Genomic DNA, 576716 nt, shown 5'->3' with positions numbered 1-576716 from the left:
AAAAATCAGAGGATTTATACCAATAAAACACATGAGCAATGCCTGTGGGGACCTGTGGGACTGAAAGTTACTGTTTGCAAGATATGTTGATAACATACTGTTGATTTAAAATAACTGTTAGTCCACTGAGCCCGGTGTTCTTTGCCATTTTTTAAGCTTAATGATGAGAGGATCCTCCAAATGAGCATGCCTTCCTTCAGAGGTATCCAATCAGTGGTGCTCCAACCCATCATTAAGCTGATCTGTTCCCATGGGGACCCTGAAAGAGCAAAGATCAAAAAGTGAGGACTGCACGTCACCTCCTTGTCTTGTTTCCAGGTGGCAGCGTCTCCGGATACATACATTCCACTCTTCCCCCCATTTCCAGTGCTTATGGAATAAATATTTATGAAGAAAGGAATCCACTTTATGGGATGCAGGTTTAATGAATACAGCTGTGGATTTACCCCCAATTTATCCTCTGTTTTTTGGCAATAAAATTTGACTATATCTGAAGATTTTCATAGTTCTATAAAGAACAATGACTTAGAGCATAAAAAGCTCACAGCTTTTCAGAAAGAAAAGAAACACTGAAGCCAGGAGTTGGTTTAAAAATTTGTTTCCTATATCCCCTACAAGGAATGAACTATCTTATCCATGCCCAGGGTCTTTGAGGTCTATAGCAGGAAATCTTCCTACTAACTGACAATTCCATTTCCATACTGACTGGCAAGTTTCAGAAGCAAAGTGGTTGCTTTTCTTCTACATTTCTTTCCAGCATTATCATTATTATTTCCATTGCTGCTAGATTAGGCACTAGTTTTGCCCAAAGCAACAAAGTATCAAAAGCACATAGAGCTCAAAGTTCTCCCTAAGTCATCAGTATATGTACAATGGATCTTATATTATCATTGTTGCATTTTTATTTCTATCAGACTGGGACTCTCCAGAGACCTGAAAAACTATCTCCACCTCTGCGAGCAGAAAAGCATTCCAAGACTCCATAGATCTCCCCCAGACAAATGATAATAGCATTACCCAGAGAATTCAGATCCCAGAGTTGGTTTTGCCTAAACTAAAAAGATTTCTTTCTGCATCGCCTTCAGTCTTCCCCCAGCTATGAGAAAGTCTAACGTACTGGAATGGAGACCTAGACGTGATGTACAGTGGGCCCTTGTCAATGTGGACCTGCCAGCAGACGCACAAGTCCTGTTGTGAGCAATACTAGGAGGTCCTGGAGGCAGGAACCCAGACTCACTGATTCTCCAGCCTCCAGCACCTAGTGGAGGATCCTTGAATGTTTGTTAAACCTCGGTGAGCTCAGTTAAAGAGGCTGATTCTGGCAACAGCAATTAGATGTTCCTAGACTCAGGGTCTGACAGGTATAGTTTGTTCTGTACTGACTGAGGCAAGGCCAGGCCATGATGGGGTATGATGTGTGGGAGAGAGGACGGGCATGATGAGTATGGAAATGGAACAGCTTGATATTTAGGGAGATGCATACAGACAGGTTATGGCAATTCTAAGTGATCCTTCTATTCCCAGCAGGATTCAGCCAGTAACTTGGGAGGAAGGAGATTTCAGCATCTCTCCACCACCATCCCTGGCTGAGAGGGGGGGAAAGGAACTGGGGGTAAGTCCCTGCCACAGGGGAGTTTAAGTCATGCACCAGTCATGGAGAGAGATGATAACAAAGGGCGTAACAGCCAAGTGACTACATCCAGTACTGAATCAGGAAGTGTCAGGACTGGTGGCCCCTCAAACAATCAGAGCTCACCCTTGGCCCTCAGACATCAAGTCTGGGAGTGTGCCAACTCCAGGACCCCAAGCAATGGATGTCAGGTTGCTAACGCAGACTGTGTCCTGGTCAGGAATGGCTAGGGATTTATGAGGCCCTGGACCTGCAGGTAAGAGGGGCTGAATGAGGCCAAGACACAAGCACTGAACAACTTGCAGGCCTTCTCTGACCAGTTTCTACCAAGGGTTCAGAAACATGGTAATTTAGGCTCAAATTGACCAAAACAGTGCATTCTGGCAGAATGATATGACAAGATGGTCTTGGCCTGATTTCTTTTCTTTGTTATTTGAAGGAGAAGAGCAAGTTGTACAGTATCTTCTTCTAGGCAGCAGGCCTAAGATCTCGACTCCTTAAGTGTCTGACACAAGTTGTTGAGTAGGCCGGATGTGTCTTGCTTTGGAGAATCTTGCCCAGTGTCAGCTATGCTCCCTCAGTGTAACCGGGCAACCAGACGATTTTTTCAAGACAGCAAAGGCAGGGAAGCTGGTCAAGTTCCACATACCAGTGCTCAGGAAAAGGTATGTTGGTGGCTTCTGGGAGTAGGTGAGGAGAGGAAGGGGGAAAGAAAACACTCGCAATGTGCACGGCACAGAGAGTAGGAGAGGACAGAGGTCCTGATCGAAAGAGGAAAGGAGACTCTCTCATTCAAGACCCCAAATGTCCAGAGATTAATGATGTGTATGTGTCCAGCAGCCAAATGAAGTCTAAAAAAGGACACAGAATCTTTACCCGTCTCTCCTCCCACCATCAACCAACTCTGAGTTTTTAACGATGATATTCTACACCCACTGTATCAGTTAGGGTTCAATCAGAAAAAGAGAGTTCTCCCAGTTTTCCAAATAGGGAAGCTTTTAACATAAGGAAATAGTGTGCGTGCATGCAAAGTTGCTTCAGTCGTGTCCAGCTGTTTGTGACACTATGGACTGTAGCCTGCCAGGCTCCTCTGTCCATGGGATTCCCCAGGCAAGAATACTGGAGTGGGTTGCCATGCTCTCCTTCAGGAGAACTTCCCAACCCAGGGATCAAACCCGTGTCTCTTATATCTCCTGTATTAGCTGCCTGGGAAGCCCCGAAAAGGAAATAGACACATACATAAAAAAGAGCAAAGATCAGGGTAGCAGCTGCCAGAGTTCATGAAATCAAAAAGTGATCACAGCAGGGAAGTAACTTCAGACAATTTCCGCTGTCCACAACTCAAAGCAAATGACACCGAGATTGCCCAAGGTTGCTGCTAACCTCAGGATTTGCAGAGAAGCCTCAATCTTAGCTACCTGCAGCAGGTGGGTCACAAGAACTCATTTAGAAGCTTCTCACCTTTGCCCTCCTCCTGTCTGCCATGACTGTGCCAGAGAATAATGGCTTCTCCTGCCTTGCCACCTTTCAACTGCCACATGAATTTACAGAATCTAACCCAGAACCATTCCAGAAAGGAATTCTGGGAAATGTACTTGCAGACTTCTCTGTAATGATAATGAAATAATGAAGATAATGCAGAATGAGAGAAGATGCAGGGTTAACGGCAAACAATCTGGCACACCCACTGAGGATGGGGGTTTTGCCAGTTTCTATATCCTTGGCGTGTAAATTATAGATTTGAAATTTATTATTGATCCAATTTTGACTCTTATCTCCTCCTAGATGGAGTGCTTGAAAAGTGTTAGAGATGGTTAGCTTGTTTATTCACTCGTTTCCTGACTATTTGCTGGATTTTCACTCTGAGCCAGGTGCTGGTCTAGATGAACTGGTGAACAAGACAGGCAAGGGCCTGGCCCTTGGAGGCTTACGCTCTAATTAAAGATTACATGATCATAACAAAGTACACTGAGCTTTACTAAAATACACTGATCAAGGTCATTTCTTTCTTCTCACAGCTCTATCGAGGTATGTTACATATCACAAGAGTCACCCATTTTCAGTGCATAATTCAATGACTTTTAGTATATTTACTGAGTTGTACAACAGGCACCATAAATCACTTTCAGAACATTCCCATAAGATCCCTCATGCCCATTGCTACCTCCAGCCCTGGGCCACCAAGAATCTATTTTTCTGTCTGTATAAATTTGCCTTTCCTGAACATTTCATATAAATGGAATCATATCAGTCATTTTAATTTGAGATAAATATGTGATTTAAGTAAACCAGAGAGATGTGATAGAGTAGCTGGGCAGTAGAGAGGTGCATCTTCATTTTGGATGGTGAGAGAAGGCTTCCTTTGAAAGAACTTACAAGAGTTGAGACTGAGTTGAGATATACCTTTCAGATAAACTAGGCATATACTGTCAAGAGCATGAAGTAGAGACTATGTTAACTGCTATAAAATATACTAAACATATTAAAATACACTGATACACTAAAATCACGGTTCAGACATGCTGCAAGTATTACATAGCAAAACTCATGCCCAAGGAGGGTGTTGAGGGCACATGCTGGTGGAGAGAATACAGGAAGAGGTTGGGCAACTCGGAAGAAAGGGAACAGTGTGCTCTATTTCCTCTAGAAATGACATGGTACTCAGATTTCATTAACAAATGGGCCCAGTGCCTACTAGAATGTTCAGACATAGAAAGAGATGGAACCAAACAAGAGCATCTGCCTCAACTCCTCCCCTGCCTCAGGAACTAAGCCAGGTACAGAAAACTTTCAGCCCTTGGAAAGACAGGGGTTAAGATTTTGGAACCAAAATTTTTTTTAACCTCAGTTCCTACACTTCCTTGCAATGTGATTTGAGTTGTTTTCTCCTCGTCCACAATATGGGAATAAAAACTAGTCTTGTTGGACCTTTGGGGTTATTAAATGTGATAATATAGCTAAGCAACCAGCCCAATGCCTAACACATCACAGTGAAAGTGTTAGTTACTCAGTCGTGTCCAACTCTTAGTGACCACATGGACTGTAGCCCACCAGCCTCCTCTGTCTATGGAATTCTCCAGGTAAGAATACTGGAGTGGGGTTGCCATTTCTTTCTCCAGGGGATCTTCCCTACTCAGGGATTGAACCTGGGTCTCCCGCACTGCAAGCAGACTCTTTACCGACTAAGCCACCAGACTCTCGTAACACATCATAAGTCCTTAATTAATGATATTATTTGTTATTCTGAAGGGAGGAGCAGCAGGCTCAAGATCCAGGCAGGCAAAAGCTGATGTGAGGTTATGCACTACTTGGTAGATCAGTTTTGGTTTAGCCACTCTAGGCATCACCTTTACATAAAAAGACAGGTACCACTGCTGCCACCAGGCAGAACTAAAGAAACAACTTATCCCTCAGAAGTAGCCACGGACAGGTGAGACTGAACACAATTCTGCAAACATAGGAGCTTAGAACACAGCATGATCACAAGAGTGAGTACCTCAGCCCACCCAGGAAATGCACTAGACTCTTGGGGGAGTCTCCTGGATATCTACTAAGATGAAATGAGGATAGAGTCAATCCTGTCTTACAGATAAGAGACCCAACAGACGTCAAGGTTAAAGCGGTTATTATTATTACTTCTCCTTCTTCTTCTACTACTACTATTAATATTATTATTACTTGTTGTTATCATTCCCCTACGCCAACCCAGTTTGGCAGATAAGAAAACTAACCAATAAGAGCTAGGCAGACAAGGAGACTGAAAAGGCTCAGGACGTTTCAGGAGGACTTCCCTGGTGGTTCATTGGTTGAGAATTCACCTTACAATGCAGGGAACAAGGGTTTGATCCCTGGTTGGAGGATGAAGATCCCACATGCCACAGGGCAACTAAACCCACATGCCACAGCTACTGAGCCCATTTGTCACAGTGAAAGATCTCGCATGATGTAAGGAAGATCCCTCATCCTGCAAATAAAACCCAACACAGCCAAATATATAAGTAAATATATTTTTTTAAGTTCAGGAAGTTTCAGGCTATGAAACACTAAGAAATGAGGTAGGGGGAGCAAAAACCAAGAAGTCCCATGACCTGGAGAGTCTGGGGCATATTCATCAGCACATTCATCACCATATCCCCAAATTCCCTTCCAGAAAACAGAGATAAAAACCTTAAAAGGATTGTCCTCAGCTAGTAAAACCCAATAAGAGGATGAAAAGAGTACCGACAGTTTTTGCAGTAGGTCATTGCTCGCATAGAGTCTTACCTCAGAATTCTGCTCAGCAAACAATTCAAATGAAATAAATACAAGGAAATAGCCATCACTTCACCCTAAGGCTTTCCAAAGGTGATATTAATTAGTACTGACAAAGAAAAACTAGCCACCAACTATCTTTATCCTCCATCTTCCAAGGGGTTGTTTTCATTTCTTTTCCAAGTCTGGAGAAAAGACTTTTCAGGAGGCCTGCCTTGTAAGATTGTGCTCAACTGAGTCTAGCCCTAAAGGAAGACAGCCTTGCCTGGCCTCCTCTGAGAGGGGAAATAATTGGAAGATGATCCGTGATTAGCAGGCACAGAAGAGCGTGTTATCCCTTTTCAAGAGCGAAGCCTCCAAAGTCAAAGAACCAGGTTTAAATCCTGGTTCTGTCACTTAATCAAGTGACTTGATTTCTCTGCTCCTCAGTTTCCTTCTCTGTAAACTGGGACAAATAAGAGTTCCTGTATTGTAGAGTTGTGATGAGAATTAAAAGAGATAATTTGTGGAGAGGTGTGGCTAAGATCAGAGAAGGCAATAGCACCCCACTCCAGTACTCTTGCCTGGAGAGTCCCATGGATGGAGGAGCCTGGTAGGCTGCAGTCCATGGGGTCGCTAAGAGTCGGACACGACTGAGCGACTTCACTTTCACTTTTCATTTTCATGCATTGGAGAAGGAAATGGCAACCCACTCCAGTGTTCTTGCCTGGAGAATCCCAGGGACGGGGAGCCTGGTGGGCTGCCGTCTATGGGGTCACACAGAGTCGGACACGACTGAAGTGATTTAGCAGCAGCAGCAGTAGCTAAGATGGCAGAGTAGGAAGGCCCTGAGCTTACCTCCTCTGATGGGTACACCAAATTCACAGCTATTTACAGGGCAGCTATCAATGAGAATGACCTGAAGACTAGCAGGAGAGATTTTCCACAACTAAAGATATAAAGGAGCTACAACAAGACATGGAGGGGGACAGAGATGTAGTATAGTCAAGACTCACGTCCCTGGGAAGGTGACCCACAAACAGGAAGATAATCACAGTTGCAGGGGTCCCCTCCAAGAATGAAGGGGCACAGGCCCTACATCAGGCTCCCCGAATCAGGAGTCCTATAGTGGGAAGATGAGCCTTCAGAATGGCTGGCTTTGAAAGCGAGCAGGGTTTGCATTTGGGAAAGCCAGAGAACTATAGGAAACGGGAACTTAGCTCTTACATGCATACACAAAATCTCACATGCTCTGAGTCCCGGTGCAGAGGCAGTAATTTGACAGGAGCCTGCGTCAGACCCACTTACTCATCTTGAAGAACCTCCCAGAGAGGCAGGGACTTCCCCTAGGGACTCAGACACAGGCAGCAGCCAATTATGGCAGTTCATTCTACCACGAGGACACTGATGCTGGCAAGCACCATTTTGGAGTCCTCTCTCTAGCCTATTAGCACTTAGTCATCCATTAGCAATTGGTACCAGTCTTGGGTGCCCCACCCAGGCCCCACAGAAGCTTCCCTGGAACCAAGCCTCATTACTGGTGAGCTGGCACCAGCCCGGGACCCCACAGGCCATTCAGCCAGCCATGATGGGACTAAGCCCCACCCCCATCAGGAGGGTGACAGGCAGTGCACGAGGTGGGCCCTGGAAGCCAATGGGGCTGAAAACCAGCCGCTCCTACTAGAGCACCACAGGCCTACCTACCACAACAAAAGGCGCACTCAGCCCACGGAGGGGCGCTCACTCCTACAGCACACAGCTCTGGCAACCGGAGGGGAGGGTGCTGCTGTCCCCACGGACATCTCCTACGTAAGGCCACTTTTATAAGATCAGGAAATGTGACAAACTTTCCTAATTCATAGAAATATGCACAGAGCATTGGGCAAAACTTGTTCCAAATGAAGGAACAAGACAAAACCCCAGAAGAAGAACTAAACAAAGTGGAGATAAGCAAGATACTCAATAAGGAGTTCAAGGTAATGATCTAAGATGCTGAGCAAACTCAGGAGAAGACTGGATGAACACAGTAAGAAGATTAACAAAGACTTAGAGAATACAAAGAAGAACCAACAGAGCTAAGGAATACAATAACTGAAATAAAAAAAATACAGTAGCAGAAATCAACCATAGATTAGATGATTCGGAGGAATGGATCAGCAAACTGAAAGAGAGAGTAGTACAAATCACCCAAAGTGAACAGAAAAAAGGTCATTTTTAATTGAAGATAGTTTAAGAGACCTCTAGGAAAACATCAAGTGTACTAATTCTCATTACAGGGATACCTAAAGGAAAAGAGAGAAAGGGGTAGAGAACTTATTTGAAGAAATAATAGCTGAAAACTTCTCTAACATGAAAATGAAATTACACATCCAGGTTCATGAAGAACACAAAATTCGAAACAAGATGAACCCTAAGAGGTTAACAGCAAGATGTATTATAATTAAAATGGCAAAAATTAAAGATATGAGAGAATCTTAAAACAAGTGAAAACCTACTAGTTACATAAAAAGAACTATCATAAGGCTATCAGTTGACTTTCTGGTGAAAGCGCTGCAGGTCAGGGGTGACACTATATTAAAGAGATTAAAGGAGAAACCCTACAACCAAGAATACTCTACCTGGAAAGGCTAAAGATAAAGAATTTTACAGATAAGCTAAAACTAAGAATTCAGCACCCCAAAATGAACTTCACAAAAAATGTTAACGAGACTTCATTAAGCAGAAAAAGACCACAACCAGAACTATAAAAATTACAAAAGGAAAAATCTCCTTAGTAAGGGCAAACGTACAGTAAAGATAGTAGATCAACCACTTGTGAAACTAATACAAAGGTTAAAAGACAAAAGTAGTAAAGTCACCTACACCTACAATAAGTAGTTAAGCGATACACAGAACAAAAAGATGTAAAATATGTCAAAAATATTAAACATGAGGGGAGGGAGTGAAAATGCAAGATTGTTAGAATGCATTCAAACTTCAGTGAGATAAATCAGAGAAAGATAAATACCATATGATTTCACTTACACGTGGAATCTAAAAAACAAAGCCAACAAGCATAACAAAACAGAGACAGACTCACAGAGAGAGGACAAATTGGTAGCTGCCAGAGGAGAGGAAGATGGGTGGATGAGCGAAATAGGAGAGGGAGACTGAGAGACGCAAACTTCCAATTACAAAATAAACAAGTCATGGGAATATAATACTCAGCATAGGGAATCTAGTCAGTAATACTGTAATAAGTTTGTATGGTGAGATGGTAACGAGGCTTGTGATCACTTTGTAATGTATAAAATATTGAATCACTATGCTGTACACCTGAAACTAATATAATATTGTAAGTCAACTGTACTTCAATTTTTTTTTAAAAAAGGTAATTTATGCAAAGCACTTTGTAGACTGTCTAGCACATTGTAAGCTCAATAAAAAATGGATTATTCTTATTATCGTTCATGTATTCAAATATAATTGGTTGCTGTGTGCTGAGCTGTGAGCTGGGGTGTGGGCACACCTGGTGCAGGGGAACAAAAGTGGCTTTGGGAAAATGAACACCGAGTTTCAATTCTAGCTCTGCCTTTTAGCAGTTGTTCCAACTCAGTCTAACCCCTTAATTTTCCCAAGCCTTAGTTTCTCACCTAGAAAATGAGAGCCATAGTATATATCCCCAGCACGGTTACCGGAAATAAATAGAAAAGTGTCTTTGGAAAGCACATGGAAGGTATAAAAGGAGACACTGCTAGTCATCTGTGGATTACTTGGGCATTTTGCTTCCCTTTCTGACTGTATTAGGCCCACTCCTTTTGGGTCTTTTTTTTTTTTTTTCCATCTTGGTACCAATCAGAAGAGAAGGAAAGGAAAGGGGGCAGATTGACACAAACCTCAGTCCATTTTATCAAGTATTGTTCATCCTATAATATTTCTGATGAGGGAAAGCTGAAGATGTGATGGATTCATACACAGATCTTGAAGAGACAGTGTATTTCCATGGTAAGTAAAGGTTAGTACAAAGAGACCAGGTTTGAGAATCATATCTGTGTTCCAGATCTTAGAAAATTCTTATTCCACTCCCTGTATATTTGTGTGACCATGGATGAATTACTTAACCTCTCTGAGCCTCAATTCCTTCATCTATAAAATAGGGGTAGATATACCTAACATGTAGAGTCGTTAGGTTTAAATATAAAATAGGCAGGATACATTGTCTGGACTCTGTTCAATAAGTGGTAGTTCTTCTAAACTGAAATGTTTATTTCAAGTCTTTCAAGTTCTAACTATGGTAATGATTTTTAACACCACTGAGATCTTTTTATGAAATACAGTCAAATTCTACCAAGCTAACATCCTCAAATGCAACTTCTTTATCCTTTCCTTCCCTTCAGAACTGTGACTTTTGCCTCCTCAGACATCACACTCCAGGATCAATGTTCTGTCAATAAAGGCATGCTGGGACTTCCCTGGTGGTCCAATGGCTTAGACTTTGAGCTCCCAATGCAGGGGACCAGGTTCAATCCCTTGTGAGGGAACTAGATCCCACATACTGAAACTAAGAGTTTGAATGCTGCAACTGAAAGACCTCACATGCCACAATCCGGCCAGCCAAATAAAGAAAAATAATAAAGGCAAGTTGAGTGTTACTGTGTGCAAGCAAGCACTCTGCAAGGCCCCTGGGATCAGTCACCGTGGAATGCAGTGTCCCTGGCCCCCAAGGGAGACAGACTGTCCACTGTGGCAGTGCCATGGGCCAGGAACCTGAAGGCACAGTGCCCAAAGCTCTGTGGGAACCAGCACTGGACAGTCAGAGAAGGTGACCTCTAGAGGTCTTGAAGGATAGGGAAGAGTTTGCAGGTGGTCATGGGAGGAAAAGGAATGATACCTGTGTGCAAAGGCATGGAGAGAGGAATGGCAAGAAGTTGGGGTTGACTGAAACATGGTAGGGCGGGAAAGGGGGAGAAGAGATTGGAGAAGCAGGACAGGAAAAGATCAGAGAGATTTGAACGAGAGCAGTAGTGCTGAAGGTAAGGAGGAGGAAAGAAGGCTAGGTGAGGGGACTTTCCTGGTGGTCCAGTGGTTAAGAATCTGCCTTCCAATGCAGGGGACAGGGGTTCAACCCCTGGTTGGGAAACTAAGATCCCATGTGCCGTGGAGTAACTAAGCCCTCATGCCACAGCTAAGAAATGACACAGCCAAATAAATTAAAATTCAAAAAAGAAGGTAGGGGATATTTCTGAGGTTGCATCATCAGTTCTTAGCAACCAAAAGGCATTGGTTAGCAACCAAAAGAGGGACGAGGCAGAGCACCAAAGAGGGAGGTCTACAATCAACCTGGAGCACTGAGTGAGTGGTGGCTCTACTGGTGAAGACCGAGTCTTAGTAGAAATAGCATGGGGCATGGGGGCATTTAAGTTTTCAGCTAATCTGGCATATGTTGAATCTGAGAGGTATGTGGGGACCTTCCAAGCCAAGGTAGGTTCCCAGACAATGATATATCTAGTATGCTGGCTGAAGTGTGCATCCTTCTTTATGATAATTGACCATGTCCAGTAGCTAATAAATCTGCAGACATGTCTAGGATGGACCGCAGGTTTGAGCAATCATCTTCAAAATGCAGTCGCTGAAGTCTGCATTTGGGAAGGGGGTGGGGGGCACTCCTTGTACCCATAGCTCCCAGCCGAGGGAAGAGCTTGATGAATCACAGCTACTGTCTTGGCTTGGTTGACTGTCTTGGCACAGCTCTCCTCCTTACCCATGTCATCTTTTCTATCGTGTTCACATCTTTCTTCATTTCATCTCCTCCAGTTTCTCCTTTGCAGCTCCCAGTGAATGTGTGATGAATCCTGGCTTAGCAAGTAGGCTAAAACCTCCACTTAAAAAACAAGCCTTAGCTTTTATCTTCCTCTGTGGGTTTGGGTTTGCTAGAATCAAAGTAACATTAGCATGATTTGTTTGGATTAGCATGAAGACTTCTAATCCGCTCCTTTGCAATATTGCATATTTTAATAACTTTAATAATTATTCCTTTTTTTTAATTAAGAGCTTAGAGACAGAGACCTTGGAGAGGGACCAAAACACTGGCATTTAGTATTGTGGAGAAGAGGATGAAACGTTTGCATAGCAGAATCAATAGTCACAGCCAGCTAAGAAGCATTTGAATCTTATTTAATTCTGCGAGCATCACTGTGGACAAAGCCCCAAATGCTAGATACAGATGTAGCAGGAGATTCTTTCATCCTGTTTGGGGTCCAACTAGATGCCCCAGGTTCACTCTGACAATGACAGCAGAAATTCCAAGACCATATTTCCTATCATGTTCCTAGCAGTCTTTAGAGCCTAGAAGGGCAGACCACCCAGGCTGACCTCACTGTTCCGACTTCAGGGAGGGGCACTAGTGGATGAGCAGAAGTTCCTGTTGAGGAGTTCCCTTCTGCCCACAGAGGCGGCTTCAAGTCCTCAGCTCCTATAGCACCCATGTGTTTTAGGGTGTGTCCTCTCCACCAGAAGCTAACCTAAAGGGCCCAGCTGAACCCTGGGGACCCTCAGGCAAACCTTTTCCCTTTTCCCAGTTCTGCATGGATGTGGAAGCCATAAATAAGGAATGCTCTAGCTTCTGGGCATGGAGAGCCTGGAAGCTCAGCGGAGGAGGGCCTCCAGTAGGGCAAAGTGCTGTGCCTCCAGGCACAGGGCACCCTCCTGAAGCCCGGCTGGAGCTCAGAGGTGGAGGTGGGCCTTCTGCTCCTGCTTCAACTCAGTGTAGACACCATCCTTATGTAGCATGTCTTTCTGTTTGCAGCCCTGACTAGGAATGAGCTGCTCTGGGATGGGTTCTGGGGTTTCCCACCTCTTGGACCCAGAATTAACTCTCTTCCTTTCTGGGACCCATCTTCCAGAGTTCAGCAGGTATTATTTCAAATCCTCACACACAGGGCTGTGTTAAGACCTTTTCCCTCAATCGTGGTACACCTACTCTTCTAACAAAATCTACCTTGAATGATTTCAGGGGGCTTTGCCTTTCTCAGGGGGACCCTCCAAAGGATTCCACTGCCACCCTGCTAAGGAATGGCGCCTCAGGGAGTCACAGGTGGCCTTCTGCAACCCTCCCACTGAAAAAGAGGAAAAACTGCACAGATTGAATCTCTAGTGAGCCATTTCCCCAGCAGGGACTCCAGAGATAAATTTGATGCTTCAAATAATCAGGGTCTTCTAAGGAATATAACATGGGAAATAACACATTTATAAGATAGGATAGACTAAGTGCTAAATATAGGTTCAAAAAGTACTCACAGGGGGTTCTCTGGTGGTCTCATGGTTAGTATTTGACACTTCACTGTCATGGCCCTGGGTTCAATCCCTGGTTAGGGAACTGAGATCCCACAAGCCATGTGGCACAGTTAGGAAAAAAAAAAAAAAAAGAAGTACTCATTAATTCTGACTTATTGAATTGGGGAGAGTTTCACAGAGGAGGTATTTGACCTCGTTCTTTCAGGATAAGAAGGATTTAATAGATAATAAGGGAAGTGGCATTCCAGGAGGGGGTTGCAGAATGAGCCAGGCAGGGAAACTTGAAAGTGCAAGCTTTACTTAGGGAACAATAAAGGGTTCAGTGTTAATAAAGAGCAGAGTTCATAGCAGGTGGAACAGAACATGAAGCCGAACGATATAATGACCCACAAGGCCTTTAGTGTTGTGGGAAGAAGTTGGGTTTTCATTCTGGAGCAATTGGAAAAAGCCCATGGCAGGTTTCTCAAGATAGGAATGATCTGATCCTTCCCAGGATGAAGCAGTTTTATGAAGATCAAAGTTCATGCACGAGAAGGATGGAGAAATTCACAACGGGTCACCAGCTTGGTAGCTACTGCTACTGGCTTGGAAATGAGAGACAAAAGGAGGATAAGAGCAGACACGCACAGTTTTGGATATCATTTTGGGAAAATTTAAAGGCTCCCTTGAAACCCAACGAAGGTCACCAAGTTAAGACTTCTACTAAAATGGGAGCCATCTGTGCGCAACAGTAAGGCCACAAAGATGAATAAGACATTGTTCCTGCCCTCGAGGGCAGATGCACTCCAGTGAGAGGGATCAAACATACATTCAGACAGTGATACCTCAGCTAGCCAGTTACAGGACCTGCTGTACCACCTCTCCTATACCACATCCTCAAAGGGCTCTATGACCAAAAAAAAGATTTTAAAAAGCTGCTCCAGAAATCTGTCACCTTCATAAATGCTTCTTATTCTTGGTTTCTGTTTGATTCTTTCTCTCAGTACCAACTTCCTATTAAAAAAAAAAAAAAAAGAGTCAACAACATTAAATGGACACTGTGGATGTTTTACATTTTATACGTAATAAAAACCCAACATATAAATTCAGACCTGGGTCTAACTTACGCTGAAACTCTGAAAAACCTTTTTCCTGCCCACCTCTGACCTCATTCTCTGGTAATGCATGCCATTTCAGAACCTACTCTCTAATAGCTGATGCTTCTATGAGGATGTGAATCAATTTTAATTTGGACTTTAGTTTCTGCAGCAAGTGCTTTTGGAGATGCTCCTTCTAGAGAATGCCAGCTTGCACCTTTCAATTACAGCCAGATAATTAGGACGGAGGCTCACCTGCCGTCCATTCCATTTCTACGTGGGCGATGGGGGACCCATGTGGTATTTCTGAGCAACTGATACTTTCACCAAACATTGAAAGGGATCACCACCTGGAACGACTATAATGTTATATATCAATTATATCTCAGTTTTTTTTTTTTTTAAGGGAGTGTATTGTACAAACAGAGGCTGAAGAGGATTGTGCCAATTCTACATACCAGAGCAATCTGGGACACATGGCTTGGACGCCAAACTGGATTTTCCATGATATCCCAGTGTTTATGGGGTCTACATAGCAGAATATTTAAAGATGGGCTTGGTCTGGAAAATCTAGACCATGTGTTTGCTAGAAGAAGAAAACTACTTCTGACCTCAAGAAAACATGCAGTCTGGTCATAGAAAAAAGAAAAAAAAAAAAAAAGACCCTACTTGACAAAGGAACAAGTAAGTGAATGCTCAAATCAAAGTAAATTATTTAGATAAAAGGAAGGGAGGTTGTAAGGCATCTGAGAAAAGCTGCTGCCATGTAAGGGGGAGCATAAACGAGGGGGCAATGGAAAGAATTAGCATGTCAGGCACCACACACACTCACATGTAAGGTAATTTCTTTTCTTCTAATAATTAGAGAGTGTCCAGGTACAAGGCCAGGTCATTTCATACATATTTTCTCTCAATCCTCACAACTGTAATTCAGGTAGGGATTATTATTCTCATTTCATGAATGAGGAGGACAGAAGCTCAGAAAGAGTAAATAGCTTTCCCAGGACACGCAGCTATGAAATGACTGAGCCAAAACTAAAGCCCAGGTCTGTCTGAACCTTAAAGCTAAATTCTTTTCATACCACACGTTGTCCCTAACAAAGTTATTAGGACAACATAGATGAACCTCAATTATTGCACTAAGTAAAAGAAGCCAGGCACAAAATGTCACATATTGTATAACTCCTTTTATATAAACATCCAGAACAAGTAAATCTATTGACAGAGAAACCCAGTGGTTGCCAGGTGCTGGGGAGAAGGGAATGGTGGATAATTCATGAATACAGGGTTTCCTTGGGCATGAGGAAAATGTCTTGGAACTAGATGGAAATGATGGTGGTACAACTAGTGAATTCCTAGTGCCACTGAATTTACACTTTAAGATGGAGATGCATTCATTGTATGTTATGTGAATTTTACCTTCATTTTAAAAAGCTACTGGGAAAGAATTCAAGGAGACAAGACTAAGGAAATGAAAACCCACTCAGCATATCTGGGGCACAGTCAGCTACCTGAATCAAGTAGAATATGAGCCAACATTCCACGATGGACCAACATTTTCTTCTCAACTCAAATCAAAAGATCTGGGAAAAGATTTGAGTCTCTCCTTAGTTAAGAGTTCCCAAGCACAGACATCTGTGTTTCTCAATCATGGTAGATGAAGATACCCAAGATGATCCAAAATGACCCCAAAGCATTTTGGTGTTGCAAGGGGTAAAGTCCACCCCTCCACTGGGTGCCCTGAATTCAAAAGACACAATATTCTATTTGATCATTCTCAAGTGACCCTACAGGTCTGTGAAATATGGTCATTTCTAGGTTGCTTAGGAAAAACGGAGTCTCTGTGAATCTGAAATCCATGGAATCATCTCTTAGCTGGTGACCCAGCCAGTCACTAACTTCCCAACTCAACTGGCCTTGTTCTTGGCATTGAGGGTATAGAAACTCTCATAAAGAGCCTGCAGGTGGAGGTGGGGGGGGTGGGGGGATGAGGGGGGCAGGGACGGTGGGGGTTACTTGAGATACTTGATTTGGCTTTACTGTCTTTTATGTAGGAAGTGATGGGCACTAAGGCCACCCATGAAAGTGGGGCCTTCAGACACACCCCCAGGCAGTGGTCACTACTAAGCAGCAGAGTGCCTGGTGGTACAACTAGTGAATTCCTAAGTGCCACTGAATTTACACTTTAAAATGGAGACTCATTCATTGTATGTTATGTGAATTTTACACAGGGCTGCTCTCAGAGCTTCACTGCCCTTTCAGGCACTTTGGGAATGTTTGCCTTCTTTGTACTATTGACAGGGGCTTCTGTTGATCTGGAGTTTCACATGGCAAACGGACCCTTTCAAACCCTTGCAACCTTTCCAAAAGCCAGAGAAGGTGGGGAGTGTGATGGTTCCCCGCCCTTCCCCAGTCTCTGGCCTGCCTTTCTCACTGCTACAGTCAGCTCAAGGAGCCCTGGTGGAAAAGACATGTTTCCCTGGTGGACTTGTAGCTGAGATTCCTCCACAGCACAGGCTCTGTTTCTCAAAGGACTATTGAGAGGTGCCGGATGCAAGAATCAAACTCTGCAGCTACCCAGTTCTATCCATGATCGGGGTCATGAAAGTGCTCAGGAAGGTTCTCTTCCTAAGGATCAGTTCAGAGTTCTGCATGGTGGCAACTGTGACACTGAAAGTCACTAGAGTGTCCGACACGGGGCACGCCAACGCTGCCCTCTAGGGGCCTCCTGCTGGTCCAGCGGGTAAGAAGCCACCTGCCACATTCCAATAACAGTGCTATAGAGTGTCCAACACGGGGCACGCCAACGCTGCCCTCTAGGGGCCTCCTGCTGGTCCAGCGGGTAAGAAGCCACCTGCCACATTCCAATAACAGTGCTATAGAGTGTCCAACACGGGGCACGCCAATGCTGCCCTCTAGGGGCCTCCTGCTGCTCCAGCGCGTAAGAAGCCACCTGCCACATTCCAATAACAGTGCTATAGAGTGTCCAACACGGGGCACGCCAACGGTGCCCTCTAGGGGCCTCCTGCTGGTCCAGCGGGTAAGAAGCCACCTGCCAAGGCAGGGGACACAGGTTTGATCCCTGGTCTAGCAAGATCCTACGTGCTGCAGAACCACAAATGCCCCTGCGCCACAACTACTGAGGTGGCATGCCTTAGAGCCCATGCTCTGCAACAAGAGAAGCCACCACAATGAGAAGCCCGCGCACTGCAATGAAGAGTAGCCGCGACTAGAGCAAGCATACGTGCAGCAGTGAAGACCAGCACAGCTGAAAATAAATGAAAGGATTCCATCTAAAGCTTCATGTAACCTAGTCAAGGGCTCCTTGCAGTGATTGTCCTGTGGCTCAGTGGTAAAGAATTTTCCTGCAGTGCAAGTGATTCAGGTTCGATCCCTGGGTCAAGAAGATCCCCTGGAGAAGGAAATGGCAACGCACACCAGTAGGCTTGCCTGGGAAATCCCATGGACGGAAGAGCCTGGCGGGCTACAGTCCATACGGTCACAGAAGAGTGAGACAGGACTTAGTGAATAAACAATAAAAATGAGGTATAATGTGCTGCAGCCTGAGCAACATTTGAGAGGACCTCAGCCATCCCAGTGGAATAACTGTTCAAGGGTTCTATGCCATGCTCTGCCAAACTCCCCCTGAAATGCTCTGAGCAGCACCCAGTGAGATGTCCAATATGGTGCTAAGCATAATGCCTACAGCCCAACAAATGCCCATTTCATGGCCTGCATGGTGCCCAATGAATGGCCTTCAAACCCTAGAGGATGCCTCTCTCCTGCCCACAATGCCCCAGGCAGTCCCCTAGGATTGCCTTGGTAGCCTCCTGATGATTCCAACCCCACTGCAGCGTCTCCATAGAATCCTGGAGTCATCAAAAAGCCACATAATATAATTTAATCAAAATAAACAACTTGTTCCAAACCTGAAGACAACAAAGAATATGTAAAACCCCAGATACTAATATAACAGACTTTGGTTTTATTTTGAGATTCCTTTTTACATTGTTTTAAAAATAGCATGCAATAAATACTCATTGTAAAATAAAACAATACAAGCACAGAGTACAGAAATCAAGGATAAAGTGAAATTCTCTGTTCTTTTCCTCTCCCTTCCATCTCCCATAAAGCCCTCTTTCTAAAATTAGCCACTGTTCATTTGGCTTGTGTCCTTTCAAATGTGTTCCATGTATTGCTCAACATATATATTTTATGCATATAATTCTCTCTTTTTTTTACACATACTAGATAACACTGATTCACTCTTCCAAAACATTTTTTATTTAATATAATGTGATCATCTTTCCACATCTGTGCATAAGTGTTTACATCATCATCTTTGATTAATGCATATTATTCCATAGTACAGAGATATGATTATTTATTTAACCAGTCCTAAAGAAATGCAAAAAAGCAAAATGGCTGTCTGGGGAGGCCTTACAAATAGCTGTGAAAAGAAGAGAACCGAAAAGCAAAGGAGAAAAGGAAAAATATAAACATCTGAATGCAGAGTTCCAAAGAATAGCAAGAAGAGATAAGAAAGCCTTCTTCAGTGATCAATGCAAAGAAATAGAGGAAAACAACAGAATGGGAAAGACTAGGGATCTCTTCAAGAAAATCAGAGATACCAAAGGAACATTTCATGCAAAGATGGGCTCAATAAAGGACAGAAATGGTAGGGACCTAACAGAAGCAGAAGATATTAAGAAGAGGTGGCAAGAATACACAGAAGAACTGTACAAAAAAGATCTTCATGACCCAGATAATCACGATGGTGTGATAACTGACCTAGAGCCAGACATCCTGGAATGTGAAGTCAAGTGGGCCTTAGAAAGCATCACTACGAACAAAGCTAGTGGAGGTGATGGAATTCCAGTTGAGCTCTTTCAAATCCTGAAAGATGATGCTGTGAAAGTGCTGCACTCAATATGCCAGTAAATTTGGAAAACTCAGCAGTGGCCACAGGACTGGAAAAGGTCCGTTTTCATTCCAATCCCAAGGAAAGGCAATGCCAAAGAATGCTCAAACTACTGCACAATTGCACTCATCTCACACGCTAGTAAAGTAATGCTCAAAATTCTCCAAGCCAGGCTTCAGCAATATGTGAACCGTGAACTTCCTGATGTTCAAACTGGTTTTAGAAAAGGCAGAGGAACCAGAGATCAAATTGCCAACATCTGCTGGATCATGGAAAAAGCAAGAGAGTTCCAGAAAAGCATTTATTTCTGCTTTATTGACTATGCCAAAGCCTTTGACTGTGTGGATCACAAGAAACTGTGGAAAATTCTGAAAGAGATGGGAATACCAGACCACCTCACCTGCCTCTTGAGAAATTTGTATGCAGGTCAGGAAGCAACAGTTAGAACTGGACGTGGAACAACAGGCTGGTTCCAAATAGGAAAAGGAGTACGTCAAGGTTGTATATTATCACCCTGCTTATTTAACTTATATGCAGAGTACATCATGAGAAACACTGGACTGAAAGAAACACAAGCTGGAATCAAGATTGCCAGGAGAAATATCAATAACCTCAGATATGCAGATGACACCACCCTTATGGCAGAAAGTGAAGAGGAACTAAAAAGCCTCTTGATGAAAGTGAAAGTGGAGAGTGGAAAAGTTGGCTTAAAGCTCAACATTCAGAAAACGAAGATCATGGCATCCGGTCCCATCACTTCATGGGGAATAGATGGGGAAACAGTGGAAACAGTGTCAGACTTTATTTTTGGGGGCTCCAAAATCACTGCAGATGGTGACTGCAGCCATGAAATTAAAAGACGCTTACTCCTTGGAAGGAAAGTTATGACCAACCTAGATAGCATATTCAAAAGCAGAGACATTACTTTGCCAACAAAGGTTCGTCTAGTCAAGGCTATGGTTTTTCCTGTGGTCATGTATGGCTGTGAGAGTTGGACTGTGAAGAAGGCTGAGCGCTGAAGAATGGATGCTTCTGAACTGTGGTGTTGGAGAAGACTCTTGAGAGTCCCTTGGACTGCAAGGAGATCCAACCAGTCCATTCTGAAGGAGATCAGCCCTGGGCTTTCTTTGGAAGGAATGATGCTAAAGCTGAAACTCCAGTACTTTGGCCACCTCATGTGAAGAGTTGACTCATGGGAAAAGACTCTGATGCTGGGAGGGATTGGGGGCAAGAGGAGAAGGGGACAACAGAGGATGAGATGGCTGGATGGCATCACTGACTTGATGGACGTGAGTCTGGGTTAACTCCGGGAGTTGGTGATGGACAGGGAGGCCTGGTGTCCTGCGATTCATGGGATCGCAGAGTCGGACACGACTGAGCAACTGACCTGATCTGATCTGATCTGATCTGTTAATGGCATTTACAGCATTTCCCTTTTTCACTGCTACAAGCAACATTGAAATGAACATCCTTTAAATTTTGACAATATTGCAACATTACTCTCCAAAAAAGATTATAAAAACTTACACTTGACACAACTGACAAACACAATGCAAATCTTTCCATTTCTTCTAGAAAGCCATCAATCAATTTCATTTCACAAGTTCTAGGAGGCAAAAGGTTCACAACTCAAGTTTCGGGCTGAGTGGGAGGGCCCGTTCTCACTGGGATCAGCTATAGCTTCCATGTCTTACAACTTGTAAGCTGGAGGCCAGTTTTTGGCACTTTCTCTCAGCTTGGGTGTCCGACCCCTCCTAGTTGCCAGCAATGAAGACCTGTGCTCAGCACACAGGAGGCAGGCTTGACTCACATGGCCATCAGGGTCTGAAGTGCTTCTGTTGCCCCCAGGCCTGTCTCCAGAGACCCCAAGAGTGGCAGGGCCTCCTCCAGTTCCCACAGAGAAGCAGTCTTTCTGTCTAATAGGCTGATGTCCTGGTCCGTGGATTTCTCTTCAGTTCCCACTTGGAAGGAACCCAGTGGCCACGGCTCCTCCCTCTTTTCACTGCTCCTCCCAGCCCTGCTTCCTCTAGCTCAGCCCAGCCTTAGCCCCAGCATCTTCACCACCAACAGTCGCTGAGATTCTCGAGATGTCCACTTCTCTACCTGCTGTCTTAGGTGAATAAGAATTCACCTCATCCTCTAGAACTGAGGATTTGGACATCTGACTCTAACTCATATCATAGCTACCCAGGCATCTCTCTGTGTTCCCCTCCCTCCTGCAATTCCAGGGCCTCACGTGTCATTCATTCATCAATCAAATATTTATTATGTGTCATGGACATTTTCTACCAAATTGCAAAATTCCTAAAAGAATTTATATACACAGGAAGCTCTGTATTTTTATTGCAATATGGATGGCAAGATATTGAAATTTTTAAATGCATTATGATAGACTGGGTATAACCAATCCTTCTTCTGAAATAGATGCATTCTGAGGCAGTTACCATTATAGTCCTCCATCCCATTCCATTGAAACTGTGTAATAATAGCCAAGATGTATTAAGTGTGTTGGTCAGCATGTGTTGGTCTAAGATGTGCTTATGTATCAATAATCCCCCCAACAACAACCCTGTGAGATAAGTACTATTGTCATCCCCATTTTATAGGTGAAGATTTAAGGCTAAATGAATCACCTAAGCTTACCCGGGCTATAATTAACAGAGCCAGGGTCCAAACCGAGGTATTTGATACCAGAACCTGCACTCTTAACCGCTGTGGCATTCTGCCTCTCCATAGCAGTTTTCTACAAAAGATCTTTGGGCAAAAGTCCAAAAAGTTCATCAATGGCAGCTTTGGGAGGCCTGAAAGATGAGGGATCTGGGCCTAAAATGAAAGTTACAGCCATGGGCTCTGGTCAACATAGCCCCTAAGCAGATTTGAGGATTTCCTGGCAGTGGGCACCACTGTATCTAGCATGTTCCAAAGATATGATGAGAGAGATCCTCAGAGGCTGATGCTGAGGACACAGAGCTCTCTATTCTGTTCTGCTTCCAGGGCTCCTGCTGATGAAAGGTAGCCGTTCACTTTTATTTTAAGCCTTGTCATCTCCAGGCTTCACTGCATGGCAGTTAACATGCACTTAAGTTTTAAGGGCAAGGACTCTGGGGTCAGAGTGTCCTGGTCTATCCAAACCCTGGCTCTATGACTCTTCAGATGTATGACTTTGGGATAATTTACTTAACATATCCATTTCCAATGTGCAAAATGGTGGAAATAATATCTTTCTCAGAAAGTTGTGAAGGTTTATGTGATGATGGAATGCATATAAAGTACTTTAAAAGTACCAATAAATGTGAACTATTTCAATACGATCCTGAAGACTGGCTGACCACTTAGGAACAGCTGAGGCCATGAACATAAAGCCACAACAAAAATATTTGATCTTGTATAGGTGCGATGCAAGGTGCATTCAGAATGGGGGAAGATGGCATTGGAATGGCAATTTGAGTGAAAATAACTATATTTGTGTACTAGGGCTGCTCAACAAACACCACAGACTGAAAGACTTAAACAGCAGTCATTTATTGGCTCTTATTTCTAGAGGCTGGAAGTCCAAGATCAAGGTGTCAACAGGGTGGTTTCTTCTTTTTTTTTTTTCTAATCAGCTGTGAGATTTTATTTTATTTTTTATTTTTTTGGCTTTATTTTTTTTTATTTTATTTTATTTTATTTTTTAACTTTACAATATTGTATTGGTTTAGCCATATATCAACTTGAATCCACCACACATATACACGTGTTCCCCATCCTGAACCCTCCTCCCTCCTCCCTCCTTGTACCATCCCTCTGGTTCGTCCCGGTGCACCAGCCCCAAGCATCCAGTATCATGCATCGAACCAGTCTTCTGAGGTCTGTGAGGGAAGGATCAGTTCCACAACTCTCTTCTAGGCATAGATGTGTCTGTATATCACCCATCCTCAATGTATGTCTCTGTAACTAAATTCCCCCTTTTTATAAGGATACCAATCCTGTTGGATTAGGGTCCATCTTACTGACCTCAATTTTAACTTGATTACTTCTGAAAAGACTATATCTCCAAATAAGGTCACATTCTGAAGTCCTAAGAGCTAGCATTTCAACATATGAATATTCAGGTGATATAATTTAACCAAAAACAACTGCTAATGAAAAATGTTACCATTTATCGAATGACTACCATGTCACATTATAAATTCTGACTTATTTAAAACCAACAGCAATACAAACAGTTAATGCAGCTCAATGTAAAAAAAAAAAAAAAAGCGAACAACCCAAACAAAAAATAGGTGGAAGCTCTAAATAGACATTTCTCCAAAGAAGACATTCAGGTGGCCAAAATGCACATGAAAAGATGCTCAGCATCACTAATAATTAGAGAAATGCAAACCAAAACTACAGAGGTATCACCTCACACTCACCAGAATGAGCCTCATCAAAAAGTCTACAAACAACAAATGCTGGAAATGTGGAGAAAAAGGAACTCTCCTACACTGCAGGTGGAAATGTAAGTTGGTACAGTCACTGTGGAGAACAGTATGGAGGGCCCTTTGGAAAACTTCAACTACCATCAGTTCAGTTCAGTTCAGTCACTCAGCCATGTCCGACTCTTTGCAACCCCATGAATCGCAGCACGCCAGGCCTCCCTGTCCATCACCAACTCCCGGAGTTAACCCAGACTCACGTCCATCGAGTCAGTGATGCCATCCAGCCATCTCATCCTCTGTCGTCCCCTTCTCCTCCTGCCCCCAATCCCTCCCAGCATCAGAGTCTTTTCCAGTGAGTCAAGTCTTCTCAGGAGGTGGCCAAAGTACTGGAGTTTCAGCTTTAGCATCATTCCTTCCAAAGAAATCCCAGGGCTGATCTCCTTCAGAATGGACTGGTTGGATCTCCTCGCAGTCCAGGGGACTCTCAAGAGTCTTCTCCAACACCACAGGTCAAAAGCATCAATTCTTTGGCACTCAGCTTTCTTCACAGTCCAACTCTCACATCCATACATGACCACAGGAAAAACCATAGCCTTGACTAGACGGACCTTTGTTGGCAAAGTAATGTCTCTGCTTTTCAATATGCTATCTAGGTTGGTCATAATTTTTCTTCCAAGGAGTAAGCATCTTTTAATTTCATGGCTGCAGTCACCATCTGCAGTGATTTTGGAGCCCAAAAAAATAAAGTCTGACACTGTTTCCACATGACCCAGCAATCCCACTCCAGGGCATATTCTCAGAGAAAACCTTAATCCAAAAAGATACACACACCCCAGTGTTCACTGCAGCACTGCTTCTAATAACTAAGATATGGAAACGACCTAAATATCCATTGACAGAGGAATGGATAAAGAAGACATGGTACACACGTACAACGGAATATTCGTCATAAAAAAGAGAAAATAATGTCATTTTCAGCAACAGGTTGGGCTTAGAGATTGTCATATTGAATGAAGTAAGTCAGACAAAGACAAATATCACTTAAATGTGGAATCTAAAAATAATGGTACAAATGAACTTTTTTACAAAACAGAAATAGAGTCACAAATAGAGAAAACAAACTTAAAGCTGTGTGCATGCTAAGTCGCTTCAGTTGTGTCTGACTCTTTGTGACCTTATGGACTATATAGCCTACCAGGCTTCTCTGTCCATGGGATTCTCCCATCAAGAATCCTGGAGCAGGTTGCCATGCCCTCCTCCAGGGGATCTTCCCAACCCAGAGATTGAATCCATGTCTTTCACATCTCCTGCATTGGCAGGCAGGTTCTTTACCACTAACGCCACCTGGGAAGCCCCCAAACTTAAAGCTACCAGGAAGGAAAGGGGGGAGGGATAAATTGGGAGATTGGGATTGATATATACACACTAATATATATAAAACAGATAACTAATAAAGACCTACTGTATAGCACAGGGCACTTTACTCAACATTCTGTAATGACCTACATGGGTAAAGAATCTAAAAAAGAGTGGATATACATATATGTATAACTAATTTACTTTGCTGTACAGCAGAAAGTAACACATTGTAAATCAACTACACTCCAATAAAAATTATTTTTAAAAATTCATAGGAAATCTTCAGCTATTTGCTAAGAAAATCAAGATTCAGATTTTATCCAAGATTAAACACCTAGCTAGTCACCAGTGGATCAGGATTTGGATCAGGACTGTCTGACTTCAAGCTTGTGCTCTTTAAATACCATTAATACTATTCCTTTGCATTGGTTCCTAACTAGCCAGTGACTTGAGATCATTCCTCTGAAGGTAGAAGGGCTTATCTAATCCTGTTCCCACCTCTAGAGCTCCTTTGCAAGAAAGCGGACTTAGTTCTGTTCCCACACAAATCCATGGGGACTTCAGAAAGTCATAGACTAGCAGAGCAGGAAGAAGCCTGTGATGTCATTCAATCCATCCCCTGCTTTATCAGTGAAGCATGAGTTACTTGCACAAGGTCATACAGGAAGAAAGGGACAGTGTAGAATCTGTTCTCTACCCAACACTGCCTTAGCCATAAAAAATTCTGAACTTTGTTAAATGATCTAAATTATTTAGCAAATTGTTTAACAGATTTAAGCCATTTATAAAAAATCAGGAGATGAATAATTTTAATCAAACAATCTGATACTATACAAAATAGCCAGGGGTAGGTCTGTACTGCAACATCCTCCAGTTTTAATTACCAAATGGCTGGAATGATAGCCAGTGCCTCGTATTTGTCATAAGAAATATTGTTTCTTAGATAGTTTATTTTCTATGTCAATGCTTTAGATAATAAGAAAGGGAAAAGGTAATCTGTTCTTGTCACAGGAATTGTTACATAAAAAATGAACAAACACATCAAATTTCTATATCCATCCTCCAGACTATAAAACTGGTGTTTTTCCATAACAGCATCCATCTTCTCTCAATCAACAGCTCTGGGGCACAACCACCTGGCCGGGTTCTGGGGCAAATGCCGTCTGCCATGCTGGCTTTCTCTGTCCCAGAATACAGCCTGAGTTTCTTATGAACATCAATCAGGCAAAATATCAACAGACTTGAGGCAGCAACATGACTGTAAGGCTGGTAGGGACAGGTGTGATTCCATGAAGAGTCAAAGTTCCAGTAGTTTCAGACCCAACTTTGCCTCTTAGAAACAGTACACCTTTCAGATCCTTTAACTTTCTAAAACTCAATTTCCCCATCTTTAAGATGCGAGAAATATTAATAGTTGCCCGCAGGACAGTTTGTGAGGTTTAAACAAGATGAATGTTGAGAAAATGCACAGCACAGGGACTGGCACTTAGTAGGAGCTTAAATCCGTTTTTTGTTTTTTTTTTTATTGAAAACATATGGCAAATAACTTTGTTTCCTCTAAAACTGATCTGGGGTAATCTATTATATGAATTGAATTCATATTATATGAATTATATGAATCTGTATATGAAGAAATCTTCCTTTCTTCATATACAAATAGGAAGGAACTGAGACTATCATGGCTTCTAACGTGGCCAATCTCTGTTCTAATGCTGCCACCTGCTGCCAAAGAGCCGACATCCCATGCTATTATTTCAAGGGTTGCCCTGAAATAATGGGATGAGGCTAGACAAATTCCTCGCCAGCACACTTCACTTCATCTCCATCCTTCAGACCCGGACCAAGGACACACTTGCCTTATCTGATCCTGAGGTTACAGCTGAATTTCCTTGGCAGGAAGGACATTTCCAACAGAGGCTGACTTTTCCCAATATGTCTCATTTTCCAACACTGGGAACACGAGGACAGCCCTGGGCTGAGCCACACTGAAGTCAAAAAGTTGTATGCAGGGAGTCCCCTGGTGATCCAGTGGTTAAGAATCCACCTGGCAATGCAGGGGACACAGGTTCAAATCCTGCTTGGGAGAACTAAGATCCCACATGCTGTAGAGCAACTAAGCCTGTGAGCCACAACTATGGAGCCCACAGGCCCCAACTAGAGAGCCGGTGCACGCAACAAAAGATTCCACATGATGCAACTAAGACCCATTGCAGCCAAATAAATACATAATAATTAAAAAAAAAAAGTGGTACACAACATGTATGTTCTGCTGAAACTGCATAATGTGACCCACACTGGTTCTATAAAATTCAGATTATCTACCAATACTTAAATATCACATTTCACCTAAAAATGTGGACTTTCAGATTGTTAAAAATCTAAGGTTATGGCAACCCATGACCCACAGTTAGCTAGAGCTGAGTAGCAAATGGCCCTTTAGCCTGAGCAGGCCTCGACCAGTTTGGCACTACCCATCCCCACTGGATCTTAAGCTTGACCCGTCTCACTTGGTAAGATTACCTTGTTGACCCCTGGCCCCAGCTCTACACAAACTGTTGTCTCCCTTACCTCCACCACAAAGTCTTGTGGAGAATAGGGTGGCTAAATAGAGTAGGACTGATTTATACTTTCAAGTAATCATAATGATTAGTAATTACCAAGTATTTAGTTTACATCAGGCACAGAGAAGAGCATTTTGACCCTAACTTTTGACCTCAAAAATATTTCCATCCCATTGTGTATTTAGATCTGATGAAATAAAAAATCACTAACATCCAATTCATAATAAATATTACTTGCAGAAATTATCTATCCAAAACAAACACTGCAATGCCAAAAACTTCAAACAAGAAAATATATTATTGATTTTTAAATGACTAAAAGAATCACATCCTGGTGGTCCAGTGATTAAGATTCTGTGCTCCCAACACAGGGGGCAAAGTTTCAGTCCCTGGTCAGGGAAGATCCCACATGCCGAGTCCATAACCCCCCCTACCCACGAAAAAGAATCACTTCTTCTAGGTATTAATGAAAACAATAAAACATGAACTCAAAATTTTATGTGAAAAAAGTAGAATCTTCTTCACAAAATTTTAATCTGATCATTTGACCCATGGGTATTGTACTTGTGAAAAGTAATGGCCTTGGAAATTCCCTGGCAGTCTAGTGGTTAGGACTCAGGAGCCAGTTTCCATCCCTGGTTGGGGAACTAATCCCACAAGACATGCTATGTGGCCCCCAAACACACACACACACACACACACACACACACACACACACACACACACACCAGACCAACCAAACAAACAAAAAGCAATGACCAAAAAGAAAACTCACAGTAACAAGTTATAACCAGTCAAACTCTGTAGGAAAAAAAAAAAAGGTAATTAGTTGAATCTTTGTCAAAAAATCTCAATGGAAAAAATTTACCCTTCATACAAACAATTTCAGGAAAATAAAAATTTAACTGGAAAAAAAGTAAATATATTCCATAGAAAATTCATGATGCAATATTTGGCTTATTAACTGCCCCCTCTACCTAATATCCGGAGAAGACAATGGCACCCCACTCCAGTACTCTTGCCTGGAAAATCCCATAGATGGAGGAGCCTGGTAGGCTGCAGTCCATGGGGTCACCAAGAGTCAGACATGACTGAGCGACCTCACTATAACTTTTCACTTTCCACTTTCATGCATTGGAGAAGGAAATGGCAACCCACTCCAGTGTTCTTGCCTAGAGAATCCCAGGGATGCGGGAGCCTGGTGGGCTGCCGTCTATGGGGTCGCACAGAGTCAGACATGACTGAAGTGACTTAGAAGCAGCAGCTACCTAATATCACAGAAAATTCATGTCAATAACCCAGCATGAATCTGTCCATGTATTTCTCCATATTTATATAATGTCACATATTCATATTCTCATTGGGGAAAACTTTTCATTGTTTCTCTTATAGAAATTGGATTTGTATTATCTACATTTCTGGCTAGAGATAGCATGCAACATTGCATGCAAAGATGGGCCCAATAAAGGACAGAAACAGTATGGACCTAAAAGAAGCAGAAGATATTAAGAAGAGGTGGCAAGAATATACAGAAGAACTATACAAAAAAGATCTTCATGACCCAGATAACTGTGATGGTGTTATCACTCACCTAGAGCCAGACATCCTGGAGTACGAAGTCAAGTGGGCCTTAGGAAGCATCACTATGAACAAAGCTAGTGGAGGTGATGGAATTCCAGTTGAGCTATTTCAAATCCTGAAAGATGATGCTGTGAAAGTGCTGCACTCAATATGCCAGCAAATTTGGAAAACTCAGCAGTGGCCACAGGACTGGAAAAGGTCAGTTTTCATTCCAATCCCAAAGAAAGGCAATGCCAAAGAATGTTCAAACTACAGCACAATTGCACTCATCTCACACACTACCAAGGTAATGCTCAAAATTCTCCAAGCCAGGCTTCAACGATACATGAACCATGAACTTTGAGATGTTCAAGCTGGTTTTGGAAAAGGCAGAGGAACCAGAGATCAAATTGCCAACATCTGCTGGATCATCGAAAAAGCAAGAGAGTTCCAGAAAAACATCTACTTCTGCTTTACTGACTATGCCAAAACCTTTGACTGTATGGATTACAACAAACTGTGGAAAATTCTTGAAGAGATGGGACTATCAGACCACCTTACCTGACTCCTGAGAAATCTGTATGCAGGTCAAGAAACAACAGTTAGAACTAGACATGGAACAATGGACTGGTTCCAAATTGGGAAAGGTGTACATCAAGGCTGTATATTGTCACCCTGTTTATTTAACTTATATGCAGAGTATATCATGTGAAATGCCAGGCTGGATGAAGCACAAGCTGGAATCAAGATTGCTGTGAGAAATATCAGTAACCTCAGATACACAGATGACACTACCCTAATGGAAGAAAGTAAAGAAGAACTAGAGCCTCTTGATGAAAGTGGAAAAGGAGAGTGAAAAAGCTGGCTTACAACTCAACATTCAAAAAGCTAAGATTATGGCATCTGGTCCCATCACTTCATGGCATATAGATGGGGAAACAATGGAAGACTTTGACAGGGAAACAACGATGCAAAGAACTGACTGATGCGAAGAACCACCTGATGCAAAGAACTGACTCATTGGAAAAGACCCTGATGCTGGGAAAGATTGAAGGCAGGAGGAGAAGGGGATGACAGAGAATGAGATGGTTGGATGGCATCACCAACTTGATGGACATGAGTTTGAGTTTCCTTTAATGGGGAAACAATGACAGACTTTATTTTCTTGGGCTTGAAAATCACTGTAGAAGGTGGCTGCAGCCATGAAGCTAAAAGATGCTTGCTCCTTGAAAGAAAAGCTATGAGCAACCTAGACAACATACTAAAAAACAGAGACATTACTTTGCCAACAAAGGTCCAACTAGTCAAAGCTATGGTTTTTCCAACTGTCATGCATAGATATGAAAGTTGGACCATAAAGAAAAGTGAGTGCCAAAGAATTGATGCTTTTGAACTGTGGTGTTGAAGAAGACTCTTGAGAGTCCCTTGGACTGCAAGGAGATCCAACCAGTCAAACTAAAGGAAACCAGTCCTGAATATTCATTGGAAGGACTGATACTGAAGCTGAAACTCCAACACTTTGGCCACCTCGTGCGAAGAACTGACTCATTGGGAAAGACCCTGATGCTGGGAAAGATTGAAGGCAGGAGGAGAAGGAGATGACAGAGGATGAGGTGGTTGGATGGCATCATCAACTTGATGGACATGAGTTTGAGCAAGCTTGGGGAGTTGGTGATGAACAGAGAAGCCTGGCATGCTGCAGTGCATGGGGTCACAAAGAGTCGGACACAAATGAGTGACTGAACCGACTGACTGACATTTCTGGCATCTTGTTTTTCTCACTTTATGTTATCCTACAGTTTACAGTGTGCTGGGTGGTCCCTGGCTCTGTCTCTTGCTTCAACAGTGTTTTACTAGAACAGACCCAGCAATGCCCCATCCTCCAGCCTTCAGCCCCCCTCCAAACTTTCTTCCAGTCGCAACCTTGGGAAGTAGCCACTCAGCTCTCCTTGGCCTCCAGGACCAGTCAACACCATTTTTTGAATTTAACTCATTACCAGTCAACCATGAGCTCCCAGATTCCTGAGAATTATTCCACCAAAATGAAGGCTGCCGTCAACCGCCTGGGTCAATAAGCTTCTGCCAACCTTTTACACCTACCTCTCTCTGGGCTTCTATTTCCATGATGACAATGTGGCTCGGGACAACGTGTGTCACTTCTTCCATGAATTGGTTGAGGAGAAGCTGAAGGATGCCGAGCCTCTCTTGGAAATGCAAAACCAGCGTGGTGCCACGTCATTTTCTAGGACATGAAGAAGCCATCGGCAACATGAGCGGAAAAACCCAGGATGCCATGGAAGCCGCGTTCTTGGGGAGAAGAACCTTAACCTTTCCAGGCCCTTTTGGATCTGCATGCCCTGGGTTCTGCCCAGGCAGATCCCACCTCTGTGACTTCCTGGAGAGCCACTTCCTAGATGAGCAGGTGAAACTCATCAAGAAGATGGGCAACCATCTGACCAACCGAAGCTGAGCTGGGTGAGTATGTTTTCGAAAGGCTCACCTCAAGCGTGACAGGAGCCTCCAAAGCCCAGCAGCCTTTGAGGAACCCTTCTGGCTTCAGGGCTTCTACTTGAAGCTCTTCTCTGGGCCGTTCGGCAGCTTTTTAACCACCCTGGAGCCCTCTCCCAAGCCTTGGACCAAAGGAGAACAATAAAGATTTCACAGCCACCCCCTCCAAAAAAGACAAAGAGAGAGAATAAAAAAGCACAGCGTCTTACAGAAACCCTTCCAAATCAGAATGAGTTCATTTGTATAAGAGAAAGTCTTTAAGAGGGATTGCTAGATTGAAGAAAAGATAATGTTTTTTTTTATTTTTAGAAGATCTCTTTACAAACCGACTGATGTAATTCATATATCCCTTGCCAAAGTGTGCAAGTACCTTTTTCTCTGTATCTCACCACCAGTAGCTGGCTCTACTGTTTCTAACAATCAGGCAAAGGTAATGAATAACCTCATTGTTACTTTAATTTGCATTTCTCTAACTTCTAATGAATTTGAGCACCTTTTCATATGTTTACTGGCAACTGAATTTGTTCTACCACAAAAATGCCTATTTATATGCTAGGCCATTTTTTATTGGATAGTTCATGTTCGTCCTGCCATTGTTAAAGAGTTCTTGGTGTATTTTCATTACAAATTTTCTACCTATCACTTGCATTATAATTGTTCTTTTCAAATTTGTCATCTATTTACTTTGCCCATGATATCTTTGCCATATAAGAGTGTGAATTTTTATATAGATAAATACAGTTAAGCTTCTGGTTTAAAAGATCTTTCTTCATCCAACTCTCAGAAAATCTAAGAATGTAACCTCCCAGAGTATCTTGCAAGATATTATAGCTTAATTTTTTTATATTTAGTTTTTACATCTATCCTTATTTTAAAATATACATAAGATAGGGGGTCCAAATTTTTCTTCCAAATAGATAGCCAGCTTTGCCAAGATCATTCATTATAGAATGAAGCCTTTTCCCAGGGAACTAAACTATCAACTTTCTAATACAGAAGCTGCTTATACATTCCAGGTTCTATTTCTAGAGTATTTATGCTATCTTACCAATCTAGCTATCTATTCCTATGCCAATAAAGAATTTAATTTATAGTATGTTGGGATCACACAGAGTCGGACATGACTGAAGCGACTTAGCAGCAGCAGCATGTTCTATCATCTTGTAAATCCTTTCTCAGCAGTCCTTTTATCATATTTTTCTGGGTCATCTTTGGGCATTTATTTTTCTATATAAACTTTAATATCATTTTATTGAATCCTCCTCACTCCAAAGCCACTGAAATCCTAATTGCATTTTTAAAAATGCATTAAGTTCATATATTAATTTTGGAAGAATTAGCCTTTTAATTGTCTTCCCTTTCAAAAACATGGTATTTCTATTTGTTTATATCTTATTTTATGTCCCTCTATAAGACACACAACTTTTTTTAACTTTTTATTTTGTATTGGAGTATAGCCTATTAACAAACTGTGTTGTGATAGTTTCAGGTGAACAGTGAAGGGGCTCGGCCATACATTTACATGTCTCCATTCTCCCTCAAACTCCCATCTCATCCAGCCTGCCACACAACATTGAACAGAGTTCCACGTGCTATGCAGAAGGTCTGCGTTGGTTATCCATTTTAAATATAGCAGTGTGTGCATGTCCTTCCAAACTCCCTATCGGTTTCCTCCATTCTTCCCCCACCCCCTAGGCAACCATAAGAGACTTCATTTTCTAAGTCTGTGAGTCTTTTCCTGTTTTGTAAGAAGTTCATTTCTATCATTTCTTTTTAGATTCCACATATGAGGGATGTCATACAGTATTTCTCCTTCTCTGTCGGGCTTACTTCACTCAGTATGACAATCTCTAGGTCCACACATGTTGTTGCAAATGGCATTATTTCATTCTTTTTAATGGCTGAGTAATAGTCTATTGTATATGTGCACCTTATCTTCTTTATCCATTCCTCTGTCAATGGACACTTAAGTTCCTTCCATGTCTTGGCTACATAAGACACACAACTACTAATGAATTATTTGCTTCATATAACTCCTATACTTTTCTTGTTAAATTTCTTTTTATTTTATAATTTTGTTGTTACTAATTACTCTTTTACAATCCTATTTGTAGCTATTTACTTTTATAATTGATTAAGATTGCTGATTTTTATATATTTATCTTGCAGCTAGAAGCCTAGCCAAATTATCTTATTAATTCTAAACACTTTTTTATTACAGCTTCCTGGATTTTCATGTATATAATTATATTTTCAGAAAAAGAGATTATTCTTCTCTGCTTTCCCACTGTTTTTACCATCTTATTTATTTATTATATTTGCAAGAGCCTCCAAGTCAATGTTAAACAGTAATGGTGAGAATAGGCTTTTCTGTCTAGTTTTGGTTTGAACTGAAATAATTTTACTGTTTTCCCATTTAGGATAATATTTGGTGTTCATTTCTGGTAAATGATCTTTATTTTATTGAGAGTTTTTTGTTTTGTTTGTTTTAGGAATAGTTGCTAAATTTTCAAATGTCTTTTCAATTGATATGTTAATTTTTTCTTTTCTTTAATTTGTTGATTAATGGACTATGCTGATAGATTTCCAGTACTGAATGATATTTGCATTCTTAGAATAAATTTTACTACACTTAGATACATTAATAAATTCTATTTGCTAATATTTTAGAAATTTTGCATCTACATTCATATGTGATCATTGTCTATGACCTAAACTAGTTTATAAAACATTTGTACTATATATCCTTTAAAAATTAAGAAAAAAAAAAAAACTTGGTTGTAAATCCATCTAGTCCTGTTGTATTCTTCCATCATAGCTTTTTAATTACTTTCCAGCATCTTGTATGGTAGTTGGTACATTCATATTTTTCACTTCCATTTATTACTTTTGGGGGTTTATATGCACAGTTACTTTATTCTCCATCATTTCCAATTTTACATACTTTTTGGGCTCTTTTTTCTTTAATCACAGAATCAGGTTTGAACTCGTCTTTCTGCTTCCAGTCTGAGTCCTCATGCCCCAGCACCATACTACACCCTTAGAGGTTAATTAAGGCTAATCTGTAAATGATTTTGACTTATTTGATTAAAACAATCAGTCAATTGCAAAAGTTAGATTCCTGAAAAGTTTAAATTATTCTAATTTTTACCTAAAATAGCTACCTTGGCATAAGTAGAATCATCAATAATATAGTCATGCTTGGCAAAATCTTGGAGGATTTGAGTCACCTTCATTTAACAAGTAAACTCATTGTTTCCTCCATGCTAAAACTAGTTATTGTTTTTAATAATTTTATTTATTCATTTATTTATTTTTGGCTGTACTGGGTCTTTGTTGCTATGCGGGCTTTTCTCTGGTTTTGAGACTTGGGGCCTACTCTCTGGTTGCAGCCAGCAGGCTTCTCACTGTGGTGGCTTCTCTCGCTGTGGCCTCTGGGACGCACAGGCTTCTGTAACTGCAGCATGTGCGCTCAGTAGCGGCAGTTCCCGGGCTCTAGAGCACAGGCTCAGTACTTGTGGCTCATAGGCTTAGTGCGACTGAACACCAGAATGGGCTTAGTTGCTCTGGGGCATGTGGAATCTTCCTGGACCAGGAATTGAACCTGTGTCTCCTGGATTGGCAGGCGGATTCTTTACCACTAAGCTTCCAGGGAGGCCCCTAAAACTAGCTTTTGACCAGCACAAAGAATTTCCATAAAAGAAAGCAAAACCCCCTTTATCTGAGACTATGATTACTATTTAATTCTTGAAAATGGTGTTCAAACTAGCATGAAATTCCATTCACTTTAATAAAATACTACCTAATTAGGAAGAAACTTTACTGTTATCTCTAGGGAAATATTAACATCACTAAAAAGAACACACAGTTGAGAAAACTGCATGTACATTTATAATTTTGTTCCCTTCTGAATATGAGAGACTATTTAATTAAGATTATTACTATCTTTAAAGCTTTCTCTCAAAGGAAATGTTCTTCATTCTAAGCTACACATACATCTTCTTTGGAGGGGAAAAAAAAAGAGTTTTAAAAGAAATCCTGAAATTCTCTGAGTTTATATGCTCTGGTTACATCCAAAGAAGGACTTCCTTCCTCTTTTCCTCATTATATTTCTACAGTATAACACAAATCAGGGCTGCTTGATCTGCCTGCTTTCTTTCTGTCTGTGACAATTCTTTTCATGAGCAAACTGGAGAAATAAACCAACTCGCCATACAGTTCAGGCAAAAACAAAAAAGAGTGTGGGGCCAGGCAGGAGGGTACAGAAAAGTCCACCCTCTGCACTTGAGCATGGACACATGGTACTGCTCAGATGTCCCTTTTGCTTTGCCCTCAACACAAGCATTTCTTCTGCCCTTGTGGTCCATCTATTTCAGTTTGTCCCATGCTCTTCTGTTTCCCTTCCACCTCAGAGTTCCACTTTCTGATTCTGCTGTCATGTATAATCTGGTCTCTGCTGAAATGGTTTCCCAAAGGTCAGCTTCCCTGTTGCATGTGGAATTATGTCCCCACAGAATTCGTATTTTTGTATTTTCATACTAACCCCCAGTAGAACTGGGGTGACAATATTTGGAAATAGGGTTGTTGCAAATATAATTAGTTAAGATGAAGTCATATGTGAAGTTATAGGAATGATATGTGACCTTATTTGGAAATAGGGTTGTTGCAGATAAAATTAGTTAAGATGAAGCCATACTGGAAGAGAATGGGCCCATAATCTAATATGACAAATATCCTGATAGAAGGGAGAATTTGAACACAGCACCCACACAGGGAACACACCATCTGATTGTATCTACAACCCAAGGAATGGTAAGACTGCCAGCAAATCACCAGAAGCTAAAGAAGAGGCGTGTAACAGATTCTTTCTCACCCACTCAGAAGGAACCAACAATGCCAACACCTTGATCTTGGACTTCCAGCCTCTAGAATTATGATTCAATACATTTCTGTTGTTTAAGCCACCTAGTTTGTGGTACTGTTAAAGAAACCTTGAACGCATGCGTGCTAAGTCGCTTTGTTGTGTCCAACTCTGTGTGACCCTATGGACTGTAGGCCCCCAGATTAGTCTGTCCACGGGATTCTCCAGATAAGAATGGGAGTGGGTTGCTATGTCCTCTTCCAGGGAATCTTCCCAACCTAGGAATCAAACCTGAGTTTCTTACATCTCCTGCAATGCAGGAGGGTTCTTTACCACTAGTGCCACCTGGGTAAATCCAGAAGCCTTAGCAAACTATACATTCTCCTTCCAAATTTAATGGGTTTGTTTCTCATAATATTTTTTATCCATCTTTGTCCCTCTTTTTTTTTATAATTATCTGCAAAGCTGTGCTAATTTCACTTAAAACACCTAGCTAAGTTGACTACAGGTTTCCCAGGTGGCTCAGCAGTAAAGAATTCACCTGCAATGCAGGATGCATGCATGAGTGCTCAGTCATTTCAGTCGTGTTTGTGATCCCAAGGAGTGGGCCCCTAGGCTCCTCTGTCCATGGGGTTTTCCAGGCCAGAAAACTGGAGTGAGTTGCCATTTCCTCCTCCAGGGGATCTTCCTGACTCAAGGATTGAACCCACTGCTGCAATGCTCACAGCCTAAAGAACAAGATCCTAACTTCCTACACAGACCATAAGGACCCCTACGATCTAGTTTCTATCTATCCAATCTTTTATGGGCACTGAACAAAACTTGTGGCAGTCCTATACACACCCAGGCTTTTCTGCCACCTGGCATGCCCTCTGCAGCAAATAACTCTTGCTCTAAAAATTTACTCCAGATGGTTCACTGATTAATGAATAACTCTCCCTCCTCTGAATTTACTTTACAGTTTATTTGTATTTATCTTGAATCATTATCATTTTCCACAGTCTATTTCAGTTACTGATCTATAGGTCTCATATCTCCCATAGACTATGAGTTCCTAGAGGGCAGGGACTGTGATTCATCTTAGAATTTCCCATAGCACATAACACAGTATTTAGCAAATTGGCTTAATTTTTAAAGTCTCTAAGTGAATTAATGTATTTGCCTAAAAGACAACTAAACTTCACAAAACTCAGAGCAGGTAAACCTTGAAAGTAGATGAAAATCACCAGGAGGCCTGGCTCACCTGTGTCACATTCTGATCCCGTCAAAGGTTGTCATTAGGCACGGCCATCCTGCTTTATGTTCTGTGGAACACTCCAGGCTAAACCACCTCACCATTCCCACCACACCCTGGAAATTCACAACATGTCATTATCCTTCAGGTCTCAAAGTCTACAAGATGCTAGGTGGATGCCTAAACCCCTTTGCAGTGATAACAAGATAACTGGTGCCAAAGAGCTTTGAACTCAGCAGCACCCATTTACCTAACAGGGTTATGAGCATTCCCTCGCCAAGAGGCCAACTCTGGGAGGCTTCTACAAGTCCCTGAAGCCTGGATGTTTAGCAAGTCCTCAGGAAAGATGAGAGAAAAACATCAAAGTCTTGATTTCCAATTCCAAGACACGGGAAAACTTGGCCATCTCACCTGACCATTCACCTGGGTGTACAGCCAGGGAGAGACTCCTAGGGCCCAATGAGAAGTGAGTGCTTATTTTGTGTCTGCAGATCTGAGAATCACTGGAGTAAAAATTATGTGAATGGCAATGTTTCCAGGCAGGAAAAGGGCTAAATCAGAGGCTCAGAGAATCAGCTGGTTGTTTGACTTTTTAACCAGATCTGGTTACTTTCTGAAAGGCAAGCAGTCAAGAAGCTATCAGAAATCCTATACCAGCTTTACAATATTATTGTGTAATGTTGTCAATATTAACTGGGCTAATAAAAATAAGTACAGTTTGTTGTTGTTGTTGCTCAGTCACTATGTTGTGTCCAACTCTGCGTCCCCATGGACTGCAGCACAACACACACCTCAGTACTCCATCTCCCAGAGTTTGCTCAAATTCATGTCCACTGATTCAGTGATGCTACCTAACCATCTCATTCTCTGTTCCCTGCCCTCCACCCCCCATCCGCCCATCTCCTCCTGCCCTCAATCTTTCCCAGCATCAGGGTCTTTTCCAATGAATCGGCTCTTCCCATCAGGTAGCCAAAGTATTGGAGCTTCAGCTTCAGAAACAGCCCTTCCAATGAATAACCAGGGTTGGTTTCCTTTAGGATTAACTGGTTTGATCTCCTTGCAGTCCAAGGGACTCTCAAGAGTCTTTTCCAGCACCACAATTTGAAAGCATTTTTCAAATTCTTCAGCGCTCAGCCTTCTTTATGGTCCAACTCTCACATCCATACATGACTACTAAAAAACCATAATTTTGACTATACGGAACTTTTTGGCAAAGTGTATCTGCTTTTTAATACGCTGTCTAGGTTTGTCATAGCTTTCCTTCCAAGGAGTGTCTTTTAGTTTCACGGCTGCAGTGACCATCTGCAGTGGTTTTGGAGCCCCCAAAATTAAAATCTGTCACTGTTTCCACTTTTTCTCCTTCTATTTGCCATGAAGTGATGGGACTGGATGCATGATCTTAGCTTTTTTTTTTCTCTTGAGCATACACTACATACCAGATGTGTACTTTATTGTCTATATTTTATACCAACTGATCCTCATGCTGCCCTGGTCAAAGATTATCATTATTAGGAAACTAAGGTTCAGAATGATAAATAATGTCCGAAGGTCACACAGCTTCTAAGTGTCAGACATTCCAAGGTGGAGTGGAAAGCAACAGCAAAGCCAGAGAGGTGAAGGAAAGCAAGGTATTTACAGGGACCTACAAGCACCTGGCTGTTCCTGGGGCATAAAACATGGTGCCAGGAGAGAGGAGTTGCCCTCATATTCTGCATTAGGCAAATTACTATCTTGCAGATAACTGGGAGCCTCAGAAGAGTTTCAAGCAGGAGAGTAACACATTAGACTTAGGTCTTGGAAATTGAGGTGGAGAATGGATTGGAGGGGACAGATGGAACACACAAGGATGCGCTGAGAAACTGTACAACTAATTCTGGAAAGAGATGATGACACCTTTGTGCCTTTTGCATCTTTTTGATGATGGAGGAAAAGCACTGGAACAGAGAAATACTTGCAAGATAAATCAGTAGCATTAGGGAAGTATTACATAAAGTTTCAGCTGATGACATCATAACCTCTTCTACTGTACTTCACACTTTTACATATTCAGTGTCTTGTGGATGACTCATGAGTATTATGCCAAATTATGCAGGAGACACAAGACTGAACAAAACAAGGTTCCCAGTCACTTTCTAGTTGGGACAGATAATGCCAATCAACATAAAATAATCTGGTAGACAAAAATGTTATGCAGACAATTAAAATAAGGTGACATGATAGGCACCTTTAGAATGAGTGATCAGGGAAACCTCTGTGAAGAGATGTCATTTAGGCTTTCTAAGACCACATGAAAAGTCAAGGGAAAGAATTGGCTTACTGAGTTGGAAGAATCCAAAGCAGGCTAGTGCAGCTGGAACAAAATGGGCAAAGGAGAAATGGAAACAAAAAGATATCAGAGAAGTAGACAAGATAGGACTTTAAAAGTAAGGCTAAGAAACGTAGGTAATGAAAGATCAAGGGAAGCTGATACTTCTCATGACAGGTAGAATATTTTAATCCAGGGAGTGCAAGCATGCATGCATGCTAAGTCACTTCAGTCGTGTTTGAGTCTTTGCGACTCTATGGACTGTAGCCCTCCAGGCTCCTCTGTCCATGGGATTCTCCATGCAAGAATACTGGAGTGGGTTGCCATGCCCTCCTCCACGGGATCTTCCCGACCCAGGGATCGAAACTTCTTAACTCTCCTGCATTGGCAGGCGGGTTCTTTACCACTAGAGCCACCTGGGAAGCCCAATCAAGGGAGTATTCTTACCTAATTTAAGTTGCTAAGTAAGCACTCTGGCTTCTATACAGAAACTATAGACAGGACAAATATGATAGTAAGGAAATTTTGTAGTTGTTCATTGAGAGATGATGGTGGCTTGGAGAAAAGAAAATGAATTAAGGATTTGTTATGATAGATTCGATGTGGAAGGTAAGAAAGAATCAAAAATGACTATTTTTTTTTGCTTGGGCAAGAATACAGAAGACTGTGATGGAGCAGTTTGACAAGAAGAAATCAAGAGCTGGGTTTTCAACATGTTGAGTTTGAGATTTCTTTTAGAGACCCAAAGGAAAAAATGCTATGTAGGCAGCTGGAAATACAAGTCTGGAATTCAGGAGAGAATCTGAAGATAGAAATGTACATTTCAGAATGATCAGCCTACAGATGGTATTTAAAGCCATAGGACTGAATGAGACGTCTTAGTGAATAAGAGCAGAGGAGAGGTCAAAACTGAGCTTGGAGACACTCAAACATTTAGAAGTCAGAAAAAAAAGAGGAGAGGCAGAGGAGGGAGATTGAAATGGAGGAGCCATTAAGTGGCAAGAAACCAAAAAAGTGTAGTACTGAAACCAAGCAGCATCCCCATGGGGCCCTCCTGGGTACAAGTGTCCTCCACTTCTTGCTTGTAGGCAATAGGTTTCATTCAGCCTCCTTGACCTTCCCTGAGTATCAAAGGGCAGATTCTAACAGTTGCTAATAAGGGAAGGGAGGAGATACAGAAACAGGGCAGGAACAGTCAAGAAACTAGAATGTAGCCTTAGAGCAGAAGCCTGGCTCCTCTTCAAGGAATATATATAACAATACCTTTGACTTCTTCCGCAGAACTAAGGCCCCCAGGTGGAGGATGACTTCAGGCTGAGCAGAGGATTTCTGGAGTACCATCCTGTTATCTCACCACCAACCAATCTGAAGAAAATCACACATTCTGCAGCCCTCACTCCAAATTTTGCCTATAAAATAAAACCATTGGGGAGTCAGGTTTTTGAGCACTAGTCACTCATTTTCCTTGCTTGGCCCTGCAATATAATTTTCTCTGCCAAAAAAAGGAAAAAGAGAGAGATTTCCCTGGTGGTCCAATAGTTAAGCCTCTGAGCTTCCAATGCAAGAGGCACAGGTTTGATCCCTGGTCAGGGAAAGAAGATTCCACATGCTGCGTGGTGCAGCCCAAAAAAGTGATAGGAAGAATTACTTTCCCTGCATATCTTTTTATATCATTTGACTTTTTATTATGTGCATACATGACTTCTATTAAGTGAGATCCAACAAAATACAGATCCAGAGAAATCCGTATGCAGCTCAAGAAGCAACAGTTAAAACTGGACATGGAACAACAGACTGTTTCCAAATTGGGAAAGGAGTAAGTCAAGGCTGTATATTGTCACCCTGCTTATTTAACTTATATGCAGAGTACATCATGAGAAATGCCAGGCTGGATGAAGCACCAGCTGGAATCAAGATTGCTGGGAGAAATATCAATAACCTCAAATATGCAGATGACACCACCCTTATGGCAGAAAGCAAAGAGGAATTAAAGAGCCTCTTGATGAAAGTGAAAGAGGAGAGTAAAAAGTCTGGCTTAAAACTCAACATTCAAAAAACGAAGATCATGGCATCTGGTCCCATCACTTCATGGCAAAGATGGTGAATCAATGGAAACAGTGACAGACTTTATTTTCTTGGGCTCCAAAATCACTGCAGATGGTGACTGCAGCCATGAAATTGAAAGATGCTTGCTCCTTGGAAGAAAAGCTATGACCAACCTAGACAGCATATGAAAAAGGAGAGACATTATTTTGCCGACAAAAGTCCATCTAGTCAAAGCTATAGTTTTTCCAGTGGTCAAGTATGGATGTGAGAGTTGGACTATAAAGAAAGCTGAGTGCCGAAGAATTGATGCTTTTGCACTGCAGTGTTGGAGAAGACTCTTAAGAGTCCCTTGGACTGCAGGGAGATCAAACCAGTCAATCATAAAGGAAACCAGTCCTGAATATTCATTGGAAGGATTGATGCTGAAGCTGAAACTCCAGTACTTTGGCTACCTGATGCGAAGAACTGACTCATTGGAAAAGACCCTGATGCTGGAAAAGACCAAAGGCAGGAAGAGAAGGGGATGACAGAGGATGAGATGGTTGAATGGCATCACCGACTTGATGGACATGAGTTTGAGCAAGCTCGGGGAGTTGGTGATGGACAGGGAGGCCTGGCATGCTCCAGTCCATGGGGTCACGAAGAGTCACCCATGACTGAGCGACTGAACTGAACTGAAAGAAATACTCTGCTAAAAGGCCATATAAGTGGAGTTTCTTGTGGCACTGCCATCTCCCCAACAAGGAGGAGGGCCATCTCACACAGAAGGGTTCCTGTGGGTAGCCACAGAATTGAGCAAGGGGTGATTCTTGTGACATCCGCACCCTCTCCGCATCTCCCCCAACTCTGCTTCTCCCCCAGATAGTCCTAGATCATCAAGGGCTGCAGCTATGACATTCCTAAACTGATTGATGACACTCAGGACCTGCAGGCCATTCTGCACTGAAACTTTCCTTTGTCCAAACTAAATAAAAGTAAGACCACTTCCCAGTGAGACAGGAAGGGGGCAGACAACCTTTAAAAGAATGACATAGCCCAAGGACAGAATATAAATTGATTAAAACCAACTGGGTTCAAGATGGTGGATCATTTGGCTTCCACTAAACCTTGAGCCTCAGTATACACTCACTGTAACACATGAGCAAGCTAAACGACATACCCAGAGGTGCCATGACAGTCCAATGCCGATTATAAAGTCAAAAAGTAGACAGTGACCCAATCCCTGGAAATCCCCACCCCTTCCTCAAAATAGCTGGAATACTCCTTTCACTCATTAGCGTATGAAATTACCCGCCCCTATAAAAACTGACAACCCCGTACCCTGGTGCCTCTCTCAACTTCCAAGATGGCCCGCACTCTGTCTATGGAGTGTGTATCTCCCTGAATAAACCTTCTTTCTCGTTGCTATGCTCACTCTTGAATTCTGTCCTGCAAAAAGCCAAGAACCCACACTTGGCTGCCATCCCAGAGACTCACCTGAGACCTGGGACATGACCATTATCTCACACCCCATCTTCTTTCCTGAAACACTAAGACTCAAATATTCTTCTCAAAAGAAAAGAAAAAAGCAATCCCCAGGAGACCTTACTTTTATTCAGACACATGGCACATTCTTATGCCCATTAGCTTCATTTTACGCCTATTAGCTTCATACCTTTTTTGCCCCATCCTTCTCTATTATTTTCTAGTTTGGTTCTATGGCTATGCCAATCCAGGGGGCGATTTGTAGGGGATGATACAGTTTCTCAGAAAGAAAAGATCACCTCCTCCTCAAATGCTATTTAGCAAGCTTCTGCCAGCAAAATAAACAGGAGGGATAAGACCTACCTGACACGTGCAAGAGGGGCCTCTGAGGGTGCAGCATCACTCTAGCTTCTGGCTAACACACTGGCCAATCATCCATGCAGCGTAGAAAGAGCCTGCGGTGCCACTGCCCGGTGTTCGTGGCACATGCACACATAGCCAAGGACTCCCACCAAAAGCGTTCTTCGCTGATTGCAGCTCTTCGCTTTTCAGACAGGCCGAAGGACTCAAAGCCTATGTGAGCAAATGGAAATCCAGGCACAGTAAGTGCTACTTTGAAATGACTGTCGAAGAAAAGAAAAGGAAAGACCCATAACTTTATCTCTTTCAGAAGCTTCACTTCAAAGGAGGTGTGACAACTCAAGTCATTACCAAGTTTTTAGAAATGAGTATTTAGCATAATCAGAGAGTCCCTTCTAAACTGTATAAAAGCCAAAAACATCTGACAAATAATACATTCTACAAATGGAAAGTGCTTTAGTCAGTTTTCCAGTGAGTTCACAAAAAGAACATTTGTGCACCCCTCTAAACTGTCTTAGTGTTTATGAATGTAAACAGAAAAGTATTATATATTATGGAAAACATAAAACAACATTTGAAAAAATAATAACTTCCCCATAACAGTTAAGACTATATACAATGATATATCTACTCTCACAGTTGTCAAAGGTAGCTGTAAAATATTGTTTATTATAACACATGAATAATGTACATATAATATTTAAGATACTACATTCCCAAACAGTGAGTTTTAAATTTTTAAAGAACTATTTGGAGTAACATAAATTTTGCTGCTTAAACAATAGCAAAAAAAAAAAAAAAAAGCCTAGGCAATATAATCATCAATTTATGCAACCATCTATTTGTCTAAAAGTGCTCATATTTCTAAACTGCATAATGCTTTCAAATAAACACAGTATTTAATTCAATAGCTAAGGCCAAACTCTAGATTTTGATTAAATAACTATTTCTCACATGGTAAGAAAACCTAAACCCAGGGTGTCTACAAGACACCGAAACTTCTGGAAAAAGTAAAATATGGTCATTTTTACATTTGCCAAACTCTCTCTTTGTAAGCCATCAATGAATAACTTTTTGCTATTCATTTAATTGTCTCTTAGAAATAAACAGTCACACTGGGGATTATTACATTTTAAAAAAAGCAAACTTCTTTCCTGGGAAAGCAGGCAAGAAACATTACTATTTTCTAATCTTACTCAAAATGGAGTTCAGTTGACATTGCCTTATCTAAATTTGCTGATAAGTCAGAGCTAATATCCTAAGAAATTGCCGTTTCCCTGTTTCTACAACCGATTTTCCTCAGTTTAGAACAATAACAAAAAATACTAAAATTCAAAATTATGTATATATGTATGTGCATGTGTGTATATCATAAGAATTTTTTATTTTCACAGTACAAAAATATCATAAGCATAAAAGCTGAAAAACTGCTTTGCATTTTGGATTAGCTCATGCAAGTGTTAACCACTCAGTCGTGCCCGACTCTGCGACCCAATAGATTGTAGCCTGTCAGGTTCCTCTGTCCATGGGATTCTCCAGGCAAGAATACTGGAGTGGGTAGCCATTTCCTTCTCCAGGGGATCTTCCTGACCCAGGGATCGAACCCAGGTCTCCTGCATTGCAGGCAGATTCTTTACCATCTGAGCCCCCAGGGAAGCCCACCAGGATTAGCTCAGGTTCCTAAGTAATTTCTGGATTTAAACATTTCTCTTAATCTCGATTTCTATTCTCACTAAAGGATCTTCAGGAATAAAACTGCTCACTTTTCAAGAAAAAAGAGTAAATTAAATTTTGTCTGAATGTATTTTATCTCATTTGTTTCTTGCAACTTGTTGCAAACATTTTTTCCCAACTGGCTGTAATCACCAAGGACTTCAGTCACTGTACCTAAGTCCTCATTACTGTCTTCTTTAAGGCTCACAGTCTCCAAAATGTTTCTTAACGAGTCATGTGAACTCCATCGCTAGCATCTAGCAGGTTACAAAATACACTCCCAGATCCTTTTAGCCAAGATTTGCTCCTTCTAGTCAAACAAATCCAGTGTCTGTCCATCTAAACCTACTTTCTTTCTGAAGAGCAAGGAGATAACTATGGCTGAGGAACTAAAGAAAATCTTTATTCTGCATTTGAGCCAGTTCTAATGAGGTGATGAAACTGAAATTTATTATACAGAGTGAAGTAAATCAGAAAAAGAAACACCAATACAGTATATTAACGCATATATATAGAATTTAGAAAGACGGTAATGACAACCCTATATGCAAGACAGCAAAAGAGACACAGATGTAAAGAATACTTTTGGACTATGTGGGAGAAGGCGAGGGTGAGATGATTTGAGAGACTAGCACTGAAACATGTATATTACCATATGTAAGATAGTGATGCATGAAGCAGGGCACTCAAAGCTGGTGCTCTGGGACAACCCAGAGGGATGGGGCAGGGAGGGAAATGGGAGGGGGATTCAGAATGGGGAGCACATGTACACCCGTGGTTGATTCATGTCGATGTATGGCAAAAACCACCACAATATTGTAAAGTAATTAGCCTCCAATTAAAATTAATTAAATAATTTAGAAAAAAGAAAATTTTTGTTTTAACTGGCCTTCTCTTGGATGTTGGATACCTACAAGACTTCTGATTCTCTTGGAAGATTTTAAATTCCTCTTGGTGAGATGGCTTTAATTTGAACTGTTTTTTCATGTGAAGATCTCTGCCCAATTTCTATAGAATCACAAAATGCTGATTCCTTTCTCTATTGCTGTCTCTGACATGCTGACGAGTTGTTAAAGACAAGCAACTCCAGTGACTGCTGGGAACAAGTCCAAAAAGAAATGTTTAAGTCTTTTGAATTAGAAAAATCTCTTGACTGTGATCAAAACTGCTGCCTGTTTTTTTAGAACTTGAGAAGCCCTCTTATCTTTGAGGCTCTCCACCCAAAATTCATCTTCTGAGTTACATGTTTTCAATTCCAGCACAAATGGATTGGATGACAAAGGAAGCTCTATGCTATGAGGACAGCTGTTTATTTCAGAGATGGCAACTCCTAATGCAAATCCAACAATGATTTCCTTGTGTGCCTTTTCTGCTTTTTGGAATCTGCTAGGATCCCATTATCAAAACAGTATGAGGCAGTTTTAAGATCTTCATTGCAATTATCTCTAGAAGTACTGGCTACCTGGTGGTAACTATGTTCTTCTGGAAAGACAAACAGATAAACAGGTCTTTTGGCTTTGTCTTGATTTCACTTTGAGGGGAGAGATGAGGTCTCTATGAAAGCTTTGACAAGTTATGCCTAACAATGAGTCTTGGCTAAGACTTTCAGAATGTGTTTTCCTCTTCTTTGTTTTCTTGTCAACAAGAGACAAGGATAAAGATGAGAGAAAAGGTTGGATCCTGATAAATACAATCTTTTGTTAGTTTGATGTTGCCTAGATCCTTTTTGGCATATTTAAAATGTTTATGTCTAGGAGTTTTACTCTTTTTACAACACAAGACATAGGAAATGTTAGAGACGTTTTTCAAAACCTTCAGATTTCCTGAATGTAGCATCGTATATTCATTTTTCCTTACACAGCTGAAACATATTTTGATGAGTCATGGGCATCTTCTATGTCTTATTTGATTTTTCTAGCTGTATCTTTTCTGTAATGATGACTTGTTCTGAATTTTCCTATATAGTCACCAGTTTTCACACGGGTGCTCATCTGGTTACAACTGATAATACTTATAATAAGACAGACAACAGTAACTCCATTCATTCGTGTAATAAACAATTTAAGTGGTCACCTACGCTAGGTATTATCTATGGTCATACCTCAGTGAGGTTTGTTAGGGAAGGGGAGACATAGGTCTTCGAAAAGAAAAAAGTCAGCACTAAATGAGCAAATACATAATAGGTGGTAAGACTGAATCTGTTCATCTCAGATTGGGACTTGAACCCAAGTGACTGGGTCTCAAACATGGCCAAGACCCATGGTCTTGCAACTGAGATCACACACCTGTGTTCAGGACTTAGTGAAGCCCAGGTTATTGATGGCTCATAAGAGAAAGAATTCAGAGGGAGACAAAGTGATAGGTAAGAAGAGGATTTATTTAGAAAGAAACACACTCCACAGAGAGAATGTGGGCCATCTCAGAGGGTGAGTGGGGCCTCAACATGTAGTGTTGTTTACGTTTATAGGCTGGGTAATTTCACAAGCTAATGAGTGGGAGGATTATTCCAACTATTTTGGGGGAGGGGCAGAGATTTCCAGGAATTGGAAGATGAGCCCATTTTTGGTCTTTCGTGATCAGCCTTGGAACTGTCATGGCACACTTGGGTGTGTGATTTAACTTGCTGACGTGTTGCAGAGAGCATAAACTGAGGATCAAGGTCTAGTTGAAGTCAACTCATCCATCGTCTTAGAACCTAGTTGGTTCTAATCAATTTACGTCCTGTCCTTAGGCTATGTCATTCTTATATATAATACACATTACAGTAATTTGATTGCAATATAAGTAGTATTAGGTGCATGCATGCATGCTCAGTTGTGTCCGACCTTTGTGACCCCATGAACTGTAGCCCTCCAAGCTCCTCTGTCCATGGGATTTTCCAGACAAGACTACTGTAGTGGGTTGCCATTTCCTTCTCCAGGGGATATCCTTGACCCAGGCATTGAAACCATGTCTCATACACTGGCAGGTGGATTCTTTACTGCTGAGCCGCCTGGGAAAGCCCAGTATTAGATGGTACAGTGGTAAAATAATCCACCTGCCAATGCAGGAGGTGTAAGAAATGCAGGTTTGATCCTTGGATCGGGAAGATCCTTTGGGAAAGGAAATGGCAACCCACTCCAATTTTCTTGCTTGGAAAATTACAAGCACAGAGAAGCCTGACAGGCTACAGTTCATGGGCTCGCCAAGTGTCAGACACGACTGAGCGACTGAGTACACATATTAGTCATATTGAATTAGAAAGCATCACTATGAACAAAGCTAGTGAAGGTGATAGAATTCCAGTTGAGCTATTTCAAATCCTGAAAGATGATGCTGTGAAAGTGCTGCACTCAATATGCCAGCAAATTTGGAAAACTCAGCAATGGCCACAGGACTGGAAAAGGTCAGTTTTCATTCCAATCCCAAAGAAAGGCAATGCCAAAGAATGTTCAAACTACAGCACAATTGCACTCATCTACAAGCTAGTAAAGTAATGCTCAAAATTCTCCAAGCCAGGCTTCAGCAATACATGAACCATGAACTTCCAGATGTTCAAGCTGGTTTTGGAAAAGGCAGAGGAACCAGAGATCAAATTGCCAACATCCTCTGGATCATTGAAAAAGCAAAAGAGTTCCAGAAAAACATCTACTTCTGCTTTATTGACTATGCCAAAGCCTTTGACTGCCTGGATCACAATCAACTGTGGAAAATTCTGAAAGAGATGGGAATACCAGACCACCTGACTTGCCTCTTGAGAAATCTGTATGCAGGTCAGGAGGCAACAGTTAGAACTGGACATGGAACAACAGACTGGTTCCAAATAGGAAAAGGAGTTCGTCAAGGCTGTATATTGTCACCCTGTTTATTTAACTTATATGCACAGTACATCATGAGAAACACTGGGCTGGAAGAACCACAAGCTGGAATCAAGATTGCCGGGAGAAATATCAATAACCTCAGATATGCAGATGACACTACCCTTGTGGCAGAAAGTGAAAAGGAACTAAAAAGCCTCTTGATGAAAATGAAAGAGGAGAGTGAAAAGTTGGCTTAAAGCTCAACATTCAGAAAATGAAGATCATGGCATCTGGTCCCATCACTTCATGGGAAATAGATGGGGAAACAGTGGAAACCGTGTCAGACTTTATTTTTGGGGGGCTCCAAAACCACTGCAGATTCATGGTGATTGCAGCCATGAAATTAAAAGACGCTTACTCCTTGGAAGGAAAGTTATGACCAACCTAGATAGCATATTGAAAATCAGAGACATTACTTTGCCAACAAAGGTCCGTCCAGTCAAGGCTACAGTTTTTCCAGTGGTCATGTATGGATGTGAGAGTTGTACTGTGAAGAAAGCTGAGCACTGAAGAATTGACACTTTTGACCTGTGATGTTGGAGAAGACTCTTGAGAGTAACTTGGACTGCAAGGAGATCCAACCAGTCCATCCTAAAGGAGATCAGTCCTGGGTGTTCATTGGAAGGACTGATGTTGAAGCTGCAACTCCAATACTTTGGCCACCTCATGCAAAGAGTTGACTCATTGGAAAAGACCTGATGCTGGGAGGGACTGGGGGTAGGAGGAGAAGGGGACGACAGAGGATGAGATGGCTGGATGGCATCAATGACTCGATGGACATGAGTTTGAGTGAACTCTGGGAGTTGGTGATGGACAGGGAGGCCTGGCATGCTGCAATTCATGGGGTCGCCAAGAGTCAGACACCACTGAGCAACTGAACTGACTGACTGAACTGACTGAGCAACACAGTAAGGTGATAAAGCTATAAGGGATAGTGAGTTGATGTACTTTAGGTAGAAATGGTTAGTTTCCTAAGCATGTGCTCTCCAAAGTGCAGAGAAAAGAAGGGAAAAGAAGGTTTCTGTTGTCAACTTGCCAACCTAGTGAAGTTTAAAGAAGGGAATGTTTGTTTCTGTTTTGATAAAGTTTATCAATGTAGTATGTGATGTTTTGATATTTTTAAAAGGATGAAATTTATTTACAAAACAGAAACAAGACACACAGACTTAGAAAATGAACTTATGGTTGCCATAGGGGAATGATGAGGAGAAGGGACAGTAAGGGAGTTTGAAATCGACATCCACACACTGCTATATTTAGAATGGATAACCATCTTATTATATAGCACAGAGAACTCTGCTCAGTGTTATACGGCAGCCTGGATGGGAGGGGAGTTTGTGGAAGAATGGCTACCTGTATAAGTATTGCTGAGTCCCTTTGCTGTCCACCTGAAACTATCACAACATTGTTAATCAGCTATACTCCAATATAAAATTATTTTTTTAATTTCAGTGAAAAAACAAAAGCAAAGGATCAACGATGAAACTTCATCTGCATCTAGGAGAAAAGTCATTTTAAAACTATAGACATTTCAGGTCACCAAAACTTAACAGTGCCAATACATAGTAACAAGCTCTATCCATCTAACACTGTATCATAAAACCAACAAAGCCATGTTCTGCTGCTAAGGTATTGAAAGTATCTACATAAACTTCCCCCAAAGAACTGCATATTATCCATAATAGCAATTTATACTGGTATAGTGTGTTTCTGCTTTCAAAATACTTCACATCCTAGAGCAATAAATGAGAAAGTATGCTATGCGATGTACCAGATGCAGCTGTAATGTAAATCGAGCAGGAGAAATGTCTGGACCATTAGGCAGTGGTTGCATGCAGAATAACTTTGTCTTTAGCACATTGTATTATGTGAAGATAAACCCCAGGCTATGAAGCTGGGCTCTAATCAAAACAAAATCAAATAAGGCTGACAAATCCAACTCAGAGACTAGTCAAGAGAAGCACAGTGGGTATGTGAATCAAACCTCTACCCCTTGACCTGCACAATAACAGAGAAGTAATAAAAATAGAACACATGTCTAGATTCCCCTGGTTAATTTAAACTGCTCATCATCTCATCTTTAAATCTTCCCCTCCAACTCATGAGGTTGTTGCTGTTGTTGTTCAGCCTCCCAGTCGTGTCCGACTCTGCAACCCCATTCACTGGTGCACACCAGGCCTCCCTGTCATGGGGTTGGCAACATGTAGAGTGTGGTTTACAGAAAGGAGCTGGTAGGAAGAGGAGAGAGAACAGGCTAAGAATTGACATACTCACTAAGTCACATGGCACCACTCCATAAACAAAACTGATTCCAGAAGAAAATAAACAAAACCCTGTGAAGAGGGTTAAGGCAATCTCTTTCTTGGGTTCTTTTCCACCCTATTATCCTCCCATTCATAGTTCTTTAGTCTCCCCACCTGAACTTCAATTGTTCATACTACCCAGACCCCAACTCCCATGCCTTTAGAAAAATGAAACATGAAAAGATCTTTAGTCAATCAACTGAAGTTAGATATTCTTAACCAGAAATTAACACATAGAATCAAGTGTCTGGAAGTCACCTTAAAAGTCTTTTCCCCCTAATTTTCCTCCCTCTGCCTCCATTCTCCTATAATAACCCCCAAACACGGACTCCAGTCTCTAAGTAAACACCTCCCCTGGTTGTAAATCAAGACCTCCTGGAGAAGCTCATTCCATTTCTGGACTGCTCAGATCATTAAAGGTTCTCAGTCGTGCTAGCCCAAATTAGCCCCCTACAGTTTCTCCCCACTTGAGAAATATGAAACAAGTCCTTCTCCTCCGGGCAGCCTTTCACTTTGTTTGAAGGCAGCTGTCACTTCCCCACTGAGTGCAATGCCCCTGCAGTTTGCATATGCCCAAGTGCTCCTCCTAGGACATGATTTATAAGCATCTAATCATCTTGCTCATCCTCTCTTGGACATGCCACAGCTCTCAATAAAACCCCTCTTCAAAAGTGTTGCCCAGAATGGAACTCAGTATTGCAGGAATGGCCTAAATATGGAATGAGAATCTTTGTCTATGTTAGATCTAAAGACAACGAGGATCATATGAATAGGAGAAGGGTTTCTGTTGTAACTACCAGTTTGGTTTGTTTTTTCACTTTGGGTTTTGTTTATTTGCAGTTTTTTTTGTTTGTTTGTTTTGGAGAGGGGTGGTTGTGAGGCAGGTGGGGAAGAGTTCAGCATGCTTTTTATTTGATGATTCTAGAACTCAATTTAAAAATATAGATGAGACTCTGCTATGTGTGTGGCTCTCTGCTAGGGACTTTTGGAGAAATAAATGAATAAGATCCAGCCCTGAAAGAGTCCACATATTATTGCCTGATCCTTGTCATCTATCTTTCAGGCAAATCACAAGTACACAGGGCTTTCTGATGAGGTGGGCTTGTATTAGTCATCCATGTTAGAACCCTGGTTGGGAGTAGGGGACCCTCACAAAGGTGTATTTGACTTGGCCTCAGAATAGTTGTTGACAGTTGTCAGAATAGTTGTCTGTTCCCTGGAACCACGGAAGTACGTCATAAACTTCCATCACTAGTCCCAGTGACACCCTCACCACACCAGCCTGGCTCTTTTGCACACTCTGTCCTTTCTTCCTAGTCTGAGAGCCCTCCCTGCTTTCTCAAAACACAGCCTCCTCCTTTTTCCTCTGCTTAGATCCTGGGATACTACATTCTAGGATCCATTCTCTGCCGGGAGCCGGCGAGAGGCACTCCACTCATGACAAAGGTCATGAGGAAGGAGGCTCGGCATATGCAAAAGCGGGATCAAGCCTCAGGAGTCCCCCTGGATATTCTCGAGCATCTACCCACAAAAACCAGAGTCTGCCTACTTTATTGCTTTGTGCTCTCACCTCTGACCTTACTGGGGGCTGTCCCCCACCACCATCTCGCTCTCTCTGACAAAGAGTTAACTTACAGCTCCAATTAATAAAGTTCCTGGGCATTAGGAGTGTTTAAATCCAAACCCCTCAGATAGCTCTCTAACTCGCCTGACAAGTTTACCCGGACTCCTACAGCTATACATACGATTGTTTACAGTCTCCCAGCCTCGAGAGGCACGGGAAGCTTAAGATATTCAAATAGCTTAGAGCCTCTCAGAGAGTTAGAAACTGTCAGAATAAAACTAGTAAAAGATTTCATTGATGAGTCAATGCTTGCTGCCAAGTTTCACATCCCCTGTATTGTATCCTTGAATGTGTATTAATTAATATAGTTGGTATGTAGAAAAAATAAGTAGTGGCCTTGGTGTTAGCAACTTTAGACCCTTAAGGTAATAAATTCTTTCCTTTGTTGTAAACCCACTGCACCTGTGCCCTATAGGAATGCAACTTTATCTAACACCTTTGGAGGATGGTGCCAAACCTTAAAATAATTACTCTTAGAGAAAATAAGTCTTATGGTTGACAAACCTTTGTCAAGAGTCATAAAATATTAATAGGCCTTCTGGCCAGAAGATGATGTAAATCACCTAAACCATTTGTATAGGATAAATTTGCAGGAAAGAAACCCTAGTTTTTGATAAGGATCAAAGGCTGCTGACTTTGCATGATTTCACATCCCCTATTATCCTCTATGTGTAACTTAGGGTATAAAAGCCCCTGTTGAAAATAAAGCTACGGGCCTTGCTCACCAAAACTTGGTCTCCCCATGTCATTCTTTCTTCTCAATTTCCAGCTGAGTCTCCATCTGGAGCGCAGAGGTCCTCTGCGACCATTTATTTGCCTGGGCTTCTAAGACCCACTCGAGAAGTTGTCTAAGGTGGGGCACCTTCCACTATTCGAGAGGGTGCCTGCGGCCTCCATGGTCAGAGCTAACCTGGTGTCACAGATTATACTGATTTTCGGTGTAAACCAAGCTACTCAGCCTCTTTTCTCCACTGAATTTTCCTACTGAGCTATCCTCATTCTATTACTCTTTATATCTCTAATTAATATTTAAATAAATCGCTGACACCATCTCACCTTTGAATACCCTGGATCAGCCGGGGCTGGACCTTGGCAATTCTCCCTGACGCTGAGGTCAGGAATGGGCTTCTCCAGTCCCTGCCAATGAGAGCTCCTGAACAGAGAGCAAGTGTTGCCACCTCACTGGCCCAAACACCTCTAAATCTCTTTGCCACGGTAACTGCTGCCAAAGGAGTGGGAGGTTTGCAGCTATCATGCGAGATTAAGGGTACAAAAATTGAGGCTGTTCAGCGCTACTAGACTGCCTTTTATAAAATCACAGAACTGAAAAGTCTTGGAGATCATCCATTCTACAGTTGACACAATGGGGGAAGCCCAGAAAGTTTCCTGACGTGTTTGAGGTAACAAAGAGACCCTACTTCTGAGAGTGTAGACTGTCTTGACTCCTGACTCAGTGACCTTTCCACTGGAGAATGGTTTTGAATCTAAATACTTTCTGTGTATTTAAAGTGGCCTAGGAGTGGATGCAATCCTATCTCTTCCTCTTGATAGTTTAATAAAGACATTTTTTAAAAACTGAACACCTACCACACTTAAAAGATATTTCCCTTCTTTGCTGTGTATCAAAAGCTGTGACAGAGTGCTGGTCTACCACCTCTTCCTTGGCCAGAGAGCAGAGAATCATAGCACAGAATTTGGTTGTCTTAGATTTTCTGCTCATCGGGGCCAGCCAACGGCCTGGGCTCACTAGCCCTAAAACCAGGGGAAAGAGTTAGAGGGGCAAAGTTGGGTCTGACAGCCTATGGCCATGCCCTTCTTGCTTACCTGAACCAGCCTTTCTAGGGATAAAGGAACACACTAGTTCAGGAAGGACCTTGGAGCTCTGACTTCACCCAGGGGACACGCACTGGGTAAGGGGAAGAGGCTGCGCCAAAGGACCCAGGACCAAAGGCCTGCTGCCATGCCCATCCCAAGCCCCGTCCCCGAGTCCGAGCAACCTGGCCCTCCTTCCCCTACTCACCCAGCTGTCCTGCTCTTGCACTCATTCCTGCCCCATCCTTCCTCCCCCAGCCTGCAGTACTCCCCTCTCCCAGTGTCACCCCACACTCCCCAGATACTCCCTGGCCTCCGCTTCTGCCTCCAGGCCCAACAGAAAGGGTTAGAGAGTCCCACCATCGCTACTGTACTGACAAACAGGAAGTCAAACTCTGCTCTGAAAGTTTCTGGTTTGAGCCCCTTGTGATAAAGCATTTGTACCACTGTGAGTAGGTAAATATAATAATATGAGCTAACAGAGTTTAATAGGTGCCAGACTCTGTTCTAAGTAAATTGCCCGTATTGTGCCCACTTTACAAACTGGGAGACTGCAGAACAGCATGAGTTAAAGTTTAAGACCTATGGATAAAACAAAAAGTTGTACGTCCATACAATGAGATACTACACTCAGTAACATGAATAAATCTCAAAAACATCATGCTAAGTGAAAGAAATCAGATCCAAAAGAGAACATATTCAAAATTCCATGTATATGAAATTTTAAAAATACAAAATATTAGCAAAAAGAAGCACGTCGGTGACTTTAGAGCTAGAGATGGAGCAGGAAAGAACTTTGGGGAATGATGAAACTGTTCCTAAACTTTATTGTGAAAATGTTTGTACAACTGTGTACATTTATCCAAGCTCATCAAACTGTATGCTTAAAATGGGTGATTTTTGTGATATAAGTGTATCTCAAAACACTGCCAAAAAAAAATCAAGAAGGAAAAAGGACAAACAAGTACCCTGGACAACACCAAGGATGAACAGAGAGGAAACAGGGAAGGTAGAGAGAAGTATGAGAACTAAGAAAGAAAGATGCCCCAGAAGCCAAATGGAAGGACTAGTGCTTGGTGTCTTGTAGGTGCCCAGTGACTTCTTGTTGAATGAAAAAACAGCAGTATCCAGAAGGAAGAAGTGATCAACAAGCTACAGAGAGGTCATGAAAGATGAACTCTCTAAAGATGCACTGAGGGTTGGGCTGGAATTAGGGGGAGCAGCCTCAAGAGGAAAAGTCCTCTGGTTTTCTCAGCTTCAGTGTTCTGAGCCTTTCCAGAAAGAGAGATGTAGAAGCTTGTTGTTCTACCAACAGATAACCCACCCTAGAGTTCAGTTCATCATAACAGAGTTGTAAGAAAAACAATGGAGGTCTTCCCTGGTATGTTAGTGGTAAAGAATCCTCCTGCCGATGCAGGAGACATAGGTTCAATCCCTGATCCAGGAAGATTCCACATGGTGCAGAGCAACTAAGCCTGTAGTTGTTGTTTAGTCACACTAAACACGTGAGCCACAACTATTGAGCCTGTGTTCTAGAGCCCAGGAGCCTCAACTACTGAAGCCCCTGTGCCCTAGAGCCTGTATGCTATAACAAAAGAAGCCACCGCACCGACAAGCCTGCACACCAAAACTAAAGAAAAGCCCATGCAGCAACGAAGATCCAGCACAGCCAAAAATAAATAAATAAATAAAAATACTGAATATTTTTAAAAATGGATTATTTGGCTCATTTTTGTTTTTTCTGTTTACACAAGACATCATAGTTTTTAATCTATTTTATTTATTTATTTTTTAGGCCATGCTGTATGGCATGCAGGGTCTTAGTTCCCCAACCAGGGATCAAACCTGTGCAAACCTGTGCCCCTTGCACTGGAAGCGTGGAGTCTTCACTACCGGACTGCCAGGGAAGTCCTCCTCATAGTTTTTTAAATGTTTGAAACATTTATATAATACAGTTCAATTATAAGAAAACAGTTTGAAGTATTTTTAATACTGCTTGACCAGTGGCTTGAAAAGGGAGTTAATAATGATCAGTCCCATATTCTGACCTTTTGTGAGACAGGCTCAAGGCCTTTGAAGAGTAGCAATCAGAGTCCATGGCCTCTGTGGTGTGACGTTCCTGACACTGGTTTGCATTGGTAGGAGAACTGTGTGTTGTGGTATTCAGCAAAGCCAGCCCCCAGTGTTTGCTTTCCAAACCCCATGCTCTGGCTTGCAGGACTTGAATCACAGTGACTGATGGAAAGAAGGTGTTGCCTGAAAGTTAAGGGCTGGTAGGCTGATTGATGACCTCAGCATGAAGCTGTGGGCCTCTAACCCTGACAGATCATTAGCTCCCAGAAAATGTTCAGCCTCTGGAGGTCATGGTTATTATTACAAACTAATAAATACCTGAAAACATAAAGCAGAGCAAATGGCCTTTTTATATGCTGGGGATATTTAAAAGCTAAGCTGCATATTTCCATGCATACAGATTCCTGTTGATAGCATAAATCCAATCCTAGCTTTCACAGAGCAGGCACAGGGACCATTAGAAGAGCCATACTTCACCATTAATGTTGCATTAAATTTTAACCATTACGATCATGGTTAAGAAGATACTGTCATTATAATCTGGTATTCTCAGGACCTTACAACTTAACCTAGTTCAACACTGTTTTTCAGCAAATTGATTACATGCATGTTGGTTTCTCACTCAAAGGATGTCTTAACTTTGATAAAAATAATCAGTCTTTAAGATTATGTACATGATAAAAAAGATAAAAGCCTCAGATGCAGAGTAATAAATATTATATGGGAAAAATATTAAACCCCTGTAGGAAGGAAACATTATTTAGTCACTGTTTTCTTGTATTAAGTACAATATGTTCCAGTGAAAAAAATATAAATAGTACCTCTATAAAATGATAGTATAAAAAAAGGAAGCTAGTGAAGGGAATCATGGTCTAGTTCTTTAATTTCTGCTTTATATCATCTTGAAAAAGAAATATAAATGGGCTAACATAAAAGCACAAAGAGTAATGGGAAAAAGATCAAGGAAAAAAAGGGGCAGAAGGCAAAAACCACCACAATATTGTAAAGTAATTAGCCTCCAATTAAAATAAATTTATTAATTTTAAAAAATTATTCCAATAAGAGGGCTCACTTCAGTTATTGAGATGGGCCCAGGGATCTGTACTCCCTGTACTAAGGCCCAGAGGGAAACTAGATAGCTGGGCAACTCTCACCAGAAAGAAGAAAGTGTGAGTGGAGCCCTCCAGAAAAACCAGTGATTAAATTTTAGAAACCTGTGAAACATGAATCGTGTCTCATTCTCTTTGGCCATTAAACTATGTCTCCTTAGTGACACTCTGCTATGAACTGAATTGGGTAACCCCCTCCCCCCCATCAAATTAATGGGCTTCCTGGTGGCTCAGACAGTAAAGAATTTACCTACAGTGCAGGAGACTTGGGTTCCATCCCTGGATCAGGAAGATCCCCTGGAGAAGAGAATGGCTACCCACTCCAGTATTCTTGCCTGGAGAATTCCACGGACAGAGGAGCATGGTGGGCTAAGTCCACGGGGTCTCAAAGAGTCAGACACAAATGAGCAACACTTTCACTTTCTCTTAACCCAAATTAATTTTCTGAAGCCCTTCCCCCTAATGTGACCATACCTGGGTAGCGTCTTGAAAAGGTGCATGCATGTGAAGTCACTTCAGTTGTGCCTGTCTCTTTGTGACCTTATGGACCATAGCCTGCCAGGCTTCTCCGTCCATGGGATTCTCTGGGCCAGAACACTGGAGTGGGCTGCCATGCCCTCCTTTATGGGCTCTTCCCAACCCAGGGATCAAATCCTTGTCTCCAGAATCTCCTGCATTGGCAGGCGGGTTCTTTACCACTGACACCAGCTGGGGAGCCCCTTGAAAAGGTAGTTAAGGTTAAATGATGTAATAAAACTGGGGTCGAATTCCAAAGGACTATGGCCTTATAAGAAAAGAGAGATTTCCCCCACCCTTCTCTCTCTTCACCACATAGGACACAGCAAGAAGGCAGATGTCTGCATGCCAGGAAGCGAGTTCTCACCAGCATCTGACCATGATCTCAGCCTCTAGAACTATGAAAAAATACATTTCTGTTGTTTAAGCCACCCAGTCTATCGTATTTTTGTTGTGGCAACCCAAGCTGACTTTGGCTCTAACACTTTGGCCCTAACCCGCGCTATCACCCTGAAGACATGAGACCACAACATGCAGTCAGGTGTCAGGAAAACTGGATCTGACCCTGGCTCTGTATCTCCTTCCGAGACTTGTCAATGTTGAAGACAGTTAGATCAAATCAGGCATTTTCACTTGTCCAATAAACTGCAAAATAATAATAATTGATAAAGAAACTTTGACTCTTCCTCAATGTCATGTAGTAAAGTCATGAGTTTTCTTTAATAAACTAAATGGTAAGTCTATTTGTATCAGGCTGTTTTTAACAAGTTAAAAAAAGAGCAGGGAATCTAAATAGATGTTCAAAAATAGGAGACTGGTGAATTAAATTATGGTGCTTTGACTACATACCTATGAACTCTTGTTTTAGGAAATTTTGAAAAATATTTGTGATGTAATATTAAGTAAAAAATTAAAATAAAAAAGATACTATGATTAGAATGACATTAAAAACTATAAGGATAATGTGAAAATGAGAACAGTAATAGAATAGTAACAGGTGATTGAAACATGAATCACTTCTGCCCTACATTTTATTTTCTGAAATGTTGCTAAATTTATTCTTTTTTATTATTCACTGTTTCAAAAGTAATTTGAAAGCACCTATGGGTATCTTCTGTGGGGAACTGTATTTTATTTCCAAATTGATTGTGCCTTTTGTTAGTTATTGAAGATTCCAATTGTGATTAAAGTTTCGTTTGGTTGATAGGAGTACTATTATTTTAAATACAGAGTCAAAAATTACTAAATTGAAACAACCAAATATTTCTATTTTAATGAAACCTGAGAGCTCTAGCTTTCAAAAGACAACGATGCTTACTCCTTGGAAGGAAAGTTATGACCAACCTAGAAAGCCTATTCGAAAGCAGAGACATTACTTTGCCAACACAGGTCCATCTAGTCAAGGCTATGGTTTTTCCTGTGGTCATGTATGGATGTGAGAGTTGGACTGTGAAGAAAGCTGAGCGCCGAAGAATTGATGCTTTTGACCTGTGGTGTTGGAGAAGACTCTTGAGAGTCCCTTGGACTGCAAGGAGATCCAACCAGTCCATTCTGAAGGAGATCAGCCCTGGGATTTCTTTGGAAGGAATGATGCTAAAGCTGAAACTCCAGTACTTTGGCCACCTCACGTGAAGAGTTGACTCATTGGAAAAGACTCTGATGCTGGGAGGGATTGGGGGCAGGAGGAGAAGGGGACGACAGAGGATGAGATGGCTAGATGGCATCACTGACTCGATGGATGTGAGTTTGAGTGAACTCCGGGAGTTGGTGATGGACAGGGAGGCCTGGCGTGCTGCAATTCACAGGGTCGAAAAGAGTCGGACACAACTGAGCGACTAAACTTTCAAAAGACAAAGTCAAGATGAATGTTGTGGTGATTAGATATATTCATCTAACTATAAATATCAAGACTGGCCAATGTTTCAAGATGAAAATGAGATGGTATTCTTAGAAACATTGAAAGCATTCAACCACCACCAAAGCTGGATCCTGTTCACTAAGCATGAGTGAATAACAAAGGCCTCTTATGATTTATTCATTCATTTAGTCAACTAACATTTACTGATCACTTATAGGGAGAAGGCAATGGTACCCCACTCCAGTACTCTTGCCTGGAAAATCCCATGGATGGAGGAGCCTGGTAGGCTCCAGTCCATGGGGTTGCTAAGAGTCGGGCATGACTGAGCGACTTCACTTTCACTTTTCACTTTCATGCATTGAAGAAGGAAATGGCAACCCACTCCAGTATTCTTGCCTGGAGAATCCCAGGGACAGAGGAGCCTAGTGGTCTGCCCTCTATGGGGTCGCACAGAGTCGGACAAGACTGAGGCGACTTAGCAGCAGCAGCAGCAGATCACTTATAGGGTAGTGATTTAAGGCAAGGGCTTTAAAACAGACTGTCTGGTATTAAAGCTCCACTCCATTACCTGCTAGAATTCTGATCCTGTGTATTAGTCAGGTTAAGTTAGGTTTGTTACCATGTTTGAGCCTCTTTGAGCGGTTATAACAAAAATACCTTAGACTGGGTGGCTTGTAAACAAAAACTGTGTCTCAGTTCTGGAGGCTGGGAAGTCTAAGCTCAAGACACTGGCAGATTTGGTGTCAGATAGGAGACTGCTTCTTAATTCACAAACAGCTGTCTTCTTGCTGAGTACATTGGGGTACAGAGCCCTCCTCTGTAAGAGCAATAATCCTACTCATAAGGGCTTTTCCCTCATGACCTAATCACTTCCTAAGGACCCTACCTTCATATAACATCACACGGGGGATTAAGTTTCAATATATGAATTGGGGAGGCAGGAATGCTACCAATCTCAGTCTGTAGCAATTGTAACAGATCACACCAAAGTCTCAGTGGTGTAAATCATGAGGATTTATTTCTCATTCATACTATATATCCATTGTGAGGTAGAGAGAGCTATACTCACATAATCATTCAGAGATCCAGTATGATGGGGATTCTAGTGTATTGCAGCTGTGTATGCACTTCAGCTTTTTGCTCACGGAAGACTCTCATGTTGTTGTTGTTTAGCCGCTAAGTCAAGTCCGATTCTTTTACGACCTGTGCCGTGAACTGTAGCCGACAAGGCTCCAAGGTCCATGGAATTTTCCAGGCAAGAATACTAGAGTGGGTTGTCATTTCCCTCTGCAGGGGATCTTCCTGACCCAGGGATCATATGCACCTCTCCAGCACTGACAGGGAGATTCTTTACGACTGAGCCATCTGGGGTTCCCATACCACCTGGGAAGGGTCGCATGCCAGCAGTTAAATGCTTCAGCAGACGAGTGACCCACAGCAGAAAAGTGACACATATCAATTCTATTCTTAGCATATTGACCCTTTCTAGTCACAAAGCTATCTAACTGCAAGAGGATAGGAAAATGATTCTCCCACAAGCTTAGAAAGGTAAGAGACCAGGGAAAGTGGCCACTCAGCTTCTATGACATCTTGGGTAAACTACTTCATCTCTTGTGGCTCTGTTTCTTCATCTATAGAATGAAGATAATGATAGAATCTTGCTTATAACGTTGTAAGGATTCAGGTAATACACAAAAAGCACATTTAATACCTAATTTTTCCATGAATACTATTATTAAGTACCAATTATTGTGCTAAGAAATAGAGTGGAACGTAGGCTGCGGAATCAGGCTTTTCTTGGTTTGACTCTTGGCTTGGCCAGCTACTGGATGTGACTTAGACAAGTGGCTTGACCTCTCTAATCCTCAGCATCCTTCCTATAAAACTGTGAACTAAAAAACATTCACCTGCAGGTAGTCACGAGGATTAAATGTGAAGCAGGTAGCATAATGGATAAAATACATAGTTCAATTAATAGGAATTATTATCCAGAACATATTCAACATCCTAGACAGAAACTGTTTCTACTGTTCTATTCATTTCATCAATAAACATGCACAGGGTACCTATGTGGTTATCTAAACTCACTGGGAAAAATTAACTTTTTCAGATTACATCAGTTTAAAGAAAAAATGAAAAATGAAACAAACAAAACCTTACATTATCCAGAGTAATATATTTCTTGATCCAATCCTCCCCCTTCTTTTCTTGTACTCATTCCCTCCAAAATCCAGCCCCACTCAGATTCTTCCCAATCATTTTTCAAGACCCCAAAGGGCATCTTGTGGTTTCCCCAATAACTAGTCCTCTTTCCTTCATTTCTTTTCCTCTTCCTGCATTGAACCACTAGAGAGGGCTCCCCAAATCCCACCAGCTTCATTGCAAACCAGCAGAAATGAATAAGATGGTGCACAGAGGGGATGTTCTGTTGTAAATCAGCTGTTGAGCACCTCCTTTAACTAATTTTTAATTTGCAAACAATAAATTCTCAAGCCATACACCATATTCCTATGACCACCTGTCTCTGGTCAAGAATATTCACTATAATCAATCTTTTCTTTTACATAGTAGTACAGATCTTAGCACAATCAGGATGAGCATTCACTGTTAACTAAAAGTTAAGTTACAAATCTGCCCAACCAGCTGACCCCACTTCTACTACAAGTTCAGAAAAACAACTTCAAGTACCACAAAAAGATAGAGAGTTGGTATTTTCCTTAAATGTGAATTCTTAATAATTATCTATATACTTTTCTACTGTTCTAGCTCTAATATCCTACAGACAATCAATAAATACCTAGTGACAGCTTATATATAGTGGTGGCTGAGGGAGAGAAGTTTATAATCTCCCCTAGCTCTAACCCCAGGCATTGATACACAACAAAAGACCCCACATGTCACTTCTGCCTGATGGCCTTGGCCACCCCCTCCACAGCGCAGTGCTGCTCTGGGGCTGCACTGTGCTTAATCTGGAGAGAACCCCGGGCTTCCCTGGTCTCAGAAACCTGGTATGTCCCAGGAAGGTTTATCTGCCTCTCTGCCTTTTCACTGTCAGCCAAATTCACAGTGGGTCTCTTCTTGTCTGTGAGAGGCAGCATGGAGGACTCTCCAGGAGAGAGCAGCCCCAGTGTACTTGGCTAGGATGAGGCTGTGTCTCCTTCAGTGGGTTGGTGACCAGGTCTTCAACTACTCAGCCACCTGATCTAAGATACTTTCTGCTTCCTTCCTAAAAAAATCTCGCTCATTGGGCCTGCAAATCTTTTCATCTTTTGTGTGTGTGTGTGCGTGATACAGAACATGTGCGTGAGTGTGAGTTTCTATGTGCATGTGTTTTAATTTAAGGCGATGTCTAGTTCTGTTTCTCAGTATTTATATTATATTCACTTAAAATGTGAACTCATATTGAATTTTCCCCTTTGTAACACACACCTTTGATTTTTAAAAGTATTCTTATTTATCCATTCAACAGATATTTATTCCTGCCAATACTGTGACAGTGATGGGTAAAATAGCTCTTATAGAATTTATATTTTATTGGGGTTAATAAACATTAAATGACTACACATAATTATTTAGTTATAGTTATGGTAAATATAAAAAATGAAAATGAATTGCTAAGAGAGAATATGACACAGCACCTAAGAGGGAGGAAAGTCTTTCTTTCATCAGGAGAAAGTCTTTCCTAAGGGTGTACTGATGGAGCTGGACTCTGAAGGGTAAGCAGAAAATAACTGGGCAAAGAAAGTGTGTGGGGTGAGGAAAAGTGCAGTAGCAGAAAGCATTCGAGGAAGTTGAAACAGCATGTGCAAAGACCCTGGGGGAAGGGAAAAGCTGAATCCTCTCAGAAATTGAAAGAATGTGGCTGAAATGCAAAGATCTAGGAGCAGAGTGCCCAAGAGGAAGCTGGTAAGCAGGGGCCAGATCTTGAGGGGCCTGTTAGTTACACTAAGGACTCTAGTCTTTACCTTATGGGTTGTGGGAAGTATGAAAAGATTATAAGCAAAAAAAGTAGCATGATTCTTTTTAAAAAAGATTATTCTAACAATTGGGTGGGAAAGATATTGCAGGAAGGAAGTAGAATTTAAAAGCTATTTCACTAATTCTCACAGAGATAATAGCCTGTGGCAATGGACATGAAGAAAACTGAGCTGTTTTGAGATATATTAGACAACAATTAAGGCTTGAAAACTAAAAGTAGTAGATACTTAAGTTGAAATTTAAGTGCAAAGTTTAAAAGGGTGTGGGGAAACAAGTTTCAGGATGTCCTTATTTAGAAAGGGTGGCTGGATTACTTCAAGAGAGTAACATTTATGCAGAAGCTAAAGGGTACAATGGCAAGGTCAAATTATATATATATATGTATATTATATATAAAACATAATCATAGATTACACATTCATATCATATATCTTCATATATATATGAAAGTCTATTCATATTATATTGAGAATATATATATTCAAATATGCTCTTAAGAACAAAAAAGGAACTCTGGGATGTTCAGGTCATACTCCTCTAGAACATTGGGCTACACAGAATGGATCACTCAGTCCAGCTGGTTTGCTTGAGAAATAATGGATGAAGTTAGACTATGCATTTATATTACATAATTTAAATTGTGCCTACAGACTTAATGCTACTCTCCCTCTTAATTCCTGAAAGAAGGACTTATAGCCACTGAAACCACTGGTTTTGGGGAAGCCAGGCACAGACACAGCAGCTGGAGAGAAAAACCTCTAGCTGTCTTCATTTCCTTCAGGCTTCTGAATCTTTCCTGGCTCCTGAGAATGTATGAATAGTGAAGGATGATTGTGACCATCTGCTCATTCTGGGAAAGTGCCATCGGATTGTGAAGAAAGCACTGAGCTAAGAGTTAGGAAATTAGAGTTCACATTCCAATTTTCGACTTGGCCTTGGAGTGCCTTGGGCAAATTACTTGCCCTATCTGGCCCTTGGTTTTCCAGATATGGAATTTGAACTAGTTTATGTCTGGGGTCCCATTCTCCAAGCCAGGCTTCAGCAATACATGAACCGTGATCTTCCAGATGTTTAAGCTGGTTTCAGAAAAGGCAGAGGAACCAGAGATCAAATTGCCAACATCTGCTGGATCATCAAAAAAGCAAGAGTTCCAGAAAAACATCTACTTCTGCTTTATTGACTATGCCAAAGCCTGTCACTGTGTGGATCACAATAAATTGTGGAAAATTCTGAAAGAGATGGGAATACCAGACCACTTGACCTGCCTCTTGAGACATCTGTATGCAGGTCAGGAAGCAACAGTTAGAACTGGACATGCAACAACAGACTGGTTCCAAATAGGAAAAGGAGTACATCAAGGCTGTGTATTGTCACCCTGTTTATTTAACTTATATGCAGAGTACATCATGAGAAATGCTGGGCTGGAAGAAGCACAAGCTGGGAGAAGAATCAAGACTGCCGGGAGAAATATCAATAACCTCAGATATGCAGATGACACCACCCTTATGGCAGAAAGTGAAGAACTAAAGAGCCTCTTGAGGAAAGTGAAAGAGGAGAGTGAAAAAGTTGGATTAAAGCTCAACATTCAGAAAACTAAGATCATGGCATCTGGTCCCATCCCTTCGTGGCAGATAGAGTGGGAAACGGGAAACAGTGGCTGACTTTATTTTTTTGAGCTCCAAAATCACTGGAGATGGTGACTGCAGTCATGAAATTAAAAGATGCTTACTCCTTGGAAGGAAAGTTATGACCAACCTAGAAAGCATATTCAAAAGCAGAGACATTACTTTGCCAACAAAGGTCCATGTAGTCAAGGCTATGGTTCTTCCAGTAGTCACGTATGGATGTGAGAGTTGGACCATAAAGAAAGCTGAGCACAGAAGAATTGATGCTTTTGAACTGTGGTGTTGGAGAAGACTCTTGAGAGTCCCTTGGACTGCAAGGAGATCCAACCAGTCCATCCTAAAGGAGATCAGTCCTGGGTGTTCATTGGAAGGACTGATGCTGAAGCTGAAACTCCAATACTTTGGCCACCTCACGTGAAGAGTTGACTCATTGGAAAAGACTCTGATGCTGGGAGGGATTGGGGGCAGGAGGAGAAGGGGACAACAGAGGATGAGGTGGCTGGATGGCATCACCGACTCGATGGACATGAGTTTGAGTGAACTCTGGGAGTTGGTGATGGACAGGGAGGCCTGGCATGCTGTGATTCATGGGGTCGCAAAGAGTTGGACATGACTGAGCGACTGAACTGAACTGATCCTTAGTGATCAACTTTGCCTTAAGTTGTTTATTATGTCTTAGGATATCAGTCAATAATACTAGGGTGTCAAGGAGCAACAGTTAGAACTGGACATGGAACAATGGACTGGTTCCAAACTGGGAAAGTAGTATGTCAAGGCTGTATATTGTCACCCTGCTTATTTAACTTATATGCAGAGTACATCATGAGAAATGCCAGGTTGGATGAAGCACAAACTGGAATCAAGATTCCTGGGAGAAATATCAATAACCTCAGATATGCAGATGACACCACCCTTATGGCAGAAAGTGAGAAGGAACTAAAGAGCCTCTTGATGAAAGTGAAAGAGGAGAGTGAAAAAGTTGGCTTAAAACTCAACATTCAAAAAACAAAGATCATGGAATTTGGTCCCATCACTTCATGACAAACAGATGGGGAAACAGTGACAGACTCTCTTTTTTTGGACTCCAAAATCACTGCAGATGGTGACTGCAGCCATGAAATTAAAAGATGCTTGCTCCTTGAAAGAGAAGTTATGACCAACCTAGACAGCATCTTAAAAAGTAAAGACATTACTTTGCTGACAAAAGTCCATCTAGTCAAGGCTTTGGTTTTCCAGTTAGAGGAGGAAACGGCAACCCACACCAGTATTCTGGCCTGGAGTATCCCTTAGACTATCCACAGGGTCGCAAAGATTCGGACATAACTGAGCGACTTTCACTTCACTTCATGGTTTTCCCAGTAGTCAGGTATGGACGTGAGAGTTGTGCTATAAAGAAAGCTGAGTGCCAAAGAACTGATGCTTTTGAACTGTGGTGTTGGATAACACTCTTGAGAGTCCCTTGGACAGTAAGGAGATCAAACCAGTCCATCCTAAAGGAAATCAGTCCTGAATATTCATTCGAAAGACTGATGCTGAAGCTGAAGCTACGATACTTTGGCCACCTGATGCAAAGAATTGACTCATTGGAAAAGACCCTGATGCTGGGAAAGATTGAAGGCAGGAGAAGAAGGGGATGACAGAGAATGAAATGGGGGATGACATCACCATCAGTGGACATGAGTTTGAGCAAGCTCCGGTAGTTGGTAGTGGACAGGGAGGCCTGGCAGTTTGCAGTACATGGGGTTACAAAGAGTCAGACAGAACTGAGTGAGTAAACAGAACTGAAATATATAAATAAATAAATATCAACATGTATTAGTGCTTTATTAAGTAAGCACCAGGTCAAAAGGAATTTGGAGATCATGCCTTATAGACTAGCAAATAACTACTTGCTCTGAGGACCCAGAAGCTTACCATCCAAATTGTTCATTATAGTTGCTTTCTAGGAAACGAGATTGTATACACAAACCACTCATAAGATAAAATTTCTATGTATTACCTCTAGAGTTAAATATTATTGGAATTTCCCAAACTATCATATAATATTGTATAAGGAAAAGTTAAAGAACAAAATTTATGTCTTTATGAACAACCCCAAAATGCCTAACTTCTTAGCATGGGGCTTGATCTTCCATGATGATTGTGACCCACTTCTCCAGCTAGAAATGCCACCTCTTGGTTTTGCTTTCCAGGAATCCCTTCTTCCTGAGGTCTCTATTGGGCTCTCAGCACTCAGCTTCCTCTTTGGTCATTGTATTAGGCATGTGACCCAGTCTGGGCCAATAGTAGACAAAGGGGCTTTTTTCCCTTCTCTTTTTGTCTCATCCTATCAATCATCTGAAGTCAAATGCCATGATCTGGGGGAATCTACTTCCCTAATCTCTCAGGACTTTATGCATAGTCTATCTTTTTAACATTTGCTTTAATTATAAACAGGGCTGCCACATACAATTGTGCAAGTTATGCAATTTACACAAATGTCCAGCTAAGGGTGAATGGAGGCTGAAGTCTGCCCATGCACTGCTCACCAAGCTCTGAGCCCCAAGAAAACTCCCCAGGAGTAGAGAACATTCTTGTTCATCTCTCTGGCACAACTCCTGGCAACACACCTTGTCAGAAGACTCTCAATAAATATCTGTTGAATTGAATTTCAGAGTACATTTTCAGACATAAAACTCTTACATGCCCCATCATTTTTAATCTTCATTACTCAATTATGCAGGAAATCAGTCACCACACTGACTGTATGCTCTCCTAAGCATCTATCATAATGTCAAGCACCTTAGGGATATTTAGTGGGAGTTAATTTATTATGATAAATGACCCTTGCTCATTTTATGTTCTTTTCATTACATTTTAAAAATCTATTTTATGATCTACTTTCTAGGTTTTATTTATTATATTTTATCTCCCAAAGAGACTTGTATGATTGTAGTACTCAAACACATCATAAATTTTTAAGTTTTTGTGGTTAAATCAAATGAGACATGGAGTCTGGTAAGAATTTCACATTCCTCATAAACTACTTTGTATAAAGCAGTGCCATGTACATTGCAGGAACCCAATAAATGTTGATTATTGACAAAAAGTCTGATGATTATTGAGGTTAAAATTTTACACTCTGTCTGCAGTTAAGTAAATGAGGTAATAGTTGAAGTTTCTGAATTGCTTCAAGTTAAAAAAAAAAAGTTACCTAATCCGTGCATGTAGACCATTCTATGAATAACTAACATCCAATTGTCAATTTTAATTTTCCCTACCAATGGACTCATGTAAAGCAATGAGAAAATATTCCTTTACTCACTTGTACATTCAGAAAACAAAGATCACGGCAGCTGGTCCCATCACTTCATGGGAAATAGATCGGGAAACAGTGGAAACAGTGTCAGACTTTATCTTTTTGGGCTCCAAAATCACTGCAGATGGTGACTGCAGCCATGAAATTAAAAGACGCTTACTCCTTGGAAGGAAAGTTATGACCAACCTAGATAGCATATTCAAAAGCAGAGACATTACTTTACCAACAAAGGTTCATCTAGTCAAGGCTATGGTTTTTCCTATGGTCATGTATGGATGTGAGAGTTGGACTGTGAAGAAAGCTGAGCGCCGAAGAATTGATGCTTTTGAACTGTGGTGTTAGAGAAGACTCTTGAGAGTCCCTTGGACTGCAAGGAGATCCAACCAGTCCATTCTGAAGGAGATCAGCCCTGGGATTTCTTTGGAAGGAATGATGCTAAAGCTGAAACTTCAGTACTTTGGCCACCTCACGTGAAGAGTTGACTCATTGGAAAAGACTCTGATGCTGGGAAGGATTGGGGGGCAGGAGGAGAAGGGGACGACAGAGGATAAGATGGCTGGATGGCATCACTGACTCGATGGACGTGAGTCTGAGTGAACTCCGAAAGTTGGTGATGGACAGGGAGGCCTGGCGTGCTGCGATTCATGGGGTCGCAAAGAGTCGGACACGACTGAGCGACTGAACTGAACTGAACTGGTCTTTGAAAGGTCTTGATAGACAAATCTTGATGAAAAACTACCTACTCTATAAAAAGAGAAAAGAAAAAGAAAAGTAGGAAAAGAATAACTGCTTTATATCTTTATTTGGGGGCAGGGGAGAGGGATGGAGGTGAAAGCAACGAATCCTTAACCACTGGATCCACCAGGGAATTCTACTTATCTTTTTAAAGAAAAGGTTCACTTTTACTATTTGTAGAAAGAGATTGATAATCTTTAAGGAAAGAACAACTATAAGGATTAAATAGTTAAAAAAATTTTTTAAAAGATTAGAAAGTGGAATCAATCTAGTGAAAAATCATTAAATAATTGAAAGATCAGTTTAAACATTTAAAATGTGAAAGATCAAGCAGCAAAAATTATTTGCTGAAAAATTTTTTTAAAGGCCCAGAGACTTTGAATAACTAACTTAGATAAAAATTAAAAGTAGATTGAGATTCCCTGGTGGCTCAGTGGTAATCATCCACCTGCCAATACAGGAGACACAGGTTTGATCCCTGATCCAGGAAGAGCTCACAAACTGTGGAGCAACTGGGCCTGTGCTTCACAAATATTAAGCCTGTGCTGTAGACCCCGGGAGCCAGGACTACTGAGTCCATGGGCCACAACCACTGAGGCCCACACACCTAGAAACCATGCTTCATGACAAGAGACTCCACCACAATAAGAAGCAACTATCAATTAGCCTCTAATTGCCACAACTAAAGAAATCTGCCTTGTGCAGCAATGAAGACCCAGAGCAGCCAAAACAAAAAAAAACAGAAAGCTGGTGATTCATTGATTTGTTCCACTGAAGGTAAATTATACTTATTACTTAACTATGAACAAAGTTAAAATATATTCTATTAAAATATTTCTGTGTGTTAAAATATACTCTATAGTATCTATAGAAGCAAGCTTTACCTGTAATGAATGACTTTGGAGTCAGACTTCTTGGTTTGGAATCTTGGCTCCACCATTTATTAAACTAGTGACCTTGGCAAGTTACTTAACTTTCTGGTTCTTTTTTTAATTGTTTGTAAAATGGGGATGGAAGTTGAACCCAACTCAGAATGTTCTTGTAGGGAGTAATGCGATATTAATACTTTGTGTAAAGAATTTAACACAAAGCCTGGACCATGATAAATAATCAATAACAATTTATGATTGTTATAGAGATATAATAAAGGATTCATGAACCAAAGCAGACAATGAAAGATGATAAAAGTTTTCAAGCATTGAGCATCTACAGTGTTTTAGTCACAATATTAATCAATTCCGTACCTTATTTTTAATTTAGTTGTTTTAAAATTATATAAGGCAAACATGCCCCACCCTGGTAAAAGAATTATAAGAACACAGTGTGATTTAATATGAAGGTGAAAAATAAAAAATCCCAGCGAAACCTGGCATTGCCATTGACAGCCTTTACTCTAGGCACTCAGAGATAACTAGTATAAACTTCCTTTTTGGTGGGGTAGGATCATACACTACTAGAGATTTCAATGTTTAAATAGTATATACATACATAGCCCCCATCTTTTAGTAAACAAATGCTGTATGTATTATCTGCAACTTTTTTTTTTCTTTATTTTATCTTGATTTTCATTCTATACCACTTTTTTAAAAACATGAACTTTTCATTTTGGATTTGTAGAAAGTTATAATATGAGCTTACATGAAGCATGTGGTGTTAAACATGAAGTGTGAGACTATTATATAACCCAGGTACATTTGTCAAAAATAAGAAATTAACATTGGTACATTAATATTAACTAAACACTAGACTTCATTCAGATTTTCACTAAATTTTTGCTAATGTCCTTTTTCTGTTTAGGATCTAGGCCAGTACACCATGCTGCATTTTCCAAATCAGTTTAAATTTTCCACCCTACTCTATTTTAACAACTACATAATATTTTACAGTATGGGTGTACCATAATTTACATATCCTATAGGCAGATTTTCATATTGCTTCTCGTTTTGAGTTATTACAAACAACACCATAATGAACATTATTATGTGTATAGCTTTAATAATTTGTGCTGTAGGAAAATCTTACAAATGGAATTGCTGAATCAAAAGATGTATACATTTTGTGTATAACATGTATGTATTTATAGAGCCATATTTCCTTCAAAGAAGCTTATATTAATTGATATTATACAAATTTAAGAGAATTCTTATTTCCCTATAAATCTTGCTAATCTGAGAGTAAAGATGACAGTTTGTTACATTTGCTATTCTTTAATGATGAGTAAAGTAGAATATCCTTATGGACGTTTATTGGCAATTTGTATTTCATTTTTTATTACCAATTTATCTTCTTTATGCATCCTTCTGTTGGATTGTTTACCTTTTCCTTATTGATTTATAAGAAATCTTTTATATTAGAGAAATTAGCCTTTTGTCATATTTGTTGCAAATATTCTTCCAGCTTATATTTTGTCTTTTGACTTTATGTTAGTATTTTGTTATTCACAGGTTTAAATGTTTAATGACCATCTTTGTACCTCTGAGTTTTATTTTTGTTTCATGACAATATCATAAAATATTCACCTTTGTATCCATTATTCTTAATCCTCACAATTCTGTAAATTACAACAATGAGCCCCTGAGATTCTCAAGGAATATTGAAATCTATTCAAACACCAAATTTATAAATACTACTCTGTTGCAAAGATCTGATGAAACTGATACCTAAAGCTCAGCTTCTGTGTTCATCAGTGCCAAATCAAATCTCAGTGAAGTGGAAAAGGATAGCTTTATTCCTTTGTCAGGCAAAGGGGGACACTGTGGGCTCATGCTCTCAAAACCATGTGTCCCAACTTGGAGAAGATGGTGAGAAGTTTTATACTAATTGTCCAAAAAGGGCATGATCAGTTCATGGACATCCTTCAGATGGGTTGGTGGTGCAGTAAGTAGGAGTCAGCATCATCAACCTTCAGGTCTAACTGATCTGGGGTCTACATATTTGTGGGCAGCATACCATTATTAACTGCTAACTTCTCCCACCTGGAGGGGGTTTCTGTATCTGCTAAATGGCTCAAAGATATTTTTGTATGAATCCTTTGATGGGGAAACAGGACCCTGCCCCAAGGCTTTTTCTCCTTGGTCTCCCAATCCCTTCCTTCTCTAATTAACAACTGTTTGAATCTGCCCATTGGAACTCAGGGAAAGTCATGGAGTCTGAGTGAAGGCTGTTTCCTATAATCAAAGAAATGGGGGACACAAAGGCTGTGTGCCCAGGGAGCCCCATAGTGCCCTGCACACCTCCAGAATCACTTCAAAAGATGAATGCCATGGCTTCAGCTTCATTAGATTTCTCCTTTTTCTTCCACCTTGAAATCTGAGCATTTGCAGAGCCCTAGAGAAAGCTTGGAGGTAGCATGGGCAATTTGTTTTTGCTTGTTGTAAGCTCTGATATTCATGTCACCACCTTCTACGTGTTTGTCAGGGTGTTTTCTGTTGATGTGAGTCTCTTTTTATGCTGTTGAACGCTTTGACCTATAAACCTTTTCTTTCATGAACTTCTTCAGCTGAGAAAGAAGCAAGCACTTCTGTGGCAGTAATTCTTTTTTAGTTTGAGTCAACGGAAAATGCTACTTCAAGTCCTTGAACAAATCTTTCTTTGAGGTCGAGGTAGGTTGAGAGCTCCACTAACGTCTTTACACTATTGCTTAATAGAAATATTTGTACACCTTCCTAGGTTTTTTTCTGGGTTACATTTTCTAGCATCATGTTTCCTGCTCTTTTTTAATAAGTTTATTTCATGTATTTATTTATGGCTTGTGCTGGGTCTTTGTTGCTGCGCAGGTTTTTCTCTAGTTGCGGAAAGCAGCGGCTGCTCTCTGGTTGAGGTGCACAGGCTTCTGATTATGGTGGCTTATCCTGTTGCCAAGCACAGGCTCCAGGGTGCACAGGCTTCAGCAGTTGTGACTCCAGGGCTCTGGAGCACAGATTCACAGGCTCAGTAATTGTGGCACACAGGCCTTGCTGCTCTGTGGCATGTGAGATCCTCTTGGATCAGGGATCAAACCTACATCCCCCACCCTGGCATTCCTCACCACTTTCTTGAGCCCCCAGGGAAGCCCACCTGCTCTTATCTTTACACTGAAAGTTATCTTTTCAGTGTTTACTACATTTCTTACTCAGTTGATGACTTTTCCCCTAGAGTGGTGAAAACAGTCACTGAAATAAGTTCCAAATTGATTTTTCATGTTTCTTTAATGATGTTGTCATTTCCATTACAAATATAAGCCCTGGACATGGAACAACAGACTGGTTTCAAATAGGGAAAGGAGTATGTCAAGGCTGTACATTGTCACCCTGCTTATTTAACTTATATGCAGAGTATGTCTTGAGAAACGCTGGGCTGGATGAAGCACAGGCTGGAATCAAGATTGCTAGGAGAAATATCAGTAACCTCAGATATGCAGATGACACCACCCTTATGGCAGAAAGTGAAGAAGAACTAAAAAGCCTCTTGATGAGAGTGAAAGAGGAGAGTGAAAAAGTTGGCTTAAAACTCAACATTCAGAGAACTAAGATCATGGCATCCGGTCCCTTCACTTCATGGCAAATAGATGGGGAAACAGTGACAGACTCTCTTTTTTTGGACTCCAAAATCACTGCAGATGGTGACTGCAACTATGAAATTAAAAGACACTTGCTCCTTGGAAGAGAAGTTATGACCAACCTAGACAGCATCTTAAAAAGCAGAGACATTACTTTGCCAACAAAGGTCCGTCTAGTCAAAGCTATGATTTTTCTAGTAGTTATGTATGGATGTGAGAGTTGGACTATAAAGAAAGCTGAGCACTGAAGAACTGATGCTTTTGAACTGTGGTGTTGGAGAAGACTCTTGAGAGTCCCTTGGACAGCAAGGAGATCTGACCAGTCCATCCTAAAGGAAATCAGTCCTGAATACTCATTCGAAGGACTGATGTTGATGCTGAAACTCCAATACTTTGGCCACCTGATGCAAAGAACTGACTCATTTGAAAAGACCCTGATGCTGGGAAAGATTGAAGGCGGGAGGAGAAGAGGATGACAGAGGATGAGATGGTTGGATGGCATCACCGACTCAATGGACATGAGTTCGAGCAAGTCCTGGAAGTTGGTGATGGACATGGAGGCCTGGTGTGCTGCAGTCCATGGGGTTGCAAACAGTTGGACACGACTGAACAACTGAACTGAATTGAACTGACTAGTTTTACATTTCACTCTCTAACTTAGCCAGAGAACCTAGTTCATGGCTAAGATCCATTACTTTATTAGTTTCTTCAATCTCATTGCTAAAAGTTGAATTTCGTTTCAGAGTCTTTTTTTTTTTCTTCCTACACCATGCAGCTTGCAGGATCTTAGTTTCCCTACCAGGGATTGAACCTGGGCCATGGCAGTAAAAGGGTCATGTTCTAACCACTGGAGTGCCCAGGAATTCCCAAGGTGGAGCTATTATTATCTTTATTTTACAGATAAGAAAACTGAAGCTTATGAATTTAAGAGATTTAGCCAAGGAAGGCCATCAGTTAATATTAACAGAAGTAGGATTCAAATTTAGGTAAACAATTTTCAACTTCATTCTTTCAATCATACAGCTATACTGTCTCCTCTCCTTGGCTAATGTATAAAATCCAAATTTCCTCTTTGGCTCAATTATAGAGTGCTACATGTCATGAACTTTTCTGGTCAAAACTGCAAATGTTAAATTGGTAAATGCCAAGAGTCTTCTTTATTCTCTCATTTTCTAATTGATAACAGAGAGGTTCAGGGAGGTCTTATATGGAGAAAGTGACAGAGCTTGAATCTCAAAACAGATCAGTGTGGCTCCAAAGTCACATCACACTGACTAAAGATCTTTTTACTCTGTTAAAACAGAATCAAGGCGAAAACCTCCATTCACATTTACGAAATACATTTAACAATATTACTAATAGTTCTAGTTATAGGGAACATTATCACTAGCTCTTAAATTGTATCATATGATTTTGACCTTAGGGCTTTTTGAAAGTCATTTAAAACATAGAAATGCTCACATATGGTCTTGAAATATGAAAGAGGACAGAAATATCTTAAGTATTACCATGAACATTTTTAAATACACTTTTAATCTTGGAATAATTTTAGAATTGCCAAAAAGTTGCTCAGACAGAACAGAAAGTACATATACCCCTTCCAGCTTCCCCCATGGTTAACATCTTATTTTACCATTGTATATTTGTCAAAACTAAGAAACTGATATTAGAACATTAATAACCAAACTACAGATTTTATTTGGACTTCACCAGGTTTTCCATCAATGTGCCTTTGGTTCCAGAAACCTATCCAGGGTACCACATTGCATTTAGTTGTAATGTCTCCCCAGTCTCCTCTGGTCTATGACAGTTTCTCAGTCTTGCATTGTTTTTCTACAGCTTAACTGTCTTGAAGAATGCTAGCCAGATATCCTGTACAGTGTCCTCCCATCTGGATTTCTCTGATGTTTTTGTCATGTTTTGACTGGGGTTATATTATGAACATTTTCAAGTGAATGGAAAAAGAAAAATAATCCAAAAAATGTTATAAAGAAAACAGTACATTTTTAAAAACATGAATCTCATGTAAAAAATGTTATTAATTCAACAGAAATTTATGAAGCACCTGTTACAGGCCAGGCACTGAAGAATGGTCATTAAAGGCCTCTTTGAGAAACTGCTGCTGCTGCTGCTGCTGCTGCTAAGTCGCTTCAGTTGTGTCCGACTCTGTGTGACCCCATAGACGGCAGCCCACCAGGCTCCCCCATCCCTGGGATTCTCCAGGCAAGAACACTTGAGTGGGTTGCCATTTCCTTCTCCAGTGCATAAAAGTGAAAAGTGAAAGTGAAGTCACTCAGTCGTGTCTGACTCTTAGCGACCCCATGGACTGCAGCCTACCAGTCTCCTCTGTCCATGGGATTTTCCAGGCAAAAGAGTACTGAAGTGGGTTGCCATTTCCTTCTCTGTTGAGAAACTGAGAGAGCCCCAAATAGCAAAGCAGAACTAGATAAGAGCAAAGACTTGGGGGAAGAACATCTTAGAGAAAGGAAATAACAAGGCAAAGGATTTATAACAGAGATAAGCAATGTATTTTAAAAATTTCAGTAAAGGCAGAGCGGCTGGGTCATTGGTGAAAGCGAAAGAGTGGTAGATGAGATGAACAAGGCAGACAGGGCTAGATAACATTGGGTTTTACCAATGACCATAGCAAGGAATATGGGTTTTATGCTGAGCGAGAAGGGAAGAGAGAGATACCATCTAATAAATTTTTAAAAGATCACCACTCTGGAGCGCCGCGTGGAGTATAAACTCTTGAGGGAGTGAGGGCAGAGTAGAAATCAGGAGCGAGGAGTTAGGAGACAAACGCATTAGTTTAGGCAAGAAAAGATGGTGATTAGAGTGAGATGGGCAGCAGTAGATATAAAGAGAAGTCGTCAGAGACTTCCCTGGTATTCCAGTGGCTGAGACTCCATGCTCCCAAAGTAGGGGGCCTGGATTCAATCCTTGGTTGGGGAACTACATCTTACACGCTGCAACGAAGACGCACATAGCCAATTAAAAAAAAAGGTTGGATTGGGATATATTTTATTTCAGAGTGGGAAGCAATAGCACTTAGTAATGAATTGAATGTAAGATGAAGATCCTCAAGATTTTGGTTTGACAGACTGAACTGAGGATGGTGTAGGCTATTGAGATGGGGAGAACTGAGTAAATATTGCAGGAGGTAGGTGGGAGACTTGGAAATCAAATGTTTTACTTCATTCAAGCTAAATGTGAGACATTTTGAGTCATCAAAAAGGTAGATGGATGCATGCATTTGGAGCCCCTGAGAGAAGTCAAGGCTGGAGACATAAAATCTATACGTAAAATAAACACATATACATGTAATAGCAATAATTTTATTTACTAGGAAGGTAGCTATACCTATTTGTTCATTTATTTATCAATTCTGCATTCATATACTTATCCACAAATGTTTATTGTATACATACCAAGACATCAGGCTGAATGTACTACATTCATGCCAATGGCATTTAAAGAGAAGAGTGTGCAACCAGAGATGGTGGGTGGTGGAAAAAAAAATACTAAAACTTTTAAAAATATTTATTTTTTATCTAAAAACAAAAAAGTTAAGTCTTTCAAATATTTAATATATAGATTGACACTGGCATCTCACTACTGAGTGAAAAGTGTGAGACAACATGGAAAACAATTTGGAGATTTCTTCATTTTCTTTTGTATTAATATATTGTGATTTCCTCTAGTTTAGGTGTGCTGGGTTAAGTAGATTTACCAATTATATTGTTATTTCATTAACCCCCACAAAAATGAAAGTAGCTAAAAAAGATTTCTGGAAAGAAAACATGAGTTGGAGATAATAAAGCAGGCCTGGGAAGACGATAGAGATGACATATCTACTTCTGGCATGAGCTCTACAGAAGCCATCTTATTAAGTAGTGGGCATGACATTTTGAAATCAGACATTTGAGAATATTTCCATTATGTGATTTTGATGTAAAATGACATATTATGTGCTATTCAAGGCTGGGGCTATAGTGAGCCAAGTGAGGCATTCACTTCAGGCCCAAAATTTAAGAGGATGCCCCAAACTCAGCAATCAAGATGAACATCTACACGCATTATTTTAAAAAGTCAAAATTGATGCAAAAATCCATGATACACAAAATATCAAAAATTTAAATACTCACAAGATCAGAATTCAAAAAAAAAAAAAAAAAATCACCTTACACATGTATACTAAAACTTGAAGGCAGAATTTTCCAACCTGTTAGAAGAAATCATCCAAGCAATGCATTCCAAAGAGTTTTGAAAATATATAAAAATGCAACATCTTCTGACTGACATAAGGGAAGACAGAAAGTTACTAGTTGAATTTCAAACAAAAACTTTTCATCGTTGGTGGATGGAAGTGACAAAAATGGATACTTGCATTAGTAAGAGCAGCCAAAGATGTATTTCTTCCATTAGGATCTACATATCTTTGTGAGTTATCTCTCAACTTATGACAGCCGTTAAATTGTGAAGTACAGAAATAACCTGAACGTTGAATCACATATTTTAATAACTGTTTCATAAAGTATTACAGATTTTTTAAATCACTGAAACTTAGACTATCATATTGCTTTCACTAAATATTTTTAGTGAAAATAACACGGATTTTTAAAAGATAATATAGAAAATATCTCTTAGCTACTTTAAATGTTTATTTCATCTTTATCCTTTTTACACTTTAAAAAGGCTTTACATCATACACAACAGGACGTGTCTAAACTTACATAAGTATAGAGACTTTTTGTAATACAGAAGCGCAATCAAAAAAAACGTTTGGAGAGAACACACAGTTTAGACAGGTAGTTGATACTGTGGGTGTTAGGAACGTAGCAGAATTATATTATCTGAGTGCGAAAACATCGCTGTACCACATAAGTCTTCAAGAAGGACATCCCACCAGGTTTTCATAAGGGAAGTTTGAGGAACGAGCAGGATTTAGAAAAATAACCATCGCAAACTTTGCTGCCTATAAAACAGTACAATGCTTACTGCCAAAGTAGAACTGGCAGTGGTTTTAACGTACTTAAAAACATTTTTAAAAGGGGATCCTAGGTCCAAACTGCAGCCCCACTCTCTGAAGCTATCTCAGCCCCAGACCTGAACCTGTCCGAGAAGGAAGTTCCCCGAAATGGCCCAGCAGAGTGCCGCTCTGATGGAGGGGGGCTGGAGGGAAAGTGATACCTCTTTCGAGAGCTATGGACTTGTCCCCTCCCCAAGCAGGAGACTAGACTTGAGGTCCCTCGAGCCGGGCCTTCGGGAGGGTAGGGAAAGGGGGAAAGAAAACGCAGTCCTTTCTGGCTGGGACCGTGTCTGAGGGCGGAGGCCGGGAGGCAGTCCGTGATGCTTTCTCTTCCAGGCAGAGACCGGAGGTCTGTAAAGAGGGAAGAGTTCAGGAGCTCTTCTAACGGGGAGGGCGAGCAGTGTTGGTAGTAGGGCCAGAGGTGAGGCTTTAGGGTCGAATCTCTCCCCGGTGGGCGGAGAGTCCGAGGAGCCCTGAAAGGCATGGAGGACCTGAGGCCTGGTCCTTTCCCTGCCGGCAGAGGGAGTCCCGAGATGGACAGTCTGGAATCCGTCTCCGAAAAGCGTTTCCTTGGCCGCTCAACCAATTTTATACATCTCGAAGCCGAGTGAGAGCCGAGGTAATTAGTTGCGAACGACAGCTGTCTGGGTACCTTGGGCGCCAGGCGCCGGGATCGGAGCCCGACGGCCCGAATTCTCGCGAGAGCGGCCGCCGCCATTTTTCCATTGATTGCAGCGGGCGGGGGGAGGGGCCGACGACGAAGGCGACGGCGGCGGCGGCGGCGGTGGAGCCTTGGGTCCGTGTCTGCGCGTTGGTGTCTGAGGCCCAAGTTGAGGCCTCCGCGATAGCCCGAGCGCCGACGGTGGAGAGGATGACTTCCGCTGCCGTTTTTCTCCTGAGCTAGAGAGGCGCCGCCACCCTCCCCCTCCTCCGGCAGGGCGGAGAGGAGCGGCCGGGAGTCTGAGCTATGGTGCCCGGCGAGGAGAACCAACTGGTCCCGAAGGAGGTGAGGGGCCGGCGGAGGAGGCTAGGCCCGAGGCCTGCGGCCGCTGCGAGCAGCGCAGGCCGGGGGCGAGGGGCGGGCTGCGGGCCCAGCTCGTGGGCTGGCCCGGCCGTGGGGGAAGGAGGAGGTGTGTGGTGCGGGGTTGGGGGGTGGTGCATGGTGGGTGCCGCCGAGCAGCTAGGAAACCGGGCTGGATCTCGGGGGTCGGGGGAGCGGAGACCTCTCCCCTTGTATTTGTGGTGCTGGACAATAAACGGAGTGGACTGGAAGGAATCTGGTTCTGCTCTAGGGGGAGAGGGTAGCTTAAGTATTTAACATATTGAGCCAAGGTGGAGAGGTAATTTCAAAGAAAAAATTCTGCAACAGTGGCCGATGTGCACGACGGGGTGACGGTGCTGCTTCTGGTTTTGACAGTGGCATAGCTCTCAGGGCTTGTGAAATCTACGCCCAACTTGAGCTTTGTGCGAAGACAGTTAACTGTTACGACTTTTTTGAACTCCTGTTTCTTACTTGGTGGTACTATGGGCCTGCCTAAATGAGGCCTACCGAAGAGCGTTGAAAAGTAGTAAATGTGACTTTCAAGTAAAGGTAAGAGGTAGCGAAGCATTACCATATGGAGAGTTGAACTACTTTTTGTAGTTGGGTTGTGTATGCCAGTTTGGGTGACTTCTTACATTCTTAAAAGCAAGTGATATGAGAAGGCTTGACTTCTTGGCTTCTCTTGAATAGCAGGAGAAGATTAATGATAGAATCCAGCACTGGCCAGTGAATTTCAATATATTAATAGTATCTCTGTTGGCTTTATAAATATCTTCAGGGTGTCCAAATGTGTATTTTTAACTGGCTGATCATCAGGCGAATGCTTTGGATTTTTATTTCCCATATACCTCAAATAGATGCAAGTGTCGGTTGAAATTAGGTATATCGGATCTTGATAGTTTGGAATGATCTTAAAATTTTTTTAATTCTTTTTTTTTTTTTTTTACTTTTTTTGGTTGCTTTGTAGCTATTTGTTGGTACTTGAGCAAGCTCTGACACTGCAAAAGTATTACTGGAGTTGTGTATAAGTGATAGGAATATTTTCCCAACTTTATCAGATGATTGTTTTGCAAGGACAGTTTTTTAAAACTCAGTTCGTATGTGTCAGTATTTATTCATCAAGCACCATCTGCACAGAAAATAATAAACAGATGAATTAATCAGAATTCTTGCCTTGGGAACTTCTAAGGCTACTAAGAAAGGTAACATTAGTATTCATTGAGCTCCAAGTAGGGGCTAAGCAATTTTCTACAAAAGTAAACTTTTAAGCAAGGATGAAAGTGATAGATACTGTGAGATATTAAAAATGAATTTTCTTTTAGAGCTACACAGTGCTGGTTTTCATTTCTGTGAAAAGCAAAGTTAGTCCTTTCTTAATTTTTTGACCATTAGAAAATATTGGTGGAACTTTGCTTTATGAAAAGCTCAATATTAGGTTTATTTCCCTAATAATTTGGCTTATAGAAAACATGATACAGATATACTTCCACAGGAACATACCTGCAGTGCTGCTTTTACCTTTTGGATTTTAGAGGTTAAATGCCTCACTGATGGATGGAAAGGGATTTGGTGGGTGGGGGGAGGGAGATCCAAGAGGGGAGAGATATATGTATACATACAGCTGATTTACTTCCTTGTACAGCAGAAATTAACACAATATTGTAAAACAACTATACCCTAATAAATTTTTTTTTTTAAAGACTAAATGCCTCTTCTTTAAGACTGATTCCTTTACCTGAAGCTTCAAACTTGTCCTGACTTCTGACTTTTTTGTTTCTTACTCCTTCTCAATCACGTGCCTTTATTTTCTATTCCCCAGACTCATCTTCAGTCTTGTCTTTTTCCCTGACTCCTTTCATGATTCCTGGAAGCATGCACAGTACTCTCAAATCTCAGGTCTGTCATTTTGTTCACTAGTTAAGTGGTTCATTCTTTTTTGATGGCCATACTTCTCTTCTTTCCTGCTTCTCTTCCTTGAGTTTTCTTTTGCATTTGATACTTAAAAAAAAATCCTTGATTTTAGTAATACTGTATTTTGGGGTCTTTTTCTCGTACCTGTTTGTCCTATTTGGTCACTCATTTGGTCAATGTCTTTCTCTTTTTCTGTGTCTTTAATTATCACTTTTGTCTGATCTTTGTCATCCTCTGTCTGGTAGAAGTAGAATTATATAGTGTTAAAGCTGAGAGAGCACATAGTGATGTGATCATCTAGTATTATAACTTATGCGCCTTCACTTTTACAGATGAGGAAATTAGGGCCAGAGGACTGAAAAGGACTTGTTCAGGGTTACATAATGAGTAAATAAAGGACAGAGCTAGGACTAGAACTCACATCCCCTTGATTATACTCTTATTCCACACATCCCTCCATGTAACCTAGAGGCTCTGTGAGAATGGTTTGTAACTCTCTAACTATATTTATTATGTGAAAATAAATTACAGAATTTTAAAATGTCTTGGTTCTGTTCTAATGGCTTACTACCAACTATATGGAGAGCTTTGTCTTTTTTTTTTTTTTTTTAAGGGAACCTCTGACCCTTATTAGATTTAGATATATTGATAAAGTACATGCATTCATGTGTGTGCAGTTGTTGAACGAATGATATATTATTCTGATCCTAGAAGCTCAAGGACAAAACTGTACCTTAGACTGTTGAAGAAGGCAGCTAAGTGTCATGCAGGGCTTGGCAAACTACAGTCCCTGGGCCAAATTCAGCCTGTAGCCTGTTTTGTTTGGCCCAAGAGTTAAGAATTATTTTTACATTGTCAAATTGTTGAAAAATATCAAAATAATAATAATCTGTGAAACATGGAAGTTTAGATTTCAGTATTCATAAAGTTTTACTGGAACACAGCCATGCCCATTTTTTACTATTGTCTATGGCTATAGTAAAGTAGTTGGTACAAATGCTGTATACAGGATACATTTGAAGTTACTTAGCTTGGTGTTCAAGACTTAGTATTGATACAGTTTGATTCTGGCCACAATCTGCCCTTTGAGAAAGCTTATCTTTTCTCCTTCAAAGCAAGTTTTTAATGTAGCCAAACAGGGTTTTCTTTAACTTGCTTTTCACTTCTATTTGTGCTGCCTCCTCTTTCCTACTTCTGCCCACCAATTCAGAACATTCATACACATCTTTCCTTACGTATCTCATATCTCATTTATTCTTAAAAAACTTTTGTGACCATTTAACCTTAAGGATTTCTCCTTCTTAGAAGACTTATATATGAACAGAATTCATTTGCCAATTAGTAAATAGTGCTTTGTGTCATCTATTATGGGCTTCCCTGGTGGCTCAGACGGTAAAGCATCTGCCTACAATGCGGGAGACCTGGGTTTGATCCGTGGGTTGGGACGATCCCCTGGAGAAGGATATGGCAACCCACTCCAGTACTCTTGCCTGGAAAATTCCATGGATGGAGTAGCCTGATAGGCTACAGTCCATGGGATCGCAAAGAATCAGACATGACTGAGCAGCGTCACTGGTTCACTGATCATCTATTATAGTCTCAACTGTATTTTATTAGTATTCATTATGGATGTCTTGACAGCAGAGATCTTATGTGTCTCTCACCCACGCTTTTTTTTTTTTTTTTTTTAATATGTACTATAGGTTTAGGTTTGCCTAGGTTTGTGAAGATATAGGTTAGTACCTTGTTTAGGTTTGTGTAGGTCTGGTTTGTCTAGGTTTGACAGACCTAGACAGTGTATTAAAAAGCAGAGACATCAGTTGCTGACAAAGGTCCATATAGTCAAAGCAGTGGTTTTTCCAGTAGTTATGTATGGATGTGAGAGTTGGACCATAAAGAAGGCTGAGCACTGAAGAATTAATGCTTTTGAATTGTGATGCTGGAGAAGACTCTTGAGAGTCCCTTGTACAGCAGGGAGATCAAACCAGTCAATCCTAAAGGAAATCAGACCTGAATATTTATTGAAAGGACTGATGCTGAAGCTCCAATACTTTGGCCACCTGATGAGAAGATCCAGCTCATTGGAAAAAACCCTGATGCTGGGAAAGATCAAGGACAGGAGGAAAAAGGGACGACTGAGGATGAGATGGTTGGATGGCATCACTGATTCAGTGAGCATGAGTTTGTGCAAACTCCAGAAGATTGTGAAGGACAGGGAAGCCTGGTGTGCTGCAGTCCGTGGGGTCCCAAAGTGTCAGACACAACTGAATGACTGAAGAACGACAGCTATAGGTGTAGGATAGTGTCCTTTCTGAAGCAGATCTTCAGTAATATTCACTGATCTGGTTACAGGGTTGCAAGGAAACCAGTTTCTAACCAATTTCCCCTGCTTGGATGTTTTTCATAACATCCTTGGCAAGCTGTTTTCCAACCTCAGCTTGAATACCTTCATGACATCTTGGGTAATATCTTTGTCTTTTAAGAGATCTGTTTTAAGTTTTTGAGCTGAGAGAAGTCTAGATCTCTATAACTGCCATCTTTTGATTGTTGGCTCCGGACAGCAGAGAAATTTTCAATCACTTTCCAAAGGATAGCTTTTTTCCATTGTTGAACATGGGGGAAGGGAGTAGGAGGACCAAGCTCTGTTTTAAAGTCTGAGCATCCTCAGTTCTCTAAGTGTTTCTCAGCTTGCTCTGTTTTAGACATAATCCAGTGTTTTTAGTATTTCTTCTAATTGTTGTACCCAGAGGAGAGCAAAGAGAGTGTGGTCTGTTCTGTGTGGTTAACAATAAAGCTTTTCCCCTCACCTTTTCACTCTACTGTTTGTCTTTGAATTGTTGTATGTTGATGTTGACTTTGAGATCTTTGGCTTTTAATATCATCCCAATTTTTATTTATTGCTTTGTTGCTTTTATTTTGTTTCCTTATAAAGAATTTGTGACATTAATATTTGTTGAGTACTCACTGTACATTGCTGTATGCTGCCATACAGGGATTATTTAGAAAAAGTAGAAAAAAATTATTTTTTCCTCAAGTATCTTATGGTATAATTAAGGATATTACAATGTACCTAGTGGTTTTAAAATAATACTTTCACTATAAGTGAAAAGTGGTATCCAAGGAAAATATAAATGTAGAAAGGATGGAAAAGTGAAAGAAAAGAATATGTGGTTCCATATCTCAGTGAATTTTTTTCTGCTTCTCTTTTCCATGTAATAATCACTGCTTCTCTTATTGTGGAGCACAGGCTTAATTGCCCCACAGCATGTGAAATCTTCCCAGACCAGGGATTAACCCATGTCTTCTGCATTGGCAGGTGGGTTCTTAACCAGGGAAGTCAATAAACACTACTTCTATCTGGAACTAATGATGGTACTAATAATCCAAAATTTTATTGAGCTTTTATTAAATGTCACATACTGTTATATGTGCTTTGTGTGTATTAACTCATTTGAACTTCACAATGACCTCATAACTCTATCAGGACCATTGATATTGAGAGCCCCCAAAACATTAAAACAGCTTGTTTTTCATCTCTATTGTCTTTTTTTTTTTTCTTTTTTTTAAATCAATTCTTTCAGTATATATTGTGGAGCACATCAAATGAATATTCTTTTAATTTGTATGGCTTCAACCTTTGATTGTAATTTACATGTTTTTAATATCTCAAGCCCTGACCTCTCTTCCAGTTTCAGATTTCCACCTGCATACTGGATATCTGTAGTTGGTTGTACTCAGGACCTACAGATTAAATACGTGTAGTATCAACCTCATTTTTCTTTCCTCTCTTCTTAGTCCTCCTCCCAGCATAATTCTTTGTATTCTCCTATTCAGTTAGTGTCATCATCTTCTGTTTGCTTAAGTTAGAACATTTTTTTAACTCCTTTTTGCATATATAGTTAGACCATCACTTGCAAAATGTCTTGTATCCTTATCTTTCGCTTCATGGCTCTGCCTCTGTCTGTTGTCTCATTTCAGTATAGGCCTTTTAAATGGTCTCTGTGCTTCTAGGCTCTTTTCTTTTCAATAGCCATTACTTTCTAAAACACATGAGATTATGACTTACCTGTCTTAAAATTTATAATTATTACTCTCTGATTGCAAATCAAATACTAGATACGATGTATAAACACTTTGTGCCAGACACCACTAAACAGTTTACACTCTTTTTCATTTAATACATGTAAAGCTCTTTAAGCCGGCTCTTTCACTGTATATTTGTAGATAGATAGGAAGTATGCTTAAAGAGTAAGTAACTTCCTCAAAGTTGTATAGCTGTTTGTTTCTGGGTCACTTTGGCCTTAAGTAGTAGGAAAGTCCTTCATAATATAGTCTCAATTGATTTGTTTTTTTACAATTAATTTTTATCAAAGTTATACATGCACATATTTAAAAGAGTTGAATAGCTCTACTGTACAGATTCCCCTCCCCTTCCATTTCAGGCTCTCCAGAGGCAACCACTTTCAACTCATTCTTCAGATATTTATCTCCACATTTCAGAGTAGCGTTCCTGTCATTTTCCTTTCTGATTTTTCAGTTGAAGAAATTGTCTACTGACTTCCCACGATGGAAGTTTGGGCTTACTACTATCCCCAAACACAGACACACTTCTCATTTCTGCCCAGTCATCCCAATGTTGTCAGATTGCAGGTTGTTCAGATACGTAAAAGTTCAAAGTTTATGTCAATGTGACTGTATACATAGTTGAGCTTTGTAGTTTGTAGTGATTATTTTCCCTTCCTGTGTAGCATTTTGTGTTTTCCATGGATTAATATTTTCTAAAAATTTGCTTTTGCTTAGTTTTCTGTGTACTTATCATTAATTTCACCAGGTGCTTCTCAACTAAGGATATTGGCGATGTTGGGTAGGTGAGCAAGGGCAGGAGTGTGCTTCTGATGTCTAGTGAGCAGAAGCAAGCTGTGCTGCCAGGCTTCATCCTGACTGCACTAGACAGCCTCCTACAGCAAAGAATTCTGTGGTCCGAAATGTCAGTAGTGCTACTGTTGAGAAACCCTGAGTTAGTCCAGACTCTGACGTGTATAAATCTTCTCCTCATTATGTTCAAACCTACCAGTTTCTTTGGATGAATTTTCTCAAATTGCAGCTGTTGTCTTAGATTTACGTTTATAATCATCTTAGTTTCCCGCAGGTCTCTCTAGGAGTTCCTGGTTCTGTATTTGATGCCTTCATCTTTCTTTGTGTTCTCATTTTGGGGGACCACTTTCAATAGCTTTCAGGATGGGCTGTAATTGTTTTGAGACTTCACGTGCCTTAAAATGTTGTTTCTATTCTCTTTGTAGATAGTTTGGTAGGGAATTCTCGATCAGAAATATTTTTTCTCAATTTTGAAAACATTGCTCCATTGCTATCTTTTTTTCAGTGTTGCTATTGAGACATCAGATGCCTAGAAGATTTTGAATTTTATTTTTCCTCTGGAAGCTTAAAGACTCTTTTCCCCTAGAGTTCTGAAATTTCTGGATTATGTGTAAAGGTCTATTTGTCTCCATTTCTGCTGGATTCAGGGTAGTCTTATTCAATCTGAAGTTTATCTTATCAGTTCTAGGAGATTTCCTTAAGTAATTTCTTTGGTTTCTTCCCCTTCGTTTTCTCTGTTTCTCTTGAATTCCTGTTGTTTAGGTGTTAGGCCTACTGACTGGCTTCTCTAATTTTCTTCTGTGTTTACATCTATTTTCCATTTCTTTCTTTTTCCTCTGCTTTCTAGGAGATTTTTCTCAACTTTATCTTCTAATTCTTCTACTAAGGTTTTATTTCTGCTATTAGGTTTATAATTTCCAAGTACTTTTTTTTCCTAAAAAAGTTTAAATGATAATATTCTTTTGTTTCATGGATATAATATCTCTTCTCTCTTAGGGAATTATTGATACATTTCTTTTCTGAATATTCTCTTTTCTCCAAATTTCCTTTTTCTGTTTGTTGGCTTTGGGCTTTGTCTTTTGTATTAGATTTTTTTTTTTTTAAGATGTCTGGTATTCCTTGGAAGTCAGTGCTTATTTAGAAGAGGGCCCTTAAAAAGCTGAATGGAAGCTCTGCCAGTGAGTGATTATGGTTTTCCCTGTTCATTGGATATGTCTAGATAATTTCCTTGGACTCCCAGTGACAGGTTTTTCTCTTGTGCTGAATTGATTTCCCAGAAAAGATTTCTGGTCTGTTCCTTGAAGAGAACAGGCTTTGGAGTTGAGTAGGAAAAGGGAATGTGGGTTTTATCATGATGTACACAAGTACACTTTCATTTAATTCTGCAGTTTTCAGTATGCATGCCTGCTGAGTTGAGTCTGACTCTGTGACCCTGGACTGTAGCCCGCAAGGATCTTCCTGTCCTTGGAATTCTCCAGGCAAGAATACTGGAATGGATTGCCATGTCCTCTTGGAGGGGATCTTCCCAACTCAGGGATCGAACCCAGGTCTTCTGCATTGGCAAGCGGGTTTTATACCACTAGCACCACATGGAAAGCCACTTTCCAGTATGGCAGCCTTCCAATTCAATTGCACCTGGCGTCCTCTTGTCCAAAGATACCTTGTTTTATACTCTCCTGAGATTGTTTAGTCTCTTGCCAAGAAGGGGTCAAAGAGTAGGAGAGAGAGGATCTGGAAGTTTTGACTGTTTCTTAAGCAGACTTTGATCTCCTATTCTAGCTTGGACTTCACTCTTGCTCCCAGAGTATCTGAGCCTTTTAGGTTTTTCTTTTTAATTTTTTTTTTTTTAAATAGAAGTCTTGAAAAAGGAATACACAGAGTTCCCATATACCCATCACCAAGCTTTTCCTTATGATAATCTCTTTATATAAATCATAGAACACTTATTAAAAGTAAGAAACTAACCTTAGTGCAATACAATTAACTATACTATAGAATTTATTTAGATTTAACTAGTTTTCCACTAATGTTTGTTTTTATTCCAAGGTCCAAATTCAGAATACCTCATTCAATTTTGTTGTCATGTCTCCTTAGTTTCCTTTATTTGTGGCACTTTCTCATACTTTTCTTTTTCATGACTTTGACATTTTGACCAGTACTAGTCATTTTTGCAAAATGGCTCTCAATTTGGGTTTGTCTGATATTTTCTCAAGATCAGACAGAGGTTGTTAAAGAGAAGGATATCACAGAAGTGGTATGTCCTTCCCAGTGCTTCGTTTGGAGGGGGGTGGAGGTGACAGGATGGTGATGTGTCCTACTGGTAATATTAACCTGTGATCACTGGGTTCAGGGGATTCTGCTAGGTTTCTCCACTGTAAAGCTACTATTTTCCTCTTTAATAATTACTAACTACTTTGAGACCATGCAGATATCCTGTTTCTGCTTAAACTTTTGCCCTCTAGTTTTAGCATCCATGTGTAGATCTTGCTATTGTTAAGATTTTCTCTTTCCCTCATTTCTACATTTATTAATTGGAATTCTTTTGTGAGCAGAAGCTGTCCCTTCTCCCCTATTTATTTACTTATTTATTTATATCAGTATAGACTTACAGATTTTATTTTATTCTTTGTATTATAACCCCAAATTATTGTTACTAATTTTGTTGCTCAGGCTGTTGCAGTCTTGGCCAGGGGAGCTCTTTCTGGTTGGCATCTGTGCTCATCCTTGCTTTTTGAGCACGTCTTTACTTTGTGGCACCACGTAATGCTTCAGCCCATCTTCTATTTGCGCTGCCTCAACACTACAATGAAGCGCTTCTCCAAAGAGTTGAGAGGTCTTTTGCTGTAAATGTAAATGTGGTATGTGCTAGAAACTAGGTGTCTTTGTTTTTCATCTAGGCTAATACAGGTTTCAACCTTCTCTGGTGTAAGTCATTACCACCTGTTCTGCTTTCCAGCTTCTAAAATCGTGTTTTTGGTTTCCTATGGATTTATGCTCTTTAAAAATTTTCTTTATTCTTGTTTCAGAGATATTTTGGGAAGCTTTAGAGCTAAGTGCTTGCATTCAATCTGTCCTCTTAAACCAGAAATTCTTAATGTTTTTGTTGTCTCCTGCCCCAAGCCAATTTTGTTTTAGCCACATTTCAGCTACATTAGTGGCTGTTCTCTGATGTGCTGTATGCTGTCGTGTGTCACTTGCCCTGAGTGAAAGATACGAAGTATTTTTTTAACATCTGGTTTTTAGGGAGTTTTAAATGGGTGAGCTTTGATTTTTACATGAAAACTACTGTTTAAGTACTTTCTTGAATACATTGTTAGGATTGTTGCCTCTCTTTAATTCTCCTTTCTCTGAATTAGTCACGTATATGTTTTGTTTCTTAGTACCAGATATTGTAATTTTTTGCAAAAACAAAGGGGAGAAGCACAGTGTGTTTCCAGATGACTTGTGTACCATCACCGCTAGCCCAAATTGAAAAAAAAGGTTAGGTTGAAAATAGGGAGTTGTGAAAAACAGCATTAAATTTATTTTCAAATACCTATTGTAAATTAAGGTTCCAGAAGACATCTACTTTAAAAACCAATTCATTGGTATTGAGGATCTTACTTAGTTAAGACAGCGTAATAGTTGTCATGATATGCAGAGGCATGTTCTTTTATGAGGCTTATTGCACAGATTTTAAAGTGTTCTATCCAGATACTGCTGCTTACAATCTAATTTTCTATGAACCTTCTCTGTTGTTTAAAAAAAAAAAAATCTTAGCAGGACTTCTCTTGGCGGTCCAGTGGCTGAGACTCCGAGTTCCCAATACAGGAGATCCAGGTTCAGTCCTTGGTCAGGGAGCTAGATCTCTACATGCAGCAACTAAGACCCGGCACAGCCAAATACATAAAAATCAACATTGAAAAAAATTTTTTTAAAGTCTTTGGCAAAATGATTGTGACTAGCAGTGATGGCAGATGATTGGCAAAAACAATGTGGTCTTTTAGATCAAGATTCTTAATGTATATTTTTCCTAAGCCTGGTTTTCTGTTAGTATAATGGAAGAAGGGATGGATATAGTTGTAGTGTAAGTAAACAGATGTCTCCTCTCTAATGCATACTTCTGTTTACTTTGTCTCAGGTTTGGGAACAATAGTAATTGCACTACTCTTTTGTTTAATGAAACTAAACTGAACCAAGCATACATAAAGTAGACATAGAGGGAATTCCTTTGTGGCCCAGTGGTAAATATTTTGCCTTCCCATTAATGTAGGGAATGCTGGTTCGATCCCCAGTTGGGGAGGTGAGATCCCAGATGCCTCATGGCCAAAAAAAACAAAATGTAAAACAGAAGCAATATAGTAACAGATTCAGTGAAGACTTAAAAAAAAATAAAGTAGCTATGGATATGAACATTTTCATTGATACAAGACTGCCACTGAAACCTACTGTTGAGAGTGTTGAGTGATTACTCTTTGAATGGAGATTACTCTGTGTGAAACTTACTGAGATCTGTGTCTTGAATTTGTTGTGTTTCTTGTTTGTTTGTTGTTGTTTTGGCTATGCCATGCTGCTTGCAGAATCTTAGTTCCCCTGCTGCTGCTGCTGCTAAGTCGCTTCAGTTGTGTCCGACTCTGTGCGACCCCATAGACAGCACCCCACCAGGCTCCGCTGTCCCTGGGATTCTCTAGGCAAGAACACTGGAGTGGGTTGCCATTTCCTTCTCCAATGCATGAAAGTGAAAAGTGAAAGTGAAATTGCTCAGTCGAGTCCAACTCTTAGTGACCCCATGGACTGTAGCCTACCAGGCTCCTCTGTCCATGGGATTTTCCAGGCAAGAGTACTGGAGTGGGGTTCCATTGCCTTCTCCTACCAGGGATCAAAACTAGGCCCTGTCAGTGAAAGTGCTGAGTCCTAACCACTGGACTGCCAGCTAATTCCCAATATGTTTAAATTTTATTTTTAAAATTTAAAAGAAAAAATGTTTTTTGGCCATGCCATGTAACTGTCTCGAATTTTTTATGCTTTTTAAAAGCAAGCTGTTAAAATGCTACCTAAACAGCAAAATCTAGCCCTTCTTACTAGTATAAGAAACCTTTCCTGATTTTCCTCTTCCAATCTAATACCATTTTTCTAACCCTGAAATGCCATAATGCTGTAGCTTTTGACATTTGAAAAATTACACCTCTTTATTATAAGTTAATTCAAAGTCAAGACACAACAGTAAGAGTGCCTGGGTTCAAGTACCAGTTTTGTGACCTTGGGCAAGTTATTTAACTTCCCAGTACCTAAGTTAAATGCAGATACTAGTAACTGCCTCCTTGGGCTTTTGGGAAAATTGAATGAGTTAATACATATAGACTGTCTTTTACTTAATAAGCATTCTTATAAGTGTTATCTGTTACAATAAATGTTACTACCTTCAATATTGTTATTACCTTCATCCTGTATTGGTTTAGGGGCCAGCATAATATGCTATACATGAATATGTATCGATTAAATAAAAATGAAGTCATGTCTTAGTTATTAAATATGCTTAGTTGTTTGAAGTCATGGATCTGATATGACCTGTCAGCATAAATCCTAAATGATTGTTAGATTTGATAGGTTTTTTTATATTATCAAGTAAGACCTGTTTTTACTGCTTTTTAATAATTGAAACATGTAACAAGGTACAGCTTTTAAATGAAACTTTTTAGTCTAATAAGATCCTAAGAAAAATTGATTTAGAATATATAGATATTTGTTGAAATAACTTACTAGGTTAACAGGTTATTTGTTTATAAGATTCAGTGTGAAATGTTATTTTAAAGCAGGATCCATGTTAAGAATGTTTGTTTCTGGGAGAACTTAATGTGTTTGATAATTCTGACTTTTGAAAACTCTGGAGTATAACCAGTTGATATGAATAGAAGAACCAATTAACTTGTCTTTTTGGTCAGTTGTATTACTGATTGTGGCCTTCCCAGGTGGCTCAGTGGTAAAAATTTTGCCTACCAAGCAGGACACATAGTTTGGATTCCTGAGTCAGAAAGATCTCCTGGAGAAGGAAATGGCTACCACTCCAGGGCTTCCCTGGTGGCTCAGAGGTTAAAGCATCTGCCTATAATGTGGGAGACCCAGGTTCGATCCTTGGGTTGGGAAGATCCCCTGGAGAAGGAAATGGTAACCCACTCCAGTATTCTTGCCTGGAGAATCCCATGGACGGAGAAGCCTGGTAGGCTACAGTCCAGGGGGTCGCAAAGAGTTGTACACAACTGAGCGACTTCACTTTCACTTTCCACTATTCTTGCCTGAGAATTCCTGTAGCCAGAGGAGCCTGGCGGGGCCACAGTCTATGAGGTCACAGAAGACTGAGACACAACTTAGTGACTTAGTTCAGTTCAGTCACTCAGTTGTGTCTGACTCTTTGAGACCCCATGGATTGCAGCACTCCAGGCCTCGCTGTCCGTCACCAACTCCTGGAGTTTACTCAAACTCATGTCCATTGAGTCGGTGATGCCATCCAACCATCTCATCCTCTGTTGTCCCCTCTTCCCACCTTCAATCTTTCCCAGCATCAGAGTGTTTTCAGATGAGTCAGTTCTTTGCATCCGGTGGCCAAAGTATTGGGAGTTTCAGCATCAGCATCAGTCCTTCCAGTGAATATTCAGGACTGATTTCCTTTAGGTTGGACTGGTTAGATCTCCTTGCAGTCCAAGGGACTCGCAAGAGTCTTCTCCAACACCACAGCTCAAAAGCATCAGGTCTTCGGTGCTCAGCTTTCTTTATAGTCCAACTCTCACATCCATGAGAAAACCATACCTTTGACTAGACAAACCTTTGTTAGCTATACAACAACATGACTGTGCTTTAGATTTGATGCTGTGTAATTGCTGTAAGACTTAGAGAGTTGTTCACATATTAGCAGAAATACAGTGGCTTTCCAGTAGAGAAAAATTAATGGCTAAGTGACATAGTTAAGAAAAAAGATCTGGACTTAAATCTTTCTGTACAGCAGGGGCCCCTACAAACCCCAGGCCAGGAACAGGTACCAGTCTGCGGCCTGTTAGGAGCTGGGCCACGTAGCAGGCAGGGAGTGCCAGGTGAAACACAAAGTCTCCCCCATGCACCCCTCCCTCCATCTGTGGAGAAATTGTCTACCATGAAGCCAATTCCTGGTGCCCAAAAGGTTGGGGACCACTGGTATACAGTGAGTCTAGCACCTTTGGTTTAACTTTGGGAAAACCATGCCCTTCATTTATTACCTAAGTGAAATTTTCTAGTGTAACCAAAGCATTGTAGTTTGACTATAAATATCTTTCTTGTTTCAAATGATATTACCTGTTTTTATTTCATCATAAATATACTTTAATTTTTCTTAATGTAGATTTCTGTAGCTCCTACTACTGTTGAAATTCATTCAGTTAAGCACTGAGTTAGTAGCTGCCATGGATCAGAGAATCAAAGACGAATAAGAAATCTGACCTAGTTCTAGATGCTAGTCTAGTTTAGTCTAGTTTGGGAAACAAAAATTTGTAAAGAGACAAATGCATAATGGGGAAATAAAGTGGGACCCTAAGGGAGGGAGCCCAGCTTTACTTAGGGGGTTCTGTGAGAACACTTAAATTGGGTTGCAAAAGATGACTGCCAAGTAAGGAGAAGATAAGAGCTTTTAGTTAGGTAAAATAACATTTCCAACACTAAAGTCTATAATGCATTTTAAAAGTGACAGAAAGTTTGGAGTAAATGCATGGCGTGCCTGGGGTGAATGAGGGGAGATAGTTCTGGCAGATAGTGTCTTAAAATTCTAAAGGCTTTGTATGCATAAAGGAATTTAGGTTTTTATTGTGTAGACATGAGTGGGCAGGAATTTTTTTTTTTTTGGCAGAGAAAGTTAACAGATTTGTTTATGATTGGTATAAGCAAATTCATTGAAACTGGTTCGTTAGAACATTGTTTACTTGCATGAATGTTCTGTGTCCCTGCATTAATATTAAACATTTACACACAAATGAAAACAGGGCAAAGTGGAATTTGCTCTAATACCTATTCTCTCACCTGGTGGTTTTTTACCCCCTCATTTGCACTCATATAACTAGGTACTTTTTTTTGGTTGGTTGTTTTTTTAAGAATAAAATGTTTGCCTTTGTAATGCATCGTAAGTGCATTCTCCACACATGAGTCATGCTGGCAGCATGTCCTTTGGCATAGTAGTTACATATTTGATACGGATAACACACAGGTAGGCATTTTCAAATAGGCTAACTAGATAGGTCTCATTTGCCTCCAGAAATGTGAAGGTATCTGCACTTTGGTAGTGTAGATCTGGTTTGAAGTCCTGAATATTTTCTCACACTTGATGCTGGAAGGGAAGTTTGCAAGTGAGAAGTTACGTGTGCTTCCGATTTTCAGCGACAGCCACTGTATGATGCTTATGAAAACGTGGTTTCTTCACCTTTTCAGTATAAGGCATGTTCTTGTGAGCTACATTTGTAGCCGGTTGCTTTCTTGAATGCTTTTCAGGCATTTGTCTTGGTATATATGTATGTGAAAGTCGCTCAGTCGTGTCCAGCTCCTTGTGACCCCAAAGACTATAGCCCGACAGGCAACTCCATCCATGGGATTTTCCAGGCAAGAATACTGGAGTGGTTGCCATTTCCTTCTCCAGGGGATCTTCCCTGTCCAGGGATCGAACTCGGGTTTCCTGCATTGCAGGCACACTCTTTACTGTCTGAGCCACCAGGGAAGCTCTAGGAGCCATAGTATAGAGAACTACCTATTTACCTAGCTTTTTTACAGCGGCTTTAGAAGGCTAGAAGTGGTACTGATACTAGACTGTTGACTGGTAGCCCCTGCCGCAGCAGCAGCTAAAAACACTAACAAGGAATGTTTTTAATTAGGGAATTAATTAAATCTTCCGAAGGGTTTCCCCAATCCTCCAAATAAAATTTTACCAGAAGGAGCTCTTGATTACAACCCCAATTCCAGGTTGCATTAGAAAGTAGAATTTTTGTATGACTTATCTGATAAAAGATACGTATGGCTTTTGTAAATATACAAAAACTCTATGAATTCATGTACATTTCTTCTATTTTATAGCTAAAAATGTCTGCCCTTTTAGATGTTTAGGTATTTTAATTTTGTTGCCTTTAAGTTTACACGAAGTTGTGTAATTTATTACTTTGTTTATAGCACTTTGTGATAATGAAAGGAAATAGGTGAAAAATTAGATACATAACAGTGAAATCTCTTAAGAAATATCTTTGCTTTAATTTTGACATTCTAAATTCACATCTTGAAATATTTGTTTACTATTACATTATTTACCATAAGCATAACCCAAATGTGATTTAAAGAATTCTAAGAAAAATAGACATTGATGCAGAAAATTCTTCTACAACTCAGAATAGGATTTAACACTGGAAGGGAGGTAGTAGTTAGGTATTACAGATCCTTCATTTTTAGGGAAGGAAGCATGAAGGCTATAAAAGGTCCATAACTTAATGTCTCAGGTAGTGGAAGAGCTAGAATGAGACTTTTTTTAAAAAGTCAGGTTTATTGATGTGTAATTTATGTACAGTAAAATTTGCCCCTTTAAAAGGATATACAGTTTTATGAATTTTGACAAGCTTACACAGTTGTATAATCACCATTACAATCAAGATATAAAACATCTCTATCACCTTAAAAAAAGTTTTCTCGTGCCCCTTGCAATCAGCCCATGTGCCTGCCACCTCCAGGCCTTGCAGCCGCTGATGTGTCTCGTGCCCTCGTGTTTTACCTTTCCTTATGTGACTGGAATTCAAGTAGTATGTAGCATTTGGGGCCTGACTTCTTCCTAGCATAAAGCTATGAGGTTTATTTATGTTAATCGCTTGTGTCAGCAGGCTTCCTTTTTATTGTCCAGTGCCACAGTTGTTTATCCATTTATTAACTGATGGACATGTGGGTTATTTCCAGTTTGGGGTGATTCTGAATAAGCTGCTAAAAATATTTGTGTACAGCTTTTCTTTTGGTAGACAAATGTCTTCTATGGTAAGTGCATGTTTAACTTCATAAGAAACTCCCAAATTCTTTTTGGAAATGGCTGTGCCATTTTGCATTCCATTCAGCAATGTATGCATGTTCTAATTGCTCTGCCTCCAGGTTGGTACTTGGCAATGTCTGTATTTTTCAGTTTAATTTTTTAACCATTCTAGTTAGTGTGTAGTGATATCTCTCTGGTTTGAATTTGCATTTCTATAATGACTAATGATGTAGAGTATCTTTTCTTGTGCTTGAGGTTTTTTACTAATTCTGATTTTTTAAAAAAATCATGTTTTAATTCAATATTACATATTTAAAGTTTTGCTAGTACTGCTAGAGAGAGGAGTATAAAGAGTACTTATTCTTAAGAGAGTTGGTAATTTACATAGAGAAAACTAGTCATTGTATTAAAAGTATGACTGTAATTTTGATAGACTCCTTAAAGAGGTTCATATGTTAGCTGATTGGTAGAGAAGATAACAGTTTGGGAATCAGAAAATTCATTGGTTTGACTTTGCCTTATTAATTGCTTATCCTTTCTGGGTCTTTTTTTCTTCTTTTTTCTTCATCTCTGAAACAAGGGATTTGTCTCTAAATTATGGACTTCCCTGCTGGCACAAACGGAGAAATCTGCTTGCAATGCAGGAGACCCTGGGTTGGGAAGATCCACTGGAGAAGGGAATGAGGGATTTGTCTCTAAATTATAAATCAACATAAACTTTTCGGTAGTAGGGTTTTTTTGCTGCTTTTTCAGTAGTAGGTTTTTAAACTTTGTAAGAAGGCTGTGCAATCAGAAAACAAAAGATCTTTGGAGATTTTCCCCATCTGATGAAATTTCTATTACTCAAAAAAGATCTTCTGAAATTGTAAATAATATAAATCATAAGTATTTTTGTTGAGAATTATATAGTAAGTCTGTTATAAGGATGGTAAGTGATAGTTCTAGGATAATATATTTTGTATGATTTTATGATTTTTTTTTATTATAATTTATATAGCATTTTCAGCATATTCTGTCTTTTGATTTTTGGTAAAACTCTTTGTGGACCCTGCAAGTCAAAATAAGTGACTTGCATAGGATTACACAGTGAAAGGAAAGTAGCCACCTTGACTTAAGGGTTCTAGACTAGCATCTGCACCACATTACTCTGCACTGTAGACTAGTCCAGTAGGAAATAAAGTCTTTAAATAGTATTAAATAACTTTTTTTTTTTAGTTGACAATTTCATGTTCAGAGTATTATAAAATTTATTATCCATGCTTCTAAATAGAAGGCATGATTACAGATAATATAAACAAGCTACTTTGATTTAGTAATAATGCAGTGGAACATTTCAAGACTTGTAAACAAGTCAGTTGTATCACAAGCTGAGTCACTGCTTATCAAAACAGCCTACTCACAGAAGAAAACTTAGCTGTAATCAAAAATGAAGATAACAGGAATAGTAAAGGACACACTGTGCATCCTCCAGAGAGTAGTTTGTTTAGTTTCTAAGTTTAGACACCTAAACATTAGTGGGTTACCAGTTAACAGTAGTATAACAGCAATTAAATGAGTATGGCAAAAGTGGGAATAGTTTAGGATAAAAGTGAGAGGAGAAATACTATTATTATAATTTTAATGACACAAATATTTCAACATTATGAAGTCATCAGAAAATTTGTATTTCTTAAGAGATCTGTGTTTGTATGGGACCTTAGGCATGTCACTTAAGGTTTCTGAATTTCTTGTACATCTATAAAGAGCTTGATCTGATGTCCAAAGGTCCATCCATCTTTAAATATGTATTATAGTTCCATGTTGTGTGTGACGAATCATCTGATTGATTGCTTCTTAACTGTCAAATATATTATCAAACTTCCTTTTAAATAGTTAAAAGCCCTGCAGTAAAGAAATTTTTTTTAAATCAGTTTGGAAACTTTTCAGAGTTTATAAAATCAATTAAACTTTTAAAAATTTACTTAGAAGTTTTAAGAGCACACTGTGATTCCAAAAGCATCAGCTATAATGTATTATGAAGTTATTTTCCTGAATGAATATATTTTGTTTAGAGAATTCCCTGAAGGACTTAGAATAGGAAATGTGGTATATTTAAATGATAGCTATTAAAAATTTCAGAATACCTGTATATACATGAGAAGTTGCTGAAGAACTCAGCATGTTCGTTAGGCATTTGAAGCAAATTGGAAAGGTGAAAAAACTTGATAAGTGAGCTGACCTCATGAGCTGACAGAAAATTTTAAAAAAAATCGCGGTTTGAGTTGTCACCTTATTCTGTGCAACAGCAATGAACATTTTCTTGATTGGATTGTGAAGTGCAACAAAAAGTAGATTTTATACGACAGCCAGTGGTGACCAGCTCAGTGGTTGGACTGAGAAGCTCCAGAGCACTTCCCAAAGCCAAACTTCTACCAAAAAAAAGGGTCATGGTCCCTGTTTGGTGGTCTGCTGCCCATCTGATCTATGACAGTTTTCTGAATCCTGGTGAAACCTTTACGTCCAAGAAGTATGGTCAGCAAATCTCTGAGATGCACCAAAAACTGCCAGCGCCTGCAGCTGGCATTTGTCAACAGAATGGGCCCAATACCTGACTGCGTGTCACACAACCAATGCTTCAAAAGTTGAACGGATTGGGCTGCAAGATTTTGCCTCATCCGCCGTATTCACCTGACCTCTCACCAACCAACTACCGTTTTTTCAAGTATCTTGACAACTTTTTGCAGGGAAAATGCTTCCACAACCAGCAAGAGACAGAAAATGCTTTCCAAGAGTTTGTCAAATCCCAAAGCACAGGTTTTTAATGCTACAGGAATAAACAAACTTATTTCTTGATAGCAAAATTTGTTGATTGTAATGGTTCCTATTTCGATTAATAAAGATGTGTTTGAACCTAGTTATAATTAAAATTCACGGTCCAAAACCACAGTTACTTTTTCACCAACCTAAATACCTTTGTTAGTCACCAAGTCATGTCCACCTCTTTTGTGATCCTATGGAGTTTGTAGCCTGCCAGGCTCCTCTGTCTGGAATTGGTTGTCATTTCATTCTCTAGAAGATCTCCCATCTAGGGATCAAACCCATGTCTCCTGCATTGTAGGAGGATTTACCACTGAGCCACCAGGGAAGCCCTACATGTATCTATATATACACTCAAATTGTTTGTAAATCCTTAATTAACAGGCAAAAATAATTTTTTTTTGTTTAAAAGAAAAAAATAGGAATTAATTTTGTGTTCATATATATATTTACATATATCCATAATATATTTCATGCATATTATGTGTCTGTAATACAGAACCATTGGAAACCCAATTTGCAGACAGTTTTTGCTGCTTCCACAAATTTTAGTCATAAGTTCTCTTTTAATTTTTATATTTTAAAAAATTGTGGTAAAATATATATAACATAAAATTTCCCATCAAACATTTTTAAGTGTACAATTCAGGGATATTAAGTACATTAACGTCATTGTGCTACTTACCATCATCCATCCACAGAAATCTTTTCATCTTGCAAAACTGTGCTCATTTAACAATGACTTCCATTCCCCTACCCGCTTCCCCTTCTAAGTCTCTGCCAACCACCTTTCTGCTTTCTCTCTCAATGAATTTGACCATTCTAGGTACTTCATGTAAGTGGAAACATACTATATTTGTCCTTTTATGACGGAGTTATTCCTCTTAGCATAATTTGCTCATGGTTTGTCCATTTTGTAGGATATGTCATACATTTTTTAAAGCTTAATATTATTCCTCTGTTTGTATGTATTGGATTTGTTTCCACTCATCCACCGACGGGACTCTTGGATTGCTTCTACCTTTTGGCCTTAGTGAATAATGCTGCTATGAACATGGGTGTGCAAATATCTGAGTCCTTGCTTTCAGTTCTTTTGGTTATATATGCAGAAGTGAAATTACCAGATCAGTAGGCAGTTTTAGCACTCATAGAAGGTCACATTTTTGAAAAACTTTTTGTGAACCAAAATGATGTAAGTTAAATTTGATTTTGCAGCACAGGTAGTGGGATGACAGGAGACTTGACATCCATGATGTCTAGCTTTTTATGGAAACAAGCCAACCACCACATTGCTGCTGCTGCTGCTAAGTCACGTCGGTCGTGTCTGACTCTGTGCAACCCCATAGATGGCAGCCCACCAGGCTCCCCCATCCCTGGGATTCTCCAGGCAAGAACACTGGAGTGGGTTGCCATTCCTTCTCCAATGCATGAAAGTGGAAAGTGAAAAGTGAAGTCGCTCAGTCGTGTCCGACTCTTAGTGACCCCATGGACTGTAGCCCACCATGCTCCTCCGTCCATGGGATTTTCCAGGCAAGAGTACTAGAGTGGGGTGCCATTGCCTTCTCCGAACCACCACATTGAGTCGGTTTTAAATCATTAATGTAGTTTAGAGTTTCGCATGTGTGTTGGCGGCACTAGTGGTAAAGAAATCACCTGCCAGTGCAGGAGACATAGAGACTCAGGTTTGATCCTTGGGTCAGGAACAGCCCTTGGAGGAGGGCATGGCAACCTACTCCAGTATCTTGCCTGGAGAATCCCACGGACAGAGGAGCCTGGCAGGCTCCTTAGGGTTGCACAGAGTCAGACATGACTGAAGCGACTGAGCATGTAAGCATGTAATCAGGGTAATACTCTAATTACTTATATAAAGTAGCACATATGTTATCATAGAATATGGTATTCATATTTTATTTTAAATACAAAATGACTTCTTAATATTCTAATCATTTCTGTTTAGAGAACTTTCTTTAGCAGTTCTTCTAGGGTAGGTCTCTCAACAACAAATCCCTTAGTTTTCCTTCATCTGAAATGTTTTGGTTTTCCTGTCATTCCTGAAGGGTATTTTTGCTGGAAACAGAATTCTGAACTGGCAGTCCTTTTCTTTCAGCACTTGGAAAATATTGTATCTCTTTAATTTCTGATGAGAAACATGCTACATTTGATTGTTTTGGCCTCATAGAGGGTGTTTCTCTCTCACTACTTTAAAAATGTTCCTCTTTGTCTTTAGTTTTCAAGGAGCTTGATTAAGATGTGTCTTTCTGTCATTTTCTTTGGGTTTATCCTCTTTGGGATTCACTCAGCTTCTTATTGTGTAGTTTTATGTCTTTGGCATTTTTTTCTTTTTGGCCATACTGTGCAATCCATGGGATGAGTTCCTTCTCCCAACCAGGGACTGAATCCAGGCCCAGAAAATGAAAGATCCAGAATCCTAACTGTTGGACCACAGGGAACTCCCTGTCTTTTGCAAATTTGGGATGATTTCAGCCATTACTTCTCTGAATGCTTTTTAAGGCTCACCCTCTTTCTTTTTTGCTTACAGGACTTGGATTATACAAATATTAGATCTTTTGTTTGCAGTCCTGCTGTGACAGATCTTTTTTCTAGAAATTCTGTTTGGTGCTTTTATAAGTCTGCTAATTATCCATTCGTCTGTTGGTGGAGATCTGCATTGCTTCCGTGTCTTGGCTATTGTAAATAGTGCTGCAGTGAACCTCGGGGTACATGTGTCTTTTTCAATTATGGTTTTCTCTGGGTATATGCCCAGTAATGGAATAAAGGAAGTTGTGGTATATGTATAAAAATGGAGTATTGCTCCATTTATAAAGAGCTGTAAAGAGGAACAAATTTGAGTCCGTTCTCATAAGGTGGATAAATCTGGAGCCTTTTATACAGAGTGAAGTAAGTCAGAAAGAGAAAAGCAAATATCATATATTAACACATATCTATGGAGTCTAGAAAAATGGTGAACCTATTTGCAGGTCAGGAATAGAGATGCAGACATAGAGAACAGACTTAGGACATAGCAGGGAAAGGAGAGGGCAGGACAGATTGAGAGAGTAGCATTGAAACATACACATTACCACATGTAAAACAGAGAGCAAACGGGAAGTTAGCTATGTAACGCAGGGAGCTCAACCCAGTACTCTGTGACATCTAGAGGGGTGGGATGGGGTGGGGCATGGGAGGGAGGTTCCAGAGGGAGGTGACATATGTATACTTATGACTGATTTACTTTGTTGTATGGCAGAAATGAACACAACATTGTAAAATAATTATCCTCCAGTTAAAAATAAATTTTAAGAAAAGTCTGCTAATTGCCAACGTCTACTCATGAACTCAAAGGTCTTTGTTATTTCTTGAAACATGTTATACGTGTTTCTTTTTATAATGTTTTATAATGTTGAAACTATGAAGTTTCAAACTTTATTTTATTTTATTTTTTGGCTTGCTGGGTCTTCGTTGCCACACGGGCTTTTCTCTGGTTGCGGTGAGCAAGGGTTACTCTGGTGCGGTGTGTGGGCTTCTCCTTGCAGCAGTTTCTCTTGGGCTCTGGGCTGCACGGGCTTCAGTAGTGGCGTCATGTGGGCTCAGTAGTTGTGGCTCCTGGACTCGAGTGCACAGGCTCAGTAGTTGTGGCACTCGGGCTTAGTTGCTCTGTGGCATGTGGGATCCTCCCGGACCAGGGATAGAACCCCTGTCTCCTGCATTGGCGGGTGGATTCTTTACCATTGAGCCACCAGGGAAGCCCCTGTTGCTGATAGTTTTATTATTGAACATTTTTTCATACATTATTGCTGTGTTTTATTCCTTGCTGACCCTCATGATTCCTTTTTCATTATATATTTAGTGGTTTAAAAATTTTTTGGAGCTGTTCATTTGTCTTGTGATTATGAGAATACTTTAAGAAATTTCTTTCTTTAATTTATTTGGCTGTGCTGGGTGTTAAGTGTGGCACACAGGATCTTTGGCCTTTGTCGCATCAAGTGGGGTCTTTGGTTGTGGCATGTGGGGTCTAGTTCTCTGACCACGAATCGAACCTAGTCCCCCTGCATTATGAGCACAGAGTCTTAGCCACTGGGTCGATAGGGAAGTCCCAAGAATAATTTTTATGGAAATTGTTTGAGCTCTGGAATACAGATAGCTTCTTCCGGAAGAAAATTGCGACTGTTTGTGCCATTTACCTCGGAGTACTACTATTCTAGAACCATTTTCAAAGTTGGTTTTTTTTTTTTTTTACTGCCCAGATAGTGTGAATTGGGATTGTAACCAGCCTGAGGGCCAGTCTGTGGCTACATATTCTCAGGAGTAACACCCCTGTTCCACTCCAAGGTATAAAACAGGCCATCCTCTTTTAGTATCTAGGAAAAGAGAGGTAGAAGAGTAGTAGAATAGGCAGGTGTATTATCTTTAAATTAAGCTTTCAATTTAGAGTTAATTATAGATTCACCTGTGGTTCTGAGAAATAAAAAGGAGACATTGTGTACTCTTTACCCAGTTCCCTCTAATGGTAATACCAAGTAAACTATAGTACAATATAACAATCAAGATATTCGCGTTGATACAGTCAAGATGCAGCACACTTTCATCTCCACAAGGGTCTCTGAGGATGCCCTTTTACAACTACACTCACTCCTCTCCCAGTCCCAGCCCCTTTAATTCCTGACAATCACTCATCTGTTTTTCTATATTTGATCATTTCAAAAATGTTATATAGGCTTACAGTTGCTTGTCCTTTGTATTTCTGTGGTGTCAGCTGTAACTTCTCCTTTTTCATTTCTAACTTTATTGATTTGACCCCTCTCCGTTTTTTTCTTAATGAGTCTGGCTAAAGGTTTATCAGTTTCATTTATCTTTTCAGAGAACCAAGTTTTAATTTCATTACTCTTTTCTCTTGTTTTCTTTGTCTCTAATTCTTTTATTTTTGCTCTCATCCTTATGATTTCTTTCCTTCTACTAGCGTTTGATCTTGTTTGTTCTTTCTCTAGTTGCTTTGGATGAGGTTAGGTTGTTGATTTGAGATTTTTCTTGTTTCCTGCTGTAGGATCGTATTGTATGAATTTCCCTCTTAAAACTGCATTTGCTGTGTTCCAGAGTTTTTGGATCATTGTGTTTTCATTTTCGTTTGTCTCTAAGTATTTTTTATTTCCTCTTTGATTTCTTCAGTGACCCATTAGTTGTTTAGTAACATGTTGTTTACCTCCATGTGTCTGTTTTTTCCTGTGGTTTTTTTCTTTTAGTTGATTTCTAATCATTAGTGTTGTGGTCTGAGAAGATGCTTCATATGATGTCAGTTTTCTTAAATGTACCAAGATTTGCTTTGTGGCCCAGCATATGATCTATGCTGGAGAATGTTCCTTGTGCACTTAAGAAGAATGTGTATTCTGCTGCTTTCGGATGGAATGTTCTGTAATTATCAATTAGTCCATCTGATCTAATTCATCATTTAAAGCCTGTTTTTCCACATTGATTTTCTGTTTGTATGGTCTGTCCACTGAAATAAAAAGCCCCCCACTATTATCGTGTTACTGTCAATTTTTCCTTGAATGGCTTGCCTGATATATTGAGGTGCTCCTATGCTGGTTGCATAGATATTTATGATTGTTACATAAGGCAATGGCACCCTACTCCAGTACTTTTGCCTGGAAAATCCCATGGACGGAGGAGCCTGGTGGGCTGCAGTCCATGGGGTCTCGAAGAGTTGGACATGACTGAGCGACTTCACTTTCACTTTTCACTTTCATGCATTGGAGAAGGAAATGGCAACCCACACCAGTGTTCTTGCCTGGAGAATCCCAGGGACGGGGGAGCCTGGTGGGCTGCAGTCTATGGGGTCGCACAGAGTCGGACACGACTGAAGTGACTTAGCAGCAGACTGATCCCTTGATCATTATGTAGTGTCCTTCTTTTTCTCTCACGATAGTCTTTATTTTAAGGTCATTTTGTCTGATTTGAGTATTACTACTCCAGCTTCCTGGAGCTTGTTCTTGTCCCTCTGGTGAGCATGGTGTGTTAGGGGGTGTTTAGAGGTGGCTGTGCATTCAGGACAGACTTTAGGCAAGCTGTTGCTGATGAGTGGTGCCATGTTCCCACCCTGTTGGTTGTTTGGCTTGAGGGGTCTCAGCACATAGACTGCAGGCTGTTGGACGGGGTCAGGTCTCGGTGCCAAAATGGTGACCTACACGAGAGTTCACACGGATGTGTATTCCCTGGGGCCTCTGCCACCAGTGTCTTTGCTCCCGCAGTGAGCCACAGTCAACCCACGCCTCCCCAAGGGAGCCTTTAACATCTGCAGGTGCGTGTGGCGCAGGCTCGCAGGGAGTCACTGCCCTGCCCCATTCTAGTGCACAGGAAATCTTGCGTGCACCATCCAAGAGTGGCATCTCTGTTTCCCCCAGACCGGTGCAGCTCCTGCACTCAGGCGCTGCTGGCCTTCAAAGCCAAATGCACTGGGGAATGCGCCCAGTGCCAGACCCACAGGCTGAGGAGCTTGATGGGAGGCTCAGAACTCACTCCTGTAGGAGAACCTCTGGAATATAGTTATCCTTCAGTTTGTGGGTCATCACACGGTCGGTATGGGATTTAATTATATTGTGAAAGCACCCCTCTTACCATCTCACTGTGGCTTCTTGTTTGTCTTTGGGTGTAGAATATCATTTTTTTTGTAGGTTCCAGTCTTTTTTGTCGATGGGCATTCAGCAGTTAGTTCTGATTTTGGTGTTTCCATGAGAGGACGCGAGTGCAATTCCTTCTTCTCTGCCATCTTGTCTCCTCCTGAGTTGAATCTTTAATATATCTTTCGTTTCCTTTTACATACTTTGCTGTGCCTTCTTAAAATACAGTTTAAATATAGTTTAAAACTTTTTATATTCTTGCCTACTAATTATATCATCTGTATTATATCTGGGTTGATTTTTATTGATTTTTCTACTCATTAGGGATGGGTCATCCTTTCCTACTTTGATGCATGCCTGTTAATTTTAAATTGGATGCCAAACACTGTGATTTTTATGTTGATGAGTGCTGGGTATATTATTTCCATAGATATTCTTGAGCTTTGTTCTCTGACACCGTGAATTTACTTGTAAACATTTTGAGCCTTTTGAGGCTTGCTTTTTAGTATTTTAAGATTGACCCAGAATAGCCTTTATTTTATTTATTTTTTTTTTATTTACTTTTGGCTGTGCTGGTACTTTGTTGCTGCTCCGGCTTTTCTCTAGTTGTGGCAAGCAGGGGCTACTCTCCATCGCAGTTTGTGGGCTTCCCATTCTTGTTGTGGAGCACAGACTCTAGGACACGTGGGCTCAATAGTTGCAGTTCCCAGGCTCTAGAACACAAGCTCAGTAGTTGTGGCACACAGCCTTAGTTGCTCTGCAGCATGTGGGATCTTCCTGGACTAGGGATTGAACCTGTGTCTCCTGCATTGGCAGGCAGATTCTTTCCCCCTGAGCCACGAAGGAAGCCCTCCAGAATAACCTTTAGATAAGGCCTAATTTAATTTGGTTCTACTGCTGAGACAATACTCTTCTGTCTGCTCTTATCTGATGCCTATATATTATGATTTTCTTTTCACTCTGGCTGGTGGGAACTGAAGTGAGCTCAGGGATTCTTTCCTTGGTTCTTTCCCTTGCCTAGGTAGTTTCTTCACATGTATATGTTGATGAGTACTCAACTGAATACTTAGGGAGGGCCATTACATACCTCTGGAGCATGCTATTTGTACATCTTTCTTCTCTTCAGTATTCTGCTCTCTAAATTCTAGCTGAATTGACCCACTTGAATTTCTATCCTCTTCTTTTCAGCTCAGGGGGATTGCTGAACTCTAGCTGGGTTCTTCTGCCAAGGTAGCTTACAGTGTTTGTTTCTGTTTCCACAGGGATCACTGTCCTGTGTTATCTGTTACTTAATATTTTTAAACTTGTTTTATATATTTCATATCTTCTTTTTAGTTGTTTAAAATGGAGAAGGTAAATCCAATCTGCTATTTCATTTCGGCTCATAGTGGAAGTTTTTTGGAGTTAACAATAAATAATAACATAAACAGATATATCGGGTGGCTAAAGTGCTGTGGAGAAACCTGAAGCGAGAAAGGGAGGTGAAGAGGATTGCAGTTTTAAATTGAATGGTGAGAAGAGAGTTTGAGAAATTGGCTCTTTTGATTATCTTTTGCATATCCACACACTCAATGACTTTTGCTCATGAATGTGCAACTTGGGCAAACCTGGACAGGGACAGCTTGTTCTGCTCTGCTTGGCGTCAGTTGGAGCATCTGAAAGTCTGGGGGTTGGAATCATCTGAATGCTTCCTCACATGTATGGTGCTTGATGCTAGTTGCCAGATGGCATCTCAGTTGGATTGTGGTTAGAACTTCTACACATGACCTTCTCATATGGCTGCTTGGCTCCTACACAGCATGTGGCCAAATTCCAAGGATGAGCATCTGAGGGAAAGCCAGGAAGAAGCTTTATTGCCTTTTCTAACCCAATCTTGAAAGTAATGTTATGTGTCATAGAAAGTCACACCAGCTAGCCCATATTAAAAGGAACTGGAATTAGACTCCTAATGTTGCTGGGAGGCATGTCAGAGAATTTGTGGACACTTGTTTAAACCACCACACATCACTTCCTGGCCTTTTGGCTAAGATCAAGTGTAAAGCCACCATAATGATAATTTGTGAAAAGAAGGTAAGGATATCTAAAGGAAGAGCATCACATGTACAGTACAGTGTACAGAAATGGAAAGAGTCTGAGGCTAGTGGTTACCTGATGCTTTGCTGCTGCTGCTAAGTCGCTTTAGTCGTGTCCGACTCTGTGCGACCCCATAGAGTGCAGCCCATCAGGCTCCGCCTTCCCTGGGATTCTCCAGGCAAGAACACTGGAGTGGGTTGCCATTTCCTTCTCCAATGCATGAAAGTGAAAAGTGAAAGTGAAGTCGCTCGGTCGTGTCCGACTCTTAGCAACCCCATGGACCGCAGCCTACCAGGCTCCTCTGTCCATGGGATTTTCCAGGCAAGAGTACTAGAGTGGGGTGCCATTGTCTTCTCCAACCTGATGCCTTAGACTTGTTTATTGCTGAATTCCCTTGTGCAGTGTCCACTCCACTCCTTGAAGGCAAGGGCTTTTATTCACTGCTATTTTCTCAGTGCCTTAAACAGTGTTTGACAGATAGTTGTAGTTTAATTCTTATTTGTGGAAGAAATAGTCAACCTATTGGTGCCAGGTATCAAAAAATCATAAAAATTCATAAAAATCATAAAAATGAATATGTAATCTTTGATATACTAATTCGTTCTTTAGGCAGTAATCTTCAGGGGAAACTGTACAAATAAGCAAAGCTATAGCGGAAATTTGAAAGTGTCTGAATGTCCATTAACAGAATAGTTAAATAAATTTTGAATGGACTGTATAATGGAACACTGCAGTTTTCAAACTCAGTGTTTTGGCCCAGAAAGATGAGTGAGTGTTGAGAGGAAAGGAACAGAATTTAAATGGTGGTGTTCAGAATGATTCTTTTGGTTAGTAGTTTTTAATATTCATAGAATGGAGAGGATCTAATAGAATGTATATCAAATTGTTAATAAGTGCTATAGGAGTTATTTTAGACTTGCTTGTCAAAAAAATATGTACTACCATTATAGTAGAAACATATTTCTATTGTAAAAGAAAACTGTAAAGATTTTTAATTGATGTAGAATGGTATCTAAGCTTGGAGAAGGCAATGGCACCCCACTCCGGTACTCTTTTGCCTGGAGGATCCCATGGACGGGGGAGCCTGGAGTCCATGCGGTCGCTGAGAGTCAGATACGACTGAGTGTCTTCACTTTCACTTTTCACTTTCATGTATTGGAGGAGGAAATGGCAACCCACTCCAGTGTTCTTGCCTGGAGAATCCCAGGGACGGCGGAGCCTGGTTGGCTGCCATCTATTCCAAAATGATTAATTACTACAATAAGTTAACACCTATCATCTAACAATAGTTACAATTTTGTGATGAGAACTTTTAAGTCCTATTATCTTAACAATTTTCCACTATACAATACAGTATTAACTACAGTCATCACACTGTATATTACATTCAGAACTTACAAGTAGAAGTCTATACCAGTTATCTATAGGATAACCTATAATCAAGACATAATCTCTTGAAAAATCTTGGTTTAACATTCTACACTTTTTCTGTATAAATTTTGTTTTTCTCCACCTTCTTTAATTAATAAAAGGAAACCAACATATTGTTTTAAAAGGTGCTTTTTATCATGCACAGGCTTCCCTGGTAGCTCAGTCGGTAAAGAGTCTGCCTGAAGTGCAGGCGATCTGGGTTCAATCCCTGGGTTGGGAAGATCCCCCTGGAGAAAGAAATGGCAAACCACTCCAGTATCCTTGCTTGGTATATCCTTGATATACTTTTATCAAATCATTATGTTGTACACCTTAAGACTATTACAGAGTTATACGTTAATTATATCTCAATAAAACTAGGAAAATATGTGACTTAGAACATTTGATTTATACACAGTTCTGAAGCTACCACTCTTTGTTAAAATGTGGTTGTTTTCCATGTTAATATTATATTTATCACCATAACATAGGCTTTCAGTAACTTTCAAGAATGATTGAGGCTTAAGATTAAAATTACAAATATAATTTATACATAAAATCTTAGATGGTATAATAATACTTTAATTCACACATACTTTGTTGCAAAAATGCCTTTAGGTTAATTGTTCTCATTTCACTGTCTTATCTGTTTATTTTAAAGAAATGATTTGTAATTTATTTTGTTCTTATATACCATAGGATGTGTTTTGGAGATGCAGACAAAATATCTTTGATGAAATGAAGAAGAAATTTTTACAGGTAGACTGCTGATGTAATTGCTTTAGTGTGATAATCAGCAGAGCAAGTAACAGCATGTTAATATTTTTGTTTAATAACAAGGCATGTCTTAAGTTTTATGGTTGTTTGCCTATTTATTTCTACCTAATTTTAATAATAAGTCACTTTAAATGAATATATGTCGGATAGCACCTTGTCTTTAACAAATGAATGAGGTGGGAAAATGATGTAAAAAACTATAGAACCCTTTGTTTTGACTTTTGGGTATAGTGGTTGTCTATTTTGTACAGATATGTTTATTTTCTGAAATATTAATAGTGCTGAGATCAAGTCATTTAATAATTTACAGAGTCAAGACCCAGAAATCTTAACTTGAAAACTTAAATAGAAATTAAAAACAACCTGTATGCACTAGAAACTTACACATTCCTCTGATGTAGCATCCCATTCTAACCTTTATTAATACCTCATTTCACTCAGACCCCTTTATCTCTAGACTCAAGGTTCTTTATTTAATTTCTTCTATTCTCTCCAGGTGATCTGTGGCAAGAGACCACTTAGAAAATACATTAGAGTTTGGTGGGGAGTTGGAATAAAATGGAGGGAGGATCTTAAAAATAATCTTTTTCTCGTTTAAGACTCCCAGCACTACCCCAGGAATTGTTTGTTACTTGTTAAGGTAGAAACAGACAATCTGAATGAGGCTGATAAATTTAATAAATTTCAGTCAGCAAAAATATTTACACCGTCAGTTGTTTTTTCCAGTTTGTGGCAGTGTATTAACCATGAACTGTGGATACCCAGAAGGGTAATTTTCTAAGACCTCATTTCTTAGTTCATAGCAGTTTCTTTATCAAGAAGTAGATAAAGTGGACTCTGTGCATGTGTGTGTGAGGGGACGTATTTTTAAGTTTATAACCATAGTATGACATTGAAAGAAGAAAGTCCTGAGAGAAAATGGGTTGACAGATTTAGAGGTGAAGAGGTCCTTTCTTAATGTTTTAAAATTCTTCATAAATTAGTTTTTTCCTTAGAAAAATCTCAATCTTGATAGCTTTGAATTTTGTTTGATATTAATTTTTCTGCGTGTGAACACCATTTTAAATATATGCATTAATTATGCACCTTGTTCTGTGTTTTTTAGTAAGAAATATGTAGGAATTTTTTTGTGTGTGAAACAAATGTTATGATATTAACTTCATAGAACACAGATTTGAACTTAGAACTGTTCAGAATGCCAAGAATAGGAGATAAGATGACTCGAGAGGCACACATCCCTTTAGCAGACTCAGAGACTTCTTGGGCAGAAGGACTATCTGTGTCGACCACTTCTAGATGTTCCGACAGGGATCCTAATCTTTGGACGGACCATATATTTGCAGTGTTTTTATCCCAGTGTATTTTACCTTTTGTAAATAAGGCTATCATTTTTGTTTGTTTTTTCAAGGATTCTTTTTTTCAGGCTTTGCTAGGAAATCTATTTCTACAGAGAGCATAAAGACAGATCACTGTCTTAGCTTACAGTGTTAATATAACTACTGTTGACTGTCCCCTTTTTCTCACAAGTGTAGTATTACTGTGAGTTGCTCACAAAGTAAGTAGTCTTAATTTTATGCTTTGTACCTTTTTTGTAATTGACTACATTTTCTTTGTAGAGAATGTTATGCCTCTCTAATAGCTCACCAAATATAGATGAAATATTTTCTCAAGTGGGACATGCTTTAGGCTTTTCTAAAACTTTGCATTTTTTTTTAACTATTGTCTCTTATTCATTATAGAACTTTCACTAACTTGAAAATTGTGCTCCCTTCCCTACAGTAAGATGTGTGTTCGGATGCTTTACCTCAGTGTTAGGTGCAGTATTTAAATGGACACCCCCCACCGCCAGCCGCCGCTAATGCTGTCACGTGTTTCTCCCCAGCAGCGCGTGCCTGTGCTTGAATGTATTTCTGTTATCTATTACCGTGGAACAGTCTACTCCAGAACGTTATGGCTTAAAACAGCTAGTTTATTTGTTCACAATTCTTTGAGATGGGATTTGGGCAAAGGCTTAACCAGTCAGTTTTCCACTCCACATAGCATAATCTGGGATCATTACTTGGCTGCATTTGGCTGGTGACTAGCTTTAGATGGAATGTCCAAGAAGGCTTTTCTCACTTACCAGCCACCCCAGTGCTCCACCAAGTGGCCATTTTCTGTGTGGTGGTCCCAGGGTAAATGAATTTTTTTTTGCTTGGCTGACTTATAAGAGGAACATTCCAAGAGATCCAAAACCAGACGTTTCCTGCTTTAACTCACACAGAATCACTTCTGTCACATTCTGTTGGTCCTAGTTGGTCACAAGGCCAGCCCAGATTCATTGGAAGAGGAAAAAGAATGGCAAAGAATGTGTAGCCATCTTTAATTCACCTCAAGATGGTGGTGTTTTTTGCTTTGGGCATAAGTAGGATCAATCAGGGGTAGAGGTCCAAAGAAATTAAGAAAAAAAGAGGACACCCCTATTTTCCTAATTCTAAGAAATACTTTTTTACATTTTAAGTATTTTGGCAATGTGTATGTTTAGTATAATATTGTAGAGTTGTGTTGTTGTTTTTTTTTTTTTTTATCCCTCTTGGAAAGCTGAGATTGGTACACCTTATTGATGAAACCTTAAAATTGGGAAAAAGATATTTTTTTCTTATTAGTTGCTAAATTGGGAGGCAAGAGGAGGAAAGAGATTTTGCTTCAGTGTAATTAGTGTCGGCATTCATGGTAACAAAAATTCACATGTAATCCATGGATGATAGCCATATAGTAGATTAAGTTCGGACTGAAAAATGGGCCAGGAGGTTGAGTATAAAGTCATAGAATTTACTTGTGGCTATCTTAGAACTTTAAAGAAGACCAAAGCTTGTTTATATTATCCTAGAATTGAATTTAAGAGCAATATGTGATTGTCCCAGAAAGTCTTATAGGAAGCTTAAGGAAACAGAAATGCACAAAATTTTATATAGGTATTCATCATAAAATTAAAGTCTAGCTTAAGAGTCAGTAAAATAAAATTGATGGAACAAATTATTATTAATCCATGTAATAAAATACTATTCAATTGTTAAAATGATGAGTTAGAAAAAACTTGACAAGGAAAGATTATATGTATATAAGTGAAGAAAGACATTTCAAAAGAGCATATATATTCTATCTGAACATTTGTGTTTTAAAAGCATGCATGTATATATCTGTTTGTGTATGTGTAGGAAAAATATTTGGAAGAATATAAACCAAAATGTTCACAGTTACCTGTGTTATGAATTATAGTTAATTTCCACTTTTTCCTTTGTACTCTTCCTATTTTTTTTTAAAGGAACAAAAATTCTTAACATGCAGTGCACAGAAAAGAAAGTTGTTTTTATTAAAAAGAATAAAAGGTATACATAAAATTAGCTTTTGTGTTTACTACAGCACACTTAGCCTTCAGATGAGATTCCACTGGGGCTAATTTTACCAACATCTGGATGTGGGAGAGGAGGCTGGAGTGCCTGTACCTTGTACTCACTTACTTAGGGAAGAACCAGGAATTGCTGATGGCCATATGATGATGTCATAGCACCATTAGGTATACTGTTACGCCAGTGTTTCTGATTCCTGAATTGTTAGGTAGAGTTCTCTTCCTTCGACCCTTAACTCGAACTTATCTGAAGCTTTAAAATCTGGCCACAATAGTGCTTTTCACATGGAAGACTTGAGTCTACCTCTGAAGTATACTGTTGAAACTGTGAAAGCAGATCTTTTGTAGTTGAAATTGTTTCTGAGTTTCTCCTTCCTTTGTTGTAAACCAGAGTTTAAAAAGGGTCCATTTTATATTTCTCAGTTTGACATTAAAATATGTAAAACCATCTTTGGCAAGTGTTAATATAACATCCTAAGTTTTCAGCTGAAGAGACTTTTTTATTATCCTGTTTATTTGATTAAAAGTGTATTTTTCTTTGTTTTTGAAGGGGTATTATTGGTAGTTAAATATCTTGATTTGTGTGAAATACAGTGCTAGCCAGTCTTAAACAATATACTTCTTTTATGGCAACTTACTTCTGTTCTAAACTATCTGGATTAACCTTAGTTTACTCTTTTACAAATCCCAAATTATATTGATATATGGCAGAAACCAATTACGATTATATTACCTTACCAAACAAAAAATGTGGCTGTTTTGTCTACAGTACTCATCAGTGATGATAAGTATTCTTATTTTAAAATGGATAATATAGAAGCAGCAAAAGACTGAGGATGATATTATTGTGTTTTTGTTTTCTGTTTTTTTTAAGAAGGAAAGAAATACATTCTTGTATACAGTACCGGTTTGTACAGTTCACATTTGTGCAAAAGCCTTTTGTGGGGATGGTGAGAGGAAATAACTGCCTCACTAGACACTGGGGGAAAGGAAGATATTTACATAATCAGATTTGCATATTAAAATTCTGTTCTAGATTGAAGGAAGATAAGAGTGAGAGAAACTATTGCCATATCTTAATGTAAGATTCTGATTACTACAGGCAGGAATAAAGAGGAAAGGAATAGGTCAAGAGATACTCAGATGGTAGAAATGATAGAATTTGGTAATTATGCGAGGTGAAGAAGGAAGAAATGAAGAATATGCTTACCTGTCTGGTTTCAGCAGTCTGTAGATGATGGTACCATTCATTGAGTTGGGCATTACAGGAGGAGGGAAAGAACTTATTTCACTACAGTGTCTGATGCAGCCAACTATCCCTCTGGAAGATAGGAAAAAAGTCTCCTTTAACAGCTTGAGGGAATGCATAGCTTCCTTGAGAAAATCTTTTTCACAATTTTTCTTCTCAGATTTATGGGCTAGATGAAAAAGAATGAAAAAAATTTGTGATCCTAATTCCTTGTACACTGATAATAGAAAAGTATTTTTTTTCCTGGCTTACCTTTACCCTCTCTGGCTAGTCTCTTTGGGTAAGCTTGTTAGCTCCTAACACACTGATAAATGGGGTAAATGGGGTTTTTGGACATTCAGTCTTCGGGTATGACATGGACAGCATAAAGATCAGGATGCCTGATTGCTTATGTCCTTTAGTTATGGGTTTTGCGGCCTGAGATAATCCTCATTGCATTTCTGTACAGTTCCCTTCCTGTTTCATCAGGAAACCCAGAAATGCTAGATATAACCATGCTAGCATAGTAGTGACACATTTTTAAGGATCAGATTTTGTTGTTTTCAACTGAAAATTGCTCAGGTAAACTGTCTTTATGGGCTTGTTGGTCATTGATTTGCAGCCTTAAAAGGTGAAAGCAAATATCCATAAGAACAACAGCTGATTCTTATATATGCCCCAGTTTTCCCAAAACTAACATACATGGTGCTTTATATGTTTGACATATCCAGTAGAGTTTCAGACATAAAACAGTAATATTCACACAAAGAAAATAGTATTTTGTGTTGTTTTGCATTTAATAGTAGAAAACAATAATTATATTTTTCTTTAAAGATAAATAATGTATTTTTTAAAATTTCAGATAGAAAATGCTGCTGAAGAACCAAGAGTTTTATGTATAATACAAGATACTACTAATTCAAAGACGGTGAATGAACGGATCACTTTAAACTTACCAGCTTCTACTCCACTCAGAAAGCTCTTTGAAGATGTGGCCAACAAAGTAGGCTACATAAATGGAACCTTTGATTTGGTGTGGGGGAATGGAATCAATACTGCTGATATGGTAAAACTCTAAACTGAAAGCATCTTTTCTTAAGCTGCTAATAATATTATAGTTGCTGTTATTATTAATGAGTATATTAAATCCTGGAACCCTTCTTGATACCATAAGCAAAACTCTAGACTGTATGTGCAACTCATCCCTTTACCTTCATTTGGAATTCAGCATTTGATTATCTTAAAGTCTGCACAGTGTTATTTCATTAGTTTTTTTATTCATATGAGTTGATTATCACAAGATTGTGTCATCTGTGGAAAAATTTCCAACATTTACTGAATGGGATAATACTCATTTTAAATATTTAAGTGAGAAAAGCAGGATATAAAATCATATGTATTTTATAATAAATGTTTTGAAAAGGAGAAAAAATGTAATATATAGAAAGAAAAAGGAATAGAAGGACTTGGATCTGCAATATTAACAGAGATTATGTACCACATAGAGTGATGAAACACCTGATGAGCAAAGTTGGTGGTACCATGACTTCTGCTTCAAAGATCTCACAGTAAAGTTGTAGAGAGAAGTACATAAAAAAATAATTACGTTAACATGTTTTAAGTATTATTAAGTGTTATTTATGAGTTTACTCTAAGTGCAAAGAGGAGGCACTGATCAGTTTTGCATGGGACAGTAGCAAGAAGACTGTTGAGTTGGCTCTCATCTGTATTTTAGGATAGTATTCCTTATAGTCTTTTTGCTCCCTGACTCTCAGTCCAAATTCACGCTGTGTACGATTGTTAGAATTATCTTCAGTCATCTTAAATCGTAGTACTCCTGTCATCTTCCAGTTTAGAAATCTTTAATGACTGCTCACTGCCCACTGATTAAAAATCATATTCCCTAGGTTAGCATTCAAGACAATTGGTCCTTTAAGTCTAATGTTAACTCACAGATAGGACTAATTTATTTTAACATAGAATTGTATACTTCTCCATCTCCATGTTTTTGCTTACGTTAACCTCTTCCTGTCCTATACCGTTGTTGCTCCTCAGTTTCCCAGGAAAATACCTTTAACAGCAAATGAAGTTGAATGTGTATCTTCATCATATTTGGAGGGTATGGTCTTAATTGGCTCTCTAGAAGAATAAGAGGTGTTGGATATTTCTGGATTTGCCTTTAAAATTGATGATATTTTGCCTTCTATTTCATAATGTATTTGTTTTTTTTTTAATATAGAACTACTGTTTTTAAACGGGAAAAGGATCTGAAAAAATAATAGCTGTATATATATAACTGAATCACTTTGCTGTATGCCTGAAACTAACACATTGTAAATCAGTTATACTCTAATATAAAATAAAATTGTTTTTCAGTATGTATTTACAAAAAAAACCTAATGTTTTAAATTAACCAACTTTCCCCTGTGAAATTGGTCAGTAAAATTGGTAGTCCCCAACGACTTCACTTTGACTTTTCACTTTGATGCATTGGAGAAGGAAATGGCAACCCACTCCAGTGTTCTTGCCTGGAGAATCCCAGGGACAGAGGAGCCTGGTGGGCTGCCGTCTATGGGGTCGCACAGAGTCGGACACGACTGAAGCGACCTAGCAGCAGCAGCAGCAGCAGCAGGTTATACAATGAGAAATGATGTTTAATCTGAAACTTTAAATATTCTGTTTTACATTCCTATGTAACTTCTAGTGTTGCCTGTTTTTCAACTTAAAGGAGTCATATACTACCATATATGTTTGCCTAAGTCCTGTTTATCTTTTACTTTTAAGAAACTTGACTTGATGTTTCCTCATGCCACTTTAAAAATAACCTTTGTCTTTGTCCTCTTCTTGTGCTTTTTCTCTGCTATGCCACTTAATGGTCTTTTTATTATGATTGCTATTCACTTACGTCTTCCCACTTGATGGAATACATTTTGATGGCTGACGTCAGTATTAGTTTGTACCCTCCAGAGACACTCTCCCTGGGCACTCAGAACATGTGTTAGATTGACATCTGCAGTAGTTCAAATAGCGCTGTGCTAGGATTAACTGTTTTTCTTTCTTCAACTGTGACTGTTTTTAAGTACTTCATTTTTGTGTTTTAATTTGCCTTCAGGTATACTCTTAGCTTCCTGTACAGTGCCGCGTGTATGCTTCTCTAAAAGCCTAATTCATTTATCTACTCACCCTTTTATACACACAGACTCATATTTCTTAAGGTAAACCCTCCCTCCCCATGTGTTCTAGCTGTATCATCTCATCTTTTATGCCTGAGAGATGCTGAGCATTCTGCTTCCTGTCAGAATATAAAGGAACCAAAGATACCTTTTTTCTTTCTTTTCTTTTCTTTCTTTCTTGTGGCTTCTCTTAGCTTCTGGTTCTCTGTGTCCTATTTTTCTCATGGATTTCTACATGTGAGCCAAAGTTAAGTGAGTTTTGATAAATTTATTTTATTACTTAACACTTACTTTGTGCTTACTATGTGCCTAGTTTTATTCTGATACTAGACTTTATACAAATAAAACCTTATTTAATTCTTTTAACCACCCTATGAGTTAAGTGCTATCACAGCTTTGTATTAAGGGTGAGGAATGGGGAAGTGAAGTAACTTGTGTTAAGTCACACAAATAGCAAAGTGGCAGAATCTCTTAGAGTTAATTTTTTTGTCCTTAATACCTATACTTTTATATAATGTTAATTTTCTAAGAAATAAAGGCATCTGCATAAAACAAGGCCTTCTAAAGAGAGAATCCTCATGTCTTTGAGACATTAAAAACATCTCTTAATGAACAAAAGTTTTTTTTTAATTGGTGGATAATTGCTTTACAATTTTGTGTTGGATTCTGCTATACAACAACATGAGTCAGTCATAATTATATTAATATATATATCCTTTCCCTCCTGAGCTGCCCTCTCCTCCCCCATCCCACCCCTCTGGGTCATCCCAGAGTAGCAGGCTGGGCTCCTTGTGTTATTTAGCAACTTCCCACTCTCTGTCTATTAATGTTTAACACACGATGGGTATACATATCACGGCTGCTTTCTCAGTTTGTCCACCCGCACCTTCCCTCACTGTGTCGACAAGTCCGCTCTCTACCAACTTCACAAAGTAGTTTTAAAACAAAAGAGTAGGGCGTTCACCCTATCCTTCATTTTTCTCAGCGGTAGACTGGAGTGTTGGGTTAGTGACTGATCACTTCTATCTATCTCCCTGGGATCCTCTGAATCCTGCCAGTAGACTTGAAGTAGGTATCATTTATTAGGACAGGCTTTTCCTTCATTTCTAAAAGTACCCTTTTTTTAATATTACATGATTATATAAGTTGGGTTGCTTGTGCATAGTGTTTCCTTATATGGGAATTCTTACTATATTCCTATATCAAAACATGTTTTTAGTTACATAAAATATTCTTTAGTTAGTTTTCATGAAAACCCGTTGAATACTGTATTGCATACATTTTACAGAACATCGAAACATAAATGCTTATAATTCTTTTTGTGTGTAGCACTTCAGTTTTTTTAGGTGTTGGGAAATGAGAAAAGATGGGATACCTGTCAGTATGTACGCTGTCATTGGGCTTAGCCATCCCAGTTCATGAACAGATGAATGAATTCAAACCTAGATTGAGAGAATTTATCAGAATCTTCATTTTTAAAAAATACTGCTTATGCCCAATAATTGTAGATATGTGTCTGTTTACATATTACTTATTTTATTATTATCATTAATGTTTCTCATTATCTGAGTTGCTTTTTATTTTTTTTTTCTTAATACCTGTAGGCTCCACTGGATCATACCAGTGATAAGTCTCTTCTTGATGCTAATTTTGAGCCAGGAAAGAAGAACTTTCTGCATTTGACAGATAAAGATGGTGAACAGCCTCAGATACTGCTGGTAAACTATTTAGAAAGCCCTGTACTCATAATTGTTGTGCACTGTCACCTACTGTTTGTGAAGCACTTTTCCAAAGGAGAGAGGAGAGATGTGTTTTACACAACTTGTGTATAATAAATAATTTTTCTGGTTTCTGTTGGTTTGTTGTAAATACGTATGCTAATATGGTTGCACTGGGTATCCGTAGCACCTGTGTTTGTGTGTGGTCTCTTGCCACACTGGTCATCACCACTACAAGGGTGGGGATGGGTCTAGGATCTCCTACTGCGTTTCAGTGGTCTTTTCTTTGGTTAAGCATTTGCTTGTCTGCTGTAAATCTTTGGCAGTTTTTGCCAGGTTTTCTGGTATTTTGGTAGAGAAACAGAACCCCAGAATTAGCTACTCTGTTGTTTTTGCCCCCACTCCCGCCCCTCCCCTTTTTAGAATGACTAGTTTGTAAAGTTATATGATTTATTTCTGTTCTCTTAGTGTTTTCTGCAATTCATATTTCAATAGGATTTCCTGTCTAGTTGAGTGGCTTTAGTGATCATTGAATCTAGTAACTCCTAATTTGAGAGGCATTCATTGAAAAAACCTGGTCTGATTTAACTTCTGATTTACAGACTGAGTAAAACTAAGGCTCACAGAGTTTATGGACTTTGTCAGAACCCTTCTTTTTAATGACACTTCCTCAGGAAAAGTTCTTCTGTTTGATGCTTTTCATTTAGGAGTCTGTTGCGAATTAGAGTGCCTCTCTGGATAATAGACAGTAGTTAAGTAGTTAAGCATAGGGCATCCATTTCAAAGCAATACCAGAAAATGTTCATATCAGATCAGATCAGTTGCTCAGTCGTGTCCGACTCTTTGCGACCCCATGAACGCAGCACGCCAGGCCTCCCTGTCCATCACCAACTCCCGGAGTTCACTCAGACTCACGTCCAATGAGTCAGTGATGCCATCCAGCCATCTCATCCTCTGTCGTCCCCTTCTCCTCCTGCCCCCAGTCCTTCCCAGCATCATCTTTTCCAGTGAGTCAACTCTTTGCATCAGGTGGCCAAAGTTCTGGAGTTTCAGCTTTAGCATCATTCCTTCCAAAGAAATCCCAGGGCTGATCTCCTTCAGAATGGACTGGTTGGATCTCCTTGCAGTCCAAGGGACTCACAAGAGTCTTCTCCAACACCACAGGTCAAAAGCATCAATTCTTCGGCGCTCAGCTTTCTTCACAGTCCAACTCTCACATCCATACATGACCACAGGAAAAACCATAGCCTTGACTAGACGGACCTTTGTTGGCAAAGTAATGTCTCTGCTTTTGAATATGCTGTCTAGGTTGGTCATAACTTTCCTTCCAAGGAGTAAGCATCTTTTAATTTCATGGCTGCAGTCACCATCTGTAGTGATTTTGGAGCTGACCTACCTTAATCTCACTGTCATCTTTATGACATCATGAGAAGATTTAGATTAGTCTGAGTAACACTGAAACTAAACTAGCTATTAATTTGGGGTAACTAAACTAGCTATTAATTTGGGGATTCTTGTTTTAAAATTCTTAGTAATTACTCTTCAACTCTGTGTTAGTTTCTTGTGCTGATTTTATATCCTTTATTCCCTTTGCACATTTTCCTCATTGATAGGAAGTTTGTTATTGGAGATAATAGGAACCTTTCCATTTCATTCAGTACTTATTGAGTATTCCCTACCTTCCAGGCGTACTTAGCAAAGATGATAGAAAAATAAATGATAAACTCTGTCATCAAGGAGTTCATAACTGTACTTTTGATTGATTAGTAAGAAATCTCTCTCATTTAAGCAAAATTGAAAAAGAATTAAAGAAATTTGAGAAAGTAAGAACTTTGGAAGGAGACATAAGCATTTCTCTAAAGTGTTTTTTATTGGGCACGTTTCAGACCTTCCTGTAGGAAATAGTCAGGGAATGTCTTGATGGTGCTGGTAATGCCTTGTCTCTTTTTCATTGCCTCAGGAGTTAGTATGCCTTTTTTCATTGTTTTAGCAGTATTTACCACTCAGTAAATATTGGTTATGCTATATTTTAGGAGGATTCCAGTGCTGGGGATGACAGTGTTCATGACAAATTTATTGGTCCACTTCCAAGAGAAGGTTCTGTGGGCTCTACCAGTGATTATGTCAGCCAAAGCTACTCCTATTCATCTATTTTGAATAAATCAGAAACTGGTAAGATTTATGATTGTTGTATTTTCATAAAATCATAGAGCATTAAACCTAGAATAATTTTAGCAATCTAAACCTAATCTTCTCATTTTATGGATTAGAAAACTCAGACCCAAAAGAAGATCACTAGTGAGCAGAAGCAAAGTTAGAGCAAGAATGGTTTCCCTTGCCCTCGTCTCCTTGTTATTTTATCTTTATTATTACTGCTACCGTTGAGTAAAAAAAACAAATTGGATTTTGAAAGAAGACATTTCTTTTTGATAATCTTTTATGTTGAATTTAATCTTAGGTTTTTGAAGTTTACTTCCTCTGGAAAGGAATGTATAATATCTGTCTGTGTGGATTACAGTAGATTTACGGAGATAACTTTCATGTGGAAACAAATGGGTCAGGCTTATTTTATTAGAACTACTGTGTTATGTTCTGCTTTAATCTAATCATATGTTTGACATTAATCATGTAATTAAAAAATTCCTGCTAGCTTATCTCTGAATATGTTATGTTTAAAACTAACAAATTTTTGAATTTTTTTCAATTTTTTGAACTAATAGAATTGCTTTATTTATTCAATTTTTTATTTATATATAAGACTGAAAATGTAATCTTGACTGAAAATGTAATCTCAATCATTTTACATATCATTTTGCTTTTGATTGTACAGCTAGTTAATGTTATTTCATGCTAGGTATGACTTCAGAGTGTTTACTCTTAGAATTTCAAAACAGAAATGATTGTAAATATAACACACAATTATCTAGTATAAGGGCTTCCCTGGTGGCTCAGCTGGTAAAGAATCCGCCTGCATTGCAGGTGACCTAGGTTCGATCCCTGGGTTGGGAAGGGAATGGCTACCCACTCCAGTATTCTGGCATAGAGAATTCCATGGACTGTATAGTCCATGGGATGGCAAAGAGTCGGCCACGACTGAGTGACTTTCACTTTCATCTAGTATAAAAAGAGAAATATATAATTACATGTAGGTTTTGTTTTAATGTGTTCTGTAGTCTTCCCACTTACTATATTTTGTAATTGAAATATAGAATAATTTACTCCCAGCTAAGCATTTGTATAGGCTTAATGGCATATTTGTTCTGGAAATAGTAAAAACTGGTCAGGTTTGGTATTTACGATCAATTTATATAAATAGAACTTTTTGCAGCAAACTACCAAGAATAAAAGAGAATGTGAAAGTATCTTTTATTTCAGATAATAGCAAATAAGAAAGCTGCTTCTCATTACACTGTCAAGAGTAGTGATTCTCAAAATTTTATTTCTTTAAAAATCATTTTGGGATACTTGTTAAAAATGTAGGTTCTGAGGCATTACTCCCAAAATACTGATTTAGTTACTCTTGAGTAGACTGGATAAATTGCATTTTGTTTTAAATAAATACCCTTAGATTTTATAAGATAATTGAAATACTTTGAGAAAGTTCCAGAATTAACAAGTCAGGATTCTTGAAATTTTTGCTGTATATTCTGACAACCAGCTCAGTCCTTATGCAAGAAGTATTTACAGAACTCCTGCTTTGTACTGAATAATGTATAGCTCTCTGATGCCTGTAAATTCCTAGAGACTAAAGTATACTTAAAAAAAAAAAAGTTCTCTGATTGTATGAATGTAATACATATTCATTGTCATATTGTAAATGAAGAAAGTGGAAATTTCTGACAGTATAATTAACAGAAACTGCTTTAATGATTTTGCTTATTTTTGTCTTCTCTTTCCTTCATCTGAATGCTTTCAAGAAAATGAGGAAATTGTTATGAGCAGAGTTTTAATATATATATTTTTCATGTAATGTATGAGAAGCATTTTTCAGTATTAAGTAGTATTTTAGTATGGGTTTTAAATGGTTAAAAAGTAGTGTTTCATTATATGATTTAAATATTTAAACTATAATTATTACTGATGTTATAATGAACATTATTGTAAGTTTTAATATTCATCTATGATTATTTCCTTAGGGTAAGTTTCTAGAAATTGAATCACTTAAGTTGAAATTTACTAAAAATATTTTTATAGGACTTTGATATACATTGCCATGTAATCATAGTCTTCGTTTCCAACTATCATTCCTCACACAGTTCTACTCCGCTCTTTTCCCTACTTGTACATTTTCCTTCAGTGTTCCGGAGTACTGCCTTTCTGAATTAGAACGGTCTATATACATCCAAACGAATTGCTGTTCAAAAACTGTTTGTTAGTGACTATTGGCATTTTGCTTAAGAATTTATTGAAATGCACAAAATGTCTTCATTGAAAAATGCTTTCATGATTTCAACTCACAACTGCAGGAACACTTCTCTCCATAATTCAGTGAGGTTGGAGACTTATTCTTTTTTGTCTCCTTGCCTACTAATTCCTTCTGGTGGCCAATTACTGTTAATGGGAGATGGTTGGAAGTGGGGGGCACTTAAAAAACTAAGGAGTGGATTGAAGGCTGATTGGACTCGCAGGTGATTAATAGTGACTGAAGTGTTCTACCATTTAAATCCGAGATATCTTTCCCTGGCCAGTTTCTTTAACAGTTCTTTTCTTTATATCTACTTTGAGTTGGCCAGTTTCATTCTACTTCATTTGGCCTTGTAGAGTTCTCCCTCATTTCTTATTGGTTCTGTTCAGGATTTCTTTCTGTGTTTGCTCTCTGTTATTGTTCTGTACAGAATGGCATATGTTCTTATGTTTTCTTCCCTTATTGACTTATACTTACAATATTGACTCATGACTATTTCAGATAGAGGGCCCACTTGATAGTAGTTCCCATAATGACAGAAGATTCCTATTAGTTCTGTAGCATTTTATCTTTTTAATCTCACTAAAGCCTTCATACTTTTGGAAAATAATAGTACTTTTATTTGACAAACTGGTCATTCTGTTAAATATGGTGCTAAATGAAGTACAGAAGACCATACATTTCTATTTGATTGTTATTGCTAGTGGTAAAATAAAGAGCAGTGGAAAAATTGTTATTATCCCACCTTCCCTTAGACCCCTCCCCCTGCCACTCTTTTTTAAGCCCAGGGAAGGGAAACAAGGTCACAAATAAATGGTTATGATTGATCTTAGGGTACACAAAAGACAGTAATACCTTGACAGTACTTTGCCTTTTAAGGCTACTGGTAGAATGGTTGTCCCTGACTATGGAGGAATTGGGGAAGGAGGTGGAAAAGAAGAAATCCCAGGCAGCTGAGCAGGTGCAGAACAACTGGGTCTCCTTGCTCAAGTGCTGTTGTTTGTGGGAAAGAATCCATTATCAGTTCAAGTAGCTTATAGATTTGTGTTGCTTGTAAGTCATATTCCCTTCTCCCTCATGGGTACCTGCTGCTGTGCTAAGTAGTAGGATAGAGAGAGAAATTATATTTGACTCCTCCCCTCACTGTTGGGGAACATATATAAATAAACGATTATAGATCAGTGAATTAAAAGCTGTAATAAGGATTAAGGACAGTATGCTATAAGAACAACTCAGGTGGCACATGTTGATTAGGAATTGAAGCAGTTTATAATTATATAACAATGTTGAGTAAATATATAGACATGTGTTCACAGTATTCTTAAAGATGAAGGCATTAGAAATCAAAGCTTGAACCTTAGTCCAGAGTAAAAGATAGGCAACTACTTGGTCTGTTCTTAGAATTGTACAAGTGCAGATAGTGTGGAATCTATTCCTCTTTTCCACAACTGAATCAAAGGTCATTCTGTATTTGTTGATCTTTTCCATCACCTTAGTTAGCAATATCGTTTGTCTACAAAGTTTGCCACTGTCTTACTAACAAAAGATATTTTTGTTAATTCTTGGAAAATTGAAAAATGTATTTCAGAGAGCTTCAGTGAATGCCTTTGGCATGTATTGAGAAAAGATTTAAGATTTTTTGAGATAACCAAGTCTTTCAGTATAAAGTGGGAGTAAATAAATTTAATTATTAGACAATGTGTTTACCACATTTTACTCAAATAATAAGGTATAATAAAATGATGAGGCTGATATGTTTGTGTGTGTATGCATACCTCATAAACTGGGCCTAAATCCTATTTCAAAGGAGAAGTTCCAAAAGTATTCTCAACAGTGGTAATCATTTCTAATTAGGTATATAAAGTTAAGTACTTAAATAGTTCATTTGAATTTTGAATGCATCTAAGTTACTCCTTTCCTTTTCCCTTTCTCTCAAGTCTCTTCTTCCATCTCTGAGTTCTCTTCTTACTTTAATAGCCACTCTGCATGGCGTGCTGATCCATAGGGTTTCATACTTCATGGGTGTGTACAACAGCGGAAGTCCTCTGAGTTTGTATACAGTGAATATATCTTATGTTATTAATTATTGGTAGAAATTGGTTTACTGGGCCTAGTGAACTGGTTCAGTACTGTCTTCATATTTTGGGTGTATATGATATTTAAAGTGAATATGTATATACTTTTTCCATTTTAATACACAGCTTTTAGATTTGGGGAACAAAGATTTATTTTTGTCACAAAATACTATATTAAATGTAACTCTTAAAATTTTATTAAATGCTATGTAATATCTATGTATATCTCTGGACATATAACAGCATGTCCAGAGATCCTGACTTTCTCTGAGAAATAAAGTTTACATAGTGCATATATTGACCAAAATGTCTTTCTTAGGTATTATTGAAAAAAATTGAAATAATTTCCAATTATAACCTTAATCTCTTAATTTTTACTGTGTATTAAATTCTTGTTAAGTTTTCTTTTTGTTAATTTTTTTTACATAAATGCTGATTTATATTTGTGTATTTGTTTTTTTAAGGATATGTGGGATTAGTAAACCAAGCAATGACTTGCTATTTGAATAGCCTTTTGCAAACACTTTTTATGACTCCTGAATTTAGGAATGCATTATATAAGTGAGTATCAAAAAAATTCTATCAATAAAATTGATTTAAGAATGAAATACAACTTTTAACTAATTAAATCTATTTACCTTGTTGCATTTCTTTGTTAAGTTTGGGGCATTTCTCACTTCTTAAAACATACCTTGAATAGTAAATAAGAAAAGGATTTTATGAGAGGCAGGCATATGAAAAATTTGTGGGGGGAGAGAATCAGAAATGTATAGACAGCAACAGGATAAAATTGATAAGATTTATGTTTAAGATAAATTATTATATTTAAGCTTCCCTTGCTTTTAGCTTGAATGCCTTTATGAAGAAGTATGTTATCTACTTTTGGAGATAATATGAATTTGTAAACCATATTCTTTTTTTCCTCCACATCTCAATTTAAGAAACAAAGTTGCCTTTTTAAACTTGCAAATTTTGTTTTTAATTAAACTATAATGCAACTGTTCTGTGTTTTATGTGTGTGTGTATTTTAAAAGACTGTGTGTATATATGTTTGTATATATCCATATTTAAATAAACCCTAAAGTCAGACATTTGTTTTTATGAGTATCCTATTATAATACATGTAATACACTCTTGTATATTTCTTTACAATATCCATAACTTTTATTTTTTGACATTTTAAAGTACAGATAAACTGATTTTTTTCCTCCTTTTTGTGTTACTTCTGAGAAACACCTTTGTAATTACTGTAAATATTTACAGTAATAAAGTACTAAATAAATACAGTATCTAAAGTACTTTTGGAACTTTTGATACTACAAACAACATTATATTACCATTAAATTCATATGTAAGCTCACCATCTGGATTTACTTGAAAAAATTGACATGTTTTTCATTCGGCAGGTGTTTGTTACCCAGTGTTTATATGTGGATGCTTGATAGATAAAGTTAGAAATAAGGTCTTTGTTCTTAAGTAATTCACAGATCTCTTCACAGTAGTAATATATGTATTTTTTAAAGTAGTTGAAATAACATTTAGGGATGACTTAATGCCATGAGAGTTTAGAGAGAAGAGAGATTAACGAAACTTGGAGAAGTGGCTTATTTAGCAGAGCAAGTAGAACTTGAGGTCATCGTGAAGATAGGTATGGTTTGGCCAGGTAGAGAAGATTAAGAGGACGTTATAGACAGGAGGACTTTCAAGAGCAAAAATGAGTAAGTTCATCATGTAGAACTAAAGAAAGGATGGCTCCCTTAAAAGGCTGGACTTTGTTGGACTACAGACAGGATAGGACTAGCATGAAAGATAGGGTTCCGTTTGTTTATTCTCTTCACTTGTTATGTAGCAGCCAGAAAGAACCTACCACTTTAGGTATGTGGGCATGAATTATGGAAAATTTCCAGCATACTAAAAAAAATAGTGAAATGGTATAATGAATTCCTCTGTACCCCTCACCCAACTTTGGATATTATCAACTCATGATCAATCTTTTTCGTCTATAATCCCCCATTCTGATTATTTGGAAGCACATACCTAACCATATCACCTGTAAATTATATCTTAGGTCACTGCTAAAATTTCCCTGATTGCTTCATAATATCTTTTTTAAACAATTCAAAGCAGGATCCAAACAAGATCTGTGTATTGAAATTGACAAGTCTTTTAACCTATTTAATCTATTTTTTATTCCCTTTGATCTTTTTCCACATTGCAATTTATTCCTTGGAAATATATATGTGTATCAAAAACTGATGGCATTTGTCCTATAGTTTTCCACAGTTTGGATTTTGATGGTCAAATGCCATAGTGTCATTTAATATTTTGTTACCTCTGTTATCTGTGAGTTAATAATTGGGACAAGGATCTTGACCAGGTTCGCGTTCAGCGATTACTCTTAAATAACCTTTGCCTTTTATTCATGTTGCCTAAATTGCTTTCTAAATTTATGAATTAGAATATTTCTTTAGATATTAATTGCTTTAGTTAATACCCAAGCTCTGTAAAATCCCCAGAGTTAAAAATTTACATTTGTTGTGGTCTTAATGTTAGTTATGCTCTAAAGAATAAAAATATGTTATGAATAATTCTCAAACATTTCATTCCAATAGGTGGGAATTTGAAGAATCTGAAGAAGATCCAGTGACAAGTATCCCATACCAACTTCAGAGGCTTTTTGTTTTGTTACAAACCAGCAAAAAGAGAGCAATTGAAACCACAGATGTTACAAGGAGCTTTGGATGGGATAGTAGTGAGGGTACTAATTCTCTTGTAATGATAAGTATTTGCAATAGTCAAAGGAACTTGAGAGACTGTATTATAAACAACATATTAACATCTTTACCTTTTCATTGCTTTTTGGTTGGTGTTTAAAAATAGCTTATTTTTAAAATTTAAGCTCCAAGGCATAAGTTTTTGATCCATTAAAACTATCTTGTAAAATAAGTTTGGTTATACTCTATTTTTATGTACTTAAATTTTTTTTAATGTGTTAGCTTAGATTTTTATTAACATATTTCTTGACTCTACAGTGAAAAATAATAAAAATGGCAAATATTGTAGCACCATAAAGCCTATGCTGCTTATAAAATATTGAGCTCTCTTGGTTCTTTTTCATATGATTGCCTTTTTATGATTCTAATGTATATTTTGTGTTCTTTTTAAATCTAGCATTATTTTGTGTAGATTTTCCCGTATTTCTGACAATTTGCTTTTAAACAACAAACTAATATTTCATTACACTAAGTTAATAGCTCTTTTTAATTAAATTTTATCTTAAAATAGCTTGGCAGCAGCATGATGTACAAGAACTGTGCAGAGTCATGTTTGATGCTTTGGAACAGAAATGGAAACAAACAGAACAGGTAATTTATCTCTCAAGTTGAGAGTATTGTCTAATAAAGTATTAATTCCTTAAAGTGACTTTATTTTATTGGAATGTTTTAAAACTTGGGCATTAGTCCAGTTGTTAAAGTACTGAGAGTTTCCTCATCTTTAAGGAGGTTGGGCCCTGTGATCTAGATGGTCTCTTTTTAGCTGCTGCTAAGTCACTTCAGTCGTGTCCAACTCTGTGCGACCCTAGAGACGGCAGCCCACCAGGCTCCCCTGTCCCTGGGATTCTCCAGGCAAGAACACTGGAGTGGGTTTCCATTTCCTTCTCCAATGCATGAAAGTGAAAAGTGAAAGTGAAGTCGCTCAGTCGTGTCCAACTCTTAGCGACCCCATGGACTGTAGCCTACCAGGCTCCTCCATCCATGGGATTTCCCAGGCAAGAGTACTGGAGTGGGGTGCCATTGCCTTGAAAACTATGTAATTCGTTTGTGTGTGTGTGTGTGTGTGTTAGGGGTGATTTTTGAACAGTATTTTCAGATAGATGCTAAGTAAATTCAGTGTCTTATCTGTAACACATAAAGTGTACATTGTAAAGTATATTCATCTAGCATTACCTTTTTGACCAGTGAGGTATATTCATGCTTTTCACACTTCGTGAGAGATGCTCAGTCATGTCTGACTCTGTGCAACCCCAAGGACTATATACATTTCATGGAATTCTCCAGGCCAGAATACTGGAGTGGGTACCCATTCCCTTCTCCAGGGGATCTTTGCAACCCAGGGATCAAGCCCAGGTTTCCCACATTGCAGGTGGATTCTTAACCAGTTGAGCCACCAGGGAAGCCCTTTCACATTTAGGATCCTTGTTAATCTGACCCTATTCTTAAATCCAGTGGAAGGAGGAACAGATTAAAAGTGGGAGAACTTTAGATATATCATTGGAATGAGGCCTAAGGCTGAACTGAATGAGGCTCAGGACTTATTACCGAGGCCGGTTTATACTAAGTGTAGTGATAAAAGATCATTGGAGGCCAAAAGAGGAGTCTGGAGGGTAGCCCGGAGGATGTATAGTCTGATGGCTCGGACTAGAGTTTTTCAAACTAGATTGCAGTCCATTCATTTATGAGATTAATTTAGTGAATCTACACAGCACTTTTTTTTTTTTTTTTTTCCAAAAAGGAATAAAATAGATATAAGAGAAGCACCACATAGTAAGGGTAAGTATTGTTTTATGCCACTTTTGTTACAGTTACATGTACTAGGTTGCAATGTAAATTATTTTTTTACTGTGGGTAAAAAGTTTTGTGCTAGCAAAACTCTTTGAAAAACACTAGATTGAAACACTTAGAAATGCCCTCTCCGAGAAGACAATCAGATATAGCTGGAGCAGGTTAATGAAGAAGGCTTCATTAAACAAACAATATTAACGCAGACAGTTATGGTAGATCCTAGTTTGAAGGCTTATAAATCCTCAATACTTGAAGAGGTATAAATTTATGAAAGAGGCAAACTATGATTTCCTTCTTAACCTATTCTTACTTAAGAAATATTGGAAAAAATTTACATTCATTTTGTGATCTAGATTCTCTACATAATCTATAGGATTGTATTTTTGTAACCTTATGCAGATGGTATTAGGGGATATTTCTTTTTTGTAGGTCTGTTTGTGGGTCATCAATTTTATTAAGACCAGCTGGGGCATTCCTTCTGAGTTCCCAAGTTTTGGTACAGGAATCTTTAGGCAAGACATTCACACGGAGGGTCCTTACTTAGGGAGTTACCTGTCTCCTTTGGGTCAGAGTAGCCCCCAGTTGACTTAAGTTTGGGGAGTAGGTGAGAGATTCATTCTTTCTAGGTGAGGATATATTGAGGGAGATGGAGTTTAAGGTTTCTTTTTAAATTTATATTCATTTAAAGAACAGTATATTTTCCCTTCAAATTATTTTATGTGTATTACTGAGAAAAGTTTTATTTGTACCTTGAGATAGAGGATATGATTTTAGAAATCAGAACATATTATTGTGAAAATAATGATATGTATATGTAAAGCTGTAGAGCCAGTTATTTAGCTGTGTGATTGTCAGTATGCCTAAAATGATGGATTGTGATTTATTCCCATCCTAATTAAATATAATATGGGGCTTAGTAGTAAAGTTAGTTGATAACTAATTTCAACAAAACATTTTAATAGTGGGATTTTTAGTGATATGAGAATTGAAATAGTTCATTTTTGCACATTCTTATTTTGTCTTTGTTAAGCTTTGATTTTTTTTTTATAGAATTTTAGATAAATCTTAAAGCTTTCTAAAACTTCAACAGTAAGAATCAATATCCTTTTGAAACTCATTCTCAAAGGCATAAAGTATTAACTAATTTTAAAGGAACCCTTTAAAAATTCAAATGTTCTTATTTTTAGGCTGATCTTATAAATGAACTGTACCAAGGCAAGCTGAAGGACTACGTGAGATGTCTGGAATGTGGCTATGAGGGTTGGAGAATCGACACATACCTTGATATTCCATTGGTCATCCGGCCTTACGGGTCCAGCCAAGCCTTTGCTAGTGTGGTGTGTACCTTTCCGCTGACTGCTTGTGTATCCATACACAGAATACATAATAGCACAGTGATATAATATATCCTAAGGTAAGTATCATCCTAGACACACCTTCTTGGGTTGTTAGTCATTCCTGCATTTAAACTAGCAAGATCTAGAAGATTTTTGACCCTTCAGTGAGTCCTAATAGTGCATGTTTAAGAGAAGTAGTATATACAAATGTACTGCCTCATGGCTCAATCTTTTACTCTTTTGTAGAAGTGACTAGATTATTTCACTTTATCTTTTTTTAAACCTCTATAAACAGTCTATTTTATAAATGCTACTTTTTAACATTTATTTTTGGGGGGCCTTGCCAGGTGGCTTGTGGGGTCTTAGTTTTACCAGTCAGGCATTGACTGGGCCCTTGGCAGTGAGAGTGCAGAGTCCTAACCGCTGGACTGCCAGGGAATTTCCTATAAATACGGCTGTTGTTACTTTTTTTTTTTTTTGGAAAGTACTTTTTTGTTTTGAGAGTGCTGTTTTGTTCCATATACTTTTGTGAGAAGAATAACCTCTAGTTATTAAGACAAACACAGACCATATTGTTTGAAAAAGTATTCCTCTTCTAAAATTTAATTTTAAAATGACCCAGGCATTTTATAAGCACAGATAATTTGAAGAATCCGAATTATATATAATTAGCTTATTTATATATCATCAAATTGGGTGATTAAGATTTTCTCATTTCTCCTTTTGTTCTCTGTTTTTAACTGCTTTTTGGTAATTTTATTATTGTATTTTATCCTTACATTTGTGTATTTAATTGCTTATACAAAAGGAGAGTCATGGAAGGAGTTAAATTGACATTTAAAATTAGAATTTAGAAACATTCATTCAAGCCTATTATGAGTCAGGCAAAACTTTCACAGCTAAGATATCTGAAAGAGTCAAATTTCATCATGATGATCTTACTTATGCTGCAGTCAGGCTGATGGTGGCTTGCAGGTAAAATCAGTGTTCTTAAAACTAGTCCATACTTTAGCCTCTAATATAGCGTTTCAACTGTGATTTAGTAGTCTCTAGGACAATTGATACCCTTTGCTTTTTTCTCCTATTTTTATATGACTGTCAGGCAGTAACAGTAAGAAGTTACAGGATCAGTCAGTGGGAATCCACAGTAAAAGGCCTTTCCGAGATAGGGGAAGATTTGGCCTCCTTTGGTTTTTTTAAGTGCACGTTTTTCTTTTTATTGAAGTATAGTTACTGCACAATATTATGTAAGTTACAGGTGTACGATATAGTGATTCAGTCAGCTTCCTGAACAGATTTAAAAAATTCTGTTAAGTACTTAATAATACCCTTGTAAACTGCCATTCTAGATATATGAGATTGGCCTTGGCTTGAGTGGCTAGTTTTATTTTTCATTTTTGTTTTGTTTTTACTTTATTTTGTAAGTTTAAGGTAGAAGAGACATAAAAATTGTTAAGATTTATCTTTCAGTGGATTATCTCCTAACTCATTTTAAAACTTTGGCATTTCTTTAAAGGAAATGTACTAGGGAAGTGTTCAGTAGTCCCAAGTGATGTACACTGTTTTTTCTACTTTATTTATGAAAATATTTTTATGTAAGATTTTTCATGTATATGTTAGTTTTTTTCTTACATATTCATTGAATTTTGAGGAAGTTAGTTTTATTTGTGTTATGTTGGAATATAATATTTGAATATTTAGCAAATATAATACTTGAGTATTCAGCTATAAAAAAATAGCTGAATCTTTTTCATTATTTGCCTGCTGAATTGTTACCACTCTCCTCAGTACGTTACAGACACAGCAATGAAGTGAATTGGAGGATACTTTTGGAGAAGTGAAAAAAGTCACATTTCTGAATGGAATTCTCCAATTCTATCCTACATTGATATATGGATGATGGTGGTGGTGATTATTCAGTGGAAATTGAAAATTACATCTATGAAGCAGGATGTAAGCAGGTTTATACACACATGCGCTAATAGGGCTTGCAGAAGGGAACCTAAAACTTCGTAGATTTTGCTGGAGTCTCTTGAGGGAAATTACAGCAGGTGAGACTACCCAAGATAGGGGTTCTAAGGAGGATACTACCTTCAGAGAACTTTAGTTAAAGGTAAGTGATTTCCCTTTATTTTCTGAATTCAAACTTACAACCTACACTTCTTAAACTGCAGAAATCATCATATAACATCTAAATTTAGTGTTATATCACTGCTTGCCATTGTGTATTTTGTTAGTGCTATGTGTTTTAAAAAGAATTCAGTGTAAATGTGGATTATAAATATCTAGTTAAAAGAAGCATTATAAAATGTTGTCCAGACTATTATAATATTTGGCCTTAATTTAAGTTGAACTCTTTTAAAATTTATTTTCTTACTCTTACTAGTGGTCTTAGTATATTTGCCTTATTGGCTGTTTATACATACATACACAAACATACTTGACTACATGCACACATATGTACACACATACACTTACCTTCATACACAGCATTGGTGGTTATGTGTTTTGCTTATTACATATTCTGTTTACTGAGCCACAGTAGTTATGTGTATTCACTGTGGTTAACACTTGGTATTTAATTTCAGATCAGTAAGTATGAAATTCTGTTAAAAATAAGAGGTTTTTTTGTTTGTTTCTTAACTTCGTCTGAAACACCCAGTTTCTGAATTGTTTTATCTCCGTATTTAAATAAATTAACTTGAGAGTAATATTTAAAATTAAGTAAGAATGGAGTTGCCACTTAGTTAATGTATCATTATAACATCTATATATAACTTTGGTTATTTTTCAGCATGATTGATAGCAGACTAATTTTTAAATAAGTGCTAAAAATTGCCTGTATAGTTTTTAAAACAGCTTTTCATCCTAATGTTTTCTTTATTGAATTATTTCTTAGTTGTTATAACTGTAATTATTTTAAGTTTGTGGTCTCCATTTTATCTGTCCAAGTAGTGTAAAGGGTTCTGCTGCTATTCTGTCTCTCAAATTGAGTTTTGTTCAGCACTAGTCTCCAATAGGTTTAATAGATGTTTGGAAGAAGACTTCTGATTAAATAAAATTGGGAAACTGTGTAACTGTAATACTCTTTGGGAACTTTACAATGCACATTTAATTTTAAGTGCCCTCCGTGTTCCTGTAATAGAGAAATTAACCAACCTTTTCTCTGTGGGACATCTGTTAGTATTTCAAAGGATACTAGGATTCTGAGGAACATATTCACAAAATATTCTAGGGTATTTTGTGGAGCTCTGCATTAGATTAAGGTGATTTAAGGAAATATCTACTTTGTTACATTAATGTTTATGTCCTTGTAATGTTGGAGGGAATGAGAATACTAAAATAATATGTTTCTAATTTCCTGTTATTTTACATGTCTTGTTATTAATCCTGAAAAAATAATATCAGCCAAAAGATTACTTACATTAATATTTTTTAAAACTTGATTCTCACTGATTTATTAGGTAATTAGAACTGTCTACATAAAATCAGTCTCTCCGAACTTTATAATCAAAGAAACCTTGAATCTGCTTATTGCAAGCATATTTGAGAGTGTATTATTTTAAGAAGATCTAAATGGTATAACCTCATATGTTTAACATTAACTAGAGGAGAGCATTCTACTTAATAGTAAATTTTAAACACTATCTTTTTATAGGTAGTTTTATTGAGTTGCTTATTCAGTGGTAGATACTATTCTAGGCCATTTTTATTAGTATAGTTTTATTCTCTTTGGGGGTAAGTACATTTAAATATCTGTTTATTATGTCAAAATGTGTTCAAAAGTCTAAAACTGGATTTGGCTGTATGGGTCCTTGTAGTGTCTTGGGAAAGATCAGATTAGGTGAAAGACCTTTGTTCCCTAAGTAAACACAATTTAATGACCATCTTAAAGTTTTGAATAGAAAATCATTAAATTCATAAGCATTTGTGAAATCATAAGTGTTCCAGATACTTAGTTTAGACACGTTTATATCATAAGTCCTACCCTGATTTAACAGGTAATTTGGACATTCTTATATGGCTGGCTTGGTCACATAACTCATTTGGTTGGTAGAGTGGTCCAAATTTGTCTAAGTATGTAAGCATCACATAAAGAAAACTCTCTTCCATGGACTCTACCCTCATTTTTCCAGGAATTTGTGTGGTTGAACATAGTGGGAACCAGTTTAAAAAGTGGGGACTTTTGCTTTCAGGATGATGGAGTAGATGTACATTGCCCTATTCCTCCCGCTTAAACAACTGAAAATCTTGAACATTATATATAAAATAAACATAAGAAGACTCTGAAAGGTGGAGAAAAGGCATAAAGACTAGGGACCTCAGGACTCAAGGAATGACATGGGGTGAGTTCCCTGGGTTTTCTTTTTGCCTAATGTATCCCAAATTTGGAGCTGAAGATGCTGGTAGGCTGAAAATAGCAAATAGCACAGACTAATAAGTCTGCTGTCTCTAGCCAAAAGACTGGGGAAAGGACAGCCTGGCAAGGCACAAAACTTAGCCAGTAACTGCTGTGCAGTAGCCAGACACTACCAGAAAGATTGTGGCCCTAACCCTAACCTATGTCAGCCAACGCTGAGTCGGGAGCCTCAAAGGTGTAACAAGGCGCTCCAACCCCCTGCTGGGGTGATTTCAGAGAAGACTGACTAGGAGCCAGAAGATTCTTCCCTCCTGGGCAGTACTGAACCTCCCCACTGCCATTCTCCTTTTACTGTGGTTAATTGTTGTTAGAGACCATGTGGAGAGCCTAGCCTTACACTTCCCACCTAATAGTAAAAAGGTGTTCCTTTCCCTTCCCACTGGAGTAATGTTAGAGGAGGCCTAGATGAGAGTCAGGACTTTTACCACTTCCCACCTCCCAGATAGGGAGGCTATCCCCCTCCTACCTGTGGTATCAGTGGAGGCTACAGAGGGAGCAGTGACAGATGTTAGAATTATCTGACAAATATTTTAAAACAACCATCATAGAAATAACCAATACATCAGTGAAAGTTCCTAAGCCCACTTGGAACAAATGAGAAAATAGAAAGTCCTGAGGAAGAAATAGCAGATATAAAGAAAAATGAAATGGGAATTTAGAACTGAGAAATGCAATAACCACAATTAAAAAGTTAATGGATAGGCTCAACACCAGAATGGAAGAGACAGTGTATAGTGAACCTGACAATAAAACAATATAAATTGCCCAGTTTAAATAACAGAAGAAGTACAGTGGGGGGTGAAAATCCTTAGGGACCCATGGGACTATAACAAAAGGTCTGACATTGGTGTCATTGGAGTCCTGGAAGGAGAAGAAAAAGAAGACAGGGCTGAAAAAACACTTGAAGAAATAGACTGAAGACTTGCCAAATTTGGCAAAAGGCATAAAGCTGCAGATCCAAGAAGCTGAGCAAACCACAAACAAGATAAGCCAAAAGAACTTTACATCAAGTTCGATTATAATTAGACTTTTGAAAAGGAAAGACAAAATATCTTGGAAGCAGTGAGTGAGAAAAGGTACCTTTTTTATGGGGGAAAAACAATCTGGTTTCTCATAAGCAGATCTGTCATCAAAAACTATGAAGGTCAGAAGGAAGTAGCACATTTTTCAAGTGTTGAAAGAAAAGAGCTGTCAACTAGAGTTTTATACACAGCAGAAATATTACTCAGAAATGAAAGGGAAATCAAGACCTTCTTGGATGAGGGAATCCTGAGAAAATTTGTTACTAGTAGACCTACCTTTAAAAAATGGCTAAAGAAAATTCTCTAAATCGGAAATGATAAATGGAAGGCATATTGGAACATTAGGAATGAAGAAAGAACACGGAAAGCAACACTTGAGTTCAGTCACTCAGTCGTGTCTGACTCTTTGCGACTCCATGAATTGCAGCACGCCAGGTCTCCCTGTCCATCATCAACTCCCGGAGTTCACTCAACATCCATCGAGTCGGTGATGCCATCCAGCCATCTCATCCTCTGTCGTCCCCTTCTCCTCCTGCCCCCAATCCCTCCTAGCATCAGAGTCTTTTCCAATGAGTCAACTCTTCCCATGAGGTGGCCAAAGTATTGGAGCTTCAGCTTTAGCATCAATCCTTCCAAAGAACACCCAGGACTGATCTCCTTTAGAATGGACTGGTTGGATCTCCTTGCAGTCCAAGGGACTCTCAAGAGTCTTCTCCAACACCACAGGTCAAAAGCATCAATTCTTTGGCGTTCAGCTTTCTTCACAGTCCAACTCTCACATCCATACATGACCACAGGAAAAACCATAACTGACTAGATGGACCTTTGTTGGCAAAGTAGTGTCTCTGCTTTTGAATATGCTATCTAGGTTGGTCATAACTTTCCTTCCAAGGAGTCTTTTAATTTCATGGCTACAGTCACCATCTGCAGTGATTTTGGAGCCCCCAAAAATAAAGTCTGACACTGTTTCCACTGTTTCCCCATCTATTTCCCATGAAGTGATGGGACCAGATGCCATGATCTTTGTCTTCTGAATGTTGAGCTTTTTTTTTTTTTTTTTAATTTTATTTTATTTTTAAACTTTACATAATTGTATTAGTTTTGCCAAATATCAAAATGAATCCGCCACAGGTATACATGTGTTCCCCATCCTGAACCCTCCTCCCTCCTCCCTCCCCATTCCATCCCTCTGGGTCGTCCCAGTGCACCAGCCCCAAGCATCCAGTATCGTGCATTACACACTGAGGAAACCAGAAGGGAAAGAGACACGTGTACCCCAATGTTCATCGCAGCACTGTTTATAATAGCCAGGACATGGAAGCAACCTAGATGTCCATCAGCAGATGAATGGATAAGAAAGCTGTGGTACATATACACAATGGAGTATTACTCAGCCATTAAAAAGAATACATTTGAATCAGTTCTAATGAGGTGGATGAAACTGGAGCCTATTATACAGAGTGAAGTAAGCCAGAATGAATGTTGAGCTTTAAGCCAACTTTTTCACTCTCCACTTTAACTTTCATCAAGAGGCTTTTTAGTTCCTCTTCACTTTCTGCCATAAGGGTGGTGTCATCTGCATATCTGAAGTTATTGATATTTCTCCCGGCAATCTTGCAAAACTTAGGGTACTACAATAGGCTTTCCTTCTCCTCTTGAGTTTTCTAAATTATCTTTGATACTTGAACCAAAATTATAATCACACTTTTAATAACCAAAATTTAGAATCATACTTTCTGGTGTGATTCTAAATATATGTAAAGGAACTATTTAAGACAATTATATTACAAAATGGGAAGAGGTAAAAAGACAGAGGTAAAAAGACAAAGTGTACTTCACTTGAACAGTTAAAAGAATGGGACCGATAGACTAAAAGTTTTGTGTATGTAATATAACATGTAGAGCAACTACTGAAAAAGAGATACAGTCAGTTCAGTTCAGTTCAGTTGCTCAATCGTGTCCAACTCTTTGTGACCCCATGAACTGCAGCACACCAGGCCTCCCTGTCCATTGCCAGCTCCCAGAGTTGGTACACTCAGAAGCACTATCAATAAATCAAAGTAAAATTTAATTCAAAAATTTTTTTCAGGTTATCCATAGAAAGGCACAGAAAATAAAACAAACCAAAACATTAAAATAGCAAACTTAGTTGCATGTAAGTAGTCTAACTATACCAAGTAAAGGGCATCCCTGGTGGCTCAGACAGTAAAGAATCAGGCTGCAGTGCAGGAGACCTGGGCTCGATCCCTGTGTCAGGAAGATCCTCTGGAGAAGGGAATGGCAACCCACTCCAGTATTCTTGCCTGGAGAATTCCATGGACAGAGGAGCCTGGCAAGCTACAGTCCATGGGGTTGTAAAGAGTTGGACATGACTGAGCGACTAACACACATACCAAGTAAAAGGAAGAGATCGGCATATTAGATTTTAAAAATGTGACCCAACAATATGCTAGGTACAAAAAACAGCTTTTAGTATATTGAAATAGGCAGGTTGATAATAAAAGGGTTGAAAATTATATATCATGTAAACATTAATCAAGAGAAATGAGGCATGGCTATATTAAAAGGAGATAAAGCTGATTTTAAAGCAGAATTACTAGAGACAAAGAAGGGCATTGTCTAATGATAAAAAAGGTCAATCCATCAAGAAGACAGCAATCTTAAATGTGTACAAACTAAGTTACAGAGCTGCAAAGTATGTGAAGAAAAAGCCTTTCAAAATGAAAGGAGAAATTGACAAATCTACAGTTACAGTTGGAGACTTCAGTGCCCTCAATAATTGATAGGTAGAATCTCTAGACAAAAAATTAACAAAGATATGGAACTTAACAATATCATCAGCCAGCAAGCTCTAATAGATATGAAACTGTGCACTCGACAACAGCAGAGTACACATTCTTCTCAAGTGACTACGTATGAGGATAGACCATATCCTGGGCCATAATACAAACTTCAATTTAAAAGAATTAAAATCATAGAGAGTGTGTTTTTCTGCCACACTGGAATCAAATTGGAAATCAATAAAAGTTAATTGGAAAATCACCAAACATTGGGAAAATAAACAATGCACTTCTAAATAATCCATGAGTCAAAGAGAAAATCTCGAGGCAAATTAAATACATATATATATTTTGAATGGAAATGCAGATGTGTAACATCAGAAATTTTGAGACACAGCTGAAGCAGTACTACAGAGAAGAAAGTGTTAGTCTTTCAACCCCATGGCTCCTCTGTCCATAGAATTCTCCAGGCAAGAATACTGGAGTGGGTAGCCATTCCCTACTCCAGAAAATCTTTCCAACCCAGGGATAGAATCCTGGTCTCCCATATTGCAGGCAGATTCCTTACTGTTTGAGCCACCACAGGGAGGAAAATTTATAGCTTTAAATGCTGGCCTTTAGTATAAATTCTTCCATAAGAAAAAAGAGAAAATGCTGTGGCGGATTCATTTTGATATTTGGCAAAACTAATACAATTATGTAAAATTTAAAAATAATATAAAATTAAAAAAAAAAAAGAAAAAAGAGTAAATGTTATGTATTAATAATGTAAGCTTCCACCTAACTTGGAAAAAAGAGCAAAAGAAACCCAAAGCCAGCAGAAGGAAGGACATAATAAAAGAGCAGAAATCAGTGAAACTGAAAACAGAAAATCAATAAAAGCAGTTATTTGAAAAGATCAGTCCAACTGATAAACCTGTAGCAGGACTGACAGAGGGGAAAAAGGTAAGATAAACATTTCCAGTATTAAGACTGAAGCTACTACTATTACAAACCTTGTAGATATCTAAAGGATAATAAGGGACAGTTCTGCACATATAATTTGATAACTTAGTTGAATCAGTGCCTTGAAAATACTCATCTTATATGGCTTAGATAATTTTAGTAGCCCCATAACTGTTAAGATATTAAATTCATAATTTAGAATCTCTTAAGAAAATCTGTTAAGTTGGAAAGTTTTCACTGGAGACTTGTACCACATATTTTAGCACAGTGAGCACCAGTTCTTCACAACCCCTTTCAAAAAAAGGAAGGAACCCTCCCCTATGTGTTTTATGAAGCCCCTCTCATCCTCATACCAAACCAGACAAAGGCAGCTAAACCAAAAAAACCCTCAAAATTAGGACCAAGCCAGTTTCCTTAATGCATATAGATGGAAAAATCCTTGTCAAAATATTAGTAAATAGAGCTAAGCAATATATAAGGAGAATTATATACCATGATGAAGTAGAGTTCATTCTAGGGATTCAAGGCTGGTCAGTATTTTAAAAATCATTGACTGTAATCTACCATATTAACAGAGACAGGAAAATTGGCATGATCGCATTAATTGACTTAGAAAAAGCTCTTGACAGAGTTCAATAATCCACTCATGATAGAAACCCTAAAAACTGATAATAGAGGATAATTTTTCTTAAACTTGTAAAGAACATATTCAAAAACCTACAGCTAACATCATACTTTGTGGTGAAAGACTGAATGTTTTCTGCCTAAAACATCAAGGTTATCTCGGCAAGGATATCTGCTCTTATTCATTTTAGTACTGGAAGTCACAGCCAATACAATAAGGCAAGAAGAACAAATAAAAGGTATACCAATTAAAGGAAGAAATAAAATTGTTCCCCCTTTTTAAATAACATGGTTTTTTTGGTATAGAAAACCCCAAGGTATTTGCCAAAACAAAGCAAAACCCTGGAAAACTAATAAGTGATTTTAGAAGGTAGCCAGATAGAAAATAAACATACACAAATCAGTTGTGTTTCAAAATATTAGCAAAGAACATGTGGAAAGTGAAATTAAAAATACAATATTGTTTACAGTTGTGTGTGTGGGAGGGGGGAACCCTTAAGTGTAAATCTAACAAAATGTGATCTGGACCTATGTACTGGAAACTATAAATTCTGAAAATAATATTTGAATGGAAAGACATACTCTGCTCATTGATTGAAAGAGTCACATGTTGAAGATGTCAGTTCTCTCCCAAATTGTGTAATTTTAATGAATTCCTTTCAAAATCTGACAGACTTTTTCAACCTCATTCTAAACAACATAAAATAGCTAGAATAGCTAAAAGAATTTTGGAAAAAGAATAAAGTAAGAAAAATCTGTGTAGTTGATTTCAAGACTTCTTATATACTTACAGTAATCAAGGCTTTCTGATATTGGAAGAATAAGCAATAGATCAGTGGAACATAATAGAAAACCCAGAAATAAATCCACACAGATAGCCCGGCTGATTTTTTAGAATGGCACAGTGCAATTCAGTACAAGAAGGATGGTCTTTTCAACAAATGATGTTAAACAGTTGGGTACTCTTATTTATAAAACTGAACCTCTACTTAAACCTCACAGCTTGTATAAAGATTAGCTCAAAGTGGATCATAGACTTAAACATAAAATGTAAAGTTATAAACTTTTAGAAAAATAGGAAAAAATTCTGTAGATACAGGGTTAAGCAATTAATTCTTAGATTTGATACCAAAAAGTACAGTCCACAAAGGGAAAAATTGACAAGTTGTATCTCTACATAATTTTTAAAACATTTGCCCTTTGAAAGCCAAAGTGAGGAAGATAAAAAGAGAAGCTATAGACTGAGAGAAATTATTTGGAAAGTACATATCTGGCAGAGGACTAGTATTTAGAATGCATAAAGACATCCCGAAACACTGTAATAAAAAACCCAAACAGTCTGTTTAGAAAGTAGGCAAAAGACAAAAACATTCTATCTAAGAGCATATTACAGATACTAAATAAATACAGGAAAAGATATTTAGCATCTCTAGGGAAATGCAGAGAGCCGGACATAACATAACAACTGAACAGCAACAAAACAGAAATGCAAATTCAAACCTTATGAAGACAACACACTACCAACAGAATGGCTAAAATAAAAAATAATGGCAGCACAAAAAACTGGCAACAGTGTGGAGAAACTGGATCACTCATGTTTTTGGTGGGAATGTGAAGTATTATAGGCAGTTTCTTATGAAGCTAAACATGAAGTGACCATAACCTCCAGTAATTATACTCTTTTGATTATCCCAAAGAAATGAAAACTAACTAGATGTTCATAATGTCTCCAGTTTTAATATTCTAAAACTGGAATCAGCCCAGATGTCCTTTAGCAAGTAAATGGATTAACTGGGGTGCATACAAACCATAGAATACTACTTATTAATAAAAAGGAACAAACTGCAGTACACACAGAAACTTGAATGAATCTCCAGAGAATTATGCTGCGTGACAAAAGCGAATCTCCAAAGATTACATATGATTTCATTTATATAACATTTTGGATACAACAGTTTTAGAATTGAGAGATTAATCATTGCCAGAGCTTATAGAGTAGCTGAACCCAGGGGAAGGATGGGTAGGTAGTTACTATAACAGGGCAACATGAGTGATCCTTGTGTAGGAACTGTTCAGTCTCTTGGCTGTGGTGGTAGATACATGAGCCTATACAGGTAATAACATTATATAGAGCTTACTGTACACACATGCACAGACAAATGAATACACTGAAACTGAGAAAATTGGAATAATATTGGTGGGTTATATCAGTGTCGGTATCCTGATTGTGATATTATACTATAGTTTTGCAAACTAGTTACCTACCATTTGGAGGAATCGCACCATGTACAGGGGGCTCTGTATTACTTTTTATAATTGTATATGAACCTTCAGTAATCTCAAAAATTGCAATTAAAAGTAGATAGCTTAAGTAAAAATACAATCTTTTTCCTACTTTAAAGAGAAATACAAAGTATATATTCTGGGAAAGATAGTTGACTCTGTAAGGAAGACATAACTGCATATCAGTAGTACAGAATTGCTGAGTATATTAAAATCAGTTAGAAAATAATTATCAGTGGTAGTTCTAATTTATCTTATGTGGTTCAGTTCGAAAAATAAAATATGAAGTAGTGAATGATGTAGAAAGAATTTTATATGTAAGTTAAGAGTTAAATGAGGATTTATAGGCAATACTGTTTCTTGGTTCCATCTTTTGATTGCTCTATACCTAGATTTTCTATATTTCTTAATCAAAGAACCAAGGATATAAGAATTCTCTATATTATGTTCTGAATGCTGAAGAATAGGGTCTAAAAACCTGTGTACAGTTACACTTTGTGTAATATATAAGGAGGTGTAAGTGCTAGAAAATAAAGCTATTATCTTCACTCTGGAATGATAAAAAACAATCACAGTCAACCCAAAGCTAGTTTGGAAAAATGACTTAAGAATAGTTTAACATACTCAAGAGGACAGCTCATGGTAAGCATGAGCTTACCGTGTGTGTGTGTGTGTGTGTGTGTGTGTGTGTATGAGTGTGTATTAATAATGGCACAGTGTTTATATTTTGTTCCATTTTTATGATCCATAACTTGTTTTTTAGTATCTAAAATATAGTTTGGCATGATTTTGTTGTCTCATCACATTAGGTGAAGATAAATGTATATAACCACATTAGCCCATACATACTTTATTTGTATGAACAGATGAAACTAATTTTTATGGCTGGCTAATCTTTATTTATAATTATTCTAGTGGCAACTTTTTAAAAAGTGAATAGGAAACTAAAGAAAATTGTTAGTATAGCTTTAACTGGTTTGTGAATCTAAAGGATAATTTCAGCTGTCTGAATCTACATAATCCCACATGCCTTCCCCAAACCATAGGCAAAAAGGAACACTAGCAAAACCCAACTGACCCGTACCTTTTGGAATACTAGGAGACAGAATAATATGAACTTTAAATTACATGAAAATAGCAAAATTACCAAGTTCCAGGAGACCTTCCAGTATTGTTGCAAGTGTGTGTGTGTGGAGAGTACGGAGTGGGACGCTTTAGAGACTCCATGTAGCAGAGGAGTGGGGATTGGAAGACTTAAATGAAGATGGAATACCCTTAAATGAGAAAGTACAACAGTATGTGCCAAAATAGTGAACTCAGACTGGGACTTGATAGTTTATAGCACCAGCTACACAGAAGGAATTTTAGAGTGAGAAGGGTTAGAAAGTGACAGCCTTGGAGGAATTTTGCTTCTAGAGAAGGAGATAAACCAAAAAGGGATGATGCCCCTAAGTCATAGCAGTGAAGAGAAAATAAGAAGAGAATGATTCTGCAAAATCAAAGGGGACACCAACCTCTTCTTCACCATTACCCATTCACAAAATAGCACTTCACTAAGTAAAAAGCCTCTTGATGAAAGTGAAAGTGGAGAGTGAAAAAGTTGGCTTAAAGCTCAACATTCAGAAAACGAAGATCATGGCATCCGGTCCCATCACTTCATGGGAAATAGATGGGGAAACAGTGGAAACAGTGCCAGACTTTATTTTTTGGGCTCCAAAATCACTGCAGATGGTGACTGCAGCCATGAAATTAAAAGACGCTTACTCCTTGGAAGGAAAGTTATGACCAACCTAGATAGCATATTCAAAAGCAGAGACATTACTTTGCCAACACAGGTCCGTCTAGTCAAGGCTATGGTTTTTCCTGTGGTCATGTATGGATGTGAGAGTTGGACTGTGAAGAAGGCTGAGCGCCGAAGAATTGATGCTTTTGACCTGTGGTGTTGGAGAAGACTCGTGAGAGTCCCTTGGACTGCAAGGAGATCCAACCAGTCCATTCTGAAGGAGATCGGCCCTGGGATTTCTTTGGAAGGAATGATGCTAAAGCTGAAACTCCAGTACTTTGGCCACCTCATGCAGAGAGTTGACTCATTGGAAAAGCCTCTGATGCTGGGAGGGATTGGGGGCAGGAGGAGAAGGGGACGACAGAGGATGAGATGGCTGGATGGCATCACTGACTCGATGGATGTGAGTCTGAGTGAACTCTGGGAGTTGGTGATGGACAGGGAGGCCTAGCGTGCTGCGATTCATGGGGTCACAAAGAGTCGGACACGACTGAGTGACTGAACTGAACTGAAGTTAATAGAACATACTCACAAACTAAAGAATGCCATCCACAAAATGACTATAGGAAAAAAATTAAACAGCACAGCTGTTGAAAGAAAACAGAATATACGTATTAAAGCATTTCAGCTGATGAATAAGTCTAGACATAAACACAGCCCTGAAAAAGGAAACCTCAAAAAAGTAGCCACAAAATAGGATACTGTAACACAGTACTCTGGACTAAATTAAGTATTCTCAAGCAAGCAGAATAGAACCTGGTATCCAAAAATTTAAGGAGAGGAATGGATTAGAAAAACAAAACAAGAAATGAAGTGTGAGCTGATCGAACTCAGGAAGGAAATTGAAGAAAAGATGAAACTACATTAGAAATGAAGAACTAGTTATAAAATACTAGAGAGAAAATAGGATGGAATGAAAGCTAAGGAAGAATATAGAAAATGAGATAAAGTAAAAATTAGGATCTCAAAGCAAATGATTATAAAGGAAGACTGGCAAAGGAATCCAACATAATTGGACTGTGTGAAGCATAAAAACACGGTAGAGCAACACTTATAAACTATAATCCAGGAAAACTTTCTGGGAATTGGGGAAGTTTAATCAACTTTTTGAAAGATTCCTTCCCCCCCCAACCCCCAACATGCCTGGAAAAACAGATCTGGAATGATCCAACTCTGAGACATATTTTAATAGACTTTAAACTTGAAAGATAAATTGGACTGGCATCATATTTTTGAAGAGCAACATGCAAGTCATAGCAACAGAATAGCAGTTTCAAGGAAGTAAAAATTGTAAGCCAAGGATTTGCTATCTAGCCAAATTTTTCTTCAATTATTATGGCAGTAGAAAATCAGACTTTGAATACTGGGGGACTCATTGATTATTTTATCTGTAAACCTTGAGTTTATTAGAGGGTGAGCTCCACCCACCCAAGAGACCACTGGGGAAGCTTCAGCAAAAGGACCGTGAGCATTTAATATATAGAATTAAGGACTAAATAAAACAAGGGTGAGGACATGATAGAAGAAAGTATGAAATACTGTATCCTGATGTACAAAGAATGCCTCTCTTAAAAAAGGGAAAGAAAAAAGGGGATGTAGAATGAGGTCATAGATGGTTAAATGGGGGGAGACCAGGATACCATTTAAAATTGGCAGTATAGACACTAAAAACTTAAGGAAAAGGAGGAGGAAGGGTTAAGAAAACTAGCAAAAGTGTATATAAATACATTAGAACAAATTACTAGGCTTCCTAAATACCAAAAGAAAATGTAGAAAAATAGCAAAGAAAAGCACCATGTAGGAAAAAACAGTAAATATTAATAGAATAATTAAAATACACAATAGTGACTGAGATGGAGCAAAACATTGGTCCTGTTAGATACGGATGGGCTTAAATTCCCTGTTAAAAGTAAAAGATTGTCAAATTGACTTACAAAACAAACATTAAAATTTGGGTTAAGCAAGAATCCAATAATGGATGCTAAACCAAGGTGGAAAACTTGTTAAGGCTCAGTATTTTTGTATGGGCTCCCAAGTGTCTCCTTACAAATTGCTTATTAGTTGGAAAGAGGAAAAAGTAATAACCATATATAGTGAAGAAACTGGGCAACGCCTTGACCAGGTGATTGAAGTTAGTATCACCAATAGGGATGTTAAGGACACATGCCCTTTGACTGTGATACCCTTTGAAGAATACATCATTACTTACGTAGTAGTTTAGTAAGGAAGACATAAACTGAATCTAACCGTGAGGAACATCAAACAAACCCAAATTGTGGAACATTTTATAAGATAACCTAGCCTCTTCAAAAATTGTTAATATCATGAAAGAAAGGCTTTGGAACTGTTCTGATAAAATGAATCTGAAGAGGCAGTCATCCAAATGCAGACTTTGTTCCTGGATTTGATTCTATACTGGATGGGGAGAAATACTGTAAAGGACATTATTAGAATAATTGACAGAATTGGAGTATGGACTGACAAATTACCAATATTAAATTTTCCTGAATCTGATTAACTCCTTTGGAAAAACACATGATGTGAGTGTAGGTGGGAGAATGATAAAGCAGAGGGAGCAAAAGGTTAAAAGTTGGTGAGTCTGGGTAAAATGTTTAAGGGAATTTTCTGTTGTTCAGATTTTTCTCTGGATTTTAAAAATTATAGCTCTGATTGTGAACTATAAGCCAGAAATCAGTACATACATATAGTTTCATAAAGTAGAATTTGAGTTATGTAATTTTCTCACTCTCCCCCTTTTTTAAAAATATATCAAGTGTTGTACTAATTCAGTTTCCATTTGGAAAGCTCAACTGATTTTTATCAGTCTGTGTTAAGCTATAGATGTGCTTGCTCTTAAAGCTTCTTTTGCTCTTATGTTTTTGAAGAATTTGCCTTTTTCCTACTTAAAATATGCTCTAGAAGGGGAAAAAATATCATTTTCTAAATGTGTTCTTTTCTATGACCTCCTGTAAAATACTTGAATATATGGAGAAAAGCTGGCTATTTTTGGTCCCCCTCCCCAACCTTATTAATACTTCTTTGTGTTCTGAGGACAAAATTGGAGATGGGTGAAGTTAGAAGCTCCCAAAGAAAGGCAATGCCAAAGAATGCTCAAACTGCCGCACAATTGCACTCATCTCACACGCTAGTAAAGTAATGCTCAAGATTCTCCAAGCCAGGCTTCAGCAATACATGAACTGTGAACTTTCAGATGTTCAAGCTGATTTTGGAAAAGACAAAGGAACCAGAGATCAAATTGCCAACATCCGCTGGATCATGGAAAAAGCAAGAGAGTTCCAGAAAAACATCTATTTCTGCTTTATTGACTTTGCCAAAGCTTTTGACTGTGTGGATCACAATAAACTGTGGAAAATTCTTGAAGAGATGGGAATACCAGACCATCTGACCTGCCTCTTGAGAAACCTATATGCAGGTCAGGAAACAACAGTTAGAACTGGACATGGAACAACAGACTGGTTCCAGATAGGAAAAGGAGTACATCAAGGCTGTATATTGTCACCCTGCTTATTTAACTTCTATGCAGAGTACATCATGAGAAACGCTGGGCTGGAAGAAGCACAAGCTGGAATCAAGATTGCCGGGAGAAATATCAATAACCTCAGATATGCAGATGACACCACCCTTATGGCAGAAAGTGAAAAGGAACTAAAAGCCTCTTGATGAAAGTGAAAGTGGAGAGTGAAAAAGTTGGCTTAAAGCTCAACATTCAGAAAATGAAGATCATGGCATCTGGTCCCATCACTTCATGGGAAATAGATGGGGAAACAGTGGAAACAGTGTCAGACTTTATTTTTTGGGGCTCCAAAATCACTGCAGATGGTGACTGCAGCCATGAAATTAAAAGACGCTTACTCCTTGGAAGGAAAGTTATGACCAACCTAGATAGCATATTAAAAAGCAGAGACATTACTTTGCCAACAAAGGTCCGTCTAGTCAAGGCTATAGTTTTTCCAGAGGTCATGTATGGATGTGAGAGTTGGACTGTGAAGAAAGCTGAGCGCCGAAGAATTGATGCTTTTGAACTGTGGTGTTGGAGAAGACTCTTGAGAGTCCCTTGGACTGCAAGGAGATCCAGCCAGTCCATTGTGAAGGAGATCAGCCCTGGGATTTCTTTGGAAGGAATGATGCTAAAGCTGAAACTCCAGTACTTTGGCCACCTCATGCAAAGAGTTGACTCATTGGAAAAGCCTCTGATGCTGGGAGGGATTGGGGGCAGGAGAAGAAGGGGACAACAGAGGTTGAGATGGCTGGATGGCATCACCAACTCGATGGACATGCGTCTGAGTGAACTCCGGGAGTTGGTGATAGACAGGGAGGCCTGGAGTGCTGTGATTCATGGGGTCGCAAAGAGTCGGACACGACTGAGCGACTGAACTGAACTGAACTGACGTTAGAAGCATTTTGTATATTTTTTTTGTAATTTTTTAGTCTTATTCCAAAATGAACTATACCAAGCATTGTGTAAATTTTATATACTTGGTAGCTGTTTTTACACTAACTCCATTTTGCCAGATCAAGCTCACTTACCTTTTGAGGAACAACTTGTTCTATAGCAAAAAAATTTTTGAAGATATTTTGTCTTAGTGATTGTATTTCTTTTTCTTTATATGTAATAAATATTGTCAGACCATGTCCTTAGACCATGTGTGAGGAATAAAGATGATATCAAATGAAATTGTGCAATCCAACCTTATATGCTATACAGTCCATGGAATTCTCCTTGCCAGAATACTGGAGTAGGTAGCTGTTTCGTTCTCCAGGGGATCTTCCCAACTCAGCGATTGAACCCACGTCTCCCACATTGCAGTCTGATTCTGTACCAGCTGAACCACCAGGGAAGCCCAAGAATCCTGCAGTGGTTATCTTAATTTATCCCTTCTCCAGAGGATCTTCCCGACCCACGAATCAAATTGGGATCTTCTGCATTGCAGGCAGATTGCCAGCCAAGCTACCAGGGAATCCCCAATCATATATGTTGTACTAACTGAAACTTTTTTAATTGCAAAAAGTCAATGTTGAAAAATTAAAAACTTTATACCTACTGATTCTTCAACAATATTCATACAGGTTTCTTGCTTCTGTCTTAAAGCTGTATGGAGAAAAAGAGAACCACGTGGTTCCTCTAGGTGAACAGTCCAGGAGCTCTCATACATTTTCAAGTGGAGCAGTATCTGACAAGCAGTGAGATGGCTGCACAATAGTTTTCAATCTTTCTAAGTAATACAGTGGCGAATTACTAACTGACCCTAAATGTAGTGACGAAAGAAAATGATTAGATTTTTAAGTGTACAGATAATGTACACTTCAGAGCACTGTGTTTTAACTGTGCAGTTTAAAGTAGTCTCCTTTTATAAGAAGAATGCAGTGACGTATGCAACTGCTTTTTTAAGTGTGGAATTACTTTTTAATCTAAAGACTGAGGATCTGTTAGATTATTTAGCCAAAAACCACAATGTAAAGTCTATGACAATTAAGCAGAGATGACTAATGTGCAAGACCAGGAAACGTAGCACTCATACAGAATGAAATAAAGTAATTTTTTGCTGTTTTATAATGATAAAATCATTTTGTTGTTGATACTTTTTTCCCTTTTTTGCATTTGAATTCTTAATTTTCTAGCCATTCTGTTTATGAGTATTTTGGTAATTAAAATTTTTTTATATTCAGGACTTTATCATTAACATTATAATATTTCACAATAATTATACAACAATTTGTTTTCTAACTAGGAAGAAGCATTGCATGCATTTATTCAGCCAGAGATCCTGGATGGCCCAAATCAGTATTTTTGTGAACGTTGTAAGAAGAAGTGTGATGCACGAAAGGTAGATGCCATGTAGAAATTAATACTTAATTATCTGAGATAATATTCAGTATTCAGTAGATTCTCCCCACTTTTTTTTTAGGGTCTTCGGTTTTTGCATTTCCCTTATCTTCTGACCTTACAATTGAAAAGGTTTGATTTTGACTATACAACCATGCACAGGATTAAACTGAATGATCGGATGACATTTCCTGAGGAACTAGATATGAGTACATTTATTGATGTTGAGGATGAGGTAAATACTTAAAAATTATACTTCAGTTTTGATCAGAGTAACGTGATATTCTTTGAAAAGACAAGGATATTAAACTCTGAAATTATTTATTTGAGTAGATAATCTTATGTTTCATAACTTTCTCTCTTTTTAAAAAGCATGTTTGTTTATTTGACTGTGCTAGGTCTTAGTTGCAGCATGTGGGATCTTTGATCTTAGTTACAGCGTGAGGGATCTCTAGTTCCATCAACAGGGATTGAACCCAGGCCCCCTGCAGGAGGAGCTTGAAATCTTAGCCAATGGACCACAAGCCTCTTATATTTCATAATTTGCTTAGTTATTGAAATATAGCAGTCTAGAGATGGGCTGCATTTGTGTTTCTGGTACACGATAAACAGAACAAATACAGTGTATTGAATGAACAAGCAAAATGGGTACTGTGGCCTTAAATTTCTTGTTTTGTCTTAGTGACTTTTTTAAGCATTGTTTTCCGGGTTGTTCTCATTTAAGGTTTTGTTGTTGTTGTTGCTTAGTCAGTAAATCATGTCCAACTCTTTGTGACCCCATGGACTGCAGCCTACCAGGCCCCTCTGTCCATGAGATTTTCCTGGCAAGGATACTGGAGTGGGTTGCCATTTCTTCTCCTGGGGATCTTCCCGACCCAGGGATTGAAGCCGTGTCTCCTGCATTGGCAGGCAGATTCTTTACGGCTGAGTCACCAGGGAAGCCACTTAAGGTTTACCAGCTTATAAATTGGCTAAGTTATAAACCTAGATAATAAAGATATTTTTAATTAGTTTTTAAATTAAAAATTTTAAGGTAAAGAATTTAAAATTAAATATAGTTTGAGAATGAGACTTTGAAGGCACAGATAATGCTAATTAATTTCTTCTACTCATTGACCTCCCCAAATTCTCTGGTTCCTCTGTCCTTATCCAGTAAAGGATTCATAATATCCCATTCTATTCGTTTGGAAACTCCTCTGATTTAGTTATTAGGAATATGTACAGCCATTTAACATAGTTGTTAGAGAGTGATAAATCTTTCTTATTCTCAAAACTGTCATAAAGCATTTTTTTCTGATTGGAATTCATCACAGTAGTTAAAAACTGCCTTTTCCCAGAGGCTCAAAAATAATTTCAAACATTCTCAAATTTTATTTATGCTCTTAAGTACTAAGAGTCAGATTATTTTCTGAGCTTCACTTTCCCTGTCTGTAAAGTAAGGATGATAATTGATTTTTATAGCTTTTCTAAGAAGAGATTGCCTTAGATAGAGTAAATGTTCATTGAATGGTACCTGTGTCCAGGTAATATTTTGAAAGGTTTAATTTGAAATAATATCTCAAACACTTGTGCTTAAGCTAGGAAATCTATCCATAGTATACCAAACTTTCAAAGGAGATTTCCTACTTGGAGATCAGTATTAGATTGGTCTTCTTATATTCCTAATGTAGTTCTTGTAAAAGGAAGTCTTTTCCAAGAGAAAAAAACTGAGACAGAAGGTTTGACAGGAACTTTGAGGAAATTATAGGTCCATTTCTTGGGAGAAGAGTAGGTGTTCTGGCTTAGTTAAAAGAGGTTTTGGGAATGATCTCTTTGAACTTCATGTAGAATTCTAAAGTTGGTTTTCATTTCCATTTTTCCTTGGACCAGACTTTGTTGAAGAATGAAGACTATATGTTAGATGTAATCCTTAGAACAAAATTCTTGGTAAAAAGTTGGTACTTACTACATATTGCTGGGTTAATTGAAGGACTTCTATGCAGCGCCTTAAACATATCAAGGGCCTACATTTTAGAGAAGAGTTTTCAAACTATGTTTTAAAATATTTAAGGAGAAGGGAGGAAGGAGTTGTTTGAGGATTTCTAGGAAGAATTCTTTAAGTTAAATTTGTCTGAAAGAGATTTAAAAATCATAAAAGCATGGAAAAGTATTATTTGCTGTTGTTGCATTTCTGCCTCCTATAACTGGAGTATAACATTCTTGAGAGAGACAGTATCTTGTTTTTCTTTCTAATTGTCTGTAATACCTAGCATAGTGATAAACTGAATTGCACTTTTTGTTCAAGAAAGGAAATGGTGTTCTTTTGGGATTTGAGAACAACAGAAGCTCACTTTGGAGCTTAGGTTCTCTGCTTTTATGGTTTTTGATGAAAGAAATGGTAGTTTTATACTGTTACTTTGCAACTGTAGCATAAATGAAGTTTAGTAGAATTCTGAATCAATAATTTGTTAATAGAGAATGTTAATAAGGATGTTAACAGAAACGATTTTAAAATATACTTTTTTGTTTAAGGTCTCACTTTTTTAAGAGGAAATAAATTTGCTTGAAGTAGAATAAGTATTTTTATTAGCAATAGTGTCTTAAATTTTGCGAAAAAGTTCACAGCATATAAAAGGTTTATATTTTCCCTTTATTTGCCTTATAATTGTAAGATAATTATGTTTTATTAAGAAGTCTCCTCAGACTGAAAGTTGCACTGACAGTGGAGCAGAAAATGAAGGCAGTTGTCACAGTGATCAAATGAGCAATGATTTCTCCAATGATGACGGTGTTGATGAAGGAATCTGCCTTGAAAACAATAGCGGAACTGAAAAGATTCCAAAACCTGGACTTGAGAAGGTATTTTATAATTTGTGGTTTTTAGTTGAAAGACAGAATAAAGTAATTGCTGAGCTGCTATTATAATTCTCTTTTAAAACATTTAATTGCTACTGTTTTTAGGCATATATGATCAAAATTAAACTTTAGGAAAAACTGCTTACAGGTGGGAGCATTGACTTCTGAGACACTGAACTGTAACTGGCCTTTGAAGTAACAGCAAGGCTCTAAATCTTACATCAGAGTTTTCTCATATAGCAAATTGAAAGCATGAGGCTAGATTTGTTAATTTAAAAAATTCTGGCTATAGAATCCTTTCTGAAACAATAGGAGAATTAATCTTTTTTAGATAGGGAACCCTCAGTTTCCCTCCCCTGCCCTATGACAGCCCTTAAGGGACTTCAAAAAATGATATAATTCCATGGATTGTAATTTGAAAACTACAAGACTGAATGATATCTAGGATAGAATTTTTTTTGTTACTAGGTCAGTGATTTTTAAGATTTTTCAAACTAGTTCACATTTGTGTCATTTACTTTTTTGAGGGTAGAATTACAGATCAAATGTCTTGAGCATGGTGTGAATAATGAATTGCCAGTCTGAAGACTGATCATGAATTCAAGTCTTACACAGTCGTATTAAATACAGGCTTTTTTAAGGCAGTATTTAAGAATGGAGTTTCACTTGCATAAATCTGTTTTTAGACCAAGACCATTATTCTCATCACCATTACCACTACTCTTTACCTTTTAAAATTATCTGTTTCTTTCAGGGCAGATGAGTGTGAATTGCTGTGATGAATAATGTAGCAGATATATCATAACTTGGTATAAAGATCATTGCTTTCAAGCAAGAGTTGGAAAACTATGGCTCAAGAGCTAAATCCACCCCTTGCCTGGTTTTTCTACATAGACAATTATGTCTTACATATTTTTTTTTCCCTTTGTCTTGTTCCACTGGATAGGAGTTCCCATACCGTGTTGAATAGGAATGGTGAGAGAAGACACTCTTGCCTTATTATTCCCAGTCTCAGGAGGAAAGTATTCAGTCTCTCATCATTAAGTATGATATTGGCTCTTTCATAGGTTTTATGGGTTTTTTGTAGATGTTGTTTATCAATTTGAGGATGTTCCTCTCTTCCTAGTTAGTTGAGAGTCTTTATCATGGATGGGTTTGGATTTTGCCAAATGCTGTTCTGGATTCAATTGATTATGATCATATAATTTATCTTCTTTAGCCTGGTTTACATTGGTTGATTTTCTAATGTTGAACCAGCTTTGCATACCTGAGAGACATCAAATCAATAGATTAGTGTATTACAGATACTACATAAATACATTACAAGATGTTCAAAAAAAAAAAAAGATGTTCAAAATCATCTTATTTGAATTTTTAAAAATGTTAGTTGAAATGTATTGATTTTGATGTGCATATCAGAATACTCTCATGTTAAGCATCTGCTTCTAAAATTTCAGACTATTTTCTTCTTTTTACATAAATATATAAATTTATATCTCAGTTATGCATTGTTCTAAAGGTTATAGCATAATTAAAATGTGAAAGAATATGTTGAATGAAACTGGTGGTATATAAAATTATGTGGTGAATTACCATTTTAATGATCTTGGAGAAAAGTTGATTTGCCATAAATAAATAGGACAACCAACATATTACCTCACTGTGTTTTAGTAGAGAATAAGAAATATACAAATTAGGGTTTTGTGTTTCTCCTCTGCTCTGAGTTACTTTTTTTTTCCCTTAGAATTCCTTGATCTATGAGCTCTTCTCCGTTATGGTTCATTCAGGGAGTGCTGCTGGTGGCCATTATTATGCGTGCATAAAGTCTTTCAGTGATGAGCAATGGTACAGCTTCAATGATCAACATGTCAGCAGGGTAAGGAGGAATTTTTTAAGATTATTATTCTGAAAGACAGGAGTAGGGATGTTTCTCATCAGTAGAGGGTTTATTAAAAATGGGAGACAGTCTGTCCAGTGAAGCACTTTAAGACACATACCTAATCAGTCTTTTGTTTTTGTTTCCAGTAAATTTCCTTTGTTTATTGTTGTTATCTCCTTGTTTTGTTTTATTTTGAACTTGTTGAGTGTTGTAGAGATAGATTCCCAATTTTCTTCTTGGCTTGAGCCTTCGTGTGGGCTGCCTATTTAAGAGGACTAGAAATGACTGACCGTTAGTAGCCACTGGTTATGATTACATTTTGAGAAATGGTATCTGTGTGGTCTATTTAACTCTGAGGTTAAAACTTGAGTTCATATTGATATAAAGGTGTTAGATGGTACCAAAAAAAGTAAGTACTGTAACAACTTTTAGATAACACAAGAGGACATTAAGAAAACACACGGTGGATCTTCAGGAAGCAGAGGATATTACTCCAGTGCTTTTGCAAGGTAAAGAACTTCCTGGTTTTACTGTTCATAAATTAGAATTACAAGCTTTTCAACATTTTATGCACTAAAAAGATTTAACCCAGGGGTTGACAAGCTGTAACCTATGGGCCAGATTCAGCCTGCCTGCAGTTTTAGAAAATAGTTTTATTGAAACACCACCATGCTCGTTGGTTTAAATACTGTATGTTCATCTTTTCCCACCACAATAGCAGAGTTGCCCACAAAGCCTATGGCTTTTACCATCTGGCCCTTTTCCAGATGGGAAAAAATTTGCTGCCTACTGGCTTAACTGAAGCAGTCATTCAAGGACAAAGGTTTTTTGAAGATTTTACTGTGTTACCAAGAGAAGACAGAGGATTTTCTCATGAATATGTCAAAGTAGTCTTTTTTCCTAGAATGTTTAAATCTGAACCTGTTCAAGAATACATTATTTTTAATTGTTTGAGACAATGAAAAAACTTCTATTTAAATTAAAAATTTGATGCTAGGAAATGGAATCTTTACAGTCAACTTTTTGTCCCCATTAATCATTTTTATGTTTTTACTAGCTCCACAAATGCATATATGCTGATATATAGACTGAAGGACCCAGCAAGAAATGCAAGTATGTTGACATATAGTTACTTGATTTTTGTCTGTGTTTTAAACAAGTTTTTTTTTTTTTTTTTTTTTGCAAGCTTTATAAACCCAGATAACTACTTTTAAATGATAGGACTATTAAATTTTTTATGTGTAGAGAATTAATTACAAAGATAGTTTTGAGGTAATACTAACTGTTAAAAAGCATTTGGGAAAAAGTTGAACTTTTCTTTGTAACACACTAAGAGACAAAACTTAACTTACTCTGCATTATGCACATTGGATATTTATTTCCAGTAAGATTGTATTCTGTGTAGTTTGGTGCAGTGATGACGGTCCCTGATCTATGTAGCTGTCATAACTCACAATTTGCATGTCCCAGAGGAAATTATTTATTTAACTTTTCTAAGTCTTACTTTCCACATATGTGAAATGGGGATGTTATAGGGTTTTTTTTTTTTTTAGTATTTTATAGCATTGTTATAGAAAATTGAGATAAAATTTTAAGCATTTAGTTTCATACTAGAGTTAAATATCTTTGCTTATTTGCTTAAAAAGCAAGTAAAATTTTAAGAGTCGAGTATGCATCCTTTATTATATTTTTAATTTTATTAAGAATCTTAAAAAGAATACTGTGTACGAAGCATGTGGATTTGCCTTTCTTTTTTCCTTTTGTAATTGCTACTTTAAAAAATTACAGTTCCTATGTTTTTCTTGCTAACTCTCATCTTGACAGAAACAGTATTTGCAGATAGGTGTATGATGTGTGTGTGTGTATACATAGAGATATATAGACAGGTGATATGTCTGCTCATATTTTCACAATTAATATAATTATATTGCTTTGATTTCAACATATTTCCTTTGTTTAGAAATTGCCATACTATAAGTAAGTCTTTTAAGCAGTCTAATTAATGTTTTTGTTTACATTTTCATAAACCCTCATGAGATTGTGAATTCAGTTGTTGCAAGGCCTAGGACTTATTTATCTTTTCACCAATGATATGATTCAGGGACTGCTGTATAGGGGCTGTTCAATAATTTACAATGTAATTATAGGAAAGAGAAAAAAGAAATTACAATGAGAACTCATTTCAGAATAGAGATTTCAGAGTAGAAGTGTTCGTTTTCACTTTACACATAAAGAAACTATACCCAGAGAGTGACTTGTCCAAGGTCATAACTGTCTGGAGGGAGGACCAGGATTATAGTTTATGTGTCTTCTGTGGCACTCAGTATCCCATGTGTTTTCAGTAGTGCAATAATTCAACTTTCTTTTATCTGCTCCCTCCAACTCTAGTTTTGTGATAAAGCACCAGGGGGCACTGTATGTATAATGCAGAATATTTTTTAAATTAGAGCTCATTTCTAAAAACAGTGGATTTTTACCTTCCAAAGAGGATTGATTTTTTTTTTTTTTAATATAAATTGTTCTCCCTTTTTAATGCCCAGCAATCATTGGCTTTATTAAACAGTGTCATAATCTCATACTGTCACTTCTAACACTTTGAGTTACATTTGAAGTTCTTTGATTAGAAGGCAGCTGGGAACTTTCCTGATGACACAGTGGGTAGGAATCCACCTGCCACTGCAGGGGTCATGGGTTTGCTCCCTGGTCTGGGAAGATTCCACATGTCCTGGAGCGACTAAGCTTGTGTGCCACAACTATTGAGCCTACACTCACATATTGCAACTACTCAGCCTGCACACGTGCTGCCACTTCTGAAGCCCGTACACCTAGAGCCTGTGTTTGCAACAGGAGAAGCCACCACAAAGAGAAGGCCATGCACCACGAGAAAGAGTAGGCCCTGTTCGCCGCACCTAGAGAAAGCCCACGCAAAAAATGAAGACCCAGTGCAGCCAAAAATAAATAAGTAAATAATAAAAAATAAAGAATGGTGCCTCCCTTATTAAAAAAGGCAGCTAAAAGACTACTTTGAGAACAAAGGAAAGATGATCATATTAGTGAATAATAATAAAATAAATACCATTTGTAGTAATAGTGTATCAACAGTATTTATTACATTTCATTTTATCTCAGGTAATAACTCTTTGTGGTAGGTGCTATTAAGAAGCTGAGAAAAAACAAGGCTTGGAGAAGTAAACCTACCCAAGGTTGCACAATTTCGTGATAGCACTATTTGAAATCAAAAGTGCTTTTATTTTCAAGTTTAAGGGAGGCTTTTTCACTCCAAAAATCTTAATTTACCTGCTAGAGTTGTCAGGAGCCAAGAGGTATATAGGTAAAGATTCGGCTTTTTTGAAACCTAACCATGTGTTATTATTAACTACCTCTTCACCGTTGTCTGGAAGAAGTTTGTGTTCCATGTTGAAAGATTGATGTAATTGAACTAAATTTTAATAACAGCTGTAGTAGAAGTATATTCTCTGGAAATATAGTAGAACAAAATTGTATAAAGGAAGCTCAGTCTCAGTGGCACTGTTTTACCTTAACTGTTTTTACTATTAATAGAATTTCTAGAAGTAGATGAGTATCCAGAACATATTAAAAACTTGGTGCAGAGAGAGAGAGAATTGGAAGAACAAGAAAAGAGGCAACGAGAAATTGAGCGCAATACATGCAAGGTTGGATTTCCTAATTTACTTTTAATTAAAAAGTGCTATTAAACTTTGCTTAACTACATTTCTCAAAACTTACTCATTGAGTTGTGTAATCATTAAGCAATTAACCAACTATATTACTGAGGTAAAGTGATTTTATTTTATGCATAAAAAACCAGTAATGTGATAATAGTGCTGGTAAGGTTACAATGAGGTGAACTTTGTAACATTCTTCTACAAGAGTAAATTTATAAAACTTTCTGTTTAGTATTTGCATTACATTTATCAAGAACCTTAAAGCAAATTTATATTCTTTCATATGATTCTCTTAAAAAATATTATCTAATGAAATAATTACAGTGCAGTAAAAACTTCGACTACCACGGCATACTCCACAGTATTTTCCAAATTAGGGAAAAATTGGAAACAACTTGAATGTATATCAGTAGGAGAGTGATTTCATAAATTGTGATACATGCTTATAAAGAAACATACAGTTGTTAAAATGAATGATTTTGAATTTTTGATAGCAAGACAGTATCAGTTATTAAGTGAGATAAATAGACCCGAGGGAGAGTGATCTCAATTATGTTTTTTAAGAATTATAATAATTTGATTTAAATACTGTCTACAAAGGAAGTAATTTGATTTATGACTTGTTGAGTTAATGATAATATTTTACATTTTCTAGATAAAATTATTCTGTTTGCATCCTGTGAAACAAGTGATGATGGAAAATAAATTGGAAGTTCATAAGGATAAGACACTAAAGGAAGCAGTAGAAATGGCTTATAAGGTATGTTTAGTTGTACTGTTGGCATTTAATTATTGATATCTTACATAATGATACTAACATTTTCCCAAGTTTTTATTATAGTCAGTAGTAGTATAAACACTTGCAAGTAGCTTTTGTTTTCCACTTGCCCATTAAATCCTATCAATGTATCTCTTAAGGAGCGTAGTTTATACCTCTTCTTTGAAATGTGGTTCATTGCTTTTGGGAACTTTCTCACTCTGAAAACCAGTTAAGCTTTCTACAACTCAGAAATAGAATTAGAAACAAAGATATTTATTTATTCTTTATATTCAGATTGTTTTTGTTTTTTATTGCTAAGTCGCTTCAGTCATGTCCTACTCTTTGTGACCCTGTGGACTGTAGCCTGCCAGGCTCCTCTGTCCAAGGGATTCTCCAGGAAAGAATACTGGAGTGAGTTGCCATGCCCTCCTCCAGGGGATCTTCCCAGTGCAGGGATGGAACCTGTGTCTCTTATGTCTCCTGCATTGGCAGGCAAGTTCTTTACCATAGCACCACTGTAGCAGATACATTCTGAAGTTTAGATTGTTAACTTTTTAAAAGTCTTTAAAATATGTTTGTATAGGTTGTATAATTTGAGGGATAATGAAATATGGTTATTTTAAAATACCATTTAAGTCATGCCTTTGAGCTTTTATGCAAATCATAAATATATATATGGACTTTATTGTTTGTTAGGACCTCTTGTTAGTATAGTTACATATCAGATTAAAAAATTTTTTTTTCCTTTTTCCTTGGGTGTTGTATTCTTTTAGATGATGGATTTAGAAGAGGTAGTACCCATGGATTGCTGTCGTCTTGTTAAATATGATGAGTTTCATGATTATCTTGAACGATCATATGAAGGAGAAGAAGATACTCCAATGGGTCTTTTACTAGGTGGAGTCAAGTCAACATACATGTTTGATCTGCTGTTGGAGACAAGAAGACCTGATCAAGTTTTCCAGTCTTATAAACCTGGAGGTAAGCATTTTTATGGTATTTTGAATTGTAAAGGACTTACATTTTCATAAAGTTTTTTGTTTATAGAAATTATTTTTAAATTTTTTACATGTTCTCAGAATGTATAATAATTTCGATAGGTTTTGAAGTAGTGAGCCACAAACCTGGAATTAAATTCTAGACTACTTTTAAAAAACTATACACAAAATTTAAAAAACAAATAACAAAGCAAAAAAACAAAATAGAAGTCTTCAATAGGATTTTTCTTCTCCAGTACTAAATCATCCTTCCTTCCTATCTCTGCCTCTGCCTCTTCCCCTGCCTCTCTCTTTATAGAGAAGACCACGGCCCAAAAAAGTATATTCTCATAAAGTCTCCGAAGTAGAGTCTTCAGGGTCTCCTTGAAGACATGGTTCCATAACTCTTTCAAATTCTGTTCTTCTGTGGATCTTCCACACCTCCTTTTTTTGAAGTCTCTTCTTTCCAAAGTAGATTAAGTATGGTATTCTCTCAAGAGCTTCTTCAGTCATACTCCGCTATATCCATAAAGAGTCCCTTTGGAGTATTTTCTTTCAGATTATTTTTGAACTAGACTGTAGAAATTATGATAAAAGTATAACATTGGTCAGCAAAATAACTCACTTTTTAAAAAGAGAACTCTAAATGTTGTTGTGTATTATGACACTTATAATCTCCTTTATTGTTTAATAATCAATGCTTTAGAATAATATTCAAATTTAGATTAGCTACATGGGGGGAAATGGAAGATTGACATGTACTACATACAAGAGATTAAAACAGTTAAAGCTGGAGAAAATCTGCTAAATCTGGTGGTTGAAGATCATTTATTTTTCTGGTGACTGAAAGTTAAGTTATATATGATTTCCTAAAAACAGGAGAGAAGATGGCATTAAGTTATAACATGAAACTTTTAAGTCAGAAAACAAACATGTAAACCAAAGCTTTTCTGTTGAATTTTCCATAGGATATAGAGAATATTATTTTGAGAAGAAGTCTTTGATTATGAACAAGGTCTTGAATTGTTCAATGAATGTTGTAAAAAGCAAGTAGGGCTGCTATGTCCCCTTTAGTATTTGTTTTCCCTAGTTATTTTATGTTAGTGTTGTAGTTTTGCTCTGTATTTTAGAACTTTGGATGTGTATTTTTAGTATGCTTGAAAAATTTGACAGGAGTGGTATTAATATTTTATAAGGAAACAAAGCATGTATTTTTAAAAATCACATTTTGACTTTGGCCTTGTTTAAAGAGATCTATAAGAACCTTTTTATTCGCTTTATTTTTTAGTTCTTTATATATATTTGTAATGTGATAAATTGTGAAAGAAGTGTTAATTGTATTATGCATGTTAACATATACATCTACCGTCTTGACAATTAGAAAAACATCTTTGCTGTCTATTAGAAACACATTTAGATTGCATTGCTAATGTGAAATGCCTTTTTAAAAAAGAACCTCCATTTGTGTTTCTGTGTTTTTCAAATGTGACAGAAGTAATGGTGAAAGTTCATGTTGTTGATCTAAAGGCAGAATCTGTAGCTGCTCCTATCACTGTTCGAGCTTACTTAAATGAAACAGTTACAGAGTTCAAACAGCTTATTTCAAAGGTAAGTTTTAAAATTGGTCAATGAATATTTTTAAATGCCTGCTATGTACAAAGCACTATGTGATAGTTATTAGATGTAGGAACCGATCTTTACCTCAAGAAGCCAATGTATTCATAGCTTGGAGATGACTTGTTGGGAGAAAAGGATGCTTCATAGTGGAAGAAGCAGACTGACCTAAATGTGAAGGTACGAATGTGAAGCAGGTGCACGTGGCAGTGACTTGTGTGTTTGGCTGGATCATTGTGAAGTGCATGCCTGGAAACACAGGTTCACTTTATCTCATGGCAGGTTTTTAAATGTAAACAGAGAAGTTTGGACTCTGTTTAATGTAGGAAGTAGGCTGGTTGGTTGGTTTTCTAAGTACAGCAGTGTTATGATAAGAGAGCTATGCTGTAGTGTGGTAATTCTGGCAATTCCAGACTATCGTTCCCAATGGGCTGAGGGAGGAACCAGGAACATATTAATAGATGAGGTTGTTGAAATAATTTAGGTGAACACATATGACCAGAAATGAAAAAAGTAGAGATTTGTAAGAGTGAATCTATAAATAAAATTGGCAGCACTTGCAATTGCTAAAAATTAGAGCAAGGCAGGAACACAGAAGACCTGAGGAGTTTCACATTGGGGTAACCAGAAAGATAGTGATAAATGAATAGAAATAGAAGAGTAAGCTGCTATCAGTCACATTATGTGAGTTAATAGTAAAGAGCATAGGCTCATTCAGAATTCTTGAACTGAAAAACATCATGATGAAACATTCACATTTCCTTGGATAGAAAACTGTTCCACTCCAGAGAAATGATTATAATCCTTTCAGGGATCTTGTATTCTGTAGAACACTGAGCACACAAATATAGGCAAAATTAACCCCACTTAGGGTCCTTTAGGGAGAAGGCAGTGGCACCCCACTCCAGTACTCTTGCCTGGAAAATCCCATGGATGCAGGAGCCTGGTGGGCTGCCGTCCATGAGGTTGCGATCAGTCGGACATGACTGAGTGACTTCACTTTCACTTTTCACTTTCATGCATTGGAGAAGGAAATGGCAGCCCACTCCAGTGTTCTTGCCTGGAGAATCCCAGGGACGGGGGAGCCTGGTGGGCCGCCATCTCTGGGGTTGCACAGAGGCGGACATGACTGACGCGATAGCAGCAGCAGCAGCAGGGTCCTTTGGTGTGGTGGAAATTGTTCAGAAATCACAAGTCAAGAAACTTCCAGTTTCCAGTCATTTCTAGTTATTCAGTTTATGGTAGTATTGTCTTTTACCTCATCTGGAATTTTTTAATGCCTATTTTAACAGGGTTGTTGTGAACATGAGTAAAATAAATAAGTGCTCTTTTTGTGAAAATAAATGTGAATTATTATATAGAAGTTATTATTATGTTAAAAAATTACTTCCAACACTTTTGCCACAGTAATAATCAGAGGAAACAAATCATATTTTGAAGTCATAGTTTAGGATTAACTGCTCTGTTTTATAGTTTAGTCTAGAATATGAGCACTGAGGTAGAATACAAAAGAAACACATGTGTTTTCTTCCCTGAAGCTTATAATTTTGTTGGGGAAAAATATGTCTGTACAGTATAGACAGAAAACAGGATGCCAAGAAATTTAGTGTTTATAACTAGGATGCTTCAGAATTAGTCATCATTAACTATACAAATGAGGTTTTGTAAAATGTAAATTATTTTTATTTGCTCATTTCATGAGAAATCTCTTAAGTGACATGAAAAATTAAGGACATGAAATTTTAGAATAACTTTAAAATTTACCTACTAATTTAATCTCATTTTACATAGAAAAAAAATTGATTTAGTAGAAGTATTAACACAATACAGAAGACCTGATCAAAAGTCAGGAAGTTAAGTGGTTTGACATCAGTTCTCATAGTCAGTTATTCATTTTCTTTGGAATCAGATCACCTCCTTTACTTCATGAGTTTGGAAGAAATACAACTTTTAGTGAGTAATTGTTACTTTTAAAATAGTTTCAGAGCATACATTATAAGTGATACTCTGTTCTCCTAATTTACAGGCTAGTTAGTGGATAGGACTAATTTTTTTTTTTTTTTTAATTTGTAAATCTCTAGTAAGATTATTTTTCTCTTAATTTTCTTTCTGCTCTTTTTAAGAACTCAACAGTGTCTTATTTTCCTATATTTCCAAGTCAAGCATAATTATTTTGAGAAAGTGCTTTTTAATTAAATCACTTTCATTTCAGGCCGTCCATTTACCTGCTGAGACGATGAGAGTAGTGCTGGAGCGCTGCTACAATGACTTGCGCCTTCTCACTGTGCCCAGTAAAACCCTGAAAAACGAAGGGTTTTTTAGAAGTAATAAGGTATGTCTTTTATTTTTCCATTACTATTTTCTATACTGCTAGTCACCATTTGTCTGAAATTTACCTTTTAAATTCTCACATCCTTCCAGTAACTACCTATCTTTATAGTCAGGTCAGATCATACTTCTTTGTCTTCTAAGTGAATCTTGCTGGTTCTCCTTTTTGCCTTGTTCCTGTGCCGCCCCCACATGTAGTGTTTTCCCCCATCTCCCTACATTTATTTTTCAAGTCCCCGATTAGTCCTGCCTCTCTGGTGGAACCTTGATGACTACTTCTGGTCACAGTGATTATATCCTCTGAATTTTGTTTATTCTTGAGCTCCTCCCCTAAAGCGGTACTTCATGGTGAGTCTGAAGCATGCCTAGTATACAGAAAATTCTTTTCTTGGGTTCATTCCATGTTATTCCCTTTGCCTACTCATTTATCTCTAGAAGGAAAAAGAAAGTTCATGTTGGTCTTTTTGTTGCATCTCTTGGTATCATTATGTTTCCATCATATCATTTTTCATGTGTTTATTCCTATGCTATTGGTTTACTCTGGATAAACTGTAGCAAAGTTTCCTTGATTACCATCTTTTATTTATCACCATTTCCAATCTCTTTCATCTTAGGAAAGATTGATCTTTCATCACATTTAGCCCTTTTTTTATACTGTTTTATTAATTTTGATGAGTAATTTTTATTCACCTCTAGTTTCTTGCAGTACTTGTGTGTGGTATTTGTATATAACATTAAAATCTCTAATCTACCCTAATACTGTTTTAGGGTAAGGAGTGGGAAGGATCTAACTTAATTTTTTTCCTTAAATGGTTAGCTTATAGCCCTCATTTATAACATTTATTGAATAACATTTATACAAAAATCAAAATGCTATTCATAATTGCCAGATATATATGTATATATATGCATTTCACTTTTTAAAATTTTATTATAGAAAATTTCAAATATATGCAGAAATGCAGAAAATAGTGTAATGAACCCTTATGTACTTATCACCCAGCTTCTATAATTATTAAGTCTTGATTCATCTATATGTAACTAACTACTTCCCCTAGATTATTTTAGAAATATCCCCAGCATCATATCATTTCATCTGTAAGCAATATGAGTGTATATTTCTAAAAGATGAGAACTCTTTTAAAAACATAACCACAATTACATTATTACACCTAAAAAATTAACAGAAATGCCTTAATATTAACCAATATCTACTCATGAGGTGTTCAGATTTCCCTGATTATCTTAAAATTTTTTTTTCAATAAAATTTGCTCAAATCAGAATCTGAATAAAGTCCGTAATATCTCAAGTTTATTTTAGTCTAAAGCTTTCCCTTCATGTTTGTTTCCTTGCAGTTTATTTGCTATAGAATCAAGTCATTTGTCCATAAATTTTTTTATAGAACTTGGATTTTGGCGTTGCATTGCCAAGATGTTTTTATGAGTGTTCCAGTAAGCAAGAGATTTGACAGGCACACACACACGTGTGCCCCATCTATCTTAGCACAGTTTATGGCCAATTACAAGGAGATATGAACATAGTTTATTTTAGTCTCCAAAAACAATATATATGTCCTTTAGAAACATTATCATCTCAAATTTTATAATCTATTGTGCACTGTCTTATACTGATGTGGTATTATTCTTACATTGAAAGAGATTGTCCCCCAAATTAATGGTGTAATGTAACTCTTTAACTTACTGTTTAGGTGTTTGTTGAAAGCTCTGAGACTCTGGATTACCAGATGGCCTTTACAGACTCTCATTTATGGAAACTCCTGGATCGGCATGCAAATACAATCAGATTATTTGTTTTGCTACCTGAACAATCTCCAGGATCTTATTCCAAAAGGACAGCATACCAGAAAGCTGGGGGTGACTCTGGGAACGTGGATGATGACTGTGAAAGAGTCAAAGGACCTGCAGGGAGCCTAAAGTCTGTGGAAGCTATTCTAGAAGAAAGCACTGAAAAACTCAAAAGCTTGTCACTGCAGCAGCAGCAGGAGGGAGATAATGGGGACAGCAGCAAGAGTACTGAGACAAGTGACTTTGAAAACATTGAATCACCTCTCAATGAGAGGGGCTCCTCAGCCTCAGTGGATAATAGAGAACTTGAACAGCATATGCAGACTTCTGATCCTGAAAATTTTCAGTCTGAAGAGCGATCAGATTCAGATGTGAATAATGATAGGAGTACAAGTTCGGTGGACAGTGATATTCTTAGCTCGAGTCATAGCAGTGATACTTTGTGCAATGCAGATAATGCTCAGATCCCTTTGGCTAATGGACTTGACTCTCACAGCATCACGAGTAGTAGAAGAACTAAAGCGAACGAAGGGAAAAAGGAGACATGGGATACAGCAGAAGAAGACTCTGGAACGGACAGTGAATATGATGAGAGTGGCAAGAGTAGGGGAGAAATACAGTACATGTATTTCAAAGCAGAGCCCTATGCTGCAGATGAAGGTTCTGGGGAAGGACATAAATGTATGTACTTTAAAGAAAAAGGCTGCTTCTTGAAACAGCCTCAGGTCTTTTTTATCAGTTCATTTAAATTTTTAGTTGAGACGAATCAGCTAAGAGAGATGCTTTGTCCTAAGATTACCTGTAGCATCCTGGATTATAAGATTATCCTCTCCTTTGCTTTCATTTTGGATACAGTTGTAGTGAGCAGTGTTCTTAGACCTGTGATGGAATGATGTCCAGACTGGTGTTAAAAAGAAAGAAACTAAATATTTTTAAAGGAAGGAAGTATAATAACAGTTCAAAATTTTAAAAAGGAAAAGAAATAGTTTAAATAGCAAATAATATACAAAAAAAGGCCAGGCACTCTAGAAACTTTCATATTCAGTGCCTAGAAAAAATTTTAATGTGTGCATTCCTTCCCTTTCTTCCATCACCTACTCCAAGGTGCACCATTCCTACACCCCCTAAAAAGTACATAACTGGGAAAGTCAAAGAAAGAAAAGGGACCTTTTCCCCCACATCTCTTTGAAGGAAACCTCAGGCAAGATATAAACTAGAAATTCTGAATTGTAGAACCTCAGAATGGAAGTGATTTGGGCACTTGGACAAACAACAACAAAAACATAACATTGTATGAGACTTAATAAAAGAATTCATAAAATATCAAACTAAAACCAGCCAGAGAATTAGCAGGACAAACAGGTGCAAGATACAAAATATTTCTTCCAAGTATAAAAGGGAAATAGCTGAAAACCTAAATACTTTGCATTAGTCTGAAAGGCAAATATTAATATTACCCCTTATGTTTTTATATTTTACTTTTCAAAACACTTGTTTGTTCTCACTTGAAGCTTCTCTGAGATTAATAAAATAGACATTGATATCCTCTGATGAGAAAGCTGAAACTCATAGCGGGTGAATGACTTTCCCAAAAATACATATATGGCTAGTAACTAGTGGGGCCATCACTAAAGGTTAAAGCTCTAGGATGAATGTACTTGCTCCTGTTAGTTTGTAAGCGAGTCCCACTCTTCATCTCTCCATTTGTGTGCCTCCACAACTATTATTTCCTGAATATAAGCTGTAACCAGGCCCTATGTGTTTGTTAGAAGTAGGGATGATTAGAGTGCAGCATTAGGCTTCATCTCATGAAGAGAAGGTGCACAAAAAACCACTATATTAGTTAAATGCTATGATGCTTATACTCTGAAAATTGGATCTTTTAAAAGGAAGTGATAGAAATTATGAAATCAGTAGTAAAAATACATAAGTTTGTGTTTTTATGTAGGTTCAAAAACAGCATAATTATTTGACATCCATACCTATATCTTAAAGAAACTCAAGTGGGAAAATGTGGATTGGTAGATTAAAATGGAGACAGAGAAACTCTATCATAGTAATACTTAAATTTTAATTTTCCTGAGCTTTTTTTTTTCTTACAGCTCTCATTAATATGTTATTTAGTCCTCAGCAGCTGTGTGAAATTGATATTGTTCAACATATCTCACAGATGAAGAAACTGGTTCATACAAGTTAAATAATTTGCCTGAGGTCACACAGTTAGTAGGTCACACTGCTGGGATCAGATTCAAGTATTCCAGTTGCAAGCCTAGTACTCATTTCTCCACCTTCTCACTGCTAACTGCTGTTTGTTTTCTCACATCATAGTAAAGGAAAGATAGCTAGTACCTACACTGCTTTCTTATCATTCTCAACCCTTCAAGAGCATTGCAGAAATTAAAAATAGCTTCACAGCAAGATATACAGTTTATAAACCAGCCTGTGTCTACAATTGTCAGATAGATTTCACAATATCTAATCCCAAATTAAGCAACCTTCTCATTCAAGCCACTCATTCATCCTCACAGATAACCTAAATTCAGGATTCTTTTCAATGTTAGCATATTTTCTCTGCCTTTGGTTCTCTTGTAAGAGAATCATTCTAATGAGGTAACTAGTTTCTGTTTGGTAACATATTAGCAACCAATTCCAGATCATTTGTTTTCATCTAGATGTGAGGTCTTTCTTTTATTCCCCCAATATTCAGGACACTGGTATGAAACACATTTGGGAACTTGATTTGTATAAGAATACCATCTTTAATAAGATACTGCTCATCCTTTTCTTTTGGAGAAGGAAATGGCAACCTAATCCAGTATTCTTGCCTAGAGAATCCTGTGGACAGAGGAGCCTGGGGGCTGCTGTCCATAGGGTCGCACAGAGTCGGACACGACTGAAGCGACTTAGCATGCATAGCATAGCATCTCTTTGGAAAAAGGTTAGAAATATCTTTCAAGGAGTTTGTTTTTGAATGATATACTAGAAATTTGACTGCATTCAACTGTAGGAAAGATTCAGTGGGGATATTTAGAATTATAGTTTGAAGGGTCTCATTTCCATCTTAAAACGGTTAATGGAATCTTTACAAAGGAGCCTGCTAACCATTTTAACCTTTTTAGAAATACATTGTGGGTTAATTTTCTAGCATTCATGGAAATAGTAAAACATGTGATGAAGAGAAATAATCTTCTATGAATTATTTAAGTGTTCAGAAGCTATACAGAAGGTTGTTTGAGAAGAAAAGGTGAAAACCTTGCAAATTGTCTTTCCACGTTTAACAAACTGGCTTAGGGGAAAGGGAATGGGGATGATGGCCAGCCAAGTGTTTCAGGAATCTGTACGATGACTGCTTCGTCACAGTTCCACAGGGATCTGAAAGTAGGTGCTTGGGAAATGTGGGTGACAAGTAACAATACAGATTCTTCAGAACAATGAAATGTCAAGGTAGAACAGGTGAACAGAGAATTTGATACCTGCCTGAAGAGTGGTGTGCCCTGCACTATATAGGCAGTTCATTTAGGTAATAACCAAATAACACTTAAAATGATGGTCTTGAAGCAATTAGTTATAATCCAGAAATCATTTCAGGGAGTACTTATAGACCTCTTTGAAAATACTCTCCCAGTGTGACCTCGTTGTAATCTGCAGGCAGTAGGTTATAAATAGGAAGACCAGAGTAATAAAAATGGTCATGTATTTGCACTGAAACTTCTTTGTACAATTTTGGTTACCACCTCTTTCAAGAAATACATAGAAGAATGAAAAAGGAAAGCTTTTGAGGGCACTTTAAACTTGCAGCTGTGAAGAGACTGAACTCTTCTGTATGAAGGCATAGATAAGAAAATGGATATGATGGTGTTCTGTAAAACCACTAAATAATTATAGCTCGTCAATTAAGCTAATACTTTGTCAGTGCTGTGTTAAGCATTTTGCATGTATTGACCCCAAAACACATTATGATATATAAAGATTGTTATCTTTGTTTTATAATAGAGATCACTGAAGTTCAGAGAAGTTAGTCGAAGTCACAAATCTAATATGTGAAGGGGAACAAGAACTTCATTCCAGCCAGGCCATCTAACTCCAGAACACTTGGTTCTAATCACCATATTGGACTGTATCAGTAACCAATGAACATTCATGTCTTCCTGTGATACAGCATTACTAGGCAGTTACAAGAGAAACCAAAATGGCAGTGACAGCTTTTATTTGAGTAATGCCTTAGAATGTACTACATTTGTTGAACAACAGTCAATGAGACTGGGTAATAATCCCATGAGAAAACTAAGGTTCAGAGATTGAATAAGTACCTATAGCCATTTATCAGACCAGAGTGGCAAAACTGAAATCCAGCCATAGGCTGCTCATTTCTAATCAAGAAATTTTTTCATTGCACCCTTCACTCAAGAAATTTAACCCCTCTCTGGTTAATAAATAGAGGTTTGTTTGCCAAAAGCTAGATTGTTAATATGTAGGGACATTCCTTAAAGCTTAGAAATAGATGTTTTAAACAAAGTAAAAGATATAGTGCCTCAAAAGGCATATACAGTAAATAAAGTTCATCACTGTATGTTTTCTGCTAATTCATATTTGTCACATTTTCTCTAGTGAACCAGTATTTTATAACCGGGAAAATAGTAAATAGACATTGTTTGAAAAATCCATTCAGAAAAATTCATCAATCCTAGTTGGGATGACTTGAAAATGGAAACCAAGAGTATATAAAGGTTTCATTCTTCACCTTTCATGTAAATTTCACAGAAAACTTGTGGTCTGCCCTACAGAGAGCCTTAGGGCTGCAGAGAAACCATGAGCCTGAGACTATGGCAGCTTTTGCATTCGGCGCTGTCTTATTATAAGAGAAAGAGATAACTAGTGATGTTTTTGCTCTCTAATAGAATATAAAGATCAGAGTAAGAAATATATTCCAGAAGTCATGAGTATATTCCAAAAGTATCATCATGAGTGGCTTATAAAATGACAAAGATTAAAATAATAAGCATTAGAAAAAAATAAAGCACATCAAAGATAATCCTGTTATAATGCAAAAGAAAGTGAAAGTGAAGTCGCTCAGTCATGTCTGACTCTGCGACCCCATGGACTGTAGCCTACCAGGCTCCTCTGTCCATGGCATTTTCCAGACAAGAGTACTGGAGTGGGTTGCCATTTCCTTCTCCAGGAGATCTTCCCAACCCAGGGATTGAACCTGGGTTTTCCGCGTTCTAGGCAGATGCTTTACCATCTGAGTCACCAGGGAAGTCCATATTATAATGCAAAGAGAGCTTAAATTGAAGCTTAGAGGAGGTTGGAGTTTCTGATCCATGTAGGTATTTCTGTTACAGTCCAACCAACTACATAATAAGACGGACATCTTTGTATGCTAGTCTTGACGTTTTTAGTAGAAATCCCAGAACTAGATTTACTAAACTTTTAGCAAATCTAAAAAATTAGATTTTCAGGTTATTACTATTATGAAACTATTCTAAAAGCATGATTAACTTATTAACCTCACTGAATTGACAGTAAGATACTATGAGATAGGTACTGTTATTATCTCCATTTTTCAAATGACAAAATGCAGGTAAGGAGGCTGGTGACTTGCTCTGTGTCTTGACAGCTAGTAAGGAAGCAGAAGAGGCAGGGGGTGAGATGCAGCCAGAGCCTACACTGCTGCTGTATAGAACTAGAAATGTATTTGAAAAAAATTCCTGAAAGTTTGATTTTTAAATTAGTGACCAAAATGAATAAGCAAATATCTCACACTTAAATATCTCAGAATATTTAAAGCTGTCAGGTTATACGTAGCACGTGCTCAGTGTCCATGTGCATTCAATGCAGTACAGCAGCTAAAAGGCAAGTGACTGAAAAGGGCTGCTTTTTCCTGCTCACAGTGTAGTTAGCAATCTATAATCTGCTATATTTATACTCATAAGAGGTTTCTTTTACATTTTTGTTTCTTTTTTTGCGTGTGTCTGTGTATTTGTGTGCTTAGGGTTGATGGTGCATGTTGACAAAAGAATTACTCTGGCCACTTTCAAACAACATTTAGAGCCCTTTGTTGGAGTTCTGTCCTCTCACTTCAAGGTCTTTCGCGTGTACGCCAGCAATCAAGAGTTTGAGAGCGTCCGGCTGAATGAGACACTTTCATCGTTTTCAGATGACAATAAGGTTGATAAAAATAATTCTGCATAATTAGAGTCTGTTACACTACTTCCAAGTAAGATGAAATAGATAGACCCTAAAAGGATTATTTAGTGATTATTGGGTTTTTTTGTTATTGTTTTCTCCATTCATCTAACAAACATTTGTCAAATGTTAACTGTGTGTCAGTTACTATTCTAGGCATTGGGGAATCAGAAGTAAAAGATACACCTGTTCTCAAACAGCCCAGAATCTAGAGAATTGGGGGGAGAATCCTAAACAGTTGGGGTGAGAATGGGTAGTTTATTCTACTGAGACAGCACATCTTTTAAAAAGTGTGTTTAATTTGTAGATTACAATTAGACTGGGAAGAGCACTTAAAAAAGGAGAATACAGAGTTAAAGTGTACCAGCTTCTAGTCAATGAACAAGAGGTAAGTAACATGCTTACAAGCAATGTAAGGTCACTTTGGGTATTAAAAACATGCAGTGTACAGATTTTATTACTAGACATTTCTTTTTATCTCTCTAAAGAAGGAAAGGGCTTTCCTGGTGGCTCAAACGGTAGAGAATCCACCGGCAATGCAGGAGACCTGGGTTCGATCCCTGGGTTGGGAAGATCCCCTGGAGGAGGGCATGGCAACCCACTCCAGTGTTTTTGCCTGGAGAATCCCCATGAACAGAGGAACCTGGCAGGTTACAGTCTAAGGGGTTGCAAAGAGTCGGACACGACTGAGCAGCTAAGCACAGCACAACACACAGAAGGAATATTTCTTTTTAGGGAATGTTTCAGCTGTGCAGGCCATACTGTCTCTGTTGCAGCCACTCTGTGCTGCCATTATAGCACAGAAACAGACATAGGCCATACATAAGCCAACAGCAGGGACTTCCTTCCAGTAACATGTCCCTCAGAAAAACAGGCACCAGATCGTGGCCCTCAGACCATTTTTGTCATTCCTCTGATCTAAAGTGTTGATACAAATGCTGGATACAAATGCTGGAATGGCATACATTTTCTGCTTTTTAAAAGTGGATTTGTTCATGCTTATTTTCTGGGAATGATTGTATAATGATACAGAAGGATGGCAGCTGACCTGTAGAGTATATACTTTTTTAGTTCAGAGAGTATTTTTTAACTAGCATTATATTTAGTGCCTCTTTGTTCTCTGAGTGCTTACAAATATTAACTCCTTTAATCCTCATCAGTTAACTCTATTATAAAAGTACTATTTTTCCCACTATATAGGTTAAGAAACATAGGCGCAGAGAAGTTAAGTAACATTGCCCAAGTTCATACTGCTTTTAAATGGTGGATTAAGAATCTAAACAGACTGTGTTCTAGGGGAGTAATAAAATATTCCTGTGATATTTAAAATGGTGGTAAATACCCAGAAGAATAAGACAAAGACACTATTTTTAAGACATTTATAGCATCTCAATGAAGACCTAGACAGATGTGAAAAACAGCAAATTAAGCGGGTAATGTTTTCATAAAATGCCTTCATTTGTTCAACAAATATTTTATTAGGCATCAGTTATATCTCTTATGTGTGATTCATTACACTCATTTTGACTTATCTTTTTTTGAGTTTGGGGTTTGTGGATTCTGTATCTTTTGAGACAATTAATAGATGTATTTGAAAAATTAGCATTCATTTCCCTCATGTTACTCTATAAAGGTGATGATCATTGTATTACAAGAAGAGAAATATGAATGTATTATCATATCTCATCTTCACAATGATCCTGAGGAAGATACTGTCCCCAGTTTACAGATGAGACAACTGAGATACAGAAATGTTAAGTAAACTTGCTCAAGATAACAGAGTTAGCAAGTAATGGAGCCAAGATTTAAATATAGGAAGACAGACTCCTAAACCCAGTCCAGTAATTGTCACACTGTAAAGTACAAATAAAATGTTTTGTTGATCCTCATTTTAATGTGTGATTCAGGGTGTAATTGTTTATCTTTATATTTCTAGCCATGCAAGTTTCTGCTAGATGCTGTTTTTGCTAAAGGAATGACTGTACGGCAATCAAAAGAGGAGTTAATTCCTCAGCTCAGGGAGCAGTGTGGATTAGAGCTCAGTATTGACAGGTAAAGTAAAATTAGTGTCGTCCCGTTTGAAGACAGACAGTGTGGTCAGTTGACATGGATTGGCATGATCTTCTAAAACGAATTTTAAATTCCTGTACTGTTCAGAATTTTGTACTGTAGATTAATATGATAGAACTAAGCAAAATTATTTAGGAATTGGTATGAGCTTCCTTTGCAGGACACTCAATTTGATGTCTTGAGATCATTTCATTGTTATTTTTCCAAAATTTTAATGAATAACCACTTGACTTTTGTATTTGAACGTTTCATTTTTTCCTTGATGTCAGATTCATGTTACTTTTTTTAAGTTAAGAATTTCAGAGTATAGTAGTTTAAAATATCTTATCACATTTGTAGGTTTCGTCTAAGGAAAAAAACATGGAAGAATCCTGGCACTGTCTTTTTGGATTATCATATTTATGAAGAAGATATTAATATTTCCAGCAACTGGGAGGTGTTCCTTGAAGTTCTTGATGGTATTTTCATTATTTTTGTGGAGAAATATCAGAAGTTCTCTAGAAATAATAGAAGCCTGTAGCTTTTCTCAAATAATGAGCTGCTTCTATCTTTTCTCTGGGCCCCATTTGCCTTTTAAATATTTCTTCTTTTCTCTAATTTTAAGAATATGAATTCCTCCTTTCAGGGAAGTTGCAATTTCAAAGTTGTATTTTTAGTACTTTTTACTGAAAGTAAAAATTTCTTAGCCGTGTTTGTTTTTCAGTCTCTTTTTTCAGGGAAGTTGCAGTTTCAGGGTGCATTTTTAGTACTTATTACTGAAAGTAAAAATTTCTTAACCATGTTTGTTTTTTAGTATCTTTTTTCATTTTGGCTTATTTACTTTGAGGATGTGCTATTAATTTTTCAGAAATTTTGAGAACAATATTAGTTTTCTAGGCTATCACAATGTACCACAGACTGGGTGGCTTAAACAACAGAAATATATTTTCTCACAGTTTTGGAGGCTGGCCATCTGAGATCAGGATGCTGTCAGTGTTGGTCCCTTCTGTTGGCGGTGAGGGGGAGTCTGCTGCACGCCTCTCTCCCGCTGGTGGTTTGTTGGCAGCCTTGTGTTCTGGCTTGTAGAGAGATGCCTTGACAATGTCCTGATCTCTGCCTTCACGTGCACACAGTGTGCGCCATGCAGGTGCTCCTGTCTGTGTCCCAGTCTCCTGTATTACAAGGACACTAGTCATATTGGATTAGTACCCACCTTAATTGACCTCATCTTAGCTTGATTACTATTGTAAATTCCAAATAAGGTCACAGTCTGAGATACTGAAGTTCAGGAGTCCAGCATGTTTCAATGGGGGACACAGTTCAGCCCATGTAACTGTGTAACAGTGACCTAGAAGAGCAATGTGTATTATCAGTTATCCTTCTCTGAGTATCTGGGGCCTTACAGAGTAATCCCTGTGTCTGGGTAGGCCAAGAAGAGATGAAAGACATAGAGGTCACCCTTGTTAGGAAAGAATATATATTGGCGGAGATGAATTAGCCAGAATATGTCACTGAATGGTGGATCCTTGCATCAGTATCATTTCAGTATATATCTTAGCATCAAAGTACTTGAGTAAGATTTAAGTCATGTGATTAAATCGAAGAAACATTGGCCTGTAATTTGCCAGACATTCTGACGCATGGTGCTGCAACAATGAATAAAGGTTGCCCTCGAGATGCACAGTGTATGGGAAAACCAGAACTACACACCTGTCATTCCAAAATGATAGGTGCTAAGAAACACATCAGTGCAATTGGCTCTTCTGTATATAAAGAGAAAGGTGACACTTGAGCTGGGTTTTGAAGAATCAGCAAGTTTGGGAGTAAAAGAGAAGGATTAATGATAGCTTGAATGAAAAAAGAAGATAAAATGAAGGCTGTTTGATGATGATTTTAGATTGTGGGATGGTAGGAGCCAACAGAAGGACAAAGATGAGAGGTCCAAAGATGAGAGTAGTTGGGAGAGCAGTGTCCAGCAAGACTCACAAGAGAGTGAAATTAGGAGTCCTGGTGGAAGGAGAGCTTGTGGGGTTACGAATTATCTTCTGAGACTGGAAGGGGAAAGAGAGAGTATTTTATTCTGAAAAACTCCTTGGGATAACTAGTTTCTTTTATGCCTACTTTTTAAGAACAATGCTTGAGGGAAATCTTTCTGTTTTCGAGGCAATATAAGAAAAGGCATATTACGAATCTTGAGAGCAAATAGAATGATGGCCTACTCTTGCATATTCTTAGGGGTGGAGAAGATGAAATCCATGTCACAACTTGCAGTTTTGTCAAGACGGTGGAGGCCTTCAGAGATGAAGTTGGATCCCTTCCAGGAGGTTGTGTTGGAAAGCAGTAGTGTTGATGAGTTGCGAGATAAGGTAAACTCATTTTAAACAAAATGAACTAACATACATTTTTCTCTGTGTTGCATAAGAGAGACCCTACGAAGTGAGTGCCAGACACGGATGCGGCAGCCTTTCTGTTTCAGTCGTACCTGTGCCACATGGCCATTGTTTCTTAGGGCTGCTGATGCTTTGAAAAATTATGTTGACTTCTGGCCATCCAGAAGTGAGCCCCCGCCTTCTATTACTTGGATCAAGTTTGCCCTAAGTAATTAGGATTAGAGTTACTAGAGTAAATTGCTATATATATTTAAAAAACCAGATGAAGTATAATTAAATAGAGAATCCAGCTGAAGGTTAGGGTTAGCAAAGGTGAGAATCCTAAGGATCCCTGGAGAAAGGTACTAGGACAGTTGGCATTTTGGGAAAAAATGTATTTCCATATCTCACACCAAAAAATTCTAAATGTATTAAATTTATATTTTAAAATATAGTAAAATGATAAATGTTCTAGATGAATATATTGAAAATAAGTTTATAATCCCATAGAGGGAAAAGTATTTGTGAGTATAATACCAAAAGCCAGAAAAGGAAAGATAGGCAATATAAAAGTTAAATCTTCTGCACACCACCCCCTCAAAAAATTTTTTTAAAGCAATGCATAAACAAAACTAAAAGAAAGGGGAAAACATATGAAACATATGTGAGACATATCCAAATTTAAAAGGCGATACAAATTAATAAACTGGACAGTCTAATTTTAAAATAAGCAAAGAACATGAATAGGCAATTCATAGAACAAGAAATACAAGTTAAAACAATAACAGCAGCAAAAAAAAAAATTAAAAATAGAAGACAATAATAGCATTTTTTTACCTCTTAAATAATAATGAAGATTTAGAAAACAAAAATATCTAGAGCAACAGTCCCCAACCTTTTTGGCACCAGGGACCATTTTCATGAAAGGTGATTTTTCTTTGAACCAGGCAGGGTGGGGGAGGAAGGTGGCTTGGGAATAATCCAAGCACATTACGCTTATTATTCACTTTATTATTATTACATCAGCTCCACCTCAGATCATCAGGCATTAGATCCTGGAGGTTGGGGACCTAGAGTCGTCATGGTTTGGGTAAAACAGGCAATATCATAGACCTTCAATAAGTGATTAAATTGACATAAGTTTTTCAGGGTTCAGCTTGGCATTGTTTATAAACATTTCACATGTGCAGTTGCACATCTAAGAATTCAGTAAAAAGAAATTTGTAGAGATACGCAAGGAAATATATAGAGTATTACATATTATATAGAATTGTAACTGGGAAAACCTAAAAACATGCTCAATGTCCATCAATTGGAAATAAAATGGTATATTTTTCAACTGGTGAAGAGAATGAGGTTACTCTGTATCCTGTTTTTTATAGGTTATATAAAGTTATATAGATATATTTCATAGATACAGCTTTATGTATTTTATAAACTTGTGTATAGTTTATATATGCATAGGAAAAGGTCTGGAAGGAATATATTAATACTAAATTGATATTTTGAGACATGGTACTTGCAGGTGGACTGGGGAGACAGTTCTACTTCCTGCTTTCAAAAAACTTTACATGTTACTTCTTTGGAAAATCAAACATGTTACTTCTTTGGAAAAAATCAAAACTATTTCTGTGTTTACAAGGTGAAAGGAAAATTACTTGTTTCAGCAAACTTAGTTTTTAGGTGAGCTCACGTAAAATGTTTCCTCTTACAGCTTTATGAAATCAGTGGAATTCCTTTAGAAGATATTGAGTTTGCCAAGGTAAGACCCTGAGAATGTTTAAATCTGGGTATTAATGCTAAGTAAACATGGCCAACGGTGACATTCATTCATTCATTCTTTTTTCCTTAGGGTAGAGGAACTTTTCCCTGCGATATTTCTGTCCTGGATATTCATCAGGATTTGGACTGGAATCCCAAAGTTTCTACCCTGAATGTCTGGCCTCTTTATATCTGTGATGATGGTGCAGTCATATTTTATAGGTAACATTCACAATGTTTTGGTTATTTCTAGAGATACCACATTTTTGTTGTACATCTTATTTTTCATAAACAGCTTTATGATTGTTACGATATAGAATAGCCCTGACCAGTAGAAATACAATACAAGCCATATATTGCATTTTAAAATTTCTAGTTAGCCACATTTTAAAATGTAGAAAGGTAACATTATTTTAATAAGTATTTCTAACCCACTATATCCAAAATATCATTATGACATGTAAACAATATAAAAAGCATTTCTAAGATATTTTGCATAATTTTCCTTGTAGTCTTAGAAATATTATGTGTTTATTACATTTGCCACCCATCTAAATTTGGATCATACATACTTCAATAGACACACATGGCTAGTGGCTACCGGATCTGTCATTCTATATAGAGAGAGGAAAAAGTGTAGTCATTGGAGCCTGGCAGGTATGTATTCAAATTTAGCTTCGTTATTTATTTACCTAGGTCCTCATCTGTAAAATGGCATCAGTAATGTCAGCCTTGCAGGATTTTATGAGAATTTGAAATACTGCATTTAAAAAAACTGGCCTAATGGCTATTATAAGTAGATGTTCAATAAATGATAGCCATTATTATACTAATAGTAACATGGAAATTATTCTGTGCCATTTTTAGAAGTGAGTGCTGTGTTAACATAATAAACACATTAGAAATCTAGGACATCTTAGAATAAGTTATATAACTTAAGTGGTGACAATCAGATTTAATTTTCTCATTGAGGAGCATTAAAGCTTTTAAACATAAATTAAAAGAGGCAGATGGCTGTACTGGTCTAACGTGTCATTAATATTTTAAATGTAGGGATAGAACAGAAGAATTAATGGAGTTGACAGATGAGCAGAGAAATGAACTGATGAAAAAAGAAAGCAGTCGACTCCAGAAAACAGGACATCGTGTAACATACTCACCTCGGAAAGAGAAAGCACTAAAAATTTACCTGGATGGAGCACCAAATAAAGATCTAACTCAAGACTGACTCTGCTAGTGTAGCATTTTCCCTGGGGGATTTGGTTTTAATTAGACGGTTCACTGCTGCTGTGTAGTGCCAGGATGGCCGGACATGGTTAGGGGGTAACCCAGTGACACCAGCACTGATTGGATGGCCGTTCACCAATCAGAAGCTCAGTGCCCAGTGGGCCGCTGTTTTGACTTGGAATCATGTTGTGCACTATAGTCAAATGTACTGTAAAGTGAAAAGGGATGTGCAAAAAAACAGAAAGCGAAACCTGCTACTAGAAAAGTGGGAAGGGGAATGAGTAAACTTCTTTTCTTGCGGACAGATGTGCACATAGCCGCTAGTAAAACCAGCCTCAAACAGGATGCTCATAGCTTAATAATAAAAGCTGTGCAAAGGCCATGAATGAATGAATTTTCTGTTTATTTCACTGATACACACATTACCTCATTGACAATTCAGAAGTAAATGCAACGTGTGTTGACTCTTGGAAAGCAGCAAAAACAGGAGCTGAAGAAAGAAAATCTTAGAACCAGCCATAACCCAGTAAAGAATCGTGAAGTTGTGTTTTTATTTTTTTCATTTTTGGCAAAGTATTAAGAACATTATTCTAGAACATCAAAACATTTCCCTAGACCGCTCCCAGCAGGTGGCAGCTCAAATTGCTGCAATGTTGTAATTATAACTGATTGTACGTAAGTTATGGATGTAGAGAATTCGTTTCACTCGTTCATTCAGCATGTAAATAAAATTGATCCTGTTGAGTTACCATAATTGCAGTTCAGCTATTTCCCATGGTCATTCCTTTTACACATCACTCATGATGTACATTTGTGTACATGGAGAGGTATAGCAGTCTATGTAAACGTAACCCTCAGTGAGCTTCCTCAGCACTGGGTCCCATACGATTGGATTTGCCCTTGTTAATGAGGTTTTTCTGTTCAGTGGCTTCAGTTTTTTTCCTTTTGTACATTTATTTTTGAAGTTTTACTTCAAGTTTGAATCTTCTAAAACCTTGTAAGTCCCAGTTTAATTTTTGGAGTTGACACGTAGTTACATGTAGTTTAACTTTGGGGAAACGTCTTAACATCGTGTTGAATAAACTTGCTAGGAAGTCAGGTCATGGCACAGGCTAATACAGTCACCATGATTTCATTGCAGAGTCTGTTAGAATCAGCAAGTTTGCTAAATACAGCTATTTAATGAACACAATTCTACGTCAATTTTGAAAATGCCATCTAATTTATAAAAATCAATAAAAAGGTTTTGGTAAAACTTTTTCATGCCGGATGCTGTTTACAAAAATGAACATGCCAATAAAACATTTGTTCATTCTGTGGTGTTATTTTAGTCATTAAACTTTTGTGGATGAAGAATCTGGGTTCAGAAGAGATTTGTTTTCTTTCAGTATAACATTTTGTAACATTGAATAGTTAATTCTGTGATAATGTATGTTTACAGTAAAGTTCTCGTAAGAGAGATGAAAAGATGTTAATATTTAACTTTGGAGGATCCTGTCAATATTTCAAAATCAAAAATTTACCCTTTTTTCCCTTTTAAGAAAGAATTAAAAAATAGTGTTAACAAAGGTTGGTTGCAGTTTGAATATAATGATTGAGAATTCCATAATATCTTAAAAGTCTCCACAAGGGGGAGAAAAAAATCTTTTCTAAGGTATTTTTGTGGCTAATTTTTATTCCATATAGACTATGTAGCATTCTGCTAAATTGAATGGCAGTACTATTCTGGATTTGCATTAGTAGACTTGATGGTATTTTCAGAGGAAAAACATTAAGCATTTGTAACGAGTTGTCTTTCAGATCACTTAGATTTTCTGGTGTAACATGATGGCTACTTGGTTCTGGTACAGGCCTGCTTACCTGGGATACAGGGGTTAGTAAATGTGGTTTCTGCTTTCAGGGACTGACTGTGGAACAGAGTGAGACCGATCTGTTAACAAAATGGGTTTGGGGCCTTGTTTGGTTTGGTGTTCCTGTAAGAGTAAATAGTAAACTTTGCATACTGCTCCTCATCCTGTGCCTTCTACCCGTGTTTTGTTTGTTTTGTGTTTGCTGCTTCTAATTGCAGGCATATTACAAACACCAAGAGTAAAGAAAATGTGTATTTCATTATAGAAAAGAAAAAGCTTTTTGCTCTTCAGTGCCATGTTGCACTTTAAAAATCTCAGTAGAAAAGGATGGTGATTTCAAACTGATTTGTGGCAATGGAAGCAGTATTTCCGGTGAAGAGATTCATGTGTTAGCCTTCCTCAGAGAATCAAGTAAGCACCTCTAAGCCAAGGGACAGTGGAACCTGGTGATCACTCATCTGCTGAATCTTCTGAGGCTGTGGCAGGCCACATACAATCAAGTGTGACCCTGCCCGCCATGGCGTACGCCAAAGTTTTGAAGCAGTCTTACTGTGGGGCACATGAGTTTGTGTCAGCCAGGCACACTCAGTGAGAACCAAGTACTTGCGTATCTGTGGCAGGGGCTGAAGGTCAGGGGTGAATTCTGGCCAGAGAAACGAGCTATGTTTTCACGACTCTGCCTTGGTTATTTAGCTGGTCTGTACAGAGCTTTGCTAGATAAACGTCTGCTTCTCAAACTAAGGGATAGCAGTCCATAACAAGATAAAAAAGAGTGAGGGAAGGAACTCTATACTACACAGTGTTTGGTAATCTCTTTTGTAACGGAATGGAAACGATCGATCCTTTAACTTTCTGAGAAAATGGGAGTGAATTCTGCCACAATTAGCTGTTGGTTGCCAGGCTGCACTGTTAGGAATGGTATCTAGGCTGAAAGACAGCTACAGATTTCCAGCATGGTCCGAGCTGAAGAGTGCACAGTATCAGAGCACTGCAGTGTTATTGCTAAATCTGGAAGTGACCTGTGAATGTATAGAATACAATAAAATCTTTTATTCTGGTTCATTTGCTAGTTTTTCCTTTTCAATTGGCTGCTGTTCTTGTGAATTTTGTCCCTTTGTTAAGCATAAAAAATAACCAACTCTTGCACTTGTGACTTGCAAATTATAGTCTAGACAATATGTAATAGAAGATAATCTGAATTAGGAAGATTTTTTTTTTTTGCTAAATAAAAGTATTCCATCTAAACAATTTCTAATTTTTGCAAAACAAATCAATATTTCGGTCACTAGCAGTCAAAAGCCTTCTAGGGCCCAAAATCCTTAAATCGAAGGCAAAATTGTGTGCGTGTATAGTTTTCTAGGGGTCTAGTAAATGCTTTTTTTAAAATCAGGTTTCCAAAGGAGTTCACCAGCCAAATAAAGTTTGTAGTCACATAGGCTTGAGGTACAGGACATCAGAAGATGCTCCTTCAGCGTCCTTTGTGGGGAAGGGGGTGCTATGAGCATTTGGTTAGATACAGTATTAATTTTCGAAACTTTACTTTCAGAAACAATACTTGCCAAATTCATGAGTGCCTTAAATCAGGTTTAACTGTTTAGAAAAGACTAGGGGCCAAGTTAGGAGGGCAAAGGAGTACTGGGGAGGGGTATTCTGCCCGTCCCCCGTGATAGTACCACCACCTGCTTCCCTCACTGGTCTTTAACTGGTCAGGGCCTGAGAATTTACCACGTCGGGGGATCATTAGTGGACCCCAGAACCTTGCCTTATGGTGAGGACCATGCTCTGTCTCTGCATCCTCTGTTCACAACCTATCCCTTCCACCAGTATAGAGGGCATGCTCCACGTTCAGCCTTCTGTAATGCTGAAGTAACCAACTGAAGTATCACCTTGTTGAGATACAAATAGTAGAGTGGTTCTGTTTTTCCAGTAACTGTGCCAGCTGTGTTTTATTGAATACAGTTTCACCCTGGAAGAGGACTCTTGCAGTTCTGTTAACTTTTAAGTCACTTTGCATTATTCAAACAATCTGATGTTGAAGTTTTTCAGTCATTTGATTCAAAGGTCTCCACCCCTCAACACACACACACTGCCTGCTGGACGTGATGCTGTCTGCTTAGCAAGGGAAGGAGGCAGTGGTCAACACCCACTCCCCACTGGCTCGCTCTGCACTAGCTCTGTGGATGGTGGAAAAGCTAAGGAAGAGGGCAAAGAGCAGCCTCCTGTTGGTGGTGGTGAGGGCCCTGTCACACACACGTGCATTCCATTATGGTTTATCACAGGATACTGAATCTCGTTGTGCTCTACAGTAGGATTTGTTGTTTATCCATTCTATATATGCCAATTAGCATCTGCTAATCCTACACTCCCAATCCCTGCCCTACTGCCCTCCTCCTTGGCAGTCACCAGTCTGTTCTCTGTGTCCATGATTCTGTTTCATAGATACGTTCATTTATGTCATATTTTAGATCCCACATCTAAGTGATATGGTATTTGTCTTTCTGACTTATTACGATTATTTCCAGTTGCATGCATGCATGTTTTATTGCCTCTGCCTCATAGGAAGTCAGAGAGAGAAATAACCTATTTTCCAAACACTGTGATCTTCCAAAAGGGGATTTCTTACCTGCTCTTTGGTCAACTTACGTGGGACACTGGAGCTGCTGCTGCTGCAGCGACACCTCTCAGCAAGCCCTGAGGCGATGCCTCGCTCCATGGCTCTCGGCGCTCTGCCTTTAGAAACCCAGTCTGGCTGTCAAAACATACTCTCTAATCTAGCCGACTTTCTTGACTGGTGGGGATGCACAGACCCCAGGAGTACTTCCTGCCCTGTATCCCACTCTTCCCCCACAGCAGACCACCTTGTTTCTCTTTTCAGCGCTCATCCTTCTGCCTTACACCCCTTTGTCCTGTATCAAAAGCCCAAAGACACAGGGTAGGGAGGGTGGAAATGACTTGGAGGAGTAAAAAGAGGGAGCAGGAAGACAGTATGAAGAGGAAGCTGGGAAGAATCAGCAGCAATCATTTTTGTTCCATTATACTCCTCCTCAGTCTAAGACTGGGTGGGTGGACAAGCCAGCCACTCACCTGTGCAGAAGGTGGGGCTCAGACTCAGAGCTTGTACCCAACACCCAAACCCTTCATTTTCTAAACTTGCTTTCTCATTGCAGGTTGGAAAGCAGGTGGGTTGGGATTCATAAAGCTATATTTTGTTCACCTTTTGCTTGTTTTTTATTCCAAACAACATAGACTAACAGCACTTTCTGTCTTGTTTGTGGTTGACTTTAGAAGGAGTCCAGAAATAGCTGACGGCAGGACTGCGTTCCTTCTCAACGAATTCAAGGACCCAGACATTTTTCATTCTGTGGTAAGCAGAATAACAGCCCCTCAGAGATACCCGTATCCTAAACCCAAGACCCTGTGAATACTTATATCTTCCTGCCTAACCTTTCCTGTTCCTTCTGCCCTCCTGAGAAACTGTCATCTTCGAAAGCCAGTTCCCATGCTGCTTCCCTTCCTGGGAAGGGGAGGCAGGACGATGCCAGTACCAAACTCCACCTACCCTTTATACATTCCATTAGAATCGTGAGTAGAGATACACCAGCTACTTGAGGCAAGCCTCTCATGTTACATTTTTGTGGCTATGATGACAAAGTAGAACAAGATAATATACCTGCATATAAGCTCCTGGAGACAGGAGACAGGGGCCTGGTTTTATCTCATGTACCACGGTCTCCCTGACACCTTACATAGGGCCTGACATTTAGTAGGTACTCAATAAGTTTTTGGATGAAGTAATTTTCAGCCTCTTCTCCAAATGCTCAGTTTACCTCACCTCCCAGCCACTGTGCATTACTTGCAGTTACCCTTCTATACCATCCCTCCTCTTTGCCTCCCTCCATCTGTGGCCCAAAATGCCCTTTCCTAATCCTTCTGCCCTCCTGAGCAACTGTCATCTTCGAAAGCCAGTTCCCACCCTGCTTCTCCCAAGCCATGTGCTCCTTCAGGCTCCTGTAATACTGCAGATGTCGGGTTTAATGCCTTCTTTCTGTCAATGCTGCATTCAGTGTATCTCCCTCACTAGGCTGGGATACCTTCAGGGAAGGGACCCTGTCTGGATCAACTTGGTACCCCTGGGGCATATCACAGCACCTGGGCCTGAGTATCTGGTGACTAATAAGGATGCAGAGTCGTCCTGATGATTGTTGACACTAAAGAGAGAACAGCCGTATATCACATCTTTAAATTATCAGTATATCCTGGGCATACTGTACTAGATAATTGTTCTTGTTTGATGTCTGTTTCACTTCAGCTTTTTGAGCCTCCATTTCATCTGCTAAATGAAGAAAATACTCATGGGTTTAATGAAGATTGAGTTAATATGAGTATACTGTCTAATCTGGTGTCTATCACCCATACATCACCCTGACCTTCCTATACAGTAGCTTTATTACTATGAATTACGGTCCCTGAAGAGCTGTGTTCGGTCCAGAATTGCAATTAAAGCAGCCTCCCCGCAAAAGGGGCACGTGCCGTGTTGTGTTCTTAGTCGTTCAGGCTTGTCCGACTCTGCGACCCAATGGAGAGAGGAGCCTGGCAGGCTGCAGCCCATGGGATTCTCCAGGCAAGAATACTGGAGTGGTTGGTGTTCCCTCCTCCAGGGGGTCTTCCCAACCCAGAGATTGAACCCAGGTCTCCCGCATTGCAGGCAGATTCTTTACCGTCTGAGTCACCAGGGAAGCCCAAGAATACTGGAGTGGGTAGCCTATCCCTTCTCCAGGGGATCTTCCCGACCTAGGAATTGAACCGAGGTCTCCTGAATTGCAGGCGGATTCTTGACCAGCTGAGCTACCAGGGAAGCCCCAAAAGGGGCTTACACATTCCATTTACTCTTCCAGAGACAGTGAAGCACTGATACTCTTGAGGACTAATTCCCATCCAAAAATGGTTAACATTTCTAAAATATTTTGATGCTTCAATTGCCAGGAAATTTTGCATTATGGAGGAGTTTTTTTCTTCCTTTTTGGACAATGCAGTTCATTTTTATTTTTTCTGGCTGAAAGGGTTTTCTATTTATGTAAGTCAAAAAAAGAAGTCCAAGAGTTACAAAAGAGTAGTTTAAGTGATTTATGCTTGGTTTCTAAATGCAACATATGTGTTTATACATAATTTAAAACTCAAAGAAAGCATGCTTATACAATTGTGACTTTAACATTTAATAACTCTGGATGCATACATGATGGAAACAGTCCATGACACCTGAAAATATCATTTATGGAACAGCGTACAACTCAGTGCTCTCAGCTTGGATATTACAACCATATTTCATAGAGCCTTGCTTGGTTTGATTTTCTCCATGTGGCTGATAATGGTCTTTGGTTGTTGGTAAGTGATTTCACAAATTTATAATCCTGGCCCTACGATTACCTAAGTACTGTTTCTGGCAAGTTAACATATATTATGCTCCAGTCATGTGTACCTTCAAAGCTACTGATGTGACTGACTGCCACAGGGGACAGTGTTAGTACTTTCTGTCTCCACTAGAATGACAGCCACCCCCACAGCCAGGGGCATGCTGTATTTCTAACAGTAGAAGTTTAACCTTACAGGGATGTGTGAACTAGTTTGACTTTCGTTCCAGATGTGCCTCAAAAAAAAAGAAAAATCTCGTACTCCTCATAAGGGGGACTTTTGGCACACGGAAGCTGATGGGGAGCAGTAGGGAGAGCACTGGGCATGAGTCACACCTGGGCAATCTGCTCTGGTCTTCAGTAGCTGTGTGACTCAGGCAAGCAAGATGACATCTCGGAGCCTCCGAGATCCTGACCAACGAGGAGACCAATACCCTCCTTCAGCAGGCTGTGGTGAAAGGACGTGGACTGCTGCCCTGGCACAGAGGTAGGAGCTGAGTTACACTGCCGAGAGGACGAATGCAGGCAACGCAGAAGACATCTCGCCTGCAGCAGCTCAGGGCAGCGTGTGCCTGTGCCCACGGCGGAAACAGCATGACAGATTCACTGGCTGCATTTTCACAGGTTCACGTTTGCAAAGCAGGGCATCCTTCTCTACGTGTCTTGAGAGTCAACATTCCCCTAAAACCCATCATGGGGAAATTCTGCATCCTCTTCCATCCCCTCCCCGCCCCCAACAACACTCAAGGCAATGTCATACAAAACGAAACGTGCCATCTGCCAACCAGCAGAGGCGGAGCCACCAATACTTTGGACCAGTTTAGCAGCCCTGTTCTGCTTCAGCCTCCCACACCCCAGTCTTCCCCAGGCACCAGAGCTGTGATGATGCACAGTGGGGCGGGGCGTGCTGGACAAGGGTGCAGCCCCTCATGTTGTTTCAAGCCAGAAGGAAAATGTACTGGGAAGAGGCCACAGAAAAAAGCCTGGTGAGCCCACACCTAGGGACACAGCTGGGGAAATAAATTAGCTACTTCTATTGCACGTCTACCCACACAACAGGCCTGGGTCTAAATCTCCTCTCCCTCCAGCAGCTCAGAGGCAGCCCCAGGTTCCCCGAGAGCCATCTCCACTGACAGGCTCCTCTCCAGGTTCTCCAGCTCCCGGCGCACCTCCTCCATGAAGCCGCCATCTTCATACTCATCGGGGGCCTCTCTGGGCACCAGGCTCTCCCCGTCCTCGTCATGGCCCCCGACGAAGGTGGGCTTGCACACGTACACCAGGCTGTGGCTGTGGAGGGAGAAATGGGGAGCCCTCAAACTAAGGCCCCGGCCTCTGTGCGACCCCAGCCCAACTTCCCCTAACCCCTTGCCTTCGAACATGCTGATGGAGGGAGACCTGCTCACAGGTGTCCCCAAAGGGCAGCTCTCCCGTGTCTAGCGCAGGTCTGTCCTCCTGTGACTGACCCACTGGGGCAACCCCGAGGACTCTGAGGTCTGACAGCTTACAGCCCCCTGCCCGCCCAGGCCCCCAGGCAGAAGCAGCCCCTGAGAGCTCACCCACTGTGCCCGTGGGGAGCCCTGGGCCTCGTGGGCTAGGCCCAGAGTTCTATCTACCTGCCCAGCCACCCTGGATTCTGCTGGGAAAGAAGGCAGAGCAGCGGCCGCTGAGTGAGACGCACACTGAGACACCAGCCTCCAGCAGGCCTGATGCCTCACATTCCTCCACAGCCTCTAACTCTGCTGGCTGCTCTCCCGGGCCCCCTCCTGCCTCTCTGACTGCACCTTCTGTCTCCTCTGCCCTATTATTCTCTGGTCGTCGTCATGATGGGCCTGGGAGCCCTCCCCACCCAGGCTTTTTTTAAGGGCATCTACCCAGGAGGCTTCAACTCCCCACCTGGATGAGCCCAAATCTGTACCCTGGCCACACCTCCTGAGCCCTCATTCTAGAGATCGCCATTGGTCCCTCCATCTGGAAAACCCAAGGACACCTCAAACTAAAGCTGTCTTAAATCCACATCTCCCCCCAACTTGTGCTCCTGGGTCCCCACTGGGTGGCACCTCCTCTGCTCTCGGCCCTGGACAGGTGGGACCTCACCTATGGTGCTGGCAGAGGAGGCCACTGGCACATGGGCACCGGTCCAAAGCTCCATCGGGCTCCAGCTCCCAGGTGATGAGGTCCAGAAGCCGGCTGGCAGGGTCGTGGCAGAGTTCACCCTCCACGGGCAGGGGTGTGCACACAGGAAACAACAGACCTAGAACCGGCCGAGAGTCACCTCTGCGTGCCCGGCACCAGGCAGGCAGGCACCAAGAGAAGGGTCAGAGAAATGGGGTGCGGCCCCCACCTTCCACTGTGAACCCCAAAGTAGAGGTTAGGACTGAAGACATGGAGTGGTAGGAAACAAGAATAGCAGCATGGGCGCAGGAGGGAACAAGCTGCAAAGGCTTGAGCAGTTAGGACTGCCTGGAAGAGATGGGCTTGTGCTGGGTTTTGAGGCCAGAGGTCTGAAGAAATTAAGACTAGAAAAGGGCATTGAAGTATTTTTGGACAGGCAGGAATTACTACAACAAAATACACATATATGTGTTCAAAGAAAAACAATCTGGAAGGATACAGATAAGACTTATCTGTACCTTCTAGTCTTCCTATATTGAAAATGTATTTGTATAATTAAAATGTGAAAAGTGTGTGTGTATGTATATAAAGAAACAGAAAAGTAGAAAAAAAAGGTGGGTGGGACACAACCAAGGCCTGAGGCTGGGCTGGTGAGAACGGTTGAGGCAATGAGATTCCTAAAAGACCCGAGGAGTGAGTGGAGAGAAAAGGAGGTCAAGTAAGCTGGACCCAGCGAAGGCCTTGGAAGGCCAACAGAAGGGTCTAGTTGAAGTGACAGGACAGGAACAACCACTGCTCCCAGAGGAATGCTACCAGCGAGCCATGTCCCTGAGGAAAACCGCTGGGGCAGCGGGCACTGGTGGACTGGGGCAGTGGAGGGGCTGGGGGAGCGCTGAGCCAGCCTCACCTGGGGGGGGCAGTGGAAGAGAGGGCCACTGACAAGAAAGTAGGTGGGCCTGGGGATGAGGAGTAGGGTGGGGGTCTGCCCTCATCCACACATCTGGGGGTATCCCTCCCTCAGGCTCATGCGTCCTGAAAGAATTTAGTTTCTAGGCATCACAGCCCCCCGCCTAAAAAAGAGACAGGGACACAGAGAGCTGGCCTTCGGCCCCAGGCAGAGGTCGTGGGGCTGGGACACATACCATTGAGTACTGGGGACCCTGCCCAGGAGGGGGTCCCTGAAAAGGTGTGATGGCGTGGATAGGGCCCCAGGAGGCCCAGTGTGTTGGCGCTTGGGACAGGGCTTGTCCAGCGCCCAGAGGGGAGCCCGCGCACCTCTCTGGAAGGCACAGCACAGCCCCGGCTGGCAGTCCCTCTGGTTGTCACAGATGGTCCCGTTGCTGCCTGCGGTGGAAGTTTTGGTGCAGCGACCCCACACGCACAGCTGGTCTCCGCAGCACTCGCTGTCTCGGGTGCAGAGCTGCAGAAGGAGGGAAGATATACGATCCAGCTGCTCACAGACCTGGGGGAGCCCAGCCTGTTCCTACTCCTGATCCTGGAGATAGCACAGGTCAGCTAACCCACATCCTCCTCCCATTACAGACAGGAGGAAACCAAGCTCCTAGGTCTGGGGGCCTTTTAGGGATGCCAAGGGGGGCGGAGATGAGAGCTGGGCTGGTAGAAGGAAACGGCATCTGCAGGAGTCCTATGCAGCTCGAGATTTTACAAAGGATGGTCTCATCATCTCGGTTCCCCCACAGACTTGGACCTTGCCTCCTTTTATTAGGTAGGAAGATGGCTTATGGCCCACAGACACAGGCAGCAGCGTGAATCTGACTGCCTGACTAAACTAAGGCCCAAGCCTGGGCAGCCCTGTGGATGGGTGGGCCCTGGGTGCCTCGGCCCTGGAGTCACACAGAGAGTGTGGCACCCAGCAGCCGCCCAAGCACAGGTAGGGCCAGGTGGGGCAGCAGGAAGCCCTCGACTTCCTAAACTTGTTATGAGGAAGGGAGGGAGTGTTAGCTGCCCAGTCATGTCTGACTTTTTGGGACCCTGTGGACTGTAGCTCACCAGGCTCCTCCATCTATGGGATTCTCCAAGCAAGAATACTAGAGTGGGTTGCCATGCCCTCCTCCAGGGGATCTTCCCGACTGAATCCACATCTCCTGTGTCTCCTGCATTGGCAGGTGGGTTCTTTACCACTAGCGCCACCTGGGAAGCCCTATCAGGCTGCGTGATTGCCTTAATAACAGAAAGGACAAGAAAGCCTATATATGGCCTGGTCCAAAGCATCTGTTGGGCAGAGGGAAAGTCTCTCTTCCCTGGCTTCCTGCTTCTTGGTGGAACCTCCATCTGGAATATGCTCTGGCTTCTTTGTGGGCCCCCTTCTACCCCCTCAGAGCAGACTGGGAGGAAAATGTGGGGGGTGGGTTGCCCCTTCCCTGCCCAAGAGCTGCCCTGCTGTTGCTGGCTGGGATGGGTCTTCCCCAGGGAAGGGATGAGGTGGGGCCTCCTCCTCAGCCTTCTCTCCCCATCTCTGTTATCTATGAGGCAGGCGATGGGGCCAGAGATCACTAGGCGGGCAGGGTAGCAGCATGTCTGCAGACAGCTTCCTGATCACCCCAGGAGTCAGCCCTGCCGGGCACCATGGACTGGCTCTTTCAAGTGTGGACATGCTGGGGCCCTTTAGGAGGCTTTCGGGAAGCCCAGCTGAGAACCGTGGGCTGCTGGCCTCCTCCCCCAGGTGCCCTTGCCTCGGCCCCCATGGCTCAGGTGCTGCTGCCCCGGGGTGTCTGGGCACACTCACTGTCTGCTGGTCCCGGCACGGCTGGCAGGAGTACTCGAAGCTGGAAAACTGGCAGTACTTGCTGGGCCCGCAGTCCTCGTCAATGATGCACTCCTAGGCGGGGAGGAGGGAGCAGCTTTGTCAGTGACGGGCAGACCAGCTGACCCATGCACCCTGGAAGGGCCAAGCCCCACTTTATCCCAGTCTCAGCCCGCGGGAATGGCCTCCAGGCCGGCGGGGCCCTCACCCACCCAGCACACCCACGCCGCTGCCCTGCAGGGTTCCGTGCCCGGCGCACACAGTAGAGTCTGTGTACAGCCCTCCCCCTCACATACCCGCAGCGGGAGCACGGAGACTCTGGGCCATTCTTCAAGGCAGAGCAGATGGATTTAATAAGAAGAGCTAATGAGCTCCAGGCTCAGGCGGCTGCACAGGAGGGGCTGGGATGCAGGCCCAGCAGACCCCGGCTGATGGTGAGGGAAAGGGCTACAGAGGCTGTGCAGCAGGGCAGCTGCAGGGGGTCCTCCTGGGGGTCCTGGTCTGGGGTCCAGGGCTGCCTGGCAAGGAGCTGCCAGTGTTGAAGGAGGAGGGTGTGTCTGGCACCCAGCCCTCCAGCCCAGGTGCCTTCTCAAGGCTGCCAGCCCTGCTCAGCAGGAGAGACAGTGAAGAAAGGGAGAGAAGGCATCTCTCCACCACGAGGCCCAGAAGAGGGAGGAGGCCACCGGAAAGGCCGCTGTGGCCTGGTCACCCGTCACTGCAGAAGCATGGCTGCTTTAGCTCCAGACCTGCTGTCAGGCTCAGGCCTGGGGACTGGCAGCTTCCAAGGGAAAGAAGGGCAGAGGAGGTGAAAGGCCTTGGATCAACCACTGACAACCCCTCACGGTGCCAGCCCCGGTGGGCTCTGTGTCCCTGACCTCCCTTCATGACTCCACCACCAGGCAGCAGGGAAGGGTTACTTGCGCCGCGCTGCCAAGCTGGAAACTGAGGGTTGGAGGGCAAGGGGCCCCCCAGGACAGCACAATATTCAGGGTAGGGGCTCCCCTCCACCACCAGCCCTTGGCTAAGTGGGCTTAGGGCTCCCGATGTGGCCATCTGAGACCCACGGAGAGAAACTCTACTGAGGCACGTGTTCTGGGGCCCCAGCAAACCTTATGGAAGGGTCAAGGGGAGGGAGGGACCTGCTTTCTTCTGCCTGGGCATGCGCCATGCTGAAAGCAAGCATGGAGCCAGACAGACCCAGAGAGGCCCAGATGAGCAGGCCTTGGCCTGAGTGCTCTTGAGCTGAGGTGCCTAGGGCTAAAGGGTGTGGACAAGAGCCTGTGGACAGGGTCTTCTAAGGACTCCCCCAGGCCAAGAGCATGAGTCCAAGCCTAGGGATCTGCAGGGAAGCTATGGCCAGGCAGCCCAGGGATGAAGCTCTGTTCCTGGGAGTGACAGGTGTGCACTGCAGGGCTGAGAAGGGCATTCAGTGCAGGGCAACTGTAGGTTTGGCTCCTGCACAGGACAGCTGTAGCCCTGGCCTGGCACTGACCCCCAGCCTGGCACACCCCAGAGCACAGGTCATGCTTCTGTTCACCAAGCAAGGCTCGCCCAGCAAAGAGGACCATCAGTCCCACTGGACACCATCTCCCCGCAGTCGCTCTGAGGGATGATGAGCAGGAGGCCAGCCTGGGGACATGGGGCAAGTCACCCGCATGTGCCAGGCTCTGCACTCACCAGGGGCTCCAGCAGGGGCCAGGGCTCTGACACCTCTGAATAAGTGCAAAGTGATTTGAATCTCTTCTGTCACTTCTCAAAAAAACTGTCCAAGTGTAACCGAGCAGGACCCTCTGGGGCCTCCCTGGGACAGACCCCCATCCCCTGTCCTCTGTTTGCCTCTTGTTGGTAGAAAAACTAGCCTCTTCAGGCCTTCCCTGAGTTCCAAAGAACAAATTTAATCAGAGAAGTGAGAAAATGTAGAGCCATAGGAAAACACTCAAGCAAGACAAACTGGTAATAGTTTAGCCATTAAACAAAATTTAGGACCTTTAGCTCCTCCTCCAGGACTACAGACAATATTCAGAGCCATAGCCTTCAGCTGCTTGACAGACACTAAAACCCCCACCGGGTGGAAGAAGTTACCCGTATGCCGACCACAAACACACAGACCCCAGAAGAGCTGGGACCAGAAGGTTGATGATGGTGACTCCTGATTACCTCGCCACCAACCAATCAGAAGACTGTCCATGAGCTGATCAAACACAGGTGCAACTCTCTCCCTCCTCTTGTCTTGAAAAACACTTTCCTGTGCTCTACAGCAGGTTCTTATTATCTATTTTATATATAGTAATGTATATTTGTCAATCCCAAACTAATAAGAACCTGCTGTACAGCACAGGCAACTCCACTCAATACTCTGTAATGGCCCAAATGGGAAAAAAAAAAAAAAAGAGTGGCTGAATGTAAATATATAACGGATTCACTTTGTTCTACATCTGAAACTAACACAACATCATAAATCAACTATACTCCAATAAAAATTAAAAGCAAAAACCCTTCTCTGAAATCCATCAGGGAGTTCAGGTCTTTTGTGCTCTAGCCACTGGTACCCCTGCTTGGCCTTACAACAGACGCTGCACTTTCCTCCACCACAACCTGGTGTCAGCAGATTGGCTTTACTGCATGTGGGCAAGCAGGCCCAAGTTTGGTTCAGTAACAGAAAGAGAGCACGCTGCCCATCACCTGCAGAACGACCTAAAACTGCTCTTCTCTGTCTCCGCAGAGTCCTACTCATCTTGGCTCCACCTCCCACCCACGGCTCCGCCCATGGCTTCCATCACCATGGCAAGCACAGCAGCTCAGCAGGCAGGCTCTGCCTTTCAGAAGGAGTCACTCTTGTCCCTGGCTCCCAGCACAGCAACCCGAAAAGGTCAGCAGGCCACCACTGCTGTTCTTACTGGTGAGAAAACTGAGTCTCAGAGACGATGGAAGAGCCTCCTGAATCAGGGGCTCAGCCTGGCTGAGCCTGAATCAGCGGCTAAGACAGTAGAAGAGCCTCCTCAATCAGGGGCTGAGCCGGGGGCAGGGCTCTCAGTCTGTGTGACCCCAGAGTCCATAAGTAAAGCACTCAGCCACCGTGCCTTCCTGGACACAGACTCAACTCAGCCAGTTCAACCAGAAGCATCTGACATATTTTCCAAAACAGAATAGCAAGAACTTGGTGTGGGAGTGAGGGAGAGAAAAGCAGAGGGCCCACAGGCACCAAGGCTCTTCTCTGGACCGGGCTACATTTTGAAGATGCAATCGTGAATATGAGAAGGCCCTTGCCCTCAAAGATTTATCATTTATAATTGAATGATAAAGAAGGGTAAGAACAGACAACTTAACTACCAGAGAAACTAGTTTGTTTTCCTGACGCAGAAAAGATATTTGACCTCACCAATAACCAAGAAGGCACAACTTAAAAGAGCAGGGTACCATGCTTTCACTTAGAGCAGAAACAAAAAGGCTGATCCTATTTGCAGGAGGCAGAATACCGGCACCCCCATACAATGTCCACACCCTCCTCCCTGGGAGCTGTGGACATGTCATGTTACATGGCAAGGGGATAAAGTCATGGGTGGAATGAAGCATGCTAATCAGCTGCCCTGATGTAAGGAAAGAAGCCCGGGTTATGCAGGGGCATCCAGCATAATGGCATGGGGCTTTCTGCATGGCGAGGAGCAGCAGAGTCAGTGTCAGAGCAAAGCCATGTGCAAAGCCCCACCCACCCAGTCATCCAGACCTCACTGACACTGAACATGGATGTGCTATGGGCCACGGATCACTCTCTCTTTCTAGACCTTCCAGAAGGACCACAGCCCGGCCAACACTTTGATTTCAGTCCACCCTTGGACTTCTGACTTACAGAACCATAAGATAATAAATTCCTGCTGTTTTTAAACTACTAAATATATGATAGCTTATGATAGTGGATATGATAGCAAGGAGCTCAAACCAGTCAATCGTAAAGGAAATTGTGAATATTCACTGGAAGGACTGATGCTGAAGCTCCAATACTTTGGTCACCTGATGTGAAGAGCCAACTCATTGGAAAAGACTCTGATTCTGGGAAAGACTGAAGGCAGGAGGAGAAGGGGACGACAGAGGACGAGATGGTTGGATGGCACCACTGACTTAATGGACATGAGTTTGAGCAAACTCCAGGAGACAGGGAAGGACAGGCAAGCCTGGCATGCTGCAGTCCATGGGGTTGCAAAGAGTCGGACATAACTGAGCAATTAAACAACAACAATGAATACGATTGAACAACAACAAATATACAATAAGTTATGATAGAAGCAATAGGAAACTAGTATAATATCCGATGTGGGTAGGGATTTGAGAAACTAGCATTGCCAGATGGTAATTTGCGGGTTATTAAAATTGAAGTAGATATGTTTTGCAGGCAAATTCGTCATCATCTATCAAAAATGTAAATGCATACAGATCCTTTGAGCGAGTATGTCCACTCAGGTGGCTATCCTCAGAAACACTCATCCATCCATATGTGCAATATCCGAGTACAGGGATGTTTCAGGCTATACTGGTATAATATTTGCAATCCAGAAATAATGGAAATGTTCGATAAGAGGGGACTGATTAAATTATTGTACAACCATTTCAAGGGAAAGTGGCACCAGGCAGGCACTAAAAAAGATGAGGGAGTACTTTGCACTGTGATGTTTATAATCCTTCAGTAAATAAAACAGGCAAGTGGAAGCAGCATGTAATCCCACTTCTGTAAAGCAGAATAACTATGTAGGATGCGTGTCTGGACCCAGCACAGTGCCTGGCACGTGCGGGCACCCGATGGATGTATGTCGAGTGGATGGAACCCCTCGTACATTACCGGAGCAAAATGGCCTACAAAATGCTGACTGTCAGCAATGATTTGGGAAACCGAAGCAAGAAAACATGCACATTCCCTTAATTTGATTTCTCATTCTCCAATAATCCTATATGGAATTTTCACTGTATACTTTCTCGTCCAGATCTTTAATTAAAAAGATAATGAGCTGGGAATTTCCTGGTGGAAGAGTGGTTAGGACTTAGTGCTTCCAATCCCTTGCAGCGTGGCAAAAAAAAACCCCAAATAAACCAGCTAAGACCCTTTCCTGTTCACAGCTCTCCATCAAGAAAAGAACAGGTTCATCCTCAGGAATATCTTCCTTTCCCTGAACTGACTCCTACGCAGAACAAAACAATCCCTGCAAAGTCACAGCAAAGCAATTAATTTTTTTTCTACGTATGGAAATTTTTTCAGCATGGAACTTTGCCAAACACTTCTGAAAAATCCAAATACACTAAAGAGATGGTTTCCTTTGCTGACATGTTTCTGCTACCTCCAGGGGCTCTGGCAGGTTAGTTCAGCATGACTGCCCCCCAAGAAAGCGCAGTGCTCTGTTAATGGTCTGCCAGCTCACTTGCTGTGGGTGTGTATTTCCAGCAGCCTCTAGAAATGCTCTTTGAGAATTGTGATCATACTGGAAACCTTGGAACTTCAAACTGTGAAGAACCCCTAAAGGGGTTCACAAGAGCAGAAACAGAATTCTGGTTTTGCCACTTCATAGCTGTGACCTATCTCACGGCGCTGTGGTGCTGAGTTTGTGGTCTGTTAATGTAGCCATAGCAACAAAAGACAGGGCATCCTAACTCCATTGTAGCCATAGCAACAGAAGACTGGGGATCCTAATCCCTCCAGTGCCTGATTTTCCCAGGGATCCCCCTTGCCAGGGGACTCACTGTCAGCAGAAAGGCAGGTCTAAACAACAGGGGCTGATGCCTCCACCAACAACTCCCTATCTTGACCCCTCCCAGCACTTGGGCATTTCACACCTAATCCTGACCGGTCTCTATTCACAGAGTGTCACTAGGAGTAGGCAGCTGCCTGGACCACTTGTAGCAGTGAAGCATCTCAGGCAGAGTGGCCTCTTTTTGTAAGACCAGGCTCTCCATATGGTAGGCTGTAAGTTGGGGTCTCTCCTGAGGACCCCTTAGTGGTAGGGGGCAGGGTCCCACCTTCCTTGGTGTTAGAGACCCAGGAACAGGTCAGGTCCTCCAGCCTTAAACAGAATTGAGTTGGATGGGAGGGGAAGACATGGGCTGGTGTTCCCAGAGCCAGGCCTGATGTTGAGAAATCCAGGATTTTATTATTTTTAATAATTCTAGTTTCTTTTACCAGTGCTCAATGGCTATGTTCATATTTGAGCAGAGGCTTTAAAGGCGTCTCAGTACTCAGCTGGACATAGCGTGGCTGAAGAGGTGAGTTCTGAAATGAGAGGCCCGTGTGTGGGGAGAGAGGCTCAGCTGGGACCTAACAGGTGGTGGATGTTCTGGGTTCAGGGCACCTCTCAGGTCACTGGGTCTGCAAGAGAGGCTCCATGCTACACCCATGAGGTGAAATTAAAGATGCAGCATGAAGGGTCATCCAAGTACCGCAGAGCAGGTGGGATGAGGTGCTGGGCCAAGAGGACAAGCTGAGCCCACACCAGCCGCCCACAGCATCCGAGCACCAGCCCCAGGCACCGTGGGGCCATTGCTGCCGCCACCCTGCACCACTTCTCCTGAATCCCCTCAGCGTGGGCTTTAGAATCCACACTTCCCAGACGTGGAAACTGAGATTTAAGGTGAAGAATCTGCCCAGGGTCACCCAGCCTAGACGTGGCGTTGTGAGTCCGGGCCAGTGGATCTGACCCTAAAGACAGGATCTTTCCGTCTCCTCCTGGGAGGATCACCCTTCTTCTCTCCCTTTAGCACGGACCAGTCTCCTGACCCTCAGTCCCGGCTTAGCAGAGCCGGCCTGGGACAAGGCCTGGGCCCCACACATCGCCAGAGACAGGAGGCAGGAACTCAGGGCCAAGGCCACGGGCGTCTGGGCCTCACATGTCACAGAACCAGCTTCTTCGGCGGCTCCTCTGGTCCTGGCCACTCCCTGTCTGTCCCCGTTCCTCCCTCCCATCCTGGTGGGGAAGCCTGACAAACAGCCCAGAGGCCTGCCATCAGGGCGGATGCCACTCGGGGATCAGGGCTTTGTTGCTCTGAGGACGGAGCTATATTTAGAAGGCTCTGGCCAGAGGCCTACACAGCACTCAGCTCAGATGCCGGCAGGGAGGCCGGGAACATGCTGGAGATTTGGCAGGATACTGGGCCAGGAAATGGCCCTGGGGCTTCAACACTATCATGAAATAGTGGAAAATGGCGAAGGAGCCATCCTGCGTTTTTGAGTTTCCATTTCGGAGTTTACCCAGGGGAGGCAAAGGAGGAAAACAGCATAGGAACCCTGCAAGGCTCTCCTCGGCTTCTGTGTGGGTGAACGAAGCGGGCACAGCATCTCTGACCCTCCTGCTGCTGCACTTCGCTTCTCATGCTGGCCAGGGCATGCTGCCTGCAGTCCCCGGGAATCCAGACTCTCCTGCATCATGAGACCTGAAGGAGGAGGCCCCTGGGGACCCTGCAGGGCTGTCCACAGCCTCCTCTCAAGCCCAGGGCTCTGAGAAGCAGCCCATCTTCAGGGGAACAAGCCAGAGCACATGAAATGAGGGCCCAGGGGACCTCCACCAGCTGAAACTCTCTGGCCCTTGGAGCGTCTCCCACTGCAGCAGGGAATGTTCAGAGAGCACCTGCTGGGGCTTCCATGGCTCTCTCTGTCCCCACAGCCCCATGAGGTCACTTCATGTCCCCCAGCATGTGCCTGGAGAAGTGGAGTTGTCCTTCAGTTGAAAATACATAGATAAAGCGAAGGCCAGACTCCACTTCACAGGTGAGGAAACCGAGGCTCAGAGCCCAAACTCATCAGTATTACTGGAAACTCTAAGATTTAAACTCTAATCCATCCGACATCCAAGCTGAGACTCGCTCCTTCCATTGCACCCTGTTGCCTCTAAATGCACAGGTATGGATTGAATTATGCTCCCCCCAAATTCACACGCTGAAGTCCTGATCCCGAGTATCTGGACTTGGGATACCGCCTGTCCTGTCAGTAAACAAAGGATGCTTCAGCCATCAAGCCATCACATGACAGCCGCCCCGAACTGTGAGCCCTGGGGGAACTCAGGATGGAGACAAACCGAAGGGGCTGCCCAGTGCCAAGCCCTCAGCCCCACCCCAGCTGTGCTCCCCGAGGGAACTCAGGGTGGAGGAAGCAGGACATTAGCTGCAGGTAGCTGAGGTGCACATCAAAGGAATGACTTCAGTGAACCCAGACTCTTTTATCTTCTCATACACAGAAAAGCACCAAATTCCTTAACATGAGATGTCTGGCTTTAATTAATATTCATCTTTTGATGTTCTGACTACCTGGTCTTTGTTACAAAAACTCCTATGCACCCTGGCTCCCCCCACCCCACCCTTGCCTCTTCAGAACAATCCCTCAGAATCATCTCAGGGTCCCATCTCCCAGGCTTGACGTCCTCAGAATGCTCACGGAACGACATGAAACTCTCACCCCGCAGGTTGTGTTTTTTTTTTCAGCAGACACGTCTTAGAATGTGACCGTATTTAGAAACAGGGTCAGTGCAGATATAATTACTTAAGATGAGGTAACTAGGGTGGGCCCTAGTCCGATATACCCAGCGTCTTCATGAAAGGGGGAAATTCGGGCACAGAGATAGACACTGAAGAAGGCAGACATTGTGAAAAACGGAGAGAAGATGGCCATTGACAAACTGCTCCCTCCCGACCCTCAGAGCACCCTCTTCAGCCAACACCTTGACTTCGGGCCTCCAGCCTCCTGAGCTGGGAGACCACACACTACTGTTGAGTCATCTGGTCACCCAGCTTGTGGTTCTTTATTCTAGCAGCCCTAAGAATCTGACACCCACAGCCGCCAACAAGCCTGTGGCCAAATCTCCTCTCTTCCAGACCTTCCAAACATGTCCAGCCTCTGTTGCTGAGCTTCCAATCTCCCTGGGTGAGGTGACGGAGGGGATGGGGTCGGGGGAGACACTGCTTGTTCTGAAGGATTTTGATCCCAGCGACCAGAATAAGGCCCCCTGGCTGAGCCCCCATCAGCCAGGAAGTCCTGGCTGGTTTGGATGGATGTTCTTCTCCTGGCCCGGGGTGTGGGGTACTGATGCTGAGCCCTGAATGCTCATAGGATGTGAACACAGTACAGTCTGAGATAAACGAACATCCCCTCCAGCTGCAGGGCTGTTCTCTGACCCCCAGCCCTCCTGAGCAGAGAGACAGGCCCACAGAGAAAAGCAGACCATGGGCACAAACTGTCCTGCTGTGCCCAGGATGGGGGTTCTTCTCAGGACATAGGCCCTGCGTTGCCAACACTGAGAAAGCCCTGGCACCCCAGGAGCACACCCCTAGACCTCTCTCTCCTGTCGCTGCGCTCACCACACTGCTGGTTACTCCGTGTCCTCCAGCCCCTCAAGGCCATGTGGCACCTGTGTACCTGGGGCGGCATGAGCGGGGGAGATGCAGGCTTTGGGGCCCAAGTCTGGATTTGAATATGGGTCCACTTACAAGCTGGGTGATCTTGGGCAAATTACTGAGCCTCTGTTTCCTTAACTGGACAATGGAGAACCTCAAGAGGTTGCTGGACAGATGAAAAGAGATAAAACGGACACGTGCTTGGAAGAGCGTCTGGTCCTCAAGACTCAACACTCCAAGCTCAGCTCTGTTTGCAAAGCTTAACTCATTGCACTCAAAAGGTGACCACGGGAAGGCCTAAATGAGCTTTGAGCTTAAGTTAGGGCCAGGAGATCTCATTCTACAGTGAATACCTTCCTACTGAAAAGATCCAGGACGTCAGGTGCAGCCAGGGTACTCAACCCATCACCGTGAGACAACCTTCCGCTTCACCCTGGAAGAGCCCTCGGCTATGGAGGAGATACAGGCGAGGAGGACAGGTGTACAGAACTACAAGGGGGCCAGGGATACAAGTGGGCATGCAAGGGGCTGGGAAATACACGGTTCAATTTCACCCTGGGTGCTAGGCATTGTCTTCCAAAGTGAGCAAGAGAAGCTCAATTTTACAGACGAGGAAACCAAGGCAGTGAAGTCACTTGCAGAGATCATGGGTAAAAAGTGGTAGGGAGGGCCACTCAAGCCCAGGAGTTCCACCGACCCCAACCCAGAGCTCTAGGGAGATAAGAGCAGACCCCAGGAGCCCAGGCAGAGAGGCAGGAGGGAGACGTGTGGGGCAGGAGGCCTCTGGGGGAGGCGGGGAGCCACCAGCTCTACCTCCAAGGGAAGGCAGGGTCCCCAAGTCTGGGCCCCTGGTGTAGGTGCCTGTAGCGTGAGAAGTGATGCTGAGAGCCTGCAGCAGGCAGTCTCTCCTTCATTCTACAGGGTTTCCCGGTTCCCCAGCATCCTTCTGCAACCAGAGCCAACTAGAGGAGCCTGTAAGACTCCTGTGCCATTTGTCTCCAGCACAGCGGGGCCTCCAGCCTCTCCTGGATGCTGTCTTGGAGACTTTCAGCCAGCTCAGGGCAGGCAGGGGCCACAGACCTCACCCAGGGCTCTGGTCTGGCCCACAACACAGAGACCGCCCTGCCAAAAAACACGGGCCAGAGCCAGGAGCCAATGCCAGCTGTCACTGTCCTAAGCCCAGCGTCTGCAAAGGCCTTGGGGTTCCTGGTGCTGCTCTGCCAATCTCTCTTCCCCAACCACACAGCCCGTGAAAGAGGAAAACGCGGCCCCACTGGGCTGGCAGGCCAGGTGCCGAGAGCCTTACACTTAGGCCCTCCGTGCCCGCATCACTCAGGACCTGGGCCCCGAGACCTCCCCTCCTCCTGCCCCACTGCCCCCACTCTGGGCCCTCAGGGGAGACCCTCACACCCGCAGGTCTTCAGGATGGAAAGCAGGTATTCCAGACTGCAGCCAGGACAGGCCACAGAGTTGGCCAAGCCCACACTCCGGGAACTAACCAACACATTCTTTCAGCCTGAGCCACGTTTCCTCTGGAGAACTTACAACCATATCTAATTCCAAAAAAGCTTCTAATTCACCTGAGTTGTGTTTAACCAGTGGAGTGCTGTCACCCGCCACGGTTAGCAGCAGTCAACTGAGCCCCTCACCCTCCCCCCAGCCACGTTTCTGAGGCTTTGAGTTTGCATGGCCTGAAAAAAAAAGACTCTGAATCAGTCCTGACCTTCACCCAAGGCACACGGGACACAGTTAGTGCAGAAGAAACCGGAGGCCCGACTCATCAGAAGCCTACTCATAATTGTTCTGAAAGCTGCTCCAGCAGACGGACCTGGAGAAGGCTGAGGTTGGACTAACTCAATCAATGTCAGAACGGAGGAGACCGGCAGCCCTCCAGGCCCGGGAAGCAGCCAGACTGCATCTGTGATGGTGACATGATAACTAAGTGTGACAAGGGCAGAGGTGGATAAAAAACAGGTGTGTCCCCCTGTGACCTGAGACGGGGGGCCCAGAGTCCCTTCACGGGGAGATCTCCACCCTGCCTGCACCAGGCAGACCTAGAAAGGTGGACTGCCCCCTGGCTGAAATTTCCACTCACCCAGCAACCCTTAGATAACCCACCCAGCTCCCCAAGACCCTGACACCAGATGGGAGGACCCTAATGGGTCCTCAACATTCCTGCCACTGGAAAGAGATGCTCCTCACCCCTGCAAACTAAAAACTACACATCAGTGAGGTCTGAGCTCAGCAAGAGGGCCAAGGATGTCCAGTGTCTGGATCTGCAGGCCTCAAGGATCATGGACTCTGGATTATTCACCCAGGTGTGAGTTCCCACGAGAAGGTTTCTCTGAGGATACTCTATCTTGTAACTCACAGTCTCTCCACCTTCCCTGCCAACCATGACCCGAGTCCAATCTCTGCATGGCACACAGTTCCCAGCCTGCTTTCCAGTCCAGGTTCCTTATCTCCTCGAGGCCCAACTTTGACCCCTGCTTCTTGAATGCCCTCACCTCCCCACTCTGCCAATTCATCTTCAAGATGCAGCACAGTGTCTCCTCCTCAGAGACCTTCCTGACCCTTCCCAGTGGGTAGTTAGGGCCTGTCTCCTGGGTGCCCCCCGCCCCCAGCATCCACCCCAGTGAAAGTTGGGTGGAAAGAGGATGACATTCAGGTTCCAAAGACCAGCAGGCATTTATAAGACTTGCTGAGCCTAATAGTGGAAAAGCCAAGATTCAACACTCAAGCTGGGGGTGGGGGGTGGGTTCTAGTGTCTGTAATTGGCTTTTCTCTCTGAGGGATGACCCCGTCCAGCATCAGCCCTGGTGACCGGTGGCTGGCTGGTCTTTGGTGTCTCTAGGCAACCCAAGGTGGGTCATCATGACTCAATTTCCAAAGCTCTCTTAAACCTTTTACTTGAATTACCAGCCTCGTCTCACCAGAGCACTTCCAGCATCTTTGCACTGTTTCTTGAAATAGGTAGTTGGAACAATAGGAAGGGCAGTCCCCTCAACCATCCTGTCTACCCTCGAAGAGCACCTAGGCTCACTTTTAACAGATCGGGTGCGGTGATGCTGTGTGACTTTCAGGGTTAGGTCACAGGCAATACAGCCTTTCCTTGGCTTGTCCCCTCTTCAGATGCTTGCCCTCTGAATCAAGGCTCTATGCTGGGGGGATGCCCTGGCTATGTACATGGAGAAGCCACAGCACCATGAATGTCCCAGACAACAGCCAGAAGCATACATGTGAAGAGTATCTAGAAGATTCCAGCCTTAGCCACTAAGTCATCTGGCTTCAAGTCAGCGCTCTCAGACTGTGGAACAGACATGAACCATCTCACCGTACCTGTCCAAATTCCTAGCCCCTAATCCACAAGCATTCCATGGCATGGTTGTTTGACATCACTGAGGCTAGGGTAACCCGAGCAACCCTCTTGGGGGAGAAGATGGGCCCTCCTAGCCAGAGGGATCTGGGTGTCATAGGAGATCTCCCAGGAGCTGGCTGCAGGGAGTCATGATAGGAATGTTTATAGGAAGGCACGTCCTGGTTCTTGTTTCCATAATCTTTTTTTTTGCTGTGCTGGGTCTTTGCATGGACTCATTGTTGTGGCATGCAGGCTTCTCAAGTTGAGGTGTGAGTGCTCAGTAGTTTGGGTGCTTGATCTTAGTTGCTGTGAGACAAGCTGGATCTCAGTTCCTTGCCTAGGGATGGAACCTGCATTGGAAGGTGGATTCTTACCCACTGGACCACAAGGGAAGTCCCTCCACGAGGTTCTCAGCGCTGGTCCACAGCTGCCTCTGCTGTCCTCTCAGCCACCTCGGGGAAATCTCATCACCTTCCTCTCCCTTCTTTCCTGGTTCAGGGCTGAGATACTAATAGCTGGTGTGGCTCACATTTTCATGCATAATCTGCATCTCCTTCTCTCCAGTTCTGCTGAGCCTCAGCCACTTTTTGCAATACTTGCAACCAGAATCAGATGTCCCCTCTGTGCTGGCATCTACCCCAGATGCTCCCATGTGGCTGCAGCAGGGGTGGGGTGTCCAATCAGGGCCTGTGGGGGCCACAGATCTGTGTCCCCAACCTCACACAATTCCTCATACATGCCCTAAGGAAATCACCTCATGCATGCATGCGTGCTAAGTCGCTTTAGTCGTGTCGGACTCTTCTCGACCCCATGGGCTGTAGCCCACCAGGTTCCTCTGTCCATGGGATTCTCCAGGCAAGAATACTGGAGTGGGTTGTCATTCCCTCCTCCAAGGGATCCTTCTGACCCAGGGATTGAACCTGCATCTTTTGCATCTCTGGCACTGAGAGGTGGGGTTTTTTTCTTTCTAGCACCACCTGGGAAGCTCACTTTCAAACAAAGCACTTCTGAGGATGAAACTTAAATGACATCTACACTCACCTGCCCCCAGCTAAGCCTGGTACAGCTCACATGACTGGCTGTGTGATTCCTTCTTCATTCATTCAGGGGAAAGAATAATGTGGGAGATGAACCAGGAGTAGAGTGGGTTTCAGGGACAGTGTACTGGTGTCTGCTCAGGCTTTCCAAGAGGCATGCTAAGTAGGTTCTGAGAATGTTTTTACTGCTAAGTTACACTGGATTCTCCTTGCTGTCCAAGGGACTCTCAGGAGTCTTCTCCAGCACCACAGTTCAAAGACATCAATTCTTTGGTGAGGAGATTAAACCAGTCAACCGTAAAGGAAATCAACCCTGAATACTCAGTGGAAAGACTGATGCTGAAGCTCCAGTATTTTGGCCACCTGATGTGAACAGCTGACTCACTGGAAAAGTCCCTGATGCTGGGAAAGATTGAGGGCAGAAGGAGAAGAGGGCGTCAGAGGATAAGATGGCTGGAGGGCATCACTGATGCGATGGACATGAGTTTGAGCAAACTCCAGAAGATGGTGAGGGATAGGGAGACCTGCCATGCTGCAGTCCATGGGGTCACAAGGAGTCAGACACGCCTAGGCAACTGAACACCGCCACACTGGATTCTACTTAAGATCCTCCCCTCTCACTAGGGAAGGATGGAGCTTCTCCATATTTACTCAACTGCTTGCTTTTTTTACTCTTTTCACATGAATCCATGAGCTAACTTGGCCCAACCCAGAGCCTTCAAATGGTTTTTCCTTTCCCTCAGGAAGAAAGTCATGAAAGTGTCACATCCTAACAACACCCTTAGCCCTGGAGAGTGTGTCTACATAAAATCTAGTTTCTCAAGACTTTACCTTGATAGAACTGTAGTCTTTAGTCCACTTTATGGCTAGCTAACCAAATTCAAGAAGTTTCTATATATTTTAAGAGGACACTGATATCCATTAGCAAATATTTGATGCTTGGATAATCATTTTTGGAAAATTATATTTTAGTGAAGAAAATGACAATACTTTGAGTCACTCAACTCCATAATAAAATAACATACATGATAAAAAAAAAAATCTAGTTTCTCAGAGGAGAGCATTCTGAGGCTCGGTCCTGAGACACATGTGCTGGAGAGAAGGCGGGTGCTGGAAACTAGCCCATCTTCCTTCTCTTCTTTGTTCATCTCAGCGGCTCGGGGCTGAGTCTGCAGGGCAGCAGGTCAAGTCTTCTCCAAGGAAGAACAGACTCCGGAAGGCAGAGGGAGCCCTCTCAATATGTTAAAAATCTCCAATGTGACATGTCCTGTGTCCTCAAGCTGAGTTGCTGGTGAAACAGGACTCAGAGGGACACGGAGGTCAGAAGACACATCAGGAGGTGACTCAGGCCACCAAGCCCCAGCCAGGGCCTTCCCAGAGGAAGACTCGCCTCCCAGGAGTCCTAAGCCTAGGCTCTGCAGGCTTCTCCCCGGGCCGCCTGATGTCAAACGGCAGATCTGGGACCACCACACATTCCAATCCTGAGGTTGGCCTGAACTCTGCACTTTCAACCCTGCACTTGCAAAGGCAGTGATCCAAATTTTTTCAAACTTCAGTTTCCAGTGAATGGTTCTATAGAGTCTTTAGGCTTCAAATCACCTGAATGGAGGCTGGCATTGCTGAGGTCTGGGGGTCAAGTCCCATCTACAGTGGGGATGCAACTGATACATCTCCAGGGAATGCAACAGACAGATCTCCTTCAGTAACCTCCCCTCCACTGGGGAGGCCACATCTAAATCTGAACGACCAAGAGGCCCCAACACAGGCACTTGCCACTATAAAAACAGGGAGGGAACTTAACATTTTTCATGCCATGGACTCTTATGGCAGCTTTAACAAAGTCTATAGATTCTCAGAATTACGCACTAGGTGAATAAAGGAAAACACACAAGATGACAAAGGAAAATGACTGCACTGAAATGTCATTATCAACATATTTTGAGATACAGTGTTTTATGGACTTCTTTACTAACACACTGAGCAGTAAGATTGACCGGCAAGTCTGACAATAACCTTAATTTCTAAGCAGCAATGAGCGTAAATGCTGTTTCAAGTCATCTGCAACAGAGGCAAGAGAGCACAAAAATACGCCTGACTGCTTCTGGGAACAAGGGTACTGCTAATGATACTGTGGCTGGCTGTCTCCTTTCAAGACTGAAGGAAGTGCCACTTGAATATAAAAGCTGGTGAAAATCAAGTTCTGTCCATGAGTTCTGTCCAGATTAAGAAGGTGATTCTAATGCATATCCAAGGTTAAGAACTGCTGCTTTAGAGTCTCCCATCTAGCATCCTTTTTAAAAAATACATCTCAGGACTTCCCTGATGGTCCAGTGGTTAAGCCTCCAGGCTTCCACTGCAGGGAGTACGGGTTCAATTCTCAGTTGAGGAACTAGGACTCTACATGCCATGCGTTGCTGTTGTTCAGTCGCTCAGTTGTGTCTGACTCTTTGCGACCCCATGGACGGCAGCACACCAGGCTTCCCTGTGCTTTACCATCTCCTGGAGTTTGCGCAAACTCATGTCCATTGAGTCAGAGATGCCATCCAATTATCTCATCCTCTGTCGTCTTCTTCTCCTGCCTTCAATCTTTCCCAGCATTGGGGTCTTTTCTAATGAGTCGGATGTCATGTGGTATGGCCAAAAAAAGAAAAAAAACTCAAAGAATTCCTTCAACTTTCTTTAGGAAAAAAAAAAGGGAAAGATGAAGAAAATGTAAGTCAACAGGAAGCAAAAATAAAGTTGGTTCCCCTACTCCATGCTGAAAAAGTCACTTTCCCAGCTGACTGCCAGGCTGCTGGGTGGGGAAGCAGATGGCATCTACCCTGGGCCTCGAATGGGTTTCCAAACCCCTCAGTCCTGGCCTCTTTCCTGCCGTCAGCAATTATGCTTTTCCTCCCCACAACACTCCCCACAAAGTTCACCACAGCGAGGACTTAAAAGGGGACTTGTGGAATTGTTAAACCTTCCAAGTTGAACCATTTGTGCTAACGAGCTTGGAAAAAGCTTTAATATGTTTCAGTCATGGAAAAACATATGCTCTGGTTCTGCTCACAAGTGGCATGTCTTATTTTGCTTCATCTTCATGCGATGGCAGGGGGCACAGAGAGCTACAGCTCCAGGGCGGAGGATGTGGGCCACAGTCTAGGGAGAGTGGTCGAGGCACACCCAGACAGTCTGACATCGCAATGGCCCCAGGCTACCCGCCGGGGCGCCCATACCGAGGAGTCCAGCTCCATCACCAGGCCTGCTCCAGCTCTCCAAGCCGAGACCCAGCCACAGGCTCTAAAAAGGACCCACTATATGGGCCTCCCTGGTGGCTCAGGCAGTGAAGAATCTGCCTGCAATGCAGGAAACCTGGGTTCAATCCCTGGGTCAGGAAGATCCCCTGGAGAAGGGAATGGCTACCCACTTGCCTGGAGTATTCCATGGACAGAGGAGCCTGGCGGGTTACAGTCCATGGGGTCACAAAGAGTCAGGCATGACAGAGCAACTAAGCATGCGTGCATACCCCTACGTGGTGAGTCCTATAGCTTCCTCCTCAATTCTCCTTGCTGGGTCAATCATTCAGTGTCACTGGACTACAGTTACCTCATTTGTAAAATGATGACAAAACCAAATCGATTATGTTGCTATGAAGATTGAGTGATAAGCACATCCACATATCACGGCCTGGACCAGACCTTCAGTTACTATTAGTGACCTCCCCTTCTATAAAGTAGTATACTTAGAAGAAGGCTAGGCTTTGGAATAAGACAGACCTATTTCCAGATCCTACCTCTGCCACTTACTGGCTGTACAAAGTTGGCAATTTGTCTGTGCTTATCTTTCAAGTGGGGCTGGTACCCCCTGTTACAGGTGGGTTTGGTAAGAGTGAAGGAAAATCACTTCTAGGAAATGGTCCATAGTACCTGGCACACAGTAGGTGCTCAGTGAATATTCGTTCTCTTCCTTTCTCTAGCCCTCTGAATCCCAGCTGAGCTGTCAGGGGGAGGGGAGCAGCTCTGCCCAGGCAGGCACCAGCCATGACTACTGGCCTTTGATCCAGCCTTTGCTGCGGGGTGTGGATTCTTTCTGGGGAAAGAGGTCCAAGAGACATGATGGGGAGGAAAGGACCCCAGAGCAATGGGAGAAGCAAAAGTCTACTGAACTTGGAGGAGCTGACCCAAAGGTCTGCTGCTTGCAGGGCCTCAGAGGGATGGAGTCTACCAGGCCCCACCCACCTGGAGCCGCCAGGGACCCACTGGCCTGGGGAGCAGGCCTCCCCAGCCTGTGAGGCAAGATGTTTTTCCACCCTGACCACTAATCACCAGGCAGTGGGCTCTCTCTGCCTTTTGTACCTGCTTCCTTTTCTGGGAGGCCATGAATAATGAGACTATGGAAAATTCAGACTGTGGCTGTATTTTCCACATCACATCATTGAAACGTGTCAATGGCCAGACTTCAGATACAGGCACCTGCCACCCACTTAAAATACTCCTCCTCCGTGGTTTAGAATGTTTCCCTTCAGGGGTATGGGTCTCACAGCTGACCAATGGTGAGAGCTAAAGGAAGCGGGTGAGAGATTCCACGGTTCCCTAACCCGACAGCTTCTCCTGGTGACCCCAAGGGAAAGACCCCCTGGGTTTACTGCCAAGCAGTAGTCCTTTGTGATTTTGGTTTTTCATTTTGAACATTTTGGGGGAAGAGGGGGCGTTCAATGACTCTGGATATAAATGACAAGAAAGCAACTAGATGCTGAAGGCGTCATGATAACCTCTTCAAAACCACCCCAAATTATGGCTGCAAACTTCCATGACTTTCCCTATCAGAAATATATCTTTTTATTGAAAAGGCCAAAGTTTCAGAGGAATAGGAACCCATTCTACTGTTCAACCGTCTACCATGGCTTTGGGAATTTAACTTCTCTAACTCCAGTGTCCTCACCTGTAAAATAACACCCACCTCTCAGTATTATAAAAATTGAAGAATAAATGATGTAAAAACACCTGGTATCCAGCCCAGAAAACAGTAGGTGCTCAATAATATAGATGAACACATGAAGGCAGGAAAAACAGAGAGGACCATTTTTTTTTCCCAAGCAAATAAAAACTCATCTATATATTCATAGCTCTTTGCTGAATCTTATCTTCAAGGATGGCTACTTCTGTTCATAGTCCCCAGCTTACTCCTTGGTCATATAACTTTCTTCTGTCAAATGTTTTCACTCAACTACTAAGTGCTGTTAAATGTTTTCACTCAACTACTTCTGTTCATAGTCCCCAGCTTACTCCTTGGTCACGTAACTTTCATCTGTTGAATGTTTTCACTCAACTACTAAGCGCTGACCCCATGTTGATATAGAGGTGAACACGACAGACAAGGCCCTCTCAAGTTTCAGCCTTCTAGATGCTTCTCCTGGGCTACCACTTCATCAACTTCTGATGTTGCTCCCTAAACCTAAGAAGACTCCTCCCCATTGGTCATCACCAACTTCTCAACATTAGGCAGACCATCTCCCTGGTTACTAATCTCAGATGTCACAAAAACAATGACACAGAGGCCTTGCTTCCTGAACAGGAAACTCCAGGTCCACAGTGTATTAAAAACCCAAATAAAGTGGATCAGTTCAGTTCAGTCACTCAGTTGTGTCTGACTGACTGTGACCCCATGGACTGCAGTACACCAGGCTTCCCTGTCCATCACCAACTCCCGGAGCTTGCTCAAACTCATGTCCATTGAGTCAGTGATGCCATCCAACAATCTCATCCTCTGTCGTCCCCTTCTCCTCTTGCCTTCAATCTTTCCCAGCATCAGGGTCTTTCTAATGAGTCAGCTCTTCGCATCAGGTGGCCAAAGTACTGGAGTTTCAGCTTCAACATCAGTCCTTCCAGTGAATATTCAGAACTGATTTCCTTTAGGATTGACTGGTTTGATCTCCTTGCAGTCCAAGGGACTCTCAAGAGTCTTCTCCAACACCACAGTTCAAAAGCATCAATTCTTCAGTGCTCAGCCTTCTTTATGGTCCAACTCTCACATCCATACATGACTACTGGAAAAACTACAGCCTTGACTAGATGGACCTTTGTTGGCAAAGTAATGTCTCTGCTTTTTAATATGTTGTTTAGGTTTGTCACAGACAACTGGATATGAGGTCCCAACTCCATCAGTTGCATGATTTGGAGAAAATTATGTGCCCCCTTCCAACCCCATCTCTGTTTTCTCATCTGTACAATGAGAGATTTGGTCCACAGCAGGAAAGGGAAATGGATTTCAAGAGTGCTTTTCCAGCTGGTTAATAGCTGCTTGAAGTGCCATGTTATCTCAGGTTCTGAAACTCTGGGCTCATTCGGAAATAACCACAATTGACTAGTGATGCCTGCCACATGTGTGGCAGTGGGGAGGATGGCACTGACTAGTGATGTCTGCCACGCGTGTGGCAGTGTGGAGGATGGCAGTGTAGGTGCCCATGTTCTCAACTCTGGTCTACAGGAGCTCAAAGGACCCTGTAAATTCTGCCTTTTATACTTCTAAAACTCAGTGAAACCTTGCTTTACTTTATCTTTGACACAAGGCCTTTCTTCACGCACAATAACTTTTTCATCTGTTTGGTCTAGCACCTGATAAAGTTCCTCAGTTACTGGGTTTCAAGGCACAGAAATCTTGCAATAAAATAAACACATGTACTAATTTATCACCACCATATTCGGTAAATCACTGCTTCTGGACCACAGAGGCCCAGAAACTAGGTCAGAAAGGAGAATCTACATTTTAGTTCAGTTCAGTCGCTCAATTGTGTCCAACTCTTTGTGACCCCAAGGACTGCAGCATGCCAGCCTTCCCTGTCCATCACCAACTCCCGGAGTTTACTCAAACTCATGTCCATTGAGTTGGTGATGCCATCCAACCATCTCATCCTCTGTCATCCTCTTCCCTTCCCGCCTTCAATCTTTACCAGCATCAGAGTCTTTTCAAATGAGTCAGTTCTTTGCATCAGGTGACCAAAGTATTGGAGTTTCAACTTCCAACATCAGTCCTTCCAATGAATATTCAGGACTAATCTCCTTTAGGATTGACTGGTTGGATCTCCTTACTGTCCAAGGGACTCTCAAGAGTCTTCTCCAACACCACAGTTCAAAAGCATCAATTCTTCGGCACTCAACTTTCTTTACAGTCCAACTCGCACATCTATACATGACTACTGGAAAAACCACAGCTTTGACTAGATGAACCTTTATTGGCAAAGTAATGTCTCTGCTTTTTAATATGCTATCTAGGTTGGTCATAGCTTTTCTTCCAAGGAGCAGGCGTCTTTTAATTTCAAGCAGTCACCATCTGCAGTGATTTTAGAGTCCAAAAATATAAAGTCTGTCACTGTTTCCATTGTTTCCCCATCTATTTGACATGAAGTGATGGGACCAGATGCCATGATCTTAGTTTTCTGAATGTGGAGTTTTAAACCAACTTTTTCACTCTCCTCTTTCACTTTCATCAAGAGGCTCTTTAGTTCTTCACTTTCTGCCATAAGGGTGGTGTCATCTGCATATCTGAGGTTATTGATATTTCTCCCGGCAATCTTGATTCCAGCTTGTGCTTCATCCAGCCCGGCATTTTGCATGATGTACTCTGTATATAAGTTAATAAGCAATATACAGCCTTGATGTACCCCTTTCCTGATTTGGAACCAATCTGTTGTTCCTTGTCCAGTTCTAACTGTTGCTTCTTGACCTGCATACAGATTTCTTAGGAGGCAGGTCACATGGTCTGGTATTCCCATCTCTTGAAGAATTTTCCACAGTTTGTTGTGATCCACAGTCAAAGGTTTTGGCGTACAATAAAGCAGAAGTAGATGTTTTTCTGGAACTCTTTTGCTTTTTCAATGATCCAACAGACATGGGCAATTTGATCTCTGGTTCCTCTACCTTTTCTAAATCCAACTTGAACATCTGGAAGTTCATGGTTCATACACTGTTGAAGCCTGGCTTGGAGAATTTTGAGCATTACTTTGCTAGCATGTGAGACGAGTACAATTGTGCAGTAGTTTGAACAATCTTTGGCATTGCCTTTCTTTGGGATTGGAATGAAAGCTGACCTTTTCCAGTCCTGTGGGCACTGCTGAGTTTTCCAAATTTGCTGGCATATTGAGTGCAGCACTTTCACAGCATCATCTTTTAGGATTTGAAATAGCTCATATGGAATTCCATCACCTCCACTAGCTTTGTTCGTAGTGATGCTTCCTAAGGCCCACTTGACTTCGCATTATTGGGCTTTTGTTGAGGGCCAGATTCTTTCCATGCCTTATCTCCTCTTTCTAAACACCCTTGTGGAAGTCACTAACTCCTCCTTTCACGGAGCAGGAATCAGTGCTCAGCGCAGACCCAAGGAGCAGAGATTCTAACCCATGACACTTCAGACTCCAAATCCCACTGCTCTATGCTCCCATAAAACATACCCAAATGTCTTATTTATTCTTTCTCTTCCAGGAGATGGAGGTGAAAAACAAAACTGACAGAGGGTTTAGACAGAGCAATGAGATCTGGGCAAACATTTAGATGACTCAATCCTCATCCATCATTTTTCCTACAGTCTGCTGGGGATGGGACCAAGAGAATATATTCCTGCCTGATTTGGGAGAGCAGCTCAACTTATCAGGTTTGGGACATGACTGTGAATTCCCTGAGAGCATTAAATACCTACCTCTGCATCCCAAACCTGCATCCCAAGTCAGTTCCCTTCCATGCGGTCTGCCTCTGATCCCAGATGCCCTGGCCTCTGGCCCTCCTCCCAGAAAGCCCTCCCAACCACCAGTGGGAGTTTTAAAAAACTGTGCACCACCACAAAACCCTCTCCATTTGAGCCCTGAGCCCCTACCTGAGCTCCCAGGAGTCTGCAGTGCCCTGACAGGAAAGCGGGAGTTCCCCAAAGCCTCTGGGATTTTTGTAGGACACATGCTGGGGGATCTCACAAAGGAGGGTGTGGATGGGGCGTAGATTCTCAACCATCAGGAAAACCACATCTTTGGCTCCTAGAGATGAATTTCCAAGGATGCAGCCAGAACTTGCCTACACCTAGCCGGTGAGTGAGCGGAGGTGGAAACGGCTTTCAGCAAGTAGGCGACAGGCTGGGGCTGTGAGTTAGTGCTTAGTTATAGCTCTGCTTAGCAGTATCAGTTACCCCTGAGACTACGGGTGCCATACTGCAGAGGCTGCTAGTGGGACCAGTGTCGGGCAAGCACTGTCTTGACCTAGGACAACAGGGCCCAGGGGTTTTTGTAAGCCCTTCAGCTTACACGGGGCCCATGAGTTCTCTAGTGTGTACAGTCATGGAAACCAAGAGGTAACACAACATCCTATCTCAGGCTCCGCTGGTGGCAATGTACACTGACATAGCTGCTATGGAAAATAGTATGACAGTGCCTCAGAAAATTAAAAATAGAATTATAATATCATCCAGCACTTCCACTCTGGGTAGACACACAAAAGAATTGAAATCAGGGACTCAGAGAGAGATGTGTACACCCACACTCATCGCATGATTCACAACAGCCAAGAAATAGAAGCAACCTAAATGTCCACTGACAGATAAATGAAAATATACACACAGAGAAATACTGTTCAGCCTTAAAAAGGAAGGAAATTCTGACACATGCTACAATATGAATGAACCTTGAGGACATAATGTTAAGGGAAATAAGCCAATCACAAGAGGACAAATAGAGTATGATTTCATTCATATGAAGTATCCAAAATAGTCAGATTCATAGAGACAGAAAATAGAGGAGTAGTTGCCAGGGGGAGGGAGGAGACAGGAGCTATTGTTTATTGGGCACAGCGTTTTAGTTCTGCAAGATGAAACGAATTCTGGAGACAGGCTGCATGGCAATGTACATGTTCTTATTACTGAACTACATGCTTAAAAATGGTTGGGAGGGTAGATCGTATATTCTATATATTTTGTGTGTATGTGTGTTCAGTCGCATCTGACTCTTTGCAACCCCATAGATCGTAGCCTGCCAGGCTCCTCTGTCCATAGGGCTTCTCAGGCAAGAACACTGGAGTAGGCTGCCATTTCCTACTCCCGGGGATCTTTCTGACCCAGGGATCAAACCCATGTCTTTTGCATCTCCTGCAGTGGCAGACTGGTTCTTAATCACTGCGCCATCTGGGAAGCCCCTATGTATATTTTACCACAATTAAAAAAATGTTTTATTAAGAACATGGGTTTTAGAGGTTTGGCAATTAAGTAATTTGTTTTGTTTTTTTCTCTTAGTACTGGCTCTCTACTTAGCTCTGCTATTTATCTTTGCTGCGCCTCAGTTACTTCATCTATACAACGGGGTCAAGAGGGTATGTGCCCTGCATGGTTGTCATGAGGATTATGTGAAGGGAAGCTGGTCAGATCTCAAGCAAGAGATCTTGAGCAAGAGCCTCATAAGCAGCAGGGCTTATGTTCATCATCATCTGTTACTAATATTGTCATTTTGATTGAGTCACTGAGCACTCAATCACATCATAGCACTGTTGATCTGAACTGTTACCAGGATTTACCCGGGAAAAGAGAAATAGGTGGCTTTGGAGAAGGGATGGTTAATCTGGTCACTTTCTGAGTCACACTGATCAAATGAGGCAATGTGGTCTTTGATGTTATTTTAAAAATAAAACAAAGTGGACTCACGAGCTCTGTGAGTTTTTCAGAACTATGCCAAAGATCAAGAAAGGGCAAAGCCACAGATCTTATAGTCAGACTGAAAAGGCCCCAGGCTAGTCTGGAAGGATCTCCAGGCCCTAATAGCCCGGGACAGCCAGCTACCTGCACAGGGACTTTTCCGCCCCTGACATGCTCAGGCTACTCAGAAGCCCCAGAAGTCATCTAGTTCTGCAGCCGTCAGCCTAATGAGATTTCAAGTGCAATCGCTGTCATTTACTTGGCCTGCCTATTGGCACCAAGCAAAAGCAGTGTGCTCTAAGTAAAAGTTTCCAGATTCCAAGCCCTGAAGCCAGACTTTTTGTAGGACACAGATGACTGGCCCTTGAGTTTCAGCAGGATTAATCAAAACCCTGTCCCCACCAACGCCTATGCCATCTAAACCACAGCTTCCTGGCTCTTTTGTCTGGGGATTGCGTGGAACCTCCATACCCTATACAGACGCCTGGAATGTTCCTAACAGCATGAATTTCCAACCCCTTGGCTGGGCTCTCGAAGCCCTTTCTGATCTAATTCCTGCCTCCCCGCAGGCTCATCTGTGGCTCCCGCGAGTACACCTCCAGCTCTGGCATTCCAAACTATGCAGTGTGGTTCAGACATGTTCTATTTCCGCACGCCTCCCTGATCATGAACAAAGAATGCTTCTGCAAGGAATGCCCTTCCTCCCCACAACCGAGAACTTCTAGACACTGTTCAAAATACAGCTGAACTGCCACCTCTTTCAGGAAGCCTGCCAAGATGTGTAAAGAGGCTGAGACTTTACTTACAAGGCAGTAGGTGAGCTGGTCACAGTTTCATGGCTACAGCAGAGACAAGAGACTCCTGGGTCAGAGACAAAGGACTTTACCGCTGACAGCCCAGAAGCAGCATGAGCGTCATGTCTGTGACAGTTCCCCTCGCCCCCAGTGCCAGGAGGCAACGTGGAGGGGCCCAGGCAGATGTAGTGTGTGTAGCAGGTGTGCATCACAGCTGAGAAGTGTCACGCTCAGAGCACCAAATCTTCTGTAATGGACTATACAATGGACAAGCATACCTGCCCTCTGCCAAGGAGGAGAGCCATTTGCTGTACAAACATCCTTGAAAAGATAGTCTAAAACCAAAGGGCAACTAGTTCTTCTGCTCATAAAACCTGCAGAAACTCCAGAGACCAGGAAGGATTGTTTCCTAACAAAATCTACCTCATCTGACACGCACACAATGCTCCCACCACGCTCTGTCCACCTCTGCCCACCTCTGCCTTAGGAAATACACATGAGTCCTTGTTGTAATGACCCATTTACTTTTTTGTTCCACTGCTATCCTGGGTCCTTTCTGCTGTCAGGGACCATCTCTTACATTTATTTGCCAGACACACATGAAGTGCTCAGTGAACATGCAAATAAATGGATGAATTGAATAACTAATACTCGGAATCCTGACAGCCACTGTTTGGAGGTAATCAAATAATGAGAAACACAGAGAGTTGACATTTACTGACTGCTTATTTGCACATTCTATGCGCTGTATGGTTTTGTTATCTGAATTGTTTTGTTTTATCCTCATGAAGCACTATACACAAGGTACTTTGATGAATCCACTTTACATATGAGGAATCTAAGGTTTGCAGCAGTTAAGGGGTCTCACCAGTCACACAGCGAACAGCAGCAGTTAAGGGGTCTCACCAGTCACACAGCGAACAGCAGTGGACTGTACTGGCTTTCCCTGGGCCCAAGCCTTACCCAACCCCCTGAAGTGCTCCTCTTCTCAGAAGGCACCTAAGCTTTGGTTTGGGGTGTTTGTGGAAGTGGCCAGAGAAGAAAGGAGGGAGTGCCTGTCTTTTTGTGTTTACAGCGGTGGGGGCAGTAGCCTGCACATCACCACCACTTACTCACGGGTGTGTCTCACAGCCCGGCAGCCGTGGCCATGGACACGGAACACACAGACCGTCCCCGCTGGAACGTCACACCTTCCTAATCTGTCCCACACTGGGCCAGACGGTATCTGGTCTTGGGAGCAGCCTGGCATGCAAAACTGACCCTTCTTCCTGAGGCAGAGACGAGGGGATGAGATAAATTTGCAGAGAACTCTATGTTGCCTACAACTTACAATTCTCAAACAGCGATTCCCCTTGACCTTACTAATAATCAAAGAAATGGAAGCAAAGAGAAGACACAGGTGGTCACCCACTACAACACCCGTTGCAGGTGAGGGGGAACTGGTGAAGTTATTTCAGAAATCGCTGCTGAGAGCCAAAACTGTACAACCATCTGGAGGAAAATCTGGTAACATCTCTCAAAATCTTACATTGTACACACTTTGACACAGCAATTTAATTTCTAGGATTTACACAAAGAAAAACTTGCAATATTGTTCAAAATAATAGGTAGATGTCTACGGCAAAACTGTAAATAGCTCACAAACTCTTTTTAAAAACATTCAAAACATATAGAATTCTATAGAGGGAAAGTCTCTGCAAAGTTAATTTCTCCCAGAGGTAACTACTAGTAATGATTTTATGTACATTTTGCCAAGTGTTTTAATGTATACTTTTTTCTCTAAAAAATGAGATAAACTGTATCTATAAAATATGAGCTCCCGTGTGGCTCAGAGGTAAAGAACCCACCTGCCAATGAAGGAGATGTGGGTTCAATCCCTGGTCAGATCCCCCGGAGAAGGAAATGGCAACCCCCTCCAGTATTCCTGCCTGGGAAATCACTTCCACGGACAGAGGAGCCTACGGGCTACAGTCCAGGGGGTCGCAAAGAGTCAGACATGACTTAGCCACTGACAATGCATGCACGTATATCAAGTATATCTTAAATATACCGTCATATATGTAAAGCAATATATTGCTTTACAATTGCTTTTTCTTCACTTAATGTTTCACTGAAGACAACCTTTTATACCAACATATATGAAACCTGTGTGAAACTGGTTTATAAACTTCACAGTATTTTGATTTTGCATGTGGAATCACAAATTCCTTCTTGAAGGATATTTAGGTTGAGGAGAATACAATTTAATATAGCCAGGTTATATCTCAAAAAGAAATGCCTACTCCTTAAACACTCCTTACTTGGATCAACTTTATTTATTTGGGGACTGCTTATCCATTTTTCAGAATGATTCAGAGCTCTTCAATTTTCCCTATAATTTTTTCCTACTGGATGAAGGCATAAGGGCCTTATGCTTGGTCAGAAATTACTAAGTCAGTACAAAATAGAAACCTAGACACACAAAAGGACCCAGGTGTCTGGTTGCAGGGCTGTGGAACTGCACATTCACAAGAGACTACGCCATCATTCTCAGACCCACAAGCGTGTTGTTTTCTATAGAAACCAAGATGCATCCTGCCAACCTGGCCCCATCTGGGATCTTGTTAGCACCTGAACATCACTTATGCTTCTTCTCATTCATTAGGCCCATCTTTCCTTCTGTTTGTATCGCTAATACCCAAACAAGTCACTTATGACTCATAAGAACAAGAAGTGCAGGGTGAGTCAGGCTCAAAGCAGGGAGCACAAGCCTCTAGCAAAATGCATGACTCAGAGGGTGAGGCATGGCTCTAGAGAACTTAGCCCCAGGCCACAAACATCAGTGGGAAGAGGCCCATGGAGTCCTAAAACAGAGCTTCAGCTTCCAGGGGAATTCCACTTTTGCAGTAGGTTCCTGGGACTCAGGGGAGAAGCCAGTTAGAACCCAGTGTTAATTACTTTTTGGTAATAATGAGCCTCACGCAAAGAGCTTTACAAACCTCTCCTTAAAGACTCTCACCCAATGTTGTGAACTGAGGATGGCTAGCTTCACTGGATAAAGAAAGAAACAGAACCACAGAGGACAAAGCATGTGAAGGTTAGGATAGGTTTGAACCTAGGTGAGCCTCACACCTTGTTCAGACTTCACTCTGCCCCCAGACTGACAGATAGAGAAGGGCAACATCTCCTGGGACTTGGCAATGCACCCAGCCCCCAACATACACCCAAAAGAACTCTCCAGGAGGCTGAACCTTTGGGTATTGAACAAAGTTCTCCAAGGCAGAGATCCCTAACCTCCAGGATTTAATGCCTGAAGATCTGAGGTGACACTGATGTCATAATAATAGAAATAAAGTGCACAATAAATGCAATGCATTTAATCATTCCAAAACCACCCTCCCCCACCCGGGACCATGGAAAAAATTGTCTTCCATGAAGCAGGTCCCTAGTGCCAAAAAGGTTGGGGACTACTGCAAGGAACCTGTGCCTTTCCGCTAATGCATTTCTGTTAAAATAAACCCCAATGACTGGTCAGCATGGTGCCCTCTGTAATTCCATGAAATCTATAAAGGCAACTTCAGCCTCAGACATCATGGCAGAGGGACCAGACAAAGCCAACCCCTCACCTGCAGTTACTCTGTGATAAATGAATGAGCTGGGGGCAAGGAAGAACCCAAGATCTCCTGGGGAAAGACGCCATTCAACACACGTTCTCTGCCTACACTTATGCTGAGTCTCTCTGGGCATTGAAGTAACGGGATGTTTACTGTTCAACAGGAAACAAACAAATCCTGAAGTCCAGCCACACTGACCATCTGTCTTCCCCCAGACTTGAACACAGATAACAAACAAAGCATCTTCACAGCAGAGAAGACGACAATGAGTTCACGCTGGTGGAGAAGCCCATTGCCATTTTCCACAGTCTGCCGTCTATCCTGATCGTTCTCTTGGACAAGGAAATCATGGGATTACTCAAATCATTACTATCTGGACAAATCTGGTAGTGAAATTTGTCTACCTAGGCCCTCAGAAGTTTCAAGAAGTATCTTGGATCTGGTTTGTATGTGATTGAAACAGTGGGTTCAAATAAGGTACGTTCAGCTGGAGAAAATACCTTATTATGGAGGATATTTCATATCATACTCTAATGTGAAAACAGAAAAGACAACAGATGCACAATGTGCTGAGCTCTGTAGCTCTGAGTATATTTTAATGAGAGTACATGTCCCTTCAAAGTGGTGCCTTGGGTAATTGGGCCAGATGCTTCATATTTGGGGACATGGTTATAAACAAAAGCCTTGTATGTGTGCATAATGGCTTATCTGCTCTCCGGCTTCCAACACACTGCTTCCCTCCTAACCCATTGCATGAAAGTAGCACAGCCGTGGTCAGCCCACCCAGTGGCCCATTAAGGGAGACAGACGGAGGGCTCCGCACAAAAGCCTCACAGAAAGACGTCAGGCCATATCACAGTCGCCCATGCGCTCAGGTGAAATAACAAGCCGCCATGTCCTTTTCCCCTTTTGAGTGTGAAAGCAAAAACAGACCAATGCCTTGCACGTACTGTGCTAGGTTTTCTAGACGGCCATACAGCGTTACTGTCTGTGACTTTCCATGGGCCTGCTCGGGTTACCATATGTATGCATACACATCCCAGCGTCTGAAGAAAGGAAAATATGGAGTGTTTGGTGGTTATGTTTAATTGAATTCATCTGGGAGCTTTAAATCCTGAGAATTCAGCCTCTATTTATAGTAGTTTAAGGTTTGAACAGCTTATGATTTTTTGTCCTTTTGAGAGGCAAGCTTCCCTTTTCCAACCCAGAGAATGCTTCATCGGCACATAACGCGTTTTCCAGAGCCAACCATAAAAACCATTAAATTGCCAAACTATGGAATGGGACAGTGGTGATGATGTTCAGCCATTCTCATGCCTCTGGAGGCAATCTAGTCTTTACGGCTTCCCACTCAGACACAAAGAGGATTCGAATGCAAGAATTCTGTGGGCATCTGAAACCAGACCTTGTTTCTCTGACTCTTGGCAAGACACTCGACAACAAGCGAGGCTCTGCGGTAACATACCATTGCTCTTGCCACATGACCTCCCTTTCACAAGCGCCCTGTAAAGTCTCTAGTCTGTTCTCTCAAGACCCCAGGCAATTCAGTAGGCACCGGCCAGTCAAGCATCAGATACTCTGGGTCACTCTCCTAGTCAATCAAATTGGAGTTTATTCTCATAGAAAAACTTGCTGAGTTAAGATCCCAAGGGCCTGTGCAGGAATCTGGAAAAACTCAGTGAGTCTCCACCTCCTGGGTTTCCTGGATGTGTCTCCTCCTGTCACCTTCCTGAATTCTCAGGACCATCATACACAGGGGTTCAGGTTATGCACCGCCCAGGGACCTGCAGGTCCTCCATCTCACAATCAATATGTGACCTGAAAAAGCAGCCCTGGGAATTCTGGGCCCCCCAGCTGAGCCCAGAGCAGAGACACACAGGCTGTGCAGACTCCGGAAAACTGGCACACACTTGGGGCTGCAGCACACAAGTGCAGGCAGCTGCCCCAACCCGTGTACATGCCTGGCGTCTTTGAGATCTTGTCTCTCACCGACCTGCCAATCTCAGAGCTTGGTTCCCCCTGCCGTAGTGCTCCAAGCCTGACACAACTGCCTTACTTGGAGGGCAGAGCAGGGAGCCTGGGATGTATATCAGGGCCTCCAGCAGCTACAAAGATGCTCACAGCAGTGCTGCTGCCCTCTGGGCTCTGGGAGGCTTCCCAGAACAAAACTATGCCATCATACAATCATACACCTTTTTATCTTGAACACAAAAGCTTTTTTTATAATCCACATCCCTGAGAGTTGTGTTTCCCCTGTTCTCTCACAGAGACTTAAATCTGGAATACTCTAAAGCTTTTCCCTCTTGGTACCATCTCTTTGTCTGTTTTTTTTTTCCCCCTCCAATTCTCTTTCTTTGTCTCTCTTCTCCCACCTTCAAAAGCTGGCCTTTTCTCTCTCCTGACCTTAGTCAATCCTATCTTTGCTTCACAGGCTTCTGTGCTTTCAGAGTTGGGAGAGATGGTGAAAATCATTGCCTCACTAAAAGATGGGGGAAATGAGGTGACCTAGTTTGTAAGCGACAAACTCATGCTCCTAGGCTGTGGCACTGGGTCTCTTTCCATTTCACCACATGGCTTGCCCCCCACCAGCTCCCAGGTCCCCTGAATGGGGGGTCAGCACTGTAATACACAGCTGACTGGACTCCCCCTGCCTGTAGTAAATGTCTGAGTACTGTGTCAAAAACAAGCAAAAAAGAACCCATCAAGTTAGCAGAAGGAAGAAAATAATAAAGACTAGAGAGGAAATAAAAGAGAAATTTTTTAAAAATAGGAAAAAAATCAATAAAACCAAGAGCTAGTTCTTTGAAAGGGTAAATAAAAATCAACAAAACTCTAGCCAAACCTGCCAAGATGAAATGAGAACCCAAATAAACAAAATAAGAAGTGAAAGATGAGAAATCACAATTGATATTGCAGAAATATAAAGACCATAAGAAAATACTATGAACAATTATATGCCAACAAATTGGACAACTGAGAAGAAATAGACAAGTTATAGCCATCAGAACTGAATTGAAAAGAAATAGATAATTTGAACAGACTGAGCACTAGAAGTGAAATAGAACCTGTATTTAAAAAAAAAAACACACACACACACACCTTCCTACAAACAAAAGTGCAGGACCAGATGGCTTCACTGGGGAATTCTATCAAGCATACAGAGAGCTTACACCAATCCTTCTCAAACTCTTTCAAAAGATTGAAGAGAAGAGAATAGTCCTAAAGTCATTTTACGAAGCTACCAACACCCTGACACCAAAATCGGACAAAGACAATACCAAAAAAGAAAATTACAGGCCAATATCTTTGATGAATATAGATGCAAAACTTCTCAACAAAATATTAGCAGACCAAATCCAAAAGCACAGAAAAAGATCTTACGTCATGATCAAGTCGGATTCATCCTAGAGTCATAAGGATGGCTCAACATCGCAAATCAATCTATGTGATATGCCATATCAACAAAAGAAAAGACAAGAATCACATGATCATCTCAACAGATGCAAAAAAGTATTTGATAAAATTCAACATCCATTCGTAATTAAAAAACTCTTACCGAAGTGGGTATAGAAGGAACGTATCTCATATAATGAAAGCATGCCTATTGAAATTAATCTTCAACAAAGGAGACAAGAACATACAATGGGGAACAATGGGGGAAAGACAGTCTCTTCAGCAAGTGGTGTTGGGGCAGCTGGACAACTGCATGTAAATCAGTGAAGTCACAGCACACTCTCACACCATACATAAAAATAAACTCAAGATGGCTTAAAGACTTAGACATAAGACATGACCATTAAAAAAAAAAAAAAAGACATGACCATAAAATTCCTACAAGAGAATATAGGCAAAACATTCTCTCACATAAGCTGTACCAATATTTTCTTAGCTCAGTCTCCCAAGGCAATAGAAATAAAAGCAAAAATAAATGGGATTTAAACTGTTAAATCCCATTACAAGCTTTTGCACAGCAAAGGAAACCATAAACAAAATGAAAAGACAACCTATGGACTGGGAGAAAATATTTGCAAACGAAGTGATCAACAAAAGCTTACTTTTTAAAATTTACAAAAAGTTCACATAATTTAATAATAAAAAATAACTCAATCAAAAATGGCAGCAGACCTAACTAGACATTTCTTCAAAGAAGATATACAGATGGCTAAGAGGCACATGTTCAACATCACTAATTCTTAGAGAAAAGCAAATCAAAGTTACAAGATACCACCCTCAGCCAAAAAAAGAATAAACTAATGCCATTTGCAGTAACATGGAAGCAACTAGGGATTACCATACTAAGGGAAGTCAGAAAGAGAAAGACAAATACCATATGATATCACTTACATGTGGAATCTAAAATATGATACAAATGAACTTATTTATAAAAGAGAAACAGATTCACAGTCATAGAAAGGAGAAAGGGGGTGGGGAGGGATAAATTAGGAGGCTGGGGTCAGCAAATACAAACTATTATATAAAAAGACAAACAACAAGGTCCTACTGTATAATACAAGGAACTATATTCAATATCCTGTAATACACGTTTATGGAAAATAATATGAAAAAGAATACATAGATATGTGCGTATAACTGAAGCACTTAGCTATATACCAGAATCTAACACAATACTGAAAATCAACTATACTTCAATAAAAATAAGTAAATTTTTTTTTAAAAAAAGAACCCATTGACTACCAACCACAGTAGCACCACCTCCCTAGTGGTTATGGGTACACTGCTTCTCTTATGATAAGGCCACAAAGGGTCAGGTTATATCCCTGATCCCCTTGAAAGGCTGGGGATGCATTAGGCACCGCAGAGGGAGGAACGTGTGGTGGGAAGTTTGCATAAGGCTCCTGGGCACAGAGAGGCTGACCATCTCCAGCCCCACAGAGGAGGCGCTTCATACAATGGACTGAATCACACGGCAGCCACCCTGTCGGCTCCTCACCAGCCACCTCTTTGTGAAGACAAGGTGCAGCGGAGTCACCTCTGGTCTGGAAGTCTGGAGACCAGTGACATCCTGGGTCACCCTCCACCTGTGCCAGGCCTTCCTTCTGTGAAATGATGCCCCTCTCGTCGTTCAGAATCTATAATTCCCTAAGGAGCAACCCACCTCTGGACTAAGCAACAGGCTACTGAGTAGCAAGTGCAAGCATAAGGGGCCCAAGCATGAAGGCTGGAGCAGAAGGACACCTTTCTCCTGGGCCACTGGGTTTCACTTGAAGTTTTCTTGCTCTCAAACTGCCAGACCAGGCCTGGGATCAGAAAGGGTGTGGTCTGGCCAGCGGCTTTAGGGGATTTCCAGGTTAGAGGCACCAGGTCTTGTTACCAGAAACCCCCAACCAATACACCCAACCCTTCAGTGTTCCCCTTTCAAGGCCGAGAGCAGCCGCGCAAATGACAGCTGCATTTGCCATGTCCTGCCATTTCTGAGGCGAAGTGCATGGAAGCGGAGCCTGTTACTGGACTGCATCTGTCTGGCCATAAATGTAGGAATTGGGGAATACTAGGCAGATACCAGGCAGGAGAGGCGCACGGGAGCTCCCCCCTTTCTGCCCATGGTCTGAAGTCTGGGTCACCTTTGCCAGGCTCAGCAAGGGAATGTGTGCATCGGGATGCGAGTGCAAGAAGACGACAACTCACGTGGCTCCTTTTGCCTTCTTCATCTCCCATCGACGTAATGACTGTCTCTGAAAAAACCATCTGTCCAGTCCGGTTGTTTGTGATCTACAGGAGAACAGGGACAGTGAGTGTGAAATAGAGGGGATTCTGGACAAATCCCACAAGTTGTTGGTTTTTTGTTTTGTTGTTTTCTATTTTCTGAAGCAGGAGCATCTGTCAAAGTAGACAGAATGCCCACTCCTCCCTATGTTTCTGAGCTCCACCAGCAGCATCAGATAGTGATTAAGAGACAGAGCAGAGTCTACAGCATGGGGCTGCCAAGGGGAGGACCGAGGAAGTCTGTGTAAAGCACGCAGCACACAGCCTATCACCTCGCAAACACTTAACACTAGCTATTTTTATCATTCTTGGGGCTTATTCATTTGAAGCTCCAAGTCAACTTTCTTTTCAACAACTACAGGCCTGGGTAGTGAAGGAAGCAGGTTTTAGCTAGAGCAGCCCCTCCCTGATTCTGGGGAACTGTTTTGTTTCCTCAATAAAGTGCTTAATTATGTGGCAGCCTTGATGGGAGGGGAACTTGGGGGAGAATGGATACATATGTATGTATGGCTAAGTCCCTCTGCTGTCCACCTGGAACTATCACGACATTGTTAACTGGCTATACTCTAGTACAAATAAAAAGTTAAAAAAAAAAAGGCAAGTGCTTAAGTATGCTGAGAGGAGGCCTGGCCCTGTATTCCTTTAGCTACTGTCTGCCTGGCTTCTGTAACCAAGAGTGGGCACCTCAAAGCTGAGCCTTAGAAGCCTGATTGGAAGCCTGATTGAAACTCAGGCCACTCTCACCCCATCCAAGGCCATGTCTAACCCTCATGTTGGTGATAAAAGAACAGAGAAAACCTCAGGAGCTAGGGGACCGGTGTTCTTTGATCCCTGGCTCAGACACCAACAACCGTCTAGTATGCAACCTGGAACAAATCATTTCTGTTCTCTGATTCACAGTTTTCTCATTTCTAGGCCATCTTTAAAGTTCCTGCCAGCTCTAATATCACAGGCGTCCGCAGCCAAAACAAAGTGGAAACTCAGCCTAATGTGCAACAGTGGATCAAATTCCAGTTCCAATTCCAGTTCTGGAGCATAAGGATCCTGTCTTCACCAACATACTTTAAAATTTTTTATGTAAATAATTCCTCTCTCCAGCAAAGAAATGATGTCTTCTTCCTTTTATACCAGATTTTCACAAGATTAATCAATGCTATATATTTTTAAAATTATACAGTCCTGTATGTAAAGATCCAGGGACTTCTCTGAGGTTTTATTACACTAAGGTGCATTTTTGCATCCCTAGGAAGAGAAATATGTACAACGTTTTCCAAACATGTTTCACCACTGAGCTCTTCTTTTATAAAGCATCAGGCAGGACAGGAGCTCCATGGAACCCACTCAAGAACTCCTCTACCATGCAGATGCCGTAACTTCACCATAAGAACAACAGTGATATTAACAGTAAGAACATTTGCTGCTGCATAGTGCTTTACAGTTTACAACAACTCTCACACACTTTAAGTCATTTGGCCCCCACGACACCATAAGGTATTACAGATGCTGATTTTCCTATTTCATAAACATGGTTAGTGAGGGTCACAAAGTTGAAAATCATACTCATTACTGGCAGGACACATACTTGGTTATTCTGATATTCACAAGGAGCAAATTCAAGAAGCAGCCAAACCTACTGGCTAATTATTGTCAGAAAGGATGACTGAATATTGGTTTTGACAGGAATAAAATAATCACTTTTGGAGACAAAGACTGGAATTCTCCAGTCTTCAGATGAGCAATGCTAAAGGATTCTGTTTGGCAGGTGGCTCATTCATTGATGCAAGGGGTGTGCTCTGGAGCTGGGGCTGTGAGTACACGGTGGGACTAGCGCCATACAAAGGCTACTTTATAGTCAAGGCAATGGCCCATGAGAATTGACCCTTTAATCCGCTATGGCACAGAAATGCTATTGTGTCAGCTCAGTCATTACCTGGACACTTGAACAAAAGCAAGGCGCTTTTGTGAGAATCTTCAGGCCTTGTGCATAGGCCTTGAGATGAGATCAGAGGTCAATTTTACAGCCTCTAACAATGACCCAAACATCTGCACACCAGACTCTGTTTAAGAGAAAACAGGCCACGTGATTTGATCTCAAAGTCCTACCAAAGTCACCCTGGAGACATCGCATGCTAGGGGCAAGTGAATGCCACCTTCCTTTGCAACGTTTTCTTTCTCAAATCAGATTGAGAACAAGCCTGCTCACTCCTCATGCAAGATTTTGGACCAAGAGACACTTAGACGTACGGTAGGTTGGAAAACAGGCCACTGTAAAATTGTGAATGGATAGCCAGCAAACAGATGAATGTTTCATCTGGTGGCAATAGAGGTTTTCCATTCTGAAGACTTGAGTATATCACATCTGAGCTCCTCCTAAGGAGATGGTGAAGATCTATTCACCACAACATGAACTCTATTTCACCTCTCAACTGAATCACAGATAAAAACCTGTGAGATAAATTCCTCAAATTCAATACTGGGAACGTCTTTCTCTAAACACTTATTTGCTTCCTTTTTTCAAGTAATAAAAATCCCTGAACATTCCTTTGCAATTGGACTGGCAGGAAGACTAGAGTTAAATTTATTGCTTCAATGCAAAAGCAATTTATGTTTTTGATACATATCTTTGCCCTTTAAATAATCTCCCTCACTCCCTCTGGCTTTTAACCTGTATTTTACCATCTTTATGTGTATTTTTGACTTGTGTATCAAATATTTAAACATCTGCACAGCAGACTCTCTTAAAGAGAACACAGGCCACGCTTTAGTCCTCTGACGGGACTGGGCACTGAGGAAAGGAAGAAGCGCCGGCCACGACTTACCTTGTGAATTTCTCGGTGGACGTGGATGGTATTATTTCCCACCTTGGTTTCTGTGTTGGTCTCGTTGTGGTAGCTGGGAGGTAAGTGTGCTAGGGTCACTTCTGATGATGTTTTAGCAGCAGCCTCTTCAGCTTCCATCTAATTAAATCAATGAATTTAATGAGCAATATTGTTTTCTCCTGATACATATCAGAGTCCATTAGAAAAAAGAACTATTCTTTTCCTCTTCTGCAATAACAATGGTGTTGCTGATAAGTACCACTGAGAACTGAGTAGGACAAGACGTTGTTCTAAATGTTTTCATATATTATCATCTTACATCTCACAATCTCCCTATGGGTGGGTGTTAATGTCCCCATTTCACAAGTGGGGCAACTGAGGCTCAGGAAGACTAGGTAAGTTCTCAAGATTCCCAGGGAAGGGCAGAGTTGGGATTTGAGAATGCTCCCACTGAGCAATCTTGACCCCTGAGAGATGCTCTTGGCGCTGCTCCCATCTCCCCATGTCCTAATCAGGAGGTCACTCACATTCAATTCCCTTACATGCCAGCAACCAACTCTGTTTCTCTTTGAGAGCATTCTCTGACTACAGAAGTGTGTTCAGTCTGCACAAGCACCAAGAGTTAGGTAGTGAACACCCCAGGGACAACCCTCAATCAGTGAAGAAGAGCCTATGAGGGTAAGTACCCCAGTGCCCTCTCCGTTCAGTGGGACAGTTTCTCTCTCTCCAAGGACCTCAGAGAGATGGAACCCTAGTTGTCCCTAGAAGTCACCTGCTCATCAGCACAGCCTTTCCTGCCTTTTTCCTTTTCCATCTCACTCTCCTACTTCCTCCTAGTGTTTCTGGGATCACATCACATTACACGCATGCTAATTCGCTTCAGTTGTGTGTGACTCTTTGCAACCCTACGAACTGTAGTCTGTCAGGCTCTTCTGATCAAGGGGAGTCTCCAAGCAAGAATACTGCAGTGGGTTGCCACGCCCTTCTTCAGAGGATCTTCCTGACCCAGGGATCAAACCCGTGTCTCCTGTGGCTCCTGTACCGCAGGCAGATTCTTTACCGCTGAGCCACTGGGGAAGCCCCACAAATAAATTATTTGCTCCCAAATCCTTGTTGCAGGGCTGAGTGGGGTTGGGGACCAACCTAGCCCCTTCCCCATGACTGGTAGGGTCACAGTTATGAGTCCTCCCCCATCCACCCTCTGAGTACGAGAGAGACCCCTGTCGAGGTTCAGATGACTCATTCCGTGGTACACCCTTCTTCTGGCCCTTCTTACACAAGTGTTCTTTGCTGATGTCAGGTTTCTGAGGCCACTGTCCTCAAATCATGAGCCTCCATGGCATCTATACCAGACACATCAGCCAAACTGAATCTGTACCCACTTCCAGACCCAGACTTGATGAGTGGCCAGGTGACAACTGGACCAGCCACAGCTGTTTGGACTTAAACAGAAGCCACGTCATGGACTAGCTGAGCCAACCAGACACTCTCTCTAGGAATTCAAAATGAGAGACACAAAGAGAAGCTGTCACTGGTGGCTGGCAATTTTCCAACAGTGCAGTCTTGACTCTCGGCTATTTTTATTTCTTTAAATGAATCCTCAAAAAGGATTTTACTATTTTTTAAAAAAATTACTGTTCTCTATTCCCTTATATACTACAAGAGGCCCATCTTTTCCAATCTTTCCCAACCAGGTTTGCTGAGCTGGATATACATGGGGAAAGAATTCCCATGTCTCAATGGAACACAGAGGCACTGCACCAGAAGTGTGAAGAACACCTAGTCAGCAGAAAGCCCAGAAAACCAAACAAGGACTTGGTCAGCAGCCACTGTGCACTGTTTGACCCTGAGATAACTCCTGACATATCTGAAACCTGATCACTGCCTCCATGCCTGGGCATCAGCTATGTCTGAGCCATTGCCCCAGTCCCTTTCATATCTCCTTGCGTATTCACAGCAACTCTATGAGGAAGTACTATTCGCCTCATTTGCAGATGAAGAAAATGAGGTTGACGAAAGTGGAGGAATGTCTAAGGTCATCACATTCTTAGTAGGTGGCAAAACTTAGATTAGAACTCAGGTCGGTCTGACCCCAAATTATATGTTTTTCCTAGTGTAAGATTCTGCTTGTGCTTTTACTGGGGAGATAGGGCATCCTCACACAAGCTAGTTTGAGGATGATTACAAAAGTCTCTAGAAGTCAGTCAGGTTCAAAGAAGAGAGGAAAAAGGCTTCCAGGTGGAGGCGAGCCATGATTGGGCTGGTCTCAAAGGACAGATATGAGGTGGATAGAGAGGAGCATAAAGGAGGCAAAACGGTGGCAGCCTGGATGAGAATGGAGTGTCATGGGCTAGGGCAAGGGGTCCATGCTGGACCCCAAATGGATAAAATGATGGATGATGAAGTAGAGACAGACTGACAGATGGATCCAGGGTATAGTTCTAAAGGAGATGGTGTTAGCCTAGCTCTCAACCAGAAGGGTACCTCAGAGTCATGCCCAATGCTTTAAAAAATATCTACATATCTGGAGCTGCCAAATTAAAATTTCTGGAGGGGGCACCCCACACAACAATGAGTTGTCCAGATGATACTGAGATATTCCCTCCCCTGTATTCACCCCCAAGTAAGAACCTCTGCACCAAGCAATGGGGAGCTGCAGCAAGTTCTGAAGACTAACTGGGACACAGTACAGAATCGAGAGAAGGAAAAGAATGGAGTCAGAGAACTAGCTAGAAGCAGGCTGAGAGTCAGGAGTTATATCTGGGGAGGGCCTTCTATTTGGAGGGGCCTCCAAATAAATCTAGAAGAACTCAGGCTTCTGAGAGCTGGCCACTAGATTAGGCAAGAAGTTGCCCCCAGCAGCATCCGAAGGCAACAAAGTAGAAAGTACCCAGATTCTGGAGTCAGGGAACATGGGGTTAAGTCCCAGCTCGGCCACAAAGCAGCCACGTGACCTTTGGCAAGATACCAAATACTGGGGTGACTAATATGTAACACCTTACAGAAAGACCCAAACAATCTTTTTGGTCAACCCAATATCTCTAAACCTGTTTTCCTGTTTGTAAAATGATGGTGATTCTACTTTATTGGACAGATGTAAGAATTAAAGCTCATGAAATCCGAGAACTTGATCCAGTATCTGCCATTCGGCAAAGGTATAATAAACAAAGCAGTTTTAGAAGAAGCCAGTTTGCCAGGGGATGTCTGGGTAGGGGTGGAAAAGGCAGAAGTAGATGACATATGTTCGAAGGGTTTGCTAATAAAATAGAGGAGAAACGGATGAAGAGAGGAGACCTAAGACGAAGAAAAAGGCTTTTTAAATTTGTTTTAAGGGAGAAATCCTGGGCTGTTTAGTGATAGAAAAGAACAGCTGGGAAAGACGAGGAGTCTGGGGATGCTAGAGGGACTAAATCCAGAAGGAGAATAGAACATCAGCGCTTTTACAATTCCTATAGGAATCAGACTCCTCCAGTTTGGCTTACATATAATTGACAAGGTACCAAATTTAGAGTTTGCTCTGGGCTGAGCAGATAGTCTTTATATAAAGCCATTTCCCCCTCAACCAGTGGTTATTCCAACAGAATGAGCTAAAGCTCTTTCATGGCACCACAAACTAGAAGTACAGCTTACAATGGAAATTTCAGCCACAACTATTACTGCTGCTAGCAAGAGAACTTAAGCCTGAAGCAACAGGACTTGTTTCATAGAGGAGGAATGCGAATATTATTTAACATGGCACTCACAATTGGTTAACTCTGTGTTTGTTAAAGGAACAGAGTAAGAAAAACTGGAGAGAGAAATTCAGGCTTGGTGTTGGCATTCTTCCTAGGAATAACGAGTTGATAAGAACATTCTACTGTAAAATATGCCCATTACAAACGTGGTAATAGAGGGGTGGGGAGTGGCTTTATCCTCAAAATATGTTTATCAGTAACAAACAGCCCAGACTGAACCATTTGAAGATTTGCTCCCTCTCAAGAATGATCCTATAACCAGAGTTAACTTTTTTCCCTTAGGAGAAATCAGCAGCTTGAAGTCAGCTGGAATATTTTACATGTCAGGAAGTTACTTGAAAGCAGATTCATGATGCAACTATGTAAACAATTAACGCATCTGGCCGCAGGCCCTTTTCTGTTCTTTACTGGGACAGTAAGTAAATAGCAATTATCTTGTGTTTATGAGATTTAAGGGGCTTTCTGGCAATCTCTTTTTAAAAATTAATACTAATAGCCCTAATCCATTGTGATTCTATTATATATCAGACACTAGGGGTGGTTCTGTTATCACTCATACTAGCGCTATTAATATGATGGTAATGAGTGTGTTTGTATGTCAAGTCGCTTCCGTCGTGTCCAACTCTGCCACCCTACGTGCTGTAGCCCACACCAGGCTCCTCTGTCCATGGGATACTCCAGGCAAGAATACTGGAGTGGGTTGCCATACCCTTCTCCAGCGGATCTTCCTGAGCTAAGGATCGAACATGGGTCTCATGTCTCCTCCACTGGCAAGCAGGTTCTTTTCCATTAGTGCCAGTGAGAGCCATTATTTATTGAGAATCAGCAATTTCTCATAGTCCTTACAACAGCGACATGAGGGGGCAACTTATATTGCACCAATTTTACTTAACCCCATTTTATTTTTTGGCTGCACTGAGTGCCTTGTGGGACCTTAGTTCCCCAATCAGGGATTGAACCCAGGGTCACAGCAGTGAAAGTGCTGAGCCCTAACCACTAGACCACCAGAGAAGTCCCTACAGAACCCCATTTTTGACAACCAGATCGCATGCTTCACTTGCATCCTTTAATTCTCCCCTTCACCCCAGAGGTGGACACTTCCTCCACTTCGGATCCTGGATCCCATCATTCATACGTGGCAGAGCTGGGATGAGATAAGAAAGGTTGGCTCTCACTGAGTTGGGTGGACGTGGCAGCCAATGTCTCCCTGGGTAGCAGACTGCAGAACTCAGGCAGAGCCACGTCTGGAGCAGGAAGGTTGGGGCCCAAGCAAAGGCAGCGTGGCCAACTCCCATGGAGTGAGCACCAGTACCCTGGACTGCTGGGCCCCGAACTGCTCTGATCAATGAAAAGACTGAACAGGCCCCCTCGGCCCCCTCACCAGGAGCTACCAGCAGAGGACCACTCTGTGTGGTCAAGTTCACACTTGAATAAAAATGGGGAGGTGACCTGATGAGTCTCAACAGGAAGCCATGGGCAGGAGGGAAAGTCCTAGAACCCAGTGAAGGGAAGCAGATGACTTGCTCTGGAACCAAGGATGATGTGTTCAGTTTAATCAGTGAAGGTGCAGAGTTAAAATTCACTGGGGCCTGTCTGACACCCCTGCCCCTTTCATTGTTTCGTGTCAGGATTCTCTTGCTTTCACAGGAAACAAAGTCTATATCTGGAATCTAGCCTGTCCAGTGGATGTTCAGGTACAGCTACCCAGGCAACCACCTTCCAACCCAGTGTCTCCTTCACCAGTGTCCAGGGTCCACGAGGTCGACTGTTGTGGGAAGGAAGGGGAGCAATCCCCAGACTAAGCAGGTGTGGGAGGAAAAAGCCACCTCGTCTAGTAGACCAGAGCCAGCTTTGGAGGCTTTGCCCAAATGCACTGTGGAGATGCAGGGACATGGAGGCACCCGACCATCCAGCCTAGACATCTGATCTCTCACTGACTCCTTCCCTGGGATGGCTGGCTTCTCTCCAAAGACAGGCTGCAGCCGGAGTCAGGCCCAACAGGGGCCACGCCCACCCACCCCAGGCAGCAGGGCCACCTGGCTGGGAGAGCTGGACCATCTGCACCTCCTCTCCAGGCAACCCTGGCAATGCTTGCATGCTGATCACAGAAGATGCCATCCACAGCGTTTGAACCTGGGAGGCGACGGAAGCAAGAAACAGGCAACGTTTTCCCAAGATGTCTGGTATCTGATAACTAACAGCTGCTATATACGCACATCTATTATGCTCCAGGTGCCACACATATCACAGATTTAATTCTCATGGAAAACTGAGGTAAAGGATGTTAAGGGATTTGGCCAATGCCACCCTACGGTGAATGGCAGAGGAGGGCCCTGAGCCCAGGATTGACTCCACAGCACCCTTGGAAACGCGGTGGGGGGTGGCCTTTCACTTTGCCCCTGCTCCTCTCACCCACCACCCACTGACACTGACGGAGATTCCCAGGTCTCTTCTTTGCCCCACATGGCTTAGGGGAAGCCCAGACAGATTACCAGCACAGCTCAGGGCTTTTTGTCCGCATATGGAGAAGGGGATGACAGAGGATGAGATGATTGGATGGCATCACCCACTCGATGGACAGGAGTTTGAGCAAGCTCCAGAAGCTGGTGACCGGCAGGGGAGCCTGGCATGCTGCAGTCTATGGGGTTACAAACAGTCGGACATGACTGAGCGACTGAACTGAATGGCACCCTAATTGTCTCTTGGGAAGATGGCACAAGCTCAAAGCCCAACAGACAAGCTAGGACTTGAGATACCTGGAGCCTCCTCTGCAAAATCACAGTGCTGGAGTATCAGGGGCCTTGCAAGCATCCGCTTAAAACAGGATGAGGCCAACCGCACACCTGAAGTTAATCGTAAGGTGATGGCCGGCAGCCTACAAGCAGGTGGTGACCCCAGTTGTCCATGGGTGGGTCCAGCCGTGTCTCTGGGTGGACAGCTTCAGATCCAGAGCTTTTGGCAGGAACCAGGTGGGATTTGGGATCACCCCCGCACTGCCTCCAGATAACTCGAAATCTGCTGCCTGCTGTGCCCAGCCCCTTAGCGGATCCGAAGACCCTGGCCAGCGGTTGGCGCACTTCTTCGCCAGCCCCCACTGTCACCCGCCTCGCGCTTCCCGGAGCGCAGGCCCCTCGGGCGCACCCACCTCCTCCACCGCGCTGCGCAGTTTGTACTGCGTGTCCTCCATCAGTTCCTCAACCTCGCGGAACATCTCGTTGAGAGTGGCCTCCTCCTGCGGGTAGTTGAGAGCCGGGCCGGGCTCGATCGGGGCAGAGGTGACCGTCGGAGCCGGGGCGGGGGCCGTGGGGACCGCCACCGCCAGCAGCAGGCAGAGCAGGGTGCCCCCGAGCCGCCGCATCTCCACCGCCGCCTGCGCGTCCCAGAATGCGGTCAGAGGCGCGCCGACCACCAGCTCGCCCACGCCGCCGCCCTGCCCTGCCCCGCCGCCTCCGGTTCTCACAGCCTGGGCCGCCCCCGGCGCCCCGCTTCCCCGCACCCTTCCCCAGAAAGGAGGAAACTGAGTCTCCGGAGGACGCAGCATCCCCAGACCGGGAAGCCCACCCCCACCCACACTCTAGCCCCGCGCCCGGATCCTCTCCGTACCCCCACCCCCATACTCGAGCACAAGCCGCGCTCCGCTACGGCCCCCAGGGATAGCTCCCTCCTGCAAGCAACAGAACCCAGGCGCCCCTACGCTTACACCCATCTCCAGTCCCCCCTACACCCCGCCCCAGGGCCCTCTCCGCGCCCTCCCCGCTCCCCCACCCCGCCTGGGTCCCGGGTTTGAGCCCTGTTCCGTTCTCCACCAGGTCAGAGCGCAGCCGTGCTGCGTCGACCCTACTCTCCCGCCCCCTATACGATCCCCCATCTTGAGTGGTCAGAGAACTCAACACCCCCACCCTCAGGGCTGGAACCAAATCCGACGCCCCGTCCTCCTCCACCCACCCCGGAGGGACCGAGCTGAGCCACCCTCTTCCCCGCCGCCGCCCTTCACCCACCCCAACTGGACTGCGCTGCGCTCTGGTTTGGACCTCAGGCCTCGCCGGGGTCTGCCTCGAGGCTGCGGAGCGGGAGCTGCCTGGTGGGCGGACCGCCGGCGCTAGGAGCTCGGCAGGGATGCGGCAGCGCTGGTACCCCGGCGAGCCCGCAGCGCTCGCCCCGCCCGTCCCCGCCCCTAGGGAGGGGCTGCGGCCCAGCCCGCCGCCATTGGCCGGCCCGGGCGCAGCGACCTCCCACCCCAGGCTGGCCTCTGCTACCGCGCCTGGCCCTGCAGGAAGCTGACCCCTTCTGCGCATCCCGTTGCCGCCCGGCATCCCAGGGCGGCATTGTCATCTCTGGCCCAGATTCTTGCCACACTTTCCATGAGGTGTTTTTTCTGTGTCCAACCTTCGCCACCTTGCCTTTTCCAGGTTATTCTGTACCTGGCAGACTGGCACTCAAGGCCCATCACAAACTACTGGTCATAATCCCTCTGCCGTGGTTAACTCCTACTCCAGCCAAGAAAACCCACCTGTAGCTCCCGCAATAGGTCCTAGGTCCTGAGAACGTCAGCAAGCTCGTTAAAGGCGGCAGAGTGGTTAAGACCAGACTCTGCAGTCAGGCTCCCTGGTGTCAACCCCAGCCCTGCTCCTTAGGACTTTAAGGATCTCCAAGTTATCAGATTTGTGTCTCCCCAGTTAGCCTAAATGTAAAATGGAGGTTGAAGTATGATAATTAAAAAAAAAAAATGTTGCTTGCCATCTGGTTCTATAGGAATGAAATCAGTAGCCCCTGAAGTTGCTGACCTTCAGCATACCGTGAAAGGAGTTCAGGGCAGAGATGGCGGCTGAGGCATTCTGTGCTCTGGGAAAATGGCAGAGCAGGCGTTCAGATAGTTAAGATATTTTCAGGAGGGAGATTTATGAACCTGAACTCTTGCATCATCCCATTCTTAGAAAAGGACTAAAACTATTAAGTAACACATGTGTTCCTCATGACTGGCAGCCCGTTTTATTGAGATGGGGCCTTGGTTGCACTTATCCCTTTTGCCAGAATCATGGATATGCTGACTTTCCCCCCTCCACCTTACCTCTTTGGAGCAGTTCCACAGAGCTTTCTGAGAGGCTGTCTCATGGGCTGTCATCCTCAATAGGTCCCCAAGGAAAATTGAAACTCACGGCTCTCCTGTTGTTTTTCTGAATTCAGTTGACTAGTAGTAAGGGTGGCTTGTAGGTAACGAGGATATCGCACACCGGGAAGTGGGGTATAAAGATCAGCTACTGTAATGAGAGCAGAACTTGGTCTATTCACAGTAGTCTCCTTAGTGCCCAGAACAGAGAGCACTCACATAATTTTTGAAAAATACCTGTATTTTATTTGTCAAACTGCCTCCTGTTTTTTCCTAGTACCTTTTCTGTCTGGACAGCCTTCCCTTCTCCCCTCAGCCAGACTAACTCCATCCCATATTTCAAGACTCAGAGCCTCTTGTTACCTGGCCCAGCTCCATCTCATTTCTCCTCTAGGACCACCACACCCCACTTCCCCTCCACCCATGTCCTTCCCCATGGAAGCCCTGACTTGCCATGATCTATAGGTCTGGTCACTGGCCCAGGAGCTCCTAGGAGGCAGGGACCAATTTGCTCACCTTTGTGTCACTGGGACTTCAGTTATATTCCGTACTTGGTCACCATGAAATGGATGGACTGGTCATTCTATCAGCTACTACTGATATATCAATATAAGCAGTTACACTACTGAGAACTTGCTATGTGCCAGCAACAAGTATCAACTCATTTAATTCTCAAACAATCTCTGAGGTTGGTACTACTACTTTTATTCCATCTCAGAAATAAGGAAACTTCCCTAAGGTCATGTAGCTCCTGCGTAATTGGTTGAACTGGGATTTGAACACAAGAATTGCCAAACTCCTCTCCTATAAACCTGGTCAGGAAGTATGAGAGGACTTGGGAGCATGAGATAAGCAATTTCTGCAGGTGACCACTTAGAAAACATGTGTTTAAAGGAGAGAATTCAGGACATGCCACCCCAAAATATGCCACTTTGGCACACTGACTATTTTGAATGGAAGGTGCTTGAGAAACAGCCGATGCACCTGCCCTTTTCTACCTAAAAATAGGCCATAAAATTTCTCGGGAGAGAGATGCCCTCCATGTACCAGGGAGAGAACATCCTTATCACCAGAGAGGAAGTCAATGCCAAAATGGATCTGTACAGACACACTTACTAAAATAACCCTTATCTTAGATTTGCCCCATATCGCTCCCAGTCACTTCCCCACAATTCACTGTCCCTAACCCAACGCCCTTGGCCTTGTCACTTCTTCACAAATCTATCATTTCTTTGACTAAAAGGTATATAAGCTTTCTGCTCTAGGTACCTTCTCAGGTCTTCATTTTCCTGTGAAGTCTCCCAGGTACATGTAAAATACTTTTGGAGTGGGGCACGCAGCCTGTGGGGTCTTAGTTCACTGGCCAGGGATGGAAGCACCTAGTTCTAACCACTGGACCCCCAGGGAAATCCCTACATGTAAAATTTTAATAAATGTGGATGTTTTTCTCCTGTTACTCTGTGTTTTGTCTGTTTAATTCTTAGGCCCAGCTGGGGACTCTAAGAGGGTAGGGGAAAGACTTTTCCCTCCCTACAAGGACCATGGCCTCTTTGGCATGTTCATCCAGCTGAGTCCACAGCACAGTATCATTCAGGAAGAAAGCATATGGGGGCCTTCTTGGCATTAGGCATGGTGCACACCCCAAATCTGTAGTGAGGGATGGGACTCAGAGAAGTCAGACCCTCAGCCCAGAGTCAGACAGCAAGTGAGAGTTCGGTCTGGAACTAGACTTTGAGTGTGACTGACTGTAAAGCTGGCACTCTTAACTTTCCTTCTCATGCTTGTCTTTGCACATGTCTTCAAATCACTATATATCACCAAGATGTGGCTTCTAGCCATGTTCTCTTCAATTTCTGGGCCTTTGGATCAAGCCCTGCTAAAAATCCAGGGAAAGCCCATTCACCCCCAGTATCCCCTGCTCTGCAGCCGGCTCAGCTATTCCTCAGCTTTCTCAGGGTGGCTCACCCTGTGCAAGATCCTGGAACGCAATCTCCCCCACCTTGCCACCCCAGGCACATACACTGGAAGAAACTAAAGCAGAATGGAGACACTGTGGGGCCAAGACACGGCTTGCTGTGGTGCAGATTTACAGAGCGAACTGTGGAGTCCTGCCCCGAGGCCACTGCAGTGGAGCCCAGAACCAAGGGCACCTCCAGAACTGACTGAGACCCTTTGCAGCCATTGCCAAAAGCCCTGCTTGATCATCACCAACAAGCTTCCTGACCCCACATTAGGCCCAAAATGCCCACCCCAGTACCTACCCTATAGCACCCTATCCAATCACCTAATGCCAACCTTCCAGCAGGAATTTTAAGGCTATAAAGCTTAGCTACTTGCCCATGAAAAGTGTTGGCTGTCCCTTGAGCTGGACCGCTATTCTAACAGTGTCCCATGGACTCTTCCTAGCCTGTCAAGAGGTGTTGGCCTGCTGTGCTTCCGGTGCCCACATTATCTCTGCTCTTTGTTCTTAATAAGCTCACTCCTTTCTGCAATACTCTGTGTTTGGAAATTATTTTCCAAACCTCACTCGGACTGCCTCGACACAAATCATGGTCTTCTATTCCTCCATGTTGTTGACTTAAGAGACTAGAATTTTCTCCAAGTAAGGCTTGTCTTCTACCTTATGTCTTTTGCCTGAATTCTAGAGTTCTTGACTTTTAGACTCAACTTTTAAAAAAAGAAAAAGAAAAATTTGACCTGCCCCCAAGTGACAGGTGAAGGACTATGCGTCCCGTCATATGAGGTCTAAATTTTCTACCCTGAAATGTAGGAATGTATCAATAGTGCCATTATTAAGTGAAAGCAGCAAAAAAGATAAAGACAAAAGGGAAAAAAGAAAGGAAAGGTAAGAAAATCTACAGTCCTCAGATGTAAGTGCTCCCCGGGCCCAGCCTGGTGATGTAATCTTATCACCAGCCTGAGGCAGGAAAACTCGTGGGGCGCGGTGGGGGTGGGGGGTGAGGGGGGTGGGGGTGTGCATGTGTGGAGTGAGGGGTGGGGGTGGGGGTAGGGGTGGGGGTGGGGGTGGAGGGGGTGGAGGGTCAGGGCAGGCGGGTGGCCACAGAGATGGGCCCCAACCAGACCTACACATATTGGCTCCAAGAAGCTCAGGGACAGAGGGGAGCCCTCTAGGTTTGGGGTCTGACTTGAGAAAGGGTCACAGTCTGGATGTTCATTGTGAACAGACAGGCCCAGGGGCACACAGAGCAGGCAGAGCCATCCAGATTGATCATCTTTAGGGCAATGAACTTGCTAAAACACCACAGTTTCTTTTATATCCCTGCTGTAAGTAAGCTCTATATCCATCAGGGACATTGTTTTCTTTCTTTTAGGGTGTTGGAAGCACTTCAGAATTATCATTCAAAATTTTTCTAAGTCCTCACATTTTCTCTCCTGGGGTCTCATTTTGTGATTGAAGAAGTAGAAGCAGAGAGGTTGTAACCTGCTGGAAATTACATACTAAATCAGCACCCACACAACAATTTCAAGTGTAGCTATCTCAGACGTCTGCTCACGGCCATGTGCTTGAAAACACTTCTTAGTGTCTTTAGCAGAAGGTTGGGTGAACAGGTTTCTACAAACAACAGAGAAGAAAATGGCAACCCACTGCAGTATTCTTGCCTGGAGAATCCCATGGACAGAGGAGCCTGGCAGGCTATAGTCCATGGAGTCACAAAAGAGTCAGGCAGGACTTAGCTGCTAAACAAGAGTTAAAAGTATGGACCAATATTTCTAGGCAACAATGTGGTTACATTTTGAAAGACAAATGTGGCAATTTTCAAAATGAGATGCACAGAATGCTTTTTGTGCTTATTTTAAAATCTCAAAACAATTATCTACTGTTTTTGAAGGCTACAAATAAGGGGGAAATAACAGAAATGGGCAGGCTGCCTCTGAGGTGGAAGTTAGGGGAGGAGGTGGGGAACATCTTCAGTCACATTTCTAACATTTTATTTCTTTAAGAAAGAGAATGTGGCAACGTGGAGTTCTGAAGAAGTGTCCAAAGACAAATGACTATAGTTGATGAACAACATGTGGGTATATGGGTGTGTCTGTTGTATTATTTTCTGTATATTTAAAATATACAGAATATTTAATATACAAACTATATTTAAAGTAGTTTGTGAATAAATTGGTGACTCAGTGGTAAAGAGCCCATCTGCCAATGCAGAAGACATGAGAGATGTGAGTTCGATCCCTGAGTCAAGAAGATCCCCTGGAGGAGGGCATGGCAGCCCACTCCAGTATTCTTGCCTGGAGAATCCCATGGACAGAGGAGCCTGGCTGGCTACAGTCCATGGGGATAATAAAGAGTTGAACACAACTGAAGTGACTTAGCATGTGAATAAACTGAAATAACCAAAAACTTAAAAGGCAAGCACCCCTACCCCAGCCTCCCACCTCTATCCTGCACCCCTCCAAAACAAAACAAAGCAATACAACCTCTTAGAGCCAAACAGACTTCTTAGATCTGTTCCTGGCAGGAATGCTCTCTTCCTCAAGGCCCAGCAGTGGCCCTACTGCTATGAGGTGAGAGGGGAGGAGGGGAGGGTCCACACCAGACCCAGTAGAAGAGGCCTTTCTCTTCATAAAAGGCCCTTTTGTCTGTTCCAATGCTTGGAAGCTTTCCTTCTGTAGTCGATGCAAGGGTAAGGGGAGCTGGACTCAAGTAATGACCCTGGGGACTGGATGGGGCTTATCTGTCAAACCCTCCCTCAACTCACCGCCACCACCAAGATAGGGCAGAGTTTGTAAACAAGGAAACCTCAGACTTCCACAACTTAGAGGCACACAGTCTGGATAGGGTACTATCGTACTCTGATTTTTAAAACTTCAACCATTTAGAATAATTAATTAAACCAAGGAAGGATTTATTCCACATTTCCCTTTTCTTTCCCTTCCATCTTATTAATAGATAGACTACACTGAACATAATTTGGAAACAAATGTGAAGGGTTGGCTCAGAGATCAGGTATCTGCATGACTCTTTAGTATTTAGTAGCTGTTTGCTGGAATGCAGGCCCTGTGAGATTGTCCAGGATACCGGGCTCTGCAACCACCTCCTGTCCTGTCCAGCAGCCAGTATGCAGGGAGTTTGCACTCAATAAGGAAATCCTGAATGAATGTGGCCCTGTTAGGGACTGGGGTCCCCACCCACAAGGAGTCTAGAGTATATAAAGAAACAGAGAAGTAAACAGATACTATCAGGGCAGTAAGACAGAGGAAAAGACAAGAGAACTTGATTCTTTTCAGAACATCCATAGAGGTGAGAGGAGTCCACCATGGTCCAATTATCTCTAGGGAAGTGGGCAATCCCGTGGTATCTGCTTGGATGATCCACCTCTCTCACCCTTTTGATTGGATCAGGATGGATACCTGTCTGAAACCCATCTGTTTTCCACCTGAATTTTAAGGCTGGAGGCACCATTGTTCAGCTGCTTGAGGATAAAAGCCAATGCAGTGAAAAATCAGAGAGAGAGATTGAAGGAGAGACACATTTAGAGAAATGAGAGTCTATGAGTGTGAGAAAGGGGGTGATGGGGAGAGAGGGGCAACCTCACCCCATGATGTCATTCTGGTTCTTGGTTCTAATTTTTCATGAGTTTGAAACCCAGCTGCTCTTAGACTCTGAGATGTTTGGGGATTCTCATATATTTCCCTTTTTGTTCCAGCTGGGTTTCATAACTTTCTTTTATTGGCTACCAAGCTGCCCTAAATGTCTAGGGTGGGGCTGCCTATATTTTAAAAAGACGATCTGCATCAAAGAAGTTTGCATTAGAGGAGGTCCATGACTAAGAAATAGAGGGCCACCAGGTTCAGCAGAACAGGGAATGTCAGCCAGGGGTCTCCTCCTCTTTGCTAGCCACTCTGACCCACGGTGCCAGTCACCAATTTTATCAAGGCTTCCCAGTTCCTGTCTGTAAGTTATGATTGTTATGAAGAAATTGGTGCCAAGATTTTTCTGAATGGAAACACCATCTGGCTTTGGAAAGAGTATTCATGTGGATTCAAGGTTTCCATGAGTAACAGCTACTGAATATCCAAAACATATGTTTACTGTGCCAAGTTTCCGTGGGTCAGTGAACAAAAGAGACCCAGAGGGCCATATTCCTGGCCGTTGCCCTTGGACTGAGATACTGGAAGGGTGAGCCCCAAGCCTGGTTGTCTTGCTTTGCTATTTAGCAGGTGGATTCATGTGCTCTGTATATTCTTGCATGTGTGTCTGAAGAGAAGGACGACAAAGGACCAAGAGAATTTTGGTGGAGCCAGTGACAAAAGAGAAAGAGCAAAGAATTGATCTTATCAGGCAACCATAGAGGAAGATTATAGATGTGTTTCTACCCAGTTCTTTGCATCGCTTTGGGTCAGAATGGTGTGCTTATTTCTTCCCTGGAGCAGTTTTCAGTGCTGGCTCCATAGTAGAATTACCTGGGAAGTTTGCTAAACAATTTTTTTGGGCTCCAAAATCACTGGAGATGGTGATTGCAGCCATGAAATTAAAAGACGCTTACTCCTTGGAAGGAAAGTTATGACCAACCTAGATAGCATATTAAAAAGCAGAGACATTAGTTTGCCAACAAAGATCCATCTAGTCAAGGCTATGGTTTTTCCAGTGGTCATGTATGGATGTGAGAGTTGGACTGTGAAGAAAGCTGAGCACCAAAGAATTGATGCTTTTGAACTGTGGTGTTGGAGAAGACTCTTGAGAGTCTCTTGGACTGCAAGGATATCCAACCAGTCCATTCTAAAGGAGATCAGTCCTGGGTGTTCATTGGAAGGATTGATGTTGAAGCTGAAACTCCAGTACTTTGACCATCTGATGTGAAGAACTGACTCATTTGAAAAGACCCTGATGCTGGGAAGGACTGGGGGCAGGAGGAGAAGGGGACAACAGAGGATGAGATGGCTGGATGGCATCACCGACTCGATGGACATGAGTTTGGGTAAACTCTGGGAGTTGGTGATAGACAGGGAGGCCTGGCATGCTGTGATTCATGGGGTTGCAAAGAGTCATACATGACTGAGTGACTGAACTGAACTGAACAGATGCCTGAGTGTCCTTTGGAGATACTGATTCAGTACTTAAGAGAGAGGGTCCCTCAGGGTACGATCTGGAATGGTCCTCACTGAGAATTCATTTTTCATCAAGTCTCACCAAAGATCTCCCCTCTCATGCCATCAGCCTGTCCCCTGACCTGTGCAATAGCCAGCAGCACTTGCTCCCCCTGGATGTGACTGGAAGCTGCTGGAAAGATGGCTGGACTTGGAGCTGGATAGTGCTGAATTTAGGTTTGGGCTTTTACCCTAACTGCCATGATGTGACTATCCCAGGACTCTCTAGCTTATGGGCACATTATGCCCAAACCACAGGGCTTTTAGCCCACCCCTGTGGTCACTGAGATAATCTGGGAAGTCCCCAGGAGATCTGTTTGTGCGTCTGTGATTCAGTTCTGGTTTCCAGTCACCTCTGCTATCACCATCTTCAAAATTGCTGTGCCACCTTGAAGATAATGAGTCAAAACTTAATAGGTGAAGAGCTCAACAACGTAGCATGAAGTTTCCAGTAGGTGGCTGCTGTTGGTTTTTGCTACATTAAGATCTTTGCTGGGCAGCAGTAGAAAGGAATGAACTACTTACACACACAACACAAATGCATCGCAATGCATTAAGCTAAGTGAAAAAGAAGCCAGACTCAAAAAGCTATATACACTGATTCCATTTATGTGATGTTCTAGAAAACGCAAAGCTACAGGGACTACCAACAAGGCTGGGGTGGAGGGAGGTGTTGACTGTAAAGGATCACAGGGAACTTCAGGGTGTTCTATACTTTGATGGTGATGGTAGCAGACACACAAAGTTAGTATCCTTTTGTCAAAACTCGTAGAACTGCCCTCTAAAATCTCTGAATTTAATATATGCAAATTATACCTAAGCTAAAAGAAAATGGGGGGAGGGAAATATGCAATTAACTTGCCCAAGGTCCAAGCCCGGGATTCAAATAGGTGCGTGGAGCCCCTGGATCCAGACTTTGAACCGCTCAGCAGTATGTGCTCAGGAACCTTGGGCAGCTCGAGAGGGAGGCACACCTCTCAGGAAACACTGTCCCTGGTCAGGAACATCAGACAAAGAAGTTCCAGGTAGGGGCACCGTAGTGTGGGGAAAAGTGTTCCAGTCATGGTTTTGCTACCTTCTAGATTTATTATTATTTTTGATACGAATCCTTTTTTAAAATAATTATTTATTTAGGCTGTGCTGTGTCTTTGTTGCTGCATGCAGGCTTTTTCTAGTTGCAGCAAGTGGGGGCGACTCTCCAGTTGCAGTGTGAGGGCTTCTCACTGCGGTGGTTTCTCGTGTTATGGAGCATTGGCTCTAGGCACGCAGGCTTCAGTAGTTGTGGAGTGTGGGCTTAGTTGCCCTGAGACATGTGGTATCTTCCCAAACTAGGGACCAAACCCTTGTCCCCTGCATTGGCAGGCAGATTCTTAGCCACTGGACCCCCATAGAAGTCCCTTGTAGATTTATAATCTTGGATAACTCATTCTCTTTCTAAACCCTAGTTTTTTCATCTTTAAACTACTTTCTCCTTTGCTAGAAGCACTGCTGTGTCATTGTAAAGAGAAGGAGCCAGGGAGCAACCCCAACTCTGTGTTACTTTCCAGCCAGGTGACTGGGACAAGCCTCTCTGAGACTCTGAGCCCCACTTTTTGCATCTATAAAAGGCCAGGGACTGCATTGACCTCATGGGACTGATGAGAGCCTTACAAGAAACAGCTCCTTAAGGCACTCAGCAAAGCGCCCAGCGCTTAGCAGGCATCAGTGAGTATGAACTATTAAGATATGATCACTTCCATGTTGTTGCCAGGTCTGGCCAACAAAGCTCTTGCAAAGCGAGCTGGGAACAGAGCTCCTTTTGTGTGCCCTCAGCCGGGGCCCTGGGGAAGCCTGAGTGAGGGGAGTGTCCACGGCAATTTTGCTCAGACCGCGAAGGGTTGTGGAGGGTCTTGTGCAGACAGCTCTTCTCTGTTTATGCAGGCAAACCTTTTGTCTGCCTCGGTGCACAGTGCCGCCAGCATGGCTGGGTCAGAAGAAGTTCACATAATAAACACGCTCTGTACTCAGAACACGCTCCCATCCATGCTTAGGTCCTGCAGCTGAGGCGCCTACAGTTTAAACTCTTTATTTTCTCACTCATGGTCTGCATACCCCTTCCTGCAATATGATTTCCATCCAGTCCCCTGATGACATGTGAGCAAGAGTCGAAGTCCAAAGTCCCATTGTTAACAAAGGAAAGACTTTCTATGATTGGAGCAAAATTGTCTACTCACTTTTATCCCTCTGTCACAGTCACTCTTGACTCCTTCTAGATCTAAAGCAAACGCTTAGAGTGGGTCTATTTGCTTAATGTCTCTGCAAGGCAATAGCCCCATGCCAGTATGATTGGACTGTTTTGGAAATTCACCCTGCTGGCCCTGAGGCTGACCATTGCTGCTGGACAGCACCTATCATCTTTTTGGCTGGTGTCCTTAAACCTTAGCAAGCATCAGAATTGCCTGGAGGCAGTGGCAGTGGGTCTTAGAGTCCCGGATGAGGCCCTGGGCTTTGTGTTTCTAACAATTTTCTAGGTGATCTTAATACTATCTGTCTGGGGACCAAACCTTTAGAATGTCTATTCATAATTGTTGGAGGAGATGCTAAGCTTCGCCAGAGATCAGAAGATGGTGGCAGTGTTGCTGGTAGCCCTCCAGCCCAGGTGAAAGAGAGAGCACAACTGTAGATAAAGTCAAAAGGGAGACTGAAATGCCTTCCAAATTTTTCATTCTGTTTTCTGCCAACAGCTATCAGCTAACATTCTTGATGGGGTTCAAATTAAGAAGCAAGAAAGGAGAAATTGGTGAAAGATTTGCTCAAGGAAATGGACCATTGAAACCCGGAGGGACAAAGAATGATGCTTATAGGACACAACTGATAACTAAGGAGCCAAGCTGAAAAGAAGAGTGTTGAGTGTCACAGCCAAGGTAAGGTGAGGTCAGAAACAGGGAGACAACAGAATGTGCGCACATTAGAAGCAGAATAGGGTGCAGCACTTGGCACAGGTCATGGCAGGCACTGCAGGCTCAAGTCTGCAAGGGTACGTGGGGGCTGGGGAGTGGTCTGCGTTCATGAACTGATGGCTATATAAATCCTGGTGTAGATGGCTGATTGTTTATGGGGCCAGACAGGACAGAACAATTCTCTTAAAACTTAACTGCTAGATGGCCAGAAACCTTATGCTTTAAGAATCGTTTTTGGTAAAACTACAATGAGATACTGTTTTTACCTATCAAAAGAATGAGGTTGCTCTGTCTTTTCTCATTCATTCACTCATTCATTCATCCATTTTTTCTCTTGGGTGCTTCCACATGCTAACCTCTGCTCTAGGAGCTGGAGAAGACCCTGAGGTTGGGAAAGATTGAAGATAAAAGGAGAAGGGAGTGGCAGAGGATGAGATGGTTAGATAACGTCACTGACTCAATGGACATGAGTTTGAGCAAACTCCAGGGGATAGTGAAGGACAGGGGAGCCTGCAGTCCATGGGGTCGCAAAGAGTTGGACATGACTGAGCAACCGAATAACAACGAAAGGAACTGGGAACAGAGATGGACAACACAGCAAAGTATCCGTCTTTGTTGAGTTTTCATCCCAGATGACAGAGAGAGACCTTCAAACCTACACATACATGCACACACACACAGAATATTTTATATTTTAGGAGGTGATAAAATAAAGCCAAGGACTGAGAAGAATGAGGAGAGTGGTAATTTTAGATGTGCTATGGAGAAACTTCTGATAAGGTAATATTTGAGCAGACACAAAGAAAGTGAGGAATGGTATTTGATAAAGTTCTAGCATGTGGATTAGGGAAAGAACTCTGGAAACATGGAAGCAAAAAGACAACCCCACTTATTAATGGACAAAGGACTTGAGTAGACATTTCTGCAAAGAAGATAAACAGGTAACAAACACATGAAAAGACACTCAACAGCTTACACCTTACACCTAGAATCATTAGTCCCTGGAGAAATGCTAATCAAAGTGACTTCATACCCATCAGAATGGCTGTAATAAAAGAATTAGAAATAACAAGTATTGATGGAGAAATTGGAGCCCTCAAGAATTGCTGATAAGTCTGTAAAATGGCTTAGCCACTGTGGAAAACAGTTTGGTGGCTTCTCAAAGGGTCAAATATAGAATTTTCATATGACCCAGCAACTCCAATCTTAGAATTGAAAACAGGGCCTCAGCACATATATGTTTGTAGCAGAAAGGCAGAAGCAGCCCAAAGTCATCGATGGATGAATGGATAAACAAATTGTGGTGTATTTACACAATGGAATAGTTTCAGCCTGAAAAGGGGGTGAAATACTGATGCATGCTACAACGTGGGTGAACCTTCAAAACATTATGCTAAGTGAAAGAAGTTAAACACCAAAGCTCACGTATAATATGATTCTACTTATATGGATATCCAGAATAGATAAATCCATCCACAAATCTGTTCAAGACAGAATGCAGGCTCTGGTTACCAGGGGCTGGAAGAAGAGGTGAATGGGCATAAACTGCTTGATGGGTAAGGACTTGGAGTGATGGGAATTCTTTGGAACTAGATAGAAGCTGTGGTTGCACAGCATTGAGAGCACTAAATGCCACAGAACTGTGCACTTTAAAATGGTTGACTTGGACTTTTCCTGGTGGTACAGTGGATAAGAACCTACCTAACAATGCAGGGGACAGGGGTTTGATCCCTGATTCAGGAAGCTTCCACATGCTGCGGAGCAACGAAGTCCATGCACCACGACTATTGAGCCTGTGCCCTGGAGCCCAGGAGCCACAATACTGAGCCCACGTGCTGCAACTACTGAAGCCCTTGGGCCTAGAGCCTGTGCTCTGCCAACAAGAGAAGCCACCTCAGTGAGAGACCTGTGCACTGCAGACCTGCCTCTACTCTCTGCAGCTAGAGAAAGCCCTCACACAGAATGAAGACCCAGGGCAAACAAAAAGAAATGAAATAAAATTTTAAAAAAGTGTATGACTGGATGAAGGGAGATGGGTTATTTTAATAAAATGGCAATTTAAAATAAAATAAAGTAGTTGACTTAACGTCTTGTGAATTTCACCTCAGTTCAGTCCAGTCGCTCAGTTGTATCTGACTCTTTGCAACCCCATGGACTGCAACATGCCAGGCCTCCCTGTCCATCACCAACTCCCAGAGTTTACTCAAACTCATGTCTATTGAGTCAGTGATGTCATCCAACCATCTCATCCTCTGTCATCCCCTTCTCCTCCTGCCTTCAATCTTTCCCAGCATCAGGGTCTTTTCCAATGAGTTGGTTCTTCGCATCAGGTGGCCGACATATTGGAGTTTCAGCCTTAGCATCAGCCCTTCCAATGAGTATTCAGAACTCATTTCCTTTAGGATGGACTGGTCGGATCTCCTTGCAGTCCAAGGGACTCTCAAGAGTCTTCTCCAACACCACAGTTCAAAAGCATCAATTCTTTGGTGCTCAGCTTTCTTTATAGTCCAACTCTCACATCCATACATGACTACTGGAAAAACCATAGCTTTGACCTGACGGACCTTTGTTGGCAAAGTAATGTCTCTGCTTTTAATATGCTGTCTATGTTGGTCATAACTTTTCTTCCAAGGAGCAAACATCTTTTAATTTCATGGCTTCAGTCACCATCTGCAATTTCACCTCAATCCATTATTAAGGGGAAGAAAGTATAGACCAGCATGATCCCCCAGATAAGCTGCTAGGTCAAAAAAGGAAAGTACAAAACAGTACGTGTATGATATTGTCTGTCTATCAGCATGAAATATCCACTATCAACCTTTCTGTACCTGAAAGGTTTCTGCACAATTTCTGTACAATTTGAAAATTTCTGTACAATTTGCAAATTGTCCATGTACTACTCATGCAAAAAATGAAAAGTAAATTAATGAAGTTTTAAACACAGTGCTGACCTCAGAGTCAGACCAGGTTTGAAATCTCAACTCGAACAGGCATCAACTGGTAACTTTGTGTTACTCTCAGTCCCAGTTTTCACTTCTGTTATGGAGGCACAATAACTGTACCTACTGTCTGGGGGGCTGTCAGCTACATTAGTGAGATCATGAGGGAAAGGACCCAGTGCTTGGGATGCTGTGAACGCTGAATGAACGGTGGGAGTGTTTCCTACTCAGAGCACTTCTGATATTGACTATGTGGGCTTTTCCCACACCAACCACCAGTTCCACAACCCTTAGACACCGACTGGGTGTCTTAAAGCTCAGTTCAATCCTGATGCTATTCATTCAAGGTTAGTGCAGACTCTCAGCTTAAAAGCTCAATCCCACAAGACTGTCCCCACTTCTGATACCAGTCACAAGTCCCAAGTTGTCACCTATACTTCTGACTGACTAGCTGTAAAATAGAGGTTCCCATGCCTCCCTCCTTCAGATTTGATAATTTGCCAGAAATGCTCACAGATCTCAGAAAAGAGTTTTCCTGGCGATTCCTGGTTTATTATAAAGCATACAACACAGGAACACCCAAATGGGAGAGATGCATATGGCAAGGAATGTAGGAAGGGGTGTGGAGCAGCTTTGCTCCATCTAGGCATGCCGCACTCCCAGCACCTTGAGGTACTCACCTATATGGCAGCTCTCTGAACTTTGTCTTTTAAGGGTTTTACTGGAGGCTGCATCATGGAGGCATGATTGATTGACTCAATGGTCAGTGGGGATTAACTCAATCTGAACTTCTCCCTTCCCCGAAAATCAGGAAGTTGAGGTGAAAGTTCCAACCCTTTACTCAAGCCGGTCTTTCTGGTGACCTCTCTCATCCTGAAGCTACCTAGGGTCCTCCAGCTTCCGGTCATCTCCGGAGCATACAAAAGACACTCTCAGCACTCCAGAGATTCTGAGAGATTTTTGGAGCTGTATGTCAGGAACTGGGGGCAAAGACCAAATATTTTTCTCCCACAGGATATTAAGCAGATCCTTACAGAAGAAAGAACAAGAAAGAGCAAGAAAAACACGATTTAGATCCTGCTCCCCAAATCTAAGCATGCTTTCTCACTTTGGCTAGGTGCTCTGGTGGAAGAGCCCAAGAAGTTTAACATGCCAAGGAGGGAAGGTCATGCATCAGACACACAGCAGTGATGCGCTCTGAGGCTGGGCGAGGTGGCCACGGATGGTGTCCTGAGGTGCTAGGGCACATTGCAATAAAAGCAAACCGTGGCCAGGTGGACACAAAATTACTTCAAAGAGGGATCGAGAAAGACAACTGGCATTGCTCTAAAGTCAACTTCTTTGTGGCCCAATCTGGCTATACTCCTGAAGCCCAAGGCGGGTGCCCGGGCCCCCCTCGAGGTGCAGCCTGCAACTTCTGAGCACAGGTCCGTCCTCTGCCTCCTGACCCCAGTAGTCTGGCACCCAGAGTGAGATGCTTCCACAGCTACCTGGCCTTTCCCTTGGGCTGCTGAATCAGTTTCCCAGGAGTCACCTGAAAGAAAGTTGCGCTTACCCAGCAGCTCAGGAGGGGAGTGGTGAAGGTCAGGAAGGACACAGTCAGTGCAGGCTTGGGCCCCTCGGTGGTTCCCGAGCGAGCAGGTACAGAGCAGGTACATAGCTCCTCCTCACCTACTGGTCTGTCAGGCTCTTACTTCAAATACAAATGGCCATTCCATTTTAAATTCCTATTGCGATGCTTGGCTCTTGTCCCTTGGTGGCTTTCCTGGTGGCTCAGATGGTAAAGAATCTGCCTGCAGTGCAGGAGACCTGGGTTTGATCCCTGAGTTGGGAAGATCCCCTAGAGAAAGGAATAGCCTCCCACTCCAGAATTCTTGCCTGGAGAATTCCATGGACAGAGGAGCCTGGAGGCTACAGTCTATATGATCACAAAGAGTTGGACATGACTGAGCGACTAATACTTGAAATTTTATCATTCTCACTGGGCCATGAGCATCTTGGGGGCAGATGCCTCTTTTTATCATCATTCAGTCCATTGTACAGGAGAGCAAGGCTTCCCCATGGGCAGTGTCATCTCTGCAGGGCAAGAATTGGTTCTTGCGGGGAGAAAAATTCTTATGTTTATATATAAAGCACAGAAGTATATACAGTATGTAAACAGATATACAGTGTGTGTGTGGCACTAAAATTTATGAGTGGAGTCAGTTAGAAAACATTGCCTAAGAAGGCTTGTAAGGGAGAGACATGTGTATGTATGGCTGAGTCCCTTCACTGATCACCTGAAACTATCATAATATTGCTAACTGGCTGTTCCCTAATACAAAATAAAAAGTTAAAAAAAAGTCTGAGAGTCCCTGGAGCAAGAAGTCAGAATGTCCACTTCTCAAGATGGAGCTCTTAATTCCTTTCCCTTGTCCTGTTGTGAGGATTAAATGCGGTAATGGGAGGTGCAGAACACAGCAGACACACAACACACGTGAGATCTATTGCACTGTGGTGGCCGCCTGAGAGTGCCACTCTGCCATAACCTGGTCTTTCTCAGTCTCTTTGGCTGCCTCTATCAGCTGCCTACCTGTGCACCTGCCCACTGGCTGCTGCGAGCACAGGTGAAGATGCTTGTCATTTGGGCTTAGCAGGCCCCTGCAATAGACAGGTGAGGCAGGTCCATGCAGAGCTGAGAAGTGCAGCCCTGGGCCCCTCTGCACCACTGACTCCATGGACACAGCGAAACAAGTGTTGAAGAGGGTGGGGCTCTCACACATGGCTAGTGGGAGTATATACAACATGGTGCAGGCACTTTGGAAAAATGTCCCAGTTTCTCAAATGGTTCAACATAGTGTTAGCATATTGTCCAGCAATTCCACTTCCAGGTAAGTATGCACCCAAGAGAAATGAAAACACATGTCCCCACAAAAACTTGTACATGAATGTTCATGGTAGTATTAGTCATAACAGGACAAATGTAGAAACAACCCAAATGTGCATCGACCTTTGAATGGAGAAATAAAGTGTAGTCTATCCATAGGTAGATGTGCTCAGTCATGGGTGACTCTTCAACTCCATGGACTGTAGCCTGCCAGGTTCCTCTGTCTATGGGGATTTTGGATTTTACCAGCAAGAATACTGGAGTGGGTTGCCATTTCCGCCTCCAGGGGATCTTGCCCACCCAGGGGTTGAACCCTATATCTCCTACATTGGCAGGTGGATTCTTGACCACTGCGCCACCTGGGAAGCCCCAGTATATATCCATACAATGGAATGCTGTTTGGCAATGAAAAGAAATAGAGTCTTGAGACCCGTTACAGCATGGCTAAATATGACACTAAGTGATTATTCCGTGTTTGTCTTATCCCATCTATCTGAAGGAAGTGCTCCAATGATTTGCCTTCCTCATCCCTGTTTCTCTACTTACCGAGCACTTGTTCCTGGGTAGACTAGGGTTTAGGAAATTGTTACTAGATTGAATTACTAGTATTGCTTCCCCTGTCCCCACCTATACTATGAGTCAGCACTTGTTCAAGATCATAAAGCTAGTTTCCTTTAAATGTTTCCACTCTGAATCTAAGTCCTGATATATTAGACTATTAAGTATGTTACATGAATGTCATACACCTTGGGACCTAATTCACTGTTATCCTTAGCAGGTGGGTAGAAGACATTAGCTGATTGTATGATTTGGACAATACAAATGCTGCAGGCTGCTGCTGCTAAGTCGCTTCAGTCATGTCCGACTCTGTGCGACCCCATAGACGGCAGGACACCAGGCTCCCCCGTTCCTGGGATTCTCCAGGCAAGAACACTGGAGTGGGTTGCCATTTCCTTCTCCAATGCATGAAAGTGAAAAGTGAAAGTGAAGTCGCTCAGTCGTGGCTGACTCTTAGCGACCCCATGGACTGCAGCCTACCAGGCTCCTCCATCCATGGGATTTTCCAGGCAAGAGTACTGGAGCGGGTTGCCATTGCCTGCTCCAATGCTGCAGAAGCACAGCACCATCTGAAGCCTGCCTTTCCCCAGGGGGTTACTGTTCAGAGTGAAAACAGTAACAGAGTTACTGTTCAGTGTGTTCAGGAGAAAAAGACCACAAATCCTTGTGTGCTGTGAGCTTTCCTCCTCTCAAGACATTTGCCCAGGGTTTCTGTCTGTGTGGATTGGGAAATGATATTAACATTTGCAGAATCTTAATTACTTGTCTCAGGAGCCAAGTGGATCTATTTATATGCCTATATTGCATTTATTTATTCATTCAGTGACTAGTTAGGGACTTACCAGTTATGATGCCTGGCTCTGAATACATAAAAGTGAAGAAGTCAGGGTCCTGTGTCTAAGGAATAGAGACTTGTTTTCACCTTTTCTTTTCATCAGTTGAGAACCAATGTCTAACAGCCTCTCCACCCACCTTTTTTTTTAAATAGCATTTTCCCCTTTATTGTTTTTAAAAAGTGTTTCCCACTAAGCCTAGAATAGACTCAGCTCTAGACTATTTTGTAGGCTGTTGCAAGAGTCCTGAGGGCTAGTTTTTTACTTATTGTTTTTTTATTTGACACACACTCTGTACTTCAGGGCAAGTCAGGTGGCAGCCTTACCGGGCCTTGGTCGGTTCCCAGATCTGTGGGGTATCCTCTTAATGTTCCCCAGCTCTCAGGGACAGTGTGAGGGCCGTGCTGAACCCTGGCTGCTGAAAGGGCTCGCAGCGAGCAGAGATGGATGGGCGTGTCATGCGTAACACTCATCCTGCGCTGCCTGAGCCATCATCACAGTTTGAAGAGAATCTGGGCAGAAGTCAGAGAAAAGAGAAATTTTTTAATTCTCAGTGGAAACACCTGTCTTTTGGGACATGGATTTTGAAAGCAGCTGTGTGATCGTAAGTCATCTCTCCTTCCTGAGTCTCATTTTCCTCATCTATGAAGTAAGGCTGTGGGACTAGATGGACAGGTTTCAAACAAGGCTCCAGAAAAACACTCACTGGGAAGAGACTCTTCTATCCCCACAACTGCAGACATAATTTTTTTTAAATTCCCCCTCATTTTACATATTTGGCTTTTATGTAGGTTTTCTGTTCTTTTTTTTTTTTTTAAATAAAAAAATCCTGGAGCTAACACAAAAAGGAAAATAAACCCTACTGCTAACTAATCTGTAAAGAATATCCTCTGGCTCTGGCCATCCTTCACACACACACGTGGACCCATGTGGTACTGCTCAGCACGTGTGCATGCCTCTTGCATTAGGTGTGCGGCCGGGCCTCTGGGTGCTGAATTCCTTTGTAGAGGAGAACTGGCATTGATCAGCGGTCTGCACCCCACTCAGAGATGACCATTTTCCACAGCAGCATTCCTGAGTCTGAATAACCCTTGGCAGCTAAAGGCCGAGAAAGAAATTCAGCAACTGGTCCAGGGGGAAGCATCTTTTTCCAAATGCTGGAAATGCGTTTTAGTTGCAGGTGACGGGGTTGCTAGGGAGTCTGTGCGGACAGCACCACCTTGTGGTTCCCATGGTCATTTTCTGGAGCAAGGACTGGCAGCTGCTAAAGCCTGGATCCTGGACGAATGCACTCCTGGAACTGGGGATTTTGAATTTACTGGGAAGGGTCTTTCTGGGAACACAGCCTGGGTCGAGTCCAGGTCCCGTTTAGGCATCAGGCCCAGGGGCCTGACTCTGAAGCCCTTCTCTGGAAGCCACCACACCACTGAGGCCTGTGAAGGTCATGGGGCAGATGTGCAATTTCTGGGGAGCAGTACGCTGTTGCTGGTGGGAGAGTGTCTGGATCAGGAAGATAAGGGCAAAGCCTGAGAGGCTATGGGACAGTTGACAGGGCTGAGGCTAGGTTGGGAAGATGGTCCCCCAGGAAGTACATAGAGGGAGGGTAGGAGGTGGCAACAGAATGGGAAAGACTAGAGATCTCTTCAAGAAAATTAGAGATACCAAGGGAACATTTCATGCAAAGATGGGCTCGATAAAGGACAGAAATGGTATGGACCTAACAGAAGCAAAAGATATTAAGAAGAGGTGGCAAGAATACACAGAAGAACTGTACAAAAAAGATCTTCATGACCCAGATAATCACGATGGTGTGATCACTCACCTAGAGCCAGACATCCTGGACTGTGAAGTCAAGTGGGCCTTAGAAAGCATCACTACGAACAAAGCTAGTGGAGGTGATGGAATTGCAGTTGAGCTATTTCAAATCCTGAAAGATGATGCTGTGAAAGTGCTGCACTCAACATGCCAGCAAATTTGGAAAACTCAGCAGTGGCCACAGCACTGGAAAAGGTCAGTTTTCATTCCAATCCCAAAGAAAGGCAATGCCAAAGAATGCTCAAACTACAGCACAATTGCACTCATCTCACACGCTAGTAAAGTGATGCTCAAAATTGTCCAAGCCAGTCTTCAGCAATACGTGAACCATGAACTTTCTGATGTTCAAGCTGGTTTTAGAAAAGGCAGAGGAACCAGAGATCAAATTGCCAACATCCGCTGGATCATGGAAAAAGCAAGAGAGTTCCAGAAAAAACATCTATTTCTGCTTTATTGACTATGCCAAAGCCTTTGACTGCATGGATCACAATCAACTGTGGAAAATTCTGAAAGAGATGGGAATACCTGATCTGCCTCTTGAGAAATCTGTATGCAAGTCAGGAAGCAACAGCTAGAACTGGACAGGGAACAACAGACTGGTTCCAAATAGGAAAAGGAGTACGTCAAGGTTGTATATTATCACCCTGCTTATTTAACTTATATGCAGAGTACATCATGAGAAACGATGAACTGGAAGAAACACAAGCTGGAATCAAGATTGCCAGGAGAAATATCAATAACCTCAGATATGCAGATGACACCACCCTTATGGCAGAAAGTGAAGAGGAACTCAAAAGCCTCTTGATGAAAGTGAAAGTGGAGAGTGAAAAAGTTGGCTTAAAGCTCAACATTCAGAAGACGAAGATCATGGCATCTGGTCCCATCACTTCATGGGAAATAGATGGGGAAACAGTGGAAACAGTGTCAGACTTTATTTTTCTGGGCTCCAAAATCACTGCAGATGGTGACTGCAGCCATGAAATTAAAAGACGCTTACTCCTTGGAAGGAAGGTTATGACCAATCTAGATAGCATTTTCAAAAGCAGAGACATTACTTTGCCAACAAAGGTCCATCTAGTCAAGGCTATGGTTTTTCCTGTGGTCATGTATGGATGTGAGAATTGGACTGTAAAGAAAGCTGAGCACCGAAGAATTGATGCCTTTGAACTGTGGTGTTGGAGAAGACTCTTGAGAGTCCCTTGGACTGCAAGGAGATCCAACCAGTCCATTCTGAAGAAGATCAGCCCTGGGATTTCTTTGGAAGGAATGATGCTAAAGCTGAAACTCCAGTACTTTGGCCACCTCATGCGAAGAATTGACTCATTGGAGAAGACTCTGATGCTGGGAGGGATTGGGGGCAGGAGGAGAAGGGGACGACAGAGGATGAGATGGCTTGATGGCATCACTGACCCGATGGACGTGAGTCTGGGTGAACTCCGGGAGTTGATGATGGACAGGGAGGCGTGGCGTGCTGCGATTCATGGGGTCGCAAAGAGTTGGACATGACTGAGTGACTGAACTGAACTGAACTGAGGAGGTGGCAACGCCCTGTCCAGAAAGAAACTCAAGATTAATGCAAGGAAGAGAGGACTCTATCCATCACCTTGACCTTATTCTGACCCCAACCCCGGACTCTGAATGAGCCCTCTTGCTCTGCCCCTCTCTCTCCCTACTGGGAAGACAAACAAAATTTCAGAGTTTAGCCCAGCGCTCGGCACATGAAAATTCCTGTCCCTCATGTGTCCCTACCCTAGTCCATTCTGTGGACTAGACGTAAGGGTGAGAGCAATGAGTGCAGCCCAGGAGTGTGAGAACTCGCAGCCTGGTACAGACCTGTCTGTTACAAATTTAACACGCGCCACAGACCCCAACTGCTTACTTATTTAAAAAAAATTTTTTGTAACTACATGAAAAGAAGGGGGGAAAAAGGTGAAATTACTTTTTAATAATATATTTTATTTAACTCAGTATCTTGTCATGTCAACATGTAATTAAAATAATAATCAGTAATGATATATCTCATATCCCTTTTTTCTCTGCACTACAATTCTGTCTGTATTTCACACTTGCAGCATGACTCTCTCTGCCCTCCGGTATTAAGAGGCTGTGAGAAGCACTATTTACTATAGCTAGAACATGGAAACAACCTAGATGAATGGATACAGAAGTTGTGGTACATATACACAATGGAATATTACTCAGCCATAAAAAGGAATGCATTTGAGTCAGTTCTGATGAGGCGGGTGAACCTAGAACCTATTATACAGAGTGAAGTGAGTCAGAAAGAGAAAGAGAAATATCACGTTCTAGCACATATATACGGAATCTAGAAGAATGGTACTGAAGAGCTTATTTTCAGGGCAATAGTGGAGAAACAAAGAGAATAGACTTACAGACATGGGGAGAGGGGAGGAGAGGGGAGATGTATGGGAAGAGTAACGTGGAAACTTACATCACCATATATAAAATAGATAGCCAACGGGAATTTGCTGTATGGCTCAGGAAACTCAAACAGGGGCTCTGTATCAACCTAGAGGGGTGGGATGGGGAGATGGGAGGGAGGTTCAAAAGGGAGGGGATATATGTATATCTATGGCTGACTCATGTTGAGGTTTGACAGAAAACAGCAAAATTCTGCAAAGCAATTATCCTTCAAAAAAAAAAGAAAAGAAAACAAGCAAACAAAAGAAGAGGCTGCTAGAACTTTCAGGGCTCCCCCCAAGGAGCTACTTCTCTGCCACTCAGTCTCCAATGTGCCCGTTAGCCCAGCACATGTCACTCCCTAATGCGGGGCTTGATGTCCTTTCCTATGAAATGCCAGGCTGGACTGCTGACCTCTGACCTTCTTCCCTGAGGGAAGTGTTGCTGCCATAAAATGCAGCCTGACCCTAACCCTAGTCCTGCCTGCCCTGCCGCCCTCAGGTAAGAGGCTTGGCTGTGCTTTCCAAAGAGAGAGTCATGCCTGTTGAGTGGTGGCCCTGGTTCCCCATCTCAGCTTCCTAAGGTTTGCCCTTCTGACTCCACCCAAAGGCTCCAGCACTAAAGATGCTGCTGACTCTGTCGCCCCCTGAGAAGGACTCCCAGGGCTCATCTGACGGCGTCCTGGGCTTAGGAATCTCTTGGGAAGAAACCTGTGGTGGGAGACTTCCCTGGTGGTGCAGTGGTTAAGACTTCACCTTCCAATGCAGGGGGCGCAGGTTTGATCCCTAATCAGGGAACTAAGATTTCACATGCCACACACACACACAAAGGAAGAAATCTGCTGTGGGCTCCTCAGGTTTTTGTCGCTAGACAGAGCCCCAGACTTCCCCCAGCAACTTGACAGAAGGACCCCCTTGGTGGAGATGATGGAGAAACTCTGTGAGGCTGAACTCTGAACAAGAGACCTCTCCCCTATAAGCCTCTGAGGCTCAGCCATGTGCCTGACCCTTCATGAGGGCCTGTTTCCCCCAGCTCCCTTACTGAGGAACTCAAGACTCAGTGGGCTTCATTCAGCCTCTGCACAGAACCGGAGAAGGGCTGCAGAGCCCCACCCACACCCTCCTGGATAGGGGCTATTCCCCAGAGCATGGCTGTCTCCACTCCTCACTCCATTCCTGTGCTTGGGGACTCAGACTGGTTAAGCCAAAGGTGATGGACACCATCAGTCAACTCCTTTCTGTGGAGGCCAAGTGAGAGGAAGAAGGTTGCTGGGTCCCAGAGCTGGTCAGCGGCAGAATCTCCTGTCTCCCAGCCTGGGCCTCTCTCCTCCCGCCACCCCCACCCCAACCCCATATAGCTTCTCTGCTGTACTTTGCCAGCTGCTCCAGCTCCGTCATGGGTAAAGCTCTGGGTAAAACCACTCAAACTCAGAAGCACCCGGGTCATCTGGACCCTGTGGCTCCCTCGGCCTCACCCCAGCCCCCTTCCCTACACACAGACTCTGCTTTCTGGCCACCCGGAGCCACTTCACTTCCCCCAGAGGGTCTCCCTCCTTCTCACCTCCAGACCTGACGCCCAGGTGGCTCCCTCTGCCAAAAAGTCATTCCCTCCCCCTTCTCTGGGTGCAGCCAACCCTTCTCATCCTCAGAGACCAGTCCAGACATTGCCTGTCACCCTGCTTTCTGCAGCCACTCCATCACAGCCACTGCCAAGCTCATGTCTGCTTTCTCCTGGTATATCCCCGGCTTGGGACAGTTTAGCGATGAAGGTGTGAACGAGGTCCTGGGTTCTGGAAGGTACCCATTCCAAACTCACATCGTGCTTGAGCTGTCTCCCTTCCCCTTTCCCCGGCACTGTGGTCTCACCCTCCCTTCCATCCCTAGGTGTCCTTCCCCAGAAGGAAGGGAGTGGACCCTGTTGCTGTCCCTCAGCCTGTGACCAGATGGGGCCTGCGAGGTCTCTGATAGCCGCCAATGGTCAGCAGAGGCCCGTCCTCGCTTCCCCCCGGCCCACAGACTCTCTGCAATCTGCCCAGGAGATGGCGCCAAAGTGCTGCCTGATAGGTTTCTGGGTCCCTGGGCTCCCCTTCACCGGGCCAGAGCCCACCTCGGGTTTTGTGGCCGTGGCCAGGGTGCTGCTCCCTAATGACCATGGGGCTGCAGGCTCCTTGACCATGAGGGCCAGAAAGGCTCACTGCCACCCCGTGCTCAGTGAGGCTGTGCTCTGAGTCACCCTTTGCACCGTAGCATCACCCCGGAGCCCGGCACCAACTGTGGGGAATGGAGGGGACAGAGACCATGTGAAGACTGACAAGGTCCCGTGCACGTCCCATGCATGTCCTCATCACAGTGACTTCGGTGTCCTAGGCTCGGAGGCTAGAGCTGACTGGGAACTCCTCATTATGAAGAGCCGTTGTACCTGGAATGGGTTCCACATTCACTGCAAACATTGACCCTTAGGGATGTAACTCTTGGGGCTGCTGGGTGGGACCAGGAGGGCAGGACTCCTTGAGCCAGTTGTCCCCAGTAACAAGCACCTCACCCACTGTACAATTATAATTATTTTCTGCCTTTACTTGGTGTGAACATGGTTGGGAAGCAGTGACCCAGAGACACACTGTCCAATATGCTAGCCACTAGCCACAAGCCGGAGAAGGCAATGGCACCCCACTCCAGTACTCTTGCCTGGAAAATCCCATGGATGGAGGAGCCTGGTAGGCTGCAGTCCATGGGGTCGCTAGGAGTCGGACACGGCTGAGCGACTTCACTTTCACTTTTCACTTTCATGCATTGGAGAAGGAAATGGCAACCCACTCCAGTGTTCTTGCCTGGAGAATCCCAGGGACGGGGGAGCCTGGTGGGCTGCCGTCTATGGGGTCACACAGAGTTGGACACGACTGAAGCGACTTAGCAACAACAACAACAAGCCACAAGCCACTACCTACAGTTCAGTCAATTAAAATTAAGTAAAATTTAAAATCCAGTTCCATAGCCACACTAGCCATTTTTCAGGTCCTCAGTGGCCACACGTGGCTGGTGTCTATCCTACCAGACAGCATAGAAATGAGCATTTCTCTCATTGTAGAAAGTTCTGCGTGCATGCTCAGCCATTTCAGTTGTGTCTGACTCTTTGGGATGCCATGGGCTGTAGCCCAACTGTAGGCTCCTCTGTCCATGGGATTGTCCAGGCAAGAATACTGGAGTAGGTTGCCGTGCCTCCTCCAGAGGATCTTCCCAACCTAAGGATTGAATTTGGGTCTCCTGCACTGCAGGCAGATTCTTTACCACTAAGCCACCAGGGAAGCCCAGTAGAAAGTTCTACTGGACAGCATTAATCTAGTGCTTGCTTTAGACTCTTTTCTACATAGGATGTTCTTTAGAATTTCAGAAAGTTCTCGACTTCTTAGTACACTGCCTTCCACTGCTATGGTTGCTGCAAGGCAACTGAGAAATGGAGTCAGACCAACCTAGGGTTAAATCCTGACTCTGGCATTTGCTTGTCTTGTGGCCTTGGAGGAGTCACGTGTCCTTCCTTATCCTCTGTTTTCTCATCTATGAGATGGGGATAGTATTACTCAATTCCCACGGTTATTGGAGGATTAAATGAGGTAGGGCTGGTGAGTCACGGGGCACAGTGCCCAACTCACAGTTTTATGGCTTGACCACCCCCAACCCCGACTTCATCTACTTGTATCCTCTCACCCACAAGCCCTTATCACTGGCCTGTACTGTGTCGAGACCTGCGTCGGCTTCCACGGCTTATTCACAGTGAGCACAGGGCTCGATTCTAGAAGGAGATTGCAATCTAGGTGGGAGGGCGAGATAAGAGCCGTGAAGCAACTTGAAAACAATTCTTGGTCAATTCACGGAGTGGTGTGTCATCCCGTGATACAGGGCCTGATGGGAAAGGCACTTCAGGATGGGAGATTTATCTGAGAAGGACTCGTAGGGGAAGGGTGGGAGTCCAGCCGGTCTGGAAGGAGACTCAGGGCGTGGGCTGGCAGAGCTGATGGCAGAGAAGAGGCAGGAGAAAGGGGTTGTGGCAGAGGAACAGCAGAGTAAAGACAGGCTCAGGGGTGGATGGAGGAGGGGGGCCAAGCTAACCCACAGCGAGGTAGCCCTGCCAGGGTTGTCCTGAAGAAACCAGAGGGTTTGCTGAGAAAAATCGCTCAGCTCTTGGAAGCTGAGTCGCTTGAGTTTGATGAAGCTGATGCTTCCCTGGACAGGTAGGGCCTTGAGCTCAGACACAGGCAGAACTTGGGGAAGATTGTAGTGAAAGCACTAGTAAGAGGGTCTGGGAGGGAGATCCTGAAGGCAGGATGACCTACAGTGAGCGAGGTGTGAAAGGAGAGGCCTTCCTGGGGCAGCAGGAGGCACCATTTACCAGGAGCTGGTCACACACTGTGAGCTCAGACTGCTGGGTCCCCACCTGACCGGCAGCCCTGTGCAAGAAGCTCACGTCTGACCAGGAGTAGTGGGCAGGGGGTGGACACTGAGAGGAAATGGAGGAAATGCATTTACAGCGTATCGGAATCTGAGCCCCAGCTCCTCATTCAGGTGAGAAAGAGAACAGGATGGGGGCTGAAAGAAGAAGTAAGGAGAGAGGAAAGTGTCTACAGAGAGGCCTGGATGTCTGAGGAGCAGGGCTGGGTGCAAAAGTATCAGGCAGAAACATACACACACACACAAAAGCACATGCACATGCCTATTACACACACGCACATAACGGTATATGCACACGTAAGTACACATGTTTAACCCCCCAATATACATCCGCATGCTAACTGTACACAAAGATCCATAAGGAAATACCCTATGTACATCTGTGCAAATGCACGTTCATGCACACGTCCATGCACACATCAACACCCATGTGTATATACATATGTTCTCCTTCATCCTGGCCTATCCTTCCAGAGCTGGAGCTGGGGCTGGGGTGGGGTTTACAGTCACCAAGCCAGAAAGCATCTGTCCTCCTGGGCACTGAGTGTGTTTCTGATGGAGGTGTCCCCAGGCTTTGCTTGTAAACACTATTTATTTTGGAAAGCCACTTCTCTGTTTGCAAATAAAAAGTTGGGACATGTGGTATTGGATTTCCCTGATCTGACATTGACCTAGAAAAATGTGCTGGCAGGAACAGAAAATGCTATGCCCCACTGTGCTGGCAGGCACAAGGGAGTTTCACTCCTCTTGGCTTTGATCGCAAAGGTTAAGATGCAAGTGAAGGGGCAGGGCTGTCTCCCTGCCTGAGCGGCTCTCTCACTGCAGAGCTGGGGGGAGTGGAGGTAATGCCAGCTGGGGGCTTCCTGCAGGCCCGGGTACGCTCATGGCCTTGAACAGCAGGTTGACAGGGGGAGTCAGAACAGCTGGAGAGGGGCTCTGGAGAGGCAGCCTGTCCTAGAGGCTAGTGACGTAGAGCACAAGCAGCTCCAGCATGTACACACTATGGATGGGGCCAGGCTCTGAGGGTCCCCAGAGTTGTCATCAAACAAATGGGCAATGCAACCTCAGCTCTGGGTGCGGTTTGAAGTGAAGAAGGATGGGCTCCTAGGAGGCAGAGTGACCACAGCCAGCTGCAGGGGAAAGTCATGGTCTCCTGCAGACCTGTGGGGAACTGGGTACTGGTTGCATAAAATAGAAGCAGCACCTGCTAGGAAGGTCTGAGGCAGGAGCCCTGAATTATGGTGGGAACCTGACCCCCCAGGGTATCATGGGGGCACAGGGTCATTGTCTGATCAGCATCAGAGGAGACCCAAGAAGTAAGATGCAACCCTTGCCTCAACCAAGCCACAGAATCCCTCAGCTGAGCTAGCAACTTCATTCTGGGCCTGTTAAGGCCAGGGTTCATGTTCCACTCACCTTCCTCAGGGCCACTTAGAAGGATGAAGTGGCATCAGAAATGTTAAGGGCCCAGCCAGGGCCAGCAACAAAATAAGTGCCCAATAAATTTGAGATCAAATCCCAGCTTCACCACTCACTAACTGTGTAGCCGGGGTCAGTCTCCTCATCTGTCCTTTAACCTCCTCTTCTGCAGATGCAGAGATAATAATATGCACCTTATGGAACTGTTGGGGGTGAAATGAGTTAATGTATGTACATCATTTTTGAACAGTGCCTGACCCTGAAGAAGCACAGTTACTGTTTACTAGGATATTAAATTTTATTCTTAATAATTCATTCACGTATTCATTCGCTTATTCATTCAATGAGTGTCAGATACTGTTCAGGCCCTGGGAATAGACCAGTGAAAAAGAGATAATAAACCCTCTGGTGGGAAGAATGCAGGTCCCCCAAGGACATCCATATCCTAATCCCCAGAACCAGTTGGCAATTAAGGTTGGTAATCAGCTGACCAAGAGGTAACTTGGCCACCCAGGTGGCCCAAGATAGTCACAAGGGTCCCTGCAAGTAGAAGAGGGAGACAGGTGAGGCAAAGTCAGAGAGGATATATGATGAAGCAGAGATCAGAGTGGAGTGATCTGGGGCTTTGAAGATGGAAGAGGGTCAAGGGCCAAAGAGTGCAGGCCGCCTCTACAAGCTGGAACAGGCAAGGAAACAGATTCTCCCCGGAGTCTCTCAGTTCAGTTCAGTTCAGTCGCTCAGTCGTGTCCGACTCTTTGCGACCCCATGAATTGCAGCACGCCAGGCCTCCCTGTCCATCACCAGCTCCCAGAGTTCACTCAGACTCACGTCCATTGAGTCAGTGATGCCATCCAGCCATCTCATCCTCTGTTGTCCCCTTCTCCTCCTGCCCCCAATCCCTCTTAGCATCAGAATCTTTTCCAATGAGTCAACTCTTCTCAGGAGGTGGCCAAAGTACTGGAGTTTCAGCTTTAGCATCATTCCTTCCAAAGAAATCCCAGGGCTGATCTCCTTCAGAATGGACTGGTTGGGTCTCCTTGCAGTCCAAGGGACTCTCAGGAGTCTTCTCCAACACCACAGTTCAAAAGCATCAATTCTTCCGCACTCAGCCTTCTTCACAGTCCAACTCTCACATCCATACATGACCACAGGAAAAACCATAACCTTGACTAGGCAGATCTTTGTTGGCAAAGTAATGTCTCTGCTTTTGAATATGCTATCTAGGTTGGTCATAACTTTCCTTCCAAGGAGTAAGCATCTTTTAATTTCATGGCTGCAGTCACCATCTGCAGTGATTTTGGAGCCCAAAAAAATAAAGTCTGACACTGTTTCCACTGTTTCTCCATCTATTTCCCATGAACTGATGGGACCGGATGCCACTGCACTTGGTTTCAGTCCAGTGAGACTTCTGACCTCTAGACCTGTAAGGTAATAAACCTGTGTCATTGTTGTTTAGTCTTTATTGAGTTTGTTTCAATATTTCTTCTGTTTTATGTTTTGGTCTTCTGGACCCAAGGCATGTGGGATCTTACCTTCCTGACCAGAAATGGAACCTGCAACCCCTGCAACCCCTGGAAGGCGAAGTCTTAACCCTGGACTGTCAGGGAAGTCCCAAATCTATGTTGTTTCAAGTTGCTACATTTGTGGGAATTTTTTGTAGCAGTAATAGGATTACTAACACAAACGCTCCATCATGGGCTTACATTCTCACAGGGAGATAGACAATAAGGAAATAAATGAATACATGCTGTGTGGGATGGACATTACCTCTCCCTCTGGTGGGGTGGTAAGCCAGGCGGCTGAGCACAGATGTAACAGAGGGAGCAGGGGGCGGGGCAGGCTGATCAGCTGATGGTCCCCCTAGCTAGGGGTACTGCCCACTCCTCGATGTGCACCCCACTGTGGGGCCTGAAAGACAAGGCTGCTCTGTCCCAGTGCTTCTAGGCTCTGGCCTGCCACACAGCCAGGCTGGGCTCCTGGGCTGAGGATGGGGCATGTATGCAATGTCAAGCCCAGGAGTGGGTGGGGCCTGCTGCCAGAAGCCTGGAGCAATTAGCATGTTCTTCAGACGCCTGCTGATGGGGAAGTGAGTACATGTGATTTGTCAAAGTGAGTCAGGAGTGAAAGCCAAGGCCAGGCGGCCCGCCTTGGTAAGAATCTCTTTGGGTTTCTGTAATTGCAAGCTCTTGATTGGGCATAATAAGAAGCACTAAGAATCCTCCCATTAGGAGGCTGTAAAATACCACTTGGACTTGGCTTTCATCTTGCCCAGCTGCTTACTGAAGCCTTCCTCTTTCATCTTGAAGGCCTGTAATTGGCAGCCTGAGCCCAAAGAGCTACCTTAGGAGATGGCTGCAGCCTGGGGTGGATTCTGGCCCCCGCCCCAACCAGGCCCTCCTACTCAAGCCCCACAAGTCTCTGCTGCATTCTTGAGCCTAGGCTGAGCAGGGCCGGGAGGGCTTGAGGAGTCCAGCCCACCACCAGGTGGGGTACGGCTCATAGATCTTGAATGGACAGTGCCTTGCAGCCTATGTTCGGGAATTCAGATTGTGCACTGCTCAAGGGCACTACATCTATGGGGCATTGTCCACATGGGAGACGCACACTAATTTATGTGGGAGAATACTGATGGTACAGAAACTCTGGGTCTCCAGATAGGTAGCAGGGGAGAGCCACCTTTGACCTGAATTCACAGTGGCACTCCGGTCTGTGCACAGACTCTGCACATGCGTGTGTATCCTGCCCCACCTGCACTGCAGCTGCCCTGTGCAGTCTTACCACCTGGTGCCCTTTTGTGCCTGATTCCCAGGCCCTTGAGCCTTTGAACCTGATGTTGCCTCACCTGATGGGGGTGGGGTAGGGGGAGTGGAAGTGTGGCCCTCTGAGTGTGTGTGATGTTGGCCATGAATGTGACTCCATGGCTTGTGTGTACATGGAGCCAAGGTGCTACTCACCCTGATCCTGCATCTTTATCCTCAAGAAGGGACATCTTTGCCTAATTTGCACAAAGGTGCTTTATGGATCCACCAGGTCCTTCCCTGGACACAGCCTTTACTGCCACCACCTGTGTGGTGAGGGTTCACTCTCCATGTCTCTGGGTAAAGTGTCAGCTCTCTAGTAGCTCCAGCTCTGCTCCCAGGATTGACATTGATCTGGATGCTGGCTTGCTCACCTTAGTCTCTTAACCCTGGGGCTGGACCCAGACCATGGCCCTGCCTGGTGTCCACTGTGTCCGAGCCCACTGCCTGAACCTGCAGCCCACCTGCCCTTCAGAGCGTTCAGCCAGGGCAAAGGCAATGTCCATTGTCCAGCCACAGCCAGCAGAGAATTAAAGTGGGAAAACACTTCTGAAACCAGACCTAGGGGAGTACAACAGGAGAGCAATTTGCAATATGGCAGCCTTTGACACAGTGGTCCTACTGCAGGAAATCTGTGCTTAAGAGAATCAAGGATGTGTGCACAGATTTTGCCAGAAGGATGTTATCTGAAGCATTGTTTGTTCTAGCAATAGTTGAAAATAAACCAAATGTCCATCAAGAGAAGCAGTAATTGATCACAGGCCGCCCTCTGCTTTCATACATGTTGAGTGTTCCCAGAAATTTATCCGTATGTCAAATGTTTGAAAGTTGGACACCTGCTTATTTTTAAAAACTGACAATAGCTTTTAAAGTTATGAGAGATGTTTATACTCCCTACTAACTCCCGAATTAAGAGCATTATCAAATCACTAAACATGTCTAACCTTTTAGATACAATCTTTAATAATATGTGTCTTATTTGAGTTTACCCGAAAATAACACCTGAGACAAAAAGTTGCATGCAAGTGGTTAATTCAGGAAGTGCCCCTAGGAAATGCTGCTTTGGGTGGCATGGTAGGGAAATGAAAAAGGGAAGAGAGAGAGCTAAGAGAGACTTCTCCAGAAAGTTACCACTGCGGGCAGCTGGAACTTGCCTCCCCTGGGGTGTCTGGGAAACCAGGCAGAATGTTCCTGTCTCAAGGGTCAGACGAGCTGGGGTATTTACCCACCACCTCCCTTCAGTCACTGGCTGCAACTGCTCCCGAGGGCATGGCTTCCCAGCAGTGCCCAGAGAAAGCAGTCTTAGGGGCTGGGGGGGAAGTTAAGTGGAGTGCACCAAAATGGGAAATGCTAAAGTCAGACACTGAACTGAACTGAAGGGGATAGGCGGGCACTGGTGGAAATTGTTATAGTACATTTCTGGATTCTCTATGGGGGAATTTTTCTTTTAAATCTGTTCTTTTCTTAAACAATTCAACCTACAAGTGGCAAAGAAATCCAGAGGATATTTATTTGAGAACAAAGATTTCCTGCTTGATTTCCCCATCTTTGTCACAGTTTAATAATCATCAGCACCAACACCTCTACATATCTATTTCCCACTGGTTTTTATAAAATAGTAGTACCAAATGCAGTCTCCAGCTAAGTGCAAAAAGAAAAATAACGATGGCTAACACATATAGACACATACTGTGGGCCAGCTTTACGATATCCTTGCAACAATGCTACATGGTAGATATTACGACTCTTATTGTTATTTTACAGATAACAGTCTGACTCTTTGTGACCCTATGGACTATACAGTCCATGGAATTCTCCAGGCCAGAATACTGGAGTAGGTAGCCTTTACCTTCTCCAAGGGATTGAACCCATGCCTCCTGCATTGCAGGCAGATTCTTTACCGGCTGAACCACCAGGGAAGCCCAAGAATATTGGAGTGGGTAGCTTATCCCTTCTCCAGAGGATCTTCGGACCCAGGAATGGAACTGGGGTCTCCTGCATTGCAGGCAGATTCTTTACCAGCTGAGCTACCAGGGAAGCCCATATGTTATGACTGGTATTGTTATTTTACATATTAAGAAATGGAAGCCCAGGAAGATTAAGTAATTTGCTCAAGGACACAGGGCCATTATGGGACAAAGCCTGACAGTCTTGCTCCAGAGTGCATGCTCTGTCATGTGACTGCTAGAAAATTCCCCCTCCTCCCCACAGCTGATTGATGAAGGCTTGAGCATGGTACAAGATAGGGAGTCGGGGCGGGCGGGGGCGGTCAGTATTACTGTATATGCAGTACAATTTTCAGACTTGGATATATCAGCACCACAGTGGCACAGAATGGTTTATGACTGTAACAGGTACAAATATAAATCTGTTCACTCAGTTGGGTTAGAAACATCGTTTCATCTTTTCCATGGCTAGAAGAGAATTTTAAGATACATTTCATCCGATGAGAGAAATTCGCCCTAGTCAGCAAGGGGCTGCCTTGACCCTTTCCCAAGGGATGAGGAGGTGTTTCGTGTCAGACATTAGTCTGCGTGGCCGCTTCGCTGTGCACTTGTCAGGCCCTCGTGCACACCATCTCCTCCATCCTGCCTCGGAATCCTCTTTGGGGAGCTGGCTCTGTAGCAGTACTTCCATGCCCCTTAGAGTCAGGAGCATCATCCTCTGACATGCTTGAAGACCTAGCGTCCCTCTGCTTTCTGAGATCAATGCCTGCACCTTTGTGAGACCACCATCGTGTCCCCCGCCCACCTCCACACGCAGGGACTCTGCCTGGAGGGGGAGGGGAGGAGGGGAGGGAGCCGGAGCCTCTCCTCAGGAAACCAACAGCGGCTCAGCTCTTGTCCCGGCCACTTTATTTCTCTTTTTCTCCCATTGAGGAAATTTCTCTTTCTTTCTCTCCTTTCTTGCTCTCTTCCTTCCTTCCTCCTCCCTTCCTTCCTCTTTGTTTTTGTTTTTTTTTTTTTTAATTTCGAGAGTGAGAACAACAGCTCTGCTAGCAGCTGTATACTTCCAACCCAGTGTATTATACGAGAGAAAGATTCCTTTCTCTTCTCACTGTTCTGGTTATCTACTGCAGCATGACAAACCACTTCCAAAACAGCCCTATCAAGCATATATTTTCTTTTGGTCTAGGATTGCCAGATAAAGTACTATGGATATTTTACCTCTAAATACTATACCTATTTATCTTTAACGTTAAAAATATTAACATTTATCTTTGTGTACTATATGAGTAAAAATTTAATCCCAGTTAAATTTGAATTTTAGATCAGCAATATATATTTTTTAGTATAAGTATGTCTTAGCATATTTGAGAGATACTTGGACTAAAAAAAGATTACTCATCCTTGATCTGAAATTCAAATTTAATGGAGCATCTTGCTTTTTGGAATATTTTTTTTAATTTGGGAGCCCTATTTGGGTTCCAGTTTTGTGGGTCAGGAATTTGGGTGGGGTTTGGGCAGCTGAAAGATGCTCTGCTGCTACGGGTGGTGCTCCATGTGCGTGTCTGGTGCCTGGGTGCCCCTGGCCTCACACTCTCCCTTCAGGTGGAGTCTCATCCTCCAGGGCTTTTCTGTGCAGCTGAGGACTCTCACAGGAGGGCAGCCTCAGGTGGCCAGACTTCCTACATGGAGACTCTGAGACCTGACTCTGAAAAAGGAAATGAAAACTGCCGGTCTCTTGAATCTTGGGCCTGTCAACTAGTACAATATCACTTCTGCCTTATTCTATAGATCAAGCAGTCACAAAACCAACCTAGCTTCCACAGTGGGGGACGCAGACCTCACCTCTTAGGGGAACAGTGATGAAGAATTTGCAGTCATCTTTAATCTATTGCACCCACTAAGAAGGAACAGATTTTCTGCCACCTGAAGATTGAATATCATGTTTCTCTCTTTCAGCATCCCTTTCTTATTGAGAGATACTTGGACTGAAAAAACTACTCACTGTTTTTTTTTTAAAACTACTCATTGTTGATCTGAGTACTGGTACAAGTCCAAGGCAATGCCAACGGCTCATTTCAGCTTCTGGCTGGTTGGGAGAAGGACATTAGGAAAAAAGGATGCTCAGAAAGGTAAGGGAATTGTGGTTAGTGTTTCAATATATGATTCCTAGGGTTGAATAATATATAACAATTCAGAAAGATATTATTAAATTGTTAAGGTGACTTTTGTAAAGTGACAAATGTGTTTTTACAGTATAAAGTTTTTCTTAAATGTTATTATACTATATAAATCAGAGAAGGCAATGGCACCCCACTCCAGCACTCTTGCCTGGAAAATTCCATGGACAGAGGAGCCTGGTAGGCTGCAGTCCATGGGGTCGCTAAGAGTCGGACACAACTGAACAACTTCACTTTCACTTTTCACTTTCATGTATTGGAGAAGGAAATGGCAACTCACTCCAATGTTCTTGCCTGGAGAATCCCAGGGATGGGGGAGCCTGGTGGGCTGCCGTCCATGGGTTCCATTGAGTCGGACACAACTGAAGCAACTTAGCAGCAGCAGCAGCACTATATAAATGTTGAATAGCTATATGCAAAAATATTAGCAGTGATTCATCTGTAAAATGTGTGATTCTGGCACATTTTGATCTTTATGCTTATAAATGTTTTTGATATTTTAAAAAATAAATATGTGTCATTTTTATTTTAGAAAAAAAGAGGTCATAAAATAAGACAAAAAGGAATCCACTGTCCTCCTATTTATTAACCTTTTAGTTATTTGTACAAATCCTATCCAGCATCTAGCATGTACTGGTTACTGTACCAGGTCCTGGGGATTCTGCCATAAGCCAGACAAAGTCTTCTCCAGAGTCTCTGGAAAGAGCATGGCCCTGACAATGCTTTTGTTTTGGACTTCTAGCCTCCTAGATGGCTAGTGGTAAAAGAATACCCCTGCCAATGCTGGAGATGCAAGAGATACGGGTTCGATCCCTGAGTCAGGACCATCCCCTGAAGGAGGGCACAGCAACACACTCCAGTATTCTTGCCTGGAGAATCCCATGGACAGAGGAGCCTGGCAGGCCACTGTCCATAGTGCTGCACAGAGTCGGACATGACTGAAGCAGCTTAGCACAGCCTCCAGAACTTGAGAAAATTTTGTTTTGTTTTGTTTTTTTCTTTTTGTGTGTTTATTTTTTTGCCACCTGCATTGCAATAATTTGTTCTGGCAGCCCTGGGGAACTAAATACAAGCCCTTCATTCCTGGGTATCTTATTAACCAATGATGGAGATTTCCATTTTGGAAGCAAGTAATCTAATTGTTCCCACTTTACAAATCGGGAAACCGAGATTCTGTAAAGATCAGTAGTTTGTCTCAGACCCCACAGAGCATGGCTTCCACAGCAGATCCAGGATTCAAGCTCTGGTTTCTCCATCACCAGTGTTTGGGCTGTCTCCATGATGCGGCAGCTTGTAGACCTGGGTTTCCAGCAGTTTCTTTTAAGACTCATGCAACTGTTTCTGAGATCCTTGCTCCTTGTTCTGTCCCCCTGCAATGACAAAGCAACCAGCCCTGGGGCCTCTCCACAGCAGTAGCATCTCCTCCTCTCGGCCAATGAGGGGAAAGCGTCCTTGCAACAGCACCTGCCCTGTTCCTTCATCTCTAACCGGCTGTGAGTCCACACTGGGATGAATGGGACCCGGACAGCTGTTTGCAGGTGTGCTCACTGCCATTCATGCCTGCACGTGCTGATAAGCCCTCTACATAGTTTTGTTGAGGCCACGGTGTACCCCGCACTCAGGATACCTCAGCCTCTCCTCTGACCATGCAAGGAGAGACTGCCATTGCTTTCCTTCCTTTAAATATTTTCTTTCCAGATTTTAAAATGAATACATGCTTTATAGAAAAAAAAATACAGAAAGATAATGGAAGGACAAAGAAGAAAATAGAAATGCCTTATAGGCACCAGCAGTTTCCTATTTATAAATGTGCAAAAGGAAAAAAAATAACTATATTCAGATATGCCTCTGGTTGTGCTGCATATGTTGACACATCCATTCACAGAACAAATTTAGCTATGTTTAAAAATGAACATTTTTATATAGATTCTTTCTGTGGGGGTGGGGAGCAGCAGAAATCTGGCCATAAGAACAGTTTGGTAATCTATCCTCAGCATTTCCCCAGATCATTAAAAAGTCCTTGTAAATATCATTTTTAATGGCTGCATGGTATTCTATCAAGTGGATCATCACTTACTAAGCATGTACTATCTATTATTAAACATTCAGAGATTTTTACAGTTTTTCTAGAGAAGGCAATGGCAACCCACTCCAGTACTCTTGCCTGGAAAATCCCATGGACGGAGGAGCATGGTAGGCTATAGTCCATGGGGTCACAAAGAGTCGGACACGACTGAGCGACTTCCCTTTCACTTTCATTAACTTAAAACACTGTTATGGTGCTCGCTTCGGCAGCACATATACTAAAATTGGAACGATACAGAGAAGATTAGCATGGCCCCTGCGCAAGGATGACACGCAAATTCATGAAGCGTTCCATATTTTTTTAAACTTAAAAGCTTCTGCACAACAAAGGAAACTATAAGCAAGGTGAAAAGACAGCCTTCAGAATGGGAGAAAATAATAGCAAATGAAGCAACTAACAAACAACTAATCTCAAAAATATACAAGCAACTCCTACAGCTCAATTCCAGAAAAATAAATGACCCAATCAAAAAATGGGCCAAAGAACTAAACAGACATTTCTCCAAAGAAGACATACAGATGGCTAACAAACACATGAAAAGATGCTCAACATCACTCATTATCAGAGAAATGCAAATCAAAACCACTATGAGGTACCATTTCACACCAGTCAGAATGGCTGCGATCCTAAAGTCTACAAGCAATAAATGCTGGAGAGGGTGTGGAGAAAAGGGAACCCTCTTACACTGTTGGTAGGAATGCGAACTAGTACAGCCACTATGGAGAACAGTGTGGAGATTCCTTAAAAGACTGGAAATAGAACTGCCTTATGATCCAACAATCCCACTGCTGGGCATACACACTGAGGAAACCAGAAGGGAAAGAGACACGTGTACCCCAATGTTCATCGAAGCACTGTTTATAATAGCCAGGACATGGAAGCAACCTAGATGTCCATCAGCAGATGAATGGATAAGAAAGCTGTGGTACATATACACAATGGACTATTACTCAGCCATTAAAAAGAATACATTTGAATCAGTTCTAATGAGGTGGATGAAACTGGAGCCTATTATACAGAGTGAAGTAAGCCAGAAAGAAAAACACCAATACAGTATACTAACGCATATATATGGAATTTAGAAAGATGGTAACAATAACCCTGTATACGAGACAGCAAAAGAGACACTGATGTATAGAACAGTCTTTTGGACTCTGTGGGAGAGGGAGAGGGTGGGATGATTTAGGAGAATGGCATTGAAATACGTATAATATCATATATGGAACGAGTCACCAGTCCAGGTTCGATGCACGATACTGGATGCTTGGGGCTGGTGCACTGGGACAACCCAGAGGGATGGTATGGGGAGGGAGGAGGGAGGAGGGTTCAGGATGGGGAACACATGTATACCTGTGGCGGATTCATTTTGATATTTGGCAAAACCAATACAATATTGTAAAGTTTAAAAAAAAAAACACTGTTATGAGCTTACTTGACATGAGCCTTTGTGTGCCTTTCCAATTATGCCCTTGTTATGAAATTATTGGGTTCAAGCTTATGAACATAACCTTTTTGCAGCTTTATTGAGGTATACTTTACAAAACATAAAATTCACCATTGTAAGTTGTTCATTTAATGATTTTTAATAAATTTATACATCCATGCCATTCACCTCCACAGTCCAGATTTAGAACATACTGGTCATCACAAAACATTTCCTCAATTTCTTTTATGACCAAACTCACTCCCACTCAAGCCCCAAACAACCACTGATCTACTATATATAGAGATTTACCCTTTATGGACATTTCATAAAACAGAATCATACATTACGTACTCTTTTTCTACATGGCCATGTTTACTTATCATATCATTATTTTGATCCAGTGATGTTGCAGCATGAATTACGACTTTGTTCCTTTTTGTTGCTGAGTAGTATCTCATTGTATGGATTTGCCACATTTTGTTCATCCATTCATCTGTTGGTGGAAATTTGGATTATTTCCAGTTTTCTCCTATTAAGAAGAATATTGCTATGAATATTTACCCACAAGTCTCTGTGTGGACATGTTTTTACCCATTTCTCTTGGGTAGATAGATACCTAGGAGTGAGTCATATGGTAAGCTTATATTAAACATTTTAAGAAATCACCAAAGAATGTCCCAAAACTTTCCATTTTACCTTCTCACTAGCAATGTTTAATATCAAGGTTACACTTGTTTCACATCCTCACCAACACTTATTATTTTGAGTATTGTCATTCTAATCAGTCAGTCAGTTCAGTCGCTCAGTCGTGTCCGACTCTTTGCGACTCCATGAATCCCCAGCATCCCAGGCCTCCCTGTCCATCACAAACTCCCGGAGTTCACTCAGACTCATGTCCATCGAGTCAGTGATGCCATCCAGCCATCTCATCCTCTGTCGTCCCCTTCTCCTTCTGCCCCCAATCCCTCCCAGCATCAGAATCTTTTCCAATGAGTCAACTCTCTGCATGAGGTGGCCAAAGTATTGGAGTTTCAGCTTTAGCATCATTCCTTCCAAAGAAATCCCAGGGCTGATCTCCTTCAGAATGGACTGGTTGGATCTCCTTGCAGTCCAAGGGACTCTCAAGAGTCTTCTCCAACACCACAGTTCAAAAGCATCAATTCTTCGGCGCTCAGCCTTCTTCACAGTCCAACTCTCACATCCATACATGACCACAGGAAAAACCATAGCCTTGACTAGACGGACCCTTGTTGGCAAAGTAATGTCTCTGCTTTTGAATATGCTATCTAGGTTGGTCATAACTTTCCTTCCACGGAGTAAGCATCTTTTAATTTCATGGCTGCAGTTACCATCTGCAGTGATTTTGGAGCCCCAAAAAATAAAGTCTGACACTGTTTCCCCATCTATTTCCCATAAAGTGATGGGACCAGATGCCATGATCTTCGTTTTCTGAATGTTGAGCTCTAAGCCAACTTTTTCGCTCTCCTCTTTCACTTTCATCAGGAGGCTTTTGAGTTCCTCTTCACTTTCTGCCATAAGGATGGTGTCATAGGTAAGCATTAGTATCTCTCTGTGGTTTGAATTTACATTTCCTTAATGACTAATGATGAACACCTTTTCATGTGCTTCTTAGCCATTTGTGTATCTTCTTTGGGGAAATGTCTATTAGAAACTTTTGCTCATTTTTTAATTGACTTGTCTTGTTGCTCTTTAAACATTCTGGAAACAAATCCTTTATCAAACATGATTTACAAATCTTTTCTTCTAATCCCTGGCTTGGTTTTCATGTTTTTTTAATGATGTTTGTTGATGAGCAAAAGCTTTTAATTTTGATAAAGTCCAATTTATTTACTTTTTGGATTACCCTTTTTTGTGATTTGTCTAAAAGTTTTGCCTTACATAAATTTACAAAAATTTTTCTCTGATATTTTCCTCTAGAATATTTTTGAACATAATTTGAAAATGATTTTTGTTTTTTCATTTTGAACAAAATCCATGGTAATTTTTTAAAATTAGAAAATATGGGTGAACAAAAAGAAGAAAATACAGATCACTCATAATCAGACTACCCTAGATAGGCCACCATGAATGTATTGTTGCGAATGTGTGTATTAGTTATCTATTGCTATGTAACAAATTATCCCCAAAACATAACTTAAAACAAACATTTATTTTCTCAAAGTTTCTGTGGATCAGGCATCTGGGAGCACTTTACTGGGCTCCTTTTTCTTGGGATCACTCACAAGGCTGCAATCAAGGTGTCATTGTGACAGCAGGCATTTCAAGCCTCGACAGAGAGATGCATTTCCAAGCTCACTCATGTGGCTGTCAGCAGCCCTCTAGTCCTTGCTAGCTATTGGTTGGGGACATCAACTCCTTGCCATATGGGTCTCTCCACAGGGCAACTAGCAACATGGGACCTGTCTTCCCTGAGAGGAAGAGGAGGAGGAGGGCGCTCATAAAGAAGTCATAGTCCTTTCATAACCTGGTCTTGGAAATGACGTTCCATCGTTCTGCTCTGCTTCATAGAGGTGAGTCACTAGGCCCAGCCCACTCACAAGGGGGGCAGATCACACAAGTGCATGAGTCCTAGCAGGTGGGGATCTTTGGGGCCATTTTAGAAAGCTGCCACCGTGTCTTTGTTTGTTTTCTATTTTTCTTATGAATTAGGTGGTGAATGTTTGCCTGTGACACAGAGACACAGGGGGCCCCTTTCTAGATGCTAGATTCTACTGGGTCAGAATCTCCATCGGAAATGCCTCTTTCTGTAAGCTTATTTTTCAAAAACATCACAGGTTACTCTAACAGGATCCAGGGTTGAGAGTCACTGGCTAGCATAAATTTAAGTGTTTCCTGACATGGATTACCACTGTGCATACTGTTTAGAAGTGTGTTCTGTTCTCCCCCTCAGATAGGCTTGAAGATAAGTGTGCTCAGTTCCTGGTGTGGGGCTGCCACGTTTGCCCCTCTGCTTCCTCGGAGCCACATCTGAGGGGCTGTGCCAGGCATTCACGACCTTCACTTCTAGGAGCTTCAGGGAAGTCGAGTGGGTGGCAGGGACTGCCTGCCTCCGTGTTTGGCTCCAGAGCAGTTCTGACATCAATTCATCAGTCCAGAGGACACTTTTAGATGCAAGGCTGCTGGTGTGAGGACTTTATGAGAACAAGAATCCCTGGCTGTGAAATTGCTGGCATTTCATGATGTGAAAGAAGATTTACAAGCTCCATGCTGTGCTAAGCTATAAAACCAAGTGCAGCAGTTATGCAACCAAGCCTGTGAGGCAGGCAAAACCCAAGGAAGTGGCAGGTGGAAATAAGGGAAGCTACCACCTCACTGTGCCTGGGACCCCCTGGCCCCAAACACATGCCCACGGGGAAGTCAGGTCAAGGTTCCTTCAGCTATATCCGCCTTCTGGGGAGGCTCACCCTGTAGTCATTAGGGAACAAATGGCCAAGTAGTATTATGTGAGATCCCCATGGACTCAGAATGGAAGGGGTTTCAAAGGTCCCTAGCTGATACTCCCTGAACACCTTCCTTGCTAAGAGGCCATTTTGCTTCTGCTTGATATTCACCCTGTGACCCAATTCAGGGGAGACACTTGGAATGTACTCTCCCATAACCCTTTTTAATTTTTTTGTATAATTAAAAAATTGTTTGTCTTCCCACTAAAACGTAAGCTACCTGATAGTAGTAACCTTGCCTGTCTGGCCCTCAAAGTGTAGCTTATATATGTAGCTTGTATATGCTTATATATGCAACAATGCATGTATGTTGACCGAATAAATGAAAGAATGGATATTTGGATGCTTCCAGGGATGGGGACCTCACTGTCTTACAGGCCAGCTGTCCCTGGTCAGGATGGCTCATGAGTACTGGCTGTCCCTCACCTGGCTGCCATCTACCTCCATGTGGGCCTCCTTCATTGTCCTCACCTGTAGGGCCCCCTTTGAGCAAGTCCGCTTCTCTTCTCCATTGGAACCATCCAGAGAGTTGAAAACAGTGGCCAGCTGCATGCTGTTCAAAATGACTGTCCCTATTTCTTTCAGCTGCTTCTCGCTTGTCAGGGTCGTCTTAGCCATCCTCCTCCCAAGGTCTCTCTAATGGGGCACTGTCCCTCAGTAAGTTAGGTTAACTCTTTTGAGATCCTTAGCAAGCCTTGGCAGTTTGCAGATTTGAGGTTCTTCTGCCCCAACACACATTTAGATCGCTTCTTCATGCTCAGAGTTTTTAGATATAAAAAGAGTCAGTGGATTTAACTGAGGATTGATGCTGTAAGCCAGTTGACTCGGTTCCCTTGCTCAAAGTTTCTTGAGAACAGCAGTCACAAGTAGGGGGCCCAGATTTGCGGGGAGCAAACGGCTCTACCGACTTTGCCCTCCCACCCCCCTAACTCTTAGGACCAGACTGAGGGGTATGGAACTGAGGGCAGAGTGTACTGTGTGCTGCCGCTCAGCAGAGGAAGGGGGGACCCGTGCTTTCTCGTCATCAAGGGCAGTGCTTCCCTAGGGGAGCGGTGAAGAAACGGGGGGCTTGGGCCCCTAGGGGATGCTACCAGGGTCTGAGATGGATGTTGTGTTTGAAAATGAATATACAATATTTTTATTATTCTCATAATTTAATCTGTGGGTCAAACTTCAAGTTTTCTTTCTTGCTGGGGAGGTAAAACAGTGCTCCAGTGTTATTGGGGAGTGAGTTTATAAAGGTTGGGAAACTGGCTGGGACTCTGGAAGTGCTCAGATCCCCTAAGTTTGGGGCAGTCTCCCCATGCTGGTGTCTGGCTGGTGTGTCGATCCTGACCGCCCCTCCTCCTGCTGGCTGTGGTGGCCCTTTCAGTCAGAGGTGCAGGACCCCAAGGGCATAACAGGAGAGAGTCCCCCTGCCTCCTTGGTGGGGTGCTCTGGGAACCCATGAGGGAACCATGTGGCTGGGTTTAACAACCCAGGTGGGTAAGGGCTGGTGGCTGCTGTGGGCACCTGGCCCGTATCAACCGCTGCTCCGGCCAGGGCCTCAGGTGGTCCACAGCCCCTCAACATGGGGCTGAAGCCTGAACATGTGAATGTTTGGGTGAAGTACACAGGATTTCTGGACACTATTTTGCAGGTGACCAAAAGAGGAAAGGGAGGAGTAAGGATCCCTTAGATCCACTGCTTGGTGATAATTTTACTCATCCATCCATCCATCCATCCACCACTCACTCAGTTAACAGGTGTTCCGGACCCACCATAGCAGGCCTTGTGCCTCTTCCTTCTTTATCCTTCTCTCTTCCAGCAGTCCCACCCTCCTTCTCTAAGGAATTCATGGAAATTTCTCAAGAAAGCATTCAACAATAAAACTAAATGCCCAGATAAAGCAAGTTGTGTATAAATGCTGTGTATTTTTTTTTAATTTAAGTAATAAAGTACCAAAAACTTTAATTTTGGAGAAAAATCCACATTCCCGTCAATCAAACTCCAGTCTGCTAAAATATCTGCGGGTCATTTCTCACTGCAAGTCTGCACTACAGTGTCATCCTGAAGATCATCCTGGCTCGATCTAGTTTATAGGGGAGGGCTGAGGGGAAAGGGGTTTGGGCAGCAGCTTTGTTAAAGAAAGGAGCAGAGTGGGTTGCATCTTCCATGGAACTCCTGTTGGGCAGCTGGGACTCGGGTAGCTGTGAGGGTCACTTAGAAAGCAAAGGTGACCTACGATCTCACACTGTCACCAAGCAAACGCAGACAGACACTTAGGGAGCTGGTAGTTTGGGGGCTTGTGAAGACCTGCATCTGCCAGTGCAAGGAAGGGAGAAGCCCCATTCCATGCCCACGGCCACGCGAGAATGTAAGTGCCTGCTCTGGCAGGTGAACCACTAGCTTTGGGGAGTGGATGAGGGCCTTTTGTACCACCAGTCAACCCCTTGACATCTAGAACTTAACGCTGACCATACACCTGTGGCTCAGCTGGTCCACAGCTGGCAGGGTCCACCCAGAGGTAAAGTCGGTATTTTACTGGGAAGATGGTTATTACTCCTGTTGTTCAGTGGCTAAATTGTGTCTGACTCTTTTGTGATCCCATGGACTGTAGCCCTTCAGGCTCCTCTGGCCGTGGGATTTCCCAGGCAAGAATACTGGAGCTGGTTACTGTTTCCTTCTCCAGAGGATCTTCCTGACCCAGGGATAGAACCTATGTCTCCTACATTGGCAGGCAGATTCTTTACCACTGAGCCACCAGGGAAGCCCCTATTATTCCTATGTACCACTATTAATTGGAGCCCACTATTGGGCTTCCCTGGTGGCTCAGCTGGTGAAGAATCCACCTGCAATGTGGGATACCTGGGTTCAACCGCTGGGTTGGGAAGATCCCCGGAGAAGGGAATGCCTAACCACTCCAGTATTCTGGCCTGGAGAAGTCCGTGGACTGTATAGTCCATGGGGTCGCAAAGAGTCAGACACAACTGAGCAACTTTCAAAAAAAAATCGGCGCATCAGATATTTAGTGAACATGCCTGGGGAACAAGGCCCACCAGTTCATCACTCTCACTAGTTTATGAATCCTGATTTAGGCACACACCTCTTGGTGCCTCAGTCTCCCCACTTCTACATGATGTTTACAAGGTGATTAACTCTGGAAAGCTCATAGCAGGGGCTGTTGTGTAAACAGTGAGAAGTTCAGAGTGTCCTGAGGGCCCCTGCGCTGTTCCAGGAGGCCTGTGTCACTGGACCTGTGAAATCTGAGGCCCGAAAGGCCATGAAGATGGGAGCATGTGGTGCCCGCGGCCCCGGTGCCTGGGATGAATGCCACCAGTGCACACCCTGTACCCTGGCTTTGCAGCTTCCTGTCTCACTTGGTGCTGGTCAAGGTCAGCGGTTTCAGTCCTGGAACATTCACAACTTTCACTGTGAAACTGAGGGCCACAGTGCCTCCTTCTTCTGGTCTATTTCAGTCAGAGTCGAGTTCTAGAGGGAAGTCGCAAAACCACAGCAGTGGTTTGTTCTCAGACACCTCGGCAGGTGTCTGAGAATATGGACTTGGCTCCACGGCATCGAGTTCCAGGGACAGCTCTGCCACGAACATCCCTGTGCTCTTGGGACTGACTTCCTTCTCTTAAGACTGGATCCCCATCTCTAAATTGGGGATTAAAAGTACTTGCCCACCAGGGTGGTTGGTCAGCTGAACTATATGTAAAGAGTAGATCATAGAGCTTGGCACAGACTACATGCTCATCGATGGGAACATCCTTCTTCCCTCAGCAGGTCCTTCCTGGTGGGCTGCCCAGGCTAGTCGACAGTCCTGGGCTCCTCAGTGGTGATACGTCTCATGCTTGCCTTGCCTGTTTGTTGGCTAGGCTTTCAGAACTTTCTATGTCTTTTGGTACCAGAGGCAACAGGGTCTTCTCAGGACTCACCCTCCACCCAATCCCATTGAGACACAGACCCAATCTCCCATAAAATGTCACAGGTAAGATACTGATCACTGCCCAGAAGTGACTGCTCTGGGGTCCCAGCCCTCCCCAGCCTCTCTATCAATATTCATGTACATCAGTGCTGGGAGTCCCAGGCTCTGTTCTCTGTAATTATAGGGACCCTCAACTCTTACTCTAGTGAAACACAGAGCAATCTAGATGTGGGACCCTTCCATCATTTGCCCAAAAGGACCATTTTGGAAAACAAGTTACATATTTCCCAGGTCATAGGCTCTTCCTACCTACTCTTGCCCCCTTTCTCCCCATCATGCATATGTAGAAACACACTCCTGCTTCTCTGCCCATGAAATCCTTAACTCCAGTTGCCTGACCATTGGGCTCATATCTTGTTGTTCTTATTTGCCTGGTTTTGGTTTTATTTATCCTGCAGGTTTTGAGTAAACTGTCTTTGAGGCTTTCAAAAATAACATAAAAAAAAATCAGTGTAGAAGCTCTTCAAAACATTAACTTGTTTCTGTGCTAACCTCAAAATCAAACTTTTCTGGAGATCTCTGTTTAGCGAAGAATTTCTGGAGATCACGATAGATTAAAATACCCTGTTTTCCACTTGCAGTTATCTCTTTATGCCGATCAGCGTGCTAGTCATTCAGTCATGTCTGACTCTGAGCAACCCCATGGACTGTAGCCTTCCAGGCTCCTCTGTCCCTGGAATTCTCCAGGCAAGAATACTGGAGTGGGTAGCCATTGCCTTCTCCGGGGGATCTTTCTGACCTAGGGATTGAACCTGGGTCTCCTACTTGGTAGGCAGATTCTTTACTGTCTGAGACCCAGCAAAGTGCAAAACATAGAAATCTGTCAGATGCAGAGGACAGCCCACAGCTGAGTAGCCTGATTCTTGATTTCACTTTTTTTGTGCTTATCAAGTAACCTTCTTGTTCAGTCCATGTCATTGATCAACTTATTATAATAAGTAAATCTGATATTTACTTATGAAATTGAATACCATATAAAATACACGAAATGCATTTATACAAGTTCTTTTGTACATTTCTCTAGTTGTGTATTGTCAGTGTTTGGTTAACCACTGCAAGAAATGCCCCTTAAATTTTAACGTCTTAATTGATGTCAAACTAGAACATGAGTCAGCGGGGAGACTGTCCTATGTCCTTCAGGGACCCTGACTTTTTCTACCTTGCAGTCCTCTTCCCCTGGATCCTTGGAGTCCTCTTCACTTACAGGAAAAGCAAAGAGTCTCTCGGGGAGGTGGCTGTGGTCAGGTCTGTAAGTGGAGCCCATTCCTTCCACTTGCACCCTGTTGACCAGAACTCAGCTGCACGGTCATCACACCTGAACACAGGGAAAGAGAGGGTGTGACCAGGAGGGAGAGAAGATGAATATCCATGAGGAGTAGTAGGTCTGCTACAAATATATAACCTCACTTCATCCAAGTGTGTTATGCTATGCTATGCGACGTCGCTTCAGTCATGTCTGACTCTTTGTGACCCTATGGCCTGTAGCCCACCAGGCTCCTTGGGAGCCTTGTCCATGGGATTCTCCAGACAAGAATACTGGCAAGAATACATGCCCTTCTCCAAATGTAAGCTCCCTCAAAGGGCTTGTGGTAGGCAAAATGATGGCCTACAAAACCATGTTCTAACACTCAGAATCTCAGAAGATATTACCTTCATGCAAAAGAGACTTTGCAGATGTGATTAAGAATCTTGAGATAAGGAGATTTTCCTGGATCATCTAAGGGAGAGGTGCAATGTAATCACAAGTGTTAGAAATAGAAAAGCGAGACAAGAGAGACAGAGAGAAATTTGAAGATGCTACAACGGTGGCTTTGAACATGGAAGAAGGGGCTACGAGGTAAGCAATGCAGGCAGCCTCAGGAAGCATTAGAGGCAAAGGAATGGAGTCTCCCCTAGACCTTCCAGAAGAAATTCATCCTTGAAAACATCTCGATTTTAGCTCAATGAAACCCATTTTGAACTTCCAATGTTCGGGACTGTAAGATAGTAAATTTATGTTGTTTTAAGCCACTAAGTTTGTGGCAATTTTCTAGAAAGCCATAGGAAATGTATGCATAGCTCATTTTACTTTGTATCCCTACTGTGTGCCTGGTACACAGTAAGTACAGATAGCAGGTGCATTTTTCACATGGAGTTTGATGGGGAGCAAAGCAAACTTGTGAAGCAAGAACTGAAAATCAAGGAAAGTGGGGCTCCTTCCTAAAGACTGGGAGACTGTTGTCATGGAGCCCAGGTAAGGAAGGAGACCAAATTCCCAGTAAGGAGGAGACTTGGAAGGTGGCAGCCTGGGAGCAGTTGAGTAAGAAGCATGCAGCCCCAGCATGGAGGTGCGTGGGTAGGGTGGTTGCTTATGATGATTTAGTAGTATTGGGGGAGCTGGGGAGCCAAGCTTCTATCTGGAAGGGAACTTGGGGAGCATGGGAACAATAGGCTTTCTGAGGAGAAGCTGGAAACAGGCTCTTGGGTCAGAATTCCAGGATCAAAGTCTGACCTCGTGTTCCTTCTTCTTATCTGGCTGTGTAACCTTAGGAGTTTCACTAGTATTGCTGCATAACATCGCCTTAAGACTTAGTAGTGTACCGCAAGCTTTGTACCATGCTCAGCATTCTCTGAGTTGGACAGGGCATGGTGGGGACAGCTTATCTCTGGTCTATGAATCCTGGGTCTCCAGGGGGAAGATTACAAGGCTGGGGATGACTCAACATAGTCTGGCAACCTTATATGGAAGTTCAGAGCTTCAAAGACGAGTGTCCTAGCCCATAAAGTAGAACCTGTAGCTTCTTTTATGATTTATCCTCAGCAGCCATCCAGCGTCCCTTCTGCTGCACTTTTTTAGTTTACAATCAAATCACAAGCTCATCCAGATTCAAGAGTGGAACTAGAGTCTCCCTCCTGATGGGAAGTGGCAAGGTTCTAGTAGAATGCATCAGACAGCAGAGATTGCTGCAAGTACCTCAGGAAAATGTAATCTGCCACATTGGGTAATTTTCCAACTTTTTGAGATTTGGTTTCCTCAGCAACATAGGGTGATAGCTGCAAACCTCCCATCTGGGTTAAAGTAGCTAAAGCTTTTGATGCAGGGCCTTGAATATAATAATATCCTAAGTCCTTCCAAGAAACCAGAGAGCAGTCTGTTGTTTCTCATGACAGCATCCACAGTTCCTTGCACAGTGCCTGGCATATGAACGAATCTTAGAGAATTGTGCCAGATTGGGGAATCGTCTGTCAGTGTATCAGCTAGATACTGCTGTGTAACAAGCTACTCCAAAACTTAGTCACTTAAAACAGCAGCCATTTTATTTGTCTGTAGTTCTGTGAGTCAGCAGTTCAGGCTGGATTCAGCTCAGTGGGTCTTCTGCTGCTCTCACCTGGGATCACTTATGTGGCTGCAGTTATGGGCAGTTGAATAATGTTGGATGATCCCAGACCCATCACACATCTCACATATCTAACAGTTAGTGCTGGCTGTCAGATGGAGAGCCGCAGTTTTCCTCCACATGGCCTTTCTAGCGGGCTAGCTCAGGTTCATTTGCACCATGGTCCCAGGTTCCCAGCTGCAGCCAAAAGACAAGCCCTAATTTCTAGGCACTTCTGAAGCCTCTGCCTGTGCCTTATTTACTAATTTCCTGTTGTCTTAAAATTCAACATTCAAAAAACTACGATTATGGCATCCAGTCCCATCACTTCATGGCAAATAGATGGGGAAACAATGGAAACAGTGACAGACTTTATTTTCTTGGGCTCTGAAATAACTGCAGATAGTGACTGCAGCCATGAAATTAAAAGACACTTGCCTCTTGGAAGAAAAGCTATGACAAACCTAGACAGCATATTAAAAAGCAGAGACATCATTTTGCTGACAAAAGTCTGTATAGTCAAAGTTGTGGTTTTTCCAGTAGTCATGTACGGATGTGAGAGTTGGGCCATGAAAAGGCTGAGCACCAAAGAATTGATGCTTTTGAACTATGATGCTGGAGAATATTCTTGAGAGTCCCTTGGACAGTCAGGAGATCAAACCAGTCAATCCTAAAGGAAATCAGTCCTGAATATTCACTGGAAGGACTGATGCTGAAGCTGAAGCTCCAATACTTTGGCCACCTGATGGGAAGAGTCAACTCATTGGAAAAGACCCTGATGCTGGGAAAGATTGAGGGAAGAAGGAGAAGGGGGCCACAGAGGATGAGATGGTCAGATGGCATCTTCGACTCAATGGACATGAATTTGAGCAAACTGCAGGAGATAGTGAAGGACAGAGAAGCCTGGTGTGCTATAGTCCATGGCGTCGCAAAGAGTCAGACACGACTGAGCGACTGAACAACATGGCAGGTCACATGGCTAAGCCTGGACTTAAGGGATGGAAAAATAAACCCCACCTCTTGATGGGAGGGGTGACAAAGTTGCATTATAAAGTACAGGAAAGGAGGGGTCATTGCAGCCGTCCTTGCAAATGATCCATCACAGTCAATACTGAGCTGTATAATAGAGGTTGAGATGGGGCTGGAGGCTCAGTGGCATGAGGGAGGTGGCAGGGGGTAGTGCTGAGCATACGTGACAATCTACCCAGCAGGACACTGGTTTGGCGAGGAGAGTTCACTGCACCTTCTGCCTCAAACCGCAGGGAAATGTATCATCTCACCTGACAGGACTGCAGAGGCTGGGCTTGCTCCAGCGTGGCTGAAGGAGCAACTCAACAAAGTCAGCCATCCCAGGTCCTCACCCATCCACTCCCTGCCCTCCTCGGTGAGGGCCTTGTCCTTTAGGCTTGTAGTATGATGACTGCAGCAATTCCCAGAGCCCCATCCAGGCACCTGGAGAAGGAAAGGCAGAAACTTCTCAGAATCCAGCCTAGCAGTTTTTTCAATTATGGCTCCTTGGCCAGGATTGGGCCAAGAAGGTAGGATTACCATGGCTGCTTATGTTAGTTTCCTGGGGCTGCCATAACAAAATACCATATGCTGGTGCCTTAAAGCCACAGAAATGTGTTGTCTCACAGTTCTGGAGGTTAGAAGTCCTACATCAATGTGTTGGCAGTGACATGATCCCTCTGAAACCTGAAGGAAAATCATTGCTTGCCTCTTCCTAGCTTCTGGTGTTTCACCCCAAATCCTTGACATTCCTTGGCCCATAGATGCATCACTCCAATCCTCCATCTTCACATGATCTTCTCCCTGTGATTTCACATCATCTTCCCTCTGTGCATGTCTGTCTCTGGGTCCCAATTGTCCCTTTTAATAAGAACACCAGTCATATTGGATTAAGGCCCACCTTCATGACCTTATTTTAACTTGATCACCTATGTTAAGACCCCGTTTCCAAACAAAGTCACATTCTGCGGTGGTAGTGGTTAGGATTATAACTTACAATGTAGTTGAATGTTGAAAATGAATCACAATGATCCTCAAGCCCTTGAATGAATGAATGAATGAGTGAATGAAAGACCACAGAACTTGGAGTCTCCCATGGAGTCCGATATTAGTTTCCTGGTGAGGTTTGCAGGGTAATTTTAGCCCTAGAACTCATTGAGGATATTTGGGTATTTGTGCCTTCTGCTTATGACAGATTGTTGATCACATTTATAATTTATTTCTGGCCTGTATCTTTAGTCAGAAGCACAACCAACTCCTCAAGGAGAACAAATGCTATTCCTTCAGGAAATTTTGACAAACCACATTATGACATAGTTTCCAGGAATGTATTGTGACGAAGAAGTCCAGTCTGCTTATACAGACACTCAGCAAATACCCACAAGCATCCACCTCATATACACAAACCAGCGTCTCCAGGGCAACAAAGGACAGCAACTGGCTGCCTAGCAACACTGCCTCCCTGGCTCCCACATTCCACTACCCTCTCCTATGTGGAATGCAGGCCTTTCCCCTTCAAGGCAACTCTCTGTGGGTAAGATGATTAGATTTCCCTGCGGGAGGGAGTGGGGACTCTAGATACCCTATCACAAAAGTTACCAAATTTGCCCTGTTGTTATAGAATATATTTAGGTCTACCCAACCCCAGATATATCACACAATTCTTAGAAGCCAAACTTGAAATTTGCACCCATGACTGAAAGTCCTGAGTAATACATAATGAAAGATTAGGGGCTGCCAGTCTTGTGGTGCGTGTGTGCTCAGTCATTTTGGTCATGGTCAACTCTTTGCCACCCTATGGACCGTAGCCTGCCAGGCTCTGTCTGTGGGATTCTCCAGAATACTGTAGTGGGTTGCCATGCTCTTCTTCTTGTAGAGGAGGCACCAATTCTCTTACCTTGCTCTTTTGAGGTGGTGGGGACTGGGTGGAACTGGGGTTTAGAGTCCCCTGGGAGGGCCCAGGGTTAAAAATAAAAATTGCCTTCTTGACTATAAATTCATCACAGCAGATACCTTTAAAATGTGCATCTATCTGCACAGAGAGCTAGCACTCAGGTACTTTTTATTGTAGTTGTTTTTCCCATTAAAATGGACTAGGTTCGATAGGAGGGAAAGGAGAGTGTGGAACGAATTGAGAGAGTAGCACTGAAATATATATACATGAAATATATATACACTACCATGAGTGAAATAAATAGCTAGTGGGAAGCTGCTGCATAGCACAGGGAGCGCAGCCTGGTGCTCTATGATGACCCAGAGGGGTCAGATAGGGGATGGGATGGAAGGCTCAAGAGGGAGGAGATATATGTATACTTCTGACTGATTCATGATTTTGTATGACAGAAACCAACACAACATTATAAAGCAATTATCCTCCAATTAAAAATTAAAAAGACAAAGCTCTCTTAAAAAAAATAGAGAAAAAGAGAACAAGTTCTCTTAAAAGAAAAAAAAAAAGGAAAAATAACTGGGTTTCAACCAGTGGAAAGAGGAGAAGAGTGGAGTCATAGAAATCGATTTGCAGCCAGGACACTTTGAGGTCAGACCCCTGTGAAAATGGGTATTTGGGGACTTATAAGTGGTAGAGAAAAAGGGTACAGAACGGAAGAAGAAGGATGTTGTAATCCTGACCAGAGTCAAGACACAAGGGGACATCAATCTTTCTTCTCACAGTTGCCTTTGCCGCTGGAAAACAGTGATTTTTTTTCACCAGGAGGCTTCCCTGGTGGCTCAGATGGTAAAGAATCTGCCTGCAATGTGGGAGACCTGGGTTCAGTCTCTGGGTTGGGAAGATCCCCTGGAGGAGGGCATGGCAACCCACTCCAGTATTCTTGCCTGGAGAATCCCCATGGTCAGAGGAGCCTGGTGGGCTACAGTCCATGGGGTCACAGAGTCAGACACAACTGAGCGACTAAGCACAGCACAGCAGTGCCTGCACTTGGACTTGAACCCTCTGCTAGGTAACAGTGTCACCACCCACCAAGTTCCCCGGGCTGCTCTGGACACCTACCTTGTCCTTAGACTCTGTCAACAGGTCAGGACTGTTCCACTTCCTCAATGTTGCATGAATCTTTCCCTTCCCCGTGTTTAGTTCAGACCCTCATACTGTCTTCCTGTCCCCATCCCTCTGCCTCTGTTCATCCTCCATCCTGCCCAAGATGGTCTCGTTGAACTGCTCATCTCATCACATCACTCCTGGGCAGGACATCTTCCATCTGCCCCTGCAAACCTGCTCTATTCTACTCTTAGTCCTGGGAACTGACCTGGATGGATCACAACAATGCCCACCCCCCCCACCCCCCCACCCCCCCCCGCCTTGGCTTCTGGCTTCTGGCTGGATTTGGCCGAAGGGGAGCACCACCAGAAGGTCAAAGGGGAAGGAGAATGAGGTTGGGGTCTTTATAGCCCCTCACGGTGGAGTCTTACTTAGTCACTCAGTCGTGTCCAGCTCTTAGTGACCACATGGACTACAGCCCACCAGGCTCCTCTGTCCATGGGGTTGTCCAAGCAAGAATACTGGAGTGGGTTCCCATTTCCTACTCCAGGGGATCTTTCCAGCCCAGGGACTGAACCCATGTCTCCTGTGTCTCCTGCATTGGCAGGTGGATTCTTTACCACTGAGCCACCTGAAAAATCCAAAAAGAAGTGGGCTTGTCCAGGATTTGAATCCAGGACCTCTCACAACCGAGGTGAGGATCATACCCGTAGACTAGCAAGCCCAACAAGCCAATTTAGGATCCCCATGGTAGGTTCACCTTAACCAAAAGCCTCAGCTTCTCTCAAGGTGACCTTTGCATGAGTCTTTCAGCAACTGCTCCTTCCCCTCATCTCTTCCTCTTGTTACCTGACTCAGGGATAGCATTTTACTTTGTAGTTTTACTGCATGCTGCGCAAACCTTCGTAAATAGCTTTTCTATTGAACACACCTCAGATTATCCCTGTTTGTGCCGTCTCTTTCCGCTGCATTCCTGAATGATTCACTTCTCCTACTCAAAATCCTCAGAGGTTCCCACGGCCTTTAAAATAAAGTCCAAGTTGATGATCTTGGCACTCAAAGTCCTTCATCACCCCATTTACCTTTCCAGCCTGGTTCTTGTCACAGGCCTTCACTTACTCTGGAATCTAATTATAGAGTCATACGTATTTACCCTCAGATATTTGCACCCCTGAGCATGCAGTGTCTTATGTCTGAACTGCTTCTCACTCTTTCTCAGTCTGATAACAGCAGTACTAAAGGTCTAGCACTGTGTCTAGCATTTAGAAAACTCTCAGTAATTACACAGTGAATGAAAAAAATGAGAATTTTTGAGAATCTCACTTCCAGGCCCAATGTCATGCAAAGGCATGTTTATGGATACGTAAGACTCAACTCTTAAGGAAAAGGATTTCATGCCAAATCAGACACTATATAGTCTTCTTCCCTAAATTCTGGGGACAAGTGGCAAGCGGAAAGTGAGGAGGCTTCTAAGCACAAATCAGTGCAAGATAGTACAGCCCTTTCAAAGCGGAGAAAAACAATGGCATCTTCCCCAGATGGCTGTCTCTGATGATCCCTGGGTGAATCACTGCGGAAAAAATAGAGAGAAGATGTTCCAGGCAGCCAAACACGTAATCAGTAGGAAAATCTATCCCTTCAGGGTGTTCTCATTTAGTAAACATTCCCCTGCTGTGGGCTTCCTCAAGATGGGGAAGCCCTGGTGAAAGGTAGGGATGGAGCAGAAGGTGGGAGGGAGGAGTCAGGATGGAAGAAGAGCGGAGGCTTCCTGGCTCCAGGGAGTTGAGTCCATCACCTGGAACGTGGGCACCAAGCCTTGTTAGAGAGGGGGCCAGAGAGTCTGGAAGGCTTGGGATCGCCCCTCAATTAGGTGGGACAGCTAACAGAGCAACTCACCAATCCTTTTACTCTGGGTCTGACTGCTGTAGAAATAACAGCAAAATCACAGAAGAAACTGGCTGATGGGTCCCAGTGGGAAGGAGAGACTCAGGAAGAGGATTTTGTGTTTCTATCTTATATCGTTCTATACAAATAACGTGCAGAGGTATTGTTTTCGAAAAATGCCTAAGAGGTTATCTCATCTGTGGAACTCTGGACCAATTGGTTTTTACTCTATTTCTATATTTAAGAAAATAATAAATGTTATTGAATGCAGCTACTGTACCTCTAAGATTTCCAACACAGCTCTGAGTTCCCATATTCTGTCCCTTTGGTCTCACAGAGCATAGAATCGTCCCAGAAATTCTGACAGCATGTTAGCATCTAAACTCCTCACCGACCTGGAAGTAGAGCCAAATCTCAAATCAGACCTCAGTTCCTAATGTCGAGGAAAGAAAATATATTATAAATATATTATAATTTCCATGTCTAGTAAGAACGTTCACTTTTTCTTTCTTCTCTGAAAATAATAATACATTATTATTATTATTATTATGGATGGTCAAAATAATAATACATTAATTTTTTCAAGAATCTGAGGATGCAAACATCCTTCACTAGGGCTGGTGTGAGTCTGCCAATCCCCAGTTTTAAGAATGGTTCCCCAGGCACTAGGAACACTCTGGGGGCACTCACTATACTGAGAAATGGGGAATCACTCCCAAGTTGTCTCCAGTTATAGATCCTGCAGAGACATGGCCTTGGCCAGGGCAGCAGGTTTCCATTCCTGTTCTGGAATCTTATCTTTTCTATGGAGCTTCATCTTATCATGTCTTAGCAACTACTGACTCTCTTAAAGCAAAGGCAAGATATTCCACTGAAGACATTGCTGGAACTTCTGAAACAAGCTTCTTCTGAAGGTAGGCCTATCATTTTATTTTGTTACAAGCCAATTGTTGTTCTGTCCCTAAGTTGTGTCCAACTCTACGATTGCATGGACTACAGCATGCCAGGATTCCCTGGTCTTCACCATCTCGTGGAGTTTGCTCAAACCCATGTCCATTGATTTGGTGATACCCTCCAACCATTTTGTTTTTTGTCATCTCCTTCTCCTCCTGCCCTCAATTTTTCCCAGCATCAGGTTTTTTTCCAAAGAGTAGGTTCTTCGTGTCAGACCGAAGTATTGGAGCTTCAGCATCAGCCCTTCTGATGAACATTCAGGGTTGATTTCCTTTAGGATTGATTAGTTTGCTCTCCTTGCAGTCCATGGGACTCTCAAGAGTCTTCTCCAGCACCACCACCAAGAATTGAAAGCATCAATTCTTCAGGGCTCAGCCTTCTTTATGGTTCAACCCCTTTTTGTTCAAGAGTATTCAAGTTGGGATTTTTGCCTCCATATAAAGATCCCTGAGAGGGATGCTATGCTGAAGGCAGCATAGGTCTGTCCCTGGTCTCTGGGCCTAGTGCTCCCTGCGTGTTCCAGGCTGCCAAGAGGAACTATTGACCCTCAGATCCCATACATGATGGTGCCATCCTGCCACCAGCCCTGCTCCAGCCCCTGCCCTGTATAATCTCCCCTGGCTTCCTGTCTCATGGCTGGGGTCCCACTACGCCTTGGAACAACCCTCAGAGAACAACTGCTCCTGCCATGTCCTGACTAGATTAGTCTGGAAACCATATGAAATGAGTGTGAGGTCAGGGACGTAATTGGCTTGTCAGGGTTTTCCTTGTGGCTCAGGTGGTAAACAGTCCGCCTGCAATGCAGGAAACATCAGTTTGATCCCTGGTCAGGAAGATCTTTAGAAAAGGGAAGAGCTACCCACTCCAGAATTTTTACCTGGAGAATTCCACGGACAGAGGAGCCTGGCAGGCTACAGTCCATGGGATTGCAGAGTCGGACATGACTGATGGACTAATACGTTCATACTTTCGGGGGGAGCTGTCACAGCAGAGGCTGGGCCAGTGAGGCCACAGTGGACAGGCCCCATAAGCGAGACATGGAAAGAAACAAAGGCGCATACAAGGTTGATTTCCCAAAGACGTTCTCCCTCCTAGAGCATCGCCTGGGACCAGCAGTTCTGAACCTGTGGCTTCCTTCCCTCAGCATAGCTGCTACAATCGTGCAACAGAGAGAAGGCAAGAGGCAGGCAACCACTTGGAAAATCATTTGCTAGTGCATCTAGTAAAGGTGAAGAAATGTGCATCCTTTGACCCAGCAATTCCACCGTTAGATACAAGCCCTGGAGAAATACATGCACACAGCACCAGGCCATACATACCAAGATCGCTCGTAACAGCATTGTGGTAACAGTCAAAACAACTCAAATGTTCACCAACGGTAGCATGGATAAATAAATCTGACATTTATATAGTGGAATAGCCACGAAAACGAGGGCACTACAACTGCACATGACGCTACGGATGATTCTCAGAAACACGACTGACAAAAGAATGATTCTATTTGAATCGAGTAATGATTCTGTTTATGTAAAGCCCAAAACAGGCAAAACCCATTTTCTTTAGGAATGTAAACTTAAGTGGTAAAACTAAAAGGCAGTAAATGTTATAAGTCTCAGGGAGAGGGAGAGTGTGATAAAACAGAGACATGCAAGGGGCTTCAGAGTCCTGGCAATGTTTTATTTCTTGATGTGAGTGGTGATGACATGAGCATTTGCTTTACAGTTATTTATTAGAATGTATAAAATTCTTTGCACTTTTCTATATGCATGTTAATTCTCAGAGAGGCCTGGTTTTAAGAAGAGCTTGGATAAGGGCCTCACACTCTAATGCTCTCAATTTCAGAGTCTACCATCCTGGTCCTGGAGGAGGGACATCCCTGCCCGGTCTTGAATCCCTGCCCTGCTCCAGCAATCAGTCCCAAGCCACCAGTACTGGCAGAAGCAATCTCATTCTTGTCTAAGCCTGACTCAGCTGGCCCTGATTGCATCTTCTGGGCTCCTGCATCCCCAAGGATGTAATTGAGTGTGTTCTGTGGGAGACAGTCTGTAATGAATTTCCTAGGATGGAAACTGAACGGAAATCAAGAGAGTTGTGCCAGATTGCTGGTGTGGATCACAGCTGAGGAGTAGCCCTGATATGCCTGGTCCGGGCTGGCACCTGGTATGCACGTCTCATGTCTGGTTTCCTTCTCTTCCTCCTCCACCTCCTCCCCCATTTCCTCTGCTCAGGTGGCTGGTATGTGTGCCAGGTCTCTGAGTGAACCAGGAGGGGGTTGTGTTTAGCTCCGGCAGCTTCTCACCAGAGCATTTTCTGAGGATTTGGGTTGTTTGTTTCCACAACACTCAGCGTAAATGAAGCTAACAACAATGATAATAATAAACCAACTTGGCATAAATAAAGCAGGTGCCTGTGATGGGTTGGTAGTAGGTGACAGTTTGCTGTTCTGAGATAAGCAATGATGAAGCTGGGACTGAGAAGGCCACTATCTCTGAGGAGAGCCTAGACTAAGTCACTGGTGAAGCCCAGGAACTTTGTTCAAGGCATGTGGGTCCTCTTGTCTGGGGCCTGGGGAGTGGTGAGGCTACAATTGTCCTAGTCTCCTGGGATGGTGGTCATCTGAAGACTTGCTATTCCAATGGAAGCTCAGATTTTCCTCCACCTTTTTCTCTTTTGTCCCCAGCAAGGCAGAGTCAGAAGCCCTGTACTCAATGCCTTCATTAGGGATTGCAGAGGTTGATCTTGATTACTGCCCCCTTTGCCCACTCCCTTGTCTGAAGTTCCCCCTTCCTCCCCTTGGCCTCAGAGATCTCTGCTCCCTGGCTCTGTGGATACAAAAGCTCAGCTCAGCTCAGCTCAGATTGGGGGTCCCTCCCTGCAGAGGCAGTTGCTAAGTTCCTGGGACAGAATACACTTGGCGAGACCCAAGCTTGGAGGCAGCTGGGCAGGCTGTAGTAAAAAAAAAAAAAAAAAAAAAAAAGAGGGATGTAGGGATAGGCAGGAGGAAGTTAGGAAGGAGCCTCTATCATGACTGCAAATAGAAACCTCAGTTTGTGGTGCAATGAAATCACCGTATATGGCTTGGGAGGAAATTCTCTGCAAGGAGCTGCATGCAAATAGGTCATCAAGTAATGGCAAAAATATGCAGCCAAATGGAGGTGCCTCTGCAGGGCTTCTGTGTCTCTAAGGGCTAAGTAAGCTCCAGGAAGCCATAAGGACTCTGAGCTTCATGCCACAGAGAATGGGGGACAAGAGATGATCCCTCTGCTTCCCTGCCCAGCCTCCAGCCTCCTGCTTCTCCCCTCCCTACCAGGACCACACCGAGTCTGACTAGCACCCTTGCTCTCTATTGCTGAGATCAGGCAGGGATTTGGAGATTGCCTGAAACACTTTCTGGTGACTAATGCAGTACTTGAACAGGAAACAGACTGGAAAGGGCTTAGGAGAAGCTATAAATAGCTCATGTCCTAAAAAATCTAACTTAGGGAGAAATGGAATTAACACACTGGAAGGAGAACAAGGAGATCACAGGCTTCAAGCAAGACCAAGACTCCTCTTCGGAAATGAGCTTTTCTCCCAGACGGAGCTCAATCTGCCCTTGTAGGAGTCAACTCTATTAAGTGTTGATAGAGTTGCACTTCTTGATCCTGAGGTTGACCAGCTAGCCCTGTCTGCCTGCCAGCTATACCCTGAATCGTCTATGGTTCTGGGGATTAAGCTGTGGAGGGATCACAGAAGGGCATGTGTGTGTGTGTGTGTGTGTGTGTGTGTGTGTGTGTAATGGGGGTCACTGAAGCTCAGAGCTCAAGGAGTACAAATGTTCTCACATTAGGGGGATGTAGAATTGAAAAGGTGTCAGTTTCCCCTCTAACCGTTAGGCTACAGCAATCCCTTTCCATCTTGAACCCAGTGAGGAGAAAAGAGAAAAAGCTAGGAGATCTAGCTTTGGAATTAACAGTGGATCAGCAGACTGGGTTTCTAATTCCAGCCAAGACATTCATTTGCTGGGCAACTTGGAGTAGATACTCACTTCACTAAGATTGTTTGGTTTTCTATCAGAGGGAGGAGTTGGTCCATTTCAGTGCAGTGAAGTTAAAAATCTTTTTATTTTATTTTTTCAAAGCTGGCTAACATTTCCCCAAAGAAAGTTACAAAGCCAGAGCTAAGCTGCCCTGGTTAAGGCAGGGACCTCACACTTAAACACATTCACTCCCCTTGTGGTATCTGCTAAAAAGCCACCACAGAAGCCCAGGGCTTTGCAGAGCGCCAGTTGAAAAACCACAAAACTAGAGCACTTGATAAGGGTGGCTGGCCGCCCCAAAGTTCCTCCTATGGACCCTTTTCTCTTTAACTCCATGTAGAGGCTGGAAGTTTAAAAGAATGAACAGTAATATTGGATGATGGAGATCTAACTAAAGATGTCAGTTAAACAAAGGAGAGTTTTTAGTTCACAATACCAAGCAAACTTCTTAACATCCTCATTGGCTATGGGAATAGACTGACTGCAAAACAGCCACAATCTCCACCCACCCAGTATCCACACCCTCTGCAATGTGACTCTGTAACTCCTCCCATCAAGAAATAGAATTGATTTCCACATCTTTTGAGCATGTGCTGGCTTTGAGATTTGCTTTGAACAATATTTAGTGGAACTGATAGTATTCCAGCTTTAAGTTTAGGTCTTAAGAAGCCTTGTATCTTCTACTCTGTCTATTACACCCCTGCTACCGCACTGCAACTGGCCTGGGTTAGTCTGTCAGGGAATGAGAGGTCACATACATCAGAACTGACTCATCCCAACTGAGACCATGACAGAACAGCCAGCCCCCAGCTGACTGCCTGAAGACAGATGAGCAAAGAGCCTTATGAAAAATATTAAATGGTGATTGTTTTAAGGCATACATTTTGGGGTAGTCTATCTCTGTTCTAGCTATCTATTACTAGTAACAAAGCACCCCAAAACATAGTGGTGTAGAACTATTATATATTGATTTGTTATGATCTCCATGGTTCTATGCCTTGACTAGTTTCATTTGGGTGATTTCCACGTGGGGTCTTTTCCAGGATGAAAAGTCCGTTGTCAGCTGTGGCTACAGTCATCTGAAGGTTTAACCAGACTAGGTGTCTGAGATGGCTCATGTGGATGGCTGGCACTTGATGCTGGCTGTCGTCTGAGGGCTCAGCTGGGGCTGTTGATTGTTCCTTATGGTGTTGACCTTTCTGCATGGCTTGAGTTTCTCACAGCATGGCCGCTGGTTTCCCAGGGGCTGGAAGAGAAAGCTGCCAGGCCAGTTAAGGGCTATGCCAGTTACAGTATGGCATCGCTTCCTCCATATTTTATTGGTCAAAACAGTTATAGGGTCCTCTCATACTAAAGAGGGAATAGATGTTAAAAAAGAAATAGACGTTATCTATTGATGGGGAAATGGCAAGATCACATTTCAAAAGAGAATATAGAATGAGAGATACTGTTGGGACCATCTTTGGGAAATAAGGCCTGCCATAGCTGAACAGCATTATTGTGGCAAAAGATAAGAAGGCAGTTTTGTTCTGCATGGTCCTTCCCTGCAGCACTGCTTTCTGTCCATCCTTTCACATAATCACACAGAGATTGGCAAGCACTGAGCAACCAGAGAGGAAGAACTACAGAGCTCTGCTAAGCATTATCAACTCCTCTGGGCTCAGTGGGAAAGAAGGCAGAGACTCAACAGCATCTCTGCCTACCAAGAGCCAGGAAAGGAGAAGGTGTCCAAAGTGGGAGGTAATAGTTTGTCCCCTTGGGGAGCTTCCCTGGTGATTCTTAAGTTAAAAAATATGATCCCTGGGTCAGGAAGATCCCCTGGAGAAGGGAATGGCAACCCACTCCAGTATCCCTGCCTGGAGAATTCCATGGACAGAGGAGCCTGCGGGCTATAGTCCAAGGGGTCACACAGAATTGGACACAACTGAGCTGTATCTGGGTTTTCTCTTTTTCATTTTTTTTTAAGGGCTATTCAGCATGGGAATGAGGAAATGCAATTGCCAAATTTAAAAAGTGAATGAATAGAGTCAATGCTGCTGCTGCTGCTGCCGCTAAGTCGCTTCAGTCATGCCTGACTCTGTGCAACCCCATAGACGGCAGCCCACCAGGCTCCGCTGTCCCTGGGACTCTCCAGGCAAGAACACTGGAGTGGGCTGCCATTGCCTTCTCCAGAGTCAATGCTAGTTAAGTGTTTCGTCAATGCCCGGTACTGTGGAGGGGAAAATCAGATGATGAACAGGTTCAAGTTGAGATTCTCACCTTGTTACCCATATGGTGAGGCTGAAGATGTCAGTCTCTGATGCCTGAGCCAGGCCTATCTTCAGAGGCTGGAGATCTGCAGCAGCCCCCTTTAGCTGCTACTCCCAGGACCATCGCCCAGCGGATAAGAGCCCCATCTGGGCAGTGGGAGAGGGAAGATTAACATCTGCGTTCATGACTCATGGGGTGCCAAGGAAGCTCCCCAGCTCAATCTGGGTGACTGGGCTTCTGCTCTAATTCTCACAGGTTTTCCGGTGAATGGGGAGTCCCCTGGGCGCCATTTGGCCAGGACTCTAAGCTCTTGTTCACTTCTCTCATCTTTCCCCTTGTAGGCTGACTCCTGTTCCTGAAACCAAAACCACTTCCTGTTTCGAATGTCCCCTCAGAGTCGAGATGCTGCTGCCCACCTGATGACAGAGGCCAGAGGCTCTTCCTGCCAGAGTCCCTGCCAAGTCTACAGCCAGCCGTCACCTCCTCTGAGGGCCGGGTCCTGCTACCCCTGTCCCAGTGCCAGGGCCTGGTGGCTGGGCCCAGCAGGTCACAACAGGATGCCCCCACCTCCTGGGCTGACTTGGGCTCAGGCTGCTTTAGCACCAACATCCTGTCTGCCCTATTTCCTACCGAGGGTAAGGTTTTCATGAAGCCCATACCCCTGAGAGACTGGGTGAAGAGACGGCCTCATAGAACTCCTTCCGCAGCTATCAGAACACTATCGAGTTCTGGGGAGCTGAGAGCAGGAAAGAGAAAGGTAAAAATGAAGTCAGAAATCCAGAGGGGCTCCCTCCCGGCTGACGGCTGATGTAACGTGCCTCCTCTGATGAGTAGCTTGCTGCTCACAGGAGAACCAGCCCCTCCAGGTAGCGGCCACAGCTACACCCACTGCACAGACACACCCGTCCCATCCATCCATCCATCCACTGAGCAGTGGGGAGCATCTTTGAATGATGTCCTTCAAATCAAGCAAAATAAAGGGGGAACTATATCCACTGTAATATGGGCATAGAATAGACTATCTGAACAGAGGAAAGAACATTTCAGGAGTTCCACCCTTAGAAATAATTTCTGTATTCTGGAAGAGACTTTTTTTCCTTAAAATAATGTTTAACCAAATTATAGCCTTCAGATATTATGTCTCTGGTGCTCCCTTTGGTCTTTAGCTGAGCCCCTCTCCAGGGCTACAGAGGTCATGAGGTTGATGTGGCTTTTCTGTCCTCATCTTAAAGGGCAGGGCTACCTTGGTCATTAGGCTCAGGATTCGCCCTTTCACCCCACAGCCACTAGGCCTCAAGGAGCCCTGCCTCCCCCATCAGAGAGGATCCTTAGCTGTGAAAGTCTGCCTTCTCCTCTCCTTCCTCCAAAGGCAAAACAGGGTACTCAACAGGGTATGACAAGACTGCTGCAATGGGGCTTCTAGACTCCTAGGACCCAAGGACACAGCCTCCAGGAGAGGAGGAAGAGGGCAGGCCTGGAGCCTCCGACTCCACTTGCCTCCCTCCCTCTGCTCTCTCTTCTCCTCCTCTCTCAGCTTCCTCCTTCCCACATCTTCCTGCCCGCCACCTCCTCTCTTCCATAATAGGCAGAAGTGAGTACGTAGCCCTGGACCTGGATTCTGCAGTCACAGGTAGACAGAGATTGGTTCTCGATTCTATCATTGACTGTGTGGCCTTGATTGAATGAGTCATTTTAGTTCTCTGAGCATTTATGGAGATGATAATACCATTGAGGTGAGGACTAAATGGGTTTAGATCTTAAATATTTAACCCAAGGCCTTATACAGGATAGACTCTTAAAGAATGTTAACCAACTGAATCTGCATCAACTAAGCCCCTACTGTGTACCAGGTGCCAAGGGCTCAGAAGGGAACAAAGGGACGTTTTTAAAAATCTCTGTCTGAATCTCTTTGAAGTATATTGTAATGATCATTATTAGAAAATGTGTAAGGAAACTAAGTAGCTCCCACTGCTCAGCACTCGGGTACCAGATTTTAAGGGCTTCTGCACACCCAACAACACAGAGTAGCCTGGTGGCTGGAATGAAGTCAAAACCAGATCCTGCGGCAAAGTATATCTCCATTCATTCTACAGGGCTAATTGGTTTGCCTAAAATCTACTTCTTCTCCAGGAGCAGAGATCTCTAAAATAGGAGGAGGTCACACATCAGATATGCCAGCCCTTCTATCTTGAAAGACAGCAAGCTCGGAGTCCTGTGCAGGCCTGCAGGGCCACCAGTGTTGGGTTGTCACAGGGCCCCAGGAAATGCCCCCTCCAGAGAGGTTAGGCTGGTTTTGCTCGCCGTGCCAGCTCTGGCTAATTTGGGGGCCGGGTTGAGAACCCAGGCTTGGACACCCTGCTTTGCGGACTAGTACTACCTGCCACAGCGGGCTTAGGAAGCGGGAGCTTGTTTGCCACCCTTGGATTAGGCAAACCTTGACAATCGGTTTGAAAAGCTTACTTTCGTTTCCTGCTCATATCCAGAGATCACTTTCTGGAAGCTTTTTACTCTTCCACTGGGAACTTCTTTGGGAATGATGCTCTGTGGTTCATTGCCACATCCCACACAAAGGGAGACAAATCAGTAGAGCTCTCTACCTGACCCATGGATTGGAAGATTCAGTACCATAAACATGAAGATGTCTCCCAAATTAATACATGTGTTTAATGAAATGCCTATCAAAACCTCAATAAGGATTTTCCTAGACCTTTACAAGCTGATTCTAAAATTCACATGGAAGAGACAAGGCCAAAGAATGGCCAGAATGGCTTTGAAGAAGAACAAGAAGCAGAGACTGACCCTGCCAGTTCTTAAGGACTATTATAAATCATTGACATAAAGAAATTTGTGCACCAAGGGACAAATAAACCAATGGAATAGAACAGAGAGCCCAGAAATAGACTCACATGTGTCTGAATACCCAATACCTGACAGGGAAAGGATAGACCATTCAATATACAATGTTGGCTAAGGGGTTATCCATATGGGAAAGTTAGTATTCAAGATGGAATGCAATTGGGATTGTATATTTATAACCGATTCTTTTTGCCATATAGCAGAAACTAACAAAACACTGTAAATCAACTATACTTCAATAAAAATTAATGAAAAAACAGAAAACAAAACAAAGATGGAATGCAAAATAAAAACAGGTTTTTAAAAAGTAGAATGTAAAACTTTTTGAAAGAGAATGTAAACAGAAGAGGACAGATTTATGACACTGGGGTAAGGAAATATTTTTTAAAATAGAGAATAGCAAGAACAACAAACCCACAGGCCATAAAGGAAACAATAAATTTGCCTAAATTCAAATTATAAATTTTGTTCAAGAAAAGACAAAGCAAACCAAGTAAAAAGATTCATTCCAGATTATACCAAGAATATATCAAGAACTCCCACAACCAGCATGAAAAAGGCCACCCAGGAGGATAATCAACAAAGGGTATAAACTTGAAATTCAGAAATAAATGACACCCAAGTGTCCAATAAACATAAGCGGCTTCACCTCTACAGTAACTGGGGAAACACAGATTCAAATCACAGTGAAGTTTCACTTCATCCCTATCAGATTGGCAAGGCCTTTAAAATGTGCATGGCAGTGGTTCATGCTGTATAGAACGGCACTAAAGAGGGTAAACAGTATAATCGCTTTGAAGAGCAATATGTTCCTAGTGAGTAGAGTTAGGAATGAATATTTCTAATTCAATTCTAGATGTATAGGACGATTGTCATACATGTACACAAAAAGACAGATACAAAAATGTTTTGCAACTTCAATTATAAAAACAAAAGATATCAACAGGGGAATGAGCAAATAAAGGCATGATATATTCACTCAGTGGCACGCTATTCAGCAGTCAAAACAAATTAGCATATCCTCAAGAGTAAATCTCAGATATTAACATGGATAAATTTCAAGAACATAATGTTAAAGGAAAAGCAAATAGTCATTTCATATAGTATGAGTCTATATTTTAAGTTAGTATGCTTTAAAATATGAAAAACCATATAAAACATTATTTGGAAATATATGCCTATGTGGTGAAAGTATAAAAACATATATTAGAATGATAAACATTAAATTCATCAAAAAGTTAATGGATCTCTTTAACAGCATGCATTAACTATAATGTTTATTTTTTAAAAAAATAAAAAGTATATCTGAATAAGCATGGCAAAATAAGATTCATTAACAAGAGTGTTTGGTGTGTTATGTTGGGTTGGCCAAAAATTTCATTCAGATTTCTCTATAAGATGGTACACCTGAATGAAATTTTTGCCCAAACCACCTTGGTTTTCTTATGTTTGAAATATTAGAGGAAGAGCCCTCAGGTCCCTGGTCTCTGAGTTTTCCCCAAAAGCATGCTTATGGCTTGGGAAAGCAAAGGGCAGAAATGTTTTTCGCCCTTATGTTATATCCAGCAGTTTTCCTAGAGACTTGGCCCTCCTTAATGCACCTCTCACATAGGATGTTCAATGACTTTGAGCTCAATTCAGTACCAGCTCAGTGCTGTCCAAAATAAAAATTAAGAACTGTTCCTTTTCTATATAGGAGTTTGTAGGATGCTAAAACTGAAGTGTGTTTAAAAAAAAAAAATGTTTGGGATAGCACAGTAGGAAGGAGTGAGTCATAATTCATTCTGCTGAAGGGGTGGATACAGAAAAAGCAAAGAATTGGGCTTTGAAGTCTACTTAAGAGTTGGCAAGACAAAGAGGATGACAGTATGAGTAAGGAAAACAAGGCATGGGATTGTATTATGGGGCTGGAGGGCAGCATCTCGACTGGACACGTGCTTCAGAAAAATCCTTCTGGCAGTGGCAGAGGATGGAAAATCTGAAGGAAAAAAAAAGGCTTAGAAATTGGTTAGAAGCCACTGAAAAAGTGTTTCAATAGGAGGTGATGAAAACCTTAATGATGACATAGTGATTTTGGTTATAGTTTCCCTGCAAAACTACAAATTAATTGAAGGTGGGGCAATGGCTTAATCCAGTTTTATCTGTGTGCACCCCACAGATCCTACAGTTGTACCCGGCATATGATAGGAGCTCAGTGAATACAAGCTGATGGAAAGAAGTGAGACAGGAAGCAGGCAGCTCACCCCTCCTTTGATAGATAAGAAGGCTGAGAGTAGGAGAGGAGGAGTGATGTTTTCAAGGATATCCTTAGCTGGAAGCTTACAGCAAAGAGCCCTGCAACCACTCTGCTAACAAATTAAGAAGCATGTAGGTTTTTTTTTTTTTTTTAATTATTTGTTTATTTGGCTGTGCCAGCTGATAGTTGCAACACACGGGATCTCCAGTCTTCATTGTAGCATGCAGGATTTTCAGTTGTGGCATGCAAAATCATAGTTGCATCCTGTGGGGCCTAGTTCCCTGACCAGGGACCAAACCCAGGCCCCTTGCATTGGAAATGTGCAGTCTTAGCCACTGGACCACCAGGGAAGTCCCACACATAAGTTCCTAAAGACAAAGCCTAGACAGGTAAAGTTCCATTGTAATCAGTTTCCTTATAAATCTGTGTTCTTCATGAGGAAGTACTTTCTCATTCCCTTAGGCAGAAAAAGAGTTCCTTTAAAATAGGCTAAATTCCCCAAGATGAATAATACAAGACAATATCCCTTTACCTGGCCTGGGTCCAAAGAACAGGCTCTATTCAAGTGACTCTGAAAACACCTGATTGTGTGCCTTTGGCATTGTGGGCAGGGCAAGCCCAGCAGTAGTGAGAACTTTACAAGTCCTTTGTTCTGCCACCACGAGGTAATTGGCTCTCCACCCCAACATAAACTTCCAGCCACCTGAACAAAATTCACCTACGTTAACAGCCTACATGCAAAGCAAAACCACCTCCACAGTGCATACAGGTTTGAAGTGCTCCACATCCACCCTCTGTGATTCTTCTGGCCTGGAGAGACTCAGTTCTCTGTGTAGGAATAAATGAAAGAACGAAGATAGAGTCTGACACTGTGTGCTCGCTGTGTGCTACCAATGTTCTAAGTATTTACAGGTGTTAATCTTGATCTGCTGGCCATATCACTGTGGTGTAAGTGCTACCGTTATTTACATTTGATAGATGAGGAAAGCAGGCCCAGAGTGGTTGAATACTTACACTGGATCCCATGGAACCAGGATTTGGGCAAAGGCACCCTGGCTCCAGAACCTAAACTTTTTTACACTTTGTACTCAGTACAAGGTGGCTTGAAGGAAAAAAAATACTTAAGAAAATGGCATGAACCAAGGGCAAGCATTGTGGCCAGGCTCAGATCACAAGATGGCATGAACCTGTCCCACTTATTTATTCATTTGTTCATTATTTAACACTCACTGAGGGCCTACCATGTGCCGGCAGAAGGGGTAAAATACATAAATCTACCATTTAGATGCTCAGAGCCCAAAGAAGGAGGCAGGCCAGAAATATGGCGGCATGAAGAGCCCCGGTAAGTCGGAAGGTGGGGAGCTGGGGAATCAAAGAAGAAGCAGCTTGCTTTACTTAAAATGGTTTCCATGCTTTACTCTGCACTGAAATCACCTGAGATCTCTAAAAATGACTGATGCCTGGCTCCCACCCCTAGCCTTTATGATCTAATTGGCACTGGGAGTTTTAAAAGCTAATGTTCAGCAAAATTTAGGAAATATTGGCCTAACGGGTCATAAGCTGGTTTGCAAGTAGCACAAAACCTAACTGAAATTATCTTAAGGAAAAATAATGGAAAGAAAAGGAGGGACATGGGGCTTAATGTATTAGGGTACAATTTAAAAAAAGGGGACAAAAGCAAAAACTTCTAGTTATAAATGAGTCATTAAGATGTCACGTGTAGCATGGTAACTATAGTTAATAATACCATATTACATATTTGAGAGTAGATCTTGAAAAGTTTTATCATAAGAAAAACATCTTTTTGGTAACTATGTAGAGTGACAGATGTTAAGGAGGTAATCATGTCGCAACATACAAATATCCAATTGTTATCTTGTACAACTGAAACTGGTATGTTATACATCAATTATACCTCAATTTTTGAAAAAAAAAAAAAAAAGGAGAAACAAAGGGTATATGGTTTTGAGAAGGATTTGATTCAGTCTTAAAGATGTCACCAGAGTGAGGTTTTCCTCTTTCTCGGCTCCATTCGCAGGCTCCCCTTGGTTGCAAGCCGCAGCAGTTCTGGTCTCTGCCTTGTTTCTTCATGTCCAGTGCAAGGAAGATGTTTGATTTCCTCCTAGCTCAAATAAAAGCCCGGAACTGCTTTCCACTGACTGACTGGGGCCTGAACAGGTTGCTGGAGTCAGGTGGAAACTGCTGACTGGCTCAGCCTGTTTTGTAGTTTTATTTTTGTTTGGTTTTGTTTGTTTACTTTCCCTAAGTTTGATTTGCCCAGTTTGATAAAAGAGGTGTGACCAAGTTGTCAGGAAAAAAAAAAAGAGGGAAGAGCTGAAGCAAAAGTGATTTTCCATAGAGACTGAAAGCAGATAAGTGGTCACCAGGGGTGGGAGAAAGGGTAACGGAGAGGGATGCCTTAAAGGATGTGGGGTTTCCTTTCGAGGCGATAGGAATGATCTGGAACTAGATAGTGATGCTAGTTGTGTAACACTGTAAATTTACTAAACACCACTGAATTTTACACTTTGAAATGGTGACTTTTTTGTTATGTGTACTTTAAACATCCCATCCCCCTAACACACGCACACAGTGATTTTATATACCTTGCTTGGTGGGTTTTATGTGGATCATTTTCTTTAATCCTAACAACAAAATTAATTTAACTTTGGGGAATTTCCTGGTAGTCGAGTGGTGGGAACTCTGCTTTCACTGACAAGGGTGTGGGTTCAGTTAGGGAACTAAGATCTGGTAAGCCATGTAACACAGCCACAAAGAAATAAAAATAAAAATTAATACAACTTTATAACTACTTGATTATTCCCATTTTACACAAGAAAAAAACCGAGGTTCAGAGAGATGATTAATTTATCCAAGATCACACAACTAGATTTGAGATTCTAATTCCAGCTGATTTAACTATAAAGCCCAAATTCTTAAACCCTCTCTCATACTGCCTCTATAGCTACATAATTTCATACCTATATATATATATATAGATAATATAATAGATCCATATTCAAAGTATTGATGGTCTAAATCTCTGAGTGATGAGACTATATAGTTTCTTATATTATTCTTTTTGATTGGGCATGATTTTTATTTAAAAAAGATAAATCCTATTTTTAACATAAGGAAGAAAAAGGTTTTTATAAGTACAGCACTTCTCTGAAGGAGATGTTGTGGAAACAACTAGAGAAGATGCGAAACTTCACAGGGACACAGGCGAGTCTGCAGGCTGTGGAAGGAGCATGAACTCCAAGGCAATAAGGAAGACTTCTCAAGGGGGTGACCCAGAGCGCAGTCTGGAAGGGAGTGATGGTCATCAGTGGGTGGAAAGCAGGAGAGGGAACAGCCGGGCTGAAACCCTGTGGCCAGGATGGGGAGGGTCAGGATCCAGCTGGGCCGTGTTTCAGGGCCTCCATCTGCCCCACTTCCAGGTCCCTCTGCTCCTCCTCTGCCCGGAGTGAACGACACCCCGCAAAGCTGCTTTGCTCTGTCTGTCCACGGGGCAGCCACAGCTTTATTCTGAGATGCTTTCCTCAGTCCTCTGGGGAATAGAAAACCTCGAGGGCTGGCCTCCCAGGCATTCTTAGAAGGCCGCTGTGGCCATGCCTTCCTGCTTTGTCCTGAGATCCTGTGACTCTCGGGCATAAACCCAGAGCAGCCCTCACTCAATCACTTCTTTGATTTTCTCCCAGTTGGACTGTCAGGGCTTGTTGGCCAGTGGGAGGGTGCTGAGTGGTAAACTGTGCAGAGAAACGACGATTGTATTTCTTTGGGTCAAAAGTCAAGTTTCTTTGCTGAGATGGCTGTGCAGAGAGGGCTCAGACCCCTTCAGAAGAGACAAGACCTAAACCAGTTTGCCTAAAGAGCAAGTTGCCCCATGACTAGCAGGTCAACTTAACGCCCTCCTGACAGTGTTTTACATCTTTGAGGGTATGTCTGTCCCTTTTTAATTTTTTGCCATGTCTTTGGCAGGTTAAACATTTTAAATTAACATGCCTAAGAGTCTTTCCTCTTTTTTCTTTTAGTCACACCATGTGGCTTTCAGGATCTTAGTTGTCCGATCAGGAGATGAATCTGGGCCACCCTAGTGAAAGTGCTGAGTCCTAACCACTGGACTGGGAAGGAATTCCCTTCCTATTCCTAATAAGAATATACCACATTTGTAGTACTTTTATAATTAATGAGATTTGTGCTTCTGATAAATTTCAGAGTGACCAAGTGATCCAAGCTTAGTCTCAGGAACTGGACACACCAGGGTTTAAATCCTAGTTCTGCCAGATACTAGGATATGGTATTTAACCTTCTTGATCTTTGGCTTCTCCAAGGGTGATGGTTAATTTAATGTGTCAACTTGACTAGGTCACAGGGTACTCAGATATCTAGTTAAACATTATTTCTAGGTGTGTCTGTGAGCATGTTTCTGGATGAGATCAGCATTTGAATCAGTAGACTGAGAGAAACATGTGGCCTTCCCTGGTGTGGGTGGGCATCACCCACATCCTTTGAAGGCCTGGATGGAACAAAAAGAGAGAAGAAGGGAGAAATCACTCTCTTAGCCTGTTGAGCTGGAACATTAGTTTTTTTTCCTGCCCTTGGACTGGGACTCACACCATTGGCTCCCCTGGTTCTCAGGCCTCCAGACTTGGTATGAAACCACAACACCTGTTTTCTAGGGTCTCCAACTTACTGATGGCAGACTGTGGACTTCTCAGTCTCCATAACCAAATGAGCGAATTTCTTGTAATAAATCTATCTGTATCTTTACCTATATTGACTCACTGGAAAAGACTCTGATGCTGGGAGGGATTGGGGGCAGGAGGAGAAGGAGACGACAGAGGATGAGATGGCTGGATGGCATCACTGACTCGATGGACGTGAGTCTGAGTGAACTCTGGGGGTTGGTGATGGACAGGGAGGCCTGGCGTGCTGCGATTCATGGGGTCACAAAGAGCTGGACACGACTGAGCGACTGAACTGAACTGAATTGAACTGAATCTCTTATTGGTTCTGCTTCTCTGAAACACCCTATTACACCAAGTATAAAAGTGGGCTAATAATCTCAGTCCATGATTCTCAGAAGTAATCTTGTACGGATGATGTGAAGATGTGTAAGGTGATGACAGGCCCACTGTAGGCCCATGAGGAGTGGCAGTCTCATTTACCTAGTGTATCAGTTAGGGCTTGATCGGGGAAGCAGGGCCACACTGGGATATGGGATAAGGGATGATTATCGAGAGAGAAGTTCACACAGCCAAGGCAGCTGGTGAAGAGGTCTGGGAATGCTGTTGCCTCGATGTCTACTAGGGGCCTGAAGTTGTGTGGGCCAGCAGGGTTGGCAGGTGAGAAGACAAAACGGATGTGAAACAAACAAACAACAAAAATAAAACAGAGCAAATGGAACACTGACAACAGCCTCCTTTGACAGCCTGGTGGCCCCAAGGGAGTTCTGGGAAACCCAGTTCTAGCTTCGTAAGTTGCTACAATATAAAATAATCACACTTACAAATAGGAGGGAAAACAACTAACATTTAGAGCCAACAATACACCTTCGTGTATGTTTGTCACCTGATTTAATCTACACTCTGCTAACCAAATAAGGCGTATTATCTCCATCACCTGTTGAAAGTCTACTGGAACCCAGGTTGTCGGGGCCTGAGCACTTTCCACCAGAATTTGACCTGTGAAACTGAACTGGGCCTTTTTGTTTGGGGGTTTCAGCCCTGCAGACCCCACACATCTGGACAAGGGGAAGAACCAGCTCTCTGAACCCATCAGAGGCTGGGCTGCCCTGGGTAGTTTCTTGCCGTCTAAGCTGCATCTAGGAGAAGGATTTGAATAGAAGAGCAGTTGGGCAGGAATTTAATTTTAATTAAAATGTACTTATCTGCTACAAAATGCATGGAACTTAGAGAAAACCTTCATGTGAGGTGGTATGTAGGTGGGGTCAGAGTGAGGAGTGAATGATAGAAGAGGAGGTCAGGATGACGTACAAGGATATTGCTCAGAGGTGAAAAGCACAAATTCCTTCTGAGCATACATATCGGCCAAAGTCTATGGCAAAGATCCAGACCCACTGGAGAAGCAGCGGTGGGTGGGACAAACACCTTGTGCTTTTGAATAGCTTCCTCTTTTATTCTTTCAACAAACATTTACTGACACCTTCCAGGTATGGGGTGCTGTTTCAGCTACACACGCGGAAGGTACAGCATTGATAAACTCACTGTTGCTCATCTCAAGGAGTTGTAGGTCGGGGTTAGATGACTCTATAGTTTAGAATAGGTTCCCCCAGAAGCAGACCCTGAGAAGAGAATCTGAGTTCAAGCAGTTTATTTGGGAAGTCAGTCTGGAAAGCATCAGGAAAGAGCTGAGGAGGTGATAAGAGGGAACCAATATAGAACATGTTAATGAGCAATCATTGCTGTGGGCACCTGGGCTCTGCCCTTCTGGAGATCTCTGGGACAGAGACAGATAGAGCACATACCTCCAAGACATCCCACTTGAGGCTGAGACATTTTGGGTATGTATCCACCAACTCTTGCCCACTCTTGTTTGAAGGCTACTACTGGAGGTGTTAAATCTCCAGTACTCTGGCCTGCCCTATGCATTGGCTGAGCTCGCTGCAGAGGCCAGAGGAAACCCACAGGTATGGAGTCACAGGTGCTTGCAATAGAAAGCCATTTGTGGATATGAAAACCAGCAGCATCTGCTATACCCACCCAGCATATAACCATCTATCCCTTCTCCTCCCTTCCTAACCATCTCAGCTTTCGTTCAGGTGTCCCTGTCCGTCCCATGCAGCCTGAGTGTCTCAGGGGAAGCTGAGCCTACCCCAGCTCCAGGCAGGGGTCCTGACTGGCACAGCCAATCAGCACATTCCAGACCTCTGGTTATGGTATGGGTTCAAGGAGGCATGTGACTCAGTCCACTCAGAGTGGATCTCAGGATTTCTGCTTGGAATGCTGGGTCAGAAATGGCTTTTGGTATCAGGTAGCTTCTGGCATTGAAGCTTTTCTGGTACTGGCTACAGAGAGAAAAAATCAGCCTAAAGACAAAACCAACACAAGGGAGGGCAGAGTCAAGAGAATTGCAAAGGATAGCTGGAACTTTACTTCTTCAGTCAGAGGAGTCTCCTACACTCCTATTGTAGTCAGATCTCTTCCATCACATGTGGGACACAGCTACTGGTAGCCCTGACTTCCAGGGAGAGAGAGCTTCTCTTGTGCTACCTATACACTGATCCTGAAAAAGAAATCTGCTTGGACCATATGCATGTCTGTTGGACCTGTCACCACTGAGCCTACATGGCTGGTTGGGCCTAGGTGCTCTGTCCAGTCTTGTAACCAGGAGTAGGGAGTCAGTTAGATTCACCCTGTCATATACCAGCTCCTGGGAGACTTTGGGAGAGTGGCTTCCTTCTCCAAGGTTGCATTTTTTTCATCTCTAAGGTGTGGATGATAATTATCCACCTTAAAATGTGGCTGAAGATACACAAGTGTAGCACTGGGAGGGGCCATGTCCCTGACTTGGAGTTGCTCATAATGGTGTCTCTTAGAGACTTCAGTTCTCTACTTGCTTACTGATACCAGCCCCCAAGTTACTTTAATCAAAACTCATATATGTCATTTACTATGTACATGTGTTCTAAGCACGCATCTCCCTCTAACTATGCTATCCTATAACTATTCCCCTATTATAGGTGAGGAACCTGCTGTACAGAGAGGTTAAGATCTTACCCAAGGTCACCTAGTTAATAAGTGGCAGAGTTCGGATTCAAACTCAGGCATCTTGACTTCACGGTTTGTGCAACTAACTACTTGACTATGATGTCTCTTAGAATAACTGCATTGTACCTATTTGTGGGGTGGATATATGTTGGATGGATACACAGAAAAACTTGACTGAGTGCCCTCCATGGGCTAGAACAAAAGAGAGTATCCCCATCCTTGCCCCTAACCAGCTACCCTGTCGTGGTCTGCGGAGCTTTGTTGAATGAGAGCAGTGTGTTCTAGAGTGGGCTTCAGGTTTGCATAAACAGGACTCTGCCAGGGCAGCAGTTGGGCCCAGCCTGCCACCAGGGTGCAGTTGGTTTGGTGGTATTGTTTAGTCTCATGTGTCTCCAGGGGCCAGAACTGTACCCTTGGATTTCACAGGTGGCTTTGAGTATGTATGTATCTACCTGTGACTCAGCCTCTACCATCTCCCCAGGCTGTTTGGAGCTGGTCAGACTACTTTCGAGATCCTGTGTCTCCCCCCCTCTCCTCCGCATAACCGCTCTGTTTGCTCTGGTTCTTCGATCATCACCTCCTCCTGTGGCCTCATCTCTCCAGCGCTGATCTTCCCATCCTTGCTGCCAAATGCACACATTCCCCAAAGTGCTGCGGTGGCTCTGAGGGCATTATTGATTTTGACAGGTGCCATCTCTTCTCCAAACCGTCTGGAAAATGCACTGCGTGTGTGGAAGGCCTGATGAGTTCCTAGTGACCTTGAAAACTTTTATATATCTTATCTGTGAGAAACAGTGCATTCTGCAGCCATCAGGATGATAAGGGACTGGAACAAAGCCCGAGTGATTCCTGCTTCTCACACAGTCCTGAGTCTGTTTGAGAGAGGTAAAAATGTTTCCACTTCCTGGCTTAGAAAACCCTTCTCCAAAGATACCTCCCAAGGATAGGCACCAGTCAGCCTTTTCTCATCATCTAACAAGGTCATCCGACTCTGTGTAGATATCAGCCTTCCTCCTCTTTCTACGTATTCTTGCCTGGAGAATCCCATGGACGGAGGAGCCTGGCAGGCAACAGTCTATTGGTCCAAGAGTCAGACTAAACTGAGCGACTAAGCGCACATCTCTTTCTAAAAGACTGAAGTCCTTTGATAGTGGTTTGGGGAGGAAGTGTGTGAGACCACACTCACTGACCAGTTTTATCCCTTCCTGGAACATCTGTGTATGAGGAAGGGGTCTGAGGGAACAGACCCTTTCTTATTTGGAGGAGGAGGCTCAGGTGGTGATTCTTTTCCCTAACATTGAAACGCTGTGAGACACACTTAGGCTCCTCTGCAGGAAATCTCTGCATTGGGAATCCACTTAGTTCAACTCTGACCTTTCTTCAAGCCAACTGTTTGGCTGAAAATAAGAAGCTAGGCCTGATCCCCCCTCCCTGCCTCCTGCCCCAGCCCCACCCTGGGACACCATCAGGTGGATAACTGCTGAGGGTGAAGATCACCAGCTGGAGTTCTTTCAGGAGAAGGCATGCGCAGTGGTGTTGAGACCCACTGCTTCCAGTCTGAGATGCAGATATTTTTAGGAATGAATCTGGGCCTTCCTTTTCTCCCTTCCTCTGATGCTAATGTGGCCATCTGCATCTCCCAGACAACCTTCACAAGCGCACATTCGCCATCCCAGAAGAGTGGGCTGGGGAGAGATTATCATTAAATATAGAACACTAAGCCATGGCCCAAAGAGGTTGAGTTTGCCTGGCATGCTCAGAGTGAAGTAGGGGCATTAGAACCTACTGGAACCCACTTTTGTACTCTGTGACTCTCATGGTACCATCCCTTCCTGATTAATGTGTAAATTTCTTCAATCTGTACAGTGAGGGTCTTATATAATATTTCCTTGAAGTTCACTCTAACATTGTAAGATCTTTTCTTTGACGATCTTAGTTGTATAAACTCCCAACAGAGTCCAGGCTACCACTTTGTCCAGAGAAAGGACAACTGTGATCTTCTGTCTCCATTCCTCTCCACCTCCTAGGGAGCTGGCCAGCAAGGGTGGCTTGGATGTAGCAAGAGGCTCTGACCACTGATTCAAGAAGTCTCAATGCTTATCTCCCTGCAATCAGCCTTCTTCAGCTCCCAGCTTGCCCTACATCCAAGGAAAAGCTCACTCTTCAGCCCTCAGACTCACCTAACAGGGGCCTTTCTTATCTGAGGCCCCCAAGTCAAAAAGTTTGGGAATAGGGTTGGAAGAGGAGGCAGAGGTCCTAGGAACACATTGATAAGTTTGAGCTTTTGAGCTAATAGAATTTCTCTGTTTAGCCATGCTATCTCACTGTGGTGGGCACACAGTTGTTCCTGCAGTAGGGTTAAATTTGTTTATTTGGAGAACACATGCCATAGATAAGGTGATAGGAATCATAAAAAATAAAAGTGATAACACAGCCCCCCTAGCACCGTGTACTTCTGATTATTTATCAGCTGAATAAGTTACATGAATGCAAGAATCATATTCAGCTCACAGTAGCATCAATGAAATGAATGAATGACTCTGTCTCCATCTCCATCCCTAGCATGGGTGTCTCAAGCCCAGACCAGAAGCAAGAAGCTTGTGTCTAGTGAGGATCTGGGCTGGGGGCAGAGGTAATGCCGTTTCCTCCATCAGTCACTCTGTAAATAAGGCAGGGCCATGTTGATCTCATCTCCTGTCCCTGACAGTGCCCAGGCCTGAGCTCACCAGAATGGTGGATGGACTGGGGCTGGTCAGGCCCCAGAGGAGTTTCTTCAGGGATAGACCTGGCCTGTCCAGTGCTCTAGAAGCACGGGCAGGACTGCAGAGACCCCAGTTCACAGTGATTAGGCATGCAGTTTCTTGAATCCAGAATCAAACCTAGGCTCTGAAACTTATTAAGCATGTGACCTTGATAAGCTACTTTACTTCTTTGAGTTTTCAAATCTGCAAAAGGGGATGATGATAAAAATGCACACCGTGCAGAGCCACTGTCAGAATTAAATGAGATAATGTGTGTAGAAGACACTTCATCAACTGGCATCACAGGCAGAGTTGCATCCGAGTGGAGAGCTGCCCCTCTGAGAATCAATGCTGACTGAGTCTTGCAAACTGAGCAGGGACGGCTTTTGCTGAAAGTTCATCTGCAGGAAGTGGATTGAACTCTGAAGATGCTAAGTGAACAACCAAGTAGGACAATCCCGGGGAAAACCCTAAAGGCCTCAAATAGGGTCACATGGTAAGGGGCATGGGAAAAAATAAACCCCAGGTTTGATAGGGACAAACTGCTCTGTTTAAACTTGCCTGGCAAGGGAACACAGTCTCTTCAGAGGGTGGTCTGATGCTGTGGAAATTCCAGCAGCCTGGAGACACGATACTGTTTTCTTACTGCCCAAGCCTGCCGGTTCTCCTACCCCTGGGTCAGCTCTGTCCCAAGAACGTTTATATTGGGCCAAGCCCATGACAGGCGCTTAGGCCCCAGAGGTAAGACATACCTCCTGCAGGGGGGATGCCTGTTTCATTATCACTGCTACCAGGGCAGTCTGCCCAAGGTGTTCGCCATATTCACAGTTCACAAAGCAGCGTCACACCCCTCTCACTGTTCACAGTTTTTTCTGTGAATGGTGCTCTCTGGAGCTGGGGGCGACCAGGGAGGGTGGGCAGAGCAGAGATTAAGGTAGCCATTTGACAGACAAGAGGGTGCTTGCGTGATTTGACTAAAGTAACAGGTGAAAATTGCATAGGAACCTGGAATGTCAGGTCCATGAATCAAGGTAAGTTGGAAGTGGTCAAACAGGAGATGGCAAGACTAAACATCCTCGACATTTGAGGAATCAGCGAACTAAAATGGACTGGAACGAGTGAATTTAACTCAGATGACCATTATATCTACTACTGTGGGCAAGAATCCCTTAGAAGAAATGGAGTATCCCTCACAGTCAACAAAAGAGTCTGAAATGCAGTACTTGGATGCAGTCTCAAAAATGACAGAATGATCTCTGTTCTTTTTCAAGCCAAATCATTCAATATCATAGTTATTGAAGTCTATGCCCCAACCAGTAATGCCGAAGAAGCTGAAGTTGAACGGTTCTATGAAGACCTACAAAACATTCTAGAAACAACTCCCCAAAAAAGATGTCCTTTTCATTATAGGAGACTGGAATGCAAAAGTAGTTGTCTGAGGAAGCCTTACAAAAAGCTGATAAAAGAAGAGAAGCTAAAGGCAAAGGAGAAAAGAAAAGATATACCCATTTGAATGCAGGGTTCCAAAGAATAGCAAGGAGAGATAAGAAAGCCTTCCTCAGTAATCAATGCAAGGATATAGAGGAAAACAATAGAATGGGAAAAACTAGAGATCTCTTCAAGAAAATTAGAGATACCAAAGGAACATTTCATGCAAAGATGGGCTCAATAAAGGACAGAAATGGTATGGACCTAACAGAAGCAGAAGATATTAAGAAGAGGTGGCAAGACTACACAGAAGAACTGTACAAAAAAGATCTTCACGACCCAGATAATCACGATGGTGTGATCACTCACCTAGAGCCAGACATCCTGGACTGTGAAGTCAAGTGGGCCTTAGGATGCATCATTATGAACAAAGCTAGTGGAGGTGATGGAATTCCAGTTGAGCTATTTCAAATCCTGAAAGATGATGCTGTGAAAGTGCTGCACTCAATATGCCAGCACATTTGGAAAACTCAGCAGTGGCCACAGGACTGGAAAGGGTCAGTTTTCATTCCAATCCCAAAGAGGGGCAATGCCAAAAAATGTTCAAACTACCACATGATTGCACTCATCTCACATGCTAGCAAAGGAATGCTCAAAATTCTCCAAGCCAGGCTTCAGCAATACATGAACCATGAACTTCCAGATGTTTAAGCTGGATTTAGAAAAGGTAGAGGAACCAGAGATCAAATTGCCAACATCTGTTGGATTATCGAAAAAGCAAGAGAGTTCCAGAAAACATCTATTTCTGTTTTATTGACTATGCCAAAGCCTTTGACTGTGTGCATCACAACAAAGTATGGAAAATTTTTCCACACTTTGGAAATGGGAGTACCAGACCACTTGACCTGCCTCCTGAGAAATCTGTATGCAGGTCAAGAAGCAACAGTTAGAACTGGACATAGAAAAACAGACTGGTTCCAAATCAGGAAAGGAGTACATCAAGGCTGTATATTGTCACCCTGCTTATTTAACTTATATGCAGAGTACATCATGCAAAATGCTGGGCTGGATGAAGTATAAGCTGGAATCAAGATTGCTGGGAGAAATATCAATAATCTCAGATATGCAGATGACACTACCCTTATGGCAGAAAGCGAAGAAGAACTAAAGAGTTTCTTGATGAAAGTGAAAGAGGAGAGTGAAAAAGTTGGCTTAAAACTCAACATTTAGAAAACTAAGATCATGGCATCTGGTCTCATCACCTCATGTCAAATGGATGGGGAAACAATGGAAACAGTGACAAATTTTATTTTGGGGGGCTCCAAAATCACTGTAGATGGTGACTGCAGCCATGAAATTAAAAGATATTTGCTCCGTGGAAGAAAAGCTATAATACAATTATGTAAAGTTTAAAAAATAAAATAAAATTAAAAAAAAAAAAGAAAAGCTATGACTAACCTAGACAGCATATTAAAAAGCAGAGACATTACTTTGCTGACAAAGGTCTGTCTAATCAAAGCTATGGTTTTTCCAGTAGTCACGTATGGATGTGAGAGTTGGACTATAAAGAAAGCTGAGTGCCAAAGAATTGATGCTTTTGAACTGTGGTGTTGGAGAAGACTCTTGAGAGTCCCTTGGACTGCAAGGAGAACCAACCAATCCATCCTAAAGGAAATCAGCCCTGAATATTCATTGGAAGGACTGATGTTGAAGCTGAAACTCCAATACTTTGGCCACCTGATGCAAGGAACTGACTCATTGGAAAAGACACTGATGCTGGGAAAGATTGAAGGCAGGAGGAGAAGGGGACGACAGAGGATGAGATGGTTGGGTGGCATCACCGACTCAATGGACATGAGTTTGAGTTAACTCCGGGAGTCAGTGTTGGACAGGGAGGCCTGGTGCAATGCAGTCCATGGGGTCGCAAAGAGTTGGACATGACTGAGCGACTGAACTGAACAGGTGATATGCACCACCGCCTCTTTCCACCAGTTTTATTCTAAGGCCAGTCCAGGTGAGGGGAAGGGCCTATCCGCTAGCAGGGGTTTGCTGAAGCCCAGAGTGGTCAAGAAGCAAAGCAAGAAGGAAGGGCCACGGCCGGTACTAGAACTGGTATGCCGTTCCCCCAAGTCCAAAAGGGGACACCGAGGGTTGCTTTCCAGCTTCTTAGGCCAAGGAGCGTGAAGCCCAGCCCTTGCCTCTTTCTTGACATTTGGATACCCGTACCAGGGTTTTCATCTAGCAGCACCACCACGCCTTGTCCCCATCGGCCCTCTGCTGGTCTCAGAATTGCACTGATCTCGGTGGGAGCGCCGGGCTGCTCCCTACTCTAGGGCCGGGCTACAGCCCACGTGCGCCCGCGGCTGCCGCGGTGACAGCTGGCCCCCCAGGGGCGGGGCGGGTGGAGAGCAGGGGTGGGGGTGGGCTCCGCGCCGCGCCGCCATTGGCTACGGGCGGGCACCTAGGGGCGGGGCTGCGCCGCCGGTGGCCCTGTCATTGGTCTCGCCGCAGATGGGGGCGTCTCCCGGTCCTGTCGGCCGCAAGGCGCAGAACCGCAGGCGCTCGCCGGGCTAAGCCTGCGCGGGGACGCCTAGCTCGCTCACAGTTCGGCAGGCGGCCTCCGGGTCCCGACCACTGCGCCCGCGGCCCTGGGCGAGAATAGAGGCTGGACTCGGGGTTCGGCGGCCGGCGCCGCTCTCGGTAAGGAGGTGGGGGGAACGGGAGGGAAGGGGAGAGTGGGGTTCCAGGAAGAGCGGGCGGGGACCTTGGTAGCCGAGCCTGGACTCTGCGCCCTAGCTGGCGCCGGGGAGGGTCAGGTGCGGCGGCAGCATCTCCCGCCTCAGACCCTCCCCTCGAGGCGCCCAGAGAGCAGGTGGCGCTGCCCAGGGAGGCCGGTGTACCTCGATAGCTCTCTGAATCCATTAGAACGCAGTACCACGGACTACCTCTTACTCCGCCCCACAACACCCAAATTCTTCCATTCTAAGCCTAGAAAATACCCAAACGTCGACATGGAGTGGGAGCGACGCGCCAGCAGTACCGCCTGCCACCGGGGCAGATCATCCCCAAACTTATCTTCCCACGATTTGGGCACCTAGCCTGTCACGTTCTTTCCCGGCGTTTCGCTGGGCGCACCCCACACCCTAGCAGGGTTCCCCTCCCTTAACAACAGGAAGTTAAGTTGGGCCAAATGTCGGTGGCCTGGCCGCCTGCGGGGTAGGATTGGGTCTGGGACGGTGGCCCGAGGGGCTGTGGAGCTGTCTTTTTCTGAACCTCGTTCCCCCAGCAGCACGCACACCCCCCAGGCACCGGAGCACCCGCCCTTGCGGACCGGCCCCGGGTAAAAGTGCCCGTTAACTTGACTTCCAGGCCGGGGCAGGTGGGGTTAATTTATCCTAGGCCAGCCTTTCGGCAGAACTGGGAACGGGCTTTGCTGGATGGGGAGGAGGCGTGTTGAAACCAGAGTAAACGTGCGTCTCCTTCCACATTGTTTATTCTGAAGCCAAAGAGCTTTTATTTGGAGGCACATCGGGCCCTAATGGGACCTTAAGCAGTGTGGGGACCTCTTTCTGTCAGTCTCGCCTGCTCACTACAGTCTTGGGTGGTGTCCCTGAAGGATGAAGTCCCAACCAGTTCCCTTCTGGGCGGCCTGGTGGGAGAAGAAGTCAGCAGCTGGTTGGCCCTGAGATGTTTGCTTGCCTGGGTGCTCTGAGACCAGGGTCCCCTGGGTCTCCAGGCCAGGTCTGTTCCTGTCCCTTTCCCAGGGGAAGGGGGCCCAAGGGGGGCTCAGGTCTCCAGGGCAGCCACACATGATGCTGTGGAAGCTCTTATTGCAGTAAGAACTGGCCTTCAGATAGAGAGAAGATGGTTTTATTAAGTGCCTACTGAGCGAGCTAGGCACTTAAGTCTTGGCTTGTGGTACTTTTGTGGCCAATTTCACAGTAATTAAAAACCTCTGAGAGGTTTGCCCTCCTCATTTTAGAGATGGGGAAACAGACTCAGGTAGGGTAAGTGCCCAAGGTCACATAGAAAGTGGCATAGCCAGGATTTGAAACAGACTGCCAGAGCTCAGGCTCAGTGCTCTTCCTGCTGACCCATGGCTGTGAAGAGTGAGTGTTGTAGGCTCCTGGCCTCTGAAAAGATTCTGTCCAAAGATCCTGAGGGTGCTTCTTATTTATTTATTTATTTTGATGTGGACCATTTTTAAAGTCATTATTGAATTTGTTACAATACTGCTTTTGTTTTGTTTTAGTTTTTTGGGCCACAAGGCATGTGGGATCTTAGCCCCCCGACCAGAGATCAGACCCGCACACCCTGCCTTCGAAGGTGGAGTCTTAATCACTGGACTGCCAGGGACGGCCCCTGGGTGTTTTTGTCTCTTTTTTTTTTTTAAAGCAGAGCACTTGAACTGACCCAAGTTAGCCAAATTGTTCAACCTGCAGACGTCTTGCCCACCCTGTCCTTCAAGGATGATGGCAGGTGTTGGTCATGCTGTGAGCGGGAGGGGGTGATTGTTGGAGTCTGGGTGGTATTTGAGGGGGAAGGCTGCCTCTGCCGCTGTTGACTTGAACCTACCTCTGAGAGTTGACTTCTGCAATGATTTAGAAGGACTGTTATTTGCAATAATCTCTACTTTAGGGCTGATTCTAGTTTTATTTTGTTTTGTTTTGTTTTGTTTTAGGAGGGAGGGCAGATGGTGAAGTACATTAGCTGTGATTGTAAGGTGACTGAGATCCACAGTTGGAGTTTATGTTTATAAAAAATGAAATCACTGCCTCTTTCCTTCTTCAGGCCCAGGACTGGCGTTCTGCTCATCCTACTCTTCTGAAAGAAAATTGTGATTACCAATTAGTTACACCTTAGTATAAATCAGCTTATGGACTAAGGCTGATTGTGGTTTGGTCATTGGAAGCCTATTCCCAGGAACTTTAAGAAGCACAGGAGCACTGAGTAATCCCTCTCTGCCTGTGATTGGGATGTGTCTCTTTTCTCCACCCACGTCCACACCCATCTGGGTGTGCCTCCCAGTCATGGGCCCTGTTCCTTTCACTCCCTACTACTGAGGTCCTGCCTTCCTGGGGGAGAACCTTGTCTCTGCCAAGAGGAGTGGGGTTAAGTGCAAAAAGATTTGGGTTGAACATTGTCAATCTTTGAGGCTTTTCCAGGGCTAGAGAGTCTCTGTTGTTTAAAGAACCAGAAAAGGGAACACTGTATATCATGCTGGGATTTTTCATTCCTTATAATCATTTGATCCTCACGGTAGCCCTCTGAAGAAGTAGGTAAGGTTATTCCCATTTTACAGATTAGGAAACTGAGGTTCAGGGACTTACCTCCAATTATAAGCCTAGTGAGTGACCAAACTAGGATTCTGTTCTCCATCTGCATGAATGAGGTCTGCATGGTGAATTCAACACTGAGAGAAACAGGAAAAAACTGTGGCCATTCTCTGAACTTTGGAGGCTTGGTGTGTACAGCCCTCTGTTGTGCTTATGATTCCCCAGCTTATGTTGTAATTATTTGTGAACATTTCTTTCCACCCCACTATGAAATGGCATTTAAAATGCTCATAAACATGGCATATTTATGGAGGTCCAGTGGTTAGGACTGGGCACTTCACTGCAAGGGCCTGGGTTCTATCCCTGGTCAGAAAACTAAGACCCCACAAACTGCGCAGTGCAGTCCCTACCCCCCCTCCCCCCACCAATCATTAATATTTTCAAGCACAAAAATAGAATAGTATAATGAGCCCCAAATACTCATTATCCAGCTTCAGCAACCAAGATCATGCCAGGCTGGCTTCATCTCTCTCTTTCTCTTTTTTTCTTCCCTATCTATTTTAAAAAGAAGGTTCTTTCATGACCACATCACTATTATTGCATGTAGCAGAATCAACAGTAACTCTTTGGTCTCATCTGTATATATTCAGATGAAGTGACCTTCCTCATGAGTTTGTTAAATCACGATCCAAACAAAGTCTGTGTGGTACATTTGGTTGTTAGTCCTTTTACGCCTACTTTAGTCTGGAGCACCACCCCCTCTGTGGCACTTCTGCTTTTATCCAGCCGTTTTCCGTTACCCTCCGTTTTTAAATCTCCCACTGGACAGCGAACCCTTTGATGCTCGAGTCTGCTTTTGTGCTCTGTTGGATCCCCAGTGCTGTCCCTGGGATGGGGCAGGGGCGTGGTGAGCATCTGCCCAGTGATGTTGCAGCCACTCAGGGAATGCATATTGAATGAATGGATCCTGTGGTGGGTTTGTGTGACGGCCCGTGCATGTGTTTAGCTAAGAGGTTTTTTTTTTTTTTAAAAAAAGATGACTTGCTAGAGTGTGGATATTTCCTCTGTAAGCGTCAGCCTGTAAACATCCTAAAACAATAGGAGAACTATTTGCCGTGCTCTCTGGCACTATGGTTTGCTGTGTGGGGAGCCCAGGCAGCTGCCGAGGTGCCCTGATCAGCAACTGGCCTCCCCAAATCACACGTGGGGCTGACAGGGACTGAGGTCATTTCTGCCCAAGCTCTGAATACTGACTTATGCAGCCACAGGCATTACCACATTAGGAGTCCAGCATTTGGCCTTGGGCTGCCCAGAGAATGCTGTCCACCTCTCTCTGGGCAGTTTAAGATTCTTGCCTTGTGCCTTCGGGAGCCTTCTCTATCTGGCCTCATACCTGGGCAAGGTGTGGGCTCTTCTCAAATCATTATCCATCTGCAACTGACAGACTGTGACAGAAAACATACACTTATAACCTTTCAGTGTCTGGTCTGAATTTATGGTGAAGAGATAGTATCACCATCGGCACCTTTGTAGGCGTCCTAATGAAGGAGACCAGAGGCTCAGTGAGAAGGACGAGGTGTGTTCCCTCCCCCAGATAACAAGCTTCACACCTGGATTCCTTGTCAGATCTCTCCAAGGTGCTGGGCTCTCTGATAGCCATCTTCTGACCCACCCAGCAAAGACCCTTCTCTGCAAATAGCCCCTAAATGAGGAGGCCTTTTTCTTTTCCTCCTCCTCCTCAACATAAACAGGCTTTTCCACTAGCCATTAAGTATAAGAGAATGTTGTTTTTCTCTCTGTGTGGTGGAGATAGAGTTAATTTTTTCCTGTATATTATATTTCTCAGCATTTTTCTAAAATTTTTATAATAAAAATGTTTCATTGTTCTAATGGAAAATCAAAATATTTGGGGATATTTTTCCTCTTAAAAAAGAGAACTTCCTTCAACTGAGTTGTGTAGGTAAACAAGGTTATACATGCACTCTGTCCAGTTTTATGTGTGGATAGGTTCCTATACCCATTGGGATTTTGATATTTGCCTATTTTATTTTTTGACATTATTTTAAAGAATATATCTGTGTTTTTATTTACATTTTTTAATGTTTGGCCTCACCGAGTAGTTTGCAGGATCTTAGCTCCCGGACCAGAGATGGAACCCAGACCTGTACAGTGAAAGGGCCAACCACCAGGGAATTCTCATACCTAAGAAAGCTGGAGCTTTGGAGACAGGACACTGTGGAATCCATGCAGCCTGACCCTCTTTCTCATTGTACCACCTCACTTTCTTTCATGAGAATTTCATTCTGGTTTCCTCAGAATGAAATCGTTCTCATGGTAGGCTCTTGATTGTGATTTTTTTTATTCAGGGAGTTGGAGATATCAAAAGAGGACAGAATAACATAGTGGGTTAAGAAAAAGGCAGGGCAAAGCTTCAGGCTCAGACGGCCTGTCTCGTCCCCTTGGGAAAGTGCCTGATGGCCAGATGCCCCACTCACCTCACTTCGGGGGGCCCTGACCCCTCCCTCCACCATTTTCTGTTTTTCTCCCTGCCACCTCCTCCTAGGTAGAAAGCATAGCTGCTCTGCACTGATAAGGCTCCTCCTTCTCAAGCCCTGATCATCTGGTCTCTGAACTCAGAGTTAGTGGGGGTGACGGGGACATGGGCCTTCTAGTCACAAACAAACCTTCATCTTAGGGCTGGGTCACAGTGGAGTGTGATTTTTGAGATGCTTCCCTTCTCTGCCAGCTGTTAAGAAAATGTCCATCCCTGTGTCCCAGAGGAAGAGCCGTTTGTGAATACCAGGTATGTTGGTTGTTGTTTAGTCACTGAGTTGTGTCTTGACTCTTTTGAGACCCCATGGACTCTAGCCTGCCAGGCTCCTCTGTCCAGGGGTTTCCCGGGCAAGAATACTGAAGTTGGTAGCCATTTCCTTTTCCAGGGGTTCTTCCCAACCCAGGGATCGAACCCACATCTCCTACATTGCAGGTGGATTCTTTACCACTGAGCCACTGGGGAAGTCTGGTACTAGGTATTGTATCGTTTCTTAAATGCAATTGCTCTAAATATTACTACAGTTTATCCTAGGAAAACCTGTGTGTCTCCCTGGTGGCTGGGAGTGAGGTGTGTGTGTGTGTGTGTGTGTGTGTGTGTGTGGATGGTGAGGTGTTTGTAGGGTTGGGACTTTAGTGTGCTCTGTACTTGTGCTGGTGTTTCTCTCCCCTGAGAGTCAGAGCAATCTCCCTGTCCCTCCCCACCTGAACCCCCCTTTTCTTGGAGGTATCCAGAGACCTTGCTGCTCTTGTATTCCTTCCAAGGCTCGGTCTGCTTTCTCTTTGGGGAATACAGAGATCAAGGCAGGGACTTGTTTCCTGCTGGTTTGGGGCTCAGGTTTTCCCTTTCCCATGCAGTGGAGGATGTCTAGTGCCGATGTCCTTTCTAAAGGCAACAAGGTAGGATAGCAAAGAGTCGGCTGGCGGCCCCTGATCCCTGAGCTGCTGCAACAGCAGGTTTAATGGAACGTTTGCAGGCTGGAGCTCCTGACACGCCCAGTGCAGAAACCCAACCAGCCCAGAGACAGGGGGGGAGTCTAAGAACATCTCGTCCTGCACCGTAGTATCAATGTGTTAAGATGCGGAAACTACTTCTTGGCTCTGGTGACTTTGAATGGTTGGCTTTGGCTACTGATCTGAGAACTGACTGTATATGGTGAAGAGTTGCAGGATCTCAGGGTTTAACTTGTGCCAGGGCCAGGAGAATGAAGTGTAGGGGAGGATGAAGAAGTGCCAAAGTCGCTCGGACGTTCTGATCACCAAGGAAAGCTGCTGGGGGCCTGGTAGAGCTGCTGAACCCTTCTGTTGGACAGCTTCATCGCAGGGGAGCAGCATGGGGGGTTGAGGTGCGGCCTGTGGAGTTCACGGCTGCTGTAAAGTTGGGGCGCTGATGACTCTGCATGTCAGGACGGCTGGGCTTTTGCACAGTGGAATACAAAGATGATAACAGTCAGGAGCTCTCTGCTTGGAGGGGTGAGAAATCCGATAGTGGAAGAAAGGGACAGAATAGAGGATTAAGCAGGGGAGTCAGGGAAGCCTCTCTCCAGACCCTCGAGAAGAGGATACAGTCAATCTGTTTCCTAAAGGGATGTCATGGGGGGCTCATGCAACTGGTTGCAGCCTTGGAGACCAAGGGGTTCATGCTCAGAGAGCTTCTGGCCATCTGCCTGGGCTTGCAGCAAGTTACTATTGTGAGGGAGATAAGAAGCTTCTTCTGGATTCCAGGCTTGCTGCGACCAGGGGACCCAGGACTTCCTGCTTGGTCCAGGTCACTATCTCCAGCTTGGGCGTGTCTGTTACCTAGTACCTGACATCTTGGGCTCTCTTAAAAATGACTCACCCATGGGAATTCCCTGGTGGTCTAGAGGTTAGGACTATGCACTTTCATTGCCAAGGGCCCAGGTTCAATCCCTGGTGGGAGAACTAAGAGCCCACAAACTGCATGATGCGGCCAAAAAAAAAAGACTCATCCTTCTCCTACCACGTGCATGGATGACGGTACTCACCCTCCCCCACCCCATGTATACACACACACACATACCACACAAGTGATGCTACTCACCTCCACACACACGTGCATAGATAGTGATGCTCACCCAGCCTCCCCCCCACATACCTGGATACATGACATTCACCACCCCCCACATAGATGAGGCTATTCACTCCACACATACATGGGTGCGTGGTAACATATTCACTCAGTACAAAGAGAATTCAATGAAAAGCAGTCCCCCAGTCCTCAGTTCTCTTCCTCAGCGGCACTACTGTCCCTAGTCTCCCGTGGCTCCTTCCAGATAGTCTAGGCATATATTTGTGCCTGTTTCCCTCTTCATTCCTCTCTCAGGCTGGGAAGCCACCAGGCTGGAAAACCAAAGGACCCGCGGGGCTGCTGAGACTCAGCAGTTATCTGAATTAGCCAGGCATGGCTTGACTCCTGCCCTTCTACCCTACTCTGTCACCTCTCCCATTTAGGACCCTCCTTGGGTTGGATTTGTGGGTGCAGAGAGTCTGGTCACTTAGACGCTCAGGGGCACTTTCTGGGTGCGGGTGACGGAGGCAAAGACAAACAAATATGCTAAGACAGACCTGGGTTTGAATCGAAGCCATGTGGCCTTGGGCATCAACGAACCCTAGTGTTTTAGTCTGTTAAAAAAAAAAAAAAAGGAGGTAATCACACTGAAGTCAGGGAATTGATGTAGAAATAAAATATTTGTGAAGTGCCCCACTTAGGTAGGCACTCAGAACTGTCAGTTTTTTTCCACTTGTAATGAGTGACCCATTTTCAGAATGAATGACACTGGCATGGAATCCTCTGGATGACTTCCTGGAAATTTTCTTGGTGGATCCCTGAGCTTTTATTTCCCTGCAGATGGCAGCCAGTTCTCCATTTTCTGCCAAGTTGGGCTCTCCCCCACCACCTCTTCCTGCTGTGTCCACCCCAGCCTCTGAACACCCCCTTTTCCTCTGTCCTTTCATCCCCTCACCTCTCCCCTACTGTTGGTGAGCAGGAGGCTGCAGGTGCCTGGAGAAAGCTCTGGGCTGTTTATGGCTGTTCTCTGGGGGTGTTCATGCTCTAATCTTCTTCAGAAGCTCCAGCAGATGTCTGTTTATTGCTGAAACTTCATCTTTATCTTCAGCATAAGAGAAGAAAGAGGCTATTTTTAAAGAACTTTAATTGGCAGGTCTGCACACCACGGCCTAGATTGCCTCCAAGTTTCGTTCTTCATCGTGCTCACTCTACCCATTTGAAACCCTTCAGATCCAAACAGAGAGACCTTATATGTCCTGATTTTAGGGCAGCACTTACATTTGGCAGGCAGTGGTAATCTCTTAAAAAGGTAGGTCAGGGAGCAAAAGCAATCAGCTGACTGTCTTTCTGGGTTGGGACAAATGGAATAAGAGAGTAGCATTTGTATGTCCATAGAAACCAGCATCTTCCCCCACTTCTGCCCCTTCCTTCTCCCTACGCTGAGAGGGGCCTGCCTGCTGACTGCTGCCTGCTGATTGGCTGGGAGATCTTTAGCCTTAGCTTTCCCTTTGGACTCAGGTGGGGCTCAAGGTAAGGGGGGAGTGAAAGCAGGTAGTTTCAAATGATACTGACCTCTCAGGAGGGAGGACGAGTAGACACTATGAGTCACAGAAACTTGAGATGTCAGATTGGAAGGGACCTCTGAGATCACCTAGTTCTCACTCCTGCCACCTTGGTTTTTTTTTTTTTTAACCCATGGGGAAACTGAGGCTCAGAGGCTTCTTGTATTTTTGTTTAATTGATTTTTTTTGCTGTACTTTGCAGCATGTGGGATCTTAGTTCCCCAACCAGGGAGGGAAACCACACCCCCTTCAGTGGAATCATGGAGTCTTAACCATTGAACTGCCAGGGAAGTATCAAGGTTTCCTGATACTGAGTGGAGGCCAGAACGTGTGGTTCCTGGCTCAAAGTCACCTAGCCAGGTCAGAATCTGTTCTCCGTCCTCCATTTCTGTCAGGCTGTGAGTCTGTGACCAGGCTTGGGCAACATACTTGGATCTGGCCTTCCCTTTTGCAGCACCAAGCTGCACCTCCCCTTTCTAGCAGGTCTCTTGTGCTTTGGATTGGGGCTTCCTAGGTGGCACTAGTGGTAAAGATCCTGTCTGCCAGTGCAGGAGACACAAGAGATAAGTGTTCAATCTTTGGGTAGGGAAGATCCCTTGGAGGAGGGCGAGGTGACCCACTCCAGTATTCTTGCCTGGAGAATCCCATGGACAGAGGAGCCCGGCAGGCTCCAGTCTAACAGGCTAGCAAAGAGTCAGACACGACTGAAACAATTTAGCACCCTGGTAGCACTGGCTTGCACAGTGGTTTGGTGCAACATCTTCCCTTATCAGAACTCCTGCCCCCAGAGTTCTGGGGCCTAAAATTCCCACCTTTGTCTTCAGCCCTTGTCTCCAAAGGGCCTTTGTTAAAAATATAGAATTTAACTGGGAAAGATATTATGTTGATTAGTTTATCTCCAATTAACTGTCAGGTGAGAGCTAAACCTTGAGAGAATGGGGAATGAGTCAACTTGAAGTAGGTGGAGAAGGGAGTCAGAAAGGACTGTAAATAGGGTGCTGTCTGGGCTGGCAAGGAGCATGGTGACCTACGCTCCTTAGGGCTTGGTGTTCAGCTGCCACGCAGAGGGGTACTGTGCTGAATGACAGAAGCAAAGCTTTCATCTAACATGTGGAGGTAGGTGCCTTAGACAAGCCCATAGATGCCCACACATCAAGATAAGAGCTTGGAATGTTGCATTAGACAGTCGCAGTGTGAGGGAGTCAGGGGAGACCTCCTGGAGGAGGTGGCAGTTGGTCATTGAGATGGGCCTTGAAAGATAGGATTTCATAGGCAGAGATGGGGAGAGGTAGAGTGCAAAGAGATGTGGAAACATAAGGGTATGTTCAGGATGTCACGTGGTAGAAATGTGGGGGCTGCCTGGGGGAACTGTGGAAGCTGAGGCTAGAATCAGGCTAGCCTTGAGTACTGGTGAGAGGGGTGAGTATGGCCCTAACCCTGCAGGCAGTGGGAACTATTGGAAAGGGACGGTCAGAGTGCTCCTTCAGGCCGATCAGGTTGTGCAAGATAAGCCTATGTGAGAATCAGGGGTGGGGAATCTCTTAGGAGGTCTGCGCTGCCCTCCATGTGCTGGACAGGTACTCTGACCAGAAGGTGGTGGGGGCTGGGGAACAGAAGGGTCGAGGGGTGCTTAAGTCTGGGCCCGACTAAGGCCTTGTCTGAGCTTTTGCCTCACCGTCTTCTGTGTGAAGGGGTCAGTATGGGCAACCCCCGTCTTTCAGTGGATCAGGAAGGCAGCCCATTTGGAATGCCTCAGTTAGGGTCTTAGAATATGGGACATCTATCACTTTCTGTGCCCCCAGTGTGCCTGTTCTGTGCTTCGGTGGCTCTGTCTGCTGTAGAACAATTGTAATTGCCCTTACTTTTCACCCACCATTACTACAGGAGGTCTCCTCCCTCAGGGTCAGCCTGAGGGGGATGCATAGAGGAGTCATGGGTGCTGAACCCCTGGAAGTGGGTACCCATGGATTAAGAGAAGGTGTTACGTGCCTGCACATGGCTGAGGCAGCACAGCTGGCCTGGGCAAGGACCTCCATGATCCCCTCCTCCTTCATTGGAATCATTTCCACAGATGTCACCTGCTCGCGGCGCACTGTGGGTCATCATCAGAAATGACTTGATTCTCCTCTTCTACGGTCTCATAAGCCCCTGACTATCCCCTTCAGGTGGGTGCTGCTCTGGTATCTGGTGCCCACTTTGAGTTGTTCTCCCCAGTGGAGGAGGAAGCCTGGGCCTGCTGGCCGGCCGGCCTGGAACTGGACTGGATGTCTCCAGGCAACTGGATCATATAGGGCGGGGAGTTGGCTGAATCTCCAGCCCTCTGGACACCCTGGCCCTGGGAGGGGACAAAAGCTGAGCTCAGCTTCTGCCCGCTCCAGTGTTAACCTGGCAGGTGGGAGGCATGGCAACCTGGTGTGCTTACAGCTTTGACATTTGAGCAGAGCTGCTGGCACCTGTTCTCTGCCATAGACGTCTCAGAAACACCGTTGCTTTATGTGTTGGAATAAATTGCTTCAGCAGCGAGCAAATGGCATGAGTTTTGTGCTTGTGGGAGCTTCTGATAGAGGGTGGGGATGGAACGCTGAGACAGCTTTCCTCTTTCTTTGTTCTCCTAGCATCTGTGCTGCCAGTATGAGGCCAAGTTGGTTCATTCATCGATTGCTCAGCTGAGCACTCCATTCATTCTGCCAGTCAAAACTTTTGGAGGTCCCTGTATTTGAAGCATGTTGTCACGGACTGACCATGGCTTTCAGAGTGGCAGTAACACCTTGGTAAAGCCTCTGACTTTCTCTGAGTGTCAGGTTTCTCTTCTGTAAGATGGGGGTGACAGTGCCTGTCTCACGGCGGGCCGTGAGGATTAACTGGGCAGGGTATGTAACACAGCTGGCACACACCCGGCACATAGCAGGCATGTAGGTGGCCCCAGGCTGGCCCACTGGAGTCTGAGAACACAGTTGCGGGCCGTGTTCCACTCTGCTTCAGATCCCCCATTCAGCGCTGTTTCCTAAATGGCTTTTAAGTGGTGACTTTTTAAGAGAATAACTGAGCTAAGCACGTAGGTGGGTAACAAAGAAAGACGGGTTGCCTTTCTCTTTGTGGTGAGTTTTCTCTGTCAGACCTTAGGACCACAGGACTGTCACATGGGTGCTTGGTTTCCCCAGCGTGGTCCAGCCTGGGTTTTGCCTCAGAGGTGACCCATTCCATCTTTGGACAGAGCCTCCTATACCCCCTCCTGGCTCCCTATAGCTTCTGGCATCTGGGCCTAGATCTTCCTCCTTGGAATCATAGAGAAGGATACTCTAGTCTCTCTCCCATTTGAAAGCTCTTCAGATACTTTTATATATATATATATATATATATATATATATATATATATATATATATATTTATTTGGCTGTATCAGGTCTTCATTGCAGCTAGAGGATTTTTTTTTTTTTTCAGTTGTGGCATGTGCAATCTTTTTTTAGTTGTTGCATACAGAATCTTTAGTGGCACATGAACTCTTGGTTGCAGCATGTGGGATCTAGTTTTCCTGACCAGGGATTGAACCTGGGCCCCCTGCATTGTGATTGCAGAGTCTTAGCCATTGGACCACCAAGAAAGTCCCCAGACACTGTCTTTTAAATCAAATCGGTGATATTGTTGATTGTAAGATATACCATTCTCTTATGAACCTGTAAGAAATAGAAAGTACTTCCAGTTAAACTGAAGAACAATGCTTTGTTATCACTTAAAATGTTTATATTTACTGAAAGAATTCTCTTAGATTTTAGATATAGGTTTTTTGTGCATATCACTCTTGCATCCACATAAAAAGGAAAAGAAATTAGTTACAGCATTTTGAAAATGTCTTCACTTTTGGAATCCAAATCTCTCAAATCACTTTTTGACTCAGAGTTATCAATGTGTTCTTTTTTTTTTTTTTTTTTTGACATATTATATTTCTGGTGAAGTGGTGATGTATTTCTTAATCTCGATTGTCTTTGGAATTCTTTTTTCTAGGACTCACATTTCTTCCTCAAATGGTCCTTGAATGTTCTGGCTCCTGAAGTTTGAGGGTTGCAGTTGTCCAGACATGTCACGGGGAATAATAGTCAAGTTTCCATATGGTAGTGGCAATGAGGCAATGAGAACTATGCCACAGCTGCACTCTGGCCTAGAGACCATTAGATGCTGGGGTGTTATAAGATAATTCTGCTTTCAGACATTCTGTAACTGAAACAAATGCACATCTCCTAATAAGTAAAATATGATACTTAAAGACAGCCCTCTTGTCCTCTCCTGAGTTTTCTTCCAGATTTACAACCCTTGATGTGGGTTCGGGTGTTTTCCTGTGGTTCTTCTCTGAACAAACTCCATTTTTGTCTGTATCCTTCTAATACAGCAAGGCTAGTGCCCAGACCAGCTGTCATATTCATGGTGTGGTGTGACCACAGCAGAGGAAGGCAGGTATCCCCTCCCTAATTCAGGCCATTCTATTTCTTTTAATGCAGCCCAAGATTGCATCAGTTTTTCTGGCAACTACTTTACATTTTTGACTCACTGATATTACTCCTGACAAAATCTTTTTTTTTTTTTTGGCTGTACCACACGACTTAACAGAATCTTAGTTCTCTAACCCAGAATCAAACCTGTACCCACTGCATAGTCCTAATCACTGGACCGCCATGGAATTCTCCTGACCAGATCTTTTTAACATGGGGTATTGCTAAACTGCTTCTCCTCTGTCCTTAACATGTTCTTTATTATTTTTTTTTTTTAAAGATATCTTTTTTTTTTTTTTTAATTTATTTGTTTTTTGGCTATACCACAGGGCATGTGGGATCTTCGTTCCCCAACCAGGGATTGAACCTGCACCCCCTACAGTAGAAGCGCAGAGTTTTAACCACTGGACCACCAGGGAAAGCCCTAACATGTTCTTTAGAATTTAAGTGCAAGCCTCCTCCAATCTGATTCAGAACAAACATTTCTTTTAAATTTCAGTGTGTTAAATTCTGTGCAACCCTTTCACTTGAGCTCTTTCAGGATCCTGTTTAATGTGCTTTCCCTAGCATTGCCCAAATTGCCAGTAAAATGCTTATTAGCAGAGAACCCTCTGCTAGAGTCCTCCCCTCCTGACATGATCTTTCATCGGCTTGCTTGGGGACCCCTGCCTCAGTCTCTGCCTTTTGCTTTCCTGACCTCTAGCCAGATGCCTTTTTGGATCTAGTTATGCCAAATCTATCGTAATTCTCCACCAACTGTCAAGTATCCTATCACAGAAAGGCATGGACACTCCTTGACATCACGTGCTCTCAGTTCCCAGAGGGCTCTGGGACTGCTTTCAGGTGTCCCCAGAGTGCCCTCATAGGTGCAGTTCAGTGGTCTCACCTGCCAGAGTTTCCAGTGCTCCAGGCCAACCAGGGGGGTGGATGGCATTGAAATTATCTAAATATCCTTTCCTAAAACTCCAGGCTTCCCCCACCCACTACCCTTTCTCATCTCAGTGTTGGATCTTGGCGTGTCAGTCTAAGGATAGCTCTCTTCAACAGGGGCCATTGTGTGCCCAGAGTCGGAGCCAGGGTCCCTTGATACCTCTGGACCTCTTGGCTCAAGATGACCACCAGCCCTTCCTGTGGTCTGGGCATGTTGTGCAGCTTCAGCTCATCTCAGACTGTCCTCCTCTGGTTCATGGTCTGCGAGGAGGCTGTCTCGGGGGGTTCTTTGGGTTCACATCCTTCTCCCAGTGATGGGGCCTGTGCTTTTCAGCAACTCACCTTGTCAAGGTTCCGTGTGTGACCACGTGGCTCCATTCTCTCACACTCACATGCCAGCACCGTGTGAGGGCTCTGTAAACACTAACTCACTTCATCCCTTTTTTTTGAAAACACATTATTTATTTATTTTATTTTTGGCTGTTGTGGGTCTTTGTTGCTGCATTTGGGCTTTTCCTAGTTGTGGCCAGTGGGTGGGGGGGTAACTTCGTTGTGGTGTGCGGGCTTCTCCTAGCGGTAGCTTCTCTTGCTGTGGAGCACATGCTCTAGGGAGGGTTTGGTAGTTGCAGAGCACACATGGGCTCAGTAGTTGCGGCTCCTGGGCTCTAGAGCACAGGCTCAGTAGTTTGGGGCTCCTGGGCTTAGTTGTTCCACAACATGTGGGATCTTCCTGGTCCAGGCATCGAACCTGAGTCTCCTGCATTGGCAGGCAGATTTTTTTAACTGCTGAGCCACCAGGGAAGCCCTCACTTCATTCTTGTGTCAGCCCCATTAGAGAAATACCCTCATGATCCTCACTTACTAACGAGGAAATTAAGGTGCAGAGGGTTCACTGACGTCTCCAGATTTCACAGCTAGGAGCGGGAGGGGGAGTTCGTATCCAGTCAGGTTGCCACCAGGTCCAGCTCTGAAGCATAATGGTGAGCTGCCTGCTTCCTAAAAAGCCCTGTCTGCCCTCCCTGTCCTCCTCACCCTCCTGCCCCTCCCTCTCTGTGCCTTATTGTCTTCACTCCCCTTTGTCCTTCCCCCATCCTCCGCTGCACAGTTAGAATTGCATTTCAGAGCATCAGAATCATTTACTTCCTCAATCTCAGGTTCCAGAGCCCTCCTATTCTTTCAGCAATTTAAAGTCTGTTTCCTTAGAGTCTCAGACCCAACTTCCCCTTCTCGGTCCCTCCCAAGTTCCAGAGGAAATGATTGCTTTTCCTCCACAGTTCCTTCCTGTGTCCCCCGTGGTCAGTACCCATTCAGTCGCTGCCATGGGACTTAGGTTAGTCCCTCTCCTGTAGACGCTTCCTCTCTCTTCTTGAAGGTGAAGAGCTCAGCGAGGCTGATTGGAGCTTTTAGCCAGTGGGGCTTTAATGCCAACAGAATGGTAGATGCCACTGCCTGCCCAGCGACCCCAAGGGCTCTCATCGGCTGACTTGGGATTAGGGTCATGCCAAGGCAGTAGTGCCTGCGGTGACTGGACCTTTAACCTCAGTCACCTCTCTCACGAGTACTCGGGAGAATTCTCTCAGCCCTGTCTCCTCACACACTGGTGCTCCAGAGTATTCCCTCAGCCCTCTCTCCTCACATACCTATCCTCTAGAATATTCCCTCAGCACTCTCTCCTCACAGACCTATCCTCCAGAGTATTCCCTCAGCCCTCTCTCTTCACACACTGGTCCTCCAGAATATTCCCTTAGCCCTCTCTCCTCACATACCTATCCTCTAGAATATTCCCTCAGCCCTGTCTCCTCACACACTGGTCCTCCAGAGTATTCCCTCAGCCCTCTCTCCTCACATACCTATCCTCTAGAATATTCCCTCAGCACTCTCTCCTCACAGACCTATCCTCCAGAGTATTCCCTCAGCCCTCTCTCCTCACATACCTATCCTCTAGAATATTTCCTCAGCCCTGTCTCCTCACACACTGGTCCTCCAGAGTATTCCCTCAGCCCTCTCTCCTCACATACCTATCCTCTAGAATATTCCCTCAGCACTCTCTCCTCACAGACCTATCCTCCAGAGTATTCCCTCAGCCCTCTCTCTTCACACACTGGTCCTCCAGAATATTCCCTCAGCCCTCTCTCCTCTCACACTGGTCCTCTAAAATATTCCCGCAGCCCTCTCTCCTCTCACAGCTGTCCTCTAGAATATTCCCTCAGCCCTTGCTCCTCACACATCTGTCCTCTGGAGTATTCCCTCAGCCCTCTCTCCTCGCACACATGTCCTCCTGAATGTCTTTTTGTTTCATGGGACTTTCACGTAGACTCACCTCTTTTTCGTTGTGTAGAGATCCTCTGTCTCACTGTCCTAGTCCAAGTTCATTCCTTTAAAAGAGAAAAGCTAGGCATAGGGATGTGTGTAGTCTGCCCCCCATAAGAAAGAATACATATTTCTGTTTGCATGTATGTACATAAACACCATCAGGGATGAGACACAAGCCGCTGATAACCCGAGTTACCTGTTTCAGAACAGGGACAGACTGGGTTGATGTGACGGGAGTAGGAGGGGCACATTTCCTGGATATATCTGTACTCTTTGAACCCAGTGAAGTGTTTGCCATTCAAAATTTTAAAAAGCATAGATAATCTGGGAGTCCTGATTGGCGAGCTGTAGATAGAGGATGACAGCTGGTTGAGTTGGCATGCTGGCTTCTGCTCCCAGGTGTGCCTGCTTCCTTAGGTGTGAGCGGGCTGGTCACAGCTCACTTACTCACAGCGAGGACACCAGGAGACCCTTCCCTGGATCCGGCATGGGTCCAGCACAGAGAGATTCTGCAGCACAGAGGGCCCCCTCCATTCCTCCCTGAGTCTCATCTCTCCAAGCTCAGAAGTAGCTTGAGATTTTTCTGCCTTTTGTTCTAGTCTCAGTTTACATTTTTCTGCCTTTTGTTCTAATCTCAGTTTACTTAGAGCTGGTACTCAGAAGGTGCACCTGGGCCTCGAGTGTTGGTTTTCTGTGGTAAGTCACCTAAAACATCATGTTTTGTTTTTTTATTTATTTTTAAAATTTATTTTACTATGTATTTTTTTGTTTGTTTGTTTTGTTTTCTCCTCTGTTATTTGAAGAAACTGAAACACTGAATGTCTGGGTTTGCCTGGAACAACTATGTCCTTTCCTTTTCCAGACCTGTGGGACTTTACATATCGTTTCTTTCCTGGACATCCTCATCTGCCTAGTGCATGGGTGTGTGTGATTAGAAAGTGTCTGAACACAAGCGCATGACTGGGTTTGCAGATAACCAAGGTCAGAGCAGGCCCTGAAGAAAGAAATCAGGGCATTGGGAGAAGCTAGTCCAGGTACCTATAATTGAGGAAGTGACCTGATTGGGACGGTGACTTGCTTATGTTGGGCAGTTAATTAAAAAGCATACATTTAGCACCTACTGTGTGCCCCAGGCCCTGTGCCATGTGGATGACAATATGGTTAAGGCTCAGCTTCTCCTGCCAAAGCCTTCACAGTATTCTTGGGAAAACAAGACACACTTTTGTTTTGTTTTGTTTTTTAAATGAACAGATTTTGGTAACAGTTCAGCTCAGTCATAGCAGGCAAGTGACAAAGTAGTTCATGACTAATTTCCTTGTGACTGGTGGAAACAGCAGTGGGTGTGGGGGAGTGTTTTCTGGAGGCTGGAGAGGGCCTGGAAAGCTTCCTGGAGGAGGTGGAAGCAGATGCGGCTGAATTTGGTATTATCTTCAAGAGTAGGTAAAGTACAGATGGATAAGTGGGAGGAAGATGAGAGCATCTCTAGAGGTGTCCAGGAGGGGAATCGCCTGGCTTGAAGGTGGGACTCAGAGATGAGGCTGGCAGAGGAGTTTAGGATGGATGCTGACTGCTTTCAGTATAATGGATAGAGAGGTGTGTATGTGTGTAAAAGTTCAGAAAAGGAATGGGAGGATGAGGGCCCAGGGTCTTACAGGGAACTCTTGTAAATCCTGGGAAGACTTTGGCCTTTAGACATTTTAATCGAGGCATCTCTCGTGTGTCTTCCAGAAATGTTCTCAGGAGCAAAGAGGAGGCCAGAAACACTAGGCATACCCCCACCATTGTTTTGTTTGGACACTTGCTTCTTAGAGGCATTTTAAATGTTTATTCATTCAGTTATTTATGAGTTCTTGTTATTATTTAGTCACTAAGTCATGTCCAACTCTTTGCAATGCCAGGGACTGTAGCCCACCAGGCTCCTCGGTCCCTGGGATTTTCCATGCTAGAATACTGGAGTGAGTTGCCATCCCCTCTTCCAGGAGATCTTCCCAACCCAGGGTCAAACTCATGTCTCTTGTGTCGGTAGGCAGATTCTTTACCACTAGCCACCAGGGAAGCGCTTATGAGTTCTTTGTGCCAGAAACAGTTCTAGGTGCTGAAGTTACAGCAGGGAAAAAGAAAGAAGGTAAAATCCCTTGCCATATGGGACTTCTATTCTAGGAGGGAGGGAGAGAGAGTAAAGACTTAAAATGTGTGAGACCAGGTGATGAGAGGTGGTTGAAGAACACTAAAGCAGGCAGGAAGCGAGGGTGTGTTGGGTGCAGGTAGAGGGAAGCAGTCGGGGAGTGCTGTAAGTTTAAATAGAGTGGTCAGGAAAAGCCTTGCTGACTCGCCCTGTTCTGGGACTTACAAGCCAGCAAGTGAGAAGTCTGGGGCCAAAGAGAAGGAGACTACTCCAGACAGATCTTCTTGGGACTCTGAATCCTTTATTGATCCTCTTCAACCCATTGGGGTCTTCAGTTCTAGGCGGCAGGGAGCCTTAGAGTATTCTTGAGTAGAGGAGTGTATGGGAAGATGTCCCCAGTGGTTTTGTAGAGGATAGGATATAGGGGACTGAGGCAGAGAGGCTGGTTGAGAGGCTGAGATTCCAGAAGAGGACCAGGGCCTAAAACAGCCCATTGGTTTGACATTTCCTGCCTAGGAGTGGTGGGGCAGAGCTAGGGAGCAAGCCATGGCACTGGGGTGAGGGTGAGAGTGGACACTGGCAGAAGAGGGATGATGACAGGGTTCAGGTTCTGGGGGTGACGCCAATCCCCGAAGCTGTTAGAATATGAGACTTACACATTCTTGCTGTCACTTTCCTTTCATTATTTTAGTATAGTAGAACGTTAAGAATCATGGCTGAGTTACTTTGGGCAAGTTATTTAACCTCTTTGAGCCTCAAGCTGCTGCTAAGTCACTCCAGTCGTGTCCAACTCTGTGCAACCCCATAGACAGCAGCCCACCAGGCTCCCCTGTCCCTGGGATTCTCCAGGCAAGAACACTGGAGTGGGTTGCCATTTCCTTCTCCAATGCATGAAAGTGAAAAGTGAAAGTGCAGTCGCTCAGTCGTGTCCGACTCTGTGCGACCCCATGGACTGTAGCCTACCAGGCTCCTCCATCCATGGGATTTTCCAGGCAAGAGTACTGGAGTGGGGTGCCATTGCCTTCTCCGTGTGCCTCAAGCTCCATATCTGTAAAACAGTACCTGTCGTATAGGAAGTTTGTATATCACAGTTTATTATCTGTACAGTCTATTTCTCTCTCCCCATGTATGAGTAAAATTAATGTGTTGGACATATTCTTTTTGTTGTCCTAAAGCTACACCAATTGAAGAAAGTGATGCTTTTAAGGATTAAATGAGAGAATGCCAGTAACGGATTTAACTTAGTGACCGGTGAATACTAGTTAAAAGTACTATTGTTACCACCAAATGTTGTGGGAAAAAAATGATTTTCCAATGGAAATCCTTTATTAAGTCGTCTGATTCATCCCAATGTATTAAGCCTATGGTGTGCCAGGTGCTACAGTAGACATGTTCCTCCTTTCTTCTTTAAAACGACTGCCTGAAATGAGAACTGCTAACCATATCTTACTGATGAAGAAGCTGAGGTTCAGAGAGGCTTAGATTTGCCTGAGGTCACATAGCTGAGTAAGAGGCGGAGCCTGAATTTGCAAATTTTCCCCCCTCTGACTACCTTTTGCAATAAGCACAAATTACTTCATAAATGAGCCATTATGCAAATGTACATTGACATACAGTTTCTTACATCAATCTCCCGTGGTATTTGGTGTCCACATGGAGCCTTAGGGGGTACAGAGCTGTGGCCAAACTTCCTGAACAGACCGGGGCAGCTTCAGAGCGGAGGCCCTGGCAGCGGTCAGAGCTGCCCAGGAGCAGGAGAGGCCATGAGTGAGTCGGTGCCCTGCCTCAGTGACTCATCCCTGCAGGCCTTATCAGGGCCTTTCAGCTGCAGAGAGTCTCTGAGACCTGTCTAGGTTGACTACGCCCCTTGTGTGCTAGAGGAGCAGTCTGATGGGTTCAGATTCCAGTTCCACCATTTACCAGTTGCATGAGGCCAAGAAAGAAGTGAATTGCTTTGTGCTTCAGTTTTACCATCTGTGAACCAGTTCATAGGCTTTTTATGAGAAATAAATGAGGTGGGCCATGTAAATACTTAGAGGTGCCTGGCCCATAGCAAGCACTCACAAAGAAAATATTACGCTAATAATTATTATAATATTATTTTTTAAAGCCTCCAAAATTCTGAGGCCAGAATGAAATGTCCCATCCTCTCCACACAATCCGGCCAGTAACACGTGTTAGCCTTATGGTACAGATGTGGGTGGAGCTTTCCCCTCACTAGACAGTGAGTGTGTGAGACCAGGAAATAGGTCTCAATCAATGTTTTTGACATCCCTGAAGACATGTGCCTTGTCTAGAAGGTTTGCCAAATAGAATGGATTCCCAGTTTCCCGTTTCCCCTTGCAGTCGAATATTTTACTTGAAGCCCCCGCCTCCCAAGACTGTGGGAAATGTCTGCCATTTCTAAGGGCACTTTACAGCTTGCTCAGTCTTCACAGTCATCCTTGTATGGTCATTGGTTATTATCTCCATTTAATAGATAAGGAGACCGTGACTCCTCAGAGTTAAAGTAATTTACCCACAGACTGGCCGGTGGAAGATAATGACACAACTGCCCCTGCCCATCCCAGGTGCCCCCACCTGGAGACTCAGGAATTGACCATTCCCACAAAGCCCTTTCCTCATTTCCCCTTTGCTCTTCTCTGGAGGAAGGTGGGGTGGAGATGTGACTAACACACCTTTCTACAGTTTTATCCTCTCCCTCCTCCAGGTCCTGTTATTTCTAAAAAAGCACATGATGATGGCTTGTGCTAAGCCAATGATCAGAGTTGCTTAAATCATCTCAGCCCTGTTCTACCTTTTCTGTGGGTCCGAGGCCTGGGCTGGGCTTGATCAGGAGCTGAGACAGTGGGAGGGCATTGTAGCTTTCGGCATTTGGAGCAGTGCCTGAGGACAGACACTGAGCTCAGTGCCCAGGCTGGGGGGTCTAGGGGTTAGGGGGGAACCTGTACTCGGAAGTGGAGGAGGCTGGCATCATGGCTTGGCCCAGGGGGAAGAGCAGGCACTAGGTGTGGAGTTCAGAACCATGTCCAGGGTGCACGGGGTTGCTGGGGGCCAAAGCAGACACTCCTGGAGGCGGGGGACACTTCCTTTCCCGGAGGTGAACAGGCAAATGGTCTTTTCAGCTAAGGTGAACCTAAACCCCAGGCTCCAGGATGGACTATAATCCACACTTAGCCAACTGTAGGGTTGTTCCCTAAGCAGAATTTACCATTTGGTCCAGGTTATTGAGAAAGTACCTACCATGTCCTGGGAATACGAAGTCCAGTGGGATAGGGACTCTGCCATGAAGAGTTATCTGCTACAGCCTGGGACCTGTGCCACCTTCTCCTTCCTGGGAACCTTAAATGTCAGGGTGGTGGTGGTGATACATAGGTGCTTATGCCGTGTTCAGATTCCTAGTGTCCTGGAGCTTAGGCTAGAATCTGGATCTGGCAGGTCGTCACAGCAGCATAGGCTGGGAATTGGCAAAAACACCTGCTCCTCCAGTTGGGTTTTAAGCCTGCTTTGGGGAAAGAGGGGTTATTGGGCCTTTATAATCGTGATTCTTTTATTTCCTCCATGATTATTGTGTGACCAAAGGAACAGTCACAGGCGTGCCTCTGGAGTGAGGGTGAGAAAGATCCCAGAAAGAACGGCCACCAAGATAATGGCTCTGGCGCCCATCCGTTGCTCAGAGCAGTCCCTCTTTCTCTTGTTCTCCAACTTGGTCAAACTGCCTACCTGCCTGGCTCATCCCTGCCTCCAGCTCTTTGCTTTTATGGTCTGAGGTGCTTTCCTTTACTTCTTGGTCTTTCTCCAGCCTCACCCTTGAAGGCTAAGATTTAGCCCTGCCTACTTCAGAAAGGTTTCCTAAACTCTTTAAGCCAAAACTCCCCCTCTTTTTTCCATATGCCTCCTGGGTGGAGAGCCAGCAGCCCCCAGTTTGGCATTTACATGTTATGTAATGTGTTTTGAACACTTGTCAACAGGCAGCAGAGCAGAGACTGGGACTTTGAAGTCTGGTGGGTCTGGGTGTGTGTTCTAGCTATGATTCTTATGAACTGTGTCATTTGGGGTAGATGCTTTGATTTCTCTAAGTTTCCTCATCTGAACTTGAGGATGTGCCTGTCTCACAGGCAAGTTGTAAGGATCTGGTGAAATAATCCACACAAAGCACTTAGCACACGATTCCTGGCTCATAGTAAATGGCTGATACACGGCAGCCTTTGTTAACTATTTGACATGTATTATTTTATTTAATCTACACCCTAGCTTTATAAGGTAGACATCATTGCCCCAAGGTCTCAGGATATGCATGCAGTGAGGCTCACTTCCAAGCCCAAGTGCCAGCTGTCCCTGCTTCCCAAGTTCAGACCCCTAGTCCCCTGCTTTTTGGTATTTTTCACAGTCTTAGCCAGAAAACGTAGCAAATGTTTATTAAATGATTCTTCCTGGCTGATTTGATGGGAACCAGGAGGGCAGGAAATAGGACCCACTCAAGCGTTCCATCCCCTTTCAGATGTCTAGCTGATCCAGCTTGTCTACAGGTCCCTGCCAGTATACTGCATACCATTCCAATACCAGGCAGGGCATGGTGCCTTATTGCACCCAGTCAGGGAGGAGGGAAACCAATTCATCCCTTGAGGGCAAATCAGTCCACTCCTTTTAATTAATGTATTTATTTTTAAATAGCAGAAAATAAACTTTGAAACGAATAAGAAAAGTAAGGGAAATACATGCCTGGATAATCCCCCATGACTGGGCAGCCACTGCCTAAACCCAGCTGCTGGAAAGCAACAGGAAAGCTGGTAGCTGGCAAGCAAGCTCTGGGTGGCCTGTGGCGTTGTGAAGTGTGTGTCCTGCGAGGGTCAGTGGGTGAGGGCCCTCAGGAATGGCTTACTGAACTACCCAATACCCGTGGGTGCAACTGGGGCCCTGACAAGGCTGCTGCTCTTCTTGACATTATTGTAGTCAGGATGGTTTTCACATCATCTTAGATCATGGTTTTCAGTTTTTCTCCAGCAAACTTTGGAAGCTGCCACTTCCTTCTCCAGCTGAGTCTCCTTTGGTACCAGCTGATGTTTGTGTCTGCATAGTCCTCATGCCAACTGGTTATTTAGTTTACGTCTGTGTAGACCTTGGCATTGAGCTCCCAGGGACCTGTGGAAGAAGATTGCTGTGCGTGCTGGTTCATGTGTTCACCCCGCGGCTAATGCTGCAGGAGGTGAAGGAGGTGACCCGTGCGTTTTGATTCTTTGTTTTTGCTACCAGGCCAGGGTTTGGTTTTTGCTTTGGTTTCTCTAAAACTCTTTAAAACACATGTGGAGGTGGAGCATCTTTCCCTGGAGAGAACTAAGAGGGTGCTGCTAGAAGTCCTGGAGGTACAAGAATAGATTCCCTTTGGGTGCTGGCCCAGGAGGTGGCAAGAACATGAGACAAAGTCTTTACTAATATTGTTCAGCCCATGCTGTGTGTCAGGCGCTGTAGCTGTACCTGTGGAGTCAGAATCTCTTGAGAAAAGTGACAGAAAAAAGCAACCCCCACCCAAAAAAAAATCTCCATGGGATTCTGACATGTATATCCTGTTTAAAACCCATGGATACATGCTGTCTTGTTAGCATCGCACTGGAGCTCTTGGAGACTGAAATAACTGATGCTCAGAGAAGGAAAGGGCCAATATGCTGCCTGTCCTGTCAGTGCCTGGGGGCCTGTCTCTGGGTGGGGTGGAGGCTGGTTGTAGATGGGGGGGCTGCGGTGTATCCTGTATCCCTTGGCTGGGTCTGAACACAGGTGTGAGTGGCAGCAGATGAGCCTGGAGGAAGAGGAAGCCTCAGGCTCAGGGATCAGAGAGTGCTGAGGAGGCAGCATGAGGGGTACCGCACGCAGCAGGCGCTACCAGTGTGACCTCAGCCAGTTAGTTACTGATCTCTCTAAGCCTCAGCTTCCTCACCTGGAAAATGGATTGCATGAGCATCCAGATCCTAGGGCTGTGTGAAAGTTAGATGCAATCATATCAGCAAAAGTCATTTAAGGGCTCAGACAAGCTAATTTTTCTTCCCTCACTTGCCCTCTAAAGGGATTGTTTGAAGTAGCTGCCCGGATGTTTTCCTGTATCACTGTGAAGCCAGTACAAATAAGCTGTCTCCTTCTTTCTCTTCTTTCCTTTTCCTATTGCTCATGGCAAGTGGGACCCACATCTGAGGCTGGGTTCCCAGCCCAGGGCTGCAGGGCTGGGCTATTCCTCTTTTTGGTTCCAGCATCTCCCTCTCCCAGGAAGGGTGTGGGTCCAAGTGCTGTGGGCAGCTCCTGTCACCTCAGTTTGTGGGGATGCCTTACTGCCCATGTTTGCTCTTTCCTGGCTGCCTGGGTCTCAGTGAGCGTGTGGGTGGGATTTAGTGATGATAAAGCAGCCAATTGTTGACTGCTGCTGTTAGTGGGGATTCTTTGGGTTTCAAGTGATAGAAACCCAACTTGAAAGAGCTTAAGCAAAATGGAATACACTGGAAGGTTCTAGCAGAGGTACAGAAACTCAAAGGATGCACTGCAGAATTCAACCCCAGAAAGAGAACAGGTGATATCCAGCATCCCTGGACCAGCATCCCCTACTCAGTCTGAGTCGGCAGGCAGCTCCCAGCTGACCCCACACAGTCCTGCATGTGATCCAAGAGGATCAGGCTTTCCCCAGGATTTTTTAGATTGGATTGACCCAGTGTGGAGTGCCTGCACACACTTTATACCTAAGAATGTGGCCAAGAAAGAAAGATACTCTGATGAACCTATCCTGAGCCCCATGCTTTTCTTCTAGGCTGCTGAGGGATGGATGGGATGGAATCTATTATTGGAGCAAAGCTAGAAGGATGCTAGAAATATTAATAATTAAGTATAAGATGAACTTTTATTGAGTGCTTACTTTGAGCCAAAAGTTATTCTAAGCTCTTTATGTATGCCGCTGCTGCTAAGTCGCTTCAGTCGTGTCCGACTCTGTGCAACCCCATAGACGGCAGCCCACCAGGCTCCCCCGTCCCTGGGATTCTCCAGGCAAGAGCACTGGAGTGGGTTGCCATTTCCTTCTCCAATGCATGAAAGTGAAAAGTGAAAGGGAAGTCGCTCAGTCGTGTTCGACTCTTAGCGACCCCATGGACTGCAGCCTACGAGGCTCCTCCATCCATGGGATTTTATAGAACTCGTTTAATCTTTACAATCAACCCTATTTTATACACCAGGAAGCTGAGGCACAGAGAGTTAAAGCAATTTGCTAAGGTCACATAGCTAGCTAGTAGGAGAGCCTGGACTGAACCCAAGCAGAGAACTCCAGAGGTGCTCCTAACTGCCACCTCTGATGCAGACAATACAACAAGATGCAGATGCCATCTCCAGCATATATTGTTGTTGTTCGGTTGCAAACTTTGAACTAAACACCAGGCTGTGTCCTTTATGGCGTTATCTCATTTCATCTTCCGAACAGCCTTGTGGAGTAGGTGCTAACGTTATCCCCACTTTCAGATAAGAAACAAGCTCGCAGAGATTATGTGACTCGCCTAGGGCCACCTGACCAAAGTGACAGAGCCGGGATGGGAATTCAGGTTTACCTGGTTCCAGGGTCTGAGCTTGTGCCCACTTTGCTGGGCAGTCTTTGTATTCAGACATTCTCCTTGCTCTGTCAAGTGCTCCCCCGGTACTTGGGGTGAAGAGCAGTTCTGACTCAGCATCTAGCCTTCGTCCTTTGTCCCCAGAGGTTGGGGTGCGGCACACACTATGGAGGGGCTGGCTTTGTGGTTCTGAGCTGATTTTGGTGTGTCTCACACTAACTCACACCGAAGGGTTCTTGAACAAGCCCTCAGTGCATCTAAGCTCTGGATGTCTTCATTCCTCCATTCAGCAAATACTCAGGGATTGCCAGGCCCTGTTCCAAGTTCTTGAGGTTCCTCAGTGGGACTCTGACTCTATGGAAGTAGGAAGGTCCCCCGAGTCCCTCTCACATCTTTCGGGATCCATGAAGCTACTCAAGCTCACCGAAAACCTTTCCTGCACCACCTAAATCAGGCCCTCCCAGGGGCCTGGAGACTTCATACTTCTCTGTTTGGGATTGGCATGGTGGCAAATATGAGAGCAGAGAGTGTTTCCTCACTCTGATTGATGACAAAGGGAAACGTGTCAGGGAGCAAGTGTGGGCCTGGACTCCAGCCAGCTCCACCATGAGTCCCAGGCTGCCGTGGCTGGTGCAGATTGAGACTGGGCCATCCCTCAGTTCTGCCGTCTGTGATGTGTCTGTGTTACCTGCCTCACTGGGTTGCTGGGAGGATCTGAAATAGCACATGCTAACCATCTGTTGTAATGCCTTCCAGTAGCTTAATCCCACTCCCTCCTCTTAACAATCAGCTAGTTTTGTAGGTCTCTCTAACAATCAGGGCCTCTGGATGAGGGCAGTTATAAGGGATGCTTGATGAGGAAATCACCAATTACGTCAAGTTCTTCCTTTTGCCAATGAGAAAACTGAGGCCCCTCAAGGGGAAAAAAATGGCCTTCTGATTTAGGGGTGCTAAAGAGAGCTTGAAGTGTGTTTGACTGTTGGTCATATGGCGGGTGCAAGGTGGCGCGTGGAGTGACTGGATCAAAGCGTGTGCACAGGCCCATGTGCCCAGGCCCGACTGGTGGTTAGCCCTTGTGGACTGGTCCCAAAATGCCCACCTCCATCTAACCATGTAGACAGTCCAAGTAAAACCTCCAAGAGGCCCTGTCTCCTACTGTTGGTCTCCGCAACATCCCACAGGGGTGGGGCTTCCATTCCTGGCGTCGGGGGAGTTCCCTGGTTCTCAAACCTGATTTTGAGAATGGTGGAATTCTGCAGCATGGTGTCCTGCTCCTCCACCCACTGTACCCAGAAACTGCAGGGGAATAGAGAAGTGGAGAGCTCCTGCCCCTGACTTCTGGCTAGAGGCGGCAGCACGGAGCCTATAGCTCAGGCTGATAGAATGTGGCCAAGGCAGGCCAGCCTGTTTGTCAGCTGCCAGGGACTGGAGAGGTGTGGCTTGATAATGTAGATGAAGACAAGGATGACTGCAACTTCTGCCCAGGTGGCTGCCATTGGGTGTGCGGGCCCATCACAGCTGTGCTGGGACAACTCTCACCTCAGTGTGGTGGGAGAGAGACTGTGAGTACCTCGCCAGCCAGGCCTGGGCTTGACAAGTGCCTTCTGCTTTCCAAGCCTCTACTGACTGTGAGGAGCCACTGAGATAAAGCATGTCTGGTCTCTAACAGTCCTCCTTCCACACATGGCCAGCGCTCAGTAAATAGTAGCTTTTCTCTCACTGATTATCTGAGGATTTTGAACAGTGAGTCCCAAATCCCAGGCTCTAAATGCAGCCCTTGTGTACTAGAGAGAATACATATGTGTTTCTGCGGGCATTAGGCCTCCCGCCTTGCTGAGCCAAGAGTGCCTATGTCCATGGAGTGTGGGGATTGCCTCTTGTTGGTCTTAACTTTTACATACGTCTTAATGTTTGCCCTTTTGAGGTAACCTCTTAGAAACTTGGAATTGTAAATCTTTAGAATTTTTGTAACTCTAGGCTTCATTTTCCAAACAGGTGTAGAAGCAGTTTCTGCAGAAGAAAGGGGATATAACCAAATCACTTGGAAGCCAAAATCATAGTGTTTAGGAAACTCAGCCATGATCAGATGGTCCACTTTTATGACTTCTTAGTTTATTCAGAATTTTGGACCCTTCTACCTTGGGAAATATGGCAAATTTTACATTGTTGACTTGTTACCAAGTTTTTGCACCATTTCGATTACTTTCTTCATGTCTTAATCTTAGAAATTCTGGCATTTTCTATTTCTACTGAAGCAACTAACAAAGCATTCTTGGGAGTTTCCTGGTGGTCCAGTGGTTAAGAATCTGCCTTCCAATGCAGGAGATGTGGATTCGATTCCTAGTCGAGGAGCTAAAATCCTACATGCTGTGAGGCAACTAAACCCAAGTACCACAAATAGAGAGCCTGTGCACTGCAACCAAGGACCAGCCCAGCCAAAATTAAAAAAAAAAAAAAAAAAAGGCATGCTTTTCCAGATCCATCTTATTTTCTCTGCAAGCCTTTGTGTAGAGGTATGATAAGCTTTAGGATGCCCAGAGAGTGACAGACAAAAGATAATAACAAAAGTGACATAATTCCTTTCTTCACATGAAAAACTTGGAGTGCAAAGAGACAGTCACTGTCCATCTGGGACATTCTCTGTCCCAACTCTTGGGTAAAGTGTTACTACAGGGAGAAATATACAGCATGTAGGACCTTTTGGTAGGAAGAAGATTGGAAGCTGTAATGTAGATAATCTACTTGACATTCATTGTCACACTTTGTTTTTAAAGGAAGATGGCAACCTGTGCATGGCTCGTCCTGGGAGGAGCTGGCTTCAGTCATCACGATGCCTAAGAATCGAGTAAGTCACAGCAGTCAGTCCTTTTCTGCCATTGAGTCGCTCTTGGGGGTCTGGCTTTGGGAAGGATAGGGATGCTTGCATTCTTCTTTCAAGCCCAAGTGAACGTGACCTCCTCTGAAGAGAGAAATAATGCCTGTTTTTGCCTACCATGTCCAAGGCTGCACAGCCCTCTTATGCTGTCAGAGAAGGGACGGTGGCAGGTATTGAGACTGAGTTGTGTTTGGGGATGTGAAAAACCTGTGTGACTCAGTGGACTTCGGGTGGATGGAATCTCTGTTCCTCTTTCCCTAAGTGATAGCAGCAGCTCAGCTATCCTGCCTCCACTCCCAGCTCTGATGCTGTTTCTGCCTCCTGCTGGGCCAGGTCTGTGCCAAGAAAAGAATCTGGCCGGGCAGCTTCTGCAAGGAGTGACTTCAGAGCAGGGTAGACCATTTGTCCAAGAATTGGAAATGTGATCACAGCATCTTCCTCTGCTTGGGTTCCATTCTAAGGAGAGCAAATCTGTTCACAACTTTCTGTAGATTCAGCAGGTACATGGAGGCTTAGTGTCTGGAAGACTTGCTGTAGGTGAACATCAGTAATAACTTGTTTGGTGTCGTTACCCTCGTGAACTGCATAAGAGCCTCCACATTGTTCTCCTGGCTCCACTCTCTGTCCCCCTGCTCTGTCCTCTTCAAGGGTGCCTGTGACCTTCTTCGGGGATGTGTCTGCCCATCCCTCTCTCGATGGCCTTTGAGGCCACCTCTGGTCACTTTCCACACTCATTATCTGCCTCTCCTCTCTGCTCTGGCTCCTGTCCCACCATTCCTGGAGCAGGTCTACATATCTGGGACACACTTTCCCTCTGAGAAGCATCCCTCACTCTCCCGAGCAAAGTTGGGGCTGCCGCCCCTTCGCCACTCCTGCAGTACTTTGTTCAGACCTCAGGTGTGTCATCAGCTGAGCTGAGTTTTGTCCAGCTGTCCATCTTCCCCATCAGCTGTAGGAGCCTCGACAGCAAGGACCTGTCCTCCAACATTCCTGTCTGAGCTGGGCAGCACCAGGGCTGGGCACGTGGCAAGGGGGTGATACTGTTGACTCAAGTTCAGGTCCTGAGATTTCTTCAGGGCTTGATAGCTCACGAAGCCCTATCTTCTGTCTCATGGGGGCCTTGTAACCTGGGAGGGGTTTATTTTACAGACGTGGAGATTGAGGACTGAGCCATCAGACTGTAGGCTGTTAAGGTCCAGGACCCACATCGCCTGTGAACCGGGCTAGTCTGGTTTCTGCAAGCAAAATTTATAATTAGAACCCAAGAGGTTATTTAGAGCAAACCCCTCATTACTTGATAGGGAAACTGAGGCTTGGTCTGAGGATATTTTCTCAAGATTACATAACCAACTGCTGTCCAATGCAGAATTGGGAGGCAGGCCCTAGATTTCCAGTCTAGCTTTCTCTCCACATTCCCTCCTTCCTCCTCTGCCTCCCTTCTGTGTATAGCCATCGGAGAATGTTTGGGGACCATCAATCTATATTTCAGTTCAGTTCTGTCACTCAGTCGTGTCCAACTCTTTGCGACCCCATGAACCGCAGCACACCAGGCCTCCCTGTCCATCACCAACTCCTGGAGTTTACCCAAACTCATGTCCATTGAGTCGGTGATGCCATCTAACCATCTCATCCAGGATGGTAAAGAACTTACAGAATACCCAGAGTTAGAGGGAAGGTAGACATGAGTAAAACTGGCCCTGCCTCCAGGAGTTTCACTGGGGTTGTGAGACCAGGGGCAGAGATGGGGGACTGAAGAACCTGGTGGAGAGAGGATGGGAGATGGGTGAGCCTGGAGCAGGGTGGAGGCCTTGTGGAAGGGCAGCTGGCAGGCATGGCCTAGTGGGCACTGAGGACACTTGGGCGTGGATGGGGATGGTTAGGTTAGGGTTAGGGTTATTGCAGGGGAGTCCACACTGACATCCTAAGCAGCAGCATGAGGAGGGTACCAAGGGGAAAGCTGCTTTAAGTTGTTCTGGTTCTTAGTGTCTGGGCAGAGAGGTCCTGACTAGCCAGCCTGCTGTGACTTGAGAATCCCTCCTGTTTCCTGGAGAAACACAGAATGTAGAGGGGGCACACAGAGGAGGGTCAAACGATCAGTGGACAGAGAATTCCATCATTGTCTGAGATGTATATGGGAGGGAAGCGTGTGAATATCTGGCTGGCTTACTCTTACTGTGCTCAAATGAATTTTTGGTTTGTTTCTGACTGACCACACTTCCAGTTGGTCTTCACCCCCGTCTCAGTTTTAGGGCTCTCCTGAAACATTCCTTTGGTTCAGGCATGATACAGGGCCAGGTAGGTCCTGCCCTTTCCAGTTTTACCCTGCCCCCTCTTGCAACTTCCTGGGCATTCAGACTGGCAGCCTGGGACTGACTGCAGGCTTCATCTCCACTGGCAGGTTGAAACATACACTTTGCCCAAATTACAGAGAATATGGTGTTTGCCAAATAGGTACCTTGGGTTATTTTTCAAAACATGACTAGGTTATAAACTTCCACAGGGAAAGGGTACAGTGTTACATCATTATTGTTTACACCCTAGGTTTACATTATACTCCATTTCATCAGGACCATTTCATCTTTATAAAAAGGCAGGTGGATTTACTCCCACTTTGCAGATGAGGAATTTGACTTAGACAAGCTGTGACGTGCCCTGCATTAATGTAGCTGCCTATGGGCTGAACTGGGCCATAGCCCAGGCCTCCTGTTTATAAATTCCCTCATCTTTCTACTCTTCTAAGCTTCAACCATATGCAAATTTCTGAAGGACCAAGGACATAAGAGGAACTCAATAAATATATGTTGAATGAGTGAACTTTGGTTATTTCCTTTTTTAGGGGGTAGGTTCCTCTTAACCGTAAATGGATCCTCTTTGGCAGCAAAGGAAACACTACCCTGTGAAGTATTTGCATTTCTTACCATGATAAGAAACCAATGAGTTCTCTTCTCACCCAGCCTCACCTCCAGGAACTGGGTCACTGACACTGAATAATTAATTCCTTGAGTCTTTCGCTTGGAGCTTCCTCCTCCTGAGGCTGAGATGATCTGACCAGCACTGATCTGACTGCCAGAGGCAGAGCCTATCGTTTGTCGTCATCAGCCCTTAGATGACGCATCTAGTTGCTTATGGGGAGTACTCTTGCCTAATCGGGTCAGACTTCCAGTGGTTAAATTTTATTTCCTCCTGCCCTTCTTCCCCATCAACCTCCCCTAGACGGAAAGAGAGAGATTTCTGTGGGTTATCTTAGTTATTTAGGCCCACCTCTCCTTTCTCACTCTCCCTCTGGACTCCCCAGAATTTTCTGGTGAGGGCTGGAGAAAGAACAGTAGCCCATGTCCGGGATGAGAAGGAACACATGGGGTGGGGGTAGGGGGCAGTTATCAAAATACCTGCTGGGCCTGCTCTTTCCCTGAGTGACACTTGGGTCATGTTGCTTGGCATCTGCAGAGGATCCAGCTGGCCTCATTAGAGCAACCTAATTAGATCTCGAGGTCAACAGAGTCAAGTGGAAAAAAAGAGCGGGCTGAGGCCCAGAGACCCACGACCTGGTGCTGGTTGTTCACGGCTTAGCCACGTGGCCATGGGCCAGCTGCAGAACTTCACCTGCCCTCAGATTTCTTATTAAGGAAATGAGGGAGGCGCAGAGGGTTGTGGCATCTTACAGGAGCCTTCTAGACTCCTGTGTCCCCAGTGGCCACTCTGCTTCTCCTCATGATCAGCACCGACTTCTCCTACAGGTTGCCACCTCCTCTGCTTGTTTCTGTAGGCATTTTTTTTTTCTTGGACTTTGAAGCATTGCCACCTCTCCTCTGCCCCACCCTGAGATATGCCTGAGCGCAGATAAGAACTGCCTGTTGTTGCCCTAGACTCCAGCCAAGCAACCTGGAAGAAATGTCTAACCTTTCAGAAGTGTGTTGGGACCTAGGGCATTCAGGTTGGTATAGGAGATGAGTGGGATTAATCCTTAGTGGAGCAAGTCAGGTCAGGTGACTAGAGCTTTTTGGGATACAAGAGATCTTGATGCCCCAAGACATCTGTCCAGTTGTTTGACCAAAGGGTAGTCGATGTGTTCGTAAAAACATGGCTCCAAGCTTATCATCATCTTCCCTGGCCAGGGTCTGTACCAGACACTCTGGAGTAGAAAAGGTGATGGTGTTGGTGGAAGGCTGCTCAGGGGGAGCTAAGAGATGTCTCAGACAAACAACTAACACACAAAAAGGCCAGGGTTGGGAGAATGGATCTGTCTCTAAGGTTGAGAATCTTCAGGTATGAAAGCTGAAAAGAACCTACAGGTCATCTGATTATGGGTGAAGAAACTGAAGCAGAGAGACATGACTTAACCAGACCCAGAAAGCAAGCTAAAGATGGATCCGAGATGCAAGCCAAGTCTCCTGATTCCTAGCCTTGGAATCATAAACCTGATACAAAGTGGCTCTTTCCCCAGCGCCATGTTGCCTCCTCTCTGTGGGTTTAGCCACCACCCTTCCCACTCCCCTCCTTGACCCTGAGCTTGATTGTCTAAGGTGTCAGCAGGGCCCCACTGCTCCCACCTCCTTGTTTATTGAGGCCTAGTAAAACCTGGGTGTGACATCACGGCACAGCTGATTCTCCTCTCATGTGTGGGCTATTTGACTTGTACTTAGGGACTTAACACTGTTGGGTCATCAGTATTCTGTTTTATGTGGGTCTTGGGGTGAAAGATTAATGCAAGACAGGAAACAAAGGACCTGATGGCCCAGCCTCAACAATAGTGGATTCGCGTGGGTTTACCATTCAGATAAAAATCAGCTTTGTTGCTAAGCACGCCTCGTTCTGAGACTCTAAAGCTAAGGACATGGATCAAGTGCAGCCTGTACCATCCCTTGCTCTTGACAGAGTGCACTCAGGGTTAGAGGCTGTCTGCCCGGTCACCGTGTTGCTGGCATGTGAACCAGAACGGAAGTCATTCACTTTTTTCTAGAGAGATTCATTTGTCTCAGCACTTCCTGCTGAGCTCAAGAAAATGTATCATGAACTCTTTCCAGTGAGCAGGCACTGGGTTTATAGACTTTACCTTGTTTTTCCTCACCATGGTTCTCTGAGAGAAGTGAGCATGGCTGTTTGTTGTATTGAGGAGAAAACAGGCAGAAAACAGGCTAAGTAACTTGCCCACGTCCCATAGGGGCCAGGGTTCACAGGCAGGGGGTCTGATCTTAAATCTTTTTTCACTCCACATTTCACATGGCCTCTCTTTGCATGGAGAAAAGAGAGCTGGGCCAAGTGGACCGGGCATTGGTGGAGGTATCAAGCAGCCATGGTGGGACTTCTGAATACTGAGTGTCAGGCTCTGGTCTTGGCTGTGAGGGTGCAAGGGTGAGTAAGACCTGGTCCCTTTATTCCCAGAAGCTCATGGCCTGACCTGGAGGCAGGACTGATGTGTATGGAGTCACAGCCATCAGTCTAAGCTCTGTCATAACGAGTCACACACCAAGTGCCCTGAAAGAACCGAGGGGAGAGTGACACACAGGTAGCATGGCCCCAGGCATGGGTTCTGGGACTTGGGTGTTGAGGGATGAGCAGGAGACCTCCAGGCAGAGACTTTGCTGAGCAAATCGTGTGGTGGTATGAAGGCTTGATTCAATACCTGGAAGTGAGGAGGAGTCATGGGCATGTTTTCTTCTCAACTGACGTAGAAGGAGTGGAACTTTCAGTTGCGAGATAAGCTGGGGGAGGAGGGGTTTAGAACTAGACCGTTAAGGGCTAATTGTGTGAGAGCTGTTGAAAGAAACATCAGTCAGAGCCAGCAAAGATTCTCCAGATATGAATTATCCAGGTAGCTGAAGTACCCTTCCCTGCAGAGATGTGCATGGGGCTCATGTTCAGACTATGCCCATTTTCCACATTTTGTGTCTCACGCAGCAGTGGAGGTGTTTATTGATGGTGCTAAGGCATCGGAGCCAGCCGGGCCATGCTGACGGTTCATATTTAAAATGTCTCGGATTCCTCTTGCCAAATAAGCTGATAGCAGACACCCTTATGAATTCATGTGCAGACTTTCTCCCCAGGGACTGTTCTGCATTCCAAACCCAGCCACACAATCATTCTGTAGGAGCTAGGGGTGTGGGGTGAGAAGGCTACTTAAAGATCAACAAAAATATATAGCTGTTTTTAAGGACAATATTTACAGGGCAAGAGTATCTAAGAAATGGATCATTTGCCATGAGGGTGAGCCAGATGCTTTTAAAAATTCCAACCCTTTCGAGTGGGAAGGGTCGTGGGGAAGAGAGAGCCTTCCAGGAACTCTTATCTGTCTCCTCTCTGATGAGGTCTTTGCTGATGTCTGCCCCCAGCAAATGCATTCCGGAAGCAGATCTTTGAGTCTGATGTACCCTTCTGGGAGGGGAGGAAAGCAAAAACCCAGACAGCAATCTGGGGTCCACAGCTTCCTGGTCTCAGATCACAGTCCATCTTTTGTGACCTCCTGTGTTTCATTTTTTTATAAGAAAAGAGAAAATCCTTTCTGGGACAATGGCTGCTTTAGTGAATGTGTTTTTCAGAACATAAGCCCAAACACCAAGAGAAGAGTCCAGCATCTTCATTCAGCCAACCCAAGTTTATTATGTCAAAATGGTGGGAGACTGTCTCCTGAACGTTAACAGAAAATTCACCAGCTCAGTCACACCTTCTGCTGTCCTTTCTGGGGCAGCTCTCTGGTGGAGTGTGAGTCAGAGAGGGGTGTTTTGACTCACTGAGTGGACAATGACCAAGCTGGCAGTCACTGGTCCTGGAGTGCTTATGCCAACATCTCTGAGCTCACAGAAATGTGGCCTCTGAGCGTCACCTGGAGATCCGGCTGTCCCTCCTTCAGAGCTCTGCGGCCCCTCATACAGGCCCGTGTCGCTATCCACATCAGCCTCTTGGCAGCTACCAGCAATGCAGCACAACTTACCAAGCTAATCGTCTCCTCAGAAGTGGGGTCAGCAGTTGAGTGTATTTTAGGGACTGGTTCCGCCCTGTCTTATCAGAGAGGACTTTCTGCATTTGCTGTCTGAAACCCTGAATGGTTTTAAAGAGCTTTTGTAAAAATAGTTCATAGGCGACTTCAGTTCCTCTGCACAATAAGGATGTGGCCCAAACTTTCTCTCTCTCTTCTGCTCAGAGGTCTGAACCGCCGCCTGGTAAGGGCACATTGGATGTGGGCACAGAGCCCCTTGGGCAGGTCTGGAGAAGGGGAGACAGCACTGCTCGGGGCTATCTTGACCTGTCATTATCTGACTTGCTCACTTCCCAGAGGCTGCATCTGAAGACGGTTAAGCTGTGTTTGTTTAGCACGTTGCCTGGCACAGGGTAGCCAGTGTCTGTGGGATGAATGCAGGAACAAATACACTACCAGCAAGAAAACCATCCCGTTTTCCAGCAGAAGCCAAGAGAAGTGAGCGGCTCTCAGGCTGAGTGGCCCGAGTGCTCTCCACAGCCCAGCACACACTCCAGGAAAGATCCCTTTGGTCCTGGGTACAAAGGGATGTACAGATCTCCTATCTCCCGGGTTGGGTCTGGAGGGAGGGTCAGAAGAACTTTGATCCACATCCAGAAATTCCCCCACTCAAGACTGTGAGTCCTATTTCCAGGGATTCAGATAAGCACTTCACACCACCAAAGAGCAGTAACAGCAGCAAGGCTTGGGAACATGGGCCCAGCACAAGCAGCGTGCAGCCCATCCTGCTGGCTTCCCCAGCTTGCCCAGCCCACTGCCCTCCCCCCGCAACTGCTCCCTTGGCTGAGCATCCCGTGCTTGGATACGTCTTCCAGGAGCCTCCCGTTGGGCATCTGTGTTTTGTCAGCCTGCTTCTCTACAGCATAGGGCTTTTCACCTTTACATCTCAGGTCCCAGCTTCCCAAGTATGTTGACAAGTAGGTTTTGAACAACCCATTAGGCCTTTCTGACTCAGGCAGGGCTCACCTGCCCTGGCAGGTGCACACACCTGCTCGTAAAGGCTGACTGTAGTTCACAGGCCCTTGTGTGGAGACTGAGGTAATTGGCGTGGCCAGCTGAACTGCCAGCTGGGTGGACACCTCAGTGGAAGAAACAGGCAAGCACCACCCCCTCCCCTGCCCCAGGCACACCTGCTCGGAGGCGGCCCGACCATCAAGATCTAAGGAGGTATTATTTATATTGCTAATAACATTAATGGCAATATAAACAACAAAGCAAGTGTAATGGCAGATCAGGAAATTAATCCTGAAATTAAAGGTCTATAACTCAAATGGAAATGTTGGAAGCCCTTTGAGTGAACTCTAAAGATGGTGGGTACAGTGTGAGCTGTTCCATTCCTTCTGAAATAAATTTTTACTAGTAAATATTCATTCAACAAAATGTACTAATTACCTACTAGGAGCAGACACCACACTGGTACCAAAGTTAAAAGGATAAAAATCAGTAGACAATTCATTAGTGGATAAATTAGTCCAAAGGGACATAATACAAAAAGTTGAATTATTTGCTTAAATATTGATTGAATGTCAGTGGCATACTTAGAACTGAGCTGAATACTCTGGGAAATAGAAAAGAAACAAAAGACGTTGGCCTTTTCCTATATAATGTAAGAGCTATAACATTAAGTTATACATTAATTGTCTAGACAAGATTAATGCACAAAGCTGTTGGGTTCAAGGTTGTAACTGTCTTTCTCCAGAAATTACTGAATGGTAGTTGCCCAGAAGCTAGGGAGACAGAACGTGTTCCGCTGATGTCCAGAGTGCCTAGCAGGTTTCCCCTTGGACCTGTATGTGTGTGGGAGTGGGCCCAGGAAGCTGTATTTTGGGATACTGCCTGATAAATCTTCTGGTATGCAACTAGTTTTGGTGACCTCTGGCAGAGAGTCTGGAAACTAGAAGAATGCATGGGAAAGAAAGCTATGACAAACCTAGACAGTGTGTTAAAAAGCAAAGACATCACTTTGCTGACAAAGGTCCATATAGTCAAAGCTATGTGGTCTTTCTAGTAGTCATGTACGGATGTGAGATCTGGACAATAAAGAAGGCAGAGTGTCAAAGAATTGATGCTTTTGAACTGTGGTGTTGGAGAAGACTCTTGAGAGTCCCTTGGAAAGCAAGGAGATCAAACCAATCAATCTTAAAGGTAATCAACCCCGAATGCTCTTTGGAAAGACTGATGCTCCAGTACTTTGACATTAGTCTTTGGAAAGACTGACGCTCCAGTACTTTGGCCATGTGATGAGCTGACTCATTGGAAAAGACCCTGATGCTGGGAAAGATAGAAGGCAGAAGGAGAAGAGGATGAGATGATTGGATGACATCACCGATGCAATGGTCATGAACTTGGGCAAACTCTGGGAGATGGTGAGGGACAGGGAAGTCTGGCATGCTCCAGTCACAAAGAGCCAGACACAACTTGGCGACTGAACAACAACTTGGGAAAGAAAAGTCAGTATGGGATGGGGAAGCTTTTGTTCCTGAAAGCTCCAGCCCATCCCTCAAGATCCAGCTCTGGCACCACTTCTACTGTGGGCCTCTCTCCAGGCCACACATGGGTCATTCCATCTCCCATCTCTGTGTCTACACATCTTGCTACCCATCTCTGTGTAACTCTTACCTATAATCATTATTTAAAATTGATTCCTTGAATGGACTATGATGATAGCATTCTATTAGTACTATGGGGCCTGACTTTGCTTCAGATGATGGGTAAGATTTGAGCAGGGGTGGGAGGAAGAAGACCGAGACTGGATGTGAAGTATCAAATAGCCCAGCCTGTCTGATGCAGCCACAGCGGAGCCCTAATACCTTTGGGAACTGAGCCTAATGAGGAAATGGGGGCTGCATGGAGTAGGCTGATGAGACCATCAGGGGAGTTGGGACTTACACAGTGGGGTATAGGAAGCCCTGAGAGCTTTATGAACAGAGCAGGGTGGTGCTGGTCAGATGGGAAAGGGAAGATGGGGAGTGGAGGCTAGTTAGGAGGCTTCCATGATAATTCTGGTGGTGGTTAGAGAGAAAGGGCGGTCACAGTTCATGTCACCATGTTACCTGAATGTTGTGGCTGCTCTTGATTGGGTTTTCCCAACAAGAAGTGGTTACTGAGCGTCTACTACTGCCAGAGGCACAGGTGCCTGGCCCTAGGTGTGCAATCTCTGGCATCAGACAGCTCACAGTCCATTGAGGCAGGCAGACCCAAAAGCAGTTCACGCAATAGTCTGTTTGCAATGATCACTGGAACTTCCATGAAGCACAGCGTGGGAAAATAATGTGTGGGGAAGCCAAGGGAAGACTTCAAAGAACAGTGCAGCCAAGGATACTGCCTAGCCTGGCGTCACTGAGTTTCATCCTCATGTAATGCAGTGGGATCAGGACTGTTATTATCTCCATTTTATGGATGAGGAAACTGAGGTTCAAAGAAGTTAGGTGACTCATCCAGGCTCACACACGTAGTGAGTGATGGGGCAGGTTTGCAATAAGTCTGCTTGACTCCAGAATCCACCCTGGGACCCCTCCAACATTCTGCTGCCTTTAATGTTTCAGTCCTAAAGCCGACTGGGTTTTTACCAAGTGAACAGAGTCTGGATAAACTTTCTAGATGGAGCGACCAGCATAAGCAAAGGTGCAGGGAGGGTAGCCTGAAAGATTTCAGTTTGTCAGGGAGCTGCAGATGGCTCAGTAAGTCTGGACTCGGAGGGGATGGGGACATGGTGGGGAGACAGACTGGAGAGCAGGCAAGGGGCAAAGCATGAAGGGGGCTTTTGTCTTGCTCTGCTAAGAGGTTTGGTTCTCACCCTGAAGACAGTCAAGGAGCTGGTGAAGGATTTGAAATAGGAACAGGACCTGACCAAGTGTGCATTTCTGGTGGAACGATCTCTCTGGCAGCAACTCAAGAGAGAGGCTGGTGGATTGGAGGGAGCAAGCAGGAAAGGTGCTTATGAGGAGTTTCTGAGAGTTCAGGTGACTGGCTGGCTCCTCAAGATGAGGGAAAGGGAACAGAGAAAGTGACTCCAGGGGTTTGGTGTGAGAGTCTGAGTGCAGATGATGCCATTCACTGAGGATGGGGATGCAGGGTGGTGAGGGCAGAAGGAAAACTGACCACATGTGGGGTCTCTAAGATAGTCAGGGGGAGTGTGTAACTGGCAGTTGAATACAGCCCTGGAAAGCAGCTCGAGGTTCACAGTGGCTCATCAGGATGCAATGTGTGCTGGATCTGTGGGAGTGTTGAGAATGAGAGGGGTGGTGAAGATCAGAACCTTGGGAGATTTCAGGAACATTCAGAGAGCGATGTGTCTACAATAGACTGAAGATGGCAGAGACCATGAGCAAGATAAGGTCCGATAAGTGACAGCTGGATTTAGTGACAGAGTTCATGTTGACCTTGGGCGTGATGCCTGGAGTGGGCTATGTGTATGAGTGGGAATGAGATTCTGGAAGATTGGAGGGTGAATGAGGTGAGGAAGTGGACATTACCAGGCTAGACTCTACTACAGAAGGAACCTAGGCTGTGAAGGGAAGAGGGGAGGGTACCATTTTGTTTTGTCCAATAAGAGCAAGTATAGATCAAACTTGTGTTGAATTTGTGCACATTTTAGAGACTGACTTCGCACTGGTAATTCACACCTCAAAAAAAGAACAAAAAAACTTTTGTCAGGCGATGAATTCTTCTTTTTTCTCTATTTGGTTTGAAAAATGTGGTCACTTGGCAGGGGCCTTTGGAAGATAGACTTCATGAGACATGGCTGGGCTTTGAGCTTCCGGAGCCGGGACTGCTCTGCGGTCGTCCTGGGCTCCTGGGTACGGTGTGTGTAGAGCGAGCAGGTGTTGTTGAGAAATCCTTTTCAAGTTCACTTTTCCATGACTTCTGTGCCTCCTCCCCAGCATTCTTCTCTATCCTCCAGACTAATTACTAGGGTTGCATTTCCTGAGGTCTGAACTCACCTGTCCAGGCACAGAGGCTCACCTGGGAAGTGACTTTAATGGTGTGCTAGGCAAAGACTTGGTGGAAAATATACTTTAACTGTCCCATCTCAGCTTAAGGTAGATTAAGGGGAGATGATCGCCCTTACCGTCTATGTGAATATGCCCCAGTTTCTGCTGCAGTTTGGCTTGGGCTCCCTCTGGGTGGTGGGAGTTATCCCTGGGCAGTGGGCTGGAGTGATGCTAGATAAGCACACCCAAGCCCACCCTGTGAGAGGCACCTTCATCTGGTTCTCCCAGATGTTTGTGACTGGCTCAGGGGAGTGCTGGAGGACTCAGAAGTCCACATTCTTTCAACTGCACCACATGGGCTTCTGTGGTGCAGAAGGACCTGAGGGCTCAGGGTTGTTGAAACCAAGGAAATGACTAGCCTATCCACTCGTGTCTTATTACAGGGAAGGATGTGGATTCTCACCACAGGGTATATATGTGTGGGGAGAGGTGCTTAAGTGAGGGGCGGGCGGTCAAGTGACTTTTCCAAGGTATAGAGAGCCTAATGAAAGGGAAGATAGAAAATGCCAGAAATAGTTGTTTGGAAGTCAGCCTATAATAGTGTTGGTGACAAGAGGGAGGTTAATGCCCATGTGATCAACCTTCTTACCGGGAGAGGGTGCTTTCTAACCCAGGCTAAATTTGACATACCCACTATACTATGGTTTACCTACTGGATTCGTTGATACTTCCTGCCTAACAGATATAGCCTTGATTCTCAGCATCTTCACATGCTTCAGGTTTATTTCTCACTTATGTGAGGTCCAAATGTTCTTGGTGTAGAGGGCTTTCCTCCCAGTGGGCATCAGGGGGCCTAGCTCCTCCTCCTGTGGCCTTGCCATCTTGCACATGTGATTTCCAAGGCTGCTACACCCTGACAGAGGTGGAAAGAGCCCGGAGGATCGCCATGAGAGGTTCTCATGGGTTGGTCCTAGAAGTTGTGTGCATCACTTCTGCTCACCTTCCATCACCTTGAACTGGTCATGTGGGCTCACACAGCTGCAAGGAAGGGCCCAGGAGGAAGGAGAAATAGATCTGGTGATCAGCTGGCTTCTCTCTGCTACACCCACCCAGGGTAGAAAGTCACTCCTCAGCTGACATTTTACTGTATTCATCACTGTTACCCAAAACTGCATTGAGATATCATTACGAGAGATCCTGGCATTTGGAGTTTGATGAAAGAAGGGGAGTATCATGAACCAAAGTCTAGACCAGAGACTGTGTCCCTGATATGGTGTGTGAGGCAGAACTTGGATCCCTCCATGCATTTTGTGTGGGAGCAGTATGGGATGGTGGTCATGGATGTGGGCTCTGAATTTGGGCTATAGGACTTCAAGGCATAGCTTCTGTACTTCTGGCTATGTGACTTTGCCAAGTTGCAAACTTTTCTAATTCTTTGAAAAGTGGGGATAATAAATAGTGTCTCATGATGCCTTGACTTCTTACAATGATTAACTTCTTTAATACATAGAAAGCTTTAGCATATTGCCTAAAACTTTATAGATGATCATTAAATATCAACAATTATTATGTTCCCAAGGATTGAACATTGTTCATTTATTTTGCACATACTGTATAGGAAGGGTATTGTGCTGGGAACTGGGAGTAGGGAAGTGAAAAATTAAGTTCAGCACAGAAAGACTTACTGTGACTGCGCCAAGTACAGGTGCTGTGGAAGGGATCCATTCCATTTGGGGAAGGGGTCAGGGTTAGGGAGGTGGGGAGTGTCTAGAGGAAAAGAGCCTTGAAGGAAGATTAGGAGTTAGTGGAGTAGGGATTTGTTCACATCCGTGTGCTTTGCTTAAGAACAGTAAGGATGGTATATGATATGTCAGACATACTGTTTTTTTTTTTTCAAATTGGCAAGCTTCTTTGCCTTGCAGCAAGATTCTGCTAACATGACAAGGATTCATACCCAGTGTCCCTGAAATTGATGTTAGTCAATGAAAAATGTGTAAAGCTCTGATTTTGAGAGACAGAAGTCTCATCTAGTTGCATAGCCATTGTCTCCCCTCATTTGGGCCCGATGGCATGTCCACCAGATCTGAACTGATCTAGATGGGCCCTCAGGGAGTCTTTAGGGAATCTGTGTGCTGCAGGGAAGAATGTTCCCTGCTTTCAAGGAACGAAGTCTGCTGACTGTTCTGTACAGGTCCTGTTAGAACACAGGCGTGTTCTCCCCAGGCAAGGGATGGTGGGCTCTGGGAGCTAAGACCAGGAAGCCCTCACCCAGCCTTCTCTGAGATGTTGATGCCGATTTTACAGGTGCTGAAGGGGCAGGGGGTGACAGTGGTGATGGTGTCCCCAGGGAAGGCAGGGTAAGAGATAAAAATTTGGAATTTGGCAGGGCTTTGGAAGGAAAACTGAAAGATGCCTACATGACTTACAACAACAACAACAACAATGAGAAATTATGCCATTGAGCCAAATAAAAAACAACAGGATTCTTTCACTGTTTATTTTATTACATTTTAACTCAAAAATATTTTTAAAAAATGGGTTCGTTGTTAATTAGGCCACAGATTCTGTACTCTGGCCTTGGGCAGCTCCTACTAGAAGGTGGTGATAGTTGTTTCTTTTTTAATGGATTTTTTTTTTTTTATTGTGGGAGAATATACATGACAAAATTTGCCATTGGGGCCATTTTTAAATGTTAGAATTCAGTGGCTTCACATGGTTGTACAACGATCACCACCTTCTACCTCTAGAACTTTTTCATCATCTCAAATTGAAGCTCTGTCCCCATTAAACAATAAGTCCCGTTTCCCTCTTTCCCCAGCCCCCGGTAACCACCCTTCTACTTTCTGCGTCTATGAATTTGCTTATCCTAGGTACCTCCCATGGAGAAGGCAATGGCACCCCACTCCAGTACTCTTGCCTGGAAAATCCCATGGCTGGCAGAGCCTGGTAGGCTGCAGTCCATGGGGTCGCTAAGAGTCGGACATGACTGAGTGACTTCCCTTTCACTTTTCACTTTCACGCATTGGAGAAGGAAATGGCAACCCACTCCAGTGTTCTTGCCTGGAGAATCTCAGGGACAGGGGAGCCTGGTGGGCTTCCGTCTATGGGGTCGCACAGAGTCGGACACGACTGAAGCGACTTAGCAGCAGCAGGTACCTCCCACCATTAGTTTTGAGAAAGGCTAGGCACCCTACTCCAGTACTCCTGCCTAGAAAATCCCATGGACGGAGGAGCCTGGTAGGCTGCAGTTCATGGGGTCGCTGAGGGTCGGACACGACTGAGCGACTTCACTTTCACTTTTCACTTTCATTCATTGGAGAAGGAAATGGCAACCCACTCCAGTGTTCTTGTCTGGAGAATCCCAGGGAAGGGGGAGCCTGGTGGGCTGTCGTCTATGGGGTCGCACAGAGTAGGACACGACTGAAGTGACTTAGCAGCAGCAGCAGCAGCAGACTCCTGAAATGGAGAAGGCAATGGCATCCCACTCCAGTACTCTTGCCTGGAAAATCCCATGGATGGAGGAGCCTGGTAGGCTGCTGTCTATGGGGTCGCACAGAGTTAGACATGACTGAAGCGACTTAGCAGCAGCAGTAGCAGCAGAAGACTCCTGAAAACTGGAATTTGCACTTCACTTCACAGTCCTCCCAGGCAGCCAGTGTGTGATGAAGGTGACTCAGAGCATATGCAGAACAGGCTGCTGAGTTTTTGTTGGTGAAATGGACTTGCTGTATGTGGTGAGATGTGTGTTGTTTTGTCAGCTCCTGGACTGCAACCTAGGGCTTCTCAGGTGGCACTAATGGTAAAGAGCCCACCTGCTAATGCAGGAGACCTAACAAACACTGGTTCAACCCCTGGGTTGAGAAGTTCTCCTGGAGAAGGAAATGGCAACCCACTCCAGTATTCTTGCCTGGAGAATCCCATGGATAAAGGAGCCTGGTGGACTACAGTCCATAGGGTCGCAAAGAGTCGGACATGACTGAGTGACTGAGCACATGGGCTGTAAGCAGGGAAGCAGGTGTCTGTCTTGTGGAGTGTGGCTGGTCAGGGGTCTGTGGACACAGCTGAGACTGTGTCAGAGGTACTGTTTTCCCCCTACCCCAGCATGGCTCTTTGGAAAGGGCCTGCCTCACTGGACTTGAAGGTCTGTGATCCAGAGAACAGAAGTGTGAGAGGAATGCAGCCTAGGGGACCTTGTCCCTCACCTGTTGCAATATAAGCCCCTTCATTAAATTAGCAGTGTCAGGACTTCTTACAGGAAGGCTCTTTCTTTTTTGGAGAAAAACGGCACTGCTAGTATGACTGGAGTTGGATTGGCCAGAGGAAGGGAAGATACATGAGATGAAGATAGTCTAGCCAGGGAGAGAAGACTCCAGGACTTGGGATGCATATATAGGAGGGAGTTATAAAAGCTGTATGTGCTTCCAGTGGAGAATCTGGGAAATACAGAAAAGTATAGAGCTACAAATAAATCAACCAAAATACAATCACACACACACACAGCATGGCCAGGGATCATGTTTGGCTTGATTCCTTTCTCCTCTGGATATTACTCTAAGGAGTTGGAATCGTTGAGCACCTTAATCTGTATCCTGCTCTTTTCACCATGATTTAGGGCATAAGCATTTTCCCCAAGGATTAAATGTCTTCATAAATATTAGTTTTAAAGGACTGCCTAATACGTTATTGTTTGGTTGCACCATAACTTAAGAAGCCACACCCCGTGTGACATTTGCAGGCTCTCGGAGCCTGAAAGAACTTCAGAGACTACAGAACTCACCCTGTTTAATTTATACAGCGACTTCAGAAAAGGCAGGTTGTATTATTAACATTTCCATCATCATGGCTCATGTCAGTTGGTGACTAAGAGCGTGGATTTGGAAGTGAGGTAGAACTGAGCTCCTTTACAGCATGCCCATTCAGTAGTTGGCATATGAAGGGGGTTGCTTACCCCTCGGAATCTCCTTCTCTTTTGTCAAACAGGGATGGATAAATGAAATCACGGATGTGAAAGCTCTGGGACAGGGTCTGGCACCCGGCGAGCAGCTGAGCAGTGCAGTTGTTGCTGTTCTGATGAGGCTCAGTCTCCTCATGCCCAGGCCCAAGTTTTGCCTGCCTCAAAGGCTTTGCTTCTCCTAGAGGTTCATACAGATGGGCTTAGCAGTACAAGCAGAGATGTGGGGCACTGGCCAGAAATCATTATGGAAAAAATTTTAAATTTGTATGTGTTTGTGTGCACCCATGTATACATACACACATATACACAATACACACACATGCGTATATAAACATTTATGCACATACTAATATATATGCATATATTAGCGTGAACACATGCATATACATACAGTACCCACACATGGCAAACTTATACTTGCCTTGCAGGAAAGTGAGATGATCAAGTTCTGGAATCACCGCCTACCCTCAAAGTCCTTGCTTCTTATAGAGTAGATACAGAGAGAGAGCAAGAGAATCACCATACCCTCTAGACTTCCTGGCACTTTGACTGGTCAGCATATAGCTCTCTGACTCATGGGGGTGGGGTTGGGGGGGTTGACCTAGGTCATCCTGGGATCTGTTAGTGTGAGTGATTCCACGAGGAAATGGACTGAGGTGAGGAAGTGGGAATGTGTGAGGTCATTTCAAGCCAGAGCAGTGGAGTCAACTCACTATTAAAAGACAGTGAGGAGAGGGCTGGGGATGCATGGGCAAGACCACATGGCCTTGGACTCTCAGAAGAGGAGCAGCACAGAAGACCAGGGCCTGCGATGGGCCTGGAGTCTCTTTCCTGAGCTCCCCACCTGGGCCAGTGTAGACAGAGGGCAGTGTCCAGGCCCTGCTGCAGGCTAGGCACTTGGGTGGGCTTTCAAGTACCTCTCTTGGATGTGTTTTCATTAGCCTTTCCAGTAGGGGCTCTAGAGCGCATGTGTAAGAAGACTGCACATGTGGGTTCAACCTGCATGGAAAGGGCTTTGACTTCCTGTGGGTGATCTCAAGGGCTAAGACCAACCGCGGGGAGAAGCCGTTGGAGAGACAGCATCGATCTTGCTGGAGAGGGACCAAGAGAAATCATCTCACTGAGGCTGTCTTCCTGTCAGCGGAGACAAGGGTGGGCAGGCTGCCCCAGGAAGTGGTGCGTGCTCAGCCTGGGGAGGTGATGGAGGGAAGGCTGGGGACCCCTGGCTGGAAGGAAATTACAAGGGGGCCCTTTTGGCCCCTTCACAACCTTGGGAGTTGCCCCAGGGTTAGGTTCAAGTTGGTGTCTCATGCCCTGGTAGATGGAAAGCCAGGCCTCCCTGGCCAGGTGAGAAGATGATGTCTGCAGACATCACCTGTAAAGCAGGTGTTCTGCCTATGCTGGGCTCTGCAGAGATGCAGTGTGTAAGGATTTCCCACTGCTTTGGCCCTGGCTGCCTCCTGCCTCATCTCAGATGTCGGATCCAAGTAGCCATGCCTGAGGGTCTTCTGTGTGTGAGGTGCAGAGCTGGGGGCTTTAAGTCTTTCCAGCAGCTCCGCGAGTGGATGGGATGAAGACCTCCCCATCTTTCACTGCCGAGGAAACTGGCCCCTGCCCTCATGGCCCCTTGGGGTGGTTAACCTGAGAGATGGTGAGTTTGATAGGGGTTTGGCAGTGGAAATGACAAAAGGGTTTGGTTTTTAGATTGCATTTGCCTTGAAATGTGTCTGTGAGCCTTGAGGGTGGGGTTGAGGGCTGCCATTTCCTCATTCTGCTTTGAGAGAAGGTTTTGCTCATTGTCTCTTCCAGCTTTCCTTCAGTTTTTCTAGAACTCCCTCTTTTATTTATTTATTTGGCTGGGCCATGTCTTAGTTACACTATGAGGGTTCTTTAGTTGTGACATGCGAACTCTTGGTTACAGCATGTGGAATCGAGTTCCCTGACCAGGGATCAAACTTGGGCCACCTGTATTGGAAACATGGAGTCTTAGCCACTGGACCACCAGTGAGGTCCCATCTTTTATACACTGCCTGGTCACACTCTTTGATGCCATTTCGCAGGTGATGAGGCCAAGGAACAACAGAGGTGTGGGAATCCCACACGTGAGTATACTGGTAACTCTTGGGCCAGGAGCTCGTCTCTTATTTTGAGGACTACTCAGGGCCTCTACATAAACCTTGAACTCGTCTCCCAGATGTTATGGGCCCAAGAGCCCATCACCAGTGCTGGCAGTCTGAGACTCTGAGCTGTAATTTGTAACAGCCAGAGGCAGGGAGAGGGAATTGCTTTGTGACTCATGAAGTCACATAGGCAGAACCACAAATAAGGGACTCGTTGGCAAAGACCAAATTGCTTCAAGGCTATTCTTAGAAACTAAAGCATCATGTCTTGTTTCTTCCCAGAAAATGCAGAAACCTTTCATATTTCTGAGTAGTTCATTTATTTATATTTCATACCAAACTCCCAAAAGGCAACAACTGGGTAGTGATTGACAAGGAAGGCTAACAAGGGCTATTACCCAGGATCCTCTGGCTTAACTAATCCTGACTTTCTTCTCTGGTGGAAAGAGAAGGGTATCCAGCAAAATACTACACTCCAGTTTCTGGAAACTCAGACTCAAACTTATGGGAGTCCTTCTAAATCAGCCTTTCTAGTTCATTCACAAAACTACTTTGTACCATGGATGTTTTCAGCTCATCATCCAAACTTCTTCATGTGAGGTTCCCCACATTTCATATGGGAACTTAAAACTCAGAAGTGGAGTTAGTTGTCCAAGGCTACACAGCTAGGAAGTGGATTTGAAACCAGATCTTCTGTATTGAAAGCCCATGGCCTCTAATTGTAAAGTGTATATAATTGTTTGACTTGGGATGCTAGTGCTGCTGCTGCTGCTAAGTCGCTTCAGTCATGTCCTACTCTGTGCGACCCCATAGACGGCAGCCCACTGTGCGACCCCTTAGACGGCATCCCAGGCTCCCCCGTCCCTGGGATTCTCCAGGCAAGAACACTGGAGTGGGTTGCCATTTCCTTCTCCAATGCATGAAAGTGAAAAGTGAAAGTGAAGTCATTCGGTCGTGTCCGACTCTTCGCAACCCCATGGACTGCAGCCTACCAGGCTCCTCTGTCCATGGGATTTTCCAGGCAAGAGTACTGGAGTGGGTTGCCACTGCCCTCTCCAAAGCTAGTACTAGTGGTCATCAATTATATTCTCTTCATTTTGGTCTGATGGTGTTTGAGCCATTTGATGAATAGTAGTGAGTGGTGGTTGTCAGGGAGTCACAGGTGCTAAATACATCGCACATGATTGAGTTTATTCCTTACCACCCTATGACTCGAGTATCAGTGTCCCCATTGAGCAGATGAGAAAGCAGGCTGAGAGGCTAGATAACCTTCCAAGGGTCCCGTGGCTAGTGAGCGCCTGAGACCAGACCCATAACTGAGTTTGCCAGACTCCATATATCCAGATGGTCTTCTGTGAGGAGACTTACTCCTAGGGGCTGTCAGTCATTCCTAAGGTCTCTGACTTAAACTAGAAAATGATTTTAAAGGCTGAGACCAGACTCTTTAGATGCAGGGCGGCAGGGCCAAGGCTGGCACAGGCTGCAGGGGCACAGCCCCAGGCAGGGCTTATCTCCTCCTGTCCAGTCATCTCCCTCCACCTCCTCGTATCTCCCTCCAGATAGGAGCTAGTTCCTACAGCTCTCACGCCCACCCACAGCCCTCAACACCACTCTCACTCTTTCCCTTGGAGCTGTAAAATTAAGTTGTTCATTTTTCTTTCAGGGGAGGAGAGGAGGCAGCTGGCATTGGGAGGACGCAGGTTCTTCCAGTTTATAAATTATTCTCTGGGAGTTGGGTCTAGCTTGGTAACTCAAAACAGTTCACCATTTTAGACAGGGAGGAGCTGGTGACTTGGAGAACTGATTTTCAAAGCTCTTTTTTTCAAACTGGGGCATTCCGCAGATTCAGATCAGCCACAGGTGATGGCTTCAGCATACATCTTCACATCTACCCAGTGCCTCCTTGGGCCAGGCTCTGCCATCACTCCTGTATCTCCCCCTCCACAGCAGCTCTGCAGGCTCTCATACAAAAGAAACAGCTGGGGCTCAGAGTTTATGTGGCTTGTGTGAGGCCAGGTGGGCAGCAAGGGGCCAAGCTGAGCTTTGGACATGGCTTTAAGAGCCCCAAAGCCTGTGGTTTCCTCTGTGCCACCTGCCCATCCCATACTACAGGATTCTGGTGGAATTCAAGTAGCTTTGCAGCTGTCAATTAGCTACTCCTGCCCTTCTTCAATCCCTGGCATGGAAGCAATTCCAAAGATAAAGACTGAGGATGTTAATATGCTCTGAAAAGCAGATAAGTCTTATTCTCTGTTTATGCTCTCTGGGTGGTGAGTCCTGCACAGGGGAAAAGTTGGAACACAAGAGGAGGCAAAGTTTATGTGAGTGATACCAATGTGAGCACTGCAGACACTAAAGGTTCTGACTGATCCATGTGGGAGGGAATCCATGTCTTCTCAGTCCCGGGTAGAGCACAAAGCCAGCTTTCAAAGTTGGTTGAATTTGTTGAGTTGAGGGAACCAGAGGACAGAGGCCTGGCTGCAGAGTAGAGTTTGGCTGGGTCTGAAGCAGGGAATGTACTATTCTCCCTTCTGCTGAGTCTGGCGCCGAGCCTGTTGGAAGCTCTTGGAGAAAGAGGGACGGGAGGGAGGTGTCCTATGCTGTAGCCCGAGCCACTTCACCCATCAGGATCTGGGTGTCTGGAGAGCTTGTCTGCCCCCAGCAAGCAGCCCCTCACAGGTGGCGTGCAGCCAGGCTGTGCATAACATACATAAGTGTGCTTTCCTTCCCCCTGCTCTGCCAGTTTCTTCCCTCATTGTGCCTGGGCAATCCTCACCTGCCTCCTTCTCCAGTCCACCTCTGCCATCTCATTTTCCCAAAGACTTATCTCACCCCGCTGCTCTGTCTCCTGTACCCCACAGCCCACTGGAGAAGCCAGGTCCCCTCTACAGTCTGCCCCAGACACCTTGTCACGAGTCCTGAATTCCCAATGCCTTGAACTTGCTGTCATTCTGCAGCCATGCTGGCTCTTTCCAGATCCGTGCCTTTGTATGGTCCATTCCCAAGTTGTCTAGCAAAATCCACCTCATTCCTGAAATCACAGCGTTTAGGCATTTCCCTGCTGTGGCTCCCCTGGGCTTCTCCATGCTCTGTTGAACATTTCCTTCTCTGGGCTTCCATGTGCTGTGTTCAGTTTTATAAGCCCTGGCCTGTTGTCTTGTAATCAACTATGTATGGGGCTGCCTTCCTCGCTAGGCCCTGTCTCTGTACCCTCCTCTAGCATCTAGGGTGATATGTGGTCCTTGCTAAGGCACCAGTAGTTATTGCTTAATGAATGAGTAAAGGATTAAGGAAGAAGATAAACACCATCCTCTGCTTTTAGTTTTATAAGGCCAGCCCGCAGTCCACGCGCACCCACAATGGCGTTTCCTTCTGGAGAGTGGGAAGCTACCCAGCCCGAGGGCTTTGTCTCTGTTTGCTGACCTCCTCCTGCCAGGCTTCTGTCTGGGGGAGCTTGGTATGCTCTGTCCTGTTTACAGACTCCCTCAAGCCCTCCTGACAGCGGGGCCAGCCCCAGGTCCTCCATGCTTGTTTTCTTGCACCGGCTTCGGATTCTGGAAAAATAGCTAGTGCTTTGGAAAATCAGTCTAATTTATTTTTGTTCCTTTGAAACTTAAATGACTTTCCTAAGAAAATGCCTGAGGTTAGAGTGGTGCAGAGAAGAAAGGATGATGGCCAAAACCCCGGCAAGCTATTTTTGTGATGTGAATGAGCCTCCATCACATTTTTATTTCCTTTAGCACTTGTTCCAAATAGTTCCCAGCTTGGGCTTACAAAGTACAGGCTTGTTTTGTGCATCAGGAGGAGACCCACATGTCTCTCTGTCTTTCTATATGTCTCACTGAAGCGGATGCTGTCCTTCCAGCAGATTTGAGAAGTTGCCATTTGTTGTCTGTATAAAGAGAAGATCCGCCTTCTGATAACTAATGAAGGAAAATGTAAAAGTGTGATCGCTAAAGATAGGTGGGATGGTGGTCATGAAGTCTAGAGAACTTTACTTTTGGGGAACTGTGCCTTCATGTCATGTGGTTAGGGTACATTAATATTAGTCAATCAGTTTATGGTACCAAGAATTATAGGTTTTCAGCAGTGTCAAATCTGGGTTTCTGGGTTTGTTTGTTTTCCTTTTGCTAGTTCCTACTTCCAGAACCATCTGGCTTATGGCAAGATTGACCAGATAATGTTGACATCAGCCAGGGTATTTCTTTGGTAATCTGTAGTTCTTTGCAGCCAGCCAGGGGAGTGGAGTGTTGGGGAGAGAGATTGCCAGCAAGGCAGCATTTCCAGGTTAGATGGTGTGATTATACCTCTCCTATAGAGTATGTATGGTTGGCATTATGTTTAGTATGTTAGTATCTTAAAGGAATTGTATTTTTACCTCTCTGCACCCTCTCCCCAGCCTACCCTTGTCCACGGAGCTCAGCTCTGCCTCCATCTACCTTTGCAGGTGTGACATTTCTCCAGGCACTTCATGGTGTTCTCCTCCATCCTCTCCACATCGCTGCTCTGGGTGGCTCCTGAAACATGGGGGAGAATGAGGATGAGAAGCAGACCCAGGCCGGGCAGATATTCGAGAACTTTGTCCAAGCTTCCACATGCAAAGGTACCCTTCAGGCCTTCAACATCCTCACCCGACACCTGGACCTAGACCCTCTGGACCACAGAAACTTTTATTCCAAGCTCAAGTCCAAAGTGACCACCTGGAAGGCCAAGGCCCTGTGGTACAAACTTGACAAGCGTGGGTCCCACAAAGAGTATAAGCGAGGAAAGTCTTGTATGAACACCAAGGTAAGGGAACCTCTGCATAGATGCTTCTTACCCTGTGGGGCATGTGGGTTGGCTTGTTGGAAGGTTAGGAAGCTGTTGCCATTTTGCCATCGTAAGCTTCTTAGTGGGTGTGGTTGTGTTTTATTGTTTGACTCAGCTGAAGGTTACCTGTCTGTATATGCACAGCTTATCTTGGCTGGGGGCTTCTATCCTATTGTAGTGGTCTCAGCAATTCTTCTTATGTGCTTTCCGAGGCACAGAAAATAAAGGTGTCAACTTGAAAAATATTCCTAACTTTTAGGATTTTTCAGGAGACAGCATCTCAAGTAGGAAAGAATTGCTCCAATGAGGTGAGGAGAGGATCCAGGTTATATGGAAGTTTTGCAACAAAGAGCAGATAGTCTGAACATCAAGATCATTGCTAAATAAAGCCAGATACCCCAAGTTAAGGAAATCAGTGCTTTTCTTTGCATGGGAAGATGCAGGAGTCTGGGCTCACAGAAATCATTCCTTTGATACGCACCTCAGCTATCTGGGGCCAGTGTCCTGTTTTTATATCCTGAGTTCCTCAGGGCTCACTGTAGGGAGTGGCTGCAGTCCTGTAGCTGCTAGATGGCAGGTATTCTGCTCCTTTCTGAGTGCCCTTAAGGCTCACCAGCTGGCGTTGGAGGGCTGCAGTTGAGGATGACTTGTCACATCTTTGTTTATTGATATGGCAGGAAATATTCCACTCATCAAAGGCATGCTTGATGTTATCCTGTTTCTGCTATTACTGCTACCACTACTTCTAGGAGCCATTATTTACCAAGTAGCTTCTCTGGGCCAGGCCTGTTCTGTATGAGGTCTCATTGAACAGTATGGTAGTCCTTTGGGTCACTTGAGAGATATGGAACCTGCAAGGTCAGTCTCACTTAAGGCCACACAACAAAAAGGCAACCTCAGTCTCTCTGATTTTAGGGCTTATGCCCTGAAGTCCCTGCAGAGACATAATTAGAGTTGTGCTCCTCTGGGAACAAACATTTGAGAAAGATCCCCTGACTTTAATTGGCTAAGAAATAGGTCTTTGGTATTTATTACTGTTTCCTCCCTCTCTTTCTCTTCCTCTTCACATCTCTGCATTCTCCACCACCCTGTCCCCTTCCTCTGCTCAGGATCACATGTAGGTGACATCGGTGCCTAGCACATCATGTCTCTGATAGCTCTGCATCGCCCATCCCCAAATGGGCAGCCAGAAGTCAAGACTTCCCTGGGGGCTGTCAGCCCTGGGCACTGGTCCAGGCTGTATGTTTAGGTTAAAAGCAAGCGTGCTGTATTTAGACCTCACAGGAGGTAGCTCAGCCAGAGCCCTTGGAATTCTAGTTGGTGCCAATCCTAGACAAGAGGATTGAACTCTCCATAGAGATCAGAACTGTTGTGTTTTTGTTTTGGTGATGCGGAGCTGTTGAGTCCACCGTGGGATACAGCCGCTTTCCCTTGCCCTGGGGAAGACAGCTGCCAAGCTCCTCTGAGCCTGGGACACACAGAATGTGCAGGGTCTAGGAGAGCATTTTGTCAGGTGAAGCAGGAGTCATTTTAGCCCAGAGCATACTAGCCATCCAGGAAGGGCTTGACCATAACCTGCTAAGCTCCAGCCTGACCCAAGGAGAGGAAAGCTTTAAAGAAAGAGGGGGGACCTCCTAAGTGCCATCCCCGCCCAGCACCTCCTTTCTAGCTGTTGTAGCTTCATGGTTCATGGCTCACTGGGCAGCTCTTCAGAGTTCTTGGAGTGGGAAGCTTTTAACTTACTAAGCATCACCCTTTTCAGTAACCATATATAGTGGTTTCCTTTTTCAAAGGTCCTATGGAAGTTAGGTGGCTAGAGTGCAATATGTTTTCTCAAGGAAGATTTTCAGAGCTCTTATTGTATCAGAAAATGCATCACCCCATACAGCCAACAGTTCCTAGCTGTTGGGGACTCTCTTGGGGATCTGAGGACAGACCTTCAGAGGGAGTCAGCCAGCAGAGGGATGGAATGAAGGGGTGACCACCAGGAAGGTGTCCTTCCAAAAATCACTGGCTGGTTGCCTAGCTTGCCTGGCCAGCCCCTGTTTTACAAGCTTTGATGGCTTGAAGTGGAGGAGTCTATACATCTGGTGGTTGGCAGGTCATCAGTGATGTCTAAGATATTAAAACAAAGGGAAAGGACTCATGTCTTTCCTTAGTGATGCTGAGTAAGAGTGGTTCTTGTGCAGGAATTTTTACACCTTTCTCAGGAGGAGGAACAAAGACATCAAATGTAGTGGCCCATCTCATAAAAGCTACTTATTTCCTGAATTCTAGAAGACCTATTGGAAAATGCACTCAGTGTACAGAAAAAAGAATTCAAACAAAATAGAGCCATGCTTCAGTTTTGTTTGTGAAATTTGAAATTACTCAAATTTAAAATCAATTACTGGACTGTGGAAATAAAGAAAAATGGTTGTGACTATTAGGCAAATTTATTCGCACATTTCAGAAACTCAAACTAACCTAAACAAAACAGGGAGATGATTAACTCACATGAGCAGGAAGGTCCAGACACTCAAAGTGTCTGGACACTTTCCTACCCTCTCTTCTTCCATCTAAATATCTCTCAGATATTTTGCTCTGTCTTGGCTCCCATTCTTCCCTCCTGCAAACATGTTTTCTCCATGTTGCTAGCCTCTTATTCATATCTTGATAGCTCTGTGACTCAAAAGACCTTTGTCTTCCTGCTCAATATGGAAAATAAAATCTCAGGCAAGGATTTCAGTTAGCTCACTTTGGGGCCAGTTATTGAGGCCAAAACCAAGGGAGCTGACCGCTGTCTTTGGCAGCCCTTTTAAGCATCACAGGATTCACATTAGGGGAGGAACAGGTCCTCAGGGATGGGGATGGGAGATAGACAAATACTAGGTGTCCCCTACATGATGAGCAACTGCTTGTTTGCATCCTAGGTATGGCCCGGGCCTCTTCGTGTTGGATTCATGTGGGTAATGGTAATGATAGGTAATGTTCACTCGAAGAGTCTGGGTCTCCTGGTTGTGAGTCAAGCAGAACACAGAACATGGTCTTCCCTCTCTTCCAACATGAACAGACACTGTCTTGCTCACACATCTGACCAACCTAGATAGCATATTGAAAAGCAGAGACATTACTTTGCCAACAAAGGTTCGTCTAGTCAAGGCTATGGTTTTTCCTGTGGTCATATATGGATGTGAGAGTTGGACTCTGAAGAAGGCTGAGCGCCGAAGAATTGATGCTTTTGAACTGTGGTGCTGGAGAAGACTCTTGAGAGTCCCTTGGACTGCAAGGAGATCCAACCAGTCCATTCTGAAGGAGATCAGCCCTGGGATTTCTTTGGAAGGAATGATGCTAAAGCTGAAACTCCAGTACTTTGGCCACCTCATGCAGAGAGTTGACTCATTGGAAAAGACTCTGATGCTGGGAGGGATTGGGGGCAGGAGGAGAAGGGGATGACAGAGGATGAGATGGCTGGATGGCATCACTGACTCGATGGATGTGAGTCTCAGTGAACTCCGGGAGTTGGTGATGGACAGGGAGGCCTGGCGTGCTGTGATTCATGGGGTCTCAAAGGATCGGACACGACTGAGCGACTGATCTGATCTGATAGTAGCTGATGCTGAGCATTAACAAAACAATGAGTGATGGGCATTAGCATGCTTGTGGTTCATCCATAATGCTAAGCCATGTAACACAGATGTGTCAGGTACCAGGCATATAGCCAAGCTCCTGCTTAGTCACAGGTAGAGTGGGAATGAATGAACTGCAGCCAGAACTCCCACCTTTGCCCTGATGTGGATGTATCTCAGCACCATATGGGATGGATCTAGGCCTCAGTGATTCACAAGCATTAATCAGCCCCTACCAGGTGCTGTAAGCTCTTCATGCCAGCAGGAGTGTGTGTGTGTGCGTGTGCACACGCACATGCGCGTGTGTGTGTGCACATGCGTGCACTAGTGGTGATGGCAGGGGAAGACTGGTGACCAGGGTCTGTTTGGAGAAGATGGCCTCTGGTTCATATGCCGGGCATAGGGAGGAGGACCTGCAAGGTCCATAGAGCAGTAGTTTAGGTGCCAGTTTCATAATCTAACTTGGGGTTATTGTTCATTATTGATTATTGCTTATGAGGGTTTAACCAAGCACTTAATAATTCTTTCCCTGGGTGTGATCTGTTTGGATAAGAAATGAGCGAACAAAGGAGCAGGCCAAAGAAACTCTTTCAGGGCTGATTTTGGCTGAGTTAGGATAGTACCCAGATCAAATGCTACATCTGATTGTGCTGTTCCTGGGGAAGACAGCCCCCAAGAAAGTAAAATACATAATTTGGCCTGGGAGTTACTACTGCCACAAAGTCATTGAGTCTGGTCATTTATTTTATATATACTTTTAATGCTAGAAGGAAGTTGAAAGAATGTTGTATACAATCTCTGCATTTGACAGATGACAAACCAGGAGGCCCAGGAAGCTGAAGCTGTCTGGTTGAAGCTAGTGGGTGGCATTGCCAGGGTTTGGATTCTATCTATTGGATTGCTCGTATAGTGTTTTGTTTATTCATTCATTAGGTATTTCCTGTATCCTACACCTTAGTATGTGTTTGACAGAGGAGATGGTTTTAAACAGTAGTAAGAAATGGTTCTCACTTGAGCTTTCTATAGAGGGGACAGAAATGTCACCATTTCTGTATTTACTCACTTATTTAATCATTTTTGAGGTAAATGATTATTAAGCAGCTGCTATGTGCCAGGTACTTATCTAGGCACCAGTCAGTCACTTAAGAGCTCTTTGTCTTTGGGCAACTTACCTAATTCCTTATTCTCAGTAGCAGCCTCTGTAAGATGAGGACAATGATGCTTCTTCCTTCATGGAATTTTTGTGAATATTGAATAAGGTAATCTTTGAAAAGTGTTTAGAACTCTGCCTAGTACTTGGTAAATGATCAGCTAGTGTTTAGCCATTAATATTATTATTAATATCCTAAGTGATATGAGAGAGTTGTGTACACTGTTCTGCAGGACTATAGAAGAGCAAGTGATTGGAGTAGTCTGGGAATGCTTCCTGGAAGAAGAGAAATGATTTGGGGTTTGAGAGATGAGTAGGAGTTTGCCTGGCTTTATTGAAGGAAGAGCTCAAGGGAACATAAGGCAGAGAAACGTATTCTGGAAAGAGTGGGTTGCTCATGTAATGGGAATGAAGATGCACATGGGGAGAGGGAAGAGGAAGGGGAGAGCGTGAGAGAAGGATGGATGAATGGCAGGAGACCAGAAGGCCTCCTGGGGCCAGGTTCAGAGGACCTGAAGGATCATTGAGGATGTGTCCCTGATCCCCACCCAGGGTTTCTGCTCCCACCTTCCAGGGGGTGGTTTGGTAATCACAGGTAACCAGTTCAGACCAGAAGGCATTTGTACATCACTGACATAAAAACACGTTTGCAGGAAATGACTCACAGGCTCCTGTCACCAGCAGCCACAGGGCCAGCCTATATAATGAAAACTTGGATTATCCTGTGAGGAGGAAATGTCTGTACTTTGGGTCACACCATGCCTTCTGCTCTTGAACATGACCTTTGCCCGTCTTTGTGTCTGCACTGACTCCCCGGTGGTGGGTAACCCCTGCCTGAATAATGCTTGCAGCCCAGCTCATTACAGCGTGGTTCCCTAGCTGCCTGAGCAGAGCACAGTAGGAGCAGGGAAGGGGGGAAGGAGAGGTGAAGCTCTGCTATCTCACAGCCTAGATAAGCCTATCTGACATTCCCCACTTCTGAAATCACCCACCAGGGCCCTCAAAGCCTGGCTCCGCTGCACCACTTTGCCTAATACAGGCAGTTGCAGGCGTAACCGACAGAGTAGAGGATGGTCCTTGCACTGTGACCTTCTGTGCTGTGTGTGTGTGCTTAGTCGCTCAGTCATGTCTGACTTTTTGCAACACCATGGATGGTAGCCTGCCAGGCTCCTCTGTCCATGGGGATTCTCCAGGCAAGAATACTGGAGTGGGTTACCGTGCCCTCTTCCAGGGGATCTTCCCAACCCAGGGATCGAACCTAGGTCTCCCACATTGCAGGCGTATTCTTCACTCTCTGAGCCACCAGGAAAGTGCTAGTTGAACAGAAAGCTTCCATAAACTCTGTATCTGTCCACTTACCTGCCAATGGACTATGGCACTGCCCAAGTAGGCACGTCTGAAAGCCTAGATTGCCAGTCGAGTTCTGTGAATCACTGCACTTGCCACCACGAAGTGTGACACGCACGAAGTGCACCTCACGAAGTGTGTGGAGTTTGCCTGAGTGCGTGCATTGAACATGCTATGTGAGATTGAGGAAGTCAATTATCCCAACATTAAACTGAGATGAAAAAATTCTTTTTTGGCTGTCTTCATAGGAAGTGGTTAGTCTGGGTTCACTGTGGTTCATTTTACAAATACATTTATAATTAAAGAGTTCTTTGTCTATTTAAGAACCATCTAATTTGTTTTCTTTAACTAAAAAAGAAATGCAGGACTTCCCTGGTGGTCCAGTGGTTAAGAATCCTCCTGCCAGTGCAGGGGACACAGGTTCGATCCTTGGTCCAGGAGGATGTCACAGAGCAACTAAGCGTGTGCAACTGAACTACTGAGCCCATGAGTACCTTGTCCTGTTGGATGCTCTGCAACAAGAGAAGCCATCATGATAAGCCCAGGCAGCACAACTAGAGACTACCCCCCACTTGCTGCAACTAGAGAAAGCCTGCTTGCAGCAACAAAGACTGAGTGCAGACAAAAATTAATTACATTTAAAAAAAATACATGCTCATGATAAAAAAAATTAATTCAATCAGGACAAGACAAGAAAATATACTGAGAAAGGAAATGCCTTTGCCCAGGCCCCCAGATCTTCTCCCTAGAGGCAACCAGTATGCCATTTCCCATGCACCTTTCCTCAAAGTCTCCATCTGTGTGTGTACGCGTGCATCCCCCTTCTTCTTATTTAATGGGAAGTTTTTTTTAACGTATTGGTTGTGTACCTTATTTTCCGCTCAAAAAAAAAACAAAACAAAAAACCACCATATCTTGGAGATTGTTTTATATCAGTACATGGGGACTCTAACCCTTTTATTACTTTCATGGCTTTTTATGGCTTCCCATTTTATGGCTCCATCACAGTTTACTTAACTTCTTAGGTTGTTTCCAGCCTATTGCTATCTTAAACAGTGCAGTACACTTCCTCATATGGACTTTGTATGCACATGAAAGTTTGTCTGTGGGATACATTGTGAGAATTTCAGAGTCCTAGGGTGTGTGCATTGCATTGACAATGTTATAGGCATTGTCAAGTTCTCGTCCATGGAGGTTCTTGCAGTAGACACTCCCAGCAGCTCAGGAGAGTGATTAAGAAGGGCCCTGATTGAAAAGGGAGCCACAGTGGGATGTTGCCTACTTGGATTTCTTTGGCTTGGTTGAGTGGGTACTGTGATGGACACCCTCTGAATCCTGGAGTCTGGGCTGGGTGGCCTTGAATGGAACCACTGCCACCCCCGTAACAATCACAATGATTTCATTACTGTTACATCCAGCATTTGCATAGTGCTTCACAGTTTCATACACATGACTTCATTAAGAAATTCGCTTTGTAAAAGGTGACTGTTCTTTCAAAGAAGAATGAATACAAGAATATGCTTTCCTCTTCAGAATTTCATCAAATAGTGGGAGATTTTACAGCCTTGATCCATGGAGGGTCTGTACTCTTTGTGCTGAGCAGCGGCACCCTCCTGGCCTAGCTAACTTGTTCTCTTTATGATTCAGTTTAAGCTAGTATCACCTCCAGGAAGCCTGCCCTGACCTCCTTTCAACATTTCCTTTCTCTCATTTCATCCCCAATTGAGTTTGGTGCTTCCACAGGCTCCCAACTCTGGCCCTATCACTATCTTGCTGATCAGTGTCCCTCACTGACTGCTTTTTGGCTTCTCACCACTGTGGGCTCCCTGAGGACAGGAACCAAGACTGGCTCCTCTTTGGGTCTGAAGCACAGCATAGGACTTAACACAGGGAAGGTGCTCAGGGACTAAATGAACGAACTGTGTAGCTCAAGAGGCTTCTTTCTGCAGTAGTACAAATAGCATACTGGGGGCTCCCCAATGACTCAGCAGGTAACGAATCCTCCTGCAATGCAGGAGACATGGGAGACTCAGGTTCGATCCCTGGGTTGGGAAGATCCCCTGGAGGAGGAAATGGCAACCCACTCCAGTATTCTTGCCTGAAAAATCCCATGGACAGAGGAGCCTGGTGAGCTACAGTCCATGGAGTCTCAAAGAGTTGGACACGACTAAGCACTCATGCACAAATAGCATACTATTGACATACAGTTCTCTCTGTAGAGCTGTACTGGGTGAGTCCCAGTATATTTCCAAGCCCTGATTGTGGGTTTACAGAAGCCAGGACTGGCCAATCCCTTATTTTCTTATTCAAACATCTGTCCAGATTTGCATCTGAGCACCCTCTCCCAGGGCTGTGTGATGAGGACCATAGTCTTGTCGGCACCTTGACTAGCATCTGGCTGTTCATGGAGCTTTCAAGGAGGATGGGGAAATTAGCCAGCAGGCTTGTTAGACTGAAGGGCTGGGTCTCTTTTTTTCTTGGCGAAGAAAGAAAAACCTCTCACAGTTCCTGGCCCACCCAGGGTTGCACAAGGCCTTAGGGAATCTCTGGCCAGGATTATCCAAATTAATGTGTACCACTGGGCAAGGTAAGAGGAAGCCATGAAGCAGTTTCATGCTCTGTTTCCCAGACTGGAAGGTGTCCCCTGGCTTCCCTCCTTCCTGCTCATTGGAGGCACTTGCTCAGCTTTGCTTTTCTTCATAATAAAAAATATCTTGGAGATAAATATATTCCATGGCAAGGGATTTGTCCACTTAAGCGTGAATATATCTGTCTAACTCTTATCAACTAGATGGGGTGCCAGGCTGAATTCAGCCTTCCTGCCTTAGGGCAGGTCCAGGGCAATTCACACTCCCTCTGAATCAGAAATGATTGCACTCAACTGCAAACTCAGCTGCAGTGACTTTAAATAAATAGGAGCTTGTTTTTTACCCAGCTGTCAGGAGAAGGATGGTGACTGAAAATCCAATGGCTATATTCTCTATATTCTCTATATTCTCTGTGCCAGTGCTGCCCAGTGGAAATATAATGTGAGCTGCATATGTGATTAAAAATGTTCTAGTGCCCACATTTTAAAGAGTATGAGGAAATGGTGAAGTTTATTTTAATAATATATTTCACTTAATATATCCACTATATTATTATTTCAGCATGTAGTCAATATAAAACTTTATTGCTGAGATATTTTTAAAATTCTGTTTTTGGCATTAAGTCTCTGAAATCCTGTGTGTTTTACAGCTCAGCTCAATTCAGACTAGCTACAGTTGAAATGCTCAGTAGCCTCATGTGACTAACGGCTGTTGAACTGGATGGTGCAGCTCTAGGCTTTTCCTCATTCTTGTCACCTTGTAGCTGCTGCTGTATATCCAGCCATCATGTCCGCTTTTGAGGCAGAAGAAGGTAGAAGGGACTGCTGTAGCTGCATCCACTGCTTTATCACATAGACAAACGTGTTTCCAGAAACCCTACTATTAATAAAATGTAAGTTCCATGGGGGCAGGAGTTTTTGTCTGAATAGTTTCTGCTGATTTTCCAGCACCTAGAATAGTAAGTAATGAAGAGTACATATTTGTCACAGATTGAGTTCTGCAAAAGCAGATGCTTAGAAGGTATTCGGAGTACAAGATGTTCATTAGTAATCAATACCTGTGAAAGGAATGGGGGAGAGAAGCAGGACTGGGCAGAAGTTGAACTGTACAAGAGAACATATGCCTGTGGGTTCAGGCAGCTGAATCTTTTCTTGCTTGGCCTTTCAGCCAGTGAGTTTTGCAGGAGACAGGATTGGGAGGCCACGACGACCTCAACTGATATAGGAGGTCAGCCATGAGCTACCAGCCCTCTCTATGACATACACCAATACGAATAGTGTGTTTTAGAACATGTGTAGTTATAGACTTGTATACTTAAGGGTTGGAAAGCAGAGACATTACTCTGCTGACAAAGGTCTGTATAGTCAAGGCTATGGTCTTCCCAGTGTTCACGTACGATTGTGAGAGCTGGACCATAAAGAAGGCAGAATGCCAAAGAACTGATGCCTCGAACTGTAGTGCTGGAGAGACTACTAAAAGTCCCTTGGACAGCAAGGAGATCAAACCAGTCAATCTCAAGGGAGATCAACCCTGTATAATCACTGGAAGGACTGATGCTGAAGCTAAAGCTCCAGTATTTTGGTCATCTGATGCTAACAGACAACTCATTGGAAAACTCCCTGGTGCTGGGAAAGATTGAAGGCAGAAGGAGAAGAGGGCGTCAGAGGATACGATGGCTGTATAGCATCACCAATGCAATGAATATGAAGTTGGCAAACTCCAGGAGATGTTGAGGGACAGGGAGGCCTGGTGCACTGCAGTCCATGAGGTCTCAAAGAGTCAGACATGACTGGGTGACTGAACAACAACAATAATACTTAAGGGGAGTAAGTTATAAATTTAATAGTATATACATAAATAGTATATAGTATATACAGTACATATATATATAGTATATACATGAATATATTATATATTAAATTATATTACATAAAAAACTATTTACCTTAAACGTCTATGCAGTATCTTGGGAAGAAAACCCAACTGTGTTCTAACTACAGAGCCTTCAACAGTATGGAACATGTTTCACTGCCACCTGGAATACCCTGCACCCCCTCCTGTGCATCACAGCCTTAAGAGATATAAATACAGGGTAGCAAACTTCACCAGTGGTTTGTCCATGGGGGTTCAGCAGTGGGAGGACTTTATTCTCAGACCTTTCTCCAGGGAGAACTGTCTAAATTTGAGGAACATACCTGGAAAAATTCTCTATGTCCAAATCTGTAGACGTCCAGGAAAGTTTCTTCTCCCCTTCTAGTTAGCAAACCAGTGGTTACCATATAGCTGTGCATTGTTCTCTCTGCCATAAAGCATTCTCTTCCCTTTCCTCCTTCTCTCTCATTCTGTTTCCATCTCTGTCTCTGTTTCTGTCTTTGATTCCTAATGTTTACCTTTTTGACTGTGGTAAAAGATGTACAACATAAAATTTGTCATTTTGATCATTTTAAATATGTGAATCTGTGGCGTTATATTCTCAATGTTATACAACCATCACCATTTTCTACTTCCAAAATTTTTCACTGCCCCAGATAGAATCTCTGAACTCTTCAGCAATAACTTTCTACTACCCGCTTCCCCTTAGCCCTTGGTAACCTCTAATCTACTTTCTGTCTCTATACATTTTCCTATTCTTGGTATTTATGTAAGTAGAATCATGTAATATTTGTCTTTTTGTATCTGGCTTATTTCACTTAGCATAATATTTTCAAGGTTCAGCCAAGTGGTACCAAGTATCAGAACTTTAATCCTTCTTTTTCCAACTTTAGTAATATCTTTTATTTAATCCAACTTATAAAAATATTCTAAAATGTCTCTATAAAAGTTATTAATAGGATATTTTAGATTTTTGTACCATGACCTTGAACTCTGGTGTATATTTACTCTACTAACATATCTCAGTTTGGATGCTAAATTTTAATCAGAAATACTTAATCCATATTTAGATTTCATAATATTTACAGTTAAAAAAGTAGATTTACGTGTCCAAGTTATTTCAATCGTACTTTGTTTTCCAGTAACTGAATTGAGTTTGGGTTTATTTTTTAACTGTGGTAAAATACATGACGTTAATTTTACTATTTTAATCATTTCTCAGTTTACAGCATTTACGTTGTCAAGCAGCCAGTACATCATTCATCTTTCAAATTTTTTTCATCATCTCAGACTAAAACTCTATGTATTAAATAATAATTTCCACCTCTCCCCTCTCCCCAACCCCTGGCACTTCCATTCTACTTTCTGTCTCTGCAATTTGGCTACTCTGGGTACCTTATATAAATGGAATCATATATATTTGTCCTTTTCTGACTGTCGGAGAAGGTAATGGCACCCCACTCCAGTACTCTTGCCTGGAAAATCCCATGGATGGAGGAGCCTGGTAGGCTGTAGTCCATGGGATCGCTGAGAGTCGGACATGATTGAGCGACTGCACTTTCACTTTTCACTTTCATGCATTGGAGAAGGAAATGGCAACCCACTCCAGTGTTCTTGCCTGGAGAATCCCAGGGACGAGGGAGCCTGGTGGTTGCCATCTATGGGGTCACACAGAGTCAGAATGACTGAAGTGACTTAGCAGTAGCAGTATTTTACTTAGCATAATGTCCTCAGGGTTTATGCATGTTGTAGCATATGTCAGAATTTCTTTCCTTTTCAAGGCAGAATACTCTTTTGTTATATGCACATACTACATTTTGTTTATCCATTCATTCCTCGATGGACACTTGAGTTGCTCCCACCTTTCACCTATTGCGAATGCTGCTGCCATGAACCTTGGCATACAGAATCAGTTCAAGTTCCTGTTTCCAGTTCTTTGGGGCATATACCTAGGAGCAGAACTACTAGGTTGTATGGTAATTCCGTGTTTAACTTTTTGAGTGCATGTGTGCAAGCACGCTCAATCACTCAGTCATGTCCAACTCTTTGTGACCTCACAGACTGTAGCCCGCCAGACTCCTCTATCCATTGGATTTTCCAGGCAAGAGTACGGAAGTGGGTTGCCATTTCCTACTCCAAGGGATCTTCCTGGCCCAGGGGTTGAACCTATGTCTTCTGCATTGGCAGGCAGATTCTTTACCACTGTGCCACATGGGAAGCCCACTTAACTTTTTGAGGAACCACCAAACTATTTCTTCTTACTCTTATTTTAAAATTGCCATCCCTGAGTTAAAAATTTCACATTTATTAATGCATTCAAAAAACCATTTGAAATGCCTGCTACATGCCAGGCATCAGGGTTACAGCAGTAAAGAGAACAGATAAAATCCCTGTCCTCTTGGAGTTTACATTCTTCTCTGAGAAAGACAGACAACAAATAAATATATGTGACCCAAGTGTGCATACATGTGTGCCTGTGTCGCTGGTGGTAAATGCTATAGAGAAAGAACAAGGTGAGGGCGACGTGGGTGCCCCGAGTAGAGGTGGGTTGCTGTTTTATATCGGATGTGCTGGGAAGGCTTCTGTGAGATGGTGACATTTAAGCAGAGACCTGAAGGAAGTGAGCCTGTGGCTCTTAGAGGAAACAGAACAAGTGATGCTGACAAGCAAATGTGCTCAGCATATTCTCAAAATAACAGGGAGACCTTTGTGACTAGAAAGAGGGGCTGATGTGGTCAGACACAGGTCCAGGAAGGGAATGAGGTGAGGAGATCCAGATTGCATGGACCTTGTAAAACCCCTGGAGGTGGATGAACAGAGTCACATGATCCTCATAGAAGGACTTGTGAAACCCTGGAAATGAAGAAAGCGAAGGTGGACTAGAGTCTCTCCCTCTGTGAATAACAGCTATCTCAGGCCCAAGGAATTTATTGCATCCTTTTTCCATCCTATCTTAGAAGAGCTGTCTGCTCTTTCATTACAGACCAGCACATCAGGGACAGGCTGGGACCAGTCTTGCTGCCCAGGTGAGGGCAGACTTGGCGATACTTTGTCAACAAAGGTCCATATAGTCAAAGCTGTGGTTTTTCCAGTAGTCATGTATGGTTGTGAGAGTTGGACCATAAAGAAGATTGAGTGCCGAATAATTGATGCCTTTTAACTGTGGTGCGGGAGAAGACTCTTGAGAGTCTCTTGGACTGCAAGGAGATCAAACCAGTCAATCCTAAAGGAAATTAATCCTGAATATTCATTAGAAGGACTGATGCTGAAGCTGAAACTCCAATTCTTTGGCCACCTGATGCAAAGAGCCAACTCATTAGAAAAGGCCCTGACAATGGGGTAGACTGAAGGTGGGAGGAGAAGGGACAACAGAGGACGAGGTGGCTGGATGGCATCATCGACTCAATGACCATGAACTTGAGCAAGCTCCAGGAGATGGTGAAGGACAGGGAAGCCTAGCGTGCTGCAGTCCCTGGGGTTGCAAAGAGTCGGACACAACTGAGCAACTGAACAACAATTGAATAGTCTTCCTGGAAGGGAAAAAATCCTCCTGAACATCCACAGCAACTAACACTACCCCCGGAAGGAGTAGATTCATTAATTTAGTCTTTCCTCACTCATTTAGTGATTGATGAGTACTACTCCTCGGGCACCGGAGAGGAGAGGTGAAGACAGCAGAGAAGGCCCCTGCAATTGTGCAGCTTCCTGTCTGGTCCAGGGGAGAACAGAAATACACAAAAACAATCTTATTACCTCTTCTTAAGAAGGCCATAAATAGGGCATTATGATAGAGAGAAGCAGGAAGGGTAATTGATTCTAGACAGCGTATTGTTGTTCAGTCGCTAAGTCGTGTCCTACTGTTTGTGACCCCATGGGCAGCAACATGCCAGGCTTCCCTGTCCTCCACTATCTCCTGGAGTTTGCTCAAGTTCATGTCCATTGAGTTGGTGATGCCATCCAACCATCTCTTCTTATCTCAAGACAAGGTATTATAGGTGACATTTAAGCTTAGATCTCCAAGAAGGAAGCAGCTAGCTGGCAAAGAGCTGGCTATTCAGAAAGGGCAACAAGTGCAAAGGCCCTGAGCTGAGAAAGCTCTTGGCCAGCTGGAAGAGGCAGCAAGGCAGCCAAGAGGGGGCTGGAAAGGAGAGAGTGGAGGGGAGTGTGGTAGGAGGTAAGGTTGGGGGTTGGGTGGACAGTAGACAGATCACTGAAAGGCCTTTCATGTAGTCCATTCTAACAAGTTTAGGTTTTATTTTCTCCTTGAAAACCAGCTCCACTGCTTGCTAAGTAGTGTGACCTCACCTCTTGGAGCCTCTATTTGTTCATCTGTGAAATGGGAATAATAATAGTTATGTCCTAGGACTGGGGTGACGATTATACACCAAATGAACATGAAGCACTTAAGTGCCTGGTAGCTGTTAATTGCCTCCTCTCCTTCTCAAAACTATCCTATTGGATTTGTGACACAATTTTTCAGACACATTTTTTAAAGTCATCCTCATGCTCTCCTTTCCTGCAGTACATGCTCAGTCTCCTCCAAGGGCTTGTCTCTGACACCTGCTTCTGCTGGGTGTGCTTCCCAAGGGAAATCTCAGTTACATTCATCAGTCACCCCTCCCTCCCCCATGAGGGCGACTCTCTACTTTTGTATCTCTGGCCCTACATGTCTCTTGAGCCCCATGATCCCACTTAGGTAACTTAAGACATCTTCAGGATGTCCCTTGGGCACCTTTAAACCCCATTGACCTATCTTCTTTCTGAAACCTGTTTCTCTCCTCCTTTTTCTCTAAATCTTGAAGGCTCAAAACCATACCAACATCTTGGATTCCTGTCTGCTTTCTGCTACCAGTTGTCGGGTTCTGCACCTTCCTTTGCAATTTTATTCGTACCTGTCCCCTTCTCTCTATTTCCATTGACAACACTTTGGTGGGGGTAGCAGTCTCTTACCCAAGTAATGGGATTTGTGTGCCCGAAGTCTCTTTTGCCTTTTCCTCCCATCCAGACCAGCTGCCGACCCCCACAGAACTTCCCTCCACAGCGCGGCTCTGACTGTGGCTCTGCTCACACTCACAGCTGCCCCGTGCCTTGCACTGCAGCTTCCCCTCCGGCCTGGCCTGGTGTCCTGTTTGGTCAACCTGTCTCCTACTTCGTATTCCAGAACTCCCTTCTCACATGCCCATGCTGGCTATACTCCCTCCTTGCTCTCAGCCTCATGTCCCCCCTGCCTCTGGCCAGCCTTTGAGCACTTCAATTTAGCCTACAGAGCACTCCCTTCTCAGAGACTTTGGTCTCTGTGACTCCAGCAGCTTCTTCCTCCCACCTTCCCCTTGGCAACCCATCCCCACGGCCACACCTTGGAGTTTGCTCCACCTAAATCCTCCTTTGAAAAGCTCCTCTCTAACCACAGCTCTGAGCGGTTGCTTCTCTCGCTGTGTTACTCTCTCAAAATCTGCTGCTAACCTGCCATCCTTTCTTTTCTGCCCATTTGTCAGCCTCCCCTGACCTTCACTTTCTTATTCACTCTGGAGCCTGTGCTCTGTCTTTGCAGCCATGTTCAGCAGCTTCTCAAAGCCACGACTTGAGGCCAGCCTCGCCTTGGGATCTGACTCTCACTCTGCCCCATCCACAAAGCAGAGCCTGACCAGCTGATCTTGGTAGCAAGTTGTGAGAACTCAGTTCTGAGTATCTTTGTGCTGCCAGGACAGTGTTCTAAGAAAGTCTAGCCAGTTTCTAGCCAAGTTGTCCCCAGCCTTTATCGCCTTCTCCACCCTTCAGTCCCTTACCTTTAAGCAGCTGTCCTACTTCTCGGGAAAACTGGTATCATCAGCTCTGTTTCTTCTTTTCTTTTTCTCAACCTAATTTCTGGGCAAGATAATCTCTACACTCCTTGCTCCCTGGCTTCCCCTTCCTCTCATTCCCAACCTGCTGTAACCTGACTTCACTCCACTGAGCCAGTAGAGATGCTTTTTTTTTGGTGTCATGGGGGCCTCAGTTATCCAAGACCATGGCTGCCTTTGCATCCTTGTCTGCTTGGCCTCTTTCTGCCACTGGACATGGCAGATCATTATCTCCCTGAAACTCCTCTCCTGAGAGAGGCACCTAAGTGTAGCCCATGAGCTCTGGTTCTTGAGGGAGGGGAAAATATAGGTTATGCTTCTTTACAAGAAATTGTAAACCTGAGTATTGACAGGTCCAAACTCGCCCTGTTTTTTCATATTTTTTGGCAAGAAGGCTTTCCGTGAAGAGCACATCATCGACCTTTTTCTGCTGCTGAGCTCAGCAACAGGCGGAGTGGCATGGGTTTATGATGCCTTCTCGTGCTGCAGGAGCCTCTTGTTTTTTACCCTTGTAGATTTGCTCCAGGGCTCCAGATCATATCAAGCGACACTGTTCGCTAGAATTTAGCCATACATCACAACACTACAAAGCTTTTCCACTTGCAAAGCAATTTTCCATCCAATATCTCATTGGATTCTGACGATAACTCTAGGGGGGCAATCAGGGCTGGCATCATCAACTGTACTTTACAGATTAGGAAACTAAGGCTTAATTGGGATAAAGGACTTACCTAGAATTTCACAGGGATAAGTGTAAGAATGCAAGAATGTTCAAAACCAGCGGGCCCAGATGTTGTTGCCAGTTGTTTGAGGACTTCAATACAGACAGACAGTGACCCTCAGAAAGATATAAAATCCATTGTGTCTCCAACCACATAATTTCTTCAATGCCTAGTATTGGGTGTTAAGGATACAAGGATGGCTCGATATTCTTACTTTTGTTTTCAAAAGAAATTTTACCTGAAACATTTAAGGTAGACAGCAGCATTACTTAGTATTTATGAATTTATGATTTTAGAACTTCACATTTTAATGTTTGCTTATTAAAAGGGTCTCAGTTAGTTTGCTTATACCATGAAGCTCTTTCGATGGATGTATTAGTTTGAAATTCAGCGTTAAGTATGGTGGTGTTGTTCAGTTGCTCAGTCCTTGTCGACTCTTTGTGACCCCATGGACTGTAGCACACCAGGCTTCCCTGTCCTTCACCATCTCCCGGAGCTTGCTCAAACTCATGTCCATTGAATCGGTGATACCATCCAATCATCTTGTCCTCTGGCATCCCCTTCTCCTCCTGCCCTCAATCTTTCCCAGCATCAGGGTCTTTTCTAATGAATTGGCTCTTCACATCAGGTGGCTGAGCTTCAGCTTCAGCATCAGTCCTTCTAATGAATATTCAGGATTGATTTCCTTTAGGATTGACTGGTTTGACCTTGCAATCCAAGAGACTCTCAAGAGCCTCCTCCAACACCACAGCTGAAAAGCATCAATTCTTCGGCATTCAATCTTTTTTATGGTCCAACTCTCACATCTGTACATGACTACTGGAAAAACCTTAAGTGTGGTACTCACAGCCTTATATCAGATTTAGCATCTAATTTATTTTGTCTTATTTACACAGATTTAAAATAGGGTTTCAAGTAAAATAATTTTTTAACAGCTTGTTTTGCAATCTCTCCAATCATAGTAATCCAGAAACTTGACATATAGTAGGTAGATACATCCAATTTGCTTTAAGATTCAACTTTGAAACTGAAATTTTCTAATCTGTAGAATGAAGGTAATATTTACCCTGTTCAAAGACTTGTAAATAGGAAATGGTTTACTATAACAGGGGGCTGCAAATGTAAACCTTCAGCAAATGGTCACTGTTACTGTTCTGCCCTACAGCTTTAAGGGAAGGGTTGACACTGTCCCACATGCTAAGGATTCATGGCAGTGTTTGTGTGGTATGGGTTTTGTTTGTTTTTTGTGGTTGCATCCTTTTTCTCTCTTTTTTCTTGGAGCAGTTTTTGGTTCACAGCAAAATTGAAGGAAAGGCATAGAGATTTCCCATATACTCCCTACACCCACACATGCATAGCCTCCCCATGATCAATAGTCATCCAAAGTGATTATGACATCATAGCCACTCAAAGTCTGTAGTTTTCCTTAGGGTTCATTCACAGTGTTATATACTCTATGGGTTTGGGCAAACATGTACAGTTGTGTATCCTTTACTGCCCTAAAATTTCTCAGTGCTCCATCCATTCCTCCTGCCTTTTCACCCTACCCCCCTGACTCTCCTGGCAACCACTAATCTTTTTTACTGTCGTCATAGTTTTTTGACATTTGTTTTCAGAAGATCTTATAGTTGGAATCACATAGTAGGTAGCCTTTTAACACTGGCTTCTTTCACTTAGTGATATGCATTTAAGGTGCCTACATACCTTTTCACAGCTTGATAGTTCACTTCTTTTTAGTGCTGAATAATACTCCATTGTCTGGATGTACCGCAGTTTATTATGTACCATTCACGTACTGAAGAACATCTTATTTACTTCCAAGTTTTGCAGTGATGAAAAAACTGCTATAAATATTCATATGCAGGTTTTTAGACATAAACTTTCTTCTTCTTTGAGTAAATACCAAGGAGCTTGATTGCAGGATTGTATGGTAAGAGTGTGTTCAGTTTTGTAAGAAACTGATAAACTGTCTTTCAACGTGGCTGTACCCTTTTTCATTCATTCCCATCAGCAGTGAATGAGCGTTCCTGTTGCTCCAAATGCTCACCAACATTTGATGTTGTCAGTGTTCTGGATTTTGGCCATTCTGATAGACATGTGTTTGCAATTCCCTGATGACAGATGAGGAGAAGGCAATGGCATCCCACTCCAGTACTCTTGCCTGGAAAATCCCATGGACGGAGGAGCCTGGTAGGCTGCTGTCCATGGGGTTGCTAGGAGTCAGACACAACTGAGCAACTTCACTTTTACTTTTCACTTTCATGCATTGGAGAAGGAAATGGCAACCCACTCCACTCCAGTGTTCTTGCCTGGAGAATCCCAGGGACGGCAGGGCCTGGTGGGCTGCCGTCTATGGGGTCGTACAGAGTCAGACACGACTGAAGCGACTTAGCAGGAGCAGCAGCAGATGACATATGAGGTGGAACATCTTTTCATATGCTTGTTTTCCTTCCGTGCTGTTATGAGGTTTTTTAATCTTTAGGAATCTGTGAACTTGGAAGGCAGGGGCAGGGGGAAATCTTACTTTCACTAACCTCTAACTGAAATGTAGCATTTCTCCCATTTGCGAGTGTGGTACCTGTGGTTTGTCACCCATAGAAATCACAGATATTTTCGTTTATCCTTACAGTTGTAGATATCTCAATCTCTGGTTTACACATCACTATTTGGAAATTATTTAAGGCCTTAGACCTGCAGCTAAGTCTAAGGTCATCATTATTTAATAACATATTATGAGATATGTTAAGTGTGTTAACATTTTATCTCATGCATTTAAAGATTAGGAAAGTTTTCATAAACTTCAGTGGGTTGCCAAAGTAACCCAGGGCACAGACATGGTCAAGGGCCCCTCAGCCGATGTCACAGACCTGGGAACCAGGGACCAAGAGCTGTGTGAGGCCTGCCTGTGCGCAGCCAGTGGGGAGGGTATGCTGGGAAGAGCCTGGGGCAGGACCTGAGTCAAATCTCTGCTCCTTCATTACAACCCTGGGCCAATTACTTGAGTGGTTTGATTCCCAATGTCCTTATCTGCAAAGCAGCAATATTAACACACACTTTACTGGCTTTAACAGGCAAAGCATCATTTCTTGCACATTGGAAGTCTTCAAGAACTTAAATTCCCCTCTCCTTTCCTCCTGCTCTGTTTCCTCTTGTGTGACATAAGAGGTCTCAGTAGAAGTCTTCTCTGAGTTCTCTCTTAAATTTGTTGTTATCCTGAATCTTACAATCAAGGCAAACCAGGTGGTCCATTGCTATGGAATTGGAGCTGGTGTCTTCGTGCCCCTGGCACTGCCAGTCTCCATTCCTGGAGCAGCAGGGAGTACCAGCATCCTCAGACCTTTCCTGCCCTTCCGCTCTCCACCTGGGCTTTTCCTGGCTCCCCTCCAGGCTGAGCTCATGGGTTGGGAATGCATAGGCCGAGCTGCTCCCTGAGTGCCTGAGAGAGGGCTGTTGGTGTAACATGTTCTAAGAGCATTCTCTCCACCTCATGTCTGGGACAGCTGATAGCAGACCTGGGAAACCCATTAATCAACATCCTCGGTGGCTCAGCAGACCCCACTCTCCCTGCTTGGCCATCTGTTGTTTCAAGCTGGCTGTTCTTAGATGGAAAAAATGTAGCCTATTGTTGTCTTGGTGAGAAGGTGCTAAGGTGACAAAATGCTTCTCTGTACAGGAAGTTAGGAGTATGGGGAAGATGGCTCGATGCCGTCATGGAGCCATATCCTGCTCCTTTTTTTTTTCCCCTTAATTAAGCTCTGAATATAAAAAGGGTTTGTGGTTCCTGGGTTCAGATGACACGTAATTGTGGTTTTTTTTTCTTTCCATTGTTGAACTGCCCTGAGTCTTGGAACCATGTTCTATTCCAATTCAGTTTTCAGAATAGGTGAAAACCTGTGGTGTACCTGGCTAATTGCTGCGCTATTCCTTAAGACAATTGCTAGAGTCTTGGCCTAGTGGGCAACCATTTGGAGCCCACAGCCGGGGAAGACCATCATCCCTACTCTGCATGTTCGCCTCCCTGTCCCAGACCCGATATGGAGCCTCCGCTCCAGTTCCGAGCCCAGAACTAACCACCTCTGCTCTGCCTCGGCCTGCAAGAGAATTGAGATGGAGTTTCTGAGACTGAGCTGAGCCAGTCTCATGTGTCTTGTCCCTTAAATATCACTGGGAAGATGCTGGCTGGGGACTGTTGATGTGAGAGGGACCTTCCTGCCCCGGCACATAGGAGAGTTAGGTGTACCAAGGGCTCCACTGAGATAGACAGCCCTCCAGGCTCTCACTTCTTTAAGCCAAGAAGTGAGGCAGTGGTGTGCGTGTGTGCTGTGCCTGGACAGCCTGGTCTTTGAGTTCAGACCAACCTAGGTTTGCATCTCAGTTTTAGCTGTGTGACCTTTGGTATCTTACTTAACCTCTCTGGCCCTCCATTTCCTCAGATGTAAACTGGGGACAATAATAGGACTCAGGTCACAGGGTGATTGTGAGACCTACATAAATTAATACACGTAGAGCACTTAGAGTAAGTCATTGCCTTGGTCATTATTACTGTTTGTCAGGGTGAACGGGATCTAGACAGTGGGGACGTTTATCCCTGGCTGCCTCCCTGCCCTGGGAGCTGCTGCTTGTTCACCCTTCCCCCAGTGGTTAAGTGTGGGTGTCTGTGTCCCAGAGGAGAGGGGGCTCCACTATGGACCCTAACCACTGGCCTTATAGCCCATAGAGACTGCAGAGTTGTGATCCCGGCTTCTCAGAAATTCCAGCCCAGGAGTGGTGAACTAGGGATGGTGCCAGCCTGCAGTCTGTCCGCAGGGCACCTAGCTCCTAAATGTCCTGCCCTGTTGTCTGTCTCAGAGAATGTCTGATATTTGGGTTTTGTGATAAAATTGGCCTCTCTGAGAGGTTTCGCAAATAGATTCCAGACGTTGTAGGAAACCAAGCCTTTCTGTATTTTTACCAACACAAGAATGAGCTTGGGGGAATGACTTCACAGATTGCTCTCATCAGTCTGCTGGGGAAGGAGGGCTGGGGTGGTGTTCACTTTGGTAGTTAACAGCAACAATGGTAACTAACCCATAGTAGGTTAGTTGAATTCTGCCATCAAGCCTCAGGGGTTGATGAGGTTATTTCCCATCTCTCAGCCTCTAGGTGCTCAGAACCTCTCCAGTTTGCTGAGTCTCCTGAATCTCACTGCCTTATGAGTTCACATAGCAGGAGGGGAGGATGCAAGGCTTCACATAGTCTAGAGAGTCATCAGAAGACTAATGTCCTTAGGAAGGGCTCCCCACCTACCACCCGCAAGGCACCTCCTGTTTATACAAGGCTCACAGCAGTGATTAGCTTCTGTTGAATGCATACATGTATCTGGGGTCAGGATGGCAGGGTTCTAGAGGCTGGAGATAAAGCAGTGAGCACTTGAGAAATGGTAACTGCTAGAATAAAAACCATTGCTATTATCATGTGCTATAGAGAACAGTGAAGAAATAGCCTCACTTCCCTGGTTCAAGAGAACAGTCCCACGTTGCCCACATCCTTTCCCTCTTGTTCTAAGCCTCTCATGCCTCCTTTCCATCCAGATGACAGAGGCTGGTCATCTCTGAACCTCCCGCGGCTGTGCTGGCCAGGGCGGGGGGCAGGGCTGGGGTCTGAGCCTCCTGGCAGCTCTCTGATGTGTGCAAATGTTACAGGCACTAATTCCACAGATGAGCACATTGAGGCCAGAGGAGACCAGGGCACCAAACTGCAGGAGCGCTGGTGGCCTCAGTGCTAGTTCTTAGTGTTCTTGACCGCACGGCCATGCTCAGCTCTCCCTGGGGAGGCTGTGAGGCTGGCCCAGCCCATAGAGTATGTCTGAAGGAGAAGCTGTGGGATACCTGAGAGCCTGGGAGAGACTGGCATGACACCCCACTTCCCTGACAGGCTTCCTCTAAACTGCTTCAACCCCGGCTGCTTGCACCCCAACCCCCACCTATGGTCATGTTTCTAAAACACCACCAAAGACTTGGACATTCTGTATCTTCTTCAGGGTATCCCAGGTGCCTCCAAGGCACATGGTGGATGCTTAGCACAGGAGCCCTGGAACTAGAAGGTGGGCCCAGTGGCTCTGAGTGGGGCCCCCGTTCCTGGCACTGTTAGGGGTTTCCTTTCTTCTTTACTTAGGAGGGAAGTGGAAGTCCTCAAGCCAGCAGCAAGGGGAGGCTCTCCTTTATGGGATTAACTGGGGTCTGCACTTTTGCTGGAAACGGTGGCAAGCAGTGAAGAGGTCTCAAGTGCTTACAAACTGGGTTTTGAAAAACAGACAAGACCTTACCTACACAGAGTTTAAGCAGAAGTTAGACATGGCTTTTTGGAAGATGGGATGGGGGTGGGAGGTGTTTAGTTGAATAAGAACTCAGACTAGAAAGAACACTGTAGGTAGGTCCATAAGTTTGTCTGGAGGATGAGGTAATCAGTAACACCCAGTCACCTCTACCAGTCATTTATAATAACAACTATCATTCATAAAAATGCTTTATAATTTATAAAACTCTTTTCACATGTACTGCATGTGTATGTAAATACTATATATAATCTTCCCCTTTAAGGTTATTGAACATACACACACCTTTCTGCCTGTTACATAGTGGAAAGAACCCAGGTTGCCTTGCAGTCTCTGGGCCTCGGTTTACCCATCTGCAAAATGAAGGTGACAGCCTCAGTTGGGAACTTTGGTATAGGGATGTGCCTCTCACCAGCTCGGTGCTGTGTTGGAATGTGGAGAACAAGAACTGGTTGGCTGTGAGAGTGCTAGGCATTTAGAGGTGCTTGGTACAGTTGATGGGAACTGGGACATCAGCTAAGGGATGTCCTCTTCTGGAGCTGCCCACTCAGAAGGGGGCATCTGCCTCTTCCTAGAGGCAGACAGGAGAGGCTCAGGACCCAAGGTCCATGGGCAGCTGGGCTGTGTACCCAGGCACTCTTATACCTCTTCAAGGTGATCTGACGGGGTCCATAAAAATCCACTGCCATAGGAATTCTCATCAAGTGGAGCCACTCAGGGGTGAGTCGTGATACTCCTCAGAGAATGTGAGAGACCAGTGATGACCAATGCACAACCCTGACTGCGAGAGTAGAGATGGACAGCACTTCCCTGCCCTCCACCCGAGGCTGGAGCAGGGGTATCAACTCTGCCATCCCCTTTTGCTCTCCTCCACAGCCAAGGCGGGGGAGATGGGTGGGGGGCAGAATCCAGGTCCCCTGGTTCCTTTGTTTGTATTTCTCTGTCCCATTCCTGCTCCATTTATCTTCTTCCTTCCTCTCTGTAATCCTATGGAGCTGTTTGCTTTATCATTGTAAAGAGTTTTTTGTTTCTTATTCCATGTATGAAACATTGATGAGATAGCTGTTTTCATATTCAAGGAGGGACCATCTCTAAATCTTATTTTTGAATTATGTGCTTCAGGTTTTTTAAATTTTTTTTCTTTAAATAATTAGTGGCGCATCCTAGCCCTGGCCCTTTCCAGCAGTGTGGTCCTGTGTCTCCGTCCATACAGCGGGGATGGTAATGCCCCTCTCAGGATAGCAGTGGCCTATTGAGTGAATAAATGAAGTCTAGACAGCCACAAGCCCTCAGCCCTTCCATTTGAATTGCTCCCAAAGATACATTCATGATTACTGAGTGGTTCCAGGCAAGTGCCTTGGTTTTTCTGCATCTGACTGAAGACTGACTCACGCTATGGTTTAGAGGGCTTTGTTTCAGCGGTTACTTGGGCTGGAATCGGCCCTGTGTCAGCAGCTGCTGGTAGAGGTGACTGGGCGTTTCCGATTACAGATGAGTTGTCTGTCTCTGTCTTACTCCTCGGGCGGCTGCCTCCCTGGAAGCTAGTAACTCCCATTGTCCGCGTGGGTGGGCGTCCCAGGACCCTCTCTCAGGTTTCCCTTCCACCTCTCTTAAACAGGTGCCTGCCTCCACTCCCACTTGCCCTACCCATCCCATGGAGTGGGTGGGTTGCTGGTGGGCAGGGACAGTTCTCAGAGGCGAAAGGAAAAGCTTGAGCTGCCAGCATCTACATTATGCCCTCTGACCACTGCTCAGTGTTGCCCTTGGCCCTTCTGTCTCCACTGTTCATAAATGTGGGTGAGGGAGCCTCTTCTTTCCTCTAGATCTGTGCTGTCCAGTATGGGGTGCCACTAGCCACATGGCTTGGGCACTTGAAATGTGCTCTAAGTGTAAAATATGCACCTGATTTCAAAGACTGAATATGGAAAGAAGAAAAAAAGATTATATAATAACTTATTATTGCTTTTTGTATGAATGACATATTGAACTAAATTACAGTATTAAAATTAATTTTATCTTTTTCAAAAAAAGTGTGGCTGCCTGAAAATTTAAAATTACATGCATGGCTTACATTATACTTCTGTTGCAGTGGTTCTTAACTGGTGGCGATTTTGCCTCCTCTCTAATTATTTAGCAATATTTAGAGACATTTTTTATTGTCATGCTCAGGGGGAAGGGGGATCTAGCTGGGAGAGGCCAGGAATGCTTCTAAACAACCTGCAATTTGCAGGACAGGTCCCCACCCCCAACGATAAAATAAATGATGTAGCCCACATGTCCATTGTACCAAAGTCGAGAAACCCAGTTCTACTGGACACTCTCATTTTGGATGATGTAGTCTTCTCGTATGGGCAATGACTCCAAAGTCACAGGCCCTGCGGCCTAACAGCATAAATTGCTGGAGTTAGAGACCTGAGACTCTGGCCATTTCTGAGTATCCGTTTCCCAATCTGTAAAATAGGCATAAGAATATCTGTTTTACAAGTTTCTCAGTTCAGTTCAGTTCAGTTGCTCAGTCGTGTCCTACTCTTTGAGACCCCATGAATCGCAGCACGCCAGGCCTCCCTGTCCATCACCAATTCCCGGAGTTCACTCAGACTCACGTCCATCGACTCAGTGATGCCATCTAGCCATCTCATCCTCTGCCGTCCCCTTCTCCTCCTGCCCCAATCCCTCCCAGCATCAGAGTCTTTTCCAATGAGTCAACTCTTCGCATGAGGTGGCCAAAGTACTGGAGTTTCAGCTTTAGCATCATTCCTTCCAAAGAAATCCCAGGGCTGATCTCCTTCAGAATGGACTGGTTGGATCTCCTTGCAGTCCAAGGGACTCTCAAGAGTCTTCTCCAACACCACAGTTCAAAAGCATCAATTAAATGAGATTGACTTGTAGCATACCTGATATTTACTAAACCTCCACCAAATAGAAGTTATTGTCATAAAAAAAACATGTATCTTTTACTCTCTGTATCAACTATCGGGATTTCTACATGCCTTCTGGATTTTTCTATGATACCTGACATTCAAAAGCTTGAAAACTAAATTTGTAATTTCACCCTTCCTCTTCTCTCCTACTCCCTAAATGTATTCTACTTTCTGACTTTCAGTCTTAGCTCACAGTGGCACCACCCTCCCAGTCTTAGAATCTGAGTCAGTTTCACTTCCTCCTTCTACCCCCTCACCCAAATTTTTAATTTGTTAACCTCTTTGGTGAAAGAGGAGAGTGAAAAAGTTGGCTTAAAGCTCAACATTCAGAAAACTAAGATCATGGCATCTGGTCCCATCACTTCCTGGGAAATAGATGGGGAAACAGTGTCAGACTTTATTTTTTGGGGCTCCAAAATCACTACAGATGGTGACTGCAGCCATGAAATTAAAAGACGCTTACTCCTTGGAAGGAAAGTTATGACCAACCTAGATAGCATATTCAAAAGCAGAGACATTACTTTGCCAACAAAGGTCTGTCTAGTCAAGGCTATGGTTTTTCCAGTAGTCATGTATGGATGTGAGAATTGGGCTGTGAAGAAAGCTGAGTGCCAAAGAATTGATGCTTTTGAACTGTGGTGTTGGAGAAGACTCTTGAGAGTCCCTTGGACTGCAAGGAGATCCAACCAGTCCATTCTAAAGATCAGTCCTGGGTGTTCTTTGGAAGGAATGATGCTAAAGCTGAAACTCCAGTACTTTGGCCACCTCATGCGAAGAGTTGACTCATTGGAAAAGACTCTGATGCTGGGAGGGATTGGGGGCAGGAGGAGAAGGGGACGACAGAGGATGAGATGGCTGGATGGCATCACTGAGTCGATGGACGTGAGTCTGAGTGAACTCCGGGAATTGGTGATGGACAGGGAGTCCTGGCGTGCTGTAATTCATGGGGTCGCAAAGAGTCCGACACGACTGAGCCGAACCTCTTTGGAGTAGGGATGTCTCCTCCACCCCTCCCCTCTGTTTCAGCCTAGCAGGACATCTTCACCCAGTCTGAGAGCAGCTCCCTTTCAGGTCCTGCCTTGGCTCTTTCCTCTTCCCTCTGTGTGTGATTAGTGAATCCCATCTTACTTAGAAGCCCTCAGAGGTTTGTTGCTTTCTTTTGTTTTTGCCGAAGTGGGAGTACCTGTGGGCAGAAGTGTGACATGCCCATCTCCTAGCCCACTTCCCTAGTTCTCAACATGATGCCTAAGAAAGGGTGTTCCTTGAGTGTTTTCTGAATGAAACACTTCTGAATGCATTCAAAATGCATGATGTTGTTGTTGTTTAGTCACTAAGTCATGTTTGACTTTTTTGCAATCCCAAGAACTGAAGCCTGCCAGGCTCCTCTGTCTGTGGGACTTGCCAGGAAAGAATACTGGAGTGGGTTGCCATTTCCTTCTCCAGGGGATCTTCCTGACCCAGGGATCAAGCCCATGTCTCTTTCATCGGCAGGCCAATTCTTTACCACGAAGCCACCCAGGAAGCCCAAATGCATGATAGGTACCCTTTCCTCCTTGGTTCTCGTAGATCAGGTCCTGCATGGAACTAGAATAGTGATTTCCAAATGCCTTATTTTCCTTTTAATAGTGCAGCAGACCTTAACCCATGTCTTCACCTATCTCTTCACTCCCCCCTGCCCAACCCCCACCCAGTGTTTAAGCTGGGGAAGCACTTTGTTTGTTCTCCCTGGAGGATTACAGCCATGATGTAATACACCTAGATCCCAGAAATCCCATCTTCCATAAGTGGACTTCCGCAGCCAGCCTGAGGGGTGATGCCACAGTCATCCTGCTGGTCCAGGCCCGCCTCCAGAGAGCAGGGGCCCTCGATGCTCAGGCATGCCTTCTTTCTGGTGGCAGAAATAATTCCCAAGCAACTCCCAGCAGGCCGTGAGGAGAAGTTTTCCAGAAACATGCTCTTTAAGATGGTCTGATAAAGAAAATATAACGTGTTCCTTGGCAGGTTGCAGACATGGATGGGCAGAATGGTGTAAGGTTGGAGTCGCCCAATGTCTAGACACTGTGACCTGTTCAAAGTTTTGAAAACATTTTAAATACAAGCCATTTTACAGTGTAAAGTGACCCACTTGGAAGTTGTCAAGAGCTTCTAAGTTTGCTCCCTTTTGTGGCAGCTATGAGTCCAAACACCGTGCTAGTGAGAAGAGATTCCCCAGCCTGGAAGGTAGGTGAGATCCTAGAAAGAACTCAACTTTCCCCTGTTTTCTGCAAGGCCTTAAAGCTCCTTTTCTAGGGAAGGCATCCAAGTGTAAATATTCTGGGGCTTGTCTTCTGGAACTGGGGGCTCATGCCTGGGCATTGGACTTTGCTGTGCAGCTGTCTTCTGTGGGTTGGTACTAGAGGTGTGTCCCTCCCCCGACAGACAGATCAAGGTGCAGTTGACCAAATGGTTCTTCCCTTAGGAAATGCCAAGCTTTGCTGTCACCCTTGGCTTTGTCACATCTCAAGTTTTTCCTCTGAATCTAGCTATTCCATTGGTAACATATGAGAAAAGCCCCATACATTGCATATATTAGATAATATCTTCCCCCCACTTTAAACAAATCCAGAGACACTTCACTGCTCATCAGCATTTCTAATCAGCTGCAGACAATCTGTGTACATTCTAACTTAATATAATTTGAGGTAAAATTAAGCAAGAGTGGTAGTTAATCGTTTGAGCCCCAGATTTGGGCAGGTCTGGGTTTGAAATTTAGTTTTGCCTCTTACCAGATACATGCCTTTGAGCAACGGGACTTTAAGTTCATCAGAAATGGGGAGATAAAATAGTTGTTGTCTCACAAGTTAGTTTCTGTCCCATTTAATAAGGAGATATATATATATATAAATCCCCAGGATACTATCTCAGTAAGTATTGGCTATGACACTTCAGTTAGCCTCTGTTCAGTTCAGCTCAGTCGCTCAGTCGTGTCCGACTCTTTGCGACCCCATGAATTGCAGCACGCCAGGCCTCCCTGTCCATCACCAACTCCCAGAGTTCACTCAGCCTCTGTAGGCATCCTGATTTGGGGATAAAAGCATGATTTGATTTTATGCATTTATTCACTTGGCAGATATTTCATGGCACTGCCTATGGATCAGGAATTACGCTGGCCCCTGGGGATCCAGTGCGAGTGAGGGAGAAAAGGCCCTGCTTTGGTGGAGCTTGCCTTCCACAGGGAGAGCCACACAGTGAACTAGCTGATAAATGAAAGCAAGGCTAGGGTTGTGAAAAGCGCTGTGCGGAAAATGTACGGGGAGACGTGATGGAGCAAATGGGGTAGGGCTGGGGAGTTGTCTCCAAGGAATGTGAAGTCTGAGAGGAGACCTGATCACAGAGATCTGAGGGAGGGCATCCCAGACTGCAGGAGATGCAAGGGGCGCCCATCTGAAAAGGGCCTCTGCGCTCCTGTGAACATCTCCTCGGTCCCCTAAGGAAAAGACAACATGGGGAAGGAGATGTTAGGATAATCTAAGCCTGCGGTTGACAAAATGTCTGAAGTATTTACTGTCTGGCCCCTTACAGAAAAAGTGCACTGACCCTTGATCTAAAGTCTTCTCCAGGCCAAACAGTGAACATACCTGTGAGCTCAGGGCCAACACGCTGGTGCAGGGGACAGCAGCTGGCTGCCCCCTGGGTACCCAGGTGGGGTTCATCTACCTGCTGAACATTCTCTGATAAAGGCAGTATACCTGCCCCAAGAGATGCAAACCACTCCCAGCCTTTGAACTGGTAGGATCACAGCCTCCATATCCCCTGATGGATTGGACCATGACTCTCACGGGTCCCAGCGCTGATTTTCACTTCTAGGACTGCTCAGGAAGAAGAGAGGGAGCAGAGGATCAGTTAGTCATTGCTGTTGTTTATTGGCTGCTCATCCTGTGCTAGGCTAGGCCCTTTTATGAACAATTCTACAGTTTACTAATTCCATCCCTGTAACAACCATAGTTGGTAGAAACTGCTCTTATTCCTCTCTTAGGCTGAGGAAAGTGAGGTCAAGAGAAATAAGTGTAATAGGCTGCTGTGCTCAAAGGCACACAGCTGATAGATGGCTTGCCAGCTTCAGAACCTGCCCCTTACTTTGTCCCTGGATGTGCTGTTTCTTGCTGGTGTTCCACTGAGGACAGGTAAGTCTTTGCCTGTTTGCATGCCTGAACTAAGCCATGCTTAGTTCATGCTAAGCCACAATCATTCCGTAACTACCTATAGGGCTAGAGACCCTATAAAAGGAGAATATGAAAGGGGCCAGTGCATCCTTACAGTATATTCTTAGGTGTATACTTACTCACCACCTCCTTGCTGGAGAATACGCCCGGGTTCTTGGCAGGGTGGTTAACTAGTCCACATATGTCAGGGGTGGCCTGGTGCTCCTTGGGCTATTGGCCCAGATCTGAGCTGGCTGCAGAATCAGCTTCTGGGTTCAGGTAAGTAGTCTCTCCTTTGCTGACCTCAGAGCAATAGGAGTCGATGAACGTGGAGTGAACACCTGGCCTCTTCTCATGCAGACCCATTACCAGGCCCACGGTGGCCTTTCTGTAGAGGCCAGCTGAGGACAAGGCTGCTGCCCACTGATAGAGTCAGCCTTGCCGGTGACCACGAGTGGTCATGGGATGAGGTAGCACCAGTGGAGGAATGTCATGAGGGAGAGCAAAGGGGCCAGAAATGGACAGCGGGCCCCAACACTTGGGAGAAAAAACGGCAGTGAGAGCAATGTGAAAGAATACTGGCTGCCAGAGTCAAGGACCTGGTGGTGACTGACTCCTGGCTCTGCCTTTTATTAGCTGTGTGATCTTAGGCAGATCTGAGTTTATGCTCCGGAGCTAGAATCCTGGGTCTGAATGCAAGTTCCTTTTTCTTAATTGTGACATGACCTTGGGTACTTCACTTAACCAATTCTGTGTCTCGATTTCCTAATCTTGGGTTGTCGTTGGTTTGAATAAATTAATGCATCTGGAGCATTTAGATCAGTTCTTGACATGGGCAGCCCACTCCAGTATTCTTGCCTGGAGAATCCCATGGACAGAGGAGCCTGGCGGGCTACAGTCCATGGGGTTGCAAAGAGTAGGACACGACTGAGTGACTAACCCTTTCAACTTTCTTTTCTTTGACACAGAGTTAGACTTCAAGAAATGCTAGCTGTATTAAGTCATGTGACCTCTGGATCTCAGTTTCTCAACTGTCTACCAGGGAAAGCAATGCTGCTTTCACAATGGAAATAAGCTGGTTTACTTAAAGCATCTGCTGCAGGTCTGGCATATGTGGCATACCCAGTAGATGTTTCTTCTGAACTCAAGTGGCTCCCAGTCTTGGCACCTGTTGAGTGGAATGTTTGACCTTGGGTAGATTGACAGCTGCTGGTCCCAGCCCTGGCTGGCTTCTCTGGGCTGGGAAAGTGTAGATGGATGCATAGCCTGTTCTGCCTTTCTCATTGGATTGAGTTACCCATGATGTTGGCCCCTTTCAGATGTTGCTAAGTCCTGGATGGGAAGGGGCATCTTGCCATTGCTGTAGTTTTCCTACCGGGTCCTGCCAGTGCTTGCTGCTCTCACTGCCACCATAACAGATTGGCTCCAGGGGTACCTGGAGTATACTCAGGGCCTGCTGGATACTCTCACCCCCTTTTTTCCCCTAATCATCCCTGAACACTTAACCTGGGTCAGGCTGGTTGCTTGGGGTGCAAAAGGGAATCAGACATATCTCTACTTTTGAAGAGGTCACTGGAGGTCAGGTAGACTTGAAAAAAAAAATTCATTGATAAATGGAGCAGTGGGGGGCATGGGCATTCCCTGCCTGCATCCTCTCTCTCCCTGTCTACCTGCAGTGGTCTCTGGTGGTGGTTTAGTTGCTCAGTCGTCTCTGACTCTTGACAACTCCATGGACTGTATGTAGCCCACCAGGCTCCTCTGTCCATGGAATTTCCCAGGCAAGAATACTAGAGTGGGTTGCCATTTCCTTCTCCAGGGACCTTCCCCACCCAGGGATTGAACTCAGGTCTCCTGCATTGCAGGCGGATTCTTTACCAACTGATTAAAGTCATGGTCCCTGGACCCAGGCACCTGAGTTTGAATCCTGGATCCAGCTCTTAAAAGTTACAGCTGTGAAATTGGCATGGTGGTTATGAGTTGTTGTGAATAAAGGACTCTGAGTGCTGGCTATTATCATTGTAATGTTTAAAAGCAAAAGTTCACTAAGCAACTGAAAAGAAAGAAGTGATAAATGTGAATTTGTGTATCTATTTCTGGAGGCTAGATTGTGTATCTTAGCTCTACTTTCCCCCCCACATATGGATTATAACTGGCCCTAGAGTTTTTAGCTTTGAATATATCTAGACTCAGCCCATCTCTGAAGGCTCTTCACGCTATTCCTCCTAAAGGAATATGAGATTCCCTTCTTTGGAGTCTTGGAAGGGCCCATGGCTTTTGCTCTTCCAAAGGAAGGAAGGAGAGTCAAGGTAGCTGGCTGGTCAAGACCTCCCCCCATGACTAGAAATTCCTTGCTGATAACTGTGTACACCAAGATGTCAGCATCAGAGCCCAGGGATAAGAACTTATGAGATCCACTGAAGAAAGACCATTGATGGGGAGAAAACCAATGCTATAAGAAGCAACATGTATTGTAAATTGTCACATCAAATGGTATGTTTAGATGAGTCCATTTTTGTATATAAATTTTACCTTAAAGAAATTCAATAATTATTCTTTATTAACTTATTTTTATTATTGATTTACAATGTTGTATTAAGTACTGCTATATGGCAAAGTGACTCAATTATACATATAGATGCATTCCTTTTTTTTCTTCCATTGTGGTTTATCATAAGATGCTGAATATAGCTCCCTGTGCTACACGGCACCTTGCTGTTTATCCATCCTATGTACACCAGTTTGCATCTACGGATCCTAAACTCCCTCTGCTGCTTGCCTCCCCCTTGGCAATCCCCAGCCTATTCTCTGTGTCCCTGATTCTGTTTGTTTAATAGATGGCTTCATTTGTGTCATATTTTAGATTCTATATATAAATTATATCGTAAGATATTTGTCTTTCTGACTTCAGATAGTAGATACTCTCTATTTACATCCATTTTCCTGCAAATGGCGTTATTTTGTTCTTTTTTATGGCTGAATAATATTCCATTGTATTTCTGTACCACATCTTCTTTATCCATTCATCTATTGATGGACATTTAAATTGTTTCCATGTTTTGGCTGTTGTGAATAGTGCTGGCATGAACATGGGAGTGCATGTATCTTTTTGAATTAAAGTTTTGTCTGTAAAATATGCCCAGGATGGGGATTGCTGAAATGATATGGTAATTCTACTTTTAATTTTCTGAGGAACCTCCATACTGTTTTCCACAATGGATGCACCAACTCATGTTCCAACTTACAGGGTATGAGAGTAACCTTTTCTCCACACCCTCTCCAACATTTATTTGTAGACTTTTTTAGCGATGGCCGTTCTGACCTCTGTGAGGTGGTACCTCATTGTCGTTTTGTTTTGCATTTCTCTGGTGTTGGAGAAGACTCTTGAGAGTCCCTTGGACTGCAAGGAGATCCAGCCAGTCCATTCTGAAGGAGATCAGCCCTGGGATTTCTTTGGAAGGAATGATGCTAAAGCTGAAACTCCAGTACTTTGGCCACCTCATGTGAAGAGTTGACTCATTGGAAAAGACTCTGATGCTGGGAGGGATTGGGGGCAGGAGGAGAAGGGGACGACAGAAGATGAGATGGCTGGATGGCATCACTGAGTCGATGGACGTGAGTCTGAGTGAACTCTGGGAGTTGGTGATGGACAGGGAGGCCTGGCGTGCTGTGATTCATGGGGTCGCGAAGAGTCGTACACAACTGAGCGACTGAACTGAACTGAACTGAATAATTAATGATGCTGAACATCTTTTCGGGTACCTATTGGACATCTGCATTTTTTCTTTGGAGAAATGTCTCTTTAGGTCTTCTGTCCATTTTTCAGTTGGGTTGTTCATCTTTATGTTATACAAGTTATTGTATGTTTTGGAACTTAAGCCTTTGTCAATTACAATGTTTGCAGATTTATTGTTGTTCAGTCACTCAGTCATATCCGACTCTTTGCGACCTCATGGACTACAGCACACCAGGTTTCCCTGTCCTTCATCATCTCCTGAATTTTGCTCAAACTCATGTCCATTGAGTCAGTGATGCCATCCAACCTTCGTCCCCTTCTCTTCCTGCATTCAATCTTTCCCAGCATCAAGGTCTTTTCTAATGAGTTGGCTTGTCACATCAGGTGGCCGAAGTATTGGAGCTTCAGCATCAGTCCTTCCAGTGAACATTCATGGTTGATTTCCTTTAGAATTGACTGGTTTGATCGCCTTGCAATCAAATATTGATTGCAAATATTTTTTCCCATTCTGTAGGTTGTCTTTTTGTTTGGTTTATGGTTTCCTTTGCTGTATAAAAGCTTGTAAGTTTAATTAGGTCTATTTGTTTATTTTCATTTTTACTTCTATTGCTTTGGGAAACTGACCATGGGTATAATTTATGTTAGAGAATGTTTGCCTATGTTCTCTTCTAGGAGTTTTATGGTGACGTGTCATATGTTTAAGTCTTTAAGCCATTTGAAGTTTATTTTTGTTTATGGTGAGAGGGTGTGAAAAATTTGAATAAATATTGAACTCTAGTTAATTAGATTTACATCCTGAAATATTTGGGAAGAAATGTACTGATTCAGCGATTTCACTGAAATGCACCAAAAATTAAGATCAACTGATGAATAAGTAGAGAGGTAGAAGGATGATAAGACATATGATGAAGCAAGGAGTATAAAATCTAATCATAGAATCTAGGTGGTGGGTATTTGGGTGTTCACTAAAATTCATTCAATTTTTTAGAATTTATTTTTAAAATTTTATAATAAGATACTGTAAAAAATATTTTAAAGCTACCAGACTGAAAATAAAACCAAACGAAAAAGCCCATAATGGAAAAATCTTTAAGTAGATACTGGAAATATTTACAGACATTTAAAATAATGCTGGAAAACTGGATGTTAATATAAAGAAAAATAAAAGTAGTCCTTTATATATTCTGCAATATATTTCCTTTTTTGAATTATAAAAGTTATATATATTTATATAATAAATGTGTGTGTGTGTGTGTGTGTGTGTGTGTGTATTTAGAAGGATGTTGCAGACAGTGGGCAAAGCAAGTGAAAAGACCCTGTTTGTGCTTAGGGAGACCATTGTGGTTGGAGTGCAGAGAGGGAGGTGGGGTGGGCAGGAGCTGAAGACAGAAGGGAGATTGAAGGGCAAGGTCATGTAGGGTCTTGAGGCCATAATAGAGTCTGATTTTGAGTTCTGTGTGCCATGAAAAGCCATCAGAGGTTGTGAACTGGGTGTGACGTGATCTGACTTTAGAAGGGCCACTCCAGTTGCTGCTGGGGGTGTGGACTGTAAGGGACACGAGGGAAAGCAGGAGGCCAGGTGGTCCTGCGATCAGGACAGAGGAGGAGGACGGTATCTTGCATCAGGGTGGCAGCATGGAGGAGGTGAAACTAATCAGGGGCAGACTCTTTTCTGAAGGTAGAGTCAACAGGATTTATTGGCAGGATTGGTTTGAGATAAGAGAAAAGGAATCTAGGTTGACTCCAGATTTTTGGCTCCAGGAGCTGGAAAAGTGGGAAGTAGATAAATATGAACTGAGATGACAATGACTGGGAGAGAAGCAGGGGTTGGGGGTGGTGGGGGATGATGTGTGATCAGGAGTGTGATTGTAGGTCTGGTTTGACATCTGAGATGCTTATTAGAGCAGCTGAGAATGTCAGCAGACAGTTGTTTATCCGAGTCTAGGAGTTTAGGGGTTGGGGACAATTTTGAGCATCATCAGCATGAAGATGGTACTTAAAGCCATGGAAAGAAGATGTAGAATAAAGAAGGGAAGAGGGTGGAGCTTGAGCCCCAGGTGCTGCCAAATGTGGAGGTCAGGAAGACGAGGGGAGCTAGTAGAGATGCATGGGCATCTGTGGCCGAGGTGGAGAGAGGAGATTCCAGAGAGCGAGTGTTTCCAATGCTGCAGTGCTGGTTCTCCACCTCTGGTTTCTTTCTCTCTCCTCACCGTCTCTTTTATTGCTCTGGAACTATTTGTCCTAAACTAGTACTTTCATTCTACTCCAAACCCATAACCTCCCAAGTAGGGATGGTGGGGTGAACCATTCAAATCCTTTGATCTGACATCCCAGGCCTTCTACCATCTGGCTCCCTCTCTGTCCCCTGCCTGGTTTCCCTTCAGCCCTTTCTTGTCCCACACAACACCGGCTCACTTGAGCTCAGCCTGGCCTCCCCACCCCCTCCAAGTCACCTCCCTCTTTCTCAGCCTGACATTTCTTCTGTCTCTCTTGAGTCCTCAGCCTCAGTTCTCCACTCCTGGACCATCTTCTGATAGGACTTTCTCATAACCAAATTGGTCCCTTCCATACACATTCCCAATAGTCACAGGTGGTCCCAAGCCATCTAGCATTTCTGGTCCCTGTTTCCCTTTCTCTCCGGTCCCCAATCAGACAGCCTCCTGAGGTTTGGGAACAGGCATCTTCTCTTGCATCTTTTGCCACTCACAGAGGGGACTCAGTGGTCTTACATATCTTAGCTGAGAATGGAACATGCTAATTCATAATAAGGCCCAAGGAAACCTGGAAGAATTTTAATACATGATCATGATTTCAAGTACAACTCCTGGGATCCAAGGTTTGTTCTAGCCCTAGTCCTGTGACCACAGTCAAATTTACCTTCCCAAACCCCAGGTTTCTCATCTGCCAAATGCCCAGTTCAGGGTTATTATAGGAAAGAAATGAGGTGCCTATCTTACAAAGTGCTTAGTGCTATAAAAGCAGACAGTTAGTGGGAGCTCTGATTTTTATTATTGCTATTATGAAAACTGTTTTTACTATTACTCTTCCCGTTATGGGATGGACAGACACCTGCAAAGGTGGGACAGAGTTGGCACTGTTGATGATGTACTTTGGCATCTGAAATGAAAGGAGTCGTGGGCTTACTTGCTGCTGATCTCTAGGGGAAGTTTGGCAGCACACATGCCCAGACTTCAGGGAACTCATGCCTTAAATGAAGGAGATGCGGGAGGTATGAACAGCACCCAGAGGCAGGAAGCACAGCCTTGGTGATTGCACTTCTGACTCTCAAGTCCAGGGTCCAACGTGAATGGACTTACGCGGCCCAGGGTAAGATGTTTGCAAACGAAACTGTCCCCCAAAATCCAGACCCCAATCTCAGCAGTTACAATTGCTCAAATGGGTCAGAGCACCGGCTCAGGCTGAAAGGGAGGGACAGAGGAATGGAATGTTTCTCAGAGGAATTCGTGTTATTTGTTTGAGAGCAGACAGGGAGAACAGGATATCTTTCTTCATTTCCTCTCTGTGAATTTCTGAGGTTAGTAAGTGGGTAATTGTTACTCAGGAATAGCTGGGTGTGACCCAGATACAGGAGAGTCAGATCAGGGCAGGGCAGGGCCCTGTCAAGTCAGATGAGGGTTTGCTCCTCACTGGAGTGGCCTTTGAAGTTGCCATGGAGAACCCCGTCTGGCCATCCCCACCCCCACCACACAGAGCTTTCTCCATCCAAGGCTAGAATCATAGGTGGCTGCATCTCTCGTGAGCTCCCCTTTCTTGGATTGTGGGGCTGTGAGGGCAGGCCCCTTAGGCCAGCGTGTGGGTTATCACCTTGGGTTTGATAACCCTCTGCCCTGTGATTCTGAACGAGCTGTTTGCACTCATGGTAACCCAGTAACAGTCAGGGCCTTCCTGTCTGGGTTTAGATAAGCATTCAGGAAGCACGAGGGCACGTCCCTGGACCCAGAGCACTGCCCGGGGAGCTGGCCAGCGGGCCAGCATGCAGCAGGGCCGCTGCTACCAGGGAGACGGCACCACACGTGACATCGCATCTCTCAGCTCGCTGCCAGGCCTCCAGAGGCACCAGAGAGGCTGCCAGTGTTCATGCCTGACCCCCCACTGCCCACACCTGCCTGAGTGGCTTCCTGAGAGCTGCAGGGGCTTTAGCACCATCCGGGCAGTAAATTTCCACCGCAGGGAAGGACATGAAGTTCAGCCGAGACGTGGACTCAGGGCTTCGGGGCAGAGGCCCGGTGCACTCAGCCTGAACCCGGCTCCGTTTGGAGGGCCAAGGTGTGCCCTGTGTAGGGAAAGAGCGGAGCCCAAGCTGGCCTCACTTACTCCTGAACACATCCCCTGTGGCCTGGCCTCATGGTCAGGCAAGCAGCTCGGAGCTCAGCCTTTGGACCCACGTGCCCTGGGTTTGTGTCCAAACTTGACCACTTCCTCATTAGGTGACCCATCTTGGGGCAATTTCTGACCCTCCTTTGCCTCCACTTCTTAGCTCAAATATGGGGACAATAATAGTACCCAGAGCAAGTTAACTTTTCAATGCCGCAGTTTCCTCATTTACAAAGTGGAGGTGGTGATGACAGTTACCTCATAGGGCAGCTGGAAGGATGAAAAAGGTGGAATGATTAGGACTGTGCCTCGAAAGTAGAACATGCTGGGTGTGATATAGTTTAGTTCCTATGGTCATCCTTTTCAAGGAGCTGCAGCGCCTGGGTGAGTGAATTTGTGAATAGCAGACCTCGATCTGCTCGCTCCCTCCAAGTGCTGGCTATCTGCGCCCCACCTCCCTGGACTGTCTGCATGCAGAGCTCCCAAACAAACTGGAGGCAGAATTCAAAAGCGGAAATCAAGCTTCCAGACTGCTAACCCCTAGCTTAGCCCCTGGGTCTCTCGGCAGCTCCCTTTGGGGACTGATCCCTTTAGCATTCTTGGCGCAGTCGCAACACTTTCCCCTTGCCCTCTGCCCCCTGCCCCCTGCCACTTGTGGGCTGGATGATGCACCATGTCACCAAGAAGTCAGTAGTGCTTTGGGGGTTCCTCTGGGAGGGCACAGGGCTCCTGTCCAGCCCGGTGCCTTGACAGCGGGCGAGGCCTCACATCCCCTCTTCCCATCCTTTGATAAATAAAGAGCTGATTTTTCCATGGGGCGTTTGTCTCTCTCCACAAATGTGGAGGTCTAAGCACGGCCAAGCTTATCTATACAATGGACTTCCTGCTGGTGTTGGATCTACCCCGCTCCCCACTGTGTAATAAATTTATGTCGCCTGAGCACACAGACCTGCTGACGTCCGTGATCCTGGTGGCCTTGGCAGACCCCAGCTCCCCCAGCCTGGGTGGGAAATGCAGACGTAAACCCTGGCTGATGTGAATCGAACATCCCGGTTACAGTCAGACAGCCAGAACTGGGTGGGCCTTGAGGGTGTGGGAAGTTCCTTCATCCATCAAATGTTTATTGAGGCCTCTTGTGTGCCAGGCCCCATACTGGACATGGAGATAGCTTTTGAGGAGCTTTTACGCTGGCCTGGGAATCAGATGCACATAATTATAACACATGGAGCTTGGTTCTGGGGTGGCACCAAGGACAGAGCCTGTAGGAGGAATGTACAATCTAATTTGGGGCTCGGCTTCAGGGCTGACTTTTAATGAAAAATTTTCATCCCTTGGCACGGAATCCTCAGCAGTGAAGCCCGGATGCGTCTGGGAAAGGTGGAGAGTTCCTTTGGGTTGAGTTATCATAATGCTTTGCACACATGGTCTGTTTGCACTATGCCCACCATCCAGAGCATCAGCTGTGGGCAGGCCAGGAGAACCCTCTTCTTCTCCTGCTCCTCTGCCCAGGCGCACTGCAGCCGTGGTTTTCAGCTTCTTGTCAGAACTCCGAGTTCCCATGTTAATCATAACAAGTGTGTTCCTGGAGGAACTGGCCTGGCTCTGGCCAGCAAGCCTTCTCTCCTGTCTTGATAACATCTGTACCAAATTTTCTCCCTTTATATAATTAGGCCTGTTGGTATTTGCTTTGAGTATGACTGGTATCTCTGAAATTTCAGGCCCCAAAGTATGAGCTGGGGCCTAGGATGGTGGGAAAACCGAGCTTTCATTGGTGAGATTTCAGGTTTAGTTGAGAGAGCCAGAGATGGTACACCAGCTACTGTTTGCATGAGAAATGCGCAGCAGCCCCCCAGCTGGTGGGAGTGCGAATCCCTGCCTTGCCCTGGGAGCAGTTCTGGGTCAGGCCTGGTAGATGGAAGAATGCAGGGTGATCCCTTCCTCCCCTCCCTGCCTTTCTTCACCCCACATCCTCCCGCCCCACTCCGTCTGTGGCCCTGGAGTGACAGAACTCAGCAAACAGGAAAAGATGCGCTAACTGCAAAGAAATGCAGTGAATCCAGACTTAACCCCAAAGCCAACCTCAGAGCGTCGGGGTTTGGAGTCTTGCTTTGAAATGCCCGTCATGGTCTGGCTATGTCCGAGCCAGAGGAGCTGTTTGGGGTGTGAGATAAAAAGGAGAGCTGGGCTTGGGGGAGTTGGTTCTCTGTAGTCAGCTCCAACCAGAAAGGAAGCATTAGGTTTTGCCTACCCGCTGCCTGTCTCTGGAGTGAATTGTATCTCAGTGGTGACTTCATTTCCCCTAACAGTTTCCACAAACTCTCTGGACGGTTCCAGTGAGTAAGCCACACTGATTGTGGTGTGGGAGCTTCTGATATGCTTATTTGCAATTTCCCTTTGGGAGTCTGGAGGCCCCAGATGAGTGATAACTGGATGATGGAACATTTGCTAGGGGAAGGGGAATGCTTTTCTTTTTTTTTAAGATAAGGTTTAATCCCGAGCAGAAGGGATGTTTCCAGACGCCTCTGTGGTGTCCAGCTGTGATGTGTGGGTGCAGATCCCCTTCTCTGTGACTCTGGAGGGTATCCCCAGTTAGTTAGACCCCCCTCCCAAGTTGAACTCTTGCTTCTTAAAGGTGCTTCGGGACCTGTCTAAGGGTAGGGTGGGCTGGTGCGAGGGGGGTCTGTCAGCCAGAATACTGACCGCCACTTTCCTGTTTTTATTGGAGCAGTGATACTCATAAGGTTTTATTTGAATAGAAGGGCTTTTCCCCAGTATAAGTAGTTGGTTAGGTCATTACGTGTCTTCTCTTCTTTCCTAAATGGCTGTAGCTTTCTTGGGAAAGGACCCTTGTCTTGTTCAGTGTTGCAGGATCCAGAAACCTAGTTCAGGACTGGAACAGAATCCCATTCCTGTCACTTCTGCCCACACAGTCCCAATGTCTTCAGGACCATGTCCATACCCCTTCGCTTGACTTTTCAGACTCTCAGCATCTAGTTCCAGATGAATCCTTGTCTCTTTTCTCTCCTTTCCCCCAAAGTATCCTTCTCTCCATCCACCTGAACTAACAGGTTAAATGCCAGAGCTGGGATTTAAGCCCAGTTCAGTTTAACTCTGAACCTCACGTGTATCTTACTGTGCCTTCCCCGAGTCCTTCATGGACTCTGCATTCTTCCCGGGATTTGGCACAGTGATTGGTGTGGGGTAAACCCACAGGTAATGTACATGGGATGTATGAATGGCAGGTCCTAATAAGTGTTCGATTTGCACTTGCTGGTTAATTTGGGTGCATGTGGGTTTGCTCCCCAGTTACATTGCTGACTAGGGAGGAAGTTCTGTCCACAAGGCCAGAGGCCACTGAGTGTCTCTCTCCTCTCTGCCCTCTTCAGTGTCTCATCATTGGGGGAGGACCATGTGGTCTGCGTACTGCCATTGAACTTGCCTACCTGGGGGCCAAAGTGGTCGTGGTGGAGAAGAGGGACACTTTCTCCCGGAACAACGTGCTGCACCTCTGGCCTTTCACCATCCATGACCTGCGAGGCCTGGGAGCCAAGAAGTTCTATGGGAAGTTTTGTGCCGGTTCCATCGACCATATCAGTGAGTGGAGCCAGTGGTGGCACCCCATGTGGGGAAGGGGCTGACTGGGGCGGGGTATTTCTCCACATTGTGGAGTCCCCAGGCTATTCCATCTTGCAAGTCTCTGGGGGCTCCTCACATCCAACCGACAGACGTTTAGTGCCAGACCCTGTGCTGTGCCCACTAGGCTGGAAGCACCATGAGGCCAGGGCCCATGGTATGTCTTCCCACAGTATCTTTAGGGCATAAAATGGTGCCTGACGTATAGTAGATGCTCAGTGCACTTCTGTTGAATGAATGAATGAATGAAATATGGTAAACAGAGGCAGAGGTAAGTCATATAGTTTACACTCTTAGGGAAATCACTGAGATTCTGTCAACAATAAATTGTGCTATAATAGAATAATCAGACTTGCCAGAGGCACTTAGAAGAGGGAGTCACATAAAGCCACCCAGTGGGCCAGATCATCAAGGGGTCTCGGTTAAAGGAATCTGGGACATGGAGTTGCCAGTCTAGGGAACCAGGGAAGGATTTAGAGCAGAGGAATGACACCGTTAACAGATCCTGTACCAGGTTTCCTTGAGCTTTAGAAAAAGAGAGGCCATCCTGATGGGGATCCCTCCAGAAAAGGAGGGGGATTGGGAAGGTGGATTTTGGGTCCTGGGCCATCCCTGAATGCTTAGTAGGGTAAAGTGAGCCCTGAGGCGCCTCCTGCGCTGATGTTACTTGGGTCTCTCGAGGCAAGGTCTGTGCAGGCAGGCTTTGGGAGAGAAGTCTCCCTCCTCCTCATGCTTTACAGGGAAGAGGTCTTTTTTTTTTTTTTAATTCATTTGGCTGCACCAGTCACTTACATCACTCAGGATCTTTAACTGTGGCATGTGGGATCTAGTTCCCTGACCAGATATCAAACCCGGGCCCACAGCATTGGGAACCTGGAGTCTTAGCCACTGGACCACCAGGGAAGGAGTCGTTAGTCATTTTATATACAGCAATCATAACTCATAAAAGTCAGGAAAGTTACTATTGTGGGGAGAGTTAAGGGTTTGAATAGATTTGGGTCCATTTTCTGTGTGACTTGGGTCAGATTTCTCACCTTCCTCCAGCCCCAGTTTTGTCTCCCCTAAATGTGATCAATGCCTGCTTACCAAGAGAGCTGAGAGGATTGAATGAGGTCACGTGTGAAATGTGTTTTTCACTGTGCCTGGCCGGTCTAAGTGTTCAGGAAGCGCTTTGCATCCAGCAGGGTACAGTGAACAAGAAGCAGCCGGGATCCCCAAATTCAAATAAATTCAGAGATGCAATCTCTCAACCAGTGAGTGGAAGGAGAACCCTGAGACCCATTGCTTTTATGAGGACAGGCACTGATGGGAAAAGGGTGTGGGGCTGGGGTGAGAACAACTGGAGAGAATTATCAGCCAGACAGGGTGTAATTTAGTCAGATACAGGAGACCTTACCAGCAGTGGCCCAGGGTTTGTTCCCGCCCTGGGATGAGAAAATTCCAAGAGTCCATTGGAAAGAAATTTGGATTTGCCCAGAAGGCTGCAGTGTCAGCTTTCCGGATATTCCTTACCACCCACGGATGTTGGTATGTTGGTACCGGTTTAGAATGACCACATTAAGCACCACTTTCCCATCGAGCCTTCTTGAGAGGCAGAGCTGATCACCAGGAGGCCTCAAGAAGGCCTTTCTAGCCAGGGGGCCCCTCACTGCTCCATTGACGGGGCCCCCACTTAACCCCTGGTTCTTGTGTGTGGAAACACGGGAAGGACTCTGAAACTGAGATTCAAAGTTCAGAGTGATCGTTGTCAAGGGCAGCTCTAATACCTGTGAGAAGGGAGGCAGGGAGAATTTATTGAGTACCTACTGGGTGCCGAAACCAGATAGACTAGGAACCTTGAAACCATGAGGAGAAGCCTACCCGCCCCCATGGCCTATTTCCTGGCATGGATTCTTTAAGCACCAGCTGATTGGCTTCCTTTCAAACTGGCCATGGTCTCCAGCCTGGTCATCAGCTTTGCCCAGCAGTTTTCTGCTGGTCCTGTGTCAGCATCCTTCTCCAGCTCCCACCGTGGCCGTCCCAAGCCCCGACCACAGCCTCCTCGTTCTGAGCAGATGGCCTCCCTCCATCCGCTTCCCTCCAATGCTCTGCAGAAGAGAAGCCACCGGTGGGAACTCCCCCTGCCAGTCCCTCTCCTTCCTCCTGCACTCTCCTCTCCCCAAGTGCCCGTTCCTTCCTCTCACCCCAAAGTCAGAGGCAGAACTGGTCACTTCCTCTCCAACCTTAGAGGCTTTCAGTTTCCTTCTCGCCTTTTCCCCTGCCCTTGCCTCACTCAGCCCCTCCAGTCCTCTGATAGAGCCCATTACTTTTCTTCACCTCAAAGTACTCATTCTAGAAAGAGGCGACTTAGACTTTGCCTCCACTTTCCACTCATGCCAGCTTCCACTGTGGTCTGATTTCTCCCCAGTACTGTGCTAAAGGGATTCTCTCCAGAAGTGTCCCTACCTCCCATGCCCTGGCCTCCTGCAGTCTTCATATTATTACTCTCTCCATAGGACCTAGTATTCTTGGTTCCTCCTCCCTTGGCTGTTAGGACTGCAGCTCAGACCCTGTTCTGCCACCCCGCTGGCCCCAACTACCAGGTCCTGCCCCATTCTCTTTACCCATGTTTCCTCCATTAGATGGGGTTCCATATCTCCTGGGCCTGGTATGGCACTGTGCGATGGTAGATGTTCAATAAATGTTCAAGGAGTGAAGCCCACAAAATGCAGAGGGACCGACAGGTAATCTGAAACTTTGTGCTCTCAGAAGTGTATTTGGAGGCATGCCCTTTTGTGCTCAATGGCAGGGGCAAAATGGAAAAACAAAGAGCCACTCATTGGGAGAGTTTGGGAGAGTGGGTCGGAGGTGGAAAACATGAGTCTAGCTTTGTGGGGAGGATTCCCCACTCCACCCATTACCAGGGATGGCTGAGAGCTTAGGCAGAGTAAGCCATTTACTCTCTGACTGTACATAATAACTCGTTACTCACTCTCTGTTTACTTCTCTTTCCATCTTCGTCTTGTCAAACCCATAGCCCAACTCAGGAAGGAGGCAGAAAAGAGAGTCACCCTCATTATAGTGGGTGTCATCTGCCTGACAGCTAGAGCACAGTCTTGGAGTCAGACAGATCTGGATCCACATTCCAGTTTTGCTTCTGTGTGAGCCTGAGCAAGTCACTTAGCCCCATTGAGCCTCAATTTCTCACCTCTAAAATGAGAGTAATTATCCCAAAGGGCCACTGTACGGGTTAAATGAGAAAGCAGTGGAAGGGTTAAATGAGAGAGCACAGGGTGCTTGGCACATAATTAGTGCTCAGTAATGATCATTATGGGCACAGGCATACCCTGGAGAAATTGCAGGTTTGGTTCTAGACCATCACAACAAAACAAATATTGAATAAAGCAAGTTACATGAATTACAGTGCATGTAAAAGTGATGTTTACATGATACTGTAGTCTATCTAGTGTATATGCATATGGAATTAGGTGTAAAAAATGTAAATACCTTAATGTAATGTAAATACCTTAATTTAAAAATATTTTATTGCTAAAAAATGCTAACCATGATCTGAGCCTTCAGTGAGTTGTAATCTTTTTGTAATAGTAAACATCAAAGGTCACTGATCACAGATCACCATAACCAATACAATAATAATGAAAAAGTTTGAAGTATTTCTAGAATTGCCAAAATATGACACAGAGACACAAAATGAGCAAATGCTGTTGGAAAAAATGACTCAGGTAGACTTGGCTGGACACAGGGTTGCCACAAATCTGCAATTTGTAAAATACATAATATCTAGAAAGTGCAATACAGCAAAGTGCAATAAAATGAGATATGCCTCTGTGTTGTTGTTCTCAGAAATCATATGGTAATTAGATAGTGTTCTGCATACAAGAGGCACTCAGACATTGTTAATGACAGTTCATCTCTTTCAACTTCCTTTCTAACAGGTATTCGTCAGTTGCAGCTCATCCTGTTCAAGGTGGCCTTGATATTGGGGGTTGAAATCCATGTGAATGTGGAGTTTGTGAAGGTTCTAGAGCCTCCTGAAGATCAAGAAAATCAAAGTACAGTATAATTTTCCTTTTGGTCTAGAAATCAGATATTGTGAAATGGAAACAACATTTGCAACTCCCAGATGATGATTCTGTAATCGTTATTCTGGGGCTGTTTGACATAATCCCATCAAAGGATATTTTACTGTTTTGGATCATTGCTGTCACTTTAGGTTTGTTCTTCAGCTCCCAGGGGATTTATTGGAGACATGAGTTTGATCTCTGGGTAGGAGAGATCCCCTGGAGTAGGAAATGACAACCTGCTCCAGTATTTTTGCCTGGAAAATTCCATGGGCAGAGGAGTTTGGTGGCCTAGAGTCCATGGGGTTGCAGAGTCAGACACAGCTGAACACACATGCACGTTAAACCTGTAATTTGGTTACCCTGTCCCTAGGAGGCAGTACTTTGACAGATGAAGTCTAAGTAGTAAGTGGGAAAGAAAACAGAGATTTGGTTATCTGATAAAATTCATCCACATGCTCTTCAAGCTGTGTGTACACACAGAGATATATGGATATGCTTACTGTACCTGTATGATATTTTAAAATCTAGTTAAGAAAAATGAAGTTTTGAGAGCAAATGTGAGATAAATGTTTGAAATATTATTTGGCCTATAATATTTTTTAAGCTTTATTGAAAAATAATTTATAAACCACAAAATTCATCCATTTTAAGTATGTCACATTGAACAATTTTTCTCTTGTTCCTTTTAGTATTTTATAAAAATTCTGATCTTTTATATTCACCATGGCCAGAGTTTGCTCATGATGCCTCTATATCTTAATATCAAACCCTTCTGCTGCTGGACAGGGCTTTCAATTCTGGGTCCAGTTTTGTGTCAGAGACCTTGTAGTTTCACACATAGGTTACAATCCTGATTTCTCCTGTCCTTTGCCCAGAATATTGACATTTTAGGGGAGACATTGGTTGGCTTTTGTGGCAGGACACTATGTGTGATTTGACTCACGTCAAATTATGTGCTCTTAACCTTTCCCAGATCCCTGTGTGCTAAGCTTAGTTGCTCAGTTGTTTCTCTTTGCAATACCATGGACTGTAGCCCGCCAGGCTCCTCTGTCCATGGGCATTCTCCAGGCAAGAATACTGGAGTGGGTTGCCATACCCTCTCCAGGGTCTCAAACCAACCCAGGGATCAAACCCAGGTCTCCTGCATTGCAGGCAGATGCTTTACCTTCTGAGCCTCCAGGGAAGCCCAAGAATACTCGAGTGGGTAGCCTGTCCCTTCTCCAGAGGGTCTTCCAAATCCAGGTGTCAAACCAGGGTATCCTGAACTGCAGGCAGATTCTTTACCAGCTAAGTTACCAGAGAAGCCCTCCCAGATCCCTAGTGGGTGTTAAATTCTAATTATGGGTATCCAGCAAGATTTCACCTGAGAATTGTTTCATAGACTCCCAGCCTTTATAGAAACCAGTAAAACCAGGCATGGAATTGGCACTGCTGATTTACCTTTTCCTGGACTGAACTGAGACTAAGCCAGAAGGACTCCAAATACAAGTGTGAATCTGAACAGTCTGGGTCTTTCCTTTGGAGCCTCTATCTGGGGTGCCTGTACCTGGTGGCATTGTCCATTTCTCATGGCCAACACAGGGAGGGGCATGTAATCACTCTGTCCTCCCATCTCTCACTGCCAACTCATCTCATTTTTCTGTCCTGGCAGAAATTGGCTGGCGGGCAGAATTTCTCCCTGTAGATCACTCTCTGTCGGAATTTGAGTTTGATGTCATCATTGGCGCGGATGGCCGCAGGAACACACTGGAAGGTGATGACTCTTCTTGGGGCTGAGAATGGAGGGATGGGAGTGGGAAAGGGTGTATCAGGAAAGGCATGGAGAATGGGTGTAAGATGGTAGGTGCCAAAGCTGGATTGGGGGTCTTGATAGAAGGGCAAACTGCCCTGCTCTGCTTGAGGCTGAGGATTTAGAGAAAACCACTTAATTCTCTTTGAAGCTCTGTAATTTGTGAAGAATAGGACCTCTCAGAACATTGCTATAAGGACTGGTCTAAGACTCATATGTAACCATTCTTTTTAAAGGTTAAACATCATGGAAATTAAAAGAAAAAATCAATATACATTTATTGAACACCTGCTAGTGTGCAAGCCAGGGTGCTAAGTACTTTCATACTTCTTCCAACTAAGAGAATCATTTTAAACTATTGATGGTATTGGTTTACTGTGAAGTATAATACACTAGGAGGACCTCATCTCTTCTCATAACTTTACAGCATGCTCACTGCTGGGTAGTAAGATAAGTTTAGCCCAAACTGTCAAGGAATAAAACCACACCTCTCTGCTTCTAAGTTTGGACGCATAACACGTTTTTTAGGGGAGAATCTAGAATCTGTTAGGACCCTGGTTTGAAAGCCAATTGGTCCCACATGGCATCTCTTGGGCTGAGGACAGGTCTGTTTTTCAAGCTTGCCTTGCTCAGAGGCTACAGCCTGCAGATGTCTGCCGGGGAGGGCGCCTGGGGACAGAACACCCTCCCAGAACTAGGGTTGACCTGCCAGCCCTCAGGAAGTGTGGTCCTCCTAGCCAAGGCCCTTCCCTCCTACTCTACAGTGCTGCTCCTTTCCTCTCTTCGCTTCCACACCCACTCCCCCACCCCAAGCAAGCAACATTGGATACCGATCAAGAAAATGTTTAAGCTGCCCACCTGAATGTTGTACTCTTAGTTTATGAGGTCATTCTGATGGTTTGTAAGTCTGAATATAAAAGTCCAGGATCCACACCCACCTTGAGGATGGTTTGACATTTTGTTAACATAAGTAGGGCAGGAAGGGGAAGAACCATCTGAGCAACTTAAGACCAGGTAAGCAGACAAGAGCAGACTTCTCAAATGGAACTCTTGGCATCTGGGGCCAGGTAGTTTTTTTGTCGTGGGGACTGTCATGTGTGTGGTAGGATGCTTAGCAGCATCCCTCACCTCTACCCACTAGACACCAGCAGGGCCCTTAGTCGTAGCAACCAGAACCGTCTTCACACTTGGCCAAATGCCCACTGAGGGGCAAAATCACCTCCAATTAAAAAATACTAGAGACTATTGACCATTATTGAGCACTTCCACAAAGGTCTAATGAAGAACCAAAATAAGGGAGTGTTGAACAGAAACTCAAGATTTTTAGTCAAAGAGATTTTCAGCAAAGAAGTTTGGAATCACCACCTAGTGGTAGGAACCTACCTGCCAATGCAGGAGACACAGGTTTGATCCCTGGCTTGGGAAGATCCCCTGGAGGGAGGGCATGGCAACTCCACTCCAGTATTCTGGCCTGGAGAATCTCCTGCAGGGAGGAGCCTGGAGGGCTACAGTGCATAAGGCCACAAAGAGTGGACTGGAGCAATTTAGCATTAGCATTAATCTTAGCATATGCAAAGGGGAGGGGAATCCCCACTGGTGCTGAAGACAGTGGTTATGTCTGCTAGCAAGATAAATGCCTTGAGTTAAGCAAAGTAAACAGCAGTCAGTACCTGGGGCTGGGGTGGAAAGGAAATTCTGGACTGAAGGAAAAGACAAATGCTAAAAAGTAAGAGGATTAGAAGGTGGTGGTCCATTGAAATGGGACCACCTGTTGGTGATCCTGTGTGTAATCCCCCATGATATTGTGATTTATAATAAGGCAAATATATCTGGGTCTTTGTCCCCTTTCTGGCACAGCTCCCCAAACCCTTGGAATTTCCTGAGTGATAAGAGCAAGAAGAGCATCTTTTGTTACGATATTTGTCTGTGGTTCCTGAAAACATTTCAGAGCCATAAATGTGAAATGGCTGTGTTGTTATTCATAACGAGCTCCTTTCCACCACACCTGAGTGTATGTTAATAAAGTGAGTTTTGGAAAGCGCCTAAGAAAGGGAGGGGACTGGTTGCCAGGAGAGCCAAAAAAAATGATTAGAGGGTTGGAACTTTTAATCCTATCCCCTGACCTCGTGGGAGGGGAGAGAGGCTAGAGATGGAGCTCATTGACCAGTGATTTAATCACTCATGTGTCTGTAATAAAGCCTCCATTAAAAAACAAACAAAAAAAAAAAAACAAAGGAAAGGGTGTGGAGAGCTTCTGGGTGGAGGTTTGCAGAGGGTGTGAAAACTCTGGCTTTCCCTACACCTTGCCTAAGCATCTCTTACACTTGGCTGATCCTGAGTTATTCAGTAAGATATTCTCTGAGCTCTGAGAGCCACTCTGGAAAAGTAATCAAACCCAGGAGGGAGTTCTTGAACCTACAATCTAGAGCTGGTTAGTCAGAAGCATTGGTGACGACAAGGTCTTGTAACTGGAATCTGAAATAGAAGACTGTCGGTGGGACTGAGCTCTTAACCTGTGGGATCTGATCTTATCTCCGTGTAGGTACTGTCAGAATTGAGTTGAAGTGTAGGACACACCACTGCTATCCTGAAATTGCTAGTTGGCGTGTGAGGGAAAAGGAAAAAAAAAAACAACAACAACAACAAAAAAAACAACCACATTGTAATTGGGTGCAGAATTCTTACGGCCATTAAAAAAGTGATTTCAATGCACACCATTGAAAACTATAAGAACCTCAATTAGTCACTGAACTAAAACAATTGCAAGTTAGAATTCCATCTATCCATTATACATATATGGAGTGAGTACTAAATGCCAGTCACTGTGGACTGGAGACTGAAAGAGAATTTGTTAAAAATCTCTGTCCCACAGGAATTCAATCTCATAATTCTACTTATCAAATGGGGAAAAACATGAAAAATGCTAACACAGTAGTTGTAATCGTGTAAGTTTAAATTGCCTGTGGGTCTTTCATGAGCCTACCTTGCAGCAATGTCTGTATCTGCCTCTTCTAAAGATAATCTTTCCATGGGTGGTGGTGAGGGGTGGGGGGTGGTTTCAGGATGGTTCTAGGGCATTACATTTATTGTGCACTTTATTTCTATTATTATATCAACTCTACCTCAGATCATCAGGCATTAGATCCCAGAGGTTGGGGACCCCTGTTCTAAAGGATGAGCCCTGTGAGTGCCCACTGGAGAAGCACAGTGTTGTTTTGGAAGCCTAACCAGGATAATTGGTCCTCGAGATTTGGGGGAAGGAACAGGTCCCACTGAGGAAGGCCTCCAGTGGGTTTCTTCCTCAGGGACAAACCTTAGCACTTCTGTCTGCCTTTATACTCTAGACCCAAAATTCTGGTTTCACTGTCCCATGGGCCATCTGAGAGTAGCTTTCTCAGTAATCTTTTCCAGTTTTCACATCAAATCCAGAAGAAAGACTCACTTTTCCCCTTTTCCTCACACAGGGTTCAGAAGAAAAGAATTCCGTGGGAAGCTGGCTATTGCAATCACTGCCAACTTCATCAACAGAAACAGCACAGCTGAGGCTAAGGTGGAAGAGATTAGCGGTGTGGCTTTCATCTTCAATCAGAAATTTTTTCAGGATCTTAAAGAAGAAACAGGTTGGACCTTCACCTTTCTCCAAACCAGGCTATTGTTCATGCTTCTCTGTTCTGTATAGGGGTTGGAGTGTGGTGGAATGGGGGGAGGGGTGGGGGCACTTGGCTTTCCTAACTCTTGGGACCGAGAGACTCATTCTGGTAAAGTGGAAGCAGGGGTTTCTCTTTAGGATAATAATGGACAGAATTCCTTCAGGGACAGGAAGGATTCTTGAGGGAAATTTCTAGATGTTGTACATGAAAATAGATAACCATTTATGTAATGGTTAATAGATAACCATTTATTTAATCATCTATACGCAGGAGACATTTACTGATTGCCTGTCATATTTGTTCTTGTTCAGTCACCAGGTTGTGTCTGACTCTTTGTGACCCCATGGACTGCACCATGCCAGCCCTCTCTGTCTCTTACCATCTCCTTGAGTTTGCACTCAACTTCATGGGATACACAGTTGAGGTTGACATGGTCTCCTCCCAATAGTGGCTCCTTGTCTGGGGAGAGACAGCCGCATAAACCATCCTAAAATAGGCTGGTGAATCTATGCCCTAAGTCAGTGTGGGGTTCCAGGAGCACTCTGATGAGGAAGCAGTAACCTGTGGGTGGCCCAGAAAGGGGCATAGGTGCTTTTATCGGTGTGCCAGCTGCCCTTCCCTCCAGGGATGGTCAAGGATGTGGAGGGAGGGTCACGACACCCACGGGCATCGGTTGTCTCTCAACCGTGGGACTTGGAGAAAGGACTCATTCGTTTCCTCAACAAATATTTATTGAACACCTACCATCCATTTTCCAAGGGCATGAGATAGAGGGGTTAGCAAAACAAACAAAAATCCCTCTTTCGGAGTTTATATTCTATAGGTGTTGTGGGGGTCGGGGGTGACCATCAATAGTCAAATCAATTACTAACATGTCAGGTGGTCTGTAACTATAGTGGAGAAAAAATCATGCAGGGTGAGGGAGAAGAAGGGTGAAACTCTTGTTCCCAATTGAGTAAAATTCAGATTTTTTTTCCTTTCTTTTTAACCTGACTTTGAAATATATATGTGTCTCCTTGAAAAGGCAGTGTAGCAATGTTAAATAAAACTTTTATACTATAAATAAATGATTACCACCCAGCACCGCCTGGCCCAGGAACAATCCTTTTCGTGTAGTCCTTTTCGGTAACTCTGCACTGGCATCCTTACTTTTTACATGGCTGGAGCTGTCACCATAGTGTCAATACTGTTATTCTGCTTTTCTAATTCAGCATCACATTTTAAATGTTGTCCATTGTCCCCAGTCCTCCTGACAGTCAGGTTTGTTTGGAATAGCTCATGCAGGGAATATATTGTCACTCACTGCTAAAGTATTTAAACCAGGGGTTGGCAAACCATGACTCGCCATGCATTTTTGTATTGCTTTCAACCTAAAAATGATTTTAATATTTTTAAATGGCTGCAGAAATATCAAAAGAACAAATTTAAAGGAAAAATAAAAAATTTATGAATTCAAGTTTCATTGTCCATCAATAGAAGTTTATGAGAATGCAGCCAGGCCGGCTTGTTTACCTTGGTGCCATGAGGGCTTGCAACACAGACCCGATAGCCCTCAAAGCCCAAAATATTTACTCTCTGGCCCTTTACGGTAAAAGTTTGTGGACTTCTGATTCTAACTTTTCAGTTATTTACTGTTACTGATAAAGCTACTGTTGGATTATTTCTGTAAGGTCCTTTTCTAGGAATGGGATCCGTTATTGAGCCAGACTCTGCCTCTCACTGGCCAGTGATGTGTGCCCACTGCATGACCTTCTGAGTCACCACAGTGGCATTATTTTTTAAAAAATATTTCCTCCCAGCATATTATGCCCTTTTGAATGATTTAAGAATTCTCCAGCCCTCCCTTCCCCTCAAAAACCAAGACAGTAAACCAACCACCAAATATAAATTATAACAGGATGTTGAGTGTGTTTTTCCAAATATTTCAATGAGTTCCTTCACACTTTGTTGCGGTCGTCACCTTTGGCCTTTTTTTGACAACAGTGCCCTCACAGAGTGACGGCCCTGAATTTCCTGGATCCTCTGGGGGCCATAGGCGTGGATGGCTGTTTCCTATTTAACAGTAATAAAGCGGTTTCCATGGTTACCCAGCACGCCTCTGTGATAACTGCTAAGTTGCCTTAAACCTGTTCCTTTTTCTCCTAAGAAGCCACACCAGTGGTTCTCAAACATGAGGGTGAATCAGAATCACCTGTAAGGCCTCTTCAAGCACAGATTGCTGGCCAGACCCCCCAGAGTTTCCCATTCTGTAGGCTGGGGTCAGGCCCCAGTTATTTGCATTAATAAGTCTTCAGGTGATGGTGCTGGCTAGAGATCCTCCTTTGAGAAACACTGAGCTAAGCTGTTATTTTATGGCATTGTTTTAAATGGAGAAACCTAGCCTAAAAAGTCTTTCGCAGTTGGTGGAAAGTACAAAAAGATAAAATCCAGTCCTCTGACTTGCTCTACCAGAGCCACCTGGGTTTTCACACGTAACAGGAGGATGGTAGAAATGTCTCTTAGGCTTTGGAGAATTCACATAGCTCTTGCATCTCTGTTCACATGGAGGAAACGGTGGATGGGACTTGGATTCAGACACACTATGATTCAAATCCTGGTTCTGTTGCCACTTAACTGCCGTGCCATGAACAGCACTGTGCCTTTCTGCAGCATGTGCTCAGCTCTGACTTGGAAATACTGGTCCACAGCCCCGAAGAGCTTTGTGAGTTTTAAAAGAAATAGAGGCTTAATTGTATTGCATTATATAAATATATCAAATCAGTATGTTGAACACCTTAAACCTGCACAAAGTTATATCTCAATTTAAAAAGAAAATAGTATCTTTGTGGGACTACAAAGGCTGTGTTGACTTGGGTAAATTCCGGCACTCGACTTTATCTTTGCCAGCCTTCTATATCTTCAAAACTTGTCTAACACAAATATTTTGCAGATAAATAATGAGACCTATAATGAGACAAAGCAGGACTCCTAACACACAGTAGGCGCTGAAGAAGTAATATTGTGTCCATAACCTTCTCTTTTCAGGGATTGATCTTGAGAACATTGTTTACTACAAGGACTGCACCCACTATTTTGTCATGACCGCCAAGAAGCAGAGCTTGCTTGACAAAGGTGTCATCATTAATGTACGTATTTCTTATCTCTTGGCTGTGTATTGATCCTGTCTTTCCCTCTGGGACCTGGGCTGGTAGCATTAGCGAGTGTGGGAGTAGAAACTGAGTCGGGGTGTGGGGTGGGGACTGTAGAGGAAGGCACCACCCCCAACCAAGTCCTCCTTGGTGGCGCATGAATGTTGGATGGAGGAGCCCACACTAACAATAAGAGGCAGGGGTGTTCCTGCAGAGAGCTGGACCAGGGGGTTGCTAAGATTCTCACCCAGGTGCCAGTGAGGGTCTTTACTATGTGTCTCATTTACCCCTCCTTCCTTTTCTGGGCTGTCACACATAATTTGAGGCAGATGGTGGTTCATTGTCCTAGTGGGACATGGGCACATTTTCCTGTGAATTTCACGCTGTGGCCCCATTGTCATGGTCTGGGGGAAAGGGTTATTGTAGTCAAGAAGACTCAAGTTGAATCTTGGCTCTGCCATGTATTAACTCAGGCCTGTGACTAAGCTGCTTGTCTTCTCTGAGCCTCAGTCTTCTCATCTGCAGGATAGGAATAATAGTTTCTATCTAAAAGGATTGTTCAGAGGAATATATTTTAAAATATATGCAGAGCACTGACATGTTGCAGGTTTGTAGATTCCCTCCGCAACTTCTCTGCCTGGTTTGCTGCTGCTTCTAAGTCGCGTCAGTCGTGTCCGACTCTGTGCAACCCCATTGACGGTTTGGACACCTGCTTTTTTGACCTGCTGTCCTTCCTGGCCTCTGCTTCCTGCTTTTGCACCTTCATGCTTATACAGAGAGCAGGGCTGCAAGGAAAGAGCACATGGAGTGACCGGCCCTGGGTTGACAGCTTCTTTGATCAGGGTTCCATCCTTCCAGAGCCCTGGTTGCTGCTGCCACTGCTGCTATGGCCTTAAGATAAGGATCATGCAATCCAAGGCCAGCCTGCTCTCAGGGGGTCGGCCTGTAGCCCAGGTAGCATGGTGACCATTCACTGACGCTTGTCAGAGAAGAATGCGCCTATCCTCATGCCAGCTTGTGCTGGCAGCCGGCTGGGCGGCTTTAGTAACCCAGCCCTCCCTTGGGCCTCCTCTGCATTAGCTCAGGGCTTTGCTGAGAGCCTGAGTTGCTGGACAGGAGGCTGGGAATGGAAAGGGGGGTAGTGAATGAAGCCAACTTAGCCCAGTCAGCGGATGTGGGTTTCAACATCTGGTGCCCCACTACTGACCCGGTCTGGGGGAGGTAAGGCCGTGCCCCCTTTTTCCCTCTGCTCCACAGATGTCCCTCCCAAAATTACCTCCTGCATTGGGATGCCTGTGTCAGATAGTGAAGGACTATTTAGGGCCCCAGGTGCAGGTACAGTGGGTACCTTGGCTTGGAAGGAGCTACACAAGTTCTTCTTAGCCCATCTCTGGGGAGTCAAGCCAAGTTTGAATTAGGGTTCCCATGTCACTGGCTGAAAACTCTGGCCTTCTGGGATGCTGAGGTTCCTCCTGGTCATCCCAGGGTGTTTTTCCTGGCCACAACATGTTGCTCATGGTGACTTGATTTTTTGGCATTGCCAAAGCCCCTCCATGCTACCCTCAGGCTCTGTGCCATGGCACAGGTGGGTGGGTACTTTGAGCTTTGGTCCCATAATTACTGCAGGAGCTGGGGGCCCATGGTTGACCCCATCAAGGCCTTCCTTCTGCCTCAGAGCATCTGGGAGCATCATCTGAGCTGGTGCAGAGGGTCCTTGAGATATAAGACATGAACTCTAGAAATTGGAGGCCAGACTGGACATGGGAGAACTAGACACCATTTGGTTCAGGGGTCCTGCATGGAGTCTCCAGGTGTCCAGCCAAGCCCTATAGTATTTGCACAAGCCGAGAGCTGACCTGTTTACCCCAATCTACTTAAATTGCCCTTCTTTACTTGCTCCCAGAGGAATGGCAAATCCTGTTTTCTTGTCTGTATATGGGCCAGCATCTTCCTTGAGATACATAATGTGTTGAGCGAATGTTTGCTGAATGACTAACTGACCTGCTTCCCCATCTATTCCTGCTGATCTCTGGGCCTTTTCCCGTGACTACCAAAGGGAGAGTAAAGTTTCTCCTATAGGAACCCCGCCTCTGGGCTCTGAGCTGCGTGTGTCCCTCCAGGCCCCTGCCTCTCTGACCTATGAACAAGCAGGCTTGGTCTTAACCCCAGTAGAAGGGAGCTTGGAGGCCTGGAGTGTGAGGTGGACGGATGCATATCACAGCTGGTCTCCCTGTGCGGAGTCTGCCCTCATCTGAAGCAGTGAACAGGTGTTGCCTAACCTTCTTTTCTGGTCTACAGCCTCCTTCCACCTCCATACCTGTTGGATTCCCCACTCTTCTTTCATGTTTCCTGCTTCCCTCTCTCCCTCCCCACCTCCGTCTAGGACCCAACTTGTCTTCCCTAGGCCTGTGCAAAATGAGGCCCAAACTCACCTCCTGCCTGTATCTTCATTTGGCTCTCCTTCCTCGGCCCTACCCTCTTTCTTATAGCCCCATTCCCACTTTTTTCCTCTCATCCTGTACTCGCCTGTTTCCTATAAGTCTGTTCTACCATCCACCCTCTCATCTGGGACCTCCAGCCCAGCAAGACCCCTTGGCTCCTCCCAGCAGCCCTGGGGGAGGTGGCTGTCATCCCAGCACAGCAGGGGTCCGCCCCTTGGCCAGGTCCCCACAGTCTTGCATGTGGCATCAGCGCCGGGTGCCACCTTCATCATACAGTGTCCACATTCATCCATCACCCAGTCCTCCATAACGGTGCTTGTGGCACGTTTTGAAGAGGGGATATTTTTGAGATTTCTCCATTCAACCTCCCATACCCTCAGGGAGGAGAGTGATCTTGTGATCTAAGAATAAGTATGAGAAAGGAAAGCCAGTAACAGGAGCTCCAGCTGTGACCCGACAAAAGGCTCTTGGGCCAACTCTGGGTTCAATTTAGTTGACGTGGTTTGGATGTGGAAATACTGGAATTTGGGGGAAATCATGGCTGTTGGGAAAATTGCCACAGTAGGTCGCTGTTTGTGGTTGAGGCTGTGCCATCTAAGACCTTTGTAAATGCTCATGCCGTTACTCTTGGGGTGTCGGGGATGCACTTCAGCACATACTGCAGTTTGGCCATTGTTACTTATTACAGACTGGAATCTCAGTCATTGTAAACTTCCCAATTCCTAGGCCTTGGGCTAGGGAGCCATGTACACACTCTCATTCAGTTCTCACATGATTCTATGGAGTAGATTTTGTTAATCTCATTTTGCAATTTCAAATTTTACAAATAAGAGTACGGAGACTCAGAAAAGTTCAATAACTTGCCCAAATTTACAGTCAATGTAATCAATAAACAGAGATGGAATTTGACCTGTTGATCTCACTGACGCAAGGTCCATGTTAGTCTTACACACTAGTCCTTGCCCTGCGCCCCAGGGCTTTACATGTTCTGTGTCACCTTTTGGGAAAGGTGGTCTTTTCGTTTCTGTAGCCACACTATGAGCAGATTTGGCTCTGGGAGATGTCCTCGAGATCATCGCCAGTGTCCCTCCAGGGGGGATATCCTAGTCTTCTAAGCTCAGGGTTCTCTACCTCCCAGTGGGAAAGTGCAACATTAACACTGTAAGAACAAAGCAGGGCCCTGAGGAGCCCTTAGCCTCTTGAGAAAAGGGGTAACTGACCTTGGAGAGAAACTTTGAGAGTTATGCCAGTTACCCGTTTCTTTTTCAGATTTGTTTGACCACTAGCCACAGCATTTCTGGACCACATTAGCTTAGCTTAGTCCATTGTAAAATCACTCCTACTCACTCGCTTTTTTGTCTTTTAATTTTACTGAACGTTATCATAAGAACCAGCCATATGACATATGCTTCTGCACTTCTGCAGGACCATTATTTACACTGTTCATTACAACACACTGCTCTCTGTCAAAATTCCTATGTCAGACAGTTCTTTTAGAATTTAGTGCCAGGAATAAATTGCCTCCCCTAGGAATGTCTATGCTTCCTTCTTTCTGATAAGGAAAGCCCTGTAACATATCTCATTTCCCTTTTGCCTTGGATGCCAGGAAGCTCAAAGCCAAATGTGATGCTTAATCATAACTCTCAACATTCCAGATGACTGGTTTGGTTCCTCTTTGTTCCCTGGGCCCCAGTTTTCCAGTTCTCTCTCAATTAGCCTTTCTGCAAATCCATTCCAAGTCCTTTTGCAAAGAAGTGGATATGACTCTTTGCCCTCTTGAGGGGCAAGTTGCTACACTGTGCTCCTGTTCTTTCCCCCAGGACTATATCGACACAGAGATGCTGCTGTGCACGGAGAATGTGAACCAGGACAACCTGCTTTCCTACGCACGCGAGGCTGCAGACTTCGCCACCAATTACCAGCTGCCATCTTTAGACTTTGCCATGAACCATTACGGGCAGCCCGACGTGGCCATGTTCGACTTCACCTCCATGTACGCCTCCGAGAATGCGGCCTTGGTGCGCGAGCGGCAGTCACACCAGCTGCTCGTGGCCCTCGTGGGTGACAGCTTGCTTGAGGTACCTCCTGCGTTTGCATTCCCCTGCTTCCTGCTGGAAGATAGACCCCCCACATTGCTTTTCTCACTGGCAGCATCTGCTGTCCTGAAGCCCAGGGGAAGGACAGGCTCTCAGCCAATTGGCAGGACTCTGACGAACCCATCCTGGCCTCAGAGCTTGTCCTTTGACTAAATTCAGAGGAGTCAACTCTGCCTATGTACCTGCAGGAACACTTTCCCTTGCCCCTCTGGTTTCTTCTGGGCTGGCTTCTCGGTTGGAGCACAAAATTAAGCGGCCCTAGTCTGGACTTCATGGGCCATCCTTCTTAGAGCTTGTAGATCCTGAGACTTCTTCCTCCAGTCTGTGGATCTCTGTGGACTTTCAGCATAGAGTTCATATAGGAGCAAGAAAGGAGTGTTGGCTCCAAAGTCCATGGCCTCCTTGCTCAAAATTCTTCCCAGAAAATCTGCAGATGCTAGCATTCTTAGATTAAATGAATGCTTTCAGGAGGGGGAAATTTTTATCTTAATGTAAGCACTGACTGAAAAATGCTGATGCATGTATCCCACGTTAGCATCAAATTTCAAACCATGCTTTGGGTGCACATGGAACAGTTTAGTTAGAACTTAGCTTCGTGAATCCATGCTTGTTCATCCCGGTGTGCAGACTCTGACCTAAGCTCCTTGCGTAAGCCCTCAGCACGCCCTCTACTGCTGTCCCAGTCCTCCTTCCCAGCTTTCTCTCTCAGCACTCTCCTCCCACGCTCTCTGCTGCACCCAAACCAGACAGGCTGTTCTGCCATCGGGCTCTGTTATTTTCCTACCACCAAGCCTTTGCTCTCTGTTCCGGAATGGATCAAGATCAGAATCCTATCCATTCTTTAAAATCGGCATGAACGTACCTCTTCTATGAAGTATTCTTTGATTATTTCTGTCTCCCTCCCCCAGGGTGGGTGGGAGTCTGCCTCTGCCTTTTTGAGCCCCCAAAGCAGTTATGCTGTTCCATGTCATAGCACCTTGCATAGACTATGCTACAGTTACTTGTGTTTGTGGTGAATCCCAGGGATGTGCCTGTCACCTCTCTGTCCTCCCAGTGCCTTCCATGGGCCTGGCAAACACCAAGTGCTGGATAGAATGGGATGGCAGGCTGGGAATCACTGGAATCAACTGGAACTTTGCATGTGTCTTTTGTAGCCATTCTGGCCCATGGGCACTGGCTGTGCCCGTGGCTTCCTGGCAGCCTTTGACACTGCATGGATGGTGAAAAGCTGGGACCAGGGCACTTCTCCCCTGGAGCTTCTGGCTGAAAGGTGAGTACTGACAGCAGAACCCTCAGCTGGAGGCAGGGCCGAGTCAAAATTCAGGCCAGAGAGGGAGCGAGGCTGGATGAAATCTGGAGCCCATACCCCGCTCTCTCTGCCTTCCCACATGTGGCCGATTTGACCTTCAGTATCCCCATACCTCTGTCATGATCTACTTCCCTAGGGGCCAGGCTCTTAAGTCTTGGATGCCAAAGAGAAATCTTCATCTTTCAGGGCAGCCCTAAAGTTGGGGTTCTCAGCACTGCTGAGGAGCCAGAAGAGGTCTAGGGGAAGCTTCCATTGCAGCACTGAGTCCCATTCCGTGGAGGGTTGGGTGCTCCGACCTCCTAGGCCTCTTCCACTGCTGAGATCCTGAGCCTCCTCCCAGACCCCTGCTGTGGGCCACATGGCTGTGACAGCTGGTGGACTGGGAAAAGTCAGGGCTAGAGGGTGGGGACAGGCCTCTGCTGGTCTTGGGTGTGGAGACCTGTGGTCATGAGGGAGCAGCCACAGGAGGCTGAGTGGCAGTTATAGCAAAACCACAGGTCGCTGGGCTGCCAGCTGAGTCCCTGTCCTCTGCCCAGGGGAGGAGGCCAGCATCACCACCTCCCAGGCTCCCTCCTGCTTCCTCCTGCTTCCTCCCAACCCTGTTGACCCTCCCTTGCTTTGTAAATCTCAGGAACCAGGAGGGCCAGGCGTTGCTGGGAAGGGTTATGCAAGCACATCTAAGAAGTTCTTGAGAACAGGGGAAGGGGGGCAGGGACGGGGGGTTGGTGGAGGGAAGGGGTGGGACCGAAGGCCCGAGGTTGCAAGAGCAATCTTTGACCCCAGCTCTGCCTCCCTCCAGAGAAAGTCTTTACCGACTGTTACCTCAAACGACCCCAGAGAACATCAACAAGAACTTTGAGCAGTACACATTAGACCCGGTGACACGGTACCCAAACCTCAACTCAAACTACGTCAAGCCGAATCAGGTAAGGCCTTGCCTGGAGTCCTGTCTGGGTCACTGTGCTCTGCGTGGTAGGAAGGGGTGGTCACCTAAAATCTTGGCACAGTCCTGGGACCGAGGTCACCAATGCCTCTTGGCCTAAAGGTGGGGCAGTTCCTCTCTCTAGGAAAGCCACAGGGTAGTCAGAATCTCTAGCCCACAGGAAAGAACTGGAACATGTAGGTGTGTGTCCACATATGTACATGTATTTACATGTTTGCTAGTCACTGAGCACACGCACTGCTGAGCATGAAGAGTGAAAAGTGTTAGTCACTCACTCATGTCCAACTCTTTGCTACCCCATGGACTGCAGCCTGCCAGGCTCCTTTGTCCGTGGAATTATCCAGGCAAGAATTCTGGATTGGGCCATTGTAGCCATTTCTGGATTGGGCAGCCATTTCCTTCTCCAGGGAATCTTCCTGACCCAGGGACTGAGCCCCAGTCTTCTGCATTTGGACTTCCTAAGTGGCACTAGTGCTAAAGATCCCTCCTGCTGATTCAGGAGACATAAATGAGAGACGCATGTTTGATCCCTGGGTCAGGAATATCCCCTGGAAGAGGGCATGGCAACCCACTCCAATATTCTTGTCTAGAGAATCCCATGGACAGAGGAGCCTGGTGGGCTACAGACCATGGGGGTCACAAAGAGTCTGACATGACTGAAGCAACTTAGCACACGCACTCCTGAACTGCGGGCAGATCCTTAATTGTCTGAGCCACCAGGGAAGCCCATTGCTGAGCATAGCTCTCTTGAATAATCTACTTGATTAAATATCAAGTCCTTTCCATCCGAGGTTCTAGAGTCTATTTTTTCTCTCTCTGACTTAGAGTCACACAAGCTCTGACCTCTTCAGTTAATAGCATAAAAATGGTGTGAATTTTAAAAATCAGCCAATTATCTATATTCACTCTTGACTTCCCCCACATTTGGGTGGATAACAGATTCATAGCTCTGTATCAGGTTGCTGGTTCCCTTGCCGATGGTCATGCCCTTCAGTGAGAGAGGAAAAGTCAGAGGCCCTGCAACTGGGATTTGGGGAAGAACTGGCAGACAGCTGTGTTCCCTCTCCCCCTAGGTGAAGCATTTGTACATTACTAAGGAGCTGCACCAGTATCCTCTTGAGAGGCTGGGCTCAATGAGGAGATCTGTCGGCCTCTCTAGGCGAGGTAAGAGGGCCTTCTGGCACCCCAACTCTGCAGGGAGCAGGCCGGCTGGGTGGCAGGGGGGGCCCAGGCCCTGCAGGCAGCCTGGTTCTGATCCAGTGACCTTGGCCAGGTGCCTCTCATCTCTGCCCTTCAGTTTCTTCACCTGTAAACCCGGGACAGGACAATACCAACCATAATATCACGGGTTGAAGTAGAGGCGAGTGCTTGGTACATTAAAGTGAACTGGAATGACTTCCCTGGGACTTGCTTTTCTTCTCCTGTTTCCAGTCTGAGGAATCTTGACTCCTCAGTTAGATAACCAGCTCCATGTGCTTTGCTCTTTTACTGGTCTCTGGGGCCTGGCACAGCACTGGGCATAAGGCCGGCGCTCAGTGCAAAAGGAAAGGAGGGCTAAATGGCCAACTTCTCAGGGTCCATCCAGCTGTGCTCAGGTCACCATCCTGCTCAAAGAGGCACCAGCTGCCCAGACCTGTGTCCTGCCTGCCACTCCTCTCTGCCCTCCACATTCACACGCCCCACTGCTGCTGGCCCTTTGATAAACCATTTCACATAACATGGCAGCTTTTTCTAGATTCTTTGCCATGCCACAGTCCTTGTCTCTTCCCTGGAGACCTCCTTCTGTCTTAGACACTCTTCTAGAAGCAGTTCATATGTACCTCCTCCATGACTCTCTTTGGTGAATTCCCTGGCACTGCCAGACTCTAGCAAACCTGCTCCCCTGGCACGGTTTCTCCATCACTGTCACCCACTAATGCGTCTGTCTTCCCCACAGGATAAATGTGCTATTGACAGAGTCCATGTCTTCCTTACCCCTATGTTCCTGACCTCTAACCAGGACCTGGACAGAGTAGGGGTCTTAGGGACTCTTTATTGCAAGAGACCATGCTTCCTGTCCCAGCATCCTGCATGCTCTCAATAGGACCCCCTCAGGGCTGTACCCATGCCCACAGCCCCTCACTTCCATACTTTTCCTCCGGGTCCCCACCCATGGTGGCAGATGGAGGGGGTCCCCAGGGTAGCTGCTGAGATTTCTGCAAAGCATTTCACCACTATCTCCTGCTGCAGAGTCAGACATCAGGCCCAGCAAGCTCTTAACCTGGTGCCAGCAGCAGACCGAGGGCTACCAGCATGTCAATGTCACCGATCTGACCACGTCCTGGCGGAGTGGCCTGGCCCTGTGCGCCATCATCCACCACTTCCGGCCGGACCTGATGTGAGTCTGGGGCCCCGTTGGACCTGGCAAGCTCCTCACTTCTCAAGGGGACCGTGGAGACAAGGGAGACCAGGGCTGTTCTACATGCAGAATCCTTGGTTCAGTATTCTCTTCGCATACTTTGGATTTGAGTTTTTTCTTCAGTTTGTTCTCTTCCCTTTACACTGGTTACTCTGCCTGCAGCTTGTCTGATCTGTGAGGAGCTAAAGTGGCTCAGATTCACAAATTGATTGCACTGATATTCCAAACTCTCTTCTTTGGGGAAATTTGAGCATTTGCACCTTCAAGTAGGGACCGGTTTGCGGTTTTACAGCCAAAAGAATTAGATTTGAGACCCAGATCTGTTAGCTGTATACTGTTGGGCAGGCCCCTTATCTTCTCTGAGTTTGCTTCTTCATCTATAAATTGGGAATAATAGCAAGGTCATTAGGAAGTTTGGATTATGTTTGTGGAAATGCTTTATGATGTCAAAAGCACTATATGTCTATTCTGTTGTTTTAAAATCAACTGCAGTATAACCTCACACCCATGAGCAAATTTGTCCAGAAGGCTGGATGGCAACCTAGTAAAGGTACCCAACTGGTACCTTTAAGAAGTGAAGTTGCCTCAAGAAGGGGACAGGGCTCTCGCTTGTTACTTTATATAACTTGATTCTTTTATTTACAAGAAGCTCGTATTAGTTTTGTAATTAAAAGGAAAAGAATATAAGGGAACTACTTAAAAATAAAATAGCTCATAGATTTTCCAATCATTTTCTTATGTTTTCAGCCCAGTGACATTCTCATGGCCCAGATCTAATTTGGTCCCTCCCTGAGTGAGAACAGGGTTTACTTCTTCTGGCTGAGCCCCGCTAAGGGGTCGGGGGTGGTGGTGGAGGGATCCGAGCGGGAACAGTGTCCCCTCCAGTGCTCCTTACGGCTGAGGTTGTTCAGCTCTTCATCCCTCTCCATCCTCTCCCTGAACTTCACCTCATTCTGATTCTCTAGCAACTTTGACTCTTTGAATGAAGACAACGCTGTGGAGAACAACCAGCTGGCATTTGACGTGGCGGAGCGTGAGTTTGGCATCCCCCCAGTGACCACAGGCAAAGAGATGGCATCGGCCCAGGAGCCCGACAAGCTCAGTATGGTCATGTACCTCTCCAAGTTCTACGAGCTCTTCCGGGGCACCCCTCTGAGGCCTGTGGGTAAGGACCTGCTTTCAGACGAGGCTTTCTCTGCCCCTGAGCCATCTCTGCTCTGCACCTACATCTCGCTGCTCTTCACACTGGTGGCCTCTGTTCTGGGGCTGACCCCTGCCCTCCCTTTGCTTTTGAGCCTAAATAGGGGTGGACCCTGTGCCCGGGTTCTATTCCCCAGGAGAAGGAAATAGCAACCCACTCCGGTATTCTTGCCTGGGAAATACCACCAATGGGAGGAGCCTGGCAGGCTACAGTCCATGGGGTCGCAAAGAGTCGGACAAAACTGAGTGACTAACGCTTTCTGTATATATAAGTGGGTCCTGTGTGGCAGGTGTCACATGGGGCTGGTCTGCACCTGCCCTTGTCACTGGGAGTTCACTGACAGAGTGGCACAAGCTCCCTACACAGGCCCTGGCAGCTTCAGTTGGGGGTGAGGGAGTTACTTTGGAGGGACTTTGTCTCAGTGACACCCTCTGGGAGCAGTGGCAGGATCCGAATCTGTCTTACTTTTATTTCCTAACAGATTCTTGGCGTAAAAACTATGAAGAGAATGCTGACCTCGGCTTGGCCAAGTCATCCATTCCTCATCACTATCTCAACCTCACGTTTCCGAGGAAGAGGACTCCGCGAGTAAGTTTCAGTCTGGGGTTGTTTAATCTCTCTTTGCACGTGGATGGGGTGAGGGGAAGGGAAATGCCACGGGCTGGGTCTGTGCTGATAAATTACACAGATTGCACACTCATGGAAGACATGAGTAGGATTCAGTCAACTTCCCTTGCACCATTTAGCCACCTTCAAAGCCTTCAGTGTGGTTATAGGAAGGGCAGGGTAGAGAGTGAAGAGGACATGCCAGTGAGTATTTTTTAAAGTAAAGCAAATTAGCTCTGCCTCCTAAGCAGGGAGGAGGAGACGATATCTCACTTTGCTAAGCAGTTTAGATCAGGAACATGATGGCCCTTTAGTAGCAGAGGTGGATGAAGAGGCTACATTTACACATTCTGTTCCATTCTTTTTTGTTTTAAATTCATTCATTCAACAAATGTCTATTGGGCCCTACTTCATGCCAACTTTAAAGCTGAAAGTTTTGTTAGTTTTTGAGGGGAGTAGATATACAGAGATGATTAACAAGTGGGCCGTTGCCTTTAAGGAGTTCAGAGCCTAATAAAGAGGTTCCCAAACTTTCCTGACTCAGTGGCACCTTTCATGTCTTAGTCACTTTTTTCTCAGTGCTCCCAGATCAAAAGAAATACCTAAAAGTTTCATTTGTTAAGTATTTACATCCAAATATAATAACTTGGTAGGGATGTTTTGCAAGGTATATGACAAGCATCACCATGCTTCCCTAGAAAATTTAAAATATCCTGCAGCTCCTCTGTGAATTCACTTTGGTCCCTTGGGGGTGCCTTGGTACATAGTTTGGAAACCCACAGGCCTAGTGAGAAATTACAATTTTTAAAAAATTATTTTATTTTGGTTGTGCTGTGTCGTCATTACTACACGTGGACTTTCTCTAGTTGTGGAGAGTGGGCTGTGGTGCTCTTTGTCGTGGTACTTGGGCTTCTCTTGTTGCGGAGCATGGGCTCTAGATCATGAGGACTCAGTAGCTGTGGAGCACAGGCTTAGTTGCTCTGCAGCATGTGGAATCTTCCCAGACCAGGGATCGAACCTGCGTCTCCTACACTGGTAGGCAGACTCTTCTCCACTGTACCACCAGAGAGTCCAAGAAATTATAATTTTATATGAATGGCTACATATCCATGGAAGGTATAACACAAGTTGCTTTGATTGATGTGCCCATTTTATAGATAAAATGTGGAGACTCAGAGACATTAGGCTGTAAGGGTGTGTGCTGAGCTTACCGTCCCCCTCGCCCTCACTCAGCAGAGGACTGCAGGCCTCGGCACTCGTCTCCGTGTCTCTGGATCGTCGACAGGCTCTTAACTGCTGGCCAGTCATGCCTTGTCCTGCCGGCCCCTCTGCCCAGGGTGGAGCTCGGGCCCTGTGGCTGCCTCTCTTTCCCTGGGCTGTGTGATCAGTGGTCACTTTTTCCACTGTGGGCTGTGCTCCCTGGAATGTAGCAATGGTTATGCTGACTTCAGGAGCAGGTACTTAGTCCTCTGCAGGCCCTGTCTGTAGGAGGGGACAAGTTGGGGGTCTGGGGAAGAGGGTGAGTGGGTCAGCTCAGGTGTAGGCAGAGCAGCTGTACCCCACTGCTCTGTCCCCCTCTGCTCCCCGAGCCGCCCCACTCAGAGGCTCTGTGGGAGGCACCGTAACCCACCATACGTCTCACTGAGTGAAAGATGTTTTCTGGAGCCCAGTCATCAGCTTGCCCCAACCCAAGGGCAAGAGGAAAACCCCAGCCGCTTTTCCTCTGATGACCAAGGACCCCCACTTTGGGCTACTCCATCCTAGACAAGCCAGTGCCGTCTCTCAGGAAGCTCTCTGAGCCAGACACTTACCACTCTGCTCTGTTCACTCGATTTCTCCCACCACTTAGCCCACAACTGGGAACTGGAGAGGAATGTTTAAACCTTTCACTCACCACACCTCTGTTTACAGAGTGACCGAATTGAAACAGCCTGGCCAACTCTGGCTCAGGAGGTGGGAATGGTCAAGAGTCGGCTGTCGGCCAGGCTCTCCGAGGGCTTGCTGGAGCCTTGCTCCACTTTGCCCTGGCTCTGGGAACAAATGCAGTGGGGATGCGTGGGCTCTGCCTGGCCCAGCCCTGGCTGGTTTTGGCCCATGTCCAGGGTGTGCTCTTTGGCTGTGCACGCATCTTGAAAGCAGTTGAAATCCACACATCTGATTCCCTCCCATGGCCCCATTTAACATCTGAAGTTTGTCCTGCTCCTCAGATAGGTAGGGAGGTCAGGTCATTGAAGTAAGTGCCTGGTGTGGGTATTTGTTGTCCCGCCCTTTCTCCTCAAACTCAATGCTTCCTCTAGGGGGGTTGGTGGATTTATAAGGCCTCTGAGTCACATTCTGCCCTGGTACTGAAACACCCCAGCATATACTGTCTGCCATTCAACTCCAGTGAATGGTCAGGCCACATGCAAAGTACCTTCTCCCCCTTTTATCTTGTGTCATAGGTCTGGACCCTCATTTGGCTTAGAGATATCTGTTTGCAGTGCTCTTTGGTCTTAACATGTCTCATAAGCGAGGGGTACTGAGCCCACTCCAGGTTGCCGCTGGATACACACAGCAGAGGTCTACACAGGAGACTAAATACTGTACATACACGTGGAGCTCCCCCACAGTTACACCCAGAAGATGTCAGTGCAATTAAACACACTGTCTTCACTGCCCTGGTACATGTGTCCTACGGACTGGAGATGCAGGCTGGGCTGTTCTTGCGTGATTTTCTACACCAGGGTTCGAACACACAATCTGTATGTATAGGTACATCTGTATTCCCCTGCCCCTCCCCATCCCTCCCTGCCCATCCTCACTCCTTACTAACTTCAGAGGAACATCTTGATACAGGAATTGAGCAGCCCACATTTGTTCTCATGTGGTGTCTTAATCTGAAGTGGGCTCTTTGTTTCTCTCCTGAGCCAGGCTAACAACTCTCTCTCCCTCCTGGTTTTTGATGTTGGTGTTAAAGTCTTCTTTCCTCCTTAATCTTGTTTTCCTGATACTATCCAAATTCCAGCAAAAGACAATAGCTTTGGGCAAAACCAAAGGCTTTTGCTCCATCCAGGAACTTATTTTAGAGAGAATGACTTTCCCACCCAGTGCGAAGAGGGCTGTACCTCTGGTGAGTGGTAACCAGCTGGGGCTGGTTATCTCTGAAGGCTGGATGGCCCACGCCTGGGGAGAAGGAGAAGAGTAGGGGATTATGTTTTCTCTTAAAAGGCCCTTGGTCTGCTTCTGCAGATCTGCCTCTGCCCCGATCAGCATCTAGCAGCCTAGTGGTGTGGGACAGTTCCTGGAGACCCAGAGCTCTTGTCACCATGCTCACACATATGTGTGCACACATATGTGGTCTCTGTCCTTCTGTGTGTGCATGTGGGCATGTACACACACTTGTCACCATACTCACAGGTGAAATCTGAACACACGTATGTGATCTCTATCCTGTGTGTGCATGTGGGTGTGTGTATATACATGCACACACTACCTGTCTATGCTTTTCTCATTTGACCCCACATAGGTAATGCCTGGATTTATGGCCTCTTCAATCACAATACATACGACAGACATAGTCAAGGTGTTTGGTCTTTGTTTTCTCTATTCTAAACCCATTCCTTGAGGGACAAAACAACACAGAGCTTGTCATTTGTCCCTGGAAATCCCATCCTAGAAGCCAGGTCAGTGGTCCCAGGATTTATCCTGGTCTGCTGGCTGATTCTGACCCAGGTCCTCCTCTACTGCTGGTCCCTGGTAGAGTAGGGTTCACAAAGCATGACTCAGATCAGTGTCTGGTCTGAGCCGGGGGTGGCAGGGGCCCTTCTAACCCTTCTCCTTGACCCTCATCCACAGACACTTTCCAAAGATTCAGGGGCCATTATGTAAGAAAGTCCCTCCTCCATCTGCCCATTCATTCAACCAAGACTTACTAAGTCCCCACTTTATGCCAAGTTCTCATTGCTGGGGCACAGCAAGGAACAAGAGGGCCAAGGTCCCTGCCAGAAGGAGCTGACCTTCCAGTGCAACTTCCTAAGTTCCTTTCACTCCCCTTCTCCAGCTGTGCTCACAGAACCACCCACCCAGCAGCCAAAACTCCCACTAGGTTTTCACACTTCTCGGCTCAGAGGCTTGAAGGTAGGCCTAGGGAGCCAAGAGCCCTGGGTCCTGATGCTGCCCTGCTTGGCCAGTGTAGGCCTTGAGCAGCGTCACACCCGCACACCACCCTGGCACCCGTGGTCTGCAGGTCCCTGTGGACAGTGATCACTCCTGTCCTCTGTGTTACCATAGCCTGGCATTCTGCACTGACTTATAGAATGAGGATGCATTTTAAAGCCAGGCCGACAACTACATATTTTGGTCTGCTGGTGATTCAGCACATGTTTGAACCTCTCTAAGTTTCTTTGCTTGGGTGCAAAATGTGACATAGTAACAAACATTGCATTGCTGTGAAGACAAGTGTTGAACCAGTGTGAGCTGTAGATCTGATCTCCTTCTCTGGCACATAGAAAGGGCTTTGTATATGATGGTCCCCAACCTGTCCTTTAGGAGTACTGACTAAGCAAAGATGCTCATTTTCTGAAAAGGGTAGAACTAGCTGGGTTGACCGCTGGCTTGTGTACTGCAGCCGTAATGGATCCAGCATCGTACAGTGCACACAGCAGTGCTGTAGACAGCTCATTTGCTCTTGTTAGGTTTGAGGAAGTCAAGGGACATATTCTTATCCCAACTTTAGAGATGGAGAAACTTGGTCTTAGGGAGATTATACTGTGACGCCATCAGTTCAGTTTAGTCGCTCAGTCGTGTCCGACTGTTTGCGACCCCATGAATTGCAGCATGCCAGGCCTCCCTGTCCATCACCAACTCCCAGAGTTCACTCAGACTCACATCCATCGAGTCGATGATGCTATCCAGCCATCTCATCCTCTGTCATTCCCTTCTCCTCCTGCCCCCAATTCCTCCCAGCATCAGAGTCTTTTCCAATGAGTCAAGTCTTTGCATGAGGTAGCCAAAGTACCGAGTTTCAGCTTTAGCATCAGTCCTTCCAATGAACACCCAGGACTGGTCTCCTTTAGGATGGACTGGTTGGATCTCCTTGCAGTCCAAGGGACTCTCAAGAGTCTTCTCCAACACCACAGTTCAAAAGCATCATTTCTTCAGCACTCAGCTTTCTTCACAGTCCAACTCTTACATCCATACATGACCACTGGAAAAACCATAGCCTTCACTAGATGGACCTTTGTTGGCAAAGTAATGTCTCTGCTTTTCAATATGCTATCTAGGTTGCTCATAACTTTTCTTCCAAGGAGTAAGCGTCTTTTAATTTCATGGCTGCAATCACCATCTGCAGTGATTTTGGAGCCCCAAAAAATAAAGTCTGACACTGTTTCCCCATCCATTTCCCATGAAGTGATGGGACCAGATGCCATGATCTTAGTTTTCTGAATGTTGAGCTTTAAGCCAACTTTTTCACTCTCCTCTCCTCTCATCAAGAGGCTTTTTAGTTCCTCTTCACTTTCTGCCATAAGAGTGGTGTCATCTGCATATCTGAGGTTATTGATATTTCTCCCAGCAATCTTGATTCCAACTTCTGCTTCTTCCAGCCCAGTGTTTCTCATGATGTACTCTGCATATAAGTTAAATAAGCAGGGTGACAATATACAGCCTTGACGTACTCCTTTTCCTATTTGGAACCAGTCTGTTGTTCCATGTCCAGTTCTAACTGTTGTTTCCTGACCTGCATATAGAGGCAGGTCAGGTGGTCTGGTATTCCCATCTCTTTCAGAATTTTCCACAGTTTATTGTGGTCCACACAGTCAAAGGCTTTGGCATAGTCAATAAAGCAGAAATAGATGTTTTTCTGGAACTCTCTTGCTTTTTCCATGATCCAGCGGATGTTGGCAATTTGATCTCTGGTTCCTCTGCCTTTTCTAAAACCAGCTTGAACATCTGGAAGTTCACGGTTCACATATTGCTGAAGCCTGGCTTGGAGAATTTTGAGCATGACTTTACTAGCGTGTGAGATGAGTGCAATTGTGCGGTAGTTTGAGCATTCTTTGGCGTTGCCTTTCTTTGCGATTGGAATGAGAACTGATCTTTTCCAGTCCTGTGGCCATTGCTGAGTTTTCCAAATTTGCTGACATATTGAGTGCAGCACTTTCAGAGCATCATCTTTCAGGATTTGAAATAGCTCCACTGGAATTCCATCACCTCCACTAGCTTTGTTTGTAGTGATGCTTTCTAAGGCCCACTTGACTTCACATTCCAGGATGTCTGGCTCTAGGTGAGTGATCACACCATCGTGATTATCTGGGTCATGAAGCTCTTTTTTGTACGGTTCTTCTATGTGTTCTTGCCACCTCTTCTTAATATCTTCTGCTTCTGTTAGGTCCATACCATTTCTGTCCTTTATTGAGCCCATCTTTGCATGAAATGTTCCCTTGGTATCTCTAATTTTCTTGAAGAGATCTCTAGTCTTTCCCATTCTGTTGTTTTCATCTATTTCTTTACATTGATTGCTGAGGAAGGCTTTCTTATCTCTCCTTGCTATTCTTTGGAACTCTGCATTCAGATGTTTATATCTTTCCTTTTCTCCTTTGCTTTTCACTTTTCTTCTTTTCACAGCTGTTTGTAAGGCCTCCTCAGACAGCCATTTTGCTTTTTTGCATTTCTTTTCCATGGGGATGGTCTTGATCCGTGTCTCCTGTACAATGTCATGAACCTCTGTTCATAGTTCATCAGACACTCTGTCTATCAGATCTAGTCCCTAAATCTATTTCTCACTTCCACTGTATAATTATAAGGGATTTGATTTAGGTCATACCTGACTGGTCTAGTGGTTTTCCCCACTTTCTTCAATTTATGTCTGAATTTGGCAATAAGGAGTTCATGATCTGAGCCACAGTCAGCTCCTGGTCTTGTTTTTGCTGACTGTATAGAGCTTCTCCATCTTTGGCTGCAAAGAATATAATCAATCTGATTTCGGTGTTGACCATCTGGTGATGTCCATGTGTAGTCTTCTCTTGTGTTGTTGGAAGAGGGTGTTTGCTATGACCAGTGCGTTCTCTTGGCAAAACTATTAGCCTTTGCCCTGCTTCATTCCATACTCCAAGGCCAAATTTGCCTGTTACTCCAGGCATTTCTTGACTTCCTACTTTTGCATTCCAGTCCCCTATAATGAAAAGGACATCTTTTTTGGGGTGTTAGTTCTAAAAGATCTTGTAGGTCTTCATAGAACCCTTCAACTTCAGCTTCTTCAGCGTTACTGGTTGGGGCATAGACTTGGATTACTGTGATATTGAATGGTTTGCCGTGGAAACAAACAGAGATCATTCTGTCGTTTTTGAGATTGTATCCAAGTACTGCATTTTGGACTCTTCTCTTGACCATGATGCCATATAGGTGGGTAAATGTCAAAGCCAGACTAGAATTCAGATTTTCTAATTCTATGAATAGCACTGACTTAACTTCAAATGTCTGACACGTATACAGCACTACATAGACGAAGTGTCTTATATACATGATTGTATTCGTCCTTACAATAGCTTATTTATGACAGAGACAGTATAGGATCCTAGAGGTGAGGAAAGTAAAGTCAGAAAAGTTGGGTGATTTTCCTAAGCTCACTTAGCTGGAAAGTAATTCACGTCAGAACTTGAACCCATGGCTCCTTGCTGCTCTGCCACAGAGGGAGGAGCTCTCTTGCCAGTATCACTGGCCATTTTTCTAAATATCATGGTGGCCACTGTTCTCTCAGTCAGGCCACTGCGTACAATGGCCAGTCTCTTTCTATGACCTTGGTCTGAATTTCTCCAGGGTTGGGTTCATCAGCTAACTAAATATAAAGTTGGTTTGTTTGCGGCTAAAATCAACTTAAGTCAGGTAGTATGGGAACAAGAATATTCTGTGCTGATCAAATAAATGATGAGCTTGGTAGATATATGTCTGTTTTTTAAAATGGAGATCACTAAGTAGTTTAATAAATGTCTTTTGATGTAGAGACTCTTTCAAATCATTGGGAAATCATGATAAGAAAGTGTCTAAGGGTGAAAGGACAGGAGAAATTTATGGGAAAAGGAAGCGAGTTATTTGTTTAATCTCATGCTGCCTCTGGGCACAATAAACACTTTCTTCCTCCTTGTACCCCAGTTCTCTATGGTGCAAAATAGAGTTCAAGGAGGGGGATATGGAGGCATTTTTTTGGCTCCCAGATAGAGATGTACAGATAAGAAAAATTAGATAAAAGTCCAGGTTTGTGTTTCCTCAAGCTTTGTGTTTTAACTTAGCTCTTGGTGGAGCATAAGTGCTTTCATGATAAATCCATATGGAAGAGCAGAGACCCTTTGGGTCTGTGTGTGGCTAACCTTTCCATATAGACTGCATTTTATTGTCCTGTGGGTCAGGCTGAATCAGAGGAACTGATGTTGCCCCCACCCACTTCCTGTCTCCCCGCAAAGGATTTGGGGGTCTTCTTAGGCCCTGCTGCTGGATACACTCCCCCCAGGAATGTTTTCTGTGCATCTGCCACTGATGTAGAGTATGGATCCATGCAGGCTCTGATTATTGGACCAATCACACCCAGAGAGTAAGATATGTTGCTCTTTGAGGGAAAAACCAAGTCCTCATTAAAGGCGGAAACAAGAAGAACCGCAGAAGACTCGAGGATGATGCGTGAAGTGTTCGTGTGGGGAGGACACCCTGTACCTTCACAGGCTTGTCTCGGGGCCAGTGCAGCTCACAGGCTGTGGAGCCGGCGCCTAAACTGCCTAGGCCTCTAGAACCCGACGCTGTAAATAAGGTCATCTGTTTCTCTTGGTGTTTGTCCAAACATTTGGGTTGAAATTATTTCCATTCACAGAAAAATGATTTGTTAGAAGCTGAGGGAAATGTTGAAGGGAAGGTGAGGCCCTTTGATCTGTTGTTTTGTGCTGCCTGAGCAAGGGAAGGGTCACATTTTTGAACAAATATCAATGACTAAACTGCGGTTGATCTTGTTTTAAAATGTTTTTAAGTTGCTGGTAAATAGGAGGAGGGGCAGAGGTGGTGGGGAGTGTAAGAGCAGCGGGAGCAGGTGCTTGCCTGTGAGAGCAAGTGGGTACAGACTAGACTGTGTGCTGAGGGCTCTGATGATTCCTGTTGATTTACAACGTCCAGGAGGTAAAGGGTCCTCTGGGATGGGGCAAGTAAGGACGTGTGGTGCTGATTGGGCTGCAGCCTGGGTTTGAGGGGAAGGAGAGGCCAGAAGCCGTTTCAGCTGCATCCAGTGTGAACAGAGGCTGGGATTTAATCTGGCCTTCTCTGATGGCTCAGACAATAAAGAATCCACCTGCCAATGCAGGAGATGTAAGAGACAAGGGTTTGACCCCTGGAGAAGGAAACGGCAACCCACTCCAGTATTCTTGCCTGGGAAATCCCATGGACAGAGAAGCCTGGTGGGCCACAGTCCATGCGTAACACACTTTTCGCACTTTGTTATGCGAGGGCCCGAGTCTCCCATGGGGAGGGAGGCCTCGTCAGTGGGGATGCTCCATGGTCCTCAGTGGGCTGACCATATGGGGAAGGTCCCAGCTGGAGGTCTAACCCCAGTGTCAAGGAGAGGGTTGGGGGTGAAGGGAGGCACTAAATCCAGCCTGCAGCCCCATCCCAGCTTGAGGCATCAGCTCAACAATCCCACTGCTTCCCTTAAGTAGAAAAGCCAGACCACAGGTGTGCCCTTGGGTGGCCCTTGCAGGCATCATGCATTGGGCTGAGGTAGAAGGGGGGTCTCTGGATTTAAATGTCCAGATCTGGGAAGCAGAGGGTCGACTGTAAGGGGTTATCAATAGGACAGCCATGCAATTTGTTGTCTAAACCAGGGTACTTTTGAGAATGAGGGACTTCCCTCATGGTCAGCGGTTAAGACTTTGACTTCTAGTGCAGGGGGCCAGGTTTGATCCCTGCTTGGGGAGCCAAGATCGCGTATGCCTCGCAGCCAAAAAAACCAAAGCATAGAACAGAAGCAATATTGTAACAAATTCAATAAAGACTTTTTAAATGGTACATAACCAAAAAAAAAAAAAAATCTTAAAAAAAAAAAGTGGGCATTATTTCTAATTATGCCTGGGGGGAAAAGCAATACACCAAAATATCCTGGGAAAACTGAGCTATATAGTCACCATAGTTTTCATGCCATATCTGATGCTGCTTTGAAGTTAACACAGTATCATTTACCAGTAGCTGCAGTGGGACTGAATGGCAGAAGTAATTTGCCATCAAATTCCTGGACAGCTGATCTGAGTCCTGAGAATCCGTGCCTGTGAGGGGAGCCAGTGGCACCTCTTCATAGGAGGTGATATCCTCAGGGCAGCATCAGCAGGCCTGGCTCTCATGGCTCTGAGTCCAAGGTCACTGACAAGGAGACAATCCCTGCCCGTGTCACAGGGATTCTTTGTGCTTTGGGATGTTTCGGCATGATTTGGGGATCTGTATTCCCACCCTCTTCTGACAGAACCCCTGGCTCCCGAGACGGAGGGAGGCTCCCTCTGCTGTGCCTGAGCAGAGCTGAGAGCATTTGTCACCGTGCAGGGTAATGTCAACCCGTCTGTTCCTGGGCTGGCAGCTGCTGTGGGCAGCGTTGCACCCCAGTGCTGACACCGCAGCCCTTGACCAGCCCTGAGCTCACCATGCTTTCTTGGCCATCACAGGTGGACAGTCGAACCGAAGAAAATGACATGAACAAGCGGAGGCGGAAGGGCTTCAACAACCTGCACGAGGTTCGTGTGTTCACTGTCGGTTTACACAGAGGCCTGTTTCCTGACAGCCGGTGGCCACAGCCCAGCGCCTGACTGAGGCAGTCGCCCTGCCCTTCTTGCTTTCCTCTCATGAACCGCTGGGTTCCAAGCTTAGCTTGATGGGTAAACAGTCGGGTCTGGTCATTAGCTATGTCACTATCCCAGAGTGTGGTTCATGTCTGTAAAACACAGATGATGCATTTGAAATGTAGGACAGTTTGCAGAACTTTCAAAGATTAAATAGTAGGCATAGGAGGAACATATCTCAACATAATAACGGCCATATACAACAAACCCAGAGCAAACACTATTCTCAATGGTGGAAAACTGAAAGCATTTCCTGTAAAATCAGGAAACAAGGCAAAGGTGCCCACTCTCACCACGATTATTCAGCATAGTTTTAGAAGTCCTAGCCATGGCAATCAGAGAAGAAAAAGAAATAAAAGGAGTCCAGGTTGGAAAAGAAGTAAGATTCTCATTCTGCAGATGACAAGATTCTCTACGTGCCAGAGTCAAGATTGCATGCATGCAAAGTCGCTTCAGTCATGTCCAACTCGATGCGACCCCATAGACGGCAGCCCACCAGGGTCCTCCGTCCACAGGATTCTCCAGGCAAGAATACTGGAGTGGGTTGCCATGTCCTTGGTTTAATTTAATCTTAAAGATTAAATAAGAGGATGTGTAAGCAGGTATGCATGCACATACCATGCCAGTCATGGTCTCTGGCACCTAGGTTAATCAAGATATAATCACTATTAATAGTAAGTAGTAAAGAGGCACCAGCAGTCCCACTATTCTCCCAGTCCTCATTTCTACTTTTTGTGTTTTCTGTACCATTAGTCTTTAAGGCGAATGTCCCAGCACCCACAGGTGCCACCTTCTGGTGAAAGAAGAAAGTTACAGGCTACTTTGTCAAAGCCAAAGTAGCCTTTACTTTGTCAGAAGGTAGAGTCTGCCTGTAGTGCGGGAGACCCGGGTTCAATCCCTGGGTTGGGAAGATCCCCTAGAGAAGGAAATGGCAACCCACTCCAGTACTCTTGCCTGGAAAATTCCATGGACTGAGGAGCCTGGTAGGCTACAGTCCATGAGGTCACAAAGAGCCGGACACGATTGAGTGACTTCACTTTCACTTGTCAAAGCCAAGCATGAGTCTCTCTCCTGCTACTGAAAAATTGATCAGAAGAAAAAGCTTACCGGTTCTTGCTTCTCCAGGCAGCTCTTTAAAGAGACCTGAGATATATACCTCATTCCAAGTGAAAGAAAGTGAAAGCTGCTCAGTCATGTATGTCCAACTCTTTGCGACCCCATGGACTATACAGTCCATGAAATTCTCCAGGCCAGAATACTGGAGTGGGTAGCCTTTCCCTTCTTCAGTGGATCTTCCCAACTCAGGGATCGAAATCAAGTCTCCTGCATTGCAGGCGGATTCTTTACCAGCTGAGTCACAAGCGGAGCCCAGGAATACTGGAGTGGGTAGCCTATCCCTTCTTCAGCGGATCTTCCCGACCCAGGAATCAAACCAGGGTCTCCTGCATTGCAGGCAGATTCTTTACCAACCGAGCTATCAGGGAAGCCCCACACCTCATTCCAAAGAGCCACTCTAATCCCACAAAAGCAGGCTAGATACTGTCTGTGAATTGTAAGAATACCAGCTTTAGCTAGCCTACTGGCTGATACCAAAACAATGACTAAAAGGCACAAGGGATAATTTGTAGGATACATTCGTACTTGATTTATAGGACTTAGGAGAAAACTTCTGTTACTCATATGATTGAGAGCTGTTGCTCTTGGGTCTGGTGTGAGCAGAAAGCCAGCTGAGAGGATGAAGCCGTGGCTGAGAAACATCCCATTCTCTAGTTCCGGGGCACTGCCTCAGCTCTAAGCATCTGTGATTTGCTCCCGCCTCCTCCCAAGAAGCTTCCCTTGGATACACTTTGTCCCAGGGGGGAAGTCTTCTCCCACCTTTCATCTGTGCCTTATTTGAGGGGGTGTTTGTACTGTTTCTGTCGCTGGCAGCACAGGAGTCAGTGTGGGAAGAAATCTGGTCACACCTGCCTCTTCTGAAATGGCTCTGTTTTCTTGGCCAGCTGTTGGCTTAAGTGAGATTCAACCAAGCAATAATTTCCTCTAAATTCTTACTACTCGAAGTGTGAGCCAAGAACCAGGGCAGCAGTATCACCTGGAAGCTGGTTAAAAATACAGACTCTCAGGGCCCACCCCAGACCCACTGAATCCAAATCTGGTTTTGAAGTGATTCATGAGCACATGAATGTCTGCAAAGGGCCAGTCTGCATGACCCACCGTCCTGGCCTACTTTGGGCTGTACAAACAGTGACCAGCCTAGTAAACTTGCCCTATTCACACTCAAGACTGGATTGCTATGCAGAGTTGCAGTTCCCGCTTTGAAGTGGGGAGGGACTCTTTGATTTGTGTTTGTCCAACTCTTCAGAGTGGCTGTGCATACCAGGTTTCCCATGGGGCTGCTACACTTAGGGAATCTTAAAAAAAAAAAAAAAAAAAAAAAAACCAAAACAATTGACTATAGCTTATTTCTTCTCATGAATTTCTTCTAAGTGAACATATCTTTGTTTTGAGAACATCTGTTCCTGTAAGGGAGATGCATTGTGTCCTTGGGAAAACTGACTGCCCTCTTGACATGACAATGCCATTTGTATTTCTGAGGCTGATGGGAGCAGATCTATGGTACCAGGGAACAGACATTTACTGGACAGCAATCAGTTTCAATGTTTTATTTTTAGCAGATGAGCTAAGAAAATCTTACATGGAATTCCATTTTATAAAGCAGCATAACCAAGCAGTCAAGGTCAGCCTCTAAACAGTTACAAGTCATGTTGATATCATGTATCCCAAAACAAAGCAATGAGAAGGACCCCTCACCTCTGTGACATCCTTCTTCAAAATCCCTAACTCTAGTCTAATCATGAGCAACCATCAGACCTACCCAGATGGAGGGACTTTGTACAAAATAGCTGACCTGTGTCCATCACAGCTGTCAAGGTCATGAAAGACAGAGAAAGATGGAGAGAATGTTTCAGATGGGAGGAGGTGGAGGAGGCATGATGATTAAATGCAGTGTGGGATGCTGGATTGCATCCTGGAACCTAAAAGGACATCCATGGGAAACTGGTGCAGTCTGAATCAAGTCCACAGTTCTGTTAATGGTATCATGTTGGTGTGAATTTCTAGGGTTTGATAACAGTGCCATGATTATTCCATATGTTAATGTTAAGTGCAGCTGCATCTGTGGTATTCAGGAGCTATCTGTGCTGTCTTTGTAACTTTCCTGTCAGTCTAAAATTATTTCAAAATTAAACTTTTTTAAAAAACAGATAGAAACAACAGGGCAGAACTGGTTGCCGTCAGGCGTGGGGTGCAGAGGAGAGGGGAAGCTCGGCGCCTGTGCCTTGCCCCACTGATACCCCCTCTTGCTTCATTCATCCCCACTACTCTTCACCTCCTATCAGCCACGTGATGGGTTTGCAAACTGTTCTTTTCATCATTTCATTATTTTATTTTTGCAATAGTTACGTGAGGGTGCATTACTGCTCCCATTTTACAAATGAGGAAACGTCAGAGAAGTCAGAATTCAGGCACTGTCTGGCTCCCAAGCCTGGCTGTGCCCACCTTTGGGGAACCATGTCCCACCTTTGAGCATTGTCTCCATTGGGTGTTGCCTGCTCTGTCTGCCTCACTTTCCCAGGCCATAGAGGGTGTCCTTCTTAAGGAAACTGTCCCTGTTGTGAGCCCCTAGGCCTACCCCACAATGTCTGGGTTCTGGATCCAACAACCAATGCTCTGATTTGGCCTTTGCAGCCTTCAGCCTTTTCCAGCCAGAGCTTGGGCTCCAATCAAGAGGGCATTAAGGAAGGTGGAAATCAGAACAAAGTCAAGTCCATGGCAAGTCAGCTGCTGGCCAAGTTCGAGGAGAGCTCAAGGAACCCCTCAATCCTGAGGCAGGTGAGTCCTGTCAAACATCCACTGACCTTGCCTTCCTGGTGACCAGAACCTGCTGAGAAGCCAGCAAATGTCAGGCAAGTGCTGGATTTCAGGTATGCCAGCCAGTCCTGGCTCAAAAGGAGACTTGAGCTTCTTCTTGATCTGGAGTCAGACTTTCCTAAAAGCGGCCGGAAAGCAAGTATTTTAGACTTTAGGGTCAATGTGATCTCTCTTGCAATGACTCAACTCTGCTGTAATGGCAGAGTCACTGTGAAGGCAGCCATGAACAGTATGTAAACAAATACATGTGGCGGTGTGCCAATAAAACTTTATTTACAAACACAGGCAGCAGGCCGGATTTGGCCCGAGGACTGTAGTTTGCTGATGCCTGTTCTGCAATGGAGATAAAATCCTTTCCCTGATTTTGTTTTGCTTTGCAACCATGGCTGGGTTTGCAGTCATCTTTGAGACGGTACAGCTGGAGGAATCTTTAGAGATGCTGACTGTCTGAGGGTCTAAGGCCATGGTGAAAACCCCGTCCAAACCAGGGGAAAAACTGAACCACAGGTCTTAGCTCCATGTGGGCCTACAGGAATGGAGACCAACCTCCTGAGTGTACCCTGGTGCTCCTCTCTCCTTGTTCCCTTGGGTCAGGCTGGCAGGGCTGTTTGTCTGACCAGGGTCTGTGTAAGGCTGAAGACAGTGAGATGCTGTGGGTCAGGCTGCAGACCCAACTCTCTTATCTCAGACTCTGACTTGGAGCGTGCACTTGTGTGGTTTCATTTGCTCCCCTGAATTTCTTTGGGACACCACTGACACATTACAAAAGCTTGGGACAAGGGGTTCAGTTTCTCTTTGGAGAATATCCGTCACAAGACAGAATTAGGCCCCTCTCAGGAGAAGGACTAACTCTTGGTTAATTTGGTTCAGAGGCAATCATAAACATCTTTCTAGTCTTGATGTAGATCATGCCCCTTCTGGAAAAAATGACCTTCCCCAGGAAGCCAGGTTTTATTGTAAGGAGCTTTCTGAGATTTGTAACTGTCTGAATTGTTTGCTCAACTGGCCCGTCTGGAGGCTTGACCCCTTGCGGTCCCCAGGTATTGATGAGGGCTCTCTTTCTTCAGAAGGACTGTAGCATCCCTGTCATCTAATGGGCAGCAGGGACTTTGGGACTAGCCACCCTGGCCTGGCACGGGCTCTGGCAGTGCCTGCTCAGTGCCCCGGTCCGAGCCAAAAACACTGGCTCCTGGGGATACACACATTGTCTAGAGAAGGGGACCACGAGACTTGCTGTTAACAGGGACAGAGGGCTGGGGTTCATGTTTCCAGCTGGGCACAGCTTGCCAGAGCTCAGCCCTGGGCTTGCTCAGCATCTGCAAACTCTGTCTCCCTGCCTCTTCTCCTCTCCTCCCTCCAAGTGTCTCAGTCTGACTCACCTTTTCCTTCCTATTTCCTGTGGCTGCTTTTTTTCGGACTCACCTTCCTCCTCGCAGGAGCACCGTGTCTCAGGGATAGGTAAGCCTATACTGCGCTCTTCCTCTGACCCTCCTGTTAACTCTCGCTGTCCCAAGCCGGAGGAGCCCACGCCCAGCCCATCACCACCTCTGAAAAGGCAGGTAGGGCTCCTTCCAGTGGACGCTGTCTTGGTGAAGTCAGAGGGGACTTTGATCCAGAGGGGTGGGGTCCATGGCTCTCTCTGCACCCCACATAGGGCTGAGTGTAGATTCTCTGGGAAGGCAGATACAACTTGAGGTTACCACCCTTATAGGTAAGGATAACCAAGGATGCAGCATCTTAAATACGTGCCAGTTGGTGATATCGGCTGACCAGCTACCATGCTCTCGGTGCTTTATTTGTTTAGGAAAAAACAGACCACACCACATGCGGTATTTTCTGTAGTGCCCCTGGGATACTCAGCTTATTTGCAGATCTCTTGAGTAGACTGATTTCTAAATCGATGGGGAAAAGTGGCAGTGATGATGGAATGGGCTCAGGTGGCCAGTTAGCCAGATGCCAACAAAGACTGGGATGTGGTAAGGACCTCCCCAGGTCCCCCAAGGACCTGCCCAGTGGGCAGGGAGGCAGCCAGGAGCCATGGGCTCAGGCTTTTTTCCAGTTAACATCTCTGGGTTTGGAATTAGAATCACTATTATTGACACAGCACTCAAAACTACTAGGCAGCATTAGGAATTTTGTGTTGCTTCCAGGGGTGGGGGTGGTGGACGTCAAAGGAGGTCTCTGTGGATATAGTGCAGTGATTTTATGTCCCTATGTATAAGAATCATCTAGAGAGCTTTATTTAAAAATGTCAATCTCTGGTACGCACCCCCAAACCAATTACACCTGACTCTCTGGGGGTTGAGCCCAGACTTCGAGAACCAGGACAGTACAGGTTCTGATTCGGGGGATCTGGAGTGTTGTGATGACACCCCAGATGGTGTTGTTAGGGAGGCTGTCAGGTGGTTCTGATGCCGGTGGTGAGAAGTCAACACTCAAGGTTAGTTTGGAATCTCACTCAAGGTGGCACGTGGCATGCCCTTGCCCCTGATCCTGGTGGGGACTCCTCCAGTGAGTGGTGGGAGGGGTCCATGAGAGGGCCTTCCTCGGGAAGGAAGCTTGATTTTCCGTCTCCCCCAGTTCCCCTCCGTGGTTGTGACTGGACACGTGCTCCGAGAGCTAAAGCAAGTGTCTGCTGGTGGCGAGTGTCCAGCCAGGCCCTGGAGAGCCCGAGCCAAGTCTGACCTGCAACTGGGCGGGCCAGAAAACCTCGCCAGCCTGCCTCCCACCTGCCCGGGAGCGCTGGCCCTCTCTGGGGTGCTGCGGCGGCTGCAGCAAGTGGAGGAAAAGGTTCTCCAGGTGAAAGCCTCGCTCTTCGCCCTGCCTCTGTCCTGGCCGTGTCTTTGCCCTGCCTGTGCCCTGCCCATGTCTTTGCCCTGCCTCTGCCCTGCTTGTATCTGGGATGCCTTCCTTTTCTCCCACTCCTCCTGCCCAGGGTGGGTTCCTCCTCTGACTGCTTTTCCCCATCTCTCATCCTGCCTGCCGTGTGTACTGAGCGCAGCAAGCCCACCTGGCTGCCTCTCCGCCTCTCTCCCAGAGGGAACCCTCACCATCTCTGTCACTTTCTCTTTTTTCTTTCTCCTTTCTCGCCTTGGCTGCAGAAAAGGGCCCAGAACTTGGCCAACAGGGAATTTCACAAAAAGAACATTAAGGAGAAGGCGGCTCACCTTGCCTCCATGTTTGGACACGGGGATTTCCCACAGGTAAATGCAGGGCTTTCAGAGCCCCTGGGAACCCAGGTGTTGGACCTCTGGGGAGATGACATGAATTGGTCTCTGGAGCTTCATTTTTTCCTTCCTCCACCCTTGACAGTCTGTAAAGCTATTTACTTTTCAAGTCACCGAAGGCTTTGGACTGGCATCTAAAAAAGCTCCAAATGAGGAGACTCAAAATAAGTAGATAAATCATGACAAAGGGAAAACCAAGGCAGAAAAGCGGGCTCAGGTCACAGGAAAATAGAAGCATGTGTACTGTAAAATCTTAGCTTCTGAGTAGGCTGAGCTTCCTAGGGGTCAACACGAAGAGAGAAAGCTGGTCCATTGCAGGAATCACAGCACAGTGCCTTTAAAGTGAAAGCAAACCAGTTGCTCGTGATGTTTGGCAGTGCAGTGGAGAAATACCAACATAGCCCTGATCTGGAAGACCCTGAATGTCAAGGTCAAGCACATGCCGTAACCTGCTCTGCTTTCCCAAAAGGCAGCACCAGCCGGACAGAATGGCCCTGCCTTAGAATGGGAAGCACAGCCCAGTCCAGGCACTTATTTAGAAACCTGCTGTAAAGGAGATGCATGCTTGCAAGGAGATGACAGAGTTGAGGGTGAGGACCCATGGTGCGTGAGTGTAAGGTGCTTGCAGCAAGCCTGGTCTCTAGAACACACCCCCTCTGCTGCTTTCACCCGGCCTCCTCCAGACCTGTGTTCTCTGCTGCTTGGCAGAGTCATAGACATAGGAAGGATACTCTGCCTTTCGTTCATTTTCAGGGTTCCATGTGACCACAGAGGTCCCTGCTGGGGCATGTGCCCCAGAGCCTCCTAGCGTTGCCTTTCCTAAATTTGAAGCTGCTGCTTTATCCCAAGCTCCAGAGTGAGGCCTTCAGGAGTTCGTGTCTATGTTCGTGTCAGGAATAGGATGGCTGTGCTCTAGCTATTTTGTGATGAGGGAGCCGAAATAGCTGCAACAGAGTGCATTGTAACCAGGAACTAGACCGTCCTGCTGGGCTCCAAAGACACAGGTTACATATTGGTCCTGAGACATGAGCCTGGATGTCCTTTCCCCTCCTTGGATGTGTAGACTAGGGGGCTGTGTCATCGAGGCAGGCACCACTGTGCATTTCCCTATGGATAATCAGAGTTTCCTCTGTTTCTATTCTGTGCAGAATAAACTCCTCTCTAAAAGCCTGTCTCATACTCATCCTCCGTCTTCTCCCTCCTGCCTTCCATCTCCTGATTCAGCTGCTACTTCCTCTCCATCAACTGTTGACTCTGTTTCTCCTGCCAGAAAGGTAGTTATCCCAAACAATTGGCTTCCCCTACTCCTTGCATGTTCTTAGATATTCTCCTGCTCCGCTCAGCCTGCTCAGACAACCATCTGAAGCTTGGCTTGGCTGGGATGAAAATTTATAAGGTCCTTTACAACAATCCTGAGTTTGGTTTTGGTTTTGTGTTGGAGCAAGAAACTAAACGGAACAGACAGCACACAAAACCTTATCAAATGGTGCTTACCTGTCTAGCAAGCACTTTCTGAGCACCCACTGTATGCTAACCATCATGCCAGACGCTGAGAAAACGAGGAGGAGGGAGGTACAGTTCTCTTACTACGGTGTAGATGACAAACAGCATATCAGCATAGAAATGTATCACATTTTACCACAGGATATTGCCAATATTTGGCTATTTTTTACCTAACAAGACAGTCTCACATGGTGAACCTCAGACAATACTATTGATGAATTATGTGAGAGGTTTAAAAGGAAGATTCTAGGAACCCAGAACGGTGAAGCCTAGGAAGGCTTCACAGAGGAGGTAATATGGGAGCCAAGTGTTGAAGATTATATGGAGGGATTTTGCTAGAAAGAAGTGTAGGGGAAGGGCATTTTCAAAAGGATCTGGCATGTGGTAAGGAAGGCAGATAGGACTTGCATGAATGGAAAGACCATTCTGGTGCAACTTGATTTCGGGATAAAAGTATTTATAGGCGTGCGGACAGTAAAAGTGAAGGTCAGTCCGCTTTCTCTGTGTTAAAGGGATTCATCCCGTCCTCTGAGAAAGGGCCACTGCAGGGTCTGCTCTGACTTCTAGAGAATGGCACAGGCAGTGGTGCAGAGGGTGGAGCTGTGGGAGCCCATGACGGTTGAGTAGATAACGTTATTAAGTTTGGGTTCCAGAGCACTTGTCATGTTTTTCACTTGTCTGCCTGGTGCCTCATATGCCAAGAACACCACCAGGCTGGGGTGGGAGAGGGGCAGCCTCTGGAGAAGCTCAGCCCCTGTAATGGGTGCGTCTAAAAATGGAGTGAAGTGCACTTGTTCAGCTATCACTCATGACAGTAAGTTGGAGCCTCTTTCTGGAGGACTGAGCTCCCCTGAGCACCTCTGTTCTGTCTGCCCCCACTAGGGCTCATCTCCATGTGTGGTGCTGAGTGTGCCCATGGCAGAGTCACCGCTCATTTGTTTCCAGTCTGTTAGACTGAAGCACAAACCAGAAATCCACCGGGGTGTTCCCTGGGCTGTTGCATCAGTGGGAAGTTAGGAGCTGCCTCCTGGGAGTCCCACCCCCACTGACCTCCGTCACTATGGGGAGAGGAGTGCAGGCAGGGTCTCCAAGGAAAAAGCAAGGAACCTTAGCAGTCCCACCCACTCCATGGTCCCCAGTGTAGGTACGAAGCCTCCCTGGAGGGGAAGCTGGGAGTGATGTGGGGAAACAGAAACACTTCTCATCTTCAGCTCTACTAAACACAGCTGTGGCTGAGATGCTCAGCGACTTGTTCCAAGTCAGCTTTGGTCAGCAGTTTGACCTTAAATCTCCTGACCTTAAGGAGTCTCCATTTTCTCATCAACAAGAGAGTGACTCTTGGCTCATGTGATAGTGACCTCTGTGGTTAGAGACTGGCATACTGGTCGTCACCATCACCAAGGCTTCTGAGTAGCCTTTGGGAGAAGAACTTTCCCTGGCGGGTACTTCCTGCTATGGAAAAGGTCACTGGTGCCCTGGCCAGGATGATGGGAGGGGCGAGGGCACCTAGGCACAGGCAGGCAATGACTGGTGCTCCTAGCTGGGCAGCTGGGCCCCCACTGTGCTTCTGTCTGGCCCAGACCCTTTCCTGCTAGCCCTGAGCTTGCCCTTTCTTTTGTCCTTAGGGAAGGCCTGGCTTGGTCACTGTCCTCTCAGATTTGAGAGCAGAGGTAGAACAAGAAAAGTGACCACACTTCCAAAGTTCCCTGACTTGGTTTCCAGTAGGTATTAGTTCTCTAGGTGATGGCAAGAGGCAGCCTGCCCAGGTACACGCAGGGCCACTGGGGTCTGGCAAAGACACTTCTTACCGTGAGAATACCCCATCATTCATTCATACCCCTGGGGCCTTCACGCATCTCCCCAGCAGATTCTGGGGCTGCTCTGATGCCCAGAGACTGTGTGTGGCTCAATTTGGGGGAGCCAGAGAAAGGAAAACGCTCTTGGAAACTGGTGCTTGGTTCTTGGCAACCTCCTGGCAGGCAGAGTGTTTCGGTTCCTGCCCTAGAGCCCTACCCCTTAATTCTGAGGATCCAGGGATAATCATCTCCTCTTAGACCTAGTCAAACTTGTCACAAGGAACACTTGTTACAGGAATGCAAACTTGGGTCACCGAGTCCAAGAAATGTAGCCAGGGTTCTGCCTTCAGACTACACTTGCCTGACCTCTCGGTTGACATGTCGCCTTAAATTTCAGTGTGATGCAGCGAGGCTTTTGGCCTGAACAGTCACAAGATACCTTGAGGTCCCCTCATTTAGGGACCAAATTCTTACCAGGGTCTTATCTTTTAAGTTATTTTTTTAAGACTGTGAGCCATGGGATCATGCCCAGTCTGATCATTCATACCATCAAACCAGTCCTCCTGCAGCACCGTTAGCCCCCATCAACCCTTAGTTAACTTCTTTCTTCAATGCAGGAGGCTGCTACCTTTTACATGGCTGCTAGCCACTTACCAAGGCTGGTGAGCTCTTGCAAGATCAAGATGGCAGCAATATTTACACGGCTGAGCCAGAGGGAGGGCCTGGGGGCTGGGGACTGTAGTTTAGTCCTCCTGAGTCAGAAGAGCAATGTGCATTGCAAAAGGAGCTTTCTCTACCCCAGGGGGTTGTTTGTTTTAAAACTGGATTTGCAGGGTTTACTCTAGAGATTTGCATATTAGAGAGAAGCTGGGTGAGTCTTAGCTGGGCGATCTGCCAGTGTTTCATCTGATAACAAGGGTAGAGTTCAAGGCTGGCTCCAACCTCATTGTTCTCTCTGTTCTGGGGATAGAGCTAGGCAGTCCTTTGGAAGTAACCTGTGTACATCCCAGCCTGGGAGATTTTAATTTGCAGGGAGGCAGGTGTTGTGAGCAGGATGAGGCTTGGAGTCACCTGTGGGTTCAGCTCCCAGATGACTTGCTTACTCGCAGTGTGGCTTTGGATGAATTAGTAGACCTCTCAGCACCTGAGTTTCCTAATCTTCAGAATGGGGTGGCAGCAGCTACTCCTGAAGGTGATTGGAATAATGCAAAGACTTAGCACATATCCAGTCTCTCAAATATCCAGTAACTGTGCTATTTCCCCAGTGGAGAAGAATTCTGGGCGAAAGCTCACTTACCTAAAATACATGTTGATTCCTCTCTTTCTAAAGGCAAAGAAGTCACCTTCAGGTTCCCATTTCCAACCCAGCCACTTAAGAACATTGCGGCCTCAGGTGAGTTAGAACCTCCCTGAACCTCAGTGGCCCCATCTGCGAAGGGGGATTATCAGACCCACCTCGCGAGGCTGTGAGGGTTCAGTGCAGCTCAGCGCCTGGCACCAGGGGACACTGGTGCCCACTTGGAGGTCACAGCCCCTAAGGCCTGCCTGCATCTCAACTCTGAAGGTATCATTTCCGGAGCCCCTCAAATAAGGCAGTTTCAATCCTTGCCCTGAGTATATGGCTGAGGCCTCAGGCACACCAGTCTGTCGGCTCATTTTCCTCATCCAGGGACTCCTCAGGGAAGAGTATATTCCTATTTGCCCAGGAGACTTCCCTTGGCCCTATATGTCGAAACCTCCCCTTCCCTCAAGCTTTCAGCTCCGAGGCCCTGGAAACTCTATTCTCTAGCCCTGCCTGACCCATGTGGGTTTCCTGATCCTCACGGCAGTTCAGGTGGAGAAGTACAGCCTGGGCACCTGGTATTCTTGGCTGAGTTCCAGGCCCAAGGGGGATATTACCGTTGTCTGGACACAAACAGACCCAAGCGCCTGCTTCCTCCTTCCTTCAGAGCATCTGTCATGTGCCAGGAGTGTAGAGATGAGAAAGATAGGGTTATGACATCAGGGAGTGCAAACCAGAGTGGAGATGACCCATCTCCCAGCTCGGAGCAGGGTAAGAAACGTTCCAACATCCAGACAGGGACATGCTTGGTGGTGGTGCTTGTGACGACCATTACCGTCATCATGTTTGAATCTCAGTTGACTCGAGAAGAAGAGGGAGAAGCCAGTGCATTCATCTGGCTGGGCTGTATTAGTCTTACTCATGCAGAGGAGGGAACACAGCAACTGCAAGTTCCTTTGTGTGAAGGCCACCCAGGAGAGGAGAAGAGAAGTTCCAGAACAGGGAAAATTAAAGCTGCATCAGTGGCGGTGCTTTGGACTCATTAACCATCTGCCAGGCAATTCTTGGGAACCCAGCACCCTGTGAGGTGCACCCCAGACTCTCTGATGACTCTTTCACAGCCCTTTGAGGATGGCAGTGGTCTCCCCATTTTATAGATGAGGAAGCTGAGGCTCACAGAAGGGAAATGATGTATGTGACGTTAACCTAATGTAAAGTTAGATGATGGCCCACCTGAATTGTCCAACCATTCCAGCTTGTTCTAATTAATTAGCTGGAAAAACCTAGAATTTCCAAGAGGAAAAAAAATACCCCAAATAGTATTTTGGTTTTTCTTTTTAAATCTCTAATCCATGGTGGCCTGATTCTTCTGGATACAGTGAAAATGAATTACTAGAAATATGATCACACACTTGGATGTGTGGCTATGTTGAACTGCTCTATAAGTGTCTAATGCTCTCACTTACTGTGTTCCTTGGATCACAGATCAGTTCCTGTTAGTGAAAAATATCCCAGTTCTTAAAAAATTACAGAAATATTGAAAGATACATAAAGGGTGCAAAAGCAGTCCCATGGCCCTCCAAAATTACCATTTCTTAAAAAACCAGTGACTGTGACATGTTCGTTTCTGACTAGGTCATCTGATTGCCCAGCTTTGGATTTGGAAAATGTATTCCCAGCCAAATTGTAAGCTTGCCTCTTGACCAGCTCCCCAGGAGCCTAAGTGCTTCTGCCTTTCAGTGCGGTAATTTCGTCGTTGAGAACCTCTGGCTTCTGGTTCTTACTCTGAGGTCAAACCATAATGAGTTTTCTGGAGGTTTCTCCATGAGTGGAGTTTCTTTTCTTCCTCAGGATGCTCAGGACCCATTCATTTCCAGATTGGTTAGAACAGTGCTACTTAAAGTGTGTTCCATCGGCAGGAACTAGTCTGTGATCCAAGGAGCACAGCAAATAAGAGGAAGCATTAGACACACGTAGAGCAGTTCAACATAGCTACACATCCAAGTGTGTGATCTTATTTCTAGTAATTCATTTTCATTGTATCCGGAAATATCAAGCCACCATGGATTAGAGATTTGAAAAGAAAAACCAAAACCTAGTCATTCGCCGCTGACCATCTGAGGAGTAGTGAGTTAGCATGAGTCCAGGTGGTCAGGTCTGCACTGTCTTGGAGCCAGGAAGACATCGTACCGTCAGGAAATGGGAGATAACCTGAGACTCCCGGGCAGCGTTCTCCTTCACGCTGGTCTTTGGGGAGGCCTCCTGTCATCCCTGAGACAAGTTCTCCATCACCTGGCCTCCGGTGTCCTTCCAGCAAGTCCTGGCTACCTCTTGTTCTCGGTGTTCCTGGCATGGTTTCCATGATACACTTGGGAAGGGCATATAGGATCACCAATGTTGCTTTCCTTGAGGGTGCCTTCATTTCATTATTCCTAGGAAAACGGCTGTCATAGGTGGGCATGTGGATGCAACTGGGAGAAAGGAGTCTTTTATGACTAAGGGCCCACAGTGAAAGGAACAACAGGGCTTGATCTTCATCCTGGATCCCTTGTGCTGATAGAACAACCGAGCAGGCCCACGACTGCACAGACATGTTTTGGCAGCACCCCCAGCCACCCCAGGGCCCTCTGCTTGCTTCTATAATTATTCCTAAGTCAGGATTGCATGGAAGCTCAGCAGCGCAAAGTGCTTATTAGCTAAGCAGTTAATAAGGTCTCATTAGGGACTTGTATTTAAAGCCCCAGAAAGTAGAGTCTCACTCTCTGCTCACTCAGGGGAGGCAGTGATTGTGCGTGGGCATCTGGCATCACACGGTGCCTTCCTGGGAGAGCGCCTCAGAGCCAGTTCACACATGGGGTCAGGAGAGACAGTCACGCAAGGGGAGTATGGGCAGAGGTAAATCTGACCTCTTCTGTCTTTATTTTGCTGTAAACCCAGGAAGTACTTGGTATTCTCAGCTCCTATCCGAGGAGGCCTGTGTTGGAGGCCCCAGCAGGGGGTGGAACATCAGGCAAATAATGGCTTATTGTCCAGAGCCACTGCACCTGAACCTCTCAGGAGCAGGAGCCAAGTTTCTTGGCATTTGTGAAATCTTGAAAATGGCAGCGTGTATGCTCAGAAGCAGAATCCTAATCTCTTCCAGACGGGGCCAGTTTTGAGAGTGGGGAGGTTAAGCGGCCTGGCAGCTGCTGCGACTAAGAATGAGCGAGCTTTGTGAAGTCTGAGGGGGTCCCATCTGTCTGGGATCAGACATCCCAGAAGGCCCCCGGCCACATCTTCCGTAGTTCCCCAGAGAGCCCCACACATGGTCTGGCATGACTGATCCAAGTAGCTGCTGGTGTTAGGGCTTCCTTAATGAGAAGCGGGCAGACATCCGCTGGGTCATGTCTTTCGCCCCAGCCTGCTTGGCAGCCCTTCCCTCTTCATCCTCTTTTTGCACCTGTGAGTTTGTTGGTGCCCAATGAGTTGGCCTCAGGTTCTGAGGGTGGGCCCTGCTTCCAGGAGGCAGGACCTGTGGGCACCTGCTGCCATTTGCTTTGTTGCCCCTGAACTTCTGCTGTATTTTTGGGGCTTTCACCGTGAATTCAGTGTGGCCTTCCAAGAGCGGTATTGGGTTTAGATTGAGGGCCTTCCTTTGTTCCCACTCAAGTCACTGTTACTTGCCGTGAAGATGGCTATCAACCTGTGAGTGAGGGCCAGCAGCCTACATTGCTGCAGTCTGTGGCCACATCTCCCAGAAGCTGGATTCAGAGGCTGGGGAGCATCTGGAGCCTCCCTCCCTCCAAGGCCTTAGGATCAGGAACCGTGTTTACAGATACAGCCTCATATCATGCATGTTTGCCTCCCTGCAGAGGAGATAGCAATATTCCCGGGCTGGCCTTTCAAAGCTGGTGGGGAAAGAATAAGCTGGGATTTGCCTGGGGGTGTACATGTGATTGTACCACGTCTGTGTGGATTGTCAGCTCTCACCCCTTCCCCAGCTCCATGACACACCAGTAGGGATCCAAGCATTCATGGGTAGGCACGGACCATCATGCCTTCGGGAGCACAGGTGCCGCAACCCATCAGGCTGTGGTCTCTGGGACCAATGTGGAACTGACTTGCCTGGCACCAGCTCTGGGGCCCTGGGCACTGCCACCTGGAGCTCCCTGCACCTGCCCAGTGGGGACCACCATCCATTCCCATTTCGGCCACTCTTTATTGGCAAGGTAGTCTGCGTCCTGACCTGATAGAACTGAGGTCAGGCATAGCCACAGCTCCCTAGGGGACACAGGGGCTGCAAGGGAGGCTGGGGCTGCCAAATTCAGAGGGAGGAGGGAGGGAGGAGTCAAGTTCATCTTGGCCCAGCCCTGCTAAGTGCCAGGCATTCACACACATGCTCTCTCATTCTTGCCACAGCTCTACGAGGTAGGCACCATTTATTCCCATTTCACTAAATGAGGACACTGAGCTCAGAAGTTGAGGGCTTTGTGTCCTATCTTAGAACCATTAGTGGTAGAGCTCGGTCCTAACCCTTCTGATCTGGGGAAATGGGGAACAGGTCTCCCCATGTGGCCAGTCCAGGCCCTCTAGAGAGGGGAGTCTTGGGAAGGTCAGCTTCAGTGCAGCTGGCTTGTTTTCTTAGTGTGAAGGTCCCCCAGCTGGGGCTCAGAAGACCTTAGCAGAGTCCTGGATCTTGCACTGATTTCTAAGTGGCCTTGGATAGATCCCTAAGGTCTCTAGGATTCATTCTCCCTATCTGTGAACTGAGCAAGCTGAGCTCCTGAAGACCGCATGTAGTTGTGAGCCACCCTGCTGATCTCTCTCTCCTCCATCTGCAGAGTGCCTGCTGCCGGCCGCAGGCTAGTGAGGCCTCTCCTGGGACGCTGGGTGCTGTTTGCATGTGCGTGTGGAGCCCTCTCCCACCTCCAGCTCGTTCGTGTTTTCCTTCTTGGTGCTAATGGCCTCTCCCTTTGTCTCTGTCTCCTTTATCTCTGCTCTTGGGTAGCTGACAGTAGGGAAAGTATCCAGCGGAATAGGGGCTGCAGCTGAAGTTCTGGTCAATCTGTACTTGAATGATCACAGACCTAAGACTCAGGCCACCTCTCCAGACCTGGTAAGGATGCACACCCTTCCGCCTTCACCCACAGACACCGGCTCTGGCCTCCCAGGGAGGGTGCCTGGGTTGCCGAGAGGATGGCCTGGCCCCCTTCTCATGGGACAAGGGGCTGAGAACAGGCCAGGTCAGAGCAGAGGTTAGTGGGGGGGCTGTGTTTCCTTGTAGACGAACCTCAGTCGGCCCCCTTGTGGGTCATTTCAGAAAGCAGAGCATCTTCCCTGCTAGCTGGGGCTCTGGAGAACTCAGGGAGAAGGTCAGGGGAGGCCATCTACAGAGATGGGCAGCCCTCACTACCAATGTTTAGCATCTAGTATAGATTGGATTAAGAAGTAATGGGGGAAACATCCCTTTCCTCTGAATTGCCTCCTTCTCTGGATGACTCTGCTCACTGTCACCACCACAGTTTGGGCTCTTTCGGTGTCCTTTTGGCACATTACCCTGGAATCACCCAGGGGTGCCCCTCCTGCCCTGGGCCTCGCCCTCCCCTTTTGCATTGAAGAAGTTGATTGGCAGCCTGATGCCCCTTTCCTGCAGTTCTCTTGAACAGTTTTCATGCCATGAGCCTTCCCTGCCTGACCTGTGTCACTGCAAGGGGACAAGGATGGCTAAGACATTCTTTCAGTGACCTCGCTCTAGACCCAGGCAACACTTAACCCCTGACTCAGATTCCTGGAGATGGCATCCCTGGGCAGGCATGTTTGTGAGGGACACCTGCTCTGTCAGACAAGGAACTGTCACTCCCACTATGAAACCAGAGTGTCCAGCAGTCTGCCTGGGAGTACAGTCAGTGCTGCCCTGGCAGGGCTGGGGTCTGCCTACCTTCCCACCCTCACTCTTTGCAGCGGTGCCCCCAGCGACAAAAGCAGCACATAGCCTGTGAGGCCCCACAAGGCAGGCTGGCATCTCTACATGCCCAGCCTTGCGTTTGAAGACGCGGTGTACACCCTAACACGCTGTTCTTCTCTTCCGCTGCCCTGTGCCTGCCAGGAGTCCGTTCGGAAGACGTTTCCCCTGAACGTGGGTGGCAGCGACACCTGTTACTTCTGCAAGAAGCGCGTGTACGTCATGGAGCGGCTGAGCGCGGAGGGCCATTTCTTCCACCGCGAGTGTTTCCGCTGCAGCGTCTGCGCCACCACCTTGCGCCTGGCCGCCTACGCCTTCGATGTTGACGAAGGTAACCCCCAGGGGCCAGGGCAGCACTTGTCTCTGGCCTGGGCTTCTGACTCTCGAGGCTCTGGGACAGCCTGCACTTCCCAGGGAGTATTGGTGTCATCAGAAAAGCAGTTCAGGGAGCAGGGATCCCCTGCTAAGGGGAGAGGCTGCCTGTGGTGGGCAGGGGTCCTGAGGAAAGGGGAGCTGTGAGCATGGGGGCTGCACATGCGTAGGGAGCACCTACCAGGCCCCACGTGCTTTATGGACATTTTCTCACTCAGTCTCACCACCTTCAGTTGCCCCTGTGTGGTCAAGAAAATCAAACCTGGTAACTTATGTCACATGCTTGGCACCACACCTGACATGTGATAGGGGTTCAATTTGTTGTTATTCGGTTGCTCAGTCACGTCCAACTCTCTGCGACCCCATGGACTGCAGCACACCAGGTCTCCCTGTCCTTCACCATCTCCCAGAGCTTGCTCAAACTCATGTCCATTGAGTTAGTGATGCCATCCAACCATCTCATCCTCTGCGGCCTCCTTCTCCTCCTGCCCTCCATCTTTCCCAGCATCAGGGTCTTTCCCAATGAAAAGCAGGGAGGGGTCCATAAATGATGTCATATTCATGTTATTATGAATGAAGCATGTATTGTAGGAATGACCATAACTGTAACATGCCCTCTGCTGAGTGGCCTACCGGAGTCATCACTGAAGGAGTCACTTTCATTGGAATGAGTGATTAATTTCTAACCTTCAGCACTTGATGTTTGTGCTATCATATAATGACAAAGCCTGTGATTCCATACCCTAAAACTAACTGCCTGGGCTTACATCCAGAGTATGCCACTTCCAGCATATGGCTTATGTATGCCACATACAAATAACCTCTTACCTGACCTCTGGGTCCCTCAGTTTCCTTATTTATAAAATGAGGATAACAGTACTTTGCTCATAAGGTGATCACTGATTTACCTCAGGGGAAGGATTTAAGATAGTGCCTGGTATATTGAGTCCTACTCAAGACTTCGCTATTGTATCATTATTCCCATCGCTGTTATCACTGCGGTAACAGGGGAGCAAAGCAGGGTTTTCTGGAAGGCACCCAGTATCCTGGGCAGTGGCCTGTGGCCCAGTGTGTGGCTCACTGGGTTTTTCTGCAACCATCTGTTCAGTGCTGTTCCCACCCCCAGGGGTCCCAGAAGCAAGAGGAACTGCAAACAGAGTTGCTATTCCAGGCTGTCCATTTTGCTGCCTGGCAACTGGCCTTGGGAAGACACTTGGCCTCAGGGATTATCTGAGGGTTTCTGCCCCATTCCTGGGAGCATTCCCCCCGTCCCCCACCACCGTTGCTGCGGCTGGTGGCCTCCTCTCAGCGCCTCTTCTTTAAGGCAGGTGACGGAAGCCGTTTCCCATGTTTGCGCCTTCCTGGGCTTGTTTCCCTTAGTGGTGTTTCTCTGACCTAGATGGTGGCAAGCACTTGGCTCAGGCTCTGCTGTGGCTCTGGTTTACAGGAGAAAACCCTCTGAGTGTCTGTGTGTTTCTTTTTACAGGCAAGTTTTTCTGCAAGCCTCATTTCATTCACTGTAAGACCAACAGCCAGCAACGGAAGAGACGGGCAGAGTTGAAGCAACAAAAAGAGGTAAGTTTTATCTTGAAAGTGGTGGTGAAATGGGAAAGTTCCCTGGTAGGAGGAGGTTGTCAAGAGTTCCTGCAGGTTAGGCCAATGTTTCTAGCTTTGGGGGCTTGAGACTCAGGTGAAGAGGGCTCTGCTCCCTGGCAGGAAGGTCCCTGTGTCTCAGTCCATTCAGCTGGCCTCTGGGATGTGAGCTGTTCCAGAGGTTAGCTCCCAGAGCAATGACTGCTGCTTCTCATGAGAAGCCCAGAAGAGCTTTCCTATGTGGCAAGGATGGGGCTAAATGCTTAGCCATGCAAAAGCCACGTAGCCCCCAGGGCCTGGGGCCCCAGTGGCCACAGAGCACTGTAAGCAGGGATGCCTGGTATAGGGCCAACCCTCTGTGGTTTCCAAGTCCTTTCCCCAGGCTCTTGATGTCAACAACGTGACTGGCCTGTTTAATTTGCAAGTGGGTTGTGATAGCACCTTCCCTACCCCGACCCGTGGTAGCTCTTAGCCAGCATCTTCTTTACGGCTTGATTAATCACCCATCTCCAGCAAGACCAACAACTTCAGCTTTTTTCTGATTTCACAAGTAATATGGGCTTCCCAGGTGGCTTAAGTGGTAAAGAATCCGCCTGTCAATGCAGGAGACACAGGTTCAATCCCTGGGTTGGAAAGATCCCTTGGAGGAGGAAATGGTAACCCACTCCTGTATTCTTGCCTGGAATATCCCATAGACAGAGAAGCTAGGCAGGCTACAGTCCATGGGGTCACAAAGAGTTGTATACAGCTGAGCAACTGAGCGGACACAGGCACACACACACACAGTAGAAGAATGGCTAAGTAACTGAAAGTCTATAAAGAAGGAAAGTGAAATAACCCACCATCACTCTATCCTGAGAAAATCATAATTAACATTTTGGAACATTTCTTTGTAGACTTTTTCCTATATGAAAAAGTTGACCCTTGAACAGTGTGGGAGTTAGAGCCTTTGACTGTCTGCAGGTTTGAAAATTCATGTATAATTTATAGCCAATCTTTCATATTGATGGTTCCTCCATATCCATAGATTCAACCATCCATGGATTAGGTAGAGGTGTAGTATTCATTATTGAAAAATCTGCATTCAAGTGGACCCATGCGGTTCAAACCCACATTGTTCAAGGGTCAGCTGTATGTTTTCACCCAGCTGGAATCCTACCTTGCAGTTTCATAGCCTTCTTTTTTCACTAACAGTATAACAGTTTCCCATTAAGAATTCTTTTGGAGCCTAATCTTTGATACCTGTAAAAGATGACTGATAATTTATTTGCATCCTATATTGTTGGACATTACTATTTTTGCCTTATAAACATTTTACAGGGAATGTCTTTGTGCCTGTATCTTTATCCATATTTCAAATTGTTACTTAGGATCAATCATGAGAATGAGATTGCTGAGTCAAAGGGCATGTATGTTTTGAAGGCTCCAGAGGAAACTGATTCCTGTGATCAGTTCCCACCCCCACCCCAGGAAAGTTACACCTGTGTTCAGCCCCCTTCAGCAGTGCACAGGGGGTGCTGAGATTTTGGGGAGGGGATTCTGGTTGCAAATTGTAGGGTCTGCCAAGTCCTCTCTTTATTGAGTCTGGAGGAGCCCTCTCTGAGCATTATGGACTGAATGCCCTCACCTTGATCTCTTTCTCAGGAGGAGGGGATGTGGAAAGAGCAAGAAGCCGTTCGGCGAGACCCTCCCGCGGAAAGTTCTTGCGCCGCCGCTGCCATCGCCACGCCGGAAGGCAGCCCCCCAGGTATCCCCAATTCCTTCTTTAGGAAGGCGCTAAGCTGGCCCCTCAGGCTGCCGTGGGGCCTGCTTCACCTTCCCCGGAGGCTGCTTAACTGGATTCAGGGACTCCTGCGCGCCACCAGCCTACATATCAGGGACAATGCTTACAACTACTGCTACACCTACGAGCTCCTGAGCCTCGGGCTGCCCCTGCTCTGGGTGTTCTCCGAGGTCCTGGCTTCCATGTACCGGGAGTCGGAGGAGTCCCTCCAGAGCATCCGCGACTGGCTGCTCAGATGCGTCCCGGCCAAGCTGCACTGAAGCCCAGCCCCACAGTACCGTAACATTTCCCGCGTAGATGGCGGCGTGTTCGGCCAGCTCAGGCGCTGGCCAGGGAGCCCCACGCCCTTGAACCAGTTAGCGCAAAGCCAAAGAATTTCCCGTCGGCCACCTGCACCTAGCCTGGTCACGGTGAACATCTGCTTCAGGCCACCATGACATGAAGGATGTTTTTTTAAATAGCTTTGTACTTTTATACCAAAGCGAGCCATACTTCTAGGTTTACATTTCAATTTTCAACGTTTAATAAGCCAAGAGAAAGCATTTTTTTTTTTCTATGAGTGTCAGTTTTTTTAAACACGGGTTTGAGGTTTATAACTGGTATTACAAAAACCCCTTCCACGTTGTGGTCTTGAAATAGCCGCTCCCTGTAACGTGAATACTTTGGAGCGAGCGTGCGATCTCCTGACAGTGCCTTCTGATTTTGTGCCTGGATACCACTTGTCAACACAGGACAATTGTTTGCAACATGAAAGCATAGTAATTTATTTAGAAGGAAAAAAACAAAACTGAAAGGACGAAAGAGAATTAAATACAGAAGGATATGGCAACATGTAGTCGCCTGTTACCTGTCCTCCGGGGGAGAAGGACTATTTTGCTCCCTTGTTCTGATGTAAAATAGTAGCTTCAAGATTCCCCTGACTCCAGTACCAAATTGCAGCCAAATTATGTAGAACCACAGGATTTCAAGTGAATTGCTACAGACATACGTTTTCCCTTCCCACTAATGAGCATGGCAGCCAAAGCCCATTGTCCCCTGGCCACTCAGAACTCCATCCAACTGATGCAATCCTGAAGAGGAGTCGTGTCAGCTGGTGGCCTTTCAAGCCCTCCTTTTGAGGTCCCCAATCCAGGTTGCAGTCTGAGCCAAGGCCATTCAGGGTCCATAACAGTCAGGCTGAGGGAGGAAACTGCCCTCTCATGCCATGTCCTTTGGGACTGAGGGTATTTGTTAGCACCTGACAGTATTATTTCTGGAAAGCATGACCTCCCCCGTGAGCATGGCTTGCAGGCATTCTGGCTTCTTAGCCAATCGGCTGCCATGCATATTTGGTCAAACGGTCAGAAACCATCGATTATTGAATTGTCCCAACTGAGGAATGCATCTGATCCAGGGGGAAGCTCCCGTGTCTTGACTAGCAGAGGAGGCTGGGAGTGGAGGCTGTTATTGACTTATGCATAAGAAATATACCTTATTAAGGGCAAAATGGGCCTTGGGCCCACCTACATTCTTCATTCTTGGCATCTGGAGAAGGCCTCAGTCTTCCCAGCTCCACTCTGCCTGGACATGCACGGCTGCTGGGTCTGGCTGAACAGTGGAGATGGCTGATAGAGAAAGACCTTCCTCCGAGTTCAGTGTTTCTAGAGTTGCTGGGCCCTGACTGTTACACTAGAAAGATCCTCTAGATTAAGAAAGGATGGAGTCTGGTGGGTTAGGAGCCAGAACTCTTAAGGGCTTTGAGATGCCAAGTTCTCCAGGGTGGGAAGAAGCAGGGAGGCATTTCTATAATATAAACACTTCCCTGAGTCCTTGGGTAAATCAGGGGCATGACTGCGGCCAAGTTCGTGGGAACTGGCACCTCTGTCTTTGTTGGAACTGTTCTCATCCTATGCCTTGCATTGTGTTTTTCCAAATTTTTGCTGATATTTTAGTGTTCTCTGGTGGGAGGAGCCCTTGATTCATTTCATGTTTGATTCTGAAAGTCATGATGTAAACACATCACAGCTGTGTCCTTGTTATTCCCGTCAGCTCAGGGCAGAATGAGATGCTTTGTGGGATGCTCCATGAAGCTAGAGTTAGGATCTCTGAGAATGTCACTTATGGCTATAAGGAGACTGGTTTGAATTACTCTGGTGAGACAGGGCGTGCCTGTCAGAAGCCTGAGATGTTTGTTCTGAGACGTTGAACCTTCCTGGTGGGGCAGCACCAAAACACAAAAGTAAGTCCTGGGAGCAGGATGTTTCTAAACCTTAACGTATTTAAGAACAAATGTGGGATACTAGAGTAAAATTGGGGCGGAGAGGATGTGGGGGGCAGTGGAGACACGGGATTATTTCCAATTGCACGGATCCACCCTTGCAGATAAGTCACTGCTCACTTCCAGAAAGGTTCATCTGTCTTAAGCAAGCCATAACTTGTTTGGGGGAGTTGCTCTTTTTTTTTAATGGTTGCCTCGTTGTCAACTCCTGTACCTTTTCGTATTGTCCATCAATTTCCTTGTTCCCCCAACTAAATTCTCTCTTCTGTCTCTCTCTCTCCAAACCTTACACTGTGGCCATCAGTTCATTTCAGCCTTCCAGTGCTGCACCCACTTCTTGGCTGACACACTTCTGCTCTGAGGTGACTGGTTTTCTTGCCAATTTTCAGAGAGTGGTACTAACCCCTGACCTGCTTTCTGCGCCCCGTCTCCCCCACTGCCCCCGCCGTGGCCTTGGTTGTGCTAACTGCGAGCGTCTTGCCTACTAATGGACTCATTCATTCGGTGGCATGGTTGGTTAACAATGTGGGGTGGTGTTCAGCTCGAAAGCGTTTCTGATTCCATCCCTCTGAGCCGGCTGCCCCATCCACTCCAGGTGCATGGCCCACCTCCTCTCTATACTCCACGGCCTGCATGCATGCTTTTCTGGTTGCACTTACAAAGCCACTTACCTTCCTTGGAGGATTAACCTGGAATATGAGACTGTGCCATAGAGAGGGCCCTTCACCTTTGAAAAGAACTCTTTCATCTCTCAGCCTCTGAAAAAGCATATGCATACAAGCATCTTCTTCAGTTGCTTTCTAATATAAAGATTATCAATGTTATCAATCCACACCATAGGTGACTCTTTTTGGAAGGATTTTTAAAAAAAAAAATATTTCTCCCAGGCTTCATCACAAGCTTGGACCAGACTCTCTATTTTAAACACACGATCACAATTTTTCTAGTGAAGCTTTCCTCCCCTGCAGCCTATACTTTCCCTCCCAGGGTTTTGCTTTGACTCTTCTGGTCTCTCTCGGCTCATAAAGCCCCAGAGGATACAGAAGCTTCAGCTAGAGCAGTCATCGTCACAGGCCAAGGGTGCCTTGGAGAGCAGCCCCCTTTCAATGCCCCCAAGCTCTGCTCAGAACACATCCCCCTGCTGACTCTGCCTGGAGCAGCAGGACACTCACATTGCTTTTAAAGAGAAACACCACACCTGGTCCGGTGGGGCTGTTGAAGGCAGGCCTCGCAGTCCCGGGCTGCAGGTGATGGTGTCCTGCATGCGGCCCAGAGCCATGCTGACCTCTCTGCACAGCCCTGCATGCTGCATTTTGCTCCCTTGTTGGTGCAGATCCCAGCCAGGACGAAGTCACCGTTCTTGTCTTATCTTCTCTTGCAGAGTCTCTCCCCTTTATAGAATGTCAACCAAAGAGTGCCCTCCTCCCCCCAGCCTCCTCCTTAGCTAGCCTCCCCCACCTTGTCACCATGCATGTTTGTGACCTTTGGTAGTCCTTACAGTGCCACGTGGAACCCTGTATTTTGCACACAGCGAAAAATGTTTAGCTTTATTTATGGTATTTGATGCTGTACATGGAAATAAATATGGTTCTTTATAAAGCTCATTGTTTCCTCTCTTCTTTGCCATGGAAGCTGCTCAAACCTCAAACACAGGGGTTGGTTGAAGGGGTTGGCCTTTCCTGAACTGGCGGGCCTTGCCCTTGTGGTGACATGGAGCTCTCTGGGGCTGTGCTGGGCACTCTCGGAGGAAATATTACCTGGGGGTAATATTTGGAAAATATCACCCATGCTCTGCAGCCAGGCTTTGGGGGGCTCTTCCTTGAAAACTCACAGTCCTTTTGTGCTCTAGGTGCTGGGCATTGCTGGCTGAGGGTCAGGGTGCCCTCAGCTATAAGGAACAGACTGTACTGACAACTGCTTGCACCCATTTCCTGCACACATCCAAGCCACGGACCTGTCAGAGAACTTTACTTAGGGACCTTACTCTAACTTAGGTTCCCGTGCGACAGAGGTTGCTCTTGAAAGTTTTGTGCTGGCCCAGCTGAGTGATGGGTATAAGGTAAGAGGAAGGACTGGACATTGGTTTCAGGATGGCCGTGCGCATGGCAGGTGTGTTTATCCAGGGAGGAGAGTCATTTGGGCTGCTAAGAGACCCACTTTGCCCTCAAAGGCTCAGGTCACTCAGTTTCTTAGGCTGCAAGGCTCTGCCCACAGGGCCATTCTGAGGATGTTTCCATGGCAGGCTCTGGCTCAGTTCCACTTGTCTTTAAGGGAAGGATTTGAAGTTTCATTCAACTAGTCTGGACAGTGTCAAAGAAATCTGGTCCCTCGCCTCCCTAGGGTGCATGCCTTTCTTGGCCAGGCTGGATGTGCTGGACTTCTGACACTGGCATGTAAACTCATCTATGAACTTCATGAGGGCATTTGTGTCTCTAAAGGGGCACTTCCGAGGCCCTGGGCCTCTGAGCCCAGTTGCTGGTGCCTGGAGCTGCCTGGCATCATGACCAAGTGTTGTTACTCTTACCCAGGTGAGATACTCTTTCTGTTCCCTAAAAGGAAGGCTGTTAGGGACTGAAGTCAGGAGCTGGGTTGGACAAGTGACTTATTCTTTTATTCATTCATCTATTCACGTGTTCATTGAATGCCTAGGCGTATTCAGGACCTAAAGATGCAGCAGTGAGCTACATAGAACACCGCCCCTCCCTGCATCTTGGATTGTGCCTAGCTCAGTGTTGTTGTACTAGGCTTGATTTGTTTTGTTTAGTTGTGCATGCACTTATTTATTTGTACATGCACACATTGGTTTACTCAGCTAATATTTAGTGAGCATCTACTGTATGTTGAGAAAATAGCGGAGAATGAGACAGACAAAAGTCCTCATTCTCATGGAGCTTACAGTGTGGGTTTGATTTGAAGTTGGCTTAAAGCAACATTTTCTGAAGTGTGACCATAGAACACTAGCTTTGAGAGATGCTTTGTGAAGAAAGGGATCCATAGTCCCAGAGTTTGGGAAATGTTTTATACTTACCATGCTGATCCTCCCAAATCTTGGTGATCCACAAGACTCGTTAGCACATTCAAGTCTGAGGAGTCCTCCAGGAAGGAAACCTAATTAACTTTTTCTTTTTTTTTTTCTTTAGCCATGGACTTTATTGTTTGAATATTTGCAATTATTATTCTACACACAAATGTTCATTTCTTACAAAACTCTGTATTCCATATTGCTAGGTCACTTCACTCTTCATTTTATGTCACATTTCCATCAAGAACTATTTCCCCAAATCACCATCTGCCTGATTGTGTGTTGTTGCTGTTCAGTTGCTAAGTTGTGTACGACTCTGCGATGCCAGACACTAGTCCACCAGGCTCATCTGTCCATGAGATTTTCCAGGCAACAATACTGGAGTGGGTTGCCATTTCCTTCTCCCTAATTAACTTTTTCAACTGGGTTTTCCTATACCTCTTTGAAGTGAGTTTTTTGTTTTGCATATTACATTCGATGTAAGTGTTTATAAAATATTCTTTACCCAGAAACACTGGATGAAAGAAATTAAAAATGTAAATAATAGAATTAAGTATTGGTCAGATAATGGAGTGGTGACTTTCTAAACTTTAAAATCTCTGATGGAAGAAATCTCAGAGGGAAAACATGGCACAGATCTGACTTATAAACATTTTTTAAAACTTAATGTGTAAAAAGTAAAAAAATAGTCGATAGGCAGGCAGACCAGGGGAAAATCTGAATTTGATGTGATAACAAAGATGTTCATTGCTGTGGCATTTAGAAAGTTCCTGCAAAGCAATGGTCTCAGGCACCTTGCCCATGTAGGTAGTATTTGTTGATTGAAGACCCAGTGATAAACGGGCAAAGACAATGCATGAATAGTTCACAGTCAAGCAAATTTTAGAACACTGAAACAGCAAGCATTTCCAAAAATGTTCTAACCTGGCTTTCAAAGGAATGTAAATTAATTATGCTGTACCCACTAAATAAGTAAAGGAATAGTGAATAGATTGTAAGGAAAAAATGCAGACTTAATCACTAGTATTAAGTGAAAAGTTAAATGGGGACAATCTTTTCTGGAAAGCAATATGGTAACAATTATTAAGACCCCAAAAAAAAGGGATTCTGACCTCTGGGCCCAGCAATCCCATCCCAGGAACTGATCCTAAAGAAATAATCTGGCCAGAGAAAGCAAGTCCCTACAACCTGAATACGGAGTAGGGTAAGTGGGTCAAGTGAAGTGGGTGAGCGTGGGCTGCTCTCCTCTATTTCTGTGAACTCATTTGCTTTCAGGGATTTTCCTTTAATCCCTTAAATAAGTAAAAGAAGCAACTGGTACTTTCACTGCCCAAGGCCAGTGTTTCCAAGGAGTCGAAGAGTTCCTGTGTGGTACCTCATTAGCTCTTTACCTCCTTGGGTTGATACTGAAGCTAGAGGCGCCCTAGAGCAGGATCTTCAACTATTAAGCATCTTCACCTGTCCAAGGCTCAGGCTAGAAATCTGGTGCTGCTCACAGGAAAGGCCTTGGCATAGAGGAAGGCCTTGGACTTGGCTGAAGGCCCAGCTCGGACCCCAATACTTTGTACTGACTCAGAGGCACTGGGCAAGTCCCTTCTGTGAATGGAGCTAGTGATGCCTCTGGCGGAGGGTTTTGTGAAGGTGGAGTCGGTGAGCGTGCCCAGCAAGGGCTCTTGCTGAGTTATAGGGTGAACTTTCCTGGTTTCATGCAGCAGAGAGTGTCCTGAGGGAGGCATTCTGGGTCAGAAAGACTCAGAGTCTGACAGGACTTCTGAGAACTAAACGGGTGTCAGTTCACGTGGGGTGGCAACACCTATTGCTCTCTAGTCTTCCAGTCCCCCAGCTCTCTGGAAGGTAACTGGTTACTTCCCTTTGGACATTCTGGCCTCAGTTTGAGCCCCCTCGCTCCCACTACCTGCACTTTAGTTTTGCTATAGTGAGTGTCTTGAGTCTCAGCAGAGGAGCCGTCTCCAGCTCTGCCATGACTGCCTGCTCACCATCTCCACTTTGCTCTCTGCACAGTCTCCAACTTAGATGTCCACCTCTGATCTTCCCCTGAGCCAGACAACACCCTTGGCCTTCACAGTCTCCGGAAATGGCAGTTCCCTTCTTCTTGTTGCTCAGCTCAGAGCCTTGGTTGGAGTCATTCTTGGCTCTTCTTTTCTTGGCCCTGCATCCAGTCCGCTAGTGAATTCCAAGTACAGCCAGACTCTGTCTGCATCTTACCACCTCCACGCTACTGCCTGGTCCCAACCACTGTTATCTCTTCCCAAGTCTTTCCGGCGACCTCCTACAAGCCCTCCTTATAGAGAGCTCTCCCTATGCCATTCAACCTATTTTCAACCCAACAGCTGGAGTAATTCTGTTAGAACTTAAATCTGATCTCTCCTATGCTCAAAACCCCAATGGCTGCCCAGCTCAGAGGCATATGGTGGAGTCAGACGGTTCTGTACAGTCTGGCCCCCGTTACTCTGACCTGCTCCGCCTCATATGCTGTGTCCCAGCCACGCTGGCCTCTGCCAGCGGCATTTGCGCTGGCTCTTCTCTCTGCCAGGAACACCGTTTCCTGGTATCCATATGACTGATCTCTTTGTTTCTGTGTCTCCCTCCCTGTGAGGTCCACCTTTAATACCACGACCTGCACCCCCAGCTCTCCTGATCCCCCTACCATTTATTTTTTCCATCATACTTATCACCTCCAACTGTATTATATAAGTCACTTACTACCTAATGTATTGTTTATGTTTTCCTTCTTGTCGAACATAAGCTCCTCAAGGGTGGGAGTCTTTGTTTCTTTGGAACACTCGTATACACCCATCAGGTAGACCAGTGCTTGGCACATAGCGGACCCTCGATAAATATTTGTGGAATATATAAAGGTCCTGCCTTCCAGCCTGGACCTCTGACTCCTCTGACTAGGGAGCCTGTGGCCATCTGGGGTCTGAGATGATCTTGCTGGTGTCAGGTCACAGGAGCAGAGAGAACCCGTGAGAGCAGTAGGCGTTGTGTCTTGCTACCTCTGCAGAGCCTTTGGATTGATTGGGAGAAGGGAGTTTTGGTTTAGCTTCCATTTTACCTCCAAGGGATATAATCTGCACACAGCCTCTCTTGGCTGCGTGTCAGAGCAAGTATGTCGGAAGCTGGAGGCCCAAGGTTGGCCAGCATGGGCAGGAGAAGAAAGAGGAGAAGAATCAAGATCTGGGGACTAAGGCTCCAAAGCTGGCACTGTGAGCCAAACACAAGTAGGAAAGTCAGCTTCCTCTCTGCCTTCGGGCCAATACACTGTTGGAAAGACACCGCATTCCCCATCCCTTCCTCCCAGCCCTGATGGAGGAGGCCTTGTTGCTCGGAGGGCTCAGGCCAATCTGGGGGCCCATCTGTAGCTGGTGTTTTCATGGTGTGTCTGGGCAGAGGGCTCTGTGAGATGAGCAGATCAGCTCTGCTGGGGGCTGTGAGCAAAGGAAGGGCTGGGTCCTCCTTCTGGTTGGCTTTTAGTTTACTTGAGTTGGTTTCTGCACAGAAGTTACTGCTAAAGCCAAGCAGGGTCCTTGGAGGACGACTGCTCACGCTGATTCAAAGCAGTAGAGGGTGAGCCCGAGTACACATGTCTGCACACAAACATGCCCCATGGTCAGCCCGGGGATGCCTTATGGGAATGCCACTGGGCAGGAGAGCCATGCCCCAGCATGGCAGGTGGGCCCAGGGCCACCCATCAGTGTACTCATCCCCTGAAAGCCCCTGGAAACTGGGGTTCCTGGTAGTGTACTCTCCTCCAGGATGACAACTGTGCTCTTTAGACATCTGTGCCTTTGTCTTTGAAAGGGACATGCACTGCAAAGGCCCTTGGTACTAGACCGACAGATCCCTCCTAGGGCAGTTGGGTGGAGGGAATGCTGGACACAGGCTCCTTCCCAGGGCTCTCGCCCATCCTGCTGGGGCCTGTCCGTGTCCCCTCACTCATCACAGTCCAGGAGACTGCACTATGCTTAGTACCCTGGACAGCTGCCTGTTTGCTCGTGGGCGCACTCCCTGCCTTTCCCCTGCTCTGCTCTATATTAGAGGTGTGAGTGAGTGAGTGAAGTCGCTCAGTCGTGTCCAACTCTTTGTGAGTCAATGGACTGTAGCCCACCAGGCTCCTCAATCCATGGAATTTTCCAGGCAAGAATACTGGAGTGGGTTGCCATTTCCTTCTCCAGGGGATCTTCCCAACCCAGGGATTGAACCCGGGTCTCCCGCATTGCAGGCAGATGCTTTACCATAGAGGTGTAACCCTGCAAACTACATCTCCCAAGCTCCTTTGCAACTGGCTTCCTATTAAGTTTGACTGTGGAGACATTACTAGTGAGGGATTGGAGGGTGGGATCAAGGGAGAGCCAGGGTATTCCTCCATCACTCTGCATCCCAGGCAGTGGTGTGCACTTCCCATGGTACCCACCACCTACTGTGTGGCCCTGGCCTCCGGGCTCATAGCACCAGCTCCTCCCAGAGTCCCCCTCGCCAGTAGCTTCCTATTATTACTCATCTGTGCGTTGCCTTGTCATCCCTATTTGACTTTTCCGTCAAATAACTCAAAAAAACTTTGACCAATCATTATTCGTTTCCTTTATTAACTTTACTCTGTTGAACTCCCTGACTTGGGTTCTATTTTCTTGACTGATAAACTTTCATTGCTCTTGTTAAACTTCTCTCTTCCAAGAGAACAATGGGCAAGAGAGCAGAGGGAGCTTTTACAAGCCCAGAGCCAAAAGTGGCTCTGGCAGTTAGGAGCTGTGTGACCTTGGACCAGTGAGATAACACCTCTGAGTTTCAGTTTCCTAATCTGTAAAACAGGCTTAATGACAGTACCCAGCAGAACCTGTTGCTTCGTTGTTTTCCTGGGTTCTGGAGGAGAGTGGAGGGTCTCCAGACTTGGGGAGAAAATGGGAACAAGTTTGCCAGCAGAGAGAGGGGCAAGGCCTGGAGGGGCCTGGACACAAAAGAGCCTCAGGACTTGGCTGCTTGGGGCCAAGTGAGGATAGACATTTCCCTGGAGACACTGCCTGCCTCTGCCTCTGGAGTCTCCTCTTTCTCCAGGGAGCAGGTGTCTGGCCTCAGCAATGGGAGGAGACTGAGATGCTCAGCTCTGAGCAGATCTCCTTCCCTCCAGGAGACTGGGGAGGCTGCCCTGGGAAGGGCTGGATCATCCTCACCCTCCACAACCAGACACCTCCTCCCCTGGCAGCTCCCAGCCCCACTGAATTCTCCCTATGAGCTCCGATGACTTCAGGCAAAGCCTAGGACAAAGAGCAGCTGGGCCTGGGGGAGGCGGCACCAGTGAGCACACCCAGGCCCTTCACCTGGGGCTGGTCACAGACACGTTGCTCTGTGTCCAGGGCTGGCTGATCCCACTCACCCTTGGGGTGGCCCTGGTTGAGTTACTCTGGTCTCTGCATTCTGCCACTCATGCAGTGAAGATGATCATAGCATCTTTTCAGGATGGGGGGATATCAGAGAAGATGAATGTAAACTCCTAAACAGGCATGTGGCCCCAGGTGATGAGTTGGGGCTGCTTTTGTTATTGCTTTTCGATTACTTCCATTACAAGTACTAGTACCACCAGAACTACCACTACTGGTCTGGCTAGGGATCCTCAGGGGAATGTGAAGAAGTATCTGGAATAGAAGCTTGAGTGGAAATTACCTCTTGGGGCAGCGCTGAACCTGAGGCTCAGCGGTTGCCTGGGCCTTGTGGGGCAGAAGGAAGGGAGGAGCATGTTCTCCTTGGGGGTCTTCTACCTGAGCGAGGTGGTGACCAGAGGAAGCACCACCTTCTTTTCCACAAGTCTCCATGACCAGGTGCCCCCTGGCCCCTGCCCCTCCACTGATACCCGGGCTCCCCTGTGAGAGACACTGGCCCCAACCCTGCTGCACTGGGGGATCTTCATTCAGCCACATCCCCACCCCTCCAGAAGCCATGGAGGCAGCCTTACTCTGATCTATCCCTCAGCCCTGCTGGCAAAGACAAAACTCTCCAGGAGAGAGAAGGAGAAGGAGGAAAGCAGACCCCGGGTGTTCTTGCAGGTTTGGGCTGGCCTCTGAGATATAGTGGGTGTGTGTCTGCCGCCTGGCACAGCTCACCTCCACTGCCTGCAGCCGCCCATGGGGCCAAACTGCTCTCCACTCCCTCTCCCCTCTTCTCCGCCCTGTGTACTCAGCTGATAGGTCTCCTCCAGTCATCACAGCTGCCTCCTCACTGGTATCCCTCTCTCCTCTCTCCTCCTTGTGGGTCCTTCCATCCACCTTCCCCTCTGCAACCAGAGCTGTCTTTCTCGGAGGCAAATCTGATGATGCCAACTGCCAGCCCCCAGCCCTTCAGTGGTTGCTCCCAGAGCAAAACCCACCCTTCACCTCGCCATTCCCGGTCTGTGTCAATGCAGTCATTTCCCACTGGCTTCTTTTCTCTACGCTCTTGCCCTCCAGTCGCGTGGACTTAGTTTCCATTCCTATGCAGGTGGCAGTGTTTTCCCACTTGGTTTTTGCTCCCAGGGGTCTGCCCCCTGGAGCACCACCTCTCCTTTCCCTGTTCAAATCCTACCCATCCTCAAGCCCCATTGAAACGGTGCCTTGTAACCAAAATCTTCATTGCATGGAAGTTTGACCTCCCTCCACTCACACCTCATTTGGCCTCACTCTTCTGGGTCTAGCTTATAACACAGGTATTTGTGAACAGACCTTCTTTTTCCTGTGGGGCAGAAAGAGGCGCTTTGAGGCAGACCATGGCTGACTCATCTTCAAATCCCCAGTACAACCTGGATCAGAGAAGAGCACAGTAGCTTCCGCTGACTATGCAAATAGCTGCACACACAGCTCACAGGCACACACATCTATACTCACAGTGAACCATGTATAGAGCCAGGTCTCTGCGGCAGCAACTCTGTGTAACAAGCCTCCCAAACCTTAGTATCGTGTAATGTCATTTTTTCTTGCTTGTGGGTCTCTGGCTTGGCTGAGTGGCTCTGCTTCAGGCTGCAGGTGTAAAGGTAGCCGGGGATTCCATGGGATCAGCCAGGCTGTAGGCTGGCTCCAGATCTGCCCCATGTGCCACAGTCAGGGACCCTAGGCTGAAAGGGCAGTAATCACCAGGGACAAGCTCTTCACATGGCCAGCAAACAGGAGTGCAAGTGGACTAGCCAAACAGCAAGGGCATTGAAAGCTGCAGCTCACATCATGCCCACTGATTTCTGCTGGTCAAAGCAAGTCTCAGGGCCAAGCCTCAGGGCAACTGGACAGAGAAGTTCACCCCACCTCTTTAGTGGGAAGGACTGCAAGGTCATAGGACAAACTACAACTCTGTTATGGGGAGGGACTGAAGAACTGGGGACGCATCCCAGTCCAAACTCATAGAATAACCTCCATGCATATTGGGGCCCATTTGCACTACTGTTCTGCTCACAGACATACAGACTAGGCCTTGTCCTCTGATGAAATATACTACTGAGTGCTGGTCTCTTAACCTCTCTGTACACCTGTTTTCTCAGCAGCAAAATAGGGATAATACTTCTTTTCCTAGAATCTTGTGTGACACTTAATAGACTTATTACATGCTAAAATTCTCATAAAAGTACTCAGTAAAAGCTGCTGCTATTATTATTACTACATAGTCACACATTCAATTACAACACTTACTCCCCAAATGCATCCCCTCCATCTACAGCCTCACCAATGCAGAAGGGTGCATACATGTCCTCACAAGCAAGCATGCACTGTACCAGGGCTTACAAACCAGTGACCACCTGGCTGCATCTGCTTGTAAACATGTGTTATTGGACCTGTACAATATTTTTAAATGTGCAACTTTGCACATAAAACTCAAAATGAATTATCTTCACAGATGGTCAGTAGAATTAGGGAGTAGATAACATTTCCCAGAAAGAGCGTGTGGGTGAAAAAATGAGAGGGCCTAGGTGGAAGCATGAAGAACCTATCATTTAAGGGTTGGCTAGAAGGCAGAATGGTTGAGATGGAACGGTCTGCAAGGCAGGGAGAGAAAGTGAGCCTGGGAGCAGCATGGAGCAGAGTGCAAGAGCTGCAGGAGGGCCCCAAAGCCCAGTGAACTGGATTTAGAAACAAGGAGGGCACTAGGGACTCCGTTGGGGTCATTTGGATAGTGGAGGTATAGGCAGGATTATAGGGGATTGAGGAGTGAGTGATGCGAGCTGAAGAAATGGAGAAAGTGAGTGCAACAAACTCTTCCAAGAAGACTAGCGAGGAAGGAAGAAGAGTTGGCTGGGAGCGGGGATGGGAGGACTGGGAGTAAAAACAGTTTTCTTAAAGTGGTAGAGTATGTAAACGCTTATGGAAAAGATGCAGGAGACAAAGACTTAATGGCACAGGGAAGAAGAGATAATGACCTTGGGGGATGTGTAGGGGGAACCAAGATCAAGTGCAGTGTCATCCTTAGGAGAAAGGACTCCTTTCCCACTGTGACCAGAGAGGACGTCACTGAGCTAGTCAATGGCCAAGAGGGAACTGGGGCCCGGGCTGCCTGTCTTGCTCTTTTATTCACCAACTGATTCATTGATTCATTTAACAGGTATTTATTGAGCATCTACTCTTCACCAGGCACAATACTAGCAAGAAAGAAATGGGCAAAAATCACTGCCTTTATTCTCGGCAGGGGAGAGAGAGAGAACAACAAAATGAATGGGAAATGTGTGTAGTTCATTAGAAGGTGTGATATGCTATGGATAAAAGTAAAAGGAAAGGAGAGCCCTGAGGGTGTGGGTCCCCGTTTGAGGAGGATGACTGGGGTCACCTACTTGAGAAGGCGACAGCTGGCTGAAGGCTTGAAGGTAGTGGGTGAGCAAGCCCTGCTCTTTGGGGATAGTGTCTCCGAGGAAGAGGCAAGAACCTCTGAGCTGGGGGCTGAGACCGGGGCGGGCTGAGTGTGGGAGAGTCAGCATGGTGTTCATGTGGTCGGAGCAGAGAGCCGGGGGAAGCACTGGAAGATGAGATCACAGGGATCCTGGGGGATTGTGAGAGGAGGTGGTGGTATTGTCTGACTTTCTTTTTTTTTTTAGTTTTTAAAAACTTTTTAACTAGAGGATAATTGCTGTACAATGTTGTGATGGTTTTTTGCCGTACATCAACATGAATCGGCCATAGGTATACCTATGTCCCCTCCCTCTTCAAGCCCCCTCCTACCTCCTTCCCTATCCCACCCCTCTAGGTTGTCACGGAGCACCAGCTTTGGGTTGCCTGCATCATACAGCAGTTTTAACAGTCACTCGGCAGCTGTTGTGAACAGACTGAAGGGTGGGCGCAGCCAGAGGGAAAGCAGGGAAACCAGCAGCGTCTGTATCTATAATCTAGACGAGATGGTGACCACTGGGGCCAGGGTGGTAGCAGAGGAGGTGGTGACAGGTGCCTGGATTCCTGGCATATTTTCAACGTAGAGCCAACAGGATCTGCTGATAGCTCGAGTGAAGAGTGAAAGAATGAACGGAGTCAAGAATGCCACTGCAGTGTTGACTGGAGCAACCAGCGGGCCCCAGTTGCCATTTACGGAGATGGGAGGGCCATGGGGAGGCAGGCTGGGGGAGAGGTGGAGACGGAGATTTCCATGCGTGTGAGGTTAAGGTATCTATTGGACATCTCCCTGGAGATGCCAAGAAAGCCTTGGTGTGCATGCATCTACATTCAGGGGAATGTCCACGTTGGACAGAGAGATGTGCGAGTCCATGCTGCCTGGGGTTATTTAAAGTCATGAGACTGAATAAGGTCATCAAGGACATGAGTGTAGATGAGAAGAGAAGCAGTTCAAACACTGAGTCCTGGGACCTTCCAGTGCTAACGGGTCAGGTCCTGGGGAAAGGGGAACACTGAAAGAAACAGAGAAGGGGATAGCCAATGCGGAGGAGGGAGCCAGCTATGCTGTCCTGAAAGAAAAACTGCTTCTAGAAGGAGGAAATGATCAGCTGGGCCAGAGGCTGCTGGTGTGTCAAGTAAGAGGAGAAATGAGAAGCTACCGCTGGGTTTAGCAGCACAGTGTGATTTTGACAAAAGCAGTACAGAGTCTGGTGGGCCCTCTGCACGTTTCAACCCTCCTTTATGGGTTAAATGGGATGGTGTGTATGTTCATGCCCAGCACACAAGATGTGTGCTCTAAATGCTGGGATGTCTGGTGGGCTGAGTGGTGGGGACCCGGTGATGGCATGGAGGAGGAGGTCTATCTTGGAGTGCCCACCCAAGCCTCTGGAGGAAGGGCAGGCTCCCTGCAGGGCTGTCCGTTCCCACCATCTCTCTAGACCCTCTTCTCCTTTCAACAGATGAGCCGACCTCCCCCAAGAAGCCCAAGAGCGTCCCGGAGCCCGAGCCTGGGGATGTGGCAGGGGGAGCCGCCTCCCCCCTGCCCTCTGAGTGGACCGCAGTGAGAATCGGCCCTGGGGAGGATGTAGTTGGACAGGACGTGCTGGCCGTACGCGTCCTGGTCACCAGCGATGACAGCAGGTACGCTCCCACTGCTGTAGGACGGGGGCAGGGTGGGCTGGGCAAGCAGACAGCTCTGGGGCACTAGTCTTCTCCCTACTCACTTGCAGCTTGGTTCCTTTTGAGGATCATGAGGAGAGACTATTCCAGGCCCCTCTCCTCAGCTTGGAGATGGTGGTCTTCTCACTTATGTGGCATTTTCCTTCTATGTATGAGTGCATGCCGAGTCACTTCAGTAGTGTCCAACTCTTTGTGACCCTATGGACTGTAGCCCACCAGGCTCCTCTGTCCATGGGGATTCTCCAACCAAGAATACTAGAGCAGGTTGCCATGCCCTCCTGCAGGGATTCTCCCCGACCCAAGGATCAAAACCTGCATCTTTTATATCTCCTGCATTGGCAGGCGGGTTCTTTACTGCCTGGGAAGCCCCTTCCTTCTATATATGAAAGAAAGAAAGAAAGTGAAGTCGCTCAGTCATGCCTGACTCTTTGCGACCCCATGGACAGTAGCCTGCACCAAGCTCCTCTATCCACAGGATTTTTCAAGGCAAGAGTACTGGAGTGGGTTGCCATTTCCTTCTACGTGTGAAGTGAAGAAGTGAAGTTGCTCAGCCGTGTCCGACTCTTTGCGACCCCATGGACTGTAGTCTACCAGGCTCCTCCCTCCATGGGATTCTCCAGGCAAGAGTACTGGAGTGGGTTGCCATTTCCTGCTCCAGGGGATCTTCCCGACCCAGGGATGGAACACGGGATTCCCGCATTCCAGGTAGATGCTTTAACCTCTGAGCCACCAGGGAAGCCTTCTATGTATACCTGTGTCTAAATTTCCTTGTAAGGAAAATCATAAGGACTCCTGCCAGATTAGGCTTCCCTGGTGGCTCAGATGGTAAAGAATCTGTCTGCAATGCAAGACACCCGTGTTCAGTCCCTGAGTGGGAGAGATCCCCTGAAGAAAGGAATGTCAACCCACTCCAGTATTCTTGCCTGGAGAATCCCATGGACCAGGGAATCTAGTGGGCTACCATCCGTGGGGTCACAAAGAGTCGGACATGACTGAGCGACTTTCACTTTCACCTGCCAGATTAGATTAGGGCCCACCCTGATGACTTCATTTTACATTAATGACCTCTGTAAAGACCCTGTCTCTAGAAGCAGTCCCATTCCCAGGTACTTGGAGTTAGGACTTCTTATGAATCTGGGGGACACAGTTCGGCCCAGAACCAAGCCAGAGGCTGGGTGCCAGGCACAGAGGTAACTAAACTACAGCCCTTTCCCTGGAAGCCCTCTGTCTGATGGAGGCAGTGCTGGGCAGGGCACAGCGTGGTGGGGGTGGGAGAGTGCAGGCCCCCAAGCTCACCTGTTCTGTCCCTCCCCCCTCCAGCTCCGATGCAGAGCTGGACCATGGTGACAGTGAGGCCTCCAATGCGGAGCCCTCTGACGAAAGACCCCAGCGACCGGAACTCCAGCTCCCACCCCTCCTGAAGCCCCTCACCCGGCACAGCTCCCTGAGGGAGGCCCTGCCCAGGGCAGTGTCTCCACACAACCTCGGGGAGCCCGAAGCTGAGCCTGGTGAGTAGAGAGCCTGCCTGGGAGAGAGACAGGCTTGCCTGACCCTGGGACACGGGGGCAGGAGTGGGGAAGGGGGACCGAGACTCTCCCGGCCAGTGTTTCCTCATGGGGGACCGTGGGACAGTACGTCTGGCCCTCAGGCTCAGAGGCGGTGGAGCTGGGACACTGGGGGTGAGGGGACTGGACGTAGGGCCAGCCTCCCTCTCCACAGGAAGCTTTGGAATCTCAAGTGGGGAGGTGGCAGAGGGGCCTGACTGGCTGTCGTGTGTCACAGGCAGAGATAAGGGCTGGGGGATGGCCTAGGACCCTCTCGCCTGGAGCAGTCTTCTCTGTGAATATCTCCTGAGGGGCCCTCTGGCATCCCGTGGCCCACGAGGGAAGGTCCAGCTGCTGTTGGACCACAGGTAGCCCTGGGCAGCGGAGTTTCCCTGGGGGCGGCACTGCCAGTGCCTGGGGCCTGTGGAATGTGTGGTAACAAATGCCCTGTCACCGAGAGCTGTATTGGTCAAGGCTTTGCCTGTACATGGCACCACTCCATCCTCAGGATGACCCTGTGAGGTAAGTAGCATGAAGCCCAATTTACAGGTGTACAAACGGACTGTTTTCCCAAGGACTCACAGCTTAGTGGGTGCTGGGTGCTCCACACTCTAAGAAGTAGTTGTATTCAGCACTCCAGCTTGTTTTAGTAAAGGTGGCCTCGGATTGAGTGTTCTGAGTTAGTCAAGAGTGACTGCTAACCCGTGGGTGTGAAGAAGCAGGCTAACAGCAACCTGCCCCCGTCAGGACCAATGGCCTGAGCGTCCCTGGGAAGAGCCGTAGCGCCACTTGTCCTGTGCTGCCCTCTGGTGGCCGAGAGCAGAACTTCCACGTGAACCTAGACATGTTCTCGGGAGTAATGGTTTCACAGGAAGACCAGAGCTGGGGCTGGAATCCTGGAAATTCTGGGTTTACCCTCCCATGTGAGCTGTTTTTTAAAAGGACAAATTGTCCTCCAAACACATTTGCTCAGGACCATTTGTGGTGCGGTGCTATCCAGAGAGGATTAGCACATGCAGAGGACAGAGGCTTGGGTACCGCAGGCCTCTCCCTCTCCCTGGGCTCCAGCCTCCTCAGTTACGTATATGAAGCCTGCCCGCCTTTCATTTCTTCCCTCCATTTCTTCTCTCTCCTCGATTGCCAGGGGATTTTAGGCAACTTACAAGAGAGGCATAAAACAAAATTGTGTGTCTCTCTATATGAAAGAGCGTCTCAAGATAAAGTCTCAAGATACCTATATATATGTGAAAGCGAAAACCAGTTTAGGAGGTATAGACCTCAGAGAGGCAGACCATGATCCTAAACTGATGCTCTAGTGGGATCATTTGATACTGAGTTTTCCTGAAGCCGCAGTTCAAATGGAAACAGACAATCATTTCTCATTATTCACAAGGGAAAAATACACTGGTTTGCAGTAGGTCTCAGTCCCACTTTTCCTAATGCTTCACCCTATGGAAATTTCCTGAGAGGGATATTCCACCTTGTCTTGAACAATGGCTCTGCAGAAAATGCAGCCATAGTTTTCCCAAGGCTGTTTTATGCAGCGCCCCTTGCTGGCAGGTAAGAGCATGACAGCGAAGCGTGACAGCTAGAGCGTTTCTCCCAGGATGGGGTGGGGTGGAGAGATCAAGGCAGTGAGCCAGAGCATTTTGTTTGACAGTCCAGTTTAATTCCAGAATAAGAAACCTAGTAGACAGAAGTGGATAGACCTCATGACTTTCAAGCAATCTTCTGTCGGTTTTGTCTTCCTCCATCGTGGTTTCCACCATTGCCAAGCAGACCACTTCGTAAGGTTACAATCTCGGACACAGTCTAAGTGCTGTGTTTTGTGTTGCTGGTTATGGTGAGTCTGCCACTGTAGCAGGTGATGTAGGGTTGACATCATGTTGCGGGTGTTATAGGGTTTCGTTAATCACACTTTTCACCTAGATAAATGGCTCAGAGTTTAGCTGAAGGGATGCTGAAAAATACCAGGACATCACTTTAAAAAGACTCCATTTGTACACCGAATGTACACCATTTGTACACCATGCTCAAAGCAGCATTTTTTACAATAGCAGAAAGGTTAATGACCCAAATGTCCATCAACAGGTGAATGGACAAACAAATCATGCTATATCCACACAATGGAATGTTATTCATCTTTAAAAAGGAATGAAATTGCAACACATGCTATAACATGGATGGACCTTTAAGTTATTATGCTAGGGAAACTAAGCCACAAGACAAGTATTGTATGATTTCACTTCTATGAGGCATCCAGAATAGTTCAAGTCATAGAGGCAGGGAGTATAGAAAAGTGGTTACTAGGGGCTGGGGGAAGAGGGTGGCTAGGGATTATTGTTTAATGGAGACCGGCTTTCATTTGGAATGAAGAACAAGTTCTGGAGATGGATGGAGGTATTGTTTGCACAATGATGCAAATGTACTTACTGCCACTCAACTCTACACTTAAAAATGGTTAACATGGAGATTTTAATATTATATATGTTTTATCACCTTTGAAAGGACTCTGGGACTGCCTCAGCTCATCAAGGAACCTATCGCCTTCTCAAAGTTTTTTAGCATAGAGCATGTCCATGATGATGGTTTAAAATAGAACTTGAGCCCTGTCTAATAGAGGTCAGAGAAAACACTCCATAATGCTCCCCTAAACACCATGTTCAGTGGTTCCTAAATAATACCATTTAAGAGACAGGTTTCTAGGTTCCCTCCTTCAGAGACTCAGATGTCTTGGGTCTAGAGTGGGGCCCAATATCTGCATTTGCATAAGTGCCCCAGATGCTGCCAGGAAAGAGGGCCACCACAGAGGCCAAATTTGAGGGCCCAGTGTGGGAATGGGATACATTTATATCCTGCTGCCCACTCTCAGGCCCCAAATGGCCAAGACCCATTTTTTCTGCCTGTGATGTTCATTTTGCTCAGCTGATTCTCAAGGCCCAGCCCACAGCATCCTGCAAGTGTGTTTCCATTGGAACCAGGACAAGAGGAGGGGTCATGGCCATGGATTGTACAGGGGTTCAGTTAAAATTGAAAGGGCTGGGGACTCTGGGGGTAACACGGAAAGAGGTTGCTGTTTTCTACAGCTTCCAGGCTTCAGTGAGAGCAGCTCTGGTTCCGCTATGACATAGTTGTGGCATTGATGTTAGACTTCAGCTTCAAAGAGCTGCTCTGCTAAAAACAGATGTATTATATATGCCTGTGTACATATAGGCATATATGTATACATGTATGCACATAAACATGTAAGTACACATGCTTATTACCAATGGGTGAGTTAGAATGATGGCACTTAATTTGAGATCTTTTCTGAAAGAGGGCATTACCTGGCCCCCAGCAGTGTCTCAATAACTGTTTGATGACTGAATGAATGAAAACTTGGAGGTGTGTGTTATAGAGACAGGGACAGCCAGAGTAAAGGAAGGGGCTCAGTCAATTATGACCATGAGTCTATTAGCTCTTGGTAAATGGGCCATAGGAGACAACTCCCTATTTGTCCTATCCATTTAACAGACTCTTCCTCCCTCCTCATCTCCCCTGCCTTTTTCTTTTTCCCACCACAGCTCTGCAGCGGGCCAATAGCTTCCAGTGTCCAGCTCCCAGCGAATACCAGAGTGGGAGAAGATTCCAGTCCAGTGAGTCATGAGCTCCCTGGGGAAGGTGGGGGCGGGCAGGAGCTGTCTGATTAATTCTCAGGGGCAGCTGTTCTCACTCCTCACATGTCCTCTCTGAACTGGCCTCCTGGATGTGAGGGGAAAGGAAAGAAATGTATGTTTGACTCTATTTCCACTGCTCACTAGACAAAGCACTTTCCAATGGATTTTCTACCTTCAGCGAGCCTTAGAACGTTACAACTGTACTTGAAAGGGACCCGAGCTCCAAGCTTCTTGAAACAAAGATGAAGCTGTGGCCCAGGGGCTCTATACATTTTGGTTCAGTTCACTGGAACTGGGCTGGGGCTGTCAGCTTAACCTTGAGCAGTAGTGGGTAAAGCAATGAAAGAACACGCACCCACACACACCCATCCACCCACCCACCCCCTACTTCTTCCTCTGAGCAGGCTACCAGGACCAGGACCTGCAGCAGGTGCCAAGGCAGCAGGCTCCCACTAGGGGGCGCAATGACTGCGCGCACGGTTGGCGACGTCCCAGGGCCCTCCCGCGCCTGGCGCCACCCTAGTTACCAAGCAGAGATTTCCCTCTTCAATCTTGAGAGCGGGCACGGACTCTTCATCTGATTCCAAGCCCATCGCTGCCCTCACACTCCCTCTCCAGACTTTGCTCTAAGAGAGATGGGCCCAGGAAAGCCTTGGGTTAGACCAAAAAAAAAAAAAAAAAAAAAATATATGAAGTTGGAATAAATAGCGTGCTAGTTTAGTTAACGTCTTCCTTCTGAGTCATCACTGACTCCTGGCCAGTGAGTCATTCTCCCCGAAACCCCAAGACCTGCAGCCCCTTTCCCTTGGGCCAGGCTGGGACAATGGGCACTTCTGGACCAGGGCCCCACACTTGGGCAGGCCTGAGAAGGGAAACGCTACCCACTCCAGTATTCTGAGACCAGGGAACAACCTAAAATGACTCTTGAGCCATTCTGTAGTTCCAGGCAGGGAAGGTAAGGGGGAGGAGGGAATTAACCTTCAGTGAAGGCCCAGGTCAGGCCTTTTTCACATGTTATCTCATTTACTCCCCCACCTCAACCTCTCCCCAGCCACGGGAATTCTACGGGTGGGTCGATTTGGGCGCAGATTCTGTCCAGCACTTCCAGCTTTCTTTACTGAGTGCCACTGGTTTGAGGGGTCTGGCCTCGCCCTCAAAGAGTCCTGGTCGGGCGGTGAGGGGTGGGGGGCGGTGGGAGCTGGGAGTCTGGTAGGTGACCCTCCCAGCAGGGTGGGGGATCCTGGAGGAGGCACAGGGGAGAGGAGACTGCTAAGCAGTGGCGTGGTTTCTCAGCTATGTCTTTAGTTAACCCAGGAGTATCAGCTGTTGCTTCTCAAATGTATATAAAAGCTGGTTTGAGAGCCAGCCTCGAGTTTGAATCATTTCTAGGGGCTAAGTGCTTAGTATGGGCCTGGCGCAGAGGAGGCACCCAGTCCTTGCCTACAGAATGAATAAATGAATTAACGGAGGAACTAGCTAAAGAATCCGGGACCAAGCTGGTTGAACTGAGTGTAGGAGCAGAGAACATGACTTCAGCCTGAGCAGGCTCCACCCCTAGAGGGCACTCCAAGACTTTGGGAGGATTTAAGAATTGCCTACGCTCCAAATTTGGAGAAGCTGCACCCTGGGATCCCAGTCTTTGTGAAAATCTCCAGAGCCATCTTTCCAGTCATCTTCACTGTGCCCAAAAGGAAACCCAGTAGGCAAGGCTGGTCCTGAAGAAGGGAGCAAAGCTTGGAGTACTGTCTCATCTATCCCTTCACTGGCCTGTTAAGGCTGGCTCGGGCTCCAGCCCCAGACAGGTGGATGGAGTGGGCTGTGTGCCTGCCCTTATTACTCTCCCTCAGCTGACCACACTCACCAGAATGATTTCTAGGATCAGAGGGAAATGCCTCTATTGCCAGAGGGCCCAAAGAAGAGGCAGCTGACCCAGGGAGGATATGGGGGGAGCTGCAATCTGGATTCTGGTCTGTTCATCAACCCCCTTTGCACGATGGGACTGAAAGGGCCAGTGGCACCCAGGATTGAGGCTCCCGCAGAGGTCAGGGCAGCCCTGGCTGGACCATGCCAAGGTTTCAAGCAAAACAAGAAAGGGCCAGCAAAGAAGGATGTGAGTTGTAAGTGAAAATGAAGCCTCTGGGCCCCGAGTTGCAGAAGTCCTGGCCAGGGTGGGTATGTGCAGTCTCCCCTGAAACACGTCAGCAGTTCAGCAATGCCTTTATTGGACACCACCTGTGTGCATGGGAAGAAGGGAATGGAATTCATATTTAGCTACCATGTGGCATTTAGGGCTTCCCTGATAACTCAGTTGGTAAAGAACCTGCCTGCAATGCAGAAGACCTCAGTTAAATTCCTGGGTCAGGAAGATCTGCTGGAGAAGGTTTAGGCTACCCACTCCAGTATTCTTGGACTTCTCTGTGGCTCAGCTGGTATAGAATCCGCCTGCAATGCAGGAGACCTGGGTTCGATCCCTGGGTTGGGAAGATCCCCTGGAGTAGGGAAAGGCTACCCACTCCAGTATTCTGGCCTGGAGAATTCCATGGACTGTATAGTCCATGGGGTTGCCAAGAGTCGGACACGATTGAGTGACTTTCACTGTTCACTGTGGCATTTACCTTGTGCTCTGCACTGAGCACCTCTTTTTAATCCCATTTTATTTCTTCAGCTTCCCCATGAAGCGCTAGGCTTCCCAATTTTCAGATGAGAAACCTGAGAGTTACGTGACTCGCTCAGTACCAGCCGGCTGGCGTGGGTGTGAAGGGGGTGGTGTTCCAGGCTCCCGGTACCATCCTCTGAGGGAACCCAAAGGCCTCGGTGGGTGAGATTTCCGGTCGCCTCTCAGCTGCGCTCTGGCGCCCCCTTCCTCCCCCAGGCTGTGACTGGAATGGCAGGTGCGTTGCTTCCCCCATCTCCTCAGGGCCGCCTCCCAGTTCTGAGGCCTCACTCTTGAGGCCATGTGTGGAGAGAGACCCCACTCACTGGGTGGGGGTGGGAATTAGATGAAGAGAGGGGGGAGCTCCCAGGTCATGACCTTGAGAACCCCAAGGCTCTCCTGTCAGCTTGGTTCCCAAGGTGTCCTGACTCTGTATCAGAAGGTTCCCAGATTGCTCCTCAGGGGAACAAAGAGGCAGTCTGTGGAGCTGAGGGGACTTTGGGACAAGTTCAGGAGTTTGATTCAGGAGATGGCAGAAAGAGGAGAATGAGGGGGCGAGGAAGAGGAGGAGAAGGAATTTAGCAGGAATTTGGCAAGTCCAGGACAGGAAGCACAGCAACAACTGACTCACAGCTTTTGCCTTTTTAGGCTCGAACCATCTAATTGTGGACTGAGATGGGGGTTCGTTGGGGTAACAGGCAGGCCGGCCAGCTGCCCACCCCCACCCGTGTCAGCTCCTGGCAGCCAGTGTGGCCTTTGTCCCAAGCAGCTCCTTCCTGCCACTCTCAGACCTGTTTCCCTGAGTTAACGTTTCCCCCTGGAGCTCTTCCGTTGGGAAGCTTGCTGGCCGTGTGTGTGGCCGGCTTTTCATAGCCCAGGCCTGGGATGCATGCTCCAACATGCTTGCATTTGAGAGAGGAAAGCAGGTCAGAGTGCTGACAAACCCCCTGTGTGGCTCCCTGGTGGTCTGGAAGGAACTCCTCTTGTGGTGAGCTTGGGTTTGGCTTGGCCTGGATGGGTCCCAGAGGAGGGACCTCTCAGCCAAAGCTCTGGGGAAACTGGGGCCAGGGGATCATGTTAAGAAGCAAGCTGAAATCTCACACCTTGGAGGGAAATGGAAATGGGTCAGCCGAGCAGCCAGAAGTAAGGATTCTGACAAGAATGGATAGACAGACAGGTGTTCCTGCGAGGTTCCCTGGAGAACAGCCTTTATGTGTCTGGGGGGCTTACGGGAGAGCTGGCTGGGCTGGTGGGTCAGACACTTGATGCGTAAATCTGCAAGTGAGCATGGCATCTTCTGAATCCCTTTGAGGACTGGTTACTGAAATGGTGTGATAGGGAAAGAAAACTCTTGAGAGTTTAGGTTTGTTGCTGTTGAGTCGCTAAGTCTTGTCCGACTCTTTTGTGACCCCACGGACTGTAGCCCACCAGGCTACTCTGTCCATGGGGTTTCCCAGGCAAGAATACTGGAGTTACCATCTCCTTCTTCAGGGGATCTTCCTGACTCAAGGATTGAACCCATGACTCCTACATTGGCAGGCGGATTCTTTACCACTGAGCCAGCAGGGAGGCCCCGATTTAAGGTTCCTAGAGGGTACGTGTGCACACGTGGTGCATGCACTCAGGAGAGAGGGAATGAGATTGATCTTGTAGGCGACATCTGTTAGAACTCGGTTCTAACTAGACTAATTGATTTCAGCTCCCACAGTTCAGAATGAGGCCCATCCTCAGTCCCAGGCACGCTCCTTTCTCCTGTCCATCTGAGCACATGCACTCTCTCTTGCTTGTTCCCTGACCAACAGGAGCTTGGCATGAACCCCACTCCATATGCTTCAGATGCTTTGATGCTCATTACGACCTCCCTCCCTCGAGTTCTCTTAAAATGTCAGGCTGGCTATCTCATCCGAGAGCCGCTTTGTGCACCCGTGAGAGGAGGAGCCCTTTTCCTCAGCTGTGACTGCCTCTCCTGTGTTATCCCATCCATGCCCATGGCGAATGGTCCAGCCTCTTGCGGGAAGATGCCTCAGGTGGCCTCTATATTGACTAAGAAATTTAATGCAGCCCCAGCCCCCCACCACGATGGCTTTAGGGCAGACATTAGAGGTAGATGTCCGTTTCCCAGAAAAACCCTGGAGACCCCTCTTCCCTCTCTCGGGAGCATTCTCTTGTGCATGTGAGACATAGTGGTTCTTGGACTTTGCATCCTGGAACCTTCTTCCCCTAAGGAATCTGACACTCCTGCGCCTGTTCTTCCAAGTCCCAGGCTCTGGGCTCCAGGGCCTCTGAACTGGTCTCCAGCATCTTCCTCTCCTGACTCAATTTATAGAGTGGAGCTTCACTGATAAACCTCCCCTTTTCTTGATAAAATAAGGAAAAGCCACAACTCCGTAATGGAGAGCATATTCTTTCCTTGGTAGATTTCATACCAGTGAACAGCAAAATGACCGTGTCGCCTCCAAAGCAAGCTTGTCCTCCCCCGCCTTCTCCTTCTCCACCCTCTTCTTCCTCAACTGGTGACCTGAATGCCTTGGACAGTCCCTCCCTGTCTCAGGTAAGTGCCCTCAGGGCCCTGCACAGGCGTGAGGATGATGCCTGTACTCCCCCTACTTCCACGCTGAGCTCTGGATTCCTAGCATCCTTAGGTCACCCCAGTTGCAAAGCCAGGGCCAGAGAGATGCTCTGTCAAGAGCCCACCCCAGGCTTCTTCATTTGTACCTTTCACAAAAGTGCACTCTGCTCCTTCTCAGTCACCAAGGGCATAGCCAGCCACTCACTCACTCGGCAGACTTTATGAGGCCTGGAATCTGGGCTGGACTGTGGGGTGCAGAGATGCTTGGGCTTATGCTCTGCCCTTGATGACCTCACAGAGGGTGTTGAGGAGCTGGCAGCTATAGGGTGGCAGGTACAGAATGGAGAGGGCCTTTGGTCGCAGCTGAGAACCTTGAACGAGGGGTCGAAGAATTGATGCTTTTGAACTGTGGTGTTGGAGAAGACTCTTGAGAGTCCCTTGGACTGCAAGGAGATCCAACCAGTCCATTCTAAAGGAGATCAGTCCTGGGTGTTCTTTGGAAGGACTGATGCTAAAGCTGAAACTCCAATATTTTGGCCACCTCACGCGAAGAGTTGACTCATTGGAAAAGACTCTGATGCTGGGAGGGATTGGGGGCAGGAGGAGAAGGGGACGACAGAGGATGAGATGGCTGGATGGCATCACTGACTTGATGGACGTGAGTCTGAGTGAACTCCCGGAATTGGTGATGGACAGGGAGGCCTGGCCTGCTGCGGTTCATGGGGTCGCAAAGAATCGGACACAACTGAGAGACTGAACTGAACTGAGAACCTTGGAAGCAACATCCCGCTTGAATAGAAAATGGCATCACTGATATAGACAGGATTGGACTCTTTCCTTCAGTATGAATCTATCAAATCTCTGTTACCTGCCAGAGCCTGTTCTAGACTCTGGGAAGTAGAACATCCAAGACAGAATATTTCATTCTCCTGAGGAGCTCCTGTCCCATGACCAGAGCTCTGGGCAGGATACAACTATTCTTTCTAAAGTCTGTTATGTTCTCCCTCTGCCAAGGGCCAAGCTCCTGAATGCTGGCAATGATTGATTGCCTTCTCAATGGTGAGGCATGAATCAGGTTTTAAAGGGTCATCGTGCAGTCGCTAAGTCATGTTTGACTCTTTGACCCCATGGACTGCAGCATGCCAAGCTTCCCTGTCCTTCACTGTCTCCTGGAGTTTGCTCAGACTCATGTCCATTCAGTGATGCCATCCAACCATCTCATCCTCTGTTGCCCCCTACTTCTCCTGCCCTCAATCTTTCCCAGCATCAGGGTCTCTTCCTAAGAGTCGGCTCTTTGCATCAGGTGGCCAAATTATTGGCGCTTCAGCTTCAGTCCTTCCAATAAATATTCAGTATTGATTTCCTTTAGGATTGACTCATTTGATCTCCTTGCTGTCCAAGGGACTCTCAGGAGTCTTCTCCAGCACCACAATTCAAAGGCATCAATTCTCTGGTGCTCAGCTTTCTTTATGATCCAATTCTCACATCCATACATGAAAAACCATAGCTGAAAGGGTTATTGAAAGATCCCAAAGTCTTTCCTGCCACCACAGTTCCAAGGCAGAGGGTAGTTGTCTCTCTTTAATGGTCTCCAATGAAAAAAGTCTTGGTTTCTTGGTTGTTGGAGGACCATACCTATGGATAGAATATGCCTGTTGGTAGGGACCATAGCTGAGCCTCCGTATGTGCCTGGCCTCACCCATATGGGCCAGGCTAGCCCTGCCCTCACTGGCCCGGGAGCTTGTCAAAGACTTTGCCTTCCCTCTGGCTTTCTACCCACCTAATCTAAGGCTCAGGTAAGCCTTTGATCAGTGATATGGAGGCTCTGGGCCAATTCTAGCCCATTCCAAGGTAGCCATTTAGAAGGAAGAGTGGCCCTCTGAAATCACCCTAGACAGAATTCTTTTTGACTTTGGGTGTCTGAGATCTGAAGAGAGGAAGGGAGGGGGCTGTGGGATGCGATGCACCTTCCTCCTGTAAGTAAATGTTGGGAGCTTCTAAATCACTGCTGGTTTTTGCCTGTCCCTTCCAGGTGACAGTTTCCAACACCGCCTCACAAATCTCCAGAGGTCATTTCAGTCCATCCACCCCCATCTTTCTGAGGCGTGCCAAAGCCCATGGACCACCCAAGGATCTCCCCCTGTGTCTGCCTCGTGGGCATGTACTGGAGCGGACAGAATACTGCCTGTTGAGGCCTGGTGGAAACAGCCTCCAGAGCTCCAGGCCACCCAGCCCTGCAGAGATGGCTTCTGATGGGTGTCAGGAGGCAGTGGCCCCTCCTAGGGACATCAGAAGCATCCACAGAGGCCCACACCCCGTTGAAGGGAAGGACAGGTGCTTGCCAGACCACCCACTGTCTCCCTGGGCTGGAGAGGAGCCTGGAGAAGGGAGTACCAGACCCAGGAGGGTAGAGGATGGTGGGTTAGAGCTGGCAGAGGAGAAGTCAGGCCTAAAGAAGTTGGTTCTCACTCCGGAGCAGAAGACTTGGTTGTTGGATTGGAATGACTCCAACCTTGAGAACTTGCACCTGGAAACCGGAGCACGACTTTCCCAAAAGAGCACTAGAAATGGTACAGGAGGCCATGTGCTGAAACCAGTCTGCCCCTTGCTGCTTCCTCTGGCAGAGAAAGACACCTTGCCAGCCCAGAGACAGTCTCAGGAGAAGATGGGGGCCCCAGCTGAACGGGTTCCTGGGGAGCGAAGCGTGGCCCCACCCAAGTCTCCACTGCGGCTCATAGCCAACGCCATCCGGAGGTCCCTGGAGCCGCTCCTCCCCAACTCTGACAGTGGGAGGAAGGCCTGGGCCAAGCCAGAGTCAAAGACTTTGCCCACCAGCCCACCTCATGCTTACACTCGCTCATTCAGCTTTCGGAAAAGCAGCTCCAGTAAAGACAGCGATCAGCCATCCCCCAAGAGAGACGTGGCAAGCAAGGCCTCAGCCTTCTTCTCCCTGGGCTCCCCGACTGCAAGGACTGCCCAGCCCTCAGCCCCGAGCCCTCCTGCCCCCGCCCTTTGCACCCACAGTTTGCCCAGCCGGTCATCCAAGGTGTTTCCTGCACTTGTGCCCCCACTCTGTGGCAAGATGGAAGATGTCCCCACACTCCTGGAGAAAGTGAGTTTGCAGGAGACAGTCCCAGATGCTTCCAGGGTTCCCAAAAAAAGGACCTCACTCTTCTCCTCCTTCAGACTCAAAGACAAATCTTTCGAGAGTTCCCTCCAAGAATCTGGACCAAGAAAGGACTCCCAAGACCTCTTCAGCAGCCCCAAGGGGAAGGTGCAGCCCATGGGCAATGCCCAGCCCCCAGAGAAGCAGGGGCAGCCAGTCAGTAGCACCTGCCTGGGGCAGAGGATCCGTCCTCTTTCTCCAGAGAAAGATGCAAGTAAGTGCTTCTTTCCTAGCAAAAGTCTCCCATTCGTGCGGGGCAGTTAGTTATCCTTATTGGGTTAATAAGTAGCCGTCTTTCACCTCATTTTGCTTCTCAAATTCTGACAAAAGTAGGAAAACTTGAGTTTGGAAAATTTGGAAAAAAATCTGAAAAAAATTAAATTTGAAATTATGTTGTATAAAGTTTTGAAAGAGACAAAGTATCAACCATAATTCCTCCTCTTTCTCACTCATTGACCATATGAATATTTTTCACATATTTTGTACGTAAAATTTTATATCTTTTAAATCAACATTCAACATAGATATTAAGTCAATTACCTTATATTCTACACAAATGTGGTTTAATGGCTGTAGAATATTCTATAGTGTATATGTTATTTAATGAACTATTTTCTTATTAACTTATATATTTTATATGAATATATTTTTATTTTATATATGGTATTGAATGAACATTTTCTGCACATAGCTTTTTCTTTCCTTTTAATGATATTTTTAGGATAGTTTCCAAGAAATGGGATTGCTAGTTGAAAGTGTGAATTTTTAAAGATTCTTAACTGACACCAACAAATTATTTTTTAAAACAGAATTACATGGGTAAAGACTTCATAGGTTCTCTCTGTGTTATTTCTTACAACTATACGTTGTAAATTTTAGTTAAAACAAGGGAAAGGGACCAGTTTATATTTCACCATTAATGATGGGAGTACCTTTTTCACAACACCATCACCTGCATTAAGTATCATATTTTTTCTATGTTACTATTTTACTAGTCAAAAAAAATTGGTGTCTCTTTTAAACTTGTGTTTTTTTAATTACTAGCTTAAACACATTTATGTATATTTGGCTGCCAGTGGAACCTTGGGTTTTTTAAATATTTAAATCTTTGTATAATTTTTAAAATTATAAAATTAATTAATATATCAATAGATCAGAATAATTTAACAATAAAGAAATATTTTTAGAATATAACGTGTAATCTCTCACCCTGCTCTCCTCCTTGCAGTGGGGGTACTTACCCTTAAATAGTGTAAACAACATGATTTCTTTTTTGCTATTGATATTTGTTTGATTGCTTTAAACAAACTGATTCTACTGTCCCTATTGTTGAGAACTTTATTTAACTTTTAAAAAATTTAACTTTTATCTTGGAACTTCAGTTTTCAAGCAAAAATTATTTCTCTTCTGGCACTTTAATCAAAAAGCTGTGTAAGTCAGGGACTTGATTTTGGTCTATTCTAAAACCAGATTAAGTAGAGAGTCTGTTGCCTTAAAAAAAAAAAAAAAAAAAGCTGTATTGATTAACAATAGACTTTATTTTCAGCAAATTCAGGATAAATATGGACAGACCAGAATGTAACTATGCCCTTTTTATTACATCATAAACTTCAATGCGTTGTGCATTTTTTGATAATACATTCACATGGCTCAAAATAAAAGGGTACAAAAGGCATAAAATGAATAGTCCTGTCTTCTGTCTCTGTCCCTAAGTCATCCAGGTCCTATCCCTGATGACAGACACTGTTATCAGGTTCTTGGGCATTCTTCCAGACAGAATTTATGAATAAATGAGCAAATTTACATATCATATTCTTTCTTTTTCCAGAATTAATAGCATGCTATTGTATTGTACACACTGTTTTTGAACTTGTAATTTTATTTTGGAGGTCAATCTGTACTGGTACATAAAGAACTTTCTCCTTCATTTTATGGTTGCGTGGTATTCCATTGTGTTGATGTGTTCAATATCATAATTGATGTAGCCTGTCCCCTATGGTGGAAAGTTTAAGCATTTCAAATCTTTTGCTATTGCAAACAGTGCTACGATAATGAAGAACTTGGGCCATTTGACATATGTGTAAGTTTGGACAAATTTCTAGGAACGGAAATGCTAGAACAAAGCACGTATGAATTGAGAATTTTGATAGATACTGACAAATTGTCCTCCATCAAAACTGGGCTGGTTCACCCTTCCAGCAGCAGAGAATGAGAGTACTCTTTCTACACTTGCGCTAACCAGTGTGTTACCCAACTTCAAAAAAATCTTTACTAACCTGACTGGCAATAGATAGAATGTCTTTTCATATAATAAAGAATCATTTGTATTTCCTTTTCTGTGAATTGTTGTTTCTTTATCTTTTTTTCTGTTGGGTTGTTGGTATTTTTCTTGATATTATGTAGGGGTTTTATGAAAAGGGATATTTAGCTTTTTTCTTGTGATATAAATTACAAATGCTTTATCCAGCTTCTTGTTTGTGTTTAACTTTGTTTATGGTGATTTTTGTCACATGAAGTTTTAATTTTATATAGTAGTTGTAGCAATTTTCCATTTTATCACTTTTGAACTTTAGGTTTATACTGATTCAGAAAGAATTTTTTTCTAAGTTTATAGAAGAATCTTACAGTTTCTTTTAGTCTTGTTTGTTTTAAATTTTTTACATTCATATGTTCACATGAAGAAATTACCCTAGTATAAATGTGAGCTATGAATCCAACCTTCTTTTTTTATTATGTCTCTTTGGTTACCCTAACATAGTTTAGCAAATAACTCGTCTTTTCCTCTCTTATGTGAGATAACATCTTTATCATATATCTGATTCCTGTACTTGGACTGATTTCCACACCATCTATTACCTTCTCTTGAGTTGTCTGTTATATATCAGTACCACACTGTTTTAATTATTTTCCTTTATATATTTATACATTTAAAATTTTCTATATTTTACCATCTGGTAGGAAGAGAATTCTGTTACTGATCTTCTCATTCAAAACTTTCCTGGCTCTCCTTGTTTGTTTGATATTCTATATGGACTTAGCGTTAGCTTGTCTATGTCCCTAAAAAATCCTAAAGAGTATTTTTATGGAGTTAACTTTACAAACTAACTTGGAATCTAGTTACAATCTTATGATATGAATTATCTTTCCATTTGCTCATATCTTTTTTTATGACCCTCTGGAATATTCTAAACTTTACGTCATATAGATCTTACATATTTATTGTTGTTTATTACTAGATATGTTCATTTTTGTTGCTATTATAAATAAGATAGTTCCTATTTTATCTTCCTACTAGTAAATATATGAAAGTTATTGATTTCTATATAGTAATTTTCCACCCATCCATTTTTACTGAATTCTCTTTGCTTAAAAATGCTTTTTAATGACTTCTTCTGGGTCCTACCCAAATATACAATTATAACTCTACAGATGATAATTTTGCCTCTTTTGCATTATGTACCACTAACATATGTTGTTTCCTTGTTTCTTTGGTTTCCACAATCTCCAGAACAGTATTAAGGTAGTGATATGGTTCCCATATTCTTAACTTTAATGAGAATTCATCTCATTAAATGTTTTCCCATTTAAGCATAGTGCTGGCTTCTGTGTTGACACAGATATATTTATTCATATTGAGAAAATAGCCATCTAGTCCTATTTTTTAAAGTATCTTAAATCATGAATGGATGTTCAGTTCAGTTCAGTCACTCAGTCGTGTCCGACTCTTTGCAACCCCATGAATTGCAAGACGCCAGGCCTCCCTGTCCATTACCAGCTCCCAGAGTTCACCCAAACTCATGTCCATCGATTCGGTGATGCCATCCAGCCATCTCATCCTCTGTCGTCCCCTTCTCCTCCTGCCCCCAATCCCTCCCAGCATCAGGGGCTTTTCCAATGAGTCAACTCTTCACGTGAGGTGGCCAAAGTATTGGAGTTTCAGCTTTAGCATCTGTCCTTCCAGACACCCAGGACTGATCTCCTTCAGAAAGGACTGGTTGGATCTCCTTGCAGTGAAAGGGACTCTCAAGAGTCTTCTCCAACACCACAGTTCAAAAGCATCAATTCTTCAGTGCTCAGCTTTCTTCACAGTCCAACTCTCACATCCATACATGACCACAGGAAAACCCATAGCCTTGACTAGATGGACCTTTGTTGGCAAAGTAATCTCTCTGCTTTTGAATATGCTATCTAGGTTGGTCATAACTTTCCTTCCAAGGAGTAAGCATCTTTTAATTTCATGGCTGCAGTCACCATCTGCAGTGATGTTGGAGCCCAGAAAAATAAAGTCTGACACTGTTTCCACTGTTTCCCCATCTATTTCTCATGAAGTGATGGCACCAGATGCCATGATCTTCGTTTTCTGAATATTGAGCTTTAAGCCAACTTTTTCACTCTCCTCTTTCACTTTCATCAAGAGGCTTTTTAGTTCCTCTTCACTTTCTGCCATAAGTGTGGTGTCATCTGCATATCTGAGGTTATTGCTATTTCTCCCAGCAATCTTGATTCCAGCTTGTGCTTCTTCCAGCCCAGCATTTCTCATGATGTACTCTGCATATAAGTTAAATAAGCAGGGTGATAATATAGTTGAACTTTATTAAATGTCAGCACATTTTGAGATGATTGCATACTTTTTTTCTCCATAGTTTAATTAATATTATGAGTTATGTAATAGATTCACTGATATTGAGCCATCTTTGCATTGCTGAAATATGACCATTTGGTCATGATATCTTATTATTTAATGTATTTTTCTATTCTGTTTGCTAATATTTTATTTAAGGTTTACATCATATTCATAGTAAGAATAGCCTTTACTTATATCACATTTATGTGACTTCTTTTTGTGCTGTTTAGAATAAGGTGGAGTAGGGAATTCCCTGGTGGTGCAGTGGTTAGGAATCCACCTTCTAATGCAGGGTACATAGCAGGAAACTAAGATCCCACATGCTGGAGGACAATTAAGTCACAACTACTGAGCTCCTGAGCCACAATTAAGACCCGATGAAGTAAAAAATAGATAATAAATAAATATTTTTTTGAATTTGGGATAAATGTGTTTTCCTGATTTATTTATCATGGAGACCTTCATTAATTTATATTCCTTAAAGAAATAATGTGAATTCCTTACCTTAGAACAGAATGGAAATGCAAAGAACGGAATTAGGTTAAGGCTGACCAGCTCTGAAAATAATACCTGTACCCATTGTTATTTCAATAGCCAGGACATGGAAGTAACCTATATGTCCATCAACAGATCAATGGATAAAGAAGATGTGGCACATATTTAATGGAATATTATTCAGTCATAAAAAAGAAATGAAATTGTGCCATTTGCAGAGATGTGGTCATGAAAACAGTCTTTATTGACCTAGAAGCTGTCATAAAGAGTGAAGTAAGTCAGAAAGAGAAAAATAGATATCATATATTAACATATATATGTGGAATCTAGAAAAATGGTACAAATAAACTTATTTGCAAAGCAGAAATAGAGACACAGACATAGAGAACAAACATATGACAACAAGGAGGGAATGGGGTACTGGGATGAACTGGGAGATTGGGATTGACCTACACACACTGTGTATACACCCAATATATAAAGAGGGGCTTCCCTGATGGTTCAAGCAGTAAGGAATCTGTCTGCAATGCAAGAGATCCAAGAAGACACGGATTCTATCCCTCGTTTGGAAAGATGCCCTGGAGGAAGAAATGACGACCCACTCCGATATTCTTGCCTGGAAAATCCCACAGACTGAGGAGCCTAGTGGGCTACAGTCGATGGGATGGCAAAGAGTCAGTTACGACTGAGTATGCATGCACAATGCATAAAATGAACGGCTAATGAGAGCTTACTGTATAGCACAGGAAATGCTACTCAGTGCTCTATGGTGACCTAAATGGGAAGGAAATACAAACAAGAGGTGATATATGCGTATGCATAGTTGATTCATGTTGCTGTACAGTAGAAACTAATACAACAGTGTAAAGCAACTATACTCCAATACATTTTTTTTTAAAAAAGAGCTTTGTGTTTCTGAGGTCGTCTTAAGTCAGTATCCTAAGAATGTAAAGATTTTACCTACTCTGTCAAATTAAGTCCATTTAGTTTCCTTGTATTTCCTTGCCCTTGCCCAGCCCACCAAACACACACACACACACACACACACACACAGACTCACACTCAAAGCTCAGTTTACATTTAACTTGCTACTGCACACTTCCATAAAGTGTAGAGAGAACCAGTATTCAAATGGAAAGTGAGAAACTTTCAAAACCTCAAATTTATGATCACTTGAATAAAAGCCAAATGAAATTTAATTTTTCTTATTTTTACAACATATTTTGCCAAGTAAACTAATGTAGACATAAACCTCTCAGTCTTTAAGTTACTTTGGGGCATAGACTAATTTCAAGCACTTTCTGCCAGTGCCAGTTTTATACCAACAATTTTAATACTAATTATTGTTCCTATACGTAATTGAACAAAGCACCCTGAGAACCTATTTTAAAATTTTTGTGTAAAATATTTATTGCAGTATAAAATGCATACACAAATATTAAGTGCAGAACTGATGAATTTTTGCAAAGTGCACATTTGTGTAGTCACCTTGGAGATCAAGATGTAGAAGACTACCAACATTCAGAAGCCTTCGTCAGGTGTCTCCCCAAATACACGTGCCACCCAACAAAAATACCATCTGACTTCTGTCATCTTAGGTTATTTTTGCAGTTTTTTGACTTGATAAAAGTTGCATTGTTCAGTCTTGTGGTAGACAAAATTCTGAGAGGGCCCCATGCTGCCTGCCTCCCATATACTTGCCCTGTATAATCTCATCCTCTTGAGTTTGGTGAGATGTGGATATGATGGATCTCATTCTGTGGCTTAACTTATGGGATTTTGCAAATGTGATTACATTTCAGACCAATTGAGTTTGAGTTCATCAAAAGGGAGATGAGTAGGCCTAACTTAATTGAGGCTTCCCTCATGGCTCAGTTGGTAAAGAACCCCCAGGTTGATTCCTGGGCTGGGAAGATCCACTGGAGAAGGGATAGGCTACCCACTCCAGTATTCTTGGGCTTCCCTTTTGGCTCAGCTGGTAAGGAATCTGCCTGCAATGTGGGAGACCTGGGTTTGATCTCTGGGTTGGGAAGATCCCCTGGAGAAGGGAAAGGCTACCCACTCCAGTATTCTGGCCTGGAGAATTCCATGGACTGTAAAGTCCATGTGGTTGCAAGGAGTCAGACACCACTGAGCGACTTTGACTCACTTCACTCACTCACTCAGTCGGATGAGAACTTAACAAGGGGCTGGGCCCTTCTGAAGTCAGAAATTCGAAGCATGAGAAAGACATGGTCCTGCTGGCCTCAAAGGAGTAACCTGTCATTGTTGTGAGAGGGCTTGTAAGCAAAAGGCCTCAAGGAACTATAGCCAGCTGACAGCTAGCAAGAAACGGACTCCGTGTCCTACAACCACTAGGAACTGGACGCTGCCCACAACCTGAATGAACTGGAAGAGAACTCTTAACTGCAGAGGAGACCCCAGCCCAGTGGATACTTCAACTGCAGCTTGTGAGACACTGAGCAGAGGACCCAGTGGAGCCAGACCTGTACTTCTGACCTACACGGCTGTGAGATAATCAGTGGGCGCCATTGTAAACTGCTGCACTGGTGTTCACTGCTCCCACAGCAATGGAAAACTAATACAAGTGTGTGCTCTTTGGGGCCTGCCTTCTTTCATTAAACATTATGGGCAGAGCAGGGGGAGGCAGGGATCCGTGTCCATCTGCATTGTAGTGGTTCCCACTTTTCCGCCCCCGCATTTTATGCTCTTGTATGAATATGCCACTCTTTATTGGTGCGTTCTGATGCTGGGCACTGAGGTCGTTTCCAGTTGTGAAGAACGCTGCTTTCAGCATCCCTATACATATTGTTTCTGTTGGGTATTGTCAAAGATAAAGCCAGATACTAGTTAGAATGTTAAGGACAGAGTTTAATTAGTAATTTGATGTCACAGTGGGGAAGAGAATTCAGTATCAACTGAACTGAGCTTTGATTTTGCCAGAGGTGGCTGGGTGTGTGACAGGGAGAATGAGGGAGTAGCAAGAGGGATAAGTGGGGTCTCAGGAGAGACAGGGAAGTGAGAAATCCCACAGGGTTCCTTAGTATAAATGCTTGCTACTCAGCTGGGTCTGTTAGCTGGCAGAGATTGAAGTTAGGATTCTGTCCTCCCCCAGAAACTGGAAGACAGGCTCTATCCTTCCTGATAATTACATTTGAAAGGGCTGGCTTTCTGGTTCTCCTCAGTGGTAGGAGATACATATATCTCTCAAAGGGACAGGTGAAAGATTGATAATTGTAAGCCCATTTTTTAGTAAAGGCTCTAAGAAAAGATGGTCAGGAGCCTATAGACAGATGTTGGCTAAAATGAACAATAAATGCATTGGTCTTGAGTTTTCTCAAGCAAGGACTTTAAGAGAGACTGAGCTGTTAGAAACTGTCAGTGTTTTAGACTTTGTCATGCAGGAAGAAGCGGGTATGCTAAACTATTTGTGTTGAGAGGATAGTTACTACGGGCCAAGGTTGAGGTCTAGTTGAGAAGAGGGCTCAAGGGAGCTTGGCTAGAGTGTGGTCGAAGAAAGACAATCATCATCAGTATGATCAGTATGCGAGTGAACTGCGAGGTCCTGGGGTTAGGCGTGATTGCTTTGCTTCAGCAGATACTGTCAAATGGTTTTCTAAAGTGATTGTACCAATATATATACCCTCCAGCAGGAAAGGAGAACTCCCCTTCACCCATATCTTTGCCAATACGCTGTAGTCTCAGTTTTGTTTTGTTCATGTCACTATTTTTATGGGTGTGGGGTGGTATCTCATTATGATTTTAATTGGCATTCACTTGATAATGATGTTGTGCTACTTTTCACATGCTTATGTATTGACAGATATTTTCGTGTATGAGGTACCTATTCAAGGCTTTTGTCCATACTTTCACTGTGTAGTCAGTCCCTTCCTGATTAGTTTGTAATCTGTGTAGACTCTGGATATAAACCCTTTGTCAGATATATATATATATATATATATTAATATTTTTTATACATTATATAAAATATCTCCTCCCACTCTTTGACTCACTTTTTCACTCTCTAAAGATGTTTTTGATAAACAAAGACATGTATTTTAATGAAGTCAAATTTAACAGTATTTTCCCTTATTGCTGATTTTTGCTTCCTATTTATGAAATCTTTCCTTATTCTGAGGTCACAAAGATACTGTTGTATGTTACCTTCTGGAACTGCACTGTCTAGTATGGTACTCACTCTTTCACACTTGAGATACAGCTAGTGTGAGTGAGGAATTAAATTTGAATTTTATTGAATAATAATGGATTTAAATTTTGCAACTGAAGCAATATAAAATATCTTTCTATTCCACTCAACTTTTTTCTTTTCATAGGATTACATTTCACTTTAACTATTAAAAATGCATTATCTAAATCAAGATATGCTGTAATTATAAAATATGCACCAGATCCTGAAGTCTTAGTATGAATGAAATAATGTAAAAGATCTCAATATTTTTATATTGATTATACATTGGAATGATAACATTTTTCAAATTGAGCTAAACATATGATTAAGATTAATTTCATCTGTTTATTTGTGCATTTTTTATTGTGGCTACTAGAAAATTTCAAATGACATACATGGCTCAAATTGGATTTCTATTGTCCAACATTGTTAGAGAAGCTTTATTATTTTATCTTTTATAAATAAATCTGTGACCAACATAGCATAGATTTTGGTATATTCTGAGAAGTAGGGTGAGCCTTTATTTTTTTCCATGTTGCTATCCAGTTGATTCAGCAGCATTTATTAAAAAGGCCCTCCTTTGCCCTCACTTCATTGTAGTGACGCTTGTCATAAATGAAGCAGGTTCATTTTTGAAACTTCTGTTCTCTTCCACTGGTTTGTCCGTCCTCGCACCTGAATCGCACTGTTTTCATTATGTGGTTTTATAATAAATCTTCATAGTCTGAAGTAAATTTTACACTTTGTTCTTCTTCAGGATTGTTTGATATTCTTGGCCTTTTGCATTTCCATATAACTTACAGAAGCAATTCATCAATTTCCACAAAAATATTTTCTGGGCATATGACTTGCATTGCGTTGGCTCCAGAGATAAATTTAGAGAGAATTAACATCTTTGCAATATTAAGCCTTCAAATTCATGGACATAATACATTCCTGAAGACTTCTGCAATTTCTGTCAGTGTTTTGTAGTTGTGGTAATCTTGCACAATTTTCATTACATATATGCCCAGTATCCAATATGTGTGTGCTGTTATAAATGATACAGTTTTAAACTGATTAAGTTAGAGACATTTGATAACTTTAGAATATTGTCTTCAGATCTAAGAACACACTATAACCCTCTATTTAGTCAGAGTTCTTAAAAATTCTGGATATAAGTCCTTCATCAGATATATGTTTGCAGATATTTTCTCCAAGCTAGTCAATTGTTTTTTTCAATTTCATCATCATCCAAAAAAATAGAAGCTTTTAATTTGATGAAGACAAATTAATTAATTTTTTTATAATTTGAGTTAGAGTTAAGAAATCTTTCTAAACCCAGAGTCACTAAGGCTCTCTCCTATGTTTCCTCTCAGAAATTTTACAGTCTTTAGCTTTGGAGCTTAAGTCTATAATCCAATTCTAATTAATTTTGTATAGTATAAATAAAAGTCAAAGTTTTTGACTATGGGTATCCAACTGTTACAGTCCCACTTATTAAAAAGACTGTTCTTTGCTCATTTTGTTACTGTAGCATCTTCACAGATAATCAGTTGACTATATATGTATGGGTTTACCACTGTACTTTCTACTCTATTTCATTAATCTGTATGTTTATCCTTACATTCTCCTGACTGCTATAGCTTCAGAGCAAGTCTTGCAAACACATAGTGGGAGTCTTCCAATTTTGTTCTTAAATATTATTTTTGCTATTGTGGGTTTTCTGTGTTTCCAAAAAGTTTAGCTTGTCAATTTCTACCAAATAAGCCTACTGGGATTTTGATTGAGGTTGTTTTTAATCTATAAATAATTTGGGAACAGTTGATACCTACTGAGTCTTTCAGTCCATGGAGATGGAATTTCTCCCAACACTTAAGTTTTCTTAGGTTTCAGTGTGTACTTCCTGCACGTATTTTGTTAAATGTATTCCTTAAGAACAACTGAACAACAATGTTCCTTGAGAGTTTCATATTTTGTTATTGCTGCTATTATAAGTGGAACGGCTTTCTTAATTTTCATTTTCAGTTGTTGTTGTTCAGTCACATAGTCATGTCTGACTCTGTGACCCCATGGATTGCAGCCCACCAGGCTCCTCTGTCCACCACTGTCTCCTAGAGTTTGCTCAAATTCATGTCCATTGAGTTGGTGGTGCTATCTAATTGTCTCATCCTCTGGCACCCACTTCTCCTCTTGCCTTCAATCTTTCCTGGCATCAGGGTCTTTTCCAATGGATTGTGGATTGGCTCTTTGCATCAGGTCACCAAAGTATTGGAGTTTCAGTTGCTAATATATAGAAACACACTTGACTTTTTATGTTGTGCTTGCTGAACTCTCTTATTATTCTAGTAGATTTTTTGGTGAGATTTTCTAATATATAATCATGTTGTCTGAAAATAAAGACAATTTAACATCTTCCTTTCTAGTTTGTATGAAAGTGAAAGTGAAGTTGCTCATTCATGCCCGACTCTTTGCGACCCCATGGACAGTAGCCTGCACCAAGCTCCTCTGTCCATAGGATTTTCAAGGCAAGGGTATTGGAGTGAGTTGCCATTTCCTTCTCCAGGGAATCTTCCCAACCCAGGGATCGAACCCAGGTCTCTCGCATTGTAGACAGACGCTTTACTGTCTGAGCCACCAGGGAAGTCCAGTTTGTGGAACTGTGTGGAAGTCCAGTTTGTAGTCCACCAGGAAGTCTAGTTTGTATACCTTTTATTTAATTTTATTGTACTGCCTGGGACCTCCTAAATAGAAGTGGAATGCTAAATAGAATAGATCATTGTCTTTTTAACCCAGTATCAGAAGGCTTTTATTTCACTACTAAATATATTATTTGCTATAGATTATATTTATTGATTTATAATATTATGTGTTTTATGTGTACAGCATTATATTTTGACCCCTATATACACTACAGCATACTCACCACCAAAGTTTTGGTTTCCATCCATTACCATAAAGTTGACCTTCTTTACTCATTTTCCCTCCCCCTACACTCTTCCCTCTGGTAATCAGTATTCTGTTCTCTGTATTTACATGTTTTTAATGTGCTTTCATTTGATTTGTTCAATTAATTTATTTTTGTATTCCCCACACCAGTTGCATTCCCCATATCATATGCAATCGTCTTTCTCCATCTTGCTTGTTTCACTAGCATAAAATCATCAAGGTCCATCCATGCTGTCACAAATGGCAAGATGTCATCCTTTTTTATGGATTCTATCATATGGGCTTCTCTGGTGGTTCAGCAGTAAAGAATCTGCCTTAAATGTAGGAGAAAGGGGTTTGATCCCTGGGTCAGGAAGATCCCCTGGAAGAGGGAAGGGCAACCCACTCCAGTATTCTTGCCTGGAGAATCCCATGAACAGAGGAGCCTGGTGGGCTAGTCCATAGGCTAGCAAAGAGTCAGACACAACTGAAGCAACTTAGCAGGCAGGCTGGATTCTATCATATACCACATCTATCTTTTCATTCGTTGATGGACACTTAGGTTGTTCTCATAACTTGGCTATTGAAAATAATGCTATGATGAACATGGTGTGGTGTATATATCTTTGGAAATTAGTATCTTGTGCTCTTTGGATAAATATCCAGAACTGGAATAGCTGGATCATATCTGTTTGTAATTTTTTGAAGAACCTCCATAATGTTTTCTGTTGTGGCTGCACCTATTTATATTCCCACCAACAGTATATGCGTGTTCCTTCTGATAGATATATAAATAATCAGATTTTCTATTTATTCTTATGTTAGTTTTGTGAGCTATGTTTTCCATTAAGTTTGTCTATTTTATCTAAATTTTCAAGTTTATTGTCACAAAATGGGTTTTGGTTAGTAGCTCCCTTTGATACTCTGTAGAACTTTTTATCTTAAGTATTGGTAAGTGTGTTTTTTGTCTCTTTTTTCTTAATTATTCTTGATGGAGGTTATCAACTTCATTCATCTTTTTAAGAAAAAGATTTTTGCTTTGTTAATATTTCTGCTTTGTTTTTATTGTCTCTCATAATCTGTTCTTATCCTGAGTATGCTCTTCCTTTTAGTTTCCTTGGGTTTGTTTAGTGGCTCTTTTTCTAGTTCCTTGAAGTATTAATAGATCTTACAGCATCAATTCTCAACTTTTCTCTTTTATGTAACGTGTACATTTAAAGCTACATTCTAGTCATTTTGTTGTACTGTATTTTTATCAGCCAGTTCAAATTTATTTTACTTCTTTTTTGATCTATAAGTTGTTACAAATTATTGCTTAAGTTCTAAACATCTACTTATATGTATTTTTAAATTTCTTTCTTTTTAATTGGAAGATAATTGCTTTACTGTGTTATGTTGGTTTCTGCCATACATCAACATGAATCAGCCATAGGCATACAAATGTCCCCTCCCTCCTGAACCTCCCTCCTACCTCCCACCCCACCCCACTTTCTATTTATACTTCTTATTCTTGGTTTCTAGCTTAACCTCACTGTCATCAGAAGATATACTATGTATGACTTCGTCCTTTGGAATTTGTTGATACTTGCTTTATGGTTTGGCATATTACCAATTTAGTAAATGTTGCATGTGCTCTGAAGAAATATTCTCTAGTTATTGTGGGGTTGTTCTCTGTCAGGCGGTTACATCACATATGTTAGTGTTTGCTCACATCTTCTGTGCCTTTCAGTTTGTCACTTGTACTTCTGACCGACTAGATATGAGCAGAGGTTCTTCCATTCCTTCCCTTGGGTTCAATAGTTTGCTAATGTGGTGTAGAACTCAACACACACTTACTTACACTTATTAGTTTATTATAAGGGATATGATAAAAGTCACAAATGAACAGCCTGAGAAGAAATACATAGGGTGAAGTCTGGAAGGATCCCAAGCACAGGAGCTTCTGTTCCCATGCAGCTGGGGTACGACACCCTCCCAGCCCATGGATGTGTTCACCAATCTGGAAGCTCTCCAAAATCTGTACGTTAGGGATTTTTATGGTGGCTTCATCACATAGGTATAATCGATTATTAGCTCATCTTCCAGACCCTCTCCCCTCTTGAGAGGATGGGTATTAGGGATAAAAGTTCCAAGCTTCTAATCATGGCTTAGTCTTTCTATTGACCAGCTCCTATTCCCAAGCCCACCAACAATCACCTCATTAGAACAAAACATACTCCTATCACCTAGGAAATTCTAAGGGTTTTAGGAGCCCTGTGTCAGGAATTGAGGTCAAAGATCAAATATTAGCAGAAACTGGGACAGAGACCAATACAGAAGGTCCTTGATTTATAATGGTTCAATTTACAATTTTATTTTATTTTTTTTACTTTATTGTGGTGCAAAAGCAATAGGCATTCAGTAGAAGCCATTCTTCGATTTTGAATTTTGATCTTTTCCCAGGCTAGAGATACAAGATGACATATTCTATAGAGAGCCACAGCTCCCAATCAGCCAGGAGATCACAAGGGTAAATAACTGATACTCTTACACTCATCTGCACTCAATCATTTGGTTTCCCATTTCAGCATAGTATTCAATAAACTATATGAGATTTTCTACACATTGTTATAAAACAGGCTTTGTATTAGATGATTTTTTTCCCAACTATAGGCAATGTAAGTGTTCTGAGCACATTATGGGTAGGCTAAGCTAAGCTATGACATTTAGTAAGTGAGATATGAAATGAATTTTCAACTTAACAGTATTTTCAACTTAGGATGGGATTGTCGGGATATAACCCCATTATAAGTTGAGGATTATCAATAGTTGTATTTCTTATTATTTTACACTAACTTACATTAAACAGTCAATTATATTTTAAAGAAATTAAAAACCACAAAGAAAAGTTATTTTTTATTTACCATTCTGAAGTTCTTCATTCCATCTGGTATATTCCTTCTGCTACAGAGTTTTCTAAAATTTTTTTATATCCATGTCTGCTAACAATAAATTATTCTAACTTTTTTTTTCCTTAAAAAAAGATCACCTTTATTCTTGCTTTAAGTTGCATGTGTTGTTTCACTGGACATAGATTCAAAAATTGACAGATGGTTTTGTTCTTTAAGCATTTTAATGATGCACTATTGTCTTTTGGCTTATTTCAGTTCTGACAAGATGTCCATGGATATTTTTATGTTTGTTTCCCTGTAGGAAATGTATTATTTTTCTCAGTCTGCTTTTAAGATTTTGTCTATATCTCTGGTCTTTGGCAATTTTATTATCATGAGGCTTGCTATGATTTTCTTTGTGTTTACCCTGCTTGTGGTTTTTTGAGCTTATTGAAGCTATGGATTTACAATTTTCTTTAAATTTGCATGATTTTCAGCAATATTCTGTCAACTATGTTTTCTGTTCCTGCCATTCTCCCTCTATCTCCTGGTTCTCCAATCACATGTATTTTAGACCATTTGATTTTGCATCACACATCACTGAGGTCTGTTCATTTTTTTCAGTGTCTTTTTTTCTGTGCTTCAATTTGGATAGTTTTTTATTTTATTGCTATTTTTTAATTTCACTGAATATTTTCTTCTTTAGTACTTAGTCTGCTGGCAGTATTTAGTCTGCTGTTAAACTGATCTGGTGAACATTTCATTTCAGATTTTATAATTTTCATCTTCATAGGGTCCATTTGATTCTTATAAAAATATTTTTCATTTCTGTCCTCATTCTGTTCATGCTTTCTTTTTAAATTCTTGAGTACATTAAAATAACTCTTTTTAAAATCTTTGTCTAGTTTCATGGGCTTCACTGGTGGCTCAGACAGTAAAGAATCTGCCTGCAATGTGGGAGACCTGAGTTCAATTGGGAAGATCCTCTGGAGAAGGGGAAGGCTACCCAATCCTATATTCCTGCCTGGAGAATTCCAAGGACAGAGGAGCCTGGCAGACTCCTTCAGATTTCAGAGTCAGACACAACTGAGTGACTTTCACTAACTCACTCACCAGTTTCATTTTTGAGTCTTATTTTATTGATTGATTTTTCTCTTGATTATCAGACTCATTTTCCTGCTTTTTTTGTGTATCTAGTAACTGTTTCTAATTTTCTTGAAAAGATCTCTAGTCTTCCCCATTCTATTATTTGCATTGATCACTTAGGAAGGTTTTCTTATCTCTCCTTACTATTCTTTGGAACTCTGCATTCAAATGGGTATATCTTTCCGCATCTCCTTTGCCTTTCCATATCTCTTCTTACCTGTAAGTCCTCCTCAGACAACCATTTTGCCTTCTTGCATTTCTTTTTGTTGGGAATGGTCTTGATCCCTGCCTCCTGTACAATGGCATGAACCTCCACCAATAGTTCTTCAGGCACTCTGTCTATCAGATCTAACCCCTTGTATCTATTTCTTACTTCTACTGTATAATTGTAAGGGATTTGATTTAGGTCATACCTGAATGGTCTAGTGGTTTTTCCTACTTTCTTCAATTCAAGTCTGAATTTGGCAATAAAGAGTTCATGATCTGAGCCACAGTCAGCTCCTGGTCTTGTTTTTGTCGACTGTATAGAGCTTCTCCATCTTTGGCTACAAAGAATATAATCAACTTGATTTCAGTATTGACCATCTGGTGATGTCCATGTGTAGAGTCTTCTCTTGTGTTGTTGGAAGAGGGTATTTGCTGTGACCAGTATGTTCTCTTGGCAAAACTCTGTTAGCCTTTGCCCTGCTTCATTCTGTACTCCAAGGCCAATTTGCCTGTTACTCCAGGTATTTCTTGACTTACAACTTTTGCATTCCAGTCCCCTATAATGAAAAGGACATCTTTTTTGGGTGTTAGTTCTAGAAGGTCTTGTAGATCTTCATAGAACCGTTCAACTGCAGCTTCTTCAGTATTACTGGTCAGGGCATAGACTTGGATTACTGTGATATTGAATGGTTTGCCTTGGAAACAAACAGATCATTCTGTCATTTTTGAGATTGAATCCAAGTACTGCATTCAGACTCTTGTTGACTACTACTCCATTTCTTCTAAGTGATTCTTGCCCACAGTAGTAGACATAATGATCATCTGAGTTAAATTCACCCATTCCAGTCCATTTTAGTTCACTGATTCCTAAAATGTCAATGTTCACTCTTGCCATCTCCTGTTTGACCACTTCCAATTTGCCTTGATTCATGGACCTAACATTCCAGGTTCCTATGCAATATTGCTCTTTACAGCATCAGACTTTACTTCCATCACCAGTCACATCCACAACTGGAAAGAAATAGAGGAAAACAATAGAATGAAAAAAACTAGAGATCTCTCCAAGAAAATTAGAGATACCAAGGGAACATTTCATGCAAAGATGGGCTCAGTAAAGGACAGAAATGGTGTAGACTTAACAGAAGCAGAAGATGTGAAGAAGAGGTGGCAAGAATGCACAGAAGAACTACACAAAAAAGATCTTCATGACCCAGATAATCACAATGGTGAGATCACTCACCTAGAGCCAGGCATCCTGGAATGTGAAGTCAAGTGGGCCTTAGAAAGCATCACTACAAACAAAGCTAGTGGAGGTGATGGAATTCCAGTTAAGCTATTTCAAATCCTAAAAGATGATGCTGTGAAAGTGCTGCACTCAATATGCCAGCAAATTTGGAAAACTCAGCAGTGGCCACAGGACTGGAAAAGGTCAGTTTTCATTCTAATCCCAAAGAAACGCAATGCCAAAGAATGTTCAAACTACTGCACAATTGCACTCATTTCACATGCTAGCAAAGTAATGCTCAAAATTCTCCAAGCCAAGCTTCAACAATACGTGAACCATGAACTTCCAGATTTTCAAGCTGGATTTAGAAAAGGCAGAGGAACCAGATCAAATTGCCAACATCTGTTGAATCATTGAAAAAGCAAGAGAGTTCCAGAAAAACATCTATTTCTGCTTTATTGACTATGCCAAAGCTTTGACTGTGTGTGGATCACAACAAACTGTGGAAAATTCTTCAAGAGATGGGAATACCAGACTACCTGACCTGTCTCCTGAGAAATCTCTATGCAGGTCAGAAAACAACAGTTAGAACTGGACATAGAACAAAAGACTGGTTCCAAATCGGGAAAGGAGTATGTCGAGGCTGTATATTGTCACCCAGCTTATTTAACTTATATGCAGAGTACATCATGAAAGACACTGGGCTGGATGAAGCACAAGCTGGAATCAAGATTGCTGAGAGAAATATCAATAACCTCAGATATGCAGATGACACCACCCTTATGGCAGAAAGTGAAGAAGAACTAAAGAGCTTCTTGATGAAAGTGAAAGAGGAGTGTGAAAAAGTTGGCTTAAAGCTCAACATTCAGAAAACTAAGATCATGCCATCTGGTTCCATCACTTCATGCAAATAAATGGAGAAGCAATGGAAACAGTGAGAGACTTTATTTTGCGGGGCTCCAAAATCACTGCAGATGGTGACTGCAGCCATGAAATTAAAAGATGCTTGCTCCTTGGAAGAAAAGTTATGACCAACCTAGATAGCATATTGAAAAGCAGAGGCATTACTTTGCCAACAAAGGTCTGTCAGGTCAAGGCTATGGTTTTTCCAGTGGTCATGTATGGATGTGAGAGTTGGACTGTGGAGAAAGCTGAGTGCCAAAGAATTGATGCTTTTGAACTGTGGTGTTGGAGAAGACTCTTGAGAGTCCCTTGGACTGCAAGGAGATTCAACCAGTCCATCCTAAAGGAAATCAGTCTTGAATATTCATTGGAAGGACTGATGCTAAAGCTGAAACTCCAATACTTTGGCCACCAATGCAAAGAACTGACTCATTGGAAAAGACCCTGATGCTGGGAAAGATTGAAGGCAGGAGGAGAAGGGGATGACAGAGGATGAGATGGTTGGGTGGCATCACCGACTTAATGGACATGAGTTTGGGTAAACTCCGGGAGGTGATGATGGACTAAAGGCCTGGCGGGCTGCAGCCATGGGGTTGCAAAGAGTCAGACACGACTGAGCAACTGAACTGAACTGAACTGAGTAACTGTTTACTGGCCGCTAGATTTGTGAGGCTGCAAAGAATCAGATATGACTGAGCAACTAAACAACAAAATAATTTTGTAAATATTACATTTTCGAGTGTCTCTATTTTGTTCCTTCATTTAAAGAATGTTATATAGGCATTAAAGAATGTTTGGCAGGCAGTAAAGTAACTTGCAGATCAATTTGTTTCTTTCAAGGCTGGTTTTTAAACTTATTCAGTTATGTCTGTAATTACCTTTATTCTAGAACTACTTTATCTCTATTACTCAAGTGTGACTCTTCTGTGGTCTCCCCTCTAATGCCCTCAATGTTTTCTCTACCCTAGTTGGGTAAAACTTGTAGCTTTCCCAGTCTTGTGAAAGCTGTAGAGATTATTTATGCTATAACTTTGCAACAGTTATCGGCCCAACCTTTTGCAGTTTCTCTCTGTGCACCTATAATAGACTGAAGTTGATGTCTATGCCTTTTTCTGAAGTCCTTTTTCTGCAAAGCTCCTTCCTCTCAAGTACTCTTCCCCACCTATTCCAATTGCCTCAGTCCAGTCAAACACTGACCTCTGTCTTCTCCAAGAATCTGCTGTGCTCTGGTTAGGTTCTTCCTACCTGCCCTGTGTTCTGGAAAGTGTCTGTAGCAGAAAACTCCTGGTTGTGGGGCTTACCTCGTTTGCTGTGCTCCTGCCTTTATCACAGGTCTGCACTGCCTCTTGTCCAACGTCTGGAAGCAAAGCAGCTGCTTCATATATTTCATCCTGACTTCTGGTGCTTTGTGGTGGGAGATCAATTCCAGAATCAGTCACTCCATTGCAGCCAGAGTAGAACAATGCTGCCAAGCTTTATAAGCTTGCAAGTGAAAACTAAACTAGAATGAATGGTTCTATGATGGAATAGAGTACAGGGGAAGAGATTCAGGGGTAACTATTTATATAACTTTGCCAGAAGTATAAGAAGTGCTTCATATGTAGAAACATTTTCTTCTCAATTTCAAAATAAAATTCAATAGAAATATTTATTTTTGAGAATTAGAAAAAGTTTTAAATTTAGATACTATACTTCCTCCACAAAATAAAGATTAATCAGGCAGTTTTACAGGTGGCACGTGTAGTAAAGAACCCACCTGCCGATGCAGGAGACATAAGAGGCATGGGTTTGATCCCTGGGTTGGGAGAGTCTCCTGGAGGAGGGCATGGCTACTCATTCCAGTATTCTTGCCTGGAGAATCCCATGGATAGAGGGTCCAAAGCTATAGTCCATAGCGTCGCAAAGAGTCAGACACGACTGAAGCAACTTATCACGACACTAATATTGCAGTAGTGTTCATTGGGATCAATGATGATGATGTAGCAATAGCTGCTGCTTCATTATCTGGGTGAGGCAGCTGATGGTAATGAAAACATTTATTTAAGCACCTGCAATGAACCAGGCGGGATTCCCAAGTGGCTCAGTGGTTAAGAATCATCTGCCAATGCAGGAGATGCGGGTTTGATCCCTGGGTCAGGAAAATCGCCTGGAGGAGGAAATGGCAACCCCCTCCAGTATCCTTGCCTGGACAATCCCCTGGACAGAGAAGCATGGAGGGCTATAGTCCATGGGGTCACAAAGAGGTGGACATGACTGAGCATGCACGCATGCTTCCAGTGGACAGGTACTGTGTTAGACTCTTTACATTGATCTTTCTTCTTCCACAGCAGTTCTGCAAGTTAGAAATCACAATCCCCAGAAACTCAAGGGGTGAAGTTAGTTCCTCAAGCTTACAGAAGGGAATATTCATTGCTTAAAATACTCAGCAGTAATTTAGTGGCTCGAGCTTGGACACAATCTCAGATCCCTACCAACAGTGCCTCCACCATTATTATGCTGCTCCTGATTCTATCTTCACCTGAGCTTTCCCATCTGGCAAATTAAAGTGAAAAACAGTTAACTCCCTCCCCAGAGAGGCTGTGTTATTATATAGATGTTTTGCATTATTTTGCTTTGAATAACAGCATATGTAAATGTGTTCCTGGAGGTTAAAATTACCCTTTTTGTTTAAAACTTGGCCTCTCCCACTGGGGTGAATAGTTGAAAATTATGGGGAAGAAAAGGCAGGCTGGAGAGAATGTTAGTCAGCTTGAAATTGCCTCTCCTCCCTCCATACCCAGCACACATTTCTCTTTAGATAGAACCTGCCATGCAGAGTAAAGATGAGTAAGTTTTCTATCACAGAGTCCTAGCTGGTTCTGGTATCCAGTGTTTAGGGTGGGTTAATCCAGGTATTAATCATTGACTCTGCTTCAGGTTGATGTGTCTGGGCAGATGTTGTTGCTGAGCAGAATACAAGTCTCCTATGGAACCTGGAAGACTTTATCACACGTGGGCCCCAGAGAAGTCACAAAGAGATTCGAGCAAACATGGGCACTTCCTGCCTCTAAACATCTACCTCTTGTTGAGGAGTTGGCATGTCCCCTCGACTTCAGCTCTCCCATGGGCCTGGAACTGTTGAGTCCTCCCTATCTTAAACTGACTTTTCTGGCATTTGAATCATCACTTCGATGATGTGATAATATCTGCAAGTTGGGAAAATAAAAGTGGCATTTGTTTAGCCATAATTAATGAAATATTTATGTTGCATGAGACTATGTGATAAAACCTTAGGCTTAGAGTCCTTTTGCTTCTGATTACATTTGGGATTTTTTTTTTCTATGACCAGACATTCTGACGCCAGCCCTTTTACACTGAGCAGATGTCATGTAGTAAAAATGGGTGCCAGATGCTGTGAGCCGCAGAAGGGCGATTTGTTTAAGAGCTGGCTCTGACTTTTTTGCATTCAATTACTCTGCAGAACGAACCTTACACAAGCATTTAGGTAACTCAGCTAACTTCAGACACGCATTTTAATAATAGATTTCATCTCTGAATGCATTCTAAGCAACACACTATATAAATGGTGTTTAAGGAATTAATTGATTTCTGCATAATACCTTTTTTTTTTTTAACATGAAAAGAGAGCTGCAAAGCTCTTGGCAGGGACCCAGAAATGTAATTAACGTGGAGGGCCAAATTTTCAGTTGCCCTTAGGTTCTGCCGCTTCATGCTCCTGGCAGGTGCAGGGAAGGGAGGGTGGGGAGGAAAAGAACAGGGGTGGCAGGGAGCAGGGAGAGGCGGCTCTGGGTCATGAAGCAGAAGAAGCTAGGAGTTCAAGTGAGTTCTGTTCCCATTTCAGGTCCCACTCACGTCCCCATCAGAGCGCAGGGGACAGGGACTGTCTCTTCCACCTCTTCCTCCACCACCTCCTCTGCAGATGAGGAACTCCATCCCCAGCCTTCCTCACGGTCAAAGGTAACAACACTTGGCAAACCAACGGGGGCCTTGGCTTGTGGGGGCTGTTTTACCATCCAGATTTCAGACCCAATGTGGGCTCCAGCTGCAGCAGTTTCATTAGAAAGATCATGTTTCATTGCATCTGACAGCAACCACTCTTTTTTACCTGGAACACCCTAAGGATTATCTTTATATATATATATATATATGTGTATATATATATATATATAACTTTTAGAAGCTTGCCTTTCTCCGAAATGTCAAAATGCGAAGGCGGAAAAAAACAGACGTATTTACTTGAAACCATTTGGTGACTGCAGCTCTTAAAGTGGGTTTAATATGTGATCCAACAAGCAAACCATCGAAAAAAATTACAGCAAGCAGATGCATATTTCCCTGGGGGAAGCACAGCTTCATTTAAGAAGCACTAGAGGCAGATTGCATGGAAAATGTTATGTTTATTCTAATCAGAAATGCGAAATGAACCATGCAGTTGCATCTAGACTCCGAGGATCCCCACTGACTAGCTGAGTGCCGGCAGGGGGACAGCCGTTCTTCTCTTTGCTTAATGAACATTAGTTTACGGAGCACCCTTTAAACAACTCCTGTACCAATGGATTTAAAAACACAAACGTTGTTGTATGTCTTTAAACGCGTCTGTATGTCACATATGGGGAGACATGCATCCCATGACCAAATCCCACCATTGTTTCCTTTGTCTGCTGGGGCTGGAAGGGCTGAATGGCTGGACCGCGTGTGCTTCCTGGGCGGACAGAGAAGCGAATCACTGCTGCGGCAGTGTTTACTTTTCGGAGCAGTGAGGATCTGAGGAGAAAGAGAGAGAACCAAATTTATTTACTTAAACTCAACTTTTCCATATCTGGCACTAGGAGCTTTGGCGTCATCTCAAGTCACTCAGGGGTTCCAGCTCCCCAAGGCCCAGCTTGGAGCAAGTCAGGAGGGAACTGGGATGTGTGTGTGTGTGAGAGAGAGAGAGAGAAAGAGAAGAGAGGGAGGAAGGGGGAGAGAGAGGGGGGAGGAGAGAATGAGAATAAGACAATACTGAGAGATTTCTAATTTCTGACTGTGGGTGTGTCTGATTAGTTTGGCACTCAACACAAATGAATTCTGTGTGTTGATTTCTAGGGTTTCCCTACAGGCCCTCTCACACCCTTGAGTGACCCGGAGTTAATTCTGTATTCAAATGAGGCAGAGACCCCAGCATCAACCATCTTGACACTCATGGGGACCAAAAGAACGGAGTGGCCCAAAGGTCTCAAAACAGCAAGACCATGATAACCTAGGGCAAGCCTTCCAAAAAGCTTTGTATCTTCCTGGTGACCCAGAACAGAGCCAGTCATCATATAAGCCTGCAGTGTGGGATAGCTGGGCTTCCCAGGTAGCGCCTTGGTAAAGAATCCGCCTGCCCATGCAGGAGACATGGGTTTGATCCCTGAGTCTGGAAGGTCGCCTGGAATAGCAAATGGCAATCCACTCTCAGTATTTTTGCCTAAGAAATTCCATGAACAGAGGAGCCTGGCGGGCTAGGGTCCATGGGGTCGCAAAGAGTCAGATATGACTGAGAAGGCATGTACATGGTAAAGCTCACAGGTGCTTCTGGCTTCTGACACGTCCCATTCTTCAGGAAGGGAAGCTGGCAAAAAGGCTCCTTCTTTACCACTTCTCAGAGCTCACACTGGAGGAATGGAAGGAGTGTTTTCCCCTCTGGTTTTTCAATTTATTTTGCCCCATACAGATATGTCCCCAACCATGTGGCATAGAGCCCATGTCAGCTCAAGTGAACCTTTACACAGGAAACTGGTTTGTGTGTTAGTTGCTCAGTCGTGTCTGACTCTTTGCAACTCATGGACTGTAGTCCACCAGGCTCCTCTGTGCATGGAATTCTTCAGGCAAGAATACTGAGTGGGTTGTCATGCCCTTCTCCAGGACAGGAAACAAGACAAAATAAATACCCTCACCTCTTTGCTCTGCACCCCTCCCCTCAAATTAGTGCCTGGATCTGACAGATGGGGACAGGCAGCTGTCTTCAGCCCTGCCAGATTTCTCTCTTTCTCTGTCCTTTATCTTTTTCTTCCTTAGCCTCTTTGCTTTCCTCTCTGTATCGTCACCACTAGCACTGAGGATGTAAGAAGTGTGCCTGGCGCTTCGTAAGGTTATATGAGTGCTTGTTGATATATCATCCCTTTTTTTATGTCATCATCTTAAGAAAAGGCAGTACAAGACTTTCTTTACCCATCTAGGTTCTGCTTTGCTGACTCTTGATAAAGGAGTTGGGCTTTGGCAACTTCGCTGCTGTAAAGTGCTGAGATGGTATGAGGCTGTCAAGGCATCCTCGCTGAAATTGTTTGAATGGTCTTATTTAGGGTGAAAGTCTAATATTTCTATAAAACAGAGGTGCATGATGTACCTACACTGTATTGGGCATGGGAAAGACAGAGTAAACTAGATGGACATACGGACACTTGGATTCAGGTTACCTGGGCTTAGCTACTGGTGCTTCCAATTCCTGATTGTGTCATCTTGGCTAAGTTATTTAACTTCTCTGAGTTCTGATTTCCTTGTCTATTAAAAAAAAAAACATAGTTTGAAGAATAAGTAAGATGATACTTGTGAAGTAATCAGTACAGTGTCTGGCACATAGCATTCAGTACTTGCTGGCATTTATTATGTAGATTAGTATCATGAGAGCTCAAGAGATATTTGTTAAATAAGGGACTGACTCTCCACAGAGATTGAGTTAGCCAATCTCTGGACAACTGCCAGTGATTTCCACCATGCCCCTCTCCACCCCAGCCTTCTAAGAAAGGTCCCAGCCACTTAAAGTAGGGGTTTCCTCATCCAAATGGCCTAGAACCTTTGCAGTGGTTGGCAGTCAATCTAGAAGTTGTCCTAGACTAGTCATGAAGACCTGGATCAAGCTTTGTAAATGCCTCAATTCTGAGTGTTCTGTATTCCACTAGCTCAGGCACACAGAAAAACCAGTGGTATTAATGACGTATTTGCACAAAGTGAAGTAGGGAAGGAAAGCAAGCTTCTGCCTTGATAGAGATCACTTCTATCATTGCAGAAAGCTCTGTTGGACATCATTGTTCTAGAAGGTAAACAGAGGTTTGGTTGGAAAGGATAGAGGCTGTGACAGTATTTTGTAAGTTTCAACTTCATTTTTCTTAGACATACTTTTCTTCTTGGTTATTGTAGGAGAGGAAGGCACTTAGAAGAAGAAGGAAGCTGGAAAAAGCAACAAAGCAATTGGTTAAGCAAGAAGAATTGAAAAGACTTCATAAAGCCCAGGTCAGAAAACAAACGAGTGAGTGGGTCTGGGTTGCTGGGGATCTGGGTCTGGAAGCTCTTTGGAAATCTGTATTGAACTGGGAAAGCTGAGCTGGGGAAAGATCAGTCTCTCTTCTCTAAGCACCAGGCTTGTGGCTGTTCTGAAGGCTGTGGTTCAATCCCTGGTGGGACTCCGGGGCCAGAGAGCCCAGGTGTTGAGTTGGCCCACTCCCAGCTGCCTTTCCATCTGCAGGCGTGTGTCCTGCTAAGTGAGCTGGAATGGCAGCCAACACATTGCCTTGGAATCCATCCCAGGCCCTGACTGCCACACTGCAGTGGCCTTCGTTTTGTCCTCTGTGAGGATATAACCTTCTCTCGAATTTCTGACAGTGTCTTTGCTGAACTGACAGCTCTTGGGGCTGTCTCTGTTCCAATGTTAGTTGAACACATAAGCATCTACCATTCTGCTGTAGACTTCCTGGCTTAATTGTTTACTGCAAACATTTTTGCTCAAGTGGATCTACTGACCTGCAAAATGAAGCAGAAAGTCAAGGCACTCCCCGTCTCCCTGAAGACCCCAAACCTAGCCTTGAAGAGGAGTTGAGTTTTTGGACAAAGGGACCTAAAATGACCACTTGTGTTAATGCAGTGTACCCTTACATCCCCTTCTCCAGTAACTCACTTTATCCAGTTGTGTAGTCCGATAAGTTGTTTCTGACAAGAAGGAAGTCACTAAACCTAACCTTCTTTACTCTTCTCAGTGGCTGACTTGGGAGCCACCCTCTTCACCTAGCAGTCAGGGAAAATTAAATTCCCTTTGTCCATCCTCACCTTCTGAAACAGGCTTTCTTGAAACATTTCAACTTTTCCTTCTGAGAACAAGATATCTTTATGAAATGGATTGGCAAACTCAACAATTTCTTCTTCTTATATTGGGTTGACCGAAAAGTTCATTCAGGTTTTTCCATGAGATGTTATGGAAAAACCCCAAGAGGTTTTTTTTGCCAACCTGCTATTTCTACTCCAGACAGTGAAAGTGAAAGTGAAGTCGCTCAGTCGTGTCCGACTCTTTGTGACCCCATGGACTGCAGCCTACCAGGCTTCTCAGTGCATGGGATTTTTCAGGCAAGAGTACTAACAGAAGAATCACAGTTGTCTTTTGAGTCCTAATCTGCTAGCATCCATACCCGCCCTGTATAATCTTTGAGATTTTCATTCTTAGTTTCTAAAGAATGATGACTGTATCAATCAGCTTGAGCTGCCATGATGACATACCACAGACTGGGTGGCTTAAACCACAGAAATTTATTCTTTCACAGCTCTGGAGGCTGGATGTCCAAGATCAAGGTGTCTCCAGTGTTGGTTTCCAGTGAGGACTCTCTTCCTGGCTTGCAGACAGCCGCCTTCTTGCTGTGTCTTCACATGGCCTTTTCGTGCGTGTGCATTCAGAGCAAGAGAAAGAAAGAATTCTGGTATCTTTTCCTCTGCATGTAAGGACACCAGTCCTGTTGGATTAGGGCCCACTACTATGACCTCATTTAACCTCACCTACCTCCATAAGGGCCAAACAGTCACTTTAGGCGTTCGGACATCAATAGATGAATTTAGTGTGGGGTGGAGACTGCTTAGTCCATAACAATTACATAGCCATAATTACAAAGCAATCAGTCATAAAGTCATTTAAATGTTTCCCTTCCTTTAGCAATGCTACACTCTACCAGCGAGGGACAGATCTATAAAGATATCATTGTTTTTAAAAAAGAGACAGAGAGGAAGAAAGTATAAAATTACAAGTAGTTTTAGTTAGAATTCCCATCTATTTCAGATTTTATGTTTGGGATTTAAACACTCTCAGCTAAGACAAGAAGCCAGGTGGCTGCTGAGTCCCTGCCCCTACCCTTGCTGGGCCTCTTCACAGATTGGAGGTGCCTCAGCAATTGTAATTTGACTCCAGGGGAGACTTAGAACAAGGTAGAGTTAAGGAGGAAGAAGAGTGAGACAGAGCTAGGAGAAAGTAGAGAAGGAAGAACACACAGGTTATACCTGCCCAAACAGCTGTCACTTCTTTGAAGGTGCCTGGTACAAAGTCTGTTCTGCCAAGAGATGTGCCTTGTGGCAGCATGTGATTAAAAGCAGAGAAAACTGATGGGGATGAAAAAATGTATATAAGAAAGGGATTTTTTTCCCCTTAATTTTCCTTCCTAATGCACACAAGAGAGAAATAGCTAGTGGGGAAACTAAACATGTAAATACAAAGCCCATCATGACCCCAAGCCGTGATAGGTACCTACAGTAGTCTAAGGAGGATATGCCTTAATGAAATAAACATCTCTGTCTGGTCTTAGTAAACTGCTAGTGACAAGCCACAGTACACTTCTGCAGACAGTAAAAAGCCCCATGGTGCAATGAAATAATAGGTTGCCAATTTGTAGCTCAGGACAGGGGCAGGGCAGACTGAGAGAGGAACACCCAGACCCAGGAGTTGGCTCCCATCTCCTGTTCCAATGTCTTGGGAGGTATCTGCTGGTTCTTCTTGGGAAAATGGATTGTGAGCATGCTCTGTGTTTGTCCCCAGAGATCCTGTCCAACTCTGAATATGGCCAGTAGCTCCAGCAGTTGTGCCATGACCATGGTCAGAGGCCGAGGCTCCGAGGAGTCCAGGAGCCATGAGGTCTGTCCACCCAGGCCAGCAGCCTCTGCCTGACAGCAGGTCTGTGTGATTGGCCTGGTCAAAAGGGACTGTCTCCCTGGGGGCAGATTGAGCTTACACACAGACTCCTTGCTTTATGTTTTCATATTAAAGAAGGGAAATATCAAATTCCAGTTGTTTGGGGAATTCAGAGATTCTTACCCAGTTAACTGAAGAGCTGGCAACCCAAGAGAAAGGGCTTCTTCCTCTTAGAAAGTAGGTGGCAGAACTAGCCCCCTTGTATGACTCCGCATGTGGCAAGCACCTGCATGACACACAGTCCTGACATTGCAGGCCATCCAGAGGCAGTTGGAGGAGGTGGAGGAGCGGCAGAGGGCTACCGAGATCCAGGGCGTGAGGCTGGAGAAGGCGCTGAGAGGAGAAGCAGGTAGGTATCACTGTGGGCAGATCCGGTGCAGTGGGCTCACGCCTGTGACTATGGTCTGAGACTAGTGCTGGTCTAGCCATCCAGGCAAAGCAGTGAGGCCCTGTCACTCGCTGCGCAGCTATCAACATTGACCTGGGTGCCCAATCTGCAGCTGCTTCCCACTTGCAAAATCAAACTGGTCATCCCGTTTGAAATTCCCAGGACATCGGTTGGCCTGTGGGCCTTGGGTTTCTGGTCTGTTCGGTCTCTCTGCTGCTATGTTCTTGCCATTCAGAGGTTAAGATAAATTCAGGAGAAATAGTTGAGTGTTTTCAAGCAATGTTGGTAGAGATTCAAAGCTGGACTTGGAGTCAAAGTCCTGATTTCTCCCTTTACCCACCTGTTTCTCTCTTTATCAGCCGGGAGGCCTTGGATCACTCATGTTCTAAACCTTTATGAACTTTTGTTTTATGCTATAAAATGTGGATAATAGTGGTTTCCTATCTTATAAAGCTAAGATAAAGATTAAAGAAGACATTATATATATATATAGTATTGTGTTAGTCACTCAGTCATGTTCGACTCTTTGCAACCCCGTGGACTGTAGCCCACCAAGCTTCTCTGTCCATGGGATTCTCCAGTCAAGAATACTAGAGTGGGTTGCCATTCCCTTCTCCAGGGGATCTTCCCCAATCAGCATATGCCTGGCACAAGGGAAAGCAATAAATTATATCTATTCTACTGATAGCTTCAGATTCTTAGATGCAAACAGAATTCATCTGGTGAAGGCTTGCCTTGCCTTAGACATGGAGACAATGTTTCTATAACAATAAACACTTTTTCTGACTTTGAGAAGTGTGTGGTCCACTGAGGGACATAGACATGTAAATAAACAAACCATAGTACAGGGGGATGAGGGTTGTGATGGGAACAAGCATTAGGGTAGAATGAGGACAGAATCACGGGTTCCTAACTAATTTCAATGGAGGTGGGGCGGGGAGGGGAGGTCAGTCAGGCTAATCACCTGGAAGGGATGATCTGATAAGACAAGAACCAGAAGAGGAACAGGAGGTAACAAGGGAGGTGAGGAGACTGTTCTGGCAGAGGGAACAGCACCTGCAAAGGCCAAAAGTGAAATGCCTTAATGAATGAGGAGCCAGCAGAGGGTTTTGGGTGAGGGATAAAACTGGAAGAAATCTATGTGTTTTTGGAAACCATCCAGCAGTGTGTGGCTAATCAATTGGAGTTAGTGGTGGGCATTGTCTCTTTTTTTATTTAGTTGAATTTTATTACAATGTTATGTTTGTTTCAGGTATACAACAAAGTGATTCAGTTACACACACACACACACACACACACACACACACACACACGTATGAAAGTGTTTGTCGCTCAATCGTGTCCAGCTCTTTGCGACCCCATGAACTGTATGTAGCCCACCAGGCTCCTCTGTCCATGGGATTCTCCAGGCAAGAATACTGGGGTGGGTTGCCATTCCCTTCTCCAGGGGATCTTCCTGACCCAGGGATCAAACCCATGTCTCTTATGTCTTCTGCATTGGAAGATGGTTCTTTACCATCTGAGCCACCAGAGAAGCCCCCATTTATATGTGTACACACATCCATATACTTGGAGGCATTGTCTCTTTAATTTTCTGATGTGATATCTTTAGCCTTCTGTAGCTTGGATATGGAGAAGGCAATGGAACCCCACTCCAGTACTCTTGCCTGGAAAATCCTATGGATGGAGGAGCCTGGTAGGCTGCAGTCCATGGGGTCGCTGAGGGTCGGCACGACTGAGCGACTTCACTTTCACTTTTCACTTTGATGCATTGGAGAAGGAAATGGCAACCCACTCCAGTGTTCTTGCCTGGAGAACCCCAGGGACGGGGGAGCCTGGTGGGCTGCCATCTATGGGGTCGCACAGAGTTGGACACGACTGAAGTGACTTAGCAGTAGCAGCTTGGATATAAAGCATGAAAAAGCAGATACTGAAAAACATATTTCTGTGTGCAGTCGTGTAAACAATATAGAGAAAGGTTAGGACTTCAATTCTCTTAAAAAGTCTGCAGATAGAGACTCAGATTTTGTGAGACCTGAAGTTGGGGGCTACTCCCAGAGCCTTATAAAGGCCCATCCACTTGAGAAGTCCTGTGATTTCAACTTCAGTAGCTACATGGTTCAGAGAAGGCGATGGCACACCACTCCAGTACTCTTGCCTGGAAAATCCCATGGATGGAGGAACCTGGTGGGCTGCACTCCATGGGGTCGCGAAGAGTCAGACACGACTAAGCAACTTCCCTTTCACTTTTCACTTTCATGCATTGGAGAAGGAAATGGCAACCCACTGCAGTGTTCTTGCCTGGAGAATCCCAGGGAAGGGGGAGCCTGGTGGGCTGTCATCTATGGGGTTGCACAGAGTCGGACACGACTGAAGTGACTTAGCAGCAGCAGCAGCTACATGGTTAGTGTTTCTCTGGAGATGTCAGGGTCTGACTTACTTTACCCCTCTGTGCCTCAGTCTCTGTGTTTACAAAGTGGGAGTGACGATTGTACCTGTTCCTCAGATTTATGTTGAGGACCAGTCAAAACAATGTATATGGAAGCCCTGAGACAGTGCCTGGCATAGGAGAGATGGTTAATAAATATTTGTTCCTTTTCTTACAATACTCTGTGCATTTCCTTACAATGAGAACTCAAATCCACCCGTTGGAAGTAGGGTTTTTGACAAAAATGATAACTGTTTGTCACTACTTGGGGTGAGGGTCACAGCCTGCCTCTATAGTTGTTGTCAGGGCTTTTGATACAATGAAATGTTTGGTCATATTCCCAATCAAGAAGGCTTGGCACTTGTCTTTGGGGATCTGCTGACTTCAGTGAGAGACTTAGAAATGAAAAGGATAAACCAGCAAAGCTAGGACATGCTTTGGTTTTCTGGGGAGGCAGTATGGCATGGTGGGGTAGGTAAAATCATAAGCATCAAAGAGCCCCGTGTTCAAATTCTGTTCCACTGCATTTAGGCTGTGTGGTTTTAGGAGAATCACTTAACCTTTCTGGCCTCAGGTTCCTTGGAGTAAAAAATGGGGCTAATAATCCTCACATTACTAGATCATTTTGAGAATTAAGGGCATTGGTGGGCCAATAGTCTCCCAAGAGTGCCCACCACATTGTAGGCATTCAATAAATGGCTACCTGATATTACTTTATGAAATATTATTAAATATCCTGCACTTTTAAAAGACCTGAGTCTCTGATCTTTATTGCTTGAAATTTAAAGTCTAGAAACCAAATTTTTAAAGCTCCTGAAAAATCTCCCTCCCTGTAAAGAAAGGCTATTTTGAGTTATCACCTAGAGAAACTCAGCCAGCTCACGGTGTTCTCAAAGGTAGTATTTCGCCGGCCAGAAGATGGATTCTGTTCATTTCCTTTATATCCTTGGTAATTTAATTTCCCTGTTAAGTTTATGGGCTTTTTTCTCCTTGATTGTCCTTGTGTGGGTGACAGATGCAGATCAACAAGGGGCAGGAGACTGGAAGAGTCAAGTCACAGCGATCCCAGAGGAAACCGAGCAGAAAATGTGCGAACCAGGCATCGAAATTAATACACTCTAACTTGTAATAACATTTGTGCAATAATAATATTCCTGTGCAGTTTAATATTCCACTCAGCCCCTTTAAGAGATTGCCCTGGTGCTTAATGAATGACCGATGCTTATTAGGTTAAGTTGTATTTGAGCTGGCCTGGGCTGCTCTGGTTCAAGTGATTGGGAATTATTTAATAGGTATTATTAGGATAATTAGAAAATAATCACAGTTAGACAATAATATTGAGCTATAAAGGTTGTGAATAACCAAATTTAGAGACAGGCCTGAAAACATGAGTTGTCTGCGACAGTTATGCAAGTCTCCTCCGATAGTGATGTGCACCAGCCTGAAAGGGTCTTTTGTTCCTAAGAGTTATTCATTAGGCGGGCATTGAATTAGAGGAACATGCGGGGGTGCAGGACAGAGGGCAATGATGGCTGATGAGCAAAATAAGCCTTTGATGAGCTTCTAATTGTCGTGACAACAATTCCTGCTTTCTCTTTTTCCAACAGTCAGAAATAAGCTCTCCCACCCCCAGGAAGGGTTTTTCCCCATTTTGTCAAGGCAAGGGAAACAAAGAAAAACAAAAATCCACCCCCAGATAACAAGTCATTATCTTCTGTAAGGTGTGTTTGTGAGAGAGAGAGAGTGTGTGTGTGTGTGTGTGTGTGTGTGATGTCCTTGACAAAGGGAATGGGTTGTCCTGATGGTTCTAGCTGCCCAGAGTAAAGGACCCTGATGTGCAATGACCTGATTGCCCTGAGCTTCACTCTCTATGAGGAGGTCAAGTTGAGCTTTGCAGCTGCTTAGACTTTTTGGTCAAATGCTATTACCTACTGGTTTGTTGGTTGTCAACGTGGTGGTCAGTGTTATGTGCCAAGGTGATGGGACACCCCAGTTTAGCAGGAGACCACCATTCAAATTTAGGCGAAGTAAATAACAGAATCTGTGCTTTCTTTCAGTACCTGGAAACAGGTAAAATCTGGTGAAAACTGAGATCAGGAGCGTATGGGTATTATTCCTCCCGGATAGCTTTACCAGCTTTGAGGAAGGCTTACCAGTTGGTTGCCTGCATTGAGCTTCTTGTTTCTTTTTCCTTGGAGTCAGATGGCTTTTCCTTCACACAGATAAGGGGTTTACAAAGAACCTGTGAGGTTTACAAAGAACCTGGCTGCCTGAGGCTGCCAGCAGGTGGCAGCAGGAGCATACACGACAAGAGAAATTGCAATGACCCTCAGGCCGGAAGAGGGAAGTAGTTTGGCTTCCACTCTGTGGTTTCTATCTTGATTGCCACTGAGGAACAGAAGGAATAATAATTTCTTGGACAATGAAACAGCAAGGTGTCCTGCAAAGAACACAGAGAGTAGAGTCAGACACTCCTGATTTTGAATCTTGATGCCATTCATGGCAAAGATTCTGAAGCTGGTAGCCTAGCAACCGAGGAATTTGGATGGGTTTGCCACACTCCATGTGCTGAAAGTAAACAGTGAGATTCAGTGCATCAGAGCAAGGGAGTTTTTACTCACAGCGCAGCAAGTGGCAAGAGCAGCAGCGTGGTACAAGTTGCCCTGTATCTAAGTGCTGGGGTGTGGCCTGATAGACCCAGATGGCAGCTGTGCACACAGGGGATTGTACCACAGCAGAGGAACTCAGCAGCATCTGTAGCAAGCAGCCAACAAGCCAGCCCATTTCCCAGGAAGCAAGTAATCTACTTGACTGGTTGCAGAAGTGGCTCGGGATAGTAGGATGGTCAGTCCTTGCTGTTTTGCACACTCAGTAAAAACATGCAGGAATGCTCAAGGTTTATGGCAGACTGCCTCTCTCAACAAATGGCATAATCCACTTATTATGTAGTCACCTCTATTTCCAGCCTCAGTAGCTACCTAGTCAAGCAATGGCCTTATTACAGAGATGGACCCAGTGAGGGCCAGACAGACTAAGATTCTCTTCCTGAAGAAGCCTTGGGTCCTCTCTCCATCGTATGGATCCTTGGGTCATTGAGTTATGTGCTTCAGAGTTATGTGCTCTAGACAATTGGTTTACACAAAAAAATTGCCCATGACAGCAGTAAGAAATATGCTTTATATCATAAGTTATTAATAGTATATATAAATGTATAATTGAATACAATGTTTCAAGAGATAATTTTAAACTTTACTACTTATAAAAGACCGATATTTTTTATTCTGTCTCATTTTCTAGTGCTTGTTATGACCCACAAAGTTAATTTTACATCCCTCAGCTTTAAAAAACACCATTACAGTGATTTTACTTGAAAAAAAATTTTTAATTAAATACCCAATTGACTGCCTCTGCCAAGAATACAGAATATGGTTCCTAAAACGTATGGAACAGCAGAATGGTGGAATATATACTGAAAAGCCCATTAACTACAACAAGATATTTTTGAAGATGTTGCTAGACTTTTAAGTGAGAGAAGTCTCTCAGGGCCAAGAAAGAGAGGGAAAAGAAGAAACATCTGCTAAAACCTATGTGTTCCAGGAAGGAAGCAAACACAGAAACAGTAATCCAGGGTTGCTTCGAGTCTAACAAGAAGTAGGGGAGCTAACCTTGGGATTCCCATGTTAAGCCAGGTCTCTAGAACTCTAAGACCAATTGTAGATTCTGTATCAAAGAGACCATGCTTCAGGTTAGGCTCTCAGGATTCAGACAGATTAAATTCAGTAAACTATGACCTTATAATAATTTTTTAAATCACCCGAAACACAAAGAAGTGAGCCACTTAGAATGAGATTCAAGCCAAATCAACAAATTACCTACAAACAAAATTCTAGCAAATATGCTTTAACCAGGAAAAAAAAAAAAAAGATAAACCTAAGAGGCTGCTCTGAAATATTCAAGAAGAAAAGGTGAATGCAAAAAATAATAAACATGTAAGTAAAACATTGTCAATATAAAATAGCATTTTTTTTTCCCAAAGATAGAACTAAAATACTGGACTAAAATGGACAGAAGTTGGGAGTTGAATGATTAGAAGTAAAGCATCCCAGGGTCCTTCTGTTGTTTAAAAGGAAATTAAACTATTTATTAAGTTTAGACTGTGTTAGAATATTTAAGAATAATGAATTGATGCTTTTGAACTGTGGTGTTGGAGAAAACTCTTGAGAGTCCCTTGGACTGCAAGGAGATCCAACCAGTCCATCCTAAAGGAAATCAGTCCTTAACATTCATTGGAAGGACTGATGTTGAAGCTGAAACTCTCATACTTTGGCCACCTGATGCGAAGAGCTGACTCATGGGAAAAGACCCTGATGCTGGGAAAGATTGAAGGTAGGAGGGGAAGGGGATGACAGAGAGTGAGATGGTTGGATGGCATCACCAACTCAATGGACATGAATTTGAGTAAACTTCGGGAGTTGGTGATGGACAGTGAGGCCTGGTGTGCTGCGGTCCATGGAGTCGCTAAGAGTCAGACATGACTGAGCAACTGAAATGAACTGAGCTGAGGATATTTTAAAATGCCTATTTAGATTTTAACTATAATTATGAAAAGAATAGGAAAAAATGTATAACTTCAAATCAACTAGGGGAAACAGAGGGAGAAGAAATAAGAAAAAATAATCAACTAAACCAAACCCCCAATTCAATTCTAAACAGAAATTTTTAAGCATTTTTAAAAAGATAAAAAGCACAAAGATGACAGAAAACAAGTCTAAATATCTCAATAATTGTAGTGAAAGTCAATGATCAAAACAATAGCCATTTATATGCTGTTTAGTAGACATGTATAAAGCATAAATAAGTGAAAGGATTAAAGTAAAAAAGAAAAATGGCCAGTATATACTAGCTAAATAAGACAAATAAAGCTAGGGTAAATGGATCAAAGCCATGTCTCTTATATCTCCTGTATTGGCAGGCAGGTTCTTTACCACTAGTGCCTCCTGGGAAGCCCAGATAATTAACTTTTAGTAACAAAACTATGATTAGCAATACAGTGTCACTACATAATTTTAAAATGACCAACTCACCAAGAAGATTATGACAGTTTAAAATGTTGAACCTATAGCAGCCTCAAAATATATAAAACAAAAAATGACAAAACTTCAAGGAGAAATTTCTATTATCATGGCAGGAGGTTTTACTATATCTCTCCATTAATGAGAGTCAAACAGACAAAACATTACTATAAGTTTGAACATTGCAGTTAATAACTTTAATAAAGAAAGAAAGAAAGTGAAGTCCCTCAGTCATGTCTGACTCTTTGTGACCCCATGGAGTGTAGCCCACCAGGCTCCTCCATCCATGGAATTTTCTAGGCAAGAGTACTGGAGTGGGTTGCCATTTCCAATGGACATGTATAAAACCCTGCACCCCCAAGTTAGAGGATGTGTGTTCTTCTCAAGTTTACTTGATGATTTATAAAAATTGACCATGTTGGTTCATAAAGTAAATCTCAGAGAATCTATAGTATACAGGCCACATTCTATACTACAATGTAACTAACTTAGAAATCAATAACCAAAGGGTATTTTTTAAAATCATGCATTTGGAAAGTAAAAATATACATTTATCCTGGGTCAAAAAATAAAAAAGATATTTTGATATTTGGCAAAACTAATACAATTATGTAAAATTTAAAAATAAAAATAAAGATATTTAAAAAATACTTTGAAATTTAAAATATAGTAAATACGAAAAGGAGAACAATAGATCAAAACTCATGGGATGCAGTGAAAATAGTTCTTAGAGGTATCGCCTTAAATACTTTTATTAGAAAAGAAGAAAGGCTTAAATCTATGAGCTAAGTGTCCAACTTCACTTAGAAAATGAAGAACAAAATAAACCTAAAGAAAGAAGATAATAAATATATGAGCAAATGTAAATGAAACAGAGAATAAAGATAAAATAGGGTCAAATAAACCAAATGATTGTTCACTGCAAAAGTTAAAAGACTAAGGCAGTCCTCTTAAACTGATTTCTAAAAATAAAAGAGGAAATAAATGAGTGAAAGAGGCAGACATAACCATAGATATAGCAAAGATTCAGAAAGATAAAAGAATATAATGAACATTTAATTCAATTCAATTTAAAATTTGACAATCTAAGGGTGACTTAACAATCTTCATATTACCAAATTAAAGAGAAAACCATATGATTTTTCAATAGAAGAAGAAAATATAATTTGACAAAGTTCAACATTCATTTAGGATAAAAACTTTTAGCAAAAAAAGAACTTTTTATTTTGCCTTCTTGAAGCTTAAAATTTTTTTTATTATATAAGTTTCAGTGTATAGTGTGGCAATTTGATGTCTGTATACACTAGAGAGTGGTCACCTCCACAAATCTAGTTACCATCTATCATCAAACAGTTGACCCCTTTTCCCCATTTCATCCACCCCCTACCCCTTCCTTTCAGGTAATCACTGCTCTGATCTCTGTATCTATGACTTTGTTTTTGTTTTATTTGGTTTGTTAGATTCCATATATGAGTGAAATCCTATAGTATTTCTTTTTCTCTGTGTGACTTCTCTTAGCATAGTACCTTCAAGGTCCATTCGTGTTGTCAAATGACAGGATTTCACTGTTTTTTAATGGCTAATATTTTGTATATATACCACATTTTTAAAATCCATTCATCAATTAGTGGACACAGGTTGTTTCCACATCTTGCTATTGTAAATAATGCGGCAATGAGCATAGGGCTTCATATGTCTTTTCAAATTGGTGCTTTTGTGTTCTTAGAAGTGAAATTGCTGAGTCAGAACTTTCTGAATTTGAAACATATCTTCCAAAACCCTGTAGCAAACAGCATTGTTTAATGGTACAATATTAGAAGCATTTCTTTTAAAATCAGGAATAGGAACAGATGCTTGCCATCACCTCTTTTATTCAATATTGCACAGGAGACCTAGCCAGTCCAGTAAGACAGAGATAAAATGGCACAAGCTTTGGAAAGGAAGAAACAAATTTTTGTCATTTCCAGATGATAGAATTAACCACATTGAAACCCAAAAGAATGTACAGATAATTTTTTTTAAATAATAAGAGTCTATATCATGTGATTGGAAATAAGATCAAAATAGAAAAATCAATTGCATTTCCATATCTCAGCATTGGTTTCTAGAAAATGAAATAACAAAGAAGATATCATTTACATTAGCATAAAAACACAATGTGCCTAGGAATAAATCTAAGAGAAAATATGCACATCCTTTATGGAGCCAATTTTAATACTTCACTGAGAGCCATCAACACACCCAAATATAGTCTCACATATATGAAAACTTGATATAAGCCAGCAGTAGCATTGCCAACTCACAGGAGATCGGTGATTCTGGGACAACTGGCTTTCCATACAGGACAAAAATGAAGTTGAACCTTATCTTAAACCATATAATCAATGTCATAAAAATTAAAGACTTTAATTTGAAATGTTAAGAATCTCTTAGACTTCAAGTTGGTAGTCTATAGACATCATAAAGGAAAGGAAAAAAATAAGCCACTAATTTGGAAAATAAATTTGTGATAAATATAACCAGAAAAGAAAACCTACTAATCTGGAAAATATATTTGTAACAAATATAACAAATATTCAGTATTCCAGAACATGTAAAGAACTCTTACAAATCAATAAGAGATTAACAACTCCATATAAAAATAGGCAAATGGTATAAATATACATTTCACAAAAGAATAGTAATAGTTTTACTCGGTTGTGTCCAACTCTTTGTGACCCCTCTGACTGTAGCCTGCCAGGGTCCTCTGTCCATGGAATTCTCCAGCAAGGATACTGAAATGGGTTGCTATTCCCTTCTCCATATGATCTTTCTAATACAGGGATCGAACCCGGGTTTCCTGCATTGCAGGCAGATTCTTTACCATCTGAGCCACCAGGGAAGTCCTAGGTCTCACAGAAGAATATTCATTAGTAATTAGGAAAATGCAAATTTATACTACAGTGTGAACTAAACTATTATATTTTCAAAAACTTATAAAATCTGATAATACTAAGTATTTGGCAAGGGTGAGGAATAAAGGGAGCTTTTATTCAATGTTAGTGGGAGTATGAAAGGTGAAAGTGAAGTCACTCAGTCATGTCCGACTCTGTTGCGACCCCTTGGACTGTGGCCTATCAGGCTCCTCCGTCCATGGGATGTTCCAAGCAAGAGTACTGGAGTGGGTTGTCATTTCCTTCTCCAGGGGATCTTCCTGACTCAGGGATTAAACTCAGGTCTCCCGCATTGTAGGCAGACACTTGACCCTCTGAGCCACCAGGGGAAGACAGTGGGAATATAAACAGCCACAAATCTTTGGAAAACAATTTGACTTTATGCTGAAAGCTGAATATTTGCATACCTACTACTCAAGAATTTCATTCCTAATTATATATTCCAGAGAAACTCATACCCACATGAACCAGAAGATATATACAACAATGTTCACGGTAGCATCATCCACAGTAGCAAACTACTGCCAACAACCTAGCTATCCATTAACAGAAAAATGGATAAACTGTAGTACAGTTAACTGTGGCACATACAACTGAATATTATAAATACAGCAGTGAAAATGAGCAGCATAGAGGCATTTTAGAAGCATATAGAAAGAATTTAAAATAAGCAAGTTGTAGAAGACTACATATGATATCATTTCAGTAAAATTCAAAAGCAAGAAAAACTTCATTTATGGTGACTAGATATGTAGCTAAAAGCAAAACAAAAACAAAAAGCTGTTTAATAAAGGAAGGGCTAGAATTTATGGTTTTCAGCTACAGTCCCTGACTCCCAGAATGGAATCATGACCTACTTTCCAGTATCCAGTTTTTGTCAAGACTGAATCAGACCAGACCCCCAGTGTAGCATTCTAGATTACCACCGTCATGTGTAAGGAGCTGTGGGAAGTCAAGTACCCAGAGTGCTGGGTACAGGAGGCCTGGCTAGAGATGAGATGAAATAGGCCTATGGATGTGCACAGGAGCTAAGAGCTGACCAGAGGCCAGAGAGCCAGAGGCAGGGGCTGAAACCCACCATCTGAGGGAAATCCCACTGCTACCAAGGATTCTGGCTGTGATTATTACTCTAATGCCCTTTCATGCTCCAGATCATCACTGAGGATGTCAAGGGCATTGACAGAATTGCAGGAAAAACCAAAGTAGAACTTCTCATAGGTTCTGAGGAGGTGGGAAATCCCATCTAAAGATTTAGATAGTTGTGAATCAGAGAGCAACACAAGACCCAACTTGGAAAAACCACACCCCAATACACAGAGGAGCATTCAGCATTACCGACAAAAGGAAATGGTTAACAAGCCACGACTTTAAAGAATAGATTGTTCATTTAGTCTGTTATTCTCCACTGAGAAAAAGTTCTGGATGTTAAGTGCCAGTCCCTCTATTGTGAGCAGGGACTAAATGCTGTCAGGCTAGGTGATTTAAACTCAATTGTGTATATGTTTGTGTGGGGGGGTGGGGAGGGGAGTATTGAATTTCAGTAGGGAGTGACAAATTTTGCTTTGTGTTTTTGAGAGCTCACTAGGGACAAGAGGGTCAACTTATATGACCCCATTAGTAAAAAGCTGTTTTATGTTGAGTTTTGATGACTTTAATTTGCCTAACAAGAGGATCCTTGCATCTTGTCTAGGAGAAAGCATGTTACGAGGGCACAGGGACAAAGGGAGAACCAGTGCATGGTGGCCGCAGCAGGGGTGGCATTCACAGCCTCAGGCTGCTCACCTTCAGGTTGCGCCATTCTAGCTGCATCCTGGTTCCCAGATGCGGGAGTGTCCCTGTCCTGGAAGGGTGTGCAGTTCACCAGCAGCCCTGAGACCAGCTGGAGGTATGGCTGAAGTGTTGATGATCCAGCCATATGATCTCTCTGTTTACATGGAGACAAATATATATATATATAATTATTATTTAAGTGCTTTTATTAATCTCAAGGGAAGTTACCTGATAAAGTTTAGCCACAGGTAATCAAGTCAGGGATTACACTCTAGCTGAGTTTTAGAGATATACAGCAAATAGTCCACACAGAAACATAGAACTGGACGCTGGAAGAAGCACCAGCACGGTAGTAATAATGGAACGATTTACTGAATGTTTACTATGTACCAAGCACCATGGTCACATTTTACATGCATCTTGTCTTTTCATCCCCATAACCAATTTATGAGACAGAGACTATGATCACTGCATTTTTCTCTTTTGTTTTTTGGCTGCATAAGCAGCATGTGGGCTCTTAGTTCCCCAATCTTAGATCAAACCCATGACCCCTGCAGTGGCAGTCTTAACCACTGGACTGCCAGGCAAGTCCCCACCCCCATTTTTCAAGGGAGGAGGCTGAGGCAGAAAGAGGTGAGGTTACTTGGCCAAGGTCACACATTGTAAGTGGGAGAGACAGGTCTGATCGATCTCAAAGCCCACTCCCTCCACCTCTTCACTCTACTACATCTACAGTGAGCAGCAATGCTCTTCGAGACTTCATTAGGACCTACAGGGAAGCTCTCTGGTGGGTAGTGAGGTGATGGAGACCTCAGTGCATTGTTCGGGTTGAGAGCAAGGCAAGCCTGGGCTAGGCACCGTCTGCCTGTACCCAGTGTCTTGGGAAAGCAGATTCCCTAGAAATCTGCACTTGATTCCATGTTCAAAGATCCTCAAAAGTAATTTTGACTACTGAGGAAAGGAAGAGTCTAAAAATAAAGTGTAGGCTATAAAATTGCAAATTATTCCACTCAAGAAAGTAAATTAAATTGATTGATTCGGTTCAATCTGTGTTTGTTGAATACAGCATCAGTAGAAATCAATGAGGCTGCACAACTCTCAGAGGGAAGGGACATGAATGCAGGGTAAAAGTCTGGCTTGAACCTGTAGGAAGAGTGTAGCCAAGAGGCTGAATCTGAAAAACAACAACAAAAAACACTCTCAAGACAGCAGAACAGTGCTGTTTCTTTTGGATTGAGAACAAGGCAAGGACAGCCCCAGAGCTGAGACAGATGGTTTAATGTTACATGACTGGGGAGAGGCAGGGTTTTCTTCTCTCAGCCTTTCTGTTTTCTTAATCAAGGAAAATGGCCCTCAATCTAGAAATGTTAAGCAAGTATCTAGCTGAGGAAATTAAACCTGGATAGGTGAGAGAAATGGGAGAGCAAGGAATTCAGGTTTCTCAGCCGTAGTGAAAGATGATACGTTCACAATAGAGTATGTCTTCAATGTGACCTTACTCAATCAGAATTTGCTTATTGACCGAATTAACCCCCTGGTGTTGAAATAACTTACAGAAATGACCCCAGTCTTTGAAAACTCAGGAAAAATTCCAGAACCAAAGGACTAGAAATGGGTATATTTTCTAGTTTCACATGAGAAAGAAACATGAGTTCCGATCTTTGTCAAAATTCTAGAAAGAATTATTAAAGAAACTGGATATTGAGACAGAAATTTAGGAACCACAGGCGTTTACTTAGACGCTGTGGAAAATAAATGTCATTTCCTCTTCTGGGTGGCGTCTTGAGGTTTGTCATGCCAATGGGCACAACAGGCTTTGTGAAGCTTGATTTTGGAAAATTGTTTTGTTATTAATATTAAAGTTTTTTTATAAGATCCTAGTCGACAAAGTATAGAAATGGGGGCTGGATGATACTAGTTGGGTGCCATGCATTTAAAATTTGTAGGACAGTCTTGCCCAAAGGGTAAGAAAGGTCCCTGAGGGGCTAGATGGCTCTGCTCTTGGTCCAGTTCCATCTGATGTTTCATTTCTCAATATCACATGAAGATGCAAGATGCCCTATTTACCAGTTCACAGAAATCCCAAACGAGGAGAAATGTGTCAGGTGAATAAAATATCCCAAAGATTCCCCCTTAATGGAACAAAATAAGATGATATTTAACAAGGCACAAGTAAGTCTTGAATTAGTTTTAGAAGATCAGTTGCACAGTGGAACATGAAGTCCTCAGACTTCACCACTCCTGGTGTGGGAAGACAAGATTCAATTGCGAGTTAGGAAGAGCCAGGTGAAGACACTGCTGCTGGAAGGACTCCTGCAATTCCAGGGCTCAAGGTGAAGATGTAAGCGTGTCTCTCCATCCTGGGCTGTTGATATTTTGTTTGATTCTGGACTCTCCTTAAGATATGCTCTGGGAAATTAGAAGGCAAATAGAGGTAGACAGCTCTTTTATGATAAAATGATAAATGACCTAGAGGTACTGACTCTGAAATAAGAAAACTACAGTGGATCATGAGATCAGTCTTCAAATATCTGAATGTCTTTCACGTAAAATACAGAGTTATGCGTTCTCTATTTGCCTCCAGAAGGCAAAATTGGACTCAGTGGCGAATAGCCAACCCGTTGACGAGCAATAGAAGTTTTCAGTACTTGAGAGTACACAGCTCTGCAGTGGGCTTCTTGGACAGCAGGGCATTCCACCATCCATGGAGAATTACTGTAGAGGCTGGAGCGGAGGGTGGGAGAGGAAATTCCTTTGTACCTCGATGGCTGGGAGAGATGACTCCTAAGTGATCTTCCATCATGTACAGTACATGATTTGAATAATGACCATTACTATTTATTGAGTTTATACTCAGTGCCAGGGCTGGGTTAAGGTCTCTGAATGCACAATCCCATTGTATCTTTAAACAGATGAGGAGACTGAGGCTCAGGGAGGCTGTTAAGAACTCAAGCCCCTACAGTGACAGGTCAAAGAATGGAAGTTTGATCCTAAATCTGAATTTAAAGTATATGTTTTTAACATGTGTCATATATATGATCTGCAGTCTATAAATTTCGTTCTTCCATTCAGCAACTAATGCCCTGGAATACCTTGTTCTTCACCTCCTCCTGCCCCTGGAAAACTCCCACTCATCCACTTAGACTGAGCTCACCTGCTGTCTCCTCTCTGAGGTTTCCCCACTTCCTCCACATAAGATGAATCACTTCCCTCCTGTGTTGCATGGCAGGGGGCACATTGTATCCCGTTTGGCTGTGTGGTGTCGGTTTCCCCACTGGATTGCAAGGTCCCAGTTTCCTGGATAGCTGGAGCCAGTGCTTATCCATCCCTGGCCCTCAGCACCACCAACAATGCTCAGAAGATGTTGGTACTCAACAGGTTTATAAGTTCTTTTATTCATTCATTCATTCAAGAAACCTAAGAAAGAATAGCACTTATTTCTCTTTCCCTTTTAATCCTTCCTGCACCAACTCTAGGTATCATTCTCCTGCTCAACCACCTTTAGTGTCCCTTTGTATTTACAGCATAAAGTGCAAAAGCCTTAGCACGGCGTTCAGGGGCCTCTGTGATGAGATGGTCATACACTTTGGGGTCTCATGGTCTACCTTCTGTGTCCCCTTAGCCCTTCCTGACCTCTGTCGCCACCATCTTCTATCCTCTTGTCTTTGCTCATATTGTTCCCTCTTATTGAACTGTTCTCTCCCACCCTCAGTGTTTCCTCTCAAAGTGTTATCCTTTCTTCAATACGCCAGTTCAAACATCACCTCCCCTGGGAAGCCCAACCTCATATTCTGACCAGAAAACCCCTCCCTTCTGTGTATTCCCAGAGTCCTTTTTTTGTTGTGGCGACAGTTTTCTGATATTCTATTTTATTCTAGCTCTTTGGTCTATCTGATCCAAAAGATTATCTAACAATACCCTTTTCAGCAGATACCATGCCTTACTATCTCCAAAATTCTGGTGATAAATAGCATTATCTATCACTGTATCCCCAGTACCTAAGGCAATGCTGCTGCTGCTGCTAAGTCGCTTCAGTCGTGTCCAACTCTATGCAACCCCATCCCTGGGATTCTCCAGGCAAGAACACTGGAGTGGGTTGCCATGTCCTTCTCCAGTTAATGAAAGTGAAAAGTGAAAGTGAAGTCGCTCAGTCATGTCCAACTCTTCACGACCCCATGGACTGCAGCCCACCAGGCTCCTCCATCCATGGGATTTTCCAGGCAAGAGTACTGGAGTGGGGTGCCATTGCCTTCTCCAACCTAAGGCAATACCTGACTCCTATTCTGTAAACAGGTGTTATTGAATGAATGAATTAATTAATCAGAAGTCAAGTTCTGCATTGTAGCACCAGTTTGTACATTAACTAAATATATAATTTGGGACATTGTGGATCAATCACTCTGGACCCCAGTTTCCATATCAATAAATGAGTGATCAAGGAGACAGGGAGAAAGAGAACTCATTTTTATGGAAGACTTTGCAATGTGCTAGGGGCTTTATTTACTTTATGGGGCTGTGAGAGGAATGGAGGGAGTAATGAGGAGGGGAGAGGGGTATACAGGCAAAGAAGAGTATGAGCTTGGGATAAGGCTCTCCTGAACTCAAGCCCTGGCTCTGCCACTTACTAACTCTGAGCTTGAGTAAGTTATTCTAATCTTTCAAACTTCTGTTTCTTCAGCCATCAAGTGGTGATAACAAGGGAACCTACTGGTGAGTTTGTTGTGAGGATTCAGTGAGGTATTGCATATAAGGTACTTAGCCCACTGGCTGGCATGAAACCCTGCATTATCAGCAGCAGCTCTTTGTTATGATTCTATTACCTGTGTGCCTTCTTGTTCAGTTTATCCCATGAAGAAGCAGAGGTTCTGAGAGGTTAAACCACTTTCCCAAGGTCACACATATCTTCCGACTGCCCTGTTTTCCTCTCTACCTTTGGGACAGAGGATGAGATGGTTGGATGGCATCACTGACTCAATGGATGAGTCTGAGCAAACTCCAGGAGATAGTGAAGAACAAAGGAAGCATGGCATGCTGCAGTTCCTAGGGTCGCAAAGAGTCAGACACGACTTAGCAACTGAACAACAAACAACAGCAATGGGACTTACCAAGTTAAATCCTTGGAAAATGGCCATGAGCTTTGCAACACAGCTTGTATTCCCATTTCAGGGTGAGATACTAGAAAGCCACTGATGTTACTACTTCTCAAACATTCCCGAATTTTAACATTTTATTATCTAAACATTTAGCATCTAACACTGAATATCTAAAAGCAATGTGAATTTTATCATGGTAATTCTTCTGTTTAATAAAGGAATAAAGGTCATAATCTAAGTTATAAGTGTGTATGGATAAAACTTTTTCCCTATGAGACTCAAAGCTAATAACTTTTCCCCTCTAATCATTTGGCTTTTCTTTGTGCAAAAAACCAAAATGCCAGTTACCACTCTTCTATAACCAAATGGTATGTGAACTTTCCTGCCCCACAGCCAACCTGGGCACTCAGTAGGCATTCGATTCAGAAGAAGAGAAGGAGATAGTAACCAGCAGGGTTATTAGGGCTTTCTTTGGTGGTGGATATGATATACAAATGTATAGAAATTTTATGGAAGACACTCAAATATTCAGAGGAGGGTCACTAGTGTGGCAGGCCATTGTCAAGGGTATACGAACCTTCAAACTGAAGTATTCACACCCTAAATGTCCAAGAGGACCTCCCCTAGAGCATGCGCAGGTGTGTTTTATCTGTTATGCCCATGACCTTGAGGCTTCAATAGGCCATCGGGGGCTGCCACCTGCAGAGCCTTTTTGCTACAAACATGGCCCCGTAAAGTAGCTTCAAAGCAGTTTGATCATGGGAAGAGAAATGCCAATCTAACCCATTTGCCATTGATTTCTTAAGCAGATTCATGCACACAGGATGAAGCACAGCTTTTGCAGGAATGGCTTAAGCTGGTTCTGGAGAAGAATAAATTAATGCGATATGAGTCAGAGCTCCTGATCATGTAAGTAAGGCAACACGGACAACAGTGAGGCCTAAAAGCAAGCAGGGGATGGGGGGTGGCAGTGGGGTGGCCCACCCTCCTCGGTTGAAGTCCCAGGATTTTTCTCCTTGTGCATACAGAATTGTGATTGAGACAAATTGGGGTTTGAGGTCTTGCATATCATGCTGGCATTAGTACAGAGAATCTTCAGTTGTCTGTTCTCTGCTGTGGAGTCCTGTGGCTAAAATGATTTCAGGTAATAGGTCTGGGCTGGAGGGCATGTGGATAAGGTACTTGCAGTCCATTCCTGCCCCCCAGGGCAGGGGAGACCCACCTGCAGTCACACATCTGCAATGCGGAAGCTATGTCTGGCCTTTGAGTGTGAACGATGGGAAGGGCTTCCTGACCGCTCCTTGTGGCATTAATGGATTGAAGGTGGAGATCTGTCTGGCTGTCCTCTGGATAAGAGGCTGCAGTCTGGCTGGGAGATGAGAAAGTAGAGATGGATCTCACTGCACTCTGAGAAAGTTGAAGGTCACTTTACCTGTCACCATCCTGGAGGGAAAGAAAGTGACATTTAATATAAACTGACTAAGCATGACAGGTTGTACAGGGTGCTTTCACTTATGCTGACAATTTCATTTTCACCCAACCCTGAGAAATAATTTGGGGAGTCTTAAAAGGGTCTAATAAATTCTATTCCTCATCTCTGCCTGGATTCTGAACTGGGTAAGAAATAAGACTAGTGGGTCAACAGATGGAACATTAAACTAAAGAATTTATTACTGATCATGGCTGCTGCTGCTAATGCTGCTGCTGCTAAGTCGCTTCAGTCATGCCCGACTCTGTGTGACCCCATAGATGGAAGCCCACCAGGCTCCCCCGTCCCTGGGATTCTCCAGGCAAGAACACTGGAGTGGGTTGCCATTTCCTTCTCCAATGCATGAAAGTGAAAAGTGAAAGTGAAGTTGCTCAGTCGTGTCCGACTCTTAGCATCCCCATGGACTGCAGCCTACCAAGCTCCTTCGTCCATGGGATTTTCCCAGCAAGAGTACTGGAGTGGGGTGCCATTGCCTTCTCCGACTGATCATGGCTAGCGTGGCTAAATATGAGAGTCCAAGAAAGCTTGCTAACTGTATTCATTTCCTAGGGCTGGACTAACATCTTACCACACAGGATGGCTTAAAATAATAGAGAGGTATTCTCTCACAGTTCTGGAAGACTGAAATTGAGGTGTTAGGGGGGCCAGGCTCTGGGGGAGAATCCTCCCTTCCCTGTTTGGCTCAGCAGGCTCCAGGCATCCCTTGGCTTGTGGCTGCATCACTCCAGACTCTGCCTCTATCTTCACGCAGCCTTTTCTCTGTATCTGTGTCTGCTCTTGTAGAAATACTTGCCACTCAGTTTAGAGCCCACCCGGATAATCCAGAATATTTTCATCTCAAGGTTCTTAACTTTCCATCCTCAGACTCTTTTCCAAATAAGGTCACATTCAAAGATTCTAGGGGTTAGGATCACTTGGGCGTTCACCATGGAACCAAACTTCAGAATTAGACATACTTACCTCCCTAGTCACAAAATGTAGTGAATCACTTGCTTAGGGGTAAGGCTTTTACCTGAGACTGGGCTGGGGGTGGGGGTGGGGGGGGTGGGGGGAGGGTGGGCTCACCTGGGGGCAATTCCATCTCTGCCTCCTCCCTCCAGGGATATTTGGCAATATCTGAAGACGTTTTTGTCTAAGACAACTGGGAGGTGCTAGTGCTATCTAGGGAGGAGAGGCCAAGGGTGCTGCCGAACATTCCACAGGCAGCTCCACTTCCTTCACGCCCACAGAATTACCCAGCCCCAAACGTCAGTAGTGTCAAGGTTGAGAAATCTTGCCCTAGACCACTAGCACTGAGAAGGCAATGGCACCCCACTCCAGTACTCTTGCCTGGAAAATCCCATGGACGGAGGAGCCTGGTGGGCTGCAGTCCATGGGGTCGCTAAGAGTCGGACACGACTGAGAGACTTCACTTTCACTTTTCACTTTCATGCATTGGAGAAGGACATGGCAACCCACTCCAGTGTTCTTGCCTGGAGAATCCCAGGGATGGGGGAACCTGGCGGGCTGCCGTCTATGGGGTCGCACAGAGTCGGACACGACTGAAGTGACTTAGCATAGCATAGCATAGACCACTAGCAAGGCTCAGAGTAAGAGAACGCTTTTTTTTTTTTTTTTAGGTTGTAGTTGTTTTTTTTTCTTCCAGTTTTATTGAGATGTGATTGACATACAACACTGTGTAAGTTTAAAGTATACAGTGTAATGATTTGACTTACATATATCATGAAATGATTATCACAGTAAGTTTAGAGAACATCCAGCATCTCATGCAAAAATATCAATACAAAATGAAAGAAATAGAAACATTTTTTTTTTCTGATAGAACTCTTAGGATTTACTCTCTTAACAATTTTTGTATTTAACATACAGCTAGTTGTTTTGAGCAACTTGAATTTAGTAGCGAGTGGGATATTCAGTAGGCAGGTAGGTATCAGGCTGAGACATGGATGGGGAGGTACAATTTCTGGAATCTACTCCTTATCAAAAGAATTTAGAATCAGTAGCTGCCAGAGTAGAGAGAATTCCCTAGAGCAGTTGATTTTAAACATTGTTGACAGTGACCCAGAGTATATTTTACATTGGCTCATGACATATATGTGTATAAATATGTGTATTTATTCACGATGTGTACCCAGAGAACACACGTTTGCTGCAGGCAGGCTGATCCCAGGTGAGAAAGGGTATCAGCTAATTTTCCCTGTTCTTCCCAAATTTACCACTCCTGGGGTGAGAGTGAATCTGAGAGAGAAAGTGGAAAGAAGAAGCCCGGACTTATACTCATCAAGGTCCACTGGCATGGAAGGAAATGCCAGGAGTGGGGAAGCAGGGCTAATCTGTAATTATTTTTTTTTTCTATTACTATTACTATTCTTTTTATATTGATGCACATTCTGAGATTCAACAAAGTAATTTGTGCACATCCACCTGACCACAAAGCCCTTTTTACACAACCATACCATCTGCCTTTGGACGAGATTTAAATTATAAAATTCATTCAACAAACATCTATCAAGCATATTCTCTGTGCCAGGAACCATGCTGGGTACTGTGGAAGTAAAGATGAGTCAGGCCCCAGTCCCTGCCTTCAAGGATTTCATGGTTTTCAGAGATGGACACACGAGCACACAGCATGAGAGAAATAAGAAAGCATAGCAGTTGCTCTGTGAAGACTTGGAGGAGGAGTATTCAGAGCACAGGCCCCACCTGCGCAGGTCAGGGGATGGTGACTGAGCGGTGACTGGGGCTTCCCTGGTACGTTGTCAGAGGGAACGTTTTCCTCCAAAGAGGCCAAGGAGGAGAACGTGGAGTGTGAGCCAGATGAGAGCTCTGGTAGAGGGCAGCTTCTAGTTTGGAGAAAGGCCTGGCTGAACAAGGAGAAATGTCTTAGACTGGTGTGTGATGTTGAGTCCCTTGGGAAAGCAGGTGCTGGGACAGAATTAGAAGCACAAGAGATACAACAGAAGGAAGGAAAAAGGGAGCAGGAACGAGAGTGAAATCTTCAGACCCCCCCCGCAGTCCTGACACCTGTGAAAGGAGAAGGGCGGGGAGAAGGACTGGCAGGAGGAGCTTCAGACTGCAGTGCAGCCCTGAGAAAAATCTGAGCCAGGCCACGGGCAGCACCAGCCACGGCTGCCCATCCGAGGAGCCCAAAGCGGGGCAGAAATGGCCGAGCTCCAGCACCACCGCTGTGCTTGGGGACAGTGTGGCTTCAGCAGGACACTGAAGTGGATTCTGCTGCAGCTGTCAGCTTACTACACACGACACTCCTTTCACAAAGTCCTTTCTTAAAGGAAAATCTGAGTGGTAGGTACATTTCTACTGGGAGCTAGAATGGGTCAAGGGAAGTTCAGTGTCAATAACAAAAGGCAGAGTATTGAACAAAGTGAGGACCTTGGCCTAAGTAATAGTAGAAGTAACAACAACAACAAAACCCCAGCAACAACAGGGTATAGTAAAGTGACCCAATGCTGAGGCAGATGTGTGCCCAGCCTGCGGCTGGGGCTGGAGGGAAGCCCCGGGGCCCTAGTGTCAGTCCTCACCCTTTTCAGTGTCTCTGTAGCAATGGACAGCCTTGACCCCTCTCTTCTCTCCTAAAACTTGCCTCTCTTGGTTTCTGTGATGCTGCATATCCTTCCTACCTTCCGCTTGCTTCTTCCCTGCTTCTACCTCTTTTGATGAGCTTCTAAATGTAGGCATTCCCATGCTCCTGTCTTCAAACTTTTTTTTCCTCTATTGTCTCCCTTTTAGGGCTCATGTGACTTCACCTTTCACCTCTGACCCCTGCCACATTTGTTTGTGGTCCTCATTTCTTCTGAGAACTCCAGGGCTGCATTCCCAGAGGTTGGAGGAACCTCCACATTACCACATGGCCCAGCATGTGGGGAGCTGACACAAGTTCTGTAATATACACGGCATATCGCCAGGCATTGAAAGGTCATAAAGTTCCATCTGACCTTCACTGAAAGCTGACTTCCCTTCTTGACTTTGCTGGTGGGCACATTGAGTACCCAGCACTCTAGCTTGACTCCTCCAAAGCATCACTGTTCTTCTTTCACCATTGCCTACAACCAGATGGGTGGTTGTCTGAGTACTATTGCCTCCACTGACAAAATGCCTCACTCCTGTTTCCTCCTTGTTTTCTTGCTTACCACGGTCAAAGATTTGGGAGTTGTACTCTTGTCTGGAAAATCCCATGGATGGAGGAGCCTGGTAGGCTATAGTCCATGGGGTTGCTAAGAGTCGGACACGACTGAGCGACTTCCCTTTCACTTTTCACTTTCATGCATTGGAGAAGGAAATGGCAACCCACTCCAGTGTTCTTGCCTGGAGAATCCCAGGGACGGGGGAGCCTGGTGGGCTGCCGTCTACGGGGTCGCACAGAGTCAGACACGACTGAAGCGACTTAGCAGCAGCAGCAGCAGCAGAGGTGATGCTTGAAGTCACGTTGCCCCTAAAAGAGAGGAGTTTTAGATTGTCATTGCTTCTACCATTCTAGTCATTTCTTCATGATCCATTCCAGTGTGGCCTTCCAGAAGTTCACTGGAAGTTTGTGATGGAAGTTCACAAACTTCAGCTCCTCTCCATTATCTACTGAGTTCCATGTATCTCAGCAGCAGTAGTAGCAAAACTTTTGGTTTAGAGGCATTCCAAGACCCGTCTTAATAAGGAAAAGGGAAAGCAGTTGCTATGGTCAGTTCAGTTCAGTTCAGTCGCTCAGTCGTGTCTGACTCTCTGCGACCCCATGAATTGCAGCATGCCAGGCCTCCCTGTCCGTCACCAGCTCCTGGAGTTCACTCAAACTCACGTCCATCGAGTCAGTGATGCCATCCAGCCATCTCATCCTCTGTCGTCCCCTTCTCCTCCTGCCCCCGATCCCTCCCAGCATCAGAGTCTTTTCCAATGAGTCAGCTCTTTGCATGAGGTGGCCGAAGTACTGGAGTTTCAGCTTTAGCATCATTCTTTCCAAAGAAATCCCAGGGCTGATCTCCTTCAGAATGGACAGGTTGGATCTCCTTGCAGTCCAAGGGACTCTCAAGAGTCTTCTCCAACACCACAGTTCAAAAACATCAATTCTTCGGTGCTCAGCCTTGACTAGACGGACCTTTGTTGGCAAAGTAATGTCTCTGCTTTTGAATGTGCTATCTAGGTTGGTCATTAACTTTCCTTCCAAGGAGTAAGCGTCTTTTAATTTCATGGCTGCAGTCACCATCAGCAGTGATTTTGGAGCCCCCAAAAATAAAGTCTGACACTGTTTCCACTGTTTCCCCATTTATTTCCCATGAAGTGGTGGGACCGGATGCCATGATCTTCGTTTTCTGAATGTTGAGCTTTAAGCCAACTTTTTCACTCTCCACTTTCACTTTCATCAAGAGGCTCTTCAGTTCCTCTTCACTTTCTGCCATAAGGGTGGTGTCATCTGCATATCTGAGGTTATTGATATTTCTCCCAGCAATCTTGATTCCAGCTTGTGTTTCTTCCAGTCCAGCGTTTCTCATGATGTACTCTGCATATAAGCTAAATAAGCAGGGTGACAATATACAGCCTTGACGTACTCCTTTTCCTATTTTGAACTAGTCTGTTGTTTCATGTCCAGTTCTAACTGTTGCTTCCTGACCTGCATACAGATTTCTCAAGAGGCAGGTCAGGTGGTCTGGTATTCCCATCTCTTTCAGAATTTTCCACAGTTTATTGTGATCCACACGATCAAAGGCTTTGGCATAGTCAATAAAGCAGAAATAGATGTTTTTCTGGAACTCTCTTGCTTTTTCCATGATCCAGCAGATGTTGGCAATTTGATCTCTGGTTCCTCTGCCTTTTCTAAAACCAGCTTGAACATCAGGAAGTTCACGGTTCACATATTGCTGAAGCCGGTCAGTGAGTTTATTAATCAATATTTCTACACAGGTCTTCAGTATTTATAAAGTCTGAACATTTTCTCATTCCCAGGGCCCACGAACTAGAACTGGAAGATCATCAAAGCAGACTAGAGCAGAAATTAAGAGAGAAAATGCTCCAGGAAGGTGAGTACAGTGATGTGTTTCAGGCCTTTGCTAAAGATGTTTTTTCCTATGCAGACACTTGACCAGAACATGCTGCACTTTATAGAGCAAAGTACTCTTCGTGTCTGGTGCCGCCAACCTGGAAGCCAGAGGGGGCACAAAGCCAGCTTCTTCTGCCCCCACTTGAGCACAGCAAGTCCCTCTTAACTTTGCTTATTAGGGCTGGGAGAGCAGCATTTTGCTCCATCCCAACCCATGTGCTAATAGGAATGAAGTCATTCACTCACACCTTCATTCACTTATCCATCCATTCATTTAACAAATGTTTTTTGAGAATTTAGAGTGGGCCTGGCAGATGGAGAAGAGCAGCCCTGCCCTGTGGCCTCCCTGGGGAGACTGACAGTCAGACCGGTAATTATAACACAGTGAGATGAGGGCCATGATGTATGTGTTTCCACAGTGAGAGGAAGGCAGGCCTGGTTGTACCAGACACTGGGGACGGTAAAGGAAGCATCCTTCCTACCACAACTGGGCCAGGGCATCACACGTGAGAAAATCATTTCCACCGTGACGGAGGGAGAGTTGGAATAAACTAATATCATATACTGACTTATTGGCTCCAACCCATGAGGCATATCCACTCTATTTTGTGCCTTTGTGTTTCTGGGGGCCAGATCTATGCATGGCTTTCCTACATTGGGACCAAAGCCTAAAAGAGCAAATTAAATCTTTTCTGTATACATCTGCTGCTGCTGCTACTGCTAACTCGCTTCAGTTGTGTCCGACTCTGTGCGACCCCATAGACGGCAGCCCACCAGGCTCCCCAGTCCCTGGGATTCTCCAGGCAAGAACACTGGAGTGGGCTGCCATTTCCTTCTCCGATGCATGAAAGTGGAAAGTGAAAGTAAAGTCACTCAGTCACGCCCGACTCTTCGCGACCCCATGGACTGCAGCCCACCAGGCTCTTCTGTCCATGGATTTTCCAGGCAAGAGTACTGGAGTGGGGTGCCGTTGCCTTCTCCACTGTATACATCATGGACCATATATTGCTCCTACCTATGGGGTTACCTGCTACAGAACAAGCACCTAGTAAATATGAGATGTTATCATCATGATCATTCTCAGGTATATTACTCCATTTTACAGATTGGACAACTGAGTCTCTGAGAACTTAAAAAGCATGCTCAAGGTAAAGGATGGGGCTATGACTTGGGAACAGATTATAGACTCAGGCTCTCCTATTCTTTCTCACATAGTAGTATTTGTTCAGTTCAGTTCAGTTCAGTCGCTCAATCGTGTCCGACTCTTTGTGACCCCATGAACCGCAGCACGCCAGGCCTCCCCGCCCACCACCAACTCCTGGAGTTCACTCAGACTCATGTCCATCGAGTCGGTGATGCCATCCAACCATCTCATTTTCTGTCATCCCCTTCTCCTCCTGCCTTCAATCTTTCCCAGCATCAGGGTCTTTTCCAATGAGTCAGTTCTTCACATCAGGTGGCCAAAGTATTGGAGTTTCAGCTTCAACATCAGTCCTTCTAATGAACACTCAGGACTGATCTCCTTTAGGATGGACTGGTTGGATCTCCTTGCAGTCCAAGGGACTCTCAAGAGTCTTCTCCAACACCACAGTTCAAGAGCATCAATTTTTCAGCACTCAGCTTTCTATATAGACCAACTCTCACATCCATACATGACCACTGGGAAAACCATAACCTTGACTAGATGGACCTTTGTTGGCAAAGTAAGACCTCTGCTTTTTAATATGCTATCTAGGTTGGTCATAACTTTCCTTCCAAGGAGTAAGTGTCTTTTAATTTCATGGCTGCAATCACCACCTGCAGTGATGTTGGAGCCCAGAAAAATAGTCAGCCACTGTTTCCACTCTTTCCCCCTCTATTTGCCTTGAAGTGATGGGACCAGATGCCATGATCTTAGTTTTCTGAATGTTGAGCTTTAAGCCAACTTTTTCATTCTCCTCTTTCACTTTCATCAAGAAGCTCTATAGTTCTTCTTCACTTTCTGCCATAATAGTGGTGTTATCTGCATGTCTGAGGTTATTGATATTTTTCCTGGCAACACTACAAACAGTAGTGTTTGTAGATTGTCTCTTTACAATAGAAAATTATTTTTTAACAAAATTCTTATAGAACTGCTCTGTTAGAACAGATAAAAGTGGTAATGTGAAGCCAAAGTGTTAGTCGCTTAGTCATGTACAACTCTTTATGACCCCACAGACTGTAGCCCGCCAGGCTCCTCTGTCCATGGAATTCTCCAGGCAAGAATACTGGAGTGAGTAGCCATTCCCTTCTCCAGGGGATCTTCCCAATTCAGGGATCAAACCTGGGTCTCCTACACTGCGGGCAGATTCTTTATCAAAATCCTTATAGAACTGCTCTGTATAGAACTGATAAAAGTAGTATACATCATCTTTTAATTGTCAGAAGGGGCTCAGATGTTTCCACCAATGATAAACCAAAATTGAGATTGAAATTTTGAACTTCTCTGTGTTGATAATCAAATAAGGGGCAGGAATACTGAAGTATACCTAAATTAACAAATCACAGTAGACAACTAAGATCTGATTTATACATCTCAAAAAATTTTAAATTTACTCTGGTTCAGGGTGGTAAAATACATATCACCAAAGACTCATGAGCCACTTTTGAATCTTTTTTAAAAATTCTTACGAAGAGTGATGGTTATACATTTTCTCACTCTTCTGAGGTATACCAAAAGATGTAGTTTCTTCATTTTGCCTTGTCATCTTGCATGAAAGCTTCATCCCACTAGTTAGCAAGAAGACAAAGAAGAAGTAAGGAGGAAAGGAAGAAAGGAAAGGGAACTCCCTCTCTGGTAAATTTCAGTCAGTTCAGTTCAGTCACGCAGTCATGTCCGACTCTTTGCAACCCCATGGACTGCAGCATGACAGGCTTCCCTGTCCATCACCAACTCCTGGAGCCTACTCAAATTCATGTCAATCACATCAGTGATATGATCCAACTCTCTCATCCTCTGTCATCCCTTTCTCCTCCTGCCTTCAATATTTCCCAGCATCGGGGTCTCTTCCAATGAGTTGGTTCTTCACATCAGGTGGCCAAAGTACTGGAGTTTCAGCTTCAGCTTCAGTCCTTCCAATGAATATTCAGGACTGATTTCCTTTAGGATGGACTGGTTGGATCTCCTTGAAGTCCAAGGGACTCTCAAGAGTCTTCTCCAACACCACAGTTCAAAAGCATCAATTCTTTGGTGCTCAGCTTTCTTTATAGTCCAACTCTCACTTCCATACATGACTACTGGAAAAACCATAGCTTTGACTCGATAGACCTTTGTTGGTAGAATAATGTCTCTGTTTTTTAATATGCTGCCTAGGTTGGTCATAGCTTTTCTTCCAAGGAGCAAGCATCTTTTAATTTCATGGCTGCAGTCACCATCTAGTGATTTTGGAGCCTAAGAAAATAGTCTGTCACTGTTTCCATTGCTTTCCCATCTATGTGCCATGAAGTGATGGGACCAGATGTCATGATCTTAGTTTTCTGAATGTTGAATTTTAAGCCAACTCTTTCACTCTCCTCTTTCACTTTCACCAAGAGGCTCTTTAGTTCCTCTTCGATTTCTGCCATAAGGGTGGTGTCATCTGCATATCTGAGGTTATTTGATATTTATCCCAGCAATCTTGATTCTAGCTTGTGCTTCATCCAGCCCAGCATTTTGCATAATGTACTCTTTCATATCGGCGAAGGCAATGGCACCCCCAGTACTCTTGCCTGGAAAAATCCCATAGACTACTCTTTCATATCGGCGAAGGCAATGGCACCCCCAGTACTCTTGCCTGGAAAAATCCCATAGACAGAGGAGCCTGGTAGGCTCCAGTCCATGGGGTCGCTAAGAGTTGGACACGACTGAGCGACTTCACTTTCACTTTTCACTTTCATGCATTGGAGAAGGCAATGGCAACCCACTCCAGTATTCTTGCCTGGAGAATCCCGGGGACAGAGGAGCCTAGTGGGCTGCCGTCTATGGGGTCGCACAGAGTCAGACACGACTGAAGCGACTTAGCAACAGCAGCAGCGGCACTCTTCATATAAGTTAAATAAGTAGGGTGACAATATACAGCCCTGATGTACTCCTTTCCCGATTTGGAACCAGTCTGTTTTTCCATGTCCAGTTTTAACTGTTTCTTCTTAACCTACATACAGATTTGTCAGGAGGCAGGTCAGATGGTCTGGTATTCCCATCTCGTGAAGAATTTTCCACAGTTTGTTGTGATCCACACAGTCAAAGGCTTTGACATAGTCAATAAAGTCAAAGTAGATGTTTTTCTGGTAAACTTAGTCTAATGCAATAATTTTAAAAGTCCCTCCAGGAAATGCTCAGTCTCTTTGGGATGGAAACGTTCAGTCTTGCAGATTGCCGCCCCTTCCATCTGCTTGATCCTTAAAGGAGACTGCCAGGTGTTAGCGAGAGGCAGGTCTGTGTGACTTTGCAGCACTGGAAACTGATGTGGGTGGCTCTGATCCACTGCGCTCCATGTAGCTGTCTCCTGTCATTAGGCTGCTCTCTGCTGCCATTTGCAGACCAGGTGTGTGGCTGGCATGACCATAGCCTGGCCATGCTCTCAGCGTACCTGAAGCCTCACTCCTATCCTTACTCAGCCTCGCCTCAGCGCATCCTCCACTCAGCCTGGCCAGACGGTCTACCAGACAGTCTGCACTGTGGGGCCACCTCATCCCTCACCACAAGGAGCCCTGTGGCAGGCCCAGTGGCCAGCGACCTTTGCACTTCTGGGCCAAGTAGACACTTCTGGCCACTGCCTATGTGTGCCACACACAGCAAATCAGGATCTGGGGAGCCACATCCAGACCCCTCTTCTCTGCCCAACCATGAAGTTCTGCCTGTTCCATGTTTATACCCAGGGTGCCTTTCCAACTGATATCTTTCTGGAGTTCCGAGCAAGGGTCAGGGCAAGGGTCTTGGCCCCCAGTGTTCCCATCAAATGGTAGGATAGAAGCCCCTTGGGGGCTTCTAAGGCCCAGAATGGAGAGACTGGAGCCCAGGGCTCTCACCTTCAGTTTCTCCTGCTGCTCACTCCTCCCTCCCATAAAACTTGAGCTGCAAAGGGACTGTTGCCTCTTTATTTCCCCTTTGTCATGTGTCCCTTATTCCTGATGCCGGTCTCAGAACTCAGCCTGAGGCAAGAGACAGTGGTACCATCTCTACTCTGGGATGCCGCTCACTGCCTAGTCCCCATGCATTAAACAATGGAATTGTTTATGTATTAATGGAATAATACATAAAATCTTCTCTTAAGGCAATAATCGGACAAAACTTAAGATCTGCCTTGAGAATCCTATTTTGAGCATCAGAAAGTCATTACTACCAGTTTCTTACTCTTTTCCTTCCTTTTATAGCAATCATATCTTCCCCAGGCAGTTGAACATCTCGGGGCAATTAGGAAGAAGGTCATGTACTCAGAAGGCAAAAGGGAGAAGCCTAGTCGCAGTCTGGAAACGTCCTCCCAGCAGCTAGCCACAGCCTCACTTGGCTGCCGCCTCGTCTCTATTCAGAGGGCTGCAATGTGTTATTAACTGCAAATGAAAACAGGATTCTTGTCATTGGAATAACATCCACTGATGCAGATGGTTTACTCAGAAACTTCTCTCACAGATTGCTCTGCTGTAGCTCAGATGTATTTAGGGAAAACCGCCTTGGTGGTGTTTTGCTGGCTTCTTTTTGGGGAGGGGAGGACAGGTGGGAGGTCTTGGCAGGGCTTGGCTGGTATGAATTTCTTTTTCTCACAAAGGGGTTTTTCCCTGTTGCTTTATATAGTCTCGAGATGAAAACTGAGCTGAGAGCAGCACAAAGCACCCTCCTTTCTAATCTGTGGCTTGCAGGGCAGGTCCCCGGTGTTAAATTCATTTCCTTGTTTTCTCCTTAGAAATTAAAGAGCAGAACAATCAAGAACACCCCTGCCAAAAGCTCCTCTGAGGTCAAATGTTACCTGAAGTCCAGTGTGTCTTTTTGTTTGTTATTGGGTTTTTTTTGTTCTGTTTTTTTCTGCAGAGAGCCAGAAAGATGAGAATGATCTGAATGAAGAGCAAGAAATACTCACCAAGATGATGCAAGTGATTGAGCAAAGGGACAAACTGGTGGATTCCTTAGAGGAACAACGCATCAGAGAGAAGGCCGAAGACCAGCACTTTGAAAGCTTCATATTCTCTAGGGGCTGTCAGCTGAGCAGGACGTCAGCAGGCCCCACAGGGAGCAAGCTGACGACCAGATCAGGCCAAGCACCCCACTCACTCATTCCTCCTCTCACAGGTTGTTAGACCTGAAACATAACTTATACCACGCTGCAGTATTTTTTTTTTTAATTAAGATTCTCTCATATGTACTCCAGCTGCCTAAGATACTTCCAGAGATTATAATGAAGAAAATATAGAGAATCTTTTGAAATTGGCAGTCAACTTCAGCTGGTCTCTCAGATTGGAGATGACTTTGGCAGATAATCAGCATTGTTTTCTATAAAGAGTGACACAGAGATCAGTTTTCCTGCTGCTTTCATCATTTCTCTTCCCAATTCATTGAGTTACACATCTTAAGATTTTTGAGAAGCTGCCTTTTCATTACTATATCCATATTTGCCTTTTTTTTTGCACGGGTGACCGGTTTCCAAATGTCAGAAAGAAGCAGCCGCCATTTAAAGATTAGGTTAATATTTAAATTGTGCTTCCAGAGAAAGGGACAAAACCTTGAGATTACTGATTACATAAAGCAAATAACTCACATAGCAGGTGTTAATTCAATCCAGGGTGAATTTAATTCACCAGGTGTATTTATAAGCCTTAATATAATATACATAAGCAATGAGCATTTAATAGAACATTTGAGCCTTAATTTTATTTTAAAAAAAAAAGAAAGAAAAAGGAAATGAAACTTCAACTTCATACCAGCAGGATTGTTAGTTTTCACCAAATGCTGTTGGCTTAGAAAAGCTTTTCATTTTTTTTTCAGAGTACTCTCTTTATTTCCCCGGAATATAGTGAAAAACAGTTTTAGAAGATGAATAATTTTTAAAGACAGAACCAATATTTTAAAAAAGAATTTTGAAGTGCTTTTTTATATCTGCTGGTAATGGCAAAAAGGAAAATTCATTTGTTGATAAAATATTAGTGAGGTTGATGCTGCTACTGAAAGCGAACATTCTAGTGATCAAGGGCGGAGGATGCTTTTCAGTGGTGGTCTCCTTAGGTCCAAACAGGGAAGTGTCTCTGACACTCTCTACAGGGGCTTCCTGGAACTCCACAGGACAAGACAAGGCCACTTCTGCCTTCAAGGTGGAGTGAGGTGCAGTGGCCCCATTCACCAAATCCCAAATTGGATAAAGGATTTTTTCGTTGTGGCATTTTCCATGGGAAAAAAAAAAGCTGGGAGGTGGAGTTTGTACACTGACATGGGATTCCTGGGACATTTTGATGGTTCATATGGAAACCAAAGAAAAGATTTTAAACGGTGATTTGTTGTTCTAAAGTATTTGATTATTTTCCCTCAATGGGATTCTTTGAGGAGTCAGTCCATCATTGACAAGAGGGAGACTGAAGAAGTCATTGTTGTTTGTTTAGCCTCTCGCACGTCTGCAAGTGTTTAAATGTATGTATTGTTGGACAAATTGTGCTTTGCAACTGCCTGGAGAGCTAACTTTCCTCAATAGAAGTTGACCCATAAGCCACTTTTGTCTGAGATGCTCTCCATACATGACAATCTGGTCAGCTGATCAGGCTGGAACTTAGAAATATGCCTGTGTTTCCTGAGTCAGCCAACGTTCTGGGCAGTATTGAGACGCAACCTTTCCATGGTATACCAGGTTCTAAAGGTTGTGGTTCTTTTTCTTTCTTCTCTCCCTTTTTCTTTTTTAACATGATCAGGTCTTCTAGTGCCTGAATTCCATTATTAGGAAATATATGCAAGCATCTATTTCTCGCTGTCTCTGAAAACTGTGCCACTTAGGTCTATTTATCTATTTTTATTTATTTATATATTTGGTGGAAGTGGTTAAGGTGATTTCCTCGTAATTCTGGTTTTCCTGTGTTAGAATTTGGAGAAGACCTATTAACACTAAGCTATTAGTATATAAGCTATTTAATATACAAATAACCCAGAGGTTTGGGGCATTAAGTTATATAGTATTAAAAATTTATGGAGATAGTAAAAATAATACTTTCTGCCATCAGGCATTTAGAGGTAAGACTACAGATGTACCAGAATGTTAATTCATTTTAAGAAAGATGCATAACTTCAGTTTTCCTTCTAGAATGGGTAGAAATATTCAAGCTTAGTCATCATTTGACGTTTGCATATATTTAACAGATGATGCTCAAATGTGTCATGTCTGGGTTGGTTTTGTGTGAAAGAATTAAGTGCCACTTATTTTAACTTGTTCTATTTCAGTCTTAAAAGAAGATTCTCCCAAGAGGGCCAAAAAAAGAAGGTGGTTCTTGGCCCCAGTATTCTGTTAATAGATGAGAGAAGAAATTTGTTCATTTTCTCTTCCAAAGATTATATCCTGTGGTTTAAGGCTGAGTCTTATCTGGCCAAGTTAAAATGTAAACCTTATATTTAACAGCCTTCTCCTTACTCTAGCTTTCAGTTTTCCCAGTACTTAAAAACCTTTTTAATGATCATTTCCAAAAGGACACAAATATTGTGGCTGTTAAACTATGTTAAATGATTGCAACAGAGAATGTTCTGAGACTCTCTAAAGGTAAAATCTTGTACCATTTGAAAAGTTTCTGTGTAGGCAGTATGAGTAGAATCATGTTGAAAACAGATGGAGCCTTCACTTTTCCATAAAATAACACTTGTGATCAAGGCTGAACCATTTAGGATGAAACAGAAAGCCCCAGCCTCAGGTCATATTTCACAGTCTCACACAGCTTTTAAGTTGAATGAAAGGCTCATGATTAAAATTTCAGAATTTTATGTAAGTTGGACCAAGAGGACAGTTCTTAAATTAAGCTTGCTCTCCCAAACCATTCATCTATTTATTTGTTTAATAAACATCTTCCAAACCCATGGGATTCAGCAGCCCTGTGCTAGGTGAAAAATTCAGAAATAACATTATTCCTCTACCCACAAGTAAACACAAAGATAAACAAGTACAACTCCAAATAAATACAAGAATAAAGAATGGTTTTTATTATGAACATCAATTATTCTACTCACGTTTATCTCAAGTACAAAGACTTATCCCCCCAACTATTTGTAGTGCTTCTTTGGCAATAAAAACACAAGTGTGTTCATGTTTCTAAAACCGTGAAAAATAATATCAGGTTATACTGTTTCATTTAAACCTTGACTTTGGCAGTGTTAGGTTGCTTGGAATCAATCAATGTTGAGATGCAGGATGTTAATTGCAACTGAGAAAGGAAGTGGCAGGTGTTTCCAACTCTGATGAGCTGCAATGAAATTGATGTTTTCTGCGTTCTGGAGGCAGATGACAATTCAGCAATGTCTGTCTTCCCAGGAAGCAGATTTACAGGCTTTTCCTTCCAAACTGAAAATGGCAGCATGTCCCACCCAGGTGGTTGATCAGAGAACTCCCTCAGCAGGGCAGAGGTGGCAGCGGGCAGCTGGGGCTGCCACATGAATGGAGAGAGCAGCATTCATTGGATGTAGCGAGCTCAAATTTAGGAGTTTATTGTGTTATAACAAGAAGGTTCACATACAGGGGAGCGTGTACTGTTTCACCTACTGTTTATGTTCTAACCTCACTGCTGAGTGGCTTGTGAAAGATTAATTTGCTCCAACAATTGGGAACTGAAATGATTTACATGTGCACTGCTATAAATACTGAAATGGACCAAAAATAAATGAGTTTCTGTCTAGAAAATCCAAACATGTGGGCTTGGTCTGGCATCTCTGAGGGCAGCGCTCATTTCATTTCTTAATTCCAGTGAAAGGACATGAGCAAAGCTTTGATTTCATGTAGGAGTCTGAGTTATCGTTGGACGCTTTATTCCCTCTGGGACACCTGGCAGGACTTACCTGGATGTGAGTGGGAGGAGGAGTGAAGGCGGCTCACCTCAGGTGTATTCGCTCAACAAAGAAAGCTGTTCTCAGAGTTGGGGTGGAGGATAGAGGGGAACTCTCTTAGTCCTGACTCCTATTTCTCTTACCCAGTACAACCTGGTTTTGTATTTCATTCAAGCAACAGGAATACTCCCTTCTGCACAGGGCTGGCCCCTCCCTTCAACTCACACTCTTTCAGGACTGAGGTTTTGGTTTATTTGTTTCTGCTCTTAATCCCAGCACATGCAAATTCATGAAATGTGAGCAGGATTCACCAGAAGAGCCACATCAGGTGAATCAAGTGCTGGTCCCATCATTTCACACTAAGTTGCCCCATTGCTTGAAAGCTTTTGTCTGCAGGTGGACCACTTGAAAAGATTCTTTTTTTTTTTTCTTTTGACTGTCAACAGAAAGTAAACATAACTGCACATGAGAGCTCCTGCTCCACAAGTGCTAACTTGCCAAGGGTAAGGCTAGCCACCTTCCAGGACATCTGCAAGTTTTCCTTCACCCGTGCAGGGGCTCATCCAGGCCCATAGAGCCACCAACTCTCAGCCTGGAGCTGACCCTGTCGCTGCAGCTCACCACCCCTGGGCCTTCTGGGCACACTTGGTAATTTCATGCTCACTCCCTCTCCCAGCTCATTTCTAGAGACAAAAACAGCTGGACCTATGCTGTCGCAGTTCCCCTCAGGAGCCCTCTGACCCTGATAATGGTAATGGATCCTGAGAATTCACCTGCAATAAGCTCTGTAGGGGCATTACTCCCTTTAATCCTGAAAGCAAAATACTTAAGATAAACATTGCTCCATTCTGAGATGATAAGATGGAGACACTGAAGTCAGGAGCTTACCTGGTAGCCCAGGTACAAAGTAGGGAAACAGGTGAACCCAGACACCGGCCTCTAGAGCCCAGCCCTTCACCGCCCAGCTGTGTGACCTCCCTGTGTCCCCACCCAGACCTGTGCCTTGTGCTTGCCTGTTTCTTTCCTTGATTGGTTCTCACTGCCACGCTCTCCCAACACAGCAGTGCCCAGCCCTGTTCAGGGGAAATCTGGCACTAGAAGACCAAGCTGCCCTTTTGAAGCATTTCATTTCTTTCTATACTACGTCTACATATCAGATCAGATCAGTCGCTCAGTCATGTCCGACTCCTTGCGACCCCATGAATTGCAGCATGCCAGGCCTCCCTGTCCATCACCAACTCCTGGAGGTCACTCAGACTCACGTCCATCAAGTCCGTAATGCCATCTGGCCATCTCATCCTCTGTTGTCCCCTTCTCCTCCTGCCCCCAATCCCTCCCAGCATCAGTCTTTTCCAATGAGTCAACTCTTCGCATGAGGTGGCCAAAGTACTGGAGTTTCAGCTTTAGCATCATTCCTTCCAAAGAACACCCAGGACTGATATACTCAAACTCAAAAACAATCATTTAAACACTTAAATTACCTAAACTCCACCACCCCTCACAACAATCTTACAATGACCATGATTCTCTGGGAACCAGCATCTTGCTTATCCTGGGGAATCAAGTACTGCAGACGCACTGCCATGGACCCACCCCAGGGGACTTTTTGCACTAAATTGAGAAGCAGGGTACCATGCAACTCAATCTCTAGTCCCAGGGTAGGGAGCCAAGAGCACAGGCCAAGGGGATGGGAGTGGAAGTTCAGGGAGAGTGTTGGGGATTAATGTGGCTTCTTCAGGTCCTTAGGAAGAGCGTGCAGAGGTGAGAGGAGGCGCAGGGATAGTGGGGAGCAAGATGGGGTCACTGGGAAACAGTCCTCAAGGGCCTATGTGACCCTGAAACAAACCACCTGATGTTGGCGCAGCTGCCCATAGGACACTGGTGGCATGAGAATTCAGTTCCCTGCCCATGCACAGAATAACAGAAACTGGCTCCCTAAGAATTCAGAGGAAATATATGTGCATGTGTGTGGGGTAGTCCCCAAACCACAAGTGTGTGATTTGAAAACAAATCAATAGCTCAAAAAAAAAAAAAAAATCAACAGGTATAATCATTCTAAACAGTAAGCTGAGCATGAATCCCTAATTAGGGCTAAAATTCAAGCTCTTCTACTGTTCGCTGGATGATCCTGAACTACTCAGTTGTGCCTCAGCATCTTCATCTGTGAAGTGGGGCTAATCCTCTCTCCCTGCCTCCCTCTCCTCCTCTCTGCCTTGCAGCTTCCTTACAAGAGTGAGTCTGCTCTACATAGGCTCCAATTTTAAAATGGAAATGGCTAACAAATAACTTTGTAACTGGAATGACTGTGGTGAATCTCAAACTGTTTCAATCCCACAGCAGAAACAGAAAACGACCCCTCAGATGTTGGCAGAACGGGTAAGAATGGACAGTTCCCACAAGAGATGTAAGCAGTAAACAAGTCTAAGAAATGCACTCTCAGAGTGTCGTCACCTCCCTTTTGGGACTCTCTCTCTCTCTCTGAGCTGGTCCCTGCTGACTCTTGCCCAGCCTCTTGCAGATTTTTTTGGCTGATTCTTTAAATCCACTCTTAAGACACTGTCTGGCCCTGGTGATTTGATTGCATCTCACCCTTAGATGTAATACTTCTAACCCTTCTCCCTAAAAGGAAACATTTAAGTATGAACAGCAAAATATCGTCCCCAGAAAAGACAGAGGCAGAGACTCTTGCTCTGCTAGGCCACACAAATCTGGAGGTGGGTGTGGGAGGAAACTGGATTAGAATGGATTAGAACTTAGAGAAGATCTTGTTCCCCTGATCATCTGCCCTGGGAGGGAAGAGGGGAGACCCTGGGGATAATCTCAGTGGCCTGTGACACAGACCACACCAAAAGAAGCACCAGAACCCCAGGCATTCTTGCCTGGCTGAGTCTAAAGCAGCTGACAACCGTGTCTTTCTATCCTTAAAACGTTACCCCTGCTACTGATTCTCTGGAGGGTTCTCTATTCCTCTGCCAAATGACTCCAGTAAGAGCCACTGATTTTAAAGTTTCACTTCTACATGCAGTTGACACTCAGCTACCATGCTCAGGGAGGAAATCCCCCTGCTAATGTTTACAGTTTATTTCTAGGCATCTAAAGGATAGGTAAGCAAGTCACCTGTCTTCAAGAACTTGGGACACATTCCCCCATGGCTGGATCAGAGACCATTTGAATGGAATCATCCATGGGATCCTCAAAAACATCCCCACCCTCAGTCCATGATGTCACAAACCAAGACTGAGGTCTGCCAACCTCCCCCAGCCTCATACCTTCCTAGCTCACCTAGAGAAGCACTCGCCCACCCTTGCTCTCAGCAAGTAGGGACCCTGAAGGACACGGCCACTGGCAGCCTGGTCTTCAAAGGCCACTGCTAACACCCTGGAGCTCCTGAGGGGGACATGCAATGAGAAATCTCACTTAAGACTCTGAGCGCAGGCGCCATGCCATTTTCTCACATGTTCTTTTCATCCTGAGAGCATGCTCTGCTTTCAGTGGTTAAAGAAGTCTCAGGAGGCTGTACCTAGCTTTTCTCCACATCCCCTGATCCTGCTGCTTTGATGTGGTCAAACCTCCAGTGACTGATTGGTAGCCAGACCCTTTGTAAAACCCTCTTCATGACCTCCTGGGGCCTCCCATTTAGTCCCTTAGATAGTGTATCAGTTTCCCCAGGGCTGCCGTAACAAAGTGCCACACCTAGGGGACTTAAAACAAGAGAAACTTATTCTCTTACTGTTCTGGAGGCCCGAAGTCCAAAATGAAGGTGTCTTCCCGGCAATGCTTCCTCTCAGGCCCCTAGAGGAGGGTGTTTGCTGGCCTCGCTCAGCTTCTGGTAGCCCCAGGCGTTCCTTGGCTGTGATGGCACTCTGGTGAACTTGTTTCTCCCATCTGTCTTCACAGTGTCTTTCCTCTGTGCTTGTCTGGGTCTAGATTTCATCCTTCTGTCTCTCTCTCTTTTAATAATTTATTTATTTTTGGTTGGCTAGGTCTCTGTTGCTGTGCATGGGCTTTCTCTAATTGCAGTGAGTGGCGGCTGCTCTTCCGTGCAATGCACGGGCTTCTCACCGTGGTGGCTTCTCGTTGCAGAGCACAAGCTCTAGGTGCACAGGCTTCGGTAGTCGCAGCTTGTGGTCTCTAGAGCATGGGCTCAGTAGTTGTGGTACAGGGGCTTTGGTTGCTCTGCGGCACGTGGAATCTTCCTGGGCTAGGGATCAAACCTGTGTCCTCTGCATTGGCCAGGCAGATTCTTATTCATGGTACCACCAGGGAAGTCCTCATCCTTCTCTTAACAACACTGGTCTCACTGGATTAGATGCCCATCCAGTATGACCCAATGTGCTATTTTAACATTGCTAATTACATCTGCAATGACTTCATTCCCAACATCACATTCTAAGGTTCTAGGTGTTAGGACGTGAATTTTTTTTTTAGGGGATACAATTCAACCTATAACAGATAGTATTTACAGTTGGGGAATGTGAAGATTTCCCCAGTGAAAGCCTCTTCCAGCTTGAATTGTACCTTAACTTGATTTGAAATGTTTAGTTTACCTCTATCCTGGGTTTTAAACCTATACAACAATAACAACAAAAAAGGAAAGTAGCAAAATAAAACAGAATGCAAAAGACAGATGACAGATACAAACACAGTTTATGAAATCCATCTGAATGGAACACGCAGACTTCAATTTTCTGTCCATTATCTTAGTAGTTACTCTTTTACTATTCTTTTAATGGTTACCCTAGAGGTTACCACGTGATTCCTTAATTTATCAAAGTCCAGGATAAATCGTTACTTTTACTTCTTCCCAGACAATGCCTGGATCTTAGAACTTAACTTCATTTACTCACTTCCCAATTTAAATGCTTTTGCTTTAGTGCATTTTAATTTGATTTATATATTTGTGAACTCTGTAAGACACCATTATTTTCATTTTATGTAGTCAGTATTCTTTTAGATACACCCATATATTTACCCTTTTATTTGTTCTTCTTCCATCTGGAAAAACTTTCTTCCTGCCATACACTTTAGTATTTACTTCTGTTTGGATCTGCTATTTATTAATAATTTTTCTCAGTTGTGTTTTTTTACTGAAAGTTCCCCTATTTTCAATTTGTCTACTAGAGTGGGGTATTTTGGAGTCCCAAATCAAGCAAGGGGGACTTACTGGGGGTCCCAGTTTGGTGCTGCCTGAACTTTTTTTTTGGCTGTGCTGGATCCCAGTTGCTGGGGTGCATGGACTTATTGCGCTGGCTTCTCCTGTTGTGGAGCACAGGCTCTAGGGCACTCGGGCTTCTGCAGTTGTGGCTCTCAGGCTTAATTGCCCTGTGGCATGTGGGGTCTTTCAGGACCAGGGATTGAACCCATGTCCCCTGTATTAGCAGGCAGATTCTTAACCACTGGACCATCAGGGAAGTCCCTGCCTTCAGGTGCTGCCTGAACTTTTGTCTGAAAAAAAAAGTGAAAGTATTAGTCACTCAGTGGTGTCTGACTCTTTGCAATCCCATGGACTTGTCACTTGTCAGGCTCCTCTGTTCATGAGATTCTCCAGGCAGCTACCTACTGAAGTAGGTAGCTATTCACTTCTCCAGGGGATCTTCCTGACCCAGGGACTGAACCCGGGTTTCCTGCATTGCAGGTGGATTCTTTACTGTCTGAGCCATTGTCTACCTATCCTTGTTAGGTTGGTAGGTAGGTTAGGTTGGTAACTGCCCTGCTCAACCTCTTGGCTTCTCAGCTGCTACCTCTGAAATTGGCAGGTGCCTCTCAGGGGAAAGTAGTCCCAAGTGACAGGCTCACCTCTCTGGGGTTCATCCTTCTCCTAGATCTCGGCCTTGTAAATTCTGTTAGCTTTCCAGTGCTCTCAAGTAGACTTATTTTACATTTTGTCTAGCTTTTCCAGCTGTTCTCAGTGGGAGGCTTGGCCTGTATCACATAGTTGTCTGGTTGTCTGAGAAGCTGAACATCCAACTCCCACATATTTGTTGGGAAGATTCTTAGAAGCTGCTGCATAACAATTTTGCTTACATCTCATTGATCAACATTTAGTCATCTGACAGTACCTTGCTGGGAAATATAGTCTTTATTCTGAAGGACAATAATCCTAGCTGAAAACTAGATTCTATATCTCGTTGACAGAACAGATTCTAAGGTCTATCATTCTCTCGGTTATTTGTGATGTGATCTGAAGCAAGTTGTTTAAACTCCAAATTTCAAGTTATTCATCTGTATAATGGAGGTAATAATAATATCACTTATGAGTCTCAAATGAGATACTAATAACAAATAGTTATTGAACTAAGGTTTGTTATCTGCTAGGCACTGAGCTGAGTAATTTATTTACACTAACTCTGTTGGTTATCCCAGCAACCTCTTGAGGAAAGTACTCATTTTGATGAGAAAATAGGCACAGAATGATTAAATTATAAAGATATTTGGCTGATAAGTGGTGATTTGAACCCCGGATCTTCACCATGACATGGTTTTGCCTTGTAAATCACAAAGCCCTACCTGTTGGAACTGTTGAGGAAAGATGAGGGGACTAGGATAGGAACAAGGCTGGGTGGCTGAGAGCTGCATGTGCTTAGCTAGAAAAATGGTCCTCTCTGGGAAGGTCTGGGGGCAAAATTGGCCTTCTTGGAATGGATTTTTGAGTAACACGGGCCATTAGTCATCAGTTTCATCTTTCCCAAGGGTTAGATGATCAGAACAACTCAACTAACAGCTAAATCAAACGTCGGAGTTGGAGAAGGAGACCATAGAGATAAAGGGGAGCTTCCAGCGCATGCAATCCCATGGCTTCATTTTTTAAAATCACCCATTTTTATGATGTGTGTAAATTGTTATTGAAGTAAAATGTACATAAAGAAAATTGCTCAAATTATTAAGTAAATGCTCTATGGATTTTTAAAGTAAATACACCCATGTAACCAGTATCCAGATCAAGAAACAGAGCATCACCAGTTCCAGTAGCCTCTCTCATATTAACATCTTCCCCCCTGCCCTGCTATAGACACTATTGCTCCCAAGCCTAATCATTAACCTGACTCTAACACCAGAGACTAGTTTTGCTATTTATGAACTTCATATGAATAGAATGATACAGCATATGCTCCTTTATGTCTGAATTTTTTCACTCAACATGAAGGACATTCCTATTGCTGCTTATAGTTGCAAACTGCTCATTTTCATTCTTGTATAACATTCCATTGTCTGACTATTCCAATTTATCAATTCAACTGTTAAAGGTGTTTAAATGGTGCTGCTATAAATTTTCTAGAACATGTATCCAGGTAAACAAATGTGCTCATTTTGTTGGGCATAATCCAGATTGAAATTATTGATGATAAGGTAAGTGGGGTGTCCAGTGAGTAGGAACTATCTTGACTTGACTTTATTGATTATGGAAATGAACATACAGAAAGGGTAGATATTTGTCCAAGGTCATCTAGCCACTGAGCCAGGACTCGAATGTGGGTTCTTTTCTCCCAGGGCAGTTGGCTTAGATCCAGATTTTGAAGAAAGACTGACTACAGAGTTAGTAGTCTCACAGCAACACACATATAACTTATGAGCCGTCCTCATCATCTAACCACTGGATAAAATGAAACCAATGGCAACACACATATAACTTATGAGCCGTCCTCATCATCTAACCACTGGATAAGATGAAACCAATGGCCAACATGAGAGAGGCAGCCAGCTGGTCAGTGCAGCCATAACTGTAAAAGCCAAGTGAGACTGGAGTGAGCTGGTGCAGGTCCTTCTTTGCATCTTATTAATCAAACAACAGCCTGTGGTGTATGTCCCTGATTAAGCTAGATTTAAATTCAGCCTACTTCAGTGCCAGGCACCAAGAAAGCTGCCTTCCAATATATTACTGATTTAATTTTGAACAAATTCATATCATAAGGATATGATATCAAATTCTGGCATATGAATTGCCAGAACAATTTATATCCATAAGGACTATAATATCAAGAGAGTATATGAAATCTATAAGAAAACCACAATAATTTAGAATAGTGTTTTTCAAACAATCCACAGTGAAGGTTCAATCCATTGCAGATCAATATTTTTGTAACATACAATAAAAAGGAATAAATGTAAAACTGCACTGTTAAATTGTATAGAAGTTTCTAAACACTCTCAGTTCCTATCTTTAGATCAGGACTAATAGCAGTTTGCAGACAATACTGGTCTTCAGACTACACTTTGAATAACATTGATTTATAAATAATTCACCATCCATTCAACCTGGGCTTTCAAGAGAGACTGAGAATTATCTAAGAGGCAGAAAATTTGAATAAAAAAACAGCTGCGTGATTTTGAGACCTTGGAGGCCATTCACACCCGTATAGGTTACTGTCACATTTTAACAGGACTTTATCAGTCCTTGCCTTTATCAACATAAACTATTCCAAAAAATTCTTGCACAGAAAGATAAAAGGTACAAGTAACTTCATCTTTTAAGGACTTCATCCACAATCTCATTGAAATGAACATAAAACCCTTAAACTTTTCAATAGATAGCATTAAAGACTATTTACTCTCCGAGACACTTTGAAAGTCTTACCTCGTGTCCACCAATCCTAAACTAGTCTACCACAATCCTTAGTCAAAATTAACCAAATACTACGTCAGGAAGCAACAGTTGGAACTGGACATGCAACAATGGACTGGTTCCAAATAGGAAAAGGAGTACATCAAGGCTGTATATTGTCACCCTGCATATTTAACTTATATGCAGAGTACATCATGAGAAACGCTGGGCTGGAAGAAGCACAAGCTGGAATCAAGATTGCTGGGAGAAATAGCAATAACCTCAGATATGCAGATGACACCACCCTTATGGCAGAAAGTGAAGAGGAACTAAAAAGTCTCTTGATGAAAGTGAAAGTGGAGAGTGAAAAAGTTGGCTTAAAGCTCAACATTCAGAAAATGAAGATCATGGCATCTGGTCCCATCACTTTATGAGAAATAGATGGGGAAACAGTGGAAACAGTGTCAGACTTTATTTTTGGGGGCTCCAAAATCACTGCAGAGGGTGACTGCAGCCATGAAATTAAAAGATGCTTACTCCTTGGAAGGAAAGTTATGACCAACCTAGATAGCATATTAAAAAGCAGAGACATTACTTTGCCAACAAAGGTCCGTCTAGTCAAGGCTATGGTTTTTCCAGTGGTCATGTATGGATGTGAGAGTTGGACTGTGAAGAAGGCTGAGCACCGAAGAATTGATGCCTTTGAACTGTGGTGTTGGAGAAGACTCTTGAGAGTCCTTTGGACTGCAAGGAGATCCAACCAGTCCATTCTAAAGGAGATCAGTCCTGGGTGTTCATTGGAAGGACTGATGCTGAAGCTGAAACTCCAATACTTTGGCCACCTCATGCGAAGTGTTGACTCACTGGAAAAGAGTCTGATGTTGGGAGGGATTGGGGGCAGGATGAGAAGGGGATGACAGAGGATGAGATGGCTGGATGGCATCACTGACTCGATGGACATGAGTCTGAGTGGACTCCGGGAGTTGGTGATGGATAGGGAGGCCTGGCGTGCTGTGATTCATGGGGTCGCAAAGAGTTGGACATGACTGAGGGACTGAACTGAACTGAACTGAACCCTCATTGAATGATCTGACTTAAACCAGATTTCAAAACTTATAAATATTCCTACTCTGCTCTTCCTCAGTCCGAGATGCTACCAAGACTCTACCAAGGTGGGACTCTCCTTACCATAGCATACAATGAACTCAGTTTTGCTTTATAGCTTATTTTGCTGGTATTTCCTGGGAGCAAGCATCCAACAATCAAAACTTTCCTTTGCTTCTCCATTTAGTCTTGCTCAGTCATTTCCAAACCTCAGTATGCATAAAAATTACCAAAGAGGATTGTATATACAAAAGCATGCATGAGCAGTTAAGAGATCTCCATGTACAAATCTGAGCATGTTGTATTTAGAACTTAAGCCTTGCATACAGAGATTAGCAGTTGGTGAAGAATAGAGAACCATAGAACTTTTGAGTTGAAAGTGATTCTAGATGCCCGAACATCAGTACCTGAATCAACTGCATCAAAATCCCCTGATGTAATTAATCCCTATTTTAAAAAAAACAAACCCTATTCCTGGTTTCACTTCAGATGTACCGAATCAGAATTTCTAGAGCACAATCAGATTTGGGAACCATTATGCTCTTCTACCACATCATTCTGTAGATGAAGTAAGAGACTCTGAAATGGAAGTAAACTTGTCCAAGATACCACAGCTGTTGAGCTGTGTGTCTCATGATTCCTTGATAAGAGTTTCAAGGACAGAGAGCAGATTTTGGCGATGTTGAGATTGCCAAATCCTTACCACTAGACCACCATGGAGCATTTGGAGATGTTGAGAAATGGAATATTTTCTGCCATATCGTTAAACAAGGATGTCACAGTCACCAGCAGCTGCAGCCACACGGATGGTGAGAGGGTGAGCCTTGAAGGAACTCAGGAAGGAAAGAATACCTGTCTTCTAGCAGCCATCAGGCTGCAGTCACTTCCTATGGTGGGCTCTGAAGAAGATCAGTCATCTAGCAGTATCTACTAGATAAGAGGAAACAGATAAAAT

General features: G+C 43.9%; 3 protein-coding genes, 2 long non-coding RNA genes and 2 other non-coding genes across 17 annotated transcripts; 3 read left to right on the top strand and 4 right to left on the bottom strand.

Annotated features, from left to right (window-relative positions):
• Nucleotides 1-13436: 13436 nt before the first annotated feature.
• Nucleotides 13437-31395, bottom strand: LOC129628093 (uncharacterized). Its single transcript, XR_008702722.1, has 3 exons — nt 31113-31395; nt 28228-28253; nt 13437-14125 (listed from the first exon to the last, which is right to left on the bottom strand). It is a non-coding gene; the product is annotated as an uncharacterized LOC129628093 (long non-coding RNA).
• Nucleotides 31396-80571: 49176 nt separating this feature from the next.
• USP47 (ubiquitin specific peptidase 47) lies at nt 80572-183746 on the top strand. Of its 6 annotated transcripts, none has more exons than XM_055548624.1 (29): nt 80572-80848; nt 111248-111307; nt 116804-116944; nt 120719-120832; nt 122866-123004; nt 127777-127873; nt 129925-130070; nt 130598-130677; nt 133062-133211; nt 152819-152914; nt 152996-153148; nt 155584-155751; nt 157493-157624; nt 158060-158136; nt 158685-158740; nt 161189-161301; nt 161969-162073; nt 162847-163054; nt 164543-164658; nt 166877-166996; nt 168702-169479; nt 174791-174966; nt 175292-175372; nt 176921-177036; nt 177394-177512; nt 179269-179399; nt 181117-181164; nt 181255-181385; nt 182217-183746. In XM_055548624.1, exons 1-29 carry the CDS (start codon nt 80810-80812, stop codon nt 182389-182391), a joined length of 4065 nt encoding a protein of 1354 aa, XP_055404599.1. In that variant the 5' UTR covers nt 80572-80809; the 3' UTR covers nt 182392-183746. The 6 variants fall into 6 exon arrangements, with proteins under 6 accessions (XP_055404599.1, XP_055404597.1, XP_055404596.1 ...); XM_055548622.1 differs by having other exon boundaries at nt 116804-117007; nt 155587-155751; XM_055548621.1 differs by having other exon boundaries at nt 116804-117007; nt 164546-164658.
• A 5594-nt stretch (nt 183747-189340) lies between these two features.
• DKK3 (dickkopf WNT signaling pathway inhibitor 3) lies at nt 189341-239724 on the bottom strand. The gene is made up of 8 exons (XM_055548619.1): nt 239583-239724; nt 238730-238954; nt 231851-231988; nt 228954-229037; nt 194507-194599; nt 193036-193180; nt 191743-191899; nt 189341-190935 (listed from the first exon to the last, which is right to left on the bottom strand). Exons 2-8 carry the CDS (start codon nt 238940-238942, stop codon nt 190716-190718), a joined length of 1050 nt encoding a protein of 349 aa, XP_055404594.1. The 5' UTR covers nt 238943-238954; nt 239583-239724; the 3' UTR covers nt 189341-190715.
• Nucleotides 239725-277239: 37515 nt separating this feature from the next.
• On the top strand, nt 277240-277346 carry LOC129629373 (U6 spliceosomal RNA). The gene has a single exon (XR_008703205.1). It is a non-coding gene; the product is annotated as a U6 spliceosomal RNA (small nuclear RNA).
• Nucleotides 277347-321860: 44514 nt separating this feature from the next.
• On the top strand, nt 321861-565975 carry MICAL2 (microtubule associated monooxygenase, calponin and LIM domain containing 2). Of its 6 annotated transcripts, XM_055548613.1 has the most exons (37): nt 321861-322062; nt 350977-351047; nt 374506-374846; nt 416864-417071; nt 421046-421162; nt 422826-422927; nt 426428-426583; nt 429638-429738; nt 434003-434260; nt 435433-435548; nt 436387-436513; nt 437604-437694; nt 438760-438907; nt 439894-440093; nt 440611-440717; nt 451397-451465; nt 455318-455461; nt 456937-457059; nt 458081-458299; nt 458602-458703; nt 459876-460001; nt 463357-463419; nt 468296-468403; nt 469394-469580; nt 471108-471196; nt 472859-472961; nt 488583-488763; nt 490123-490310; nt 493910-493981; nt 499073-499206; nt 501257-502604; nt 524798-524913; nt 528115-528207; nt 531170-531263; nt 549408-549507; nt 556034-556107; nt 562150-565975. In XM_055548613.1, exons 3-37 carry the CDS (start codon nt 374583-374585, stop codon nt 562413-562415), a joined length of 5994 nt encoding a protein of 1997 aa, XP_055404588.1. In that variant the 5' UTR covers nt 321861-322062; nt 350977-351047; nt 374506-374582; the 3' UTR covers nt 562416-565975. The 6 variants fall into 6 exon arrangements, with proteins under 6 accessions (XP_055404588.1, XP_055404589.1, XP_055404590.1 ...); XM_055548614.1 differs by lacking the exons at nt 488583-488763; nt 490123-490310; nt 493910-493981; ... (6 more) ...; nt 556034-556107; nt 562150-565975 and adding an exon at nt 475559-476856 and having other exon boundaries at nt 321863-322062; XM_055548615.1 differs by lacking the exons at nt 463357-463419; nt 488583-488763; nt 490123-490310; ... (7 more) ...; nt 556034-556107; nt 562150-565975 and adding an exon at nt 475559-476856 and having other exon boundaries at nt 321863-322062.
• Nucleotides 334308-334380, bottom strand: TRNAV-CAC (transfer RNA valine (anticodon CAC)). The gene has a single exon. It is a non-coding gene; the product is annotated as a tRNA-Val (tRNA).
• LOC129628941 (uncharacterized) lies at nt 496027-496872 on the bottom strand. Its single transcript, XR_008703014.1, has 2 exons — nt 496618-496872; nt 496027-496234 (listed from the first exon to the last, which is right to left on the bottom strand). It is a non-coding gene; the product is annotated as an uncharacterized LOC129628941 (long non-coding RNA).
• Nucleotides 565976-576716: the final 10741 nt, after the last annotated feature.

This window comes from Bubalus kerabau, chromosome 15 (genome assembly GCF_029407905.1).
Source record: "Bubalus kerabau isolate K-KA32 ecotype Philippines breed swamp buffalo chromosome 15, PCC_UOA_SB_1v2, whole genome shotgun sequence".
Taxonomy (NCBI): Eukaryota; Metazoa; Chordata; class Mammalia; order Artiodactyla; family Bovidae; genus Bubalus; species Bubalus kerabau.
Note: the sequence above shows the minus strand (reverse complement) of the source record. Positions and strands in the feature narration are given on the sequence as shown.

Bases quoted from the DNA above. Each gene is read 5' to 3' on its own strand.
- USP47 (XM_055548620.1), top strand. From the start codon at position 80,810: ATGGTGCCCGGCGAGGAGAACCAACTGGTCCCGAAGGAG. The intron at 153,149-155,583 runs GTAAATACTTAA...TGTTTTATTAAG, and splicing joins TTATTGATGTTGAGGATGAG to AAGTCTCCTCAGACTGAAAG. The intron at 163,055-164,542 runs GTAAGCATTTTT...CAAATGTGACAG, and splicing joins CCAGTCTTATAAACCTGGAG to AAGTAATGGTGAAAGTTCAT.
- DKK3 (XM_055548619.1), bottom strand. From the start codon at position 238,942: ATGCGGCGGCTCGGGGGCACCCTGCTCTGCCTGCTGCTGGCGGTGGCG. The intron at 229,038-231,850 runs GTAAGTCGTGGC...GTTCTCCTGTAG, and splicing joins TCCACCGAGAAATTCACAAG to ATCACAAACAACCGGACTGG. The intron at 194,600-228,953 runs GTGAGTTGTCGT...CTCCCCGCCTAG, and splicing joins AAGAAGGCAAAAGGAGCCAC to GAGTGCATCATTGACGAGGA.
- MICAL2 (XM_055548613.1), top strand. From the start codon at position 374,583: ATGGGGGAGAATGAGGATGAGAAGCAGACCCAGGCCGGGCAGATATTC. The intron at 438,908-439,893 runs GTGAGTCTGGGG...CTGATTCTCTAG, and splicing joins CACTTCCGGCCGGACCTGAT to CAACTTTGACTCTTTGAATG. The intron at 531,264-549,407 runs GTAGGTATCACT...TTTCTTAAGCAG, and splicing joins GGCGCTGAGAGGAGAAGCAG to ATTCATGCACACAGGATGAA.